The sequence below is a fragment of the Eleutherodactylus coqui genome, chromosome 5, assembly GCF_035609145.1.
Source record: "Eleutherodactylus coqui strain aEleCoq1 chromosome 5, aEleCoq1.hap1, whole genome shotgun sequence".
Classification (NCBI taxonomy): domain Eukaryota; kingdom Metazoa; phylum Chordata; class Amphibia; order Anura; family Eleutherodactylidae; genus Eleutherodactylus; species Eleutherodactylus coqui.
The window spans coordinates 124,140,913-124,717,628 of NC_089841.1; the positions used below are offsets into that span (position 1 = coordinate 124,140,913).

General features: G+C 44.2%; 3 protein-coding genes across 6 annotated transcripts; all 3 read left to right on the plus strand.

Annotated features, from left to right (window-relative positions):
- Positions 1-1,934: 1,934 nt before the first annotated feature.
- TNFAIP8 (TNF alpha induced protein 8) lies at positions 1,935-97,179 on the plus strand. 4 transcript variants are annotated; one of them, XM_066603104.1, is made up of 2 exons: positions 1,935-2,080; positions 96,369-97,179. In XM_066603104.1, coding segments are annotated over exons 1-2 (570 nt in total). In that variant the 5' UTR covers positions 1,935-2,079; the 3' UTR covers positions 96,938-97,179. The 4 variants fall into 4 exon arrangements, with proteins under 4 accessions (XP_066459201.1, XP_066459200.1, XP_066459199.1 ...); XM_066603103.1 differs by lacking the exon at positions 1,935-2,080 and adding an exon at positions 43,865-43,988; XM_066603102.1 differs by lacking the exon at positions 1,935-2,080 and adding an exon at positions 52,277-52,515.
- Positions 68,733-73,878, plus strand: LOC136627746 (uncharacterized). Its single transcript, XM_066603100.1, has 2 exons — positions 68,733-70,758; positions 72,096-73,878. Exons 1-2 carry the CDS (start codon positions 69,702-69,704, stop codon positions 73,682-73,684), a joined length of 2,646 nt encoding a protein of 881 aa, XP_066459197.1. The 5' UTR covers positions 68,733-69,701; the 3' UTR covers positions 73,685-73,878.
- A 45,448-nt stretch (positions 97,180-142,627) lies between the features above and the next one.
- Positions 142,628-412,533, plus strand: HSD17B4 (hydroxysteroid 17-beta dehydrogenase 4). The gene is made up of 24 exons (XM_066603105.1): positions 142,628-142,741; positions 149,954-150,007; positions 197,792-197,899; positions 202,478-202,537; positions 206,044-206,065; positions 222,820-222,866; positions 225,137-225,221; positions 235,300-235,487; positions 238,545-238,636; positions 239,570-239,594; positions 241,459-241,587; positions 261,746-261,852; positions 267,270-267,506; positions 270,305-270,356; positions 286,888-286,959; positions 293,847-293,950; positions 311,171-311,236; positions 354,998-355,067; positions 357,861-357,967; positions 361,750-361,836; positions 366,140-366,229; positions 370,564-370,702; positions 402,188-402,315; positions 410,619-412,533. Exons 1-24 carry the CDS (start codon positions 142,684-142,686, stop codon positions 410,706-410,708), a joined length of 2,217 nt encoding a protein of 738 aa, XP_066459202.1. The 5' UTR covers positions 142,628-142,683; the 3' UTR covers positions 410,709-412,533.
- Positions 412,534-576,716: the final 164,183 nt, after the last annotated feature.

Consider the following 576,716-nt stretch of genomic DNA (forward strand, 5'->3'; position numbering starts at 1 on the left):
AAATTGCATCATGTCCTATGTCGCTCTGTATTTATGGACCGAAATCATTGAAGTCTATGAATGTATAAAAAAAACCCGACCTGAATAGTGCTTTTATTTCTTGCACACCGTTTTCAGTGAGGTGTGACAAAACTTGCATTACTTGGGCCTTTTATTTTTCACGCATGAAAAATGCAGTGAACACGGACGTAAAACCCTCAAATACGCACCCAATATGTACATGCACCCGCATTAAAACCACCGCATTTTTCACAGACCAAAATTGCATACGCCTTTGTGAATGAGCCCTAACGCCACTCTCACACAGCAGCATTTGTGTATGCCAGAACCGGGGCGAAACCTACACAGAAAAAAATATATCATGGGGATATTTGTACTGTTTATATGCTTTTTGTGGTGGTCTCAGAATCCTGTGCGGGAAAGGAGAGCTCTGAGACCATGACTAGGGCTGTAGGGTAGGAGGGCTGTGAGGCCATGGCTAGGGCTGCGGGACCATGACTAGGGCTATGAAGCCATGGCTAGGGCTGTGGGGCCATGACTAAAACTGTGGGGCAGGAGGGCTGTGGGGACATGACTAGGGCTATGAAGCCATGACTAGGAGAATGAAGCCATGACTAGGAGAATGAAGCCATGACTAGGAGAATGAAGCCATGACTAGGGCAGGAGGGCTGTGGGGCCATGACTAGGGCAGGAGGGCTGTGGGGCCATGACTAGGGCAGGAGGGCTGTGGGGCCATGACTAGGGCAGGAGGGCTGTGGGGCCATGACTAGGGCAGGAGGGCTGTGGGGCCATGACTAGGGCAGGAGGGCTGTGGGGCCATGACTAGGGCAGGAGGGCTGTGGGGCCATGACTAGGGCAGGAGGGCTGTGGGGCCATGACTAGGGCAGGAGGGCTGTGGGGCCATGACTAGGGCTATAAAGCCATGACTAGGGCAGGAGAGCTGCGGGACCATGACTAGGGCTATGAAGCCATGACTAGGGCAGGAGGGCTGTGGGGCCATGACTAGGGCTGTGGGGCAGGAGGGCTGTGGGGCCATGACTAGGGCTATGAAGCCATGACTAGGGCAGGAGGGCTGTGGGGCCATGACTAGGGCTGTGGGGCAGGAGGGCTGTGGGGCCATGACTAGGGCTATGAAGCCATGACTAGGGGAATGAAGCCATGACTAGGGCAGGAGGGCTGTGGGGCCATGACTAGGGCTGTGGGGCCATGACTAGGGCTGTGGGGCCATGACTAGGGCTGTGGGGCCATGACTAGGGCTGTGGGGCCATGACTAGGGCTGTGGGGCCATGACTAGGGCTGTGGGGCCATGACTAGGGCTGTGGGGCCATGACTAGGGCAGGAGGGCTGTGGGGCCATGACTAGGGCTATGAAGCCATGACTAGGGCAGAAGGGCTGTGGGGCCATGACTAGGGCTGTGGGGCCATGACTAGGGCTATGAAGCCATGACTAGGGCAGGAGGGCTGTGGGGCCATGGCTAGGGCTGTGGGGGCCATGGCTAGGGCTGTGGGGGCCATGGCTAGGGCTGTGGGGGCCATGGCTAGGGCTGTGGGGGCCATGGCTAGGGCTGTGGGGGCCATGGCTAGGGCTGTGGGGGCCATGACTAGGGCTGTGGGGCCATGACTAGGGCAGGAGGGCTGTGGGGCCATGACTAGGGCTATGAAGCCATGACTAGGGCAGAAGGGCTGTGGGGCCATGACTAGGGCTGTGGGGCCATGACTAGGGCAGGAGGGCTGTGGGGGCCATGGCTAGGGCTGTGGGGGCCATGGCTAGGGCTGTGGGGCTAAACCTCCAGCAGTGCTGTGTAGAGAGCCGTGATCCCCTCTCAGCGCGCACACACGGCACTCTCCTCACAGACACGCCGCCACACGCCTCGCTATGTGTAGTCTGCCCGTCTCCCTCAGTGCCCGCCCCCATATCCTCGGCCCCGCCCCCCGCACCAAGTCCTCACACAGTCCCGCACTTCTCCGGAGCTCCGCGCGCTGCTACTTGTGCTCCCGGCGGCTGCTTGGCATTACCCTGCTGCGGTGGTTGTACCCTGGAAGTGCCAGCCGTCAGCCCTGCCGTGGTCTCCGCGCTCTCAGTAAGTAACGGGCGTGTTTCCCTGTCGCTGTGTACCGTGCTCCGTAGGTGCAGCGGAGGGGCTGTGTACCTGGCACCGGCACTGCTGCTATGTAGCCTGGGGACAACTCTTCTCCTGTGCTGCACATGGCAGCCTTCAGTGCACGCTGGTGCAGTTGTGTGGTCGGTGCCCGCAGTGCTGTTGGGGCGGCACTGCTAGTGATGCCATGTAGTCGCCGACTGTTGTGTGATGGCTCATAGCAGAGCATGCCTGCGGGCCATCAGATGGCTGCGGGGGGTCAGTAGATGTTGTGAGGACATCACTGTCATAGGTCGGTCCAGTTTTAGGCAGTTTCTGATATTTTAGGGCACAACCAATACTTGGTGGAATATTTAGCAAACTTTTAAATGATTTGGAATCTTTTTTGATGTAAAGTGTGAGAACCGTTGGAGGATCCGTCCACTATAGGTAGCTGTTTCCTTCCACTACATAACTAACACATGGGTGCCCGAATGATTGTGCCAGTGTAGGGTACGGGCGCATCACAGCGTCAATCCATGGGGATTGTATGCCGATTTCACTTGTTGCAGTGACTGACGTCCGATGTGACGTCCATTGCTTGGCATCGCCTACAGAGAATGCTGCGGATTTCAACATCTGCCCCATGATTTCCCCCTGGTTTCAGGGCTCCATCACACGGGTGTCCGTGTTCTTGCACACGCCTCAGTGTAACATGTTTGCCCTATGAGCGAGCCTTTTTTACGTGTATATTGGCGCGTTATACTGTTATACTGTATCGCAGAGGGCATGCTCGTTTGTGTGAAATAGACAATTAAGCTCTTATTTAAATGGCTAATTAGACTAAGGAGTTCCAGATGTGCTCTTTTTTTCACAGTATTGTGTTTGTGCTCCTCCCATAGACTTCTATGGGGACCTTAAGTGTGAAAATGTGCACAAAATAGAGCGGGGTTTTTGGTTTTTTTTTGTCTTCGAATGCGAAAAAATGGTAAATGCGTACGCGCCCATTGATGGACTTGATTCTCAGCGTATTGCGCTTGTAAATACACCCTAGTGAAGGAGCCCGAAGGCCTCCCTCGTGTAGGAGTTCGGCACCGCTGGGTTTAACATACCTCTTCATTGAGGTGCGCTGAACGCTGAAAGAACAGACACTGCCCGAAGACTGCGGCGCTGGGAAGCGATGTGATTAGGCAGCTGTCTGAGAGGCTCCATTAAAAACAATGGGAGCGTTATACCACGATTAGCGCGGCACGGAAAACGCCATGCTAATCGCAGAAAAACGCCTGTGTGAGGGAGGTGTAAACGGGTGAGGGTTTTTTACCCATTCACTTACGTTGTATTGTACATTACTGTGCATTTTCGCTGTGCATTCCGTAACATCTCCGCTGAGTGTGATCTCCCTCTATGGCTCCTTTACATGGGACAACCGTCAGACATCAGCGCCAGACAGCCATCCCACAGACTGCCACCCGACTGTCACTCCAGTGCTTACACAGTGGATCACGGCCGCGTAATGGGACAAAATGAAACCTTTGATCTCAATGATATCCTTTTCACTGGCTGGATCCTTGTGTGTTAACAATAGGGCAAGTCTTCACGCTTTTTTCGTTTTTCTTTTCAAACTTTGGTTTATAAACAGTGCGGAGTTTGGCCGGCTGCAGACGGCCGGGTCGGATCCTGCTGCAAGAATTCTCGCAGCGGGACCCAAAAGAGCCCCTGCAGGGACTAGCGTGGCACTCACCTGCTCCCGCAGCTCCGGCTCTGTGATGTGCGGAGCTAGCAGCCGGGAAGTGACATTTCTGTGCGGGGCCCTGCGATCCCTGCACAGAGAGCATGCCGCGATTTCTTTTCCATGCGAGATGTCACGCAGACAAATCGCGGTTGCCTGCATGGGATTGCATTTTCTAACCTAACGCAAGTCTATGGCAGCTTCCATGGGCGGAAATTCTGTGGGAAATCCCGCCGCGGAATTTCCGCCCGTGTGCAGGGGGCCTTTGAAAGGTGTTTAAAAAAAAAAAAAAAAAAAAGATTTTTACCTTGTCCATGTGCCACTCTCCTCCCTAGCAGTGAGCGCAGTTGCGCATATTCCAGTGTGAAGAAGCCCTCAGTCTGACAAGTGAGCGATTTCCCATTTGATGCCGTTGGCGGCTGCGTGTAAATGGTGCATTATTGCCTAAATTTGCTGTCTTCAGCGAGAGTTCAGGGGTAATCGTCCATGTAAAGTACCCTTAATTCTCAGACCTTAGTAAGTGGCCATCAGAGATGTATGGCGCCGCTTATCTTATTGGAAACAATAGGATTGGGGAGAGCAAACTTTAAATACCCTGATGGCAGACATTGGTGGGAAGTCTGTCACCACTGACATGACCAGCTCATCCATAGCGCTAGATCACCTCTCTGCTCTTAGGTCCTACAGACGCTCCTTATTGCCAGCTGTGTATTACAAACGTATTAGGCTACTTTCGCACGTGACATATTGGTTGTGGGATTTCCCCAGCGCAAAACCATTAGCAAATGGTGCAGATCTGGCCGCATTTTTAATTCTATATCTGCTGTGGGATTTAAAGGGGTTGTCCCGCGAAAGCAAGTGGGGTTAAGCACTTCTGTATGGCCATATTAATGCACTTTGTAATATACATCGTGCATTAAATATGAGCCATACAGAAGTTATATACTTACCCCCTCCGGTGCTGGCGTCCCCGTCTCTATGGCGCCGACCGAAGCCGCCTTCTGCCTGGATTAGACGCACTTACGCTGTCTGCCCTCTTCTGTCCCGCTCCGGCGTGCTCGTGCCGCAGAGGTCTTCTGCGCATGCACAGAAGACCTGTGCCGGAGCAGCCCCTTCAGCGGGACAGAAGAGGGCAGACAGCGTAAGCGCGTCTAATCCAGGCGGCTTTGGTCGGAGCCATGGACGGGGACGCCAACACCGGAGGGGGTAAGTATATAACTTCTGTATGGCCAATATTTAATGCACGATGTATATTACAAAGTGCATTTATATGGCCATACAGAAGTGCTTAAACCCACTTGCTGCCACGGGACAACCCCTTTAACCCTTTTCAAGGCTTGAATTCCGTAGCATAAATGGACATTTTCTAAATCCTGCCCACTTGGCTTGTACTAGAAAGGCTATGGAATTCCTGCAGCATTTTGGCCATTTGTGAAGCCTGCCTTAAAACTGCAATACCTAAACTTCAGTTATCAGGTGGAGAGTGTTTTCAGCCGTCTCCTCCCTTCCCAGTCTGAAGGCGCATGGCCGGGTCGGATTCCGCATGCGGGATCCTGTAATGCGTTCCAAATCGCTGAGACACACTAGAATAGAATACATATTTTTGCCTCCATTTGTTTAGCAAGAAAGTCAATAGGACTTTTTTAATGTCAAAGCATCGCACAAAAATCGCAAGTTCAAACTTTGTGATAGAAAGGAGGATCCGTAGGGAAACATAGGAGGTAAAAGAAAAGGCAGAAAGATAGGACCTGCCATGAGTGAAAACCTCGCAAATGTGAGGGAAACCATTGAAAATCCCTGCATCGTCCGATTCAATTTTAATATTTTTTCAATTGCCTGGGTGTGGTCCATGTGTAAGGGCTCCCAGACACTTGCGTTTTTTTTACGCGAATGTCAATGGGACTTTGCAGGGTTTTTTTTGTTGTTGTTGTTTTTTACATTAGAAAAAACACGTGTGTGGGAGCCCTAACATGTAGATTATGATGTGGAACCGCAACAGACTTCCAACTCTGGAAAACACAACATGGGGACGTAGCCTAAGGCCGAGTTCACACGGGGCGGAATTGCCCTGGAATTTCCGTGCAGAAAGTCTGCACAGCAATTCTACCAACTACTCCTAATCCTGGGACTAGCCAGCAAAGTGGACGAGATTTTGCAGAAATCTCGTCCACACGCTGCGGCCAAGCTGCACTAAAACTGCCTTGTGGCGGGGGATTCCATCCTATTCTGTAGCATGTCAATTCTTCTGTCTCCGCAGCGGCCTCTCTAAGGAGAGAAAGCCTCAGCGGAATGCCGACAGCAAAACCGCCCCAAAGGCCGCGGGTTTTGAAGCTGTGCTTTTCCGGCGGAAATCTTGCGGGTTTTTTTGGTGCGGCCATTCCGCAAGAGTTCTGCTGGAATTCCGTCCCGTGTGACCCCAGCCTAAGAGTTTACCTGGACTGTCATAGTCACTGCCTGCATATTCTGCTGTAAATCATTGACAGTGACTGCTGAATTGGTAGATATCTATTTACTGGTACATTTCCATTAATGTTGGTTTTTGTATGATCTGCAGAAAGTGGTTTTTTTTTTTTTTAACTGAATGCAAAAATGGCTAAATAACATTTAATATGCTCCTTTAGGCCTTATGCCCATGGCTGTGTCGGAGTCCACCAGCAGAATATCGCAGCGGAGTCCGACATGACGCCTCTCTGAATCCACCACGCGAGTTCCGTCCGGCGAGTTTGTGCAGCGCATGACGCGTAATCAAACAATACTTCCACTGTGCTCACAGCAGAAGTATCGCGTGACAAAAAAAGTACATTTTTGTGCTAATGCACATTCGATGTGCTAAATGTGCTTCAAACTGCTGTGGTGGCGGCTTAAGATCTAAAACTGATGACCGAATCGTGAAATGACCTTCCCAGTTTTGTGCTGTCATTGTTCCGTGCCTCCCTAAGATAATGCTACATGACAGCATGGCACCCAATTGTTGCCCACTGTGGTTAACCCTGCGCGGTCTCCCCTATACCGGCACCATACTTCAGTAGGCCGTGATGCTGGTCTCAGTGAGTGTCTGCCAGACCGTTATTAATGGTTTGGCAGAACCCATTATTACCCATTCTGCGTGTCATAGTCAGTCCGACTCCTACTGTTCTCTAATGGGGCAATACATGATCATCTCAAAGGTTTTGATTCTCTGTAGAGCATTCTAGAAGCTGCATTGCCTTCTTGACTTTCATATGACTTGCATGCAATTTGAAGTTCCCCGTAGGCCAAGTTTTAAACGTAGTTTTGGATTTAGAAACCCTTTTCTTTCTTGCACTCTGACATGCTAAACTAATAGTTACTCTACCGAGCCCCTTCCTGTTTATTAGCACTGAGGCCACATCAAACGCACCTTGTTTAAAGTGTTCCGTAAGTATACAGATGTAGCAAAGGTCAACTTGATGCTTAACACATTCTAACTAAAATGTATCAAACTGTGTTCTCCTGATGTGCCTGTCAGGCTAACCATCTCTACACCAGTATGGAACTAGCAGTGGCCACTTACACCCCCTGTCCACGGGCATTGTGGTATCCCGTGGCGGATCTCTGCTGCCCGGGAGCAGGAGCTGCCGCCTATTTTCCTCCAGTCAGCCCTATCTGATAGAAAGCTGACCGCGGAGAATCATGGCAATTCGAAGCATGCTGCAAATTGCCCGCCGCGAGTAGAGAATCGCAATGATTCTCCGCTCGTGGACAGTGTGCCGACTCTTTCCATATTCCATATTTGCTATGGAAAGCTTCAGAGGATGTAAACCGCCAGCGAAATCACTGCCGCGGACAGGCACCTGTCATGCAACTTGTATGCGACTTACTTTTCTGCAATTTAGCTTTTTTTTTTTTTTTTTAAACAATCACAGGAGAGCAACAGTTACAGATGACTTGCAGAAATTCTGCGTGAAATCCTGCTGCGGAATTTCCGTCCATGGGCATTGGGCCTAAGGGGTTAAATACACTTTTTATAGCATTCCTTTTGTTAAGACTTTTGGTCATATAAAGTGAACTATATGTAAACATTACACAGCAGATCATGGCATTCATAAAGCAGATGTCTGGCTGAGGGTGAATGCAGACGGCCGGGTCCGATTCTGACTGCAAGCATCCCGCTGCGGGATGTGACCCTTACCCCTGCATTGACCTCTTGCTTACCTGTCCAGCGTCTTCTATCTCTGCTTTGCGATGTGTCGGCTGGCGCAGAACCGGCATGTCAGCTATGACGTGGCACTGCGAGCCTCGGAGAGAGTCGCTCTGAAATAGGACATGCCGCGATTTTGTTATCGTGCGAGTTTTTACGCGGTCAAAATGCGGCTGTCTGTATAGGATTGCATAAACTAATGTAATCCTATGGTAGTGTGCAAATTCTGTGCGGAATCTCGGCGCGGAATTGCCGCCTGTGTGCCTTCAGCCTAACTTGCTTGCTGTTAAACGTTATCTTCCTGCATGCTGGTAGAAAGCGGTAAAATAAAAGTTTAAAGGGGTTGTCTCGCGGCAAACCTCAAAATTTTACCTTACCCCATTCCCCCTGTCACCCCCCCTGGCATAAAATAGCAAATTAAAGCGGTTTTTAAACAGCTTGCTACTCACCGATCCGATGAAATAAGGACTTTAAAAAATCTTCTCCCAAAGATGGCCGCCGGTCCTTTCCCAGGGATGCACTGCGGTTTTCTCCCATGGTGCACCATGGGCTCTGTGCGTTCCATTGCCGATCCCAGCCTCCTGATTGGCTGAAATCGGCACACGTGACGGGGCGGAGCTACGATGACGACGCGGTGACCAGCTCTCCGGCACGAGCGGCCCCATTCACCAGGCAGAAGACCGCACAGCGCAAGCGCGTCTAAAAAAGCAAGAAGACAGCAGAATTAGACGGATCCATGGCGACGGGGACGCTAGCAACGGAGCAGGTAAGTGAATAACTTCTGTATGGCTCATATTTAATGCACGATGTATATTACAAAGTGCATTAATATGGCCATACAGAAGTGCTGAACCCCACTTGCTGCCGTGGGACAACCCCTTTAATGCTGTCATGTTGGCCAGTAGGACACAATGTTTGACCTAATTCAAGTGGGAATTGGTCGAAAAAATAGTTGTTCTTAAGGTAGCCTTAATACACACAGGGGAGCGTGATATCGTCTGCTGTACCTTTAAAATAAATAAATAAATAAAAATCCAGTTGAATTTTAGGCAAAATCGCCTCACATGCTTTCTGTGAAATTGCAATCCTTTCACGCGCAGTAGTGTATCGGAAGGGTTTCCCATTGATTTCAATAGGAAACCTCGCATCGTACTCGCACGCACATCGCACTGTATGTGAGAGCCATGAGGTGTATTTAAGGTCCTGTTGAAATCCAATAAGTGATGCGTTCTGAGCAATGCGAAAAAATAAAACATGCCACAATTTTTTTTTTCCCCTCGCCGCATCGGGGTTAGGCCTCATGTCCATGGGGAAAATAAGAATTAAAATCCGCAGCATTTTCCCCGCACGCGGATCCGCGCCCCATAGGAATGCATTGACCACCCGCGGATAGATAAATACCCGCGGATGGTAATTAAAAAATTTCTGGAGCATGAAAAAAAATGGACATGCTCCATTTTAGTGCGGATCACGCATGCGGGAGCTCATAGAGCACATAGCTCAATTGATCTCCGCATGAAAAATAAAAGACAATTACAGTGCATCTGCAGCCCAAATCCGCGTTACAAATCCGCAGCGGATCTGATTTTCCCCGTGGACATGAGGCCTTAGGGAAGACCTTGCTTATGTATATGAATCCATTCAAAAGAATATACACGTGCGAGTCATGCAAAACTTGTGTGAGATTCTTCGCAGTGTGACGCTGGCCTTGGGGTGTGTGTGTGTGTATATATATATATATATATGCACGCTAGCAACTTTTTCTGTCTGGTTTTCGGACCCACAAAAAATCGGTCCGAAATTCGAACGAAAATGGCAACTATTCATTCCAGTTGGTGTATTTACAGACTTTCTCTGAGTAAAAAATTCTTAGCAGATCCTATTTTTGTCCGATTTTCGGAGGAGTAAAGCGCATGGCCATGTGCAGTGTTCAGCACACGCACGGGATGGTTGAGTCCTGTCCGATGCAAGTTGCACTTGAGACTCTTGGGCACAACTTTTTTAACGCACATGTTCATGTAACAAAGTAACACTTTTTTAGATATGCAATGGCTAACATGAAAAAAAAATCCTGGCAAGCTTTCCATACTACTGGGTCTCTTAATGAGAGCAATAACACTAGGTAGAAGGCAAACTACGTATCGGGCTGCATGCACACGGACTGGTCGGATTCTGCATACGGGAGCCTGCAGTGGAATCCGACCGTGGGCCCAGCTGGCTCCTGCGTGTACCTGAAGTATCTATCTGTACTGCAGGTGGTCTGCACATGTCACCGTCAGATATGCGCGGTACCGTTTTTTTTTTTTTTTTTTTTTAAACCCTGCTCTTTCTGCTCCGTCGCAAGGCGATTATGGGGAATCCGTGACCTTTCCGCAATGTCTTACTGTTACCATCGACTTTAATAGAACATGCTGCAATATATATACATTTTTTTTCCTCTGCGAGCGGAAAATCGTAATTGATTTCCGCTCGTGTGCAGAGAGAAACTATTTCCCATAGCATGTTACGAACGGTATTTGCTGTGGATCCGCGGTGCAGACGCTGACCGCGGATTCCACACTGCAAATCCGTTCGTGTGCAGCCAGCCTAAGAATGAAGAAAAAATAAAGAGAATGTGCCGTAGAAAGTGCCGACTGTCACTGACAAGAAGTTGAGCTGATTTTGTGCAGAAATGGCTTCTGACCTCTGCTACCGGCAGACGTTACTAGAAGACTGAAAAGCCTTGTTCTGACTTTTCCTTCTCGCTTGGATGGGAGCCAGATGTGTGGAGCGCCTAACCTAAAAACCTTGCTTTCTCTTCCCCCCCCCCCCCCCCCAAACTCCTCTGGATTCCTTAAAGTAAGGAAGTGTTTCTCGAGAGCGCCTGAATTCGTTCTGCTTCCTGGCGGCTGCGGGCTTGTTTACTACCATCTCTGTGATGTAGCGGTGGGGTATATCGGAGCGGCTCACACTGTGGGGGAATTGTTCTCACTTTTCAGAGTTTGTGCTGGGAAGAGGAAATGACCCAATACATTCAGTTAGTCCTGAACCCTTGTGTAAGACTGCAGCGCCTCTTAGTAAATGTTACTGGATGGTGCAGTTAGCCCAGAACCCTTGTGTAAGACTGCAGCGCCTCTTAGTAAATGTTACTGGATGGTGCAGTTAGCCCAGAACCCTTGTGTAAGGCTGCAGCGCCTCTTAGTAAATGTTACTGGATGGTGCAGTTAGCCCAGAACCCTTGTGTAAGGCTGCAGCGCCTCTTAGTAAATGTTACTGGATGGTGCAGTTAGCCCAGAACCCTTGTGTAAGACTGCAGCGCCTCTTAGTAAATGTTACTGGATGGTGCAGTTAGTCTTGAACCCTTGTGTAAGACTGCAGCGCCTCTTAGTAAATGTTACTGGATGGTGCAGTTAGCCCAGAACCCTTGTGTAAGGCTGCAGCGCCTCTTAGTAAATGTTACTGGATGGTGCAGTTAGCCCAGAACCCTTGTGTAAGACTGCAGCGCCTCTTAGTAAATGTTACTGGATGGTGCAGTTAGCCCAGAACCCTTGTGTAAGACTGCAGCGCCTCTTAGTAAATGTTACTGGATGGTGCAGTTAGCCCAGAACCCTTGTGTAAGACTGCAGCGCCTCTTAGTAAATGTTACTGGATGGTGCAGTGAATAAGGCACGCGCTCTCGCCCATGTATTTATAGGGTCATACAGCATAGCGTCCTTCTCTACAAGGCACGCTTTCTCAGATGTATAAAGGGCTGTTCCCATCAAAATGGCGCAGCATGCAGCACTATATCCTCCTGTAATGATGCTGGATGGCCCCAACCCCCATTGTGGTAAGTCTAGTCCTTCGTCATAAGGGAACCTTCACACGGATGGAATTATCCTGCAGGACGCACCGTAAACTGTTTAGTAAATTCTGCACAGAAATATGCAGGGCTACTGTGGAATTGAAAACTGCTTAAATCTGTCAGCAATTTCGCATCAAAATCCACAGATTTTAGTATAGCGTTCCGTTGCGGTGAATAGGCCACTTTTTTTGGTGCCTATTGTGGGCTAATTCTGTCCGTGTGAGAGTATCTATAAGGTGGATCTGTTTATCCGCTGGGGTCTGATCTCCTTCCCCATGATGGAGCAGGAAGATGGAAACCCTTAGCACAAATGGGAATGAGCCCTTAGATTGCAATTACATAAGCAAGTGTGATATCTGTCCGAGAAACCACGATTGATGTGCGTGGGATGCTTTTTGCAAGAATTCAATGCATAGAAATTGTGCAAGAAAGTCGTCCATTTAAAAACTTGGGTTAAAAATGTTACGTGAAGTTTTTTTGGGGGGGGGGGTGGTGTTCAACTCGCATTGCAGAGCATGTGAACCCTCTAACAGTGTGCTTATCAGTGGTGCCAGACACCGCACATTACATGTCAGAAGAGGAAATGCAGCTATTTTTCAGACTTGGGAGATGGGTCTGAGTGAAAAATCACTTTTCTGCATGACCCAACCCAAATGATCTGGTTCTTTTCTCGTGAGTTCCGACCATCTGGCAATCAAATGAAACTCCTGTGGGAATATTGCCATGAGAATACACCCTAAAAGGTCCAGTTTTTTGTTGGGCCAGTTTACCAAACAGGATGCTGTTGGGGTGGTCCAAAGCTTGCTGGGCTGCCCTGTTCACATAACCCCCACTGACATCTATGGAAGTTACGGAAACAACATAGCTCAGCAAAGCATGGCCACCTCGTAATCAACGACATTGTCTTCTTGGCCAAGGTTGACCAAGATGGGAACACCCCTTTTAAATAAGTTCCTTTTCTGGCCATAAACGTGCACATTTATTTATCTGACACGTATTTGTCTTAAATTTACTATAAACGTGAACGGTCAGGGGCTTAACCCATATGAAAACAGAGAATTGAGCATTGTCTGTCATCGGAAGATACCCCCATTGAAGTCTATGAGAAACACCTGTTATCCTTGTGTGAAAATCGCAATGCTGATTTTAATCAAACTCATTAGTGTGAGACGAGCACCGTGGCAAGTGCGATATCTGTCTGTTTCTCTGAGCGATATCGCGCTTCCCTGTGTGAACGTAGCGTTACGAGTACAAATGATATCATGAAGACTAACACAACTATGGTCCGTAGAGCTTTAGTTGACAAACCGATGCTTGTTTTACCTGTAGGTCTTACGGTTTTACCTTTTTTGAGTTTGCAACAGTTATGCAAAATAATGGAGGCTTTTTTGTGGGTGTATTGAAGAAAATTAAAGGAATTGGGTTATTAGATTTTCTCCTAGCATTTGCTATTTCATGTGTTGCCTTTTGAGGTCAGTTTCACTCCAGTCGTGTATGACTTGTATGAGAAAGCATTTTCTTCCTGGTAACGGGGCTTGAATACTCCGCCTCCAGCAAGAGATTGCCGTAATTGGTTCAGGAATGCCGCCGTGGCCAATCAGAGCCGACGCTTGATGACCCTATTGCAGCCATTCAGTGATGTCATTTAATCAATGGCTGTGATTGGTTCATCGAGCGCCAGCTCTGATTGGCTGAGCCAGGGCTCCCCAGAATGCTCTCTCAGTGCTGAGAACTACATGGATAACTGCTGGAGCAGTGCAACCCAGCAAGAGGGACCCGAAAGGTGCCTGCTAGGTAAGTATTGTGGTTATTTTTCTTTTCTTTGTAGTGTAGGCAGGGCTTATATTTCAAGACCCCTCTCAAAAATCAGTGTAGGGCTTATCGGGGTAGGGGAACACAATACTACTGTATACTACAAAGACTAGCTACTTTTACTCCCAGCCGCAATATTTCCTCCATGTCACAGTAAGGCTGCGGAGTATCTCACATTGTTTTCAATGGGAGACCTTGGACTGCGTGCACCTAGCGTGTGGTATGATGCTGCTGCCCGCCCCATTGAAATCAATGGGAGATGCGATTTGAGAGCACACACAGGACGTGCTGCGATTTGTTTCACGCATCTCCTTGCATATTTTGCGCACATTTGTGCGTTTTACCGCCGTCCGTGGCGAACTGGGTATCGCTCCGTATGGCAGCGACTATGCACTGCACATAACAGTGTATCTCGCACATCTTCTCAGGCGCACTGTGACTAGTTTTTCTATTCTCTCTAAATTCCCCGCTCTCTCATAGCATTGCATTTGGGCAACGCTGAATGCACAACCCATTGAGAACAATAGCTCTGTACGCACGTAATATGCAGTGAAATAGAACATGCTGTATTCTTTTTCACCCTCATATTACATGCAATGTAATAAGCTAATGTGAATGGATCAATGAAAATTAATGTACTTTCATTGATTCCATTCACCGTGTAATACGCAGTGAAATCCCGCTTGTGGGAAAGCGCCCCAAGAGTGTAATGTGCAGTAAGCCTGTCTGTTGGTGACAGTGTGTAAGTGTGTCCGACCACGTTACACCTGCTCCACATCTGTGCTCACACGTTATAAATCTGCCGGCACATGTTGGCGGACACCCCATAAACATACACGCCCCAGCAAGACGATGCCGTTAAACACCTCTGGCAGCTCCTAGGTACCTGAGGAACAAAGGGATTAGGAATGTAAGAGTTTCACATCCTTGTCCCTCTCCATGGCCAGCCGTCCTCGTGCACATGGCTACTTGTCACATCCACCAGCAGTCTGTGGCAAGCTGATTGCCTAGGGCACAATGCCGAGTTGTATGCTGCGGTACTACTTCTAGTAATCAGTGGTTTTCAGGCAACGGGATGTAATCTCAGCATTGAGCTGGCACCGGGTGAAGTATGAGAAGGGGTGAGGGGGGGACAAGCCAGAAGTAGCACTTCAATAGGGGTCACAGTTTAACAAAACACTGGTGTTTTTGAGAAAATCATGGCAAAGACCACATTACATGTTTAGTGTATTTGCACAGCTACTTTCCTCATCTGGATACATTTCTGCATTATAAATGAAATAATATATAGACCATCATGACAATCGTGTAAACGAGCTCTGACTGCTATTAACCCCTTCCTGCCTCAGCCGGTTCTGGCAGCAGTTTTGTTATTTTCATCCCTTCCATCCACGAGTCATAACTTTTTATTCCTTCATTGATATAGCCATAGGGCTTGTTTTCATGCAAAACAAGTTGTACTTTTAATGGCACCATCTAATATACTGTATGAGGTATTGAGGAACTCTTTTGGGTAATGGGGAAAAAAAAATCATTTGCATAGGCATTTTTTTTTTAGGGGGGGGGGGAGGGGTTAGTTTTTATGGTGATCACTTAGCGGTGAAAACGGCATCTTGCCTTTTTATTTTTCTTTACTCTAGGTTAGTACAATTAGCAAGTGTATATCCTTTTTTTTTTTTTTTTGCGCACATGCGCAATACATATTTCCCCAACACCATCGCTAGGTGATGACGCAGATCCTGTGGCCTTTCTGCAATGATGACTGCGGATCAGACGGCTTCCATTAGCTTTAATGGAAGCCGTCCACGTGGAAAACGCTGTGAAACAGAGCATGCTACCATCTTTCATCTGCAAGCAGAAACTGCAACTGCATTCCGCAGCAAGAATCTGCCTGTCTGCATGAGCCCTTACAGAGATGCTGCTGCAGCTAATGGTGTCAGGACTCATGTCCACAACCATGTCTTCACCGCGCATTACTTGTGCGCTGCACGGCCATATGATACACAGTGAATGAAGTCAATGGACTTACATTGATCCATGTACATGTGGGTGTAAATACTGCATATCACTACGCACGAGAAATAGACTGCAGCATGTTCTATTTCTTTGTGTACCGCGCAGTGCGAGCCCTATACATTTGTATAGGCTGCATATGAAATGATGTCCATACATCAATACATTGGTATGGGCAACATTTTGATATGCATCCCCTCTCTGAAATGGAGCGGCGGTGAGTTACAAAAAAAAAGTCTCGCTGGGCTTGTGATACACGGCAGTGCGTGGTCTCTGCCAGCAGAGTCGATTGTATCCAAATCGGTTAAACGCTGTGGGGAGTCCTGCAGCGTTTTATGCATATACCCGTGGACATGAGCGCTTACTGTCCCTACTGAAATGACATATACACTGCTCAGTACTGCTGTATACTGTTTCCCATGATGTTGTTCTCTGTGCCCCCCTACAGAAAGTTAGGGAGCAGAATCTGTTTTCTGTATGTGCATTGTATAGAAGACGACATAGCAACCCGTCTACACATAGCAGCTGAAGGAAAATATGCAACTTGCAAAAGGGGAAGCTGGTGATAAACGCAGGGTGCAAGTCATATAACGGCCAGAAATAGTGCAGCTTATTCCGAAAGTGCAAGTAGCTAATCGCGTTGAATCTCCTTTTCACTCACTAATTTGTTATCTGAATGGGGTGAATTACTAACAGACAAAACCACAATGTTCATAAAAGTATTGACCGCTACCAGCAGTGTACTTCACCGCTGTGTTCCTTCATCACAGCTTGTAGCACTTGTGTTTCTTTTAGTAGTCCGTGTTTAGCTTGGATTTTACTGGTATGATAAAGTGATTAGTGAGGCATTGCAGAATATGTTGGCGCTATATAAATACAGGTGATTATGTGCCCACGGAGGCCAGTGATTGCTGCGGCATGCCAATGCTGGCAGCTTGATGGAACATCTGCACCGGGTTAGTAAGAAAGAAGTTCATTGTGAAGACCTGCAGGCCAATCCATCTGTTTGGTCGCCTATTGAGCCCACTACTGACTTGAAATGTGGGGCGTCCTGTTGGAAGATGAAACCAAAGATTTCCTGTTCTAGTTGCGGCAGAAGCCATATCCGTATTCGCCAGGTACGAAATCCCTGAGATCGTTTCCTCATGGAAGGGGCCGTACACTTTCCTACAGGTTATAGCGCAAAATCCATTCCCCTTGGGGGAGTCGTACATACGCTCCACGTGGACATGTGGGACTTACCTCCCCCGCCCCCCCCCCCCCGCCAGATTCTGATATTATGTTTGTGAACTGTGCCCTAAAGGTGTAATGTGGCTTCATGACTGAACACTAAAGATTCCATGAAGCCATCAGGTTCCATTACAGTTTGCATCCTCGCACAGAAAGAACGTTGCCCACTTTGTCGTCCGGTTTCAGGGCCGGTAACAATTGCAATCTGTAGGGAGTACCTTGCAAACGTTGGAGTAGAATCTTCCATACAGCCGGCTGCGGGCCGTCCAGTTCTCTGTTTGCTCTAAAGGTGGATTTCTGAGGGCTTTGTGTGACGCTTGCACGGAACGCTTCGCTGTTTCCACATTTACTGGTGGACGGCCGGATGATTTCCTTAACATTGCAGTACCACTTATGAATTGTGCGCCTGCTGGGTGAATCTTCACCAAACTTGGACCACTCTCACATGTGCAACCAGAAAACGCCGCTTGGAATCGCTGCGTTTTTACAGCTTTTTTTGCGGCTTTCTTGAAGTGTGTCACGGCGTTTGACAGTGCTTGTTAATGCACTGCGTGGTGCGTTAATAGAACACACAGTACTCAGCGCGTGTCTGCAAGGCCCCATTAAAATCAATGGCGGTGTTGTATTGCGGTTAGCGTGCTACGTATGATGCCACACATTGCGGTAAAAAGCAGAATGGGCAAGAGTGGTCTTAGCTTGAAAATAACTACTAGTAGACATGACAGTCAAGGACACAGAAGCTCTCCTGTCTTTGGCAGCCACTTTGTCTCATATCCCCCAAGCAAAGTATATGGCGGAATAAAACTTTTTGGGCTTCATTTAGCAAAACTGTCCAACAGTAAGACTGTCCTGGTTGCCCATAGCAACCAATCGCAGCGCAATTTTTCATTTTACCTGCATCAGCTTGAGAAGTGAGAGCTGCACTGTGATTGGTTGCTATGGGCAACCAGGGCAGCCTTACTATCTTACTGAATTAATATTCTTGAGATATTTACATTTAGATCAATTTTCTGTAACGGAGCATCATTAACCGTGGGCTAGGAGTGCTTCAAATCAGTGTTCGTGTGCGTTCGTGTTCGCGTGCGTGTGTGTAATATATAGATCTATCTATATCATTCTTTTTTTTTTTTTTTTACTTCTGGTAATGAAATCCACATAGGCCTTTCTATGCCTGAGCAGGACGGAAATGATTAACAAGGATGTGAACAGAGCCTTATTGGGACTGCTCTAGTGGCCAGGATGGAAACTGCAATACTTATTTTTTATGTGGACTGCAAAAAAAACCAAAAACAAATATGGTTATAATACCAATCTGACAAATACTGTCCTTTTTTTGACTCAACCTTTCCAATAAGGTCGAAGTTTAAATAACCTGTGCAGATTACAGCCTTTATTCTGAGATTACATGTTTGTTTGGGACTAGAAAATGGCATAAAGAGCAGCGATTGTGTTTGACAATGGCATGAGCTGAGATCCTCGTATGTGAATGGGACTGCTGACCGCTGCTCTTCTGGCTGTGCTCTGCCAGTAAAGCTCCAGATATATGTAGATGCCAGTACTTGGGGGAATTATTTGTAGCAGTGTGACCACTGAACCTGCGCTCCATAACCATTCTTTTTGCTAATTCTATTTACATTTGTATGCCACAGGAGAGGGCTTCCTATAGGTTGTCCGGCTGGTCATGTGGGTAACATGCCTGCTAGGGTGTGTTCATACCTAGCGCAAATATTGTGGAAACTACACAATTTCCAAAACGTTTCCACATTTAAAAACCGTCAAAATTCCCATCCTCTGTGTGGACTCTGACAGGGATAGCACTCCCTTCACCTTGCATTACATTGCACCCCATCACACATCACCCGGCTGCCTCTAGTGAGCGTTGAGCCGCTGGTCGGGTGATTGGGAAGTGGTGTAACCTGACCAGCGGTTCGGCGCTCTCTAGATTTGCTGCAGATACTTTAAAGTCTGAATCTGGACCAATGGTACGGATTTTGACTCTGTTTTGTATGTAGAAATCCTGTAGAATTTGAAGCATAACTTTCTGCTTTGGACATTTCACCCTTGTGTGAATGTACCCTTTATATGAGCACTCGAAACTTATAAACAATATTGCTGGGTCCAGGTGCAGCCAGGATCTAGGCCTAAGTTGTAGGCGTTAGTATTGCTTGTCTCATTCACTTCAGTAGGCCTCGGCCTGCAGTGCCAACCAGGGCCAGTACACAATCTATGGCACTGTCTGCTTCCTGCAGTAAACCAGCTGGAAGTTGGGCAACCCCTTTAAAGTGAGCAAATTTAATCTACACAAATTCACCATTAACAACCAATGTTCTTGTAGCTGTCTAACACATAATTTCTATCTTGATGATATTGCTTATAGGAAGGTGGGTGGTATTGTACCTTGACGCCACCGGAACTGGTGGGTGTGCAGAAGGGGAAGGCTGTTTGACAGCCTGGTGACGGCCCCTGTTTGTAATTGGCTGCAGGCCATGCTCCCTCTGCTCCAACTCACAGGTCCTGGCAGTCAATCATCACTCCAGCCTCACTTTTCCCTACCGTACTGCACCTTTCTTGTCCAGCCATTGGGTCCTGGGGTCTCCGCTGACAAGCAGATGCCGTGCAGTGCGAGAGCAGCTCTGGGAGCTGGTAAGAGGGGATTCCACCGTCGGCTACACTCGGAGCGCAGCTGCCAGGGCGCCGGTAGATACAGTGACAGCGAGGGCAGGGGCGCCGCAGCACATGGTAGCTCCATTGGGGAGTATGCCTGCGGCGTTGGGGGGATCTGCACCACATGCAACCTGTAGTGGGGACAGTGGCAGCGGCGGCTACACAGAGCGAGGGCACAAGCAGGGCGCCACAGCACATGGACAATTGCTGCAGCGGCGGGGACGCTGCAGTATATTAAACCTCCAGCGGGGACAATGCCTGTGGAGGTCGGCACAGGTTAGACTGACAGTGGTGGGCTGCACAGCGGAACACTCCAATAAGGGGGCTGTGAGTGGTGGAAGTGCAGACTACCAGGACCTGTGAGCCCGAAAAAGTGGAGGCACGACTGCAGCCAATCACATACAGAGGGTGTCACCTGGCGGTCAAACGGTGTTCTCTTCTGGCACACCCACCAGTTCCAGTGGTGTCAAGGTACAATAATACCAGGAAGGGGGTGTTATAAGAAAATTAAAGGTGTTGTCCGGTTACCAGGCAACCCCTTTTCAATATCTCTGTCTACATTAAAATAACAAACCCCTCTAGGCTGCCAGAATCCAGCGCTGAAGTTCGCTGCGGTGCCAGTAGTTGTTGTTAAACAAAGTCAGAGAAAATCACGTGACCACTGCAGCATCACAGCGGGGATACAGCACTGGACCTCAGTGGCCACGGAAAGGTAAGTATGTTTCAGTTTATTTTAATGCTAGTAGTGCTATTGAAAAGGGGTGGACCACTTACTGGACACCCCCTTTTCAATAGTACTGCCAACATTAAAATATTAAACTGAAACCATCTTGCCTTTCCATGGCCACATAGTCATCAGGCAGACGGACATGGAATCCGAGTTTCACCCTTGACCCCTCAAAGCAGGATTTAGTCTTCGCTGCAGGGTCCCTCCCCACGCCGTTGCTCACAGTCTCAGTAGTGTGGCTGCTGACACTACACAGGACCGAGGCATGGTACCTAAAGGAGTGAACACAGACTGAAACCAGAAACAAGCAGAAGGCTGCCTGTCCAAGGGGCGTAGCGGTATCCTGCAGCCTATCTGACAGATTTGCTGCGATTCCCCACGGTCAGCCTATCGCAGCATGCTGCGATTTGCCGTCCACGAGCGGAAAATTGCAAGGATTCTCCGCTCGTGGACAGCGCGGCTGCGCTATGGAGAGCTTTCACTGCGTTCCCCACGGCCGGATTATCGCCACGGGGAACGCAATGCAAACTCGCCCATGGACAGGCAGGCGGCATAAACCACCGCACGGGTGTCAGGTGGTCCAGAGATGTAGTCGGGGTAAGGAATTCTGAAGTCAATCTTGAGCCTTCTTTACACGGGAGTAAGCGTATTTATGCGTGCATTTGTGCCGCTTATTTGCACCATGGGCATTGCTTTTTTGTGTGTATGTTTTAGTATGACTATTTTTTATTTGCACATGCTTTGTGCATTTGCGCATGCAAAAAAGAAAAAAAATAGGTAAACCTGCTTCCATTGATTTCAATGGGCAATTAATTAGTTTAAGGGTGGATTCAGACAACCGTATATCGGCTCGGTTTTCATGCCGATCCAATATACGGTGTCCTCCTCTGCAGGGGGAGGGGATGGAAGAGCCAGGAGCAGGAACTGAGCTCCCGCCCCCTCTCTGCCTCCTCTCCGCCCCTCTGCACTATTTGCAACGAAAGGAGGTGGGGCGGGGCTAAGTTCTATGAATTAGCCCTGCCCCATCCTGCCTCTCCCCATTGCAAATAGTGCAGAGGGGCGGAGAGGTGGTGGGAGCTCAGAGCACTGCTCCTGGCTCTTCCAGGCCCCCTCCCTTCTCCCTGCAGAGAGAGACGACGTATATCGGCTGGGCGTGAAAACCCAGCCGATATACGTTCGTCTGAATCCAGCCTAAGGGTGACTACCCACTAGCGTTTTTTTTCACTGCGAAATTCGCAGTGTTTTTTGGTTTTTTTTCTGCAGGAGTCTATAGGACTTGTAATGTTAAAATCGCGATTTTGGCTTTACATGTCCCATAGCCCAAAGACCCCTACAGAAAAAAAAAACCGCTGCAAATTTTGCGGTGAAAAAAACGCTAGTGGGCAGTCACCCTAATGCTGTGAAAAAAGCCCCAGTTAAGGTGCATTTACACACTGATCGCTCAAAATTCATCAGAAACTGACAGATGGAGCTATCATTTTGCATTGGCTACTAATGGACTAATCAGCCCATTAAAAGCGAACTAGCTTCATTTGCATGTATTTAGAGAACAGCAGGCTGTCTCTTCTCTAAATACATCACTATTCTCCAGCAGGACAGCTGCTGAAAGAATGTTATCAGCGCTGCCTGCAGAGAACTCGGCATGCGTTCCCTCTTATCGGTCCCGATGGATTTTAAGCTGAGCTGAACTCGGCAATGGACAAAAAATGCACGATGGGCACAAATTGTGTGTAAAAGGGTCTTTTAGTGTTCTGGATAACACCTCTGTTCCTGACTCGGGACTCCTGCACACTGGCGAGAGCGATATCTGGTTGTGATTCACGGCCTGATATCGCCCTTGCAATGCTTCTGAAAAACCCTGCATGCGAGGCAATTTCATGGGAGAACAGCCTTGCATCACAGCAGGGCTGAAGGAATCTCCTGACATAGCTGTCACAGCCGCAGCAGGAGATGGCGATCTTTCATTGATTTCAATAGGGCCTGCACTGCTGTTGCCCCATTAAAAACATGTGGAAATCCCTGGATGTGAGGTGTTTTCCCCTGCGGGGGTTCCCTTCATCTCTGCCACAGCAGCGCCAGGAGATCACTATGATGGGAGACGATCGCTGAAGGAATCCCATGCTGCAACCGTTAGAGCTGCAGCAGGAAATCGCAATGTTCTCCTATTGTGTTCAGTGGGGCCTGCCACATTAAAATCAATTGTCGATATTGCTGAAACATTGGACATGCATCACAATGCAGTGCTGCACAGGGAAACGTTGCAAGTAGGAGTGAACCCATTCAAAAAATGTGTTTCAAATTTGTGCGAGACTTGTGCATCTCACAACACACAAATCTCGCATGATAGTCTCACGCAGAATACACGGTGTATAAAACCCATTGCTTTTAATGGTTCTGTCACGTTAGTTTTTCTGCGTTCACATTTTGGTCATGCAAAAAAGAACAAAAAACTCACCCATCCTATTTTCGAGTGCCACGCGATGTTATCCCTTGAAATCAGTGTGAAACACTTGTGATCCCCAGGCACGTCAGAGGGTTGCAATTTCGCAGAGTTGATACAAGGCGTTTCTGAAGTAATGCACATTGGCGAGTGCAATATTCGGACTAATTTCGCGGCCTGATATCGTGCTTGCCCGTGTGTATGTAACCTTAAACTGACATCTTCAGCAACCGCTGTTGGCGGTGTTTGTCCATTTCATTCACTCAGTTGGAAGTATAAGGCTGTTTTCACACCGATGACAAAATTGTGCAATTTCCTTGCGATGTGACAGCGCTACAAATCACATGAGTTCCTTCACATTGGCAATGTTTTGTAGGCTGCTACATTGCGAGAAGAAAAAATTGTGGCATGCTGAATGTTGCATCGATTTGTGCTTTTGTAGCCCATGCCCTCCTATGTGTTTCATCACATGCGGTGCGATTCAACTTTTACAGTAGGAAATCCTACTGTGTCCCCTGAAATAAGCCCTAGCTACATAAATAAAAAAGTAACCACAATACATCACTAAATAGGCGCTGTCTGGTTCGCCGCACGTCTCCTCTGCAGCTTCGGCACACTTGTAGTTTTCACCCAGAGCTTCCTGGTCAGGGATTCAAAATCCGCACCTCTAGGAAGCGCTGGGTCTGATTGGCTGAGCCATGGTGCTCGAGAACCAATCATAGGCATTCAATGCGATAGCTCTGATTGGTTCATCAAGCACTCGAGACCCAATCAAAGCCAGTGCTCCCTGGAGGCGGGGATTTTGAACCCCTGATCAGGAAGCGCTGGGTGAAGACTACAAGCTGGAGCGAAGCCGGACAGCACCTGTTAGGTGATGTATTATTTTATGTTGCTGTAGCTAGGGCTTATTTTCAGGGTAGGCCTTATATCTCAAGCCAACCCCTAGAAAATCCTGGCAAAAGAGCTCTACAAAGTTGCAATATCGCTGTGATTTCTCTCGCGGCGATATCCCTGTCGCCAGTGTGAAAGAGGCTTAAGGGCAGTTGCACTTCCTGTCTCAGACTGAGCCATCAGTTATATACCAGTGTGACACTTTAATACTATTTCTATACTATAGTATTTGGCCACTGCAGATTATGACAAATCTTAGACTACGCTAATATAGTCACTACTTCGCTCACATTGCAGAACTTTAGGTAGCATCTGAAGCAATAGAGAATGGTGCTATTTTCTAGTGAATGTGCTCACATTTCTTCGCTTTTCTATTGTTCAATCATTTTTTATTGGCATTTAAACAGTAAGTTTGATTACAAATCATCAGTCAAACAATTATCACATGTATTGAGTTAACAATAAGTTGTTGATTTATAAAAGAGAATTGCTTAACAGCTACTTTTGCTTTACATTTACGATATATAAGGTAACTGAGGGAAGTTAAGGTGTCGGGGGTGGGGGGGGGGGGGGTGGGGAGATTATGGGCAGGGGGGAGGTAGGGGGTGGGGAGGGTAGGTTGGGGGTGGTAGAGAAGAGGGGGAGGGGATATTATAACAGTTCACTCGACTCTGTGAATGATTTTCTGACCTTTTTGTATTACCAAAAATAACAGGAAAGCATTTATTTCATTAGGAGTCTAATCTAGAGTTCATGTGGTACAGTTGGAAATAGGTGATCCAAGGTGTCCATTGATCAATGAAATAGTTTAATTTATCTTGTCTCAGGGCAAAGATTTTTTCCATAGACGTGATCATTTAGTAAATGGACTATTTCTGAACAGGCTGGGGGGTTTCGCGACCTGTTTCTTCGCTTTTCTAATACTTTTTGCAGTTTGTCCTGCAGTGGAATCTGGTTTCGGGAAGGTTCAGGATGAGGCTGAAACAGCACAATTTGACATTTGCCTCTAATAAATTATCTATTTGAGCAGCATTTTCCAAGAAAACCCACACTATGGCCTTTTATTGCACTTTGTACTTTTATTGCATAGTGTTGTCTTGCTTCTCCTCCTCACATGAAGGCCTGTATTATCTCATGGGCATAATAGTGATGCTGCTGTAATAATGTCAACCCCTAGAAGGCCTCCCTCAGACAGGCGTTTGCAGGAACAGTTTTTTAATGCTGCGTTTACTGCAGTTTCAGCAGCGTTGTCATGCATTTTTTTACAACGTTTTAGCAGCATTTTCAGCACCCTTTAAAACGCAGCCAAGGATACTGGGGTGGGGGGTGGGGAATCAATACTCTCTTAGCTGGCGCTGTCCCGGTCCCTGCCGCTCTTCTCCGGAGCTCCCGACACTTCTCATTGCCAACTGAGGATCTTTTGCTAGTGACGGGGTTTTAAGACCCCGCCTCCAGCAAATGATTGATCTGATTGGCTGAGACCCCTGAGTGTCATCAGGTTCAGCCAATCACAGCAAGCGCTGGATGCACCAATCACAGCCTTTCATTGAAGTGCGCTCCTGAACCAATTAGAGCAAACTCTCACTGGGAGGCGGGGATTTCAATTCCTGTCACGAGGCAATGGATACTTTTTCGGCTTTACAAGTGCCCGGCAGCCTGCCTGGAGCTCCAGAGAACAGTGGCAGGGACCCAGACGGTGCCAGCTAGGTGGGTATTCCTTTTTTTTTCTTTTAAGGTAGTGCAGCTAGCGCTGCCAAAAACATGGGACCAAGTTGCTCCACATTTTCAGCAGCGTTGAAATGGCTCCCCTTTTATTTCAGTGGGCAACGCCAGGCTGAAAACTGCCAAAGATAGAAGATGCATCGCTGTCAAAGTGCAGCGTTGAAGACGCTGAGTTTTAACACTTGTGTGAGCAGCCCCATTGAAATGAATGGGAGTGTTGTACAGCGTTTAGCGCAGTGCTGAAAAGGCAATGCTAAACGCTGTACAAAAATGTCGTGAAGGAGGCCTAAATTGTACCCACCTCACACAACTTTCAGCGTGGCACACCTGGGTGCTGCATTTTTTTCTCTTTTATTCTTTGTAATTTTTAGACCCTTTTAGGGCTGTCCATGAAGTGTTCCCAAGTGAGGAATGGAATGGTAGATTTGGAAGGGACCTCCAGGGTCATCTGGTCGGTATTATTGTATCTTGACGTCACCAGTAAGTACTGGTGGAGCCAAGATTGACGGGGTGATTCCCCCTGCACATGATTGGCTGAATGGCCCAGCTGCAAGGGACCCAGAAGCCGGCCCCGCGGGCATCCACCCATGTGTGTTTCACAGCGTGGCCACCAGCAGGAGGACACAGCGTGGGGGGGAACAGTCACTGACAGCTGGTGCCCACACACCAGCTGTCAGTGAGCAGAGGAGCAGAGCAGGGAGCCGACAGCGGTGCGCGGGACGCTTGGTGAGATGGGTTCCTGGCCACACAGCATGAGTACAGCACGTAGGCAAGAGCGGCCGGTGAGTGACAGTGCTAGGCAACGGCCACAGACAGCAGGATGAGGAGGACAGAGGCCACAGCGCCGAGTCCCCATCAGTGACATGCGGCCCCCGCAGATTGCAGAAGGACAGCAGGAACACCACAGCCGCCAGCCCGGGGGACAGTGATTCACAATCTGCCGCCCACTGTGGAATCTTGCACTTACGTCGGGGAGGACAGTCTGACACACAGGCAGGTAACAGCAAAGGAGCACAGCGGCGACTAGGGAGCTCGCCACCCTCATGTACCATGCTGCTTGAAGTACAAAAGCATTTTAGCTGATTCTAGGACCTTGAGCTATTGAGCCAATCCGGACTTAGGGGTGTGACAGGGGCTTTCGTCAATGCAAGCCCTGTCAAACCCCAAGGTTCCGGTGGCGTCAAGATACAATAATACCCATCTGGTCCAACCCGCTGCTCAGGACAATGACTACTTCTGTGCCGAGAATAGAACCCATTGACTTCAATGGGTTTGTTCTCATTTCTTTTTTTTGTGAGAACTAACATAGGACCTGCTCTATTTTTGTGCACATTTGCACACCAGGGATCCCCATGGAAGTCTATGGGAGGTGCGCAGCTGCGCAATTCTGTGGGGGGAAAAAAAACACATCTGGGACTCATTAGGCTAAATAGCCATTTAAGTTGGGGCATGTTTGTCTGCCGCGCGCAAATGAACATGCCCTGTGAGCGCAAAAGGCACAGTAAAATAAGCAGACAGAGCACAAAAAAGCCTCGTACATAGCACAAATGTGTTTCTCAAAGACAAATACGCCCGTGTGAAGGAGCTCTAAGGGTAAATTTGCATATGTTTGATTCGCAGCAGATATTACCTGTGTATTTTTGCAGGTAACATCCAGAGTATCACCGCACAGAGACGTCAGTGTCGCATCTCTCTGAATTCTTGCAGGCTGGAGGCAGATTTACAACCATGTCATATTCTTTTCATTGTTACCAGTAAACTTGAAGCTGAGCGTATAAGATGAGCGGTTCTCCCGGACCTAGAACACTACAGTCCATCCATTCTGGCATTGAAGGTACTGCGGCACGTGATGGACTGTCTCCCTCTCGGCCTGTCTGGTTTCTGCTGCTACTCTTATGTCTGACTGTAAAGCCCACTTCCCTTGTATGTTACTTCTTCCTTTGCTCACAGTGCCCCAATAAGAATGCTGGCACTCGTGTGAAACCCCATATATTCAGCATACAGAGGGAGGAAACGTTACCAATTGTTGCATAAGACAGCTGGTTTGTATTAAAGGGAGAAATATTCCCAGCAGCGACATTCCAAGGACAAGTATTAAAGGGGCTGCGTGAGATTTAAGAAAAGGGGGGAAAGGGTCTGTTTTCCCACTATGATCAGGATGGCTGTGTGCGTGTGCGGAAGAACCGCGCTGTTCTGCGCTTTACAATTGATACGGACAATTGCAGACTCCGCTCACACTTCATTCTGATTGCAGGCTCCCTGTTTGTGTTAAATTTGTCCACAGGCCTATGTGTCGCACGTAGGAAAAAACTGTTATATGCGGGAACAGAGATGTGATTTTGCAAGGTTTTTCTTGTGGCAAGATCGCGATCGCCCATGTGAAATTACCTTTAGTTAGTTGCCAGGTAAAAAAATGTGAGGACCTCTCCGTGCATTATAGTGAGGGGCTGCTACTTGTAAGGTGGGGAGAGAACTGGGCCAATGGTGTGCATGTAGAGGCGGAAATGCTGCAAGTTTTTACGTGCGAACGTACCATAAGGCCTCCTTCCCACGAACGGATTTACGCCGCGTAAATTCGCGGCAAAAATCCGCTGCGTTGTCCGCAGCTATTAGGTTCTATTGAACCTAATAGCACAATGCTCACGATGCGTAATTCCACCGCGGAATTTCGCACCGTGAACTCTCCCGTCCTCACCCGCAGCATGTTCTATTTGCCGCGGGTGTACGCGCTGACGGCTTCCATTGCAGTCAATGGAAGCCGTCCGTTCACGCTATCTCCCGCTGTAACAAAGCGGAAGATAGCGTGAAAAAACGCTTCCCCGCCTACCGCCGCGCGTCATATGACGCGGCCGGCGCGTCACGTGACACGGCCGGCCGCGTCATGTGACGCGGTGGGCGTGTCACATGACGTGACGGCGGTGGGCGGGGAAGCGTCTTCACGCTATCTTCCGCTGGTAAGTATGGGGTCTCTTGGGGGCGCCGTGACGGGCTTCACTGCGGAATATTCCGCATTGGAGCCCGTCACGCTCGTGTGAAGCCGGCCTAAGTCAGTTTTTCTTTAGTTCTCTGTACATTGCTGCATTGCTTTGCCTGGCAAAATAGTGGTTCTAAATGGCCCAAAAAAACCAAAACTTGTCAGGGCAATCCTGTCATGACCGCATTCTACGCTCCTTATGATGGACTAGAACGGGGACCAGTAAAGCAGTCCATATCTGTTAGTGAGGGGTGCTCAGGCTTTAATATAGTTTACCTCTATTTACACTATAGACCTTTATAAAAGGGGTTAAAACAAGTTCACTATTCATGCAAGGCTTTCAGTGTGTGACTAATGGGTTTACTCTGTTCAGGAAAGTCCTTTTAATGTAGGTTTATTAAAAGCAGGTAGTGTGCGGAGTGCGGCGGCCGCTCTGCTGCTGCTGCTGGAGGGCTCTCCTCTGAAGTTTAGTTACTGTTGAATTGCTCTAGTGTGTTGGACAGGCTACAGCTGTACTCCCAGACTGTACATGGAAAGGGCGGCCTATCATGAACTGGGGGGAGAAGTTTACTTTGAGCGCCGGCATCGTGGTTATCTAAGATTTTGGACAGAATTAGGTTTTCGTGGACATGCCGTAAATTGAAGGTTCAGTGCTACATTCAAAACTTGTTGGTTACATTAGAGTACCTGGATCTTTAAAACATGTATCAGTTTTTATTTATTTTTATGTACTTTTTTAAATGGTTTTTCAAAAATACATTTCAGAATGCGAGTCTATTGGTTCCTTCTCAGTCACACGTGCCACAAACCCTTCTCTCCCTGTATGACCGTCTCCTCAGAACAAAGTGTGTTGTCACACATGAACAATTGTTGCACTGTACTAGTGTCTCAATGTGAAGTGAGATAAAGTAGCCATCGCCTCCTACAGTTCCAAGAAAAGCTGTTAGTCTCGAAGCCCCAGTAATAGGTTGTTATGACTGCTGTTCCAAAGATCTTTTACGAAGGATATACTACAATATATTCAGTCAACTGCAGGGTTCCTAAAACTGGGATTTGGCCAAGCCCTCGAAGTAACAGTTTTTGGCTATGCTCACACTGAATCAGATGAACATGTTTGGCAAAAGCACTTGGAAAGCTCCCGGTTTATATGCTGTGAACTTGTCCGAAGGGCACTTATTTACCTAACACAGGTCAACAAAGGACTCCTATTTACCTGGGGAAGACCTCTTTTTTTTTCTTCCCACTTTAGAGAATAACTCGGCAGACTACCTTTTCCTACACAGGAGGTCATCGCAAGAAAAAAATAAAAATTGCAAGGTATAACTTGTTTTTTAATTGTCCAGTGGCTACAGGATACCACTATTTGGCTGTATGATGGCATGCGTTATGAAAATAGATGAGTAAAGCGTACTAAACGATTTCTGTGACTCCCTTAGGCCACTTTCACACGTGCATTTGGAAAACACTGCTTGTAATCGCTGCCTTTTTACCGCAATTATGAGCAGTGCTTTTGAATGCATGTCACCGCCTTTGACAGCGCATTTTAACACACCCCATCATTGTGATGGGTGATGAGGTGCGTTAAAAAGCTCTGAAACGCGTCTTTTTAGCAATGTCGTCTTACTCTTGTAGCATTACAGACAATATACATTTGACTGAGAAACCCACATTTAGTTTGTTTTACTGGATTTCAGTAGTACAGCGATTTGTGCAGCATTAAAAAATAAACTGCTTTGTTTGTTTTTAGAACTCTTGAAAGGAAGAAATGCGTCTTGGAGTGTTACCAATCATGTTTTATGGATTGTGAAAGGATGTTAAAAATCACCCCAAGGACTCCAGAAGCCAGTAGTCCATAAATAGTGTAACTTAATAGCCGAGATCCATATTCTGTTAGCACTTTCCTTCCTGTGACCTTGCTGGTGTCTTTAAAAGGGGTTATTCCATATAATAAGTTAGAAACAAGTGATATTACTTTCTAAGTTTATGGAACAATGAAATCTGCCCACAGAGAACAAGTTTAAGAACCTTAAGGCTTCATGTCCACGGGGAAATTATATTTAGCAAATAACGCAAATCTGCATCCCGTAGGAAAGCATTGACCATCCACAGGTAATTAAATAGCCGCAGATGGCCTCATGTCCACGGGCAAATTCGAATTTTCAATCCGCAGCGTTTTTCCCCCACGCGGAACGCGGTAGTTAAATACCTGCGGATGTCACTTTTTTCCCGCGTGCAGGAAAAAATCCGGACATGCTCCATTTAGGTGCGGGTCTCCCGCGGGGATGGCTCACGCAGGCTTCTCTGGAAGCCGTCCAGATCCGTAGGAGACCCGCGCCTGAATTGAACTCGCCTGCTCCGGGCGATGCAGGTCTTCCTTCCTTCGCGGCCGGAAACGTCTTTCTTCGGCCCGGCGGATGTGCCCGGCGCATGCGCGCGGCACGCAGCCGACGTGCCGAGCACATCCGCAGGGCCGAAGAAAGAAGATCCGGCCGCAACGGAAGGAAGACACGCACCGCCCGCTGCGGGTAAGTTTATTCTTATTTTTTAGCATCATGTCTGCGGGGCAGGAGGGACCCGCTACGGATTCTCCATGAGGAATCCGTAGCGGGCCTGATTTTCCCCCTGGACATGAGGCCTAAGTGATTTGCGGATTTCACGCACAGGGGAAAAAAGCGACATGCTCCATTTTAGTGCTGACCACGCATGCGGGCGCTCATAGAGCTCATATCTCAATTGATGTCCCGCATGAGAAAAAAAAAGACAAGTATAATGCATCCGCAGCAGAAATCTGTGTGGGCCTGATTTTCCCCGTTGACATGAGGCCAGGGGTTGTCCAAATGCTGGAGAACTTAAGTTTCACTGAAAATGTCTTAAAATGACAATTACGTGTATTTATATTTGGTTCTATATGACTGTTAGGGGGTTGCATGTGAAGTCTGTTCTTTTGCAGGGCTTGATTAGTGAGTTTAATAATGTCTTGATGGGTTGGTTTAACGACCTTGTAACCACAGTTTCCTTCCTCACACACAGTTTTCATCAGTGCGACACTCCTGTACTTCGCATCAAGTAAACATTCTGCTTATTTACTGAGAAATGCTCAACATCTTCTATAGTCCTGAAGCTTTGTAGATGTGAGCATAGGGTAATGGGGATTGTCTACTATAACACTTATGTCCTCAACCTGATCTAGGGAACAGACACCCAGATCTTCAGCCACTGTACTACTATGCAGACTTGTCAGTAACAATTGGCTGCACATCCATGGCCATTGGGTTAGAAGACTCCTTATTCATGCATTGTTCATTTGTGTATGCTTTATCTGCTGTAAATGTCAGATATCAGCCACTGTATTGAGGGGGACAGGCAGCCGAACTTGTATCCTGAATTATTCCAGATTTTTATTTCCTCTGCAGGTTGTATAACTGAATTGCAGTTCTCTGAGAACTGGTGGGATGAGCCAGGCTGCAATGCTGTGTTCTATGGACTCCACTACAAATTCTGTGCTCTGTAACAGGTCATGTTTTTAGGATTTCCTCAATATTGCACAGGTGATGTAATTGTCAGTGCCTCAGACATTCCTATAGGTGTTTTTACCATAGGATATCCTGAAAACATGACCTGTTGGTGGTCACTGAGGACTGGAGTTGGCGACCCCTGCTGTAACACACACGCGATCCTGTAGGACAGTGTACAGCAAGACTAAGCAGTGTAGATGTGAATAAATGGTAAATAACTCTGCATTCACTGCAGTAGCAGGTCTGTGCTGAACTGTTTTCTCCTCCTCCGCTTTCCTTTTTGCCGTAATGTCCTCTCCAGTCAGGCACTTGATAATAGGCAGTGGGCAGCAAGTAAGGAGGAAGGGAGGTTCTTAGTGTCCTGCATTTTAGAGTCTGTTTAGTTTTTTTTCCAGCACAGTAACCTTAAATAGCCAGTGTGATAATTAGCAAATCTGCTATCATATATAAGCCCAAGTTGTTTGAAAAATTAGTGACCATTCTCATTCCGGGATCGGTGGAAGAGCAGTGACAGGGTCTACACAATTTTTAGGCAGATCTGATAACTGTATTCTATAGCACCCTGGTTAGGCCTATAGCAATGTCCGTGCATAACATGATTACTGGTTTTCTAGCCTGAGGCTGCATGGGTGAGAGCGAGATCTGGACCAGAAACCAAATACTGCGCTTGTCAACGTTCTGCGAGGCATTTTCATGCAAAACCCGCCTTGCATCACTTCTCTGGGATTCTGACCCGCTGGCACCTGTCTCAAACGCGTTGGAGGATCGACCAGTGCTGCCCATTGATTTCATTGGGAAGCATCACATCGAGCTGCATGCGATATGTTTGACTGTCCCATTGAAAAGTGCATTCCAAGGGCCTCGAAAAAATACAACATGCTGCAAGGGAAAACGCCGCTCATGTGTATGTCTCTATCCAAAAGAATGGGGTTCACATTTGGGAGTTTTATGTGTCTCTCAACGAACAAAACTCATAGGAGGTTCACACTTATGTGAATGTAGCCTTAGAGATAGAAACAAGCAGATTTTCTGCAAGGACATCAGTGAAAGGCTTTTTATTAGAGATGAGCGAACGTGTTCTTAACGAACACTTACGCACCCGGACACCGGCTTTTCCGAGGACTTCCGTGTTCGCGCGTAAGTATTCGGGGGGCGCCGGGGGGCGGGGAGAGGCGCGGCGGCGCGGGCGGCAGCAGCGGGGAACAGGGGGGAGCCCTCTCTCTCTCCCTCTCCCCCCCACTCCCCGCCGCAACCCCCCGCGCTGCCACGGCGACCCCCGAACTTTTTTCGCCCGAACACGGAATTCCTCGCGAAGTTCGGTGTCCGGGCGAAAAGGGGCGGAGCCGAACACGTTCGCTCATCTCTACTTTTTATTAAAAGGAATCTGCCTCCAGATTTATGTTGCTATATGAGCCCCAGTATGGTCACTTGCTTTTTTTTCTTTCTTGCAGTAATTTTAATAAAGTTACTGTTTTTTTTTTTTTTTTTTTTTACTGCAGAACAAGCTAAGGCCTCCTTCCCACGGACGGATTTCCGCCGCGTAATTCGAGGCGGAAATCCGCTGCGTTGCCCGCAGCTATTAGGTTCTATTGAACCTAATAGCTCAGGGCTCACGGTGCGGAATTCCACCGCGGAATTCTGCACCGTGAAATCACCCATCCTTACCCGCGGCATGCTCTATTTGCCGCGGGTGTACACGCGGACGGCATCCATTGCAGTCAATGGAAGCTGTCCGTTCACGCTATCTTCCTCTGTAGCACAGCAGAAGATAGCGTGAAATCGCCTCTCCGCCTACCGCCGCGTGATATGACACGGCCGGCCGCAGTGGGCGTGTCACGTGACGTGGCCGGCGTGTCACATGACGCTGCGGCGCGTCACGCCGAAGCGTCATGCGGGAGCGAGGACGCCGGATCCGCAGGCAAGTTTGGGGGTCTCTGGGGGGCCCAAGTCTTGGAGTCCTTGCAATGATGTACTAGCTGAAGAGTCCCCGATATTTATGAGCTGCTGGCTCTTGCACCCACCAGTGGTTGATGGTTTTCTCCCTCTGGAGTGTCTGTAACGCCACTTTTTTTTCCCCCTTTTATTTGAAGTGAAGCCACAACCCGCCCTCTTATTGCAAAACTACTTGAGGTGTAATTTTAGAATGCGTGTTTTGTTAAGGATCAGTATCTTAACCACCTCAGGACCGCCCATAGACTATAAATGTTCACTCTGTCTCTGCAGGGATGTTTTAAAGCAACCTTGCAGCAAATCCCTCTAGAGCTCCTTGGCTGTGCAGGAGCTCTGTGATCTGAGAGGAATGACCGCACCGATCATAGAGCTTTACCTGGAGACTGATGAGCATGGTCTCCAGACATGATGGCCATGCCAGCCAGACAGCACTGCTTTGCACCTAATCACACTGATTTTGTGCATAAATACACATTAATACACAGGTTTCCAGCGTATTTCGTGCGGATTTATGCACGCCCATTGTTTTCAATGGGCTTAGGATTTCTCATTTATTTGTGTAGGAACCTATCGGGATTACTGTAAATAATACGCTTAATCACATTTCCTATGGATAATTCCTAGAGATGAGCGAGCATACTCACTAAGGGCAATTACTCGATCGAGTATTGCCCTTAGCGAGTACCTGCCTGCTCGGAAGAAAAGGTTCGGCTGCCGGCGGGGAGTGGCGGGGGAGAGCGTGAAGAAACGGAGAGGAGATCTCTTCCCCCCTCCCCCCCCCCCCCCCCCGCCCCCCCCCCCCCCCCCGCCCCCGCCGCAACTCACCAGTCACCCGCGCCGGCAGCCGAACCTTTTCTTCCTAGCGGGCAGGTACTCGCTAAGGACAATGCTCGATTGAGTAATTGTCCTTAACGAGTATGTTTGCTCATCTCTAGTAATTGCCTAATATACCCCAGAACAGAGATGGCAGAAGGAGGGAATTCATTCTTCCCACTGCTGCCTTCATGGGCCTGTAGACAGGATGTAGACACAATTCACAAGGGTGTCCAGAGTCTAATAAATAACGTTTATAGACCCTGCAATGTAAAAAAGAAGGCAATATGTTCCAGATGTGCGTGGGTCTCACTGCTGGGGAAGAACTAAACAAGCAGTGGTGCTGGGATGCCAAGTTGTCTCAGCAGTACCTAGTTGTGCCTTCCCATCGGTGGCTGGCAGGCCTTGTACACAGCGGAGGGGATCTAACCCCTAATGCACAGGCAGTGGCTGTAGATCGATGTTGATGTGGATTCTTTGCCATGTGTCAAATCCATGGCAAATTCTATGTAAACAGGGCCTCAAAGGGGTTGCACCAAAACAGACTTATCACCTATCACTGTTGAGACCCCAACTGATACCAAAAAGGGGTCCCTCTCCTCACTGTGAGCTTGCTGCACTCCTGATTGGCTGGAATCGGCACATGTGACGGGGGCGGAACTACGCGATGACGCGTACAGGGGGGCGGAGCCAAACCGCCGCTGTTGCCGAGCCGAAGGGAGAAGACCCATCTGCGCAAGCGCGTCTAAAAAAGCAAGAAGACACCGAAATTAGACGGAGCCATGGATACGGGGACGCCAGCAACGGAGCAGGTAGGTGAATAACTTCTGTATGGCTCATATTTTTTTTTTAAACTTGTTTTTATTGAATCAGGACAAACTTTGACATTTCAGTTGCATTTGCTGTTTTGACTTCACAAATAAAAATGTCTTCCTAATTCACTTTTTCATAACATTTTTATATAACTGGGAAAGTTGGGGAGGGGTATGAGGGGTCAGGGAGTTGAAACTGTATGGCTCATATTTAATGCACGATGTATATTACAAAGTGCATTAATATGGCCATACAGAAGTGTATAACCCCACTTGCTTTCGCGAGACAACCCCTTTAAGGTGAACTTAAAATCCATGGTTCAGGCGCAGAGAGATCAAGTATCTTTCAATAGACTGCATTGTGTTCTTCGCAAGAGTCGGGAGATTGCATTGTATTCTGCTGGAAGGCCCCCCCTACCCCGAGGAGGACAATGCAGCTGTTTGCACAGCAGGGCGTGTGATTGGTCACAGGCTGGGCTCTGTAAACAGCTCCTGTAGGCCTGTTTACATGCAAATGAAGATGCTTAAGTGTTAATGGACATTAGTATCCATTAACTCTTTATGAAAAAGATTGCTAAAACTTTCAATCTTTCAGTTGTTTAAAAGATTATCTTTGCGTGTTAATGGGCCTTTACAGTAGCTTCATGGGCCATTCACACAATGGACAGGAGGGGACCCATTGACTTCTATAGGACTGTTCTAAACATGATCGGTGACCTGTGCAGAGGTTATTGTGTAGCAAGGGGGCAGTAGATAGTCACAGCTGATACCTATTGTGAATGGTGGATCCAGTATCCTCTACATAGTTATTTACCTTCCAGTGTAATCCTGCCAGTGATGTAAAGTGAGATGAGTACTAGTACTAGCATTGGACTGTGTATTCATTGTGAGTAATGCAGTTTTTGAGGATTTAAAAAAAAAAAAAGTATATAGATTGTGAGAAACTCTTTAAAAAATCAAAAATTCTTAATGTGTTTAACACACAATTTTTGTAGCTCAATATATATGAGTTTTCCTGGTATACAAACTCATGATGGATGTCACTTTTTGACCAAGTGGTTCCCTCATCTTCAATGACAGTGCTGCTCTCAGAAATGTCATTCTGCCAACTATTCCCAAAACGGCTGCTGAATCATACTGCCCTCTTGAGGGTATTTTGCAAACTGCACAATTTCCTTTTTATTATTCTTGGCGATAGCAGCACATCTTCGAGAGCTCTTTACTGGTAAAACAAGGCAGTAGAACATACAATTATTATGTTAGGCAGATAAAGTAGATACATGGAAAGAGGGATTTGTTAGATTCAAAGCTGGAAATTGAGAAAGCAATGTTAGGCTTTACAAGAGGTAGTATGCGTAAGAATTGTAGAGTGGTGCGTGACGACGTTCTGGATACAAGAAGGTGCTTGGAGTGGCACACCAGCTGGCTGGCGGAGTAAAGCTTGAATGTAGGCTGGCCCCTAGAGACTATTGAATACCATTTTTGTACGTAGACTTGGTCTCCTGTCCGCTCCCTACCTAGTAATATGATTAGGTCCAATTCAAGCCCCTTCTGTAATAATCATATAGTATTATGGTAAAAAAAATCTGCTTGAACAAAAACGAAAACACTTACATAATGGTACATACGTCTCTACCATGCAGCATAGTTCAGAACACTACAATGTAAGGCTTGACCATCTGACTGATTGAATATTGACTGACACGGGGAGCCCAAATGTCCAATTGTTCTGTCAATTAATAGTAAATAAAGTCTGGGTGTATATATAGGCGAGACAGTCTTAGATCAGCAGGAGACGTCAGGGGATTAGCTCAACTTCTCTGTTTTACTGAAATCAGCATAAACGGATGCGTTTCGAGGCCATGGCACCCCTTCCTCAGTATTTGCTGGGGACACACATCCAGCAGTGTGGGTAGTGTTTGGACATGTGTCCTGTTAACAGAGAAGAGCATTGCGTTCAGTATGTCTTGCTGCAGCTGATATCCGGTCGGAGCACAGCAATTTTTAATCCATACCATGGCCACAGCCTTTTCATGACAAGCAAGCTCTGTAAGCATACCCCTCCTAGATTATTGGGTTTGTTCCTAAGCGAACATGATCTTTTTTTTTTTTTTTTTTTTTTTTTTCCACATCACATCTGCAGGTCAGATTCCTTTTACCTAAACGTAGAAACTTTTAAACTCTATGACCCAGGGTCGGCAGAGTACAACTGTGAGAGGTCTGGCTATTGCTGCTGTACGGTGGACTCTATGTTGTGGGGTCGTCTGAAAGTGGTTCCAGTGTAACAGTGATCTCTGGATAAACCCTGGTAGCCATCCTGTGCCCTATAGCCCATCCACATGGATGTATGTTTGGTCCATGTGCTGTCCGTGTTTTTTCACGAAAGCACAGAAAGAACAATGCGGCACACTCTATTTCCGCCTATATCACAGTTGAGCCTTGTACATGCAGTGTGCACCGCCTGCAGGGACGGGACAGACCTGCGTCCATGTGCAGTCCGATGAAAGAGTCTGAGAATCTCGGGCACAACTCCTATGGCCCTGTGAATCCTGCTTTAGGCCGCTCTCACACATGCATTCACAAGACTCCAGGTCCAAAACAGTGCCGCTTTACCGCGATTAGTGGGGCGTTTTTGAAGGCATGCTACAGCGTTTCACAGCGCTTTTTAACGCACCAAATCGTTGTGATGGGTAATGAGGTGCATTAAAAAGCGCTAAAGCGTGTGAAAATAGAACAGACAGCGCTCAAAAATCACGGCGTTAGAAGCACCACGTTCAAGCACTGGTCTGCGAAGCCCCATTGAAATCAGTGGCCGCGTTGTACCGTCGTTAGTACAGCGCTTGAAACTCCACGCTTAGGCTGGGTTCACACAGGGCGTATTTCCACCGGAAATCCCGCGGTTTGGCCGCAGCAAAAACCGTGAGATTTCCGCCAGGAGAACCGCCGCGGAAAAAGCCGCGGCGGCTTTGATGCGGCTCGGCCGCATGCTTTTCTGTTGCAGCCGGCGCTCCCATAGAGGAGAGCGCGGCCGCAGCGGAATGAAAAAAAGAATGGACATGCTGCATATTCTGAAACCGTGGCTGCTCGCTTTTCCGTTGCGGCCGGCGCTCCCATAGAGGAAAGCGGGCGCAACGAAAATAAACAAAAAAGTAAAGACATGCTGCATCTTTTGAAATCCGCAGCGGGCGGATTGGCCGTCCCGTGTGGACGAGATTTCTGAGAAATCTCGTCCACATGGCTGGCTAATCCCGAGATTAGCGGCCGCAGCGAAATTCCACGCGGCAAATCTGCCCTGTGTGAACCCAGGCTTATTGTGGTAAAAAGGCCACTCTCACACATGCGCTTTTTACTGCGATTACCATGGTGTTTTAAATACCGCGGTAATTGCGATGTAATGCTCCCATTGATTGACATGCGCTCGAATGCGGCATTTTCTAATGCTGCAATTTTTGAGCGCTGTTTGCTCTATTTTGCTGTGTTTCCAAGCGTTTAACGCACCTAATCACCCATTACAATGATAAGGGGGGGGGGGGGGGGGGTTACAAAGCGGTGATATGCTTTTAGAAATGCTGCAACAAATAGCGGTAAAAAAGACGCGATTTCAAGCGGTGTTTTCTGAACGTGTGTGTGTGAGGGGCCTGAGGGAGTTACGGAAATAGTTTAGCACACTTTGCTCATCTTGTTTCCATATGTTCCATAGAAATGAATAGTGAAAATCGCACACAGCCGCAGCTACTCCTCCAACCACAACGGTGGTGAAATCGCGACCAAACATCGCAATCAAAATCGCAGCGTCTTGCTGACTGTAAGAGCGGTACTAGGCTGGGTCTACACATTGCGGTGACTGAATCTGTTTGAACCCCCAACACCCACCCATGGCACTCAAAGGTCACATGATCTTGATAATGCTGGCAAAATTGGCATTTTATAAAAGAACCCATTACTAATCTACTTTAATGTGATTGTGGGAAAGGGAACCTGTCAGCTCCTGACAGCACCATAAACTGAGTTATATACCCTAAAGCCACCCGCCGAGCCTGGACAACAATGGTGGCTGCAGCTGCTCTGACTCCCTGATGCACACTGTGTATTAGGGCTCAGTCACACAGGCGTATAAAGCCTGTGGACTATGCAGATTTTTTTTTCCACACATAATGCGCCGTACACACGTTAAAAATGCATGTAACATGCATACTTTTACACCCCATCACCTATAATGGGCATATTACTCTCCAAAATAGAACCTATTGCGGTTTTTCACAGGTTTGTTCTGAACGGCCCAATCAGTGGGCTCTTAGGACTTCGTATTACATGTGTGAGTGAGCCCTCTGCATAGAACGCTACACTTGCGTCACCAATACATCCCATGTGAGCAGCAGCAGCGGCCAGTCAGATCAGTATGCAGCGTCCTAGACTACTGATGCATGGTAGGCACGATGAAGCCGCGCCGCCATCTTTGTTTGTCCGGGGCCGGAGGGTCACTTAAAAGAAAAAATCAAAAACCACAATCTACCTGTTAATTCGCCAGTAATCGGTCTGCTGTAGGATTAAATGACTGCTGTTTTGTGGAAATACAGGATTATTTTGCAAGTGAACTGAAAGTCAATACAAATGCTACAATAATACAAGGGAGGACAAGGTCAGAATGTTACAATGAGTGAAGCACCATGTCCGCGCTGTCGGAATGATATAATTAAACGACTGTTTGTTTACCAAACACGGAGCAATGGAGTTTATCGATAAACAGAGAAGAACTAAAAAAGGTCGTAGAAGTTTGGGGTGGCATCAGGCTCCTAAGTCCGTGTTGTTACACCCGCGCGGCACACAGGGCTTCTCTGTTGCTAGGCGTTTAAATTTGCATGAGGAATCTGATTACTAATAACAAGATTATCTGGATTATGGATTATTTGGTTATTTCCAATATTTTGAATTTGTTGCAGCTGAACCCCTAAGGCCTCATGTCTACGACCGTGTTTTCACCACGTATCACGCGTGCGATGAATGGAGTCAATGGCCTTTCATTGATCCATGCACACCAGTGTTTATCGATACGCATGAGAAATGGATCGCAGTATGGTCAATGCCTCTCTGTACCACTCAGCCTGAGCCCTATACATCGGTAGAGGCAGCATATGAAATGCTGTCTTTGCGCAAAACATTGGGCAGCGTCTTAATGGAAAAAAAGACACACTTTTTGCGTGTGATACGCGGGCATGCGCAGTGCACTCGCAGCATACGTGGTCTCTGCCGGCGGACGGGATTAACAATCAGTAAACCGCTGTGCAGAGGCCTGCAGTGTCTTACCGACACGTTCATGATGGACGGGCGCCCTGCAGGTCCGTTTAGACGAGCGGAATTCTCACTTGAACGAGCGAATGACGCCAGCGTTGGCCTGTTCGCATGTGCAGCCTTTTTATACAGACAGATACTTCGTTGGCTCGTTCCAATGAAAAGTCGTTCGTTCAGTTTTTCACATTCGCTGTGTAAGTGACTGAACGAGCGCTGTTTAAACTGAAGAAGTGAACGCACCAACGATTATTTTTAAGCCTGCATAAAATATGAACGTCTAACAAAAAGTGAGCGATTATTATTTGTCCCGTCGTTGGCTGCGTTCAGACTGAACGATTATCATTCACTTTTGTTTATTTGATTTTTTTTTTTTTTTTTTTTTTTTTTTTTTTAAATTGCTAAAAGGACCCTTGTTAACGGGACACCATTTTTGGGCCCAATGAATACAGGCAGATTTGATTTGTGGAAACAAGTGGGAGATCCGCAGATCAAGCCGCCCATAGGGATGCATTAGCATCCGCAAAACAATTTTAAAAATACGGATATTTCTCCTACCCCCCCCCCCCCCCCCCCCCCCCCAGATCGTACGCACGGGAGGAAATCACAGTATGCTCCATTTTTCTGCGGATCCTGCACGGATGTCTTGAATTGCTGCTGAGTTTGCATTGGAAATTCGTCATTATTGCCGCCTCATGTGACCATGGCCTTCTAGTACTTAATGCCAGCCATATTATTGTTCTCAGCTAGCATGAATGTATAAGGTATATGCACACGTGGCAATATCCAAACGAAGTGGTTACGGCAATGAGAGGATTTCTGTACACCTCGTTAGTGGTCTAGGACAATTGTAGGCATTTTGACAACAAATCTGTGCCGAAATCCACATCCCTTTAACATCACAGTGAGCTCAATGGAAATCCGGCCTGTAGTGGAATTTGTGGCAGGGTCTCAGGTAGTGTTCTTGAGCAAAAAGCAGAAGTGGATTGAAAAAGGAATGGGGAACATAAAGGAGGGTCGGGTACTTCTCCCTGCTGGATTCATTTCTGGTTTTGGCTCAAACTGCATCAAAAACTGCAGTGACTTTTCTTCTAAACTGCCCTAAGGTGCGCCTTTCACTCAAGCGTATTTGCGGGATGAACTATGCTTTTTTGCGTATGCATTGGCGTACTTTACTGTACTTCTTGCATTCCCAAGACATGTGCATTTGTATATGGCAAACAGATGCACCGTTGTAAATGGCTAATTAGTCTGTTCCAGATGTCTTCTTTTTCCTGTGCAGTTACACAATGTTTCACGCATGTTCTCGTGTATTGCATTTGCTCACCCAGCATTAACTTCTATGAAGACCTATGGTGCACAAATATGCAGACAAATAGAACACGCAGTATTTTTTATTTATTTATCTATTTTTATTTTTTTTTACACAACCAAAAATGCATTTAAAAAATATGGTAATGTGTTCTCTGTTCGCTTCTGTTTCGTGCGCAAATTTTGCTCACGCAAATACGTCCATGTGAAGGTGGTCTAAGCGTGTGTTAATTCTAACAAACTTGAGGGTATGTAACACACAGATTTTCTGCAGCAGGCAAATCTGCACCAAATAGTGTGCATGCTCTGCGGATTCTACCCCTTCAATTGAAACCAAATTCCCATCAGATTGAACCAATCATTTTGGTACTCTAGACATAGAGATGATAGATGCGCACAGATTTGTCATATACTGGTGGTGTTGTGACTGGGTACTTAGTACTGTTTCCTTACAGCATTGGGATCAAATCAGACCAAAGGCAACATCTGCGTGGAGTTTGTATGTTCTCCCTTAAAAGGAACCTGGCACCGGCTATGAGCATAATATAAGTTATGATGCTCATGGGGCAGGAGCCCAGGGAAGAATCTTGTATACTTGCCAACCTCCTGGTGCCCATGCTGTCAGCCCTGAAAGTCTGCGCACGGACCATGCAGCGGATTCAAAACTGCCAACTGCACGCACTCACACACTCCCATAAATCAATTGGAGTGCACACATGGCCTGGAGCCTTGAGTCCGATGGTAAAGTCAGCGTGCTGACTTTCAGAGCGACTGCGTGGGCACCAGGATGCAGGTAAGTGCATAAAAATAAATTCCCTTGGAATCTACCCTATGAGCACCATAACTAAGGGTCCATTTACACGGGACAAATGTTGGGCTACTGATGCCCGCCACTTGTCCCTGTGTGTCTTCGCTCCCATGCTCCTGCATAGGAGCTAGAAGCGCTGGCTCGCTCACAAAGCGGCCAGCAGGGGGAGGCTGCAGGAGATTCCTCTCTCCTGCCCCTCTCCATTGACTTAACATAGCGGCCGTTCAGTATTGAACAGCCACTGTTATGTGAATAGAGAGGGACGGGGGAGCGTGAGGACAGAAATCTCCTGCAGCCTCTCCACTGAGAGCTAACGATGCTAGCTCCTGTGCAGCAGCACGAGAGCAAGTGTGCGGGGATGAGTGTTGGGCATCGTTTGCCCACATTCGTCCCATCTAAAACATCCTTTAGTTTATGGTTCTCCTAGTCAGTGGCGGGTTCTCTTTAATTTCCTCTGGTTTCCTCCTGTACTACATAAACTACTAGTTTGTTCCTCTTCTTCGCACTGCTTACCCCACTGGCGGGGGACGGGGAATGATGGTGCGGGTTTTAACATGGATTTTTTTCACTGAAAATCTGCCTTAAATCTGCTATGTGGGAACGCACCCAACCTACACCCTTATATTTGTCACACAAGTAAAGTATCCTGTTACATGTAAAGCTGAGTATTTCAGTCTTTTAGCCTCAGGGCTTTTATGCTTTATTACAAAATCTCCTATTAGTGCCCCAGATTGCTTGTAATCACTGCATTGATCTGCGCCATTATAGTCTGACCCTTGCCACGGACAGTAAATTGGCTACACACAATTATAGATATGTAGAAGTTATACAGCCATCAAACAAGAAGCGCTTTAGAAGTTTTCCAATCCTTGTTTGGCTATATGTGATGTAGAGAAATGGTGTAAATCAGTCCATATAGTGGACGGTACGATTTGGTCTTTCGTCACGTCCACAAGGTTTTTTTGGCACGCTAAATGACACTCTTCCTACTTGCAATGAAATATAACACCTGTAATAACAAGCAGGGCCCCTGTGCTTTGTTTAGCAAACAGCGGTGTGTGCTTACCCTGGGTGGTGTGTGCTGGCTTCTTATAACTGCTGAGGAGCCTCCATTCTGTGTAGTGGAAACTAATGAGTAATTAGGACGGTAAAGATTACCAACCTTGGAGTGCTACCTACAGTTCTCTCCCCAGTAGACCCGCTCCCAAGTCACTGAGAGATGCTCAAGTCATGTAAGTACAATATATCATGTTTACTTCGCAGCCATCTGCTGGAATAACCTGTCACTAGCTGGAATACTTGGGGTATAATAAGTGGTACAGGAACTTCTCATGCGTTAGCCATATGCTTACTACATTGTTGAGGGATTAACCAGCTACATTCTAAAACGCATTCTCCTGTGACGATCCGCTATATTGTCCACTGACCATATAGTATATATTTGTAGCTCCTGTTTGCAAAGTGCATTTCCTCAAACATCATGAAAGTTAAAATGTAGCTACTTTGCTGGGAATGTGATGGAATTGCTTAAAATAGCAATTGACTAATGTATTGCAATTAACAATGTTGCTTTATTGAGCTGAGGCAGCTCCGGTATTCCAGATCCTCGTTACCGACTGTATTCTCTCACCTAGTGGTCTGCAACCTGTGGCTCTAAGCACTAACACGGAGCTTCGTTGGGTTTTGACTACCCCCTACAGTAGCTTTGCTGCACTCACTGCAAAGGAGAACAGTCCTGTTAAGGATGGCACATTAGTAAAGTAACATGTTTAGTAGAGGTTTTTAAGACGGTACTATATACTGTGCTGTAAACTGTATACCGAAGTTCTATCCCTGGTTAGCAGCAGATCACAGTAATGGCCAGGGGAAGCACAAGTGGAGCCAATATTGAGGGCTCAATGACTGCATTGTTTGCTACTCGTACTGGTAAATGGACATGGCTGTTTTTGATGTAATTTGCACAAACCAATCCTCAGTATCTCTTCTCGTTAGGTTTATATAGTTCCTTTGTTTACACATTTTCTCTACAGAATAACAAATATGTATCCATGTCAGACTGCAAGGAAAATGACTACAGGGTAAGGAAGTGGAGCCGTGTACACCGTGTAACCTTTTATGTGGATACCATCCCAGTACATTAACAGTGTACGGATCCAGCAGCTATTGATATAGAAGGAAGTTACAGGTGCCATAATGTTACTACTGAATAGATACTATTTTAGTGTGTGTTTTGGTTGGCTTGCTCACTCGTTAGAGTGCCATAAATGCGGTAAGCCACCCAAGGGTATGGTCACACATTGCTGATGTGGTGCAGCGGTTTTCACCCTTTTAATTGATTTCAGATCTGCAGCAAATTGGTTGTGTGTGAAGTACCCTTGTGCAGATCTGGTTGTACAATAATCTGGATGGATTTTACTGCCTTCTGGTTTGTCTCTAGTAGCTGATAGAGGAACAGTGGTAAAGACAGGAGTGCCTCAGTACTAGACCGTTGTGACCTCTCCACAGGATCTGCTGTTAACATCTGATAGGTCTGAGTCCCACTTCTTTCTTGAGTTTGTTGCAACCTTTTTTTCACAGTAACAAGAAGTGCAGCCTTATTGGTTGTAATCCTCGAAGTGTCACTTTATCAACTGCACAAGCTGACATAAAGATACATAGAAACATACATAGTATGTTAGGCTGAAAGAAGACAATGTCGATTACAGTTCAGCCTGTTTCAACCCCCCCCCCCCCCATTGTTGATCCAGAGGAAGGCAAAAAAACACCAATGAGACAGGTGCCACTTTAGCCCATTTGGGGGGAAATTCCTACCCGACTCATGATGGCAGTCAGAATAATCCCTGGATCAATGTTTTGAAAGTTCCTACCTGACTCTAAGACCCGGATCAACAACCCGGCTGATTATTTAATGTCTATATCCTGTAATATCATAGCGCTCTAGAAAGAAGTCTAGTCCCCTCTTAAACTCCTCTATCGATTTTTGCCATCACCACAATATAACATAAGTTACCAGATTTTGCCTGCTGCTCTCACTTCTGGTCACTAATGCTATATATGGCCATATTTACATTTTTAGTGGATAGCTGCTTTAAACCACCTGTCTGCATCGGTTGGTGTGAGAAATAATTTCCGTGAAGATAACACTATTAAAAGAAAAAAGAAATATATAGGGTGGGAAAATAAAGCAAAAACGCAGTCGCTGAAAGACCTGTCCTTTTTTTTTGTCCTTTTTATACAAGAGTATTTAACAACACTTAAGTAGTTGAGGTTCCTGTAACTTTGTCATCTGCATTTCTGTGCTTGGCAGCATCACCTAAATTGATATTGGCTTCCTCTTATGTTCCGGATGTTGGGTTACATGTTGCTGTCACATGACTCTTAAATTCAATCTTGCACAATCACATTTTTTTTTTCTCCTGTGGCTTCCTATTTATCTGTGTTTTGGGCTATATATAAATCGCTGTCCTAAACAGAGTTGGTGGCATCCTTTGTAAGACACATGGCATATTTAACCAGTTTCTAGCCTTGAGCATCACTTGGAATCAATAAAATAAAGAAGTTGAGCCAATACCCCGATGTCTCGTTCTTCTCTAAAAAGTTTGCGCCTATACCCCCTTTTTATTGCGTTTTGACCTAACTATACATGCGTCCTCCTTGCAGGCTGAGACGGTATTTGGGTTGGCTACACCCGGGAGAAATATTTGAACCCTACTGGGCAAACTGAACTTTTTCTCCCGAAAAAAATCTGCCCATTTCTCCTTGGCAGTGATGTTGTGACAAATCACGGCAGTGTCTATTGTTCCTGTTGGTTTGAGTTCAGACAGATTGCAAACCCTTTCCATTTACAAAACTGCATTTTTTTTTCAACCTAAGCATGCCATATTTGTTGTAACTTTAGCCCTTATGCAGTATATTTATCAGCACTTGCCCTATATTTGAGGATGGGCGCCAGGAGTATATGGCAAGGGTTCAGGAGCGGAGTCTGGATCCACATGCAGCGGGTGTTAGTTGCATGTTACAACTGACTCCCTGTGGCAAACATTGGGATCAAAGGTATCTATTGGCTGTGGCATCCAAGCAGTTAGACAGAACAAGGGGGCTACTTCTATCAACCCACCTAACACAAGTTCAAAAAGGTTAATTTTCCCCCTGAAATTTCAGGTCAAATGGTGTTATTAAAAATTATAATTGTTCTTGCTGATCAAGTCCTCGTAGTTATAGTAATAGAAAAATAAGCTCTCTTGTTTGAGGGTGGGGATGAAGGGGAAAAAAGGTTACTACTAAGACTGACTAGGGCACCAAGGGGCTAAATCTAACCTATTAACACCTACATCTCTACCTGATCTCATACCTGAAGTGGAGGAATGCCACTACACTGGGAGGTACAACTGCCCAGGTGAGCAGCATGCACAGGTTTCATTAACCGTATAGGACCCATTAACCATATTCACTGGGCATTGTATGGTTGCCTCCCTACTATATTGCCTAACATGCAGTTTCGTTTATCCACACCAGATGTTGCATCAGGTAGGAAAGTATCCCCGAGGGTACAATCTAAGAAACTGTTTTAGTAATTATTTTTATTTTATTTTATATTTTTGTAGTATTTCTACAGTAAAATGTGATTGCAGTGCCTCTTGTACATCTGTGGACTTTACAGGAGCATTTTAAGTGCTGCAGACTCCAGCTGGGAATGTCTGGCTGAAGAACAGAGAATAGGTAATCAATGCTAAGAGTCCTAGACAGCCCCTTTTAGTAAATGTGGCGACCATTCAGTGACTGCATTTAACGGTAGGCACAATGAGGCTGCTTTAAGGGTATGCACAGCAGCGGCCCTCCATTTATCCAGTCATCAGAGAAGGCTATCATTTCCCCAGGATTTTCACGGCTGTCATCCTCCCCACTTCTTTCATTAGTCAAAGTAGCCTTCACCCTCCCTCTTCAGTAATGATCACAGCAGGACTTCACCCCCTTTATGGCGCTGCTGCACTCCCTGCTACTGTACATACAGGCAGGTGCCTGCATGGGAAGGCTGCTGTATTGTGCTTGCGCTGCCATGCAGGAGCCGTGTACTTTCATTTCTCTGGGTTTTAATGATGCTGGATGCTAACTAAGGGTACTTTTACACGGATCGACTATCTGCCAAAAAAATCACTCAAACAAGCGATTTCCAGCAATGGTCCTCCTGTGTAAAAAGTGGGACCTGATGGGTTATAGAGCGAAAAATTGCTCCTTAGTCACTAGTTGCTTGGTTTCTCGCTCAGTATAGACGAGCACTTACCTTTTCACAGTGAATGGAGGTAGGCGACTAGGAGAGATCTCCGGCTCGCTCTGCCTGCATTCACTGAACTACTATCGCCCCTGTATAAAAGCACAGGAGCGATGGTCATCCCATGTAAAAGTACCCTTAGGCCGCCTTCACTCGGGCCATAAACACTGAGGAAATTGTGCAGCATTTACGGTACAGGCCATGTGGGGAGGATTTCAGAAAACTTAACGTGGTGCAGATAAATCCCCACGATGAATCTGCAGCGTTTTTCAAGACTGCTTTGTCTATTCACGGGGGGGGTTCTACTGTGGAATTCAACCCTTGAAATGCAAAAGGCAAACTTTGAAGCAGATCTGCTAAAAAAAATTAAACCTGGCCAACCCCGGTCTCTACGGTTTTACTGTGTATCTTTTGTGGGTTTTCTGCTGTGGAAAGCCCACAGCAGATACCACCCATGTGTGGGCGGCCTTAGGCCCAATGTTCACGGGTGGATTTTAATTATAAAATCCACATGTGCCCCCCGCCCGGGAGATCCACAGCTCTTGCTGCACATAAAGATGCATTAGCATCCGTAGGGCAACTTAATGAATGCGGGTGTGTGTTTTGTTGTTTTTTTTCCCAGCGTGCAGGTCCCACGCATGGGAAGAAATCGCAGCATGCTACATTTTCCTGCAGATCTCGCAGGGATGGATTCCATTGAAGTCAATGGAAGCCATCCCGGCTGCGGCGCACTGTAGAGGTGCTGCAGGAAAGCAGGGGATTCAAAAACAAATGAGCGCTGCGCATGCGCCGGGTGAGTTGGCCGCCACTCCTGGATGCATATGTTGTGCTGAAGAAAGAAGATCCGGACGGTTCAGAGGCGATTCGCACTGGACTCAGAGACGTAAGAAACAGTCTTTTCCTCTCCATGTCTGCAGGCATGCATTGATTCTGCTGCGAGATTCAGCAGTGGTAACAGTGCGTGAAAGTGGACATATGAGGCCTTGGAACAGGATTCAGCTGCATGCATTTGATAGCACATTCGGTGCTAGGATGGCTGGGGGGTGGGGGAAATGGAATCTCACCCTTCATGTGTATATGACTTTTAAGTTTAAACCCCCCCTCCCCCCCCCTTTTTTTTTTCTTTTTTTTTTTTCTAATCAAACTTGTGTGATCATCAGAATTGCCCCATAACATTTCTGATCTGTGTGTAATAAGAACTTCCTTTGCCTTGCTTATCAAACAAGCAATGAAAATAAAGGGTCAAGAAGAGTTTGGAAAAATGAGATTTCCGTTTTGGGCCGTATCACCCAGCTGTAATCAGCGGCATACAGCAATGCTTCATAGATGGTTGTCTGGTGCTCTAGCTGCGGGCTGCTGAAAGATGGCAGCACGTTTTTGAAATGACAGGCCATGAGTTGTTTGTTCGGTGGCAGGAATATCGAGTACCTCGCCCCTCTGCAACTTTTTTCTGGGTTTCATGTTCTTGTTTGTTCAAGTAGGATATGAAGCTTCAGATGGCAGAGGACCTTCATCAGTGACATCAGAAATGGTATTTGCATTACAAAATATTCTACTGCTCTTTGTTCCTGAGTGTCTTCTGTTTATACAGTTTTTAGGGCACATTTGCTAACGTTCGCACCAGTTTTATAGGGATTTACACACAAATTTGCAACTTTTTTGTCAATCTGAGCTGGCCCTACCTCTTTTGATAAATGGGTTGGGCCTATAAGAAAGAGGTGTGGCCACCCAGACTGACAGATTTATGCAGCCTGTAGCTGACATAAATCATGCTAGAAATGCACCCCTGGTTGGCATCTATTGGTACCTGGAGTCTATTTCTCAGAGGGCGCATGGAGGTGCAGGGGATGTACTGCATATATTTAGAGGCTCGCGTCTCCATGTATTCAGTGCACGCGTGTGTTGGGGAGATCATCATAAGCCTGCCGTCGGAGATGCTGGGATTAGTGAACTTTCCCTTAAAGCTTTATTCTGCAGTTAGTTGTGCTTGCATCACCCTGCTTGCATTATCCAGTCCTCTGGCTCACACAATAGGGCAAATTTATCAATGTTGGTTCAAATTTTGACAGCACAAAGTTAAGCTGCCCTTACATCTTTTAATAGCTGCTGGCCAAATGCTTGTTCTGCTGATGGCTATTTCTCCTGACTGAGCGGACATTTATTTTATATGGGGACAATGTTGCAGCTTGATAGCTCTGGTGGCGGCTCATCTCCAGTAGAAACAAAAGGATTGAGCATTGAAATTCAGTATGCCCAATCCTTCCTTTCTTTCCCTTAATACCTGTCTGGTGACAGTCAGGAGGCCCTCCAATATACATATGAGCATCTTGCAATTCCACTGGAATGGTGAGTTTGGTGTACTGCTATATAGCATCTATGGGGGCCTCAAGACTAGACCGTCTGAAAATGCACTAAATTTATCACAGTAGCTCATCCTGTATGATAAACTGGTATTTTTTTGATTCTTTTGTCTAAGTTTACATCACCTTTTTGTTTGCTTTTATAATGCTAACATTTAGCAACATGTCACATTTCAGCCATTCCCTTTTTCAATACACCACACCTGTTTGCCAAGTAAAGAGCGAAAAGGGTCTAAAAGGCACAAATGTGCACAATGGGCCTCATTTATCACAGCTGTCTAAAAGGCCCATTTAGACAACGATTTTCGCTCAAAGCCATCTTTCATTAAACCATCGCTGATCGCTCATCTTTCAGCATGCTGAGAGATCGGCGATCGGTCATGAGGAATTAACAGCGAGATACAGCTGATACTATTGTTTCAGCTGTATCCCGCTCCCTGATAACAGGCTGGGTATGAAGAACACAGCGGTCCAGCTCTGTTCTCCATAGCTGGCACAGAGCGCTCGGCTGTATAACAGCCGGGCGCTCTGTGCAGAAAACATCTGGATGCAGAAGACAAGCGGGGACACCTCGCTTGTCTTCTGCATCCTCCGCTTGGAGCTCTCTGCTGTGAAAACTGCTGATGTGAAATGAAACCTGTGATTTGATTGGTTGCTCCGGGTAACAGACAGCTTTACTTTTACACAGTTTTAATAGATGAAGCCCATGTGTTTTTGGCATAAATTTAAACAAATTTCTGGTTCCTTCAGCTTGCTTTATCTTCTGTAATGTACTTCTGCTCCACTTTATCATCCGAGTTCTTATTACATGACTCACCTCTTACAAATATGCATACTTGGGCAGGAAGAGTACAATGAGGCATTCTCCACTAGTTGGCATGGTGGTGTCGTCTCATTTGACCAGAAATGTATGAAATGATACTTTTCCTTCACATGTTTTCAGAGAATTCCGCTTGAAATCGCTGCATTTTACAGCAATTTTGAGCGGTGTTTTTGAACGCAGGCAGTAGCGTTTGACAGCACTTTTTAATGAACTCCATCATTATGATGGTTGATGAGGTTCGGTAAAAATTAGCTAAAATGCGTGAAAATAGAACAGACAGAGCTCGAAAGTCGTGCCGTTAGAAACGCCGCATTCGAGCGCAGGTCTGCAAAGCCCCATTGAAATCAACAGAGTTGTACCGCAGGTAGTGCAGCGCTTGGAACGCCACGCTAATCATGGTAAAAAGCGGTGAGTGTGAGAGCGGCCTTACAGTTTGTAGACTTTTGTGTGTAGTGTCTGTGGTCCAACCTCAATGGTAGAGAAGATGGCGGGCACAAGAAGTACCCCATCCGTTCCACACAGGAGATCTGCGTATTTGGTGATCTCACTGTATGTATTGTGAATATTCAGTAATTTGGGACGGAGGTGTCTATGATGGATGTACCTTTGTTTGTCCATGAGTGTCCTGTCCGGTCTGTTGCGGTGGATTGTTTTGTCAGTGATTACAGCTCTGTAGTACAATTAGTACATGTTGTTTTCTAGGACTGTCTGTGGTGGATTTGTAGTATGGAATATAGTTTGTGTATTATGTTTTTTGCTGAAGTGTCTACTTGCGGTTGTTTTTCACAATTCTGTCAAGTCTGCAGCTATCGCCTTGTCTGAGCCCATCCCTGCTAGTTTTATGGCACGCCTCTGATGTGACAATCTTTAGGGCTGAGTGCAAGTAACACCAATGTTGCAGCTGGAAGTATTCGCCTTAGAGAGCAAAGTTCTGACAATTTCAGTGAAGAGACACTGAACACTGCTCAGTAAAACTCCTTCCGAAGTCATGTTGGAACACGTAACACCCCACCCCGCAAAGGGGAAAGAAAAACCTAAAACTTCCAGGAAGACCGTGTGTGTAGTGCTGCACTTCTGAATACACACTTGTCTGAAGGTGCTGCTCCTCTCCAGACAGTGTCTGAGAGGGGGCCGGGCTTCTCTCTATACCGCCTTCTAGTGATTGGCCAAACTTGCAGAACTTTCCTCTTTTCATCCGGACTTTTTTTTTTCTATTGAGAAGTTGACTTGCTGCTTCTGCACGTCAGCTGTAATCTGGTCTCCAGTGACTTACACCATGAGCTCAGAATCAGATGAACCAAAAGAAGGTATGTTTTTAGCCTTTATTTCTGCTGCTTCTCCACTGGGCTGCTCTAAACTTTCCGCCTAATCCGATACTGGATGAAGAAATCCTGTACGTTTTTTGCTTGGCTTCTGCACAGATAGAGTTTCAGCCATTATGTGTGAAGATCTGGCAGATTCATTTGAAGCCTGCTCCTTAGATTTCCGGGATGGGGAGCTCCAGCGTTGGCTTGCATGTGTTTTTCGTTGATTTTAGGCCAGCAAAACTAAGATTGCATTGGAGAGTCTTGTACGACTTTAAGAGCTCAGTAGACAACTGCTAATTGTGGAGCTCAAGGGCTCCAGATTTCTGCAGCACACAGGGGAAGGCTTCAAAGTTTCAGCTGAGCAATGAAACTTGCTGCTAAACTAGATTTCCTCTTTCTTGGTGAAGTTCTTCTTTCACTAGAAGTATGAAGCAGTGAGATGTGAGCCTGCACACTGCACAACTGTGTGGAAAGCTGGACGGCGTCCAGTAAAAGCAATTTATTAGAATGCTTTCATTAATTTTTATGTAACTTCCAGTGTTTTGGGGAGTTTGCCTTCTAGTTGTAGAAGTTAGCAGCCCAATGTATGAAATACAGATTTAGAAGTAGAGGAAAACTAAGCTCCCTATACCATGAATGATACATCTGTCGTCTCTCTTCAAGCTGCTGGTTTAGTTTCGTCCAGTGACTATGCAGTGGCACCCAGTCCTTGGCCATATAGAATAGAAGTACTGGATGATATATACTGGGCCGTTGCTGTGTCAGTCCAAGGCTGAATGCGCTGACTAAGTGGTGGGATATTGGCCCGAGGCCTGAAATGGACTGAAGTTTTTTTCCTGTCTTGAGTGTTTTGATAAAGTGCATTCTTATGGGAAGTCTGACATTCCAGACCTAAAAGCAGGGAATCGGTGGGAGAGCCTGCAAACCTCAGCAAGCAGCAATATAAAGTGGAGGTAATGAGCCGCTGGCAGGAGTTTATTGTCTGCACCGTCCAGTTTAATTCCCTAATGTGTAATGTAACTAGGTGTAACATTTTTTTAAAAGGTGTCAATTCTAGCTCTCGCTCATAAATATATTTGGTATCCAGGCAATGGAGAATGGTAAAACTTAATACAAATGAGTTTTTAAGAACCAATTAATGCTGTTCGGGTACATTCATATTGCTGAATGTGTGGATTTACAGCCAAAGTAAACCTAACCATATCATGGTAATTCAAAAGGCGGAACAGTAGCCAACATTTGATTTATGCTGATATAGAATACTGATATTGTACTATCTTTACAATGTGGGCTAAACTGGTTACCCTACCAAAAATATTTATCACCCATACACAGTAGGGTGATTGAGTTTGATCACTGGGACCTCAGAGATCACAAGAAGGGGGCATCCCGAGTCCCATCTAGTGAGTGGAGGCACGAGCCACAAGCCTCCTTGGGCTGTATTCACACAGGCCAGTGCAGTTTTGGTCAGCGAAATATGAAATTTTTTTTTTTTTTCCGTGCAATATTTTAAAATGTGATTTATTTCTCCCCCACCCCCCTTGCACTTTTCACACAAGCTATATTCTCACGTGAGTTTATGCGATGCGCACAAAACTCGCATGAATAGGAAATTCATTCTTTTCAATGGATTCCTTCATATGAGCGATTTCCCAGCATGTTTTGTCTTTGGGCATTCCTTAGGAATGCCTCAACTATTGTTTTAAATGGGATGTACTTGCGATACAATGTTTCCTATCAAAGTCAATGGGAAACGATTGCGATCCTATCACGCACGTGAGGACTGGAGTTTCACAGAAGCAATGCGATGCTCTTACATCACCGTGAAAACTGCACGTTGGCAAGCGCAACATCAGGCAAGAGTTTCTCAGCTGTGTGAATACGCCCATAGTCCCATGAAAGTAAATTGAGTGTTCATCACGCATGTATGGCAACACCACATTCACTAGGGGGACTTGAGGTGTATCCTCATGATCCTTGAGGGTCCCACTTTCGGATCCATACTGATCGAATATTTCTTGCCAAATCTGTGGATGCTTTTGAAGTAACGTCTTAAACTGCTGGTAAAATGTACCTTGTTGATGTGGCAGTCCAGTTTTGAAGGCACCTATGACCTTCTTTACTGGGGTGCCGCAGAGGACCCTGTTGGACACTTTTTGCATTGTGTACTACCTGGAGGACTGCATGCAGTGCATCATGTATAAATTTTGCTACAGTGTGCCCTGAGGTGTGCCTTTACCCACATTGTAGTAAATTAGATTACAGAAAATAATCTAACATCTGGTTGTTGCTGGAAAAAAAAACAACACAGCAGTCAAGACCACTATGTGTGAAAATAGTATTATGCAGCTTCGACTCTGCACCCAAATCCAAGGAGAAATCCACACTGTCGGAGAATTCTGAGCACATGGTCACACTGGGCGGGTTTGCTGCGGAATTTCCATAGTGGACATTACACAGCAGAAAATTGGCATCAAAGACTGCACTATTTGGTGCAGAATTTGACATGGTTTTTGGCGTGGAACTCACCCGCTGATTAGAAGAGGTAGATTCTGCAGCGTATCTGATGCTGTAATGGACATGCTGTGGATTTAAATTCCGCACTACATGCCAATTTCTGCACCGTTTTGTGTGGATTTTTATTCCTCAGCGTGTGGATGAGACTTTGAAAATGTCATCCCCTTTGCTGCGCCTGTAAATGCCACTGATTCCGCACGGAATATCGACCCTGTGTGAGCATGCCCTAATGCCAATAAAGTAGAGGGAGACATGGTGTCCAGCAAATGACGTTCATTCCAACATCAGCAGCATTTCAGTTCCTGTGAACTTTTCTCAAGCCAGTCCATAGTGTAAATGAATCCATGCATGTACTGTGTATATAAAACAAGTGATCAATACTCATCAACCAATTAATGCAACATGTTATATGTATTATTAGATCTGTGGCATACTCACAACCACCATAAAATCGTAAAATTTGAGTGATTGTCGGGTCAAAGTTCTTATGTGAAGTCTAGCGGCGCTGTTGTGCTTCAGCCATCAGCACCACTGGGGAGAGTTGGGGCTCCTTCCCATTAGCGAGAGCAATATCTGGTCGGAAATCGCGGCCCGTTATCGCCCTGGCAATCCTTCGGGAAGCCCCTGGATGCGAGGTGTTTCGACATGGAAACAGCCTTGCATCCCTGCAGGGCTGAAGGAATACCCCGGCGCGGCTGTCATAGTTGCAGCAGGGGATTGCAATGTTCTCCCCTTTAAAACAGTGGGTGTTATTGCAAAAAAGAAAATCCAATGCTATGCAGGGGGGAAAAAAGCAGCAACGCGGTGCCATGCAGGGAAACATCACCAATGTGAATTCACCCTTTTTATGTTCATGTAGCGAACTTTGTTTCAACCCAGTCATATAAAAATTCATACGCAATGTCCAAAAAGTGACAAATATAAGAGGAGTATTAAAGTAAAATACATAATATCCTAAAGTGCCAGTATGTGCATCACCTGATATGGTTTCCTAATGATCGAAATGCTTTAAGTCAATGGAAACCGTTTCCTCACGTCACTGTCATTGTATCCCAATACACTGCACATGGCAAACTAATAGAATCAGGTGTTCCAGCAAGCTCACACTCCTGCACATTCACTGGTTTTTAAAGCACTTTTATCACTTGGAAACCTTTTAATGTAGGAAAAATTGTAGAGTATGTGGAGGAGAAGGCAGATCTGTTTTAAATAGTTTTTTTTTTTTCCTCCAGTAAATTCACAGAGAATACCAAAATATCAGATGAGATGCAGAGTGATTAAAGTAAATGCGGATAATTGTCACGAGTCTAATCCAGGAAGAAATACAGAGCCGCATTTAAAATATTAAGATAGACATATTGCCAGGTCCTGATGGCATACACCCCCGGGTTCTAGGGGAATTCAGTAATGTGATAGACAAATAATTTCTTTTAAGGACTCCATAGTTACAGGGTCTATTCCCCTGGATTGGCGCATCGCCAATGTGGTGCAAATATTTAAAACTGAATCGAAAAGTGAATCTGGAAACTACAGGCCAGTGAGTCTTACTTCTATTTTGGGTAAAATGTTTAAAGGGTTTCTACGTGATTCTATCCTGGAGGCACTCCAAGGAAAATGACTCTAACTTCATAACAGCATGGGTTTATGAGAGATCGCTCCTGTCCAACCAACCTGATCAGCTTCTATGAGGAGGTAAGTTCTAGACTGGACCGGGGAGACTCAGTGAATCTTGTGTATCTGGACTTTTCCAAAGTGTGTGAATTTTTTTATGAATTGATAAATGTTTTATATGAATTATCTTTGTCATTATTTATTGGTTGAGTGTAGATCACTTGGGATATATAATATTAATGTATGTATGTGTGTGTTTGTTCATTTGTGCTATGGGTTGGCTTGAGAAAAGTTCACAGGAACTGAAAAATTGCTAATGGTGAAAGGAAAGGTCTTCACTTGCTGGATATGCGGTCCCTACTTATTGGGTTTGGATTTCTTTGAGGCTTTGGATGAAGCCCCTTGTGAGACGTACAACCATAAGTTTCTCAACTTCAGTGCTGCTTTATATATTCTGTTTATAATTAGAGATGAGCGAGCGTACTCGGAAAAGCACTACTCGCTCGAGTAATTTGCTTTATCCGAGTATCGCTGTGCTCGTCCCTGAAGATTCGGGTGCCGCTGCGGAGCGGGGAGCTGCAGGGGAGAGCGGGGAGGAACGGAGGGGAGATCTTTCTCTTTCTCTCTCTCTCCCGCCCGCTCTCCCCTGCTCCCCGCTGCGACTCACCTGTCAGCCGCAGCGGCACCCGAATCTTCAGGGACGAGCACAGCGATACTCGGATAAAGCAAATTACTCGAGCGAGTAGTGCTTTTCCGAGTATGCTCGCTCATCTCTATTAATAATCATAATGAATGCTATGCAAATAGCTGCAAATTTTGCAGCACACAGACTTTAAAATCAATGTTTTGGGATAAAAAAAAAATTGATATGTCAATTTTTGGTACGGTTCCCACATAGAATTTGCATTGGGCGGCTGCACACAAATTTGCCATATTGAATGGGGCTAAAACCAGGTGTGGATCCCCATAAACTCCATGCCAGAACTCCAAGGCTCAGTCCCTGAGTTGTGCCGTGGATTGAGCTGTTGGGTCCACATTAGAAAAACCAGAGATGGAATCGGCGTACAATTGTCCATGTGAACAATGCCTAAAATTACTATGGATATGGCCGTTTCTTTATTGCTTATTATTTTTGGGCATCTCCTCTCTCCTATCACTCCTCAAATTGCCCTAGTTAAATAAGTGTTCCCTTTGAGGAACCAATGAAAATTCTGTTTTTTTGGTTTTTTTTTTCAGAACCTTTTTGGGTCTGATTTGACTTGTTGGTCAACAGTGACACACTACGTTGCAACAGAGTGGAGTTGACCAGCCTAAAGTACAGCTGCTGAACATGTTGTACCTGACAGTGTTTGTAGCAATAGCAGAATAGAAGAAAGAGGTAGTAAATTACTCACATGTGGTCTGACCTAAAGACATGCACCCATTTCCTGATGAACAGGAGTGCATATTAACCTAAAGCCCCCCCCCCCCCCCCCCCCAAAAAAAATACAGACAAGGAGGACCTTGCAATAACGCCGTCTCACACAGCGGTAACCACTGTGTGTCTCACACAGCATTTTATCACGTTCATGTGAGCCCCGGCAAAGCCCACTCCTTTCTGAATGTGTAGCCTTCAGCTTAGAGCATATCAGCACACAGACACCCTGTAGCCATTTAGGCTATACATACAGGTGTATTTTTCCATGGACCGAGGGTTCTTACCTTGCACTATTCTGGTTATATCATGTGTGTCCGTGTGCTGTCCAATGAAAGGTGCACCTGAGACTCTTTGATGCAACTCATACACACATACATACATACATACATACATACATACATACATACATACATACATACATACATCTCACACACACACACACACACACACTAACTGAATGGGACTGAGCTTGCAGAACCACTTCAGATCGCCACAAAGTGTACAGAACTGTGCCCGTTACTACAGGTGATTGGCAGGGGTGCGCCCGCTGATTTCATATTGAGGCGTTCTCCTGAGAAAGAAGACCTGAAAAAACACTTTTTTAGATTGGAAAAGACATTTTGTAAAAACTGTTACTTTAAATATTGCAATTTGTATTTCCAAAAGCCGTTCTCCAAGTATCTATTAACCGTTTGACTGAAGGATAATTATTGCTGCCAGCAATAACAAGTAGCAACTACTGAGTGATTTGTGTTTAGTTGTAGTCATTGTAGCTGGCCTACTTTGAAAAGGGTGATTTAGGAGCCCCACATTTTGGGCTAGGACTAGATGCTTACTCTAATCATGTGGCTCCATTATTTAGATTATGAAGCCCCTTACATGCGACCTTTTTCCTGTAGGGAACTATGTTCCATGTGCGTTCACATCATTGGCTGGAGCGACTCAAACTATTTGTTCTGCATCACAACCCTGATACTACTAGTTGTTAGTCCCCTGTCTGTCCTAAATGATGTAAAGGAACGGAAACTGTCAAAGATCAATGTGGTCTCCATTTGAGACATTAAAGCTCTAGTCAGAATTCTGACAAAGCCACAATGTAAACCAAAATGCTGCATGAATAGACCCTTCTGGCATTTTCTCATGTTAGAAATCTGTGTCGTAAAAAGCCAATGTATTTAAGCGCCAATTAGAGACAGATCTGCACGCGAATTGGCTTCATTCTGCTACAGCGTGGCTTTCCGTTCAGATGACTGGTACACTCCTTTGCTTTTTGATTGGATGTGGATGCTGTATAAAACGCATGGCAATATCCTGAGTGCAAACAGGGCCTATGGGCATGCTCACTTCACAGATTTTGGCGCAGATTCAATGCCAAAATCTGCTAAACTCATATTCCGTTGCTTTGAATTGCAATCCCCGTTATCTTCATGATCTGGAGTTTTCCACTTCTGGATTTGAAGTCTGCATTGTGGAAACAAAACAAAAAAAATTACATGGTCTAATGCAGATCCATGCTGGAAACTTGACAGATGGATTTTGCCCATTCGCAAAATCTGTGGCATAGGTACAGATTTCTGCTGTGGATTTAGGCTGCCTTCACACGGGCGAGAAAATTGTGTGTTGCAAGATGCACAAATATGAACCCTATTCTTTCACATGAGCGATGTTTTCCCGCCAGGCATTGCGATCTTTCAGCATCCTCTTGCTTCGCAGTGCCCATTGATTTCAATGGGGCCGGTGGCGGCATTGCACCATGAGCTAGGTGCACGTGATGCAAGGTCTCCCATTGTTTTCAATGGGAGAAACCCCATGATCCGTGGTGGCAGCGGAGGATCTCTACATCCCCCAAGTGATGCGAGGCAGTTTTGACATAAAAACACCTCTCCTCCGCAGGAAATTCTCATGGTGGGAAGTGCGATAGGTCGGCGGGATTTATGGCCCCATATTGCGCTCGCCCATGTGAAATTGGCCTTGGAGGTGGAATGCTCGTGGAAAAATCTGTGTTGGATTCCGCTGTCTGAACGTCCCCCAGAGTGGTTTGACACGGTGTAATTCTTCACAAACAGAAAAATCCGCTGTGAAATTAAAACTATGTAAATCTACGAGGATTAAAAGATCGGCAACTCATACATGGAAAGTGTCTCTGCTGTGGATTTACCCATTGCAGACCTTCTTTCCACATTTTTTTACATGTGTTGCAGATTTTGAAATCCAGAATTTCATGTTGGACGTCATTGTGAAATTTTGCATGGAAGTAAACAAATTCCACAGCAAATCTGTGGAACTGTTTGTGCAGATTTTTGCAGATTCACTGCGTGTCACATGGCCGTGCATCGCACACATAATGCGCGCCAAAATCACGGTCGTGTGAATTAGCCCTAAAGTAACACTTGCTTGTACTGTAGTCAATGTGGTTATGGCACTACTGATTTACTATGTCCTGTGCAAGATAATGCCTGGAGTAAATTCAAGCTGATGGCAATCGTGGCATTGTTATAGCTGTGAATAGAAGTGGAGCTTTCACTGTGCGAGCAGTAGACTGTCGTCAGAACGTGAACATAATGATTCCAGGCTGCACATGTCACGCCGACATAATGCTCCCTTTGTTAACTAGTTACCTGAACATAAAACTTGTGACCCTGGGGAAGCCTAGATTTATCATTGGTGCCTATTCAGTCCATGTATGATGTGGTGCAGCGCCTGGCTCAGCCTGAAGGTATTGCACTGTAAGGCTTTGTCACTCATGCCAAGATCTGTCGACGCAATCATTAAGGAAAATATTTAGATTACTAAATCCAGGGGCACTTTTAAGGTACCTCGCTCCATCCGATCACCACTTAATATCTGACCTGTGCCTGCCCTCTTTTCACACGGATATCGGGGACATCATACCTTGTTGCAGGTTGATTTGTGATTTGCTATGGTCGTTATTCTCGTTTTTACTAAGTAGATTTCTAGAGGGGTTGTCGCAGGGCTGTTCCAGAATCATCCGAGTAAACTAATACATCCATGTATTGTATGCCCGAAAAAAAACCCAAACACAAGTGTCATTGGCCCAATAGAAATGAATGGGCTTTTAGCACCATGCGTTATGTGCATGACATATGCCCATCTGAGTGAGCCCTAAGGCTCATTGTATAATATGGGATAGATCTCTTAATCCTGTTTAATAGTTAGTGTAGATTTACCGTGTACTTTTTGTCCATCGCTGACTTCAGGTCCACATGAAAGCCTCGTCCCTGTTAAGAGGGACTGCATGCAGCGTTCTCCGCGGGCAGCACTGATAACATTCTTTAACAGCTGCTGTCTAACTGGAGAACAATAGTGATGTATTTAGAGAACAGACCACCCACTATTCTCTAAATACATACAATGAAGTACTAAAGAGCCAAATAGCCCATTAGTACCTATGCAAAATGATCACTCACAACTGTCAGATTTTGGCGAATTTTGAGCAATCATCTGTGTGTGTAAATGCAGCAACTTTATTGCAGTGGCTAGCGCTGGATGATAACTTCAGTACAAACTCTTTTTGTCCTATTAGTTGACTTAACTTAAAGTTTTTTTTTTTTGTCAGGTGTCAAATGAGAATTATTTTCTACAGATACACTGAGTGGAAAGCTGTATAATTCATGTTTTTGTTTAGTTGTTTGTTCAATAGTCTTACGATTGGTAATTCTAAAGTCCCCCTGCGAGGGGTATTCTTCAGCTATTAGTATGTAAAGTTATTTACAAATTAAAAGCTTTTGAAACTTAAATTTCGTCAGGTGCTGCACTTCAGGCCCATTATCCACAGGCGGGTTTGATTTGCAGAATCTGCGAATTAGTCGTCCATGGGGGAAACATGGGCGCCCACAACTGAAATAAGACATGCAAATTGGATTTGTGGACCTTTTGGTCCGGAAAACGAATCGTAGCATGCTCTATTTCGGTGCGGATCCTGCACTGATGGCTTCCCTTGAAGACAATTGTGATGGGCCGTGGATTCCATGGGAAAGGAGTTTAAAAATAAACTACTGCGCATACACGCTGGCTGGCACTTCTGCACGCATCCGCAGACCAGGAAATAGAAGACCCGGACAGTACACAGAAGACTCGTACAGGTAACGCAGTGTCCTCGGCCATGGGCTGGGGCGGATTCCACAGTGGGCTCCCACATGCAGAATCTCATCCGCCCGTGAACATTAGGCTTGAAGGAGTTTTCCAAGAAAATACTATTGATGGACTATCTTCAGGATAGGTCATCATATAAATAAAGAGATCCTGCAGCACCGCTCTTAATACCCAAATATGGGGAAGAAGTCTCTGCACAGCCGATCAGTAAAGGTGTGATCTGGATTATGATTTCTCCAGCAGGCTTTGGGGTATTTTGTCGCTTTCCGAATTGAGTATCGTGTGCACACATCGACCAGAATCAGACACAAATGCTGGTCTAAAACCGGGAGAGTCTCTACACTGTGTAGAGGCTCAGGCTTTTTATTATAACACATGACAACCGCCCTTTAATGGGCGTGCAACAGATTACATCAGTAACATATAAGATTCTCATTTGTTGGATCATATAGAATCCCCCACCTCTCTGCCCACCCCCTTCCAAGTGTTGAGGCAGCATGGACTTCGTCCTCTAGCTGAAGTCATCTCCGTGTAGTGATGAATCATTGTTTACCTAGCTTCAGGATGAGAGTGGAAGGGGGCCTAGGTAAACACTCAGTATTAAACACAGGATATACACGACACTATGGCCTTTTAACTCTTAGAAACTGGTTGAGCAACTTCTATGTACTTAGAGCAAATACATCACCCATCCATTGGCTAGCAAATACCATGATTAGATTGTGTGTGTGTCCTTTAAACTCTTGAGCTAAAAGTCATTACAACAACAAAATACATTTGGGTTATATTAATCGATAGACATTTTATAATAGCAATCATCATGTCTATCACAATCCCCCCTTAAAATGTCTATCCTCTAATTCTCTATCTAATTTTCACAGTTTTCTGCGCATGAGCCTATAACTGGAGCGCGTTGAAGGTTCGTTTTAGGGTCTTCAAGGGGGTGTAGGACTTGTCCACTCCTTCTGGGGATGCATCCAGCAAACTCATGGTGGGAGCGGCTTTTCCAGCATCAGTTTCACAGGTCTCTCTGACACAGGGGATAACACAGCAGACTAGAACAGAAAAGGTAACCATCAGTTCACATACAACAGCGACGCCCGTCTGTGCCAGGATCCTTTACCACCCGCTCATCCATGGCGAGTGCTGGTCCCAAAAGTTAGCTCTTTTTAGTTAGTGCGGTCAGCTTCTTAATGACAACTGCGTCTTTACCCGCGGGTCACGTGTCGTCTAGGATGTAGGTATGACAAGTCTCCCCTATCATCTTTCAGACACTCCCCTTTTTAGCTAAAGTCGTCTCTAAGGCCATTCTATTTTTTAAAAAGTCATAGTCGAGGTAGGTCCTATTGGTCGACTAGTCCCTATAAGGCGTCTCTAGTATAATTTATAAACCACTGCTAATTATAATAATAATAATTAATCCAGTCAACATTTATTTACCCTAATGATCAGGAAAATGGACTCGAATCTAGTTTTAACTTGATCTCTAATTTTTAAAACTTGTCAGGTACTCCCCTTGGCTATCCTATGACGTCAATGTACACGTGTAGATCAAAACTACCACCAGGGGTCTCTCTTCTCGCTCTAGCATAATGTTACAATACTAGTAGCGTGAACAGGTACGCACGGCGTGGGACTCCCTAATCTTCACCCACACCAAAGTCCCTCCTGGAGATAGTCCTAATGGTGAACACGTCCAAGTCGCCTCACCCGTCAGGGTTTTCCCACTGCCCGTAAGTCCCTACTCCTAGGAGGGGGGGGGATCCCTACCTCACCTCAGAGGGAGGCCATGGATTCCCTGGGCTCATTTCCTGGCATCCATACCCTCTATCTGTACAAGTTAACACCCCACAGGGTGTGCCCTCGCCGGAACCTAAGGTCTTCTGCACTATCCCTAGGCAAATGGGAATTCCACTGACAATCCATCTTAGGAGATCGGGGCAGGCACAGTACTAGTACATTTCTCCTTTTCTTTGGTAGCGTATGTGTTTGGCATTATCGGAACTGGCTCTTCATCTTTTTTAAACAAGGGAAACGTTGGTGTCTGACAGGATGTGGAGGAGCATAAGGGCTTTACTAAGGCACACTCCCCTGTCCAATTACCCTCCAGGCGGGTCCTCTACCTCATGTCTCCACAAAGCCAGTAAACGTCTCCTAAGGACTGGACCTGATTCTGCATCTATTCCCCTCCTATCATACTGTAGGAGGAGCAATACCCGTTGGTGAGTTCCCCAAAAATCTCTCTCCACCCTGCCTATTTGCCTGGCAGGTGTAGTTTCCAGGGTAGTCAGTAATACTCTCTCCGGTGCAAAACACTTAGGTAGTTATAGAGTATTCCTTCTTCCACTTCTCACGGACAGTGTAATTAGCGGAAATGTTCGTGAAGAGACTAATAAACCACTCTTCAGCATCTACAGGGAGATTTAGGGGGACCATCCCCGAGTGTAGTCGGGCACTACCGCACACGCAACAGTTAGACTTGTTGCTCCTGTTAGCATTGTACCTCATCAACTCCAACCAGAGATTCTGGTCAGAGTAGCCAGTCGCTACTGTCAAGGTGTCCTCAAAGGTAGGGTCGGCTGTGATCATCATGTTCGTCAAGGTCTTTATCTTACGGCGGAGGGGGTTAATTATGGGCACGGGACTAAGTGAAGGCTTCCATTCGGCTGCATCTACCATATCCCTTATTTTAAACTTCCCTAAGGGATCTGTCCTCCCGTACCGGTATGTCCCCAGACTATAAGTCTCCCCGTCCCCTGGGCTTGGATCTCCCATGGTTAATGTAAAAACCGCATTAAAACCAAGCAACATACTAAGTTCAGCCTTCCAATACCTGCTGTCCTTATTATTCTCAAGGAGGGTTATACGACTAATTAGGGATTTCCCGCTCTTATCTTTCTTATTTAAGGCACTTCGCGGTTTATAGGACCAGTCTATTCCTGTGTTACATCCCACTAATCCCCAATAACGGCAGTCTTCTCCCCAGACGTTATCAGTGGCGCAAACATATTGTATTCCCCGGGTATATGGGTCATATAACCAGCTGGACTGAGCTAAATCTGGCCTGCGGTGGGATCTTGCGCCTAGACACGGGACCACAGTACAATAGTCGAAGGAATATGCGGCTACTTGAGCATTGGACGAGTTATACTAGAAGGTAACCATACCCTCATATTCTTCCGACTAAGGATTCCAGTTGCCACCCTCCTCTCTCACTAGCCCTAACCAGAGTAATGTCTTTGGCACAACTAAGACTGGTCTCCCGGATCTGAAGCTTTCTTACAGTATGAAGCATGGATCCATGTAAGTCTTTCGGCTAGTTTCACAGCTGTGGCAGTAGTCAGAAGCACCTGGTAGGGGCCATCAAATCGGGGCTCAAGAGGGTGCTTCCTGAGGAACTTCTTGACGCACACCGAATCCCCAGGCTGCAAGATATGTGTCCCAGTGTCTGCCTCTGAGTCTGGAAGAGAACACCTGTGCATAGGCTTTGGTTAGTTCTTTAACAACGGAAATCACATACTTAGTCAACACATCAGATTGTAATTGTAACCACTGAGGATAGTAACAACCTAGCCTTGGGGCTAGCCCAAACAATCTCGTAGGGAGATAATGTATAATCCCCCCTAGGTTCATATCTAACACTGTATAAGGCTATTGGATGACAGTCTTTCCAAAGTGGCGTCATTTTTAAGTATCTTACTTTTTAGCGTGCCACTACGTCTCTCCACCTTTCCACTACACTAAAGGTGGTAGAGTATGTAAAAGGCCTGGGATACACCCAGAGCAGACATGACATGTTACATTCACCTGTGAAGTTTATACCTCTGTCTGACTCTGAATCACTTCTGGTACCCCATATTCACAGTTTACCTCGTTCATGAGCTTCTTTGCGGTTACCTACTTGTTTGCCTTGGTAACAGGGTCGGCCTCCAACCTGCAAAGACATCAACAACAACAAGCACGTATTCATACTTCCCAACAAGTGGGAGCTGAACGTAGTCAATTTGCAATCCCTGAAATGGGTAGAGTGGTCCCGGCAAGTGTGATGTGGCAAATTTACTTCTGCCCTGACTCACCTATGGCATAGATCATGCTAAACCGGACAAATGATGCAGCAGCTACAGAGAACCTAGAAGTCGCCCAACCTCTTTCAAGCGTCGTCGTCAGTGCTGCTTTACTAGGTGGGTCTTTGCGTCCATCAGCTGGGCCATCATGGGATACAGGAACTGTGGTGGGCAAGTGCTGTTGACTATTCACCACACGCTGTCCTGTTTCTGCTGCTCCCATATTAGTCCATTTATTCTTTTCTTCCTTGCTGGCTTGTAACTGTAAAAGTCTTTTAGCATATCAAAGTCCAAATTTTTGTCAATGTCCAAAGTTTTTTACCACTGACTCATGCTTGTCAGTATCTTTCTTCTTTCTTCCACGGCTTGAGGGCCGCTGCCTTTGCTGCGCTGTCAGCGAGGGTGTCGTCTCTCGCCTCTCCAGTGTAGGAATCGGTGCGAACTCTCAACTTTGTCAGGTAGAAGTAGGGCCTCCATGCGACTCTGTACCGCTGCACCATTCTCAATTGGTTGTCCTGCTAAGGTAAAAAAACTGTCTGGCCTTCCATATTGGGCCGTAATCATGAGCTATGCCAAATGCATACCAGGAGTCAGTGTAAAGGGTTGCCGTCTTACCTCTCGCCACTCTACACGCCTCAGTGAGGGCCTTCAATTCCGCTTCTTGTACTGTGACATGCGGAGACAGAACTCCTGCTTCTAGGACATCTTGTTGTGTGACCACTGCATATCCGATGTGGAGTCATCAATCCTCACCCTGGTACCATCTGCAAAAAGCTCAACATATGCATTATCAACAGAGGTTCTGATAACTGTTTGCATACCTGCAGTTTCTTACTGTATTAGTACTAAATAATCGTGCTGATGTTTTATTTCACATGGCTCGGAATCTTGTTATCTTATTCCATTTATTTATTTTATTTTATTTTTTCAAACCCAATAGCTGATCTACAACACCTAGATCATCTATGACCCAGATCACCTATGCCTCCCCCCTTTTGAAGCGGAATACTCAATGGAAAAAGTCATTGCGTTCAAACTAGTAAACCAAGAGGCACAAAAACAAGCACTTTGTAGGTCAAGGTGACATTGTATACAGCGAAGTCTGAGCGAAAATCTCCTTACAAAAAAAATGTTGTGTTTTTTTTTTTTTTTTTTTTCAGGTCGCAGTTAGTATTTTTTAACACAAGGGGGCGCCACACAATTCAAATTTTACGTCACCCAGTGTAATAGTATTTCAGGGTATGGCCAGCGTTTAGCTTTTACTCTCCTGTCGGAATATAATTATAGCTTCAGTGTAGACTGAGACTAGAATATACAAAAGACTTAAAGAAAAACTAAAGAATACGGATGAATTAACATCCTACTCTGGGCAATTCAGTCCCTCTTTCTTCACATTAAAAGTAAAATTACTTCACCAAATTGCATGAAAAAGTTTGCTGGGTGACTATAGGGAAATTATTCCATCTGTAGGAGCCTTCCATAACATCATCTGTCTGAGTATCCATTGGAGAAGCGGGCAGTGGAAAACAGAGCCCCTGGGAACATGAGAGAGCGTCCCCTGTCATGTATTCCTGGTCTCTGCCCCCCATGCATCAACTCCAATCTTCCATGCACTATAAACCAGCTTAGTCATCTACTATGTCCCAAGCTGCATCTCCACAAAGGTTTGTTTCCCTGAACTTATCACACATCCAAAGTGGCCACATCTTGGAGCGTAACAAAGTCTGGTCAAACAAAACTTTACTTCAGACAATCATGATGTTAGCACTGGATACAGTGGCATTGGGAAATATATAGGCCTCCCAAGTGCAGCAAAATGGCCGCCAGAGGCAGAAAGGGGCGGGGCTACAAATCTCCCAGGTGAGGCAAAATGGCTGCCGGAGGACCGGGCGGGGCCAGGGGCAGCAGCACTTCCAGGTGAGGCAAGATGGCCGCTGGAGGAGGAAGGGGCGGGGCCAGGTCCTGTCCCGGATGGGGAGGGACCGGAAGTAACATCACACACCCTGAAAGTGAGCACATGGGGGGAAGTAACTTCAGGGTGGGGGCAGGCCTCACTACATTTACTGCAGAGTCACACTGTTGGATTGTAAACATTGCAAGCACGGCCGCCATTACAGGGAGGGGCTGTAGTCAACACAAAGACATTACATTGTTCATTAGCAATACACATACCCCCCTACATGCTTTCCCCTCTTCAATCTCTCAACTATGTTATACCTCCTCCTAGCAATCTAAAAACACCTTTCTTTCTGCTAGGCTTCCTGCTCATCTTCTGAAAACTTTCTACAACTTATCCTACCTGTCCATGACCTAACATTTCTTTCTGCAACTTTTCCTGGTCCTTTCCCATTGTTCAGTAACCAAATCACAAGCTCTATGACCTTTGTCCTTGCTCACTTTGCTCAACTCTATTCTATTCGAAGACACAGTAGTGTTTCTCTTGTGAAATCTGCTTTCTTAAAATTCTTCCCATATAACCTCTCTTTCCAGAGCGTCATCCCGACGGCCCCATTACATATGGAGGTTGCCCTCTGACCCAGGTAGGGACAGGAAGAGTTTAAAAGCACCTCCCTTTCCACCCATGCTTCAGTGTCTTCCTGTCCCTACGGTGGGACAGAGGAGCAGCTCCAGAGCTGCAGGAGATAGGAAGCTGCGGAGGCAAGAAGACTTACCGCAAAGAAATACTTACCGCACGCTGTGCGGCCCCCCTGGAGGGGTAGAGGTCGGGGCCGCACACTCAAGAGTCCCTGCATCCCCGACCTGCGCTGCCGACGGAGCCGTCAGTCGCCCAGTAGCGCTGGTCTCCCTCGCGCGGATCGCATGTTCGGGCCGCCGCTGCTGTGATGGGATAGTTCCTCCTGGCAGGGGAACGGCAGCGGCGGCCTCCCTGGACCTCGGGCGCATAGCGGTGACGTCATCCGGCGTGGTGACGTCACGCGCACAACGTAGGGGGCGTGGCTACCGGCGAAAACCCGGAAATGGCGCCAAATTTGAAAATCCTCCCCATAAAAGCAGGCTAAACTCCATGGAGGTTCCTGCTGACTGCCAGACAAGTGTATGTGAGTATGTCTACCCGCGACAGCTCAGCACGTGAGGGAGAGATTGACACCCTACCAACTGTAAGTAGGCTATACGCCAAAACATGCGCAAATGGTCACTTGTACAGCGGATGCATATATGTTCCCTTTCTTGTCTCCCCTCTCCCCCACTTTCATGGGTAGATGGATAAGGAGGGTCCAAAGAAAATGGACCCGAGGAAAAAATCGAAAAAATGCGTCCTCTGCAACAAAAGGCTCGAGGAGAGCTATAAAAAACCCCTATGCGAGGAGTGAGTGTATTACCGCAAGTAATGCTCCTGAATCCAACGCTTGCACTGCTATAACAGTGAATTGCTCTGCCTTCACAGATGCACGGGGAAAATTCTCGCAGAGGAGAAAGCAGCATTCAAATCCGATATCCGCTGCATGATAAGGGAAGAGCTGCAGGCTTCCATGGCGTCCCTTCCCCAGGCCCAGCCAGGTCCGTCACGGGTCCCTAAAAGACCTAGACAGACCGAGTCGGCGAGTTCGATCTCCGGTGAATCGCTGGAGCTCCTATCCGAAGGGGAATTAGAGGACCCACCGGTTCCCATAGAAGACGAGAAGAAATATTACTTCTCATCAAACGACATTGCGCACCTCATCAAGGCGGTGAGGGAAACAATGCAAATTGAGGAAGATAACCCGCCGAGAACAATCCAGGATGAGATGTTTGGCGGCCTCCGATCTAGAAGAAAGATCATGTTCCCAGTCAACCAGACGCTGCAGCAAGTGATCATAGATGAATGGCAGGAACCGGAAAAAAGGATCACTGTTCCAAAAGAGATCCGAAACCGGCTCGCATTCGCTACCGAGGACGTCCGCCTGTACAGGGAAACCCCCAAGGTGGACATCCAGATCGCAAAAGTGGCCAAGAAGACCCTCTTGCCCTTCGAGGACACCTCCCAGCTATCCGATCCGATGGATAAAAAAATCGACGGATTAATGAAGAAAGCCTGGGAGGCAACATCCCTCACCATCGAGGCTAACATAGCCTCAACCTCAGTGGCTAGATCCATGGCGCTCTGGCTAAACAGGCTAGAAGCCTCCATAAAGGATCGGGCCCCCAGAGAGGAGTTGGCCAGCTGTCTCCCCCTCTTAAAAATGGCTACCGCCTTCCTGGCTGACGCATCAGCGGAGACGGTAAGATACGGGGCAAAAACCGGAGTCCTCAGCAACTCAGCGAGAAGGGCACTATGGCTGAAGACTTGGGCCGCAGACATTACATCCAAAAATAAGCTCTGCGCCATCCCCTTCCAAGGGGAATATATGTTTGGGCCCGTCCTGGACAAAATCCTGGAAAAAGTCGGCGACAAGAGTAAAACCCTGCCTGACAGACAACCTTTCAGGAAACCATCCTTCCCGAAGAGGATGCGCCAGCCTCCTCCCGAAGTTAAAGGGAAAGGGAAGACTGGAAGATGGTCGTACCCCAAGGGAGGTCGGGGTAAGGAAGTCCAACCCTCCCCTGAACAAACAGGGGGTAGATTAGCGGGCTATCTAAGCCAGTGGCAAGGGGTAACGTCTAACCCCTGGGTACTCCGAATAATCGAAGCAGGGTACCAAATTGAATTCCACTCGCTACCCCCTAGGAGATTCCTTATAACCTCCCCGGGGTCCCTACAGGAACAAGGGAACCTCATAAAAGGCGTTCAGGAACTTAAGGACCTAGGGGTCATTACACAAGTCCGCGATTACGAAAGGGGTGAGGGATTCTATTCCCCCCTATTTCTAATAAAAAAACCGAATGGTTCCATTAGGACTATATTTAATCTTAAAGCCCTAAATCAATTTATCTCGTACAAAAAATTCAAGATGGAAACAGTAAGATCCATCGTCCCACTAATAGATCGAGATAGTGTAATGTGCACCATAGATCTTAAAGATGCATATTACCATGTCCCAATAACGGCAGCCCATCACAAGTACCTGAGGTTTGCTCTGCGGGAGGGAGACAAGATCCAACATTACCAATTCACGGCCCTTCCATTCGGAATCTCCACCGCCCCTCGGGTATTCACGAAAATCGTTATAGAGATGGTAGCCTACTTCAGGCGGAATCAGATCCGCATATTTCCGTATCTGGATGACTTTTTGTTGGTGTCAAGGACGGAGAAGACCATGCGTATAGACCTATCCATGGTCTTATCCACCCTAAACAGTTTAGGGTGGATAGTTAACAAGCAGAAGTCCGACCTGAACCCTGGTACACAAAAGGTGTACCTGGGAGTATTACTAGACTCCCACATCCAGGAATCCCGGCTTCCATCATCTAGGAAGGAAGACCTCACCCAAAGAGTAAAATCCTTCTGTCAGGCTACGGCGGTTTCCATTAGAGAAACAATGAAGGTGCTGGGCATCCTGACGGCTTGCATTCAGATAGTCCCATGGGCACAGGCCCATACCCGGCAATTACAAGGATTTATCCTTGCCAACTGGGACAAACGGCAGACATCCCTGGATAAGAAGGTGAGCCTGTCCGTCCGAGTCAAAGAGTCCCTACGCTGGTGGACCTCACAGAGGAACCTAAGCAAAGGTACCTCTTGGTCACAAGAATCTACCGTACCCATCACAACAGATGCCAGCAAAACGGGATGGGGAGCCCAAGTAGCCGACCAAAATCTACAGGGGATTTGGGACCCCCAAGTAGCTAAACGCTCATCCAATTTCAGAGAACTAAGGGCAATCTGGGAAGCCCTTCAGGCGGCAGAACCCCTTATAAAAGGAAGGCATGTCAAAATCCTAACCGATAATATGACAGCTCTGTCATTTGTTCGTCACCAGGGGGGAACGCGACACCCGCACCTGCAACGACTGGCAACAGAGATACTCCGCTGGGCGGAATCCAACGTGCTGTCCCTCTCAGCGATCCACTTAAAAGGGTCCACAAACGTCGCTGCCGACTTCCTGAGCAGACAGAGCATCCATCCAGGAGAATGGGGACTGAATCAGCGAGTCTTCGACCAACTAATCTGCCAGTGGGGAGAACCGCAGATAGACCTGTTCGCCACGAAGAGAAATTCAAAGTGCCAGGACTTTTACTCGCTGAACCCCAGAGACAATCCACGCGGGGTAGACGCCCTGTCCCAAAGCTGGGACATGGACCTAGCCTACGCCTTTCCTCCCTTCCCACTGATCCCCCGCACCCTCAGGAAAATCCAAACCAGCCGGGCGTCAGTCATACTAGTTGCCCCTATGTGGGACAAAAGGCCCTGGTATCCCCTGCTAAAAGCCTTGGCGATCCAGGGTCCATTCCTACTACCAGCCGTAGAAGATCTTCTCCTCCAGGGCCCACTAACATACCCAGGGGTCGAGAAATTGAAGCTAGCAGCATGGATGCTGAAAGCATGATACTGCGTGGGAAGGGACTCTCCCATAATGTAATTACTACCCTAACAAAAAGCCGTAAACCTATCACGATAGCCATCTACGATAGGATATGGAAAAAATTCACAGAGTTCTGTAAAATAGAGCCAGGGAAAATCCCAGGAATTGACATTCCCGTAATCCTGGAATTTTTGCAGGCAGGCCTAGAAAAAGGCCTTAGTCCTAGAACCCTTAAAGTCCATACAGCAGCACTAGGGTCCTATCTAGATTTTCCCTTGGCAGAACACCGCTGGGTGCGTAGGTTTCTCAAAGGGGCAGAACGGCTTCGACCCTTTGTTAGAGAAACCTTTCCTACCTGGGACCTAAATATAGTCTTAACTAGCTTTTGCCAATCCCCCTTCGAACCCCTCTCACAACTCTCCTTGAGGCTGCTCACACTAAAAGTTACCCTTTTAGTTGCCATAACATCGGCTCGGAGAATAGGGGAATTGCAAGCATTACAATGTATTGAACCATACATGGTAATACAAGACGACAGGATTACCTTCAAACTAGACCCAGCCTTCCTTCCGAAGGTAGTGTCAAAATTTCATAGGGAGCAGACGATCACTCTGCCCTCCTTCTGTCAAAATCCCCGTAACGAGAAAGAGAGAGAATTTCATAACCTAGACGTTAGGAGAGCTGTTCTAGCGTACCTAGAGGCCACCCGCTCTTTCCGTAAAAATAATAACCTCTTCATTCAATTTCAGGGGCCGGCAAAAGGAAAGACGGCAACTAAGAGCACCATCGCGAGGTGGATCAAGACCGCCATCCAAGAGGCATATAAAGCCAGGGGTCTCGACCCTCCGGGAAAAATTAGAGCTCACTCCACTCGCTCTCTTTCCTCCTCTTGGGCAGAAAAAGGCCAGGCGTCTGCCGAGCAGATCTGCAAGGCGGCGACCTGGTCGAGTATACATACATTTACCCGACATTACAGGGTTAACGTCCAGTCGGACAAAGACCTGAGTTACGGACGTAAAGTCCTTCAGGCAGTAGTCCCACCCTAGGGCCACGTATAATTTGGTATACTCCATATGTAATGGGGCCGTCGGGATGACGCTCTGGAAGGACACGGATTACTTACCGGTAGTCCCTTTTCCAGGAGTCATCACGACGGCCCATAGTTCCCTCCCCTTTAAGAATAATTTATGTTCTTCAAATGTAAATATGACCGAATAAAGGTAAAATTTGGTTTAGTAAACATTGTCCACCGTAATGATTTATAAGTCACTGAAGCATGGGTGGAAAGGGAGGTGCTTTTAAACTCTTCCTGTCCCTACCTGGGTCAGAGGGCAACCTCCATATGTAATGGGGCCGTCGTGATGACTCCTGGAAAAGGGACTACCGGTAAGTAATCCGTGTCCTTCCCACTCAGAAAAGACAAAGGAAACAGAAAGGGTTAATTGAAAAAGCTTTCAGTTCACTCTCTTACCAGCAGCCCTCCCCCCAACAATAAACACTGCACATTCTTTCTATAGTACCAGACAGACGGGATTACTGGAGAATACCCACAACGGCTCAAGGTATATATATATCTCATCTACCTTTAACAACCCACCGTCTAGTAATCCCCAAGAGCACTTCTTGTACACGATCTAGACAGGACATTTAGCTATACACAGAGACTGACGATTATTTTCAATGACCAAAACCTCAATAATATTCTGGAGAAATCAGCCGTCACAAAGCACGGCTATACCTTTCCACATATGAGAACATAACACGCTCAATCATAAAGGTAAGTATACGTATCATAAATCTTCCTAACCTCACACTAGTTTTACCTAGGAGCACGTGTCACTGGCGTGTTCCTTCAGACTTAAACAGCCGAGTCCGCCCTTCTGACACATTAACCCTATCACAGGTGGACCAACCTCTACATGTTGCAGACTTGTGATATAAGGAAGATCCGCAGCAGACAAGGAGATGATGTAAAAGTTGATCTTTTATTCCAATTCCTTAAAAATAGATGGTACAGGCAGCGACGTTTCGACCATTACTGGTCTTTATCAAGCATCTTTATCATGCTTGATAAAGACCAGTAATGGTCGAAACGTCGCTGCCTGTACCATCTATTTTTATGGAATTGGAATAAAAGATCAACTTTTACATCCTCTCCTTGTCTGCTGCGGATCTTCCTTATATCACAGGATAGGTCATCAGTGGTTGATCAAGTGGGGTCTGCTGCTGGAGACCCAGGCCAATCATCAGATCAGGTGCCCTCTGTCAGGGCTACAATGGGTACAGAGCAGACGTTGATCCCTTTTTGTAGTGGCCAGCACTGGCAATTGCAGGTGCAGCTCTCATTAAAATCTATGACTGCTATGAATGCAGTTACAACCACCCACCATTACAGGAGTCGGAGCAGCAGCTTTTGTTCCATATCTTCTGTATTCTGGTGCTGACAGCGAGTGCCCGATCAACTGATCGGCTGGGTTGCTGAGCGGTAGACCCTAGCCGATCACCCATCTTCAGGATAGGTCATTAATAGGTGATCAGTAGCATTTCCCTGGAAAACCCCTTAAAGCCTTGCCCCTTTCCACTTAGACCACTCTTTTTGCTGAGTCAAGCAAGGCACATATAGGAGTAAATTTACTAAGCTCGACATCTGGTGCCAGGCTTATATGATTTTTCCCCAGCGCATTTAATACCTGAAGAGGCGCGTGCCTCACCATGTATTGGCCGCATCCCCGGCTCCTCCATGAGCCTTCTCATAAATACACGCATAAAGCTGCTGCGCCTTCCTGAAAACTTCACCCACTTTTCCGAAAAGTGTCAAGCCCAATGCAAAGAGGGGAAAAGTTGTAATTTTTCCGCAAATGCCAGTTTGTGCATAAATTTGCAACTTTTCTTATACCACAGTGTGGCGTGACGCAAAGCATGTGTGTCAGTGTTATGAGCCAGAATACTGGCCTATTTACCTAGTAAATCTCATCCGTACGGTGTGTGTAATTGGCACGCAGAGCGCATTTTAGATCCACAGCATCTCATTGTGGATTTCACCCTTTGCAATGCATAGCCTCAAATTGGCAGCAAAATCCATGGATTTGTGGTAAAATCTGCAACAGAAAATCGGCCTCATGTGAGTGCAGTCTTTTCTGCATTGCGTGACTTCAGCTTATCTAGCATTGTGATATCCTGGTGTAAAGTGACAGATGCTTCACCCTGTTGCCTCATATCACCGCTATCGAGCTGCTTCCTTGGCCGTTTCCTCACCGCTCTGGAAGCTGCGTCTGATAGCGGCGACATACTTGCAGCAGCGGCCTGTAGTATCTGTTGCCTTGGACCTGGCAAACCTTGTTTCATTTTAATACTGAGTTCATGTTTTATGCTGACTGGGGTCTGACTGCTGTGACCCCCCCCAATGATCCTGAGTATGGGGGTTGTGTAGGTCACCCATGTGTTTTGCCGCTACATTCATTTCAATGGCAGCTTTTGAAATTGCTTAGTGCAAACGCTCTGCAGTGGGGTTCATCCAGCTGATATGGTAGCATTTTCTGAGACACAATGGTGCACTATTTCTTCTGGGAGTTTTTGCTAGATCTGCGTTACAGGCTCCAAACAGACTTTGGTGCAGATATAATCTATGCCCTTACATTAGTCCATTGGCTGCACTAATTAGGCACTAAAGGTAAAGAATCCTATGAGGCAAGGAACTAATGCAATGGGAATAATGGCTTGGAGCTACTGCCTGGGACATGCAAATTCCTGATAAGCCCCCCTCCCCCCTATGGTACAAGTCTGTTTAGTATATTGCGTTAAAGCCCATTTATATGTAACCATTATCGCTCAAAGTGTGTTCAAACCAACGAATTTGAGCGATAATTGTTGCGTGTGAGTGCAAAAAATAGCTCGCTTGTCATTCGTGGTTTGTTAAGATGACTTTAGTCAGCTTAAAATACATTGCTGGCTCGCTTGTTTCTCCTGTTTAAATGCTCAGCGCTTCCCTTAGGAGGGGAAACGCTGAGTAAGAAGCCCGCGAGCCAGCGGCAAGTCTCTCTGTGTAAACGCTCTGCACGAGCGCTGGCGACCTTAGTGGTGACATCAGCGCTCCTGCAGTTATTAAAGACGGTCGGCTGGTGGAAAAGGGCCGTTACTATACACTGCAGTGCGGCGCTGACACTGCAAATACGTAAAAATAAAAAGAGGATGTTCCCCTTTGCTGTAGCAGAACCTGGTGACTTCACTCTGTCAGAACTTTTCTTTTTTTTTTTTACTGAGTTGCGTTCTAGGAGATTACTGGATTTCCACATCTCACATCTAGCCTGTACATGTATTTTTAGCATTTTTTACAAAACTGTAGTGCCATACTCCATCATTAAATTATTATTTTAAAGGCAAAAAAGTCTGGTGAAACAGGTCCTTCCAGGCTTAATACCATCTGTGCATTACAAAATGCTGGTTGTCCTATGTTTTATGTATTGTAGTTCATGAGCCTCCATATTGTGCCACAGTTATTCGAAGGGGATTAGGTGGGGATACTGTCTAGCATAGGGCACGCATTCTCAGTCATAGTTTGTCTCCCTATCAGGAAAACGACCATCTCCCTTTACTTGCATGTAATCAGAGGCACATCTGTTCAGTGGGGGGTTTGTAGACAGACTGCGGTATTAGAATGGTAGAGTTGGAAGAGACCTCCAGGGTCATCGGGTCCAACCTCTGCTCAATGCGCTACACAGCTCTGCCACGTGCACGCCGCGCGCACACAGCTCTGCCACGTGCACGCCGCGCGCACACAGCTCTGCCACGTGCACTCTTCATACAACAGGCATGAAAAGCAGCACAGCAGAGTCCTGCACATACTGATCACCCCCTGGTCACGTGACCATGGACTCTCACACAGGTGACCAATCACATGACAGTAGTCCATAAAAGAAAGCAAGTGGTGCAAAAAAAATTCAGATGGCTTTATTCCTCCATTCCAAGAATAAAATGCTACGTTTCGACCTCGCAAGGGCTTTGACAATCTTAAGAAATACAACATAGTGTCAGATGTGCTCCATTCTTGTGCTTACACCAACATTCACTAGTTCCAGCGTCTATATGGATCTACTGCGCAAGTACCCGATCAATCATCACCATGCAATACTCATGCTGGTTTCCTACAGTAGAACCACGCATGCGTGAGAACTCAGAGTGCTGGGGATACAGGCAGCTCGCGCATGCGCCACATGAAATATTGCGGTGCTTTATAAGCCCATCTCAAGCATCAAAGCCACACATACGCGAGAACGAACAGCGTAGTTTGTCAGCTGCGCAGGCGTTGGAGTTACCCTGGAGATCATTATGCCGGCTGTCTACAACCCACAACGGCTCAACCTTTATATTATATTGCTGCAAACCTCCCAGGTATTGCCACACAGCTATTTATCAATTAGTTCACATGAGTTTTCCCATAACGACCTCTATGTCTAAAACGGGGGAGCTAACCTCCCACTATGCTTCAATACAAAATAGAGCAGAGTTATAAAGAAATGAAAACTATAAGAACCATCCATATAGAACTTTTACAGGTTGATAAAGAAAAGATCTTTATTGAAATGAACATTTTGAGCATTCCCTATGATACGAGAGACACTGAAATATTTCCATCAGTTATCTGTCATAAGCTTCCATTACTCTAATCACCTATTACAATGAGGGGCGTGAACTAGGTACCCATAATACTCATCAGAATATGAAGAAACCTGTAGTTATACTTCATAATCTATACAGCCAAATATCCCACGATTCAATCTTTTCTATATCTCACCAACGAGTAGGGAACCAGATCGGACCTCAACAAAATAAGTTATACAACACATCATAAGAGGGCTGCCATTAAAATATACAACTTGACCCAAATATACAAGCCCTCCTAGGCGATGTCAATAAGGTATGGCTCTTGCAATGCAACAAGGAAAATCGCTTGGTCCTCAAGGCACAAAATAGGCTGGTCACTATGGGGTTAGTGAGCAAGCTATCTTTTATGACTTTTCATAACCTTTTATTTTTTTCAGTCCACTTCAGGTAAGTGCCGGACAAGTTGTATTTTTAATGGTATCACTTATGGGGTACATAAACTTTTTTTTTTTCTTAACTAAACTTCATTGAACTTTAGCACTTTATTTAGTTCCGCAAGGGAACTTAAAGATACAATCGTTTGATTGCTAATATATGGATTTTAAACCGTCAAACAAAGGTGTCTCCGCTCCCAGCTGTTAGAGCAGGAGCCTCGCTGTTAACTAATGAGCTTCAGCTTTTACCAGCACATGACACCTGCACTGCTGTAAAAAGGCGAATGTGCCGATTTAAAGCTTTTTGGTGACTGCTGTAAAAAAAAAGACATATTGACTTTCACTAAGGAATTAAAGGAGGTTTCTGGCACTTAGTCTATCTTCAGGGCAGATAATCAGTATTGCATAGCTGAAGGTCTGCTGCTTAAGACCTGCGACAATCGGCTGATTAACGTGGCTGCAGCGCTTGCATGAGCACAGCTGTCACCACTGCATACGAGACACAGCGCCGTACATTTCATAGTGGTTGTGCCTAGTATAGCAGCTTGGTCCTGTTTTACTTGAATGCTGAACATGTCACAGGCCTGAGAAGAGACCGTGGTGCTCGCCTCTGTGCCGTGGCCTCTTCAGTCAGCTTATCAGCAGGGATCCTGAGTGGCGGCTATCCCGAGGATGATCTAGTCTTTATTTATCTAGAAACCTACAGAAACCTGAACACGGATCTAATTGTGTTTTAGGTATCACTTAGCTGACCATTTTGATTTACAAAATGTAGTGTTGAAATGCACAACCTCTTTCTCAAACATTACTTTCCCTACAGCCTAAAGTTTAGCCCATGAACTAATAGAATCGGTGTGCAGCAGCAAAGCCTGACTCCACCTAATAAACACTAGTAGTTACTGTGATGGCATGAAGCGCTCTATATTCTATGTAATGCTATCTTGTAGTGATACTTCCTGGTATTATACTTCATGTTGAGAGACAAGTATGCAGAATGTAACCCAACGTCACCTTCAGCTACAGAAAGAAATGCAGGTACAAGGGGCATACTGAGACGGCTTCCATAAAGTGGCTTTTAACAATCCTGGTGAAGAATGTCAGTGGTGAGCTTATTGCATGTGTGCTATGCAAAGAAACCTCAAGTAAAAGTGTTGCTTTATCAATATGCTTGTTGATGAGATAAAGTATATAACCATGAGCTTGGGAAATTCATCTGCCTGAAGGTTTAGTGGTAATAGAACAACCACTGTGGCTTAAAGGGGTTGTACCAGCATTGCTGAGACCCCCACTGATCCCCAGAACAGGGGTCCTGTTTCTGGTGGCTTGCTACACCTCCTGTAATAAGGCCTAATGGACACATTCGCATTGTGGCATCCAGAGTGGGCGTCCACAGCAAATACTGCCCATAGCCATGCTATGGAAAATCGCTTTTCCATGTCCACTAGTGGAAATTAATTGTTGTTTTTCCGCTCGCGGAAGGAAAATCGCGGCATGTCCTATTGCAGCGCGGATGGCTTCCATTGAAGTCAATGGAAGCTGTCCGATCTGCAGCTGGCACTGGCATGTATGCGCATAATTCGTGGAAAGATAGAACATTGTGATTCTTCTTGCGCGTTTAATACACGCAATTCATGTGCGTGGCAACATGGCTACCTATGTGATATTGGTACAGCATATTATGCTCACAAAACCCACCGGCGTAATATGCAATTACCATATGCTCGAGAATCCGAAATATACCCTGCAGAGGGGAAAGTTGGGAAAATACAGGATGCGAGTGATAATGGTCAGAAATAGTGCTATTCCTCATGTACACACCACAGCTTTTTCTGAAATGTCATCCGAAAAGTTAGGTACTCTTTTTAAAGATAGTGCTGCTGTCAGTATGTGGCATACTAATTCAGAACTTTTATTAAAAGCAGACTGAATGGGAACTCCAATAAGGGTGTATTCACTGCTTCTGGGACCATATAGTGCCATAAGGACGCACCGTACTGTGGCGCACTCTGATTGACGCTTTGTAATACAAAGCGCTAGACAAAATATGAAGGCACAGATGTGTATGAGGCCACTGTCACGTGCGTTCAGAATATGCTGCTCGAAATCGCAGCATTTTTACCACAGCGTTTGACAGCGCTTTTTTTTTAAAGTGCCCAATCATTATCTTTAAAACGCACAAAAATTGCAGTGCTAGAGACGCCGCGTTCGAGCGCAGGGATGTGAGGGCCCATTGAAATCAAAGGGAGTTTTGTACCGCAATTGCTGTAAAAAGCAGCTGGTGTGAGAGCGGCCCAAGGAGATTTTTGAGCGCTGTCTGCTCTATTTTGGTGCATTTTCACGCTTTTTAACCCCCCCCCCCCCTCTCCATCACAGTGATCGGTGCATTAGGCACTGTTGAATGCTGTATAGGGCATTTAAAAAGGCTGATACAAATCGCAGCGTTTTGCTGACGTTGTGGTGTGACTGGCCTAAGAGTGAAGTTAGATTGCGAATTCCTCTGGGACATAGCCTGATGCTGCTGTTGAAAAAGTACCTGTTCTCCTTTCCGAATTCTGTTTTTGTAAATAATTCTATTCCCCATGAAATGACAACACCGGAGCATCTGCTATCAGAACGCTACGTTGCGTCCTTCCTCCTTCTGAAATTTATGAATAGATAATTGGGTTGGGAGGGGGGGGGGTCTCCTTGCACTGTCTGGTACTCTTTGCAGGAAGTCTGAAATACACAGTGATGGGGCGCTTTTTGGTCCGTGAATATGCAGCAAATTAATGGAACGTAAAGTGCTTACGCCCATGTGAATGAGTCCAAAGTCAAATCTGCCCGTCCTGTGGATGACGTAGGTTGTGCACGCTACAAGCAGGAAAGATGCTCCAGGCCCGGAACTCTGCTGCATTTAAATGCTGCTGTCAGAATTGCCAGTATTTAAAGGGTTAACTGCTGCAATTGGCGTGAGCGCAGCTGTTGTGGGCAAGTGTCAGCTGTGAAAAAACAACTGGCACCCCCATTGTATGGCGCAAAATCTGCTCCCGATTTGCCTTACATAAAAACTCCAAACCTCTGACGTAACTGTACATCCTGGACAGTTTAGGGGTTAAAACTGAAGCAAAAACGCACACTGCTACACTTTTTGTTTGCAACTTTAAAAAAAACGAAGGCAAAACATAATTTCTGTGTTTTTTTGTTTTTGTTTTTTTTATGTGGCAGTCAATGGGATACGGAAGCACATGAAGAGCTGCCAATTTACTTTTCATTTCCGTTTTAGCCAATCACAGAGAATGGCCAGATCCTTATTGGTACATGAGGGCAGATGGCTGCATCCTCTCAGCATGCAGGCAGCTAAACTGCCAAATGAGGTGGCTAATTTCCGTTTCTAGGTGCTATAACAATTCTACAACTATACAGAGTTGCAATGTCAGTTGAGGCTGGATATGCTTTTATCAGTGTATTAATTTGCCTACTATCTTTCTATACACACTCAGTAGTTTATGGGATAAGTAGCCGTCACCACAAGCTCTCTATACAGCCTCTACCTTTCACTAGGCTCTCAACTGACTAAAGACCGAGAACGCTAGTGTGAACTGGCTTCATAGATTACTCACACCAACTGTATAAACAAATAAAACTAACCGACTAATAAGAATAACTCGCTCCTTTGAAGGGTCCCATGAGGGGAAGGCGGAGGCTGCTATTTGATACAACAACCTAGTGATTGAGTAGCATTCTGTTTACTTGGAGTTGAAATTAGAAGCAGCAGCCCTGTTCTGGAGCGTCTCCAGCCCCAACGGTCAGCGCATGGGGATTGTTCAGATTACAAAAAAGAACAAAGGTAAAAGACAAGTTTATAAAGGAGTGTGTGGTTAATAATATACATAGACTTGTACTTTGTGCCTGGTCGTAGGATATGATTCCCCAACCAGTCATTCAGGTAGCCTGTAGGATAGGTGTGCCCATTAGCCGTGTTCTCCATGTGATTTTACATCAGGGTTGTTTACTGCTACTTTTGTTTCAAATGAACCTTCAAAATATTTGTCTGCTTTTCCTACTTGATCTCGGGCAGTGATAGAGAGCCTGAATGCTGGGGATGTCCTGGCAGCAATGCCGTTCATTATCCTAAAAGTGTGCCATCATTTTTTAAGATTTGGACCTTTTTAAATTGAAGTTTGCCGTTGCTTCGGCAGTGTGACACACGCTGTATCATACATTCAGGAATGTATAGCACGTTTCTGATTTCCTTTTGCTCTTGCCTTGACTAGTGTTGGCATCCAAACAATGAACAGTTCATCCATCTCTGGTTACTCCAGCCAGCATGTATGAACATACATGTATTTATTTCTAGGCTTCTCAGTGAGAGCACAGAATGCTTTTGTTTCCTATTGAAATTCTGGTCAGGAGACCCGCTAGCGCAAGGGTTTTGTGATTTTGTATTTTGTGACAAATGGAAAGATGAAGCAGCCGGGGAACAGCTGCTGATGGCAAATGGCTACAAATGAGTTTACTTTTCACTTGCAATTGAATTCTTAGAATAGACTCCCACATCCTACTTGGATCTGCCATGGCAATACCTCAGTGGTAGCATGTTTCATCCTCCACTTGGCACAAGATTAAACGCAAGATAAAAGTTGTACTTCCTTTTATGCACATTTTAATTTTAGTTGTGCAAAGCAGTTTTTTTTTCAGGTCTTGGCAAGATGGTTGTGAATATAATTGTACTAAGAATCTTCCCAGAATCTCTTACTAAATATGTCCTTATCACTTTACGTATCAACGGATCTTCTTTAAAGGGGTTGTCCCGCGCCGAAACGGTTTTTTTTTTTTTTTTTTAACAACCCCCCCCCCCCCCCCCCCGTTCGGCGCGAGACAACCCCGATGCAGGGGTTAAAAAAACAAACCGCTCAGCGCTTACCTGAATCCCGGCGGTCCGGCGTCTTCATACTTACCTGCTGAAGATGGCCGCCGGGGTCTGCTCCCTCCGTGGACCGCAGCTCTTCTGTGCGGTCCATTGCCGATTCCAGCCTCCTGATTGGCTGGAATCGGCACGTGACGGGGCGGAGCTACACGGAGCCGGCATTCTGCACGAGCGGCTCCATTGAAGAGAGCAGAAGACCCGGACTGCGCAAGCGCGGCTAATTTGGCCATCGGAGGGCGAAAATTAGTCGGCTCCATGGGAACGAGGACGCTAGCAACGGAGCAGGTAAGTAAAAAACTTTTGATAACTTCTGTATGGCTCATAATTAATGCACAATGTACATTACAAAGTGCATTAATATGGCCATACAGAAGTGTATAGACCCACTTGCTGCCGCGGGACAACCCCTTTAAGGTTTGTTCTTACCCATATACACACCTGACATGAAGCCCCCTCCAGTTGTCACAGAATCTCTAACCTGAAGAGCTAAAGTGTTCTGCCCTGCAGTACTCGTAGGCCGGCTTCACACGGGCGAGAAAATCGCGCAAGATTTGTTCTGAATGGGGTCATACACATGAGCAAAGTTTTCCCGCATGGCACCACGATGCGATGCGAGAAACAAATCCCAGCATGTTCTATCTGCCTGCGTGACCTGGCATCACAGCCCCATTGCTTCCAATGGGCCCGGCAGTAGCACCAGCCACATTAAAAGCAATGGGAGAACTCTGCGGTCCTTTGCTGCGACTGTGACAGCTGCAGTGGGGATTCCCTTCATCCCTATAGTGATGTGAGGCTGTTCTCCCATGAAAACACCTCGCATCCCCGGGCTTTCACATGGCTGCCAAGGGCGATATCTGACTGATTCATGGCCCGTAGAGATGAGCGAGTATACTCACTAAGGCACATTACTCGAGTGAGTAGTGCCTTAGCAGAGTATCTCCCCGCTCGTCTCAAGATTCGGCTGCCGGCGTGGGTGACAGGTGCGTTGGGGGGGGGGGGGGGGGGAGAGGAGAGAGATCCCCTTCGTTCCTCCCCGCCGAATCTTTAGAGACGAGCAGGGAGATACTTGGCTAAGGCACTACTCGCTCGAGTAGTTAGCCTTAGCGAGTATACTCGCTCATCTCTAATGGCCCGATATCGCCTTTGCCTGTGTGAAGTTAGCTATACTCGCCTGCCGCATAGAGAAAAAAAAAACTCTTCAAGCGACCCTCAGGTCAGTTCAAAATTAATATGTAAAGGCCCTTTTAGACGAGCAGATTTATCGTTTGAGTCTATCAGTTTGCTTGTGCGACCTGTTTGAACAAGCCAACGATTTATCTGCCTATATAAACTTAAATTGTTCAGTCTTTCACATTTGCTTTATAAATGAATGAGTGTCTGAATGATAAGTGAACGAGCTAACCATTATTTTTATGCATGCATAAAATGGACTCGCGAAAAGCGGACGACTCATTTGTTTGGTTGTTGACTTGCGTTTAGACTATTATTGTTCACTTACCCTTGTTTGATTTTTTTTTTTTTTTTTTTTTTTTTTAAAGCGCCCTTAGGCTGACAGGGTGGGTATTTGAAACACAGCAATGATGGGGTGCGTTTAAAAACTGTCCAATATGTTTGAAAACACCACCCAAAATTGCAGTAAATGCCACTTTTTCGAACGCAGCATTTTGCTGACACCTGTGTGTGAGCGGCTGGGCGGCTCCAGTTTCTTCACCTTCCTCTAACAGAGGATGGTAGCAGAATGGCCGCTCCAGCGCGCTCCCGAGAAGATACAGCTCGTCTGCGCATGCGCAGAAGAGCTGTAGCGGCGAGCACACTGAAGCGGCTCGTGCTCAGAGCAGAAGACCGGACTGCGCAAGCGCGTCTAAAAAAGCAAGCCGCCAGCGAATTTAGACGGAACCATGGAGACGAGGACGCCAGCAACGGAGCAGGTAAGTGAATAACTTCTGTATGGCTCATATTTAATGCACGATGTATATTACAAAGTGCATTAATATGGCCATACAGAAGTGCTTAACCCCACTTGCTGCCGCGAGACAACCCCTTTAATTAGCACCTATGGATGATGATTACCTGCTATTTATTGTTCCTTGCTCCTTGGCTGCTTTGTTCTGTTCAGACACTGCCGCGGTCTGTGTTACTATAGTTTTGCTACAGTGTCTAATGTGAAGTAGTCTGGGACACGCCCCCTGTGTAATTATTGGTTCCTGCTGCAGAGGATACAGACTGGGTAGACTACTTCAGATTGGACGCAGTAGCCAATTGGTGGTCACAGATCATAGCTCTGTCCTAATGGAGCTGAGCTAAAAAAACAGCCGAGGAGCAAATCTGAGGAACTTGCATATCAGTTTTGATCTCTTTTCAGATAGTTTGCACACTAGCCACAGTCCCAGTGCGCTGACAGCTGAAGACTTCGGGGGTGAGCGCTGTATCTTCTGAAATCAGCTGTGGGTATGCAGCGAATTCTGACTGTTTTGGATGCAGAAATGCTCTGGCGTTTGCCGTGGAATTTTCTGCTGTGGACATTCCGCTGCTTTTCCGCCACATGTAAACCTACACTAAACTAATATTATATTAATATATATATATCCCAGTCATTCCATACGCTCCAGGCACGGGAATAGTAATGGGTATCTTCTCATGTGGAAGATGCATTCCTTGGATATCATGTTTACGCCATGTATATCCGGCACAGACAAGTATTGGGCACCTAGTTATGTGGAATATGTGCTCATTTCAATTTAAACTGTACAAGTATCCTAATCATTCCACGTATATGAGGCACAGGACATTTATCAGGCATCTACTTATGTGGAAGATCTGTTCATTTCACTCAACCTACACATATATTCTGTTGATTTGACATCCATCTTTCGCAAGAAAATTCTTTGGACTCCACTTAACAGTTTCCTGTTAAGCTCTCTTTTACAGAAGTGAAACTGTATTGTGCTTGTCACTGGAGTAGTCAGAGGATTGGGCAGCGTAGGGTGCTGGTAAAGAAACCTAATTAAAGCTCACGTTCTGGTGGTAATGACGCAGTATACCCCAGTCATTGGAATAGCCGTTGTATTGGTGATGTATCATTTCGAGTAGGTGGGAAAATTCCCTTTCTTATTAAGTATATTATGCAACTGTGCTAATTTCCATTCCGAATTATGTTGAAAGAGGATCTGCCATGAAGACCAGCCGCCTCATATTGGGGCTTTACACATGTTCTGTAAAGCTAGAGGAAACCATTGCACCCACTGACGCGCCCTCGTATATGCTGGCGTCTGATGGGTGCTGCTTCTCAGTTGATGAGGCTACGTTCCTACGTACAGGTACCAGCTTACGGCTGAGACTGCTCGTCCACGGGCATCGATGGAAGTGCAGCCTTGTGGCCATCGGCAGCTGGTACCCTACATGGGAACGCGGCCTATACAGCCTGCTCCGTGATGTTACTATTTCCATATTGGGGTCACCTAGACTCCTTCTGTGCCATAGTTTCGAATGAGTCCTATTTATGTTGATCAAGTACATTTGGACATGAAGGACCCACTCACAAGGACATATGCAATTTCTGTCCGTGATTAACATGTAACACGCACCGCTTTCACTGCATGTGTTTTTGATGCTTTGAGTGGTTTTTTACGTCCGTATTGTATCCGTATTTACTGCATTTTTCTTATGCGCAAAAAGGCCAAATTGATGTCACTATATTTCACGGTCTTCTGGCAGTGTGCATAAAAATCGCAGTGAATACGCATATGAATTTGCTGCCACCTTATACGATCCCATAGACCTTAACAGGCGATTTCTGTTCATAGATGCAGACAAAAGGAAATAAGGACATGCTGTGTTTTTGTACAAGTGCAATCCGTATGCGCAAAAGGGCTCATCGGTATATACCAATGCGAATCATAGTATGTTCATTTTTAGTGTTCGTAAAAAAAAAAGACTAATACAGACAAGAAATACGCCCCTGTGAATAGGCCTGAATGGATAGTTTTTTGTGGCTTCGGTGTCAAGTAGGGAAATATTGAGAGATAATGTAAAATAAGTTGTACATTTAAAAATTGCAAGAATTGAAGGCGCTTGCCAGCACTAGGATAGTTTATCAGCGGGGACTCTCACAGATCAGTTAAAGGGACTGCGGCGCTTGTCTAAACACCAGTCTCAATTTATTCCATACCAGGCACAGCACCGTACCTTATATAGTGGCTGTGCCTGGAATTGCAGCTCAGTCCCATTCACTTTATTGGTCACATGGTTCATTGACCGTGATGATACCGGCCTGAGAAGAAGCTAGGATTCTCTCTCGAGCACTATAGCCTTTTAAATCAGCTGATCAGCGGGGATTTTGAGCAATGAACCCCCCATGAATCAAGTATTGATGACTTATCCTGAGAGACCATCAATAACCTAGTAATGGAAAAGCCCTTCAATTAAATCCTGCAAGGTTTAGAGACCTCTCAGGGTGTCATTTTGATTTATTTTTTTTATTTTTTATTTTATTTGAGGCAAGCAGTGAGAACTTTTATAGAATCCATGCTGCAGAATCCACCTCAATCGTGTGTGGAACGGATCTCTGGAACATTTTCTGTATGAATATACTTAATGTGTTCCTCCTTCATGCACATTGTTGAACCCAATACTCCTATTTCTGCAGCCTTAGTTTTGTCCCCACAGCAGTCAGTCATAGGAGTTCTTATTGTAAGTGGGTTCACACCTGCGTTATGGCATTCAGTCAGAATTCATATTTGTTCTGGTTTTGGCGCTGAGAAACGGAATTAAAATAGAAGTAAAAATGTTTTGTGTTTTTTTTGTTTTTTTTTCCCGCATTGATTTTCAATGGGTTAAATAAAAGAAAAGCTTTGTTTCCCTTTTGTTGGGTTTTCTTGTTTTTAACTGAACAAATAGCGCTGTAGACTTATACTAAGAGAGAAATCGTCTGCTCATTCAGTCATTCACTGTAGAGATGAATGAGAGACTGATCAGTATTTAAGCCGATCAATTGGTGAGAGCCAACGATTATTTTCATGCCTGCATGAAATGAATGCTAAGTGAATTGTCGGATCGTTGACTGTGTTTACACTTAATGATTTTCGCTACTTTTAAAAAGCGATTTTTGAATGATAATTGTTTAGTGTAAAAGGGCCTTAAGACTGAACAAAGATGGCATTGTGATTGTAAGTCATACTGAAAATGAACTCTCCCTAAATAAGGCTGCTCTCACACTGCTGAGAAAATCGCGCACGATTATGAGACGCACATTTTGTACAAATATGACATCCATTCTTTTGATTGGAGTCATGTACATAAGCAGCATACTCTAGTTTTGTGCGTTCCTTGGAACACATTTCCCATTGTTTTCAATGGGACAGGACAACACATTGCACGGCGTGCGAGTGCAATGCGAAGCTTCTGATTGAAAACAAGGGAAAGCGCTTGCCGATCCTCTGCGGCTTGGAGCTGCCCCAGAGGATTGCAGCCTGATCCGCGGGTACATCGCACTTTCATGAGTGTGATATCAGACGGAGTTTTTCAGGCTACCTGCACACAGGTGCGCATGATATCAGGCTAACTGATCTAGTACACCATGTCTTGCAAAAATGTACTTTCCTATCTAAACAACCAATAAAATGTCATTAAGGCCTCATGTCCACGGGGAAAATCAGGCCCGCTACGGATTCTCCATGGAGAATCTGCAGCGGGTCCCTCCTGCCCCGCGGACATGAGCGCTGAAAATAAGAATAAATCAGAATTAACTCACCTCTCGCATGCTCCGGATCCTTCCTTCGCTGCCGTGTCATCTTCTCTGCGTCGCGGCCGGATCTTCTTTCTTCGGCCCGGCGGATGCGCAGGATGACGTCGGTGACGTGTCCCGCGCATGCGCCGGATCGAAGCAAAATGATCCGGCCGCGACTGAGAGAAGATGAAGCCGTGAAGAAGGGAAGATCCGGAGCAGGTGAGTAAAATCTGATTTTTGTCTCCCGCGGATCTGGACGGCTTCCATAGGCTTCAATAGGAGCCCGCGGGAGACCCGCATGAAAATGGAGCATGGTCCAGATTTTTTCATGCTCCATTTTTTTAAAAATCACTTTTATTGACCATCCGTGGGTATTTATCTACCCGCGGGTGGTCAATGCATTCCTATGGGGCGCGGATCCGCGGGCAGGAGAAGAGTTAAAATCTGCGGATTTTAATTCTTCTTTTGCCCGTGGACATGAGGCCTAAGAAGTGGCATAAGAAGATGATGCGTGCCACAAATGATTGACATGTTTATATCGTGTGGAGTTCCTTTTACGTAACATAGGCTGACAATCGGGCATGGGCATTTGTAATACCATTCGTTTGTCCGTTTGTTGACCCAGTGTGACGCTGTACATTACCACCCAACGAACAAGCAAACACTCGTTCCTCTGCGGATGGCATATGGTTGGCACCTCTCATAGCACAATTGGTTATTCGAGCACCCAACCTACCTTTCCAAGAAAAGAAAACAGTGTGCAGGAAATTAGGGACAATTCTTCGCCAAGATATTAGCATGTTCCAGTTATGTGCGTATTTACCCCTCTCTATAGAGATGCCAAACTGCTTCCCAGACTACACCTATAAGCCGTTAGGGTGTGAAATGCTGGGAGTCATTGCTAGTACAAAGCAAGAATAATATTTTCTGTAATCTTATCTGAACAGTTCCGCATCTGATCAATGAATTAATATTTATATAGATTTTGCAACAAATCTCACACCTCAGTGTTGTAGAACTGTCTGCTACAAATAGTCAGCAGGCAGATGACACGCTCTGCGGGGTGTGTATGGGTACTGCAGTGTGTACTGCATTGCATCATTTCTTGTTCTCATTTCCTTATATTATCTTTCCCCCTATGAGAGCTCCACTTTAGATGTATTAACCCTTTCCAATCCAATTTGGATCCTGGTTTCCCTAGGGGGCTTACTCTTTTTCTGCCATTATACAACGGCGCTATATGCTGGCTAAAGCCAGTACTACATAAGGTGACACGTTGGATAGGCTCCGACACCAGAGAGGCTGGCAATATACAGTAAGAGAACCCAGGCGGATGTCTTCCAACATCGGCGCTTTACAGCCTTAGGCTATCTGCTGACGGCCGGGTCGGATCCGGCAGTGAGAGTTCTCGCTGCGGGACCCAACCTGAGCGCCTGCAGAGAGCAGCACATACTCACCCGCGCCCAGCAGCTCCGGATCTTCCGGGCAGCCGGCCCATGCGCAGACCGGAGCCGGCGGCGGGTGAGTGACGTTTCGCGTGGCCAAACCGCAGCCGTCTGCATAGGATTGCGTTTGTTAATGCAATCCTATGCAGGCTTTCAACGGCGGAAATCCCGCCGAGGAATTTCCACCCGTCTGCAGGTGGCCTTAAATCATGATGTCTAAAGAGGGTAGACAGTGGATTGGAAAGGGTTAAATGTCAGTATTTGCATTGGAACCTCCAGCACTAAATCCTAGATGAAACGGAGTAGCATACTGCACTACTTCAGAGAAAATGCCAACTGCCGTAATGGACGCCCCACAAACACAATTAGTCGTTGGGCGCTATTTTTTTCCGTCGTAGGATGGATCCGTTTCCAGATGGCGTTTTAGTTTTTCTGTTCCCATAATGGATTTGCATGTGCAAAAAGTACAGTAAGCGCTGCGGAATAGGTTGGCGCCATACAACTAAAGATGATTATTATAGTGACTACAGAGGCAGTGCCTGATGTGCATTTACACACACGAATATGCATGCGTCCGTGTGACTCCGGCCATACAATGTAGGTCGGTGAAAATAAATCTGGCGGTTTTGACTGTTTTCCGTGTGATTGTCATACATGTGCCGGTGGTTTTGCGAGGGAAACTAGTTTTGCATCAGATTCACTTGTGATTTTCATTAACATAAATGTGGTTTGGCCGCCAACGCAGCAGTGTTTGTTTTTTTTTTTCTTCCATGTGTCGTACATCGAAAATAAGGACGACACATGGACTGCACGAAGACTCCTTATCCTATGGTTCAACAGAGACCGAGGAGAGGGGGGGAATCGGACGACGCAGGAATGAAACTGGGCTTACTTCAGGGGGTTTAGGTTTGTTTTTGTCGACAAGAAACGCATGGCATCCTGAGACAGAAAACCGCCACACAGCGCTGCATGTATATGTATTGTGGACTTCACTACGGTCCCCGTAGTAAACGGTTTTACACACACATTACACTAGTACTGCATGAGAGTCGTATGGCACGCGATTGTGCTGAACGCTTTCACAGAAAATAATTGGCGATTCTTGCCTGTGAAATCACCCTTGTAAATTGCCACAGTTGCACAAACAGCGAGTACGTGTTTTTATTGTAGCTTTCGCCCAGAAGTGAATCCGCGCAGCTATTCATGACCAGGTCAAGGCTGTGACCAACCCAGACTCTTCAGAAGGCGTAGGGATTGCGACATCACTTGTTGGTGACCGGGCTTCTAGGACGTTTGCCCGATAGTCACACGGGAATTGGTTGATTTTTGTAAATCAGTAACTGCATTGTACAGTATGGGTGCCGTTATTAAAGGGCACGTCTCCCTAGGATGAAAGCCTAGTGATAGCGGTGAAATAGAGCGTGCTGACATATTTTTCACGCGTCTATCTACATGCTAACGTGAATGGAACAATAAAGTCCATGCACATCCATTGACTCCATTCACCTCAGGTCACCGGCCATACATCACATGCGTAATACGTGCCGAAATCCCGGTCATGTGAGCACTGCGGTTGTGCTAAACCATGCTGGGCTACAGTTTTGTGTAATCGTGACTTTCTTGCCTATGGTGGCAAAAATGGCACATGTGAACTAGACACCGTTTTAATATCTTTTTAACAAGACTTCAGAGCATGTTGTGACAACCTCCACCATTGGCTGATTAAACTCTAATTGTATGGCCCTCAGCCTTCCACTCCATCCATAGGAATCGTATGTTTGTGTGCAAAAAAGTCTAGAAACCTATCATGTGCCTGTAGGCTAGAATGGGGCAAATGTCGTTTTTAAAAATGCATACTTTTGACATTTTCCTCCGATAGGTTTTTGAGTGGCATGGAAAAGCGTACCCTGCTAGGCTTCCTATACCACAAAATAAGTAGACTTTTTGGTTTTTGCTATCAAATGCCTTTTAAAGGGGAAGAAAGTGTTCAAGTACAAAAGTTTATTTAAAAAAAAAAAACTCCGTAAAAAAGTATACTTTTCAAATGTAAAAATGGACAGAAACCTATGGGTATCGTATGCGTTAAACGTACAGGAGCCCCTAATGCAGAATTGTGCAGCGTCACATCTGTTTGATTTTAGATTGTTTTTCACATGATAAATCAGACGGCAGTGAGTTGGACTTGTTACATCACACACACATCTCTAACTGTTACAGTAGAAGCGGATCGGCTTGTCTTTAGTGAACTGCTGGTGTGCACATAGTGTTAATGTCTGTGTTTTCAGCCATGTAACTTGACTACTGTATATACTTTGTGTACACAGGAAATACTCATTCACTGTATGTGGGACACGAGGCAAAATACCAGTTCCAAAAAATTGTTCTGCCACCTGCTGGTCAGCAACAGTATTCCAGTTTGAATATTGAAGAATTGATATCCTGTGTTCTTTGGCTGACTGGTGCTTCTGATAATGTGAGGGGTTTGGGGCGAGCCGACTATCATCGGGGTAAAAAAGGGTTGCATGAAGCTTGAGAGGTACCCGAGTGTCTTGTAGCCTTTTTATCTCCCTCTTGCTATAGAAACCTGCGTGACCAAACTGAACTTCCATCTCTATAGTGGAGCCTAGAAACATCGCTGCTGGATGATTTGCAGAACGCTTTTCTCTAGTCCTGTAATGTATGAAAAGCAACTCTGGTAGTCCGGCGCTAGAAAAGTATCTGGCACAAGGAAAAAAAAAAAAGCATATATACTTTTTGGTACAACCTCAGCAGATTAGACTTGGTATTACAGTACGTTAGGACGTGGGTAGTGTGCTTGGAGGCATCATATATACAAGCTTGGATTAAAGGGGTAATATCCATCTTTTTTTCTAATGACTAAAACAGTACCAAACTTTTTTCCTTTTTAGAGGCCACTGAATGACTCTGAGTTTTATGCATTTGTCCCATTCTCGTTAATATTTGCTCGGCCGTTCTTGGATGTTGCCTTAGATTATAGCGACGCTTTAACTTGTTTAAATACACAACTTGTTGCCGTTGAATCTTGTAATCTGACCTGTAACTAAAATGGTTATAAGAAACTGTAGGAAATGGTTCCTTAAAAAAAGATCAAATAGAAACAGGAACCTAGAAGGAGAAGTGCTGTGGAGTGCTGGGCTGGGGCTAAAGCAAAGGCGGCAAGTTGTGCAAGAGTGATCTGTGTGCTCGAGCCTCTCATTGACTTTCATGTTGGTTTCTGTACATTGCCTTACACCTGAGATGTTTCGGTCCACATATAATCCTTAAAGGGGTTGTCTCGCGAAATCAAGTGGGGTTATACACTTCCGTATGGCCATATTAATGCACTTTGTAATATACATCGTGCATTAAATATGAGCCATACAGAAGTTATTCCACTTACCTGCTCCGTTGCTAGCGTCCTCGTCTCTATGGTTCCGTCTAAATTCGCTGGCAGCTTGCTTTTTTAGATGCGCTTGCGCAGTCCGGTCCTCTCCTTTCAGCACGAGCCGCTTCAGTGTGCTCCCCGCTACAGCTCTTCTGCGCATGCGCAGACGAGCTGTCACTGCTCGGGAGCGCGCTGGAGCGGCCATTCTGTACCATCCTCTGTTAGAGGAAGGTGCAGAAACTGGAGCTGCCGTCCCGAGAAGCCGCCCAGGTGTCCAGCTGTCCCGAGAAGCCGCCTAGGTAAGTGATGGGTCGGGGGTGATGTTCACTGACAGGTGAAGGCCCCGGAGCCCAGCGCTGGGCCCCGGAGCCCAGCGCTGGGCCCCGGAACCTAGCGCTGGGCTCCGGGGCCTTCACCTGGGCTCCAGAACCTAGCGCTGGGCTCCGGGGCCTTCACCTGGGCTCCGGAACCTAGCGCTGGGCTCCGGGGCCTTCACCTGGGCTCCGGAACCTAGCGCTGGGCTCCGGGGCCTTCACCTGGGCTCCGGAACCTAGCGCTGGGCTCCGGGGCCTTCACCTGGGCTCCGGAACCTAGCGCTGGGCTCCGGGGCCTTCACCTGGGCTCCGGGGCCTTCACCTGGGCTGAGGGTCTAGCGCTGGGGAGCCGGGAGCGTAGCGCTGGGGAGCCGGGGGCTAGCGCCAGTTACCTGCTGCCTGGCGGTGGGTGACTGGTCGGCGGCTGCGGTGGGTCCGGTCGGCGGCTGCGGGGCGTCCGGTCGGCGGCTGCGGGGTGTCTGGTTGCCATGAAGACACAGCTGGTAGCGTCTCGGGAGCGCGCACGTCGGGCTGCAGCGAGCGACGGGAAAAGAGCCGGCGGCCATCTTGGGGAAACTTTTATAAGTTGCTGGAACGGTAAGTACAAAGCAGCTAGAAAAGTCATTTACAGGGGGGCTTAGTAATGTATGCTTAATTAGGGGGACTGGGCAAAAAAAAAATTCACTGCTTCCTCGAGACATCTCCTTTAAAGAGGTATACACTGTGAAATATAACTAGTGCTGGGTGGGGTGCAGATATACTATAGGGCTGCTGAAATCCCGTCCTGATGGCTTTTACTAATGCAAGGCATGTGGACTATTGTGTGTGTATATGCGTATGGATAACGAAGTTCCTTACATAGTGGTACTCCAGTATTTGCCCTCAGTTGTAGGTAAATTGAACTATGGCAGTTTAATGAAGTTGTGTATTAGAGGTTGCAGCTTATGTCTAATAAATGTTATCCGGAAATTACCCAGGTTTACAAGTTATCCTCTATAATTTGCTGATCAGTGAGGGTTTCACTGCTGGGACCCCCACCAATCCTGAGAATGGGGGTCCCTTGCCCCTTTCCTCACTACACCCCCCACAGTGAGGAGGAGACTGAACAGAGTTCTAGTTGCTGCTGCTCCATTCACTTTCAACAGGACTGTTGAGATACCTGAGCAGCAAAAACTTGTCAAGCCCCACTGAAATAAAAGGAGTGTAATCCATTCATTCCGACATCACTGTGGGTGGGTTAAGCAACCACAGAGTGACAGGCAGAGGCGGACATGGGACCCCCATTCAAAAGATTGGTGAGTGTCTCAGCTGCGAGACCCCCACCGAACAGCAAACTATTCTCTATCCTGTGGATAGGGAGTAAAATTTGATTTTGGTACAACCCCTTTAAAGGGTCACCCCAGCAAAAACACTCTCTTCCTTTCCTGCACCCCTCCCTCAGTACTTGATGGAATTTTGCCATCACTTGGGGAGCCGGTCATTGGGGCCCCAAGCTACTAGGCTAACGTGACTATTATTTGAAACAACGCAGCCTCTTTGAAGCCTTATCGGGCGCAGCGCCGTTCTTTCCTCTGCTATTGTGTCTGTTATTGCTTGTAGCACCACTTCATGATGAGCCCCATCATGGCTGCTACACGTAAAAAGAATAATCTTGTTTCTTATATTATTAAAAGTGTAGAAATGGCACTGATGTTCAAATTCTGCCTTTCACAAGTATTTGCCATCCAGTTGGGTTTGTCTTGGGCTTTCTGCATCTTATGGCTCTATATTTGGCTGCATTGGGTTACTGGCTTTGAGCACCGATTTGGCTATATTGTTTTTAGCCTAAAATACCAGATCTTGTTCTATTTTATTGAAAAATAAAATGCCTAAAACTGATATGGACAATGTGATAATACAACTTTTCTGCATTTCTTTCAGTGGCGACAGATATCTTCAGTTCTAAGTATCTGGCTGTCCAGGCCCAGAAGAAAATTCTTGGAAAGATGGCTTCATCTAAATACATTGCAACATCCTTAATTGATGACACCAGCGGAGAAGTGCTGGATGAGCTCTATCAAGCAACCAGGGAGTTCACCCAAAGCAAGAAAGAGTCCGAGAAAATTATAAAGAACCTTATCAAGACGGTAATAAAGCTGGCTGTCCTGTATAGAAATAATCAGTTCAACCAGGATGAGATCGCACTTATGGAAAAGTTCAAGAGGAAAGTCCACCAGTTGGCCATGACGGTGGTCAGCTTTCATCAAGTGGAATATACATTTGACCGCAACGTGCTCTCGAAATTGTTGAATGAATGTCGAGAGCTTCTTCATCAAGTCATTCAGCGTCATCTCACCTCAAAGTCTCATGGACGTATCAACAATGTGTTCGATCACTTCTCAAATTGTGAGTTCTTGGCGGCTCTATACAACCCATTTGGACCTTACAAACCCCATCTTCAGAGACTTTGTGAAGGTGTCAACAAAATGTTAGATGATGACAATATATAAGGGTGAAACATTGAAGTCTTTGAACAGGATTGCTGGAAAATTCAATTTTGGAACTGGTTGCTGCCAAGGAGAGAGACCATTCGTGAATGGCGTTTTATCTGCTGACTGGAACACTGGAACCAGCTTGTCATACATGATCGCTTACTGGTTCTTGCTGGAGAGTTGTTACTAAGCAGTGATTATATGCAGACAAGTTCCTTCCACACGGTGGATTACACAAGAATAGGGATCTTGGGGGTAAAGAAGGGGGGGGGGGGGGAATTCTGCAAATGAATTGGGAGGGGTGGGTGCGCTATTTATGACCTTGCCTTCAGTATAAATGACGTATGTGTTTTCCTGTAATGTATGATGATAATATATATATGCCCTGATTCCTTATACATTATTTTTTGATGATTGAATGACAAGGCAGCTTTTTGTTTTTGCTTTTGTTCTCAAAACTTTTGTTTGTAGGTACTATACTCATTCGGATCTGCTGTCCTGGAAGTGCACTGCATTTTATGGAGTATTATGGTTGATACAAGTATCCTCAATGCAAAAGGTTTTTAATTTGTGAGTGTAGACAGCAGAATTGCACTTTCTTAATGCTCTGATAAGGATCTTATCAAGAAAAAAAAATAAAACAAACTATCCATTCAGATTGAAGTTATTTTTTTAGAACACGCATTAGGCTTGTAATACGGCATAACAGATCATATAATTGTCAGTCCAACCATTTACCTCACTGAGAAGCGAAGAAAAATAAGCATGGCAAGCCAATTTGGCACTTGAACAAGCGAATGTTCATGGAATCGTAGACTGGTACAGTTGGAAGGGACCTCCAGGGTCATCGGGTCCAACCCCCTGCTCTGTGCAGGATCACTAAGACCTCATGTCCACGGGGAAAATCAGGCCTGCTACGGATTCTCCATGGAGAATCCACAGCAGGTCCCTCCTGCCCCGCGGACATGAGTGCTTAAAATAAGAATTAACTCACCTCTCGCACCCTACGGATCTTCCCTTCGTCGCGGCTTCATCTTCTCTCCGTCGCGGCCGGATCTTCTTTCTTCGGCACGTCAGTTGCGTGCCGCGCGCATGCGCCGGCAAGAGGGAAAAAGATCCGTCCGCGACGGAGAGAAGATGAAGCTGCGAAGAAGGGAAGATCCGGAGCAGGTGAGTATATTCCGATTTTGGTCTCCTGCGGATCCGGACGGCTTCCATAGGCTTCAATAGAAGCCCGCGGGAGCCGTCCCCGCAGGAAGCCCGCACAAAAGTGGAGCATGGTCCATTTTTTTTTATGCTCCATTTTTTTTAAAATCGCTTTTATTAACCATCCGCAGGTATTTACCCGCGGGTGGCCAATGCATCCCTATGGGATGCGGATCTGCATGCGGGTCATCCGCTGCAAATCCTAATTCATAATTGGCCCGTGGACATGAGGCCTTAATCATCCCAGACAGATATTATACAGGCAGATACATCGTTGGCTCGTTCAAATGAGCCATTGTTCACTTTGACTGTGTAAGTAAGAACGACTGAACGATAAGTGAACGAGACACCGATTTATTTTTATGCCTGCATAAAACGAGTGAAAAGCAAACTATCATTTGGTCGTTGGCTGCATTTACACTTAACGATTACACGGTATGATCATTCAAATGAGAGAAAGTGAATGATAAAGGGCCTTTAGAATGCAACATTTAAAAGGCCAGCTCACCCGTCACATGCACGGCTGTGTGTTGGGCGCCGTAGCAGCATGGACAGGCAAAGAGGTTATCCAGCACTCTGAAGGATTCCAGCATAAAGGCGTATGGTGTATTCGCACAGATTTTCCCATGTAAGTTCTGTCCGATTCCAAGATGGACAGAACTCGCATCGGAAAACAACCCATTCATTTGGATGTGTTTAATTCACACATGAGATTCTTCTCTTGGACTGATAAGTTTGAGTTTGAAAAATCACTGCATGCCCTATATTTGTGGGATTCTTGCTCAAGGAACATCCATTGTTTTTTTTTTAAATACATTCATAGAAAATAAACAAATCGCTTGCCAAGTAGGATTTATGTGATTCCAATCCATTAACGCATGCTACTATGGGGACCGCACGAAAAAAAGAGCCAGAAGTGCAGATTAGAGAAACACTTGTGAAAAAAAGCATGAAAATCACACGGAAAGGGGCTAGCTTTCCACTAATCAGAATTACACTCTCCTGTGTGAACACAACCTCATTGAGGCAAGAGTGAAAACATCTCATGGAAAATTGCTTGTGTGTTTTCAGCAGCGTTCTTAAGCCTAGCTTTGCCTGTCTATGATGAGGACTTGGCGTGTGATCACATGTATCTGATTTGCTGTGAATTTTGGTGCAGATCCGCAGCAAATTCACCCCTTCAATTTGAATTAAATTTAACAAGAGCTGCAATTCCCAGTGCCCGCCACTATACAGAGGTCAGAGCAAACTGCTTCCGCTCTAGACCCGTGTGTTGTGGCGCTGGCTCAGCTGGTGGGTCGGCGTCCCGAGCAGCGGATCCTAGCCAATCAACTATTGGTGACTTATCGGTCATCGGTATAGGTCATAATGGCTTTTGCCTGGAAAACCCTTTTAAGGCCCTATCTAACCTCTGAATTATAGATGTATAGTTACTGTGCTTCATTATCCCTCTAATTTAATACAGCAATATACAAATCCAACAGGAAAATCCTGGGATGTTCCAGAGGCAGCAATACATGAGGAGCTCCCTGATGTGCTACCTGCTCTTGATGCTGTGTGAACTCCATGCCTGCCACGTGTTTTCTATTGAAGTCTACATGAAGTCCAGAAGCAAAAAAAAAATGGAATTAAAGGGGTTGTGTGTGCATATAATTTATTTATTTATTATTTTTTTAAATATATAAAAACTAAGCAGCACTACTTACCTGTCCGCCACCGGGAGATCCAGCGCTGCAGCCCCCCACGCAGTCCTCCCAGCCTTTGCTTAGGAATGGCTACCACCTATCCGCTGCAGCGGTCACATGCTGTTGGCCTGGCATCACCACTGAGGTGATAAGAGCTATAATTCTAAAACTGCATGTGACCACTGTGGCCTTTGGCTGCAGCACTAAGGTGCTGGCCACTCCTTAAAAAGAGGGCCCAGGTTTGGGGTGTAGTGCTGGACGGCCAGGGGAGAGGTGAGCGTTCGCTGCTTTTATTTCAACAGATTTGTATCCATTTTCAAAACAAATCCTATCCCATCCTGACAAACCCTTTTTAAGGCTGCCTCAGCACGGTAACACAGCCCATCCTTGGAGTTCATCCTTTGTGGTTATGTATGTAAACCAAACCCATTCATACAGTTCATTCAAGGGGTTTTCCCATGATGTAAAAATGCTTCACAGCCACTCTGTCGTTCCTGTTTGCCGCGGACCAGGACATGTGACTTCTGCAGCCAATCACTGGTCACAGGAAGGACAAACTGGTTGGGAAGCATTTTTACATCATGGGAAAACCCATTTAAGAATCTTCTCTGTTCTGGAACTAATCTAGAATGGATGTTTCGCTATCATCACCATTGGATATTGAGTTGCTCTTCTTATTGAGTTACATGAAAAAGCCTAATGGTTTATTTTATGAGGACAAAATGAACACAAACACTAAAATCAGACACAATTTATGCAGTTCTACAGACTTTCCATGTTTGCATATCCATGCCATTCAACAACTGACACAACTGTCAGCTCTCAACTTCTGATCTTGGCAAAAGCAGCCAAAATCTTTGCCATTATTTATACTCCACTATGCATCAAACCTTGGGGTTACTACCTGAGGCTGGTACAGCACAGTATCGCCACCTAACGGGAGTTTCCGGTAAGTATTGGCCAACCTGTAGACTTTAAACCTCACCAGAGCCAGTCTCTGCCTGGGCTATCTATCAGAGTGGTAAAAAAAAAGTGCATGGTGAGATTTCAATGAAATCGGTGCAATTATGTAGGACTTTGGTTTTGGAACTGCTTGTTCTGGAAGTCCTGTGTCCATTTTTTGTGCCGGGCTCTATTCACACCTGTGTTTTTAGAACTTTTTGTCAAGCTTTTCGGACTTGCAGTGCTACTTTTGCCATAAAAATACGGAACATTACAGAAATTGCTTGTTGTATCTGCACATTTAAAGCACCTAAGAAAAAAATTACAACTAAAATGCTGACTTGTTGGACCCTTGTGTTGCATCGGTTTGTCATTAGCACATACATGGCTGGTATTACTGGTCTTTGGAGAACTGGTCAATTAAGCAGCATGGAAAATATCTGAGCTGTTGTAATTACATTAAAGTAACTATGGGAACAATCATGGGAAACTATATTTTATTACATTGCCTGCTGCTGCCGCCCGCAGAAGGCTTGTTCTGTCCCACGGTAAAACAATAATACGATATTGGTAGGCGAAACGTTAACTCCACTCAAAGTAATTGTACTTCGTCTTATCCTTCAAGTGTTTCTGAATTTCCCAATAATGAAAGAAGCCAATGGCCTCTCCTGCTTAAGTAACCATAAATGTGTTCTTCATCCAAAATGTTTACTCCGTTGACTTGTGTTCAAGTTTCCCTGGAAACAGTAGGAGCTGCAGAAGTACATGATATTGGACTGCGGGTTTCACTTTGTTCCTTATTACATGCTAGTTCATACATGATGTACCGTACATCTAAATAATATACCATCCTGCCGGACCGAGAACAAGGGACCAATGTTCAAGGGAAAAATAAATTGCTACGCCTCGGGATTATGTTTGTGTAACATATTATTACAGATGCTGCTGACTTCTTATCCACCTGTTACAGCCTTAGGGACGTACACTGCCATAGGATGACCCAATGACACTTGTAGGGGGGATAGTCCCATGTAAAATCATGTAAATCATCCTCTGTATGATTTTAAAAATTGTTTAAACACAAACTCCACCCAAAAACCTGTTAAAAATGTGTTCTCTAGAATCCTCAGAGAAGGCAATGGGGATTCTCTGCTGAGCACTTTTTATGTCTAGTTTTCCATTTTGCTTAAAATTGGGATTAGTGGGGCAGATTACAACTGCTGGGGTCTCGTGTGATCACTTTTAAAAATACATTAGAACCACTTTCAGGAGAAGTGGTGGTGCATTAAACATTTGGAAATGGACGTCTACATTACAAGATCTTACCAGCTGTGGCTAGACAAACTCTTCAGTGGTGCTTTGGTCTCTGTAGCAGGGGTGCACAATTTTATTTAATTTATTTTTTTTGTCTACAGGTTGAGCTACTTCAAGGGGCTATAATAAAATTGCCACATGATAGGTGATAAATGCATGATTGCTGGGAGTATGGCCATTTGGGATCATGAGAACGGTGCACCCACAATCCTCCATTTATTGTCTACTGTGATAGCTGAGTGGTTTGCTTGGCTATCTCCCTTGGTCCTATGCCAGTGAATGGAGTGGTGATCATGGACGCGTTCAGTTGTTTCATTCACTTTGGGGGCACTGAGTACACTGTTCTCATGATCCCAATCCCAGTAGTTGGGCCTCCAGCAGTCATACACTTATCACCTATCCTGTGGATCAGTGAAAAATGTATTTAATGGGAAATCCCTTTTAGGAGTAACATTGGCTATTAAATATCCAGGTTTCATAGAGAAACTTTGCAAGTAATCTGGGGCCAACATTGACTCCTACCATCATTATGTAATGAAAGGGAGACCTCTTGGCACCTTGGCCAACACTTGTGTCTTTATAGGCTGATTTCCCAATATTTCTTCAAGCTGCTTCTTTGTTTTTACCGGTGTAGAGCGTCTACTGCAGATGGGCATATGATTTACTTCCTGGATTAGGTCCTGTTCACATCATTTCTCCTTACATGCTTCCATCATGGTTTATGTCTAAAATCCTGAAAATCTGATCAGGAGGGTACCCCTGCCATTGTAGAAACTGAAGTGAAGACCAATAAAGTTTCAACAGATATCAATTTGTTTAATAGTGTGGTTCAGGACTAGGACAGCGCGTCTGTTTTACCAGAATCATAATAAAAATGGACAGCACAAAAAACCTTAGATTGATTTGTAACAAACCTCTCTGAACTCAACATAATTACTTGCCAGCCAGGGTCTCCATTCTTCTAGTCACGCCAAGAGCTTTTATTAGCCACTTTACAGCCAGAAAAGATGGCTTAGATGTGATTGCACCATCCTTACACGATGGCCGTAACAACCTCTCACCCATATTATACTAGTCTGGATTTATTATTCTTCTTTTCACTGTATCATGTTGCTTTTATTTATCAGGAGCTTCAGCAGCAGAAGAGCTCCAAATCCATCCGTCTGTTTTAATATTACCTTCATCCTCTTGAAAATGTCACTGGCTGCTCCGCATCCTGACCTGGATCTAAAGGATTACAGTGCCGTGGGAGGAAAAGCATCAAACAAAAAGGAAGTGAAATCTAAACTGTGAAGTGATGGGCAGTGTGACCTTGTTCAAGCATTCAGGTTTAATGCTGCAGCTCTTTAAAGCTTTGGTACAGTTATCGCAATGCTGACATTTTTGAAAATGAATTATGCATGCTCTGCACTATAGCTGGGACAGAGTGATCAGAGTTGTGTCCCGCCTGCCTGGCTGCCCTTTCACCAGTTTAATGGCGAGGGAAACTACAAAAAAAAGGAATGTTAGATATATGCTCAGAGCAGTTACTGTATGTGTGATACATTCCCTCTACCCATGTCACTTGGTGTAGATGCTCTGTAGGAGCACACAATCTAATCTAAACATCTCTGCTACATTAAGGGCTCATGTCCACGGGGAAAATAGGATTTAGGATCCGCAGCGGATTTCCTGCATGCGGATCCGCACCCCATAGGGATGCATTGAACACCAGCGGGTACATAAATACGCGCGGATCGTCAATAAAAGTGATTTTAAAAAAAATGGAGCATGAAAAAATCTGGACCATGCTCCATTTTCATGCGGGTCTCCCGCGGGGACGGCTCCCGCGGGCTTCTATTGAAGCCTATGGAAGCCGTCCGGATCCGCGGGAGACCTAAAATAGGAATTTAAAGCATTTACTCACCCGCAGCGGACCGCGAAGCTCTTCTCTTCCTCACGGCCGCATCTCCCTTGCTTCGGCTCGGCGGATGTGCCCGGCGCATGCGCGCGGCACGTCGACGACGTGCCGGCGATGTGCCGCCGGCGTCAGGAATTCATCCGCCGGCCGAAAATGAAGATCCAGCCGTGAGGAAGAGCAGAGCTTCGTCGCCCGCGCCGGATAGGTAAATTCTTTTAAATTGCTATTTTCGGCGCTCATGTCCGCGGGGCAGGAGGGACCCGCTGCAAATTCTCCATGGAGAATCTGCAGCGGATCTGATTTTCCCCGTGGACATGAGGCCTTAGTGAGGAACTTGTTTGGAAGAGCAAAATCCTTGAAACAAACTGACTTGCTTTTCTTGAGTGCCTGGTTTCTATTTCATACATGATCAGTGATTTCCCGTGGAATTTGCATTGCCCAACACTTACTTGGAGTATAGTTAACTAAACCTCAGTTGTAGCCCTTTCCATTAACTGCCAAGGGAAGCTAAAAAAACAAGTATTCCAACCAATGGAGCCGCTTACCATACCTGATAGATTATTTTTTTTAATCAGCTACCTAAAATCATGAAGATTGTTTTGAGGTAATTCTTACTTTTATGGTCAGAACACTTTTTTCAGTAACATTCACTGGATGCATATTCCTTATGAGTCCTATAGCAGGTAATGAGCAGCTTGAAGGGGTTGGCCCAAACTTATACCAGCCATCTCTAAATATACAATTAAGCATCTTACCAATGTACTTTTTCATTTTTGAGAAGAGATCAAATGTAATATTTTGATTTAAATGTCACTTAAATTTGTAAATGGACTATTTTTGGGAACTGACCACCCATTCTTATGGTTAATGTACACCGCTCTACTAGAACGGCACCTTACAGACTGTGGACAGAGATCTCATCTCCAAGAAGCAACACTTCTAAGAGAAAACCTACATATGTATTATGTTATGGTTTTAATTCAGTTCGACTCCATACAAATCTGACCAAACCCTGTATGGCTCAGACAAGGCATACAGGAATATACAGTAGAGGCCTCATGCACCTCTATATAATGCAGCCATAATCTAGGCACAAGCCCTGAGGTAAAGCATGGATATTTTTTTGCACTGGCGTACACTGTGTGCTTTTCAGTAGAAATGGACAAGATTGTTGTATATGTGCTGTATAATGCACACAAGGGAGGAAACCACATGGGTTAACGGGGTCTGACTTTTCTGTGTTCTTCTATGACCCATTTGCTAGTGAAAATGGGTCATTCATGTTGTATTTGATTGTGTGAATGCAGCATTAACCCTTTCTAATTCTCTGACTGATGTCAGAGGATGTCCAGCAGGGTATTCTTACTGTAGATTACTGGCTGCTCTGTTATTGGGGGCCTCTCTGGCATGTCACATACCACAGTACTGGCACGAGCCAGTATAGTGGGAGAAAGAGAAAGCCCCCTAGGAAACCCTGAATCCAAAATTGGATTGCAAAGGATTGACGTGTGAACGTCCCGGTTAATTCACAGCTTTTCCACGCAGAATCCAGCAGCAGAATGAACATGGCTCTTCTTTTAACGAATGATTTTCTCAGAGAGGTTTACAGAAATCTGTCCGTTTTTTCTGATGCCTACGAACCGTGTTACAGAAACTCATTCAGTGGCGTTTGACGTGAATTGTGTGCAGATTTAATAAGGATTTCCTTTACTCTTACTATGCTTCACAGTGCTAACTAAATAGCTTTCACTACTATAAAGTTAAACCAAGTAATCTTGTAGATATCATACCTATTTAATGGCTAAGAAAAAAAGAATGAGGTACAGCAAGTTTTCAAATCTATATAAATTCTTCATAAGACTTCCAATAAGATATAACCCCCACTTCTGCCCCCCAACAGGACATTTACTGCACTGGATCAGGTATACAAGATCGAGCGTGAGAAGTTCCTTTTTGCGTGTCAGAGGGCAATGCACTCCTGATTATAAAGATATTCAAATTTGGAGGTTGCCTGTAACACAGAAGCAGAGGGTCTGGGAATATGGTTTTCAGACAGTCATCCTTGTGTAGAGTATGATGGAATTTCTTTGCCGTTCTCCTTTGTACCACTAGCTGTGGATTGTAGGTCACTACTAGAGGTACATAATTTGTTTTTTTATTTTGTCTCCATTTTTACTCAGTTGCCTTCTGGGTATCCGGGTGCCTCTGGTGATTTGGTCATCAATTGAAGTTGTATGGCAGCCATTTGTAAATGTCCTTTTGAGAAGGTGTAACTGTTCATCTCTATCTCTTGGCCTGGAACAGATCTGGTTGTATCCAATGGCCTGGCTTTGGACGATGGATTTTCTAATGTGTTTGAGGTGGAAGCTGTCCCATCTGCGGTATATGAGCCGATCAATCAGTTTATGATACAGGGATGCTTGTATGGAGTTCAGAATTTTTAAGGTGGTGTCAAGAAAGTTGACTTCTATATCCAAGTAGCTCCATGTCAAGTTTATGGTGGGGTGTTTACACATTTTTCAAACCACATTGCTTTATGCTAATCCATACTACTGCTCTGACCTATGCCTCAATGACGATGATGCGTCTGATGCAGTAACACTTTACCCTACATTTTACGCATTAAGCTGTATCACAATGCAGTAATGCAATCACGTCGCAAGGCCTTGCATTACTAAACTATAGGGCCATGATTAGATCCCATGGTTTTATTCACCCTCACCCTGGTCAGGGAGTTTACCTCCCATAATAGCGAGGGTTGTAGTCTGCTCATGCTTGTATCATCCATCATTTGCAGCTCGCTCTCACTTCTGTTGCCAGCAGCATCCGTAGCAAATCTTCTGCAGCACTGCTGCGGTGTCCAGCCTCAGTGTGCCTTACTGCAGCGCTCTCCTCCTCCCTTGTCGTAGTGTTGGGGCGGCAGAGGGGGAGACTACTTCCCCTTGCAGGAGTCAATGCCCCCAGTGGCAGGGCTTAACATTGCACTTGCACAGCAGCAGTGCCACTACAATGTGTAAGGAGTAGCGTAGCAACACTACCCCCTTCCATTAGAATGAAGGTATGTTTTTGTGAAATAATCTGATAAAATGTTGGCTCATTGACGTGTACATCTGGTCGATCTAGAACAGATTTGTCAGTCCAGAGCTGGAACAGACTGGATAACCAGCAAAAAGACATCTGAATAAAGTGCATTAGCAATAGCAAAAATCTCCTTCTGATCTAGAAGGGGGTCTATCCTCATTGTTGGTACCATGTACTTACAGTAAAGCTACATTTCCAACATTCATATGGATGGAGCAGACGTTTGTGGTGTGACAAATACATATTGCAACGCGAAGCAAAGCTGTATTGGATAATAAACATGAGCATCCATCAGTCAAAGCTTCTTATTTGTAGCAGTTTGGGATGAGTGCCATGATGTGCATTTTTCTATCACTTTCCATTTCATCAGAAAGCATCAGACTAAAAGTACAAAATGTTCCACTTTTTACATTAAAGGTGTTTTTAGGTTTCCAGCCATTTTTTTCAGAAATGAACATAAAAGAAGAAAAAGAACTGGATTTTATCTCTTGGGAAAAAATGTCAGCTGTTCAAACTCCGCTAATGTATGTAATCAATGCAGTGCATAAAAAAGGAAGAGCAAGAAAAGTCTCAAAAGGTCCAAGGAAACTTTTCTAGGGTATGTTCCTGCATTCAAAACAGAGTCAAAATCCACAATATGGCTGAAGATTTTGACTTGAAATCAGCTGCATATCCGCAGCTGATTACAACTTCATGCGCACGAGCGCTTTTGAATGGAGTTACACACATGAGCACTGCTCTGAGGTTAAAATAAAAACACATGTCCTATTTTTTTTCATGTTTCTCGTAATGCATCGCCCATTCTTTTAATGGGCCCTTTAAAGACCTTTCACTTTTTATTTATAAAGAGGCCAACACCTTTACCTGTAGCATTACTATAGGTAGAAATGTAACATTACACAGGTCATACTGAAATCAATCCGCTGATGAATGTTTAGCTCATGGACATGATCCATCCTCCACTGGTTGCAGCTGATCTCTGCTTTTTCTGCCTTCACATAGTGGTTTTCGCTGTGCTGTGGGATTCCGTCTCAGGCTGCTGAAAATGGCATTCTAATGGAAACCCCAACCATTCGCTGTCATTAGTCAGACACCACTTTTGACAAGGGTTCTGTTTGTTTCTGCTTCACCTGAGGTATAGAATAGTGTAGCGGACTATGCTATTGTATCAAGATGTATAAGGAGGTCAAATGGGGTCTCATAGAAGACTAAAAGTGTCCTATCAAGGCTCTCTAAAACTTAGAGGTGGTAACCGGCTCGGACAAGCTCATAAGAGAACAGCTAAATCCCCCAATGAGCTCTGCAGGAGTGGGCACCCCACCCACATATGCAGTATACAGCATCTATACTTCCATATCAGAAACTGGCAGGTGGATTGATTTATTGTATATAGATGCATTGGCTGGTTGAGATGATATCTAGGTGTATTCATAGACCACTCAATGGCTTCCCTTGGCTGTGCTGCGGGGACCCCTCCATCACCAAATACCATGCAGCTTCCTGCTATTGCCTGCGGCCTGGCCGTATGTCTTAAAAGCTCAGGGGGCCTATAGTCCGAGACGGGAGCTGGGCAGCAGGCTATTGGGAGGAGCCCCAGGGTAGAAACCGTCTGAGGCGAGGGCCAGACAGCAGCTACTCCTGAAAAAAGGAAATTTCCCCCAAGAGCTAATTAAAATACATTCTTCTTCCCATTCCTCACATCCCTTCCCCTTTTATGGGGAGCCATAACTCCAGCATGCTCTGACAACTGCAGATGCTCTGGACACGTAAATCACTTTGACGTTCGGTTTTACTACAAATCGGCATGGTTTTCAAATAGATTGTTAATGGCCATATGGCTTTGTGAGTAAAACTGCTGTTCACCTGCAAAACTACACAGACATTAAAAGTTAGATTGAAAACTGCTGTTTTGTGATAAAACTGCATGTTGGTGCACTTTTAGGCCATTCTCACACATGAATGCTGTGATTTTATTTTCGCTTTCAGACGCAGCTCCCTGCGGTCGACAGCGTGTTTGAGCACACCCCATCATTGTGATGGGTGATGAGCGCTAAATGGCCAAATATAGAACACAATCCGCTCGAAAATTGCAGCGCTAGAAAGCACCGTCCAGCGTATGTCTGAGAGGCCCCATTGATTTTAATCGGAGCGCTATACCGTAATCAACGCAGCATTCGAAACGCCGCGTTCCATCTTTGTCCGGTGAGCAATGTCACCTTTTGAATGCACCTATTTCTCAGACAGAATTAAAAGAAGCCATTTCAAACTTAAAAAATAGCAAGGCCTGGGGCCGGATGGGTACACAGGAGAGTTCTTCAAAATTCTTAAGGATCAGGCGACCCCATTACTGGAAACCTTATTTAATGTGTACATGCAGAAAAACCCTATTCCACCCGAAATGAACACTGCCCACATCAAATTGCTCCCTAAGCCTGGTAAAGACCCTACTGATGCGATGGCCTATCTGTCAATCTACTTTATGAATACTATCCAAAGTAGTACTGCAGCAGCATACACGGGTGCCAAGTAGAAACCTTTATTCCTCCATAGATAAATACAGTGACATTTCGATCACACCATGTGATCTTTCTCAAGCCTTGGGGGCTCGGGCTTCCCACGCTGCGGCTCTGCATCTTTTTGGCTTCTTTGGTCCCGCCCAGATAAGGGCTTTATTGTGTGCTGTTAGTGACTGTATTTACGAATACTAATTTGAAATTGATGGTGTAAATTTTGGCGGACCGCCTGGCCAATATGTTACCACAGTTGATCTCTCCTTTGCAATCTGGTTTTGTGAAGGGCAGATTGGCTATAACAAACATTCGGAAAATTCTGACTATTCTTGACGATACTAAGATTAACCCGTCTGCTCACCCTTTTTGGCACTTTTGACAGTAGACACAGAAAAGGCATTTGATAACGTCCCATTGAACTGGTTGAGGGCGGTGATGGATAGGATGGGATTTAAGAGCCTTTTTTTTTTCATACCTATGGAACCTTTATGCCTCACCACAGGCACAAATGTACACTGCTGATTTTCTTTCCCCAAGGTTTCCACTACATAGGGGCACCAGGCAGGGATGCCCTCTTTCTCCACTTCTCTTTAATATTGCAATTGAACCATTGACACGTATGCCGGAGGGAAGTGAGGACATATAAGGGATCAAAATCCATAATATGACTGTAATTTTAACATGCATTGGAATATTGGTAATTGGCAGTAAAGATGACATATAAACAACCGTTTCTCCCTTGTGCAAGAATGTTAATCAATTATACTGTATGACACTGTGATATTTTATTTTTGTTTGTTTTATATTGATACAGAAAAAAGACAATTAAAAAAGTTAAAAAAAAAACAACAAAAAACGGAGCGTTAGGCTGCATTCAGACGACTGTATATCGGCTGGGTATTCACGCCCAGCCGATATATACGGCGTCTCTCTCTGCAGGGAGAGGAGGCTGGAAGAATCGGGAGCAGTGCTATGAGCTCCCGCCCGCTCTCTGCCTCCTCTCCACCCCCCTGTACTATTTTCAATGAGGAGAGGCGGTATGGGGGTGGAGCTAATTACCAGAACTTAGACCCGCCCCTGTTCCACCTCCTCTAATTGCAAATAGTGCAGAGGGGCGGAGAGGGGGCAGGAGCTCAGAGCACTGCTCCCAGCTCTTCCAGCCTCCTCCCCCTGCAGACAGAGATGCCGTATATCAGCCAGCGTGAATACCCGGCCGATATACAGTTGTCTGAAACAGCCCTTAATGGCGGTAAAAATGCCTGTGTGAGAGAGAGGCCTTAAGAATGCTATGGCTGGTATGTGTGATCTCACTTTTTACAGGACAAGCCATCTCTGGGTTCCTCACCTAGTGGGTGAATGGGGGTCCACCAATTCCCTCCCCGCCATGTTCTCCATATACTTCAGTGGAGACCAATCTACACACAAATGTAGCCACCTTTCCATTCATGTGTGTTGAGAATGCGGTGGCCAAGAATTTGTGAACAAGCATCAGGTAATGTTTGCATGTAGCTGCACAGTGGCCCCAAGAATGATTTTTACTGGTGGGCTTTAGGCACTCCATTCCATTACTGGGTTGTAAGGTGCTGCATATGGCTATGGCTTAAAACTGATCAGTTGTCTATTCAGATCACAAAGTGGAAAAATATCAATAAAATGAAAACCTGTTAAAAATATGATGCTTATGAACATAGGAAGAATTATCTAAAACACAAAATACAATGTAATTCTATCGCTAATCAGAATCCCAATTTTTCCAAGAATCTCCTTTAGGTTGTTACAGAGAATAAAGCTGCAGCAGAATGATCATTTATACAACGAAAACAATGAACACTCTGTTGATTCGGCCAGGAAATGAAGTAAAATTGGTCCAACTTTTGGACCCCCGGGCTGTCATCGGAGACGGTCATGAGCGTGCAGTCTCCTTTACTTGCTCTCTATTTGACTTTGTCACATTGTAGTTTGGCGCGGTTGTTGAAAGGATCATGTACATATTTCTATATTGTTATTATCTTATTGACTTCCTGTAGAACGTCTCCGGCTCCATGAATGTTAGTATCTATTATTAAAGTAAAAGTGCAGCCAAAATATCAACAGTGGAAAGTATTCCGGCACAAGAGACGTCGTGGAGGTGAAGCCAAATCCTGTGTTTTTACTGGCAGGGTTTATTTCTCTGATGATTAGGATGGGACTACAGCTGCAACGTATCTGGTCATGTAGCCCAACCTGTAGCTTGTAAAATATACCATATACAAAAAGACCATTTGTGGCACAAGTACAGCCGTAACATGATTGGACAGCGGTGGCCATATCATTGCAGCAGCATTGAACATGTTCCTTGCCATCACGGTATAGATTCATTTTCTTCTGCACACCCCGGGTCTGTATTAGGCCGGTTTCACAACCCCGAGAAAATCGCATGAGATTTGTGCGTTGTGAGATGCACAAATCTTGTGCGAATATGAGCCGCATTCTTTTGAATGGAGTCATACACATGAGCGGTTTTTTTCACCCTGTACTGTGATGTGAGAAAAAATTGTAGCATGTCTTATCTTTGGGTGTTCCCTTCGTAACCTCTTACGTTGCATTGCCCATTGTTTTCAATGTGTTTTAGATGTGCGAGTGCGATGCGAAGTTTACCCATTGAAAACCATGGTAAACATACCACTTTTAGCCGCAGTGGAGGATCGCCACTTCCCTGAAGTGATGCGAGACAGTTTTAACACAAAAACGCCTCGCATACACCAGGACATCGCATCTGGCAAGTGCGATATTGCACTTGTCCGTGTGAAATTAGCATTAGGATGGTATTTTCAGTCTGAAATATGTCCACATACACTCATTGTCAAAAAAAAAAATCAAAAAAAATCAAGCACCTACCGGTAGAAGCAGTTGTCAGAAGAGAAGGGAACTTTCTCTGTGTGATTGTAACGTTAATCTAAGTATAGGATTACAGTATCAGAGCAAAGGGATAATCTGTTGCAAAAAACTGACCCCTTGAAGGGAGGCTCTAGTACCCTGTTGTACCGCCTCTAGCTTGGATACAAGATGTGATACGGGGGGCATGAAGGCTTTAGCACCGTGTTGTACCGCCTATAGCTTGGATGCAAGATGTGATACGGGCGGGCATGGTGGCTCTAGTACCTCGTTGTACCTCCTCTAGCTTGGATACAAGATGTGATACGGGCGGGCATGGAGGCTCTAGTATCCTGTTGTACCGCCTCTAGCTTGGATACAATATGTGATATGGGTGGGCATGGAGGCTCTAGTACCCCGTTGTACCTCCTCTAGCTTGGATACAAGATGTGATATGGGCGGGCATGGAAGCTCTAGTACCCTGTTGGGCCGCCTCTAGCTTGGATACAAGATGTGATACGGATGGGCATGGAGGCTCTAGTACCCCGTTGTACCTCCTCTAGCTTGGATACAAGATGTGATATGGGCGGGCATGGAAGCTCTAGTACCCTGTTGTACCTCCTCTAGCTTGGATACAAGATGTGATACAGGTGGGCATGGAGACATACAGGTTCCGTATGGTATCCTGCAGCATACCGGTCCACATTTCCTTTAACTGAGCCTCAGTTAAAGGAATCAGTGATTCCCAAACTCCAGTCCTTATTGACCCCCACAGGTCATGTTTTCAGGATATCCTATAATAAGAACACCTGTGGTAATGTCTGAGGTACTGACAATAATTACATCACCTGTGCAACACTGAGGAAATCCTGAAAAAGGATGATTATACCTACCCGATAATTGGGTTTCCAGGAGTCTCCACGACAGCACCACCTGAGATCGCCTTCCTCCTGATAGGACAGGAACACACCGAGAGGTTAAAATCTCCCCCCCCCCCCGTCCCCCCTTTTCCTCAGTGTATTTTAACGAAACTGCCAGGGTAGGAGCTAACTTAAATTTCTTCACCTATCTGGTATATGTAAAATTTTATTTATTTTATTTTATTATTATTTTTTTGGGGGGGGGGGGGGGGGGCATGTACGGGTGCTGTCATGGAGACTCCTGGAAACCCAATTATCGGGTAGGTATAATCACCCTTCCCCCAGGTCGTCTCCACGACAGCACCACCTGAGACGTACCAACTAAAGCTATTTTTTAGGGTGGGATTGCCGCCGAGAGGACTTTACGCCCGAAGGTTATGTCCTCATCAAGTTGCACTTTTACCCTATAATGTCTGACAAAAGTGTGTGGCTTCTTCCACACTGCTGCCTTGCATATTTGTTCCACGGAAGCCGAGCTATGCTCGGCCCATGAAGTCGCTACTGCCCTCGTGGAGTGGGCTTTAAGAGTCGCGGGGGCCTCTTTCCCCAGGGTCCTATAGGAATCGCTAATGGCCAGGCGGATCCACCGGGCTATAGAGCTTTTAGCTGCTTTTTTCCCCCTGTTAGGGCCTGAGAATTGGACGAACAGGTTGTCGTCCTGCCTCCATGGACCTGTGGCCTCGATATACTTCAGGACCGCTCTCCTGATGTCTAAGCAATTTAGGGCTTTCTCCTTCTCGTTTTTTGGGTTATTAAAGAACGAGGGGATTACTATGTTCCGTGCCCTATGGAATGGAGACACTACTTTAGGCAAGAAGGTCGGGTCCGTTTTGAAGACTAATTTGGTGTCTGTTATTTTGAGGAGCGGGTGGCGGATGGATAGGGCTTGTAGCTCGCTAACCCGTCTAGCTGAGGAAATGGCCACTAGGAAAATTGTTTTAATTGTGAGCGTTCTTATTGAGAGCCCGTCAATTGGTTCGAAGGGTTCTGCCGACATGCCCCCAAGACCAAATTTAGGTTGCGACCTAGACCTACCAACATATGCCCAGAGTGGAACCTATCTGCCGCCGTTAGGAATCTACTGATCCAACTATCTCCCGCTAGCTTAGTATCGAAAAGGGCGCTAAGGGCTGCCGTCTGGACCCTTAGGTTGCTCTGGGAGAGGCCCATGTCCAGTCCCTCCTGCAGGAAGTCCAGGATTAATGGGATGTCAGCACCGCTGCTCGAGGAGTCCTTTCCCTGTCTCCAAGAGATAAACCTCTTCCAGATCTTTTGGTAGATGCGGTTTGTTGTCTCTTTCCTACTTGCCAATAGCATCCTGACTACCTTGTCTGAGAATCCTCTGCCTCTTAGTATGGATTCTTCAGTATCCAGGCTGTCAAGTGGAGTCTGCTTATATCGGGATGGTTCAGAGGCCCCTGTGTTAGAAGACTCGCGTGAGCAGGAAGGGTGACAGGCTCCTGGATGCTCAGGTTCTTTAGAAGGCTGAACCAGCTCCTCCTTGGCCAAAAGGGAGCCACTAGGATCAGGGTGCATGCCTGTGACCTGAAGTGCTGCAATACCCTTGGGATTAGTGGAATTGGGGGAAAAGCGTACACCAGTTCTCCTCCCCAGTCCTGGCTCAGGGCGTCCACTGCTGCTGGCCGGTCCTCCGGTCTGAGGGAGAAGAAGTTCTCTACTTTGGCGTTGTGTCTGGATGCGAACAGGTCCAGTTGTGGGAGACCCCACCTGTCCGTCATGATCCGGAATGCCTCCTGGGATAGAGACCATTCCCCTGGGTCTATACGCCTTTGGCTGAGAAAATCTGCCCTCTGATTCAGGGATCCCTTCAAGTGTACTGCCGATAATGAGAGGATGCGGCCTTCCGCCCAGCGAAAGATTCTTTGTGAGATGCTTTGTAGGGCTGGCGACCTCGTGCCCCCCTGATGCCGAATATGGGCGACTGCCGTGACATTGTCTGATAGCACTCTTATGTGCTGGTTTTTTACCTCGTCCCCCAGTTGCTGGAGGGCCTTCCAGATCGCCTGCAGCTCTCTGTAGTTCGAGGACTGGTGTTTCATCCCCTGCGGCCATGGACCCTAAAGGAGCTTGTCTCCGACGTGCGCCCCCCATCCCCAGGAGCTTGCGTCGGTCGTGACCTACGTGGCCGGATTCTGCATCCAGTGGACCCCCCTTCGCAGATTCCCTGGGGAAGTCCACCAGCGTAAGGATACCTTTACTGAGTTTCTTATCTGCATTCTTCTCTCTAGCGAGGATTGCTTGCCGTCCCATGCCGCGAGAACTGCTGCTTGCAGAGATCTGGTGTGCGCCTGAGCCCATGCCACCCCCGGGATGCATGATGTTAGGCTTCCCAGGAGAGACATAGCCTCCCGGATTGAGCATGACCGTCTTTGAAGGAAGGATTCTACTCTCTGTCAGATCTTGTGCGCTTTTGACCCGGGGAGAAAAGAGCATTGAGCTTCTGAATCTAGTGTTATGCCTAGAAACACCTTCTCCGTGCTGGGGTCTAGGCTGGACTTCTCCCAATTTATTAACCATCCTAGAAATTGTAGTAGGTTGAGCACTGTCGTCAGGTTTTCTGCTAGGAGTTCTCTGGACTTGGCTATAATTAAAATGTCGTCCAGGTAGGGGACTATGAGGATCGACCTCTGCCTTAGGTAGGCTGCGACCTCCGCCATGATTTTCGTGAAAATGCGGGGTGCCGAGGAGATTCCGAAGGGCAGGCATCTGAATTGGAGATGTCTTGTCCTCTTGCCCATCTCTAGCACGTATTTTTGTGAGTCCTTGTGGATTGGTACATGAAAATAGGCGTCCTTCAAGTCGATCGAAGCCATATAGGCTCCCTTGGGGATCAACCTCACTGCTGAAGTGATTGACTCCATCCTGAACTTTCGGTATTTGACAAAGATGTTCAGGGGTTTTAGATTTATTATCATGCGTGTGCCCCCGCCCTGGTTTTTCTATTAGGAAGAGTCTGGAGTAATGCCCCCAGGTCTCTTCTCTCTGTGGCACAAAGGACACTGCTTTTAGACGTTGTAGGTCCCGAACCGCCTGCTGGAGCGGATGCAGCTGTTGCGCTGGACCTCTGGTAGTGACCTATCTTCTCCTGGGGAGGGACACTAGTTCGATTCGGTATCCCTGCTGCAGGATCTCCGGGATCCATGGGCTCCTGCACACTGAAGCCCACCGATCCGTGAAGCTCTGCAGCCTCGCCCCCACTGGGATGGCGTCAGGGCTTCTGCTTGGCTGTATCCCCCTGGTGAGGGTTAAAGAGGAAATTCCTCCCTCTGCCGCCCTTGGGGTAACTCCAGCGGCCCGTCTTGCCCTTGCCTCTATATGGTTCCTGCTGCTGGGCTGGGGCCCGGAAGAAGGTCTTCCCTTTATATTGTTTCTCTTCTGGGAATCCTTTCCTTTTGTCTGATGCCTTTTCTAGGATCTTGTCCAGATCCGGACCGAAGAGGAACTGGCCGTGAAAAGGGAGCAAGCATAATTTTTTTTTTTGAATCCAGGTCGCCTGACCATGACTTCAGCCACAGAACTCTTCTGGCAGAGTTGGTTAGGGCCGTTGTTTTTGCCGAGAGTTTCACAGACTCCGCCGCTGCGTCTGCCAAAAAATTAGTGGCCATTTTCAGTATGGGGAGGGAATCTATAATTTGTTCCCTCTGTGTTTTATTTGAGATATGCAGCTCCAACTGCTCTAGCTATACCCCCAGGGTTCTAGCGACACACGTGGCTGCGACCCCTGGTCTGAGCGTACTGGCAGCTGCCTCCCAGGATCTTCTTAATAGGCCTTCTGCCTTCCGATCCATTGGGTCTTTCAGTTGTGTGGTGTCTTCAAAGGGCAAGGTTGCCCTTTTAGCCACCTTAGCCACTGGGATGTCCACCCTGGGTATTTCTTCCCAGCTCGAGCATACCCCCTCCTCAAACGGGTAGCGTCTCTTAACTCCCCTAGAGGAGAAGGATCCCGTGTCGGGTTTCTTCCACTCTTTGTGTATCAGTTTGGATATATTGTTGTGGACTGGGAAGGTATGTTTCCGCCTCTCCCCCAATCCCCCAAAGACCTCGTCTTGTATGGTGCGGGGTTCCTTGGGTTCTTCCATCTTTAACGTGGCTCTAACGGATTTAAAAAGCTCCATTAGGTCTTCTCTGTGGAAGAGGTATTTTTTATAGTCCTCTTCTTCTGAGGACTCCTCGAGCACCAGCTCTTCTGGTTCTGATTCTGAACTCTCTTCGGAGTCTGAGTGCTCCTCTGGGCTATACGCCTTCCTCCGGCGTTTCGCCCCTGATGCCCCCGTTGGTGGCGTTTTTGGAGTCGTCAGGGCTGACCGTACTTCCTCTCGGACAAGCTTCCTGACGTCCTCGAGGAATCCCCCCGATTCCTTCGTGACTAGTTTGGCTACGCATGTTTTGCATAAAGACCTCACATGCGAAGCCGGCAGTCTTGCGCCGCATTCTGCGCATTTTTTCGCCTTGGATCTGGGAGGGGCATCCTTTTTATCCCCCTGGCAGATAAACGAGAAATTTTTGCGTATAAGGATGCAACATTCACAAATAACATACACGAATATGCATGCCTTGTTTTGCCCCACTGGCTACTTACGGTTGCTGTGGCTGAACATTCCGCAACCTCTGGTGCTGGAGCACTCATGTCTTAATATTGGTGCTGCAGACACTATTGGGGCAATAAGCCATATACTCACAGAGTGGCTTTTAGTTGCTCGGCGCTCTCTTCTCTCAGGTTCCTTTTAATTTTTTTGAATTTGGCGCCTTTAATTTTAAGCCCCGCCTCCTCTGCGCGCCGGCCGAGCCTGCCGCGATGACGTCATCGCGCTCATCACGTGCCGCGGCGCCCCGCCCCGCCCCCCTCTGTGCTCGTTAAGGGGAAGCAGGAAGCGCCGCGCTCGGTCCTAAGCCGGCGTCCGAGGAGAGCTGGAGCCCCGCTTTGAACCCCCATGGGCCGCCGCGGGAGGAACCTGGCCCGGGGGAACCACCCCATGTGGCGTCCCGGGAGTCGGTCTGCAGGAAGGTAGGGCAGGCTGGACCACTGCCCTCCGATCCGCCGGTAAGAACTTTAGGCTGGCGTCTCCACCAGCCCCTCTCGGTGATCCTGCCTCCTGGCAGGACAGGAAAACACTGAGGAAAAGGGGGGATGGGGGGGTAGATTTTAACCTCGCGGTGTGTTCCTGTCCTATCAGGAGGAAGGCGATCTCAGGTGGTGCTGTCATGGAGACGACCTGGGAAACATAACATGTGGGTGCTCCATGAGGACTGGAGTTTGGGAAACACTGATCTAGATCACACAAATGTCAAGCACATGGCCTGCGGGCCCAATCTGTCCCGTCCCCTCATTTTCTATGGCCCACCTGCCATGCAACAACCTAACATGACTTTCACTCAACCAGCCTGCAGCTCCAGTCCAGCCATGGCAATGCAGTCAATGACAGCTGACCTCTCCCTCCAGTGTCTGTGGGCGCTGTCCTGTGTGCATCACAAGCATCAGGGGAAAGAAGACAGTGGTTACAAATTCTGCACTGTTGCAGGACCGCAGCAGTAAGCTAGATAAGTGGAATGCCTGTAAGGATGCTGCCTGGCCAGAGGTCAATAGGAGAGTTGTTTTTACCACTGGGACTACTATGAGAGTAACTTATTACTACTAGAGCCACTATGGGGGTCACTATCACTACTTTGGCCACAATGAGGGTCACTATACCTACTGGGGCCATTATGGGGATCGCTGTCACTACTTAGGACACTATGGGGGACCCTATTACTACTGGGGCCAGTATGGGGGCCACTATAGGGAGGCATTATTACTACTGTGGTTGCTATGGTGTTCACTATTCCTACTGGGGCAACTACAGGGGTTATTATTACTGGGGTCACTGTTACTACTGGGGCCATTATGGGAAGGCAGTGTTACTACTGTGGCCACTATGAGAATTATTATCACTACTGGGGCTACTATTCCTACTATGGCAGCTATGGGGCTCACTATTCCTACTGGGGGGAACTATAGGGGTTATTATTATTACTGGGGTCATTATGTGGGTCACTTTCTACTGGGACTACTATGTTTGGTCACTATCACTACTGAGGACACTATGGGGGACCCTATTACTACCAGGTCCACTATGGGGGTCATTATAAGGGGCACTATTACTTCCAGGACCACTATGGGGGTCATTATAAGGGGCACTATTACTAATGTAGCCACTATGGGGGACACTATTACTATACAGTCTTACAATTACAATCGGTTCCTTGAAGGCAACCATAAGCTCGAAATGGCCCTCTGTGAAAGAGAGTTTGACACCACTAAACGTGGATTAGTCATTGACGACAATATGGTTCAACTCCATGACAGTCCAGTTTCATATTTCACGACACCACTGCAAACGCAGGCGATAGTGGACGGGTGTCAAAGGCCGTACATGTAAATGGGCGCTGTAAGACCAAATGTCCTTCAGCCAAATACCTAGAAATGGTTCCAACAAACACAGGGACCTGTAACTGTGGTCTTTGAATGGTGAACAGTGAAACAATTGTTGCTGTTGGTGCAGGATCACATGATCCTCTCTACTGTTGCGTCCAACCGGACATGCAATATCCAAAACAAACGAAAAGGCACACCTGTGCAAAAGAAACATAAAACTACGGAAAAACCTCTCCCTATAAACCCCTTACCCAGGAGGGGGCCCTGCCTACTCGGCGGGCCGATCGCTCCTATAGGTGCGGACCCGCACTCGTTCCTGGGCCACTGACAAGTCCCTATCAGAGAGTCCTAGAACCAAAAGAAAGGGAAACAGAAAACCAAACAAAACAGATATAGGAACTTAGCTAGCACGGAGGAGCTTCAAGCAGGATGTGTTTCCTCAGCAGCTGTCCAGCGGCAACTGAAGCATTGACCAGCACAGGAGTCAATACTAGCACTGCTTAAATAGGAGCAGAGCTATTCAGCACCAGGTGAGGACTGACATCACTCTTGCAACCACCACACCCCTCAGCTCCAGGAGAGGTAGGAATACTGCTAAACCCTGGTCTGGCCTGAAAGCAAGGTGGGAACCTCCGAACGGCTGCAACATCTACTGGTGGTATGTCGAGGGCGTCCTGAGCCCGGTCATCTTGTGTGCTCTCATGCATCCACTGGTCCCAACACCTCCTAACAGTCTGGTCAGATCGGCCCAAGTGGAGGTTGGCAATTCATTGATACAACCATCCAGCCTCTCACATTCCAATAATGCACCCCATCTCAAACTGTTAACTGCATGAAATCACTTTGATTCCATTGTAGGGGCATCTAGTGGTCAACAAGCTCTACACAAGTGGAAAAAGTGATTCACTACACACAAGGAGCCTCTGAGAGCCTTTCTTTAGGCCAAGGGGGAACCACTTTTAGGGCCTCAGGTGGCAAGACTGTTCATCTAATCACGCCACAACTCTATAGACAAGTGTTTCCCAACCTTTTCAGCCTCAGCGGCACCCCTGGGAAAATATTTTTATGGTGCAGCACCCCTACCAAAAGGGGGTGTGGTTAGGGTGTGGCTATGGTGTGATCAAGGGTGTGGCTTATTACAACTTATGATTTTTACCTCCATTATAAAAAGGACAGGGCTGTTTAAAAAACACACAGGAAGGAACGCTGGAGCGTTATTGATACATTATAATTGAAATTAACATGTTGTGGAATTAAATCCCACACCACATATCAATATCCACATGGGTGGATAAGTAGAATTTATATAAAATTTTTGATGTATATGATAAAAAATATTTTATGTTTACAGGACAGTATTTGATAATAGGATTATTTATCCATTTGACCATTGGGGGAAAAAAAATCCCTTAAAGGTAAATTTATATGGATTAAAATTTATTAATTTCTATTATAAACCTCATTTAGGTGAAGCATAGTTTTGAAAGGAAATGTATGTATATATATATATTTTTTTATATTCTCATGTTTGCTTACGTTGAGAAAATCTCCATGGGAAGGGGGTGGTGTTATAAATATAAATCGACCACTTTATTTCAAAGAGAGCCTAATTATAATCGGCTCTGTGTGACGTGAGTGGAACGCATCATGCGTTCCACAGATTGAAGACTCCGGTCCTGTGACCTGAGTCACATGACTAGGTCATGTGACCGAATCTCCTCCTAGGGGGAAGGTGGACTTTCGAATGGCGTCCATGGCAAACACAACATGTGTAAGGTAAATCTTTGTATGTATATAAGATGGTTTTTATTTCAGTTTGTATGTGGATTTTTGCTTGAAGAAGGCGTATTGAGAATGCCGAAACGCGTAGCAATCAACAAGTTTTGTCTAATTACGGACCCATGGTCTGTATCTGCATTTAACCCTTGGAGCGGGGAAGAATTTTTCCTTATTTCTGTGATGACATATGGATATGAAAATGGCAGCGGTTTCATTGTTTGTGTTTCTGCATATTTAGTGTGGTTTTGTGGCATGTTGCATCCATATTCGCTGCTTTTTTTACGCAAACAGAAAAAAAACACGCAATAGGACCCAACTGATTTTTTTTACCCACTGTCTCCTGACAACATCTATAGAGATGCAGTGAATACACCTGTAACTGCGTATTGCTGCATTTTTATGCAATGCCATAGACTTTAATGGGTAATTTCCATTCGTGATATGGATCAAAGCAGGACATGCTGCGATTTTTTTTACGCACATAAAAAATGATCATCTGACTACTCCAATATATATCAAAAATATGAACCTAAGGGCTTGTTCACACGGGCATATGTATTTTTACGTTCGCCCATCAGCTACGTAAAAGCGCGCGAACGGGCACACAATAATAGTAACAACAGAATAGTAACACCCAGTTATCACTCTATTCATATATTCAAGGCAGAATAAAGAAGGAACAACACAACCCGGAATTCCAAGAACATATGCTGCCAAACTGTTATTTCATGAGGGATCCAAGTATTTACTAACAGGATAGCTGACCAGTCCTCTGTAGGTTGGAGAATACTCTCACCTCATCAATTCCCAGACTACATGGAACTGGATAGGATATTGCATTAATGTGTGATCTGGCGATATTCAAGTGAATGAGGCGGAGCTGCAAACCAGAACCCAAATGACCAAACATAAGCATCTGTAATGATCAAAGCCAGATGTAAATAGCCTTATAAAACAATCCTTGAGTTCTTAGCATGGACACTTCCGCAGTCATGCTCTATGTGCAGTCATTAAGCTTTGCAATTGCCAACTTCTCTGCTGTTGTTTTCCGCTATATTATCCCTCAGGAGCTCCGATAAATCACATGTTGGATAGGACTGCTTTTTTTGTCTAAAATGAAAAACATCCCTTTGGAGGAGTTTCCAAGTGTCCAACAGACTCTGTTGACATATCAGAAAGCAGTAGCTAAAGGACAAACCAGAAGGAGACCTGTTTAGTTGCAGAATACTCATAAAGCTTGACCTATAACCTGAACACACAGATCCAATGGAAGCATATAATAAAAAGTTTACTACACTACAACTTTTATTTCATGGGTTACCGGTTGTGTATGTTCAGGTGTCTCCACACACCACAGCACTTGTGGCAGATACAGCAGTGAAACCTCTTTGAGGCGACCACCCACAATTGTATAAGGAATGGCTATTCATGAGGGTGATCCTGTCCAATAACAAAAAATAAGTTTTTATTATTTTTAAGGGCTCCTTCACACTGGCGAGTGAGATATCGGGCTCCCTTCCATGTGAAAGCCCTGTGGATGAAGGGAATCCCCACCGCGGCTGTCATAGCCATGGCAGAGGCTCGCAAAGTTCCCTCATTGTTTTCAATGGGGCTGGCGCTGCTGCCGCCAGCCCTACTGAGAACAATGGGCGATCTCGCAGAAACATAGGACATGCTGCGATGTGTTTCCCTCATCGCATTGTGGTGCCATGCAAAAAAACATGGCTAATGTGTATGACCACATGCAAAAGAATGGGTTTCATATTTGTGCGAGATTCGTGTGTCTTACAACGCACAAACCTCATGTGATTTGCACACCAGTGTGAAGGCAGCCTTAGGCCTCTTTCACACGGCCGTAGGTGTTTTTACGTGAACATTGATTGGGGGAGTGAAATGCTGCTGTCAGAACTGACAGCGGCATCTAAAGGGTTAGCCCTAATCAGCTGTTGTTGGTGGGTGTCAGCTGTAAAAAAAAGCAAGCACCCATATTGTATGGAGCAGGATCAACTTCCAATTCCCCTCTATACAAATCAGGATTGCACAGGACATAACTGTATATCCCGTGTCATTAAGGGGTTATCCAGACAAGAAACAAGTATTGAAACCACCTCAGGATGGTGATAAAGCATTAAAAAGCCTAACGCACCTCACCCATTCCGCTGATATCTGGTTCTCCGCTGCATCCATTCCCTGCTGCAGCAATGATGATGTCCTGACACAGTGATGTGTGATTGCTTGCAGAGATGACACGGCCCTGATGTCGGTAACATCATCATTGCAGCCAGAACTGTTGTATGACCATCCATTAAAGGGGTATTCCCATCTCAGCTTTTCATAGCCGGGATGGGAAACCGCAGCTCTAGTTACTGGCTACCCGGCCGCAGCCTACGGGTGAAGAAGAGCACTTCAGCCTGGCGCTGTTTTCGTGGCTCTCATTGAAGTGAATAGGAGCTACGGAAGTAGCATAGCACTATGTAAACAGTGCTGCACTGAAGAGCTTGACAGCTTCTGACAGCTTTTCCCAGCTCAGCCATGAAAAACCGAGATGGGAATACCTCCTTAATTCCACAGAACAATTATTGCAAAAAAAAAAACGCTGGATCATTCAAATTTGAAAGATAATTGTTCAGTGTAAACATGGCCAACGATCGAACCATGAACAATAATTTGTTCGCTTTTCATTCATTTTATGCAAAAATGACAATCATTGTTGGCTCATTCGCTAATAGTTCAGTTTAAATACTGACCGTTCAGTCATTTTCATGCTATAGTGAATTAGAACGACTGAATGATTTAAGATAGTAAGTAGAGCACAAAGCACTGTACAGTCTCTGTCTGTAGACCTCTCCTCAGTCCCCAGCATGGTTTTCCCTCTCTTCATTCCCAAGAATACTCTCTGCTCTCGATCACATTAAAGTCAGCATGACTAAAGGCCCATTTACACGCAAATATGATCGCTCAAAATTCGGTCAAAAGATAGGGAGATTGACAGTTTTAGAGATTGTTTTGCATAAGCTGCTAATGGGCACTAATGCCCATTAATAGCTTATTAGCTTCATTTGTATGTAAATGAGCCACCATGAGCTGTATGCAGATAACAGCAGGTGGTCTGTTCTCTGCAGACAGCTCCTTTGTTTTGCTATGGGTTGCAAGCTGAATACAATGTAATAAGTGCTCCCATGCGGTCCCTGCTATCAGCTCTCTGCCTGAATAATGGATTTTATAAAAATCGTTCGACCAAAAAGTAAATGATGGTAGCATGTACACGCAATGATTATTATCGCTCAAAAGACATCATTTGAGCGAATTTTGAGCAATAATCGTTGTGTGTAAATGGGGCTTAACTGGTTTTGTGCTGTAGATGTTGGTTGGCGACTGTTCACCTGCAGTATATCTGCTGCTCATAGATCATCCCCTATGGCTGCCAGCAAGTGCTGGAGTGCTACCAAAGAAGGTGCTTACCGATCAGGATGAAAAGTGGTCCTTTTAAGGGCCACTCATCGTAGACTATTATGTAATAGAAAATCTGGTCTTTATTATGGGTGGTATTCTAAAAGCAGTGGTCTTCTGTGTAGATTTTACTGTAGTTATTAACAGGCCTCCAAGCTGGGAAAAAGATTCAGTTTGGTGCTCTAGTCTTGTATAGCTATACCGTTACCAAAGCCGAGTGGCTAGTTGGTGCCCCCTGGGACCCAGCATCTGAGGCAAATACCCTGCCCCTGAGCTGTGCCTTGGTTTATTATAACTGTAAGGCCTCATGTCCACAGGCGGACATGCCCGCAGCTGAGGACACTGCGTACCTGTCTGGGTCTTCTTCTGGCTTTTCTTCACTGCGGATGTGTGCGGAAGCGCTGGCCAACACACATGTACAGTAGAGTTAACTTTTTTAAACTCCTGCTTCCCGTTGAATCTGCGGCCCATCCGCAATTCAATTGCGGATGGGCCACAGATCAGACGGCTTCCATTGACTTCAAAAATGGACCAAAGGTCTACAAAACAAATCCGCATGCTTTAATTTATGTGCGGGCGCTCATGCTTCCCTATGGGTGGCTTGTTTTGTGGATCTTTCGTGCATGTGACTTACTCAGATTCTGCAAAGCAGATCCGCCCGTGGACATTGGGCCTGAGGCGCCTAGTCAATAACCTCCTAAAGTGCTGGGTTGGGAAATGCATCAGCTCATGGCTTATGTGTGCTATCTAGGGCATTCAGCTCAGTAGATTGTGTTTGTGGGGCTCACCTGCAGCGCTGACTTCCTAGGGGAATCTCCTTTATAAATGTCAGGGGTAGAGCTCACTGCCTCTAAATGCTCACTGCTATTTCAATACGATCACATTTTCCTCTACCATTTTAAAGTTCATTCTTATGAGCATATGAGATGGCTCATTCATTACTATGGTGTGAACTTCTCCCTGTGCCGTAGAGGGAGAGCACAGAGATGCCCTTTCTCATGTCTTTTTCTGTATAAAATGGTAAGCCGCTGTCATGATATTGCCCTCCATCTGCACTTACCTCAAGGACATAATCAGGATAAGGTCAGCTTCACACAGTTTGAGGCAACATATGCCCGAGCGCTAATCTTGAAGGAATTTTGTGCATTGGTAGACACACAAAGCTTGCACTAATTTGAGCTCCATTCTTTTGAATGAAGTAATACACATAAGTGATGTTTTCTCTCATAGCGATGCTGCAACGGAAAAAAAATCACTGCATGTCCTATTTTTTCACATTCCTCGGAATGCATCATCCATTGTTTTCAATGGGACTTTAAAAACATCACATGGACTTGCCCCATTTTTCTGCGTTTTACGCACTAAGCTGCCATAGAAATCTATGCCAGGTTAAAAAAATATATGCAGGGATAAAAAGATGTCTGGCCCTTATTAGGCATTAAATAGCCAATCAATTCCACGGAATATCATGCGCGTTTGTGAACTGGCATTGGAAGCTCAAAAATTACATTACTATGCACTGACATTCGTGTAACAGCCTGAATATTGCCATCTCCAAACATTGTTAATGCGCAAATACGCTCCGCTGCAGCGAGCGTATTTGCACATACGTTTGCCAGTTGAAACCCTTAGATAGCTTTACAACTTACCTTTTAGGATCCACTTTTGGTTTTGGCTAATGTGTGCATCACAATCTGCACTGTGTGAGCCAAATAGATGTATACTATAGAATAGAGTAAGTGCAATTACCAAGTATCTAAGAGCAGACTCACTGAATTTGAACGTTCTGTTTTTTCAGCACTGTCCTAGCTGCAGTACTGCCAATATTCCACAAGATGGCATGCATTATTGGGTTTTGTTTTTTTTTGCTTTCCTATGGAGGATAATAGGCTGCACTGGATGGACATACGTTTTTCAGCTTTATACACTACGTTACTATTTAATATGGTTATTGTTTCAAGTATGTGTCTAATTTATTTATTTCATTCTACTTCTATTTTGCCAACATATTCTGCAGTGCTGTACACCTTTTATATTATTTATCCCAGGCATGTGCTCGGTTTGTTTTTTAAATAAACAAGTCCATGTCCTAAGGAAAGCGGATCTTCTAATGGAGTTGTGTTGGTTTTTGTATTCTCCTTTACCACAAGATTCATCACTCATTACACCCTGACTCTGGCAACTCATCCTTCATGGATTTCATCCTCTTCTGTTTCCAGACAAGAGGAAGATTGCAGATCTGAGAGCCAAAAGGTAAAACAAACAAAAGGTTGTTCCTTTAATATCGGTAGCCTACATTTTCTTGAATTTTATTTGAAAAAGAATGAAGCTTATTAAAGGGGTTTTCTGTGGAAAATACTATTGATCGTATGGGGTCCGTCACTTGGGACCCCAACCGATGAACTGAGTGGGAACATGCCGTCAGCGCCACAAATACACGGTCTGCGCCAACCTCTGTTTAGTGGCTGGCGCTTGTAACTTTAGGCATGGCTCTCATTAAAATCAACGCAAGCTGTGCCTGCAGTTACAAGCGCCAGTCAATATGTGGGGAGGGGCTAATTCTCAGAACTTAGCCCCGCCCCCGGCCCGCCTCTCCCCATTAGAAAATAGTGCAGAGGGGCAGAGAGGAGGCAGAGAGGGGGCGGGAGCTCCATATTTCCATCAACCACCACTAGGGGTGACAGAGATGAACCATTTCCTGAATCAACAAACTTCTTTAAGAGTGATTTATGAAACACATTCGTTATTCTCATAGAACTAGGAATATCCAAACAAAATGATACAGGATTAATTTTTTCAAAGATTTTGAAAGGGACGATAAACCATGGACCGAACTTGAAGGACTGTTGTTTGAGTTTTATGTTCTTTGTTGACACCAGCTCCACAATCCAAAAAGACTGTGATCGGGCTACTATCGCCCCCAAGAGTATGTCAGTGGGAATAACCAGCCTGGAAAGCTCATTATGCCTTTCTCTAATCTGTCTCCCTACTCTGGTGGCTAAAAACACTGCATCACCAAGACTTTGGGGAACCGGATAAACCACCAATGAGTCCTTAATTTATCAGCTAGACCACAGTGAAACTAGGTTTGCAAAGCAGGGTCATTCCATTGAGTGTCTGTCACCCAACGGCGGAATTCGGTGCAGAAATCCTCAATAGAAGAGTCTCCCTGATGTAAACCTCTGAGCTTTTCCTCTGCCAGCGACACCCTATCAGAGTCGTCATAGATTAAACCTAGGGCGTTGAAGAAACTATCCACAGAGGACAAAACTTTAGAGGAGGGAGGCAAGGAAAAAGCCTAAGCCTGGGGAGCACCTTGCCACCTGGAAATGACAATGCCAACCCTCTGTAATTCGTCACCAGAAGACATAGGGTGTAACCCTGAAATACAACCTACAAGATTCTCTAATAGTGTGAACTAAGCTTAGTTATGCCCCAACCGGCTCCCTCCCATTGCAAATAGTGGTGAGGGGCGGAGAGGGGGCGGGAACTCACTGCACTGCTCCCGGCCGCCTCCTTCCCCTGCAGAAAGGGGCAACGTATATCGGCCAGGCGTGAAAACCTGGCCAATATACGGACATGTGAATAAGCCCTAAAGGAAACAAATTTCTGTCTGTCTCCAGAGAAACAGTTAGTTCAAGTTTAGGCTCCTAACCTGAAGCCCCCAGGGATGGTTTCTGCTATTTTACCTCAGCAACTTCTATTGCCAGCGCCCACAGCTCATTTGACAAAACCTCAATGGGATTCATACCAGATTAGCGAAGATATCCCACCGAGTAAGTATGGATGTTAAATATGTCAGAAACACAAAAAAACTGAACCCCCTGAGCACAGGTGTGAAAACAAGCTAACAATCATTTTTTCTTATCAGAAATAGTAGATTCGGAAGGGACCTCCAGGGTCATCTCGTCCAACCCCCTGCTCAGTGCTGGATTCAAACCAACATTTTTGTGCTAGCCGTGACACCCTGAGGGTCCCATTGAAAGCGATCTGATAGCATTGTGGTCCTCTCCCCTGTCACAGTGTTCAGTGATGATGGGACTACCCGTGGGGATGAAGGGATCCTCTGCCACCGCTGTGACAGCGGTGGCAGGGAATTCCTTCAGTGTGATGCAATGTGCAAATTGCAAAATTGTTACGTGTGCTGCTGGCATCTATAGTTCTAAGCTTCCTAGCAGCACAGCCCTCACAGGGTTAATTAATTGAGCTGGCGGGGTGTGGTACTTCCTGCCAGCCAATCTCCTGGATCTGTGCTCACATATAAACCCTGCTTTTTGCCTGTCTCTGGTTGGATCCAGAATTAGCAGTCATAAGTCCTTATCTGAAGCTGGGCTTGTACTGTTTGGGTGGATCTGCGTTGTTCCCACTCAGACCTGTGTTTACAAGTAGGTCTTTTGTGTCTCTGCTTCCCTATGTCAGCCTGTGTAGCTTACTGTCTGCTCTGTGTGTCAGTTGGTGGAACTTGACACGGTCCCCTATGTCAGCTTGTGTAGCTGACTGTCCATTCCCCCTGGTATGAGGACACATAGACTTGCTGTGAGTTTCATCTGTATGCATGTCAGCTCTGGGTGAAGTCTGTCTGGTTTTCACTATATGTTGTAGTCTGCTGTAAGCCTGTGTCTGTAGGCAGGTATCCTGCTGTCTGTCCTGTTCCCGTTGCAAGCTGGCTGTGTGCCCAGGGCTCTGTCCTGTTCCCGTTGCAAGCTGGCTGTGTGCCCAGGGCTCTGTCCTGTTCCTGTTGCAAGCTGGCTGTGTGCCCAGGGCTCTGTCCTGTTCCCGTTACAAGCTGGCGGTGTGCCCAGGGCTCTGTCCTGTTCCCGTTGCAAGCTGGCGGTGTGCCCAGGGCTCTGTCCTGTTCCCGTTGCAAGCTGGCGGTGTGCCCAGGGCTCTGTCCTGTTCCCGTTGCAAGCTGGCGGTGTGCCCAGGGCTCTGTCCTGTTCCCGTTGCAAGCTGGCGGTGTGCCCAGGGCTCTGTCCTGTTCCCGTTGCAAGCTGGCGGTGTGCCCAGGGCTCTGTCCTGTTCCCGTTGCAAGCTGCCTGTTTGCCCAGGGCTCTGTCCTGTTCCCGTTGCAAGCTGCCTGTTTGCCCAGGGCTCTGTCCTGTTCCCGTTGCAAGCTGCCTGTTTGCCCAGGGCTCTGTCCTGTTCCCGTTGCAAGCTGCCTGTTTGCCCAGGGCTCTGTCCTGTTCCCGTTGCAAGCTGCCTGTGTGTTCTGTGTCTTGTAGGTTTATGTCCGTTTGTACATTTATTTTCTGTCAGTTTTGTGTTAGCTTGCTGTTCTGTTGACTCCTGGTTAGTGTTGGGACTAGCGTTATAACCAGGAGCTGTGAAGTTGGCCCGCTAGTTTCCACGTTTTGTACAAAATGTCAACTAATGCCTAGTATTTACATTCAGCTTATCTGTTACTAGTGGTTGCATTTTGCCTCCTGTATGCTGTGTATTCTGGCTCTGTGTGTCCTATTCTGTCTGTTATGTGGCATGTGTATGCCTCCTGTTCTGTGGCGTGGCTCCTAGGATCAGCTAGGGCCCAGATCTGAAGATTGCTGGGCTGCCCTTTATTGGGGCGAATGCCATGCTATCCTCCCCTGTAGCACAGGGTCAGTTGCCTGGATTCCTTGTGAATCTCCTGTGTTCCCGTGTGCGTGCGTACTACTAACTCCAACCACTACTGCTATACTACCATTTGGGTACGATCATGTGGGCCCCCGTGCTCAGTTTTTCCATGCGATTGTAACACAAGCGCTGCCCTATTTCTTACAGGTGCAAATTTTATTTGCTTGTAAAAGACATGTGACCATTTTCATTGGAAAGCATTGGTTCTAATAGATGCGAATTGAAAATGCAACTATACATGCGTTTAAAATTCACTTGCCTAACTGAGCCTTTAAAGAGTTAATGAAAAGCGCCAGGCAAATGTATTAATCCTCTCTAATTGTGAAGTTAAAATTTGCTACAGGTTGTCTAAAAATGTGCCAAGTTTCTCCCAACAGCTTATGCCAGGTAACAGATTCGGTGTATCTTTACACACTTTTATTCAACTTTAAACTACCTATTAGTAACAAAATTTTGGCTAACATTGTAAAGTTTAAGCACTCCCTTTCCTATTAAACCATGCCCCTCTCAGGTAGCCTCACCCCCTGTCGAGTGAGATGCAGTAGATTGTTCTTTTGGGTGCATTTGCATTATAAATGGGTTTAACAGTGTTGGCGCTGTGGGACGGTGAGGGGGCACTATGTTACATGTGTGGTGGAGCTGTGACTGGGTAAAACCCTTCTGGGAAAAAGTGTTCGGGGTGTACAATACAATGTGTCGAAAGACAATTCAAAATACTCCACAAATAGCATTACTTTCTATCCTTCTGGGTTCGATGAGGTCACAGAAAAAGGGGTTGCTTAGATTCTGTCCTGAGGCATTGGCGCACAGCTCAGGTGCCGTCCATGAGGGAGTGGCAGCAGGAAATGGTGCAGCTGTGCCGCATGGAGGAACTCAACGGGGTATTGGATAAATTTATAACACTTTGGCAGCCATGGGTGGAGTTTGTCCTTTGCTGAGTTTGAGACCCAGTTTTCCTAATGTATGATTTCTTGGAAGGAAGGAGCCTGTGATGACATTAGGTCTGGATCAGGAACATCTGTCGGATCAGTTCTGGTGTAGTTCTACTCGTCGTCCCTCTCTCCTCCTGTGTCTTATCCTTCCCCACGGTCCCACGTAATACCCCTTCCTCTAATCCTTACATAAATCTCTATCCCTCCTTTCTTTACATTACTTATCTACTTACTATATTTGATTTATTTTTCCCCATATGTTCCCCCTTCGCCCTCTGGTTGCTCTCTCAGTAATAACTAGTATGTTTTGAGTACTTTTATCTTATATATTGAATTTTTCTTTTTTAGGAAAGAGAGAATAATGTATCTTTTGTGTAGAGACACCTGCAAGGACATAGCTTACTTTTGTTGGTTTACCTGAATGCAATAGTGATAAAACAGATGACTAGTTAAAGGGGTTGTCTCGCGGCAGCAAGTGGGGTTCAGCACTTCTGTATGGCCATATTAATGCACTTTGTAATATACATCGTGCATTAAATATGAGCCATACAGAAGTTATTCACTTACCTGCTCCGTTGCTGGCGTCCCCGTCTCCATGGCTCCGTCTAATTTCAGCGTCTAATCGCCCGATTAGACGCGCTTGCGCAGAAGGGTCTTCTCCCTTCTGGTCGGTCCGGGCACGAGCGGCGTTCTGGCTCCGCCCCATCACGTGTGCCGCTTCCAGCCAATCAGGAGGCTGAAATCAGCAATGGACCGCACAGAGCCCACGGTGCACCATGGGGGAAGACCCGCGGTGCATCGTGGGTGAAGATCCCGGCGGCCATCTTGGAGGAAAAGAAGGAAGAAGTTGCAGAGAGGGGATTTGGGTAAGTAAAATGTTTTTTTTTTATTTCAACACATCCCTTGGGTTTGTCCTGCGCTGAACGGGGGGCCTATGCAAAAAAAAAAAAAACGTTTCGGCGCGAGACAACCCCTTTAAGCTTAAATTTGCTTTGACGCTATGTGATACTCTGTCCTGCAGGACGTGGAAGTTCTAACGGTTTAGCCATGATATATGCTACTTATGTTTTTGAGGTTCTGCAAGACCTGATATGTTTTGTCTGTTTTGTGAAAATCCCTTAATAAAAAAGATTAATAAATAGGTCTAAATCTTGATGTGACTTTATGCACAAGGAATCTGCCAAATTTGGGCACATTTTACAACAGGAACTAGATGTGATCACATTAGTATATCTGCTCCACTCTTACTATGCCTAGTGCAAGTCCTGAAGGGGAGAGGCATGACTCATGGGTTCAAAGTCTAGAAAAAAAGACTTTCATCCCACCTTAGACTGCTTCTAGCTCCTGGTTCCATACAGCAGGTGTCTCCAAGTGCTCATACAGCCTTATGCTCACTCTGGCTTTCTTTTACAAGTAAATTCCATAGTCGGGGAAGCACTGGTGTGACAAACTTCCTGCTTTATTGTTTAAAATATGTACATATTCACAGATAAAGGATGAGTTTCAACTCTATCACAAGCCTTGTTCACCTCTGAACGAGTTGAAGCCCGTCCTTCTTTATCTGTGAATATGCACATATTTTAAACAATAAAGCAGGAAGTTTGTCACACCAGTGCTTCCTCGTCTATGGAATTTACTCATGGATTCAAAGAGCACCAGAAAGACAATCTTCCAATCCTTGTGTCCTTGCTGTGGCGCTTGGACCTGGGTTTTAAACCCGTATCATAGTAAAAATATGGTTTCTGATTAAGGTCGCCTACACACGGCAGAGCTTTCGTATGCAAAAGGGCTAAAGCTTGGGTCAATTTACTCTGCAGACTTTTTCTGTATCTACATAGTGAGCTTGGTTCTGATATCACATTTATGTAGTAAGCTTGGTTCTGATATCATATCAATGTAGTAAGCTTGGTTTTGTGTGTGTGTATATATGTATATATGTGTATGTATATATATATATGTGTGTGTAGGTTGGTTGGTATTAGTGCAATATGTCTCCACCAGAAGTATTGGTGGAGACATGGGTTGGTTGGCCTGATTTAGAGGGAATGCCCCTGTCACGCCCCTATTTTCAGATTGGATAAGTTGTGTCTGGCGGTAGTCAAGTGTGTGGCCGCAGCACAAGTTGTCAGCTTGAAGGAGGAGGGTCCTAAGCGCCGGTAAGAAAAGCGCAACCCCTGTGGGGGAAACTTACCGTAACTCCTTAACACCCCCCCAGCCAACGGCCGGCTCCTTTTGTTGGCATTGCGGGCGGCAGAACAGAGATCTGCGGCGGTGAAGTTTGGCTCCCGGTGGCAGCGTTGAGTGACAGGCTGTGGCCGGTAGAGCAAAGATATTTGTGCTTGTGAACTCTGCTGTGTGGCCGCAGTGCTGGTAAGAGCACAACCCCCAGCCAAGGGGAATATTACTCCGTAACCCTGGCCGTAAACAGACATAAGCGTTACTTATTGCCTGAAGGTGCATCCTCTCCTCTCTCTAGTCCAATCATCCATTATTCCTAGCGGCTTCTTGGTTCCGAAAATGCTGCCAGAGCTTGCAGGTGGGGGTTGCTGTGCGGAGAAGGTGTGTTACCGGCAGCCAATGGGAAGTTTTTGGGCGTGACCTCAGCATTACCTTTAGCTCAGGCAGCCCAAACCATAGTTCTGGTGTAGACATATTAATACTAATACCAGCTTGGTTTTGGTACCGTATCTACATAAGTTAGTTCTATTGGCATATTTATGTGGTATGCTTGGTTTTGGTACTGTACCTAAGTAATAAACTTGCTCCTGTTTTATATCTATGTAGGAAGCTTGGTTCTCATACCATATCTATATAGTATGCTAGGTTCTGATATCCTATCCACGTAGTAAGCTTGATTTTGGTATTGTATCTATTTGGTAAGCTTGATTCTGTTGCTGTGTCCTTCACCCCAATGGAAACCTATGCACACATTCTCCTAATGCTGCCCTGTGGAAGTGCACTCATTTAGCATCTACTTAGTACCCAACCTAATATTTTATCATGCCCTGAATGGGGCCACTTTTAGATTTTTTTCCAGGGCTACTTTAACTTCCAAATCTTCCCCTGGCTCAAGATACCATGTGAACCAGCCTGAGGGCACCATCATCAGCAGTGATTAAAGGGGTTGTCCCGCAAAAGCAAGTGCAGTTAAACACTTCTGTATGGCCATGTAAATGCACTTTGTAATATACATCGTGCATTAAATATTGGCCATACAGAAGTTATATACTTACCCCCCCCCCCTTCCCCTGGTGTTGGCGTCCCCGTCTCCATGGCGCCGACCGAAGCCTTCTTCTGCCTCGATTAGACGCGCTTGTGCAGTCTGCCTCTCTGTCCCGTTGAATGGGTGCTCGCGCCACACAGCTGGTCTGCGCACACGGCGCCTGCACACGGCGCGCACAGATTCCACATGGTGAATCTCACACGGAATCCGTCAGGGCCCGCTGGCGGCAACGCTGCTTACCTGTCATTTCTTTTTTTCTTTTGTACTGTGGATGTACTGCTGGCCTGCCCATGCTCAATACAGATTTCCCCGTGCCATTGCCTGGCTCATTGCAGAAGGGCTGTGGGACAGAATGCTTCCATTGACTTCAATTAAAGCCGTCTGTGCGTAGTCTGCTCTAAAATAGGATATGCTGCAATTTTATTTTCGGCACATTGTGTCCGCAAATAAAATCTGCATGTGTGCGTGGAGCAGAGGAATCTTCACACATACCTATGGGCAAATTGAGCAGCGGATCGCCCTCGCCAGTGACAAGCGTGGGATCTGCAATTCAATTAGCCCTGTGTGCATGTGGCCTAAAGTGTGGGACTTATACATAGTGATGAATGGAGACAAGCTTGCAGCTAGAGCTGCACATACAGGATACAGTAACAAAACTACTCAGTAGTCTAGTGGGATTATATAAATCCTCAGGATCACATGATCACCCAGAGCGCAGTTTAACTTTGTCCCATATCTTGCAGTGTAAAAAGAAAGGCAAAGGTTACTGGTATCGGCGCACTGTCCTCTATTCTGCAGTGCTTTGTTATCTGAAGCTTGTAAATAGTAATCATCACAGTTAGGAATTATGTGGTATTTTTATTCCAGTGAGTTTTAAAAGTATTTTTTTTAATGCACACACTTCTTAATGGCCACAAAACACGATCCTTTGATTCAAGAGGTTGCAGAAAGATTCTGCAGCCTCTATGATCAGATAAACAAAGTATCCCTAGAGCTGCAGCGAGCACTGCAGCCCCTTCACTGGTGATCCAGGCATACAGACCTGTGCAGGCAGGCTTCTGTACATTAAAAGAGCTGTTCTGCTGATTAGTGGGGGGGACCTTAAATTGATGGACTGGTATATTTGCACATCAATGGCCTATTTCCTAATACAAGCAGTAACAATTCTGAACTTATGTTTACTATTCGCTCCTGCCATATAGTGATATGGGCTATTTCCCTACATTTAGTTAAAGATGTAGTCTAAGGTGGTACTAGTGCATTATGTCTCCACCAGCAGAATGGGTGGAGACCTGGGTTGTGGGGTCTAGTTAAAGTGCATGTCCATAGCTTGGCGAGACATCCAGGACCAGGCGTATGGAAACAGCAGGCCGTTGCCTCCGGGCCGCTCACTGGCCGGCTACTGGTGCTTCACCGTGCTGACCCCGCCAGGACCGCTGGAACTGTACTGATGGAAGCTGCAGCTAGAAGTCCCGCGCAAGCTGCAAGTCCCGCTACAGATGCTGATGCAGCTGTATCTGCTAAGCGCCAAACTTGTGTCATCTGATCCGTGCTGCAGGTTAGCAGCGGCTGACTCCTGGAATCGGATCTCTCTGCCAGTGCTGGTGTTTGTAGACTGGAAGTGCCTCCGCCACTCGCCCTGCGCCCGCTCGTTACTGTTGGCCTAAGCATTGTTAGCCTGCTCTGGCCGATCAGCAGCTGTCAGTCCTCGCCAGAGCCAGACACCACAGCGCAGGAAGCGGTGCTCATCACATGTAAGGTGTTACATGGGTGTTCCCTGTCACTCTGGCCGCCCAACCCATGTCTCCACCCCTAGTTCCCGTGGAGACATAATGCATCAGTACCGTCTAAGGTAATTGTGCGGGCAGAGTAGTGGCTGACAGCTGCCCACCTGTGCTAACACAGGAATGGGAGACTTCTCTAGTCCTGAATGTATAAGACCACCACTCTTACAAATACGCTCGACAAAACGCCGCTATTTCGATGGCAGCGTTTTGCCACAATTTTACTTTCGTTTTCGGATGCAGGTGCCTGCATCTGACAGCAGGTTTTAGCGCATGATGAGGTGCGCTAAATGCGGCAAAATAGAGCAGGAAGCTCTAGAAATCGAGTGCATGTCTGCAAGGCCCCAGTGAAATCAAAGCATTATACCGCAGCGTTCAAAACGCTGCAGTAATTAGCGCATGCGTAAGAAAGCCCTAACTCTTACAATATAATGATTCTTCCTAGCTTTTTATTTTCCCCATTTCTGTCTTTTTCTCTCTGGGATTTATCAATATGTATATATAAGTAGACTGTCCCCATCTTTTTGCACTGCTTACTGAGAGCAGCATAAGGGCGGCTGCACACGAACAAGTCAGATTCTGCATGCGGGAGCCCGCAGTGGAATCCGGCCCTGACCGCGGCCGGTGACCCCACATACCTGTCTTTTATCATCTTTATCTGTGCTGCAGATGGCGGCTCGCCGCTTTTAGACATGCGCAGTACAGATTTTTTTTTTTAAATCAGCAACAATGTCAATTGCGGAAGGGCTGCGGGTCGGACGGCATCCATTGACTTCAATGGAAGCAGTCCGTGCAGAATCTGCACTAAAATAGAACATGTTGCAATTTTTCTTCCACTTGCGGAAATCGCAATTGGTTTCTGCGAGTATGCAGGAAAAATTGCTTTTACATAGCATGTTACGAACAGTATTTGCTGCGGATTCACAGTGCGGACACCGACTGTGGATTCTGCAGCAAATATCTGTTTGTGTGCAGCCGGCCTGAAGTAGTGCCAGTCACACTGATTATAGTGATATATCTGCTGTGTGGATATGTAAGATGGCGCCATTGTGCTGCCTTCCCACAATGCTCTGTGCTCTCCCCCTCTGTGTGTGTGCTCCGGATAACAGGAGAACAGAAAAAGCAATCTCTCCTGTCCCCACTCAGCTCCCACCCACCTCTACAGTGTCCTGACCACACCCACTTCCATTGCACTCCTCAGCTGTCTCTCCTGGCCTCGCCTATTGCAATGAATGGGCAGCAGTAAAAAAAAATAAAAAATAAAACCATCAATCCATCCTTGTACTCAAAACCAAACCGTGACAGCCCGACAGTGACTTCCCCCTCCATGCCCACCCCTGGCGCGACAAGCTACAGTGAGGGCACTTGTCAAGCTGGCAAAGCATCTTCTGCTAGTGATGGGAATAGAAATCACTGCCTTCCAGCGAGAGATTGCTCTGATTGGCTGAGCCGGCTGAGTGACAGCCGACCGGCCAATCATAGCCAGTGCTGGATGCACCAATCACAACCATTGAATGGATAGAGACTGGGTTTTCAAACCCCGTCACTAGCAAAAGATCCTCTGTTGGCTTGACAAGTGCCCGGCAGCCAGCCCGGAACTACGGAGAACCACGGCTGGGACCCTGACGGCACCAGCTAGGTATTTTATTTTTTTATTTAGCATTCTTGGCTGCGCTGAAAGTGCTGGCATAATGCATGCCTACGCTGTTAAAACCGGGCTGAAACGCAAAGTTGAAAAAGTGCTGCGGAATAAGTTGGAGCTATACAAATAAAGATTATTATTATTATTAATAAAATGCTGCATTTCTGCAAACGCCAATGTGTGGGAGGCCTTACTAAAGGAAACAGATCTGTCCAAAACACAGGTAGTTTTCACTTGCATCCTTCAGACATTAGTTCTGATCAGTTTTTATTAGATCCGTTTTAGGTTTCTTTGAAATGTATGTAGCTGTATTTTACTACTGCTCATGGCTACTTGTATTAAACAGAAGCATGAACAGATTCAAACTAGTTAGTTTCTGTTTGTCTCTAACCCCCATGGAGTACACTAAAAAAAAAAAAAGGTCCCTTCTATCCAGTCAGTTCTCTGGGGTAAAAAAAGGCCTGCAGATCAGTTGTTTTTCTGTCAAAAAATAGGAAACCAGATGAAACAAACAAAATAAATTCCACTAAAATGAATGGTGATTTTATTGGATCCATGTTTCCCCTTTCTCTGCTCTTAAGCAACCATCTGGTTTTGGGACGTATTTCTGTCCCAAGATCAGAAAGGTAGGGGGTATATTGCCTGCAGTTCTTCTCGGCTGTCCCTCTAATTCACTGATTTTGAGTCCCATTTTTGGCCTTCCAAGATGGTCAACACAATCTTCAGATCGAATTCCCATAGTGCATTGCTAATGTAAGCCTACCAATGCACTGTAGGTATATTCATCATTACACTCTTGGATTACTTGCAGAGTAATCAGTGACATCACAAAGTGAATCATGTGACCTGCTGGAGGTCAGCCCATAGAATATGCAATTCATATCTGCGAGTGTGAGTGGGAGAACGAAAGTACATGCTTCTCAGTGCCCACGTTTTGACGGAGATGCCGATCATGGATTCCGCAATTCGAATCCACTTGTGAGCCGGCCTTAGTCTAATAAAAACCTTACATTTATATAACACATTAAGGCTAGCTTCACACGGGTGAGAAAATCGCACAACATTTGTGCGTCGCGAATCACACAATTCTCGCATGAGTATGAACCCCATTTTTTTGAATGGGGTCATACACATGAGCAATATTTTCCTGCATGGCACCGCGAAGCAGGAGACAAATCGTGCCAGGATCTATCTTTTTGCGTGCTCTCGCATCGCAGCGCCTATTGTTTACAATGGGGCCAGCAGAAGCATTGCACAATGTGCTAGGTGCATGTGGTACGATGTCTCCCGTTGAAAACAATGGGAGACACGCTGCAATCCCCTGCTGCAGCTAGTGGCTGTGGAGGAGGGTGGCTTCTTCCCTGAAGTGATGTGAGACACTTTTAAACAAAAACACCTCGTATCCGAAAGGAAAGTGCATGTTGGCAAGTGCAAAATCGGGTTGTGATCCACAGCCCCAAATCGCGCTCGCCCGTTTCAAGTTAGCCTAAGGGTAGTCTTCATAGTATATTTCTTTAAAAATATTAAATAGGGCCTTCTGCTACAAAATGTGCAGCATGGGAGAACTATCTTGGAAAATAATGAAGAAGGCAAAAAGTAGGGAAAAAGAGTTGAAGGATTTGAGAGGGAGGGGACGTAAGAAGATGAGTCTGAGGTATGCGGCAGCCCAGTGATAATTTAAGTTATAATATAGGTAACGACAAGGTTGTATGAGGGTGCCTACCTACTAGCGATATTTTTTCTTGCGATGTGAGCGATTATGAAACCAATGATTTTCAACGACTTCATACTCATTTGCAATTTTCACTCTTAGGCCTCACAGCCAGAGAAAAATCTGAGATAACGCTCAGTGTTTTCAATAAGGGACAGGCCCATTGAAAACATAGAGAGCACATTGCGGACTTCTGCCACAGTTGTGACAGCTATGGCAGAGGATTCCTTCATAAGCCCTTCACTGAAAATCATGCCTAGCTGTAAAAAAAAAAAAAAAGTTAAAAATCACTAAGAAGAGCCTTACAGCTCTTCTCTCTGGCATGGCAATCTTCTGTGTTCTGGAGGCCGGGGATTAAAAAATCCCCTACCCCAGAAAGTGCTTCTCTCATTGGCCGAGCGCTCAGCCAATCACAGGCAGCGCTCAGCCATTGAATGACAGCTGAGCGTTGCCTGTGATTGGTCACAGCACTTAGCCCATCACAGACAGCGCTCAGCTATACATAAATTCCCTGGCCTCCAGAACACAGAAGACTGCCGTGCCGGAGAGAAGAGTTGGAAGGCTTTTCTAGGTGTGTGTGTGTTTATTTTACAACTAGGGATGATTTTCAGGGAAGGGGCTCTCGCAGCGCTAGAAAAAATATCGATAGTAGGTAGGCACCTTATTTCTGAGAGTACACCACCATTAGGGAGCCAAGTGTTCAAACTGGAGGAGCGAAATAGAATCCAAGAAGCCCAACCAAGTACAGTAGAAGCTGGAGAACTTGCTGCCATCACTTGCACTCAGTTCTTCCATGTACATTATATTGGGACAATGTCAGAAAAAGGATTTGCACTCGAGTAGTGAAAACCAGAATCCCAAATTGATGTATATGCCACACCAGGAAAGGATCAACTGGCACTTACTTGGGAAGGAGGGGGGTTTGATGTACAAGAGCCCCCTCCTCTGAGTGTCGTCCACATAAACCAAAGGATATTCACTCCAAAGTTACAATGTCAGAGCAGATACACCCTGCTGCAGCTTCACCAGTGCAGGAGGCAAGAAGTTTGATTGCTCCTGTGGTAAAATTAAAATCAGGGGACCAACTAATGTGCTGACCCAGAAGCCCGGGTTCCTACCTTTCCTGGGCACCGAAACGCGTCGCCGGATTAAAAGTTTTCTTCACACCATATACTTTGGAGTGAATATCCTTTGGTTTATGTGGAGGACACTCAGAGGAGGGGGCTCTTGTACATCATACCCCCCTCCTTCCCAAGTAAGTGCCAGTTGATCCTTTCCTGGAGTGGCATATACATCAATTTGTGATTCTGGTTTTCACTACTCGAGCGCAGATCCTTTTTCTGACATTGTCCCATTTTGTTTTATGGGGGAGAGCTGATTTTCAGCAACCCCCAGTGTTTTTCTGCAGCTCTCCCTTTTCCATCAAGAGGATTGCAGTGAAACCTGAAGAAGGAGTAGGGATATTTTTCTGTGTATCCCCATCAATCGATATCCTTTACTGACATTTGCCCCCTGAGGCGCTCTCATTACATTTTTTTTCTTTGTCTTTCATGTACATTATATTGTCTAAGGCCTGCAACCACATCAACCTCATAGGAGGCGATGAGGACTTCCATAATCTAGGGATACGGTAAAAATTAAAAAAATAAAATATCTTTTGAGGAAAAAATAAAAAATTATCTTCTGCCATCTTCTGACAGCCATAACTTGTTTAATTTCTTCGTTGACATAGTTGTGTGAGGGCTCATTTTTTGTGGGATGTCCTGTAGTTTTTTATTGGTACCATTTTCGAGAACACACACCTTTTTGATCGCTTTCTATTACATTTTTTCTTGGGGTGCAGTTTGCTATGCTGGATAAATAATGCATCACTTTGATAAACTGAACTTTTGCAGATGCAGCAAAACATATATATGTGTATATGAAAAAGGGTTTATTATAATTTTTTTTTTTAAAGAATTACCGTAATATCCTTTTTTGAAACTTATTTGTACATTATAAGAACTTGCGATGCTTTGATTGCTCCTGCAGTATGATGTAATGCCATCTGACACGCAGTCTATCAAGCCACACCATGGGCTCTGCAATGGCACCTTTAGGACCTTTCAGAAGGCCCCCAGCTCTTATGGCTACTGAACAGCAACCAGCGATCTCAGTGCAGGGGGCAGTGCAGGCTCCCAGAACATCGATTGGGGCATTTAAATGCACTCCATGCATGCTCAAAGTGTAATGATGAATATGTGGCTTGTGTGAGCAGCAATGGCCAATCAGGCAGTAGCACACAATGTGTAGTAGGCAGTTACAAAATGCCTACACTGGAGGGGCGGCAGAGAACAAGAATTATGTCTCAAAACATGCGGGTCACTTAAAGATGGAATAAAAAATTGGAGAATACAAATGCTAAGGTGAAGGCGGGGTTCGCATCAGCGCTTGGGGGTACAGGTTTCTGGGTCCATCACACACTGTATGCAGTGCCAGCCAATCCATCCTCTGATGGTGGTTTAGTAACCAATCAGAGCTCAGTTCTCAGATCCTAAACTACACTGTAATATGAAACACGGACTCCCATTGGTTGCTATGGAAACAACCCACTTCTCTACCGCCAGGCAAGGAAGGGTTACAGCCGCGCCTCCTGGTTCTATATAGACACGCCTACTCTACTAGCGAGGCCGCCCCCATGTGCTAGCCAACCAATCATAACAATTGCCCCGCCCACTCTGTCAAAGCGAGGCTTGGCACGCAGTGTCCCGGAGACCGGTTCTGTCACAGCTGAGGTTCCTGCAGGCGACATGGCTTCTCCTCTGCGCTTTGATAACCGGGTGGTGCTGGTGACCGGAGCGGGCGGAGGTGAGCGCTGCGGGCTCGGGGGAGGCACACACGGTTATGCGTTGTCAGGGTACCTGCTCTGCATGCAGCTGCGCTCCACGGTCCCCTGCAGCACATGCAACTTTTAGATAGTCCGCTTCTCTGACACTACAACTCCCAGCATGTCCAGACGGAGTGCATGCTGGGAGGTGTAGTCTATTTTCCAGTATTTAGAGCAACTTGCAGCTAGTTCTTGGTACTTTGGTCGCCTGGCACACTAGTGATGGGGTAGTGGGATCAAAGGGCACCATGGCGAGCGGTTATCAGCGCGGGCGATCGGACTGGGCCAGAGGCCAAACTAGAAGGGCAGGGGTGCAGCTGAAGGCTCACAGCTTCTCTGCAGAGAACTTGATGCTGCTCACCGGGGGTGTATAAGTGACCCAGTAATGCAGCAGTAGCAGCCAGGGGGGGGGATGCCAGCAGTAAGCCCTTAGGCCGGTCTAACACGAGCGGGTTTGAATTACATATGTCGCGATTGCTGCCTGTGTGTACGATACACAGTAATACGCGGACATTGAAATGCATCGACTTTAGCCAGTTCGCTCACACTTGCGGATTCCGCGATCCACGCCTGATCACAGCACCTCTGGGAGCATAGCGCTGATTGGCTCCTCCATCTTTCTGGAGCACATGCTCTCCTGCGCTCCGTATAATGTATGTGCTCTGGGTTTTGTGCGATGCAACACAAAGGAAGGCTCCATAGGGAAACGTGGGTTACAAAACACTGCGAATTGCAGCTGTATAGAGCATGACGCAATTCTTGAATCTGCGCACTGTAGCAGCCTACAATACATCGCTAATGTGAAGGAACCCATTGGAAAGCATGGGCTTCACATATGAGATTTGTAGTACTGTCTCAATGTGAGAAAATCGCCCAATTTTGTTGCCCGTGTTTAAAGCGGCATTAATCACACACCGTGGTCTTACTATGGCTCAGGATTAATGCCCAAGACCAAGCGCTGTATATTAACGACACTTCCGCTCCGGACCCTGCAGCAATAACCCTCCATAGCATGCTATAGAAAAATGATTTTTCGTGCCCACAAGCAGAAACCAATTGTGGTTTCCGTTCACCGATTAAAAATCGCAGCATGCTCCGTTTTACTGCGGTTCCCGCCGTCCGATCCGCAGGTGACACTGTGAACGGGCCGCGGATACTGCGGGAAGAGCATGAGATTTAAAAAAAACAATCTGTACTGCACATGTGTGCCGGCCAGCACTTCACACACATCTGCAGTACAGAAGAAAGAAGACAGAGGCAGGTACACAGGGTCACTGGAGCAGGTGGATTCCGTGCGGGATTTCCCATGCGGAATCTGTGCGTGCCCGTGGACATGAGGCCAAAGCACATGGATACTTGGCCTAATGGAAAGGCTATAACTGATTTTCTGTTTCCACATCCTAGTTATCATGTTTATGATAAATAGGGGCTTAGATGAATAGAACATATATTTATAGGACATTTCAAAACTTTCCTAAATTCGTGTGTGTGGATTTGATTTGTTTACCAAGGAGAAGACAATCAGATCTGGTGTAGAAGCACAGGGCCCTCGGGAGAAATACAAATCACACCAGCCTGTTGCGGTATCAAATGATTTCTAATATATAACAATGTGAAACTTTGAATACATCATAAATGACATCACAGATATATAGAAATGGTTTCATTTAACCCCTTCACTACTTGTAGTAGCAGCATGCTATATCTTCCTAGTCTACAATCTAATAGGAAAAATAATTAACTGATGTATTGATCTACAATTTTCTTAACATTGCGTGCACATACATACATACATACATACATACATACATTATTATATAAACCACTATTTTTCCACCACGTCCTCTCTGCCTGAGGATGTGGTGATGGGTGGGAACTTCCAAAACATTGATCCAGGGATTATTCTAACTGCCATTATGGAATCTTTTTAGGACCCCTCCTCCCCCATCCGATGGGCTAATTGGCTTCTACCTCATTGGGTTTCTTTTTGCCTTCCTCTGGATCAACAAGGGGGGGTCGATACAGGTTGAACTAGATGGACATTGTCTCCCTTCAGCCCAACATACTATGTTACCAAAATGGGTCTCTGACTCCATGACTTCAACTCCACAGCCCTGGTGCTAGACCTCCAGGAGTGCTGATAGAAGGTAAAGGGCATCTGTCAGCTACTTTGAGGCATGTAAGCGAAGTCTATGGGCTAAAAGTTGCTGGCCCGCTGAGTCTGGTGATGTAAGTCTTGCCATTACACAAGGATGGAAGCAGTAGTTTCTGCGCTGACCTCTGTGTATTTGCAGTGCTGTCAGCGGACGCTCGATCAGCTGGGGAGAGGTCGGTAATAGCATTTTCCCTGGAAACCCCCTTTAGCCCTTTACAATCCAATTTCCCTGCCTCCCGCACACTCCCCAGCTCTTATTTATTTTGGGTGGGATTAAATGCATAAAAATAAACTGTCATGATGATTTTGTTAGCAATTTTTTAAAATTAAACACGAGTTAATGTGTATTACGTAGGTATGTATATTACACTATGCAGGAGAGAGGTAAATTGGAAAGCGCTAATGTCACCTTCCTTGGCGGTCTAGAGGGATAAGAGGTTAATTTCAGCATCCTGGGTGGTTTAGTGTGGTGAAGGGGGTATAGAAACCTGGGATCTAGTTGCTTACTCCCCTTGGCTTCAGTGCCATCTCTGTTCCAAGAAGATGATGCTAGCGGCTAGGGCACTAATAATAATAATTAATAAACAACTTTATTTGTATAGCGCCAACATATTCCGCAGCGCTTACATAGACAGGGGGAATACAGAGAGACAAAAGTACAAACATTACAGAACCACGGTTACATATAGTAATCAGTTTATGGAAACAGTAGGGGTGAGGGTCCTGCTCCAACGAGCTTACATACTACAAGTAATGGGGTGATACAGAAGGTAAAGGGGCTGGAGATGTGCACGGTATGGCGAGGTGAGAGTGAGCGATGCTATACACATAGACAATGGTCAGACATTTGGCCGTGTGACAGCAGAATCGTTATGACTGCAGGAGCGGTTTATGATGGCTAGCAGTGATTGCAGTCAGTAGGTCAGGGAGCATGTTATCAGGCAGCGTACAGAGGGGTTTGCTTAGGGTATGCGGTATGCCTCCCTGAAGAGGTGCGTTTTTAGAGCACGCCTGAAGTTCTGCGGGTCCTGGATTGCTCGTGTAGCCTTTGGTAGTGCGTTCCAGAGGACCGGTGCTGCTCTGGAGAAGTCTTGGAGGCGGGAGTGAGAAGTTCGAATTAAAGAGGCGCTTAGTCTGGTTTCGTTAGCAGAGCGGAGAGCACGGGCTGGTTGATGGATTGAGATGAGGGAGGCAATATAGGGGGGTGCTGCGCTGTGGAGGGCTTTGTGGATGAAGGTAGCGAGTTTAAATTGAATTCTGTATTTAACAGGCAGCCAGTGCAGTGACCGGCACAGGGCAGAGGCGTCCGAGTAGCGGCTGGACAGGAAGATGAGCCTGGCTGCCGCATTCAGGATGGATTGGAGAGGGTAGAGTCTGGTGCAGGAGAGGCCGATCAGCAACGAGTTGCAATAATCGAGCCGTGAGTGGATGAGGGCGACAATAAGCGTTTTTAACGTGTCCACAGTGAGAAAAGAGCGGATTCTTGCAATGTTCTTGAGGTGCAGCTGACATGTTCGGGCCAGAGATTGGATGTAGGGGGTAAAGGAGAGATATGAGAATATGACCCCAAGGCAGCGGGCATGTTGTCTAGGAGTTATGGTGGCGCCACACACTGAGATGGAGATGTCAGGAGGAGGTCGGTTAGTGGAGGGTGGAAATACCAGTAAGTCAGTTTTAGAGAGGTTTAGTTTTAGGTAGAGAGAGGACATAGTGTTAGAGACAGCGGACAGACAGTCGGTGATGTTTTGGAGTAAAGGTGCAGAGATGTCACGGGAAGAGGTGTATAGCTGCGTGTCATCAGCATACAGGTGGTATTGAAGGCCAAATCTCCTGATGGTTTGTCCAATAGGGGCTGTGTAGATAGAAAAAAGAAAGGGGCCGAGGACCGAGCCCTGGGGGACCCCAACAGCAAGGGAAAGAGAAGGGGAGGTAGAGCCAGCAAAGGAGACGCTGAAAGAGCGGTCAGATGGGTAGGAGGAGAACCAGGAGAGGGCAGTGTCCATTAGGCCAATGGAGCGAAGCATACAGAGGAGGAGTTTGTGGCCAACAGTGTCAAATGCTGCGGAAAGGTCGAGGAGGATCAGTAGGGAGTAATCGCCCCTCGATTTGGCTGTTAGTAGGTCATTGGATACCCTTGTGAGGGCAGTTTCTGTCGAGTGTTGAGGTCGGAAGCCAGACTGTAGGGGGTCTTGGAGAGAGTTCTCTGATAGATAGCTTACAAGGCAGGAGTAAACCAGGCATTCTAGTAGTTTGGAGATGAAGGGGAGGTTTGAGATGGGTCGGTAGTTGGCAGCATCAGTCGCATGAGGGATCATATGATTTGTGCCCATAGAGGGAGGCTGCGGGTGTGTATCCCAGCTGTTGTCCCGCTCTAAGGGCAAAAATCTGAGAAACATTTGTTCTTTGGTTGAAGTTTTCAAAAGGGATAGTGAATGGGGGGAGAACCCTGTGATATGATCTGGCCTATACCTTCTGTGGGCAGATAGCATGGTGTCCATTGGTGGGCCCTTGGCCTGGCCCATACGAGAATATATTCACTGTGGATGGGAAATATGGCCACAACAAAGTTTCTTTGTTGTAGTCCTAAATTACCTTATAAGAATGTGGAGGAGAGAGCAGAAGGAAGCTAGATCGGGAGTCCAGGCTCACTAATGGAGCTCCTATTGAGACTTAGAATGAGATGTGTAGAAGCTGCAGAAGACAAACAATCCAATTTTTTTCTCACTTAGGCCTGCTGTACATGGGCAGATGTGCATTGCAGAATCCGCATCGGACGCCCGCCTCCGTTTTCCACAGCAAATACAGTCCATAGCATGCTATGGAAAAGTGATTCTTCCTGCACATGCTTGCAGAGAAAAAATAAAAGCATGCACCATTTTTGCGCAGATTCCGGGCAGATAGCTTTCATTGAAGTCAATAGAAGCTGTCCGATCTGCGGGCCTTTACATAATTGACATTGTGGAAAGGTTGCGGATTCTGCGTCAGTGCTAGGGGTTGTCATGGGAAAAGCGGGAGTTTAAAAAAAAATCTGCCCACCGCATGTCTGACGGCTCGCCCTGCGGACCATCCACAGTACAGATGAAGAGAAAAGAAAGCAGGTATGCGCCGGCGCCGCTTTCTGCATGTGGAATCCGACCTGCCTGTGTGCAGGCGGCCTTAACTGCATGTATTTTGGGCTGACAATCACTTTTGCAATAATGTCTAAAAACTTTGTACTTTTATCAGCTAATATATGACCGCAGTGAAGATAAACGTGTTCATACATTAGCTGATAAAAAGCGCAGGAGAGGAGAGATGAGGGCAGGCGCTCCTATTGAGACTTAGAATGCTGTTTCTTTATACAGGGACATGTAGAATCTGCAGAAGACTAAGGCTGGGGTCACACGGGTCAGAATCCTGCTGGAAATCTTGCTGTTTTACCGCAGTGAAAAACCGTGAGATTTTCGCCTGGAAAGAGCAGCTTCTAAACCCATGGCACTTAGCTGTGGGTTTTAGAGCGGCTTGGCTGCATGCTTTTCCATTGCGGCCTGCACTCCCATAGAGGAGAGCGCGGCCCCAACGGAAAAAAGAAATAGACATGCTGCGGCCGGGGAATCCACGATGCAGCGCCGGCTTTGCTGAGACGGATTGGCTGTCCCATGTGTACGAGATTTTTGACATCTCGTCCACATGACTGGCCAATCGTGGGATTAGCGGCCGCAGGTGGATTTTCCGCGGCAAATCCGCCCTGTGTGAACCTAGCCTAAGGGCTCCTTCGCACTGGCGATAACATTATCGCCCTCTGCCATCCATGTGAAACCCATGGATGTGACGCGTTTTTGTGTGGAAACAGCCTCACATCACTGCGGGAATGAACGAGTCTCCTGCCCTTGTTGTGACAGCTGCAGCAGAGGATCGCAGAGTTCTCCCATTGTTGTCAATGGGGCCGACACTGCTAGAGACAATGGGCGATATAGCAGAAAGTTAGGACATGCTGCAATTATTATTTTTTTTCCTTCATAGCATCGCAAATCTGAATGAACTCAATTAAAAAGAATGGATTTCATATCTGTATCAGATTTATGCATCGGGCAGCGTACAAATCTCACACTATTTGCATGCCTAAAAGGATTCAGTCCAACATGCGAGCATTTAAATAAAAAAAAAATATATATATATATATTTGCCCATCCCCTGCCAAAGGTGTCCAAAGCCTAGAACATCATCTTTATAAACTTGACAGTCTATGTACAGTTTTTAAGTTTGTATTCCTCTTTAAGCAGTAGAGTAATAGTTAATCCTATGTAACCAGAGCCCGTGTCCTGGGTTAGAGCAGCAGTGCAGAAAGAGCAAAGTTTTACTTTTGCGAATTTTTCTTCATTTGTTTGTGAAATTGATGGAAGACGATGCTGTTGCGGCTTGGAAGATTTCCGGCAGGTGTGTTCATTTATGCACAATGTTGTATCTTTAAATTAGATTTTTGGAAGCATTTGTCCCGCTTTGTCCATTACTAACTTTATCTATGGTGCTCAGTGGAACGGCCAAGTGTTACGGCCCATTTACACTTTGTCTCCACGCTCCTGGCTCCTACACGGGAGCTAGAACAGCTGACTCACACATGGAGCTGCCAGCAGGGGGCGGGGCAGTGCAGGAGATTTCTCTCCTCTTGCTCCCCTGCCCCCCTCCATTGAGATACACAGCGGCCGTTCGCTATGGAACGGTGGCTGTTTAAACTGCATAAAAGATGAGCGATGAAGCTCATTGCTCAACATTCAGCTTAAACAGCCGCTGTTCAATAACGAACGGCCACTGTGTATCTCAATGGAGGGGGGCAGGGGAGCAAGAGGAGAGAAATCTCCTGCACTGCCCCGCCCCCTGCTGGCCGCTCTGTGTGCAAGTAAGCTCTTCTTGCTCCCATGTAGGAGACGGGAGCGCGGAGACACAGGGACAAGTGAGCATCATTTGCCCAACACTCGTCCTGTGTAAATGGGCCTTTAGAAGGAGTTGAGGGTTATCTTCTTCGGGCACTGTATTAATCTATTCCGAATATCTGTTTCAGGCTTGGGGAGAGTGTACGCCCTGGCGTTTGCTGAGAGAGGAGCCTCTGTTGTAGGTAAGAATTATTTCGTTAAAGGTGTTTGCTTCATTTAATCTTCTGTGACCTTCAGTCTAGAGGGACAGGCCTATCTGCTCAGAGGCAAAGTCCAGCAGCTATCAGCCCTTCTAATCAGACTTCATATTGGGAATTGATTACTGGGACATAGTGCACCTCAGCTGATATGTGTGTTATCACTACACCCCAAGTGTCATAGATACAAATCCTTAGAACTCTTACACACATTATTAGTTGCCTTTATGCATCTGTGTTAAAGATGGTGAAAAAGGTAACTTAATATTTAACACATTATGATAACTTGGTTAACAGCATTGAACTACGTTGCAGTTCTCACTATGCCCTGTCATGTTAACAATTGCTATATCTGTATAGTTAACTAGCAGAATGATTTTTTTTTTCTTTTTAACCCCTCAACGCTGTATGACCTGAGTTTATGTCCTGGCTGTGGGGTACCTAAAGCAACAGGACCTAAACTTATGTTATGTGGCCTAACACCCGCATTTATCATTTTTTGGAGTTTTTATTTGCATGCAGAGTGCTATAGATGCCGGGCAGCCCATGATGTCATGATGGTGTGGCACACTGCGGTCATACAGGGGGATCTGCTGCTTTGCCAGTAGGGGTTGTAATCCTGTATGGTGTCACACTTGACTATGGCTGGCATCCTTGGTATCAGTTAAGACTGTTAGCAGCCATCCCTCCCCCCAATCTGGGCTGGATTGTATGCTGGTCTGCACTGAACAGTTAGCTCCCTCTTATTGCAATCTGACTCCCTGCATACTAGCAGGTTCTATCGGGATTGAGCCTGCCCTGGTGCATTTTTGGCTCACTTTCTGGTGATTTATGTCTCTGTACATTTTTTTTTCTTCTCATCTCTATGATTCTAATTTATGTTATGTGGACGGCGCAGGCTCAGCTTCTCATCCCGCAGCAGGAGCCGGCTGTGCCTTAGGATGCATTCAGACGACAGTATATCGGCTGGGTTTTCACGCCCGGCCGATATACGGCGTCTCTCTCTGCAGGGGGAGGAGGCTGGAAGAGCCGGGAGCAGTGCACTGAGCTCCCACCCCCTCTCTGCCTCCTCTCCACCCCCCCTGCACTATTTTCAATGAGGAGAGGCAGGACGGGGGCAGGGCTAAGTTCCAAGAATTAGCTCTGCCCTGTCCCACTTCTCCTCATTGAAAATAGTGCAGGGGGGCGCAGAGGGGGCGGGAGCTCAGAGCACTGCTCCCGGCTCTTCCAGCCTCCTGCCCCCGCAGAGAGAGACGCCGTATATCGGCCGGGCGTGAAAACCCAGCCGATATACGGTCGTTTGAATGCACCCTGATAGCCACCCTCCTGCTGCAACACCAGAGATCGAAGAGAACCTCAATCTCTGCTGTTAACCACTTACATGCTGCAGTCTGTGTAGATCGTGGAGGACCGATGGGTTGCCACAGCAACCGGATGCCAGATACTGGTGTCCCAGCTTGCCATTACCAATGGTCGCTATTGTAGTAGTACAGAAGCTACAACATATTTGGTATCCTTGTATATGTAACGACCTATACAATAAATTGAACACACTATTTATCCTGCACGTATATACCCTAAATGGTAGCAATAAAAACTACAGCTTGGCACACACAAAAAACAAGCCCTCACAGAGATCCATCCATGAAAAAATAAAAGTGTTATGGGACTTTGGATGCAACTATGCTCTCGAAAAAATGGACCCAAAAACGCTACCAAAAAAACCTACAGTTTGCCATTCAAAAAATAAGCCCTCATACGACCATGTCAACGGATAAATAAAGTTAACGGCTTGTGAAAAGTTAAGATGCCAGCTCCAAAAAAATCGGGTTGTCTTTTGGGCCAAAATGGGAGACCCGAAGCCATTGCCAGGCAACGAGCTGTGCATATGAGCTTATTACCTTTAGCATGTGGAGGACCCTTTTTTTTTTTTTTTAATATATATATAAAAAGCACCTGTATCTTGGACAACCCCTTAATACCACAGGATGTAAGTTTCCGTCCTGGTCGCTTGGTACTTGGCGCAACATGACTTAAAGTTACGTGCTCTGTTTAACCTCTTAATGACGCAGCCCCCTTTTTTTTTCGTTCCCCCCCCCACCTCCTTTAAAGAATCGTAACTCTATTTATCCATCGACGTAGCTGTATGAGGGCTTGTTTTTTTGCGGAACGAGTTGTATTTTTCAATGGTACTACTGAATGTACTGAAAAACTTTCAAAAAATTCTAAGTGGAGTAAAATGAAAAAACGACATTCCGTTAAGTGTGCCCCCCCCCCCCCCTTTTTTTTTTCCCTACGGTGCACAAACTGCAATAAAAATGACATGGTAACTTTATACCATGTGAGTACGATTACTACGATACCAAACTTGTATAGTTTGTTTTTTTTTTTTTACTTTTATCTTTTTAAAGACATTTAATTTAAAAAAAATTATATTCTGCTGTTATCTTCTGCGCGCAATAACATTTTTCTATTATTCCGTCAATGTCGTTGTGCGGGGACTCATTTTTTGTGAGACATCCTGTAGTTTATGTTGGTACCATTTTGCAATACATACGACTTTTTGATCACTTTTTATTGCATTTTTTCTGGGAGACAAGGTGACCAGAAAAGTACATTTCTGGCTTTTTTTTTGGACGACGTTCACTGTGTGGCATAATGCAGTAATTTGATAATTCGGACTTTTACCGACGTGGCAATACCAAATATGCATTTAGATATGGCATAAGGGGGGTAATTTAACTTTTATTACTTTTTTTATGTTTAATTAGTAAAACTTTATTGATCTTATATTTTTTTTATTGATCTTAGTTTTACTTGTCACTGTGACCAATTACAGTGGTCCTGCCCCCAGCAATTGCTGTGATTGGTCAGTATATGTTACCTGACCAAATCACGGCGCAGCAGCCCAAATTGAGGCGGTTTACAGTGCAAGCTCTCTCTCCAACCATGGCAATGTATGATCGGTGGTTGGAGAGAGAGATCCGAGGAGAGACTTGTGTACAAAAAGTTAGATCAGATTTACCTGTAATCCTTTTTCTGGGAAGCCTCCATGACAGCACCAACTGAGATTATCTTCCCCTGATAGGACAGGAAACACACAGATAAGTTTAAAGCTTCCCCACCTTCCTCTGCTTCCTCACCTTGCTCACCTGCCTCAGTATTTTCAATGAAGCTAGTAGGAGGCAGGGATCTAACTAAAAAAATAAGCTTTGCTTAATTTATGATGAAATCACAAAAACAAAAAGAAAGAAGAGGGAATATACGGGTGCTGTTGTGGAGACTTCCCGAAAAAAGGATTACCGGTAAGTCTTTCCCTACCGTCTCCACGATGGCACCAGCTGAGAAATACCAGCTGTGAAACAACATTTAGGGCAGGACCCCCCCAGACAAGACTGTGTCCAAAGGACAAGTCCTTATCTGCCCAAACATCCAACCTATAATGTTTGATAAAGGTATGTGGCCTTTCCCACACTGAAGCCCTGCATATTTGGTCTATGGATGCGGAAGATTGCTCTGCCCAAGAAACAAACATGGCCCTGGTGGAGTGGGCTCTGAGCCCCCTGGGGCTGGCTTGTTAAGCGCTTTGTAAGCTTCTGTGGTGACAGAACGGATCTATCTAGATGGGGAACTCATCTGCTTTTCTAGCCTTGTTCTTTCCTAGGAACTGCAGAAACAAATCCTTATCCTTCCTTCACTATTTTGTGGACTTGATATACTGCAGAACGGCTCTTCTGAGATACAGGAAATGGATCGTTCCTTACCATTCCAGAACGAAGGGACTATTACGTCCTGGGATCTGTGAAATTGAGATACCACCTTTGGTCGTGTTCGGACTGACAACGCCTGGAGCTCACGGACTCCATGCGCTGTGGTAATGGCTACCAAAGAAACTGTTTTAAAGATTAAACACCTAATCGATATAGACTCTATAGGTAAAACGGTCCTGACAGTGCCTAAAGAACCCTGTTCAAGTTCCGAGGAGGAACCAGATTAGTAACTCTAGGTTTTAGTCTATATGCCGTTTTAAAAACCTAGCGACCCACTCACCTCTGATAACTTTGTTTCGTAAAAAAAAAAACCCACTAAGTACTGCCACCTGTACCCTAAGGGCTCATGTCCACGGGGAAAAGAAGAATTAAAATCCGCAGCGGATTTTAACTCTTCTCCCGCACGCAGATCCGCACCCCATAGGGATGCATTGACCACCCGCGGGTAGATAAATACCCGCGGATAGTCAATAAAAGTGAATTAAAAAAAATATGGAGCATGAAAAAAAATGGACCATGCTCCATTTAGGTGCGGGTCTCCCTCGGGGACGGCTCCCGCAGGCTTCTATTGAAGCCTATGGAAGCCGTCCGGATCCGTGGGAGACCTAAAATAAGAGTAAAGTTACCCGCAGCGGACCGTGCAGATCTTCTCTTCTTCGCGGCCGAAGAAAGAAGATCCGGCCGTGAAGAGGAGAAGATCTGCACGGTCCGCCGCGGCTAAGTTTATTCTTCTTTTCAGCGCTCATGTCCGCGGGGCAGGAGGGACCCGCTACAGATTCTCCATGGAGAATGCGTAGCGGGCCGGATTTTCCCCGTGGACAAGAGGCCTAAGGCCTCCTGTCCACAGGCGACATTTCACTGTGTTACCCGTGGCGATAATCCGCACACGGGTAATGCAATGAACACTTTCCATAGGATACCTATGGAAAGTGCAGTCTGATGTACATGAGCGGAAAATGGTGGCTATTTTCTGCTCGCGTATAAAAATCGCGGCATGCGGTGACTTTCCACAATGAACCTAACATAATGATAGGTTCATCGTGGAAAATCGCAGTAACATTAGTGCTCCCCGCGGCAGAATATCGCAACGCCCATGGACAGCCGGCTTAAGAGTACTAGGCGAGAGCCCCAGATCCAATCCTTGTGAGAACTCCAAGACTATCACTGAATCTGGCAATGAAATAATTCAAATGCTTGTTCTCGCTCCAGGAAAAAAATTCTTCTTCCAGACAGAAATTTTATCCATTGTATCCTCCTACTAGCCAGCAACGTATCCGTACTTTACACGAAAAACCCCTTGCCTAATAGGGTGGATTTTTCTGCAGCACCGCTGAAAGATGCATTCCTGCCACACCTTGTTGCCTTAGGGGACCTTGCGCCAGATCTTTGTGGGGTGGAAGCAGTATGGGATCGCTGCTGTTTAGACACCTTAGTAGGGAGAACCTACTGAGCATCCTTGTGGGCAAAAAACCCGTACTACAAGAATGACAGAGCATTTTCCGTGTCTGAATTTTTGCAACACCCCGGGGATTAAGGGAACTAGAGGAAAGGCATAAACCAGTCCCTTTCCCCAATGTTGAACTAGTGCATCTATACCCCTTGGATGATCTCTGGGGTTGAGGGGAAAATGTGTTTTTTGCGTTTTTTTTTTGTGTGTGTTGCGAACAGATCTGTGGAAGCCCCCACTTGCGCACTTTATACTGAAAGGCCTCTTGTGAAAGTGACCGTTCTCCCGGACCCAAATGTTGGTGACTGTGGAAATCCAGCATCACATTTTGAACACCCCTCAAGTGGGTCGCCCAAATCAACTGCACATGATGTTCCGCACAGCAAAAGCTTCTCTGAACTAAGCTCTGCAGGGGTGCCTGTCTGTCTTGATGCCGAACATACGCCATGGCTGGGACATTGGTCAATAAAATCCCTAAATGTTTTCCTCTGATTAAACTCTGGGATTTTTGTAAAAAAAAAAACAACCCAAAAGCTCCTGCTATGGTCACCCACCCAATAATTTTTTTTGTGCTTTTTGGGTACATTTCAAATCTAAGCTTCTATTTTGCCAGTAGCTTCCCAGTTAGAGGGCACGGTATGGCATGAAAATGTACAGACTGTGCAAAAGTACAACAGGGTACCACCCATAAGTTCAGGATTTATGAGGGGAAGGGTACCTAAAATTCAGCCCCTAGAATGCCCTCCCTTCCTGGGAATTGCAGGGAAAATTGTGTGGAAATTGATGCCCCCACTATAGGACCTGGGTTACCACCTGTACCTGGATAATCTTTACACCAGTGTCCCCCCTATTCCAGTGCCTCGTTCCCAGTAGAAGTCTGGCATGTAGCACTTTTAGGGATGCTTTTCTGTATTTTCCAAAATTGTTGCTTGGTCAAATTCTCTGAAGGGGTGAGAGCGGGCACTATGCAGCAATAGAGTATTGTCACGTATAGAGGTAAGAGGGCTATCCTTATATTGAGCACCATACATGGCCATAGCAGTACCCCTGCCCAGCACGAGGTACCAGTACAGAGACCCCTTAGCCAGACATCATCTTTGACTACAGTAGGTACATAGGAGGGGTTGACCTGTCAGATCACGTACTCGGGCAGTATAATTACCAGGAGTTTGTACATATGTACTGTAAAGCCGCAACGGACACCTGAGGTCTACCCAGAAGTCACTGCCGATACTGGCAGCGGCTCTTGGCTGCGTCCTGGGCTCTGGGAGAAGAGGTGTGTGTGCTTTTCTTCGTTTTTAATTTTTTTTTATTTGAGGTTTGATCCAGTGGGCGGACAAGGTTTTTTTGTAAGGACCAAACCCTTTTAACGCCAAAATAGGCCATGTCCTCAAGGGGTTAAGGGGAGGGAGCTGACTAGCTGGGGGTCCCGCCAGCTCCCTGCTGTTCTGACTTGGCTCAGTATTTGATCATTTTGCAGTACGTGTAGATAGGACTACATTTTCTCAGTGGCCATTATAATTTTTGCAGTTGAGATTTCGTGATAGACATAAATGAGAGTGACTGTTTCATAGTAAAATGGATTTTAAGTAAATTGCCTCGCTGCTATTAGGCATGTACTCCGTAAAACCAATCTATGATGACTGACATGCACTGTATTTATTGTACAAGCGTCAATCATGCTGTTGGATTCAGTATAGCGTTTTGTGTTTGATTTAGGTCCTGTCAAGTAGTGATATGTAAAGCTTTTGTTAAAATATTCCTTATCGGAGACTGTCAGAAACCTTCTTCTGGAAAGGGAAAGATTCTAACTGTAGAGCGGGCCTGAAGAGATCCAGTTCCCTGTTGCCATCTGACTCTAGTAGCCGAATAACCGACTGAAGGAGACGTATCAGTACTGCTGTAACCTAGAACTATACATGTAGCATAATTTGGGTGGAAACTCTCTAGGCTTGTTGGACATGGTGCAGTCCAAATTACTCCATGCATGTTGCAAGTTAGGTTTATTTGCCAAATCTTACAAGCTTTTAACGGTTTTCAAAAAGAAAATAAACAAAAAAAAAAAAAGTCAAGCAAGAACAATTTAAATAGCTCAACCTCCAAGTGGCGGGTCCTAATCACTGTAGCTCCTCCCACATTTTTCAGACAGTAACACTGTGTAAAATAGGAGCCTAAGGGTGCCTGTCCACGGGCGTGATTTCGCCGGAGGTAAACTGCTGGCGAATCACGCCCTCTGAAGTTTTCCATAGCACGGCTATGGAAAGCGTCGGCACACTGTCCATGAGCAGAGAATTATTGCGATTCTCCGCTCGTGGCGGGCAATTCGCAGCATGCTGTGAATTGCCCTGATTCTCCGCAGTCAGCCTATCTATCAGATAGGGCTGACCAGCGGAGATTTGGCGGAAGCTCCTGCTCCCGGGCAGCATCTCCCTAACGCTCGTGGACAGGGGGCCTAAGGCTGGCTGCACACGAACAGATTTGCATTGCGGAATCTGCGGTTGGCGTCTGCACCGAGCATCCGCAGCAAATACCGTTCATAACATGCTATACAAAATTTCCTTAACCTACACTCTCACGGAATAGAACTGCGATTTCCATGAACAGAGGAAAAATCGCACTATGTTCTATTTTTGTGCAGAGCATTGAAGTCAATGGAAGCCGTCCGACCTGCGGCCCGTCTGCAATTGACATTGCGAATAGGTCGCAGGTACTTGAGTCATCACCTAGTGGCGGCGCAGGAAAAGCACAGATTTGAGAAAAAAAATCTGTACTGCACATGACCAACGGCGAGCCGCCACTGCCATCCGCAACACAGGAAAAAGCAAGGTGCACACGGTTGCTAGACAAGGACAGGTCCATATTCCGCTGTGGGATCCTGCATGCAGAATCCGACCTGTCCCTGTGCAGCCGGCCTAAGGCCACTCTTACGCAGATCCGACCTGTCCCTGTGCAGCCGGCCTAAGGCCACTCTTACGCAGATGTTTCTACTGCGTTTAACGCTGCATTTTCAATCACTGTTTTCCAATCTCTGTGAATCACTAAAACGCTGTATTTTTTCAAGCGTTGTCTGTTCTATTTTCGTGCGTTTCTGCGTTATAAAACGTCTTGCTTTGCCCATTGAAATGAATGGGGTGCGTCTTTAGCAGTGTTGAAAATACAGTAGTTTTTTTTTTGCGCACTAAAGGTCCCCATAGAAGTAAATGGAAAATGTGCAATACACTGCGCAATTCTGTAAAAAAAATCTGAACCTCATTAGGCCAAATTGCTTTTTAGCAATCTATTTGGGTAAAGCCTGAAAGTAGTCCTAGTAATGGCTTGTATGTGGAACCCTACAAGTGCGCATGTCCATGAGACAAGTAGGTAGGTGATGTGTTATTGGGGCTGCATAAAGGCTTATGCTGAAGACTGAATGGTTTTGTTTTTCTTTTTTCATATGACTTATGAACGATTTTGGATTATTATTATAAAGCTTGTCCCTTTTGTTATGTACTAATTTCAGCTCGTTGTTTTATCGGTGAGAATGATCTAATTGAGAAACTTAAAGGGGTATTCTGGTTGTGAAGTGAATGTCCAAAAATCCCAGATATGAACGATGTTTTGCACAGTGTTCATCCACAGCTGGTTATGGTTATACATCGATCGCCCATTACCACCTCATCCTGCTGTTCATTTCTGATGTTTACCACATCACTATTTTCCAAGATGGCCGCCACATCCTTGCTTATATGCAGTTTGAATTCCTCACCTAATGGCTGCGAGGCAATGCCGCGGATTTCCACTGCGTAATTTGTGGTGGAAATCCGCCCGTGGGAATTAGGCCTGATGGGCCAGGGGAAGGTGATGGATTTTAGAGCTACAGACACAAAATGCAAAGCAGAACCACATTGCAAACTTTAATAACATTTGATTAGCATTCACTTGACGGCCCTTTGTGTAAGCGGAGTGCTCCTTTAAGAAGCCCCGTTTCTGACTGAATTATGTATATGCCATTTAAGATGGGAACGGCACGCCAATTGTTGCGACTGATCTTTTGCACTTCTGCCAACAATGAAACAGATGACACTGAGAAAGACCGAGTTCCCAGAGGGGGAATGACGAGAATAAAAGGTAATCTTGAAGCTCATGGACAATCTGTAAATTAAGTTGGATCAAAAACAGCCCCGTGCGCAGTTCTGCAATGCTAGGAGATTTTTAGAGATTGGGAGGTGCATTGTATGGAGCAGCATAAGGCCCGGTTGGAAGAGGAGATGCTGTATTTTAAAGCAGGTGGATAACCTTCGATGGCTGCAGAGAAGTGATAAATCTAGACGGGAATATTAAGAAGCAGGCTTATTTAAAAATCCATTATGTGTGTACAGTACTCTGACACTTATCTAGTGAGCGGGGAATTTACTGCAGCAGCGAAGGTTGTAATAAACATGAATCTGCTCACAGGGTATGGAGTCCTGGAACTTTCTTTTATTCTACCAGCTTATTTATTTATTTCAATAGCAAATCAGCATTGTAAATGGTTAAATACCACATCGTTTTCTGCATACAGCTTTTATGCAGAGCTATGTGTCTTCATGGAAACAAACAACCTATGCTGTGTGCTAGCAAAAATAGGGATTTCTGCCTATAAAACTAAACCTTTTCCTAATAAAGTAGAAAAAAGGAAAACCTTAATCTTTTTTTTTGCTCAGAGTCCCTACATTGTGTTACTGATGTGCACTCTAGAGCGCTGTGTACCTGAGAAAGGGGAAGGCTGAAGCGTTAAACGCTGCTCCCTTCGCCTCCAGGTTCTCAGCTGTGACTTACAGCCGAGGACCCGACCCGCTCTTTCTTGACTGCAGGAGCTGAGTCTTCCATCCTGTGCTGTATTTCTACTATCGCCGGGTTTAAGGTCTCATGTCCTCGGGCACACACTGATTCCAAGTGTGGAATCCTGCAGCAGATTCCACCTGTGCCCGCAGCCGTGGACCTTTTATGGACATTTTCTTACCTATCCGGCTGCAGTGCGGGTCTTCTCCGTCCTGGCTGGATCTTCTTTCTTCTGCATGGCGGATGTGATCGGTGCACAGGCTGGCGTGCCGCGCACATTCACAGTGCATTTTTTCCCCCCTCCAAATCTCTCGCTTTTCCACGGATCCACGGCACATCCACAGTGTCAGCTGCTGGTGTGCCGCCGTCTGTTTGGGAATCTGCAGAAAATGAAGCATGCTGCGATTTTATTTTCTTTCTTTTTCATCCACATTCTTTTAATAATTGTTCTGCGGACACTAATGCATCACTATAGGCGGCTTGATTTGCGGATCTTCCACAAATCAAATTCTGCCATGGACATTGGGCCTAAAGTCCAGGACCAAGTGCTGTAAATTTACAGCGCTTGGTCCTTAAGGGGTTAAGTAACAAGTTGTGTGACCAAAGAGTGAAGTATGCGAGGTATCCAAAGTTCATGTACTTTACACCACCTGAAAAGCTCCAGCAAAGTGAGTTGGATGTTACTCAACTATTTTGGAATGCTCAAGGATATCTGAACAAGGTACATCGGCTACGATAGAAACCCAGACATTGGCGGAAGAAAAAGCACTCTGCTCATCTTACACATCTAGTCGGCTCTTGTTTTTCCTTTTTATGTCTCTTAGATATCCCAGGCACGCTTCCATTCATTTGCAGGATTTCTGATTTTTCTAAGCATCTACTGCTCTTCCCATAAAGTGTTTTCTAACACTGCTTCTGATTTTTCACCCAACTAATCTCCTTTATTAAAACCTCCTGCACCCTACCCCATAAGTGCCAGCCTGCTGGAATCAGGCTTTGCTGGTAGGCTTTTTTTATGATCGCGCTCATGTGTAACATCCGTCTGCGTTCTTTTGAGTGCCACGTGGCACAGACTCTCTGCTTGCACTCAGCCATACAATATTTCTCAAGAGCTTCTACATTTTATGAAAAGCCATGTTTTTAGATGATGGATAAAACGGCTCTTATTTTTCTGAAATTGTTGGCTTTCCATTAACTACGAGGAGACCTCACATAACTTGGTAGGTGACACTTTCCGCTTTTGTTGCACATTCTGGTATTTTATATGGACATGCTTCAATGCAATCTGCAAAAACTGTCCCATTACATCTTATGAATGTGCAGATTCGTCTGTGCGCTTCCAGTGTGACTCTTGGCTGCCATTTCATAATGATAATCGTCCGGCTCATTAAGTAATCACATCTCATCTATAGCCCACTCTTTTCCCTGCTTCAAAGTTTTAAGTTGGAGAGGTCACGATGATTAGTGTCGCCTAATGAAGAGAGATCTGATGCGTTTTATAATGCATGGCGCCATAAAAGTGGATTGCTGTTGGAAGAATATCGCTGCTTGTAGAACTTCAATTCCTTCATTATTACCGAATATTGAGAGTTCATATGTTAGAGGGTTATATATGAAGTCTGTCTGTATCTTCAGAATTAATGTATTCACTATCATTATGTAACTTTTGCACATTACCAAGATACACGCTCAGTTTCTTCCCATTTTTATAAATCTTGGTTTGCTGTCAATGGGTAAAAACCATCCCTTTTGTCCAAAGACTGAAAATATGTCCAAATCTAAGTTGGTCATGGGCATTAATAATTTGGCTTGCAGTATAAGGTGTACGGTGGTAGCCTGGTAGTTCTCATAGGAGATTAGTCGGTTTCAATGCACTAAACAGGCTTGTTTCCAGGCTGAGGCATTTTACCTTCACAGATACATTGTAAGGGCTCCTTTGCACGAGCGTGTTTACAAATATGCGCTAAACACAGAGAAGAACCCACTAATATCAGTGGGTTTGATCGCATAAGTGCACGCCAAAAAATAGAATATACTCTATTTTCCTGTGTTTTGCGTAGCAATAGTGCTGTAGAAGTCTATGGTCGCCTGCAGACTGCTGGGTCAGATCCCGCTGCGAGAATTCTCGCAGCTTGACCCAACCCGAGCCCCTGCAGGGACCAGTGCGGCGCTCGCCTCTCCCGCGGCTGCCGGCCAGCCGGCACATGGGCAGAGTGGAGCCGGCGGCCGGGAAGTGACCTTTTTGTGCGGGCCGCACAGAAATAAAGCATGTTGCGATTTTTCTGTGCGGGAGTTCGCGCAGACAAATCGCGGCCGCCTGCCTAGGATTGTGTTTTCTAACGCAATCCTCTGGCAGCTTCCATGGGCAGAAATTCTGCGGGAAATCCCGCCGTGTGCATGGGGCCTATGGCAGGTATGAAAATACGCAAGGGGAAGGGTTCGACACTGCAAAACTCTGGAAAAAGACAGCTGGCTTAAATTGGGCTTAAGGCCCCCTGTCCATGGCTGAGGCAGAATATGCTAGCAATATTCTTTTGTGGGGGATGAGGGGGAAAGCTGAGGTCTCCTCTGTAAGCCTATCTAACAGGCTCACTGCAGAGAATCGCAGCATGCTGCCATTTAAATCCCATGAGCAGAGAATTGCTATGATTCTCCGCTCATGGACGCCGACGCTGCGCTTTCCATAGCAACGATATAAATCGCTTGCGGATAATCGCCTGTGGGCAGGCAGCCTGAAGAGCCATTTAATTCCATGGAAAGGGTGCATCCCACGCTCATGTGAACTGGCCTTACAGTAATAAGCACAGACACGCGTGCAACAACCGGATTATGGCCCCCTTCAAACCTTGTTCATACGCTGTGTTGTGGCAAGCATATATGCGCATAAGCTCGTGTGAAGGAGCCCTAACATTTGACAATCCATGAATTATATAGTTTCTATTGCTTAAAGCGACATGTGCCGATTCAGTTTATTTTCAGTTTATTATCCTGAAATGTTAATCCAGAGAGAGGCAAAAACAATTTTATTGGATCGATATCTAGAGATGAGCGAGCATACTTTGTAAGGACAGATACTCGAGCGAGTATCGTTCTTACCGAGTACCTGCCTGCTCGCCCGCAAAGATTCGGGTGCCAGCGGGGAGCAGTGAGGGAGATCTCTCAATCTCTCCCCCCTGCTCACTCCCGCAACACAGCACTCACCCACGCCGGCACCCGAATCTTTGCGTGCGAGCAGGCAGGTACTGGAGCGAGTATTGTCCTTACCGAGTATCTGTCCTTTCCGAATATACTTGCTGATCTCTATCAATATCCCATCTCCGTAATCTAGTGACCATAATCTGTATTATTCTTACACCCAAGAATGGCGTCTAGACCCATTTTTAGTGACTCTTGCTATCATGTCCTCAAACAGAGACTTCTATAGCCTCACTGATCTTGCAGTAAAGAACTGAGCCCAGCAGAAATGCAGTCCTATGAAGGTTGCAAATTCAATCCCCGTCTGGTTCAGGTAGCTGGCTCAAGGTTGACTCGGCCTTCCATCCTTCCCAGGTCTGTAAAATGAGTACCCAGCTTGGTGGGAGAGATCTCTGTATTGACCCCTGATATTTTTATACATGGTTACTAGGTCAGTGTTCTTTTTTTTTTCCTTCTCTAAAGTAACCACTGTAATTTTGCCCATTTATAACCTTGGTTACCAACCCTGCTCAAGCTTTACTAATGTCTGTCTGGTGCCAAAAACTGTGCTATGTGTGGTATGACCAGTACGATAGGTCATACCTTCAATTCAGGCAGCCTGGACATGGAACCTCCAAATTGAAAATGACTAGAGATGAGCGAACGTATTCGGTAAGGCCGATTTCGCAATCGAGCACCGGGATTTTCGAGTACTTCACTACTCGGATGAAAAGATTTGGGGGGGGTGCCGTGGGTGAGCGGGGGGTTGCAGAGGGGAGTGGGGGGGGGGGAGAGGGAGAGAGAGCTCCCCCCCTGTTCCGCGCTGCTACCCCCCGCTTCGCCACGCCCCCCGGCGCCCCCGAGTCTTTTCACCTGAGTAGTGAAGTACTCGAAAATCGCGGTGCTCGATTGCGAAATCGGCCTTACCGAATACGTTCGCTCATCTCTAAAAATGACCTCTTATTTTTTAAGCCGAGGTGCAGTCATACACATCAGCCACTTCAGGGAATAATAGAAGATAAAAGTCTGCCTGTCTGCCAGCCCTCACTACCGACTGGTGGGATAACCCTCCCAGCCTAGCAAAACAAGACCGGATAGAAGCTGTGTACTCACAGGTTGTGACAGTGTAGCAATTCCCAGAGGCGAGTATAGCTTGGTGTGTTTTACAAGCAGTCGTCTATATTTGCGTGGTGTTTTTTTTTATGTACTCTATGCACCCCCCCCCCCCCCACCTTCCATCCCCATAAAAATAAAAAATAAATAAATTATAGATTCAATATATTCCTGAGCTCAGCATCGCTCCTATTTAAAGCGTCAAAAGCAGCCCAGGTCTTCTTTGGCCATTGCTTTGCTGCTGTTTATACTCCGTTTGAGCTCAATCAATTCAGTTCTCCGTATAAAATGTTTCTAATTTATTTTATTTATTTATTTTTTGCTGCTCTGCTGTTTGCAATCCACATACAGGTGAGGGATGTCCTAAGCAGCCATTCTGCTAGTACTGCATTGGCCAAGATTCCCACTCCCACGCTTACCATGCTGCCTTGTTTGGTCCCGCTAAAGGCCTAACTACAGGCAGTGGATTACAAAGCTGTTGGAAGGGAAACCCCCTAGAGACAGGCACTTCAAACTTGATGTTCCAGGGTAAACCAAAAATGTGCATGCAAGTAGATTACAAAATTGATGAGACACACAGGTTCTTAGATGAGCATAAGTTTTGCAAAAAGTTAGTGTCCATTCAAATTTTGCTTGGACTCTTCATGAGAATAGTTGAATTTAGATTGAGCCCCTATGGGGACAAGGACTGATGTAAGCGATCTCAATTGGTGTTCAGGTCTGTATGATATATATGCATATGCTCTATATTAACAGTAAAATGAATAATCTTCTAATTCAGTGAATGCTGATTGCATATTGAAGTTGGAGTATTATATCAGCAAACTGCCCAAAAAAATGCTGTTGGAAAAGGTGCATTAGTGCAGCTAAATGGCTGTTAAGGTAATTTACTGCAGGTTAAGGCGTATGTGTGTACACTATAACTGCTGTAATGGGATCCCTTCTGAGTAGGGCTCAGTCACATGCAGATGTCCACTGTAGATTGATGCACACATTGACAGCGCTACTTGCCGCAGGAAATTCTTCTAGGGAGAGTTCATTATCCTTGACTTGTAGAAAATACACCTTTGCTAAAACTGTCAGAGCGTTATAAATAATATTAATGCTGCACTATTCTCAGTCTGTAATAGCAGTCATAAAGTGTCTAGCAGACTTGCAAAACACCAGGACATAATTTCTGGATGAAATCCAAGTGCCGCCACAGAGCACAATATTCCAGGGTCCCACATTAAAATGCAGGTAGGTTATCAGCGAGTTGTCACCGTAGGGTGATTTTAAAAGCCTTTTGTTCACCTCTTAAATTACGTTCAAAGAAAGTTATCTTGTTCATTTATTGAAAGAACAGGAGGCTTTTTTCCAGGGCATTAGTACCTGGGTAAGCTTAATGTCCTTCATCAATCCATATGAATTGCTGAGCAGGTTATTATAATGGTGTAGTACCTCTTACAGCCACATGGAGGAGCTCTGGTGTCACTAAAGAACACTCAGACGTTTTTAAAGTTATTCTCGTAGTTTTACATTCTTTGTATTCTTCATCTTATCTGGAAACTGAATTCTTGGTTGCTAATATCTTGTGAATTGAATTTACAAATCCAGTGGTGGTGGTAATATTTTTGGTATATATGCGAACACTTGAACATTGCAGGTGTGTCCCCCTATACGTCTTCAAGTACATGGAGCTGTGCTGTAGTCTCTCCTCTTCAATTAGTCACCAGGAAAAAACTTGGAAGTGCGCATGGCGCCAGAACAGCTTCTTTGTTAGGATTTGTAGGTTTACCGGCCGTTAGGACCCCTACAATCAAAAACTGATGGCATTTCCTAGCACTAATTAATAACCCGTTCCAGGATGCTGGCCATTAGTATGCAGCTATCCCTTACAGTGCAGTTTTAACAGCTTTTAGGGAGACTTTTTATTAAAAACGGAACTTCATAATGAGGATTCACATTGCTTCCGCCTCAAGAACATCTAAGAACAGGCAATGATGTTTGGCCGGAAGGACTGATTATTAGTTAGTATCCAAAAATTTTGTTGGCTGGGTTGCAGCCAGGAATTTTGCTGATCATGTATAGACTTATTCCAAAAAATCTATTAGAAATATTAATTGTCCTCCCTGCTCCATTTTATAAATATTCTGTGGACAGGCAATCGTGACCTAGGTGCGCTTTGAATAGCGACAATTACAGAAAAGGCCCGGAATAGTTAAAGGAGTTGTACAGGGAGGCAGAATTCTTACCTGGACGTGTGGTGTTGGAACGGTGGAAGTTCCAACACTGCAGGTCTGGGTAAGGATTCTTCTCTGAACAACCCCTTTAAGGCATAACTAAACTTTCAGATAACTTCAGGATAAGTCATGTGCATGTATAGTATATGAAGTACAACTATTTCTGGCCCTTTTATGACTTATAGTGCATTTTTTTAGCCTTTTCCCCATTCTGTAGGTCTCAGTTTTCCTTGAGCTGGTGGGTGTAGACTAGCTGCTATGATGTCGCCATGCACTGCACATATTAGAGAGCAGGATAATGTCTTCTCTAGCTCTCTGTAGCACAGGATCATGGAGAGCGTTATATGGCAGTGTAGATGTGACTAGAGGACTAGGATGAAAACTTATTTACTGGATGCTTCAGCAGCCTCTGTGTTTCTGCTTCAGTCTCCCTCCAGCAGAAATCCCCCCCCACCACCCCACCTTTTCTGTCTCCATAGACTCCTATGGGTTGCAGCTGAAGGCTCATAGCTTTGTACAGATTTTTATTGCTAAGAGTGACCAGTCAAGGAGTCAGGAGATGGGAAGGAGAGCCTGATAAGTGGGCTGGGGGGTGGGAGGCATTTTTCTGTAATAAGATATATTGCGCGGTTTTTCTTATCTTTGCTTCTACTATTTTATTGAAAAAGAAAATTTGTGACCCTTTTAGAGCAGTGATTCCCAACTGGGGTGCGCGGCTCCTTGGTTTGCCCCGAGAACCTGCCAACGGTGCCATGGCTTGCAGACTGGGAAACGCTCAGCCAATATTAATGGATTTTCTAGGCAGCACCTATTGGGATACACTGCTCCGAACCCTATATAGTGGCTAGCACCCAACACCGGTGTATCCCGACGAGGGCTGTGTAGAAAACTCCTTTAAGGTTGGGTCCATACAGTGGATTTGCCTTGTAATCTCTGTGTGAACTCTCCACACAGAAATTCCTCTGCATTTACAATAGCAGCAAAGTGGATGAAACTTCAAAATTCTCGTACACAAGCTCCAGAAAAATCCGCACAAAACCCATGCAGAAATTGACGTGCGTTGTGGAACTTAATTCCACAATATGTTAATTTTATCGCGGTTTCCGCTGCTGAATCTATATTTTTTTCAATGAAGGGGTGAACTCTGCATAAAAATATACGATAAAACCAAATGATGAGGGTTTTAAGGTAGACCCTGCACTGCTAATCTGCGGCAGAATGTCTGCTGTGGAAATTCCGCAGCCCTGTGTGGAACCAGTCTTGGTGAAAATGCTGTGGATTTTCAGCAGCGGAAAATACAGCTGCAAAATCTGGAGCTTTTCTGCAAAAGATAGTCAAACTACACACAAACGACGTGGATTTTAACTTGACGTTGGCTGTGCTTCTGCTGCTGATTTCAGAAAATGCATTGCTCCTGCCCATCTCCGAAGTCTTCGCACTCTTAGCGCCTCCTTCAGCCATCACCTGGCAGCCTCTAGTAAGCGCAGCACTGCTGGTCAGGTGATGTGGAAGTCGCCAGTGGTGCGGCTCTCACTAGAGGCCGCTGGGTGCCTGGATTATCTGAAGCAAAATCGTGATAAGCCACGCCCTAGGTACACCACAGGCCACTCCCCATTTTTGGGCAGGGTTGCTCCAAGACTGAAAAAGGTTGGGAAACACTGCTTTAGAGTAATGGGTGCCCAGAGCGCCCACTTGTACTGCTAAGATATGGTTGGGTGGCATAGCATTAGAGTGCCCTCGCTGATGCAAATTGGAGGTGCTGTACCCACTAGATTTACCGTACTGAGGAAACAGAGTACATTGTCTTTGGGTAAATCCACACAGGATTGAAGACCTCTGTAGTGGATATTGCCATGAAATCCACATGTTGCACTGCAAAGGGTGAAATCCATGCTGAACATTTGCAGAAAAAAATTAACAAGCTGTGGATTCAAAATTCACTCCGCGTGTTACTTTTATACTTGCAGGCTTTTCTGCAGAGGGGGGATGAGATCTGTTAAAAACTCCTCCACTTTGCTGTCCTGTAGTACACTGATGTGTATTTTCTTAGTGCACCTCTCCACATTTTGCTACACTACTCCTTCCCTACTGATCCCCACTTCATGCCACATTGTGTCCGCTCAGGTGTAGAAGAACTGCTGCTTTAATTTTTGGCTCATGGTGACAAATGCCTTATGTGGCAGCTGCCTATTCTGACCCGATAATATCTAAAGAGTAACCTGCTTCTTTGCCTGTAGGCCCGCTCCTGTGACTATTCCAAATATGTGCTAGTTACCAAAGCGGTTACAACTGGAGGCTCTTTGTACTCGTGATCATATCGGGGAGTGACGGATGACATTAGTATGGATTACTGACAATTGTCTGAGAACCTAGTTGTCTAGAATCCTCGGGTGTACGACTCATTATACAAGCTATGAGGCATGAGCTGTTAATTTGTGCATTTAATTTGTTAGTGTCTATTGTTTTATGGGAATATTGTGTTTGCATGAAAGGCAGATTAAGAGGCTCTGAGGAGCTCTGTGCAAAATAGCTGGGTTGTCATATTTACTAAAGTAAGAATACTCATGTGTTTCCAGATGCCAGAATTTAAAAAAAAGGTAAAAAAATGTATTGAGCTGACATCCACTTTCAAAGTGAAAAATAACCTAAGATTCATGTGTATTCTGCATGGCCTGTCATGCATGTGTCGTATGTATCTGTATGGTCCATGCTGCATTTGTGGCCGCTTTGCTAGCTGTGTAAATGCATCAAAAGCTGCCACAAAAGCTGCACGTGCAGTTTTTAGAGCCAAAGTCAGGAGTGGATGCACAACAGACAAAACCTCAGTCTTTCTTACATACATTTTACTTTTTGGATCTTCTGGCTTTAGCTCATAAAACTCTGATTCCAGCCTTGGGGTATGTTCACACAAGTTGGAAATGCTGCAGGTTTCCTAGAGTGGAATTGCTGTGGGAAATCTGCATCATTAACGGTAAAGGCTTTGTGGATGGAATCTTAAGAAATCCTATCCAAACACTGCAGAGAAAATCCACAGTGTAAATTGAGCCGCGGGGCAGATTTTAACTCTGCAGAATATCTATTTATTGTGTGGATTATTCATTGCAGACTTTCTGCTGTAGATAATCCTCAAATTGTGAACATACCCTTATGAAGAGGTTTTCTTCTAGAAGTAAAACGAAAAGGTTCGGTACGGTGTTGGCCAGTAAAGCAAAGTGTGATTGTTTTCAGCAAAGGAAACCAAGTAATCTTGTAGATATGATAACTTTTAATGGCTAACAAAAATACATGATGTTATAGCGAGCTTTCCAACCTACTTGGAGTTCTTCCTCAGGCTTAAATGGAATAGATCAGAAGAGGCATCTACATATACACACACATGTATAAAAAGGCACTTAAAATTTGCATTTAAAACCATACCAGAACAGAATGAGAAGAGGAGTTAAAGGGGTGGTCTCGCGAAACAAAGTGGGGTTATACACTTCCGTATGGCCATATTAATGCACTTTGTAATATACATCGTGCATTAAATATGAGCCATACAGAAGTTATTCCACTTACCTGCTCCGTTGCTAGCGTCCTCGTCTCCATGGTTCCGTCTAAATTCGCCGGCAGCTTGCTTTTTTAGACGCGCTTGCGCACACGAGCTGTCACTGCTCGGGAGCGCGCTGGAGCGGCCATTCTGTACCTTCCTCTGTTAGAGGAAGGTGCAGAGCTGCCGAGCTGTCCGGAGAAGCCGCCCAGCTGTCCCGCTGTCCAGGTAAGTGATGGGCCGGGGGGGGGGGGGGCTGCCGCTGCGATGGGGGGGGGGGCTGTCGCTGCGCCGGGGGAACTAGCGCTGGGCCGGGGGGGGGGCTGTCGCTGCGCCGGGGGAACTAGCGCTGGGCCGGGGGGGGGCTGTCGCTGCGCCGGGGGAACTAGCGCTGGGCCGGGGGGAGGCTGTCGCTGCGCCGGGGGAACTAGCGCTGGGCCGGTGGGGGCTGCCGCTGCGATGGTGGGGGCTGTCGCTGCGCCGGGGGAACTAGCGCTGGGCCGGGGGGGGCTGTCGCTGCGCCGGGGGAACTAGCGCTGGGCCGGGGGGGGGGCTGTCGCTGGGCCGGGGGGGGGGGCTGTCGCTGGGCCGGGGGGGGGCTGTCGCTGGGCCGGGGGGGGGCTGTCGCTGGGCCGGGGGGGCTGCCGCTGTGATGGGGGAACTAGCGCTGGGCCGGGGGGGCTGCCGCTGTGATGGGGGGGGGGGGGCTGCGCCGGTTACCTTCTGCCTGGCGGTGGGTGACAGGTCGGCCGTGTTCACTCCAGGGGTCCGGTCGGCGGCTGCGGGGCGTCTGGTTGCCATGGAGACACAGCTGGTAGCGTCTCGGGAGCGCGCACGTCGGGCTACAGCAAGCGATGCGAAAAGAGCCGGCGGCCATCTTGGGGAAAAGTTTTATAAGTTGCTGAAACGCTGGAACGGTAAGTAGAAACCAGCTAGGAAAGTAATTTACAGGGGTAATTAGTAATGTATGTTTAATTAGGGGGACTGGGCAAAAAAAAATATTCACTGCTTCCTCGAGACATCTCCTTTAATCCTTAATTAGTCCACTGATAAGGGATGTGAAAGTATTTATGGTCTCTAACTTGGAGTTGGGGGTCACTTATGTAAGTGCAAATCAATCACACCTTTTTATATATGTATATGTTTATTTATAGATGCCTCTTCTGATCTATTCCAAAAGCTCGCATTAACATCATATATTTTTGTTGGGAATTAAAAAGGTATCATATCTACAAGATTACTTGGTTTCTCTTACTGAGAACAATCACTTTATTTCTTCTATAAGTAATACTTCTAGGAGAAAATACAGAGATTACATATCTATAGGGACTGTATGCCGCTTATGGGACTAATAATTGCTGCGGTGTCATGTATTTGGACCTTTAGTGTTAGTTTGTGAACTGTACCCAGAAATAGGAAAAAATGGCTGTGAAAGAGTTCTCCTAGTTTTAAAGGGTTATCCTACAAAATCACTTATCGCCTATTAATGGGGACCTTAACACAAGATAGGTGACCCAATATGATTGCTGGAACCCCTAAGAATTAGAAAAACGGTGAACTCACAGTATGCTCAATGGGTAAATGAAGTGGCTTGTAAGCATGTAGGGCTACTGCTTTATTCATTTCTATAGGGCTAATGGAAATGGCGCAGCCCGCTGGCTATCTTCATAAACCATAAATGGAGCGGTGGTCACAGACACTCTATTCACCAAGCGGACTCTGGGTATGCCAGTCTCCTGATTCTGATTCGCTGGACACTAATTCGATTGTGACTGGTATGGCGCATATAATGCAGGTGGTGAAAGGAGGCTGCATTATATACGCCATTCTTTTTGCATGCAGCACCAAATATTCCCCTGGTGACAACATTTGGTACTGTTATTTTTTTTCTTTTCCAAGAAATCTAAACCCCATCCCTCACTGAATATACACACCAACCTTTACTGGGTTCTGCACCTGTTTTCTTTTTGCTAGGGACCTCTGAACACCTCTAGTTTAATTATGATTCCACTGTAAATGTATGTAGGGTTATAGTATGTGAATTTTTCCTGGCAGTGAAAGTTATGTTTTGTCAAGTCCACTCTGGTGAACAACTGCGATGGCCATAATCTGTAATTAGGCAATTGAAAAATAGTTTTCTCCATGACACTACCTATTTAATGGCCATGTACCTTGTAAAAAGTTTAGTTAGCTTTTAACACATACTACTTACATGTCAGAAGTTTTGGTCAGTGGGGGTTCAGGTGCTGAGATCCCTACCAATCACTAAAAAGAATGGGCAGAAATGCTCCACTTGGCGCTGTGCACATTTGTCTGTCATTGCTAGTGATATATGGTCTCATTAGACTTTGTACGAAGCCCATACACTGGATGATTCCATCACTGCTTGGAGCAAATGGGCACAGCGCTCGTTGTGCTTATCTCCTTTTCTTTCAGAAATCGATGAGGTCTCAGCACCCGAACACCCTCTGATCTTCATGTTAGAAGTTTGTAAAAAGTTTAATTACCCTTTTATTTAAAGACATTGTTTCACTTTTAACCCTTTCCAATCCAATTTGTATCCTGCTTTTCCTAGGGGGCTTACTCTTTTTCTGCTGTTATACAACGGCTCCATCTGCTGGCTAAAGCCAGTACTGCATGAGGTGACACGTTGGATAGGCTCCGACAGTAGAGAGGCTGGCAATATACAGTAAGAGAACTCTGATTGATTTCTTCCAACATCAGAGCTGTACAGCCTTAAATCATAATGTCTTCAGAGGTCAGACAGTGGATTGGAAAGGAGTAAGGCCTCATGTCCACGGGGAAAATCGGGCCCGCTACGGATTCTACATGTAGAATCTGCAGCGGGTCCCTCCTGCCCCGCGGACATGAGAGCTGAAAATGCAAATAAATGAGAATAAACTTACCTCCGATCCGCTCCGTTTCTTCTCTTCGCGGCGGCGTCATCTTCTCTCGTCGCGGCCGGATCTTCATTCTTCGGCTCGGCGGATGTGCACGATGACGTCGGTGACGTGCCCCGCGCATGCGCCGGGCCGAAGCAAAATGATCCGGCCGCGGCTGAGAGAGGATGGCGCGGCGCCGAAGAGAAAAACCGGAGCGGGTAAGTAAAATGTGATTTTTGTGTCCCGCGGATCCGGACGGCTTCCATAGGCTTCAATAGAAGCCCGCGGGAGCCGTCCCCGCGGGAGACCCGCATGAAAATGGAGCATGGTCCGGATTTTTTCATGCTCCATTTTTTTTTAAATCACTTTTATTGACGATCCGCGGGTATTTATCTACCCGCGGGTGGTCAATGCATCCCTATGGGGTGCGGATCCGCGCGCGGGAGAAGAGTTAAAATCCGCTGCGGATTTTAATTCTTCTTTTCCCCGTGGACATGAGCCCTAAGGGCTTATTCAGACAGGTGTATGCAACTTGCGCCAGAGATCTTTTAGGCGCAACTCATATTGAACAGCCCACTGACTTGTGTACATTTACTGTCCGAGTTGCGGGTACAGTGGAAATGCATGTTGTATACTCTTCCGTGATATGGACCAGAAGAAGGTTAACTGCACACGGGAGAGTGTGATATGGGGCCCCCATTTCGCGCCCTCCATCCATGTGAAACACCCAAGGATACGAAGCATTTGCATGTGAAAATGGCCTCACATCACCTCAGGGATGCAGGGAAATGCAGGAGGCTCGCAGAGTTTCTTCCATTGTTTTCCATAGGAGATGTCTTATCACATTGTGTGCACTTTGCACACTGTGTAATGCTGCCACTGGCACCACTGAAAACAATGGGCACTGCGATGCGAGAGCACGCGGGAAGATGGAACATGCCGTGATTTGCTTCCCGCATAGCATCTCGGTGCCATGCAGGTAAACCTCGCTTATGTGTATGACCCCATTCAAAAGAATAGGGTTCATGTTTGTACAACTCATAACACACAAATCTTGCACCCGTGTGAAGCTGGTCTAAGATGTGCAGGGGATTTTTTCTTTTGTTTTTCCATACGGACCACAGGTTCCTGTGTAAAAACACCGCACTCCTATTAAAAAACCTAATTGTCTGTAATGGGTCCGTGTTGCTGTCTGAATGGGTCCGAAGAGAGCTTTTGGCATGCAGTCTTTTATACAAGAGTTTTCCTGCAGACCAAATTCTTGGTGGTCAGAAGGTTGTACACATTGGTTAACAGCTGCCACAGTGCGAAAAGTCAGTTGTAGGAGGCGGGTAGACTGGCAAAGGGAGGAGCGACAGATGGACGGAAGAGAATAGCAACTTACTAATTCATGAATCCATTCGTCTTGTATGACTTATTTATAAGCTGTCTGCGCGTTTCATGGCTCAGTTCAATAGGTCAGGGATGCAATAACCGTTAAGTTGAAACATTAGCGTACTTTACTACAGTATGTCTCTGCCTCTGCTCCATTGGGCACAAGCCTAAATAGCGAGTGCGTCCGGCAGGCTTACATGTTGTCAGCTGTGCCCTGGAATGCCATTTCTACACACGTATACAGGGATGTTGATTTTAATCATTGACACGTTGGGTTACTGTGACCACCTTCTTTTAGGATGTGGGATTGCTAGGCAGATTCTTGTTAGTGATCGCTGCATCAATTGTACATTGTTTTGTTTCGGCAGAATGAATTGAAGCTTGTCAATGCAGCATCATGAGCATTCAGAATGCTGTACGTTATGACTGTAAGGCTTCTGTCTGCTCCGATTACTTCCATCTTATTGTTCATAGACATAGCATTGGCGTAAGGCTAGCATATTGTTTCATGATTGTAGCGGTTTTGTCATCCTGGCACTGGAACATGATTTTGCAGGCATGATTTCCTTCCTTTCATTTTCACAGGCTCTTGCCCCCTTTCATTTCTTTAGCAGATCGCCATACTCATTAACCTCGTGATCCTTCTACACATCTGAATGCTTTTCCTATGGAGTTGTTGAATCACATATCACTCTTGTGCAAATTATATAATCTAATCTAAATGCTCATTTCCCTGAAATATACAGTTACAGGGTGTTAAAAGAAATGTGCTAAACAGAGGAGCAGGCTATACCGCTTGACAGCAATTCCCTCTCGCTGTAAGAGTGGGTTCACACAAGGATGTCAACTGCCGGCGAAGATGCACCAGTCTTCAAATAAAAACAACAAAAAATCCACCTTCTTACAGAAAGTAGCTGCTGTCGTGTTCGTTTTTTTTTTCTTTTTCTTTTTCCAATATCTCTAATACAATGTAATCAACTAAATGAAAAAATTCAAGTTTGCCCTGTGAAGTCAACAGTGAGAAAACACACCAGGAATTATAAAAAAAAAAAAAATTCACTATGGATTTTACCCTGGCCATTAAAAGGGGTAATCAATGATGAGAATCCACTGCATTAATTGATACGCTGTTGATTTGAATTTCACACTATAGATGTGTTAAAATGCTTTTCTGCACACGGTGCAGATTTGCTGTGGATGTCACCCGTTCAGTAGAACTTAAATTGAAGGGGTGTAACCTGCTGTGGGTCCACACCAAAATCTGTGCCAAATGGTATGGATTTACTTTAGATTTTTTTCTTCCAGCTGCATGAAATCCATGGCACATTGGCTAAATGCAAAGATGCCATTCAGGTCAGATCCTTTGCACATTTTATATATTTTTTAGCACAGCATTTGGATGAGATTTATTATCTCCTCTACTTTGGTATTGTATAGTCACCTTTTACACTGGGCAATTAATTGATGAGAACAGCTATTTTCGGTGACAGTCACCCCATGTACACACGGCCACCGAAAGGGTGCTGAGTGGGAATTTGCACACTCGTCGGAGTACCTTTTATTTCCAGAGCGTCATCCCGACGGCCCCATTACATATGGAGGTTGCCCTCTGACCCAGGTAGGGACAGGAAGAGTTTAAAAGCACCTCCCTTTCCACCCATGCTTCAGTGTCTTCCTGTCCCTACGGTGGGACAGAGGAGCAGCTCCAGAGCTGCAGGAGATAGGAAGCTGCGGAGGCAAGAAGACTTACCGCAAAGAAATACTTACCGCACGCTGTGCGGCCCCCCTGGAGGGGTAGAGGTCGGGGCCGCACACTCAAGAGTCCCTGCATCCCCGACCTGCGCTGCCGACGGAGCCGTCAGTCGCCCAGTAGCGCTGGTCTCCCTCGCGCGGATCGCATGTTCGGGCCGCCGCTGCTGTGATGGGATAGTTCCTCCTGGCAGGGGAACGGCAGCGGCGGCCTCCCTGGACCTCGGGCGCATAGCGGTGACGTCATCCGGCGTGGTGACGTCACGCGCACAACGTAGGGGGCGTGGCTACCGGCGAAAACCCGGAAATGGCGCAAAATTTGAAAATCCTCCCCATAAAAGCAGGCTAAACTCCATGGAGGTTCCTGCTGACTGCCAGACAAGTGTATGTGAGTATGTCTACCCGCGACAGCTCAGCACGTGAGGGAGAGATTGACACCCTACCAACTGTAAGTAGGCTATACGCCAAAACATGCGCAAATGGTCACTTGTACAGCGGATGCATATATGTTCCCTTTCTTGTCTCCCCTCTCCCCCACTTTCATGGGTAGATGGATAAGGAGGGTCCAAAGAAAATGGACCCGAGGAAAAAATCGAAAAAATGCGTCCTCTGCAACAAAAGGCTCGAGGAGAGCTATAAAAAACCCCTATGCGAGGAGTGAGTGTATTACCGCAAGTAATGCTCCTGAATCCAACGCTTGCACTGCTATAACAGTGAATTGCTCTGCCTTCACAGATGCACGGGGAAAATTCTCGCAGAGGAGAAAGCAGCATTCAAATCCGATATCCGCTGCATGATAAGGGAAGAGCTGCAGGCTTCCATGGCGTCCCTTCCCCAGGCCCAGCCAGGTCCGTCACGGGTCCCTAAAAGACCTAGACAGACCGAGTCGGCGAGTTCGATCTCCGGTGAATCGCTGGAGCTCCTATCCGAAGGGGAATTAGAGGACCCACCGGTTCCCATAGAAGACGAGAAGAAATATTACTTCTCATCAAACGACATTGCGCACCTCATCAAGGCGGTGAGGGAAACAATGCAAATTGAGGAAGATAACCCGCCGAGAACAATCCAGGATGAGATGTTTGGCGGCCTCCGATCTAGAAGAAAGATCATGTTCCCAGTCAACCAGACGCTGCAGCAAGTGATCATAGATGAATGGCAGGAACCGGAAAAAAGGATCACTGTTCCAAAAGAGATCCGAAACCGGCTCGCATTCGCTACCGAGGACGTCCGCCTGTACAGGGAAACCCCCAAGGTGGACATCCAGATCGCAAAAGTGGCCAAGAAGACCCTCTTGCCCTTCGAGGACACCTCCCAGCTATCCGATCCGATGGATAAAAAAATCGACGGATTAATGAAGAAAGCCTGGGAGGCAACATCCCTCACCATCGAGGCTAACATAGCCTCAACCTCAGTGGCTAGATCCATGGCGCTCTGGCTAAACAGGCTAGAAGCCTCCATAAAGGATCGGGCCCCCAGAGAGGAGTTGGCCAGCTGTCTCCCCCTCTTAAAAATGGCTACCGCCTTCCTGGCTGACGCATCAGCGGAAACGGTAAGATACGGGGCAAAAACCGGAGTCCTCAGCAACTCAGCGAGAAGGGCACTATGGCTGAAGACTTGGGCCGCAGACATTACATCCAAAAATAAGCTCTGCGCCATCCCCTTCCAAGGGGAATATATGTTTGGGCCCGTCCTGGACAAAATCCTGGAAAAAGTCGGCGACAAGAGTAAAACCCTGCCTGACAGACAACCTTTCAGGAAACCATCCTTCCCGAAGAGGATGCGCCAGCCTCCTCCCGAAGTTAAAGGGAAAGGGAAGACTGGAAGATGGTCGTACCCCAAGGGAGGTCGGGGTAAGGAAGTCCAACCCTCCCCTGAACAAACAGGGGGTAGATTAGCGGGCTATCTAAGCCAGTGGCAAGGGGTAACGTCTAACCCCTGGGTACTCCGAATAATCGAAGCAGGGTACCAAATTGAATTCCACTCGCTACCCCCTAGGAGATTCCTTATAACCTCCCCGGGGTCCCTACAGGAACAAGGGAACCTCATAAAAGGCGTTCAGGAACTTAAGGACCTAGGGGTCATTACACAAGTCCCCGATTACGAAAGGGGTGAGGGATTCTATTCCCCCCTATTTCTAATAAAAAAACCGAATGGTTCCATTAGGACTATATTTAATCTTAAAGCCCTAAATCAATTTATCTCGTACAAAAAATTCAAGATGGAAACAGTAAGATCCATCGTCCCACTAATAGATCGAGATAGTGTAATGTGCACCATAGATCTTAAAGATGCATATTACCATGTCCCAATAACGGCAGCCCATCACAAGTACCTGAGGTTTGCTCTGCGGGAGGGAGACAAGATCCAACATTACCAATTCACGGCCCTTCCATTCGGAATCTCCACCGCCCCTCGGGTATTCACGAAAATCGTTATAGAGATGGTAGCCTACTTCAGGCGGAATCAGATCCGCATATTTCCGTATCCGGATGACTTTTTGTTGGTGTCAAGGACGGAGAAGACCATGCGTATAGACCTATCCATGGTCTTATCCACCCTAAACAGTTTAGGGTGGATAGTTAACAAGCAGAAGTCCGACTTGAACCCTGGTACACAAAAGGTGTACCTGGGAGTATTACTAGACTCCCACATCCAGGAATCCCGGCTTCCATCATCTAGGAAGGAAGACCTCACCCAAAGAGTAAAATCCTTCTGTCAGGCTACGACGGTTTCCATTAGAGAAACAATGAAGGTGCTGGGCATCCTGACGGCTTGCATTCAGATAGTCCCATGGGCACAGGCCCATACCCGGCAATTACAAGGATTTATCCTTGCCAACTGGGACAAACGGCAGACATCCCTGGATAAGAAGGTGAGCCTGTCCGTCCGAGTCAAAGAGTCCCTACGCTGGTGGACCTCACAGAGGAACCTAAGCAAAGGTACCTCTTGGTCACAAGAATCTACCGTACCCATCACAACAGATGCCAGCAAAACGGGATGGGGAGCCCAAGTAGCCGACCAAAATCTACAGGGGATTTGGGACCCCCAAGTAGCTAAACGCTCATCCAATTTCAGAGAACTAAGGGCAATCTGGGAAGCCCTTCAGGCGGCAGAACCCCTTATAAAAGGAAGGCATGTCAAAATCCTAACCGATAATATGACAGCTCTGTCATTTGTTCGTCACCAGGGGGGAACGCGACACCCGCACCTGCAACGACTGGCAACAGAGATACTCCGCTGGGCGGAATCCAACGTGCTGTCCCTCTCAGCGATCCACTTAAAAGGGTCCACAAACGTCGCTGCCGACTTCCTGAGCAGACAGAGCATCCATCCAGGAGAATGGGGACTGAATCAGCGAGTCTTCGACCAACTAATCTGCCAGTGGGGAGAACCGCAGATAGACCTGTTCGCCACGAAGAGAAATTCAAAGTGCCAGGACTTTTACTCGCTGAACCCCAGAGACAATCCACGCGGGGTAGACGCCCTGTCCCAAAGCTGGGACATGGACCTAGCCTACGCCTTTCCTCCCTTCCCACTGATCCCCCGCACCCTCAGGAAAATCCAAACCAGCCGGGCGTCAGTCATACTAGTTGCCCCTATGTGGGACAAAAGGCCCTGGTATCCCCTGCTAAAAGCCTTGGCGATCCAGGGTCCATTCCTACTACCAGCCGTAGAAGATCTTCTCCTCCAGGGCCCACTAACATACCCAGGGGTCGAGAAATTGAAGCTAGCAGCATGGATGCTGAAAGCATGATACTGCGTGGGAAGGGACTCTCCCATAATGTAATTACTACCCTAACAAAAAGCCGTAAACCTATCACGATAGCCATCTACGATAGGATATGGAAAAAATTCACAGAGTTCTGTAAAATAGAGCCAGGGAAAATCCCAGGAATTGACATTCCCGTAATCCTGGAATTTTTGCAGGCAGGCCTAGAAAAAGGCCTTAGTCCTAGAACCCTTAAAGTCCATACAGCAGCACTAGGGTCCTATCTAGATTTTCCCTTGGCAGAACACCGCTGGGTGCGTAGGTTTCTCAAAGGGGCAGAACGGCTTCGACCCTTTGTTAGAGAAACCTTTCCTACCTGGGACCTAAATATAGTCTTAACTAGCTTTTGCCAATCCCCCTTCGAACCCCTCTCACAACTCTCCTTGAGGCTGCTCACACTAAAAGTTACCCTTTTAGTTGCCATAACATCGGCTCGGAGAATAGGGGAATTGCAAGCATTACAATGTATTGAACCATACATGGTAATACAAGACGACAGGATTACCTTCAAACTAGACCCAGCCTTCCTTCCGAAGGTAGTGTCAAAATTTCATAGGGAGCAGACGATCACTCTGCCCTCCTTCTGTCAAAATCCCCGTAACGAGAAAGAGAGAGAATTTCATAACCTAGACGTTAGGAGAGCTGTTCTAGCGTACCTAGAGGCCACCCGCTCTTTCCGTAAAAATAATAACCTCTTCATTCAATTTCAGGGGCCGGCAAAAGGAAAGACGGCAACTAAGAGCACCATCGCGAGGTGGATCAAGACCGCCATCCAAGAGGCATATAAAGCCAGGGGTCTCGACCCTCCGGGAAAAATTAGAGCTCACTCCACTCGCTCTCTTTCCTCCTCTTGGGCAGAAAAAGGCCAGGCGTCTGCCGAGCAGATCTGCAAGGCGGCGACCTGGTCGAGTATACATACATTTACCCGACATTACAGGGTTAACGTCCAGTCGGACAAAGACCTGAGTTACGGACGTAAAGTCCTTCAGGCAGTAGTCCCACCCTAGGGCCACGTATAATTTGGTATACTCCATATGTAATGGGGCCGTCGGGATGACGCTCTGGAAGGACACGGATTACTTACCGGTAGTCCCTTTTCCAGGAGTCATCACGACAGCCCATAGTTCCCTCCCCTTTAAGAATAATTTATGTTCTTCAAATGTAAATATGACCGAATAAAGGTAAAATTTGGTTTAGTAAACATTGTCCACCGTAATGATTTATAAGTCACTGAAGCATGGGTGGAAAGGGAGGTGCTTTTAAACTCTTCCTGTCCCTACCTGGGTCAGAGGGCAACCTCCATATGTAATGGGGCCGTCGTGATGACTCCTGGAAAAGGGACTACCGGTAAGTAATCCGTGTCCTTTTAGTGCACTTAAAAACCAAGCGATTATCGGCCCATGTAAACACTTGTTCATCTGTGAAACCGCTTGTTTCAGGACTCGCACCTGGGACCTCCTGTGCTCTGCACAGTTGCGTTGCCCACCTGAGCCATTCAGGCCTTTGGACAAATTCCCCTGCAAACCCTAGGCTTGTTTCTATGTTCTTGTTCACCTAGTTCCTACTTCCCAGTCCTGACCCCGCCTCTGTCTTGATTGGACTTTCTATAAGGCTGGATTCACACGAACGTATATCAGCTCGGTTTTCACGCCGAGCCGATATATGTCGTCTCTCTCTGCAGGGGGGCGGGGGGGGGGGGAGGCTGGAAGAGCCAGGAGCAGTGCTCTGAGCTCCCGCCCCCTCTCTGCCTCCTCGCCGCCCCTCTGCACTATTTACAATGGGGAGAGGCAGGACAGGGCTAATTCTCAGCACTTAGCCCCGCCCCTGTCCCGTATCCTTTCATGGCAATAGTGCAGAGGAGCGGAGAAGGGGTGGAGAGGAGACAGAGAGCTCAGTTCCTGCTCCTGGCTCTTCACACACCCCCCCGCTCTGCAGATGAGGACGAAGTATATCGGTTCGGCGTGAAAACCAAGCCGATATACATTCGTGTGAATCCAGCCTAAAAGCCGGGCTCTGACGCTCCCTGTGAGTGGGAGGTGATTTTTCTCCACAGCTTTTGATCCAGCTTCCGGTCAGCCTGCTATTGCTACCAGATTACCCGTTGCTGACTCTTGGCTTTTCCTCCTCACTATGTTACCATCATCATCCCTTGTACTGCATACTGTGATTACCTGTTACTGACTCCTGGCTTGCCATTGGACTACTCCAGATCTGTGGCTGTTAACACCTGAAGCTTTTCCCTATTGCCTGAACCACTACAGATGGTTTGCAGTGAATAGAGGCGGGTGGCTGAAAGATCTCTGGCCCCCATTCACTGAATGACTAAAGCACAAGATTGATAGTCGTCGCATGTAAAGGTACCTTAAGACACTGAGAACTTTCCGCCCCATGTGAAGGTGTTGGTGTTCTGATTTTAGAGGCTGCAGTTTGTCTGCTTTTGAATAAACCCTTTTAACGACACAACACATTCACTTCAGTGTCCTATAATTAGATAACCAACAATCAATGTTAATGGTCCCAATTTGAATTCTTTATTTTCCCTATGTGGACATCTGGACTCGGTAGAAATCACTTTTGTGCAGTATAAGGATTCTTTGTTTCTTGCTTGATTGCATAGACTTTGCCTTATTGCTTTGCCAGAGCTAAGCTGGAAAGCTACAACAGAGATCAATACCAACGCTACTATTTTTATATAGTCTTCCTCGTGAAGAAATGATATCCATTAAGAAAATGGGCGCATAAGAGCAGGTCTGTGAATCCTATCATATCCATTGATATTGAATGCAGAAGTAATAAACCATGTTATACTTACTGTTTGTATCGGCTTTTAACTTGCTAAGGATCTTCCAAACATAATGCAAATAAATAGAAACCAAGAGGCATTCATTGGATTGAAAACACATTGATGTTTGTATAATCCTTTTTATGTATGGAAACCAATGCTAAATCCCTGTAATGTCAGCGGTGGCACCAGCAGCCCTCTGCCGAGGAATGGTGGGCAACAACAAGTCTTTCCATACGGTTCGCACACACCACCAAACTGGTAGTTATATTGCAGCACATCCCCCTCTTCTTCCTCACTTTATAAGGCTAATTACAGTTTTTATTCCCGTTTTGCTGTTCCACTGTCTTCCAGCCCATAGAAATGTATTGAAATGGAAGGTTTTCCGTCTTCCTTCCGTTTTTTACACTCGAACAAAAGTGCTGACTCCTGCACTTTTGTTTCCAGCCTTGGAAACTGAATACAGATGGAAACCCTCTTATTGCATTATAGTCAATAAGAGAAGGATGAACTAGAAAGCTATTTCTGCTGTGCATTGATCTTGAATATATGAAAAATCCTCGAGTTCAATATCTCAGTGAAGCTGCTGTTGTCCCTTCCATAGGGGCACTTGTCCATGCCACAGCATTGGTATTCTGGGATGCTGGCATACAGGCTTTCCAGGAAGCTCGGGGACAAAGTGACATTGGGCAACTAAAAGGAGGCACCACCAGTTGTGTTTGGCGTCCTAGAAGTGTGGTACTGTATAGACAGAGTGCAGGAGGACGGCATTGGGGAAGCTGTATTGCCTGCCTAGCTGGCATCTGTACCTTGCTGCACATGCAGTGTCTGCTAGTTGCAGGTGGAAGTATTCCTTTTTTTAAAAAAAAAATTTTTAAGCATTTGGAGTGCTGGAATGTCGCAACACGCACCCCAGCTGGGAATCGCTTAGCCCTAGATGTCTGATTACCTGTTGCCATAATATACAAAGAGCCAGCAATTTATCTTGTATAAGGTTCTTTACAACAGTTCTTCTGTTTCTAGTGATGCTGTTGACCATGATGTAGTCTCCTTTTTGGAACAGATGGAGGAATCATGATGGACCCAGTTGACATAAAATTGATCTGTCAGATTCTATTCTGGTATCATTGACAGAATAGTGCTGCAGGTAGCAGTATCGTTTCAGGAAAAAAGAAAAAAAAATACTGGAGACCTTGACACTGTCAAAAACAGTGAGCAGAGCCTTGGTACAGAACATTAAGGGGGTTGTCCAGCAGATAGTTTATTTTTAGGGCTCTGCTGCTCATGAACCTGGCTGATCAGCTGTATACAGGGTAGCTGTCGCTCTGCATGGGGTTGAAAGGTGACATCTCTGTATACTTTTCAGCAGCCCAGGCTGGTATTGCGGCCACTGTTCCCATTGAGGATGGGACATCATTACTTTAATCCTTTCCAATCCACTGTGACGTCTTCCTACATTCTGATTGAAGCTTGAAGAGCTCCAATGTCAGAAGATGTCCGACAGGGTATTCTTACCATCTATTGCCAGCGACTTTACTGTCGGAGCCTCTCTGGCTCACACACACTGGCTTTAGCCAGCAGATGGCACTGTTGTATAACAGCAAAAAGAGAAAGCCTTTTAGGAAACCCTGAATCTGAAATTGGATTGAAAAAGGTTAAAGCTGGACAACCCAACTTAGGGCAAGGTAGATTGTCGGCATGAAATGCTCTCTTGAGCCATCTGAGTGTAAAAGTAATGTCGCTCACAAAGGGCATATTGCAGACAGAGAAACCTGGATTATTTGGGTTTATCCCAAAGCAAATGGGTGGCCATATTGCCTCTAACAACATTTTGGTTTCTGAACTTTGACTATTATGAGTACCAAGGTCTCTTTTTAGGCCCCCTGTCCACGACCGTGAATTCGCTGGCGGTAAATCGCCGGTGAATCACGCAGGCTGAAGCTTTCCATAGCGTTGCTATGGAAAGCGCCGGCCCCGTGTCCACAAGCGGAGAACCATTGCGAGTCTCCGCTCGCGGCAGGCAATTTGCAGCATGCTGCGAATTGCCCCGATTCTCCGCGGTCAGCCTATCTATTAGTTCAGGCTGACCGGCAGAGAAACATGTGCGGCTCCTGCTCCCGGACAGTGGCTCCCGCAGCGGCGATCTGCCAAGGACTTCACAACGCCCGTGGACAGCCGGCCTTAATCTTCAACCGTTTGGAAACTTGAGGCTTGGCAATGTTTTAAAGGTAAAAATAAACAAGTGACTTCAATTTTTGCCCAGGTCACGGGATACAATAAAGAGGGGTTTACACTAGATAGTGTTTGACTGTGGCATGTTGCTATACCTCAACTATAATCGAAGTAAGTAGTAACTATAGCTCCAGGGTATAATGGCTTCTCTACTTAGATCCTAGAGTAACACTAATAGTATAAAATAGATGACATATGTTTGTTTCAGCTCAGAGAATCTGGTAATTGCTGTATTTTCCATGGACTCTTGGAAATATTAATTCTGCTGCATTCAGCTGGGTCTTCACGCAGGGGGGCTGACTGAGCATCTCGTTCTAATAAGATCATCTTCCGCCTGCTTACAGTGGGGGGGCTGCTATACGTTCCCTGAAAATATGTGTATTACGTTATGATGTGCTTCAGGGGAAGACGACGACCCTTGGTGTATAGTATAACATAACGTGAATTGTACTGATGGTGAAGTGGTAGCAATCCCATTATGTAGCAATTCCCGAGAGTTCCTCTCAGCATGTAGTAATGTACAGTACTGAAGGGGATTATGACTATAGCTGGATATAGTTTTGTAATCCCTATACCTTTATGCCTTGCCTGCTTCACACACATTACCGTGTTAACCTCAAATGTACATTACAGTATAATCAAACTTTACCTGTAACGGGAAGTTTTCACTGAACTTTAAGGGAATCTCTCGCCATGTTTTGCAGCCGCACTGAGAGCACCGTAAGGTAATTGCAGGAATAAGTCTTGTGAGGATCTAATCCTGTGTAAGGCCCAATGTCCACCACCACCCGCGCAGGAGATCCGCAAAGCAAGCCGCCTGTAGAGAAGCATGGGTGTCTGCAAATGGATTAACATATGCATATTTGGTCTGGAAAACAAATCGCAGCATGCTCCATTTTTGTGCGGTTCCTGCATGGACAGCTTCCACTGAGGTCAATGGAAGCCGTTTGTTCCACGGCACACCCGAGCTGACACTGCGGACATGACACGGATCCGCAGAAAAACAGAAGATTAAAAAAGAAAAAATCAACAGCAAAATACTTCTGTGCATGTCCACGGCGAGCCGTGAGGGCCATGCGCAGTTCAGCAAACCTGGAAGTGGAGGGATCCGTTCGGATGCAGGTAAGCTCACTGGCCGTGGGCAGTGCTGAATTCCCTGCGCGGAATCCGCGTGTGCTGTGGACATGAGGCCTAGGACAGATGACAGCCTTCTGACGATTCTCCATCCCTTTGCACCCTTGGCAGATGCTGTGGTAGATAAGGATTAGGCAATGGAATTTTTTTTTATCCTTGGAAAGGAGCTGCAAGAGTGGAGTCGTGTGATTGAAGAGGGGTGGGCGAAGGGGAGTTCACGGTTGGTTGAAAGTTCATTTTTATGGGTAGATTAAGGCCGTATGTAAGAAACTTGTGAGTAAAGCAAATTGGGCAGCACTGTCCTATTTTCACGGGCCGCAAGCATGGCATGTGTTATTTTTGACTGAAAATTGCCGAGAACAGGTCATGCAATTATTTTATTTCTTACTTTTTCCTGCAGAGACACTGTGAAAAATCACCCATATGAATAACGTCAAAGCCTACTAACCTGGATAGCAGGCAACCCGAATATACAACCATCTGAATGGGCTCTAAGTGTACTTGTCCTCTTCTCACCACAAATGTGTTTTTGCTTTAAGAAAATCTACTGGTGGCATTCTTCCTTTAAAGGGCTTGTCCAGGTGCAATGCAGTCTTATAAAAATGTATCTACATATGTTAAAACAATTAAAACAGCGGTAATCGCTCATCTTCTTCCCCAGTCAACTAGCACTGCAGCCCCACAGTCTCCCTGGCCTTTGTTTGGGAACTGCTACCACCTGAACGCTGCAGCCAGTCTGATGCCACAGTGGCCAGATGCCTTTCTCCTGGTGTCATGGCTTCCAGCATCTAAGTGTTGATACCAGGAGGACAGCATGTGACCACTGCAGCCTCTGATTGGCTGCATCGGTCAGGTGGTAACTGTTCCTAAACAAGGACCAGAATCGCTGTTGGAGAGGACAGATAATTGCTGCTGCTTTTGCTATTTTCACAGATTTGGATCCATTTAAAAAAAAAATTGTTTGCACCTGGACAACCCCTTTAAGGAAGAATGCCACCAGTAGATGTTAAAGGGGTTTTCCAAGCATTCGTCTCTGTCAGTACTGGGTTACATTGTGGTCTGAGCGGACATTGCTGCTCTGACCCCTGTTAATGGCTGGAGTTTGTAATTGCAGATGCAGCTCCCATTGATTTTCTGAGAGACCATAGCCTGCAATTATGAGCACTGGCCATTGCACTGGGGTTGGGGAAGTGGCTTCTGCTCTGACCCCAGTATATCCCGACTCTGACAGTAGGTACTGCCTGGAAAACTCCTTTAACCGTAGGGTGGGGTTTGGGTGTACTCACTCACTCTTTTTGGTGTGTTTTTTTGAGTCCATCCTCTGGGTATGGGTGTAGTTTTTTCAATCTTATAGGAAAAAAAGCCACATGGCATGTGGGAAGGAAGCCTGGCAGTGTTTTATCGCTTATACTTTTGAATTGTTGAGTAATTATTGCAACTTTTTTTTCTGTCTTGCTTTTACTTGATTATTGAAAACTCAAATCGAGGTGTTTTTTTTAATTTTCTTTTTCCGGTGAGCCTATAGATCTTCCAGGTAGAGAACCGTACAATCTGATGTCAGAATGCAGCTTTGATGTATGAGGCGCTAACAGAGAACACTGCCAAAGTGACAACAAGTTTAAATTTCACTTGGCCATTATTTGTGAAGATTGTTGGGTGGAAAACGTACTGTAAGAAGTGCCTTCCAGTTATTGATTTTTGCCTCGTACTGTCAATCATTTAAATGAGCTTGGAGGTAAAAAGATCATTTCTGTTTTCGGTGATGCTATGAAAAAGGTATTTCACTTTCCAGGTTCAGTTGTATTACAGCATAGTCTGCAGCATATGTTTATGGCATCGCAGTGAAAATCATGTAAAATAGAGAATTGTTGTTGTTTTGCCCATGTAATCAAAATGTGTCTAAGACATTGCTTCCAAGGGTGAAAATTAGGTGTCAACAGCAGTGTTTATAGGCAAACTCCTCATATGCTGTGTGTGTTACACTCCGTAATTACAGGAGAGCACTCCAGTCCCTTTGTGACTCCCATGGAGGTAAGTGGGCTCACGTTACCTCTCCATTCCGAGGAAAGCAACCAACTGTGTTGGCAAACGGGTTATCGGACCCTCATAGATGGGAGTTCCATTGGTGGGACTGTTGCTTATCCGGCATTTACGACTTATGTTTATGCCATTAATGTTTTAAAGAGAACCAGCCACACTTATGGGCACCATAAACTGAGGGCATTTTCAGACGGAGGAAACGATGTCCGAGTTCTCTCGTGCAGCCTGTTTATACAGGCAGATAAATTGTGCGTTCGCTAAATCGTTCAGTGGTTCACATTAACTGTACTAGGGATGAGAACGACTGGTATTTTAACCAAACGATTAGTGAAAAAGCCAACGGTGGTTTTCATGTAACGAACTGCATTTGCCACGGATTTGCGGTGCGGATGCACATGGAAATCTGTAGAACTGGGAGCCGGGTGAGCATATGAACTACATCCCCACTCTCCTCTGAACCTGGCCTCAGAGCACCATGATCTAGTTTTTGGTGCTCATGGGTGGTGGCAGGTTCCCTTTAGGAATAGCATACCTTTCCCCCAGTCATCTCCACGACAGCACCAATTGAGATTGCCTCCTCCTGATAGGACAGGAACAGACTGAGAGGTTAAAAGCTCCCCCCCCCCCTTCCCCACTTTCCTCAGTGTCTTTCTGTCCTGCCAGGAGGCAGGATCTCTGAGAGGGGCTGGTGGAGAAGCCAGCCAGGATTACTTACAGGCGGATCGGAGGGCAGTGGGTCAGCCTGTCCTCCCTTCCCAGCCAGACGACTCCCGGGATGCCACATGGGGTGGTAACCCCCGGGCCAGGTTCCTCCCGCGGCGGCCCATGGGGGGTACAAAGCGGGAGCCTCAGTCCCCCTCCTCCTCCTTGTATAGTCACAGCGCGGCGCTCCAGGAAGCCCTTTGGGGGCGGGGTGACGTCCTCACGCTCACATCAGGAGCCGCACGGAGGGGGCGGGGCTTAGCGCAGGAGCGCGAAAATTCAAAATAAGGAACCTGAGAGAAGCCAGAAGGTGGAGCAGCACTACAGGTCGCAGGGTGTCTGCAGCACCGGTACAGTAATGAGTGCTCCAGCCCCAGAGATAGCTGAAACCTCAGCCTCAGCGGCCGTAAGTAGCCAGTGTGGCAAAAAATACAAAATGCAAAATCCAATGTATTGTATATGGAAAAATTGCATATTTACCCTCAAAAAATACTTTCCCCTTTTTTGTTTGTCAGGGGGATAAAAAAGACATCCCCCCCCCCCCCCCCCAGAACAAAGCCCAAAAAATGCGTGGAGTGCGGGACGAGACTGCCAGCTACGTACCAGAGGCCTCTATGCAAGGCATGCGTAGCTAGGCTAGTCAAAGAGGAATCGGGGGGATTCATGGAGGACGTTAGGAAGCTGGTAAAGGAGGAGGTTCGATCAGCCCTAACATCACAGCTGGCGCCGCCAGCGAAACGCCAGAAAAAGGCGTATGTTCCCGACGAGCCTTCCGACTCAGAGTTCTATCGGATCGGATCAGAGCAAGAGGAACAGGCGGCCAAGGAGTCCTCAGATGATGACTACAAAAGATACCTTTTCCATCAGGACGACTTAACAGAATTGATTAAGTCAGTCAGGGCTACATTTAAAAATGGAAGAGCCCAGAGGACCACGCACCCTGCAAGACGAGATATTCGGGGGACTAGGGGAGAGGCGCAAGCATACCTTCCCTGTCCACAAAAACATCATTAAAATTATCCAAAAGGAGTGGAAGAAACCAGACGCAGGTTCCTTCTCCGCTAGAGGGGTAAAAAGAAGGTACCCATTTGAGGAGGAAGTTTGCACAAGCTGGGAAGAGATACCCAAGGTAGACGTCCCAGTGGCCAAAGTAGCTAGGAAAACGACCCTGCCCTTTGAGGACGCCGCACAATTAAAAGATCCCATGGATCGCAAAGCCGAAGGCCTTCTAAAAAAATCATGGGAGGCAGCAGCAAGCATACTTAGGCCAGGGATCGCAGCCACCTGCGTGGCGTGCACTCTGGGGGTATGGCTCGAACAGCTGGAGCTACACTTAACCAATAAAACGCCAAGGGAACAGATCCTAAATTCCCTACCTATCCTGTGCATGGCAACAAATTTCCTAGCGGATGCCGCGGCCGAAACGGTTAAACTCTCGGCAAAAGCTACAGCCCGATCTAACTCAGCCAGAAGAGTACTATGGCTGAAATTATGGTCAGGCGACTTAGCCTCAAAAAATAAACTATGCGCCCTCCCGTTCTACGGTCAGTTCTTGTTTGGACCAGACCTAGACAAAATCCTGGAGAAGGTGGCCGACAAAAAGCAGGGATTCCCGGAAGAAAAGCCGCAGAGAGGGAAGACCTTCTTCCGAACCCCAGGGCAACAGCCCGAGGCCTACCGAGGCAAGGGCAAGACAGGCCGCTGGAGTTACCCCAAGGGGGGCAGAGGGAGAAATATCCTCTTTAATCCCCACCAGGGGGAGCCCAAGCAGAGACCCTGACGCCAGCTCCGTAGGGGCAAGGCTGGGGAACTTTGTGGACCAATGGGCCGCAATTTGCGAAGGCCCATGGATCCCAAAGATCCTACAGCAGGGATACCAGATAGAACTGGTGTCCCTTCCCAGAAGGAAATTCATTATCACAGGAGGCTCAGGGCAACAGTTACACTTACTAAGGCAGAGTGTTCGGGACCTGCAATATCCCCCTTACCGCAAAACGAGGAAACTCAGGGCCATTATTCCAGGCTGTTCCTAGTAAGAAAACCCTGCAGGAAACAGCGGATGATAGTGAATCTGAAGCCTTTGAACACCTGTGTCAAGTACAGAAAATTCAAAATGGAGTCCATCTCTTCAACGATAAAGTTGATTCCCAAAGGGGCCTACATGGCATCCATCGATCTGAAGGACGCTTATTTCCACGTACCGATCCACGAGGGGTCCCAAAGATACCTAAGGTTCGCAGTGGATATGGGCAAAGGAATAGAGCACCACCAATTCAGATGCCTGCCTTTCGGGATCTCCTCAGCACCCAGAATTTTTACCAAAATTATGGCAGAGGTAGCTGCCTACCTGAGGAAAAAGTCGATCCTAATAATACCCTACCTGGATGATATTTTAATAATAGCAGAGTCCAGGAAACTACTAACAAAGCACCTAGAGATAGTGCTAGAACTCCTCCAGTCTCTAGGATGGATCATAAACTGGGAAAAATCCAGCTTAGACCCTGACAGGAAGAAGACGTTTTTAGGCATAACGCTCAACTCAGAATTACAATGCTCCTGCCTGCCCGAGGAAAAAATCCAAAGGCTGGTCAGATCCTTCCTACAGAAACGATCATGCGCAATTCGGGAAGCCACGTCTCTCCTGGGAAACCTAACGTCATGCATTGCCGGAGTAGCATGGGCCCAGGCTCACACCAGAGCTCTACAGGCCTCCGTCCTATCCACATGGGACAAAAAGCAGTCCTCGCTAGGGGCAAAAATGTATATCCCAAACACAGTGAAAACATCCCTGCGTTGGTGGACATCCTTGGCGAACCTGCAGGAAGGGGTTCATTGGCTACAAAACCCAGCCACGCACATCACAACGGACGCAAGCGCCTGGGGATGGGGAGCGCATGTGGGGAACCAGTTCTTCCAGGGCCCGTGGTCCCAAAGGATAAAAGAACAATCCTCCAATTACAGAGAGCTACAGGCCGTATGGCGGGTCCTACAGCAGTTAGGAAACTCGCTACGGAACCAGCATATAAAGATACTGTCGGACAATACCACCACGGTCGCCCATATTCGGCACCAGGGGGGCACAAGGTCGCCTGCCCTGCAAAACATTTTGCAGAAAATCTTCCACTGGGCAGAGGGCCGGATCCTTTCGATCACGGCAACACACTTAAAAGGGAAACTAAACCAAAAAGCAGACTTCCTTAGCAGGAGGCAGATAGACCCAGGAGAATGGTCTCTCTCCCTGGAGGCTTTCAGAATCTTGACCAACCGGTGGGGGTCCCCACATTTGAACCTATTTGCAACCAGGGAGAACGCCAAAGTAGGCAATTTCTTCTCCCTCCGGCCAGGAGACCGTCCTACGGCAATAGACGCCCTCGGCCAGGACTGGGGAAAGGGGCTAGCGTACGCGTTTCCTCCGATACTGCTGATCCCCAGGGTCTTACAACATTTCAGAACCCAGGTATGCACGCTAATCCTGGTGACCCCCTTCTGGCCCAAGAGAAGTTGGTTCGGTCTTCTGACAACATTGAGCGCCCAGGACCCAGTCAACTTTCCGACCTGGACAGATCTGCTATCACAGGGGCCACTGAACCACCCGGGCTTAGACAGACTCCACTTAAGAGCATGGCTCTTGAGGAATCCTCACTAAGGGGGAAGGCATTCTCACAAAGAGTGGTAGAAACGTTAATGTCCAGCAGAAAAAAGACGACCCACCTTATCTACCAGAAGGTTTGGAGAAGGTTCTCCTCATGGAGACAGGGAAGGGATTCCGGGGATTCTATCCCGAGCATCCCTTTGATCTTAGAATTCTTGCAGGAGGGCCTAGAGATGGGCCTATCTCAAAGTACCCTGAAGATCCAGGTCGCAGCCCTTAGCGCCATATGCGACACAAAGTTCGCGGACAATAGATGGGTCAACAGGTTCCTGACAGCAGCAGCTAGATTACGACCTAGACCCATAAAACTTGTTCCAGACTGGAACCTTAATTGGGTTCTAAGGGCCATGTCAGCGGAACCATTCGAGCAGATCGAAGCACTACCGATAAAAATGCTTACGATCAAGACCGTTTTTCTAGTAGCCATCACGTCTGCAAGGAGGGTTAGCGAGCTTCAGGCTTTGTCCATTCGCCACCCATTTCTAAAAATCTCGGACTCCAAATTAGTATTTAAAACGGACCCTGCCTTCATGCCAAAGGTGGTATCACATTTTCATAGGTCCCAGGACGTAATAATTTCCTCATTTTTTATCAAACCTAAAAACGAGGAAGAAAAAATCCTAAGCTGCCTGGACGTTAGGAGAGCAGTCCTAGGCTACATAGATGCGACAAGCCACTGGAGACGGGACGACAACCTGTTCATCCAGTTCAGTGGCCCAAATAAAGGGAACAAAGCAGCAAAAAACTCCATAGCCAGGTGGATCCGCCTGGCCATCATAGAGTCCTATAAGGCCCTCGGGAAGGAAATCCCCTTAGCTCTTGAAGCCCATTCTACAAGGGCAGTAGCATCCTCATGGGCCGAACATAGCTCAGCTTCGGTCGAGCAGATATGTAAGGCCGCAGTCTGGAAAAAACCCCACACGTTCATTAAACATTATAGGGTAAAAGTGCAGCAGGACGAGGACATGGCCTTCGGCCGCAAAGTCCTCTCGGCAGCAATCCCACCCTAATAAACTTTAGTTGGTACATCTCAATTGGTGCTGTCGTGGAGACGACTGGGGAAAAAATGGATTATACTTACCTGATAATCAGGTTTCCAGGAGTCTCCACGACAGCACCCGTACCTTCCCCCCCTAAATGGAGAGAAAGAAACTATAGAATATAATATAAAAAATAAATAAATATATTATATAATTTTATAATCAACAAAAAACCCCGATTACGGGAAGAAATTTAAGTTGAGCTCCTACCCCGGCAATTCGTTAGAATCCACTGAGGAAAGTGGGGAAGGGGGGGGGAGCTTTTAACCTCTCAGTGTGTTCCTGTCCTATCAGGAGGAGGCAATCTCAATTGGTGCTGTCGTGGAGACTCCTGGAAACCTGATTATCAGGTAGGTATAATCCATTTTTTCTAAAGTATACATGTTTTAATTCCTACAAAAGTGGAACAAAACATGTAGTCAAAATATAGTTTGAGCAAAGGCTAAGGGCTCATGTCCACTAGAAAAATACAATGAACACAGAATCTGCTGCGGATTTCCGCAGCAGATTCCGCGCGAATTTGCTTTAAATGGTGGGTTTTTTTTTCCATGCGAATATCTGCACCTATTGCTAGCAATGTGGCCGATCTGCACGGAATCTGCGGTAAAATAAAGCATGCTGTGGTTTTCTCCCGCGCGTGAAAACGCAAATCTATTAAAATGCCATCCACGGGTGCAAAATTCAATTTAATTGACCGTGGATGGCCAATGATTCCCTATGGACAAAATTGAATGCGGATTCCGCAGCGGAAATCCGCAATTTAATTTTGCTAGTGGACATGAGGCCTTAGGGCTCTCACACACTTGTGTTTTTTTAACGTGAATGCCAATGGGACTTTCTAATATTAAAAACATATCGCACAAAAATCGCAAAGCACCAACTTGTAATGCGTCTTTAACATTAGAAAGACCCATTGACATTTGCATTATAAAAACACAGCGTTAACGTAGCATTAAAAAAAACCCGCAAGTGTGCGGTTTTTCTTGAGGCTTAATGCCCACGGACGGATTTCTGCCTTGTTTCCCTTGGCGGAAATCTGCAGTGTTATTCCGCAGCTACTGGGTTCTATTGAACCTAATTGCTTTCTGCCTTCCAATGCTCACTCTGTGGAATTCTACCATGGATTTCCGCAGCGTGAAAGAAATCGCGGCATGTTCTATCTTATGTGGAAATACGTGCGGCCGGCTTCTATTGTAGTCAATGGAAGCTGTCTGTTCTGTGATACTTCTGCTGTGAGCACAGCAGAATTATCACTGGAATACGTGTCACCGCCCACCGCACGCGTGCCGGCTCACCAGGCGGGACTCTAGCAGTGGATCTCGAGAGGGGAACGCCTTGTGTGTGTGTGTGCTTTTGTTCTGCGCAATGAACTTTAGTTTTTATTGGTACCATTTTGGGATACATCTTTTTTTGAGTCTTTTGTTTTTTTTTCTCCTCTAAGGCCAGGTACACATGACGATAAGCGTAAAATGTGGGTCACGCAGTGTTTTACCGCTGTGGAGCTGCCGGTGACTCGGCCTACTGCTACATACGGCAGCAAAATTGTACTGTGCATAACAGCGTATCTTTCGTACGCTGTCATGCGCAGTACACCTGTTTTTACTTTTTTGCTTATATTTCCCGCCTATACGCAATATGCTTATACACACCAGAATAGGAAATGCTGCACGTGTGAATACACCCTGACTTTAATGAGTCTGAGTTCTGTCCGTTTCAAGCTCGCACATTAAAATCGTTCGTCTAAATAAGCCATTAGGGATTGTATTCAAGCTTTCTGGGGAAACAACCAAGTGTCCCCCATTGTAACTTTCTGCGGGCTCGTCACCCATTTTTTCCCTGACTTCTAAGGGTTACATTCACCTAGTTGTGTTGTAAGCAGCACATTCCCTGCACCCGTACTACTGCATAACAAGGCCGTTCTACCATCCGGAATTCCTCAGACGTTTAATTGATGACTCTAATGGCTGCCATGTTGGATCCCTCCTCCCCTTGTTTACCCAGCAGTAATGAATCTCTTAGCATAATGCGCAAGGTAATTAGGTGATCTGATCTGTTCATTAAGATGTTCTGGAGAGAAAGACCGGCAATAAACGGTTTCTTCATCCTATGCATTGCCTGTTTGTATGAAGCGCTTATTTCCTAATATTGGGATGAATAGCATAAGATTTTGTTCCTGACTGATTCTAAATTCTATTAGATTTCGTATAATTGTCATAAATAGAGCAATAACTTAGTGTCTCTTCTGGCAGCAGATTGTGAAGCAGCCTGTGTTCTTGTATTGTGGGTAATGAAATTAGGAATATTTGCACACCATAAAACGAAGACCAGACCAATTTGCTCATCTCTCTAGAAAAATGTAATTTATTTTTAGTGCATTTTGTTTGCGGTTATGGAGGGTGGGGGCTAGAGCTGCTGACGACATGGTAGCAGGAAAATGTCACGTAGTATGCTAAAACTCATTCAGCCTGACACAAACTAAAAGGGGTTGTCTGAGATGTTTCATTGTTTTCCCCTCAAAACTTTGTTCCCCTGACATAACCATAACCGTCGTATACTCACCACGTCTGACTCCCTGAATCGAGTTTCCCTCACCACTGCTCAGTCCTCCATTCCCGTTGCTTACAGCTTAAGTCACCCTGTAAAAAGGGATATCACAGGCTGCCGCAACCAATGACTGAGCTCAGCGATCGAGCGCTGAGCTGTGACATCCCGTAAACAGGTTGTTGCAGTCAGTAAACATGATGTCACGGGGGAGACTTGGAGCAGCAGCGCAAGATGAAGTTGGGAGCTAGGAGAGGTGAGTATATGGCCATTTATGTTCTTGCAGCAGGAACATATGTCTCCCCCCCCCCCCCCCTTCAAAATATATCTGACAACCCCTTTAACATTAGCTATACCACTAAAGCAGTAAAAGTTAAAGGGGTATTTAGGTTTTAAACATTGAGACATTTATATTATATCAAAAGTGTGTATATATAAAAAATGTTTGGGAACCGATTCCAATTTTACGACTCCCACCTGTCAGGAGAACTGGGTTCTGTCCCAATCTGTACCCTAGAGAGCAGGAGACCTTCTATGTGCGTGGCTCTTTCCACTGTGGATAATGGGTGTTTTAGTAACAGTCTGGCATTTGACATCCCTTATAAACCGCAATGGAGAGAGCCACATGTGTAGACTGCAACCTTGTATTCCATTTTGGAGTGCCAAAGCTGGATCAAGGGACCCCATTATCTTAATACATGAAGAACCCAGAGATGGCTACACAAGGCACCATTAGTACTTGCCTGTCCCTTCTCCTAAACTTTTTGCCAATTCTCTGGGACACTAAAAAAAACTATGTGGGCGGCTACCCAGGCGAGTATTTCAGTGCCCAGATGGGCCGTGTATGGCCGCAGGTTGTGTACCCCTGCTCTACAGTATGTTAAGGCTTATGTTCATAGTATATCCCTGTGCACAGACATCTCCCCTAGTATAGAGCTGTCAGGCTCCATTGGCCACTGTGTGCATGGAGAATATCTCCATACATAAAAAGAAAATTGTCGCATATTCAATTAGACTTTCTCTCATAGCTTTTAAGAAACTCCCAAATTCCTCATATACATGAGCACTTATGTATGTTTTACTATCCTTTTATATGAGTATGACCTTAATCCGAAATCTCCTAATTGGACGTATCTGATTACAATTCTGTTTTGGTCATCAAACTACTAACGACCACTTGTCTTCTTAATGTATGTTTGTGAGTGCTTCTCATGCTCCGCCCTGCTCATGTCATTGCTCCGCCCCCTGGTGACTCCATCGAAGGTCCTACAGCATATATAAAACAGTCTGACCGACAGAAGAACAACACATTTAGGGCTCTTGGAGAGGGAGGACATGAATAACACACTGAGAATGCAACTAAGCCATTATCTCAGACACAATTCAGCAGTCCTGACAGAAGACAACAACCTACCACCACCACAGAGATCCAGTGGGCTAAAGGACCTGTGGTGATATCACTGTTGTGGGAAGAGCCAAGCTGTGTGTGTAATGTGTGGGGTGTAGTAGAGCTGTGTGTGTGCATGTACCATGTGGCAGAGCTGTGTGGCGCATTGCACCACCAGAAACACTGGTGCTATAGTGTCCTAATAATTACTAGTATTTGATTATAGATTATTTTACTGTTCCTTGCTTTTTTTCTTCAGTTTTGTCATTTATTTCAGATTACAACAGTAATTTGCTTGTAAATTTACAACCGCCCCATCTGTATCCATAGTTCCTGATAGCCGTCATCTGCTGTAATAAAGCGTATTTTATGTCTCTGCAATGCTTCTGTATATCTTAAAATAACACTAACTTTTGTAATGGTTTTTCAGTAAATGATCTAGGAGGCGACATCAAAGGTGAAGGAAAAAGTTCATCAGCTGCAGACCAGGTTGTAGAAGAAATCAGAGCGAAAGGCGGTAAAGCAGTGGCCAATTACGGTAAATAAGTTTATCTCTTCAGTTGTGTCTTGTGACATCTATGGATATAATAAATCACCGTAGCACTTAAAATGCTACATGTTCTCATTATAAAGCCTTACTGTTCTTGGTAAGTTGGTAATGAGTGCTTGATAAATCTCTAGTTCTTCTTCATAGTATGTAAAGGACTACTATACCATAAACACATGGGTTAAACGCCTTTTACCATACAAATTTGCAGTGATTATACTGTTCTTATACATATAAAATAAAACAAGTCTGCTTAATTTCAAGTTCTCATACAGACCTATCTATATGTCTCCAGCATTAGAGACTACAATATACCCTGTGTGGTCTTATCCTGCAGTCATCTGTTCCTCCATTTCACTGCCTCTTCTTCAGGCCAAGTTTAAAGTATTCCCTTGATGCATACTTCCAGCCAAAAGGAAAAAGTCACATTGCTTCAGAATCCACATGTGTAGGAAGTATTTAAAGTATTTTTCTCCAATTGTCAATGTCAATTATTCCAGGCGTGCCAATGTCTTATCCATAGACCAGATGTTTTAATGCGGTAACTAAGGAAAGTGCAAATCACTTTACCTAAAATGTACTTTTTGTTCTGAAATTTCCCTCTAAAATGCTGGCCACTAGGGGTCCCTCTTACCTCTACTTTGCTGTCCACTGCCTGTTGTCAAGTGAAGTTTGTATTTGATAGCAGAGATGACACAATGGATGTCAGGAAGTGGAGTGGGTGATGACTGCTGCTATCCATAGAAGTCTATAGAGAGAGGAGGAGGGAAAGATAATCTTAGACACGGCTGCTGCTACAGTAATAATGAATTACAGCTGCTGAAATCACATTCCAATACAGCTGTATAAGGGCTTGTTTTAAAATGGGGAAGTTTTATTTTATTTTTTTTAACTGGCAGCACTCTGGGGTACATATGATGCATTCTATTATTGATAAAAGGGGAGAGGAGCTGCATAAGGGCTTTTTTTCCCTTCAGGATATGCAGTATCTTTCATTTTTTACTATTTTTGAAACATTTCATATTTTATATTTTTTTATGTGAGATTGACAAACTGCAGTTTTAGTTTTTTTTTTTCCTTTTGGCTTTCACTGTGTGGGAGGAAGAACATGTTTGTCTAATTCTATGCACCAGCACGATTATGACAATACCAAGAGGAACGGAGATTGTGTGGTATTGAGGTACCTTGAAATGAAACGGCTCGGCAATGATGAACCATGCATGGACTGGTAGAGAGGAGGGGCAGCAGGGGTTGAAGGGGAATGCTGAGGGTAGAATTGTAATTGGGAAGCTCTTGCTGCTATCTGCTGATAACATTACATTAGGAGTTTACTGTTGGTTGTAAAATGGATTATAGGAATATTGATATCTTTTTGTTTTAGATTTCTAGCAGACATAGAATAGGGAAATTTAGTAGGTTCCATCCTTCCCTTTTGTTTGTCCTCTGCTATGTATTAACTTTGACCTCAGTATCATTAGTGACACTTTTACCACTTTTATAGTCAGCGATACTTTGCAATCTGCTGCCAAATAGTCCAATTCTGGTTGTCTGTTCGTTTTATGTACAAGCTGCAGACTTGGCTTTTTTTTTCCTTGTACTTTGCAAAGCTTGTCTACAACTTGTACTTGATGTTGGCTTTTATTCTGGATTAGTTAAAGCTTGTATTTCACACAAGTGGATTTATTTTCCATTAAAAAAGCACTACAGTAGAATGCCCTCACTCTCACGGGTCAGCTGCTTGAGATGTGTTGAATCGCTGCTGTCTGAATGCCATCCTCAAGTCTGAAATTGGCCACTAAGATTCCTGCTGCGCCGAAGTATCAGACCTTTATTTTGTTTGCAATTGACAACTGACAATGTGATGGTCTGTCTTCTCTTGCAGGAGCATTCTTATATGATCTGTGTTATACATGATATAGAGTGTCTCAAAAATGTGGAACCCGCCCATATAGAATGAAAACCATTTTTTAGACAGTGATTTTTAATCTTGCAGACAAGCTTCTTGGGAAGAGGGAAACGTGTTTTGTATATGTAATCAACATGAGGGCCATTTTGAATTCCACCGTCGCCACAGATTTCAATCAACACCACCCAAGCACACCTCCCATTACCCACAGAATAGTTGCCAAACTTTTTCTAAATTTCAAATCAGTTTGTCTCAAGAATGTAGGCGGTTAGCTGTGCATCCAGACAGAGAATTTTTTTTCTATGCATAAATGGTATCCTTACGAATTGCAGATGCTGCAACACCGGACGGAGGACAACCCAGGCTGTTGGATAGAATTTGCAGAATGGGTGATGCAGCAACTTCAGATATACCCTCATTTTCAGGTGCTGTTCAGTGATTACAGCACCTCTCTCATTCTTTGCGAATGGTGAGGTCAACAAACAGAACCGCCGATTAACCCCACATTCTTGAGACAAACGGATTTGGAAAGAATTTGGGCAATTGCACTGTTGGTAATAAAAGGTCTGGTTGGGTTGTGCTGATTTAAATCTGTGAGGACACTTGTGCTTCATTCACCTGACATCTCAACACCTTCTGCTTGACATAATGCCATCATTCACATTACATGTAATGATGAAAAATATCTCTATTAACATGAGAACAAATACAGTTACTTTAAAAGTAAGTGCACCATTGTTTTCTGCCAGTTTGATATATCAAACACCTGCCTTCCCCATTGGAAGAATTAGCTGAATCCAAGATGGCGGCATCTTCCCAAATGGCTTGTCTGCAAAATTGGTTCAGCATCTGCCAGAAAGTTGTCATTCTATATGGGTGTTTCCACACTCTTGAGACACTGTGTAGCATGTATAATAACACAGATCATATAAGAATGTTACTGTGAGAGAAGACAGATCATCATGTTGTCAATTGCAAACAATGGGAAGGTCTGATACTCGAGCTCAGCAGGAACCTTGGTGGCCAATTTCAGACTTTGAGCATGGCATCCTCAGGATAGGCTATCAATATCTGGTGGAGGTCTGTCACTCGGGATTCCTGCTGATAAACTGATTGATTGGGGCTGCGGTGCTTGTGAGACTGCTGCAGCTTTTTGAATGTTTGCATCTGAGGACGAACTTCTTACTCAGAATGCCGTATTTGTACCAGCTGTTCTGAGTACTACAAGCTGGTCGCATTGAAGTGAATGGGACAAGCATGTAGTACTTAGAACTGCCACTCTAATTAATATGGTTTTCTGAGTGCAAATATGTTTGTGATGAGATGTAAACCTTGAAGAGACTGCAGCACTAATAATAATCTTCATATAGCGCCAACATATTACGCAGCACTTAAAAAACAAGGGGAGAACAGATACAAAAAACAGATACAAAAGCCATGAAGTTACATGAAGTAATCAACTGATGTGAGCAGTAGGGCTGAGGGTCCTGCTCCAACAAGTTTACATACTACAGATAATGGGGTGATACAGAAGATAAAGGGACTGGAGATGTACACGGTATGGTGAGGTGGAGATGCTATACACACAGACAATGGTCACATTTAAGCCATATAGTAGCTAAATTGTTATGACTGCAGGGGGTGGTTGATTACAGCTAGCAGGGATTGAAGTCAGGAGGACGGGGAGCATGTTATCAGGGGGAGTACAGTGGGGTTTGGTTTAGGAGATACGGTATGCCTTCTTGAATTGTGCATTTTTAGAGCACACCTGAAGTTTTTGTCTCAGGGATTGCCTAGATAGTTTTGGGTAGCGCATTCCAGAGGACTAGTGCTACTTTGGAGAAGTCTTGGAGGCAGGAATGAGAGGGTCGAATTAAAGAGGCGCTTAATCTGATTTTGGCAGCAGCGCGGACTGGGTAGTGGATTGAGATGAGGGAGGCGATGTAGGGCGGCACAGAGCTATGAAGAGCTTTATAGATAAAGGGAGTGAGTTGGAATTGAATTCTATAATGGCGGGCAGCTAGTGCAGTGACTGGCACAGAGAAGAGGCATCAATGTAGCGGCTGGACAGGAAGATGAGCCTGACTGCTGCATTCAGGAAAGATTGGAGAGGAGAGAGTCTTGCGTGGGGGAGGTCGATCCGCAGGGAGTTGCAGTAATCCAGCCAACAGTGAACGAGGGCAACAGTGTTCTTTAGCGTGTCTATGGTGAGAAAGGGTGGATTCTTGCGGTGTTCTTGAGGTGTAGCTGACATGTTCGGGTGAGAGATTGGATGTAGGGGGTAAAGGAGAGATCAAAATCTAATAACCCCAAGAGAGCGGGGGTGCTGTCTGGGAATCATGGTGGTGCCACACACGGAGATGGAGATGTTAGGATAAGGTTTGAGGGATGAAGATTTTTTTTTTTGCAATAAGCACTAGATAACCATTGTTAAAACGCATCTGTCATTCCAAGGACACTTTCTTGCTGAGATCCTTAAAATCCTCATTATTATAAATTATGTAGCAATGCGGAGAGTCCTGAACCCATTGAGGGAAAATACGAGCATGTTGACATCTGTATTCTGGAAAACTAATGACATTTTTCTTAATGCTTGTAAAATAAACTGCTTGTAAAAAACCTGGCATTTTTTTCTAATGCTTTCTTTTTTTCCTTAATTGCAGATTCAGTTGAAGCAGGGGAGAAACTTATTCAATCAGCTTTGGATGCATTTGGGAGAATAGGTAACAAATGTTAATCCTATATTTTAGACTGGTTATAAAATACAATAATCCAGCCTTATGTGTCCATCAGAAGTGTAATGTGCCTACGTCATGGCTTCTCTAGTCTCTTGGGAATAAGCAGCAGCTAAAGGAGTCATGTGACATGTCGTTGTAATCCTTTTACTCTGATCCCACCAGGTGATTATTACTTAAATTGACACTAACTTTTCAAACAAGTTGTGCTTATATTATAGCCAACGTGTTAATTAGCAAAACTGTTATTCACTTTATCTAGAATAACAGTTTTTTGGTGCTAAAAATCTCTCTAAGGTGCTGCCTCTCTTCCCCTTTAGCTTGCTGTCCATTATTTACTCTCACATGATTGACAAGGGAAGTTAGGGCTTGGGGACGATTCATCCTGCTCATGGAACTGTATGCAGAGAGGAGGGGCAGGGAAAGACACTGACCAACAGATGTGAATGCTGGAAATAATGCTGAGATCTGCTGCTGTTTATATATGTAGACTACTAAATCTTGCTGTACACCTATATGATTAGGTTATTTCTGTGTGAAACACACTGGGACCAGAATGTCTGCAGTTCTGTGTATAGTCTATAGAACACACCACACATAGCAGCACAGCAGCCATGCTCCTCCTACCCAGTCCTGAGAGGATGGAGAATCTGATATAGAGCCTGCAGAGGGGAAACATGGAAAAATGCAGCATACAAGTTATATATTGGCCAGAAAGAGTGTTATTCCTTAAGTACACACACGGCATCTTATTCTGAAAAGTCAAATACGTTTTAAAGTGATTGTCAAAGATTAGGAAAAGTGGCTGTATTGGCATTGTAGTTCAGCCCCGTGACTTGAATGAGTGTTATGGCTTCAGTAATGAATGTTTCTTGTTTACAAGAGTGGTTTTCTAATCTTGGACAGTCTCTTTACCCCATCGTTGCCTCTTGACATCGCCAGAATTATAAAATACTACTCTGTTGTATTTTTTCTGAACACTTGGTATATTGTGAAAATGCCTTCCATTAGACCGCCTGCAGACAGCCGGGTCAGGTCCCGCTGCGAGAATGTGCGCAGCCGGTTGCAGACCCATGCCCCTGCAGAGGCCTGCGACTCACCCGCTCTCGGCGTCTCCCATCTCTGCTATGCGCCGGCTGCCAGCCAGCTGGCGTGTGCATAGAGCTGAACCGGCCCGACACTACTGACATTTTTGTGCGGGCCTCTGAGAGACCCGCACAGAAATAGAACATGCCGCGATTTGTTTTCCGTGTGTGTTTTCACGTGGACAAATCGTGGCTGTGTGCATAGGATTGTGTTTTGCAATGCAATCCTATGCAGGTGGGCACGGGCGGAAATTCTGCGGGAAATCCCGCTGCAGAATTTCCGCCCGTGTGCAGGGGGCTTTACTGTAGACTCATGTGCGCCTCATGCAACATTGTATCCAAACATATGATTTTGTAAAGCAATTGAATACAAATAACTCAAACACATAACACCTTCACAAAGATACAAGTTCTAGATGTGCAGAGTTCAAAATTGCCCTTTATATCTATATACACATATAACATATTCACCACAGCTGAATATACTAAACATTTCCATGATCCAGGTAGCAGTAAGCATCCAAGCCACAAAGTTGACAAATGTCTAAATTATGGAAAGAATGTGCAACTGCTCATCCTCTCATTCTTGAGTAGAAATTAAGTTTCCCTCCCTTACTAAGCGTAACAAATCAGAGAGCACATTGTATGCTGCACTACCTTTTCTTGATCTCCCCTGCAGCTCCCCCACTCCTTCTCCTCCCCACACACATACCTAGATTGTACAACTTTTTATACTGACTTAAAACAAGTGATAGGCCATGATTATTGCACCTAGAATGGTGATATCACCATTCTATCAGTGATTACCAGCATAATTACCTCCAGAGGAACCCCTGAGAAAGTTACCATTCCTAGGAAATTCCTAATGTCATTCCTGTCTAATAGGAGCTTGCTGTAGGGGCAGGTAATGCATTCTATATATTGTCCAGTGCCACAAGTTGACTTTGATATGTTTAATGCTTTACCAAATATATTTAAGCAGCTGTAATCACTTTGCCCTCCTTGTTGTAAAAGTGACAGGTCTTGCCAACTGAGTTCTGGGGAAGTAACTCAAGGAACCAAACAGTTCCTGGGAACCCTGGTTGGCAACACCATCTTATACTCTAGCCACAGTAAGCATTCAATGGCATGATGCATTTTATACATAGGTGGAGAAACTGTTAATAAAAAGCTATACTCTAACACAGGTGATTATTTCAGTATTATGGGCTCATATGCTTATCTTTCAGTATGGGCTCATATGCTTATCTTTCAGAGTTGAAAAGTTGCTACCTAGAAGTATGTGAGCACCATAGTAGTAATACATATAATTTTTCAATCTGATATAAAAGGCATTGGGTTGCCATAACCTATGACCTGACAAAGACCCTTCTCTAAGAGACCCTTTGTTCTAGTGTTTGATGGGAATCTTTGCACATTGAGAGGGCAAATTTATCAATGATGTATAGTCCTGCTTTGGTTTAATATTTTAAATGCCAAAAATATTGCCATCATGACCCCTTTCCCCAACTATTATGTGTGCAAAGTTCATGAGAATTACATTTCTGGAATTTGAGTATCTCCAAACTCTCTTTAATTCCTCGTCTGTACTCTGTACATGCTATGCGTTTTAATGCATTGTCTGGACTCCTAAAATTAGAGAAATACAGAGCACTCCTAGACTCTTTATTAGCATACAGAGTATGGGCTGTTTTCCAGCTTACTGCAGGAGAGTGAAATGGAGTTCAGAGATAATTACATCCTTGTAATCTGTATCTCTCTAACTATGGACGCAATAAGGTCCTTTTACATGCAACAATTATTGCTTAAACAACCGCATGACTGAACTGCAGACATTTTTTAATAGAATTACATATACAGATAATGGTTTGTAATCATCTGCATTTCCTCTACGAGTTTGCTCAGCTGGGCGTGTGTTTTTTTATCTGGTTGGCAGGATTCCATGGTCTCCTTCAGGCAGAGTACATAATGAATAAACAGTGTACTCATTATGTATGCGAGGCAAACAAGCCCCATCATGCAGCCTCTCAAAATTCCTTTCAAATGGAGTGAATTTTGAGCAATCAAACGATGGTTTTTATGCCAGCTAAAAACCAGCGCTAAATGACAATTGAACGAATAGTGCACGACTGCCTTCGTTAACATGTAACGATTATCACTCCCTTTTAGTAGTTTGATTGAATTTTGAGTAATAGGCATTGCATGTAAAAGGGCCTTTACAGTAGTACGAGGAGGGGTTTGTGGTGAAAAGTTTCTTTCCAAGTCTTATAACCAATTGAAGTTAATGTTATTGTGTATTTGGTATCGGAAGTGCCTTGATCTAAACCTCAGTGTACTAATTCCACTTTACTGTATCATTTATTACAATAAATTTCCCTTTTTGTAATAGATTGTCATTTCATTTTTCAGATATTGTAATAAACAATGCAGGGTAAGTAACCAGAGTACTGTTTTTGCTTCTGCTCCTTCACCACTCATATGGGACTCGGCATTATTCTCTATTAAATGGCTTTTGTTGTAACTAATTTGCACATGGCGTACTCGCAAGGTTAGCCTGAGAATAGAGTTTGTGCCTTATCTAGGTTACTGTACACTTTTCCCGTCTCCAGTGTGCTCAGATTAGCATCCTATGCTTTCGTTTTGCCTCTCATCATCTTGTTCTCTTGTCATCTTTGTAGTGGCGTAACAGCTAATGATATAGGACAACACCTGTGCAAAACTCTGCGCCAGCTTTCTCACAGAAGAGCAGTTCCTTGCAGGGCTCATTATTTTAATTTTAAGTCTGCCGCGTATTTGCTGTGTCTGGAAGAGATATGATATATGTTTTAATTTTGTTTCTGTCTTGTTCAATAAACAATGCATTTTTATGTCCCTCTAGAATGCAGCAAAAAGTTAGTCGAGCAAATTGCGTTCCCTAACTATCCGAGAAAGCTAATGAATTAGATTTTATTTCCATAAGCTTATATTGTTTACTAGTTTTTAAATCGGTTTTGTACATTTTGGATTTGGATACCTCTATTGTATTACTGAGCAAATCTTTAGTCTTTCCTATAAAACTCAGTAGGGAATATCTTCTTTTATTTTTTTATTACCTGTTTTACCAGAACTGTAGATCAGGTGCTCGCTTGAATTGCATGTAAAACTAGAGGAAGAAGAATGGGGAGAGAGCAGAGAGCATGCTTCATTCATTTCAATGGGAGATCGGGGACCTTTTCATAGGAATATAGTTCCATAGCTACTAGAAAAATGTCTGCTGTAATGAACTGGTTCCTTGACCCAACTACAAGGAGTAGAACAGGTCAGGAGCATAATTTGGCTGACATGGGAAGAAAAATACAGCATATAGCAATAGAGCATGATGAGCTTTAGGCTTCTGCTAACCCTTTCCTCTTCCAGCACTCCCTGGCAATCAATCGGTGTGAGTTAGCCTTCTGACTTCAGTTAATTCAAGAACTGCCCAGGGTTATACCAGGCTATTAAACTAATAGACAGAGTTGCCACCGGGCAACCAAAAGCCTGTTGGTTATGACCCCATACAAGTAAAACAATCTTAAGTATATAAATGAAATAAAACGTCTATGAAAATCTTAAAATTACATGACTCTTGCAGCTCCCATAGACTAAAGTATTCATAGATCATGTCATAATGGGATAGAAGTTGGGAGTCTCCAAGCTGACTCCTACTATGCTAGAATATGGAGGGATTGAACACCGGCCACAATCCTCCACATGTATATACAGAGCAGCAGTAAAGTCCTGGGCTAAAATGTAACCACTAGCGCCCCCCCGACATGTTTCACCTAACTAGGCGTCATCAGGGGAAATAATGGGGCTATAATGAAAACGGTGTTGCAACAACAGCCTTCAAAAGGCAAATAGCCGTGACAAATATTCCGACCTCCAACGAGATCGCATACATACTTTCATCCAATAAGGAGACCTTATCCGTGCTTGCCATTCATAATGGACATCAAAATCCACCAATTGTCATGCCCAATCTAGGAGCACCACCGGAGAATGATCAGTGAGCATTGGCTGTGTCAGGTACCAGTATAAAACTGTAGTCATGCTCAGTAGAGCAAAAGCAACACTTGGACATCATCCAGGTAACAGAGACTTCTCTATATGAAGAGATAAAGTCTCTACTAGGCAGTCGGATATACTATAATAGACACCAAGTAAGTATTAGCAAAGTTGTTAGTACAGCAACCAAACCCTGGGGAAAGTATATTACATATTCTCAGTTTATTACAGGCATAAAACCAGATACAACACCTAGTTATGAGGGGCATAAGACAGGGACGGGGCCTTGGGAGGTGAGAATAATAAAGTAATAATTGAGGGAGACTGTCCAATCCACTTGCGATCCACCCAGTAGAGAGCTGCAATAATTAACAAAAATACCCCCCCCCCCTCTTGGTCCAGGAAGGCCTTGTATAATAATGCTGTAGGTCCTGCGTCCTATGCCAGGTATAACCAGGTCCACAGCCAATCCGTGCGGTCAGAATGACTGTGTTTATTAAAGAGGTAACAGAAGGACTCTCCACCTGGAGTTTTATGTGCAGACAACGCGTTTCGGCAGAACAAGCCTTTTTCAAGTATGTGTGTGTGCTTTCCTATGGTCGACTTGAACAGCGGATCTCCCGTGCGGGTGCTGATCACTTATTCCGTAATTCAAATCCGCCCGTGTGCATGGGGCCTAAAGGCGGCATGACATGCTTAAAAAAGAATAAAGGTGCAAACAGACATCAATATAGTGGAATATAATGGAGTGTATGAAATAAGTAATTAGATAAGTAAACCCATCAATCGAAAGCAGATAAGGAAAATCCCTAATTCAGTCCAATAGTGCTTCTGCTATTTAGTCTGAATGTCCATTTAGCTTCTTCTCTCATAATTTTGGAATTGTAAGTTCCAACCTTGTGGCCCAATTTCGCTTTCATCAAGCAGTTCCTATAAAAGCTGGAGGTTCATATCCTCTTAAGATCCTAGTCACCCCTTTTTATGGTGTGACATTTATGAAGGGCTAGTTTCCTAGAGAGCAATATAATATCCTTAGCCCAGTTAATTTATGCATCCGACCTTGCAAAAGGTCATGTAATTCTAATTTTTAAAAAAATATTTTTTAATATGTTAGGACCTAAGCCAATAGTAAGAAACCAAGTTTGCAGCTTTTGAAAGACCTTTGCTAGCTAGGTAATACCAAAAAAGCAGCAAAATGTTCGTAATTTTTTTTACTTTTTGCTTCATATCTTCTAAAGCATGCCTCTGACAGAAAGTTATATACTCCTACTATAGGAGATGTTGAGGGAAAAGTGAAAAAACTGTGAAAATTTTGCTGTTTGGGTATTACGCAGCTCGCAAAGTTCCTTTAAAGCTGCAAACATGGTTTCTTAGTATTGGCTTAGGTCCTTAACAAAAAAAATAAAACTACATGACATTTTGCAAGGTTTTTTGTGTCTAATTTGACTGGACTACCTTCACCCATTCAAAATGTGAGAAAGCTGGTGTGTGGGTGAACGACAAGCCCCTTCCCAGAACTCTTATCACAAATTCACTCAGTCAGTCTTTCTTTCTCTTCTCTTATCTGTAAGTCATTGTGAACTTTAGAATTATCATTTATTTGTGTGGTTAGTTTTGTGTTCCCTCACTTGCATTGCAGCAGGGTCTATAAAATAGGGGCTATCAGGGGAAGAGATGGGTTTATCACTGTATGAGAGTCTAGTGCCTGTGAAGGGATAGGAACAGAATCACTATTTTTTTTGTGGTTGTGTGGCTATTGATGTCAGGATAATTTGTGCATATGATTGTGACAAAGTAACAGCATCTCCACAAATATTGCATATTCCTATATTTGGCTGGCCAATGCTAACCGATGGCACTGACTGACCAGATAGTAAAGGGGTGTGGGCAGATTGACTGACTGATTTAGAAATCCTGAACTTGATGGAAACAAGTTGTTCTGTTGTGACTTGTATGTATGAGTGTTAGATGAGATTGGTTATCTAATTGTACCGATGAAGAACCAGATCTATTAGTGTATGGTATTTTGATACGATGATATGGCTTATTCTTCTGACTTCGTCCCACTCACAGGGCCCACAAATTTCTCAATCCATCTGTGCCTATAGGTGTTCTCTTGCCAAAAATATTACAGCCCCTTCTAATCACTATATGGGCAGATCAATGTGAGTCGGTATAAAATACCATAAATGGGTATGCATATGACTTCATAGAATAATTGAGATATTCAGTCAGGATAGTGGAGGCAGAAGTTGCAGACAACAGATATGAATGTATAAGGCCTACCTATAAACATGTAAATATTTGTAAAACATGAAAGACTACTTTGATATCTATCTACTGAATGGCCACTTTTTACTAGATGCCCCTCTAGCAGTGTCTTGGACCTCCTTTGGCCTTCAGAACTGCAGCAATTCACAATTTCCTTCATTCACAAGTATCTAAAGACCCAGGGTGAGCCAAGGATATTTTCCCCATGTCCTTACTCCACCTGCCGTAACTATTGACACTTGACAGGAAGGGTTCATCTGTTCATGCTGCTTATTGTCAATGTATGCCCCTCCCATCATGCTGGTTCAACAGAAGTCTGGACTAGGCGAAGTTTTTTCCACTTCTCAGTGATCCAAGTCTTGCACTTCCTTGCCCATTGGAGGCTTGAGTTTTTGTTTCCCTTAGCAATGGCATCAAACTGTTAATTTGCTGTTATAGCTCATCTGTGTTAAGAAAGATGAGTTCTGCATTCAGACACATTAGTTGGAGCACCAACACCCCACAAGGTTGGTAGTGGTGTGCTAGTGTAGCACCAATGACCAGGTCTCGTTCAGAGTCAATTTAGATTGCTTGATTTTCCTTTTCCATTGTAAATTAACCCACAGAAAACTTGATTTTACGCTACACTTTGGGGTCTTGTATTTAATTTCTATAGAAGCAAGCTCTAAGGGCTCATGCCCACAACCGTGTTGTCATCTTGTGTCACTCGTGCATTGCACGGATGTGTGATATGCGGTGAATGGAGTCAGTAAAAGTCAGTGGACTTTCATTCATCCATGTACATTGGCGTATGGACACTGCGTATCCATACTGTAAGCGGTACTGATCTGATGACCTCGTTGCCAGGTGTCAAATTGGATAGATATGGAAGCCCGTAATGATAAGATTGCTAGTGGTATCTATTAATAAGGCGAAGAACTTTGTTATAGCAAGACTCTTCGCATGAGAACCCACAGAGCATTCTGTTTTTAATTGAAGATCTTGACAGTTTTTAAACAGAAAGTAAAAAGGGCATTATCCTACAAAGGTTACAAAAATTATTGATCATAAGGCTTATTGACATCTACAGTCTCAAAGCTCTTAAGGCTCGTCTAGACAAGGGAATGGCTACAACCAGGGTCTTGTTATCTCATTATACTCTATTTCTGTTGACTATGTCTTTATGTTAACATAATTTAGTATTGCTATTCTTCCTATTGACTCCTGTTATCCTTTAATCCTTGTTACCCGTACTACAAAGCATGGGTTTTAGTCTTCTATATAAGGGTCAATAGTTCAATCGGATAAGAAATAAATACACTTAAGGCCCATTTAGACACAACGATTATTGCTCAAAAGATGTCTTTTGAGCGATAATCGGTGTGCCTTTACAGCGCAAGGTGATCACTCAGACGTTGAGCGATCACCTTGCGCTCTGAGGGGAGTATGTAGAAGACAAGCGAGGCCACTTGTCTTCTGCATCTAGCTGTTCTCTGCTCGGAGCGCCCCGCTGTTATACAGCCGAGCTCACCGAGCAGGATATGCAGAACATAGCTGGACAGCTGTGTTCTTCATACCCCGCCTGTGTTCACAGAGCGGGATACCAGCTGAAACAATAGTATCAGCTGTATTCTGCTGTGAATTCATGATAAGGCCACCCGCACACTAGCGTTCTGGATTCCGCTAGCGGATTTTCACGCGCGTATGGTACCTAAATGTGCTTGCGGATAGGTGCGGATGCATGAAAAATCACGCGCGGATATACGCGGATGTGTTGCGGAAAAAAACGCGCAGAAAAACCAGCAGACACCCCTTATTGTAAACCCAACCCCTAGAGAACTGCCCATTCCTTGGAAAACAGCTTAAAAACCAACACCCAGACTCCGTTTTGTCCCTCTTGCTTGTGCGAGCACCGTTAAATTATTCTGGCAACATGCTTTCACCCGGTGAGCAGATGTCTTTGTGGGCATGGTTGATCCATGTAACTTTTTTTCGGGCGCTTCTCCAGCGTGACTTTATTTCAGTCACTGCAAAAAAATTCACAAGAGGAATTCATTACTACAGATTTTGCGTTCTTACATCCTGCATTGGCAAGAAATACTACCTATCTCCCTCTACAAATTTGCCTGTGAAGCTCTGCTGTGTGTTGGGACGCCTCCTACCATGCCTATTTCCTGTAGTCATAGCAACCAGTGACTCCATCCGCAGCTGCACTGCGGATGTACTGCGTGAAAAAACACACCCATTCACTTGTATTGGAGGCTTCACGCGCAGAATCCGACCCAAATTAGAACAGGTCGCAGATTTTTTCACGCGCGTGAAAAAACGCGATACAAATCCGTCCTGCGGATCCTCATAGGAGTATATTGGCTGCGGTCTGGGGCAGATAATGTGCCTAAAATAACGCGCTGGAAATTCTGTTCGTGTGCAGGCACCCTAAGGCCGGCTTCACACGAGCGTGACGGGTTCCACTGCGGAATATTCCGCAGTGAAGCCCGTCACGGCGCCCTCCAGAGATCCCATACTTACCAGTGGAAGATAGCGTGAAGACGCTTCCCCGCCCACCGCCGTCGCGTCATGTGACATGCCCACCGCGTCACGTGACGCGGCCGGCCGCGTCATATGACGCGGGGGTGGTAGGCGGGGAAGCGTTTTCACGCTATCTTCCGCTGTGTTACAGCGGGAGATAGCTTGAACGGACGGCTTCCATTGACTGCAATGGAAGCCGTCAGCGCGTACACCCGCGGCAAATAGAGCATGCTGCGGGTGAGGACGGGAGATTTCACGGAGCGAAATTCCGCAGTGGAATTCCGCATCGTGAGCATTGTGCTATTAGGTTCAATAGAACCTAATAGCTGCGGCCAACGCAGCAGATTTTTGCCGCGAATTTACGCGGCGTAAATCCGTTCGTGGGAAGGAGGCCTAAAGCTGATTGTTGTCTTTCAGCACGCTGAAAGACAAAGCTCATCGACGGCTTAACGAAAACTGTATATCAGTGCAGTTATACACAACAATTATCGCTCAAAAGACGGCTTTTGAGCGATAATCGTTGTGCCTAAATGGGCCTTTATTGCATTCTGAAACTTAACGATTTATGTGCTATGACAATACACACGAGAAATAAATCGCAGCATGCTCTATTTCTCTGCGTTTGTATGCGGCGTGAGCCCTATACACTTGTATGGGCAGCGTTTCCATACACATCCCACAGAGTGGGGAAATGAAAAAAGAAAAATCACACTGTGCATGTCCGTGTGCATGTGATATGCGGGCATGCACCACGCCGTACACAGTTTCTACCGGTTCTCTGCCAATAGAGTGTATAGCTCCTGAATTTGTAAAATGCTGTGGGAAGACCCGCAGCGGTTTACGCATACGGCTGTGGGCATGAGCCCTAATTGTCACTAGTAGGTGTCTGGGCATGAGCCCTAATTGTGAAGGGCAGGTGTCTCCTAATCGCCGACCCTATGGGCTCCACGGTGGTGATGGTGCTCCTGCCCCAGGAGCTGCATCTGTACTCCACCTCCCCAGCCAATCCACAAATGGGGCCACGAGCTGCCCGTTCCCTGTCACTGATTACGGCCTAGCCATGTCTCCACCCCTAGCATCAGTACCTCTCCTAATAAAGTGGTCATTCTGTGTGTGTGCTGTACAGGCAATGTATTTTATTTATGTACTGCAAGGCACGCAAAGCACTGAGCCACCATGTTGCCTGTAACCAATGGCTGCTTCATAGTAAACTACCCAGCAGAATATGTAAAGGCTGAAAAATGTGGAGAAAACCTTTAATACTTTAATTTACTGGATTATCAATATATAAAGGTTCAAGTCTGATGCTTGCCGCTTCCCTTTTCTGGTGTTGAAGTGACAATACACTTCAATCACTGAGCCCTGACAAGTCATTGCTAACATTGGAATTTTGTGTGGATCCAAACCACCATTTGCATTCATACCCAACATCTATACACTTAATTGCCACTCTTCAGTCCATCTAGCATGTGGTCAGTGATGTGGATGATAATTTGGATCAGTACATTGTCCCTAGGATTAGTGCCGGAACACTAACCGGAAATTGACATTGGAAGCTATCCAGAACAGAGGAGCTGCATCAGGCCTCACACTTGTACTTTGCTACTGGCAAATATACTGTAGGTTTCAATATAAAATTCATAAACACTTGAACTCTTGAAAAGATGATAATTTGATATTTTCTTAGCTTTTATCCTCTAGCTAATGTAGTTTAACTGGATGGCAAGCAGCAATACACAATATGAGAGAAGCTTGAGTAGGGTGAAACGTAGCTTCAATCTACTTTTGACCCCAACAACTTTAGGTACTCCTAATTCAAGTACTCAGTATTTTATATTAAGCTGATCATACACATAAGATTAGGAATGGCCAAAAGTCATACGACATTCAACATACCAGTCTAAAAGTAGCCATACATATTAGAAAACTTATTAAACTTATTAGTTTTGAGCGATTTATTGAAATAATCTGCTCAGGATTCACCAACCCATTTTTCAAAAATAATTGTGGCTCAGGACTCCCGATTCTAACTTCCAATAAATTAATAGGAGTAAAAATTGGGTTCTCTATTTTGGCCTCCATTAAGCAGCAATAGAGATGGGGATGGTGGCAGCCCAGGTTAGAATCTCCATGAAGGTTCGACTCAAACCTAGAACGCCAGCGCTGTGAGGCAGCAGTGCTAAGCTAACATACCCGATTCCTAACAGTGCGGTGGCAGACTCTCTTCTATATACACCTCCCTGCATTTTCGCAGCAGTTTCTGAAAAAGGCGACCATAATAACGATCTGCCAAATGCTTTTGACTGATTGCTATCTTGCCTAACACACCCCTACAAATTCATGTTCATTTTGGCCAAGCGTGCTTGTGTTTTTAGATGGATCGGGAGGGGTAGCTGTGCTGAAAACGCTGTAAAAAATGCATGACAATGCGGCTGAAAACCGCAGTAAATGCAGCTTTAAAAAAAAGAAGCCCGGCATGAAGCTGTCTGGCTCCGAACTTTTACCTGTTTTAAGAGACTTAAAGGGGTTGTCTCGCGAAATCAAGTGGGGGTATACACTTCTGTATGGCCATATTAATGCACTTTGTAATATACATCGTGCATTAAATATGAGCCATACAGAAGTTATTCCACTTACCTGCTCCGTTGCTAGCGTCCTCGTCTCCATGGTTCCGTCTAAATTCGCTGGCAGCTTGCTTTTTTAGACGCGCTTGCGCAGTCCGTTCTTCTCCTTTCAGCACGAGCCGCTTCAGTGTGCTCCCCGCTACAGCTCTTCTGCGCATGCGCAGACGAGCTGTCACTGCTCGGGAGCGCGCTGGAGCGGCCATTCTGTACCATCCTTTGTTAGAGGAAGGTGCAGAGCTGCCGAGCTGTCCCAAGAAGCCGCCCAGCTGTCCCGCTGTCCCGCCGTCCTGCCGCCCAGGTAAGTGATGGGCCGGGGGGGGGGGGCTGCCGCTGCGATGAGGGGGGGGGCTGCCGCTGCGATGAGGGGGGGGCTGCCGCTGCGATGGGAAGGGCTGTCGCTGTGCTGGGGGGGGGGGGGGGGAGGGGCTGCAGCAAGCGACGGGAAAAGAGCCGGCGGCCATCTTGGGAAAATGTTTATAAGTTGCTGAAACGCTGGAACGGTAAGTACAAACCAGCTAGAAAAGTCATTTACAGGGGGGCTTAGTAATGTATGCTTAATTAGGGGGACTGGGCAAAAAAAAAAATCCACTCCTGCCTCGAGACATCTCCTTTAATTACATCAGTTACTACTTCTAAAGAAAAATCCTCTTCCAGAAGGCACCCATCTGCAACTAAGATACTCTTAGGGGCATACCTAGACAAGTACTCATCCCTTTCACTATTCTCCTCCTTGCTTTTGCCTCCTCTGTCCTCTGTAAGGTTATATAATCTATGATAATGAGTGGAAGCAATCTACTATTTTAGCATTTGAGTGTACTAGGCCCTCCTTCCGAGATTGAATGGAGAAAACCTATAGGTTTGTTGAGAGCCCTGGCCAGCTCCCTACTACACTTATTCCCGTACTCCTAGAAACTCCCTAATGCTCTATCCCTCTGGCAAAGTGAAGCCTGGTCTAGCAGAAGATGAATCTTCTGGGCTGAGGGCACAGCCTTGTTTGACGTTTCCAGGAGACCCAATCGGTAGAGGAGCCCATCCAGGGCACTAGCCCTGTTTCCAATGGGGTGTGACTTAAAAAAAACAAAGATACCTCTCAATACACACTTGAGTGCCTCCCATTTAATGGGCATTGGAGTGTTATCATTCTAGTGACCCCCTGACCCGAGCATGGTTCGACCACAAAGAGCCGATGGAGCACCTTGGGTAACGATCAAGAAGTCTGTGTGATATGAACAGATGGTCTAAGCGGTGAGAACTATTGTGTGCTAATGAATGGAGACTATAGTCTCTCTTTCGGGTGTAGGATTCGCCACAAGTCCACCAAACGCAAATCGGCAATCTATCTGTGTAGCCTGCATGTAGCTGTAGGGGAAACCCCCGACTTGGGTCCAGTTTCATGCCCAAGTTAAAGTCCCTCCCAAGATTATGTTGGAGCCGTCCACGAAGGTTGCTAAGGCTCCCAGCATTCAGATCCTGAACTGGACCTGTGCCTGATTTGGAAAATGAAGCATTGGCAATGATGAGGACCTCTGTACCCTGCTGTATCTTTAAGAACAAATATCGCCCCTCCGGGTCTATTTCAGACGAGAGATATTTATGCAGAAGTTCTTTATGGATGGCAATTGATGTGCCCCCTGCTTTTTTCTGAGGGTACGGCCCATGATGCCAAGTAATATAGTTGCAATGCGTACAAATGTTTCCTGAAATAGTGCAATCATCACCTTTTAGGCCTCATGTCCACTAGGAAATTTGGGCCTGCGCAGATTCTCCATGCAGAATCCCGCAGCGGGTCCCTCCTTTCCCGCGGACATGAGGCCTGAAAAATGATTTAACTCACCTGTCCGGGCACTGCGGGTTCCCGTCCGTCATGGGTGGATCTTCTTTCCCTCTGCCCGGCGGATGTGCTTGGCATGCCGGCAGCGTGCCACATGCATTCGCTGTGCACTTTTTTTTTTTTTTTTTCAAACTCCTGCTCTCCCACGCTGGAGAGCAGAGATTCAGCTGCGGGTGTACCGCGGATCCGGACGGTTTCCATAGGCTTCTATGGAAGCCTGCAGGAGACCCTTAGTAAATGGAGCATGCTGTGGGTGATTTCCCGCACGTGCGATCCGTGCGGCAGAAAAAAAAGACATCCGCAGGTATTTACTTACCTGCGGGTGTCCTATGCATCCCTATGGGTGCGGGACACCCGCACGGATTTCCTAATTCTAATTGTCCAGTGGACATGAGGCCGTAGGCTTGTGCAGGTGATCCAAAATCTGCCCTCTTTTTGACAGTTTATTCAGGCCCCTTCCATTGAGCGTCCTGAAGGAAAGGCTAGACATCATGTGATTGCTTTGGAATACCCCCTAGCAACTGAACAGGTGGAGGACCAGAGATGGGAAGTAGGACAAGGAAAATAGAGAAAAAAAGAATACAGAGAAAAACATACGGCATAGAGCAGCCTTTATTGCTCTCGCTGTGAGCCTTAAACTCTAGCGACTTGCTAGAAGCTTCTCTGTGTGACAGATCGCCCAGTGGAGAGAGTGGGAGCACACTGCAGACCCAAACATGGCACCCGCTCACACCCACCCTAACACTTCTGCAAACTGTTATGACCTCCTAAGGGATCCCAAGTATGGAACTATTAAACTCCAGGCACTGACAGCCCGCGTAACATATGCAATAAGTGAATGACCCCAACCACCCTCCTCCCCCTCCCGCAGTCGTATGAACAGAAAACTCCACCACCCAGGCATAACAACATGTAAACAGTAAACCTGTGCACATCCCTGTGGATCTCTTCCTCCCATCAGAAGTGACCACTATTTGCTTTTTATTTTCAGCAGGGTGATGGTGTCATTTCCCATGTGGGACTACAGCTCCTCCCTGGGGTCTTAGGCTGCCTCTCATGTGCCTTTGGAATGGAATGTAATTAGGGTGCATGGGAGCTGTCCCAGATGAAGTGTCCCCAGGGCTGCTGGCTCCTAAACCTCTTTGTATATTACAGTCCTGGGTGGAGAAGCCCCGCACAGGAGAGCTCTCCTCTGCCTCCCCGCCAGCTGCTTCTGTCAGGAAACTGCCTGCCTCCTCCGCTGCACTCTCCACATGTGCTCCTAAATGGAGCAGGCACTATCTGGGATCCTCCAGCCGCGAGGAAACACTCCATAGCCCCACTGCCTCAGGTCTGCCCGTCCTCCGCTTCACCATCTCGCTTTCTGTATGTCCTCTCAGGATGATTTTGCTGGTGCCCTGTTCCTCTTGCTGGGGGAAGCTCACTAAAGCCGCGTCTCACTCTGCCATGTGCATGCCACGCGCCCTCCACCATTGCCCTTTAGGCGGTGTATGAATATATGACTTGTTCCACCATGCCCCCCAACATGGCATAGTATGTCTGCCTTCATTTCTGTGCTTGTGTCTGATGACTGGTGAAGTCATGGTAGTTTAACGTGCATAAACTATGTTAATTGTATTTGTACAGCAAACTTTATAGCATAGACAAATGACATTCTATTAATAATGTCAAGACATTAACTTTTGTTCCTAATTCTTGTCTGTAATCTGCATCGGCTGTGGTAGGTGCACCCTATGTGCAGACCCCTCTGACCACAAGAACGGCTGTAAAGGTCAGGCTTGTTACTGGACAATGTCTGGTTAATGACTGCCTATGTAGGCAACATTAAAATAAATCTATAGTGCAAAGAAACTCACCTGACATGTTATTCCACCACCTCACTGCGCTATTTTTTCCCTTATAACTGTAATTCTTTTTCGATTAACTCTCCTTTTGTTCTTTCTTAGATGCTTTTAATTGTTGCTATGGTAAAATTAAATTACGCTGAGGAGACATCCATTTTAATTTCTACTTCCCAGATTCTGCATAATTCAGCTGCTGTTAAGTGTTTAAGCCTTTAGCTTTCATTTTTCAAGACTTTACCAAATCACTTGGTGGTTAAATAGAGTTTTGTTGTTTTTTTTCTTTCTCCTTTTATACAAATTTTTCTGATCACTAGATTGACCCGATGTTCGCTACACAAACATAAAATGGTTGTAAATGTTTTAACCCTTTCCAATCCAATTTGTATCCTGGTTTCCTAGGGGGCTTACTCTTTTTCTGCCGTTATACAACGGCGCTATATGCTGGCTAAAGCCAGTACTGCATGAGGTGACACATTGGATAGGCTCCGACAGCAGAGAGGCTGGCAATATACAGTAAGAGAACCCCGACTGACGTCTTCCAACATCAAAGCTGTACAGCCTTAAATCATAATGTCTTTAGATGTCAGACAGTGGATTGGAGAGGGTTAAGAACTGTAGAGCCGAGGATTTGGCTTGAACCATTCGCCGTCCCCGACTCGCTCCTTCACGTTTTGGGGACATGGCAACAGTCAAACCCATAAGCACTTGATATGAACGTCACTCAGCAACGCTTGGCTCTCTCTGGCGGCGCTGTTGGCTGAAGCACAACCGCGCGGCTAGACTCAATATAGGAGCTTTGACTTGGCCTGACAAGTTACCCAATGTATCACTCTCAAATCTTATGATCTTACGGCGGTGGTGAGGATGTCACAAATCTAATGACACCAGACTCATCCACCAAAGGTCACGTGAAGTATAGCACCTGATATATTGCTGTCCTTGTCCTATGTGGTGGTGTCTAGTATTACGTCCATCTACACATGAATGGGTTGGATTCTGGATACAGAAGTGGAGGTGACCCTGTGCCCGGCTAGCATCCACGTGTACCTGTCATTTCTTCTGTACTGCGGATAGTCTGGCTGGTGGACATGGGCAGTACGGATTTTTATTTAATTTATTTATTTTTCAAATGTCTATCTTTCCCATGCCTTCGCTGAGCAACGATGTGGGTCCCGCGACCTTTTCACAATCTCAATTGCGGAAGGGCCGTGGATCGAACGAACCCGTGTGAAAATTGAGCATGCTGCATTTTTTTCCTCCGCAAGTGGAAAACGCAGTTGCTATCCGCTCGCGTGAGCGGACATACGGATGCTTCGTTGGTTTGAATTGGTGCAGAATGCCGCCGGATTGTCCACGCAGGAGACTATCATGGATTCCGCAATTTAAACACTGTCATGTGCAGGGGGCCTAAGGTAGATATAAAATGCTATCTTATCTCAGCTATGAATTAGTTTTGCTTTATACCAGCGTACTCCAATGGTATTAAAGCAACTTCACAGATTCGGAACAAAATTTTGTCCTGAGACTGAAGGGGGCAGCGGATATATTAAGTGCAGTTGTTCTCTGCTGTCCATATGATCCTCTAGTCCCAATTGTGAGTCTAAAGCACTATTTACATGGGACAGCTGTCGGGCAAACAATATCTGACACACAACCCTACATGTACTCGCTCCCGTGCTGCTGCACAGGAGTGAGTATCGTTGGCTTGCGGCAAGGCGGCTGGAGGAGATTTCACTTCTCGCTTTCCCCCACCCCTCTCCATTCACTTAACACAGCGGCTGTTCAGTACTGAACGGCTGCTGTTTATACTGAACAATCAGTGTTCCTTCAGGATTTTAGGCTGCATAAAATCCTGACCGATGATTGTTCAGTGTAAACAGCAGCCATTCAGTACTGAACGGCCGCTATGTTAAGTCAATGAAGAGGGGTGGGGGAGCGCAAGGAGTGAAATCTCCTGCAGCCTCCCCGTTGTGAACCAGCGATGCTCGCTCCCGTGCAGCAGCACAAGAGCGAGTATGTGCGGGGACAAGTGTGTGGTATCTTACCCGACAGTTGTTCCGTGTAAATGGGGCTTAAGAAGGCTGATTCAATCTTTGGACTACCTAATCCCCACAGTGAATGGATAGTGTTAGACTACTAATACAGTGGACCTGCTGGGATTGGCCAGCAGTACTTGCATGATCGGCACTGGCTAGTCAGGGGGCATTAGGTAGTTAGAAAATTTCTATGGTTATCTTGGCAAATGATAACCAGACTGGAAACCTATACGTATATACCCCTACCCCTCATCCCCCCTCTGGTCACAGGACAGAAATTTCTCCCAAAACCAGAGGGTCACTTTGATTGCTATAATCATTCATCATCCATAAATATATGTTCTGTGTGGTTTCCCAGATATATAGTTTCTCCTTTTTGTTGTTAATTGCTCTATCTTGTAGATAAAACCACTTGGCCTCTGTTCCTCTGTGATTTTTTTTTTAATACTAGTTGTTTTGAGAATTAAAGAACATATCTAATTATATTACTCAGTGACAAACCCGAGTATAACATGGTTCAAGTCTGCAAATCGGTTACAATTACTAAAACAATATACATTGTATAACCAAGAATATTTGTAAAGATAGTTTGCAGAGTTCAGGATATTATCATCATACCAGTGAAGGGCTATAAGATACCTGGATGGGTCAAAAACCTCATTTGGTCCACCAATTGCTGAAATGCATTTTGCATGTGGGTTGTGGTTTATGAGCCACACCAAATTCCCTGGATTTTGTAGAATTTACCTGGCCCCTTTCTATTTTTGTATACTATTTTTTTTCATATGGGAGAATAGAATTGACTAGATTACACCATTGGGGGAGCGTCAGGGGTCTCCTATCCAGCGCAATGCTACAGTCTTGCGGGCCAGACACGGCACCTCACCAAGAAAAATGCGGATGTGGAATTGCCACTATCCAGTATACCTAGCAGACATTCAGCTGGGTTTGGTGGAAGTGGTGCCCCCAATAGTTGTCCCAGGAAGTCTGTAACCTCCGCCCATGAGTTTACCATCGGGCAGCACCACATCAGATGGTTAAAGTTAGTGTTGGGTGTCTGACAGCGATGGCATTGTGTGTTAGGGGTTCTATTCATCTTAAAGAGTCTGCTTGGTGTCAAATAACATTCGCGTATGATGTGCAATTGGATCATCTTAGCTGCTGGCCAGACTGAAGTGTAGGAGCACATTGTGGTACTCCACGTCAGACAGCGAGGGGATCATTTCTCACCATTTGTCCAAGACACCCAGCTGAATGTGTGGAATTTTAGCTTGAGTGAGGTGCATATATATTTACAAGATTAACCCCTAGGTCCCTGAGTGCACAAAACTCCGGTCAGGGGATAGGTGGGAAGGAATTGATGTGGCTCTGAGAATTGGGTGTTGAGCGCATGTTCCGCTCTCAGATTTTTAATAAGGTGTGTGTCTGTATATATATGTATTATGTAATATTTACAAATACAAGAATTGCCATGAGTTAATTTGGCTTTAATTTTGGTCAAAGAGGCCTTAAAGGTGTTCTAAGGGTACCTTTTACACTGTAGGACACCGAAGCAATGGCCATTTAAATAAATGGAGTCTGAGTGGGCCAGGGATTGTTCCGGCCCACCTGCGTCCATTCATAGTAAACAGGAGTCAATCATAGATTGAGCAACTCCTGTTTACACTGAACGAGAAGCCACTCAGCAGTTTTTCCATTTCGATTAGGAACAACTAGTGAAATCTGAATGACTTCTCCCTGTGACAATTGAGGGGTTGTGTGTACACGAGCCAACAGTTGCCTGAAAGCACTTGTTGGAGAGATTACTCTGGCGACTATTGGTCCGTGTAAAGATGGCTTAAGATGTAGCCTACTGTCCATGCTTGCAGTCATGTAGGCGTATTCTCACTTTACAGTTTAGGAACATTATTAACAAGCTTATTCTGGCACTTATTGTTTAGAGATTGTGAGCAAAACTTCCTTCAAATGCAGATTTTTCTCACTAGACAGACATTTTTATCCTTCTATGATCAGCTTTTCACGTGATGTTACGTTTTTTAATTTTTCAGAATTTTGAGAGATCGCTCTTTTGCAAGAATAAGTGACGCAGACTGGGGTAAGTGGAGATTCTACATAGACGTTTACTGTTCCATGAAAACTGCAGTACTCATGGTAAAATACAAGAAAACAAGCACCTAGAAAGAGTTGCTGGAATTGCATGAAACCTTCTGCGTGTGATTGTAACATTAATATAAGTAAATGATTACAATGTCAGAGCAAAAGAAGGGAGGCTCCTAGTACCCTGTTGGACTGCCTATAGCTCGGAGACGAGATACGATACAGCTAAGCATGGAGGCTCTAGTACTCTGTTGTACCGCCTCTAGCTTGGATACAAAATGTGATACAGGTGGGCATGGAGTTTCTAGTACCCTGTTGGGCCACCTCTAGCTTGGATACAAGATGTGACATGGGTGGGCATGGAGGCTCTACTACCCTGTTGTACCTCTTCTAGCGTGGATACAAGATGTGCTATGGCAGGCATGGAGGCTCCAGTACCCTGTTGGGCCACCTCTAGCTTGAATGCAAGATGTGAAAGGGGCGGGCATGAAGGCTCTAGTACCCTGTTGGACCACCTCTAGCTTGCATGCATGATGTGATATGGGTGGGCATGGAGGTTCTAGTACCCTGTTGGGCCACCTCTAGCTTGCATGCATGATGTGATACAGGTGGGCATGGAGGCATACAGGTTCCTTATGGTATCCTAGAGGTCAACATGCTCGACACAAGTGGAAAAAGGCCACTACACGCAAGTAGCCTCTGAGAGCCTTTTTATAGGCCAAGGGTGGAACCACATTTAGGGTCTCGGGTGGCAAGACCATTCATCTAATCATGCCATAACTCTAATCATTTGCATGTCTGCCTTAGATGTAAGTGCATGCCGAGTTTTGCAGCAGAACAAGTCTTCTAAGTGCTTGATTTTTTTTTTTTGACAAGTGTTTTCCTGTAAAAAAACAAAAAACAAATTGCTTTTTTAAAAAAAAATTTTTTTCTTACTTTGCCATAAGATAATGAATTATCATAATGTGTAATTGTATATAGTCCAGCTATGACTACAACTGCAGACAATGAAACCTAAAACACCCTGATACAATCTTTATAGCACTGCTACATAATTGCATGTGTTTTGTGAAGTCTATCACTGATGAAATAACAGATTATATTGCGCCTTTTAGTTACTGCAACTTGGCATATTGTGGCATTCCACATGTCCTGTAGAATGACTGTGCAGTTATTTCTTGTTAGCAGTTCTCCAATGCAATGCGTTCTGTTGGCACCTACTATAAAGGTGAACCATGCAGCATTCAACATACTGCTTCTTTTTAATAGTTTCGCCTTCCCCATTTGATGTTGCAAAATCTGCATGGCAGGTTAATTGATACTGCAGACTTTTTTCCCTACAATCTCATCAACATTGCTTGTACTGTACATTAGAGTTCACAAGCAAAAGGGGAAAAGATCACATTAGACCTAGATATTCCGATGGCATCTGTAACGTGTATGTCCTGGCCTGACCGCGGGTCTCTTGTTCTGAACTCGAAGCATCATATGAATCTGTGATGTTCTGAGTTTGGGTCGGGGTACCTGCAGTCAGGTTGGGACACTCGTCCGTATTACAGACCAATAAATGCAGATCATTGTGTTGTACACCATGGCATTACACTGCTCAAATCTATGGCTAAGAGATAATGCAAATATCTAATTTGTGTATTTTATAACAAACTATGCTATGTATGTATTGCACATGTCTCTTCTCACCGAGCAGTGACTAGTGGCACACTATTAACACCCCCCTTTCCCTGTCCTAGCCTACAAGGGCTGCAGGTCAGGTTACTTGCTAATTGGCACATTTGCAGTGAGCGCAGCTCCTCTACCTTATCAATGATCAGTAGCTTCAGATTCCTTCTTGCACAGCGGCTCTTTGGGGCATGCTACATTGCAACCTCTTAGTGCTGGATGAGAGGCAGAAGTTCAGCCCACACACATTGTGGCATTGTGTAGTACATCCTCTTACACTCAGAATTTGGCTGTTAAGCGGTGAATGAAGTAGTGCGCACCTGTCCTATGCAGAAATCATGAAAAATACATTTTTCTAGCCAGTTTACAAGTTTTATACACCGATCAAATTGCTTTTTTTTTCTTTTTTTTCTTTCTCTCTTTTAACTCTGCCTTAGGATATTGTATGATTCCAAATAGAAGTCACTTGCAGTGAGTCTTTGGTTAGGACTATAAGCACATTCAGAATCAATAGAATCGGTTATGCATATTTAAGGATACTTGTAAATGTCTTCTGTCAATCCGCCTTGATGACTTCTTTTTTTTCTTTAGACATTATTCATAAGGTTCATCTGAGAGGATCATTTCTTGTAACTCGAGCAGCATGGAATCACATGAAAAATCAGAAGTTTGGACGGTATGAAACTGCTCTGTTCTTGTCTTCTGTGTCCTAAAGATAGTTATGCTTTCATTATTTGCATTGCTCTCTTTATTATCTTCCAGTTATATAGCTCTAAGGTATGCATTGAGGACAAAGAATTGACAAAACTTTCAAAGAGTTGTTGAATTTTGCGACAAATTTTGAAATAAGCTTCTATGTACGGTAGGAAGTACTGAAACGTCTGTAATTCACTTCTTCCTGCTGCAATACGATCGGAGTTGAAATCACCTGGATTCTGCTTTATGGTTGGGTCTCTGCCGGTTTACTGTCCCTACAGCACCGTCTATTTGGCGGGGGTGCACAGCCTGTGGCACACAATTCCCATTTTGTGTAGCCCCCAAACATCAGGTTGCCACACTGTGGCATTCTATTTTACGCAACCTAAAGGAGCAATACCAGCAAAACTGTTACTATACTATACCCAGTTTCCCGATGGGTATTGTACTTCTGGTACCCTACCAGTAAGAGGTTTATGGCATATACGGTTGATATGCTAGACATGGGAATGATTCTAAGTTTTATTGCATGGTAGCTTGGGCTGAGGGATGGAATTTTTCTGGAATATGTTTTTCTTTTCTTTGGGGGATATGTTAAGTTAAAGGTGTACCAAGATATAAAGTTATACCTTATATAAACGATGCCTGCCTCGTTTGGTGAGGCTCCACTGGCCTCCAAATCCAAGCTGCTCTTGAATACAGAGGTGGCTAGGATTATGGAAAATAACCAAGCTTGCTGTGCTCTATTTCCTTAACCCCTTAGTGACAGAGCTTTTTTTTTTCTCTCCCCCTTTTTAAAAAAAATCGTACCTCCTTTATTTATCCATCGACGTCGCTGTATGAGGGCTTGTTTTTTTGCGGGACGAGTTGTAGTTTTCAATGGTATATTTAATGTACCATATAATGTACTGAAAATCTTAAAAATTCTAAGTAGAGAGAAATGGAAAAAAAATGACCTTCTGCCATGTTTCAGTGTGTCCTGTTTCTACGTCGCGCGAATTGTAAAATAAATGACATAACTTTATTCTATGGGTAAGTACGATTACTATGATACCAAACTTATGTAGGTTTTAAATTTCTGTACTAGTTGTATTTTTTTTGTAAAGCGATTGAATTTTTTAAAATTATTTTCTGTCTCCATTTTCAGCGCACAATAACTTTTTTTATTTTTCCGTCGATGTAGTTATGTGAAGGCTCATTTTCTGCGTTACATCCTGTCATTTCCATTGGTACCATTTTGAAATACATACGACGTTTTGATCGCTTTTTATTACTTTTTTTTTCTTTGAGACAGGGAGACCAAAGAAACACATTTCTGTCTTTTTTTTTTTCCGGATGCTGTTCACCATGCGTGGTAAATGCACTACTTTGATAGACCGGACTTACACGGACGCAGCGATCCCAAATAAGTATTTTTGCTTTATTTAGATTCTTTTATTGTAAATATGGCGCAAGGTTTTGTTTTTTTTTCTTACTTTTATTACTTTTTGCGAAATTTAAAAAAAAAAACTTCATTGTTTTTATTGTTACATTTTCTTTTAGTCCCCAGGGGGAACCACAACTAGCGATGCTTTGATCGCTCCTGCAGTATGATGTAATGCTGTAGCATTACATCATACTGCTTTCTGACAGGCAGTCTATCAAGCCACCCTACGGGGATGGCTTGATGGGCATACTGCCAAGACAGCCCTGGGGCTTTTCAAAACGCCCCAGCTGCCATTACACCCGCACGGCTCCCCCGATCTCACTGATTACTATTTCCGTAATTTCAGCTAACTGCGTATTCAGTTGCATCCTGGATGCGGTGACCAGAGGCGCCTCACCAAGCCAGTTAGGGGAACTCTGTTCTTGATAGGTTAGACCTACATCTCACAGACTCTTATGGCATAGCCTGTAAATATGATACAAATGTTGTAGGTTGGAATACCCCTTTAATTATAGTACAACGGCAGTGTCTGATCTTTCCTGTGCTCTAGGACAATTAAAATGTCCTCATGTAAATGGTTAGGGTATCATTATTATGTAACATAGAAGAATCACCTGAAAGCGTGTTATCAGAAGAAGAAAACGGAAATGGTTCAGATTGGGCAAATTTATTGTGATTTTTGTCAAAACTAGTATGCAGGAGAAGCTGTTAAGGGAAATCTCTTTTTTTATATGCTGTACTAGGGCCTGTGAACATCATATTCAAGATTTCTCCTCTTGAACCCTACTTTAGTAGTCAAAGCTGGGAACAAGTGGAAAAAGCACCTCCTGCTGTGGCGGACTCGGCAGGTTCAGGTTTTATGTACTGTAATTGCCCTCGGGTAACCCCCAGCTGCAAGTGATACCGGGACTTTTTGATAATCTTTGTAGCTGCTGATAAAGTTTCTGTTACTGACAAGAAGTGTAAAGGAAGATAGTTTTACTCAAAAGGTAGTCAGATCAGGGCCTCAGACCTTAGAAGAGCATGGCGGACTGTTAATAGGCTTTATAGAAAAGCCTTTAACCAGGGAGAGGGTATAAGATTATGCTAGTTTTACAGGTTACAGATCCAGATCAATTCTTTTTTATTTCCAGTAAGAGAAAAAAAACCTTTCTGTATTTTAACATCTTAATTTCTACAATTCTTGTTAGTGACCTTGAGCTTTGTGGTTTCCTTCAGTAAAGGGAGCTGCATCTTCACTTGCAACCCTCTTATTTGAAGCCACTTTCAAAGAAATGGCTGGCTTTAATGTAATCCCTGAAACCATGGCTGCAGCCGATTGAGAATAAAAATTAACATGACCTTTTATTTCTGCTTGCATTACTATAGTCTTTTTCAGTAATATTTTCTTTCAACTTTAAACAATGTTCGTAGTCAAAGGCATAACAGCGTGTTTTGTGTTTACCAGCGTTACTTAAATTCTGGCAAATGGACACTTATTACTGCTGAGAATATGGAAAATGGCACAAACTGAACTTTACATATGTAACAGCATCAAGGTATTATATGCAGTCGTAACCCAGGAGTACAGTATGATATCCTCAGGATAGGTCATCAGTGTCAGATCGGTGGGGGATCGATGCCCAGCACCCCCTGCTAATTAGCTATGGGCATCATATATATATGACTCTATACACTCTGCAGCGGCCTGGGCGGGTGCTTCAGGCTCTGTCCCATTCGCCCGCCATCAGCGCTGTGTAAGTAAGTGCTGTGATTGGATTGAGCGCCAGCCAATCACAACCGGCGCTTGATAAACCAATCATAGCCATTCAGTGATGTCATTCACTGAATGGCTGTGAATGATCGAGCGCCGGCTATGATTGGCTGGTGCTCGATCCAATCACAGCTCTTACTTACACCCCGCTGACGGCAGGCAACTTCAAAGCCGAGCAGGGAGATGACGACGGGGAGAATTCTCAAGCAGCTTGCCGCACCGCCAGAAAGACCATCGTGCCGATGACACGGATTTTTTTTTTAACCTCACTCGCCTATGAGCCAAGGGGGGCTTTTTCAGCATGGGAAAATGTAATTTATCTATATTTTTATATGAAGCTGTTATGGGTTTCTATGTAGGACAGAGTATCCTGCTTTAAAAGCTAAGCAAGCAGATTGCTATTCTAAAGTGTGAATACTAGATGCGCTCAAAATCCCTTTAAGCCGCATGCAGTAAGATATTTAGGATTTCCTTAATGGTCCTATAACAGGAAGAGCCCAATATGTATTTTTATTTTTTTCTCACATTTGGCTTCCATTTTGGTGGTTTTTTGAATACCTGCATCACTGTAAAACCTAGACCAGCACAATTATCACAGAATCATAGTATAATCCAGCAACATAGTGTTACTGATCAGTTTATTATGACCTCTTATAAGAATTTAGCCTAGGAACGCAAAACGGTACCATGATGACATCATCTTATGTACTATGATGACCTAACAGTAGAACTCAGAATTGCATCACTGTGCTGACACCGTTGTAGATCACACGTTAACCCCATTGTGACCTCATCACAATAGAACCTAGTTTAGGAATATGGACCGGCACTGACTATGGAACAGACTATTATGACATTGTCATAGTATAACCCAGACCAGAACTGTTTGTGATATTCTCTTGGTGGAACTTGTCTAAGCACAATTGTGACAAAATTGCAGTATAATCCTGATCTCCTTTGTTACATCATTACAGTAGATCCCAGACCAGTGTCATTATGACATCACAAGAGAACCCAGATGAACTCCACTGTCACATTCATTAACACAGTAAAACTCAATGTGACCTCATTACTGTAGAACGCAGACCAGGAATATTGTGACCGCCTCACAGAAGAACCTAAACAATGGCCATTGAGACATCATCCTATATCTCTTGGATTAAAAACCTAGAAACAAAATTTTATTGGGTGTCAAATTAAAAATCAACATTACTTGTAAAATATAGAAAGCATTTACTCCAGTCTGTGTATTGAATTGTAACAGCTTTTAAGGAAACCAGTGTTCTTTACATTCTTATTACCTGCAGCTACCACTAGAGGGAGCATAGGAACTTACCGAATATAGTTACAGGGGTTGTCTGACTTATTCAGGCTTTAAAGGAACATGGTCCTTATGGGTAAACATAACCAGCTTATACTCTCCTTTCCTGGCTTCTAGCTGTGTCTAGTGCTATCGCTCTGGGTCTCTCCTCTGACGTAATCTTTGACAAACGCGCACCAAAGGGGGTGTCCATTTGACTAATGGTTCTGTTCTGGGGTACGATCCCAATACAGTTTTCGGCACTTGTGATGGAACCCCCAGATGGAATCCTATAGCGACCCTGCAGCCTGAAGCTCGAAGTTCATATTTCATTTTGATATACTGTTTACAGGCTGCAGCAGCTGGTTACTGGACATCCCAGTGCTCAATCGTTGAGCTCTGTAATTGGTTGCAGCAACCTATCATGTATGGTACTCAGCTGCTGTAGCCTGTAAGTGAAAAATCAAAACTTTAAGAAAAAAAATCAACATGCTAAAACAAAATCATTTAGGATCATTTGCTACCTAAGGGTCCTTCTTCCACGACAGTCGTCCAAGCAATAATTGCTCCTGTGCTTTCAAACATAAGTGTGGAATACTCAGTGAATGGCGGCGGAGCCGGACAGAGATTGCTCCGCTTGTCCGCCTCCATTCACAGTAAACAGGCAGTCGTTCATAGATGAGCGGCTGCCTGTTTATTCTTGCCAATCGTAGTTTGATTTTAATGTCTGTAGAAACTGAACGCATTACTGTTCCCCATTCAGTCACTGCTGGCATTTACAATGAACGATTATTCAGTTTCCCATGATCAAGAGGCAATCTGAACGATTACCTTCAGAGGAAGGCCCTTAAGGCCCTTTTCTATGCAATGGTTATCGCTAAAATGGGCGACCTAACAAACCTGCGACATTTTTGCATAAAATTACACGTACAGATAGTCTGTTTTAGAAGCCAAAGTATTTTTACGTAACACCATAACCTCCTCAGCGCCTATAGAGCACAACAGTATTGGCAGCTGGCACCGGGGAAGTATAGTGTATGATGGGGACTTCAGAGCTGCTGGTTTTGCACAATGAAATGAAGTTATTTCTAGACGTCTTATTCGAAATGCTTTGTGCTGTACATCCGCTTGTGTGTATGTGATTGCCTTTTGGTGATTGTCAGTACTGTAGACTTCTGCAGATATGCTTTTTGTTTGCTAATTGTGCATTGCCATTAAGATGAAGGACGTAGGAGAAAAAAACCCGCCTGGATCAATCTTCTAATTTGTCAGCAGAGATTGATTCTTCACATCTTGCGTTTTAATAGGCACAGAGTTTCCACTTAATCATTTCTCTGTGACTATTATGTTCTAAAATGAGCAGCATAAAGCCTTCTAAAGTGCGCTGTGTCGTGAGCCTGCTGAACATCGGCATGCCTGCGGAGGAAGAGCGCTGCTTCTTACGTAACTTGCTACTATTTAGAAATATCAATCACCATCGTTAAATGTGCGCGACACTTTTTTTTCCCCATTTAGCCTCTACCATGTCATAATAACCAATAATGAATCGGGCATGGCACACCAGCAGCTGTTTAGCCAACTGGGCTTGGATAGACGTGCATGCACATCTTCCAGCATCTGCTCCGAAAGGGATCTGGATAGATTCCAGCCAGCTTGAACCATTACTGACCTTCACTACTGTGTTCTCCCTTAAGCAGTGGATGGATTTCACATCCATTTCAGTATTATCTAAATATGTTGATTTTATTTGCTTTGTGGCACATTTTGTGATTAGTGCATTAATCTATTGCCTTTAATTCAGGATCGTTTTTTGCCTTTCAATGAACATTTTGCCTGAATCTGTTCTGTATCGGGCCAGCATTCTTGTTCTTTTCTACTTTTGTAGTGTTACTTTCAGATAACTGGTTAAACACTCTAGAATGTGTAATGCACATTATTTTAAAGTACAAGGCCAAGCTATGCTATTAAGAATCAGTGTCCATGTAAGCTCAGAAGTAGGATCTACTTTCATGCTATAGAGGACCCCTTTTAATATTTTTGTTAAGCCATCATAGAGGTGGGTGCCCCCGCTTCAATTTGCCATTCAGGTATTCTTTTGCGGCTGTTTACTCCTGGCCCAGCTCCCCACACCAAAACTATCGGCTGGTGAGCACGGCAGCCTTTTTCTAAATGGGGCGGTCCCTCATGGGGCAACCCCTTGAAAATGCGTAATACGTATAAGTAGATAGGGAATTTAAAAATCTTGATTAGCAAGTTTCATTTTTTTATTTTTGCAGAGATGCGGTGCATTTGATGAAAATTTCATTCTTTAAAGGTTTTTTCAACTATTGATGGCCTAGCCTTCAGGTGGCTGATGATTAGTGGGGTCCAGCGTACAACGGCTCCATACATTGGAACAGCACTTCTGTGTGAGACACCTTCAAATCTGATGTTAACAAACTTAACTCTTTAATGACCAGCCTCCCTTCCATTTTTTCATTGCCACATTTCAAAAGCTATATATTTTTCTTTATTTTTCTATCAACAGAGCCATGAGAGCTTGTTTTTTGCAGGCCGAGTTGTATTTTTTAAAAGTATAATTTACTGTGCCATATAATGTATTAAAAAAACTTTTGGAAATTTTTGTATGAGGGGAAATTGAAAAAAGATGCAATTGTGCGCTTTGTAGGGGAGGGCCTTTTATGGCATTTGCTATGTGCCAAAAATGGCATGTTTATGCTGTTTAGGTGAGCCAGTTACAATTTAAAATGTAAAAAGTTATGGCCACAATGTGGCAACAAAAAGCATTTTTTAAATTTTCATTAATAGGTCTGTGTCAGGGCTTATTCTTTGCAGACTGAGAAGCTGTAGTTTTTATTAGTACTGCTATGGGGTAGATGTGACCTTTTTTTATATATTTTTTTTATATTTTGTTTTTATTTTAGATATATAGGTTGACAAAAGCTGCAGTTTTGTTATTGTATTTTTTTTTCTCTCGCAATCTCAATGCATGATAGTGCGACATTTTGCAATTTTTTTTTTTGTTAACCTTTTTTTTATTCTTATATATATATTTTTTAACTTGAAAGCTTACATTATTACCCTATTTGTATGTTTTCATTTCCATTTATCCTGTTTAAAAAAAAAATTCAAAATAAATTAACCCCTTAATGACCAAATGACCAGTAATACGCCTTTTGACGGCTTCCCGGGCTAGGCTTCATTTGACATGGCTGTCAAAAGACAGCCTCACTGTCGAATAGAGCCACGAGCCCAGGGGGTGTCACAGCTCCAGGCTCTCGCCTACTGGAGGTAGGTAGAAGTCTGGAGTGAACACTGAGGGCTGCAGATTGCAGTCCCCAGTCATCTGATCACTGAAATCTAACAGATATCGGCGACTGAATGTAAGTAATGGGATGTGCACTAAGGGTGCCAGTTTCAGCTCCCTTTAGTGATCTGATCGCTTTAGGGGGCTGAAACGGCTTACATGGAGGCTGCTGCAGTCCCCTTTGCCACCTTCTGCCTTCCCCAAGAGCGGTCTTCCTGAGCTGCTCCTGTACCCGCCAGTCAAGATGGCAGGCGCAAGTGCGACATCAGGGAGAGACCCAGGAAATTTGAAATTTCTCTGCTCTCCACTACTAAAGGCAGCAGAGACAAGACCCCGGGGAAGCTGCGCTTTGCAGTCCCCAGGCATAAGATCACTATTCTCAGCGACAATGGCGACCTCTTGCAAAGTTAAAAAAAAAAAAAAAAAAAAAATTAAAAAGTTAGTTTCTGCTCCCCTATATGGATTGGATCCATGAGGGGAGCTGAAACTACTCGCCTCCATCCTCTGCGATGCCCCGTGGCGCTCTGGTGCTTCCAGGACTGCCTCAGGCTTCTGCTCATGTGTGCCAGATGGCAAACCGCATGTGCAGAAGTCCCTGTTCACGGCATCCACATTTGAATCCCGACCCGATTGTCCTCCACAGAACTTTCCCGGTTTCTGCACATGTGCTTGCTGGCAAAATGACACATGCGCAGCAGCCGGGGAGCACCTGGGTCATTTAAAATCTTGCTCCTGGCTACCAAATTGGATGGAAATAGCATCTATTCATTTGAATGTGTGTATGCAGACAGATTTTTTTATTACTCGAACTGATAGTCCCAAGTAAAAAAAAAAATGACAGCATGTCCTATTGTCCGATTTTCGAACGAGAATAGCACATGTCAATGTGCAGGTTAGGCATGTCGAACAGCACATGGATGGAATGTCATAGTGCTGCCCACTGCAAGTTGCACCCCAGAAAATTGGTCGCAACTCTTAAATCTTCAGTAGGCCGGTAGCATTAGAATGAAATTGTATGAGCTGGCTGAAATACTCTATACATCAAACGTTAAGGCCTTAGTCACACGGGCGTTTTTTCACGCGATTTGCGGATCGCATGACGGATGCGCATCCGCAAATCGCGTGACCGGTGCGCGCAAGTCGCCCACAAATCGCCCGAAAATCTTCATTAGAAACGGGCCGCAGCTGTCCAGCACATTGCATTCAATGGAGACGGCAATAGAGCCGGCTCCATTTAAAGCAATGCGCTGCAGGCGAGCCCGGGATGAATTGTCGGGAAGGGCTTAAATATATAAGCCCTTCCCTGCAATTCATCCTAAAATGTGTAAAAATAAAAAATATATATATACTCACCTTCTCCCGGCAGCCGGAGCTCCGCGCGGCCGTCCTGCAGTGGGTGTGAAGGGGATGTGAGTCAGACCTGCCCCCTGATTGGCTCAGCGCTGAGAGGCAGCAGTCACTCACCCATTCATGAATTCATGAATGGATGTGAGTCAGACCTGCCACTGATTGGCTCAGCGCTGAGAGGCAGCAGTCACTCACCCATTCATGAATTCATGAATGGGTGTGTGAGTGAAACCTGCCTCTGATTGGTCAGGGCTGTGACCAATCAGAGGCAGATCATTCAGCAGGCGGGAATTTTAAAGCCCCGCCGGCTGAATAGTGCCGAGAAGCAGTTTAGGAGAACTGACAGCGGCTGCGGCTGGACTCCGGCTGCAGCGGAAAGGTGAGTATACAATTTTTTTTTATTTTAACACATTTTAGGATGAATTGCAGGGAAGGGCTTATATATTTAAGCCCTTCCCGACAATTCACCCCGCGCACGCCGGCAGCCCATTGCTTTCAATGGAGCGGCTGTATTGCCGGCTCCATTGAATTCAATGGGCAAACATCGTTCTTCTCTGTCACAGCTGTTACAGCTGTGGCAGAGAAGAATGATTTGTCTTCTATATGTTCTCAATGGGGTCGGCGCTGCTGCCGCCGGCCCCATTGAGCGCATATAGAGAAGAGAACAGGAATCGCAGATCGCAGATAGGTGCGATCTGCGGTTTCTGTTCTATAATTTATCGGACGAGCGCATAAAAAGCGCTCATGTGTCCGATACCATTGCAAAGCAATGGTTTTATAAAATCGCTGGACGCATGCGCATGCGCAAATCGCGGCTAAAAACGCCCATCTGACTAAGGCCTTAAGAAGATTTCATTACTCTTAATGCTTAGTTTCAAATGATGTCTCTTCATTGGATTCCATAATTAATCCCCTTTATCTATAGGATAATAATGACCTCATCAGCTGCTGGAATATACGGGAACTTTGGTCAAGCAAACTACAGTGCGGCCAAACTTGGACTCGTGGGTCTGTCAAACACTCTTGCTCTAGAGGGCGTCAAGTACAATATCCACTGTAACTCAATCGCACCCACTGCGGGCTCCCGGCTCACGCAGACCGTCATGCCTCAAGGTACTATGTAAATGTGTCTACAGAGGGGTCTAAAGTTGCATCTCCTAAAATGAGTTTACCAAATATTTGAAAGCTGCTTTTCATGCAAAGTCATAACAGAACCATATGTAATATATGTCACATCAATACCTTGTGTAAATTTAGGAAAATTACGGGAGAGGAAATAACGGATGCTTCTGGTTTGCAAATCCAAATGAAGAAATTAATCTAGAGCCTCTAATTTGTCCAGCTGACAGAGCGGCTGGGAATAGTCGCAGAAGGTAGAATTTGTGACCTAGATAGAAGCAGCGGCAAGTGCCAGCTTGACTCTAAATATTTAAACAAACACCTCCACAGCGCACTGCCAGCAAAGGCAGGTTAAATCTTTAAGCAGGGCTGGATAAGAGAAAGTAGGTTTGGAGCTTGCATGGCTTATCTTGGCCTCTAGCTGACAAAAACCATTGGATAGGTCGCTGTTTCACTGAGATTTTTATTATGTGAGACAGAAACCCCGATCCAACTACGTGAAACTATTTCTGGATGAGAGTTCTATATTTTCATTCAGAAGCCCCGACCCTCCTGTTGTATTTGTAGGTTTTATTGTAGTTTCACATTTCGGGCCCCTTAAAAGAACCTGTTACATTAAACACGGTGTCTGAGTTGTAGGCAGTTTGTTATGCAGCAGATTGATGTATAGTTTTGTGGGAAACGATTCAGTATAACTTGTAACTTTTTTTCATTTCAATCCCTGTCCTTTACATACTTGGGTCCTATCCATCAGGGTCCTATCAGTGATGGATAGTCTTTCCTATATAACTGCATACAGAGGTAGCTGTCAGTCCCTGACTAAGTCTGTCCACTGGATTCCTAAGCATAGGAAGAGCAAGGATTTGAGTAGTTTGTAAGTTTTTGGTGAATTAATTTCAGTGGGAATCCACATTTAGAATAGGAAAATTGAGCAATCTGAGCGATTATGATCAAGGGATTGTAATCTGTGCTAGAGTAGCTAGGGCCAGTATTCCAAAAACTACCAACCATGTGGGGTTTTCTTGTACAGCGGTGGGGAAAGTATACCAGTAATGTTGTATCAAGAAAAATCATCAAGCAAATGGGTATCCTGTGGATGTAAACAACTCGATGATGAAAGGAGTCAGAGGAGGATGTCAAGAATTGTTCTGAAGAACAGGTGGTGTTGAGCAAATTGCAACTCGTTCTTCATTAGCATGGATGGACTGTAAGGTCTCCCTCACTCAGGCGTTTGCAGAAATGCAGCATTTTTCAATGCTGCGTTTACTGCGGTTTCAGCAGCGCTGCAATACATTTTGCCTGTACTTTGGCTGCTTTTTTAGCACAGCTGAAAACGCAGCCAAAGAGACTGGGGGAAAAAACCCAAACCAATACTCACCTAGCAGGCCCCATCCGGGTCCCTGCTACTGCTTTCCGGAGCTCCGGGCACTTGTCAGTGCCGACAGACCATCTCCTGCTGGTAACGAGGTTTTGAAGACCCCGCCTCCAGCAAGAGATTGCTCTGATTTGCTGAGTCACGATCTCTGCCAATCAGAGCCAGCGCTGGATGCACTAATCACAGCCATTCACAGCCAGAGCTCAGGGAACCAATCGGAGCAATCTCTTGCTAGAGGCAGAGTCTTCAAACCCCGTTACTAGCAAAAGATGCTCTGTCAGTGTTGACAAGTACAGGGAAGCCTGCCCTGAGCTCTGGAGAGCAGCGACAGGCACCCGGACAGCGCCTGCCAGATGAGTATTTTGTTTTTAGGTAATGTAGCTAGGGCCTCCGTTTAGCGCTGTCAAAAGCGCAGAACCAAGTTGTGCCATGTTTTCAACAGCACTAGGATACCAATTGTGAAAACAAAACCATTGAAATCAATGATTGTCACGGCCGCCTAACGGGACGAAATCACACCCATCTAATTAAGCCCTCAGTCAACATAAAAACCATTGCTGGATCACTGGCTTTTCGTACTGTACAAACTAGAATGTGAAGTGCTAAGGGAGAAGCTCCTGATCCAGCAGCGAAAGGGCTATTTACACGGGATGATTATCATGCAGAATTGTTCAAATTTCCACGCTCCTGTGTAAATGCATGCACTGACTGAATGAGAATTTTCAGTCATTCAGTTTCTGCATGCAGAAAACTGAACAATGCGCCATTCAGTGTAAACAGCAGTGGTTTACTTCTGAATGACTGTCTGCTTAGTGTGAATGGAGCAAGCGGGGGAAGAGCACCCCACGGCCGCCCTGCCTCCGTGTCAACAGCGATTTCAGCGAAGCCAACAATACTCGCTCCTGTGTAACAGTACAGGAGTGTACATCTCTGGGACGCGCTGACGGGGATCGTTTACCTGACAGCTGCTCTTGTCTAGATAGGACATTCTGCCTGTGTAAATGTTCTGCACGAGCACTAACGACTTTAGCGGTGACGTCAGCACTCGTACAGTCATTAATCCGAATGTCACCTGTGCTGGGGTGAAGGCGCAGGTGCCTACAGAAAGGGCTCTGAGTGACCCCTCTGGCATGCGTGCCATAGGTTCACCACTACTGATCTAGCAGGAGTTGCTGGATTCGAATGAAACTTTCTATGTGTTGTAATACTGATATAAGTAATTACAATATCGGAGCAAAAGCAGAAACTACACTGTCTACACTTTCTGGAACTGAGCCTCTAGATCGTGCAAACTCATAGGCTGTCCAAGTTGGTGTCCCAGATAATCCCATACATGTTTTGTTGCTGATAAATCTGGGACTGGGCAGCCACGGAAGTGTGACAATGTTGTGGAGGCATTCCTGTGACCCCTTGTGTGTACGGCCAAGCATTATCCTGCTGGGCAATGCCTCTTGGACCCCATGGCTGCAGCGCTGGATCACCGGGGCTGAGGGCGGTGAAAGTACCGCTGGATTTATTTAACACATGCGGCTGTCATTAAAATGTCATATAGTAACCGCACAATCTTTGTAAGCTGTGGGTTATGTAACCTTGTGACTGAATACTGCACTATTCTAAAACAGAACTGTTAATGTAGTTTTGCTTTTCTGTACTAAACCTGTATGTTTTAATTTTAGAACTTTTGGATGCTCTAAAGCCCGAGTACGTGGCTCCCCTTGTGCTTTGGCTATGTCATGAAAGCTGTCAAGAAAATGGCGGTTTGTTCGAGGTGAGATTTTCTTCCATTGTCAGGAGGCCAATATACATAATATGTATTACGTATGTATTTTTTTTTTGGAGGTGGGGAAATTCATATACATTTGTTTGGCACTTTTACAATGCAAAGCCTATGTTCACCTGGCTGGGCATAATGCATAGTACTGTATATTTGATGGACAGGGGAAAAAACTATAATAAAGGAAACCTGTCACACCCCCTCAGCACCATGAACTAAGTTTATGACCTATATTTTTATACTTGCCCGCTCCTGCGATCTGGCAGTGTCCCGCTCTGAAGTCCTAGTGGTGCATAAAAACCTAACCCTTTTCAGAGTCCCATCCGTTCTCTCCCATAGACTTGTATAGGAAAGTGCACACACAGGGCTCTGAAAAGAGTCTGATTTTTGGCCGGCACAATCTTCAAAGGTGGCACCACTGGATCCAGGGAGCGGATGGTATAAAAAAACACATCACCCGGCTCCATCGCGTCCGCTAACTGCACCGTAATTTAGTTTATGCTGCTGCATGGAGGTGACAGTTTCTCTTTAAGCATATAGGGAATATGTAGTACTGGAAGCGGGTAACTTGAGGGGCAGTATAAGGGGTATTCGTTATAGTCTAGAATGTCAAATGTGTATGAGTACCTTCTGAGCACTTCTTCTGAGTACTGATACATGCACCAAATTTTCATAACTGTTTGGCTCATATGATCGGTTTTGGTAATTCATTTTTATCGTTTCAAATACAAAAAATCACTATCTGATAAAAATCCATAAAAATAAAATGTTGCTATTATCTTGGGAAACGTTTGTAGGGGAGTTCTACATGCAAAACTAAAAAATAATTTCTATGATTTCGATCAAAAGTGAAAAAAAGCATTTTATAACAAAAGTTATTCCACAGATTTGACATTTTCATAGAAATAAATGTGTTCTGTTTTTCAGATTGGAGCTGGCTGGCTTGGAAAGTGTGAGTATTTTTTATAAGAGACTTAGAATATTATATATATAATATATATATATTTTTTTGCACTAGAGGTCCCCTCCTTTTGTATCCATGAATTGTAATGGATATTATGGTTTGCAGTCAGCAGAGGGCATGTGTTATTGAACTGTAACTTGTGCAGTATGTGTATTGTAAGTGGTAAATGATCAGGGAAATTAACATTTTTTTTGTGTAGATCAATACTCTTAGTTTTATCACTTTCTAATCCCGATACGGAGGCTGCATCACAGTATGCACTTTTCTGGTTTAGATTTGCAGAAAATTGTCTTGCTCATCCAAGTCAATGGAGATGCAAAAAAAGATAGGCACAGTTTATCTCCTGTCCTTATTTCATGGATACATTGCCAATTAATTTGGGCCCGTTTTTTGGTTGTCCACAAAAAAATAAATAAATTAAATAAAAAGAATGACATGCAGAAGTTAAAAAAAAAAAGAGACCTGGCCGGCATTCGAGTGGCACACAAAACAACACTCAGTTGGAAAAGGCGTCCATCACGAACATGACACCAAGGTTTTATACTCGTAGAGAAATTGACCTTGGGCTAGGGCTACATGGTGGCTTTGGCCACAACACGTCATGCGGTCTGTGATAGCAGTATATTGATTCTACATCACAAGTGAATGGTTGCGTTGCAAACCACAAGTTTCTGTAACCTGCTGGATGAGTTGCAACCTGCCATGGCAAATTGCGGGTTGCAACTCAACCGTATTAGCCTACAATGTAGCATCGAGATACTTTGGTCTTTAAAGAGAACCTGTGACATCCCCACCGCACCATACATGTCTATGGGAGAGCGCACGCATGGCACTGTGAAGAGTCATATTTTCAGTGCCATGTGCAATCTTCAGTGCTGGACACTGCAGGAACCAGGGAGCGGGTGAGTATGAAAAGTACCTCCCCTTCCTCCTGTCACCTCCTCTAATAACGCCATGACTTAGTTGATGGTGCTGTGGGAACATGACAGATTCTCTTTAACTGTGCAGCTTTTTGTCATGGCCTAATTTGTGGTGTAGCCATAGCCTCATTAGCAGGTCTGTGAATTTCGTCCGTTTGGGTGGAGACGGTAGAAATGTATTAAGCGCAGCTTACAAAAAATATTATTGTAAATATATGTTAATATAGATTAAGGTTGGTGTTTAACTATAGCAAACTTGTTAGTAATGATTTTACATGAGCCACTTATGGAGGAGTTGCATTGTGCAAAAATAGGAGTTGTAGATTGTTGTTTTGGGCTTTTTTGTACAAGAATAGTGATATTCAGCCTGCTTTATCCATATTTATTACATAGAGACGTGTCCTAGTTAGGCAGTTTGTATAGTTTTGTGTAGGTTCTGTACATTTTAAGTCTACTCAGCCATCTTGTAGTTTCTTGAAGACCTTTTTAAAATAACTTGTGATTGATCAACTCAGCTGAGGTTTACAAATTGCCTATAACACAGGCTGCTCCTTGGTATTGTTCTCACCCACACTGCTTTTCACTCCTTTTCTCCGATGTTTCAGGGGCCAGCATTTCAGCATGAAAACGTCATTTCACTTTTTGGAAGCAGTGTTTTGTGCTTGACAAAAGCAAACAAAACTCCTCAGTGACTTTATAGGCTTTCCTCTGAAAGGTCTCTTCCCTCCTGTGTCGGGCATCTTTGTGGTGCAGGAGAAATGGAGAGGTCCTATAGAAAGCTGCTTGCTAACAAAACGCAGTTGACTTGAGATGGTTTTGAGAATTCTTTAGAAAGTGGCTTTTAGAACTAAGTTTATTCTGTATTGCTTCATACTCTTTGCCGTCACCTTGAGGATTCTGATCAATATTTTCTATTCCCTTCTTGTAATTAGTGCGTTGGGAGAGAACTGTCGGTGCCATTATCAGGCAGCAGAATCGCCCAATGACACCAGAAGCTGTTCGTGATGAGTGGTCAAAGATTTGCGATTTTGATAATGCTACTAAGCCACAAACAATTCAAGGTAAGCATATTAATCAGGTTTCAGAATGTTCTTAAAACTAATACGTCTTTGTTTTTGTTTATGTCTCGGATTTCAGTATATTGATGTTGCCTCTGTAAGGTCTTGTGCATCATGTGCCATTACCACTTCCTGTTTTTTTTAATCCTTTTTATCTTTTGTGTGTTTGTAGCTTTTTTTATTGAAGTTATTGCAAAATTATTTAACAGAACCAAACTAAATAGGTAACATGTCAAGTCTGGAACACATATTCAGCAAGCAAGCCATAATATTCAATCCGATAAGCATTTTAAAAAGTGTTCATAAAAAAAGGGTATGCGTGTATGCAAGAAATAGGTAAGCATTGAAACTAAGGTGAAATAAAGTGTCCACCACTACTAAAAGAACAGCAAGTATAAGATGCAAGGGTTAAATGGGTAGAAATAATACATTGCCTACGGACCTGGCGCCAGCAACATATCCCTATAAATGGAGTACTCTAATCGGTTTGGGTGGTTTTGAAAGATTCTTGGCAAGGTATTCTGTCCAAGGTGCCCAGGAAGAAAGTGTGGAGGTTTTAGTAACATAGCTATAAGAGTAAAGCTCCTCCAAATGATATGCAAGATTAAAGGAATTGATAACTTCGCTTAGGGAAGGTGCATCCAAGGATTTCCATTTTTTAGCGATTGACAGAAAAATGTGGGAGATAATAACTGAATAGAAAGGAAGAAGCTTATTTGCATGCGTTTAACATGCGCAGAAGACCTGTGCGGCGCGAGCACGCCGGAGCGGCCCCATTCAACGGGACAGAGAGGCAGACTGCGCAAGCGCGTCTAATCCAGGCAGAAGAAGGCTTCGGTCAGCGCCATGGAGACGGGGACACCAACACTGGGGGGGTAAGTGTATAACTTCTGTATGGCTCATAATTAATGCACGATGTATATTATAAAGTGCATTTATATGGCCATACAGAAGTGCTTAACCCCACTTGCTTTCGTGGGACAACCCCTTTAATTCCTTCTCTATTTTTTTTTTAGCCCAGGGCAGTATTTTATAAGCAGGCCTCTTCTATAAGCTTTATGGGCATTCCAAACTGAAAAAGTTCTAGGGACTAATGTGGAATTAATATTGAAAAACCTTTCTAATTCTGTTTTCTATTTAGATTCTTATTCTGGATGTGCAAAGAATATATTCTTTAAGTCTCCATGGGGAGGGAGAGTGAAGAAATTTCTTGTGTAGCGATAATGATATTGTGATGTTGTCTTGAATGGACTGTTTAGACCCTCAACATTCAGGGAAGAAGTAGTGATAGGCATGGTTTATAAGTAAACAGAGGTACTGCTCTGTCTTCATGACTAACAGAGTGGTGGACGTACAGCATATAAAAAAAGACCTCCTTAATAAAACAAGAACGAAGCAATAAATTGGAGATCTGAAGTGCCGTAAAATAGTATTCACCAGTAGATAAATATAATAATTTGGAGGTATTAACATATTTCAATATCGTGAATAGCTCCATAATGCAAATAAGCTTGAGAAGAGGTAAAAAAAAAAACATTTGAAAAGTAAAAAAAAGAGGAGCAACATTGTTAAACTACTTATTTTAGGATTGACTGCCATTTTTTGTAACAGTGGACTATTCTTGTGTGATCTGAGATGAGGACTTGTTAAAGGATGTGTGGTTTGTTTAGCAGGAATGTGGATGTCCCATTTCTTCAAAAGTGGCAGACTATCTGTTAATGACATTACCAAATGAGCTACTCCATTTTTAAAATAATGAGCTGAATAGTGAAGCCCCATTTATATTTGATATTGGCACCATGGAGAGCAGAAGTAACTGGGGTGAATTGTCTGTAAAGTTGTAGAGTTGCTGGAGACAGATCATGAAATTTTAATACAGCTGTATATGGGGCTGGTAAAGATCCTTTGCCTCTGCTCATTTAGAAGCTTCTCCTAGTTTGATAAAAATGGATATGAGCCGGAACGTCGTGTGGTGCAGCTTCTGAGACCGAATGAGCTTTTTTTTTAGGCATCCTGTGGGGGTTGTTGATTGTGCATTCCAGTGGAGATAAAGATGGACGCAACATATGAAAAAGCTGGAGCAGATAATAAGAGAGGTCAGCAGAGGATATGGATTATGGAATTCCCCGGAATTTTGTGTTTCTTGACCTATCCTCAAGGTCCATCAGCTTTTCATGTAAACAGAAGAATTCTTTTGAGTATTATGTGCGTCTACAAGTTCATTGTGTGCAGTTGAGAATTCACCCATCTCTTGTTCAACATGGGCTATGTGTGTGGCAAGATGATAGATACTGGTCTGAAGTTGACTGGAGATCCTTTGCATATCCTGGGAGATATCTTTTTGGAGAGACAGGAGTAGCTGCTTCAGTGTGTTGGTAGCTATGAGGTTATCTGTACTTGGGTATGTTTGTACACTACAGGAGAAATTTTCCATATTTGGATCTTCAGCAGAAACAGTATAGGATCCTTATTTAGAGGAAGGTCCCTTGGAATTAAAGACCTGTAGAGTCAGGAATACTTGTTTTGATAACTTCTTTGGAAGTGAAAACACGTAGCACTATTCCCGTAGAGAAGGAACCAGTTGAAGATTGACGTGAATGGGAACAGCGTTCTTGAGGTATAGTTGTCACATGATCTGACTCCAGATTTTAATTGTTGGAATCTGTGTCTCAATTGGGGCTATGAAGACCAGAAGGGGAAAAATCTGAATTTTTTAGGGTCTCTGGAATTGGCACACTTATGGCCCATTGTTAGATAGGGAAGACCACCTTTAGATAGAGTATTAGTGTTTCTGATATTAAAGATACGAAAGTGATAACTCCAGAAACTTTTTTTTTCGTAGTCTGAACAAATGAGTCAAGAATGTCCAAGTATAAGGGCGCCCACCCACTGGCGATTTTTTTTTTTTTTCCCTGCGAAATTCGCAGCATTTTTTTCTCTGCAGGGGTCTATGGGACTTGTAATGTTAAAATCGCGATCGCGCAAAATTGCGATTTTGCGGTAAATTGCGATTTTGCGCGATCGCGATTTTAACATTACAAGTCCCATAGACCCCTGCAGAGAAAAAAATGCTGCGAATTTCGCAGGGAAAAAAATCGCCAGTGGGTGGGCGCCCTTATATGGAAAATGACAAAATCGGATTTGATTGGTCAGACTATGTGCTGCTTCGGAGCCATAAATGATCAAGAATACATATTTCAATCAACCATGACTTTATGCAAGCTCATAATATTAATATAGAAAACAGGCCATATGAGCATGCGTCCAATCTTGCGGCGCAACAATAGCCCATACAGATGGTAGCCGCCTAAAACTCTGCCCTACAGGGAACTGCAATGCTCTGCGTGGTCAAAATAGTTAGTCAATAAGTGAAGAGGATATAATGGTGTTATCACCTGAAAATACAATTTCAGGCTCTAGGGAGAGCATTCCTCTTGCTTTTACTCCTCCTCTATAACCTGTGAGGCCTAGAACTCAGGATGCTTGCGTATGTTTATGCCACTTAAAGTGTTGGTGTGCCCTCCTTTCTTGCTCTCATGCAGCATCGTCTCCCCTGCAGTCCGTCATTTACTCGGGAGAAGAAGCATCACACATAGGAAGGCTGCATATGTCTGCGCAGGACACACAGCTTGGGGTCTCGACACTTTTTGTGTGTTTTTGTTTACTTTTTGATTTTTATCATTTCTTATGCACTGGTTGTATTAAAAACTTGGAGAAACATTCATTACTTACCCCCTTCCACCCTTTTTTGTTTTATAATCTGTAGACCCGAAGTAACTTTCTCTATATGTATCCCAGATGTTTGTGTAGGGTCGTTTTGTAATTATGAAAGCATTCTTGATATTATCTCTGATGCTCCAGCATGGTTATGGTTAATACTTGATATACCTGGAGATCACGCTTGGTTCAGGGGTTAATACATAATACTCCGGTTTGATCTACGGCTGCTTTCAGATAGTTCACATGAAGTGCAGGAAGTCAAGATACTTCTTTTGTAAAAATGGGCATGTAAAAAAGTGCTAGTTTAACTTTTGCTTGATAGTGGCCTAAGGCTGTACCAATGTTTAATGGCCTTTTCTGAAAAAAAAAAATTCTAAACACAGCATCTTATGGAAAATTCTTGTATTTCCATACTTGCTATATAAATGTCAGCAGAGTGAATTTTATCTTTAATCTCCATGGCTATATGCAGCTGTTCACAACCTGCCTGACCATTTGGTCCAAAAAAAAGCAGAAACCTAAATGTGTTTGTTTTTTGGTTTTTTTTTTTACATTTAAATTGGAAAACCAAAAATGAATGTTAAAGATTAACCTTTTCCTAGCATTTCTATATATGTACAGCAGGGTTCGGAAAGGAATTTTTGGAACAGGCTCATTGAGCTTGGCCCATCCATACTCCGCATGTGCTGGCTTCAGTGATCGAGATTGAGCATTAGTACAATACTGTGACTGTCCTTTTTTTATCCTTTTTAGATGCCAGGGTTATTGACCCTGGCATCTTTGTGTTTAGATAAAGGGAGGGGCTTCCATTTGTCAACAATTGCCACCTCCCACACCCGATCCTAATGACCTTCAGGCCTGCCACATATAGAAACTTATTAGACCCTTATTGGATAACACCGACAGGTATTGTAATACAAGGCGATACTTCTGTATTGTAATGTATTTTTCAAGCAGTCATATGCTTAACCCTTTGCAATCCAATTTTAAAATCAGGGTTTTCTAGGGGGATTTCTCTTTCTGCCATTTTACAATGCCACCATCTGCTGGCTTGAGCCGGTACTGCAGTATATGACATGCCAGAGAAGCCGCCGACAACCGAGCAGCGAGTAATATACTGTAGGAATACCCTGCTAAACACCTTCCGATATTGGAGCTGTACAGGCTTCAATCAGAATGTTGGAAGACATCAGACAGTGGACTGGAAAGGGTTAAAGTATCCGTGTGGGGGGAAAAAAGTGAGAAACATTTTAAATAAAATGTAACCCTCATTTTGCCACTTTTTAAAGTGAAAAAAAAACAAAACTAATTGGCATCGCCTCGTCCATTAGTCCAAACAATGTTGATATCCTCTTTTTTTTTAATCTGTCACAGTGAACACTGTAAATAGGTAAACAAAATATGCAATGCCAAAAGTGGTCTTTTTAGCTGCCATGTCTCCCCAGAATATTGAAATAAAAGTTACCAGAAAGGCGTATGTGTAACATAATAGTATAATAAATACTACAACTTGCTGTGTAAAATAAAATAAATAAAATCTTACGGGTTTTCGAATAGGGTGGCACAACAAATTTATATTTATTTGTTTTGTTTAAGGTAGAAATAGTAAAACGAAGCAAAAACTATTTGGTATCCCTGAACTGAACCACAGAATAGTGTTAATGCATAATTTTTTGCCCACAGTGAACACTGTAGAATCGACACCCATGAAACAATGGGGGAATTGCATTTTTGTTTTTTCCTCCACTCCACAAACTTTTTTTTATACGTTTTTTTCTCAGCACAGCAGATCATACATTAAATGATGACATAACTCTCACAGCCTGTCCTTGTTAAAATCAAGCCCTGTTTGGCTATGTCAGCAGAAGCTAAAAAGAAAGTTATGGGTCTTCAGAGATGGTGATCAAAAATGACAATGAAAAAGGGCAAAAATCTGCTATTGCCTGCTCTCCGCTCTCTCTGTACCTCCAGTAGTTCTCCTGGTGTGGGCTTACATGTGGACAGCATGACGGCAGGAATATGTCAAGTGACCACTGCGCCAACTGACAGGCTAAACATCACGGCTGCCTGGTTGTAAATGGAGACCACCAGGGTACTGCTGGAGTTTCAATACTGGTTCACCAGGGCAGAGAAATGAGTAGGGTTTCTATGCTTTATCACATTTGCAGGTCTTTATTTTTTTTAAAGCTGGATAAGGGTGGTTTCACACCTGCACTCGGGGTTCCGCTTTCCTGCTCCGTTTGGGGAACAGTAAAGAGGGGAATCCCCGGGGCTGAACGACTGTCTGTGGTTGAAACCACAGTACATTAGCAAATCTGTTTTTCTTTATTCTTGCATGATCATAACAGTGACGTTTCGACCCAACATCTGTGTCTTTCTCAAGCTGGGTCGTTATGACCATGGAAGAATAAAGAAATACAGATTTGGTAATGTACTGTGTCTACTGAAAGCTTTATTACACCTCGGCTGCTGCTTCCTGGTCTGGATATACTGAAGTTTGTGGGGATTTGGGTTAGATCCCAGGTTTAGCGTGCATCGATTATCACTACATCCACGTGTGGAAGATTGCTGAGTGCAGCTTGACAACCTTTTGTCCTGATTTGATGTGGTTGAAACCAAACAGTACCAGACGGATCCCATTGACTATATTGGGGTTCGTCAGCTTTTCTGCCCAGCTTGAACGGCTTTTGGACGGAAGAAAAAGTGCTGCTTTCTTCTGGTATTTTGAGCTGGATCTGTGACGGAATTTCCACAGATGTGAAACCGGTCTAAACCTTTAACCCTGATGTAATTTCAGAGGGGAGGAACTATGGATGCACAGCCACCTCTCAAATAGAAACTCTTATCCGTCTGTGAGACTCTGTTATTTACAATATTCATTTACTTACATTTTTTTTGTGTGCTATCTTCAAGATACACTTTTCTATTTCTTAATGTACCTAGTCACTAATATGTGATTATGCTCTAAAAATACTACAATCTGTCACAAACTGTCTTAACGAATAAATGAATGAAAATCAAGGACACTAAAAATGAAAAACTAACATAAATAAGACACAGAAAGCAAGAACGGTTTACACTTTTCAGCTTTTCCTTAACTGGGCCCAAGGCCTTAGCATGTCCGCTGTGTCCTTGACACGTTACTGTGGAGCAGGCTGACAAGACTGTCATTAGCAAGGCTTATGTTGTAGAGGAAGAGTATATGCTGCAACATCTTGGCACTGCAAAATGCATGGAAATCCTCAAGACTATAAACAAGCTACAGTAATGCTCTGTAAGATCTTTTCTTATCCCAGTGGCACTGCTGAAAATGTATTATCTGCTTTCTCTTTGATGAAAATTCCTTGTTAAAAAAGATTGAAATCTCTTTCCATAGTTGCACATTTTTTTCCCAGGAGAGATTTTACATTCTGACATTTACGGCATAAACAGAGCAGCGGATGGAAGGAGTGCTCGGTCACTGTGCTCTTGAGTCAGTATCCTGCTGGAATTGCACGGACTCGACTTTTTTTTTCCCCGTCTCAATTGTATAAGTAAAGCTTTTATATTTAAATGCTGTTAAATGTAATTTCATAACCAGTGAACATGGAAAGGACCTTTTCTGTTACAATTGTATTCACTAATGAGTATTCTGACTAAATCTCAATTGATATGTAGACTTTCCTCATTTAACGGGTTTATAGCAATGTCAAATTCTAACTGCAACACAACCTTTCGTGGTTGCTATAAATATGAATAATGATTTTATATCCCTTAACTTTGTGGCGAGCTGGGGTCTACTTGCCTCCGGATCGCCAACTTCCAGACCGGAATGGGCACCAGCCGTGTAGAAAGACACTCTGGAGACCTGGATTTTCTTTAAACCTGCCTCCTGCCAGTCTTTATTCACAGCACAAACAACATAAACAGAGTCCATATAACGTACTTCAGTAAAACATAAAGTCCATATCCACACCCCACCTGGGTGTTGAGGTTAGGGTGGTCAACCCTGTCAACCTCCTGCCTTCCTGATCCGCACTAGACCCTGGGGCTAGCAGCCCTCCCAGCTCCACCGAGCTGTCTCTCTGGCTCTCTCAGCCAACATCTCCCTGGGTGTAGCAGGAATGTACTCTTATATCCAACTTTCTGACCACACCTATGGGCGTTTTCCCTTTTCTCAGGCACCAGAATGTCTCTGTTGCCCCCTACAGGCCGTTCTCTGTAGTGCAGCTCTACACCTTATATAACCTGTTGTATCATCTGTGACATGAATGTGTTAGTTCAAGTATTCGCTAGTTGGTATGTTTTCAGGTGGCCAGATTTAGAGTAAATGCTCAAGGAAGATTACAAATTACTCGCAGCACTGAATTGATAGAAAGTAGTCTCATTTATTAATCAGCAGAAGTACTTATAAAAACTCATTTGAAACGAGGCTAGAAGATACCTCACTTCTGAATATGCCTAAATTATTATCAATGGTTATTAAAAGCCCAACAAGTGCAGGGACGTCTCTTTAGAGGCAGGACTTCTCTCAGGCCGATTGAAGCTGTTTCTCATTACACCTCATGGTCTTGGAAAACGGCCTTGCTTTCATGTTATAAAAAACAATCATAATATCTAAATATGTATCAAGGAAAGACAGAGAAAGAGAAGAGCAGGTTGCAAGACAAGATGGAGGATAGAAAATAGTATAGCTTCTCTCATAAATGGTGCAGTAACAAGTTACATATTTCTTTTTTCTCCAGCATAAAAAGTCTATCTACAATGTATGTTGGTATGAAGAGTTTCTCCTCTTTTTCATGCTGTGTTTAACCACATTGAATCACAGTGGAGTTAAAGGGTTTTTCCAGGAGTTTTTTTTTTTTTTACCCATCCTTGGGATAGGTCATCCTAATCCGATCAGTGGCATCCATCACCCAGCAGCTACGCTTATCAGCTGTTTTTCTGAGCTACCTTGGTACTACAAGCTCACTCCCGTGTATGGTAGATAGGTCATCAATATCAGAACAGCAGTGATCTGACACACCTAATGACCCATGTTAAGAATATTAAAAAGAAGAAAAAATCCAGGAAAACCCCTTTTTAGAGGTGTTATCTAGCGCTTTAAAAAATAAAATGACGTATCTTTAGAAAATGCCACGAATAGCTCAATCCGTGGGACCTGCACTTTAGGACCTCCACACATTAGCTGTTCATTGGGCTGCTGTGCCATTGTACTTAGCAGGAATCTGTTTTTTGTGCAGGAATCCAGCATTGTGTTTCAGGCACAGCTCCACTTCACTTCAATCTCACTGATATTTTAAATGTGTACTGCACTTTCAACAAACTTTGCTTAGTGTAAATTAATGCTCCTCAACCAGTGGCTCTAGAGCCACATGTGGCTCAGAATTGGAATTCTGAGTTATTACCATAGGCAATGACTACAATAAAACTTCCACATTGGCAATATTGCAAACCTATTCTGACTTCTGCACAGTGCTTTTTTGGATAGTGGAATATAAATCACACAAGTAAATATTTGCAATTTATGGTTTATTTCTCCATATTTACTATCTTCTCAATCTGAGTCAACTGTGGCTTCCGACTGTAGCTCAAAATTGAATGCAGCTAATAAGGTACAAAAGGTTGGAGACCTTTGCTGTGAATCAGCAGTACTGGTGAATAAAATAAAAAGTTTTGCAATATATCTTTTCAAAACAAAATGCTTCTTTTTCACTTACCAGGGTCTTTCCCTCCTACTAAGGGCTCCTGTCCACGGGCAATAGTTCATTGCAATACCCACGGCGATAATCCGGCTACGGGTAACGCAGTGACCGCTTTCCATAGCATTGCTATGGAAAGCTCAGACCCGACGTCCATGAGTAGAGAATCATAGGTTCACCGTGGAGAATCGCTATCTATCAGACTCCGCGCGGAGGCCTGACAGCCCCCCACCCCCCGCCACTCGCTAGCGATATTCCGTCGCGCTGTGGACAGGGGGCCTAAGATGTTCATTCACTCTGAAAAACTGCTGAAATATAACAGTTCAGATTACATGCTGCCCATAGAAGTCTATCGAGGAGAGAAGGGGAAAGGAGCTGAAGCACACAGACATGCTGCAGCACCAAATATGTGTTTTACCGCCTTTCAGCCACTGGAGTCACATTTGTACTGTTATATAATGCCCTCCATTCTGCTACTGCTATTTTTCTATATAGGAAATGTAGGGGAGCAGAATCTTTTTCTTTGTGTGCACTCTATAGAAGCCACATAGCAGATAGTCTCCACACAGCAACACAGGGAAAACTGAGAATTAGAGGTGGAGCATGCAAAACTAGTGGAAGTAGGGCAATGGTTTGTTTGGGCAGGAGGCCAAAAAGTCACACTCCCGTTTTGCCATGAAAAGGTTGGCATATTGTGGTGCCATTTTACTGTCCATGGCGGTCCCAATAAGTTGCAGGAATATCTTTGTTAAAGGAGAAATTATTGTGTGTGAGTATGAATCTTGTGAGTTGTAACACTGACTCAGAGGTAACCCCATTGGCCTCAAGGTGCGCCTGGCAGGCGATCAGTCCATCTTTGTGTGGGATGTTGGAGTGTAAGGACACCACATTTATTGTGGCCAGGATTGCGCCATATGGGAAGGGGGACCTGGTTGACATTTCATTTAGTAGGTCTGTGGTGTCCTGCACGTAGCTAGTTGTATTCCTCACCAGTAGTTTGAGGACACCTTCCACCCACCCTGAGATTTTTTTCAGTGAGTGTACCCAGTCCCAGACCTGAGATAATTGGCCTCCTTTGGTTGCCAGCTTTGTGTAGTTTGGGAAGCGTATAGCATACTCCAACCCTGGGGTTCTCCAATATCCAGTCCAAAAGCGTTGTGGAGCCCACAGACAGGCTTCTGATGACCCTTCTCAATTCCCTCACATATTTCTGAGTCGGGTCTTGATCCAATTTGGTGTAGTATCTGGTGTCCGTCAGCTGTCTTTCTGCTTCTTTCGTGTAGTCTGATGTGTTCATGAGGACTATAGGGTCACCCTTATCTGCAGGCTTAATGGTGATCTCCTTGTTGCTCTTAAGTGCATAGATGGCCCTTCTTTCCTGCATATTGATATTAAATGCTTCCTTTTTTCCCCGTTCCTCCTGTACAAACACATGACAGCTTGTTCTGAAGTTACCTAAAAGTACAGGTACACTTTAATAAAATTTCTCCTTCGGCAAATGTGCTTTGAACACCTGGATTCTTCAAGATGCTTGCAAAAGGAGACTTGTGACTTTTCCTTATTGCAAATAAGCAGAATTGCATTGTGTTCACTATTTTAGTATCAAACAAACTTTATTGCAATATTGAGTTTGCAATAATAAGCTAAAGTACAGAATTCCATTATCAAGTTGGGGAAACCTACATTTAGTATCTGCAGGGCACGTGCAAGATGCACACCAACATTAGCCAAAGATTATTCATGTCAGATAATCATGTGATTGATTCAAGTCAGAGGTCTGAATAAACAACTCTACAATGACCTATCGGGAGAGTGGGAGGACACATCCAATACAACCATACTGGGCAACAGTATCCGTATGAATTGAATTCAGTGTTTTGTACAGCAATATATTATTAACCTTAGAAATGACAACTAAAAATTGAAGAGTGTTAGTCTTCCATTTGAATGCAATGTGAATTTGTATTGCCAGTAATACAAATTGACTAAACTTAAAATAAGTCATAGGGGGTCCCTAAATGTTTAGCCCTCAAAACACAGATGTGAGGTAATTTGGAACATGCATAACCTGTAACTTCCTCTATTAGTTGTATTTGAGATTTGGCTATGCCCCCCCCTTCAAATGATACATATCCGCTGCCAATTGACAGCCTTGGAAACCAAGTTGAGAGGTAAATAGCGTGAAGCTTAGATGCTATGCCCTATGCATGACTTTCTGGGACGTTTCCATGAGCATGTTTGCAATTTTAGAACCATTTTATGTGTGGCCCAGCTTAGAAGGTAGGTATAGTTTTCTGAAGGAGAGAACAATGCTGTGTAAGTAGAGCATCACCCAATGACACGTTTGGACAGAACCACTATGTGGGACAACAAAGTTCTTATTGTACATTAGATTGAATGTAGAGATGAGCAAGTATACTCGCTAAGGCTTATTACTTGATCGAGTAGTGCCTTAGCTGAGTATTTCCCCGCTCGTCTCTAAAGATTCGGGGGGCGGAGAGCGGCGAGGGAGAGCGGGGAGGAACGGAGGGGAGATCTCCCTCTCTCCCGCCCGCTCCCCGTTGCAACTCACCTGTCACCCGCGACGGCCCCCGAATCTTTAGGGACGAGCGGGGAGATACTCGGCTAAGGCACTACTCGATCGAGCAATGTGCCTTAGCGAGTATACTTGCTCATCTCTAGTTGAATGTCTTTTTTTTTTTTTTTTTTAGAACAAAAAGCTGACCATGGAAATCTTCTGGATTGCCAGGGTTGTCCTCGAAACATTCCTTTAATTTGGTTCTTCGCTTCTTTGGTTTATTGACCCATACAGCTGTTTACAGACATTAGCCTATTGTATTATATTATCTTACTGCAGTATCGCAGAACTGCAAGACAAATTTAGCTCTCCTTCATCTGTACTTGATGATTTCATGATGATAATGTAACAATGTATCCCTATATCCCATAAGGGTAATTTTAGTTTAATGGAAAAAACTGCTATTTTACACAAAATATGAATATGTAACAGTTTTTTAAGCAGAAATCATTTTTCAAATGCTTTGATGATAGATGAAGTATTATTAAATAAGTATTCCAATCTTGTATTTATTTCCTTCTGACTGCTCTACCATTGAGCAACATGATGCAGGGTTGCAGCCTCTCTTCATTTGATGTAGATGACTGTTCCCCGTGCTCCTGCCCTTGCCTTGCTACTTTGCAGCACAATGGAAGTGATTTCATTTCTCCTCATTGCATGCTTTCATTACCTCCTCTTGTCACAGTAGGGTGTGCTGCGCATTCAGTTTTTCTCTTGCTGATGATGGTCCTGAATTGCAATAATTTGCAAACACAAGTGATTTTTTTTTATGCTGTTATCTGTTAAGAAATAAGATTGTGGAGGAACGATTTAAAATGTGAAAAAAAAAAATAGTGTTGACTCAGTGTCGGCGCCTTGCGTATTTGCTATATTCAGTGCTGAGTGTACTGAGAGCTTTTTGAGAACACTGCAATACACTGTATACGTTCAATATCTCATCGGTTATGCAAGTCTTAGACTTGTCAGCTATAATATCACTGCTCCTTGAGCTCATAAATCATATGGCGCATATATACAATAGAACTATTTTATTTCTTCTACTGGATTACATTTGCACACACTGGCAGGAGGAGGTAATGAAATTGTTACATTGGCGTTAGTGCATAGATGGATGTGCATTTGAAAACTACTTTAAGTTTTAAATGAGAAATCGGATCTGACGGTGTATCTACAAGTGTGCCTATGCCTGTGAATATCTACGGTCCGCAGACAGAATGATTCTTTACTATGCTACCATTGAAAAAACATTAGCCGGCGTAACTTTGGACCAATTTGCCGTCTGATTTGTACTTTTCTAGAAGACTGATGTTTCGTCTGAAGTATAAAGATTACAGGAAATTGCTCAGTGTTTAATTGCTTTATTTCAGCCATTGATTGGCTCTGCGGGCCTGATGTGAATATAGTATTTCACTCTACAAATTGTTCATCTACGAAATACTGTCTTTAAAAGGTGCCCGTTTAAAGATTGTCGGTTTTCTTTTAGGTTAAAAAAAAATAGAGAGAAATCAAATCAAGGAAAACACATTTGCTATCTTGTAGCGCGTATAGCTGATTGGAACGAAGCAGTTGCTGCTCATTCTTCTGAGCAAATTTTGTTCTCCTTAGATTAAAAAAGTGGTTAAAGGAGATGTCCCGAGGCAGCAAGTGGGTCTATACACTTCTGTATGGCCATAATAATGCACTTTGTAATGTACATTGTGCATTAATTATGAGCCATACAGAAGTTATAAAAAGTTTTATACTTACCTGCTCCGTTGCTGGCGTCCTCGTCTCCATGGAGCCGACTAATTTTTGGCCTCCGATGGCCAAATTAGCCGCGCTTGCGCAGTCCGGGTCTTCAGCTTTCTTCTATGGAGCCGCTCGTGCCAGAGAGGGGCTCCGTGTAGCTCCGCCCCGTCACGTGCCGATTCCAGCCAATCAGGAGGCTGGAATCGGCAGTGGACCGCACAGAAGAGCTGCGGTCCACGAAGGTAGAAGATCCCGGCGGCCATCTTCAGCGGTAAGTATTGAAGTCACCGGACCGCCGGGATTCAGGTAAGCGCTGTGCGGGTGGTTTTTTTAACCCCTGCATCGGGGTTGTCTCGCGCCGAACGGGGGGGGGGGGTTAAAAAAAAAAAAACCCGTTTCGGCGCGGGACATCTCCTTTAATATATAAAACTGTGTTTTGTACAGTACTGGAAGTGGACAAAGATGATTAAACTTTCTATAGTAGTACTTCTTGAGGCTGGCTGCCACTGAGTTTTCATATCTTTCTTGGAATGATAAAGTTCAGTGTTGGTTGTAGGAGTTGGAGGGGAGGTGTAAGTGTCACATTGGTAGATCCATCTGTAGTACCAGGGGGGTATTCCAGAGACTGGACGAAGTTTTTTTCAACATTTCCCCAACATTCTACTTAATTGTTACTCTAAACGTCAATTTGAGTTCCAGTATTTAATTTTTTTGCTGAAGTGAACCACTGCAGCTTTCCAGCCAACTTCAGATTTCCACATTTGTCACGAACAGCCCGTAGATATTGTAGGAATACAGTATCAGAATGACCTGCAGAGGCTGCTCGACGGGAATCACGATACTTTGAAAATAAAAAGAAACCAAAGGGTTATCACACTGGGTGTGGCAGTAGGTGAGCTTAAAAAGACAGTTCTTGTCATACTCAGGGGCAAGTGACAGATCCATGAAGTTGGAAGGGCTGCTAGCCTGAGGTCCAGTTTGTACCAGTGAGGTCCGGTACGGACCTGTTTGGGCCTGTCACCCGTATGACGAAGGACCATACCCCCCAGATGCCTTGGGCGCGGGGTTGGTGACTGGGACCCTGTGGATTGTGAACACTAGGTTATGGAGTTTGTGCTACTGTATGCTGTACAAGTTTCCTGTGTTGCTGTAAATAAATGCTGGCAGGCGCCAGTTGAAGAGAAATCCAGTCTCCCGAGCCATTATCTACACGTTTTGTGCCCTTTTCCGGACCAAGAGGCGAGAAAACAAGCTTGCCATTTTATATATAGGATACTTGGTATGTCTTTGCAGGTGCCATCATATTTGGACATTACACCTACAATTAGGGCATACGGTGACTGTTTTGGCTCATCCAGTTGGTTGTCCATAAGAATTGGTTCTTTGAGATGGTCTTTTTATCTACCACTAGATATTTGCCTGACTAGTTGTCCAAAACAGTTAGTCTCTTATGTTAAATGGCGGACCTGTAACTTTAGTTTGTGAACATTGTAGTTACATTGTATCTGGGAACCATCACCACCTTTGTAATGCACAGAACTGTATTATTACCGCCAGAAATCAATGCTGCCTTGACAGCTGTAATGTGTGTACTACTTACTGACTGTAGTGTAAACCATCTACTTGCACTACCTACTATTGTCCTAAAAGGAGAAATCCAAAATTTTGAGTTTCCAGTTATAATTACTGTTTCAGACTTCCTAGTAAATCATTTTAGCTATCATTGTTCCTGCTGAGCAGCCTCCAAATGCGTTTTGAGTGGCTGTATTTCAGCAGGCACAGCTTACAGAAGGTGACATATCTGACCACTGTGCTCATGTGAAGATGTGTTTCTGTCATTCTTAAAGTAGAAGAGCTGGTGGTGCTCATTGCATTTGCCGTGTGGCATTTATAATTCTGTCAGATACTCTCTAGCAACAGACAACAAACTGGCACTTTGTCAGTAAGGAGCAGCTAAGGGAATTTTAAATGCCCGTGCAACAGATCTCTGTGAATTGAAGTTTTTCCTCCCAAAGTATTGTCATTTCTATGTCCCAGTGTGCTGGTGCAATATTAAACATGGAGTACTGTTTTACCACAACCAATAATTCTTATACTGTTCTTTCCACTATAATAACTTGTAAGCAGAAAAAGAGGGAGTGAAAAAGTTGCTTATTTGCCTTCCTTGTCATCCAGAAGGATAGGTTTGGCTATGTCCACATTCATGCCAGAGGCTCCGTTAAATGCCGCAGATGCAGAACAAAGTTTGGACAGCATGGCACAGCATGTTGTGCTATTTTCTGTGTTGGTATGCCGGAGGGCATTCCTGAAACTGACAGACCCCATTACAGTTGTTTGGGTCTGTCAGGTGCCATCCATGCCCATTAAGTACTGCATTTGGTACTTCAAGTTTTTTCTTTTTCTCTGTGTTTTGGCTCCCATGGTGGAGCTAAAAAATAAAAGGCCCTAGCACAAAAGTAACAGTGATGGTCAACCCTGATGTAAGTAGGCTCTTGGAAAGAAAATTGCATTATCTGTAAAAATTTGTGTACTTTCTGTTATACGGTTTAAAATTCGTACACACATTAATGTATAAAGGCTTGTTTATATTGGCATCGGATGTTGCATTCGGAGCCTTTGCTAATTTTCGTAAAAAAATGTGACGTGCAGTAGTGCGGCATGCAACGCTATTTTATTCTGTCAATTATAGCAAAATGCTAGCTGGCTATAAACCTAATGGTCCTATTATAGTCAATCAAGTCCATTCAGCGCTGTTCAATTCCATCATGTTTCTCTTTAGACAGGAGTTGCGGTTTTCCTCCTCCTAGAATGGAGGGCTGATGTCAACGAGCTCCAAGTTATATATAAGTGAATATGTTTCGGATATTGCTTTCTCTTGCTAGACATGTTGTATTAACTTTATTTGCACGCGGAAACACTTTTTTTTAGAGAATGCTACATGGATATATTTTAAAAGATCTTGGGGGAGAATAATGAAACCCGATGTGCCTAGATTTTAGTCTTTAATGCGACAACTTCAGTCTAAGTGACATGCCAGATTTATGAATTTTATTATTTACGGCTGGTCACGTCATTTTTAATTTTAGTCTAAATTTGTAGTCCTGAATTAGGTGGTGCAATGGTTTAAACCTGATTTATGACGTGCCACTTTCTTTAAAGTCACATAAAAAGTCACGCAGTACTTCAGTGCTAAGGAGGTGTATTACCAGCACCAACTTTCACACCGCAGAGAGAAGGTATTTGTGCCTAATTTTAACATATAGTGTGCGACTTTTTGATGACTTTGCCTCATAATAGATCAGTAATTAGACCAAAAGTCACACGTAAAGCCATATATAGTAAATCTCACCCCTTATATCCTTAATTATATTATTTGAGTTTTGTACGTGGGCTGATGATCGTTTACACTGACATTCCTGAGAATGTTTATTCCCAATTATTGCCTGGTATGAACATCTCAGCAGTTAGTTGACAAACAAGCAAACTCCTGTTTGCCAACTGTTTGCCAACTGTTTGCCTCTTTTATGTGAAGATTGAAGGACTATTTCATTTGAAAATGTTATGGGAAATCGACAGGTTTGCTGTAAAAGCCCAATAGGAGTGTGTTACACCTCTGGTACCTGTACCTATCTTAACTTTGGTGGCCAAGCGTGGTCAGGACAACAGAAATGGCCAAGCAGACTTCGCTACGCTATTTCCACAAGTCCCATAGAAGTCTAGGGGAGTTATGCAAATGCTATAGCAAAGCGAGTTAGTGTTTCTGGCCTTTTAACTGGCTAAAAGTTTAATTGCTCGCATCTTCAAGATATCTGTAGCTAAAGGGTAAATATAAGCTTAGCAGTACTGGCGAGGCATAGCTCATTAATGATACTAAATTAGAAAAAAACCCCGTGCTCCAGTGATCGGATAGACGAAATGAGAAGGCAGAAGGAACTTACTTAGCAGGGGTGTCAGTGCAAATGACACCCCTGAAGATCCAGGTCAGCTCGTAGAAATAAGGCTTGTCCAGGTTATGACGTTTATAAAGGTTCTTTATTCACAGGGTGCCCTGTGAATAAAGAACCTTTATAAACGTCATAACCTGGACAAGCCTTATTTCTACGAGCTGACCTGGATCTTCAGGGGTGTCATTTGCACTGACACCCCTGCTAAGTAAGTTCCTTCTGCCTTCTCATTTCGTCTATCCGATCACTGGAGCACGGGGTTTTTTTCTAATTTATTGTCTACTGCCTTTGCTGCCTCTGGTATACATTCTACCTAGATTCACCCTGCGATGCTCTCCCCCATTGGGATGTCATTTAGACCAGCGATCAGAACCCCTTGATGACATCATAGCTCTGACCGTGGATATTACTGCCTGCCAGGATCATTAGACGCACCGTGACCTTACACAGGGTCCGGTACGTCTGGGGTGAGTCCAATTGGATTTCCGTTTATTTTTCTTTACCCTGCCATTTTCTCCACCTCACATTGGAGCGCTAATCTCCTTCTTCTACTCATTAATGATACTATTATGATTATTGCTATATTATGTGCTCTTCCTGTCAAAATCCCTACTTGATCTGATGTGTGGCTCATTCCATTCTTGGATCCTGGACAATAAATTTAGAACTCTGCATGTTATTCAAGATGGGAGATGGGTATCTGAGTTAATTCTGTCACATATCTCTGGACCATATGTCCTCACAACTTAACAAATTATTATCCAAGTTGATCATTTTTTTTGTTTGTTGCCTCAAACTTAGAATTTTCAAATCTCATCAACGGCAGAATCAACTGTGAAAATCTCCAAACAGCCGTCACCCTTGATCAAATTTGAATCTACAACTCCAGCATCGCAAAGCAGTAGCGCTGAGTCATACACTTCTTTTTTCTTTCATTGCCAGAGTAATAGAAAAACAAGAAGAATAAACACAAAGAACATAAACCAATACAGCTATCACCCTTGGTCAGATTTGAACCTAGAACTCCAGCATCGCAAACCAATAGTGCTGAGTCATATACTTGTTCTTTCATTGCCAGAGTAATAGAGGAGCAAAAAGAATAAACACAAAGAGAACATAAACCAATACAGCCATTACCCTTGGTCAGATTTGGACCTACAATTCTAGCAAGGCAGCAATGCTAATGACTTGGCTACCATGCTTGAGAAGAATAAACCCAATGAGAATGTACAATCCATGCAGATGTTATCCATACTCAGACATGAACCTAGAACCCCAATGTTGCAAGGAAACAATGCTAGCCAATGAGCCATCAAGCATTTTACTGTTTCGTCCTCTTGCTTCTCCAGAGGAAAAGCAGTTGGAGAGGATCATCTTATTCTCTATCTTCTCCTCCTTCCCTTTCTTCTTCTCCTCTTGAGAAGGAGGAAGCATGTTGGCTTAGTCATTACCACTGTTGCCTTGCAGAGTGGGGGTCCTGATTTGACCAAAGACCTCTGCATGGACTTTGTATGTTCTCTGTTTTTTTTTCTCTTTCAGAGAAGGAAGAACAAGCATAGTGGCTCAGTCATTATCACTGTTGCCTTGTGGTGCTGAAGTTGTGGGTTCAAGTTGATGTGCTAACCACTGAGCTGCATTCACCTACAGCACACTGCTGAAAAAGTAAAAGCGATGCAAGTGGGAAAACTTAAATGCTTTCCATTCCACTTCTTTTTTTTTTTTTTCTCTGACTTCCTTTTTTAATAAAACTGGATCAGTCAAAAAAATGCGAGTGTGAACATTAGCCTTATATAATATCTTTGGTGATATACAGAATGGAATGTACTTTATATATAAAAGGTATACATGGTGTTTAACACCAGATTTGACTGTAAACTGTTTGTGATTGTACAATAATTTGATTTGTAAACGGATTGAATTTTTATAAACAAATATACAATAAACCATAGAATAAAAAAAGTCTTAAAACCAGACCTCAGGCTCATTAAAGTCCTCAGGATGTGCACTTTTAGTTTTGTCTTATTCCGTGGGTCATTGTATGTCATTATTGGTCACATACAGTATGTTATTTAGTAAATAGTCTTCATGCCAGTGCCTTTTTCATGATGTATTAACTAGAATTGAATTACCTGTAGGATAACACATGCATTGGTCGAGCATTAAAAGCCGGATGACTATTTAAAAATTAAGAATATAATATTTTAGTATTACCTGAAATTTAGGTGGTTGTTAGAGAATAGAAACTGCTTGATTCAAGATAGCTCTCTAAATCCTATTATAGTAGCTTCCCATGGTAACTGGATTAAATAATTTATTGCAGGAGGTTATCTCCACAGCAACCTGTTAAGAAGTGGTTGGCAGGGAGCTTACTAATGGTACTGTGATGTCACAAGTTTTGAAACAGAAACTTGCAATCTGTTCAAATACATGTTGGTGTATTCTGCATATAATGGTGCACAGATAAACTCTGAAAGATTTGTCATCGATTTGTTTTCTTACCTGTGTTTTAGAGTCCACGGGCACACTCTATGAAGTCCTGTCGTCCATAGATTCTGGTAAAGGCATTTCCATGAATTCGACAAGCCAGCAAACTACTTCTTCTACCACTATTGACCCAGTGAGTTTCTCGACCCTATGTTTTTATTACCTTTTTATACAGTCTTCATATATGTGCAGCTTGTTCTGCATGTATCAACATTGCATATTTTCCATCTTTTAAAAATTGCACTCTGCTTTTGTTTATTTTTATTAATTAGGGTTGAACAAGATTGCATATGAAAATGATTGTCTTTAAAGGTACCATGTGCTCTGGACAGCCCCTGTCCAATAAGGTTATTAACATCAGAAAGGTTATTTCCCCCTGGCTGCCACCCGTCTTTGTCGGCATTAGTTAGAATGGAGAGTTGCTGCAAGAAATACTTGGTGGAACAATGGAATTCATGATAACTAATTGCATTAAATGGGTGCTATGCTACAGTATTTCCTTCAGAAAACTCTTAAAGTACCTGTTGTTTCAGCAGCATGATCCTCTGACAATCTCCTTCTGCAATGCAACTCTTCAAAAAAACTCTTCAAAAAGTTGATCCAATGATCTTTTAAACAGATATGTCAAAACATCATAGAGGACACGTTTCCTTGCGCCCTTCTTTATGTGCATTATAAGCTTTTTCAGACACAAGCAGTTATGGGTTATTCAAGGCCACTACAACACACACAGCCAAGGAAGTCCCAGAAATTTGTTACTGCTATCCAACCTTTTTAGTTTCTTTCATTTATGTCTTTAAACCACAGCACAGAATAAATGTCTCCTGAAGTGGTCTAAGTGGCTCATAAAATGTCATGTCTTCTGTTCAGCCCTGTTATATAGCTTTGGTTTATTTTATACTAGTCTTTTACAGTCCCTTGCAGAAGTGATCACTCCTCTTGGTGTGGTTCCTGTTTTGCTGCATTAAAATCTGGAATTCAAAATGGACTTTAAACTTTGTAACGTACCTGGCAAAATAATCCAAATTATGACAGTGGAATAAAAAAAATAACTTGTTTTAAAAAGGAAACGAAAAAAGTTGTAAGGGCGAATGTGTTCAACCCCTTTGCTATGAAACCCCTAAATAACATCTGGTCCAACCAATTAACTTCTGAAGTCACATAATTGAGTACAGTTTCCTGAGTTCAGTCAGTGTCATGTGATCTGTCACATGTCAGTATAAATGTACCTGTTCTGAAAGGCCCCTGAGTAGCACCACTAAGCAAGCAACACGAAGACCAAACATCTCTGCAGACAGGTTGGAGACAAAGTTCTGGAGAAGTATACATAAGGGTTGCATTATATAAATCGTTATAAGAAAATGGAAAGAATATGGTACAACTACAAAGTTGACAGGAGAAGGCCACCCACAAAAACACATGGACCGTGCAAGTAGGGCAATAATCAGAGATTCAAAAAAGACCACAACAATAACTCAAAAGACGTTCCAAAGATCTACCGTGGAGACAGAAACCTCTTTCCATATGACCTACTATAAACTATACACCCCACAGAGTGGGACTTTATAGAAGAGCCTCAAGAAAAAAGCAATTGCTTAGAGAAAAACAGAAGAAAACCTATTTGGAGTTCTCCAAATCTCATGTTGAAGATTCCCCAAACATATGAAAAAAAGATATCCTGGTCAGATGAAACTATAATTGAACTTTTTTGGCTATCATAGGAAACCGTATGTGTGGTGAAAATAAATGGATGGCAGTAAATGTAAGGCGATTCTTGAGAAAACCCGTTTTCAATCTGCCAGACTGGGATAGAGGTTCACTTCCCAGTAGGCCAATAAACCCAAGCCTACTGCGAAAGGCACACTGGAGGGGAAACATGGAAGTTCCTTGGAATCACCTAATCAAAGACCAGACCAACACAACTCATCTTATTTGAAGGCGTTGGAGCAGTTTTGCTTGAAAGATTTGGCAAAAATCCCAGTGTGTAGATGTGCCAGGCTAATAGAAACATACTGCAAAATACATGCATCTGTAATTGAATCAAATGGTCACTCCACCAAGTATTGACTTTCAGGGGTGAATATCTTATACACATTAAAATTCAGTGTGTCACAGCAGAAAAAAAAAACCATTAACATTTTATTTTGCACCTTCAAAGTGGTCAGTATGTTGTGTAAATGAAATGGTACAAATCCCACAAAAATCCATTTTAATTCCAGTTTGTAATCCAGCAAAATCAGAAAAACACCAAGATGGAGCAGGGTGAATACTTTTGCAAGGCACTGTAAGTTAGGTCTTTAATACACCATCGTATTTGGGTCTGTGTGCTGCTCGTATTCGCACACAGCACACTGATCTGGTATAGCCTAGGGGGCTATACACACTGCAGTTATTTTCAAATACCTATTGCATAGCCATACTCGTCCGTATCATGGACAAGAATTAGGGCACTTAAATCCATGTCAATGTGCGAGCAGTTCGTATATCAGACCACAAAGAGATGTCTGTGTGGTGTCCAATGTGTCTTGTGCCTGAGCCCCTTCTTTGCAACTCTGATACGGCAAGTGTGTCTGAGGCCTTAGACTGGAATTGCAGCTATATTGAGGTATTAGGTCACAGGCCTGTATCATTTTTAAAGACTACAATGAAAAATATGTTTACTTGAAAAACACGGGATTTATAATGTTTATCCCATTATAGCATTTCTGGTGAGAAAAGTGCTTGTTGGGAAGGCGGCAGAGCAGGCAACACAGTTTCAGCATCAGAAAGAGACTGTTAATCATTTTTCCTGTTCACTAATAGAATGGCCTCTCAATAATGCTCCATTGTGCCCCATAAGGTTTCTTGAAGTCGAATATACAGGGAACTCATACAGACATCCTTTTGTCTAAATAAAGGTGACTCACAACCTCCAAGCAATTTCCTATCCCAGTATGCATATCCTGGAAGAATATTTGCTTAATTATTTTGCTCACTGTTCCCAGTATATACCGCTGTTCTCGCCTTCCCCTTAATGGGCTTTGTCAGACTAATACTGGAAATATACTGAACAAAATGTTGCATTGGTTTTTATTTTTTCCAATCTTTGCTGTCTGCGCAATTTACAAATATATTCTATCCGTTTGATTATTGATGGGAGGCCGCTTGTTCATTAATCAGTATTTTAAGAACAGTTGAAAGAAATTGTGAATTGTCTGTGATCTTTTTATCTTATGTGCCTATTGTATTGAATGAGGATTTACCTTCAGAAGGCATAACATTCTTCTGAGGTTATAAATAAAAGAATATTACAAAACCTCTGTCGTACCTGTCTATAAGAAAAAACATGGCTGTTTCTGACTCCTAAGTAATCACAGTGTAACAGATTCAGCGTTGAGAGTCTATATAAATGAAATGCCTTCTACTTAAGTTGTATTACTTCTCAAGAAAGAAGAAATGTTCTATCCTTTTAAAAATCTGTCACCGAGGACATCTATTTCTAGTTGCTTTCAGCCTGGTGATAAACTCCACATCATGCTGTCCTATTTCAACTTAATGTTTGCTGCTTTTCGTCTTTGTTACTCGGTACCCTCCACTAATCTATCCGTGCCCATCCACTGTGTTGCAGAGCGGCCTCATCACCTTTCATTATTCTGTCTTGGGCTTGTGCCCAAGTGCATGAATGGTGCGGGGAATAGCTGACAGGTCATTGAACAGTATCCTGTATATGAGGGCATTGGAGAGGAATAGTAATGGGGTTCTATAGACATTGATTTGTGACGTGTGGTATAAAGGTGTATAGTGTCACTCAAGAGGTAGTAAAGTTTAGAGGGTATTGTTGAGTTTTGATCAGAAATATTCAGTTTCGATATTGATATATCTACTACCATATTGGAGTCGAAAGATTTTCTTCCCCCTTAAATGGGGAAAATTGGCTGCTACCTCATTGTGTTTTTTTTTGTTTTTTTTTGCCTTCCTCGAGATTAACATTGGGGGGTGATGGACTGAATTGGATGAGCATATGTTTTTTTTCCGCCTTACATACTCTTACTGTACACTGCATACATTGTGTATAAAGTATTTAAAGTTCTTTTGTAACTTGTAGTCGAGAGTATACTGTATATAACAATAATGTAGAATTCATGAGGTTTTCTGAGCTTAAAAAAACCTCTGGGAAGCACCTATGTGTCTGACTGACTGTCCACCAAATGATGCCATCATAGGTCAGAAGTCGGTGTTTTTAATTTGAATTATCTTGCACAGTTGTGTGAATTCTGTCAAGGCTTGCTGTGAATGGGATTAGCCATGTATTGGACTACAGTTCCCATTCTTCCTCTCCCCTCTCTGACATTGCCCTATTTTACAACTGCCTACGTGTCTCTCTATTACGAAGTGTAAGGTAGTGCTGTAATTGCCTCCTACCTTCACAAGCGATACTGTTCTGCTACTAGGTAAGCCTGCACAATCTGCTGCCCAACTGGTGAAGCATACCCCCCTACAGAGGTGGGGAGAGGCACTCAGTAGTGGGCATAGCAGGCAGACAGGACAACGCAAGCAAGAGATTAAAGGAGCATGGTCATGTGAGACTGGTTTAAAGGGGCATCTCCGCTACAGGCAGTCCATTAGAGAGTAATTATTCTGCATTTAAATAATTTACACTAGTTTTATAAAATCTGAAAATCTCTTTAATTTTTCGGGTCTTTAACCCCTTAAGGACCAAGCGCTGCAAATATACAGCGCTTGGACCTGGGCTTTATCCCGGCTGATAGCAAAAATACGTCACAGGATTAAAGCCTCTGCTCTTCCAATCAAGCAGGAGAGAGTCTGGTCCTCAGCTGTTAGCCCCAGCTGAACGCTATGTACTAAGAAGTTAAAAGGGAAGTGTTTCTTTCACTACACAACCTGCTGGGTCCCCCTTGTTACAGCAGAGCTGCAGGGTCCTAGCAGACCCATATCAGATCTGTTAGTGACTATTGTCACTACAGGGGGATGTTTTCCCCTGTAACTGGGGCTCCTATGGATGCCCATGTGAATGACCCTGTCTTATGACGTCATGGGGGCCATAGATGGTGAAAAAAAGCGTTACAAGAATAAGTAAAAAAATTACATAAAATAATCTATATATAGAAAAGATAATGACCCAAAGCAGACACCAACCAAAACCGTTGTCGTATGCACCCTGTAATTCCAAACTATACATAGTTACGTATCAAAACGTCCGAAACGTATATTTTAGTATAGATATACTAATTTTAAAAAAAACAACCTATAAATGTTAAAATCTTTTTTTTTTTTTTTCAAAAGCTTTTTACCCCCAATAAAACTAAAAAACTAAGTCAGTGAAAAAGATATTTGAAAAAATAGCCCTGTATATCTTGCGGGAAAAAATGCAGTGAAAATAATTTTGGTAGCTAAAGGAGAAAAAAATAGGGCAGTAAAACTACCACATGGGTAAAATCCCTAAAAAGTGTCTGGTCCTTTTGGGTACAAAACATCCTGGTCCTTAAGGGGTTAATTTAGTTTGACTTGAAAAACTATTTGTATTAATTGTTTGTTTTTTGTTGCTTGTAGGCTCGCGCTATTGGGAAGAAGCTACCTCCATCCATGTACCAATACAGCCATATACAACCTATTCTATATGCTCTTGGCGTGGGCATGTCTACCAAAGAGCCAGATCACATGAAGTTCCTTTTTGAAGGGAGTCAAGACTTTTGCTGTTTGCCAACATTTGGAGTAATTCTTGCTCAGGCTTCCTTCATGAGTGGAGGACTTTCTACAGTTCCAGGCCTTAATATTGATTTTACACGAGTGAGTAATAGTCCTCATTTAAGGCTTGTGATACATTTGATGCCACATACATAGTGTTTCCCCGAAAGTAAGCCCTGCCCCTATTTTCAGTGGGGGAGCCTTGAAATATAACCCCTCCCCCCAAAATAAGCCCTAGCTAAACTATATGAAAGACAGCAATGCTCACCTGGCCTGTGGCGTCTGAGTCCCTCGTGCTGGTGACCAGCGCTGCGGCAGGCTGCTGTCTCCTCAGCATTGACATAGCACTCTTTCTGGTGATGGAGTCTTATACTTGCCTGGCCTGCAGCATCTGGGTCCCTCATTCTAGTCTCTGACGCTGCAGCAGGCTGCTGTGTCCTCACTGTTGACACAGCACTCTTTCTGGTGACAGGGATTTGAATATCCCGCCTCCAGCAAGCGAGTGCTGTGACTGGATCACGAATGCCACTGGCTCAGCCCATCAGCCGGTGCTCAATCATTCACAGCCATTCAGTGAATGGCATCACTGAATGGCTGTGATTTGTTTGAGTGCCTGCTTGAATTGGCTGAGCAACGGCGCTCGTGATCCAATCACAGCACTCTTTCTGGTAAGGGAGCTTTGAATACCCCGCATCCAGCAAGCGAGTGGTGTGCCAACACAGAGAACATGGCAGTCTGCCACGGCGCCGGAGACCAGCGCAAGGGACCCAGATGCCGCAGGTCAGTGAGTATAACTCCCCCCCCCCCCCCCTCCTAAAATAAGACACTGCCTCTTTGGGGCAAAAATGAATATACAACAGTGTCTTATTTTCAGGGAAACGCAGTACTAGTATATAAATCATTGGACTTTGATTTAATTTGTTAGAATTGGTACATTTTCCATATACCATTGGATGTTCTAAAAAAGTTCCCTTTTTTTTTTGGCACCTCTAATATTTTTTCTGACCATTGTTTCACATTTCTCTGCAGGCTCAAGTTAGGCGCTGTGGGGAGAGGCCTTGCTTTTAATTTTATTTCTCAAATGTACATTTGCAGCATAGGCGAATAACCCATTCAGTGGCTGATAGAAATGTAAAAATGGCTGCCATTCTGTATCCATTTTTAAAAAGTGGGTGTGAGTTTGTACTATAGTCTGCATGTATTACCATTTTAAGTGGGTCAGCGCTTTGGGAATGTCAGTGGCATGACTTTGCCCTTAACAGATGGTGTGATAAGTAAATGCAAGGACAAAAAGGAAGTAAAATTGGGACACTGACAATATTTAATTAATGGTCCTCTGGCTAGTATTCGAGTTCAGCAGACCTCTATCCATGAGACATGCAGGAGATGAAAGTGCTAATTTCACACCAGCAGTACCTGCCAACAGGGATTCTGCAGAGTAGTGTTTGACAACACTTTTTAGTTTATGTGCTTTACTTCTTTTTGCCTGTGCCTATGCAGTGGCCAAACCTTTAGTTCATTCTTGTGTTTTGGGCACATAGTAATATGAGCGTGTGAGGGTCTAGCCTGTATTTCAGGTCAGTTTTATCTGTAAATCTACTGGGCTTGCAAGCATTTTCAATACATCCAGCTCACACTAATGAATCAATATAATCTATAAATACTAAATTCTTCCCTTTTTAAATACAAGACGCTAGACCTCATCAAGCAAGACATTAACAGCGGTCTACTGTTCCAACTTACGTAGATAGAAAGGCACGATTTTGGAGCTCAGAAAAATTGCACGCCCTAGGCTTACAAGTTCCTTCTGACACATACATTTGTTCTGTAGGAGTGTGTTTGCCGGTAACAAACTCATTGCTGGTAAATGGCACATATTCTTTAATTAAAGCATAATTTCCCAGCTCTGATGTTGGATTTTATGCATTGGTTATTTTCAGGCAACTATTATATTTGTACTATAACTAGAGCTGAGCGAGTATACTCGCTAAAGGCAATTGCTCGAGCGAGCATTGCCTTTAGCGAGTACCTGCCCGCTCGAGACTGAAGGTTCAGGTGCTGGCGGCGGGCAGGGGGCTGCGGGGGAGAGCGGGGAGGAACGGAGGGGAGATCTCCCTCTCTCCCGCTCCCTCCTGCTGACTGCTGCTACTCACCGCTCCCCTGCGCCGGCAACCGAACCTTCAGTCTTGAGCGGGCAGGTACTCGCTAAAGGCAATGCTCGCTCGAGCAGTTGCCCTTAGCGAGTATACTCGCTCATCTCTAATAGAACACTATAACGGTTGCTTTTCAATAGATCCTTCGTGGCACAGAAGCCAGAATAACAAGGTGTTGGAAGCATAGTAGCCTCCAAAATAAGGGTAGATACTCAGTGAGAACAGCTTGGAGCTCTTTATTTCTGCTCTTTCGCTGTAGACCTAGACTTTGCTGTTAACTCTGCAGTGTCAGGTTTTGTACGCTACTTTTAATTTTCTGCACTGCAGCATTCAGTGGTGTAGGGAAGAAACATAGGGAAGGGCTGACAGCACCGTATAGACAAAAAAGGGAACTGAAGCTCTACCAAGGGACCAAAAAGCTCATTGTCTAAGTTCATGGCTGATGAGCAGTTTAGCTAGTTTTACCAAAAAAATATAAAGTGTCTCCTCCCAATGGGGTAGTAGTATAAAAGTTACAGGTATGAGTTTTTCAGGCCAAATTTAGCATGACCTTTTCTATAAGAAGGCAGAAGGCATTGAGAAGAGCATAATGCATATTCCATCATGGTTTACAGGGGCTCCAAGACATTTAAGGCTGTTTTATGCTCATTAAGTAACAGATGTAAACCCAAAACGATCATCTCTGTCTTAATAAAGTTGTACTAAACCTGTTCATTATGCAACTTCTGTATTCTGTTTTATACCTAGGTGCTTCACGGGGAGCAGTATCTTGAATTGTATAAGCCTCTTCCGACATCAGGTAAGACTGTAGCTCTGTAGTAAATACCCTATTTACTTATATTCAGCATTCTAACTAAAGGACTGAACATGGAGGGACAACTTAGGGATTTGACCATGTCTAATAGATAAATGTTCTGGTGGTGCAATGCATGCAGTTATGTAATTTGTGCACGGTCTGGCTAGTGCCACTGGATTAGCAGATCTTCCTGCTTCTTTCAGATGCAGTATGTTAATTCAGCTTCAGAGAACAGTTCTTGCTTTTTGTCCCCTTCTCTTTTTTTTTTTTTTGTGAGTCAACATTAACTTGAAAAATTCCACCTTAAAACTATAATCCGTAGAAATGATATGAGAATATTTTCTGAGTTATGTATGCAGAATCTGTGGAGGATTGTTTCTTGGTATTAAGGAAACTGATCAGACAGCCAGAGATCATGGTGCCTTCAGGACTCCAAAAAGGAAGCAGGATTTATAAAGCAAATCAAGTAGCGACCAAATAAACGTGTAACATAACACTCACTTTAAAGGGGTTGTCCCGCGCCGAAACGGGGTTTTTTTTTTCAATAGCCCCCCCGTTCGGCGCGAGACAAACCCGATGCAGGGGTTTAAAAAAAACAACGCATAGTACTTACCCGAATCCCCGCGCTCCGGTGACTTCTTACTTACCTTGCGAAGATGGCCGCCGGGATCTTCACCCACGGTGGACCGCAGGTCTTCTCCCATGGTGCACCGTGGGCTCTGTGCGTTCCATTGCCGATTCCAGCCTCCTGATTGGCTGGAATCGGCACACGTGACGGGGCGGAGCTACGAGGAGCAGCTCTCCAGCACGAGCGGCCCCATTCAGAAGGGAGAAGACCGGACTGCGCAAGCGCGTCTAATCGGGAGATTAGACGCTGAAATTAGACGGCACCATGGAGACGAGGACGCTAGCAACGGAACAGGTAAGTGAATAACTTCTGTATGGCTCATATTTAATGCACGATGTATATTACAAAGTGCATTAATATGGCCATACAGAAGTGTATACCCCCACTTGCTTTCGCGGGACAACCCCTTTAAGGCCTCATGTCCACGGGCATAATTCATTTAATAATTCCGCACGTGAAATCCACAGATCAATTTTCCCATAGGGAATGAATGACTATCTGCAGTTAATTTAACAGCTGCGGATGTGATTTGTTTCTATTTGCAGATTTCACATGTGGGGAAAATGAAGTATGCTCCATTTTAACGCGGATCATACGCGGATGAGCCCTATTGATCTCTACGGGTGCGGGAGATCTGCAGTACATCTGCAAATACATTTGTGGATACACTGCGGATTTGAAGATTAAATTCAATTAGGAAGGTGGGGCAAAGGTTGGGAGGTGGAATTGCTTTTTATTCACCCGCGGATGATCCGCAGTACATCTACGCATGAAAAATTATGCAATTCGCGATCTCCTGCGAGCCAAGAAAATGCAAATTAAACATCATCTACAGTGCATTCGCTGCAGAAATCCGCATCAAATATTCACGCAGGCCGTATTATGCCCGTAGACATGAGGCCTTAACCTTACGTTTTAAACAAACTACATAAACTAGAAAATGTTCTATTTAATATCAAAGTTGGAATGTAACATTTCAAAGGTGTCCCACGAAAAATCTTGTTTATAGTTAAATGCAGTCCAAAATTCTAAACTCTTTTTTTTATTAAAAAATGTTTCTGTCCTCAGATATTCCAGAACTATTGTATGAATAGCGCTTGAAGGTGTTCCAAGGTGGTCACACGTGCTCAGTCTTGCTTCTCTCTCTGCGCCACTGGGTATGCGGATGGATCTATGATGTGGTGAACAGCTGCTTCTGAAGTTGCTGCATCTACTCTGATATTAGAGATGATGCTCCGTAAGTGATAAGATAGTGAGATGGCATTACTGCAGAGAAGCAAGACTGAGTAAGTGTAACCACCTTGGAACACTTACTAAGATGGATCAGACATGGAGAGACTGTTCAGTAGAGCAGCAGATAGCGCTATTCTAACATTAATCCTGGAATATCTGCAGATAAAGTACCGTATATACTGGCGTATAAGACTACTTTTGAACCCCGAAAAATCTGCTCTGAAGTCGGGGGTCGTCTTACACGCCGGTAATACAAAAAAAAGAAAGTGTAAAAAAAAAATAAAAATCATTACTCACCTCCCCCGGCGTTCTGCGGCGCTGCTGCAGGCTGTCGCTCCCTCCTGGTCCACGGCAGAGCATTGCTTTCTGGACGCAGGGCTTGAAATCCCCGCCTCCAGAAAGCTAATACTGTGATTGGCTAACACGCTGTCAGCCAATCACAGCCATTCAATGACATCATTGAATGACTGTGATTGGCTGAAGGCACGTGTGTTTTAGCCAATCACAGCCATTCAATGTCATTGAATGGCTGTGATTGGCTGACGGCCCTGCGTCCAGAAAGCAATGCTCTGACGGGGACCAGGAGGGAGCGACAGCCTGCAGCAGCGCCGCAGAACGCCGGGGAAGGTGAGTAATGATTTTTTTTTTTTGCTCCACTGTATTCCCAGCGTATAAGGTGACAGTTGGGGGGTGGTCTTATAAGCCCCGTCGCCTTATACGCCGGAATATACGGTAAGTGTAAATACAATGTTTATGGGCTGGAATTGGCCATAAACAATATTTTTTTGTGGAACAAACCATTTAAGTCACAAACAGAACAATTATACATTTTAAATATACCCACATTCGTAGTTTTATATTCCTATCTCATAAGTTGATGGCAGGTAAGGATATGCCATCATTTTATGATTGGTGGAGTCTGACCTTGATGCTCCCTCCAATCTTGAGTCTCTTCAGTCTTTCCCTGCAAAGTGGCGCCTGGCCAGTCACTGTGCAGGGAAACTGCCGCACCGCTGTGTGGGGAAACCTGTTATGGGGCAGCAATACTGAATTAATGCTGCTGTCCCTTCTTTCTCGGGATCGATGGGGATCTTAAAAGATGAATCATCGATCATATAGTGATTGCATAACTCATGATATTCCATGATCTTATAAGATGGAAGCACACCGTTAATTAGATTTCCTAGTTCAGTTGCCCATTCCATGCTTTTTTGACAGTCCTCCAGGCACTGATGTTCTTTTGAGACGTCATGCTAGATGCACATAGCAGCTCTGTGATATGTGCAAGAGCCTAGGCTAGTGGGGGCGAACCTATGGCACGCGTGCCAGAGGCGGCATGCATAGCCCTCCCTACTGGCGCGCCCCGCCGTCGGCCGCTCACGACGGTATTCACTCAGCTGCACTGATCCCGGTGTACACTGTGACACTGTGTGCAGCTGGGATCCTCCTCCACCCTCCCCTATGTGGGTCTCGAGTGGGACACACACACACCCATTGTGGGATGTCACTATTACTACAGGGGGCCGTTGTGGGATGTCACCGTTACTGCAAGGGGCAGTTGTAGGATGTTACCGTTACTGCAAGGGGCCGCTGTGGAATGTCACGGTTACCGCTGGGGCCGCTGTGGGATGTCACTGTTACCGCTGGGGCCACTGTGGGAAGGAGGGGGGAGTGGGGTTAACTGTTACTGCTGGGGTATGTTTACACATAACGGAAATGCTGCAGAATGTCCTCAGCGGAAATTTCCGCAGCAAATTCTGCAGCATTTCCACATCCAAAAAGTGGTCAAAATCTGCACCCGGTCTATTTTGAAACAGCCCTGTCCTTTTTATAACGATGGAGGTAAAAATCATACGTTGTGATAAGCACCGCCCCCTGACAGGTTGGCACCTTGCGATAAATAAGTGGCGTTTGGGTTGCAGTTTGGGCACTCGACCTCTAAAAGACTCGCCCTCACTGGCCTAGGCTATAATTGGCTGTTGTGGCCACATGATGACGCTACCTGAAAGACCAAAGACAAGTAAGGAGCTGACCACATCACTGGAAATGGTCGTCTTCTTTTTTTATTTTAAAGACTGAGTATAGTTTTCAAATATCTCTCTCAACAGAGGGTTTTTCCAAAATCCACCAGATCTCGTATAAGCCTTTTTATAAATTTCACTTTTGTTTTTAACTTTTATTGGACTGTGAATACATTGTACAGTCTCTTATGTTTCTTCTCATTTACCTTTTGGGATAAACTGATCTTGTCCAGTCTATGAGCTGTTGATCATTTTTCACCATACATTATCAACAGGTCTTGAAAGCTGTTGACTTCAGCATGCTTTTGTTAATCCTTACTTCCTAATGTCTGGTGTTCCATCTTTAGTGATTTGGTGACCTCAACCGTTCTTCTTTTTATGATTGTAAATCTCATTGTCTGCGGCAGTGGTGCCAAAAACGATGAGTGTTACCTATTGATTTCCATGTATCCTAGCAGAACTACTCGAGTTTTTATTTTGAAATGAAAAGATGAATCTGTTGACCTCAGTTGTTATAGTTTTATTGTTCTATCAAATTGTATAACTTGTCTTTCCACTTATTTATTCAGTCTGTCTCAGATTGGACCGCTAAAGTGCTGTCATTTTATTTAAACACCTCTGAAATACCATTCTAAAGGTGTGATCACATGTATGTCAGTAGTAACAGGCCGGCTCCGCCCTGCACATGCGCCGGTGCATAGCAGGAGACAGAAGACGCCGGGAGTGGGTGAGCCGCAGACCTCTGCAGGGGCACAGGTCCGCATCCCGCTGCCAGAATTCTCGCAGTGGGATCCGACCCGGCTGTCTGCCGGCGGCCATAAAGTAGTATAATGCTGTGCCCTCTGCTGACATAAATGGAAACCTCAAGGGTATGTTCACATGTTGCAGAATCTTTGCAGCAGAAAATTTGCTACAGATTTTAGTGCAGTTGCACATCACTGTCTGCATGTGCTACATATGGCTTTTAAATCGGATTTCACCCCTTTGTTTAAAGAGTTGAAACTTGCCTTGAAAATCCACAGCATACATTGACCTACTTCATATTTAAAATCTGCAATGCAGGTCAATTTATGGTGTGTGGATGAGATTTCTTGAAATTCCATCCACAGTTCTTCTGTTTGTAGTATTTTCTTCAGCCAGTTCAGCTGCGGAAAATATGCAGCATTTTCTAAATGTGTGACCATACACTAAGAGGAAGCATCTTAATTTCATGAGGTTCTTCCTGCCTTGATGGACTAGTTTACAAGGAGAAATAACTCCAAGTAGGCATGAGTGGCACTGAGAGAGTCACAATATTGAAAGATGCAGAAAAAGTAGTAGATGAGGTAAGAGGAAACCTATTCCTGTGGGTGACTAGTACACTAGAAGTCCAGAATAGGACTTCGCATGTAAGAAAACTGTGGCAGAGATCTGGCCTTTGGTAGACTCTCTGGTCCCAGTAATGGCCTGGTTTCAGTCTGGTCCACTCGTGAACTGGTGGTTATGCATACATCGTTTCTACCAAAACAAAGTTGCAGATTTCTTGGTTGACCACAGAAAAGGTTTACATTATCTATAAAGTGTTGCGTCTATTAAGAGTTTTTGTTCTAGCATGATAATTGTATGAGCTTGACTCTTATAGGGGGAGGAGCAAGCATCTATTCTAAAACAATCACACAAATACTAGTGGTCAGACATCACATATATAGAGTTTCGTCAATGGTCTAGCACATATATAAGGAATGTGCTGGTATTTGATGTATAGCCTTACAGGTGCTTAATTTAATTCATATCTGATGAATTTTAATCGATACTTCGTTTATTATATACTGATTTAGGTCTATGGCTCAACGCATTTCCCTACTTGGTAGTTCATCAGGAAGCTTTTGACCTGCAGGCCCATTTACACTGGACGATTTTCGCTAAAAAATCGCAAATCGTTTTAGTGATAATCGGAGCGTGTACATGGGCGCGGGGCACCCGCTTTTTGGGCACTGTTAGCTGAACGTTAAAATCAAGCTAACCTAAAAATCGTCCCTCACTTTTATCAGTAGTTCTTCCCGTGGAGAACAAAGGATCTGAGAACAGATAATAACCCAGCTGTATTGATGTACTAGAATGATAATAGGAAGCCAGTTGGTATCAGAATGAAACAGGCAGAGGAATGTTGTGGGATTCTTATTGTTCTGTGTCTCAATAAACACAGCACACGTCACATAGCCAGTTCTTCATATCTATAGAGTAGAGACCAAGTGGTTGAACAGTGATGGTTCAAAATTCAACCAAATGTATCATTGCTTCAATGAAGAAAACTTATCGGATACCTAGGCGAAAATCCGAAATACAATAGTATCACTTAGTTAGAAGCTTAGTTAAAAAGGGTGTATGCTTGACCAAGGGTTCAATCCTCTATTCTCATGCACCTCTATTGTGGCCAAAGTAAGGCTGAATATCTCATTTCAACAGTTGACTTGCTTCTGCCTATAGTCTGAAGGGTTTAAAAATGCCTAAACCAGAACCTGCCTCAAAGTTCTCACACTAATGCTGATATTGCTCCCTCAGACTAATTGAAGGTCAGGTATCTAAACTAGACCTCTAGTCTAGTAGTTGTAGCTCAGACCTAATCACTAGTCTTTGCTCAGATAGTTTTTTCGGGCTAGTCTAGAATAGCAACCCTTGTCTACTGGGTACCTAATGAATAGACAAAATAATAAAGCCTGTGGCCCTGATTATACTGTGAAGGGCTTAGAATTTTGCATAGACTACGCTGCCTCAGTGAAATTTTAATATGTTTCCACATTGGAATTGATTCTGAGTCTATCTTCTTTAAGTCTTCTCTTATTCTTTATGGACTCAGCCTTCTTTGACCTGTAGGCAGAGAGTGCTATTGCTGTAGTCCTTCTTCTTAATCAGTGTAGCTGCCAAAGTACAAATCCATTCCTCCAGGTGTTCGTTAAGAAAACTAAGACATTGCTATCAAAGTTCTTCTAGACTTTTTCATGTTGTGAAAGTTAGGCAATTGTAGTGCGAAACTGAACTAATAGGCAGCGAGTCTAGTATTCGCTAACTTTGTTATGAGACCTTACCCTAAAGACTGTATGATAAAGTTCCATATAATAGAGTAGACGAGTGAAGATGGTTTATAGTTCCTTGAATTAGTCCATGTTATTTAATGGTGTCCTTATATCAACGGTCAAGGACTGTTTGAGATAACCTGCCACTAGAGTTGTAATTTTGTAAATGGTTGGAAACCACTTTGTTTAGATGAGGGGAACATAGAAAAAAAATTTTGATTATCTAAATTAGTATTTTTAATCCTATTATAGTTATTTTCATTCTGCAAAGTAAATATACAACATTCCTATAATATAAGTGATTTATCTAACTTTTAGCGGTTTTGTTGCAGGAACAGATGGCTCCATACATTGCGCAGTGGCCCAGGTTTGTACTATAAACTGAGTCCCATTCACTTCAAAAGGATTCAGCCTGCAGTACCAACCTGGGCCACTGCGCAATGGACGGCGCTGTCTGCTTCTTGCAACAAAACAGATTAGAAATGGGACAACCCCTTTAAGCCCACACTACATTTCTCTCAATTCACAAATGTATTGTTGACTTTCCTGTATATAAATATCTTATAACCTAATGTGTATGCCTCCTTTTTTCTGTACTTTAAACCGAGGAGTTGCTGTATTGTAGCCACTGAAAGAATAGAATGCAATACAGGTTTTATTCATATTTACTGTATGCCTTGTTATCAAATTTCTGGTTTTCCCCAAAGCCATATCTAATATATCCAATAATTTGCTGTATCTAGAATAAGCCATGATGAAGAGTGCAAAAGATAGTTGGTCCCAAGAACTAGGACTAAAGAATATGTAAACTAGGCAGAGACTTTGTGCCTTGCAACTAAAACTGACTTTTAGCAATGTCAAATCCTATCCTCTTAACACGTAGTTGATAATGTTACCTGGGGAAATATTTGGTTTGCAATGACAATGTATGCTGATAAACTCTGCACGTTTTTCTCTTGTCTGGAAAAACGGTCAAGCAATGAAATGCTTTCGTTCTATCAAGCTGCCTCTCTGTGGGCACTGTGGGGAGCTTACTGTGGGTAAATGGATTTTCTCCACAAGTGTCACGAGGACTTTATATGAGAGACAAACTGAATTCATCATTTTTTAAGAAGCCTTTAAAAATAAAAATGCATGTAAGTCTCCTGTGAAGAGCCCTACTTAGGAAGCTGTTGATATTTTATTGCAGGTCTGCAGCAGTTTTCATGTGCTTCCCTAGTGGTGTGTATGTGTTAAATATTCAACTTGAGAACACCTTGGAGACTCATTTATGTGATCAGCACAATTTCAAGGTTGCACTTTAAAATGTTCTATTTATGACCTTGAAATGGTGGAAAGAGTAACAGTCGTAATGCATCGCTCTGTATTTTACATACTTGAGACTCCATTCATCCAAATGTCATTTTGTCTCTACTTGATTTCACAGTTGCAAGTTTTACTAAAAATGGCAAAGCGATTTTAAAAGATTACCCAGTTGTGTGGCTTAAAGGGTTGTCCTCTGCTCCATTGCCTTTAATGAAACCACCGGAGATAGAGGTACGCATGGGAGGTCTCTGTTGCCCACATTTCAGTACATGCTGGGACCAAAATATTGGGATCCATTGAGGTGTCCCAGCTTTTGATACCACTGATCAGCAAGTTATCCACTATCCTGTGGGGTAGCTGCCCGGCTTTGGGGTGAAAGAAAAAGCGCTGCATGCTGCATCTTTTCTTCTGGTATTTGCAGTCGGATCTGCAATGAAACCTCCGGATGGAGGTTCAATGAAACCTCCGGATGGAGGTTCCAACGCAGTTGTGAGAGTGGCCTTACAAGCAGATTTTCATGTTTTAGAGAGAGAAACAAAGTTTCTTGTTTTCCACTTCAAACAAAGGCCGCCTGCAGACGAGCGGGTCGGATCCGGTGGCGAGAATTCTCGCCGCGGGAGCCGACCCGAGCGCCTGCAGAGATGAGCGCGTACTCACCCGCGCCCGGCAGCCCCGGCTCTTTCATGTGCCGGCTGCCGGGCAGCTGGCGCATGCGCAGACCGGAGCCGACGGCCGGGTGAGTGACGTTTCTGTGCGAGGCTCTGCGAGCCCCGCACAAAAATAGGTAATGCCGCGGTTTGTTTGCCGCGCGAGATTTCGCGCGGCCAAACTGCGGCCGTCTGCATAGGAGTGCGTATTGTATTGCACTCCTATGCAGGCTTTCAGTGGCGGAAATCCCGCCGCGGGATTTCCGCCCGTGTGCAGGCGGCCTAAAAAGTCTATGTCTGGACGTGTTTGTCAACACAGTTTGTGAAATATGCACACAGTCTTGATCAGCTGTGCTCTATCAAGATCTCAGGCCACTCTCACACAGCCTGCCTTTTACAGCATTTAGGCTGGGTTCACAGAGGGCAGATTTGTCGCGGAATTTCACTGCAGCAAATCCGCATGCGCCCGCTAATACCGGGATTAGCCAGCCATGTGGACAAGATTTGTCAAATATCTCATCCACACGGGATGCACAATCCGTTGCGGCAAAGCTGGCAGTATCGGCACTGCGGAGCGGATTCCAGGGACGTAGCATGTCCTTTCCTTTTTTTTCCCCCGTTGCGGCCTCACTCCTTGCCGGCCGCAACAGAAAAGCATTTAGCGAGGCCGCTCCAATACCCGTGGCTAAGTGCAAAAACGCAGATTTCCGCAGTGAAAGCGTCCCGTGGAAACCCAGCATTAGCGTAGCATTTCAAAAGCACTATAGTTGTGTGAATGAGCCAAAAATTACAAAAAAATCATCATTCTTAGGGGCAAGTATTCTAATGGGACCTACAATAGTAATGGCACATTGCGCAATGAATTTTGGATTGTAGTAGATCCTTTCTTTCATATACACAAAGTTCTACCTAGCTGGAGTATTTCAGGGATGTTCTGACCTGTTGAGCAATAAATATTTCTCTAGATATTCTTTTTTCCGGACATTCTTAGCATGTAGATCACAGCATGAACATAGATGAAAGGTTACTGCTATTATGTGCCAAGACTAAGAAATAGTGTAAAAGTACGTACAGTCCATAAGAGTAATCAGGTTAGATTACCGTCCTTTTGAGCAGCTTTACAATAAGTTTATTAACGCCTGTAATGATCTCAATGGCTACTTGCCAAGCCAAACTGGGCAACACAAAGAACAGTCAACACAACACTGATGGAAAAGGTGTAATGAAGATGTATCTGTAGCCTGCTCAGTGCTGCAGTAATAACACCCATGGCCCCCTCTGAGCAGTGGAAGAAAACTTTTGAAGATTGATCATCCCAGTCTGAGCTGTGTACTAATTTATTTTATAGCTGGTCAGTGTCCTTATCCATAATTCTGCATTGTTTTCTAGACTAATCAAGTAATTGAACGTAAGCTTTCTCAACTGAAAGGAAGCCAAGGTGTTTTGCTGTTCTGAAATCGTTATTAACCTTCTGCCACAATCTCATTAAATGTTCCCTGGAACCTGATTATAGGCAGAAGTGGATGTTATTATTTATTAAGTAATACAGTGGATTGTCCTTTTATGTGTCACTGTTATAAATGAGCAGAAGACATTGCGACCTCTACATTAGTTACTTGGGGCGTAAGAGCTGTGGATCCACATGAAGAATCCACAGTATTTACAGTAGCAGTGAAGTGGATGAGAACGTGCTCAGTCAGTGTTCCATTCATTTCAATGGGGCAATACCCAAGCAACCCCTCAGTGGTCCCATTGGCAGTGAATCGAGTGCTAGGGCGCTTGTGCCACCGATGCTCCATTGCCGCCTCCTCACTGCAGGGAGTGCAGTAAGCCTGCAAGGAGGAGGACTGACACAGGACACCTTTTCTCGAAATCAGTGGAGGTCTCAGCATTGAGACCTCTACTCATCGGCAAGTTCCCTTATCCTGTGGATAGGTGATAGCTTGCAATTTTCGTTCAACCCTTTTAAGATCACCATTTTACAGTTTGCATATAGTATTACTTTACATTTAAAAAAAAAATTAACTTTGTAAATGTGTTGCATTCCTAATCTTGCATTGATCCTAAATTGTAGCCTGTATTATAGTACAGGGCTGAATTCACAATTCTGCAGCCTTCAGAGCTGAAGTTTTCCCACTATCCCTTAACTGCTTCCTATCTGCAAAGAGTGTGCTCTATAGTTACAGCAGAGTTAAGGCCCATTTACACTGGACGAGTGTCGGGAAAACCATGCTGGTTCACGGAGCAGCCAGCAGGAGGGCGGGGCAGTGCAGGAGATTTCTCTCCTCTCGCTCCCCCACCCCTCTCCATTGAGATAACACAGCGGCTGTTCGCTACTGAACGGCGGCTGTTTAAACTGAACATCGCTCATCTTTTATGCTGCATGAAGATCGTGCAGTTTAAACAGTCGCTGCCCAATAGCGAACGGGCGCTGTGTATCTCATTGGAGAGGGCCGGGGGAGTGAGAGGAGAGAAATCTCTTGCACTGCCACGTCCCCCTGCTGGCCGCTCCGTGACTCAGCTAGCTGTACTAGCTCCCGTGCAGGAGCGCGGAGACACAGGGACGAGTGTTGGGCATCGGTTGGGCCTTAATCTAATTTAATGTAGCAAAACCTACCCCACTGCATTATCTTAGCTCAGCCAGGCTGTTTTCAATGATGATACATTACAGGTTGTAAATTAGAACCCATATAACAGCAGGTAAACAATGTATTTATAAAGTTAATGTCCTTTTACATAGCTTGATGCGAGTTGTGTAACGAGTGCCAATCCAATGGGATTGGTACTTTTTTTTTGTCTTGCTTTCATACAAGCCGACTCCGTATGTATGAGGGATGAACAATCCTTTCATACATTCGTTTGTCTTCATACTGTTTCATCACTGTTGACAGCACATGCCCAGTTTACACAGGGGGGCATGTGCTGCCAGCAATTCTGATTTTTGGTTACTCATCAAAGATGCAACTAAGGGGCGAATAAGCATTTGCTCGGTCTTTGGGTGATTAGCAACATCTTTACACAGTTTGATGACTAGGCAAACAAATGTTTCTATGAATGTTCTTGGCCAATCATCAGCCTATGTAAGAATCCTTATACTCACCGGTTTACATACATACATGGCTATATATAACTTGGAAAATGGTGACCTCTTTGGCAGAATGGCTAAGTTTGAGTTCACCTACATTATATAGTTAACATTGAAAAAACTACATAAGAAAGGATCGATACTGGTGTATCTTGTCTCCACCGGATCTAGGGGTGGAGACATGGGTTGGCCTGGCTCATTGACAGGTGACGCCCCACCAGTGGATTGGCTGATGGAGGGAAGGGCCAGGAGACGCCCACAGCAGTGGATTGACAGATGCAGGTGTGCTCTCCGGTGGCGTTACCCTCCTGCCTCGTGTAAGTGCCCAACTGACGGCACCTTTGACTTTTCCTGCCGTACTCCCAGCAGTTTCCCTCCCATCTTCTTGTGTCATTGTGGCTCCAGTGCTGTGAGTATGGCCGCCGTCTCCTGTGCGCTCTCCCTTGTGGCTCCAGCGCTGTGAGTATGGCTGCCATGTCCTGCGTGCTCTCCTTTGTGGCATTGTGACTCCAGCGCTGTGAGTATGGCTGCCATGTCCTGCGTGCTCTCCTTTGTGGCATTGTGGCTCCAGTGCTGAGAGTATGGCCGGCACTGTGCTGCGGTCCTCCTGCATCGCTATTGATGCTGAGTGCACATTCACAGCATTGGACAGCAGCAGAGGACACCCAGGAGACTACTGCCAGCCAATCCGTCCCTTGTCAGTGAGCCAGGCCAACCCATGTCTCCTTCACTAGTTCCGGTGGAGACAAGATACACCAATACCGAAAGGGGTACAAAAAGATCATATAATTTGGGTTAAATGTAGCACCCTTAGAAGTAGACTAGATGGGCCAAGTTTATCACCGTGGTGCATGCTATATAATTTGGCGTAAACTTGGCTACTTTTGTCCACCCCTTGGTTACCCTGCTCTGTCAATTGTTTGAGACAAAATTTAGTTCATGTTGGTGCATTTTAAGCCATGTACAATTCTCGTTAAGCTATGCGCCCTGCCTAATATGTCTGAAATGATAATAAAATTGGTACGTGGTATGTCACTTTTGATGCAAACTGGACCAGAATTTTTGTGCATTCAGCTTAGAAGCTGCAAAAGAAAAGCACTTTGGGAGAAATTTATTTTGTGTTTTTATTTATTGTGCATTTACAGTTTTACTTTTTTTTCTAAGTTCAGACTGGTTCATTTCATAGTCTGTTTTGCAAATGCTTTCCATTGTACTTCTTTTTTTTTTTTTTTTAGCCCCCTATTATTTTAATCACTGCTAATAACTAGCCTGTGTGACTACAGGCCGGTGACCGTCTGCAATCTATTTCTAAAATAATTTTCTGTCCTTATGTGCCATATTGAATTTCCTGCCAATAGAGTTGATGGTTCACCAATCTCTTGTGAATTTATTTTATGTTTGCTTAATTAGGTCAAGAATGAAAGTTGTTTTAATTACAGCTTGAAGAATAATTGCATTGATTGATTAACAGTTGCATTGAAATGTATGCAGCACCAGGCTGAGTGGCACCTGCAGTTAAGACGTTATGGACTCCTGTAATAACATTTCATATTTCTCCCATGCTCTGAAATTACTGAATAGATTGCTTGTAACTCTTTGCTGCTCAATGATTACAGTTCAGTTATTTTAATCTCCTTAACAGCCATCACAGAAAACAAGTATTAGTGTTTCCTTGAAAATAAGACCTATGCTGAAAATAAGCCATACCCTGATTTTTTTTTTGGAGGGATTTTTGGAGAGGCTTGACATATAAGCCATGTCCCGAAAATAAGCCCTAGCTGCATCACATAAAAAAAAGCAATACATTACCTAGCAGGCTTGGTCCAAGTCACTCCCGCTGCTGCTCTTCGGAACTTCGATGCACTTCTTGCAGTCCTCGGCCGCCCACAAAAGACCACTTCCTGGTTATGGGATTCATAAATCCCACCTCCAGGAAGCGATCGTTCTGATTGGCTGAGCAGCGCTTGAGAACCAATCACATCCATCACATTGGTTGTGGAGTGCTGCTCAGCTAATCAATGCAGCACTCGACGAACCAATTGTGATGACTGTAATTGGTTCATTAAGTGCTGCATTGATTGGCTGAGCAGCGGTCGAAGAACCAATCACAGCCATTGCATTGTGGAGGCGGGTTTTATAAATTGGCCAATCAATGCCACAGCTCAGACAGTTCATAAATCCCGCCTCCACAACGCGATGGCTGGGATTGGCTGAGCAGCGGTCAAAGAATCAATCAATACAGTGCTTGATGAACTAATCACAGCCATCGCATTGGTTCATCATGCACTGCATTGATTAGCTGAGCAGCGTTTGAGAACCAATCGGAGCCATCACTTCCTGGAGGCGTGATTTTATGCATTCCATAACCAGGAAGTGATCTTCTGTGGGCAGCTGAGAACTGTTAAAAGTGCCTCGAAGCTTGGGAGAGCAGCGGGAGGGACCTGGACCAAACCTGCTAGGTAAGTGTAATAAGACATTCCCCCAAGATAAGAACTAGCGCTTTTGGGGGGGCAACAATTATTTTCGGGGAAACACTATTTCAAAATGCAGATCTTGGTTTACCAGGGAGGTAAGCTCTGACATTGTTGTCTGCCAGCAGCTTATCCCTTATGGCAAACACAAATGTTCTTGTGACCTCTGCATGTATTCATGAGGAAGCAGGGTGAGATAGCACTTTGACAGACTGCTGTTTTAACAGTTGAAAAAAAATATATAAAATTTTGACATGTTAATGTTTGGTCACTTAAAAATGAAGGGGGCAGAAGAGAATCTTTTTCAGCTGCGATTGGCTTTACATGGCTCTCTTTGGAGACAGAAGCAGAATGATGTATGAACTATACTTTCCATGAGTCCATATACCGTTCTGCTTTTGCCTCTGAAGAGACTAGAACAAATGACAGGTGAAGGGGCGCAGGGCTCGGATGAGCGCTTCGCTCCCATCTTTTGAGTAGTCAGTGGGGCTCAAGTATGTGGATCCTCAGTAATCAAAACATCTGCCATGGCAGAATTATTTTCTTTTTTAATAGACGAATACCTTTTTACTTTTATGGGCAATTTAAAGTGGCTGTCCAGTACCTCAAGAATGCCATGAACGTTTACTGTAGAACGTTCAGTAGTTCAGGCCTTTTTCTTTCTGTCTTCCTTGCTTCCTTTTTTTGTAACAGAGATCACATTGCTCTCTCAAAATGGAAATCCTCTTTCCTTGTCAGCCTTACACTTGGGCTACACTATGACTTTATCTAACTGCTCAGTGATTTTAGCAATGGATTGACAGCTACAGTCCACCGCTCTGAGTAAGGACTGAAGCAGCAGAGTAGGCATAGCACTCAGTTGCTTGCTTCTGCTTATTCATTTTGGCAATTGGTTGAGATCTCTGCTATGGACTCCCCAACGATTCATCATAGTGACAAAAGCTTTTCTTTAAGTTTAGTTACGCAGTTGGTTAAAACTGTAAATGGACTTAATGTATCATTTGGAACCACCCTCCTCTGCAGCAGCACACAAAGGTGGTCATAAAATCATATCATTGAAATTCCCCTGTAAAGTTTACATTTTCGTCTGGGTTTAGAAACTCTTCGCAGGGTGGTCTGCATGGAGACGCCCAACAATGAGCTATAATCTGTGAGCAAACCTGTCAATGACTGTTCAGCATCCCAGCACCACCACCGCAGGGAAGATACGACCTTACACATTCATTGGGCTATCCATGTAATAATGCATATGCTGGTTCTTCAGAGCTAAAGACTCCTATCTGCTCTCCACTGTAGTTAATAAATGAAGGTCCTGAGATTTTTTTACCCCCTTAAGTATTTCTCTTTAATGTAACAAGCAAATTCCAACTAATACACCTTGATCAGTGTCTGCTGACCTGCGATAGAGAAGTACGGGTAGCACAGGTTGATTTCCCTGTTCCAGCCTTTGTTGAAAACTTTATTTTTGACAAGCGCTCAGTTTCAATGTTTAAATTAAATTAATTGCCTTTCAGTTTGGATGAACTGCCTTAAGCGAAACACGTACAATTCCAAGTTAATTTTGCTACAAAAACCCACTCATCTGTTTTATGTGTAGAATGACTAATGGTTAATGGACTTTCAGGTGAACTGAAATGTAGTGCAGTACTCTGTTAGATTTTTTTTTATTGTAACTTATCAATTTGAGTTTCCTTTCTTGGATTTCTACTTTGTGAGTCCTTGTAAATTTTTACTCTGAAGTTATCCTTCGTCAGTTCTCAGGCAGAAGTCTTAAATTTGTAATGTCCAACATCAGGCCCTGCTTGTAGAACAGAACAAGGTTTTTGATATGGGCTGGGAAACTTTTTTTTTTTCAGCAAACTTGCCAGTTGCATTAATTTTGTGAAGTTGTTTTTTTTTCCTGTACATTTTCAGCAAAAGCTTTTTATTCAAGGTTCATCATAGATTTGTTGGCTCAGCAAATCTGGAAAAAAATATGCCCAGTGCTATCTGGACTGCATAGCATTATTTCCTGTTGTTGCCAGCAGGTTCTTTTCCATATATATGTATGTATATATATAGAAGATTCATTTCGCATTATTTATGTTACAGGAGAGATGCGCTCAGAGGGCACAGTGGCAGACATACTGGACAAAGGCTCCGGCGCTGTCATTCTGCTTGACGGTAGGTAGAGCATCCTATAAAGGTACCCTTGAAATGGTTAATGGCTCCTTCTGCTTGGAAAGCAAGTAGTGCTTGTCACTTATTGGAAACTTGTTAGTTTTATTAGAGTACACATCTCCATACAGTTTGCTTTCACTTTGCCTCCTCAATACAGAACTCTGTCAAAAACATTTCACACCAAAGCAATTTGCAGTTAGAATTACTAGAGGAGTAGAAGGCATTCACATTTCTGATCGAAGTGAAGGTCGTTTCAGGCGGAAAAGAGAACAGTGGCTGAGAATTACTAATGAGGTGTAGAGCAGAGAAGAAGAGAGCAAAGGCTGCACCCAGATTATGGGGATGTAATCTATATATCAGACCTCTTCATATCCTCTGTTCTGATGCATTCCTAAATCTGACAACATATATCAGTACCCAAAGTCCTGCATTGATATTAAAATAATGCACTTAAGATTTAAAGGGCCAACTTGGAGACTTCATTATGTATTATGTGGCAAGCAGCCCAAAGGAAGTAATCTTTTGTATCTCTCTATCTACTGTATCTTACTCTGTCTGTCTCTGCGCGACTCTGTCTGTCTCTGCGCGACTCTGTCTGTCTCTGCGCGACTCTGTCTGTCTCTGCGCGACTCTGTCTGTCTCTGCGCGACTCTGTCTGTCTCTGCGCGACTCTGTCTGTCTCTGCGCGACTCTGTCTGTCTCTGCGCGACTCTGTCTGTCTCTGCGCGACTCTGTCTGTCTCTGCGCGACTCTGTCTGTCTCTGCGCGACTCTGTCTGTCTCTGCGCGACTCTGTCTGTCTCTGCGCGACTCTGTCTGTCTCTGCGCGACTCTGTCTGTCTCTGCGCGACTCTGTCTGTCTCTGCGCGACTCTGTCTGTCTCTGCGCGACTCTGTCTGTCTCTGCGCGACTCTGTCTGTCTCTGCGCGACTCTGTCTGTCTCTGCGCGACTCTGTCTGTCTCTGCGCGACTCTGTCTGTCTCTGCGCGACTCTGTCTGGCTCTGCGCGCCTCTGTCTGGCTCTGCGCGCCTCTGTCTGGCTCTGCGCGCCTCTGTCTGGCTCTGCGCGCCTCTGTCTGGCTCTGCGCGCCTCTGTCTGGCTCTGCGCGCCTCTGTAGAATAATTGGCTGCACTTCAAATTAGTGAAAATAGAAGCTTTCATTCACCCATAACGTATCTGCTTATCTTCCTAACCCACTTTCAAGAAAAGTGTATAGCCGTGTTCCTTTACTGCAGCCCTCATGTGCCCAAACAGGTCATGATTTGAAGATATCCTTTATAGAAAGAGTATCTACTACAGTTTCTTCGGCCCGGACTGTAATTACATCACCTGGGCAATTGTAAGGGAATCCTGAAAACATGACCTGTATATCTAATTGATATTCATATTAGAATAAGTAAACAAAACCTAATTTATGTCCTAACAAGCGGACTTTGATGTCCCTGGATTGAGAATTTCTTCTGCTCACCAATGTGATTAGAATAGTCAATTACAGCATTTGGTATTCCATGAATGAAGTTCATAAATCTCCATTACTAATTAGATGTCAGACCCTAGAATGGCAGCTCCCATGATGATTGGAATAATGGCTGCTTTATGTTAAATGTTTACTTGTGTTTAGTGTGCTATGAATAACTGTATTAGCATAAAGACACATTTATACATCTGTTCTTCCCTTCGTACTGTTCCTTACTGACGGATTCAGTAGTCTGAATACTTTTATTTAGTTCTCGTATAGTTTCTAGCTGGGTTTTTGAATCACCAATAAGGTTTTCGCAAATCGAGTGATAAAATATTTCTTCAAGTACATCCTTCCCTGAATGATTGTGGTGTTGGGCAACCATAAGAATGCAGAGACATGCCAAACATTGCATCTACAAAGTCACTAAAATTGTACATACATGCATAAGTTGGGAATATATATATAATTGCTACAGTATAGTATATACGCCCAAAGATAGAACATGCCACGATTTTTATTCTCGCAGCATCACTGTGAGGGAAAAAAATGCTTATGTGAATAAGTCCATTCAAAAGAATAGCCCTTCACAGATATAGATTAAAATTTAATGTCTTTTATTAATATATTTTAAAATTGTGGGTTCACATATAACACTTCTTAACAATACAAAAGGAAAAGGACAGGTGACATATACACAAAGAAAGAACTGGCCCTAGTGGAGTTGTGTAGGGTGACGTATCTCCCAGATAGATATTTGGAGATCGAACCCGCACAAGTATATGGAGAAGGATAAAGGTCCAGATGAAGAGGGAATATTATCCGAATCCACAGATTGCGCGTACCTAGATATAAACGCGGTACAAAGAATAATACCTCTTTTAGGGCACAGAGTTGTGATTCATGTTGCTAAAACAATTTTTAATCTCCCATTAATAGCACCGTTGCCACGTGTACGGGTGCTAATTATATGGGCTCATATCAGGTCAGCGATACTGACTAGCACGTAAAACGGCTCGCTCGACGCGTTTCCCTGCCCTTGTAGGGGGCAGTTCCTCAGGAGCACGGGTAATGGTTGCCCGTAAATACGTGTTTCTGAAGTTGTCTCATAGGAATCATAAAGCAACAAGATTGATGCGACAGGATATAGTCCTGCTAAAGTTTAGTCCTACTAAGATGATACCACCTACTCGGTGTCCCCCGTAGGGTAATGGTCACTGCTCCTTACTAGTCACTTCCGGCGCGGCACTTTGTATTAGTACCGCTGTCGGACTCACAGAATATTTTAGGAGAGGTAAAGGGCCTTTCACTAGGTCTGGCATACACTGAGATATATGTCAGTGCATGACTCTCTCAGACAGCGCCTCCAGATAGTAAATGGCTACCGCTGTTCAGACTTAGTCGTCAGCCACTAGGGCGATGCTCAAGTGTGCCCCTTTACGGATTCCTGCAGTATCTATTGGGGTGTTCGCATTGGTCAGCACCGATGCAAGTTGATGCGACACCCGAATAGAGATAGCTCTGTCACTCGATATTAACACAAACGAGTGTACTTCTATGGTCTCTAGCCGACCCTTTTTACACAGCTGGTAGGAATCCCAACTGTGTCACATCCAGGTCAAATGCCTTACACCAATGAAGCCTAGGTAGAGAGCCGTATGTGCCTCAAATAGATAAGCTTCAGAGAGAGAGGCAATATTTCGGCTGAGTTTGGGGGATGATACCCCATTCAAAGTTCTATCATGGAAACCTAAGAAAGACAGAGCCCCTCTGGGTATCAATCCAAGCTGGATTGAACAGGGGTAGGAAGCAGAGACAGAGTGGTAGAGGTAGCGCCTGCGGCTCTGATGGTGAGCGGCCGGCTACAGAGTGACAGAGCTATCTCTATTCGGGTGTCGCATCAACTTGCATCGGTGCTGACCAATGCGAACACCCCAATAGATACTGCAGGAATCCGTAAAGGGGCACACTTGAGCATCGCCCTAGTGGCTGACGACTAAGTCTGAACAGCGGTAGCCATTTACTATCTGGAGGCGCTGTCTGAGAGAGTCATGCACTGACATATATCTCAGTGTATGCCAGACCTAGTGAAAGGCCCTTTACCTCTCCTAAAATATTCTGTGAGTCCGACAGCGGTACTAATACAAAGTGCCGCGCCGGAAGTGACTAGTAAGGAGCAGTGACCATTACCCTACGGGGGACACCGAGTAGGTGGTATCATCTTAGTAGGACTAAACTTTAGCAGGACTATATCCTGTCGCATCAATCTTGTTGCTTTATGATTCCTATGAGACAACTTCAGAAACACGTATTTACGGGCAACCATTACCCGTGCTCCTGAGGAACTGCCCCCTACAAGGGCAGGGAAACGCGTCGAGCGAGCCGTTTTACGTGCTAGTCAGTATCGCTGACCTGATATGAGCCCATATAATTAGCACCCGTACACGTGGCAACGGTGCTATTAATGGGAGATTAAAAATTGTTTTAGCAACATGAATCACAACTCTGTGCCCTAAAAGAGGTATTATTCTTTGTACCGCGTTTATATCTAGGTACGCGCAATCTGTGGATTCGGATAATATTCCCTCTTCATCTGGACCTTTATCCTTCTCCATATACTTGTGCGGGTTCGATCTCCAAATATCTATCTGGGAGATACGTCACCCTACACAACTCCACTAGGGCCAGTTCTTTCTTTGTGTATATGTCACCTGTCCTTTTCCTTTTGTATTGTTAAGAAGTGTTATATGTGAACCCACAATTTTAAAATATATTAATAAAAGACATTAAATTTTAATCTATATCTGTGAAGGGTTTCTGCAAACAATATATAGATTTTCATACCACTGTGATTTCATTCAAAAGAATAGAGTTTATTTGTGCCAGTTTTGTGTGTCTTACCCGTTTAAATGTGGCCTGATGCAGAGACTTTGGGGCAATTCAGAGTCAGGGCCGTGCATTTATGTGCACGTTTATCACAACATACGTTTAATCAAAAGGGTTAAATCCAAAGTAAAAAAAAAGCCTGCGCTCATAGGAAGAGCATGTAGCAGAGAGCGTAACCAAAGTAGCACCAATGGTCAAGGAACAAAAAAACTTACTTGGAAGGAGGAGGGAAATAATAAGCTAAAAATGATTATCATGGCTGGAGTTCCCTGTGTCTCCATCTGACACCCAGATACAATAAGTTTCTTCACCACCACCAGAAGGGAGCTTCTGTTTTGATCATATCCTCCTCCTTCCTACACAAGTAAGTGTTGTTTTTTTTTTTTTTTTGTTCCTTGACCATTGGTGCTTAGTTTTAGTTACGCTCTTTGCTACATGCTCTTACTATGAGCGCAGAATTGTTTTTGACTTCGGATTTATCCTTTTTGTTTTCATGTTCTGGGGACCTTTTCTTTAAAAGATCTCTGAAATCCGTGCTGGCATAGGAAGAGTTTTTCCAAGAACTGTTGTTGGAACCGCAGGTGAGGCACCTGGGCACCCAGATTTTTGGGTACAGGTGTGCACACCAGGTGAGTCCTAAACTTTTCAAAGAAACTCCTAGGCGCTTTCCTCATCTTTCCAACATTCGTTTAATGTATTTAATTTCTACTTCAGAATTCTCCACATTCTGTCATCAGACTTTATAGTCCACGGTACTAGGATTTAGCACTTGGGTATATAGCCATTTACAATAAAATTTTTAATCTGGAGTAGGGTCTTTGATAGTATAGTCACCAGGGTTATAACGTTTTTACAACCTCATATTCCAATATCCTAATTTGATGCTCTTTTGCCTAAAAACAAAAAATTCAATTGTTTAATATTTTTTTTCAGGAAAGGTCACCCTGAAATCATATAATTGGATTTATGGATGTGTATAGATTCTATATACATCCATATGTCCAATGTATATAGAATCTATATACATATGTATAGCCAATGACATGATTTCGGTGTGACCTTTTCTGGAAAAATATTGAAATAATGATTAAATTCTTTGTTTTTAGGCAAAAATGCATCAAATTAGGATATTGGAATATGAGGTTGTAAAAAAAAGTTATAACCTTAAGGTCTCCCTCACACAGGCGTTTGCAGTAAACGTAGCATTTTTCAATGCTGCTTTTACTGTGATTTCAGCAGCGCTGGCATGCGTTATGCCAGTGTTTTGGATGCATTTTCAGTACCGCTGATACTGCAACCAAGGAAGCTGAAAACAAAAAAATCAAATACTCACCTAGTAGGCGCCGTCTGCCGTCCCTGCAGGCTTCCAGGCACTTGTCTATGCCTGCAGAGCATCTCTTGCTGGTAACCAGGCTTCAAGACCACGCCTCCAGCAAGAGATTGCTCTGATTGGCTGAACCGTGAGCCATTCATTCATTGAATGTCTGTGATTGATTCATCCAGCGCTGGCTGTGATTGGCTCTGGATTAGCAAATCAGAGCAATCTCTTGCTGCCGGCGTGCCGAGCACATCCACCGGGCCGAAAGAAGATCCAGCCGCGACGGAGGGAAGATCCGCAGCGTCCGGACAGGTAAGTACATCTTCTTTTTAGGCCTCATGTCCGCGGGAAAGGAGGGACCCGCTGTGGGATTCTGCATGAAGAATCCGCAGCTGGCCTGATTTTCCCCGTGGACATGAGGCCTTAGGAGTTTGATTGTCTTTGGACTGTTTACGTCTATGTCAAAAGCTGCATTTGGAGTCTCTCATAGATTTCGTCATTTTGCTAGAAGAAAAATTATCCCTGCACTAAGCACTAGTTTTTTCGCCAAAGTGCCAGATACCTCTGCAGAACCTAATGGACCTCGTTATAGGACAATGAGGTCCGTCATGTGATTGAAAAGACAACACAGATGTGAATAGAGCCTAAGGAATCTATAGATACAGTAACTGGATCTTTACATACTTCTTAATCTGCATCTTATGAGCAGGACTGCAAATGGGAAGATGGAACAATACCTCTGCAGCGCCACCTATTGGAAGGGCAGCATTTCTGCGAGTCAATGTCAGACGTTTAACAAGTCGTGTAACAATGACTGGGAATTGTAAGCCAAAGCCAGAATAACCATACACAGGCAGCTGTTTTGTGGTTTTTGCTCTTCATCAGTATGCTGTAGGATTCTGACTTGCTAGTGACAGCCTTATAGGGATGGGTCAGGAAGGGTAGGGTATTCTTTCTCCTTAAGGAGAGCACCTAGAAGTTGTGTGAGGAGACTTATAATGCTATCCATGCTTCTCTGGGAAATATGCAATGCAAAGATGGAACAATACCTCTGCAGCGCCACCTATTGGAAGGCAGCATTCCTGCAAGTCAATGTCAGACTTTTTTAAAGCAGCACTGTGGTTTTAGACTGCTATGTCTGAGAATTCCTTCATCCTCCTCATCTTTCTATTCGTCTACAGAAGATATAAACAGGAACGCACTTATTTCTTTCTCTATTTTCCCTAGTAAACACTTACTGTGGTAAAGAACTCATCTGCTACAACCAGTTTTCTGTGTTTGTGGTCGGTGCCGGTGGATTTGGTGGGAAAAGGTCATCCCCTAAGGGCAAGGTATGTATAATGCACAGTGCACTACTTTATGTGCTTGTACTAGCTCTAAATAATGAATGTGACTGTCCCCTTTCAGCACTTGTAGCAAACACATTATGAATTCATACCACTGATGCCTGAGAAATGTGGATGTGGGTTAATTAAAGCTTTTATTAAACACTACATAACCAGAAGTTTGAGCATTATTAGTACTATAATCTAGATTCACAGTTTGTTTTAATTTTAACCCAACTGTGTCCTCATGTAGACAAACTGTTAGAATACATCTAGGACTTTCAGAGAAGACTTGAGTCCTGCTTTCCCCACCTACACAGAGTGATGACAGAGCTCTGTACATAAATTCAATCGCTGGGTGGTGGAAGCAGGACTCGCAGCAGGATTCCTCTGGTCCTGATGGCATTCAAACAACTTTTACTTGAAACGATGGGATCAATTAGTAGTTCAATATGTCTGCAGCTTGACGTCTCTACTCAGATCTCCTATGCTCCCCGACCCTCCAGACAGCATAGAAGTAGAAAAATGTCATTTTTACTATTTTTTGAATACTTTTGAACTTTGAAAAGGCATCACTTTTCTATTGTTCTGATTTGATTTTGAGTTCTTTTATGCATATGCTTTTATACAGTAACATCTTTAGATGTGGAACAACCAAATCTTGTCCCATAGTAGATCAATGCTGTAAGCAATGCAGGACATGTTAGTAAAATATGAAGGCAGTGTGGATCTTTAATTGCAGTAGTTGACAATCTGATCCCCCCCTGATGAAGCTACCCATGGTATAGTGATATGCGTGAGTCACTCAGCATCATGCCCAGGATGGATAGATCATTTTTGATGATTGCATATTTTTTGTGCCATAGTGAGTATGTCACTTGTTTGCTGTTGGATATCTTTTTAATGACTGCTTTAGAAGGCTTGAACTAAAAGACCAGTGGATTATTTTCGTTTCCATTCTATATTGACAATATTTCGGTGGGTATTGTTGCTTACCAGGACGGTGTTATTGTTGGAGTTTAGAATGTTCTTTTGATACGTTTTAAATGTTTTTGTTTTTATTTACTTTCTTTTTCCTCAAAGGTTTTTGTGCGTTTTACAAATATGTGATAAAAACGTTTTCATCTTTTTGCTACTTTGGTATGTGCCGTGCTTCTGCGTCGGTCTGCTTTTCCTTTTGGATATCATCTGATCGCTTTTTTCATTATCTAAATCTGTATAAGAAAAAATCTTTATGGTTGTACTTCAAACAACCTCTTTATTTTCAGTGCTGAGCTCCTATATCTACCAGTAGGACCCAGGAAACTGCCCACAAAATAGCTGTATCATCAGCATACGTCTACTTATTGATTATTACTGTATTTCCAAACAGTGCAGCATCTCTTCGGCAAAATAATTTTTAATTATCCATATGGATGGAGTCCTTTTTTAATTCATGAAAATAATGCCTTTTGAATTGAGCTTCTCTCATACTTGGCAATGTACTCTTATGGCTGAGGGAAGCCGTGGCCTGTTATAGCTTTACATTGAGACAGACGATATTGCGAAAATGTAGCAAATGAATGTAATGTATGGACACAATGGGTCTTTCAAAATTGGAGCTGCTCCTACAGAGCAGAGCAACTCTGTGTTCTTCCACAAAGAAAGCAGGGATCCTCCCTCAAGGACATCCTAATGGGTCATATGTAGAGATGAGCGAGCATACTCGCTAAGGGCAATTATTCGATCGAGCATTGCCCTTAGCGAGTACGTGCCCGCTTGGAAGAAAAGGTTCGGCTGCCGGCGTGGGTGAGAGGTGAGTTGCGGCAGTAAGCAGGGGGGAGAGAGAGATCTCCACTCCATTCCTCCCCGCTCCTTGCCCGCCGCCGGCAGCCGAACCTTTTCTTCTGAGCGGGCAGGTACTTGTTAAGGGCAATGCTCTATCGAGTAATTGCCCTTAGCAAGTATGCTCGCTCATCTCTAGTCATATGGATGGAACAACCACTTTAAGCGCTTATTCACACAGGTGTATACTATTTTGGTCCGTGAAATGAGCAGCATTTTTATTGCAGTTATGTATACGTATTTGGCGTTTATCCAGTTTTTCCATGTGTATTCATTGTATTTTTTTTTTCAAGTGTGCAAAAATAACTGCAAGACAACCAAGCTTAGGTCACTTTTTTATTTTTTTTAACCACGGTCACCCACCAACATGTTCAAAAATTGCGGTGAATCTGCATGCAACTACATATTTTCTTTTTGGTTTTATGTGATGCCATTGACTTTGTTGGGCAATTTTGTTCTTTGATATGGACCAAAATAGGACCTGCTATTTTTTTTTTTTGGTGGTGGGGCTCTGAATAACCTAGTGCAATTCAATTGGGTTTATGCTGTATGTATTATGTGCATAAAGAATACGGGCATAATATGGACCATAGATATGCCCGTGTAAATGAGCCATAACACAAAGTGTTGGTCCCTAATACTTCACTGTTTATGCGCATACAGATCTTTTAATACAGCATTCTGCCAGTATTGGTAAAAGCTGCATAAAAGTAAGATAAAAGTTTGACTACATGACCAGAATCCCGTTAATGGATTTTTCTGTGAACTTTGTTTCCCTTTCTACTGCAAACCTTATTTATATCACTTGTACCACCGAGCCTTACAATAGAGGAACAGAATGCAGCAGACAAATATAAAATATTCAACTTTCCTGCAGTAACAAGTCTGTAAATAGAATCTGTAGTCTCTTGCGGACTGTTGCCTTGTGCTTATCCCTATTGTCATTGTATAGATTTTACTGCAATAAGAATACCATATTGGTTGTCCATTTCTTGCTTTACATATATATTGCTGAGAACATGTTGAATGAGCTGTAAATCTGATTCTCTTTTGAAGAATTTCGGGGATTCGAGAGTAGAGCCTCCCATCCTTCATTCTCTTTAGAAAGCACTGGAGTTGGTTAGACTGCGTTTACCTCCAATGGATTATAATGAAATATGAGCATATCTAAAGAGAATGTTGTAGTGGAAATGGATATGAACAATGACCGAGATCAATAAGTTTATGGAATCAATCTTGTTTTATTGTTTGGTTTTATCTGATTTGGTAATTTAACTATTAGGCCGCCTGCACGTGGCTGGATTTGCTGCAGAATCTGGAGTGGGTGTCCGCCTCCGGATTCTGCAGCAAATAGTGTCCATAGACATGCAATGTAAAAGCGGGTTTCCATGCCCAAGAGCGGAAATCAATAGCGATTTTCCGCTCATGGGGGAAAAATCGCAGCATGCTGTATTTTTGGCCAGATTCTGCGCGGGCAGATGAAGGCACTGCGAGCAGGTATGCAGGGGGTCCGAATGGGTCACCGGCCGGGCATTGGCTCGGATTCCGCTGCGGGATCCAGCATGCGGAATCCGACCCGGTGGTGTGCTTTCGACCTTGCTTAAAGGCTTTGCTCACCTTGAGGTGGGGTATCTTTTCCAAATAAATGCATGCATTTTGGTCTGAAAACGATTTTTTCAGTGAGGATTTAATTTACATTTTGTGCAGTTTCTCTTGCAGCTTCTACATATTACTGTATATAGACATTGCGGTCTTAATCTCATCAGGAGTTCTGGCAGTGAAGCTGGACTGCTCTTGGTTTTCCTCTGCTCTCTTCTCTCCTGAACGTATTAGTTTTTGACCACCGCAAAGTTTCTTTATTGTAGTTCTAAATTAGTTAAGTGCAGGAGAGGAGAGATGAGGGCTGAAAACTAAGCAGTCAGTCAGTTAGTGAGACTTGGGGTCCTTTTGAATGGGATAACAGTTGTCCAAGCAATTATTGCCCTGTGATAATTCAGGCATTCATAAACCATTCCCAGGCATTTCCAGATTCTCCTGACAGGCCAATCATCATTGAACTGAACAATCTGAGCAAAAAAATAAAAAATGTTTAACTTTGTTATGTGTGTGTAAATGGGCATCGTTTGAAAGCAAACAACTCTTTTGCTCGCTTCAATGATTAATTGCGGTTTGTAAAAAGACCTTTTAGACTGCAGTGTCTGCATACAGTGATAAGTAGAAGCTGCAGAAGACAAAAGTGCAAACCTTTTAATTAAGCCCTATTGCAAATATGATTGGTAGCTCAAAATGCATACGTTTTAAGTGAATAAATACCCGTACTGGTGTCCAAAGCCTTTAAGCTTCATTCAGATGTGTTTGGGCAGGATTCTAATGCTATTATGGTCAATACCATTTCATCCAGATCAAGTTTACATTCCCCATAGTAGCATTCTTTATAGTACCCCATAGAATTAAATGCACTTAGGCACAGTTTAATTAGTACATACTAAGTATGAGTTTGTATTGCTGACTGTATGATGGATTCTTACTGCATTTGGCAGATTTCCTAATGACCATATTTATTTGAATCCTTTGAAATGCTACCTTTTCCTACCCAAACATTTTCAGAAAAATAAAGCCAACAACAAAAATGGGCAATTATGCTGAGAAAACGTACATTCTTATGAGAAGGCATGGTAATGATATATAGGTCTTTCCTTAAAGTGTCACTATAACTTTGATGTCCTGCTTGATCAGACATTGGGCATGAAGAAGAGAGGCGAGGAGCACAGTGGGTGGTATAGTTTCTGAAGCAACTGTACGAGACCCAAAGAGTCTGAAATACTGATTTAATACCAATTAATAGAAGCTGGTCATGAGGCTCTTCACATGTCGTATGATTGCCTTGGCAACAACACTGCCCGCCAGGCTTCCTACATCTTTCCACGCCTGATATCTCATTGGGTAGGAGATTGGAATTATAGTTGACACTTGGAGATCTTTTTGGTCCTAATAGTAGGGAAGGGATGACAGCTCCTTTTTAATTGGTATGAGATAGCCATAGCTTCGTATAGAAGTTCTGAAGGCACAGTAGATCGCTTCTTTAGTTCATAAAGAACTTCTTTTAAATCGTGAGACCTTTTAGTGTTCTCTGAACATATAATGGTAGAGTCCCTGCCAAAGGGGAGTCATGCTGTCCACGTCAGGTGTGCTTTTTTAACAAGTTACTTGACAAATTAGCAACCCCAATTATCTAGACATTGGTTAAAAAAACTGAATATGACAACTCTTGTCTGCGGCTTTTCTGCTACGTCCTCCATGCTACACTTCAGAATCTGGCAGTGCGGCTGACCTGTGCATGCACCGATGAGTACACCGCAAGATTTTGTAAGCAAAGCATCAATAACATAGGGGTAAAGCTGCAGACAAGTGCCTGCCCCCTGTCCGGTCTGTGTGTCTTACATACGACGCTGGAGGTATTGAAACAGAGATTCCTTAGGTATGTCTAAATAAGGTACCATGGGAAAATTAGTTTTGAAAACAGGTGCAGGCAATGATTCTACCACTGGGCTTAGCTTACTATATTAAAAATTGATGACAGGTTCCCTTTAAAGGGAATTTAAGCAAACACTCTATTTTTGCCATGTACTGTGTACATAGACCAAAGACAGTGGTGTGCCACCAATGGAAGCAGACCATGAGACTGTGGTAGAGCATGTGGGGTAGAGGTGAGGGAGGACATATAGAGCGGTACCGCACTGTGGGGAGCTTTACAGATGAGTGAGGAGTTTAATTGTATTCTATAGTGGACCAGCACAGGGTAGATGCATGGGGGTAGTGGGTGCTGAGAGCTTGCAAAAAGTACAGTAAGAAAAAAAAAAAAGTTTCAAATATGCAACGCCCAATGTGCAAAAACACGGTACAAATGTGCATGCAAATGCGAATATGCTCGTGTGTATTTGACCCAAGAGTGGTTTATGTATATTATGAAAACCAAATTGTAAGCGGTTAAGTGTGAAGGGATCAATGAAATCTACGTACTTTCATTGCCTCCATTCACCACGTATTATGTGGGCATAATACGTTATTAAATTACGCTCGTGTGAACCTGTCCTCAGTCATTTTAGATCACTAGATAGTGAGGAGACTGGAGTGGTGAAATAGGCCTATTTGGCATAGGGAAGAGCAAAGTTGTAAGTTCTGACGTGTGTTCCCAACAGGCGTTCAGCTCACCTAGAACACGGCTGAAGGAAACATGTCTGAAGCATGTGCCAAGGTAGCTATGGTCTGTAATGGGAGGGACTGAGCGTGGGGAATGCTGCATTGTCCAGGGCAGTTTTGAGAGTTACAGTTTTTGGGAGCCAGATCGGGAGAAGAGAAGGAAGAGATTGGGGACAATGATGACTGTAACTACTCTATAAATTGCTGGGAGTTGATCGCCTGCAGATTTGTGTGTGTGATAGGTAGGAGACAGACAAGAATATTTGATAGTAAAGGAAGCTGCGGTCAGAGAGCAGGAGAGGGAAGTAATAATTCAGAAACAGAGAAAGTCAAGTGTATTGCCGTCTCGGTTGTTGGAGGAGCAGTAAGTTGTGAAAGGTCTAGGGAGAAGGTTAATGATAGAAATAAAGAGGCAGACGGGGAGATTGGATTGTCAACAGGGATGTTAGTCACCCAAAATGAGAGTTGGTATTTCACAGAAAAGAAAGCAGAGTTGTTCCCCATGCACTACCCTGTCCTCTCTGCTATGTGGCGTGGTCTTTCCATCAAACTATCTTTTGTAATAATATATAGAGAAACTCCAAGGCACCAGAGGTATCCAAAATAAAATGGTCTTTTATCCCATCCTTTAAAAATGCAAAGCAATGTACGTTTCAGTCAAGCAGGCATAAGGTAGATACAAGCATAGCCTTGGGATTTCACAGGATAAGAAATGGGGAAGTCAGGTGGCAAAGTGATCAAGAAACTGGCAGGGAGGGCATGGGGGGGCAATAGAGGACAACTCACAGGGAGTCAAAGGGTATGGACTTTAAGGCTGGGTTCACACGGGGCGGAATTGCTGCGGAATTTCCTGCAGTTTTAAGTTGTAGACTAAGCAGCGAAGTGGCCAAGCCACGCTGAAACTGACATGCTGTGCGAAATTCAAAGCCGCAGTACGTCAATTGTATTGCCGTTTGCGCTGAGGGCTCTCTTCTCTGTATGGGGAGAAGCCACTTTCAAAACCCGCGCCAAATGTCTCAGGACTTCAATTGCAGAAATCTCACAAAATTTCCATGCAGTCCCGCTACGGACATTCCGCAAGATTTCTGCCCCGTGTGAGCACAGCCTAAAAGAGGGGAATATGAGTGAGCATACTGGAAATGTATCCGGAAACTGTACTGTAGACTAGAACTGGAGATGGCTGAGGAGGTGGGACTCCATGAGCTCTATGTACACCCCAGACCAAAATGTGAATTAGCCTGTACAAAACTGAGACTCAGAATAGTCAGAGAAGCGGAACAGATTTATATGCTGAGAACTAAATTCTCTTCACATAAAATGCTGATATGAATTAATAGTAAAACATGGACTGACGTTATTGAGTGTGTGTTAAGGGGCATAGTAAATGTCCCTGGAACTGTGAAGATGTTATGAATGAAAGAGTAGAAGATGTGTGGAACAAACTTCCAGCAGATATGGTTGGAAAATTAACAATAATGAATCCAAGCATGCCTGGGATAAGCATAGATCTATCCTAAGAGAATACAAAGGAAGTAATATTACGGCAGACTAGATGGACCATGTGCTCTTTTTCTGCCGTCAGTATTTTGGGTTTCAGTGGGACTTTATTTTATTTTATTTATTCAGTAGTTTTTATTCATTTTGAAATTGAGGAGATGTCCTAACACTGACACTATAAGGCACATACTGCAGACTACTTTTCAGATTACTAACGGCCATTAAACGTATACATTTCATGCTGCGTGTCTTCACAATAAATCCATCCCCTTTTATTATGTCTGTTTGCATGGGATTACTGACCCCCATATAATAACTAAGCTTCTTTTCTAGGTGTATGTTCACATGTTGTGGAGATGCTACTGATTTTCCACCAGCAGTCTGTATAAGATTTCAAGAAGCTGACCTGCGATGATTAAAATTGCAAGTTATGCCCTATCCATAGGATTGGGGGGATAACTTGCTCAGTGGGGATCTCACTGCTGACTGAACAGGACTCCAGTGTCTTGCTCTGACAGTCAATGTGGAGATCGCTTCTCCTCCCGCATTGAGATCACTGGAGTACTGGCTGAGCATGTGCCGTCAGCGTTTATAAATTTCAAAGGGACTGACATAAGTACCCAAGTTTGTGCCACTCGGTAATCTCTGTAGTCCCATTGACAGTGAATGGAGTGCTTAAAGGAGATGTCCCGCGCCGAAACGGGTTTTTTTTTTTTTAAACCCCCCCCCCCCCCCCGTTCGGCGCGAGACAACCCCGATGCAGGGGTTAAAAAAACCACCCGCACAGCGCTTACCTGAATCCCGGCGGTCCGGCGTCTTCATACTCACCTGCTGAAGATGGCCGCCGGGATCCTCTGTCTTCATGGACCGCAGGGCTTCTGTGCGGTCCATTGCCGATTCCAGCCTCCTGATTGGCTGGAATCGGCACGTGACGGGGCGGAGCTACACGGAGCTACACGGAGCCCCATAGAGAAGAGGAGAAGACCCGGACTGCGCAAGCGCGGCTAATTTGGCCATCGGAGGGCGAAAATTAGTCGGCACCATGGAGACGAGGACGCTAGCAACGGAGCAGGTAAGTATAAAACTTTTTATAACTTCTGTATGGCTCATAATTAATGCACAATGTATATTACAAAGTGCATTATTATGGCCATACAGAAGTGTATAGACCCACTTGCTGCCGCGGGACAACCCCTTTAATTCAGTCTCCTGCTAACTGCGTGGGGTGCACTAATCCTGCAATGAGGAGGATGGAGGGACACTGGACCCTCATTCTCGAGATCGGCATTTTCTCAGCAGTGAGACCACCAATATTAAGCAAGTTATCCCCTATCCTGTGGATAGGGGATAACTTGCATTTTTGGTACAACCTCTTTAAACCTGCAGTATTTCAATTTACCCTGTGACTTCTCACCATGCATTTCACCTATTCAAATGAGCAGGTGAAATCCAAGGCAAAATTTGTGTGGTACATAGAAATATTGACAAGGAACGTGTTAAGGCAGCAGAAATGCATTCCTAAGCACTTGCTCACGACCTAAATGTTGCAGGTTCAGGTAGCCGGGTCAAGATTTACTCAGCCTTCCATCCTTCCAGGGTTGGTAAAATGAGTAAAAAGAGTTCCCAGATGACTGCAGAAGGCAAAAACAGTCTTCCGAAAAAACATCACATTGTGACGCCACCCAAGGAGTTAGTCATGACTCTGTGCTTACACCAGGGGAGTTGACCTCTACCTACATGGAGATATTGACAAGGATCTGCACCAAAACCCGCAATGTGTGAACTAAACCTAGACTTCATAATTTTTAGTGTTTTTCATCAGGTGTGCCACAGCAATAGCTGCCACATGCATATCATTACAATAATGTCTTAAAATCATGTAATATACAGTGTATGAGGTGAGCAAGTGGCGGGACTGTTAACCTTCCTTTCCTCCACCCCCAGATAATATGACTAATATAGAACTAATATATTATAGGTGATGGGTATAGTGCAGGCAGTAATATGAATACATCAGCATTTACTGTGACTTGATAAATCATTATAATCACCGACGGCATAAGGTTCTCCATTTTCGAAATACTCATGGACATGTACTGTCTTTTTTTTTAGTCTAGTCACTAGCAGTCCCCCATTTTTACCTGACTGCCCATAAATTTACGGACCGTTGTGCACCTGGCAAGCAAGGCCAACGGCTATGATGTGAATGGATCCTAGTGACACAGATGCAATTCCGCTATTGAACTTCAATCTAATTCTATAGAAGTGTAATTATTTCTTGTAAATGGAATAATTAGCCTGATGTGTGTAAACAGAGAGTAGTTCTGCAGGTAGCGTTATACTGGAAAGTCTGCTAGCACGCTTTCCATTTGAAATTATGTATTCCCTCTGGGTATATGCAGAACTTAATTTAGCAGTTCACGGCCCAAAATTGACCCATTTACAAGAAATACGCTCCAGCAGGTTTTATTTTCTTGACAAAGAGAATAGCAAAATTCATTTTACCAACACATCATGATTTTATGGGCAAATGAACAAAGCTTCCCTAATTAAACTTCAATATGTAGTCTTTATTTAAATAGTTTATCTACTCAAGAATGCTATTTTTGCATCGTAAAACTGCGTGCCAAAGTTATTCCAGATAATTGTCTTTCCATCTGCTATTAATACCCCAGCAAAAGCCTCTGCTTCCAGGTCATATAAACATAAAGCATTCTTACAGATCCATATCTGTTGCACGTGCTTAGAATTGTAGCTACTTTACCTCTTGGCTGGATTTTCTGGTTACTGATTCGTTTATCTCGGTTAATTAGGTAATAAAAATGTGTTGTTTGCAGTGTCGCATTCTTACAACAAGGGTTGATGTTTGAAGCAGTGCCATAACCCATTACCCTTATGCCAGTGGAAGTATGTTGGGTGGATGGTATGTAGGGGCTGCCTGTTTAATTAAAATGCAGGAGAAAAAAACATTTTATTCTTTGATCTCCAAAGACCTAATACATATCTAAATTTTTTTTTTTTTTTACATCTACCACCATGAATTCTTTCCCACTATTGTAAAATAACTGTTAGGTAGCGCCTTGAGTTTTTTGAGTTAGCCATGACTGTAACACCTGTTTGACCATATTTTTAGCCGTGTCTTGTAAAATTACTGCACCTTCAACAAAATTCTACCTTTTACCCTTTTTGAAGTACAATCTTTCTATATCAACTCGTCTTCTGATCTCCAAGTGGCCATTCTACACTGACCACCAGGTTCTGTCCTGGGATCCCTACACTTTATCTTTACCTTTTGGCCTAGGGCAGATTATGGAATACTCTGGCTTTCAGTACCTCATTTACACTGGCGATGCTTGGATCTACCTTGTTGGCCCAGATGTAACCTATCCACAGTGTTTACAAGCTATATCCTACTTGGCTAACTTTTCATTCTTCCCTGTCTTTCAAACTACACATTCAAGACCTCCAACCACTTCCAACTTTAAGACGTCTCTGAAATCATCTCTTTCCTCAAGTTTGATTCAAGAAAAGTCCTAATACGTGCCCTCATCATCTCCCGCCTAGAATACTCAAACATACTTTCTGTGGTTTCTCCTCAAACACTCTTTCGCTCTTCCAATCCCATCTCAACTGTGGTGGCCAACTAATTCACCTCTCCTTTTATTATTACTATTCCTCTCCCCTCTGCCATTTTTTTTACTGGCTACTTCTATTCCAGCAAATTCTGTTCAAAATATTCTCAGTCTGACAGCTGTAGACATTCTTATTGAAGTCTGTACAGCTCCGATGTTGGAAGATGTCCAGCAAGGTATTCTTACTGTATATAACTGGCCGCTCAGTTGTCGGGGGCCTCTCCAGCATGTCCCATACTGCAGTACTGGATCTATCCAGCAGACAGCGCCTTTGCATAATGGCAGAAAGAGAAAGCCCCTTAGGAAACCCTGAATCCAAAATTGGATTGCAAAAGGTTAAAATAGCCTGCAGCCTATAGCAACCCTTCTGCCATGAGACCATGTTTACCCTCCCCTATTATCCCCTTCCCTTGTAGGCTGTAAGCCCTCATGGACATTGTCCTCTCTCTCTGTACCAGTCTGTCACTCACTTAGTCATGTTTGTTTTTGCTTATGTACTGAAGCTCTTTTTTATATGTACAGTGCTCTAGAGTTAATGGTGATATAAAATGAATAATGTGATTTCCCATGCTTTTGTAAATGTAAAGTACTTCCAGCATTTATCCTGCTTATGAATACCATCTACCTTCACCTGATAATCATGTCAGTGCTCCTACTTGCACGTCTAGCAGATCTCATTAGTTTGCTGAATGAAAAACCTTATTCTTGAGAAATGTGCTAATTGCTTTATTAGCGAGCTTTATTGGTACTTACACAAAATTGGAAAAACATCTACCGCATACACTCTTTAAATATCATCATTAATGTTGCAGCTCTTGCCAATATAAAAAAGTGGGAAAAAAACTTTATTGATGCTTAATTGGCCATTGCCATAAACCGTATAAAGAATTTTCCTGGATTCCAGTCAATTGGAAAGTGGTGTACTTTAAGAGCCAAGATGAGTTAGATGTGGCAAATTTGTTGTGGATTTGTGGAAGTCTGCTACAAAGTACAGCGCAATACACGTGAATGGTGTTTTCATCTGCAGATTCAAGGGCATGCTGCAAAAATAACGCAAAGGGAGAAATCTACAAGATATGTAACTTATGATGATTTTGCAGTGGATAGAGATTTTATTTTTTCCCCACGATGTCTGAATTCTTCCTGGGTTGGACTTGCATACCGCATTCAGGCCACGTCTTAGTGGTGGTTTTTTTTTGTCTTCTGACTTAAGCCCTGCCATCTTTTTCAGTGTTCAAATTTGTTGGCTATAGTAGCACAGGGTCTTCATAAATCTAATAAACTGGTGTGTTTTGTAGTGTTTCTTGTTTTGTTTTTTTAGACCCATGGTATTTTCTCCAAAGCACAACATGCTTTAAATGTGGGTTTTCAGGGTCTTTTCCAACAAGAGATAATTTTTGGTGAATTTTATAAATCCACAAAACTCTGTGAGAAGGTGGCCCTGCACACTAAGAAATGTGTTGTTAGATCACATGTCATAGTAGAATTGCTGTCTGGTCTAAAACCTAAACCTCTGAGGTTTGTATTGAAAGCAGAGTATTGGAAGTACATGGCATAATTTTAAATTGGTACAAAAACAAGCCAGCAAATTGATTTACATTTTTATTTAAACTGAAACTTAGTAAATTAATGGAATTTCGCTTCAAATTCACACTGGCTTCCATGCGAATACTCCCCGGGTGTTATCGGCCACCTCAACAATATTCAACCTGTCTTTCTTCTAGCATCTTTCCTTGCTCCTTTTAAGCATGCTGTCGTATTCCCATTACTAAAGAAACTATCTCTTTACTCGTCTTGTGCTGCCAACTACTGACCCGTCTGTAATGGACCCTTCATCTCCAAACTTGTGCAGTGTTTGATCTACTCTTGCCTAATAAGATATCTCTGATAACTCTATTCATGATCCCTTCCATTCTTGTTTTCGCTCTCTACATTCTGCAGAAATCACTTTCTGAAGAGTCAATCTTCTGCTGGCTAAATTAAATGGTGACCACTCTCTACTGATTTCTTCTGGATTTCCATGTGGCTTTCAACGCTGTAGATGACCTAATTTTCCTCAATATGCTCTACTCGATTGGCGTTAATGATACCACACTTTCTTTGCTTTCAATGTATCATTGACCAGCTCTACTTCTTTACCTCTTCCCCTTACAGTTGGGGTTCCTAATCGTTTGGTCCTTTACACTCTGTTTTCTATCTACATACAAGCTCCAGTTGCACAAGCTATTAGTAGATTTGGGTGTCAATACCATCACTACGCTGATGACACCCAATTATATACTTCTTGTGACATCCCACCTTTGCTATTACAAAACTCCAGTGGTTGTCTGCTGTCTTACTCTCTTCTCCCTATCTAAAACTGAATCTCTCAAAAACCAAACGTCGTGTTCCTGCCATCCACTAACTGACCTAAAACTGATATCTCCATCTCAGCCTATGGTACCACCATAATTAAGCACGTGCGCTGTCTTGGGGTCATTTTTGATTTCGACCTTTCATTCAGTCCCCATATTCAGTCACTCGCTCTTTCATGTCCCCTGCACTTCAAAAACATTTTGCGAATCTGCTCTTTTCTCACAAAGACGACATCAAAAACTCTTACAATTGTCATTGCCCACTCTTGAACTTATTGCAACTCGTTACTAACCGGTCATCCGCTTGTTAAACTTTCCCCTCTCAAATCCATCCTGACTGCAACAGCCAGGCTTACCGTTTTGTTCAACCTATACATTAATGTATTGGCTGCTCGTCAAATATAAAATTCATTTTAAACTAATCACTCTCCTCCGTCAGGCCTTAAAGATGCCCTGAAACACACATCTTTTTAGGGAGGCCTACCATATTCCCTAATCTAAACTTTTATATCTGCCCTTCCTCTACACTACCGCTTGGAAAGCTGACCCCCTACTTCCTACTGCACCCCCCACACACCCCATTGCACCTCTTATCTATTTATACACAAACATAGACTTATGCATGTATAGTATGCTGTGTATGCTTCCTTGTAGTCTGTAAGCTCCTGTGAGTTGGGCCCTCACCACTATTCTAGCTTTATATTGGTTTAATACAGTATGTTATGACTTATTTTGTGTCTGTTTCCCTGATTTCTAAAGCGCTGCGCTATATAAAGATTAGGGTTCCTTCCCACGGACGGATTTCCGCTGCGTTGCCCGCAGCTGTTAGGTTCTATTGAACCTAATAGCTCAATGCTCACGGTGCGGAATTCCGCACCGTGAAATCACCCGACCTCACCCGCGGCATGCTCTATTTGCTGTGGGTGTACACGCAGACGGCTTCCATTGCAGTCAATGGAAGCCGTCCGTCATGCTATCTTCCGCTGTAGCACAGCAAAAGATAGCGTGAAACCGCTTCCCTGCCTACCGCCGCCGCGTCATATGACACGGCCGGCCGCGTCATGTGACGCTGTGGGCGTGTCATGTGACTTGGCCGGCGTGTATTTGGGGTCTCTGGGGGGCGCCGTGATGGGCTGTTGGTGATGTGGGTTCACTTTAAAATCCTAAAACACTTTGAGAACACAACCAGTTCGCAGTAGATTGGGCACTAGATAGAAATCACACACACATAGTTTTTGATGCTTTTTTTTTTTTTTAAAGCCAGGAGTGGATTCTAAACAAAATGGAATTCTAAAGGAGGCATTTGAGATCTAGTCGGAAAGGTATAGTTTTCTTGTGAAGAGCACCTAGTAGGTGTGAGGAGACTTATTTGGCCATGCAACTCCTGGGAAACTTGGTATGCGAATGTGGGATGGTACAATGCCTCTAGAAGGTAGCATTCTTGCATATCCATGTCTGACTTAACAGGTTTTGTAGCATGACTGTGATAATAAACCAAAGCTAGAGTCATCTTCAGAAAAGATAACCATGTACAGAATGCTGCTTTGGGACTTTTGCCCCTCATCAGTGTATAGTACATTCCTAGCTGAGAGGCCTATGGTGTGGGTCAGGAGGGGTATTGTTTCTCCCTGTGGAGAGGACCCAGTAGGTGCGAGGAGACTCCATAAGGGCAACTGATTGCATGTATTATATTCTCAATCATGTTACAAGGCCTGTTAAAAGGTCAGTCACTGACTTTCAGGAATTTACTTTCTATTGGTCGTGCTCTTAAGGCATTTTAGCATCTCCGTTTGCATACTAAATTTCCCAGAGGAGCATGCATGGCCTTTTAAGTCTCCTCACACCTACTAGGTGCTCTTAGCAAGGCAATACTATACTATAGGTCAGATAAATGGAACAGTCACAGAAGTTTTTGAAAAATAAAGATATGCTGTGTGTGAATTCACTCATATACCTCTCGCTCCTGCTGGGTTCACTTGTGCCTTTGACTCAAGAACTGCACCTCAACCTGCATCAAAAACTTAATGGGTGATGCCAATCCTAAAGGAGATGTTCCTGGGCATTTCCTTGTAGAACTGAGAACTTGACTGTGATCAGTTGATTTTTAGAGGTGCGACATTTGGAATTCCAGGAGATTAATGTTGTATCTGCAGGCAGCCACATACTGCTGCTGTTGCTTGCTGTAGTGTGTAGCTTTCTCCATTAGGGTCCTTTGTACACAAGCCAATTATCGGGTCCAAATATTCCTAAAAACACTCATTCACTTGACCGAGATGGCCCATGTTAGAGGAGGACAGTCAGCTGATGAAAGAGCAAATGTTTGTTCCTCAGTTAATCGGGTTGTTTAAGTGAGCACAAAAATGCTCATTGGTCAGCTGCATGTCTTCCAGTACAACCGGCTACCAATCAGTTACGGATGTATGGGGACAAAAGTCCTGTTAACATTTAGTCCCCTCCCTAGAGCTGATAATGTGCCCTTGTACAAAACCGTAAAGAGCGCTGACCGAGCTGCTCATTGTAGACCATTGGTCATTAGCAGACACAGGACCCATAGTCTTTCAATCCTTGTAGGAGGAGCACATCATCATTATTATAGGACAACTGTTGTGCACTTTCCAAAATCCCATGCATCCATAAAAACACAGCGGTAGGTGTGAACCAGATCTAAAAGCCCCATAACTGAGTGCAGATTGTGTTGTGTCAAAGTGATCCACACTGCAACAGTAGCAGGATTCTTCCTCAAGTAATGACTACAGGTGCTAAATACTGGAAACTACTCATGTTATATCTTTCCCAAGATTACCTAGTGAGGACTTCTGGGTAGAGCAGAACTCTAGAGAACACATTTTCCTGCATTGTGACTGCACAATAAAATTGCACAATGGCTTGGAAAATCTCTTGGTATCACAGCAAATACCAGCAATTCTGGATTATTGTTATTTTATTGCAACAGACAAGAAGCTGACAGATAGTTCCTTTTCTTATTTCTTCGCAGAGCTGTTTACGGTACATAGCTGTTTTTATAACAGATGAGGAGTCAGCATGACTTCTCATATTGAGTATATCAAAAGCTGAAAAATAAGTAAATATTCAAATTTTGCAGTCTTTTGGGTAAACCTTTTTTACACTCATTAGTGCATCATTATGATGTTTATGTGTATCCATTATACTGCTATTTTAGTATATGTGTAATACAAATCCTGCAAGAATATTTTTAAACCATCCTGGCATACATAAGTCATTTTCTTCACACAATTTAGGGCACATCTATTTTCTGGCTAAGTATCAGGGTCATAATCATTTATTTCTCGCTGTAAAACTCACTATAGTATATCATATTTTTGCTGCTGCTCTTTGAGTTTCTTGAAAAATCCATTTATTTGTTTTTCTATTTTTCATGTAATGTGTATTGCAATCTCTTGTCTGACCATTAAAAGAAGAAAAATCTCTCTGGGATGCTGACATGACAAGGAAGGCTCTTGCAGTAATTCTAAGAATGCTGCAAAATTAAAGGAAAGTATAGCAGATGTGCTACTCGCCTTAGATAAGGCTTAATATATTACTTTAGGGAATTGGTCCAAAATGAAACAATTCTGCACAGAACTGGAAAGACTCCTGCTTGCAAATGAAAGGTTTAACAGCATTCTTCTGTTTTTATGTAGGTTTCCTGCTTTCATAAAAATGTCCTGAACCATAATTTCTATGCTTTTTGTTTTTAGGCAACTGCAAACCCACCTAATCGCCCCCCAGATGTGGTTGCAAGAGATGTCACCTCAGTAGATCAGGTAAATACTGCGCATTGTGCATCTTGTAATACATTTTAATCATAATGGTTTAATGTGTTTTTTATTGTTTTATTACTATGTGTTGTGTTTTATTAATTGGCCTTTTACACAGTGGAGAATTTCAGGTTGGAATGAGTATGACCATACTCCTTGGGGATACATATGAAAGCAAACCATCCTTCCTATACTCCATCAGTTGATGACTCTTATATTCCATTCAATGGTTCCACAACGATAGCCCTTCAATATGATCACTTTTTATTTTCAGTGATGTTAGTATGATCTTCTCACACTCGTATCAACCTTAAAATACTATTTCATAATGGTTGAGCTAGTTAGTATGATGCTACTTTTAGGCTGGGTTCACACGGGGCGTATTCCCGTCGGAAATCTCGCAGTTTGGCCGCTCGCTTTTCCGTTGCGGCCGGCGCTCCCATAGAGGAGAGCGCAGCCGCGACGTAAATAAACAAAAAAAAGAAAGTAAACAGACATGCTGCTTCTTTTGACACTGCGACTGCGGCGGCCGCAGCCGCAGTTTCAACCGGATTTATCGCAGCAGATTAGCCTTCCCGTGTGGACGAGATTTCTGAGAAATCTCATCCACATGGCTGGCTAATCCCGAGATTAGCGGCCGCGGGCGGTTTTGCCATGGGTGGATCTGCTGCGGCAAAACTGCGGCAAATCCGCCCTGTGTTAATCCAGCCTTAAAGGGGTTGTCCCGTGCCGAAACGGGGGTTTTTTTTTTTTTTTCAATAGCCCCCCCGGTCGGCGCGAGACAAACCCGATGCAGGGGTTTAAAAAAAAAAAACGGATAGTACTTACCCGAATCCCCGCGCTCCGGTGACTTCTTACTTACCTTGTGAAGATGGCCGCCGGGATCTTCACCCTCGGTGGACCGCAGGTCTTCTGTGCGGTCCATTGCCGATTCCAGCCTCCTGATTGGCTGGAATCGGCACACGTGACGGGGCGGAGCTACGAGGAGCCGCTGTCTGGCACGAGCGGCCCCATTCAGAAGGGAGAAGACCGGACTGCGCAAGCGCGTCTAATCGGGCGATTAGACACTGAAGATTAGACGGCACCATGGAGACGGGGACGCTAGCAACGGAACAGGTAAGTGAATAACTTCTGTATGGCTCATAATTAATGCACAATGTACATTACAAAGTGCATTAATATGGCCATACAGAAGTGTATAACCCCACTTTGTTTCGCGGGACAACCCCTTTAAAGAGCATTGCAGGCATAATTGTGTCAGTAAATGCTGTATTCCTAATGACGTAACAATACCGGGACACCTACTTTACTTACTGTAAGGACCCTTTTATACAAATCCTAGAATGGTAGAGTTGGAAGGGACCTCCCAGGGTCATCGGGTCCAACCCCCTGCTCAGTGCAGGATTCACTAAATCATCCCAGACAGATATCTGTCCAGCTTTTGTTTACTTCCACTGAAGGAGAACTCGCCACCTCCCGTGGTAACCTGTTCCACTCATTGATCACCCTCACTGTCAGAAGGTTTTTTGTAATATCTAATCTGTGTCTCCTACCTTTCAGTTTCACCCCATTGCTTCTAGTCTTTCCTTGTACGAATGAGAATAGGGCTGATCCCTCTGCCCTGTGACAGCCCTTCAGATATTTGTAGACGGCAATTAAGTCTCCTCTTAGCCTTCTTTTTTGCAAGCTAAACATAACCGTTCCTCATAGGACATGATTTGCAGACCGCTTACCATCTTGGTAACTCTTCTCTGAACTTGCTCCAGTTTGTCAATCTCTTTTTTTAAAAGTGGTTTAATATGAGTCAGATGACAAGGGCCAATCGATGAGATCAATACTCATTTCAATGGCTTTTACACTGGCAGATTCTGATGGTGTATGGTGGGACAAACAATTGTTTATACAATCATTCATTTCTCTTACACTTTCAGCATTGTCGGCAGCAATGCTGACAGAGGTGATAATTCCAGTAAGAGAATTCTTTATTAAAAGGGTTTTCCTATGACTTAAAATTGCTTCTTAAATACGCTGTACTTCCTGGTTGCTGCTGACCAGGACATGTGACTGCTGCAACCAATCACTAGCCACAGATGTGACTGTCTCTAGGCAGTGATTGGCTGCAGCAGTCACTTGTCCTGGTCAGCAGCAACCAGAAGTATAGCGTGGCTGCAAAGCACTTTTAAGTAGTAGGAAAACCCCTTTAAGTTTGGCAGCGCGCTTCAGTGTTGTCTTAACACCTTCATCGTACTGTTAACCAAATATGAAGCCCTAGTATTTTCCTGCAGCCACCACTAGGGGGAACTTGATACTGATTTTTACAGCTTCCATTGAGCTCCTCCTGGTGGTGGCTGCAGGCAGTCGGTTTTGTGAAAGAAAGTAGGGGATTTTGATCACTAGAAGCCCCTACAGTAATAGCTGAAAATGCATGTTATTCCATTGTATTCTATGTATATCATGTGGTCCTCAAGGTCCTTACGATGGATGCATAATTCAGCCTTATCATTTTAGGCAACCTTTTAATACAGCATTCAGTAATAGAGATACTTTTAAAGGAAGTCTATAAGCTTGATCATGTTATTCAAACTGCAGGCATCATGTTACAGAGCAGGAGGAGCCGAGCAGATTGATCGTTAGGAGGAAAAATCAGCATAACTTATTTAAACCTCTGCACATTCTGAGCTAAACAGTCCAGTGGGCGGTCCTATCAGTGACTGACAGCTATCTGTGTATAACTGTACATACAGGGGCAGCTGTCAATCACTGATAGCTCCGCCCACTGGACTGTTTAGCTCAGAATGAGCAGAGATGTAAATGAATAAAATAGAAGTTACACTGAAGCTTTCCCCATAAAACTATATATCAATCTGCTCCACTCCTCCTGCTCTATAACAGGATGCCTGCAGTTTGGAGAACATGTTTTAGCTGACAGACTTCCTTTAAGGAAATCTATTTTAATGATTAAAATCACTATTTTATCCCAGGCAGTAGGGCATACATTTAAACGCTAGTTCAGTTCTTACAGATCTTTAAAAATGTCCTAAATTCTTACAAAGTACACTGCAAGATTTTGTTTTCCCCCGATTGAACATGTGACAATCACATTTGTACTTTATTGATCATAATTTTTGTGAGTCTTATTGTAACTCTACAGTATAGATTACAACTTTGCATTTTGGAAAACGCGTAAGTGGAGAATAACCTATTTCTTGGACTATAAGACACACCCCAGGTTTAGGCAGCAGAAAACAGGAAAAAATGTCATACTAATTTAAACGTCTTAGGGGGTTTTAATAAAGTGAGTACCATCATTAACTCTGTGTTCTACTATAGAAAAGGGGGTTAACAGTGAACAGTCCGCTCTAGAGATGAGCAAACATACTCGTTTAGGGCGATTTCGCAATGGAGCAGAGCTTTTTTCGAGTAACTGACTACTCGAGTGAAAAGATTAGGCGCTCTCTCCCCCCCCCCCCCCACTCCCCTCTGCAACCCCCCGCTCACCCCCGGCGCCCCCCCGAATCTTTTCGCTCATCAGTTACTCGAAAAAAGCAATGCTCGATTGCGAAATCGCCCTAAACGAGTACGTTCGCTCATCTCTAGTCAGCTCCTTTTAAGTCTAGTGTGTCCATTCAAACAATGGAACAAGCACATGAATTCACATTATACACACAATACTACTGCAAACACATTCTACATGCGTACAATAGCCACAGCTCTGTAACATACACACATCTCTGTTGCATGCATGCACACACATACATCTGCAGCAGTCATGCTATAGGAACATGCAATGTTAGAAATACATGACCTGCTCAAGGTGCTTCATGGTCACATGCTTACGACTACTTCTACAGTCCTGCTGCTACTGCAAGACCGTTAATCTTTGCTGCTGTCTGGCCGTGTGTGTACAGAAGAAAACCTGCACCCCGGGGAAGATTTGTGAGTGCTCACCAGCGCTATCTGCTGAAGGGGACTGATCGAGCAGGGAGAGAGAGAACTACACAGCCGTGGTATGTACAGCTGCAGAGTTCTCCTGATGATCGGGCAACGTGCTGTAACGGCACACTGCTGGATCATTAAGGCTGTGGTCAGGGGTCTCTGGAGCTATCAGACCCCCCTCTTCTGCCCACCCCCATGCCTCTGGATGCAGAGGTGTAACTTAAAGCTCCTGGGCCCCAATGCAAAACCTGTAACAGGGCCCAACTATAATGCTTTATTCATAGTACTAGACTCCCTATATGGAGAAGAGAGGCCTTATGGGCCCCCTAAGGCTCCTGGGCCCGAGTACAACCGCATCCCCTGCATCCTCTATAGTTACGCCATGTCTGGATGGTAAGGCGCAGGCGCTTTTCAACAATATGTATCTTAGTCAGAAAAAATACGGTAATTAGAGCAAGATTCTGCACTAGTTCTTGCTTAGTCTAACTTAGAAGCCGATGATTGAAACCTTTTAATGTGTTACTAGAGGACACTGGACTTGAGAGGTTATGCATGGGGCGCTCTTGTAAAATATCTCACTCCTCATGAAGGGAAGTGACAAATTCAATTTCAATCGTTAAATACTTTAACATCTATACAGATGGCTTCCGTATGACAGCTCAGAGGTGTTGTGATATGTGACAGAATTAAAATCTAAAAGGAATAGTCTTTTTATACAATACACAAGTAAACCTTGCACCTAGAGTATAAAACTCATAGGAAATTAAAGGGGTCCTGTCATTGGGCCCTCTTCTACATTATTTGCTTTACATACAAGACATTGCAATGTGCTTTATCTGGAGAGCTCCCACCATGATTGTCTCATGAATCCCAGACAGATCTTCCTGGTTTCTTGTAAGGTACATAGTTGTCCTGCTCACAAGTGTTCTAGGTACTTCCCTTGTACCTTACAACATGGGCAAGAAGTTTGTCTAGGATTAGCAGGACATTATTGGAATCCCATCAACATTTTGTAGATCCCCATTAAAATAAATAAGAAATTAAATCTATCACATAGTGTTTGAATTATACAGGGTGATTCGCTCGCAAACTTGAACATTCCTCAGTAACTCTATAATTCTTGTACGGTTTCCTTTGAAAATGGATGTTTTCACCTTGCATATTGCCAAAAAAAAGGTCTTCCTAGAGTATATGTTGAAAATGGCCCCTTGAGTATCTAAACATTTTTGTATGTGGGTCTGAATATTGGGGAAGACATCTGCTAATGTGACATCGGTAATAGCACCAACCTCCCTCCGTATCCCATCTTTGAAGGGGTCAGTTGTTCATGGCTTACTGCTATATACACAGCCCTTCATTAAACCCCACAGGAAGAAATCAGGCGGTGTCAGGTTGGGTGGTCTTAGCAGTCACAGATTTTTCCAAATTAATCGGTCACAGAAATCACTTTGTTTCCCTCATGCTTCCATTAGATGTGGCATGTTATGTAATCTTGCTGAAAGTATTGTGAAACAGTTGTCTCAAATTTTTTCATCAATTTGTAACTACAGGATTTTGTCGGCACACTAATTTCACCGTACTCATTCCAAAATGCTCTTTGACATGGCTCAATTTAACCCGTTCACCAGTATTCATGTGCTATAAACACGAGCTGTTCAGCGGAGTACATGTTTGTGGCACACTGAGTCAAACGCTTGTTTGGATGTCACGTCCCAATATCATTGCGTACAGTCCTCTTCGTTCCGAGGTGTGATGGTTCTATAAACCTTTGTCCATGTCGGTCTTCATAGTGAACCATCCAAAAATTAAAAACTTGTTGAGGAATGTTTGGTGTCCTAGTGAAAGGATCCCGGTCTAAAAGCTTTGTGCTCCCTTCATTGTTAGTCCCAGTATGGTTTCTATATCCTAGGGATTTCTTGCCTGTTACCTCCATGAAATATTTTTGAAATGAAGCACAGCTATATCGGACACCATGCTGTAGCTGAGGAGTTAATTTTAGTGTTGGACGAGTAGATAAAAACTTGATTTGTCACATTTGGCTTTCCTTTGTACGCTCACTGTAGTCCTATTACTTTTTTCTTACAACTATTTGGAAAGCCTTATTACCACGTTTAACACAGCTTGAAGGATAAAGTTTTCCATTTGACACTTTTTCGTTTCTTGCATTCTTTCATTTTTATTTATTTTTTTACCTCCGGTAAAATTCAAGATCTGTTTAAAGTTTGCAAAGTATGCCATCAAAATGACTGGTTCTTACCGTTCCCATTCACCATGTGAAATCCTGTAGCAGCATCTTTCAGGATTAAGCTGGTAAAAGCAAAAAAAAAAGTCCTATTTGAAATATGAAAAGTGCATTCACAGTGCCAATCCTTGTATCCACTCAGTCACTAATTGGGATCGCTGATTCAGTGTTGAATGATCTATCAGTTTCAGATGGAAGTGTTGTTAATTGGCAGCTGCTCTGTGCCACTTAAGCTGGTACTAAGGAGACATAAGCATTAAATATAAAAACCCGTGCTGCACGTAAGTTTGCAAGTTCAGCGAATCAACACCAGGCATCTATGAAATATACTCGTCAGACTGCAATTAGTAGAGATGTATTTGCCTACACATGAAAAATTGAAGGTTTGCAGACTGTGACTAAAATAACCTGGTGTGTGTATTATTTGGAGTCATCCAATAGCTCCAATTTCAGCTGAAGCGCGTTGGGTTTGTAACTGCTTTGTTTGTCGCGTCAGTCACTTAAAATTTGCATCTACATGCAACTCAATGTATACCTGTGTGATAAAACTGTTGCAGAATTTCTAATTGATAATGACCTACTTAACTGAGGGTAGTCAGTAGTTTAGATGGCTTTGTACAGTGTAAATGGAATTCTTCAGGTTATTTATTTCCGAAGCTTTAAGCTGTTGATGGCCTATATGCCATTAATCGTAAATCTGCAAGGGTCCACTGCCTGGGACCCTCAAAGATTAGCTGTTCTCTAGGCCAGTGAGCTACTGACTGCAGTTGTTATCTATAGACGGCTCCGATCCCAATGTGGTGTTCTAAGTTGGTATTGCATGCAGAGTTTCCATAGAAGTGTAAAGAGACAAGACTAGAATTCTCAGAACAGCTGACATGAAAAGTATGACGTTATCAGTATGAAAGCTGATGGAATTATTGAAGAGACCGTAGCATGCAAGGTCCCTTCAAACAATTGATCACAAGTGTGCCAATAGTTGGACACCCATCAGTGAGATATTGGTGTCTTATCCTTAGGATAGGCAATCCATTTTTAAAGTCCAAATAGCCAATTTTAAGTATATGACATTACTTGCCACAACTATTCTTACATTTTCATAGTAAATGTGTCCATGAAATTGAAAACATGGTATTCAAGTTGCAATAGATATAGATGTAGATTCAAAATAAAAAATAGAAAAAAAAATCTATATTCTAATATTTTTCAAACGTTCATGCAAGATATGTGATTCCTGATAGAACAGAAGGTGCGCTAATCGTCACACAATATATTATACAATTAACATTGGCAATTGATCCTGGGCATTCCAAATTTGTTTACTTGTCGCTCCATTCGAGCACTGTAATTAAACAAAACACCAATTTGCTTCAAACAGGTTTGTTTTTTATATGTACAGACTAATCGGCTCTAAATATGCTACCCATGGCTTAATGGCAAGTGGGAAGCCAGTTAAAAAATGTCAATTCTCAGCAAGAGAAACCTCTTCCCACTGTCAGCTATATGATACTGTGCATATGTCCAAAAGGAGTCAGGTAACTCCAGAGGCTTAAAGGAATAAAAACCTGCTGTTGTACTTGTGCTTTTCTAATTGCTTGCTCTGAAGATGTTATTGTGAATGAATTGAGCGAAAAAGAGTTGGTGGCACAACCTGAAAAAAATTTGCTCTCACATATCATGATAGAAGAAAATATGAAAGGGAAGAGTAGCAGCTTACGTAAAATTCCTCTTTTCTATTCAAGGAAGAAAGTATGAGAGTGAATCATCAGTCTTGTTAAGTCTGTAATTTTCAGTTGCTCTTTACCAATATTTAGTATACTGCTAAGGAACAAGGGAGGAACAAATGTAAAGAATTTCAAGTGTATAGTGCATAACTTTATAAACAGTAGAGATTTTCGATACCTCAAATACATGGGAGAGAAACAAATATTGTTTAGGACCCCCCTTGCTCTGTGAAGTCTAGCAACTTGGTGTAGCATCGTTTGCACACGGGAACAGAAGACAGCTGGAGGGATATTGAACCATGCCATGCCATCTGGATAGCCACTCACAGCATCATGCTATCTTTGGGTACATGATCTTGGGTGTGAATGGACCTCTCAACCACATCCCATAAATGCTTGATTGGGTAGGCCACACCATTCATAGGAACTCTCCAGAATGCTCCTGGAATTAGTTCTAGACAACATGGGCCTGCTGAAATAGTCAATTATTGTAGGGGTATAGGAAGTCCATGAAAGTCTGTGAATGGTCACTAAGCAGTGAAAAATAGCTGTCACAGGTCAATGATGTCTTTAGGTGGACAAGTGGACCCAACCCATACCATGAGAAAACATCACACAAGTAAAGAGACACCACCAGCCAGTGCCTTGTTGACAACTGGGATCCATTCATGGGGTCTGCATCACACATGAACCCTACCATCAGCCTGAAACAATTAGTACTGAGACGCTTATCGAACTATACTGCATGTTGCCAGTTCTGTAGGGTCTAATTAGCAACCTCATGAGCCCAGGTGAGATGGTGGGGTGTTAACGCTGGCGATCTGGTGGATCTTTTGCTCCCATATCCCATGGAATTTAAAGAATGCTGCATTGACCTGTGGGATATATGTTTGGGGCCTCCTGCATTCATAGAATCATAGAATGGTAGAGTTGGAAGGGACCTCCAGGGTTATCTGGTTCAACCCCCTGCTCAATGCAGGATTCTCTAAATCATCCCAGACAGATATTTGTCCAGCCTTTGTTTAAACACATCCATTGAAGGAGAATTCACCCCCTCCTGTGGTAACTTGTTCCACTCATTGATCACCCTCACTGTCAGGAAGTTTTTATTCTAATATCTAATTTGTGTCTCCTCCTTTTTAGTTTTATCCCATTGCTTCTAGTCTTTCCCTGTGCAAATGCGAATAGGGCTGTTCATTGAATGTAGATAATTGGAGTCGCTTGTCTAGCCAGACAATTCTAGCCAGACACCTCCCGGTTGCGATCATTAAGCACCCATAGGCGGCCACTGCTTGTCCACTGTAGGCATAATGCCTTCTATGACATACCTCTGGTACATATGACATGATCAAGGACTATTAAATGCTTTCACAAAGTTGAAAATGGAATGTCCCATCTGCCTGGCCCCCAGTATTATCCCTGATATTAACCTCGAGTATCATGTCACCTTGTCATGAACATGCTGGCCAGTGGTCAGCCTCAGTCACAATATAACATTTCACAACTTAGATAGGTGAGGGCGTTCCCAAGTGGTCACCTGAGATAGAGCCACTTCATAATCCGTTTGCAAACTGCTATCCTATGACTTTTGGCATGTCAGGGTATATGCACTGTTCCATTTTTCAATATGGAAGATGACCTCTTAAGTTGACTGAAACATGTAATATAAGTTTCAAAAACTCATTGCATTTTTGTCTTTTTGTTTTACAATCTCATTGCATGGAGTTTACGGTTTATAAAATGTATATATTTTCTTCCTCCTTTTCAGTAGCAACTGTTGAGTTTGATCCTCTAGGTGTAAATCTGCTGCTTGCATCTGCTTTCATAACCGAGAGGGTATTCTAATGCCCTGAAAGCCACACGGAGTGTAATCTGTTTTTCCTAATAAGGCTTTTGGATTTAGTTTGCTAAAACTAAAGTCCTGTGTTTTGTTTTTTTTTGGTTTTTTTTAATAACCTTAACAATGGAACTTATTAAAACCAAGAAGACTTTGTTTAGAAAATCTTATTCTTTCTTGTTTTCTTGCTTTTGCATCCATAAGTATGTTAGATTCTATAGACTGATTTTGGAATGCTTGGAGAAAACAAAAACTTATCATCTGCTATTAACCCTTTGCAATCCAATTTTGGATTCAGGGTTTCCTAAGGGGCATTCTCTTTCTGCCATTATACAATGGCACCATCCCTGGCTACAGCCAGTACTGTGGTATGGGGCATGCTGAAGAGGCCCCCGACAACAGAGCGGCCAGTAATTTACAGTAAGAATACCCTGACGGACGTCTTCCGACATCGGAGCTGTACAGGCTTCAATCAGAATGTCTTTAGACGTCAGACTGTGGATTGGAAAGGGTTAAACGTAGAATGCCCAAGAAAATCTCTGTTGCTGAGTAAATCTGCTGGTCTATACAATAAATTTGTAAAAGATATTTCTTCCTTGTGTTTAAAAAAAAAAACTAAACAAAAGAATTGTGTGTATAGAATCCCTTGAGGTACTCGTCTCATTATAAAAAGCTTTTGGATCCCCTTTGTGCGCAGTGTGGAGTTAAGTAAAGAGTAACTGTGTTTTTGTTTTTGCCCAGTAAATGTCACAATCTTCAGATGAGATATGGCTTTGTCACTTGGGGACATCAGCTGTGGGTAGCCAGCTTGTGCTTCTCTGCTAGTACTGCAAGTGGCCTTTTCTTAGGTCTGCAGGCAAAACTGAAAAAAATTGGCTCTGCTAAGAAGTCTTTCACTCTCCTTTCCTATCTGGCTGAATTCCTAAATTGTTAAGAAATATGACTTGACAGTTTGCATTATTAATTGGATAACAATCAAACCACATTAGAATTGACTTCAGTCATGTCCATAATCAATGGACTATTCTTTGGATGTCTTTGTGTCTACAGGAAGGTAATTTGCTCTTGTTTCAACTTCCACCCTCTGTCAGTTCACTTTTATTATCCTGTATGTCAGAGCAGTAATTTAGGCCTGAATAATTCAGTGAATGTCATTGTTGACTCTTTCGGGCCTACATCCAATATATTATATGTACATGGAGGACCTCGACGAGCATTAGGTAATTTTACTTAAAAGTGAGATTTGGATCCAAGCCAGTTCTCCGGGAAACTGAGTTGGAAATGAGATGATTACCTTGTTACGTGTTCATATAGTGTCAGCCGGGTGATTCTTCATTCTCAGTGATTAGTAACCTGAATATTTTCTATGTTCGGCTTGATTTAAGTTGCCCATACGCTTTCAGGAGCTGTTGAGAAATACTCATTCCGCTGACAACTATTTGTCCACACAGCACTCTGTCTAGGTGAGTGCTCGTGTTTTCTATGGGGGCAGTGGAGAAGGCCACAGCCCGACACCTCTTTCAACAGTTTATCTCTTGGAAGAGCAAAAGGATTGCCCAATCCTTCTTTTCTCTGTAATCAACTTTCAGGCAGAAGTTGGTAGGCCCCCATACACCACTACAATTGGGTCCAACTGAAATCGGTGGGTTTGGACAACTTGTTTTCATTATGGTATATGAGGGCATTCAGTGAAGCATTAGTATTAATCAAATTTCCATGTAGTATCCTCCAGTAATTATTGGTGTAACCCGCATCCAATTGCTTATCTTTTTGATACTGAATTGTGATAGATCTTATTTGCACAGACGGAGCATTTTCTGTGAGCATAATATCTTCCAAATATTACAACACTACTTGTTGAATATGGATGTATTTGTGAATTTTGACTCAATCGGGTAGTCCAATGTAAGTATTCTAAACCCTACTGATGCATATATTCCTGGTTTAACCCATGTCACATTAACATGAGAAATATGTTCAAGTGTTGTCACCTGGAAATTTTTGTAAATCTATTGATTGTACGATGACGCAATTGTGTTCATCTCTCTAATAACATCAGTGACTAAGCAGTTGGCTCTGGTCTACTTCGTTTTTTGCAATACTCCTTTAATGATTAGTTTTATAGATAAGAATTGTTGTCCTCTTATTAAAAATCCTCTGATTTAGCAAATTGGGTAAGCATATAACTTATGAAGCATCTTGCGAACTTCAAATTCAGGGGGGGGGGGGGGGGAAGAAGAATTGTACAGATAAGATGGAAACGTTCTAAAGTAGAATTCCACTTTACATCTTTGGATGTTAACAAGATTTCAGATTGCAAGGCAACTTCGCAGAACAATATAGTTATATAGTAAATCTGGAAAATAACTGTTTTTCAGCACAACGGTTACAGAAGATTTATCACCAGGGTATCTCCTAGTTGATGGTAAGGAAGTAGGTCGGGATCACTTTAGGTTTTTCTAAGATTAAAAAAAAAAAAAAAAATTGGTCTGACAGGAAAGTTAGGGGAAAAAAAACACCCCAGAACACCTGTTTAATCTGGCACTAATATGCTGGTCCCCTGGGTTTATTTAGAACTCTGTACATACACATGACTGCTGGAGCCAATCTCTAGCCTCAGTGGTAGCCTCCTGCCATACCTGCTAGCGTCACTGCTGAGGCCAGTGATGGGGTGCAGCTTTCACATGCATTTAACATGTCATCTCTGCAGGGAAGTAATGAAAACCAGTGGGGACTACTGGAGTAGCGGGAAATTGAACAGGTAATTTTTTTCTTACTACTTTAGCAACTTTCCTGTTAGCACAATTTATTGTAAGTCCTGGAAGCCCCTCTAATGGTTATCGAGCTCCCGATGGGGAAGAAGCACCATGACAAGATAATCTATTTAAAACACTGTTTCCATTATGGAGAAAAAAGCCCCCGGCACTCTTACAGACTTAGACTGCTTTACAAAAAGATGTCAGTTTTAGGAACCTTATTTGTGCCCTAATGCCCTCTCTGCCCTATGATCAAGGGGTCTGTTGAGTATAAGATTTCCTGTAAGATTAACGCTGCCCAAGTAGCGGTTTTAAGAATGTGATAAAGCTATGCTGGAGTGCGCTACCTCTAGCCAGAATTGCAATACTATATATAATGATTTTAGAATCTGCATTCATTCTGCACTTTTACAAGTAGAGTAATGGATGAAGCGAACATGAATACAAATGTTTCAAACATTATGCAGTAGAACAGAGTAGATTTACTAATGTTCATTTTTAAGCTGCTAGAAAGTATCATAATAAAATCTTACACTTTTCACTTTGCTTGAAAATGGCAAAATAAAGTGGATATTGCCTTTAAAATACTGGCCATATTTTTGAACTGTATTATTCACATTGCTTTAAATGTCTTATTTTAGAGCTGACATCCAGTGTTTGTGCCATTACATCAAGATAGTAAGGGTATTACAATACAGTATAGGAAAATAAAAAAAATCGCATTTGAACGGATTTTTCCCATTTTCTTGGACTTGTCATTAGCAGACCTGGCATTTTTATTTACTGGTGAACACATATGTAAATTAATACAGCTAGATATTTTTGTTAATTAAGTTTGTGTGATATATCGGTGGGGGTGCTGATGTCTGTAAGGCTGGGTTCACACACCGGTTCTGTGTACACTGTGGCTTTCCATATCTGGGTTTCATCTGATTTGCTGAAGACTGATTTCAGACAGTATCCATAATAGAACCATTAACACCCCTGCGCCAGACAGACGTCCTGTGTAAAAGGGCCTCAACTTATGCATGCAGTCCAATGGAAGAGATAAGACAGCTCCTGCTGGAGCTGCTTCAAGATTACCCAGAGGGTTGGAAACATCATGTGTTGAGATGGAACCCACATTTTATTCTAAAAACCCCTGGGAAGAACAAAAATCTGATTATTGGGTTAGCCCCAAACTAAAGGGGTTGTCTCTAACTAAGGTTGAATAACTAAGTAAAAATGTCTTGAGGAAAACTATGGGATAGTGCAGATCACAGAGACCTGGGTGGACGAAAGCTGTAACCGCAGTGAATTTACAGGGTTATAGTCTGTTCAGAGATAATTGTAAAAACTGAAAGGGGAAGGGATTTGTCTTAATGTAAAATCCTGTTTAAAGGCCACACTATGGGAAGATATATGTGAGGGGAGTCTGAGTGGAAATACATGGAAGGAAAAGCAACAATAAAATTCTCCATAGGGGTTTTCTATAGACCACCAAATATTAAAATGGGGGACTTCAGCTTTCCAGTTTATATCTGGATAGTTAAACTAAAAGAGCTGAAGATAACTAAAGATAATTACCAAACCCAACTTGTACAGGAACCAACTAGAGGGATGGCCATTTTGGGTTTAATATTAACCAGGAGTCTAAGCAGAATAACATGGGTGCAAGTTGAGGGGTACCATAATATAATACTGTATATACTCGAGTATAAGCCGAGTTTTTCACCACATTTTTTTGTGCTGAAAAAGCCCCCCTCGGCTTATACTCGAGTGAGGTAAAAAAAAAACCCTGTAATACTCACCTCCCATCCGGCGTCTGTGTCCCGGCACGATGGTCTCCCCAGCGATGCGGCAAGCTGCTTCTGAATTCTTCCTGCTGTCATCTTCCTGCTTGGCTTTGAATTCCCCTGCTGTCAGAGCGGTGTAAGTGAGCGCTGCGATTGGATCGAGTGCTAGCCAATCACAGCTGGCGCTCGCTCATTCATAGCCATTCAGTGAATGGCATCACTGAATGGCTGTGATTGGTTTATTGAGAGCCGACTGTGATTGGCTGGCGCTCGATCCAATCACAGCGCTTCCTCACACAGCGCTGATGGCGAGGAGTTCAAAACCGAGCCAGGAAGATGACAGCAGGGAGAAGTCTGAAGCAGCTTGCCGCACCGCTGGGGAGACCAATCGCGCCAGGAACACAGACGCCGCTGCGAGGTGAGTATTGCATTTTTTGTTTTTTTTTTACCCAGTATATACTCGAGTATAGCTAGGCTTATACTCGAGTCAATAAGTTTTACCAGTTTTTTTGTGGTAAAACTTATTGATTTGGCTTATACTCGGGTCGGCTAATAGTTGAGTATATACGGTAATATGTCCACAAAAATAAGAGTACAGTCAATAAATGGGAAATGTTTAAAAACCTCTTAAATACTGTGAGCTGTTTATACTTGACAGGAATAAAAAGGTCAGGAATAGGAGAATAGTGTGGCTCAATAAAGATGTAAAGGGGGTAATAAATAACAAAAAAGAGTTTAAACTACTAAAACAAAAAGGAAGCAAAGAAGTACTTAAAATCTATAAGGGGAAAAAAAAATAGGTAAAAAGCTGATAAAAGCAGCAAAGGTGGACACCGACGCATTGCCAAAGAAACTAACTTTAAACAGTCCTTTAACTATGTAAACGGTAAAAAGATTAATATGGAAAGTGTTAGTCCTTTAACCCCTTAGTGACGGCGCTATCGTAAAACTACGTCCTGCTGTTGCAGGACGTGTATGGAGGGAGGTAGCGGCGCTATCTCCCTCCATACAGCGCGGGCGTCAGCTGTTTATTACAGCTGACACCCGCGGGCAATAGCCGCGTTCGGCCGATCACGGCTATTAACCCTTTAAATGCCGCTGTCAATTCTGACAGCGGCATTTAAATCCCCCGAACGCTGTTCGGGGGTCCTGCATGGCCCCCCAGCGCATATTTCTGTTTTCAGCCGCACTTAAAGGGGTTGTCCCGCGGCAGCAAGTGGGTCTATACACTTCTGTATGGCCATATTAATGCACTTTGTAATGTACATTGTGCATTAATTATGAGCCATACAGAAGTTATCAAAAGTTATTCACTTACCTGTTCCGTTGCTGGCGTCCTCGTCTCCATGGTTGCCGTCTAATTTTCGCCGTCTAATGGCCAAATTAGACGCGCTTGCGCAGTCCGGGTCTTCTGCTTTTCTCAATGGGGCTCCGTGTAGCTCCGTGTAGCTCCGCCCCGTCACGTGCCGATTCCAGCCAATCAGGAGGCTGGAATCGGCAATGGACCGCACAGAAGCCCTGCGGTCCACCGAGGGAGAAGATGCCGGCGGCCATCTTCACCGGGTAAGTAAGAAGTCACCGGAGCGTGGGGATTCAGGTAAGCGCTGTCCGGTGTTCTTTTTTAACCCCTGCATCGGGGTTGTCTCGCGCCGAACGGGGGGGGGGGGGTTGAGAAAAAAAACCAAAACGTTTCGGCGCGGGACAACCCCTTTAAGCAGCGCTAAGTGTAGTGTGTAGTGCACACGGCTGCTGAAGGCAATCCGCGTGCACGCGGTGTAGTCACGTGGTGCCGAAGAGCCAATCAGGTGGCTCTAATCAGCAGCGCTGCTTAAGTGTGGCTGAAAACAGAAATATGCCCCCCCAGCAGTGAGATCGGGGGAGCCGTGCAGGTGTCATGGCAGCCAGGGGCCTAATGAATGGCCCCAGGGCTGCCTTAACAGACTGCCTATCAAGCCATCCACACAGGGTGGCTTGATAGACTGCCTGTCAAAAAGCAGTATGACGTAATGCTATAGCATTACGTCATACTGCAGGAGCGATCAAAGCATCGCATGTGAAAGTCCCCCAGGGACCATTTTTAATTGTTAAAAAAAAAAAAAAAGAAGTTCTAAAAGTTTAAATCACCCCCCTTTTGCCATATCCATTATTAAAAAATCTAAATCCTAAAATAAAAATATGTATTTGATATCGCCGCGTCCGTAAAAGTCCGAACTATCAAAGTAGTGCATTACTTTTCCTGCACGGTGAACGTCGTCCGAAAAAAAATAAATAAAGAACGCCAGAAATACACTTTTTTAGTTACCCTGTCTCACAGAAAAAACGCAATAAAAAGCGATCAAAAAGTTGTATGTATTCCAAATTGATACTATCGGAAACTACAGGACATCCCGCAAAAAATGAGCCCTTGCTCAACTACGTCGACGGAAAAGTAAAAAAGTTATCGCGCGCACAAAATGACCGCAGAAAATAATTGAAAAAAATTAAATATCTTAGAAAAAAAAATACAAGTACTACAGCAAAAACAATACTATATAAGTTTGGTATCGTAGTAATCGTACTGACCCATAGAATAAAAATATCAGGTCGTTTTTGTTGCAGTTTGTGCGCCGTAGAAACAGGACGCACCGAAAGATGGTGGAATGTCGTTTTTTTTTTCCATTTCTCTCCGCTTAGAATTTTTAAAAAGTTTTTCAGTAAATTATATGGTACAATAAATAGTGCCATTGAAAAATACAACTCATCCCGCAAAAAACAAGACCTCATACAGCAACTTCGATGGATAAATAAAGGAGCTACGATTTTTAAAAAGGGAGTAGGAAAAAACAAAAATGGAAAAAAGCTCCATCACTAAGGGGTTAATAAATAATGTAGAGGGTGATGAGAAAGCAAGTCTCTTAGGTTTTTTACTCTACAGTGTATTCACAGAGAAAAATTAAATGTCTGATGGGGTGCAGAGTGATAAAGTAAACTCTCTACTAAATGTCACCAGTTTAACCTAGGAAGAAGTGCAGAGCCACCTTGAAGTTTACGATACACAAATCGATGGGTCCTGAAGCCCTTTTACACACTGATTATCGCTCAAAAGCCATCTTTTGAGCAATAATAGTTGCTCGTTAATGTGTGCCCATCGTGCACTTTTCTTTCATCACTGATTTTATCTCAGCTTAAAACCAGTCTTCCCTGATAAAGGGGACCGCACAGTAAATTCTCCGCAGGCAGAGTTGATAACCTTCTTTCAGCTGCTGTCCTGCTAAGGAATAAAACCCCATTTACATGCTGTCACTACCTCATAGGATTTAGGGAGGCAGCCAACACATCAGTCTTGCGTGTTTCACTCGAGGCGAGTTCCTCAGGGGCTAGCATAACCTCAGATATTTTTATGCAAAAAGTTTTTGACACCCAATCTTGTCAAGTACAGTGTTAACCTCTAATGAGGGCAGGGAAAGGAGCAGACCCCCGGAGGAGAGAGATATAGTCACCTATAATTTGCACAGGCACATGGTTGGTTAGTTACGAAGTATAGTCTCCACTCAGTAGGGTCTCCTACATCTCCCATCTGAAGAGGTCAATCCTCTATTACCAGCCATAGGCTCAATCGGTATTCGTGTACCTTGATGCCAGCAGGAAGCTAGGGGTTTAACGGGAAATGCCCCTGCCACACCCCCAGCTCCCGATTGGGTTAAAGGTTTAAGGTCCTAGCAGCGTGCAGATTGATGTTAGGTGTCCCTACAGGCTTAGAATGAAGCTTACTTTTTCACTTAGGCTTACATTATGAGCTGTAAATGCTGGCATGTTACAGCTGTAACATGGCAGCATTTTCTGCTAATATAAGCCTAAGACGACAAATAACCCTCACTCTAAACCAGCATGGTCTCTTAAAAGCAATGCACATGCTGCAGCCTTCCCCACAGCCTCCCCCTCACTGTCACCCACCGCTCCTATAGTTTTTCCGTCCCATTCCTCCTTTGTAAGCCACTATGGCCCTGGCTCCCTCACTGTACTCTGACGTGCTGGCAGTGCAGAGACAACATACGGCAGCTGTCCATGCATGTTGTCGCCGCTGTCCTCTCCCGCTGCCGTCCGCCGAGGTTACAGTGAGAAGGGGTGCCGCGGCCGCCAGCTCAAAAGTCCAAACACAGGTGAAAGTGACATGGGGGTGGTGCGGACCGCCGCTGCTAAGTCTGTCGATAGATAAAGGTGACTGGTTGGGGGATCATTCACTGGGAAGGCCGCTGTGCAATCCCTGCTGCAGAGCCCGCTCTCTCCATCCCTTGCACATGGGGCTGGGCGCATGCAGCAGGGTCCGATGTCTGCATTGTAACATTTCACTTCAGGGGGCTGCTGTCTGCATTGCAAAGAGAAACATTAGTGGACTGCCAGGACCTGGAGGTGAACAATCTGTTAAGCCAATCATGTACAGGGGGCGTCACCCCCCCCCCCCCCCCCCCTCAATCTTGTCTCAACCAGGAATTCCTGGTGTCATCAAGATACACTAATACCGTCTCAGTCTCTCTATCGGCCTTGTAGGTGCTTCACTCAAATAGTTTTAGCTCTCTATCTCCCTTTCCGTAGGTTAGGTTCTGAGCTCACTAGCACTAGGTATAGTTAACTTTTCCCTCTTTGCCCTTACTAATTACTCTTCCCTGTCTATCTCTCTCTAGATCAGGAATGATTGCTAGTCTGATTCTATAGGTGTAGCGAGAGTAAGGTCACAGAAAACATCAAATCAAAGAAATAAAATGCTTATTAGATAAAACAGACAGCCCAGATGGTAGGCTACCAGTGTGCTTATCTCATCTGCCTCAGTGAAGTAGTTATAGTTAACTAATAATGGACTGATTAACCAATTAGTAGCTAATGCAAAATGATAGCTCAAAACTGTCATTTCTGATGAATTTTGAGTGATCATCTGTGTGTGTAAATGGGACTTTACACCCCCGGGTTCTAAGGAAATTAAAGGGGTTGTCCCGCGCCGAAACGGGTTTTTTTTTTTTTCAACCCCCCCCCCCCCCCCCCCGTTCGGCGCGAGACAACCCCGATGCAGGGACCTAAAGAAAGCTTACCGGAGCGCTTACCTGAATCCCCGCGCTCCGGTGACTTCTATACTTACCGGTGAAGATGGCCGCCGGGATCCTCTTCCTCCGTGGACCGCAGCTCTTCTGTGCGGTCCATTGCCGATTCCAGCCTCCTGATTGGCTGGAATCGGCACGTGACGGGGCGGAGCTACACGGAGCCGGCATTCTGCACGAGCGGCTCCATTGAATACAGCAGAAGACCCGGACTGCGCAAGCGCGGCTAATTTGGCCATCGGAGGGCGAAAATTAGTCGGCTCCATGGGAACGAGGACGCTAGCAACGGAGCAGGTAAGTAAAAAACTTTTGATAACTTCTGTATGGCTCATAATTAATGCACAATGTACATTACAAAGTGCATTAATATGGCCATACAGAAGTGTATAGACCCACTTGCTGCCGCGGGACAACCCCTTTAAGTAATGTAATAGGCAGACCATTGTTTCTTATATTTAAGGACTCTATAGTGACTGGGTTTGTTTCAATTGGTGTATAGCCAATTTGGTGCCAATATTCTCCATATATCTACATATTAGCATTGTTTTTTTTATGAGGAGGTAAGTTCTAGACTGGACCTGGAAGAGTCATTGAATCTTGTGTATCTGGACTTTTACAAAGCGTTTGATACTATGCTGCATAAAAGGCTGGCATATAAAATTAGAATGCTTTGTCTCAGCATAAAGGTGTGTAAAAGTGTAAGTAACTGGCTCACTTATAGAAAGCAGAGGGTAGTTATTAATGGCACATACTCTGATAGGGTTACTAGTGGGGCACCATAAGGGTCAGCATTGGGCTGTATTCTTTTTAATATATTAATAATGACCTGGTAGAAGGATTGTGCAGTAAAATATCAATATTTGCAGATGACACAAGAGGACAGAATGTAGTTGCAAATAGATCTGGATAATTTGGGGGCTTGGGCAAAATAGTGGCAAATAAGGTTTAACACTGATAATTGTAAGGTTATGCACAGTACTGAACAGCCACTGTGTTAAGTGAATGGAGAGGGGCGGGGGAGAGCAAAGGGTGAAATCTCCTCCAGCAGCCGCAGCCCCCTGCTGGCATTGTTTGCCCGACATTCGTCCCGTGTAAATGAGGCTACATACATTTTTCTTTTTTATAATTTTGAGTACTTGCAAAACTTTGAATATTGTAGGGATATCCACACACTTCCATTTTAGCTATAAAATAGTTAGCTGCAGTCAAAAGATGGGATATGATGGTAATGTCTTCAGATATATATCTTTTAAACCAGTATTTCCCAACTTTTTCAGCCTTAGGGCACTCCTGGAAAATAATTTTACTATGGCACACCCCTATCAAAAGGGGTTGTGGCTTATCACAACATATGATTTTTACCTCCAATATCCCGACACCCAGTGGCCTCTAGTGAGCGCAGTGCTGCTGGCTGACTTTGCATAACTTGATGCTGCGCTTACCAGGTGCCCAGTGAAGAAGTGTAGCGTGCTATCTTCTGAAATCAGCTGCAAAAGTGCAGCTGATTTCAAGTCAGAATCCACACCATTACTGCATATTTTGACTGTCTGGGGAAATGCTGCGGAAAATCCACAGCATTTCCGCTATGTGTAAGCATGCCTTAAGGCCTCCTTCCCACGAGCGTGACGGGCTCCGCAGCGTAATATTCCGCTGTGAAGCCCGTCACGGCGCCCCCCAGAGCCCCTATACTTACCTGCGGGAGATAGCGTGAAATCGCTTCCCCGCCCACCACCGCCGCGTCACCGCTCGTCACCGCTCGTCACCGCCCACCGCTCTCGCGTCACCAGCCGTGTCACGTGACGCGGCCGGACCGCGTCATTTGGCGTCATATGACGCTCGGCGGTGGGCGGGAAAGCGTTTTTTCACGCTATCTCCCGCTGGTTACAGCGGGAGATAGCGTGAATGGACGGCTTCCATTGACTGCAATGGAAGCCGTCAGTGCGTACAGCCCGTCCTCACCCGCAGAAAATAGAGCATGCTGCGGGTGAGGACGGGAGAAATCGCGGTGCGTAATTCCGCGGTGGAATTACGCATCGTGAGCATGGAGCTATTAGGTTCAATAGAACCTAATAGCTGCGTGCAACGCAGCGGATTTTCGCCGCGAATTACGCGGCGGAAATCCGTTCGTGGGAAGGAGGCCTAAGACTGGGTCCACGCGGGAATGATTTACTGCGGAATGTCCACAATGGACATTCTGCAGCTTATCAGCAGTGGAAAATCTGCCTCAAAATCCACACCATTGGGTGCTGGTTTTGTCACGTATTTTTGTGTGGAATTCACCCCCTTATTGAGAAGAGGCGAATTCCGCAGCAGAAACTGCAGTAAATTCAATTCTGCACAACATGTCAATTTCCATATGCATTTTGCACAGATTTTTTCTGCCGCGACGCCCTCGTTGGAAATTACTTTTCTAAATCTAAAAACAATGATGCAACATTGGGACCCCGTGATAAATTGTAACTCAAATTTAAACTAAATGGTACATCAGCAGCTAAAAAGGCTGGATTATGTGTTTTGTTAGTGGGGGGGGGGGGGGGGGGGGGCTGGTTCTGCATTACTAAGACAATAAAGGCAAAATGATTGTATTTCTGTAGCACTCACACACACAAATGAGAAGCCTCATGAATGGAGGGGTAATCATGTGTCACTTTATTGCAGCTGTAAAAATGGTTATCTGTAGCATAATCTTGCTAAAATAGTAGGTGGAAGATTTGAATGACAGAATGATAGCTTTATTGTTCTCTTGAGAGGCCTAGATAAAGATAGGCTAGACTGAGAGGGTCTGAAGACTGAAATAACTATTGTGTAACTTCATTTGTAGAGTATTGGCATTAGGATTTATGGCTTTTTCCAGTGTTAGTACTTGCCTACCTATACAATACTTAACACAGCATCATTGTCATGTAATGTAAAAGGACTGTGGCACTCTTTACATATGAAATAGTTTCTCTTTGTCTCTTTATAAGGCCGCCTGCACGCAAACTGCTCAGATTCTGCATGCAGGAGGCCGCAAGGAATCTGACCCCGTGCCCGGGTAGCATCCGCACGTACTTGTCTTTTTCTCTTTATCTCTACTGCGAATGCTCATGGCGAATCGCCACCAGAAATGCGCAGTACAGATTATGTCTTAAATGTATATTTTTCCCGCGACGTCGCTAGGCGATGACGCGGAATCCGCAACCTGTCTGATATTTCAATTGCAGATGGGCTACGGGTCAGACAGGTTCCATTGAATTAAATGGAAGCAATCTGTGTGAACAGCGCACAAAAATGGAGCATGCTGCGATTTTTTAAATTTTTTTATTTTTGTCTACTCTGTGCTAGAAGTATTGATTTCCCATAGCATGTTATGGATAGTATTTGCTGCATATCAGCGATGTGGATGCCGACCACGGATTACGAAATGCCAAACTGTGTGCAGGCAGCCTAACACAGTCTTTATTTAACCTTTTAATTAGTGTTGAAACATTTAATACATGTATGCACCCACCTTTGTGTTTAGACAAGCAGACAGTAAAGCAACAAATGTCACTTGACATACAGGGGGTGGACAAAAATATGGTAACCCCATATGAAATGCATGGGATTTTAATCATTAGCACTGAGCTGCCCTTTTGACCCCTTCTTGGCTGAGAGCTTTCCTGATAAATTTTTGTTTACTTCACCTCTTGCCCTGCTCTGGGTGGTTTTGGGAGCCAGCTGGTAACAGCAGCTGAGTGGCTAAAACCCCTGACCAATGGAACTTTGTTGCTCAGGCAGGTATCATATTACCTTCACTTAAAATCGGTATCTACATTTCTTTTTGAAATATTTATAATCCCATGTAAGTTAAGGCATACATCTCGCATGGTGTCTCTATATTTTTGTCCCTGTACTTTATTCACATTGAAAATATGATGTAATATCAGTCCTCCTAAGGGTGGTTTTATATCAGAACTTGGGGGTTCCAGTTTCCTGCTCCATACGTGGAGCAGGAAAGGGGAATCCTATGACTGAACAGCTCCATCCTTTGATGGAACCGAACAGACCCCATTCCAGCACTTTTTCTTCCATTATTTTGAGCCAGATCTAAGACGAAACCTGAGACTGGAGGTTCCAACACAGATGTGAAGGGAGCCTAAACTACTCAAGTGCAGCAGACTTTGAAGAATGTCTGCTAAAGAGAGCTGAAAGGGAGAAAGAAAAATTGAATAGGCTACGCCACGGAAAAGTACTCCAGTACTGTAACAGGAAGAATGAGCAAGTGGATTGTTTTTTCCAAAGCCTTATTGATTTACCCACATATTACAACAGAGGCTGGAAGTGGTCACTCCAAGGAGTGTAGTGCTAGGATCTGAGACGGGTTACTTTTCTGTATTATTAGAACACTGACCTGTGATTTTATGAATCTTTGCATTTCGTATTCGCCATATTCTCCAGAAACCACCATAATGCTCTTGCAGCATTGTATACTTAGTATAAACAAAAAAGGGTGTATTCTAATTGTTTCACCACCCTCTTCCTCTTGGCCAACCAGAGAGTGGTCACCAAGACCAGAGAGAAGTCAGACTGTTGTGCAGAATGTTTGCACATGAAGACAAATAAGGAACAGGGCTGGAAGCAGCTCTTATGTTCCAATAGAAGTAAACGTGGCATCAAAACGAAGAACCCATTAAAAAAAAAAAGTAATTACATATTGCACAGTCCAAGGGTGGGTCCACTCCTACGTTGTGACTTTTATCTCTCTTCCATTTTTGGAGCACAGAAATGGAATTAAAACTGAAATGATTTTCTTTTTGTTCTGTTGATTTCAATGGATGTTCAGAAAAATTAAAAGCTAACAGAAGGCTTTGTTTGCTCACATTGCTTATTAAAGTCTGTCTTTTCTTTTCAACGGCACAAATAGCAATGCAGACTACGCTATTCCATTAAAAAAATGAAAGCTTTCCGTTTTTTTCTTTTTTTTTTTTTATCCATTGAAATCAATGGAGGGAAAAACCACTTTTCAGTTTTAATTCAGTTTCTCTGCTCCAAAAACAGACCAGAGAGATGGAACTATGACAAGTCATAATGCAAGTGTGACTGTTCTCTAACTTAGTCCTCTTCAGTTTTTGCTGCAGGGTAGATTTTATCTACGTTTCTGTTAATGTTGTGTGGAGTTTTTATGTAACCCTCCATTGCTGTTCTTAGGGCTGACTTGGTGTTTTACGGTCCGACAACAATATGTTTTCATGGTAATTAGACCCAGGGCAGCTCTGGCAATGCATTATTATATCAACAACTTGTGCTTTAATACAATACCCTTAAAGCAATACTTTGTGAAAAAAATAACTTTAATATCCCTTATTTTTAGAGAGATATTACCAAACTATAAATTTCTCTTTCTTTAAGAATTATAGCCTGTATAGACTACGGCTATTATTTTAGCTTTACTTGATGATCTCCTCTAACACATCAGCTGAGACTTCTTAAGAGTCCCATAGTTGCAATCAAGCGTTTTTCTTGTCCCCAAACAATGATTACCTTGCTAACTGAGCAAACAGTGGATGCTATGAATTACTTGCCGTCTGGAGCCCAGGTAAATAGCTCGTGCAACTATGCTGAAGTCTTTATATTTCCTGAACGTTCACCAAACGACTCTTCAGTGGATGTGTTGCTAAACAAATCTCAATATCTTGCTGTTCCTTGGAAGCTAGTATGGATTACATCTGCAGATTTCAAGGGCTGCTTGCTGAATAAGAAAGCTCTCAAAGATGAATTTCATAACGGGCTTTTGGCCTACTTTATACTCCGAGTCTTTAGCATACTGTAAATATGTATACTTGTGTGTTTGTGCTGTTAAGTAGTTCACATCTGTGTTTCCGTTCAGTCTATGCAGGCATGCGTTCATGGTATCCATTTTCTAGTAATGAAGTGCCTATGCATGCTGGCTTTTGAGAAAGGAGAATGCGTACAGTGCTATTGTTAATTTCTTCTTCTCTGCTTGCATTGATATTCAAAAGGGAATAATTAAACTAGGCTTAACCAAAAAGTTCCATTTTAATCTTTTTCCTTCATTCATTGGCCTCTTAAAGAGATCCAAAATCTAAAAGGTTTTATATTTCCCTTTTTTATTTTATATAATCTGTTGTCTATAAGTTACGATTTTGGGCTATGAAGATAAGTGCTTATAATCTTATAAATTTACTACTGTGCTTGTTATGCTTTTAAAGTGTTTGTAACTTTCAATGAAATTTTGTGAACTTCATATTAAAAATTTTGTTCTGGGTCAGGGCAATCTGCTTCTGCTCTGTACACTGTGTTGTGGCATTCACAGCATGCACTCAGTTGATCGGCTGGGGTCCTGACTGGCGGACCCTAGCCAATCAACTATTGCTGACCTATTCTGAAGATAGGTTATCCATAGAAATTTCTTGGAACACCCCTTTATGTATACTACATCTTTTTCTAGTATTGAGCCCTACAGCTTGGTGTTAGGCGTGATGAGAACAGACTTTATGCCACTGAATATAAACAAGAATGCATCCACTGATGTGAAATGCATTTGAAATAGTGAGGAATTAAAGCATCCTTCCAGTGTTGGGCGGTAGGGGTATGTTAGCTGCATTTGTTTTTTTCTGCTGCCCGTCCAATACACCGGTTCCAGTTCACATTTTCAGCTATTAAAGATGGCCAATGCAATTTTCAGATTACCTAATCTCCCATAGTGCATTGGTAATAATAAATCTTTATTTGGTTAGCACTTTCAAAGCACAGGGGAGCACGAATAACACGGACAGTTACATATGGTATACACTTGATTGGGAACAGACGTGGTGGGGGTAATGCGGGAGGTGCAGGGGAGCACAGACAGTATGAGATAAGGGGGTGATAAGGATGTATGGGGCAGGGGATGTATACAATAGGAGGGGAAGGTGTGGGAGGTCATAGGGGCATATTATGGAGGTGGGGGATTGGGTCAGCAGAGTTGGTAGGCCGCCCTGAAGAGGTGCATTTTTAAGGCGCATCCGAAGCTCAATTCGTCAGGGATTGTCCAGTTGTTTTGAGGTAGTGCGTTCCAGAGGACTGGTGCTTCTCTAGAGAGGCATGGAGGCAAGCATGTGAGGTTTGTATAAGAGGGGCATTTAGTCTCAGTGTGTTAGCGGAACGGAGTACGTGGGCTGGGTGATGTATAGACAGGAGGGAGGCGATGTACAGTGGCGCTGCGCCATGGAGAGCTTTGTTAGTGAGGGTGATGAGTTTCAATTTGGTTCTTTAGTGCAATGTTCTCCAACTCCAGTCCTCAAGGACCGCCAACAGGTTATCCTTTTAGGATTTCCTTAGTATTGCACAGGTGATGTAATTATTGTTGGTGCCTCAGACATTGCCACAGGTGTTCTTACCATAGGATATCCTGAAAACATGACCTGTTAGTGGTCCCTTAGGACTGGAGTTGGGGACCCCTGCTTTAGTGGATGGGAAGCCAGTGCAGTGACTGGCACAATGCAGAAGCGGCTGGACAGGAAAATAATTCGAAACTCCAATTTGATGTGGCAGACTTGGTGAATTGCTCATGCAAACCAATGGCTTAAATACAAATAGAAAGGACCAGTAAGATGGTTATTGATGGAAATAGCAGGAAGTAGAGAATCATAGTGACATAAAGTAGTAGAGCTGGTTAATTTTTCTGATTCTTTTCCGTTTCCAACTATGTGTTTAGTAGACTTGAATTTCATCCTTGAAGAGGCTGAACTCCATTCTCATCTATACTAACAAAATAAGTCTTAAATTGACCTTCGTCTACTGGAAAAACCAAGACAGCTGCACTAAATTCTATCTGTGTTTCGCAAACTGCAGTCCTCATGACCCCGCAACAGTTCAGATTTTTAGGATTTCCTTAGTATTGCATAGTTAGTGTAATTATTGTCAGTACTTCAGACATCGTCTTAGGTGTTCTGCCTATATAGGATATCCTCAAATCATGCCCTGTTGGTGGGTCGTGAGGACTGGAGTTTGGGAAACACTGATCTACCTGATGCACACTATACATTGGTATTTCATTAGTAGTCAAAGACACAATACATTGCTCTGATTGGCCAGCGCTGCTCATATGTGTAGCGCTGGCCAATCAAGCAGCGTGTAGTGTCTTAAATAGAGATGAGCGAGCATACTCTATAAGGCAAACTACTCGAGCGAGTAGTGCCTTATTCGAGTACCTGCCCACTCGTCTCTAAAGATTCGGGTGCCGGCAGGGGGTGGGGAGAGCGGGGAGGAACGGAGGAGAGATCTCTCTCTCCCTCTCTCCCCCCGCTCCCCCCTGCTCACCGCCGCAACTCGCCTCTCACCCACGCCGGCAGCCGAATCTTTAGAGACGAGCGGGCAAGTACTCGAATAAGTCACTACTCGCTCGAGTAGTTTGCCTTATCGAGTATGCTCTCTCATCTCTAGTCTTAAACTATTGTTGTGTGCATAGGATGGATGGGGAATCGGTACAGCCATCTTCGTATTCCAGGACTGGAACGTGACTTCATAGTCACTCTCAAGCATGGCTTATAAAGGAAACCGGATCTCAGGCCAGTTTCCAACATTCCTTATTTCATAAACCGTGCTATGCGTGCAGAGGGATCTACTGTACCTGCCCTGTAGCGTTGGGAGGAGGTAATGGGCCTACCAGTGCTTTCAGGCCCAACTGTTTTTGTTCTGTATGTGCTAAATGGACTGCCTCGATGATGCAACTATTTATTTTGGAGATGCTTGATAAACCTGCATCATAGTTGCATATATGTTGTTTCAGTAGTTGAGCTTTTGCATGCTATCATTGTTTATAATCTCCAAATGGTTCACAAATGCTTTGATGTTTTTTAGTTATGAATAGAACTGTATTTTCCAGACTTTTGAACATTTTTTAAATCAAAAATATATCTTTTGTATACAAAACAAGTAGCTTGATACATATAAAACATTTATGTATTCAGTGCTACCATCCTACAGTCACTTTGCTAAGTAAAATATTCATAAACCCTGGGCTCATGTGACAAAGATGATTCTTTCTCTCCGTTATATAGAATGTTAATTTGTGTACATTTTTTTCTGTCAGCACCTTCATGTTGAAGAGGTTTCTTGAGGTTTGTAAAGCTCTGGGGCCAGTAAATCATGTCACATTTTATATACTTCTTACCAGTTGCCACAAGCTTTATTTGTTTCTTTCAAGTAAATAAGGGAAAGTGCATATACAAAACAGTCCTTGGATATATTGTAAGCATTGGAACACAGATGGGTATATAATACATGTTATATATGCCTTTAAAGTTATGATATATAGGAAAATGCATGAATTAAAGGGGTTGTCCACTACCTACTGTTTTTAATAGCTTTTTATTTTTTATAGGTTAGAAAATCATGCCATTTACGAATATACATTTTTTTCTAATTCTGTTTACTTATGTATTTTATAGCAGTGCAGTTGTCCCTCTCTATTTGCACAGTAGAATGGTATAGTCCACGGACTGCTCTGTACATACTAATGGACATTAGTCATATGACCCCTGGTATTCATCTGATGCTGATCAGGCGTCTAATAGGTGAATACTAATTTATGGAGGAGCAAAACTCTCAATATTACTGCCTGCAGCAGCTCGTATATTCTCCTCACTGGCTCTTGTGTGGGGTGTTTTTCAGTTAACTTTATTAAAAACCCAGTCAACTTAAAGTTCTGTGTGTGCTTTTTAACAGTTAACTTTATTAACAACATGACAATATCACCTGGAGAAAGTTGTGTGTTTTTAAACTTACTGTTAATAAAGTTAGCTGGAAAAACAGAGGAGACAGGGAGAAGAATATCAGTGCTGCTTCTCCACGGACACTGCAAGTAGGGATATTGTGTCTGTTCTTCAGTAAATTATTATTCACCTATTCGATGCCTGATCAGGGTCAGTTGAATATCACATGGGGTCACCATGACATGTTTGATGAATTATGCAAGTGGGAAGATGGAACAATGCCTCTACCGCATCACCTCTTAAGCCACTTTTACACATAACGGTTATTGTTCAAAAAACTTATTCAAATGAGCGAAAATTAACGATAATCATTAAGTTTAAATGCAGCCAACAATTGAACGACGACTGATAAATCGTTCACTTTTTTTGTTTATTGCTTATTTTATGCAGGCATATTTGGTGTAAATGGACCCTTTGACTTGCAAGAATGCTGCCTTCTATGTCAGACCTTTTAACGAACTTTATAACAATGACTGGGGACATAAGCCAGAATCTACCCCAGAAGGGGGAAAAACACGTGCAGACAGACTTTCAAGGTTTTTGCCCTTCATCAGTGTTGGGTTACTGGCTTGGCTGGCTGAGAAGCCTATGATGGGTCAGGAAAGGGATAGTCTTTCCTTCAAAATTGTCTCCTCACACCTTGTAGGTGCTCTCCCTGTCCCACGTTATAAGCTTCTCACCTAGCCAAGCCAGTAACCTACTGCACACTGATGAAGGGCAAAAAGCCTGAAACATTCTGTCTGTGCATGGTTATCGGTTTTTCCTTCTGCTGAAGACTCTGGTGTTGGCTTATATTCCAAGTCATTATTACAAGGCTTGTCAAAAGGTCAAAATCAAAAATGCTCTTGCCATAAGGCTGGGTTCCCACACGGCGTATTCCCGGTGGAAATCTCGTGGCTTGGCCGCAGCCAGCTTTTATTGGCTGATGCGGCGCTGAGTTCTACTAATCAGAGCATTAGCTTGCTGGAGGCAGGGCATTCAAGCCCCGCATCCAGAAAGCAATGCCCTGTGTCGGCATGGAGGAGGGAGTGACAGCCTGCAACAGCGCCGCAGACCATCGCGAGAGCGAAACACCGGCGACAGGGGAGTATTGATTCCCCCCTGATCTGCAGCTTGCAAGTTTTTTGACTTGCAGGCAGGCTTGTACCCGGAATTTTTGCTGGTAAATAAGAGCAAATATTCGGGAGAGAGCCTGCTTGCAAGTCGCAAGTCAGAAAACCCGCAAGCTGAGACACTCATAAGCTAAAGTACCACTGTACTATATGATACTTCTCTGCCCCAACATTAGCACTTTGGTGGGTTGTGTTCAGTTAAAGTATATTGTATGACCTACTGAGTGATTCTCTTGTATTGCCAAGAATATTGGAGGGTGATGAAAGCAGTCCAAGTGCCAAAGTTCTGGGTCTCATGTATTCACATCCTGTTCTAATATTATTGTAGGCAACATTTATTATGTGATCTGCATTCTATTCATCTAATATGTTCCTCATTTTACCACGAAAATATAAAACCAAGCAAATGCTAATATTTACGGTACTTTATATACCCTTCCAGACCTATACTACCCTACTCACTATGTAACCTCTTCAGAGAATGTGCTTTTACGCTTCTAGGGATGTGTTCTATATGTGGATCCTAGTGGTTTTGCACTTATTACACTGAATCGTTGATCTGTTGAATATTCTGGAAACTGTTTTGAAAAGGGATTCCTAGGAGGGTGAGAATGCCCTTTGAATAATTTGCTAAGCGAGGAGGACCGGAATCACCCAGTATATAGAGAGGGAGATAATCAACCACATGGCAGCTTGCTATATATAGCAAACATTAACTTGTCTTTTAACCTGTTGTGATAGCTTGGTTTATGCATTGTAGAACATCGTAGTTACGATACGCTAGTCATGTTACTGATTGCTATATCTGTTACATTGCTATAGTCCAATGCATTTGTTGGTATATGCACTATTTGTAAAAAAAAAACAAAACAAACAAGTATCTAGAAGTTGATTTGCTGCAGAATCCGTCATGCAGTTACATCTCAGGCAGATATGCAAATGGTTAGTTGTAATGGCATGACTAAATGAATGTTCTTGCCATCTGAGGCCCTTAACGTCGCTGGGTATTTTTCTCCTAATTATAATTGCAGTTTAAGGCAGAATATAATCCCAGGAAAATAGGATATTGAGAGAAATCGCAGACTTTTTAAAAGTGTTTATTTAAAATAATTGTCCTAAAAGAACAACCTACCTCTGTCTATATTCTGTATTGGAGAACGTGTTAGAGGGCTCCCTCCCTCCAGAAACTCCCTTTATTGTCCCAGCGGAGAACTGATAGATCGCACTTTGCTAAAAGGATGAACCTGGTGGCTTTGTGTCCTTCACTTTACTTGTCCTTATACACACCATAAACAAAATAAAAAGCCGGATGTACTGAAATAAGTGTATAATACCAGTTTGAGCTGTTTTTCCCGTACTACACTGCTTATAAATAATAAAGGCAGTGATGAAACAAAGAAATGCATCACTTTTCTATATAGTCACCATAGTTTATACAGAATAAATGTGATCACTTGAATGGCTCATGCCCACAAGCAACGGGGAATACACCCGCGGACCTGCGCTGCGGGAGTACCACGATCAAAAACAAAGTGCATGCGAGTGATCGAGGATTTATGCGGTCTCCATTAATGCTGTGTTAATGGAGACCTCCCGCAGCAGAAAATAAAACGTGACGTGATTTTTTTTACCCACTCCGATGTGAGCATTGGCAGACAGAAAGCTACTAGGTTTAATAGAACCTAATAGCGGCGGACTTCACACACGATTTTCCGCAGCGAGAAACGCGTAGCGATTCCATCCATGGGCATTGACCCTAAGGATGTGCTTCTCACAGTAACTCATTTACTATGTCTAGATAACAGGTTCTAGTCGAAAAGATGTTTACTTGTGACTTTTCTGTTTTAGTCAGTGCATACTGTACATGGAGACTATTAAAAGGCAGTTCTGCCCAATGAAACCAATTTTGAAATTTTATAGCGTGCTCCTCTTTCGCCTACTAGTGACTATGAAATGATGATAAAATTCCCTTAGGCACATATTAATTGTTCCATAGCAATAACTTGCAAGGTTTCCATTCTAAAAGTCTAGAGAGAACAACAGTATGACTGCAGACTCATAAGTACTTTGGCTGTTATAATGTGTTGGCAGTAGCAAAAGACACCTGAAGAAAATAATTAGGTTGGATTTGGAAAAGTTTGTTTTATATGCATTTGTGCCTGTTTTTATATTCCGTTTTACCAGGTAGTAAAATATCTTTTTCCTATTTAAAGTACTGCTGAATAGCAAAACAGTAGCACCTCACCTTGTCTGGGTTGGAAAGCAACGGTCACCGGCTCTGACCTTTTTTGTATCTGTGAATACTATAAAGTGTCAAATGGTAGGATGGCTGTAACCTCTATGGAAGGCAGATAGAAAAACTGAAATCTGCAGTTATGTATAATAAATATTTAAAGGACTAGTACACATTCTATACTTTCCATGTATGACTTTTTGCCGTAAATCTATTTGCCCTTTCTTTCGTCTATTGAATACGAGAAAGGTCTTTCCCATGGACGAGTTCTTGCAGGCTGCTGAGAATTTCACTACTTACAACCTGTAGCCTGCAGATGCTAGTCATCATATTGCAGCATACAGACTTTACCACAAGCTGCACCTGCAGTTCCAATGCATAGTATCAGAGGCTTTTGAGACGAGGCAAAATGCCCACTGAGCTCTGAACTTGCAGTGACGCCAGCATGAATGCCAGAAAAAACAAGTCTTAATGTTTTGAAAGTTACTACATGCTGACTTGACTGTCCAAAGCTACTCACTTGGTCAATGAAAGCAGGTGTATAGTGGCTTAGACCAGTGTTTCTCAACTCCAGTCCTCAAAACCTCCAACAGGTCATGTTTTCAGGATGTCCTCCGTATTGCACAGATGTCATTATTGTCAGTGCCTCAGACATTACCACAGGTGTTCTTACTACAGGATATCCTGAAGACATGACCCGTTGGTGGTCCCTGAGGACTGGAGTTGAGAAAAACACTGTCTTAGACCAATGATGTCTACTGATACAGTGTATGGCAGTCAGAGAAGTTGGTGTTGCCATCTTTGTTTCTGGACTGGAGAATCACATTCAGTTTCTCAGTTTTTTTCTTTACTGCCATGTGTAGCATAATGTTTGAAAAAAATGCAGTATAGCATAAAACCAGCTTAAAACCGCACATAGATAATGCAACGTGGGAATTGATCATCCTGTTTTGGACAAGTGAGTACTGTGTTATGCCACAAAAATTGAATAACGCCTTGAATTGGTACCACATATGCCAGTTCCTGTGCTTCTGCATTGCGTGATGTTTTGCGGATGCAGAAAAAGGAATCAAATCTAGCAGATTGAGGCGGTATGAAGGGAATATCAAGACGCCTCTTCCTGATGGATCCATTTTTGGCTTTGGGGGGAACAATGAGAATGAATAAAAAGCTTTACCTATTCTTCATGTCATTTGAACACCTGCTTAAAAGTAATATTTACACTTTAATGTGCAGTAAGTGCCGGACTTCTGCATTTGTTGTGCAAATATGAACATTCTCCATCTATGATTTTTGGTATTGGTAAGTCCCGATACAAATAATTAAGCAGTATGTGCCACCCAGCACAAGCGACAAGGTTGTCTTGCTAATTCTAGCCATAGAGAACAGCAATGTGATATTTTCATACACATGAAGAAGGAAAATGCTCACAGGGTGATACAATATTAACAACTGTGCTAAACTCTCAAATGCTTTTAAGGCAATAGTTGCTGTAAGACGGCTTTACGTTTACTTATGGACATGAAGTTAATCTTCCAGAGTAATGATTGCGGACTATAATGAAGTGATTGCATTGGCTTTTGTGCAATAAAGTCAGAAACATGGAATTGTTACTGAGCGATCAATAATGTTGTACATGACACTTCTGTCGCTGCACCTGGAATGAAAGCCGTTTACTGCGCTCTTCGCTGTGTATTACCACTTCTATTATGCTGCATAATAGAATAAAAGCCGAGATGCCGTTAAGCAGAATCTAAATATAATTATATCCTCTATATGTTGGCTGCTTTCATTTTCATTTTCTAAGCAGCAAACATCCTTAATTCTGTTCCACATAAGGGAATAATGTGTTAACGCATTAGTGAAAGCGAGTTCTAGTTAAACTATTTATGGGTATTTTACTTTTTTTGTGGTCGGCTTATTTTATCTATTTTGACATAGAATTATGCTAAACTGTAATATGTCCCTCGACTTTTTGCAAGCCGTTACTGGACTCTGACACCATGGTTGAAATATTATATGATGTTTTACTCCTATGCATATGAATTAATTGCAATAAAGAAAGTGCATGTCTTGTAATGTGTTTCTATCACTACCTACTATTACCTGCCTTTATAGAGCCCCTGTCTGTCCCTTTTGTCACACTTAACAGCACACTCAGACCCTACCTTTTTTTCTCCAGCTAGGGCTGGCTGCCACAGTCTATCCTGCCCCTCCATTTACCTTAACACATGTAGGAGGAGTTACACAAAGGTGGCCCGGGTGACACTAGTGTGCTGCCTGATCCCTGCTGTACAGCCTGGTCTCTTGGGGCTGTGCTTACTTGTAAGTAGTCTACTAGTCTCCTTTCCCCGCTTGCTGGTGCCAAATGGGAAGTAGTAGTGCTGGCTATTTGGAGTGGGTGGAAGAGGGGAGGGCGGCAGCAAAGCCATGTACAAAGAGAACTCTCCAAAAATGTAATCAGGTCGGTGACTAGCGACACACCCAATTGCACCTCCTGTTTTGAGATGTGCTGATCTTGAGCTTTGTGTATGCCAGGCTTATAAGGACACATCCACTAGCACTGGAGTACTGCTCAGTTATGCTAGTGTGTAATTCTGTGGATTTACATGCATGTACAGTATTACCCAACATTTCACCCTATTTGTGCCACCAAAACAATATGTATCACCGTTAATATGTGCATACTGTGCACTTATGGCATAATCAAACTACTGAGCAATAAAACTTCAAGAATTCAGATTCGTTCAAGGTAACTTGAAATCCGTGTCCACATTTCCAGATATTAGCTACAATATCACTTTGTGCCAAATGTCTTTTTTTCAGTGAGTTGTGTGTGTGGCATAAAACTATGATTCCATTGAAAACTCATCCCAAAAGTGAGATTCCTCTTGGTTTAGGATGGTAAAAACATTATAGGGGTATTCCCAGATTTAAAATTCATCACCTAGCCACAGGACCTTTAAGGCTGCGCTCCGTTCAAACACGATGGAACTGCTAGACGTAGATGAGCAATGTATTTGGTGGTTCAGTAGTGTTTTATTTGGGCATCAGTACATTTGCCTTAACACCATTCCATTCAAATGGGAGGCATGGGACCCCTGTTCTCATGATTGGTGGGGGGACTCTGTGGTTAGATTCTACAGATCAAACGCTTATCCCTTATCCTGTGGTGAGGTGATTAAGTTGGCATTCTGGGAATACACTTTTACTAACGGCCCTTTTAGACGTACCCATATTTTTTCTTGAACTAATTACATCATCGTTAGCTCGTTTGCTTGGGCACTCTGTTTATACAAGGAGATACATTGTTGGCTCGTTCAAACAAGAAATCGCTCAAAATGGTTTCGTTTTTCACATTCTCTGTATAAGTGAATGAGAGCGACTGAACAATCGCTGTTTAAACCAAACGATAAGTGAATAATTATTTTTATGCCGGCATAAAATGAACAGCGAGCGAAAAGCAATCATTTGAACTTTTTTTTTTTGAACGCTAATTGTTTAGTCTAAAACCACCCTATGCAGTAAAGGGCATAGTACTCCTTATTTATCTGAGCCCTTAATGGTCATTACCACCATCTCTATGGTGTCTAGTTGGATCCTACTTTGAGGACCAAAGTATATTACTATACTGTAGTTGGCATACTTATGTGTATTCTTCTATACATATATTCCTGGACGTAACTATGGCAAACAGAATGAAGATATGTTGTTTACTTTGGTATCTGTATTCAGAGAAATGGAAAAATTGAGCACAATAGAAATAAATGTTCCATTGCAAAGTTACTTTTTTTTAGCACCAAACTTAGTGGGAAAAAAAATAGAACCTTAAAGGGGTTGTCCCGCGAAAGCAAGTGGGGTTATACACTTCTGTATGGCCATATTAATGCACTTTGTAATATACATTGTGCATTAATTATGAGCCATACAGAAGTTATTCACTTACCTGCTCTGTTGCTAGCGTCCCCGTCTCCATGGTGCCATCTAATTTCAGCGTCTAATCTCCCGATTAGACGCGCTTGCGCAGTCCGGTCTTCTCCCTTCTGAATGGGGCCGCTCGTGCTGGAGAGCTGCTCCTCGTAGCTCCGCCCCGTCACGTGTGCCGATTCCAGCCAATCAGGAGGCTGGAATCGGCAATGGAACGCACAGAGCCCACGGTGCACCATGGGAAAAGACCTGCGGTCCACCGTGGGTGAAGATCCCGGCGGCCATCTTCGCAAGGTAAGTAAGAAGTCACCGGAGCGCGGGAATTCGGGTAAGTACTATCCGTGTTTTTTTTTTAAACCCCTGCATCGGGTTTGTCTCGCGCCGAACGGGGGGGGGGGCTATTGAAAAAAAAAAAACCCGTTTCGGCGCGGGACAACCCCTTTAAATGTCCCTCACCATACACATGCCAAGTTTGCATAATACCTGTATTTGGATAGAATGTTTTCTTATGACACTTTGAGGACTGTTTTATCATTTGCTAAGATGAGAGATGAAAGTAAAAAGTTTTATATAAAGTTGTAAGCAATCACTGAGGCTGCAGTATATTAAAATCACAACACGAACACTACCGGTAGGTCGCGCTGTGAGCAAATTTAAAAGCCAGCTGTCCCTTAGCTTTTATATGAAAAATACTAGTTTAATCTTTTGCTATTTTTAGTTTTTTTGTTTTACTTTTTCTAGTAAAAGGACTACAAAACCTGCAATTAAATTTCAGCTGTAAGACTTTAGATTAGATGATTAAAATTAACAATATTTGCTATTTACATGCATCTTTACTTAGAGGGCTTTCCGGTACTAAACTATTGATAATGTATCTTCAGGATAGGTCATCAGTAGTTGATTAGTGGGGGTCCACCACTTGGGATCTGTGCCAATCAGCTGACTAAAATGACAGCAGCATTCAATCCATAATACACACGCTGTGCATTGTATAGGGCTCGTGCCTAGTATAGCAGCTCAGTCTCATTCACCTAAATGTGACTGAGCTATCCTGTGGCCATTGTGGCGAATGAACTTAACGTCACATGTCTGAGAAGAGACGGCAGTGCTCACTTGAGCGCTGCAGCCTCTTAAATCAGCTGATTGGCAGGGCTCCACTGCTCGAGATCCCCACCAATCAACTACTGATGACCTATCCTGAGGCAATGTCATCAATAATTTCAGTGGTGGGAAACCCCTTTGATATGGAGCCACCTGTTGCTCTAAAGTTATATCATTGTGGGCATCCACCTACTGAGCTGATTTGTTGGTGGGCACTCGTGCTCAGTCACTCTCCTTACTGCCAGATCCTCATTCCTTTACAGATAAACAGAGGTTCACTACACCAAACATCCTATACAAGTTGCCTGAACCCCACTTGTCAGGGAAGGACCAGAGCTTCCTGAGCAGTAGCACAGTAAAGAGAAGATTGGTTGTGTGAAAATGGACACTATCTTTTTTTCAGTGCTCCTTACTCTAGGTATAACCAGTACCTAAACTTCTGGAGATTAACTTACTGAGGAGAGTGGAACTATGTTTATGGTTGCCAAAGGGAGGAGGAGACTGACTGATAGTGATGTGCTGCAGGGAAAGTGAAAGACCTATAGAGTGCATGCAAGTGGTTTAGTAAGTTGTAGGCAGTTATAGGTCAGGAAAGGTATAATTTCTCCTTAAGGAGAACACCTAGAAAGTGTGTGAGGAGACTTATGAGGCCATCTAAGCTCCCCTGGAAAATATGCAAACTGAGAGATGGAACAATACCTCTGAGGCACCATCTATTGGAAAGCAGCATTCCTGCAAGTCAATGTCCGACTCTTTAAAACCAGCCTTATAACAATCAGGAGGGGCAATCGCCCTGAAACAGTTGTCTGGGAATTGTGAGCAAAAGCTGGAATAACCATACACAGTCATTATTATAAGTAGCTTTGTTTATTATGGCATTGAAGTGATTGAAGTGAGTATTTAAGGAAACAGCAAGTAGATCAAACAAGAATATTAGAGAGAAGTGTTTTGGATACTAACCCTGGGAACTAGATTTCCCATGGGAATGAACATAAAACAGACCTTCTGTATATCTACTAAGTTAATGGGGAATTTTTCTGAAAAATGTATATACAAAGTTTTTTTGTTTTTTTTTCTTTTTTCTTTCTTTTCTATGCTAGAATAATTAGCATTTACCATGAGCATTAGTAAATCAAGTAACAAGCTAAAACCAATTTGACACATGGGAAATACAAATGTATTGCAATGCTGTGACAGTGCATAAAAATAGTGATAACTTTCAAGACAAGATGTAGTGGGTTGTTTTTGAGGAACTCCTACGTAATGCCTATAAATGAATACAGTTATAAGAAGGAGAAAGATATTAAAGGAAGAACGGACTATTGAAATAAGGGTTAAATGGTGGTTTCACGGTCTCTATGGGAGCAGGGATGTGATAGCCACACATTAACCTTGGAAAACATAAGGGGGTTAAAAATCAGGTGGTTTTAATGAAGTTTGTTTTTAAGGAGACTGGCTGTAATGTTGAACTGAGGTGAACAAGATTTTGAGCAAATCGAAACGCGTTCTCCATGAAGATTTTAAAGCACTGATAGATCAATAAAGCAGGAAAACCTTTTTCACAAAGCCCAAGATCCTGAATATTTTGTTTGCACATTATCATAAAGCTTGCTTTAAAAAGTCTGGCATTGACTTGCAGGAATGCTGCCTTCCAGTAGGTGGTGATGCAGACGTAATGTTCCATCTTTCCATTTGCATAAAGGAAAAAATGAAAAGGGTATAAAATTGAATGGAAACCATGCAGAGTAGTTTATAGTAGCGGTTACTGGCATTTTAGAATTTTGGAATTTTTTTTGATGTCTGGGGCTTCATGGTATAACCCTTTTAAATTCATCTTCAGTTCAGACCAGTAAATTCTGCTAAATGACAACATTACTATCTGTATGTTTTGTTTTGTTTTTTTCTTCAACAAATGCAACATTTAATTATTAGATGACATTAAATAGCATGTTCTAACGTGCGCTCGATAGATAGGTAAACAAGGAGATACTGCTGTTTAGAATTTCTTTAAAAAGGCTGTGTTTGACTATAAAAATAATCTTTGGAACCATTTAATTATAACTGAGATACATTGTGTTTTTGTTTTTCCTGTATTTGACACAGACCGTACTTTTGTTTGTACCTTTATCCTGTAATTACAGGGATAGCAGCCGATTGAGGCACTGTGGAGGTGCTTGCCTTCCAGGCTATAAAAGCCTAGATTTAGGCTGGGTTCACATGGGGCGTATTCCCGTCGGAAATCGCACGGTTTGGCCGCAGCAAAAACCGCAAGATTTCCGCCGGGAGAACCACCGCGGCGGCTTTGAAGCGGCCTGGCCGCTCGCTTTTCCGTTGCGGCCGGCGCTCCATAGAGGAGAGCGCGGCCACGACGAAAATAAGCAAAAAAGAAAAGTAAATAGACATGCGGTTTCAGCCGGACTTACCGCAGCGGATTGGCCGTCCCGTGTGGACGAGATTTCTGAGAAATCTCGTCCACATGGCTGGCTAATCCCGAGATTAGCGGCCGTCGGCGGATTTGCCGCTACAACGTTCCTTTGTAGAAAACATTAAGTATGCAGATGGGGTTAAACACAGAGCAGAAGGATGTTGGAGCATTAGCTGAAGAACTACCGAAATTCAGTTGTAATGAAAATGAAAGTCTTTTGCACAATATGCTGGGCTGTGTCCTCCGGGGAAATATCTGAAATTGGGCAAAACATGTTTAATTTACTTTGCAGATTAATTTCTATGTGATAGTTTACAACAACGGTTTGCCTTAAATCTGTAAGAATTTTTGCAGTTCAACATAGGCATAAACCTACAAAAATATCGATACAAAAGTTGCTTCATACCTATTGTTCCTATCACTGCCATCTGCTTCTACATTTTTCTTACATTTGGCTCTTGGCCTTTTTACCTTTTGCCTTACTTTACCTCCTATATAAGCAAATTCTAAGGATAATGCCATTTAAAACTACATAACACAACATTATCTTCATCTAGTTGAGGTAGTAGTATTTACCCCAGTTTAGCTTGATTTCAGATGCTTAGGCTGACCGCGAGTCAAACGGCTTAAATAGCAACAGCAAAGGAGAAAAGCCGCCTCCTTAACACTTTTTTTTTTCAAAAAAATCCCTAAAATTACAAATGGCAGGTACCGTGTGACACTATGGCTACACTCACGTGTTTTAAAAGACACTTCTTTTTTTGATCACAGCCTGCTTGTTCACGTTCTGTTTTCACCTTCTCTCTATTCCCCTCTCAACTATTAGTACACTGTGCTTCAATCTGTGACAAGACTAATGGACTTCATTAGCTAGCATTTTCTATCCATAGATGCATGGACAATATGTCATTTTCTGTTTGTGGTACAAGGCTTGCCAAGGTGGACCTTCTGGGTTGCTATTGGACTTGGCTAAGGGTTAAACCAGAGAGCAAAGAGATTGTGTGCATTCTTCACCGTTAACCTCCGCAGAGAGTTGTGGACTTTTCCACAGTGAATCCCTAGAACGCTAACCTTAGAGTATTCCCCCTTAGCAGCAGATAACATGCTGAAGGACGAACACCAATGAGTGCTACTAAAGCAATAGATGGAAATCCTAAGCAAAGTTTAGGCCAAGTAGAGTTCTTGTATAACTGTATATGGGCAGAAGACCAGGGCTGGCGGCAGATGAAAGTTGCAGTCAGAAAGCGAGCACTGTGATTTCTTGCAATGAGCTATTCCTGGACATGTTTCACCAGTAGTCTGCCATCATATGTATATCCCATTGTCCGCAGTCCTGTTCTTCCACGGTCCTTATTTCCTGGTGAAATCGTTCACCCTGTTCATCACTTACGTCACCGAGACAATCTGGAAATCCATCTAAAATGACTGCAGGTCCTGCAATCTGATGATCATGTTACACCCAAGTGTTCAGGAACAGAAGTAAGCGTATGCTCTACAAGTTCACCGTAGTTTATGGCCTTATAGTTCCCAATGAAATACTTTACAACCATACAAAACAACGACCGTGCATGCACCTCAAAGTTAGCCACTGAATCTTGGAAACGTTGTTTTTTTTATGAATTCCCGTATTTTTTGGTCCATCAAATTTACCTGCTTTTAGCCTCTCCATGCTCACCGCTGGAAAATTTCTACAATTGTAGCTGATACACGTTCCATTTCTCTGCAATGTCTTTACACATTGTTTCATCAAACCAAGTTTGATGTGTAGTGCGATATGTACCATATGTACTAATAGTAGGCAAATGCTGGGAAATGAAGAGAATGTAACAAAAATAGATAATAAAGTCAGAAAATATCTCAAAAAGTAGAACAAAATGGATGGTATTTTTGGAATCAACAGCACAAAAATACTCAAAATAAGGTCTAAAATTCCAGGCACCATGAAATTTTTTTTTTGTTCCCTAGCGTTATCATTTACGTTCTCGCTGGATCGCAGGAATCTGAACGATAATGTTTTAGGGTAAATTCTGTCAGCAACTGAGCAACTATTGATAATTCTTTCGCTCCGTTTTTGCAGGCTTAAAAGTCAAATGACAGTTGGCCAGCATAAACAGGCCAACATTCATTTATGAATGACGACCTGTTTACTGTGAATGGAGGAGGCCGGCTGGAACGATCTCCAGTGTGCTCTGCCTTCATTCACTGAGCAATCTTCCCTCCCGTATCAAAGCCCAGTTGTGATTATCGCTGGTATAACTGTCAGACACTGAAGAGCCTGACCGTCATCCTGTGTAACAGGACCCTTAAGAATCTGATACAGGAAAGACATCCGTGGAGGACAGCGACCGCTTGATAGAGAATGATGTGCACGAAGGGAAGCACGGCAGTAAAGTCAGAAAAAGATACAGCTTTCAAAACTTGGAAATCTTTTTCAATCTATTCCTGCAACTAACAGCAGTGAGGAAATAAATGGCATCAACTCTTCCTACTATCCCCATCTTGAAATGAATGAAGTGAGTAGCCTGCAAACGAATGAAATGAGCTAACATCAATCATAAAATACTAATTTTTTAGTGCTACATTAGAAATGTGAATTTACACATTGAGCTGCATATTCTAGGCAGTTTTTATTGGATCACTGGAGGACTAGATCATGATTTAAGTGTAAGTATACTAAAGGAAGGCTTTCCTAAATTAACTTGAATATATATGTAAATTGAAACTGAAATGTAGCAAAAACACATGGGTATTTCCTTTTAACATTCGTTTGTTTTTTTAAACTGCTCTGGACTATTACAATATTTTGATGGATTTTGGATGTCAAAGGAGCAATGTCCTTTGACTGCCTTTGATGTGATATTTTCTTATAAAATGAATCTGGTATGAAAAAACCACTATCTCACTAATATATATATATATATATATATATATATATATATATATATATATATATATATATATATATATATATATATATATATATATATATATATATATATATATATATATAATAGTACATATAATGGAAAAGCCATTAATCCATTCCGGATTGTGACGCTCTTCCACTGATTTCAATGGGCATGGTGTTGCCCCATTGAAAGCAATAGAACGCCGGCATCCCTGCAGTGATTTTCGGGGAAGAGCTTTAAATATAAGCCCTTCCGTGAAAGCATCCCTTGCTGCAGTAAATAAATAAATAAAATATATACTCACCTGTCTGCTCTTAAGTCAAAGCAAAAATTCGGGAGAGAGCCTGCTCTCGTCAAAAAGCTTGCAAGTTGAGGCACTCTTAACCCATGGTATCACTGTGTGTGTGTATATTAGAAATAAAATCGTGACTTTGGTCCTGTAGGTTACTGTGACCGTACAGTTGTAAGAAGTCCAAATCTACTGTTACTCTACTGTTCTTGCATGTGTAGCGATGGAGTGAAGTTCATGAGCGGGGAGAATAGTCACGGGATGGAGCCATGACTGCTCGTCTCCAGATGGACTAGGTTGACAAATCTTTTGCTATTTGCAAACCGTGAGAGACCTGCCAATCTAAGAGATTTGGAAGGGTAGAAGCAGGCAGACAGGCCCCACCTCTGTGACTATTTTTCCCACTCTTCTTGTTCATTCTTTTTTTCTGAAGTGTTTCAGAATAAATCCTAGAGTACATCTCTGTAATATGACTTCATGCTGTCTCTGGTTTGGGCAGCAGGAACCTACTGACTGGTTCCCTTTACAATTAACAGGCTACTGCAAATTAGGTTCTGATGAGTGCTGAATATTAAACTTAAGTGTATTTAATTAAAGAAGAAATGTGTTTCAGAGATGCTAGGTAGAAGCTGAGACGCAATTTTGATTGAATTGGATCTAGCAGTGATTGATGCTTTTGCTCCCTCCTCCCTTAGGCCGCTCTGTACCGCCTCAGTGGTGATTGGAATCCTCTGCACATTGACCCCAGCTTTGCTGCAATGGGAGGTAAGTGAATAAGATACTGTAATTTTAAAGCGCCCATTGCATTTTCTCTTGTTTCATTACATTATTGTATTGCATCCATGGCATTGTAGGTTAAAACCACAAGAAAACAACATGCCATCTCTGTAACCTGTGTGCACAGCAGGTACTGGGGGCTGTTGTCACATTAGAAGCAGCTAGTAGTTTCCAACTGTCTATAACATTGCATATATATATCTCATAATAACTGGTTGGTGATTTGTTAGAGACACATAAGAGGTACTCCATAATTAACTTTTAGAGCGCAGAGGATCATAATTTTCTTCTCTGATTACAGTGTAGTGTGTGCGCTTACTCGATCTTGGTAAATCCTACCTATTAAAGCACAATTACGCCTAAAGTGTCAAAGTGAAGCTGCTAAAAAGAGCTGCTAATGAAACTTTGACAAACATGCATTACATTTTTCTGCTCTCCCTGTCAGTCACTTCATGGGAGAGCACTGTATACTACCTAGCCTAAAAAATAAAGGGGTTGGCTGGTCAACCGAAAAAAATGAAATAAATTAATTGCATAATGCCAGAAAATCAACAGTGACGCTTTAATGTTGACCTGTACCTCTGACATCCGTGTCCCCAAAGGTGACCCAAGGGGACCCAAGAGTGCGGCATTTATCATTGGGACAAGACGTCCGATCTACTAATTATGACTTCCCCCTCCAGTTCACCCCGTCCCATAGACAGAATGTCACATCGTCCATTGTAGACGCTGCCTGTGCCTGTCTGAATGTATCATTTATGCAGACAATGCTCAACTGGCGGCAAGACATCTCTCCATGTGAACAAGGGAATGTGCTGTTGACGAATGCGAACTGGAGGCATACTAGCATCCATCTGCATGTAATCCGCAGTAATGTACACCAATCGAAATGCTGTATTGTCAATTGGCGTTTATTTATGGGTGTAAGATTACTATTCGTTCTTGCCTAGGTGCTCAAATACTAGAGCCTGCCACAATGCCCATATAGTAAAATAATTACCTGTTCTCTACCTTTTCTGTCCTGATGATGTCTTAGGCCATCATGGCAGCAGACATCTGCTCAACAGGGCACCTTGCATTCAGGTCCCGTGTAAACCGAAGTTGTCAAAAACTGCCCCTGCAGTGCTGCTGTCTGCAGCTAGCCATTGCTATGTGCTCACTTTGCTGTCTATACTAGCCTCAGTCATAGAAGGTGGAAAAAGGCAATAGGCAGTCCTTCTAGACTCAAAGGCTGGTGGCACCCTCCTTCACTGGAGGAGAGTAATGTGCCTTGAAAAGACATTATAGCTTTCTGAACCTAAAGGCCATCCTTGACCTGCTAGTCTTAGCTAAGTTCATGAGCTATTCACTGGGCATTTTCATGCATTTATATGAGAAACCTGCCATACTATCCATTAGCTACTTGTAATACAGAAAAGTACTTCAGCACCATTTAAATGGAGGCTGTCATCAGAAAATGACCTATTACATAAATAACTTTTGTGTTAAACATATTTAAGAATTTTTGATTATTTTTTAATTTCTTTTGCAATTTAAAAATATTTTTTTACAAATCATCAAATCCTGCATTATTAACACTGACAACCAAGTTTAAGGCCTCATGTCCACGGGCAAAATATGATTTAAAATCTGCAGCGGATCACCCACATGTGGATCCGCATCCCATAGGGATGCATTGACCACCCGCGGGTAGATAAATACCCGCGGATGGTCAATAAAAGTGAATTAAAAAAAAAAAATGGAGCATGAAAAAAAAAAGTGACATGCTCCATTTTCGTGCGGGTTTCCCGCGGGGACGGCTCCCGCAGGCTTCTATTGAAGCCTATGGAAGCCGTCCGGATCCGCGGGAGACCTAAAATAAGAATAACTTACCCGCAGCAGACCAGGCAGGTCTTCTCTTCTTCACGGACGGATCTTCTTTCTTCCGCCCGGCGGATGTGCCCGGCGCATGCGCGCGGCACGCTGCCGGCGTGCCGAGTACATCTGCCGGCCGGAGAAAGAAGATCCGGCCGTGAAGAAGAGAAGACCTGCCCGGTCCGCTGCGGGTAAGTTTATTCTTATTTTCAGCGCTCATGTCCGCGGGGCAGGAGGGACCCGCTACGGATTCTCCATGGAGAATCTGTAGCTGGCCTGATTTTCCCTGTGGACATGAGGCCTAATACTAGTCTGCCACTTCCTGTTCTGTAGAGAAAGCTTTGCAGCAGTCCTCTCACTAACATCACAGACAGAATTACACTGACAGGTAACACCTGTATGTAGAGAACACAGGATCCACTATTCAAAATAGGTGATCAGCTGTGACTATCTATTCATCCGCCCTGCAATTGTCAATTCTATGAATGGCCCATGAAGCTGCTGTAAAGCATATCTCTAAATATAGCTCAGGCAATATGACAGCCTTCATAGTCATATATAGACAACAGTATAAATAAATTCTACAATTAGAAAATGAAAACTGATTAGAAAAATGTTATTGGTTTCTCTATTTGGTTTTAATTAAATTAAATAAATATTGTGATATTGTCCCTTTAAGATCCATTTTATGCACATGGAGTTCTGGTTTTCAGATTAGACTGACCGCATTCCATTTCAGTGCAAGTTTCCGTAGCATTTTTCCTTGAATAACTGTAAATATTTAACGTATAGTCAATGAACGAGGTTAAGAATCTTGAAGAGGATAAATCAACGGTTATGGCTCCTCCATTACTTTGTATGTTGATGTAAATGTAATACAGAATACTTGAGATTAAAGTTTTACTCTGCAGTGGTTCCTCTCCACAGGATTTGAAAGACCAATATTGCATGGTCTGTGCTCTTTTGGATTTTCTGCCCGGCATGTTTTGAAGCACTTTGCAAATAATGATGTAACCAACTTTAAAGCAATAAAGGTACAATATAGCACTTGACATTTTGTTTCTGAATTGTAAGATTGTTCAATATGAAATCACTTAGATAATGTGCCGCAAGAAAAATATCACTGTCTGGGTAATTTAATACATTCATTGTGTACTTTGTAGTTAGCTGGATTGTAGTTTTTTGAAGTAGAGAAAATATGATGTAACATCAGTTGAGTGGTGTGAAAGCCAAGGTTGATGGTTGAACAGCTGTTAAAGGTATAATTGTCTGAACGATCGTTATGCCTATGCAGCCATACCCATTTTACTCCACGTTGCCCGTTAGTCTTTCAGACTACCCATATATGTTCATGAACTACTGATTTCTTTCCAAATGATGACAGTCTGGCCTTGGACAACTTATATGATTATCTGTTGCTAAGTTTTACTTGATGAGATCAGTTCGCTTGAACTCATCAGTTTTGATCAACTCTAAACAGTTTATGGACACCTTTATTATGTAACAATGTAACAACATCAACTGTATATTAAATGGGGAATGTTGACTCTTTTTTGCAGGACTGCAAAATAGCATGCAGCCAGGTATCAAAAGAAAATATCTTTTGTACGTTAGCTATTGATATGGGCTTTAAAATATATTTGGTCTCTCCACTAGACGACAGGGGGAAGAAGAGAGAATAGTGATGATAACGCTGGCAAAATGGCATTAAAATAACCAAAAACACTGTCCCCATACTACATACACCTAATTAAGGTTGGGACATGGACACAAAAATATCGATAGTATCGATTATCGCTGAACAAACTATCGATTTGTTGTAAAAGATCGGTGGAAAACTATCGATATTTTGATATATCGACTTTTTAAAATGCTGTATAAAAATAAAACAGGTCTGGGGTTAATAAAGCAACAATCAACAAAAAAAATTAGTTTTCATTTAAAACTTTAAACTGTTGAATTTATTATTAACTTCGAACTATTAATAACATGGAAATATATTAAAGTTACAAATGACAATAAAAAATTACAGATGACCCATATAATTAAAATAAGGTATATGAAAAGTTTTTTATCATTGGCCCCAATAATAAGCCAAGAAATATTCATTTGCTGGCATGCTCTCCCTTCACAATGCTCCTTCGAGCAGACCTCATTTCACCAGCATGACCAGGAGTGCAGAAAGATGATTGGAGGTGTAAACACTGAAGCAAGGTTCTGCCAGCTACAAGGAAGCCAGGAGATGGACGCTGGACCTGACGGGATGTGAGCATGATCTCTCTGTGTGTTTGTGGGGCTGCGTTCCCCTTCATTTTTTCAAGTTGCCGCTGAGGGACCAACGGTCTCCATGGCAACTTGTGAACAATGCAGGGCCTGGTAATGCGAACGTAGTGCCCCGAACGCAATTGTAATTGTGTTAGATGGGTCTCCTATCTTTCCTATGGGCACCGCGTTCGTGTTAGACGCTGAACGCATGACATGTCACGTCTCCTTTTGTGGATGCGACTTTCGTGCATTTCAGCGCAGCCCTCCATCTGCATGTGGAAATGCTTTCAGACATGGCGTTGGACGCAATCGCTCAGAGCCCGCGTCTAACCCGATGAACAAACGCATGTGGAAAAGGGGCCGAAGACCCCACTTCTTCGGAGAGTCGTTTTACCTGGAGCAAACCTTATTGGTGACAAAGAGTCACCTCACACTTTCCAGAAGTTTCTAGAACTTGTTTATAAGTTCATTCTTGCCTCGAGCAAAACTACATCCTGTACCAACACAAAGGAAAGGGCAGAATGTAAAGAAAGGAAAATATGGTCACCTGACCACAAGACGCGTTTCTTCTTCACAAAAATCGATATTTCACCTTAAACTATCAATATTACCGATATATTGGACATAACAATATCAATGAAAAGCATCGCCAAAGCATTAGTGATCTATCGATCTTTCGATATATTGGTTTTCGATGTCCCAACCTTACACCTAAATCTGATTTCGCCCTGATGTATCCCTCACACAGTCACCACTATCCATTTGTAGTCCTCCACTGTCTTTCCAGACCTTGCCCTGACACTTGCTCTGTCTCTAAAGTGATCCTGTAGTCAGGAGTGGCATGGATGGGAGAGTGGAGAGATGGGGAGACCCCAATCGATCCCGCCTCCATCCCAGATATGTCACGGATCGACTAATCTGAGTGCTTTCACCACTGTGAACACTTGTCACGGCAGAGCCTCAATCGATCACTCTAGCAGGATTGCAAGCGTGGAGTCCTTCGAATACAGGCGGATTTGTACCATTCCTTCCCAGGCTTTTGCATGCATGCAGAAGGAAAGCTCAAATCACCTCCTGATCCAGGCTAATGACTCCTGCTCTCTACAATACCCACACACACACTGCCACCACCAGCTTTTGTCCACCTCCCGTCCCCTCCCACACACACAGTTTCTCCAGAACACACCTGAGGGGTGGGACAAATGCGTATGTACTTATGAAAAACCATCATTCCCGTTTCGGCCATATCTCCGCAGGACATCCTCCAATCTGGAATATATGCCTGTCATTTATCCAGGCAAGGTTTTATCTACGGATACACCATTAGTGGCTGTTCTGGGGCCTATCACGCTGATTTTCTTAGCAGGCAGCGCTGATAGCATTCTTTCAGCTAGTATTCTGCTGGGACTTCCCAGCGGGATACCAGCTGAAGGCTCTGAGAACAAAGCAGCTATCAGCGCTCCTGCTGTTTCTCAGAGCCATCAGCTCAGCGGGACACCGCTGATAACTGCGAGAACAAAGCAGCTGTTTGCATATACAAAACAGGAGCTTTCTTCTGAGTTATCAGTGGAGTCCTGCTCCGCCTGCATTTAACTCTTTAAGTAGCTAACTAGCTACTTCACAGTTATGCGAAGATGCTCGCTCAAAACTGTGACTCAAACTGTCATTTGTGCGATATTTTTTTTTTGGAGCGATCATCTTTCAGTGTAAATGCACTCTTAGACTCTGTCTCTGATAGAGTCTAATAGAATTACAAAGATGACAGAACTAGGGGCCTCCCCTCCATTAGGTATGACAACCCATTAACACCCCATGTAATTAGAATGACTGGCAGCAATCCAAGGTATGGAAAAATACTGTATTTTTCCATACCTTGGATTGCTGCCAGTCATTCTAATTACATGGACTGCATTTTTTGAGCTTATCTGGTTTGGGCTCTGATACTGGCGTTTGCACTTTTTACTTGCCTGGCTTTACTTGAAGGATTGCTGCAGTGCTGCTGGGAACTTCATTGTTTTTCCTGAACCCATTAACACCCCATGATCGTCTTGCAGGGGCGCCAATAGAGTAACCGATGGAGCCAAGTCCTTCTGTTTTAATACATCATTCGCTATTGACTGTAGCATCTGAGAAGTGGAATGGCAGCGATTGGCGTTATCTAATCAGTTCCATTGTAGGCAAGCATCAGCTGTTGGTTACAACTAACACCCGTTGCTTATGGCAATGGTTCAGCTCCTGAACTTGTTACTGCCCCAGCAATGTAGGAATATGGCCGTTTGCAAGAATAACTAGATGGCAGAACCCTACATGTACAGTGCAGAGCAATAAGTGGTTAATGTAGCACTCTTAATGTAGGCTTGTTCTACAACTATGGCACTTCATCCTACCAGTTGGACTACACTGCCAGCTCTTTAGCATGGTGTGCACCCATGGCCTGTATGGCCTAGGTTCAGAACAGTGGCATCTGATAAGACTTCTATTTATATGTTCCTTTTGTCCATTAATAGAAATTTAAAGTCAAGTCGCCTTTTAACTGATTTTGTCTTTCAAGGTGCGCTTTGCAAAGCCAGTCTTGCCTGGGCAAACGGTACAAACTGAAATGTGGAAAGAGGGCAACAGAATTCACTTCCAGGCTAAGGTCAGTGGAGAACTTGATATTTCTTGATGTTTTTCTCCTAGCAAATCATCTGTCTGTGAATGCATGATATATTTTAGCTTTGTATAGTTTAACCTTTATGCTCTTAGCTGGCGTATTGCAATTTAGCTGAATATTGTAGATTTTTCATAACCTTTTGTTTTGTGCGATTGCTTTGCAGCGCCAACAAAAGAAACTCCTTGATTCAAGCAAAGGCATAAACGATTTCATGTAAAACTTTAGCTTCTAATGTGATCCTGCAAGCCACAGTCACATAAATATCCATCTTTATTGTGTTGTGGAGCTATTGCATTGTTCCAGAATAAAGCAACTATTTGCTTTGTATAATGTGAGTGATGAACATGGCTTGAGGACTAACCACTTTATATAATGGATATATATCCTTTCCTTTAGAGTATTAGACGTTGCAAGTAATAAGGCAAGGAAAGAACTGTGTCCTGCTTTTTGACGTGCCATAAAGCTTCCTGAGGCATTCAGACAGGGCTTATGGGGGACTGTGCTTTATGATTTTAATTCCTTATCGTGTGTTATTCAAATGCACAAATATCAGACAAAGCTCTATTTCTGAACTATTAAAAGGGATGGCTGTCAAGATACCGCTCTCACCTCTACACACTGTGTGGGATATATATATGTAATCCTAAAGCAATGTGTGTGTATATACTGTACTTTCTATAGAGTGGCCTTTGAGGTTTGATGCGGGGTACAATTGAAGGGGACACATTGGTTTGGGATCGGCATAGGCGTCCGACAGGGCTGCATCCTCTCACCCTTTTTGTTTAACCTATATGCGGAGGTGATCATGCGTAAAATGGACCTAGACTAATTGGAAATCGGGGTGAAAATAGGTGGAAGAAACATCAGCAATCTCCATTATGTGGATGACACAACTCAGCTACTTCAGACCTGCTTCTGTTTCTTCCAGCAGATATGTAAGTTTAAAACTGAAAGTGGAAAAATAGGCCTCTACCTGAGTTTAAAGAAGACTAAAATTTTGACAACTGCAAAAAATGGCCGAATTCAAATCAAAATCGACAATGAGGTCATAGAATGCGTGCGAGACTTCATCTTCCTTGGCTCAAAAATTGACCAGGCTGGAGAATATATGCCAGAGATAAAACATAGGATAGCATTAGGATGAAGCACGATGCTAAACATGGACAAAATCTGGAAAAGTAGGGATATCGGTATAGCAACTAATTGCAGGAGAGTGCAAACCACCGTTTTCCCCGTAGCCACGTATGGATGTAAAAGCTGGACTGCGAAAGAAGCTGATAGGAGGATTGATGCGTTTGAGCTGTGGTGCTGGCGAAAGCTGCTGCGTATGCCCTGGATGGCGAGAGTAACAGACGTCCTGAATTGTATAAGACCTGATATATCACTGGAGGGCAAGATGATGGGATTCAGACTTACTTATTTTGGCCATGTAATAGGAACAGTCGCTAGAAAAATCTATAATGCTTGGACAGATCAGCGGTAAAAGAAGACCCGGCTGCCAAAGAACACGATGGCTGATACTGTCAAAGCTGATACTGGTATGGATATCACACAACTGAAAGAAGCAGTGCAAATCCGAAAATTATGGAGGGAGGTCACCTTTAGGGTCGCCGAGGGTCGTAAATGCCTAACAACAACAATTGAAGGCCGGAAAAGATAATAGGCCAATCTGTATATGTTTTCATAAGGAATGGCAATTGGGTAGACCATGTTTTAGTTACTAATAAAGCATAATTAGGCCGGTTTCATACGGTTGAGAATCTCATGCAAGTTTTCTGCGTTGAGAGACTTGTGGAAATCACAAATATGAACCCATTTCTTTTAAATGCAGTCATATATAAAAGCGATGTCATGGCATGTCCCATCTTTTCGCGTTCCTCGGAACGCATTGCCTATTTTCAATGGGACACAATAGCACACATTGCACGCCGTGCAATATGCATGCGAGTGCAATACAAGGTTTCCCATTGAAAACAATACGAAACACTTGCCGATCCTCTAACCTGCCTGACAGCCATGCCGGAGGATCGCTACTTCACAGAAGTAATGGGAGGCATTTTTGCCGAAAAAACTATTCGAATCAGTGTGAAAACGCATGTTGACGAGTGGGATATCATCCTAAAATATCACGCTTACTTGTATCTACGTAGCCTTAGGCTCCTTTTCTGAATTTTTTTTTTCCGATTTCCGTTTTGTCAAGTAATGATTTTGTGTCTGCAGAACATTTGATCCTATTGTATGCAACTAAAATAATCTATGAGAATGGCCATACATACTGATACATAGGCAGGTACAAACCCTAATTCCCAGCAGCTTGCAGAAAGGCAAAATGTTATATGGGAGAGGTAGCACAGTTACAAAATACCAACAGCAACTTACACCCACCATACACTGCGGAAGTTACCGCATACTTGCACACAAATGAGGCTTGTATAGGGTGCACTGCTACAGACACATGTAGTGCCCCATGCAGGCTTACAGCTTATTAGTTACACCCATACTATCAGATCAGGTGAGCTGCCCCACACCTTGAATATACCATTTAAAGCACTGACTTCCTAGGCTCCACCAGCATCTTTGGGCCAAACTGCTCCTACAATAAAATCTGAGGTATTAGTTGATCTTTTGGCCCAAATATGCAGGCTCACAACCCACATCAACTGTGTGCAGTTTAATGTCTTAAAGTACTTTATATTGCCTTTTGCCTTTTCTTGCTGAAAAAAAGTTACTGTTTTACTTTTTTGTGACCTCTCCATTTGGAGACCACAGTATGGTTTTCAGTACAGTGTAGGAGAAAATGGATATGCTTTCACATACTGGCAAATGTATACATACGTCAGGCCTATTATACCCTATGGACACATTCAGCATTTATATCGGGAGCATTCAAACATAAATACTGAAGGTTTGGGAAAATTGGATCAGAACATTGAAAATTTTGGAAAGTGAAAAATATTGTTAAATGATGGGAACAAATAAGCACATTATCCTATCCTCAAGGCAAGGACAACAAGCGTCCACCGCAGAATTCCCAAAGATGTAACCTATTGTACTGTATTAGGCCAAACTGTTGGTTAGGCCTGCTCACACGAGCATATGGTAAAACGCTGCATGTATAAGGCAGGGTTTAAAGCGCGGTATGAGCTGGCGCTATCATGCGGAGTCTTCCTGGTTCCATTTACTTTAAATTTCCTGCTTTGTCACTTAGCGATGTTGTGCATAAGCGCCACATATGTACAGTGTTTAGTGCGACAGTAACGAGAGGGCATCCGCTACATCTAGAGGAAAGCAGGTTTCATCATCAACACAGAAAGGGGTTCTTTACTGTAAGAGCAGTTAGACTGTGGAACTCTCTGCCTGAGGATGTGGTGATGGCAAAATCCATAGAGGAGTTTAAAAGGGGACTTGATGTCTTTCTGCAGCAGAAGGATATTACAGGATATAAATCTTAGGTTAATTGTTAATCCTGGTATACAGGCAGGTAGGAACTATTAGGGGTTGATCCAGGGAACAGTCTGATTGCCATTAGGGAGTCGGGAAGGAATTTTCCCCCCCAAAAGAGCTAATTGGCTTCTGCTGTTGGTTTTTTTTTTGCCTTCCTCTGGATCAACAACACAGGAGGATAAACGGGCTGGACTAGATGGATATTGTCTTCATTCGGCCATACAAACTATGTTACTATGCACCCATAGAGAAAAATGAAGCCCTATTGCGCGTAATACATGGTAAAATAGAACATGCTACGTTCTTCTTTACTCACATATTATACGCAATGAAAAAATGCTGGTGTGAGTGTAACAGCGAAAATCTATGTATTTGAACTCCCACAATGTACCGCGTATTATACGTGCAATACAAATATGCTCCTATGAGCCTGGCCTTAAGGAGAATCCTATGTAATATGAGCAATTGAATTATGATTGCATACATACAGCATAGTTGTAGTTTACCAGATTGATGTCAGAGAACATGTTTTTTGTCAACCTGTACGGTACAGAACATAATTTTGCACTAATTTGTTCAATGTGTACAGGCGCATATTGAGAGAGCAAATCATTAAAAATGTCTAAAAGACATTTGACCTTTTATCCCTCTGAATAATGTCAATGTTCTCTTGCTAAGGATAAGACATATTGATCTCTGGGTGAATTGGAAGAGACATGTCATGAAATGTCAGAGGGGATGGCTTCAACTAAGATAAAGGGACTCCAAATGTTCTTTTTTCTTACTTGAGACTTCTGGAGAAATGCTATAGCTTAAAAAGTAACATTGTTTACTTCTCTTTCAGGTCATAGAGACTGGAGAAATTGCCATTGCCGGTGCTTACGTTGACCTTGCATCATCTGTTAATAGTCTGGAGTCCAAAGCTGCAGTCCAGGTAGGGAAACGCATTAACAGTCATAACTTGTGAGCCAGAAATCCATGCCTGTAACAAATGCATGTGGATGAAATGCACACGATGCAGCGAAGATACATATTAGGATGTTTGCTTTGGAGATCCAATTAATAAGGAGATTCTGGCATTTTTCCCCCCTGTAGTTCTTGATCTCCAGTAGATTGCATTGTCCTTTCTATTCCGTTAATACTCACAGTAGACGTAGATGCAGGTGGAAAAAAGTGCAATTTACTTCTACCTTGCCATATTGATTTTTTATTATGTTTACAGGGAAAACAGCACATCAATACAGTTGTCAGTGGTGTTGCTTTACTCTCCGTAACACAATTCATTTAAAAAGAAAAATAGACATGTCCGTTAGAAGTCCCCATTGATTCTTTTTATGTTCCATTTTCCCTGCTTTTAAGTTGCCTTTTCAAAGTAATGTTGCGAGATATATGGCTAAAATTGTAATAAATCCATTGGAACTTTGTGATGATTAACACACGGGAACATGAATGCTAACTTGGTCACTCCAGGAATAAAATAATGCTGATGTCTCTCTCATGCTCAGGAAACACTTTCTTTCCTACTATGCAGCATTTAGTTGAAGAGCATTGATGTATGTCTTTCTTCTACTTTATAAATATTGTGTTTCCCCGAAAAGAAGACCCTGTCTTATAATAATTTTTGCCCAAAAAGAGGCGCTTGGTCTTATTTTGGGGGGAATGTTTTATTATTCTTACCTAGCAAGCTCGGCCTATGTTTCTCCCGCTGCTCCCCGGAGTCCGACATGCCGAGCTACTGCATTGATTGGCTAATTCACAAATCCCGCCTCCACAACAAGATGGCTGTGATTGTATTTTTCAACTGCTGCTCAGCCAATCAATGCAGCGCTCGATAAACCAATCACAGCCATTGCATTGGTTCATCGAGGACTGCATTGATTGGTTCACGAGCGCTGCTCAGACAATCATATGAATCTCCTAACCAGGAAGGGATCTGTGGGCGAATGAGGAATGCATGACGCACGGCAGAGCTCCGGACAGCAGCAGGAGGGACTTGGACCAAGCCTGCTAGGTAAGCATTCCTTTTTTTTAAATGTAATGCAGCTAGGGATTATTTTTGGGGTAGGGCTTATTTTTGGGGAAACGGGGTAGTTCCTAATAAAGCAAGATATTAAGAGAGGATTATTAATGAATATAAATAGCACGGCATACAATCCTGTTTATAAACTAAGCATACTTTTCAGTATAGCTGTTTACAGTCAGCGAGATGGAATACACTACCGTTTTAAGCTTTTGAAAGTGGCAAAATCAACTATCGAATTAACTTGATAAATAGCATTTAGAGTCATAATACTAATGTGGAGCTTAAAGGGGTTTTTCCGGGATTTATTTTTCATTGATGATTTATCCTTATGATCAATGGCAAAAAATTATTAGGGTTCATCACCCGGCGTACTTGCCAATCAGCTCTTCACCGGGGCCACTGCACACCAAAACTAGAACATCTCCACAAAGTAGGCACTGGCCAAGAATATGTGGCAAGAAACAAAGCAGACTACGTGCATTGGTCAGATTTGTCTCTTAATTCTGTCAATACTTTTAATGTGGGACTGTGTTTCAGTCTATATGATCAATAATGTAAACTACTAGATTATGAAATAATGGTGTGAGAGTGAAAAATGGATCTTGGAAGTTTCTCGCTCCTGGCAAGAATTCCTAGAAGTTGATGATGAGCACCTGTCTGGATGTTTTACTATATGCTGGACTCACGGGATCTATCTTTAGTTATAAAATGTACAATTGGCAGAAACTCTCAGGCGTAGATAAACACACCCGGCCTTGTCTCTTATGGTCCCCTGAATACATAGTTATTTCTTGATAAGTAAGTACTCCAAGGACATGGCGTAAAGCCCAGAGAAACAGATGTACTTATCTAATATTTTGACAGATTTATGTGGATAATGTGGGTCCACCATGATTGTATTGGGAACCATAGGTGATGTTGTTTGTGTCATCTCTGATTAATTCTGATATGGTACTCCTGATCTTTTCAAATGCTAATTAGAACCCACAGATGTGAATTACATAGTATGTAACTAATTAAGAAAATTCCTGTGTTCTGTAAACCTCACATTCTGTGTGCAAGCGCAGTACGGTGAAGCTGAGAACGATGGCTATAAGTATGATGCTTTTATCGTAATAAAGCCGAGTGCTGTGGGCCTGACCAAGTCTGTTATGTGTGAGATTATTAGCATCTTTCCATACAACTCTTCACTGTATGTAAGATGATTCCAGAAGAATGACCAAGTCTTAGTTGGTAAAAATGCATCTACTTTGACCATGTGTAGCTATGCAAACCTGGATTTTTAGTGGGTTTTGCTTGGTCTTAAATCCCCTCCTCTGAAGTAAGTTCACAGTTTTGCTTCCTAGATTAATCTTCGTCTTGAGTTTCACATGCACCTAGATTGCTGGGTCAGATTTTTTGGGGTTTCCTTGCCACATGTTCATATAACCAAGGCATTCCACATTCTCAAATAATCCCTTTGATGCTCTCCTTTTGGATGTCCTGTGGGACAGGCGCTTGTTGGCTATTACGCTGGTCACTTTTCAAGGCTAACTGCGACTGGAGATGTGACATTTTGTCCTTTTGGACAAGCTGATCACACCAGACGAGTCCATTATTTTACTTTACCAATCCAGTGTTTACCGTTGTTCTCCCATTCCAGAGCACGGTCCTTTATGTAACAGCATCCTGTAATGGTACTTAAGACTAATGCTGGGTTAAGGCCCATTTAGACACAAGGATTAACGCTCAAAAGATGTCTTTTGAGTGAAAATCGTTGTGTCATTTACATCGCAAGATAATCGCTCAAACGTTGAGCGATCACCTTGCGCTCCGGAGGATGCAGAGAGCAAGCAGGGAGCTGCTTGTTCTCTGCATCCAGCTGTTCCCCGCTGGGAGGGCCTGGCTGTCAAACGGCTAAGCGCTTGGAGCGGAGGATGCAGAAGACAAGCGGGGTGTCCCCGCTTGTCTTCTGCATCCAGCTGTTTCCTGCTTGGAGCGCCCGGCTGTTAGACAGCCAAACGCTCGGCTGTATAAGCCAAGCGCTCGGCTGTTTAAGACAAGCAGGGTGGCCCCACTTGTCTTCTGCATCCAGCTGTTTTCTGCACAGAGCGCCTGGCTGTTATACAGCCGACCGCTCCGTGCAGGGTATAGAGAACGCAGCTGGAGAGCTGCATTCTTCATACCCTGCCTGTCATCAGGGAGCAGGATACAGCTGAAACAATAGCATCAGCTGTATCTTGCTGGGAATCCCCAATAAGACTTATCGTTGTCTTTCAGCATGCTGAAAGACCAGGATGAGCGACGGCTTAACGAAAACTGCACGTTGTTAGCTCTAATGCAGAGCATTTAGACAGGCAGATCACTGCTGACCATCGCTGGCTTCTCACTCAGCGCTTCACATTCTATGTGGAGAGGCAAACCGGGAAGCATTTACTCGCAGAAAGAAGTCAGCAGCCCAGCGATGGTTTTTATGCTGGTTGAAAGTGAGCGATAACGAAAAGTTAAGAAACATTAAACTATGTTTTTGCATTCAGACTTAACAATTATCGCACATTTTCATTCGTTTGATCAAGTTCTGCACGATGATTGTCCCGTGTAAATGGCCTTTTAGTCCCATTCACTTCAGTGGGACTTAGCCAGCAATACCATTCTGGGTTGCTGCACAACATGTGGGGCTGATTATATGTTTCCTGCTTGCAGTGGCTCCAGCAAATAGCTGATCAGTGGGAGTGCTAGGTATTGGACCCCTGCTGATCTTTTAACGATGTCCTAGCTTATCTAGTCCAATAAGGTGTGTTTATTGGACAGCGATTCCTTTTAGCTTAGTCAGTTCCTTAGTATTTCATCAGCTTTATAGCTAATCTCTGTTTAGAATGCTCCTGTCTCATCCTTTTCTGTCGTAAGCTCTTAAACGTGTTACATGTATTTTTTATATTGGACAGAGATACTTACAATTCCTGTGTAATCCATCCCCATTATGTCATTTAATCTTGTTTGCCTTAAGCAATAAATCCATTGCTCCAATAGCATCTGCAGCCAGACCGTATGCTACAACATGGAATGAATTCTAGAATTCTGGACTGTGATATACCAAGTAATAGAATTACTAGGCATGACAGTCCTTTTCATGGTATATGTCAGTGATTTAAGAACCGTGGAATTCTAAGGAGAAAATCATTATGCCTTGCCATTTGCAGCGCCCCAAAAATAGCGCTAAGAACAATTAACATCTACTAATCTATTTTTATACATGTGCTGTTTAGGATGTAGAACTACAGAGTAACTTGGTCTTCGAAGAAATCAGCCGTCGTATCAAGGATGTTGGAGGTGAACTGGTTAAAAAAGTAAACGCGGTCTTTCAGTGGGACATCACCAAGAATGGAAAAACTGCTGCACAATGGAGTGAGTTACATTTCGGTTCAGTAGAATCCATTTATTACATAAAAAACCTGCCGTTTATTTGAATTTATATGGTTTATTTTGTGTCCAATATTCTTTTGATATCTTTTTGAAGATTATAGAGACCTGGGATTGATTTGGTTGCTCTCTGTCCCAGTAACAAGATTGTTCTTTGACTCTACCAGATTTTTCATAGAACTGTCAAAAGTAAAAGCAACACAGGATAATTGTCTTATTTTTCTTCTTAGAAGGATACAGTTTAATTTTTACTGCATGAAAGTTGCACTTTAACCGCTAGATTGTAAGGGAGCCGCTCATCTCGGCGAAACTTTCCAGATATAAAAAGTAGAGCCGTTAGTTGAAATAAAATGGAATCTCTGCATCAATTCAACAGTTGTTACTAGGAGAAAATAGTTAGAAGCGGAAAGAATATGTACACTTTTGAACATCTTCTTTTGAGACCCTAAGACCTCATGTCCACGGTAAAACGAAGATTTAAAATCCACAGCGTTTTTCCCGCACGCGGATCCGCGCCCCATAGGGATGCATTGGACACCCGCAGGTAGTTCAATACCTGCGGATGTCATTTTCCCCTTGAGGCGCGGATTGCGTGTGCGGGGGAAAAAAAAACACGGCATGCTCCATTTTAGTGCGGGTCTCCCGCGGGGACGGCTCCCGCAGGCTTCTATTGAAGCCTATGGAAGCCGTCCGGATCCACGGTACACCCGTGCCTGAATTACTGCTCTCCGCGCGTGGGAGGGCAGGAGTTTTTTTTAAAAACTGGAGTGCCCGGCGCATGCGCACGGCACGCTGCCGGCGTGCCGAGCACATCCGCCAGGTCGAAGAAAGAAGATCAGGCCGCGACGGAGGGCGTGCTGCCGGTGTGCCGAGCACATCTGCCGGGCTGAAGAAAGAAGATCCGGCCGCGACGGAGGGCAGTTCCGCAGCGTCTGGACAGGTGAGTAAATTCTTTTTAGCTTCATGTCCCCAGGAAAGGAGAGACCCGCTGCAGGATTCTCCATGAAGAATCCGCGGCAGGCCTGATTTTCCCCGTGGACATGAGACCTAAGGGTAACTTTACACAGCATGACTGTGAGGCGCATAAGCGCCCGACGGCCATTCCATGGGCTGCAGCCTGACCTTCACTCCTGTGCTTTAGCCATAGTCATTCAAGTGAATGGAGATGGAGCGGCCAGGGATAGTTCCTACCACCTACATCCATTTGCAGTAAACAGAAGTCGCTTAAAGGGGTTGTCTCGCGGCAGCAAGTGGGGTTATACACTTCTGTATGGCCATATTAATGCACTTTGTAATATACATCGTGCATTAAATATGAGCCATACAGAAGTTATTCACTTACCTGCTCCGTTGCTAGCGTCCCCGTTGCCATGGTTCCGTCTAACTTCGGTGTCTTCTTGCTTTTTTAGACGCGCTTGCGCAGATGCATCTTCTCCCTTCGGCTGGTCTTGGAAGCATCGGCGTTTTGGCTCCGCCCCCTTTTCGCGTCATCGCGTAGCTCCGCCCCCGTCATGTGCCGATTCCAGCCAATCAGGAGGCTGGAACCGGCACACGTCATGGGGCGGAGCTACGCGATTACGCGTACAAGGGGGCGGAGCCAAAACGCCGATGCTTCCAAGACCAGCCGAAGGGAGAAGATGCATCTGCGCAAGCGCGTCTAAAAAAGCAAGAAGACACCGAAGTTAGACGGAACCATGGCAACGGGGACGCTAGCAACGGAGCAGGTAAGTGAATAACTTCTGTATGGCTCATATTTAATGCACGATGTATATTACAAAGTGCATTAATATGGCCATACAGAAGTGTATAACCCCACTTGGTTTCGCGAGACAACCCCTTTAAACATTGAGTGTACACAGACCCATATTAGTTTCGTTTTTAGTTCTGCTAAAAAACCAAGTGACTCTGACAGGTGAACGATCTCTCACAAGAAGTGCCCTGTTGGCGGCCGCTTATACACGCGATGATTATCGCCCAGGTTTGCTGTTTCCAGCGAAGATTCTGGCAATAATCGCCCCGTGTTAAGGTACTGTAAGTAGGTTGAAAGTACAATGCTTGTTAATTTCATAATATAACTTTAGAGAGATCTGAGCTCTGTTTTTCTGATGTAATGCTTCTGATACAGATTAAGGCCTTAGTCAGACGGGCGTAAATACGCGCGTAAAAAAAAAACGCGTGACCATGTCCATTGCCACCAATATGTTCTATCTTTTGTAGGTGCGTTTTTACGCGCGTAAATATGCCCGTGGGTTTTTATGCGCGTATATATGCGCGTATTTACGCCCGTGTGACTAAGGCCTTAAAAGGGTTTTCCAGGAAAATACTATTAAAATATTCTCATGATAGGTCATCAGAAGTTGATTGGCTGGGGTCTGCCGCTCAGGACCCCAACTTGTTTAAGCGCCCACTGTCAATGCCGCAATACACGGGTACAGAGCAAAAGCTGCTGTTCAACCCCTACGGAGTGGCTGGTGCTTGGAACCGCAGGCACAGCTTCCATTGATTTTAATGAGATCTGTGTCATCCACTACACAGGGGTCAGATCAGCAGGTTACATACTGTACTTCCACAAATGGCGACGCTGACAGCTGAGTGACAGACCACAGCTAATCAGCTATTGATTACTTATTGTGAGGATTGATCATCAATAGTATTTCCTTGTAAAGCCCCTACCTTATCAACAGGATAGAGGATAAGGATCTGATGGGACCTTTTGTGTTCAGAAGAACTGGGCTCCCAAAGGACTTTGAATGAATGATAGACCAGTGGCCACACCGATACACCACCACTCCATTCATGCCAGTGGTACTGCCAGAAATAGCCAAGCGCAAATGATAAAATTCTGTCTGCCTGTAGTATCCACTAGGAGGAGCTTTAGAGGCTATTGCATACTGTTTTATACACTAAACTGAATACTAAAACCATATGAAGTAAGTTCCTACACTCCCCCTAGTGGTGGCTGCAGGCAAACAAAATTGTGCTTTTTAACTCTATATAGATTATTTTATTAAATTTAACCAACTTTGAATTTTAGGTTTGAAAGCACATAATGACATGATTATGCAACCGTTAGTCTGCAATGATTAGTCACGGGGAAAAAGTAGCCAAAGTGGAAGCATGAGCATGAATCAACCATAGAGTTGATAAACTACTGATAGGCAGTTTTAGTAGTCTTATGTTACTTGAAATCACCCACGGTAACTTGGGCCATAGGCGCTTTCATATAAGTGCAGCTCAGCCCTGTGAAACCCCTGTGCGTACTTTTTAGTGATACTTCATTGATCAGACTGTGCTTGCTGTTAGCCTTGCATAATAATATCAGCCTTCCTATTCGCAGTGTGCAGATTATGCTTTGCATACTTCAATTGGCACGTCAGTACATCAAGTTCAAATATTTAGATCTGACTGCTTCATTGAGTATTTATCGTCCGCCATAACAATAAAGGCGAATGAAGAACATTTGGTACCTTTCATATATGTTCTCAATTATACTCTCCCTTTGTCGATCTCACTTTTCAACAACTTGATATTTTTTCTTTGTGACAACAGAAATATTGTTGTTTTTAATCTGCTAATGTTGATAGGTTTAGGCTGCTGTTCTGCAGCTTTTCTCCAGGCTTACTTTTTGGATTAAAATCCAAGTAAAATTCTAAGCCTCTGAGGCTTTCTCTGTAAGTGTTTATCGTCATCCTTTGGGTCTAGCTGCTGGGCTTGTTCCATTATTAAATTTGTTACTCAGCTGTGTTTCCTTGTCTTTTAATCTATGACTTGTCATCTTGCCCCTTGCTCTGTGTGGATGTTCGAGACACAGCTACTGACAGCTCTAGAAACTGTACAGACCCTTCAGCTCTTTGCTGTCATGGCTGATGAGTCCTGCTTTGGCACACTCGGTGAATGTCCTTGAGCTTGGTGTTGGAGAAGAATGCAAGGAAAAGGAAGGAAGTGTTGTCGAGAGATGGTGCACGGTCATTAATTTATTATTTTTGTTTGTCTTTTTTATTTCAACATATTGCGCTAAGAAATCGCCCATGCTTCCTTTGAAATTGCAGTATCCGTAAATATTACTCAAAAGTCATACAAAAATAGTAGCAACTGTAAATTTGAAACCACATTGCATTTCTTAGCTTGTACTGATTCTATGTTACAACGTGTATTATTGCCGAGAACATTCTCAGTTTGGCTGGTTTTCATTGGAAACCATCAATAAGTTTGGTTGCTCCTCATAAGGCACTGTAACTACTAGTTTCTCTTATATTGGATGTCTCTGCAGTGCCAACAGTAAAGTTATAGTAATAATATTTATATAGTGCCAACATATTCTGCACCACTGTACACATCAGAGGGTACATAAACAGACAAAGTAACACATTATATCTAATATAAAAAGTCTACAGGCTTTTACTTGCATCACACTTTGACCCCTTCATTGACCTTTGGTGGATGATTTTGGGGTCATTAGATCTGTTACATCCTCGCCACCGCCATAAAATCATAAAATTTGAATTAGATACATGGAGTGACCTATAAGGCCAGGTCAAAGTTCCTATGTTAAGTGTAGCAGCGGAGAGAAAGAGAGAGAGAGATGTCTGCTATATGCAGCTATAGACACTCTGCTCTGCTACATGCAGGTAAATACACTCTGCTCTGCTACATGCAGGTAAATACACTCTGCTCTGCTACATGCAGGTAAATACACGCGGCTCTGCTACACGCAGGTATATAGTGGTCCACAGCTAATTGTATTCTTTCTGTGTAGCAGAAACATTCAATCTGTAGAGTATACTAGAGATCTAAAATATTACTGTAGGATACACCGAACATACTGGGGGCTCCACAGTAACATATATAGTAAGTGGTATAATATACACTAATTGACTGTTGCCATGTCCCCAAAATGTGGAAGACCAACAGTTTAAGCCGAATCTTCGACTCTACAGTGCTTAAAACATTTTCACCCATTTTTCCAAACATGTTATCTTCGCATAGCGAACATCGCATCAATAGTAATATTAAACAGTTTGAAAATCAGAAGTGAGGACCCGGCTTACAAGCGTTTACAATCTGTGAGATAATAGGGCTGACACAGGAGGTAAAACTGCTTGCTCTGTACAATTGTTCCAGCCATCTTTATATGGGATAAGCTACATGAACCAGGTACCACCCAGTATTTGTGGATTCATGTCATGAAGTGTGGCGTATACAGTGAGATGAAGGAAATGGGTTCTGAGGGACAATATGGAAGGGGGTAAATGGAGTTTAGTTAGATTATGGGATGTGATAGATCTCCTTTAAAGAGATGTATTTTTAAAGCACGCTTAAAACTGTGGTGGTTAGTGATTAACTTGGTTGTATGGAGTAGCGCATCCAGAGAACTGCAGCTCAGGAAAAATCTTCAAGATCGGAGATACTTTGATTATGGATCGACTTAGTCTCAGATCAGTAGCAGAAAGGAGAGTACTATAGGGTGGTAGACGGGTGAGGGAAGAAATATATGATGGCGCTACTGTGGAGAGCTTTATGGATGAGTAGGATGCATTGATCAAAGGCAACAAGAAGAGTGCCTACTGTTTCCACACTAGGAAATAGGAGAATTTTGTAGGTGCTTTTGATGCGCAGATGACATAGATATGTAAGACATTGAGTGTAGGGAGTAAAGCAATGTTCGGAGGCAAATTTACAAGATTGTGAATGTTCTGCCAAGATCTAAATATCAGGTTTTGGTAGGTTTATAGATAGCGGAAACTCAAGTAGTTCTGTTTTTGAATGATTCGATTTCAGATGGAGGACATAGGGTTGGAGACAGCAGACAGACAGCACTGATGTTTTGCAATACTGATGGAGTGATGTCTCTAGAAGAGTTGTACTAATATAATTGAGCATCATCAGTATAGAGTTAGTACTGAAAGCTAAGTCTGCTGGTAGTTTGTCTAGTAGGAGCAGCCACCAGAAAAAGCTTTGTGCAAACATTGATGCAGCAAAGGATATTTGCGCTATAAAGCCCTTAGTACATATCCGGTGCCATGCACAGTTGAGCCTCCCGGCCTCCTTTAATATGAAGAGTGGGGAATGTGTTGCCTTTGATCTATTTAATAGAGTTCCGTGTTGTAGTTTCTCAGTGCTAAGCAGCAAACTGATCTTGATTTGATTTTATAAAAGCTTTGTTCATGTAACCTTGAGAAGAGTCACATGTATGCATGACCTTGTCTGAAGACAGTCTTTCATTCTTACCAGTGTATGTTAAGGACAATATACATTACTTCCCTGCAGATAAAACGGCATGTCTATTTTGTAGCTGGGCTGGGATGTGGATTTGGGTATCCATTTTCAATACTACATTGCACAGATAAGCCCTCTCTATACTTCACTTGTGGTGAGAAAACTCTAATAATGATCCTTGCATTCTCTAAATGTGAGCTTACCATCAAACTTTACTTGTATTAGCTGTGCATGGTGCGTTTAGTGTGGGAGATGAAGGACTAGCACTTACAATATTCTTGTGTTGCCAAGCAACATGACGTAGATAACCCTTGCTAGAAGAGTCGAGGTAAAATAACTAGTATCAAGTTATGATTCAGAGGTGATGTTTTGCTGCTATGAGTAATACTGAAGTGGTCAGAACACATAAGTCCTTTTGTTTGCTCTCCGAGGTTCTCATATGAGATGCAGGAGTAGGACATGTACATTTTAAGTATAAAAATCTTTGTTTTTAAACCATATTCTATGAAGGTTGTTTAATAAGGGGCCAAACAGTAGCACAAAAACTAAGTGATCCCTTTAGAATTAAATTAATTCTTCCATTGATTAGAATTAAAATGTGTTCTGGTCTATATCGACGGGCCTTTTTACATGGGATGATAAGCGTCCAGAATCTCGCTGAATCATGGGACTTTGATGATCGTTTGGTGTAAATACTTGCAGCGACTGAATGAAGAACGATAATTTGTTTGCTTATCATTCATTGTTCAGTTTATGCTGGCTTAAGAACCGAATGGTGATCAGCCTGTAGAAACGGGCAGTTCTTCAAACTACTAATGACCAATTGTCTGTGTGTGTGTGTGTGTGTGTGTGTGTGTGCTTCTCATGCTCCGCCCCTGGTAATGTCATCACTCCGCCCCCTGGTGACGCCATCAAAGGTCCTACAACATATATAAAACACGGAGTCTGACCGACAGAAGAACACCACAGTTAGGGCTTTTGGAAAGGGAGGGCAAAAATAAGACACTGAGAATACAACTAATCTATTATTATCTCAGAAGACACAATTCAGCAGTCCTGACAGAAGACAACAACTTACCTCCGCCACAGAGATCCAGTGGGCTAAGGGACCTGTGGTGATGTCACTGCTGTGGGAGGATCCAAGTTGTGTGTGTGGAGAGTAGTAGAGCTGTGTGTGTGCATGTACTATGTAGCAGAGCTGTGTGGCACATGGCGCCAACAGAAACACTGCTACTATAATTTCCTACACAACTCAGCAGTCCTGACAGAACACATTGACCTAGCTCCACCACCACAGAGATCCAGTGGGCTGAAGGACCTGTGGTGATGTCACTGCTGTGGGAGGATCCAGGCTGTGTGTGTGGAGTGTAGTAGAGCTGTGTGTGTGCATGTACTATGTAGCAGAGCTGTGTGGTGCACTGCGCCACCAGAAACACTGGTACTATAATTTCCTACAAAACTCAGCAGTCCTGACAGAACACATTGACTTACCACCACCACAGAGATCCAGTGGGCTGAAGGACCTGTGGTGATGTCACTGCTGTGGGAGGAGCCAAGCTGTGTTTGTCTTTTGTGGTAATCAAGCTGCTGTGTGTGTGATGTGCCACCAGAAACACTGGGACTATAATGTCCTAATAATTACTAGTAATCTACAAACGACTGCCTGTTTTGAGGTGAAAGCCTCTGGTCACCCGTCTCCATTCTCCGGCCCTCTCCACCTTCATTCATTGAGCGATGATGAGGAAAGCACAGCAGCCATCCCATGTAAAGTGGCCCTCAGTCACAATTATACATAAACACCATTTTAAACAAATACCACACATGTAGTTGTATCATTCATGTCGTGTTTTTTATTTTTTTATTTTTATATAGAGCACCTTGAGTAAACATCCATAGTGCAGGGAGAGAAGGTGAACCCTTGAAGTCTATAACCTCGTAATCCCCCTTAGCAGCAATCGCCTCTACCAAACATTTCCAGTAGCTACAAATAAGATTTGCAGTGCTCAGTAGGAGTCTTGGACTATTCCTCCATGCAGATACAGTAGGTTTGTTGGCATGAGTCATTGTGCAATGACATTATGTACACAGCCCTCTTGAGGGCATGTCACGGCATCTCCATAGGGTTGCGATCAGAAGTCTGACTTGACCGTTCCGAAACACAAATCTTTTTCATTAGTTGACTTATCACTTCTTGACACTGAAACTTGTGGAAACGTGATTTTCCACATGAGAATTCCATAGACTAATCTTCCCATTGATGGGGCAAACTTGTGTCCCGATCCGCGACAAACACTGCAGAAGAAAGCTGTGGATTTTGATGCATTTTTTTTTTTTAAGAATTCCACATTGAGTTCCGCTACCTCTCACTCTCTCGAACTAGAGAGCTCTCACTATCTGTTCTTGGAGTCCTGTCAGGATTTACTCCTTGTTTCCTCCTTCTATTCCAGATCATATAATCCTATAATACAGAGCTCGGCTTCTCTTCCTTATTCTTGGATAGGACAGTGTAAATCGCCTAACAGGTTTCGTTTGAAGAGTTAATGCAATTAATAGATTCAGTTTCCAATTGTGATCATTTTTTAAAGATATCACCACTGTGCTGATCAATTAGTGCTGTAGTTCTAGCTCTCACTATAAGAGCCTTCAGGGTTTTCTATAGTACAGAGTAGGAGTGGCCAGTGCATTGTGAGTATTTCTGTTGGTCTGTTCTAGTTTTGTCTCCATGTCAGCTCCTATTTACCCTCCACGCATGCTGCATCCACAGATTGCTGATTTTATAAAGCATATTGAATGTTTTTAACTTATTTTCATTTTGTGAAAGCTAAAATGCTGTACCATCTGGTTTTCTTACATATTTTGTCTGTTCTTGACGTTAAGCAATTTGCTAAATCACGGCTTTCTTGGTTAATTTTAGTTCTTACTATAAATGGAACACCTGCACCTTCAAATAATTGTCTAGATTCAAGGAAAGCAATCTGCAGCATGTCTGTCTTTAAATATATTGCATAAAATACTTTAAAGGAGATGTCCCGAGGCAGCAAGTGGGTCTATACACTTCTGTATGGCCATAATAATGCACTTTGTAATGTACATTGTGCATTAATTATGAGCCATACAGAAGTTATAAAAAGTTTTATACTTACCTGCTCCGTTGCTGGCGTCCTCGTCTCCATGGTGCCGACTAATTTTCGCCCTCCGATGGCCAAATTAGCCGCGCTTGCGCAGTCCGGGTCTTCAGCAGTCTTCTATGGAGCCGCTCGTGCCAGAGAGCGGCTCCGTGTAGCTCCGCCCCGTCACGTGCCGATTCCAGCCAATCAGGAGGCTGGAATCGGCAGTGGACCGCACAGAAGAGCTGCGGTCCACGAAGGCAGAGGATCCCGGCGGCCATCTTCAGCAGGTGAGTATGAAGACGCCGGACCGCCGGGATTCAGGTAAGCGCTGTGCTGTTTGTTTTTTTAACCCCTGCATCGGGGTTGTCTCGCGCCGAACGGGGGAGGGGGTTTAAAAAAAAAAAAACCCGTTTCGGCGCGGGACATCTCCTTTAAGTATAATGAGTACAACTGAACATCTGAAGACATGTCCTGGTAGCATTTATTTTAGAGCCACTTCTTCCTCTAGATTTCCAGTGGAAGAAAAAAAAAATCTCCCCTTTTTGCTCTCACTTGACAGTAAGGAACCCATGTACATGAAAATAAATGTCTCGTTATGAGTCACCGGGAACGCTATTGAACCAAATCCTACCCTGCGGTTGCAGTTGACCCACTTTAGACTTATCGTTGCTAGCTGCAGACCCCTTGATTACCTGCATGAAGTTGGGCAAGGACAGTAACTGTGCACATGATGATGGGGGTGGATTTAGGTCCACAGAAATGCTTCATTCGGCCTAAAAGATATCTTTCGGACGAGAATATCAGATGTTGGCCATATCCAATGGTCCCATGATAAGCTTGAAAGCAAGACTTCTATATACTTTTTTCATATAACTAAAGTTAAAAAAAATGCTAATAGCACTTCCCCTAGCTTCTGCAGAAGGCATCCTAGGTGTGAGTCTCTTTTTATTCTACAAACATGGTACATAAAACTCCCATATAAACCGCACTTGTACATAATTTTCAGCTAAACAAGAATTAAGACTATGTTCACATTAGCGTTGTGGACACTTTTTCCTGCTCCCTTAGCAGAAAAAATGTTACCGTCATAAGCTGGATGCATTTAGCCTGGGGATACTAACCGTACTAAATGGACACCACTGACTATAATGGGGTCTGTGATGGTTCAGCCATGCTGTCTGGCATGTTCGGCAATAAAATAGCACAGCATGCTACAAACTTTTATACAGGAATTTGGCAAGGAAATGGAGCCTCCAAGACTGATGTGAATAGAGTCCATTTGCTGTGTCGGTAATGGAGACTAAGAAAGCTACGCTCTGCCCTTATCTCCACATCACCTTCTCAGAGTACTTGGGAGGACACACTCTGGTAGGCTGCTTGACAGTTGCAGACATTTTTTGCAAGCTGATGAATAGGAATCTTCCTGCTGTTTTTTTCTGTTATTTCTAGTGTCCCTTTTAAACTGTTCTTTAGCAGCAATTGCCGTCCCTGTATTTTAACGACAAGCAAGAATATTAAAATGTATGTCTTGTCACTCGAGTAAAGCGAGGAAACACTGTTTGATATCGTATTTATTTCTCAATAAAGAATGACTCCATTGTGCAGAATTAAACAGTGCAACAATGGAAAGAAGGTATCATTTGGTTTCTTTTATTTTATTGTATGGCTTTTTTTCCCTCCGTTATCATTCACAAGAAAGGAAGGCATCCCTTGCTGTTCTAGCTCAATACTTGCCAATACCAAATTAATCCTGCAAAGAAATGTTATATACAGTACTCTCTAGACTCTGTGTTCACGCTTTCATACGTTTTCTCTCATTCTTTTATGAGACCACCTTTATGTATGTTATACATAGATCTCCAACTGGATGCACTCAATGTTTTTTCACCAGTGTCTAATCTTTTTTTAATGATTCTAAAGGGTAGGAGCCCTCTAGACAAATTGTCCCTTTGCTTGACTGACCACCCTCGCCTCAGTGAAAAAGGAATACGTAACAGCATTTTAGAACAAAAAGTTGAGGGAAATGCCACACTTTATTTACATGCAAATACATTGGAGAGCCCGATGACAATCGTGGCACTTGATACCTACGGACTGACTGGGCCTCTGCCTAATGCCTAGCTCAGAGACCAGTTAAACCTTGTCTGCCACCCGACACTTGTATGTATTGTCATACGCATAGCTGCAACACCAGGCTTGATACCCAGCTTAACGTTGGCCCCCTGCTGAAACCTGCCACCATTCCTAAATGGTCTCCTACAGACAGTAACTGTATGCTGCATCACCAGCTTAACATCGGCCCATACATGCTGCATCACCAGTGCATCCACTTGGCTAGATATCGGCCGAATACTGCATCTCCAGCTTGCCTGCTGACTTACCATTAGCCCCTGCTGGGAGACTTGCCTATAAAATTGCATGGCCACACCACCCCAGGTCAAAGCAGGGCTGCCCACCTAGAGATCTTCTTAAAAAGCCTAGTCCTGGAATAAGTGCATTGATTCTGCCTCACATTGAACCTTGCCAGTACCATGGAGAAATAGTTGGTCAAAAATATACACATGATAAAAGGCAAGGTTATATCTGGAAAAATGCAGGATTTCATTGGGTTGGGTGGATAAGGCTGACTGTCCACGGGCGAGTCATTGCGAGATCCGCGGCAATAAATCGCACGTGGTGCGTGCATGACGCGCTTTCCACAGGAGAACTATGGAAAGCGCAGCCTACTGCTCACGAGCGGAGAATCATAGCGATTTTCCCGGCGTCATCCTGACGGCAGACATGGAGGTTGCACCTTGACCTCGTAGGGACAGGAAGCAAGAGACTTTAAAAGGCTCCTCCCGTCTCCCATTCACCAGTGCTTCCTGTCCCTACAGGGACATGCAAGAGGAGCTCCCTCCAGGGAGCTGCAGGATGACAGCTGGGGGAACGGTCCACAGGGCTGTTTTCCCCCCTCACCCTTTTCCAAGCAGGCTGACTGTAGGGATTGACGGTCCACAGGGCTGCTTCCCTTCTCATCTCCCTTCGGGGTGTCAGCGCGGTCCGGGAGCACGGCGGGCCACAGGTCTGACCGCCCGGGGTTCACCACCGCAACGGTCGGAGCGGCGGACCAGAGGTCCTTGAGTCCCCTCCTTCCTCTTCCAGCTCGGAGCTGTTTTTCAGCCGGAGAGAGCGGCAGGCCACAGGCTCAGATGCCTCTCTCCTCCAGGCATGCCGGCGCGGCCGTGCGCGGCATCGGGGGCGGAGCCAGTGACGCGGTGACGTCAGACGCCGTCAGCTGACCCGGAACAGCGGGAGTTTTGAAAATGGAGACCCCCCGACAAGCTTCCACTGACAGCACACCTTCAGAGAAGGATTTATCTGTCTAATCTGGTTCTGTCTGCGTTCTGCATCATGACTACAAAGGAACCAGAGATGGAAGCCCTGCAAACTAAGTGTTACTTGTTGCAGGGATGTTATGCTCAGGGATTTAGCATTGTGTGGGGGGGGGGGTTTCCCTTATGTGCATGCATGTATATTCTGCAGGACAGGGAATCCACCCGGTCTAAACAGGACCTAAAGGAAAAACACAGGAAAGGCGCTCTGTGTCTTTGAAAAAAAAAACTGGACGGGGCGTATAAAAAAAGCCGCTATGCCCCGATTGTACCTCCAAGATCCTTACGGATGAACAGGCGCATTCAGGGAAGATATTAGATCTCTGGTTAGAGAGGAGGTCCGGGCATCGATTTCCAGTCTCCCCCCAGCTCAGCGGAAGGAAGGGCCGCTAAAAGGGCGAGCCACATACCACTAACGAGCTCAGAGTCTGAGCAATCCCTGGGCGACTTGTCAGATGGCGAACTCTTTGACCGTCCCCCTGACGCCAGGGATGAGAATAAAAAGTACTATTTCTCATCTGGGGACCTGGTTGACCTGATCACAGCAGTCGGGGATACAAGGAAGGTCGAGGATGTGGTCGAGCCAAGGTCTGTACAGGATGTCGTGTCCGGCGGGCTCAGACCAAGGAACCGCACAGTGTTCCGGTTAATGATACCCTGAAGAAAGTAATCACGTATGAGTGGGCTGCGCGGACAAACACCTCTATTTGTCCCGCGAATATAAAGAAAGACTCCGCTTTGCGGAGAAAGACGTGAGCATCTACGCGCGGTCCAGGAGCACGGCGGGCCACAGGTCTGACCGCCCGGGGTTCACCACTGCAGCGGTCGGAGCGGCGGACCAGAGGTCCTTGGGTCCCCTCCTTCCCCTGCCACAGCTCGGCGCAGTGGTTTCAGCTGGGGAGAGCGGCGGGCCATAGGCTCAGATGCCTCTCTCCTCCAAGCATGCCGGTGCGGCCTCGCGCGGCGTCGGGCACAGGTGGCCATAATGGCCAAAAAGACAGCCCTGCCATTCAAGGAGCCTGGCAAACAACGGCCTATACGCTGAAGTCCAATATCGCAGCGACTTCTGTGGCGAGGTCGATGTTCCTCTGATTGGGGGAACTCTACGACCAGAGTAAACAGAAGGCCCCTAGAATGCGTTACTGGAATGAATGCCTCTACTTAGATCAGCAACAGGCGGTCTGGCTGAAAACATGGAAAGCAGATATGGCTTCCAAAGGAAGGCCGTGTAACATCTCGGTTTCATGGCCAGCACATCTTTGGCGCGGACTTGGAGGAGATCCTAAAAAGAGCTACCGACAGGACCCACAGTTTCCCGGACCAAGCAAGAACGGGATTTCCCCACAAACCTCAGCCATCCTTCAAGCCATACCGAGGCAAAGGAAAGACGGGGTGCTGGTCTTACCCCAAAGGAGGCAGGAGTAAGACAAAAACAACCCCTTCCCCTGTAGGCAAGTACCAGGTGGGGGGCAGACTATTGAGCTTTCCCGGCCCCCACGCAATCTCCCACCTTGCAGGGTAGCTTTAGAAATGAAATTTCTAAGGTGCTACAGATGGGGGCGGTAGTCCAGGTCCCCGCAGTAGAACAGGGCTTGGGGTTCTACCCACCCCTATTTCTGATCAAAAAAACCGAACAGTTTCGTATGATCCTTAATCTGAAGGGCCTGAACAGGTTGATTACCTACAAAAGGTTTAAGATGGAAACCATCAGGTCTGCAGTAACTCTGATCAAAGAGGGGACTTTATGAGTACCATCGATCTAAAGGACGCGTACTACCACGTCCCAGTCCTGTCGGAACATCACAAGTACCTGCGGTTTGCCATCAGGATGGGCAGCCGTGTACACCATTTTCAATTCCAGTGCCTACCCCTCGGAATTTCAACGGCACCCAGGATATTCTCTAAAATAGTGGCAGAGATGGTGGCGCATCTCCAGGTGGCAGGCATAAACATTGTCCCATACCTGGACGATTTCCTGGTAATGGCATCCGCGCCGAAGATCCTCAAAGAGGATACCAGCCGAATCATCTCCCTATGTCAGAGACTGGGGTGGATAGTTAACTTCCCTAAATCTAGTCTTCTCCCCGAGACGCGAAAGACCTCCTGGGGGTACAGATAGACTCAGCGTCTCAGATCTTGTCTTTGCCTCCACCCAGGCAGGAAAACCTCAGGCTGGCAGCACAGCAATGCGGCCAGAAGAAACAAATAACGATTAGGGACGCAACGAGGCTCCTGGGCCTCATGACCTCCTGTGTCGGCATTATTCCTTGGGCCCAGGCTCACCCAAGGACGCTACAGAGAGCCACCCTGGGCAACTGGGACGGGGCAACAACCTCTCTGGACCGCAGAATGCCCGTGTCATCAGCGGTCACAAGGTCCCTCCGCTGGTGGTGGTCAACTGGCAACCTAGAGGCGGAGTCCCCATGGGTGACAGAGCCCTTCATCTCCGTAGTCACCAACGCAAGCCAGCCTGGCTGGGGAGCGCAAGTGGGACAGCGTTTGCTCCAGGGCAAATGGGGTCCGACATTGCGTGCCTAGACCTCACATTTCAGAGAGCTTAGGGCCATCTGGGAGCATGTTAAGATCTTCTCGGATAACGGGACCGCCGTTTCACTTATTCACCACCAGGGAGGCACCAGAAACTTTCACCTGCTGAAATTAACAGCCCGGATTTTCCGATGGGCCGAGTCTACGGTACAGTCCCTGACAGCGGTCCATCTCAAAGGATCCCAGATCCTGACAGCCGACTTTCTAAGTCAGAGGCCTAGACCCCGGGGAATGGTCTCTGAATCAAGAGGAATTTCGTCTCATTACAGAAACCTGGGGCTGTCCACAGGTGGACCTGTTTGCGAGCAGCAAAAATTCAGAATGTCCCGCCTATTCTTCCCTACATCCGAGGGACAAGTCCGAGGGGTTAGACGCCTTTTCCCATAGTTGGGATTTCAGTCTGGCGTACGCCTTCCCCATACCCCTGATCCCGAGAGTTCTTCAGAAGGTCCAGCAGAGCAACATCACGCTGATCCTGATCACCCAACACGGGGAAAAAAGGGCATGGTTTCCGGTGCTCCTAAAGCTCGCCATCTCGGAGCCAATCCGCCTTCCATCCAGGAAGGACCTTCTAGCGCAGGGCCCAGTTCTGCGCCCCAACCTAGAGAGACTGAACCTCGCAGTGTGGATATTGAGGAACAGACGCTAAGGCAAGGTCTGTCCTCCAGAGTTATCGCGACTCTACGCCAGTCCCGAAAACCTGTAACCTCAGCTACTTATAATAGGATCGGGGAAAAAATTATCCTCCTGGAGGGGGCTTCAGGTCTCCAATCCTGACACTTTGGTGGCGGAGATTTTGGACTTCCTCCAGATAAGAACCTGAGACCAGGAACCCTGGAAGTACAGGTAGCAGCGCTCACAGCCATTCTAGACCAACCTTGGGCAGATCATAGACTGATCCGCAGGTTCATGAAAGCAGCAGAAAGAATGTGGTCAGTTAGCCGTAGTACAGTCCCCCCCCCATGGGACCCGAACCCAGTTCTCCAAAGCCTCTGCACAGACCCCCTCAACCTATCGATCAGATTCCAATTAGGTTCCTCACGTTTAAAACTGTGTTCCTGGTAGCTATCACAGCAGCAAGGCACGGAAGCGAGCTCTAGGCCCTATCTTGTAAGATGTCTTACCTACTAAGTCAGGACGATAGGGTCATACAAAAAACAGACCCCCGGTTTTCTTCCAAAGGTAGCCTCAAAATTCCACAGACAGCAAGAAATTATTCTCCCATCCTTCTGTCAAAATCCCCAAAACGATAGGGAAAGAGACTACCATAGCCTGGATGCAAGGAAGGCCATTCTATGCTACCCAGAGCAGACATTATCCTTTTAGGAAGGCTGACTGTCTTTTGTTCAATTTCAGGGGCCAGGCAGAGGAAGAGCGGCTTCTAGGAGACCCATTAGCCACCGGATAAAATCCACCATCCAGCAGGCCTACTCGTCCTGCAACAGCGCTATCCCGGAAGGACTCAAGGCCCATTCTACCAGGGCAGTATCCTGCTCCTGGGCAGAGAGGGCTATGGCGACGCCGGACCAAATCTGTAAGGCAGCCGCATGGTCCAACCTGCACACATTCGCAAAACATTACAGGCCGATTGCGGACCTCTCCTCCGATCTCTCTCTTTCGGGAGAGAGGTCCTGCAGGCAGTGGTCCCTCCCTAAAGAGTTAATCTGGTATACTCCATGTCTGCCGTCAGGATGACGCCGGGAAAAGGGAGTGAATTTCTTACCGAAAATTCCTTTTTCCCGAGTCATCCTGACGGCACGTATTTCCCTCCCAAAAATTCACACGTTTATATAAACGTTTATGCGGGCACGAATCTGTAGCCCAGAGGCTCCTATGGTGGACATTTCCTTTTATGCGGAAAATTTGTGCATATTATCTTGTGTTATGTCCGGGTAAGTTACCCTCTTCTTGTTTATGTTCAAATGAAACTAACCATGTTATTTTTTTCGGAGCAAATAAATATCTTCCTTGGTTAACCACGACATGTCCATGTAAGTAATTTAGAAGACACTGGTGAATGGGAGACGGGAGGAGCCTTTTAAAGTCTCTTGCTTCCTGTCCCTACGAGGTCAAGGTGCAACCTCCATGTCTGCCGTCAGGATGACTCGGGAAAAAGGAATTTTCGGTAAGAAATTCACTCCCTTTTCTGCTCGTGTGGTTAAAATTGTGGCATGCCACGATTTGCCATGATTCTCCGCGGTGAGCCTATCAATATAGGCTCATCACAGAGACCTTCTAGTGCTCCTTCCCCGTGGCGGAATATCACAAGCGATATTCCGTCCTGGCCGTGGACAGGCGGCCTAAGGGAGCAGAGTCTAATTACTATTTTCCCTCCCCAAGTAGCCCCTTTTACCTACCACCTTTAGCCTCCCCCCTTTGCCTGTTGCCCCCCTTTTCCCCCATAGTCCTGAACAAAGAGCCATATAACTGATCACCTCAATAGCCAGTGTTTTGAGCGATCTTAGCTACAAAGTCCCTGAATGCTGCCACTAATAATATGGATACCCAGGGCCCAACCTAGCTCCTCACTTCTACGTCTCACTTCCATTCCAATGAGCCTCCAGGACACCTAACACTTCCCCCACCCCGATTATGGCTCTTCATTCCTAACCTACATACTTTGTCCCTTGTCTCTCTTTATATAGTCTGACGTATGTATTTTTCCATTTGCCTTGCAACCTATTTTTTTTTCCCCAATCCACATTTTCTCATTTGTCCTTTTCTCAGGTGCTGTCCAGTTGCATTGGTGGCTACTCTGGCTATAAATGTAATACTAAACAGTTATGTTTATCTGTCCATGGTACAAATCGGAAATAACAAGTTTACGATTAGTCATTGCATATCATGGGAGGGTAGGCACCAAAAATGACAGAATAAATTATACAATATGTGTCATAGGACTACTAAAAAAAATCATAGTTGTCGTGCAGTTACAGAGGTTTTTCCAGGCAGCACCCACCAGGATACACCAGGGTCGAAACAGAAGCACTGCTCCGCCGCCTGTGTAGTGGCCGGCGCTTGTAATTACAGGTATAGCTCTCATTGAAATTAGTGGGACCCAAGCCTGCAATTAAAAGCGCAGCTCCTATGTATTTCAATGAGTGCTGCGTTTGCAATTACGAGCCCTGCCCACTCCACAGGGATTGGAGCTTGGCCTCTACTCCGACCCTGGATAACCACATAGTGATGACCTTACACAATTATATAATTAACAGGTTTTGTTTACCATGCATACATTCTTAAAGTGTTCTAATCTGTTGTATTAGTAAAAAGAAAGACTTCTGGGTGATTTTGAATTACTTAGAATCTCATGTAAATGAGAATCTTGCAATAATAGTCCAAATAGATTAATTACACGGCTGTTATTTATAGCAAATCAGTGGATGGTAAAAATTGCTCAGAAACGGTACAAGCAAAATGTTCATTTGTGGTTTAAATGGTTAACAAAGTGAAGGAAAAGAAATTCTGTAGTTAAAAATGTACGAAGATTTATTTGTACTTTTTTATATCCAGTTTGTCATTGCAGATGCCTAAATAGTATGTAAAGTGACCCTCCGGTCCTGGGCAAACAAAGATGGCCGCACTGCTTTTTTTTGACTACCTGATACACACTGCATTTGCTGATTTGACTAGCCGGTACTACTTACATGGGCGGCACTGGTCAATCAAAGTAGGTGTAGTTTCTTAAGGCCCATTTACACGTAACGATTGTCGCTCAAAATTCTTTCAAACAACTGAAAATGAGCAATAATCATTACATGTAAACACTGCCATTGTGACCTTTTCATCTGAACAATGATTTTATGCTGAAATTAAAACCCATCCTTGAGCCCTAGTGTCTCTTAACAGACCGCATTCTGTGTTCTTTTTTTTTTTTTTTTTGCACTTTTATTCAGTTCCAACAGGGGACTTGAACTAGGGATCATTTGATCGCTTGCACTTTATTATGCAATAATTCAATACTGCAGTTTATAGCAATTTTTGAGTCCTCTCTGCTGGCCACCCCCTGATTGTTCTGTGGGTGATGCAGGAAGGGATTCACCACTAACCAACCCCCTCTGCTGACTTTTTAGACATGTGGTCAGCTTTGACCACCGGATCTAAACAGTTAACTGCCATGATCCAAATTAGCTCTGATCGTGGCAGTCAGTTGTCCGAAACAGATGATAGTCGCTGAGTATGGAGTGGACTCTGCTTCCGAGCCCACTCCACACAAACTCCATGCTGAGGGTGACTAGTGAAATTCGCAATTGGACCCTCTCAACCTTGCGTTTCAAGCTACTCAGCCTCTGGCAAATGAGATGGAGTGGTGCAATTGAAACATACTTCTGTATTGCTTTGTCACGGAGAGGACTAATGGGTGATGTGCTAGTTATCTGAAGAGTGCAGTAGTCAGGGCTGTCCTTTTAGAAAACACATTTTAGGATGAGATAAAGGCATGCAGAATGTCTGCTTTTCTTGTAATCATTGAAGATGTTCTTGGGATAAAAAGATATCCGATATTTACAGATCATAACCCTTTTACTGAAATATCGTTAGTTTTGTTGTGGTCTGAATGAAAACCATTTATTGTTACAATTGTAGAATACATTTCATACTCCGGCCGTGTAGGACAGTTTAAAAATATTAGATTTGAACTCTGGCAGTCCTCCTGTTCCTCTTTTCACGCAAAGGAGCAGATACCGGTACTGATGTTAGGTTGATGCCCTTCTAAGCCTTATCCAGCTCTTGTGTAACGGCCTGTGTCTTTGTAACTGCTTAATGCTTTTGAGACTTTTGGAGACCCCACAAACTATCTTATTCTGGCACGTATGGTTGTGCCACCTTGGAGGAGCATGACTACCTGTGCAACCTGATTGGGCTGTAGGTACCGCCTCATGCTACCAGCAGTGACAAGGACACTAAAAAAGTGTTAAACAGGATAAAGAGAGAGTAATTGGCCTGTACCTGCAAAACCATTCCCTTGTGAGGGTTGTCTTACTGTTGTCTCTCCAGTACATCTGTTGCACATTTCATCTGCACCAAAGCAGGTGATATTGATTCACCACTGCTTGTTTCCTAGCCCGACAGGCTGCTATCCCTGAAGTTTAAGTAACTTGGGGTTATACTGAGCTGCTTAAAGGGGTTGTCTCGTGGCAGCAAGTGGGTCTATACACTTCTGTATGGCCATATTAATGCACTTTGTAATATACATCGTGCATTAAATATGAGCCATACAGAAGTTATTCACTTACCTGCTCCGTTGCTAGCGTCCCCGTTGCCATGGTTCCGTCTAACTTTGGTGTCTTCTTGCTTTTTTAGACGCGCTTGCGCAGATGCATCTTCTCCCTTCGGCTGGTCTTGGAAGCATTGGCGTTTTGGCTCCGCCCCCTTGTACGCATCATCGCGTAGCTCCGCCCCCATCACGTGCCCATTCCAGCCAATAAAGCCAATTGCTTTAATTTCTTTCTGCAGTGTATATATCAATGTAATTTTTTGTCATCCATGTGTATTGCTAGATTTTGTTCTCATCTGTCTCCATTCAAAAACATATTGGGGAAGAGGGGCGTCATGGAGCTAATTTTTCACAGTCACAATGATGGTCTTTCATCTTTTTTTTTTCTCTAAAAATAAGTGATAAATAATCCTCCTTGTAACCTGTTAATGAAAACTACCCTGTGAGTCAATATTCAATTTTTTAACAGGCCTTGAAAGGTTGATATTCATTCACAGGGTAGCTATCTTCCAATAGGTAGCACTGTGGGAAATTATTCCATCGCTCATTTGCACAACTTTTTCCCATGGAGCATTGCATGGCTTGTGAGACTCCCTACACCAGGGGTGTCAGGCATTTTCACAGAGGGCCACATCAGCCTTATGGTTGCCTTCAAAGAGCTAATTGTATAGTAAGGGCTTGTTCACATGGGCATATTTGTGAAGCGTATGATGCATGCAATTCTGCGCACTTAATAGGCAGTGAATGAAGTCCATTGTTTTTAATGGGTGTGTTCAAATGATGTGCAAATGCATGAAATGTAATGCAGCATAACCTATTTTTTTTTCTGCATATTACGCATCACAATAGGCCATCTAAGAGCATGGGTGGGTGCAAATATCCAGTGAATACGCACAAAACCTGCATATTCACTGCATATTTGCACTCCATTTCAATGAGCCGGTCTGCTTTCTTCTTTTTTGCATGTGTGAATACGCAGGTTATTTGCACCCCTAAAAACATGCTGGAGCGCCCAAAAACCGTGGGTGTTTTTTAATGACCAAAATGCGCTTGCACTTTTGTGAACAAGCCCTAATTGTGACCCCGAAGTGTCCCCAGTAATAACTGTGACCCCCATACTGGCTGAAGTGGTAACAGCGACTCCTCCATAGTAGTCCCAGGAATACTGCCCAGCCAAAGGCCAGTAGCAACCCCCTTCATTGGCCTTTGGCCAGACAGCATCCCTACAAGTTCTACACTCTCCCCTCCAGTCTTTGGCAACTCCTGCTGAGTCTGAGACCGCCAACCTCTCACCTTGACGCAGACATCAGTGGCCACATGTTCTGTACTGTGCCACAGGACCGGAACTGCAGATGGGGTGAGTAGGGGTAGCGCCCACCGGAATAAACCGGGTCGGAGTGGAAGCTGCTACTCCAACCCGTGTACAATGGCCAGTGCTTATAATACAAGCACCGACCACTACACAGGGGTCGGAGCAGCGGCTTCTATTCGAACCCCAGTGTATCCCGGTAGTGCTGCCTGGATAACCCCTTTATTAAGTGAGCCAGACTCAACCCGTGGGCCTTGGCATCAGTGTCCTACACCCTTGTAGTGCTTTCTACAATGAGAAACGTTATCCCACCCCCTCCCCCTTTTTCTGTCCAAAGCATTCCTTCCTATTTTGCGTCTTGGTAATCCATGTATTGATAATGCATTGAAACCCTTATAAGAGGTTATAGTGAAGCAATGCCGTTCTTTCTGTAATTTTCCATACAAGTCAGTATTGTTTTCTGTCCTGTAGTGTCTGGTTCTAGCTAGTAAAATGCTTGGCTCTTCCATCATTCCATTCCCAGGGATTTGCAGTGACATTTTTTTCTTTTCAACATACCATGCGGGTTTCTCTTAAGAATCCTCTTATCACGCTTCACTTTCATAGAGGGGACAACGCCACTCTTGACAGGTTTGGAAATGACTAGAAGACTTTTATATATAGTACACACATAATGTCTGTTATTATTCCGTGGCTATAAATCTCAGACGGAGCTGCATTTGCTTGCCATAAACTGCTTGGCATAACACATTTCCTGTGCCCTCTCAAATCACTGCTTTCTCGTTCAGACACTTGATTGCTATGAAGGTTTACATTTGAGCAGTTTGTTTGTCTATATTATAGTCCTGCATGTAAATTAAATAATAATGCAGAGGAACTGAAAGGTGCGAGAAAAATGTCTTGGTACCTAAGAGGTTTAGAGGAGGAAATGTTTTTAACATTCGGCCAATTTCTGAAGTTAAAAGCATTCTAAATCAAACTGCCATAGTATTGGATATGATAATTCGATAGTTGGCCGTGCTGACCTAGGGGAACTGGGAAAAACAAAACTGAAAGGTACAAAACTTGAGTGAATTCTGCATTGAGCAGGGGGTTGGACCCGATGACCCTGGAGGTCCCTTCCAGCTTTACCAGTCTATGATCCTATACAAAGTGGTGATCTTTTAACATTTTTCCTTTTATTTTCTTTTGTGTGTATTAAATGCTTATTTACTTTCAATCGCTCATATTCTCCCGATATCCGTTATTGTCCTCCATGGAAAAAACAGCAATGATATAATTAGTATTTTAGCATTGATATTTCAGTAGGGACAACATTTTACTGCTGAGTTCTTCTATTGATGTACTATAGAGTCTAGGTATCCACGCTGTGATTTTATGGTTTTTTTGTATGAACCTTTGTCATGTACTTGTAAGTTGAAGCCCCTGAGCCCTATTGCAAAGTCTGCAGACAGGGCCCTCATTTGTCATGTGCATTTTATGATACCGGTGGCGGAGGGGTCTTGGGGCTCTTTTGGCCACCAGGGTCCAAGTGCAAGGGATACCTCTTGAACTCCCTACAGCCATGGCCATATTTATAGCACATGCCTCTTTAGGTACTAAGGCGAAATACACTGTTAAGTTGCTTGACACTTTTTTTTTCACAACACAAACTGTTTCTCCTCTGTCTTGAGAGAGACCGCATCAACTGACATTACTATTTATCTATACATTCTTTGTCAAAAGAAAATCAAGCAGCACCTAGGAGTTGTCGTTTTGCTGCAAAACCTGGCATGCGGTTACACCTGGCAAGCACGATATGGGGCCGTGAATCCCATCCCCATATCGCGCTCCCCAAAATAGGAATTCCTCGAGAATGCGAGGCATTTTCATGTCAAAAGAGCCTCGCATCACTTCGGGGAAGAAGCAAATCTCTGCCGCAGCGGAGGTTCGCGGAGTTTCTCCAATGGTTTTCAATGCAAGACCTCACATCGCATGCACTTTGCACATGGTGAGAAGCTGCTGCCGGCTCCACTGTAAGCAATGTGCAATGTAAGAGTATGTAGAAGGCTAGAACCTGCCGCGATGCTATGTTGGAACACTTCGCTCATGTGTATGACCACATTCTTGTCCGTGTCAAGCCAGCCTTAGGCAGATATGCAGGTGATTAGAGTTGTAACGTTATTAGATGAACTGACTTCCCACCTGAAGCCCTTAAGGTGATTCCACCCTCATAGCTGTCAGAAGCTACTTGTGTGTAATGCTGCAAAGAAAAAACTACAAACACTTTTTCTTTAATGCTTTTTTAGTCAGTTAACAAAATACAAGGTAAGAGAAATCTAAATCAAATCAATATTTGGTATAACCACTCTTTTTGCCTTTAAAACAGCTTCAATTCTTCTGGGTACAGGCTCTTTTGAAGAAGCACTAAGAAATTTGCAATGTTGAGGACCGTAGACACAGTAGTAGGCCAAGGAGACTTGGCACAGCAGATAAAAAGACCCATCATGCTTATTTACCTTCGAAATATGAAGATGTCCATCAGTGCCATCAGCTCAGAACTGGCAGAAACCAGTGGGACCTGAGTACACCCATCTACTGTTTGAAGAAGTCTGGCCAAAAGTGGTCTTCATGGAAGAATTTTGGCCAAAAAGACATACTTTCAACATAGAAGCAAAGCCAAGTGACTCAACTATGCACAAGAACATAGGAACTGGTGTGCAGAAAAATGGCAGCAGCAGCTCTGGACTGAGGAGTCAAAATGTAAAATATGTGGCTGTAACGGAAGACTGTTTGTTCTCCGAGAGCCTGGAGAGCGATACAATAACGGGTGTCTGTAGGCAACAGGGAATTATATTGCAGGTTGCTTACAACTTTGTGGTTGCATTTCAGCAAATGTAGTTGGGGATTTAGTCAGGATTAATGGTGTCCTCAATGCTGAGAAATACAGGCAGGTACTTATCCATCATGCAATACCATCTGATTGGCTGCACATTTATTCTGTAGCATGTCAACATGCAAATGTCATGAAGAACTATCTTCAGCATAAAGAACAAGGAGTCCTGGAAGTGATGGTACGGCCCTGATCTCAACATCATCCAGTCTGTCTGGGATTGCATGAAAAACAGAAGGATTTGAGCAAGCCTACATTTACACAAGATCTGTGGTTAGGTCTCCAAGATATTTGAAACAACCTCCCTGCCAAGGTTTCTTCAAAAACTGTGTGCAAGTGTACCAAGAAGAATTGATGCTGTTTTGAAGTCAAAGGGTGGTCACACCAAATATTGCTTTTGATTTTAGATTCCTCTTTTGTTCGGTCACTTAAAAGTTTATTATTGTCAATTAACAAAATGTAAACCCCTCTATTCTTGAAAACATTCTTACTTTGCAGCATTTTCTCCACATATGCCTGTATGCACATAGACTCACCACCCAAATGCTCGCTATATATAAGCACAGATATATGTGCAATCTATATGTTATATACTGCTAAATGCAAACACTACAAGTCTAGCCATAGTGACCAAAATAAGTATACACAGTTACAGTAGCCACACATAACTGAGGGAGATAAGCCACTCATCATGGTGTACAACAAATACACATAACGTTGTTGGCTCCACCGCAATATAATATCAATGACCTCTGTCAGGTAAGGGGCCTCTACTACAAAGCAAAGCACTATGATCTCCGTCCCAAGATATTGTCATGGCATTCAGTCATTCCCAGCATGCAGATGACACTAGTTCTCCCAATCACAGTCAGGCCAAAGAGCACCATCCATCCGAACTGGTTTCTGCTCTTACCATAATAACTTGCGTCAAGATCCTTCCAAGAGCCCGTGAACGCAAATGCAGTCTGACAAGTAACCAGTGGAATCTTTGCCTTTTTCATACTGTTTTGCAGTGTCCATTGGAGGTTTCTGTTCTTAGGATAGAAACATTCAATGTATTTCAATCATGACTGCTATTGCATACAGTGTCTTCCCTCATACCTGGGCTTATATGATAAAATATATACCGCATGATATACTTTCTGTACTGGATGTTTTTATATAGAATAACAGTCTGCTGTGCTATTCCATGCATCAAAAAAGGGTATCCCTGCCGTATATCAGCCCAACGGAGGCTAGTTAGTTGAATGGATGCCTCTGGGCACATTTGATGTGTGAAGAGTTTTCCTGGAGCCCACGGCAAGTGCACACTGCTAAATACAGTGCGAAAAAGGCTCAAAGCAAATGCCTGCAGGTAATGACTGATGACTGTTAGAATTGCAGCCACAGTTGCAAAGTTTTACAGCTTGTGAAGAATAGATTGTACTATGTGCAGGCAGTGCATAAACGTTCCCCTGTGTTATGTACCCTACACCCATCATTCTCATCTGCCCATTCCTGGAAGGTGGCTGCTACATCCTTGTCATTTTCTTCATTGCCCACCTTTTATTTCCAGTATGAGCACAAATATGAGAGATTGATTGTGACCACACCTGTATTTACCTGGCAAAGTCCACTTAGGAAAGGTATGGCAATAGTATGGTATATCTAAAAGACGACATAAACATGGTGTAAATTACAGATTACAAATTATGACGGGCATGATCTGGCCGACCTACATGTGAATATAAGGTGGCCTATCTTTGGACTGCAGCTACATATGGATTGTCATACCTGCATGTATATCAGTAGTGTATCAACACAACTCCCAACTATTCCCCTTGCACACAAATTGTTCTGTACAGCTTGCGATCATAAATTACAAGATTCTGCTTGCCTGTGAATAGTACCATGTAACGTGATAGCTTACCCCTGCCCACCCACCATAAGGAATGCCCACAGGCACACCAGTCTATGTACTTACACTTCTGACTGTAAATTTGTCAAGGACTGTCAGGAACTGGTACCGTAGCTACAGTCTGGGTGGGCGAATCAGCAGTGGCACTTCTTCCTTGGCGCTGTGTGCAGCCTGTACAAGATGTGCTGATTAGTGAAGCCGCAGAAGAGCTGAGGGGCCATTGCTGGTCACCTTCCCTTTTGCTCCACCTGCCAACCTCACAAATTCTGGTAGGAGCAGTGGGATTGTATAAAAAATAATTGCAATCACCTCCTGCCGCCCCCTGAAAAGTACCTCCCTAGGCACTGGACTTCCATTGTCTTGTGGTAAATAGGGCCCTGGTGATGGCCTAATGCTAGTATATGTCATCACTTTATGATCAGTGAGGGTCCAGCCTCTAGAATCTGACCAATGGCTCAAGTTTTATGGGCTGCTAGAGCACAATGTGTTAATGTTAGTCCTGTATTTTGACCAACATTCTTGATGTATATAGTCTGATGAACACTCCCGCTTTCTTTATTGCTACTTTTAACTTTCTTTTTACTTTAGCATTTTTAATGCAATAGTTTAATTGAACAGTTTAAGGAAATAATTATTTAGCATCTTTTTTTTTGTCTGTTTATTTTCAACAATTAATCCTGTATTAGAAGACTACAGAAGAGCGAAGGAAATGCTTCTGTACTGTTGTCCAAGTTTCCCATTAGGTAGAAGCAATATGTTCTAAATGGAAAAATACTCGGACAAGCCAGAGCTTTCTTTTATGTGAGACACACCGGTTGTGTGGCCCCTTGTTAAATCTTTCTGGCAGGACATATGGCATTGGAGATATGGCATGAGAGAGAATGGCTGAGTATATGGCAGCATAGAATGAAGTGGCAGACACTTTTTTCCCCTTTAAGGAGATTCCCTCCTGCAGGCTCTTAGAGTCAAACGGATAGCAAAGACCTGGTGCTGTTTTTTGTATTTTTTTGCCAATATTTTTTATGCACTTATGAAAAGAAACTACATGCTGCAAGTTCGTACAGCACATTTACACTCTTCATCCATTACCCATTCATTGACCTTACAGTTTTGTAAAAACTTGTGAGATCAAAACCTTTTCAGGAAACCTTTGTTTGTCTCTCTACGTAAATGTTGAATTCCTCAGCCAGCGTTTCTTACTGAGTTCAGTCTACCTACCTGGGTGCAATATATCCACAAAGGAATAGTGTGGAAATTGAATCATGCGTATACCATAGAACACGGGGTCATTTCCCTTAAAAAATGAGCTAAATCACAAGAGATAATGTCCGTATTGGGTACAGTATTTTATTGCTCTCTACGCGGCTGGTAAATGTTGCATGACCAGTACATTTTTTGCTTCACTGGTTCAATTCTCTCTTGTTACATCACATCTGAAATGCAGTTTGACAAGACTGAAAGAGACAGGAGTGTTTTTAATTTTGAGCTGAAGCCAAATCCTTAAAGGGGTTATCTACTTTTGGTCACTTTCAGGAGTACATATAATGGAGTTATACACACTGGCCTTCCTCTAGCATTGTTCCAAAAATGTATCACCACAGTATGCATTCTGCTAATAATGATACAGATAAATCCCCCAAGAAGCAAATATCATGTAAAAAAGTCACAGTAGGCGGCCATATTTGGTATAATGATGCAACATACAAGGGCAGGTTTAAACACCACAGCATGCAGACAGCCAAATTACTTAATCGAAGAGCGTGCATAAATGCAATATATTGATGAACAACCACTCGCACCACATATTGGGGACTGCTTAGTTTATTTGCACACAGATACGTCATAGAAATGGTGCCAGTCCAACTGATGCATGTAGTGCACCATGCAGACCTATAGCCTATTAATGACATCTCATTTGAAATATCACCTTAAAAGTGAAGCACATTCATTCTGACACTGGTCTCTTTTCCTGTAAAATTAACATAGGGACTCGCAAGATAATGAGGCCCCTTGACATGGGTTGCGAGCTTGTATATTTTGGTTCAAATATACCAATGGCTCATATTGTTATATATAGTTATTTTTACAGTAAATGGTCTAGTTTTAAATGCTGGGGGAGCCCAGGGTGTCAGCAAGTGTGGTTCACTTTTAAGATGCAGGGCAGCCTGTCATGATTTATTGTATGATGCATCATTAATAGGCTGTAAGCCTGCATGGGGCACAACAAATGGGACTGACACCCTTTTGTATGTCTTATCTCTGTGCAAGTATAATACTAAGCAGCCCCCCAATATGTGGTAGGCAAGAATGGTTCTTTAGTATATTGTAGCTATGCAATGCTCCTTTATATAGAATTTTGACTGACTGCATGCATGTGGAATGTTATGGTGTCTATACATGCCCTTGTATTTTGTATCCGTATACCAGTAAGTACGGACTTCTGGGATTTTTAACAGTAATCCAAACCTGATTGTAAGTGTTTTTGCTTCATATTGCTTCTGTATAGTGATCCTTCCACATGCAGCAACAGGTATCCTCACTAAATACATTGGATAAGTAATCTACTTTTGTTGAAAAGTATTTCCCCTTACATACAGCAGTTGATATGTTCATCGTGCAGCCTGTGCAAGTCCCCAGGCAGCATGGCAATCATATTTGCAGAATTGTCCCTTAATTCTAAGCATATTGAATCAATATAGAGCAAACATATTGGGGCTCTTGAACTAACTAGTAGATAGTGACTGTGTGATAGCAAACGCATCCACTTAAGGGCAGAGTTCTCGTCCCGAGACAAAAGAGCCATGTTCCAACACACTGTTGAGTGCTGGGCACAGTGCCGTAAGCTTGAATGAGGAGTCTTCCCCTTGCTTGGTACTGCCCATATCACGCTATACATTCCTGCACAGCGCTTCCATGTGGGTGCTGACTGAGTGTGTAGCAGGAGTCGCTCTTTGCTACACTCTTTGTATATCTTGTACTGGACACTGAGACTAGCTTTAACTTTGTAGTGTTCTTTATGTCAGTTTTAGAATTCTTATTTGGTGCTTTAAATAGTGCAGTGCGGTGCTTAAGTTTAAAAACTTTTCGTCGTTTTTTTTTTTTCTTTCAAATCCTATTTGAGTCTTTCCTGCACAACATGTTGATGCATTTTTTACCATTATTATACTAAAGTATATTTGTGAGTACATACATTGTGTTAGAGCTCATCTCTTGTTATCTTGGACCAAATCCTTCAGTTTTCAGTCTGTTTATACATGTGCAGCATAAGGCCGGCTGCATACCGGAGAGCTTGATTCCGCATGTGGGTTCTCGCAGCAGAATCTGGCTGTGACTCCGGCCTGTGACCCTGCGTTCCTGCATTTTCTGTATTCCGGATGACTGTGGACGCTCGCAGTACAGATTTTTTTTTTCAAATATTTGTTTTTCCAGCGCTGTCATTAGGCAATCACGCAGGTACCCGCAGCCTATCCATAATATCAATTGCGGATGGGCTGCAGGTTAGACGGCTCCCATAGACTTAAGTGGAGGCTGTCCGCGCGGAGTCCACAGTAAAATAGAGCATGCTGTGATTTTTGTTTCCCCTCTGCTCGCAGAATACGCAATTAGTTTCTTCAAGTGTGAACGAATAAGCGATTTTACATACCTTTCGAAGCATGCTATTTGCTACGGATTCTCCATGCAAACGCCGACGTAAAAATTCCGACGTAAAAATCTGGTCGTGTGAAGCCGACCTAAGGTGTCCAATCAGGGAAACAAAACCTTGGATGTGCCTCTGAATGTCTACATAGATGCATCAAAGATAGTTCATGATTAGAGATGAGCGAGTATACTCGCTAAAGGCAATTGCTCAAGCGAGCATTGCCTTTAGCGAGTACCTGCCCGCTCGAGACGGAAGATTCGGGTGCCGGCACGGTGGAGCGGTGACTAGCGGCTGTCAGCAGGAGGGGGCGGGGGGCAGAGAGGGAGAGAGAGATCTCCCCTCCGTTCCGCCCCGCTCTCCCCCGCAGCTCCCTGCCCGCTGCCGGCACCCGAACCTTCCGTCTTGAGGGGGCAGGTACTCGCTAAAGGCAATGCTTGCTCGAGCAATTGCCATTAGCGGGTATACTCGCTCATCTCTATTCATGATCATTTGAGCTTTTTGTTTGCAACTTAATTATATGAGCAGAACATATGACTGTGGTTCCATCCAGTGTGGTCACATGATACAGATATAGTTTAACTTGCCTGTTATAGCTTTCATGGACAGGTCATCTTAAGCCATGAAAAAACAATTGTTCTTTTATCTTAACATGAAATAAAGCCTTTGTAAAGTAATTAAAAGGGTAAACAAACTGGTGCAGAAAGTTATCCTAAAGGCCCATCTAGACATCGATCATCACTCACAATTCGCTCAAAAGCAGTCTTTTGAGCGATAATCGTTGTCTAACTGCACACACATTGTGCAGTTTTCATTAAGCCTTCGCTGATTGTCAGCTTTCAACGTGCTGAAAGTGAACAATGAGCCTTATCCAGGAGTTCACAGCGGGATGCAGCTGATACTATTGTTTCAGCTCTATCCCGCTCCCTGAAGACAGGCTGGGTATGAAGAACAGAGCGGTCCAGCTGTGTTCTTCATACCCCCCTCAGCTGTATAACAGCCGGGCGCTCTGAGCGGGGAACAGCTGGATGCAGAAGACAAGCAGCCCCGCTTGTCTTCTGCTCCCCTGTTCGTAGTGCAAGGTGATCTCTCAACATTTGAGTGATCACCTTGCGTTGTAAATGGACACAGCTATTATCGTTTAAAAGACATCTTTTGAGCAATAATCGTTGTCTAAATGGGCCTTGACTTGTTAAGTCATGTTAAACTTTGCTTCATTTGTATTCTTATAAAGAAATAATGTTGTATAGTAGCTGTTAAATGCTAATTTCTATTTTTTCACTTGTTTTAAAGCCATTGACTTAAAGAATGGATCTGGAAAGGTTTACCCTGGAAAAGCTAGTGGACGTGTGGACACCTCATTTACTCTATCTGACCAAGACTTTATAGCTCTTGTTATGGGGAAGCTAAATCCACAAAAGGTAATACTTCCTTCACAATATTCTGTTTTCCAGCCTCCGTGCAATTTGTAAAAACCGTTTTAATGCATATGGACTATTGCGCTGTAGTGGCAGATGATGAGGATCATAGCTTTTTAGTGCCAGCATATTCCACACCTTTTTACAATGCAGAGGTTGAATGTACAAACAAAATCATATGAGGAGGGCCCTACTCATCTTAGGCTTCCCTCACACAGGAGTTTTTTTTACCGCAATTAGCTCGGCGTTTCGAACACCACGGTAATCGCAGTATAACGCTCCCAATGGGGCCTCACAGACATGCATTCGATCGCAATATTCGCGGACTATCTTTTGTCCCTTTAGCTCACCTCATCACAATGATTGGGTGCGCTAAAACACGCTGTCAGCCACAGGGAGCTGCAGCCGAAAACTGAAGTGATTTCATGTGTGAGGGAGGCCTTAGTGGAAATGGAGATGACCTAAAAAGATAAGTGTTTTGATTTGTAGTATAGTCCACTGAAAGTTGAGGAAGACACTAAAAACTGCATGATCCATAGTCCAAACAGTTTAACAAATACCCAAATGAAACCAAATTGGCGCTGAAGATCCCAAAATCATTTTTTAAAGGATACCGGGCTGATAACTCATTTTGAGATGCATATTCACCTTGTGATTGTTTTTCCATTCTTATAAATGAGGCAGTGGCAAACCTGCTTTACATTTGCACCAAAATCCACATGATTTGGTGTGGGTTTGTCCTAAGGATTTTCCTGCAGTTTATTTTTGGATTTGCTGTGGAAGTGTTTTAATAGACAGCCATTAAGTCTTGTCTCAGTCTTCTTTTTTGAAATGCTTAACTTGCACAAAAAAAAGGGCCGAGAGAAGGCTTAATAGCGGTCTACAAATATCTGAAGGGCTGTCACAGTGCAGAGGGATCAGCCGTATTTTCATTTGCACAAGGAAAAAACTAGAAGCAATGGGATGAAACTGAAAGGGAGGAGACACAGATTAGATATTAGAAAAAACTTTCTGACCGTGAGGATGATCAATGAGTGCAACAGATTACCATGGGAGATGGTGAGTTCTCCTTCAATGGAAGTGTTCAAACAAAGGCTGGACAAATATCTGTCTGGGATTATTTAGTAATCCTGCACTGAGCAGGGGGTTGGACCAAATGACCCTGGAGGTCCCTTCCAACTCTACCATTCTATGACTCTGCTTGGTGATCACATGTACTGTGCTTAAGTTTATCTGTACACCTGATACATGGTATTATTGTATTTTGACACCACTGGAAGCTAGGGGTTTGAGAGGGCTTGGATGGAAGAATGCCCCTGTCACACCCCTAGCTCCCAATAGGCTGATTTATGTAAGGTCCTAGCAACAGTGTGTCTAGAGATTTTTGGCTGCCCTGGAGTTAGGGATTGTTTTAATAATAATAATAAACTTCATTTGTATAGCGCCAACATATTCCGCAGCGCTTAGATAGACAGGGGATACAGAAAGACAAAAGTACAAATATTAAAGAACCACGGTTACATAGTAATCAATTGATGGAAACAATAGGAGTGCGGGTCCTGCTCCAACAAGCTTACATACTACAAGTAATGGGGTGATACAGAAGGTAAAGGGGCTGGAGATGTGCACTGTATGGCGAGGTGGAGAGTGAGGGGTGATATACACATAGACAATGGTCCGACATTTAGCCGTGTGACGGCAGAAACAGTATGACTGCAGGAGCGGTTTATGATGGCTAGCAGGGATTGCAGACAGTAGGTCAGGGAGCATGTTATCAGGCGGAGTACAAAGGGGTTTGTTTAGGGAATTCGGTATGCCTCCCTGAAGAGGTGCGTTTTTAGAGCACGCCTGAAGTTCTGCGAGTCCTGGATTGCTCGGGTAGCCTTTGGTAGTGCGTTCCAGAGGACCGGTGCTGCTCTGGAGAAGTCTTGGAGGCGGGAATGAGAAGTTCGAATTAAAGGGGCGCTTAGTCTGGTTTCGTTAGCAGAGCGGAGAGCCCGGGCTGGTTGATGGATTGAGATGAGGGAGGCGATGTAGGGGGGCGCTGCACTGTGGAGGGCTTTGTGGATGAAGGTGGCGAGTTTAAATTGAATTCTGTATTTAACTGGCAGCCAGTGCAGTGACCGGCACAGGGCAGAGGCGTCCGAGTAGCGGCTGGACAGGAAGATGAGCCTGGCTGCCGCATTCAGGATGGATTGGAGAGGGTAGAGTCTGGTGCAGGGGAGGCCGATCAGCAACGAGTTGCAATAATCGAGCCGGGAGTGGATGAGGGCAACAGTAAGCGTTTTTAGCGTGTCCACAGTGAGAAAAGAGCGGATTCTTGCGATGTTCTTGAGGTGCAGCTGACAAGTTCGGGCCAGAGATTGGATGTAGGGGGTAAAAGAGAGATCAGAATCAAATATGACTCCAAGGCAGCGGGCATGTTGTCTAGGAGTTATGGTGGCGCCACACACTGAGATGGAGATGTCAGGAGGAGGTCGGTTAGTGGAGGGTGGAAATACCAGCAGGTCAGTTTTAGAGAGGTTTAGTTTTAGGTAGAGAGAGGTCATGGTGTTAGAGACAGCAGACAGACAGTTAGTGATGTTTTGGAGTAAAGGTGCAGAGATGTCATGGGAAGAGGTGTATAGCTGGGTGTCATCAGCATACAGGTGGTATTGGAGGCCAAATCTCCTGATGGTTTGTCCAATAGGGGCTGTGTAGATAGAGAAAAGAAGGGGGCCGAGGACCGAGCCCTGGGGGACCCCAACAGCAAGGGGAAGAGGAGGGGAGGTAGAGCCAGCAAAGGAGACACTAAAAGAGCCGTCAGATAGGTAGGAAGAGAACCAGGAGAGGGCAGTGTCCTTTAGGCCAATGGAGCGTAGCATACTGAGGAGGAGTTTGTGGTCAACAGTGTCAAATGCTGCGGAGAGGTCGAGGAGGATCAGTAGGGAGTAATCGCCCCTCGATTTGGCTGTCAGTAGGTCATTGGATACCCTTGTAAGGGCAGTTTCTGTCGAGTGTTGAGGTCAAAAGCCAGACTGTAGGGGGTCTAGGAGAGAGTGCTCTGATAGGTAGCTTACAAGGCGGGAGTAAACCAGCCGTTCTAGTAGTTTGGAGATGAAGGGGAGGTTTGAGATGGGTCGGTAGTTGGCAGCATCAGTCGCGTCCAGAGTCGGCTTCTTTAGCAGTGGGGATATGATGGCGTGTTTGAAAGAAGAGGGAAAGATGCCAGAGGTCAGAGAGAGGTTGAATATAGTGGTGAGATGGGAGATGACCACTGGGGAGAGGGAACGGAGGAGGTGTGAGGGGAGGGGGTCGCTAGCGCAGGTGGTGGGGTGAGCAGAGAAGAGCAATTTGGAGACTTCTTTCTCTGTCGCTGGTCTGAGTACAGACAGTGAGCAGGAGCTAGATGCAGTGCTGACAAGACTAGGGTCAGGGCTAGTCTGGGATTGGGAAGTAATTTCCTGACGGATGTCATCAATTTTCTTTTTGAAGTAAGCAGCCAGCTCTTCGGCAGTGAGATCCGTCATCGGGGGCTGTGGTTTAGGGCTGAGAAGGGAGTGAAAAGTATCAAAGAGCCGTTTAGGGTTGTGGGATAGTGAGGAGACAAGAGAGGTGAAATAGACTTGTTTGGCATGGTGGAGGGCAAGGTTGTAGGTTCTAAGCATGAATTTGTAGTGGAGGAAGTCTGCGGACGTTTGCGATTTCCTCCACAGCCGTTCAGCACTTCTAGAGCACCGCCGGATGAAGCGCGTTTGAGGCGTGAGCCAGGGTTGCCATGGTCTACATCGGATGGCTCGGGTCCTGGGGGCGCCGCTTCATCCAGGGCATGTTTGAGAGCGGTGTTGTAGTGAGCGGCAGCCAGGTTGGGGCAGGTGAGGAGAGAGATGGGGGACAGAGAGGACTGTAGGGATTCAGCAAAGTTCTGGGTGTGAATGGCCTTAAGGTTCCTGTAGGTACTGTAGGTAGGTGGGTCTGGAGAGATGTTAGGGAGCGTGACAGAGAAAGAGAGGAGGTTATGATCCGAGAGCGGGAGAGGGGAGTTAGTGAAGTTGGCAGCAGAGCAGAGACGGAGGAAGACCAGATCCAGGGTGTTTCCATCCCTGTGAGTGGGAGAGGCTGTGAGTTGAGAGAGACCAAGGGAGGAGGTGAGCGAAAGAAGCTTAGAGGCAGATGGGGAGATAGGGGCATTAGTGGGGATGTTAAAATCACGTAAGATGAGGGTTGGAATTTCACAGGATAGGAAGTGGGGGAGCCAGGCGGCAAAGTGGTCCAAAAACAGGCGAGCAGCACCTGGGGGGGTGATAGATAACTGCTACTCGCATGGACAGCGGGCGGAAAAGCCGTAGCGTATGTACCTCAAATGATGGAAAAGTGAGTGAGGGTACAGGGGGGATGACCTGGTAGGTGCATTTCGGGGAGAGAAGAGCACCTACTCCTCCGCCACGCCTGTCATCTGGTCTCGGGGTATGGGAGAACTGCAGGCCATTGTAGGACAGTGCAGCAGGGGAGGCCGTGTCAGACTGCTGTATCCACGTTTCTGTGAGAGCTAGCAGGTTTAGAGATTTAGCAGTAAAAAAGTCGTGGATAGTGGGGAGTTTATTACATGCTGACTGGCAGTTCCAGAGTGCACATTTAAAGGAGTCAGGGGAGGGTATGCATGGGCTAGCAGTTGGGCTTGGGGATTTTATTAGTGAGCCCGGTAGGGGGTAATAGCTAGGAGCAGTGGAGGGCGGGCCAGGATTGGGAGAGATATCCCCAGCAGCTAGTAACAGCAGAATAGTTAGGGTTAGTAGATGATTAGGAGATTTATGAGGAAGACTGTTATTTTTGTTAGTGGCACTGGGGGGTTTGAGGCTAAGCAAGAAGGTAAAGAGTGCATGCGAGCTGTGCATAGGTGAGGACAGGAGAGAGGGGCTAATGTGAATAGAGTGCCCCAGAGGTTGGCACTTGAAAGAAGTTCTGAAACTGAGAGCAAGAATGAGAACAGAAGTGACAACATTAGCGATAGCTTTTAAGTGTAAAGCATTAAGGCAGAGTTTGTGGCCTACCTGTCGCCTACCCTGTCAAACTGCCATGATGGAACTGTATCATACTTTCTCAGCTCATACTTTAATACAGCTCATTCGCGTGGCAGCCACCCGCGTGGCATGCAAGCTTACACTGATATTATAGTGAAAGTTTAAGGTACGACTAGGAAACAGCTGGGAGTGGCTAATCAGGTTCCAATTGACTAGCCAGCTGACTTTAGCTTTGCAAACCTTTGTTTTGCTGTTAGCCTTACATTATTAGTTGTAAACACTTCCATGTTACACCTGTGACATGGAAGCATTTACAGTTAATAAAGTAAGGTAACAGCAAAGCAATCCCTAACCCTCCAGGACAGCCAAAAATCTCTAGACACGATGCAGAAATCTGTTTCCCAGTAGCAGCCATCCCCCTTCCATCTCCCCTGGGCAACCTCGCGCTCCGGACAGAAGGGAGACGGGACAGCGGGGTGGAGCAGCAGCAGCGGGGGAAGGGCCGGACTGCGCTCTCTTGCCGCTGCTGCCTTACCATACAGTGCATGTCCTGCCGCCGCTGCTCGAAAAAGAGAAACGGGAGACAGACAGTGGGGAGCAGCAGCAGCGGGGAAGGGCCGGGAGAACAGACACCAGCAGTGATTTAACCAGCAGCAGTGAGGACAAATCTGGGCCGGGAGCTGAGATGGGAGAATAATACTGGCCTTCCAGGACCTGCAGGGCATCCATCTCTGCAGCCAGTGAGGTACAGGGGGCGTCACCAGGCTGTTACTGTTGTCTCCACAACTACTTCATGGTGGCGTAAAGATACAATAATACCCTGATATACTAGGCCCATCATTGTGGCACAGTTGTTTAAAGAGTAGATTTATTTAGATATATTTTTTTTTGTACAGAATAAGTGTTTATGTATTTTTATAATAGGTTTTATTAGCACGTTGTGTTCCTTCTCTTTGTACATACCCCTTCTTCAGCATTGCAACTAGATAAAGATGGTGCTGAGTAATCCAACTTCAGCTATCTACTGTAACTGCATAGTTGAAGAGGGATCTTCAGCTGTGCCTGCACTGTTCTCTCCAGTGCAGGCACAGCTGTTTCCATATAATAGTTTATTCATAAAGCCAGTTTTATACAATATTTTTGATTTTTAAACATGTTTTTGTGCCCTTGTGATCTCTCTCCCAGCACTGTTTATTCCTCTTCTGCATCTGCTGTTCTGTCCCCCCATGTTGTATAAGTAGAAGCTGTTCTGTGCTGAAGGCAGTTTTTTCTCTGCACAGCATGCCCTTTCCCTGCTGGACCCAATGCACTGTCAGTGTCTCAGTGCATAGGGTGTACAGTACTGTATTTCACAACAGTGTGTTGAGTCCAGTGGGGAACAGGCACATATCAAGGGGAGAAGCTGTCTGCAGCGCAGAATTGCTTTGTTTACACAGCATGGGGGAACAGAGCAGCTGATGCAGGAAAGGAATAAGCAGCCCTAGGAGAGAGAGCAGAGGCACAAAAATGTTTGGAAATTAATAAAATACTGTATAAAACGGTTATAGGGAAACAGATGTGCCTGCATTATGGAGAGCAGTGCAGGCATAGCTGGAGCTCCCTCTTCAGCTAGGCAGTTTACAGGTACTGGTGCATCTGGTCTCCAGCGGAAGCTAGGGGTTGACTGGCCTTAGCTGGAGTTTATTCCCTGATCACGCCCCTAGCTGCCAATTGGCTGGTGGTTTGTGGTGTTCCATCCCCATCTAAAAGACAACGGCGGAGGATGAGAACCCGTACATAGCGCAGAACACAGCGGCAGAGACCCGGCAGGGGACAGAGGTGTGAGTCACCACCCCGCCTTGCGCTGTGGTGGCCGGCTGTGCCAAGGACTGCCAGGTGCTGGGCGGCCAGCAGCTGTAGCAGCCACTGCCTCAGTGCCAGCGCCAGTTCCAGCTGCATTTGTTGGTCGGGGGATGCCGGACAACAGCAGCAGCAGTAGGGGGTGATGCAGCAGTGCTGACGCCGCTTTGAGCGGCATGTGTTTCTCGGGATTGGGAGGATGAAGCAGGAGGCCGACCTAAGGAGGGCATGTCTGCAGCAGCCAATCAGCCGCTGGGGGCGTTTCCTCATACTTAAGACTGCCAAACCATGTTTCATCATACTCAAGACTGCCAAACTATGTCTCTACCCATTATTCTGGTGGAGACATAATGCACCAGTACCACAGTTACAATAGATAGCTGAAGACTGACTTCTCAGTTCTGTCTTCACAGGTTTTATTAGTCTATTCTGTATATTTTTTTGGTATAGAACCCCTGTTCTGCTATGCAGTTATTGCAAAATATTTTTTGATATATAGAATTGGTGATTATAAGCAAAGTGCAGGTACTCTGTCATTTTTTTTCATTTTTCGTATCCAACCCCTTTAAGCCCTATGTCACAAGAACAAATCTTCCATATTATGCCTTTTATTTCCATTTTATTGGGCTATATTTTTGAGATATTTCCTTCACTATCATCTGTCATAAAAATGGATTACCTCTTATAAGAGATCCTTTGTTCCTGGTTACATTTTATACTGCTAGAATAACTAACTTTTTCTTGGGTCATATTTTGGGCCTGTCATCTTTTTCTCTTGTTGCTTGCTTTTCCTCTCCAGTCACAATTCATTTGTAAACTTGTGTATAATTCTAGAAAATACTCAGCCAAGTAGAGTATTCACGGCTGCATGACTTTGCAATCTGTTCACAGATCCATACCAATTAAATGTACAAGACATAAAAGAAAAGTACAAGAGAGCCAGGGCATAAAGATATAAAATGCAATGGCATTATCTTCATACCACTGACTCAGCAATGAAAGTTAACTTTGCCTTTAAGGCATACGTATCGTAAAAGATTCAAATACTCAGCGTTCTTATAAGCATCAAGAAAAAAAAATCTGAAGCTGTATATTTACCACAGTGAAGACCGATCTCCTGGTTGGGAAAGCGCAGTTGCAACACTTGCAATATGTGCTGTCAACTGTAGCACTACTTAGGGTTTTTTTTGCAAGGCATTTAATTTAGCGCTTTCTTTCTTTGCTTTTGCCATAATATGACTGCAAAATGAAGTGTGCATTTATGTCTTCTGGGAAGAAAAGATGGAGATTTCAATGTGTTGCTGATTATATTACATCTAAGGTTGTTCATATTTGATGCTTTATGGGTTTTTTTAGAATGTCATCTTCACTCTTTTGGGAAAAGCTGTGCTTTCCAGGGTGGAGTTTTTGCAGAAAGAGAACAAAACAAGATGAGTGTCTGAGGTTTCTTCTTTGTTTTATATTTAGGCGTTCTTCACTGGCAAGCTGAAAGTGAAAGGTAATATCATGCTGAGCCAGAAACTGGAAGTCATACTGAAAGACTACGCTAAGCTGTGAGCGCGCTCCCACAGATCAAGACGATGCCGTCCTCGGCTCGGCACTGCGTGTGCTGTAATCAGGGGCTAGCAGTAATACCGTAATGACGAATGTAACAAATCTAACTACTGTTATAATTCTTAACTAATCGGCTATAGGAAAACTGGACCCTACCGCTTATCATTCAGCATCCCAAATTCAGACTCGGTTATTTCTCCTATATAGGGCATAAATAGGCAAATGTAATAATGGTAAGGAAAATATTGTGGAAGGAAGAAATTATATGTAACGCCAAGTCTGCCATGGTGTAGTACATTCCCTACGAACATAAAAAGCAATCACTAGTGCATATAGACTCATGAGAAGTTGAAAATAACTGGTGGATTCTTATTTTGATCGGTTTTGGGAAAGCTGGGTGACCTCAAAGAAGACGTAGCAGTAGTGCTGGGCGATTTGGCAGAGTACTAAAATCTTGTTGTTTTTTTTTCTCTTTTTTTTTTTTTTTCCCCCCAATCTTTTTGATTTTTTTTTTATTGCTAAGCAAGTTAATTATACCAAGGCACCTGCTTTTTTTACATAGGGGAAATCGCAAACCCAGCATTTTTTTAATACCTACTGATTATACTCATTCAGTGGGACAATCCTGCTAATCAGTACTTATCAGGGAATTGCTGTTTATGCGTTTCCCTTATGTAAAAGAATGGGATATGAACTTTATACACTCCACAGTCATCCCAGTCCTCTATATACTATGCACACATTTAGTCATCGTAGCCCCCCCATGTACTATGCATACCCTAAGTGTATGCCCCAATATACTGTCCCCTCCCACACACCATCACAGCCTCGATTTATTACTGTCTTTTCTACCCCTCCTCAAAGCCCCATTGCTCCATGTCCTGCACACTTCAGTCATCCCAGTCCTCTATATACTATGCACACACATTTAGTCATCGTAGCCCCCCCATCTACTATGCATACCCTAAGTGTATGCCTCAATATACTGTCCCTTCCCACACACCATCACAGCCTCGATTTATTACTGTCTTTTCTACCCCTCCTCAAATCCCCATTGCTCCATGTCCTGCACACCCCACAGTCGTCCCAGTTCTCTATGTACAATGCACAATCCCATCATGCCTTAATATACTGCTCTCTCAACCACTACAGCTCCCATATATTACTGTCCACCCCCTCCCCATAAAAGCCCCATTTCTCTGCGTCCTACATACTCCACTCCCCCCCTGATATCAGCTCCACCTACTCTTGATTTCACAATTCAGACAAAAATCAGAATGCGATTAATTGCCCAGCCCTATGTAACAGTGCTACATTTTGCTAATGAAATACAGTATCCTCTTACTCAGTAAGTATGCCTGCAGTCTTTTGGAAAACCAGAGCTAAAATATCACAATGAGTTGTGTTTTTTGATCAGCGCCACTCTTCTGCATTAACAAAATCCTAGAATATCTGTGCATCCATTACCACTTTATAGCACAGGCGTCCTGTTTGATAGGTTAGGAAAGCTGCGTTGTAGCTCTTGCTGAGTGCAAGCTGTCACCCTGCTTCCCCACAAAGACATATTCCTATTGCTATATAACTTGTCCTTGCAGTAACCGTATCTGGAGAATCCCCTATATTGATTTCTGAAACTGTCATTCTGAGTGTTGGATATTCTTTTCTTCCAAATGCAAGAACAAAACCTTTTAACTTTTCCTTCTCATGCCATGGCTCATTAACTTAATGACATCTCAGTGGTCCTCTGTCACAATTCACTGAGCTATACAGTTCCTAATGTGTATGTAAATACTGTATCTGTTTAATAAAAAAGCAATGATTGATTTAAGACAGTGCTTGGAGTGTGTATTTAATGGTCACGTTGTTTGAACTGGGAGAAATAAGTCTATTTTCATGCTCCAGTGAATCGCTTTATTAGATAATGTCATTGTTTTGTTTTTTATTCTCCTTTTGCCATGCAAACCTCATCACAAATATGTTCCTCTGCGCCGTGCAAGCTGTTCACTCAAAGGATTGTTGTAATGTTTCATTTATTACTTTGCTCTGTGTCTTACATAAAGCCAAAACAGATATTTAATTGTCCTTAAATCATTTGCTTGCCGTATTTAATACGGATTTGGGATAATGTACTGGGATTTCACATGTCATCCAAGGTTACAGAAATGCATTAAATCCTTCCCAGTACATAGGGCTTGGAAAATGAGGATGAAATCACAGGTGCAGATGTTAAAATAGAGTCCACATGGGTTATTAGAATTCTAACCTTCTCTCATAAGCTCTGGGCATCGGAAAAAATACACTTTAACTCAAAACAGGATTTAGATATTGTGGCTGTTTATGCAAAGACAAAATAGTTGCTTTAGAACAATAGAATACTTTAGAAATGGAATGTATACATATTTATCTCTCCACGCTGCGCATATTCGCTGCCGGCATTCCAGGGCGGAAAACCCGCAACAAATGTCACAAAGCCGCAATGGTAAAATGCACACATACATGGTGCGGATTTCGCTGCAGCTTTGTAGCGGTTCTACCATATATTTTAACTCTTGTATTTTCAAGGATTGAAATGTGCAGCAGGAATATGGCTTCCACTGTAAATGTGGCAGAAATTTCACAGCATTTATGCAATGTGTAAAGGCTGCCTTATACTGATTCAAGTGCCACATTGTTGGATTGAACCAATCCCAATAGCCGTCTTAAAACGTAAAGGGTATTACTTTCTGGGATGCTTATTGCATATTTAAAGTACATGCCATAAATGCCTTATAGGTGCTAGTTCCAATTTTAGGCCTTATCTGGGGGTCCAAAGCTGTAAGAATTTGTCTCCCTTATCCTGAGCAGTCATCTCTGCAATCGATAACTCTCGAAGAATGTGTCAAACCACTCCTGTAAGCTACGATGATGAAATCCATTGGAAATCCTCACAATCTGGCTGCCTGGAAGAAAAAGTATAACAAACCATTTTTCAGGGAGGAAAGAGACCTGCGTATGACAGAAAGTAAGGTCATCTCTGGGGACCACTGAAGGGCAGTGCAACAAACGTAGAGAAAATTAACTGCTAACCATAAGGGGAGCAATTTTTCCTGTGCATCACTTCTTTAGATAGATGCATGCATACAGATTTAGCAAGTGCCAACCTCACAAACAGCACGCTACTCTGAGTATTGCACCACAGCGTGCTGCACTTATGCCATTCTAATGGTGTATTAAACTGATGCCCTATACCAGTGGAGGCAAACACATAGCATGCATGCCAGAGGCAGCACAGGGCTCTCCCTGCTGGCATGCGCACCCGGGGCTGCTCACCATGGTAGTGAATACTGGCTGAGGTGCCGCGGCTTCCCTGTCTGTATGCACTCAGTGGTGCAGCTAGCATCGCTGATCCCAGGTGCACACTGCGACATCAGTGTGCACCTGCATTCCTCCCCCCCCCCCCCCTTCGGCTCCACTATAACCACTGGGGCTGCTGTGGGGTGTCACTATTACTACTGGGGCCACTGCAGGGTGACACTACTGGGGTCACTGTTGGCTGTCAATATTACTACTGGGGCCACTGTGGGCTGTCACTATTATTACTGGGACCACTGTGGGCTGCGACTAAGGGCTCATGTCCACGGGCAAAATATGATTTAAGATCCGCAGCGGATCTCCCGCATGCGGATCCGCACCCCATAGGGATGCATTGACCACCCGCGGGTAGATAAATACCCGCGGATCGTCAATAAAAAAGATTTTAAAAAAAATGGAGCATGGAAAAATCTGGACCATGCTCCATTTTCGTGCGGGTCTCCCGCGGGGACGGCTCCCGCGGGCTTCTATTGAAGCCTATGGAAGCCGTCCGGATCCGCGGGAGACCTAAAATAGGAATTTAAAGTATTTACCATCTGTAGCGGACCGGGAAGGTCTCCTCTTCCTCACGGCCGCATCTTCCTTGCTTCGGCTCGGCGGATGTGCCCGGCGCATGCGCGCGGCACGTCGACGACGTGCCGGCGACGTGCCGCCGGCGTGAGGAATTCATCCGCCGGCCGAAAATGAAGATCCGGCCGTGAGGAACAGCTGACCTTCCCCGCCCGCGCCGGATAGGTAAATGCTTTTAAATTCTTATTTTCGGCGCTCATGTCCGCGGGGCAGGAGGGACCCGCTGCAGATTCTACATGGAGAATCTGCAGCAGATCTTATTTTCCCCGTGGACATGAGGCCTAATACTACTGGGATATGTTTACATGTGGCAGAAATGCTGCAGGATGTCTTCAGCAGAAATTTCTGTGGCAAATTCTGCAGCATTTCAGCATCCAAAAAGCAGTCACAATCTGTACCTTGTCTATCTTGAAATGGCCCTTTCCTTTTTAGAACAACAGAGGTTAAATCATTCGTCATAAGCCCCACCCCCTGACGTGTTGGCACTTTGCAATAAATAAGTGGGTTTTAGGTTGCAGTTTGGGCAGTCGGTCTCTAAAAGGTTAGCTATCACTGCACCATACAGATAGCAAAAGGTGCCACCGCATGATATTTAAAGGGTTTCTGTCATCAGGCTCATACTGCCTGACCCACAAACATCTTGGACCCTGGAGAGGGAAGACTGTTACCACCGTAACTGTTTTTATTCTGGAACACTGACAGCTCTCCGCCTGCTTGTGTATACGGAGAGCTGTGTGGGTGGGGAGAGGTCAGTGCTGCCTGCCTCCGTGACTCGAAGCTCAGCTCCAAGTCCAACTTTAAAATGTGTTTAATCTAAAGCGCCACAATGTTTCAGAATAAAACACTGACAGTCAATAGTAATCCCTATCCCAAGCTCATGCTACCCGTGGTTGAGGCAGCATGAAGGTGATGACAGAATACCTTTAAATAGAGTAGTGCTCCATTTGTAAGATTGGTGCTTGCTACATCTGTCCATAGCTGTGTACATTGCATTGACAAACAAACCAATTATATTCACTAGAATTTGTGGAGAGTTCTACAATTTTTATATAGACATGCGTAGATTCACTGAATCGTGGGGGGCAATCTGACATTTCTTGGAGCCTGAAACACACACAGTAGTATTCACCAGTTGCCTTCTCACACATGATATTTACTGATGAGTTGGTAATGTTTTCACCTCATTCGTATCATATTTGGGCACTGAATAAGACCTCACTGATTGGAGTGTGTAGATCCACTCCACTGACAAGGACAATGGTAGCCGTATACAAGCACAGTGGTCCTTCAACATCCAGTATTGGTTTCAAGACAACCATCATACATTTAAAACAGTGTACGTTGAAACCATAACTATGGAAAACTGGTAATTGGTGCCGAAGCCTCTGAAATGTCAACCAAAAGTAATACAGAATGACAAGTAAAGAAAATTAAGCAGATAACTATACAGCTAAAGAAAATCCTAACATTTGTCAGAAAAAGCTGTTGGAAGTTGTAATTTACTTCGGTATTTTAAGACCAGATCTACTTTAGGATCCTTTCCCGTGCACCAGAAAATAAAATGGATCCGCCGTCAACTGGTACCAAAGGAACTAAGGACATGTAGCATGGCACGGTAGAGAGGAGCTACTACACTGCCAGTCAGTGCATGCACTTCAGTAATTCAGGCATTTTACCAGTGAAATGCCCATGCTGATTGGCTAGTTTTCCTGCAAAGCACATGTTCTTCAAATCCGGGCTCTGTGTGGCATCGTAAGTTGCATCTAACTTCAAGTTACAATGGCTGACGAAAGACTATTATATGTTGAAAATATTACGTCATAAGGCCATTGTAAGTCTGTTCACTAAAACAGACTTCAGGAGGACTGATGGGCCCTCCACTAAGGGGATTTCCAGAGGAAAAAAATTATATTGAAATCTTATCAGCATGATATAAACAGTCATATCTCACAGATTGCCCATAGCTCCCATTTCAACAGAATTTGGTCTCCTCTCCTAATTCGTGCTGCAGTTATGCCTTCTTGGCACCGGACATGTGACTGCTTGAGTCAATTGCCAGTTGATCTTGCGTTACATCCAGCAGGTAATTGGTGTCAGCGGTTACATGTACTTGGTTCAAGACGTAGCTGCAGCAGTAAGTAGAGAGTGGTGAGGGAGCAGTAACTGGGGGATCAGGTGGGGTAAGTTTGCTCCATTTTAGTGCGGGTCTCCCGCGGGAATGGCTCCCGCGGGCTTCTATTGAAGCCTATGGAAGTCGTCCGGATCCACGGTACACACTCGCCTGAATTTCTGCTCTCCACGCCGCACAGCAGGAGTTAAGAAAAAAAAATGGAGTGCCCGGCACGCTGCCGGCGTGCTGAGCACATCCGCCGGGCCGAAGAAAGAAGATCCGACCGCGATGGAGGGCAGGTCCGCAGCGTCCGGACAGGTGAGTAAATTCTTCTTTTTAGCCTCATGTCCCTGGGAAAGGAGGGACCCGTTGCGGGATTCTCCATGAAGAATCCACGGCGGGCCTGATTTTCCCCATGGACATGAGGCCTTAGGGCTCATGTCCACGGGGAAAATCAGATCCGCTGCAGATTCTACATGTAGAATCTGCAGCGGGTCCCTCCTGCCCCGCGGACATGAGCGCTGAAAATAGCAATTTAAAAGCATTTACCTATCCGTAGCGGGCGGCGAAGCTCTGCTCTTCCTCACGGCCGGATCTTCATTTTCGGCCGGCGGATGAATTCCTGACGCCGGCGGCACGTCGTCGACGTGCCGCGCGCATGCGCCGGGCACATCCGCCGAGCCGAAGCAAGGGAGATGCGGCCGTGAGGAAGAGCAGAGCTTCGCGGCCCGCTGCGGGTGAGTAAATGCTTTAAATTCCTATTTTAGGTCTCCTGCGGATCCGGACGGCTTCCATAGGCTTCAATAGAAGCCCGCGGGAGCCGACCCCGCGGGAGACCCGCATGAAAATGGAGCATGGTCCAGATTTTTTCATGCTCCATTTTTTTTTAAATCACTTTTATTGACGATCCGCGGGTATTTATCTACCCGCGGGTGGTCAATGCATCCCTATGGGGTGCGGATCCGCGCGTGGGAGATCCGCTGCGGATTTTAAATCTCATTTTGCCCGTGGACATGAGCCCTTAGTGTTTTATATTGTTGTAAAGAGCCCCAAATACTATGAAAAAATAGAAACCTGTGAAGCGGTGTTATCCTTCTGAATTGAATGTTTTCCTAAATGATCATGATTGCTCCTTGTTTCATATTATAACAGGTTCTGAACTTATTATATCCATGTTTGTAAATAATTTAATTAGATTTGTAACCTAAATAAATTTTTGTCAAAAGCTTCTCTAGAGGAGAACAAGCAGCTCCAGTGCCTATTTCTGTATGTTAATTAAAACCAGGTTTCACTTCAGTAAGAAAGTATTGCATTGGAGGTTAAATGGTATTCATGGAATGATGGAATTAATCATTGTAGCATTTAAAGAGGAGCTGTGCGCTCTCCGGATGTGTCAGCTTTAGTAAATACCTCTGTTCTACATGAGATAACCGTTCTGAAACATCTTTTCTAAGGACTCTGTACTGTTCCTCAGTTATTCCTCCTAGAAATATCAGAAAAAATGTACACAGTAAAAGAGCGGCTTCACACAGGCAAATACAAACGTATTTGTGCTATGAATGAGGCTTTTTTGTATCGATGTGTTTTACCACACTTTTTGCACTCGCAGGGCATGTTATTTTCTGGACGGGACACGACCACACCCCAATTTAAATGGCTATTTAGCCTGAGTTCCGGGTGTGTTCTTTTTCCTGCAGCATTCCCCCCCCCCCCCCCCCCTCACCTCTATAGACCTCTGGGGAGCTTTGGTGCACAGATGCGCACAAAAGTAGAGCATGCGTTTATTTTTTTGTCACGCACACAATAAAAGGAAATGTGAACAAACCCGTTGAAATCAATGGTGTCTATTCTTTGCAAATTGTGTGCACAAATACACCCGTGTAAGTCTATCCTAAAATCATCTGCACTGATTGGACAGTATACACTATGCAGTCACCCTCCCCATGCTTTGGCAAGGGAATGTTAACACCCAGTTGTCAATCTCTTCATACATTTCTAGGAGAAAAGATAGAGACACAGTACAAGACAGAGTTCTAAGAAACGATGCTCCAGTGTTTTTATGGGGCATGCAAGTATTTACTAAAACATACAAGTTAGAAAAGCTGATAGGTTCACTTTAGTCACTTCTTAGTGAAGTACATGAAAGGAAATAATTCACTGGAACAGAAGGAACTTGAAGTACTAGAAAGCTCGTTTACAGAAAAAATGCACTAAAAAAATGAAATCTTTATTGTTATAACTCTAAAATCTCTGGGCTATGGACTAACAAACTCCAAATGGCAGAGGACATCCATAGTTTCTGTAACATAAGGCTGTCACGAAGGGACGCAAAACCTATCGAAGTAGACACTGGCGATCAGTGTCATGCTGTCTATGCCGGATACAATGAGGCGACCCCTTAAAAGGTTTGTGCTCTTACGGATTTTAGGAAGAACCTAAAGTACAAATCTGGGGGTGTTGAGGTAACATGAAGGGAAACTCATTCTGATTTATAACCCCCAATTCCAAGGCTTTATCCAAAATCACTTTCAAAGATGTCTGATGATGTGTTAAGGTGTGATCAAACCCCAATATAGTATAGCTGGTCTTATCATCCAGCAGATCTTAACAGAGTTTTACATAATCCAAGATCACAATATTGCCCCCTTTGTCAGAGGGCTTTATGACCATCTCTGAATCCATTTCAAGGGAACGCAAACCCTTCAACACCTGGAGAGATATATCAGACTGTTTACGTGAAGCAGGAGGTTTGCTTTCCAACTTGGTGAGAACCAACTTTTCAAAGACATCAATCAGTGGTGATTGTATAGGAGGGGATTACTGTTATTTCTAGGATTGAGGTTAGTATAAGGTCCCCTGTCTAGAGGTCTGTGTCCCTCAGCTTCAAGATCATCTAAGTTTTTAAGACCAGGGAGATCACTGACCTCCAATCCTAATTCTGCTGCCTTCTTCCTATCTTGGATGGCACAGAATTTCTTCCTGCGCAATTTGTGCAAAAAGAGGGTGATGTCCTTCGTCCAGGCGAACCCTTTGTAGCGGGTTGTGGGGACGAAGGACAGCTCCCTCTCCAAAATGCTCACCTCCTCCCCAGAAAGAGTCCGATACGACAGATTGACAATCTGCATTTTGTCATTCCCTACTGATGGCCCAACAAGATGAGGAGTCATTAATGCAGAAGCTGTGGTGCCAATGTTTAGAGTAGGTAAAGGATCTGAAACTCCAACAGAAGATAGTGCTACTGGATCAATATTACACTCAGTACCAGGGTTTATTCTTTTCGATCCCTTAAGAAATACTGGCCGATGGGATGGCCCAGGAAACTTCTATCGGGGCATCTCCTAGTTCTACCCCTATGGCGCTGTCTGCCCTGTCCTCTTCTCAAGTTGGGAGCTGATCTATCACTCCTAATGTTTTCTGTTTCAGCTTGTTCGCAATTGGATGAACTAATTTCTGTGTCAGATCTATACTTTTCCTTATATGCCTTAACCGCCTTGAAATCAAGGAGGTCTCTGGCGAATTAAAAGTGTTTTATATAGGTCGTGTAGCTCTCAATATTCTGTTAGAGGGACTTCTCTCTCTGTTGATATTCAGGATCAGAGGAGAAGGTCTTGGTCTTCTCAATAGCCTCAGTTAAGAGGCAGGTTTTCCCTGTACCTCGTTATTTGGTCTACATAACTGGATCCCTTTATTTTTGGAAATCTGTTAACCGGGCTTTGAATTCTGACATTTTTTTCAGAGTTCCTAAAAATCAGTTATCTCCTGCGCTGACTGAAGAATTATGCGATTCAGCCATCTCGGCAGGGTTAATCCCTTAACCAGTCAAAATTAATATTCGTCGTTGCCCCAGGTTTGTTCTGGGCTCTGACAATATAATTTAATATAGCTCTGCTCCATATCTGATGTTTAATTTAGGTGCGGGAATGTAAAATTGGGCAACCAGGATCGCATCTTGGGGATCTCAGGGTGCTCAGGCTGTTATTACCCATATATATATTAAGAGGTATATGACTAACCCTTCCATCTCTCTGGATTTTTTTCATCCAATTCTCAAAACACTAAATTGTAGCTTACCTTGATACACTTTTTTGGTATCCTGCTTGTTTGTTTGTTTGTCTTGTTAGTCCATAGCCCAGAGATTTTAGTTATAACAATAAAGATTTTGTTTTTTAGGGCACTTTTTCTGTGAACGGGCTTTCAAGTACATGAAAGGGGCTGGATATGTCTTCTCCTGCATTTATATTCTTTGTATCTGCTCACATTAAATTCAGCATGAAAGTGGAACTGGGGAGTTTTCTCGGCAATCTGCTTACAGTATCTGCTGCTTTTGTAGGAGGTTGTTACGTGTACACTTAAGGAACTGATTTCTGTCAACCTCTAAATAGTATGTGGATTAGTGTTAGGTCATCAAGGCCCACTGGCCAGCGCTCATCCGTCAGGCACTTGTAGATGTTTGTGTGTAAATCCAGCCTGTGCAAACTGCCCTTGATTCTTTCCAAAATACATGCCTTGCATCTGTTTTACATTGCCAACTTCAAAGCAATATCTTAGTAAGCAGAGCCATACCCGTCATTGTGCCAAGTGTCTGAAGAAATACAAGGACACAGCTGGAGAAACAAGAAGAAACATGACTGCAAAAGTCAAAATAGTGAAAGAGAAATACAAGTTTCAATCTTCTGTTTGGATAAAATGTTAACTTTACATTTTGTCTAATGCAAGGCTACAGCAGAAATATAACAATCCAGTTGTTGCATTTGAAATGTGACTAGACATCCTTACCCATAGATGTGTGCTGTATTATACAACACTGTGCACTATATTTTACTATACATTTCACTTAAAATATTAAAAATTTTGCACTGCAGATTTTACCAAGAATTTACTGCAAAATCCGCATGTTACATATGCAGCAGATTTCGTTCTATGCATTGCAAGCGCAAAATCCGCTGTGAAATTTTACAACATAAATTGACAAGCTGGGGATTTAAAAATCCACATTTCACATCTAATTTTACATGGTTTTCTTTCATTAAAAACTTATCTGCTCAGCTGCTGCTGTAATATGCTGTGAATTATCTGTATGGAAGATCTACAGCATATCCTGTATGTGTGAACAAAACCCTAGCAGGCTGGAATTTGAGTAAAACTTGAAAACACAGGGAGCCATCTGACACATCTCCCTTATCCGTGAACCATAGACGGTACTTGCGGATAGACAAACACTGAATGACAAACACCCAAAAGGCTCACCTTGCATACCTGCACACATAAACAGATGGTATAGATACGGTATTATTTCATATTTTGGCCAAGATACTTAAGCCCACGAGTCTGCGACAAGGGTCCTTGCTGTCTCGTGGGCCCCTACTCTCACAAGACAACTTCCACATGAAACCTGCCTGCCTGCAAAGCAATCGTCCCAATATAGAAAGCCTCACACTGGAACCTACGGACTTAACTTGTCCAGGATGGGAAAACTGTTAGGAGGAGACTTGCGGTTGCTGGAGGGGGCGTGCATGGTGGCATGCCCGGGACCATCGAGGTTCACAGTGGTGTCTCCTGGGGGTTGCCCGGTCGGGTTGGCGTCCTGTCTGGGGTCAGGCATGAGGTCCGCGTTGCTGCTGGGCTGGGCCTCTCCCGCCGGTCTCACAGTTCCCCTCTTAGGTGGTGCGGCCAGAGGAGGGCCGGTCTATATGCATTACCAGCCAGCATGTCACCAAGTCCCGCCCCTAGGTGGGGCTCTTGGTATTTAGCTCCACAGACACTGTCAGTCCCTGTCAGTGTTTGCTTGTTCTCCAGCTAACACCTGCTCAGGTTTCTCTCCCAGTCTGCTGACCCGATTTTGCTCTGACTTGGATTTAGTCTTTTTCCTTGTTTTGTGCTTTGTTGGTTACTAGGTGTTTTAGTCCACTGTTATTAGTACATTTGTCTCTCTGGTTAGTTGGTCTCTTCTGTCCGTGTCCTGGGGTCCCCATCAGTGCAGAATAGGGACCGCCGCCCAGTTGTCACCCTGGGGTTTAGCCCAGGAGGGCAAGTAGGTAGGAACAGGGGAGAGGGTTGGTTGTTAGGGACTTCCAGTCTTCCGTTCCTAACCGACCCTGACAGAAAACTATTCAAAGCAACACTGGACGCAGTTTACACCAACACACTAGGGATTGTATGCAACACAGAACAGGACTGTTCATACACCTTGTCTGGCCACCAGCGTGGACTCACAGAGCATATCACAGTTCACAAAAATGTCCGGCCACCTGCACAGACACACACAATACATCATGCATGAAAACAAAACCCCAGGGTGTAGGAAAACCAGCATCCTCTAGCCAGAGGGGCTGGTATATATGTGCAGCAGACTGCTAGAGATTGGATGGCTGGAGAACATCACACCCAGCCAGCCCAATTATCCCACACCTGTGACGGTGTGCTTCTAGAAACCCGCAGAACAAGTCCCAGCCGCACAACCTAACACTATCTTTATTAACAGGCAGAATAACGCCTCCCAATTTGATAGTGATAAGGGTTTTACATAATATGAGTGCATAGTAGACCTCCCAACTTGCACCACTGTCCCCCCCCCCCCCCCCGCTGTGGCTGAGGAGTCAAATGTGACCATTGCATGTGGCTCCACAGCTGTTGACAGATACTATTATACAGTAAACTAATTGCAGCAGGGATTTATAATATAACTAGCTTACCCATCGCGCGTTGCTGCGAAGACAGACAGACATACATACATTCGTTTTTATATATCTAGATAACAACCAATCACAGCGCAGCTTTCAAGTTACCTCAGCGGTATAATATATAACAACCAATCGCAGCGCAGCTTTCATGTAACCTGAGTAGTATAAGTAGCAACCAATCACAGCACAGCTTTCATGTAACCTGAGTAGTATAAGTAGCAACCAATCACAGCACAGCTTTCATGTTGCCTCAGCAGTATAATATATAGCAACCAATCACAGCACAGCTTTCATGTAACCTGAGTAGTATAAGTAGCAACCAATCACAGCACAGCTTTCATGTTGCCTCAGCAGTATAATATATAGCAACCAATCACAGCACAGCTTTCATGTTACCTCAGCAGTATAAGAAATAGCAACCAATCACAGCACAGCTTTCATGTTACCTCAGCAGTATAAGAAATAGCAACCAATCACAGCACAGCTTTCATTTTACCTCAGCATTATCAATATCCAGCAATTGTCAAGCGAAACATTTGGCGGATGCATCATTTTGTAGTTGAACACGCTTGCTCATAATGCCTTTTGCTTTCGTGCTTGAGATGGAAATCAAACGATCTTTGTCTGGGGGGCATAACTGTCGACGATGCTCACACACGCGCCACCTATCATAGGATAGATGTACCATGCCAGTAATCTTCCCAGGAGTGTACTCAGCAACTTCCCAAAGTCTCATGGCGATTAGATGAATGGTGTAGTAATGCATAAAGAACAGACAGAAAGACAGTCATTCATTTATATATATATATATATATATATATATATATATATATATATATATATATATAGATAGATGACATCAGGGAGTGAGAGAATTAGATTCCATATGTAAAATTTGGACGCTAATTCTTTTGCGCTTAGAATTGAATAATCGAGTTGGGACCCGCTAACTTTTCTTATTTATGACATAATCAATGCTCATGCCAAATTTCATGTTTCTATGACATCGCGAAGTGAGAAAATTAGATTCCGTGCGTAAAATTTGGACGCTAATTCTTTGGCCCTTAGAATTGAATAATCGAGTTGGGACCTATTAGCTTTTCCTATTTATGACATAATCAATGCTCGTGCCAAATTTCAAGTTTCTATGACATTGGGAAGTGATGGAATTAGATTCCGTACGTAAAATTTGGACTCTAATTCTTTTGCGCTTAGAATTGAATAATCGAGTTGGGACCCATTAAATTTTCCTATTTATGACATAATCAATGCTCATGCCAAATTTCATGTTTCTACGACATTGGAAAGTGAGAGAATTAGTGGCAATGATGGAAATCAAACGATCTACGTGGGGGGGGGGGCGTAACTGTCGACGCTGGCACACGCGCCATTTATCATACGATAGTTGTACTATGCCTATAATCTTCCCAGGAGTGTACTCAACAACTTCCCAAAGTTTCATGGCGATCGGATGAATGGTGTAGTAGCGCATAAAGGACAAACAGACAGACACGCAGACACAGACACACATACATTCAATTTTATATATATAGATACTAGCTTACCCGTCGCGCATTGCTGCGAAGACAGACAGACATACAGTTAGGGCCAGAAATATTTGGACAGTGACACAAGTTTTGTTATTTTAGCTGTTTACAAAAACATGTTCAAAAATACAATTATATATATAATATGGGCTGAAAGTGCACACTCCCAGCTGCAATATGAGAGTTTCCACATCCAAATCGGAGAAAGGGTTTAGGAATCATAGCTCTGTAATGCATAGCCTCCTCTTTTTCAAGGGACCAAAAGTAATTGGACAATGGACTCTAAGGGCTGCTATCAACTCAGAAGGCGTCTCCCTCGTTAACCTGTAATCAATTAAGTAGTTAAAAGGTCTGGGGTTGATTCCAGGTGTGTGGTTTTGGATTTGGAAGCTGTTGCTGTGACCAGACAACATGCGGTCAAAGGAACTCTCAATTGAGGTGAAGCAGAACATCCTGAGGCTGAAAAAAAAGAAAAAATCCATCAGAGAGATAGCAGACATGCTTGGAGTAGCAAAATCAACAGTCGGGTACATTCTGAGAAAAAAGGAATTCACTGGTGAGCTTGGGAACTCAAAAAGGCCTGGGCGTCCACGGAAGACAACGGTGGTGGATGATCGCCGCATACTTTCTTTGGTGAAGAAGAACCCGTTCACAACATCAACTGAAGTCCAGAACACTCTCAGGGAAGTAGGTGTATCTGTCTCTTAGTCAACAGTAAAGAGAAGACTCCATGAAAGTAAATACAAAGGGTTCACATCTAGATACAAACCATTCATCAATTCCAAAAATAGACAGGCCAAAGTTAAATTTGCCGAAAAACACCTCAAGAAGCCAGCCCAGTTCTGGAAAAGTATTCTATGGACAGATGAGACAAAGATCAACCTGTACCAGAATGATGGGAAGAAAAAAGTTTGGAGAAGAAAGGGAACGGCACATGATCCAAGGCACACCACATCCTCTGTAAAACATGGTGGAGGCAACGTGATGGCATGGGCATGCATGGCTTTCAATGGCACTGGGTCACTTGTGTTTATTGATGACATAACAGCAGACAAGAGTAGCCGGATGAATTCTGAAGTGTACCGGGATATACTTCCAGCCCAGATTCAGCCAAATGCTGCAAAGTTGATCGGACGGCGCTTCACAGTACAGATGGACAATGACCCCAAGCATACAGCCAAAGCTACCCAGGAGTTCATGAGTGCAAAAAAGTGGAACTTTCTGCAATGGCCAAGTCAATCACCAGATCTTAACCCAATTGAGCATGCATTTCACTTGCTCAAATCCAGACTTCAGACGGAAAGACCCACAAACAAGCAAGACCTGAAGGCTGCAGCTGTAAAGGCCTGGCAAAGCATTAAGAAGGAGGAAACCCAGCGTTTGGTGATGTCCATGCGTTCCAGACTTAAGGCAGTGATTGCCTCCAAAGGATTCGCAACAAAATATTGAAAAAAAAAAATTTTGTTTGGGTTATGTTTATTTGTCCAATTACTTTTGAGCTCCTAAAATGTGGAGTGTTTGTAAAGAAATGTGTACAATTCCTACATTTTCTATCAGATATTTTTGTTCAACCCTTTAAATTAAACGTTACAATCTGCACTTGAATTCTGTTGTAGAGGCTTCATTTCAAATCCAATGCGGTGGCATGCAGAGCCCAACTCGCGATGATTGTGTTACTGTCCAAATATTTCTGGCCCTAACTGTACATTCATTCGTTTTTATATATCTAGATAACAACCAATCACAGCGCAGCTTTCATGTTACCTCAGTGGTATAATATATAACAACCAATCACAGCGCAGCTTTTATGTTACCTTAGCAGTATAAAATATAACAACCAATCACAGCGCAGCTTTCATGTTACCTGAGCAGTAAGAGAAATAGCAACCAATCACAGCGCAACTTTTATTCTGCCTCAGCAATATAAAAAATAGCAACCAATCACAGCGCAGCTTTCATGTTACCTCTGCGGTATTATATATAGCAACCAATCACAGCGCAGCTTTCATGTTACCTTAGTGGTATAATATATAACAACGAATCGCAGCACAGCTTTCATGCAACCTCAGTAGTATAAGAAGTAGCCACCAATCACAGCACAGCTTTCATGTTACCTCAGCAGTATAAGAAATAGCAACCGATCACAGCACAGCTTTCATCTTACCTCAGCAGTATAAGAAATAGCAACCAATCACAGCACAGCTTTCATTTTACCTCAGCATTCTCAATATCCAGCAATTGTCTTGCGAAACGTTCGGCGGTGCATCATTTTCTGGTTGAACACTCATCCCGTTGCTCGTAATGCCTTTTGCTTTCGTGCTTGAGATGGAAATCAAACGATCTTTGTCTGGGGGGCATAACTGTCGACGATGCTCGCACGCGCGCCACCTATCGTAGGATAGATGTACTATGCCAGTAATCTTACCAGGAGTGTACTCAACAACTTCCCAAAGTCTAATGGCAATTGGATGAATGGTGTAGTAATGCATAAAGAACAGGCAGACAGTCATTCATCTATATATATCAGGAAGTGAGAGAATTAGATTCCGTACGTAGAATTTGGACGCTAATTGTTTTGCGCTTAGAATTGAATAATCGACTTGGGACCCACTAGCGTTTTCTATTTATGACATAATCAATGCCCGTGCAAATTTCAAGTTTCTATGTGAGAAAATTACATTCCGTACGTAAAATTTGGACGCTAATTCTTTTGCGCATAGAATTGAATAATGGAGTTGGGACCCATTAGCTTTTCCTATTTATGACATAATCAATGCCCGTGCAAATTTCAAGTTTCTATGTGAGAAAATTACATTCCGTACGTAAAATTTGGACACTAATTCTTTGGCGCATAGAATTGAATAATCGAGTTGGGACCCATTAGCGTTTCCTATTTGTGACATATTCAATGCCCGTGCCAAATTTCAAGTTTGTATGTGAGAAAATTACATTCCGTACGTAAAATTTGGACGCTAATTCTTTGGCGCATAGAATTGAATAATCGAGTTGGGACCCATTAGCTTTTCCTATTTATGACATAATGAATGCTCGTGCCAAATTCCAAGTTTCTATGAGATTGGGAAGCGAGAAAATTAGATTCTGTACGTAAAATTTGGACGCTAATTCTTTGGCGCTTAGAATTGAATAATCGAATTGGGACCCATTACCTTTTCCTATTTATGACATAATCAATGCTCGTGCCAAATTTCATGTTTCTACAACATCGGGAAGTGAGAGAATTAGTGGCAATGATGGAAATCGAACGATCTACGTGGGGGGGCGCAACTGTCGACAACGCTCGCGCACGCGCCATTTATCATAGAATATTTGTACTATGCCTATAATCTTCCCAGGAGTGTACTCAACAACTTCCCAAAGTTTCATGGCGATCGGATGAATGGTGTAGTAGCGCATAAAGGACAAACAGACAGACACGCAGACAGACATACATTCAATTTTATATATATAGACTAGCTTACCCGTCACGCGTTGCTGCGAAGACAGACAGACATGCATTCATTTGTTTTTATATATCTAGATAACAACCAATCACAGCGCAGCTTTCATGTTACCTCAGTGGTATAATATATAACAACCAATCACAGCGCAGCTTTCATGTTACCTTAGCAGTATAAAATATAACAACCAATCACAGCGCAGCTTTCATGTTACCTCAGCAGTAAGAGAAATAACAACCAATCACAGCGCAACTTTTATTCTGCCTCAGCAATATAAAAAATAGCAACCAATCACAGCGCAGCTTTCATGTTACCTCTGCGGTATTATATATATAGCAACCAATCACAGCGCAGCTTTCATGTTACCTCAGTGGTATAATATATAACAACGAATCGCAGCACAGCTTTCATGCAACCTCAGTAGTATAAGAAATAGCAACCAATCACAGCACAGCTTTCATTTTACCTCAGCAGTATAAGAAATAGCAACCAATCACAGCACAGCTTTCATTTTACCTCAGCATTCCCAATATCCAGCAAATGTCTTGCGAAACGTTCGGCGGATGCATCATTTTCTGGTTGAACACTCATCCCGTTGGTCGTAATGCCTTTTGCTTTTGTGCTTGAGATGGAAATCAAACGATCTACGTCTGGGGGGCATAACTGTCGACGACGCTCGCACGCGCGCCACCTATCGTAGGATAGTTGTACTATGCCTATAATCTTCCCAGGAGTGTACTCAGCAACTTCCCAAAGTTTCATGGCAATTGGATGAATGGTGTAGTAATGCATAAAGGACAGACAGACAGACATACATTCATTTATATATATCAGGAAGTGAGAGAATTAGATTCCGTACGTAAAATTTGGATGCTAATTCTTTTGCGCATAGAATTGAATAATGGAGTTGGGACCCATTAACTTTTCCTATTTATGACATAATCAATGCCCGTGCCAAATTTCAAGTTTGTATGTGAGAAAATTACATTCCGTACGTAAAATTTGGACGCTAATTCTTTGGCGCATAGAATTGAATAATCGAGTTGGGACCCATTAGCGTTTCCTATTTATGACATATTCAATGCCCGTGCTAAATTTCAAGTTTCTATGTGAGAAAATTACATTCCGTACGTAAAATTTTGACGCTAATTCTTTGGTGCATAGAATTGAATAATCGAGTCGGGACCCATTAATTTTTCCTATTTATGACATAGTCAATGCTCGTGCCAAATTTCATGTTTTGTACAACATCGGGAAGTGAGAGAATTAGTGGCAATGATGGAAATCGAACGATCTACGTGGGGGGGGCGTAACTGTCGACAACGCTCGCGCACGCGCCATTTATCATAGAATATTTGTACTATGCCTATAATCTTCCCAGGAGTGTACTCAACAACTTCCCAAAGTTTCATGGCGATCGGATGAATGGTGTAGTAGCGCATAAAGGACAAACAGACACGCAGACATTCAATTTTATATATATAGATTATAAATAGAACTTTGGTCTAAATCATATAATTGGCAGATAATGCAAGCTTATGGAATATAGCAGTTTGTCATCTCTTTTAATAAACATTTTTCTTTTGCTTCAATACACAATAAGGCCAAAGACCTACAGAAGAATTGGGGAGGTCTCTTCAATGCCAATCCCAAACTGTTATGGCTACATTGCAGTAATAGTGAATGTAGTATTCTATATCTATAAGGTCAGTTTCATGCTGACACAACTTCTGGAACACCCATTGTTCTTCTGGACCAAACTTACAGTAGATCTGCATTGGGCTTTACTGACAATTTAGTGAACCTCTTCTGTCATGTTCCTGAAGACTGGTCAGCTTAGTATCCCAGTTTGGAATGTATCTGATGTTTCTTATTGGACACCGCTATCTTTGTTGCGGCTATAGTATTTTGTGTGTGCAGTAGCACAACTGCTTGCACATGGAGGGCATGTTCTAATAATGTATATACTCTTAAATGTCATCTGTTTATACTATATTTTATGAGCCATATTTATTGAATGAATCACAGATGACTGATTGTGTAAGGAACAACTGCAGAGAAATTTAATAGACAGTGCAAAATATTATTGACATCCACCCTCATTCATTATTGCTTTGGCCTTTAGTTAAAGAAGGAACATATACTTTTCTATATGTAATGGGTTTGCAATCCTATTTTGATGCATTTGTGGATCGTGACCATTCTTGATGAATGCAACTAGACATGCAAGAATTTCATTCCACAGGGTGATGATCAATTAAACAGAACCTGTCACGGGGACAATTAGAATATACTTTATTGTTAGAATCAATAGTCCTAAAATATTGAAGAATTCAAAGGGTTCTCCCAATTCTAGCAGATTTGCAGCTGTAAACAGACAGCTCTGTACATTATGCAGTGGTCCGGGTCGGTACTACAGGCTGAGTTATACTAAAGTGAATGGTACTTAGCCTGCAGAACCAACCCGGGCCACTGTGCAATGTACAGAGCTGTCTGTTTCCTGCAGTAAAATAATTAGAAGTGGAAGAATCCCTTTAAGGCTAGGGTCACACAGGGCGGATTTGTTGCGGTTTTTCCGTTGCAGTTTTGACGCAGAAGAACTGCTTCTGCGGCAAAACCGCTTCAAAGGTTAATTTGGGCTTGCGGATTTTGCTGCGGATTTTCGTGCGGAAAAATCCGCAAGCGTTTTTTTCCGCAGCGTTTTTTCCTTTTGTCGCGTATTTGTCGCGTATTTGGTGCGGTTTTGGCTGTGTCCATAGAGGTCAGTCCGCGGCAAAACCGTGGCAAATCCACCCTGTGTGACCCCAGCCTAAGGAATAGAAGGGGATCTAAATCATATTAAGTGTTTATTCAAGATGTAATTGCTCTAAACAGGTAAATTAGGAGACTACTGTGGTACATTAATAGAAGGCAAGCAAAATTGAAAAGAGCGGCATGATACATAAGCCTGTACTGTTATCATGAAATGTTGCAGTGTCAACAAGTAAAACTTTTTTATTCTATAATCATATTATCTAATTTTCCAATGTACTGCCAGTTCTTCATGGTTTTCAAGATTTCTCCTTGTAGTTATATAATGGAACCCCTTTTTTTCCTACCATGCAGGAAATTAATGTGTTCTAGTCATGTGATGTATGAACAGATACTTTGTTGCAAGTAATACGCAGTTATCCAAGCAGAGGTGAGCACTCGTGTGCTCATTACATGACCAGGACAGATCTTTACACCCCGGAATAATGAAGGTTCCCATTCGGTGACTACCAGTAGAGATCTTGAAAACCCAGAGGAATCGATACTGTTACCATGCAGGGCGGCGCAGAGTCCCGCTCCGGCGTCCTGGAGCTCCGGGGCCGGGGCTCTCCCGGCGACGTGGGGCAGCCAGTGTGCGGCGGCGTGGGCGTGCCCTCACTCCTCCACCTTTCTTATGCAGCAGTGGGGGAGTTGGCTCCTCCCACTCTCTGCCCCCAGGCGGAGTCTTGTAGTTATAAGGCTGGCAGTGACCTGAGCTCACTGCCAGTTATTGGTTCTGTCAGCCGCTAGTCAGTTCTGTCTGCAGCCTGTCTCAGTCAGTCCTAGTTGCTAGTCAGCATCCTTTCCAATTTGCCTGTAGCTCAGTCTTTTCCTGTTTGGTCATTCCATCTGCCTTCTCTGTCGGCACTCTGTCCCCCGTCAGTTAGTTTCATCTTTGCAGTCGCCAGGTCCCTAGGCAGGATAGGGACCGCCGTCCAGTTGTCCGCTTGGGGTTAGCCAGGGTCGAGGCAAGTAGGCAGGGACAGTGGGGTGCGGGAAGTTCAGGGCACCCCACCAGGCGCTCGGGGGTCAGAGTGCCGTAACATAATAACTGGCCCTTAAAACTGTTTTCCATGGAGGCGATAAGCTCCCTCGCGAACCAGCTGCAAGCCCTGGTGCTGGTGATCCAGGATTTATCCACTCGCATGGCAGCCCCGAAGCAGCGGGGGTTGTCGCAGGGGCCGGACGCCTCAACTAGTCCAGAACCCAAGTGCCCTCTTCCCAAGGTGTTTGATGGGGAGAGGAACAAATTTTTTGTTTTCCAACAAGCTTGTTGCTTGTTTTTTCGGATGCGCCCCCGTTCTTCCGGGTCGGAGGCCCAGAGGGTCGGGCTTATAATGTCCCTGCTGCGGGGCTTTTTCCATTCCCGAGGGTTCCCCCTGCCTGTAGTCGGTGGACTCCTTTTTTCAGGAACTCAGGGGTATCTTCGATGAACCGGACCGTGTAGGGTTGGCGGTTTCTCGGTTGTTGGCGTTGCACCAGGGGTTGCTTTGTGTGGAGGATTACTGCTCCAACTTCAGACGCTATGCGGGTGATACGGCATGGAACGATAGCGCTCTGATAGATGTTTTTCTGCAGGGCCTCTCGGACACTGTTAAAGACCTGTTGATTTCCCATCCCGTTCCCGAGTCCTTAAAGGAGGCTATGGAGCTAGCGGTGGAGGCAGATAGGAGGCTCAGGTCTAGGAAGCAAGATAGACAGGCCCGTAGAGTCAGGGAGGTCGTTTGTCCTGTTCCCTCTTCTTCCTTACCAGTCTCTGTTCCCGAGCCTATGGAGGTGGACCCGCTGGATCCCAAGGAGCGACGCCGGATTCGTTTGTTGCATCATCTCTGCCTCTACTGCGGGAAAGCTGGACATCGGGTGATAACCTGTCCTCTGAGGCTTCAGCGCTCGCAGTCGGAACCGGCGGAAAACTCTGAGTCCTAGGCGATTATAGGGAGGATCGCCTAGGACTTCAGGTACTTCCTAAACTTCTGGTACCTTGTCAGGTTAGATTCCGGATTTTTTCTTGCTCTGGGCAGGCGTTTATTGATTCCGGAGCAGCCGCTAACCTGATAAGCATGTGTTTCGTTAGACCCCTGTTGGCTGAATTGGTGGCACTGAAGACGCCGATTCATTTTACTAGTATTGATGCTACCCCTCTCTCTACAGGCCTGGTGCGGTGGAGGACCCCAGTGTTACAGTTCACGGTGGGGATTCTCCACTCGGAAGATCAATTATTCCTTTTGATGGAGAAAATGTCGGTAGACATGGTGCTAGGGATGCCGTGGTTGGCGTTGCACAACCCCCAATTCAATTGGACCACCTGGGAGCTGACTCATTGGGGACCATCCTGCCATAGCCACCTTGCTCCCCTTCCTCTCTGTTCAGTAGATACCGCACTCATTCCGGAATACCTGTCTGACTTCCAGGATGTGTTTTCTAAAAGACTGTCAGAGACCCTGCCTCCCAACAGAGAGTGGGATTGTGGGATAGACCTTATTCCAAATAAGCCCATTCCTAAGGGAGCCATTTTTAACTTATCAGGGCGGGAGCACGAAGCTCTCAAGGTCTATATTACGGAGTCCCTGGCCAAACATCATATTAGGCCATCCCGTTCCCCTGCTGGGGCGGGTCTCTTCTTTGTTGAGAAGAAGGATGGGACATTGAGGCTGTGTGTAGATTATCGGGCCTTGAATCAGATCACAGTTAAGAACCAGTGCTCTGTGCCCCTGATTCCTGACCTCCTAAATCAGGTGGTGGGAGCCCACTGGTTTTCGAAACTAGATTTAAGAGGGGCTTATAATTTGATCCGTATCCGTGAGGGAGATGAGTGGAAGACAGCTTTCAATACCCCCTTGGGACAATTTGAATGTCTGGTGATGCCTTTTGGCCTGTGTAATGCCCCTGCGGTCTTTCAGGGGTTTATGAATGCAGTCTTTCACGACGTCTTGGGGGTGTTTTTAGTCATCTACCTCGACGACATCCTGGTATATTCTCCTGACTGGGACTCTCATGTGCAGCACCTTAGGTTGGTACTAACCCGGTTACGTGAGTACCAGTTGTTTGTCAAATTGGAGAAATGTCTGTTTGGCACTCAACAAGTGTCCTTTCTGGGGTACGTAATTTCTCCGACTTCCGTGCAAATGGAGTCGGATAAAGTGGCAGCTATCTCCCAGTGGGTCCGACCAGGGAATCTGAAAGCACTCCAACGGTTCTTAGGTTTTGCGAATTTCTATCGCAAGTTCATCAGAAACTATTCAGTCATCGCTCAACCATTGACCGATCTTACCAGGAAGGGGGCTGACTTTGTAAGATGGTCACTTGAGGCCCTGGAGGCGTTCAATAGTCTCAAAAGGGCGTTCTCGGCCGCCCCGGTGCTCGTCCAGCCTGACTCACAACGCCCCTTTTTCGTGGAGGTTGATGCATCTGAGGTGGGGGCTGGCTCTGTGTTGTCTCAGGTGGTTAGCGGGAGGGCAGGCTACAGTCCATGTGCATTCTTCTCACGAAAGTTCAGTTCGGCAGAGCGTAATTACGATGTAGGTAATCGAGAGCTGTTGGCAATCAAGTGGTCCTTAGAAGAGTGGCATCACCATCTTGAGGACGCTCGACATCCTGTCACGGTGTACACTGATCATAAGAACTTGGTAAAACTCGCCAACGCTCAACGACTCACGGCACGTCAGGCCAGGTGGGCTTTGTTCTTTTCTAGATTTAACCTCGTAGTGACGTATCTCCCGGGGGCTAAGAATGTCAAGGCTGATGCACTCTCGCAGAGTTTTGGGGTGCCAGAATGTGAGTCGCTGCCTCCCGAAAATATCCTGGAACCTGGGGTTGGGGTTACGGCTGTGAACTCTGGTCTCATTCCCCGCCTTCAGAGTGCTCAGCAGGACGCCGCACCGGGGGTGCCAGAGGGCAGATGGTTTGTGCCAGAATCTTTACCCCTCACGGTTATTGAAGGAGTCCCACTCGTCAGTTTTCGCGGGCCATCCGGGAGTTCAAGGGACTCTGGATCTTTGCTCCAGGCTCTACTGGTGGCCTGGTATGGCTCGTCAGATACGTGACTTTGTAAGGGGGTGCTCTATTTGCGCTCGCGGCAAGAATCGCCGGTGGCGTCTGGAGGGCCCTCTGAGACCATTGCCTGTGCCATTGCGTCCCTGGTCGCACCTTTCGGTAGATTTTGTTACTGACTTTCCAGACTCACAAGGGTTCACCACCGTTCTGGTGGTGGTGGACCGTTTCTCTAAGATGGCCCATTTTGTGGCGTTAGAGAAACTCCCTTCGGCGATTGAGTTTGCCCAGGTCTTCGTTAAAGAAATTGTTCGCCTCCATAGAGTTCCGGAGAACATTGTGTTCGATCGCGGGGTTCAGTTCGTGGCGCAGTTTTGGCGGGCCTTCTGCAGAAATCTTGGGACTTCGCTTTCATTCTCTTCAGCATTCCACCCGCAGACTAATGGTCAAACTAGAACCAGGATTTGGTGCAATACTTAAGGCTGTTTGCAAGCGAGAAGGCTCATCGGTGGGTTGAATTTCTGCCGTTGGCTGAGTTTGTGCTGAACAACTGTACCAGTTCTTCCACTGCGGTTTCTCCGTTTTGGTGCGTTTATGGCCAGCATCCCCGTTTCCTGACTTCTCTTCCTACCCCGTCTGCCTGTCCTGCAGCTGATGTCGCCACTGATATGCTGCAAGGGGGTATGGAAGGAAATGCAAAGGAATCTAGAGGTAGTGGGGTCGCGCATGCAGCTGCGCAGTGGGAGAAGCCTCTCAGTTTCTGAACCTTACAGGGTGGGTCAGAAGGTATATCTGTCCTCCAGGAACCTCAGATTGAAGGTCCCGTCCCTAAAGCTCACGCCGCATTTTGTAGGGCCTTTTACCTTTATGCGTGTAATTAACCCGCTCGCTTACGAACTTGAGTTGCCAGCCACGTGGAAAGTGCATAGGGTTTTCCACAAGTCCTTGTTGAAACCCTTTGTCCCTTCGGTGACCTGAGCTCACTGCCAGTTATTGGTTCTGTCAGCCGCTAGTCAGTTCTGTCTGCAGCCTGTCTCAGTCAGTCCTAGTTGCTAGTCAGCATTAGAGATGAGCGAACACCAAAATGTTCGGGTGTTCGTTATTCGTAACGAACTTCCCGTGATGCTCGAGGGTTCGTTTCGAACAACGAACCCCATTGAAGTCAATGGGCGACCAGAACATTTTTGTATTTCGCCGATGCTCGCTAAGGTTTTCATGTGTGAAAATCTGGGCAATTCAGGAAAGTGATGGGAATGACACAGTGACGGATAGGGCAGGCGAGGGGCTACATGTTGGGCTGCATCTCAAGTTCCCAGGTCCCACTATTAAGCCACAATACCGGCAAGAGTGGGCCCCCCCCCCTCCCAACAACTTTTACTTCTGAAAAGCCCTCATTAGCATGGCATACCTTTGCTAAGCACCACACTACCTCCAACAAAGCACAATCACTGCCTGCATGACACTCCACTGACACTTCTCCTGGGTTACATGCTGCCCAAACGGCCCCCCTCCCCCCCACAGCGCACACCAAAGTGTCCCTGCGCAGCCTTCAGCTGCCCTCATGCCACACCACGCTCATGTCTATTTAGAATTGCGTCTGCCATGACGAGGGACCGCAGGCACACACTGCAGAGGTTGGCACGGCTAGGCAGCGACCCTCTTTAAAAGTGGCGGAGCGATAGCCCACAATGCTGTACAGAAGCAATGATAAATAGAATCCTGTGCCACCGCCATCAGGAGCTGCACACGTGGGCATAGCAATGGGGAACCTATGTGCCACACACTATTCATTCTGTCAAGGTGTCTGCATGCCCCAGTCAGACCGGGCTTTTTAATTCATAGACACAGGCAGGTACAACTCCCTATTGTGAAGTCCCTGTCGACCCACAGCATGGGTGGCTCCCTGGAACCCACCGGCGGTACACAGAAATATCCCATTGCATTGCCCAATACAGCTGAGGTAGTAATGTCGTGCTTAATGCAGGTGGGCTTCGGCCCACACTGCATGCCCCAGTCTGACTGGGGTTCTTTATAAGTGTACAGATGTAGTAAAAACTCCGTGTGCACCTACAGCATGGGTGGGTGCCAGGAAGCCACCGGCGGTACATAGAAATATCCCATTGCATTGCCCAACACAGCTGAGGTAGTAATGTTGTGCTTAACCCTTTCCAATCCAATTTGTATATGGTTTTCCTAGGGGGCTTACTCTTTTTCTGCTGTTATACAACGGCGCTATATGCTGGCTAAAGCCAGTACTGCATGAGCTGACACGTAGGATAGGCTCCGACAGCAGAGAGGCTGGCAATATACAGTAAGAGAACCCCGACGGACGTCTACCAACAACGGAGCTGTACAGCCTTAAACCCTAATGTCTTCACAGGTCACACAGTGGACTGGAAAGGGTTAATGCAGGTGGGTTTCGGCCCACACTGCATGCCCCAGTCAGACTGGGGTTCTTTACAAGTGGACACATGTAGGTTTAACTCCCTGTGGACCCACTGCCTGGGTGGGTGCCAGGAAGCCACCGGCGGTACATAGAAATATCCCATTGCATTGCCCAACACAGCTGAGGTAGTAATGTCGTGCGTAATACAGGTGGGCTTCGGCCCACACTGCATGCCCCAGTCAGACGGGTTTTTTAGAAGTGTACAGAAGTATTAAAAACTCAGTGTGCACCTACAGCATGGGTGGCTCCCTGGAACCCACCGGCGGTACACAAAAATATCCCATTGCATTGCCCAACACAGCTGAGGTAACGTCAGCTGTAATGCAGGTGGGCTAAAAATTAATTTGATTACACTGTAGGCGAGGGCCCACAAAAATTGCTGTATCAACAGTACTAATGTACATCCCAAAAATTGGCCATGGCCAGCCAAGAGGGCAGGTGAAACCCATTAATCGCTTTGGTTAATGTGGCTTAAGTGGTAACTAGGCCTGGAGGCAGCCCAGTGTAACGAAAAATTGGTTCAAGTTAAAGTTCCAATGCTTTTAAGCGCATTGAAACTTATAAAAATTGTTCAGAAAAATTATTTGAGTGAGCCTTGTGGCCCTAAGAAAAATTGCCCGTTCAGCGTGATTACGTGAGGTTTCACGAGGAGGAACAGGAGGAGGAGGAGGAGGAATATTAGACACAGATTGATGAAGCACAAATGTCCCCGTTTTGGATGGTGAGAGAGAACGTAGCTTCCATCCGCGGGTGCAGCCTACGTATTGCTTACGTATCGCTGCTGTCCGCTGGTGGAGAACAGAAGTCTGGCGAAATCCAGCCTTTGTTCATCTTGATGAGTGTTAGCCTGTCGGCACTGTCGGTTGACAAGCGGCTACGCTTATCGGTGAGGATTCCCCCAGCCGCACTAAACACCCTCTCCGACAACACGCTAGCCGCAGGACAAGCAAGCACCTCAAGGGCATACAGGGCTAGTTCAGGCCACGTGTCCAGCTTCGACACCCAGTAGTTGTAGGGGGCAGAGGCGTCACCAAGGATGGTCGTGCGATCCGCTACGTACTCCCTCACCATCCTTTTGCAGTGCTCCCGCCGACTCAGCCGTGACTGGGGAGCGGTGACACAGTCTTGGTGGGGAGCCATAAAGCTGGCCAGGCCCTTAAAGACTGTTGCACTGCCTGGGATGTACATGCTGCTCGATCTACGCACATCCCCTGCAACATGGCCCTCGGAACTGCGCCTTCTGCCACTAGCGCTGTCGGCTGGGAATTTTACCATCAGCTTGTCCGCAAGGGTCCTGTGGTATAGCAACACTCTCGAACCCCTTTCCTCTTCGGGAATCAGAGTGGGCAGGTTCTCCTTATACCGTGGATCGAGCAGTGTGTACACCCAGTAATCCGTAGTGGCCAGAATGCGTGCAACGCGAGGGTCACGAGAAAGGCATCCTAACATGAAGTCAGCCATGTGTGCCAGGGTACCTGTACGCAACACATGGCTGTCTTCACTAGGAAGATCACTTTCAGGATCCTCCTCCTCCTCCTCCTCCTCAGGCCATACACGCTGAAAGGATGACAGGCAATCAGCCGGTGTACCGTCAGCAGCGGGCCAAGCTGTCTCTTCCCCCTCCTCCTCATCCTCCTCATGCTCCTCCTCCTCCTCCTGTACGCGCTGAGAAATAGACAGGAGGGTGCCCTGACTATCCAGCGGCATACTGTCTTCCCCCGCCCCCGTTTCCGAGCGCAAAGCAGCTGCCTTTATGGTTTGCAGGGAATTTCTCAAGATGCATAGCAGAGGAATGGTGACGCTAATGATTGTAGCATCGCCGCTCACCACCTGGGTAGACTCCTCAAAATTACCAAGGACATGGCAGATGTCTGCCAACCAGGCCCACTCTTCTGAAAGGAATTGAGGAGGCTGACTCCCACTGCGCCGCCCATGTTGGAGTTGGTATTCGACTATAGCTCTACGCTGTTCATAGAGCCTGGCCAACATGTGGAGCGTAGAGTTCCACCGTGTGGGCACGTCGCACAGCAGTCGGTGCACTGGCAGCTTAAAGTGATGTTGCAGGGTGCGCAGGGTGGCAGCGTCCGTGTGGGACTTGCGGAAATGTGCGCAGAGCCGGCGCGCCTTTACGAGCAGGTCTGACAAGCGTGGGTAGCTTTTCAGAAACCGCTGAACCACCAAATTAAAGACGTGGGCCAGGCATGGCACGTGCGTGAGGCTGCCGAGCTGCAGAGCCGCCACCAGGTTACGGCCGTTGTCACACACGACCATGCCCGGTTGGAGGCTCAGCGGCGCAAGCCAGCGGTCGGTCTGCTGTGTCAGACCCTGCAGCAGTTCGTGGGCCGTGTGCCTCTTATCGCCTAAGCTGAGTAGTTTCAGCATGGCCTGCTGACGCTTGCCCACCGCTGTGCTGCCACACCGCGCGACACCGACTGCTGGCGACATGCTGCTGCTAACACATCTTGATTGTGAGACAGAGGAGGAGGAGGAGGAGGAGGGTGCTTTAGTGGAGGAAGCATACACCTCCGCAGATACCACCACCGAGCTGGGGCCCGCAATTCTGGGGGTGGGTAGGACGTGAGCGGTCCCAGGCTCTGACTCTGTCCCAGCCTCCACTAAATTCACCCAATGTGCCGTCAGGGAGATGTAGTGGCCCTGCCCGCCTGTGCTTGTCCACGTGTCCGTAGTTAAGTGGACCGTGGCAGTAACCGCGTTGGTGAGGGCGCGCACAATGTTGCGGGAGACGTGGTCGTGCAGGGCTGGGACGGCACATCGGGAAAAGTAGTGGCGACTGGGAACTGAGTAGCGCGGGGCCGCCGCCTCCATGATACTTTTGAAGGACTCCGTTTCCACAACCCTATACGGCAGCATCTCAAGGCTGATGAATTTTGCGATGCGGACGGTTAACGTTTGAGCGTGCGGGTGCGTGGCGGCGTACTTGCGCTTGCGCTCGAACACTTGCGCAAGCGACGGCTGAACGGTGCGCTGAACTACACTGCTGGATGGGGCCGAGGACAGCGGAGATGAGGGTGTGGGTGCAGGCCATGAGGCGGTAGTGCCTGTGTCCTGAGAGGGGGGTTGCATCTCAGTGGCAGGTTGGGGCACAGGGGGAGAGGCAGGGGTGCAAACCGGAGGCGGTGAACGGCCTTTGTCCCACCTTGCGGGGTGCTTGGCCATCATATGTCTGCGCATGGTGGTGGTGGTGAGGCTGTTGGTGTTGGCTCCCCGGCTGAGCTTTGCGCGACAAAGGTTGCACACCACTGTTCGTCGGTCGTCAGGCGTCTCTGTGAAAAACTGCCAGACCTTAGAGCACCTCGGCCTCCGCAGGGTGGCATGGCGCGAGGGGGCGCTTTGGGAAACACTTGGTGGATTATTCGGTCTGGCCCTGCCTCTACCCCTGGCCACTGCACTGCCTCTTGCAACCTGCCCTGCTGATGCCCTTGACTCCCCCTCTGAAGACCTGTCCTCCTGAGTAAGCGTTGCACACCAGGTGGGGTCAGTCACCTCATCGTCCTGCTGCTCTTCCTCCGAATCCTCTGTGCGCTGCTCCCTGGGACTTACTGCCCTTACTACTACCTCACTGCAAGACAACTGTGTCTGATCGTCATCGTCCTCCTCACCCACAGAAAGTTGTTGAGACAGTTGGCGGAAGTCCCCAGCCTCTTCCCCCGGACCCCGGGAACTTTCGAATGGTTGGGCATCAGTGACGATAAACTCCTCTGGTGGGAGAGGAACCGCTGCTGCCCAATCTAAGCAGGGGCCCGAGAACAGTTCCTGGGAGTGTTCCCGCTCCTGAGCAGGTGTCATTGTAGTGGAGTGAGGAGGCTGGGAGGAAGGAGGAGCAGCAGACAGAGGATTCGGATTGGCAGCAGTGGACGGCGCAGAACTGCGGGTAGACGATAGGTTGCTCGAAGCACTTTCTGCCATCCAGGACAGGACCTGCTCACACTGCTCATTTTCTAATAACCGTCTCCCGCGTGGACCCATTAATTGGGCGATGAATGTGGGGACGCCAGAAACGTGCCTCTCTCCTAATCGCGCAGCAGACAGCTGCGACACACCTGGATCAGGAGCTTGGCCTGTGCCCACACCCTCACTTGGCCCTCCGCGTCCTCGGCCACGTCCACGTCCACGTCCTCTAGGCTTACCCCTACCCCTCAGCATGCTGTATTACCAGTGATTAGATTTCCCAGGCAGGAAATAAATTGGCGCAAGACTGCAGGCCAAATATAATTTTTGCCCTTTTTGGAAAACGAAAGGCCCCACTGCCTCTAGTGAATGAATTATCTAAGTTTAATAACTGTGCTGTGTCCCTGCTTATGTGTCACAGAACGTGAGGGTAGCAGAGTTATTATAACTCTTGGAGAGCAGGTATTTTTTTTCCCAATTAAGGAAAGCAAATGGCGAAGCCAGCAGTAAAGCGTAGCTGGCTGCGTATGATTTAGCAATGTTTTTCACACAGCTCACACGTGTCCACCGCCCGTAAGGACGGACAGAGGCTGGACAAATAGATTTGTTTTCAGTTTTTTCCCACCAACAGGCAGCACTGCGTATATTCTATGAACCTGAGAAGTTTAATAACTGTGCTGTGTCCCTGCTTATGTGTCACAGAACGTGAGGGTAGCAGAGTTATTATAACTCTTGGAGAGCAGGTATTTTTTTTCCCAATTAAGGAAAGCAAATGGCGAAGCCAGCAGTAAAGCGTAGCTGGCTGCGTATGATTTAGCAATGTTTTTCACACAGCTCACACGTGTCCACCGCCCGTAAGGACGGACAGAGGCTGGACAAATAGATTTGTTTTCAGTTTTTTCCCACCAACAGGCAGCACTGCGTATATTCTATGAACCTGAGAAGTTTAATAACTGTGCTGTGTCCCTGCTTATGTGTCACAGAACGTGAGGGTAGCAGAGTTATTATAACTCTTGGAGAGCAGGTATTTTTTTTCCCAATTAAGGAAAGCAAATGGCGAAGCCAGCAGTAAAGCGTAGCTGGCTGCGTATGATTTAGCAATGTTTTTCACACAGCTCACACGTGTCCACCGCCCGTAAGGACGGACAGAGGCTGGACAAATAGATTTGTTTTCAGTTTTTTCCCACCAACAGGCAGCACTGCGTATATTCTATGAACCTGAGAAGTTTAATAACTGTGCTGTGTCCCTGCTTATGTGTCACAGAACGTGAGGGTAGCAGAGTTATTATAACTCTTGGAGAGCAGGTATTTTTTTTCCCAATTAAGGAAAGCAAATGGCGAACCCAGCAGTAAAGCGTAGCTGGCTGCGTATGATTTAGCAATGTTTTTCACGCAGCTCACACGTCTCCACAGGCGTAAGGACGGATACAGGCTGGACAAATAGATTTCTTTTCAGTTTTTTCCCACCAACAGGCAGCACTGCGTATATTCAATGAACCTGAGAAGTTTAATAACTGTGCTGTGTCCCTGCTTATGTGTCACAGAACGTGAGGGTAGCAGAGTTATTATAACTCTTGGAGAGCAGGTATTTTTTTTCCCAATTAAGGAAAGCAAATGGCGAACCCAGCAGTAAAGCGTAGCTGGCTGCGTATGATTTAGCAATGTTTTTCACGCAGCTCACACGTGTCCACCGCCCGTAAGGACGGACAGAGGCTGGACAAATAGATTTGTTTTCAGTTTTTTCCCACCAACAGGCAGCACTGCGTATATTCTATGAACCTGAGAAGTTTAATAACTGTGCTGTGTCCCTGCTTATGTGTCACAGAACGTGAGGGTAGCAGAGTTATTATAACTCTTGGAGAGCAGGTATTTTTTTCCCCAATTAAGGAAAGCAAATGGCGAACCTAGCAGTAAAGCGTAGCTGGCTGCGTATGATTTAGCAATGTTTTTCACGCAGCTCACACGTCTCCACAGGCGTAAGGACGGACACAGGCTGGACAAATAGATTTGTTTTCAGTTTTTTCCCACCAACAGGCAGCACTGCGTATATTCAATGAACCTGCGAAGTTTAATAACTGCGCTGTGTCCCTGCTTATGTGTCACAGAACGTGAGGGTAGCAGAGTTATTATAACTCTTGGAGAGCAGGTATTTTTTTCCCCAATTAAGGAAAGCAAATGGCGAACCTAGCAGTAAAGCGTAGCTGGCTGCGTATGATTTAGCAATGTTTTTCACGCAGCTCACACGTCTCCACAGGCGTAAGGACGGACACAGGCTGGACAAATAGATTTCTTTTCAGTTTTTTCCCACCAACAGGCAGCACTGCGTATATTCTATGAATAATAACGGTGTTGTGGCCCTGCCTATACAATTCTTTCCCTGCAGTATCAATGGAGGGTGCAATGCTCTGCAGAGGCGATTTTGAGAAGCCCAAAAAAAATGCAGCACAGCCAACAGCAGCCTGGACAGTACTGCACACGGATAAATATGGCCCTAGAAAGGACCGTTGAGGTTCTTGAAGGCTACACTCACTCCTAACACTCTCCCTGCCTATGCAGCACTTCTGTCCCTAATGCCAGGTGCAACGGTCTGCAGAGGCGATTTTGAGAAAAAAAAAATCCCACTGCTAACAGCAGCCAACACACAGCTATCAGTGGCCCTAATAAGGACCTTTGGGGGGTCTTGAAGCCTACACTAACTACCAATTCTTTCCCTACAGCAGCTCCGGTACAAACAGCACTGTCCCTCATCTAACTCACACCGCATCTGAGGCGAGCCGCGGGAGGGGCCGACTTTTATATTAGGCGAACACCTGATCTCGCCAGCCACTCACAGCAGGGGGGTGGTATAGGGCTTAAACGTTGCAGGGGGAAGTTGTAATGCCTTCCCTGTCTTTCAATTGGCCAGAAAAGCGCGCTAACGTCTCAGGGAAGGAAGTGAAAGTAACCAGAACACCGCATGGTGTTCGTCACGAATAACGAACATCCCGAACACCCTAATATTCGCACGAATATCAAGCTCGGACGAACGCGTTCGCTCATCTCTAGTCAGCATCCTTTCCAGTTTGCCTGTAGCTCAGTCTTTTCCTGTTTGGTCATTCCATCTGCCTTCTCTGTCGGCACTCTGTCCCCCGTCAGTTAGTTTCATCTTTGCAGTCGCCAGGTCCCTAGGCAGGATAGGGACCGCCGTCCAGTTGTCCGCCTGGGGTTAGCCAGGGTCGAGGCAAGTAGGCAGGGACAGTGGGGTGCGGGAAGTTCAGGGCACCCCACCTGGCGCTCGGGGGGTCAGAGTGCCGTAACAGATACATTAATATATTAGAAAATTGTATAACTTTTAGCTACAGAAAGAATAGCGTTTATTTTCTGGAACTGGAATTATCGTTTTAATTCAATGATCTTCTCATCTTCCCATTTTCAGATGTTCAGATGACCCTTTTTTGCCCTTACAGAGGTATTTTTCTAGCCGAAGAGACCAATCAATAAAACCATGAAAACCTCAACTTCAATTTACCTGTGAAACCGTTTTCGAAGGAAATACAGGATGTGATGAGTAGACACTGGATGAAGTCTGATAATCCCTTGTCACTAGATTAGTTTATATGTCCTCAAGGTGCTGAATTGATTACAAGTTTTCTCTGATTTTAAACAAGAGACCAAGTGTTTTTCTCTTTTTTTGCTCTAGTGTTGCCTTTGCTACCTGATGACATGTGCCTCTGCAGTGCTGGTTCTCATTCATGCATGCCTTATGTACCAAAAGTACAGACTCCGTTCACAACATATAAAACACTGTCAATGTACTAAAAGCTTTTCACCCCCATAACTAAGGTGGCCTTGATTTTTTTTTAGGATTATTATAATAGCAAGTCCTCAGAGCTGTAATATATTGGAAGAAGGATGGCCGATGCTGTCATGCTGTGGCTCTTGACCTTTGTCCTAATGTTTTTCTCATTGAATGCTATGGCTTTCATTCACTTTTTAATATAGCCCATCATAAAATTTCTATCATGTAACCTTTCTCTCCCAAGCACTTCTCATTTAATATCAATATCCAAATATCTTCCATGCTATAAATTATGAATTGTCCTGCTTCTTCATTGTTCTTCCTCCTTATAGTGTATATAAAGTTCTGCTGACTTCAACAAAAATCACTTAATCAAAAGTTTTTTTTATGAAAGATGAGAAAAACTTCATCATTCACTTTAACAAAACTGTGTCCGTCGTGTGTGTTCGCTAGCAGAGACATGCAAATGACTTTAGTTCTATTCACATTAGTGTCATGGCTTCGATTTATTTTCCAGACCAATTTTGCTGCAGATCACACTATTCTGTCTTTAAATTAATTTTATTGAACAGAGAAGAAAAATTACATTCTGTCTGGAAGAACAAATAGTTAAAAGATGGACAGCGCCTCTGGAATGGAAGTCAGTAGAGTGTAACAAAATAAACCAGAAGGGACTCACCTGGTGTGGGCGACCTAACCTGAAAGGCAGGCCGTCACACCTATGGTCCCGTAGGCAAAGTAGATGTGACACTCCGTCAAAGAGACATCCACAGGGGGAGAGCGCAACAAGAACAAGCCCAAGAGACTCTCAGAGGTCTCGGTACAGCAAATACAGAAATGGCAAAAGCATAACAAAATCAATTTCTGAGCTCAAACAATTGTGCTTGATAAAGTCGTTGTGGATAACGATGAAACGCGTTGCACAGAGGATTTGTTAGAATAAAACTTTGAAATTAGCGGTGTCCACAGCCTGACTCTGGTGTTCAGGTCCCAAAGAGCGCGGGCGTTTTTTCCATATACGGAGTCCCTATACGAAGTTTAGTCATTCATGACCCTCGGTGACCCTAAAGGTGAGCTCTCTCCAAGTTTTTCGGTTTTGTACTGCTTCTTTCAGTTGTTGATATCCATGCCAGTATCAGCTTTAACAGTATCAGCCATCGTGGTCTTTGGTGGACGGGTCTCCCTTTGCCACTGGTCTGTCCAAGCATGATAGATTTTTCTATTGACTCTGTTCACATTACATGGCTAGAATACGCCATAGAGTCTGAGTCTGGTCATCTTGTCCTCCAGTGATATATCGGGTCTTATACGATCCTGGACTTCTCTGTTTGTTACTCTTACTGACCAGGTTATATGCAGCAGTTTTTGCCAGTTTTCGGCTATGGGGAAAATGGTGGTTTGCACTCTCCTGCGTTTAGTTGCTATTTTGTCCATGTTTAGCATTGCGCTACACCCCAATGCTATTCTACGTTTTATCTCTGGCGTAGATTCTCCAGCCTGGTCAATGTTTGAGCCAAGGAAGATGAAGTCTCGCATGCATTCTATGATCTCATTGTTAATATTGATTTGAATTTGGCCATTTTTTGCAGTTGTCATAATTTAAGTCTTCTTTTAATTCAGGTAGAGGCCTATTTTTTTACTTACAATTTTAATCTTCCACTTTAGCTGCTTCTGCAAGCAGAGTTGAGTATCCACATAACAGAGATTGTTGATGTTTCTTCCACCTATTTTCACCCCGATTTCCAATCCATTTAGTTCCATTTTAAGCATGATCACTTCAACATATAGGTGAGGCAAGAAGGGTGAGAAGATGCAGCCCTGTCGGACACCTTTGGCAATACCAAACCAATCTGTGTCCCCACAGTAGCTTCTTGATTGGTATAAAGTGATTTTATTAGCTTGACTAGATGTACCAATACCCCCAGCTCTTGTAGGGCATGCCATAGCTTCTCATGGTCGACGCAGTCAAAGGCCTTGATGTAGTTGATGAAGCGAATGTAGATATACTTTTGGTATTCACAAGATTTTTCCATGGTTCATTGCAGGTTTGTAATATGGTCACGGGTGCCGCGTCCTCGCTGGAATCCTTCCTGCGCATTAGGGAGTGCCTCTTCGATTACTGATCTCAGTCTTTCCTGTATAATTTTGAGAAGGCTCTTGCTGGCATGCGGAATGTGGGCTATCGTTCGGTAGTTGGGGCAATTCTGGGAGTCGCATTTCTTTGGTAGAGGGATAAGACAGATCTTTTCCAGTCCTGTGGCCATTGTGTGGATGCCGATACTGTCTGGCACAGCGTTGTGATGGTTTTCACTGGTACTGGCAGCAATAGCTCTGGTCTGGTGCTTTATTTTTGGCTAGTTGTTTCATTGCCATAACCACTTCTGACTTCATAATGGAGGGCTCCAAGTCCATAGGCTTCACCTCATGCAGTGGTCTAGGTATGTGGTTGCAGACATATAGTCCCTCAGAGTATTCCCTCCACCTATCCTCGATACTCTGTTGGTCATTCAGTTCCTTCCCATTATTGTCTTTGATTGGGCTGTTGCGTGCCAAGGAAGGTTTTGGGGCCATCTTGACCTGTGAGAATAGGCCTTGGAACTCATTATAACTTCCTTTATCTGGGGGTCAGCACGTCATAAGCTGAAGCTGTCTACCCTACAGCACTCAACCTTTGGGAGGATTAGCGTTTCCAGATTTGTTTCTGTATTATCTGGATAGCATCTTCTCTCCTCTCTGGGCTGGCAGACATTATGGCCTACATTAGAGTATCCTGCCATTTAATTCCTGTATTCCATTTACCCACAGTCTGGACACATGTCAAAAAGATATCTTTTTCTAACATTGTAGCAGATATGTCTCTATGGCATAATCCATGTCTTTTCCACTTGGCCTCCTTTAAGGAAGCACCCTTTTGGGAGTTATATGGGGTTATTTCTCTAGCAGATCTATATCAAGATCATGCTATTCTTCAGTTGAGAAGCAGTGGAAATCCAATAGAACAGAGAACAATGCTAATATAACCAGAGCCCATCTGTAAAATAAAATAAAATCTTTAAAAACAGCTACATACTGCCCTGCATCTTCTATGACTTTTCTGAGAAACGCGGCCAGGTCCTTTCCGGTTTTCAGCTCCTGGCATAGTCTGTATTTGTACCAGCATGTCCAGCGGGTCAAGACAGTCTTGGAATGTGAGATCCTGGTAGCTATCATGACATCTCGCTTTCTGCAAATACACTGTTGACTGCAGTAGTTTTAGAAAATGAGATGTTGTGAGATCTTACAGTCCAAGACTGTGTTTAGAGCTATGGGGCTGAAAGCTGGCAGTGCTTGGCCAACTATCTAGGAAAGGTCAACAAAGATACAAGGTAATAAGTATCCTTTTAAAAATATTTTTAAATGGGTCTCAAATAAAATTTCATTTGGAGGGAGGGGGAGGCACCCAGGTTTTATGATAAAAATGACAGGTAGCTTGAGGTGATAGGGTCTTAAAGCTTGGTCTATACTATGTTTTCAGTCAACTGTTGCTTTTCGCATGGCATGACAGCTGTCCCAAGAGGAGAAAAACAATGCAGAATACAACTCACAGTGCTGAATAATACTACGTTTTTCAGTGTCTGGTTTTCTGCTTGATTTTTGGACGTCATCCCATTGTCTTCTGTACTACTAAGGAGCGTTGCTGCATTTTTCATTATCACTCATCTGCTCAAACACACAGTTATATTGAAATACATGTATTACAGATTAGTTCATTTTGCTGCAATAGACAAAGCAATGTGGAGTTGTCTATGAATATTAATAAATGTAATCAAGGAAATAAAATGGCCTGATTACAGTAACACATGCCTGCATCGCACTAAACAGGCACATGAAACATTCTCTTTCAAGTTGTGGAAATATCATGACTGCATAAGAGTTATTTATCGGACCGTGTGGCACAGGGGTTACCTATTTTCTCATAGATTGTAAGCTCTTGCGAACAGGCCCATTGTTTAGGTAGCTTTTTGGTCTAATACTGTATGTAATATCTTATTTTATCTCAGGGGTGTCAAACTCATTTTCGCTAAGGGCCACATCAGCCTTAGGGCTTATTTACACAAGCGTATATCGGACGGCGTTTTCATGGCCGGCTGATATACACTTTCATCTGAGCAGTCCGCTCCTTCCCTCCCACTCACCGGTTCTCTGCCTCTCTCCTCCCCTCCAAGCGATTTGCAATTGGAGTGGGCAGCACGGGGGCACAGCTAAGCTCCCACCCCTTGTCCGTAGCCAGCAATGGGAGTGGGCGGGATAGAGTGGAGCTTAGCTCCGCCCCCACTACTCCTTCTCCCATTGCAAACGCCGGAGTGGAGGAGAGAGACAGAGAGCCGATGAGGGGGAGGGAAGGGGGGAGAACTGCTCAGATGGAAGCGTATATCGGACGGCCATGAATACTCTATCTGATATACGCTCATGTAAATAAGCCTTTATGGTTGCCTTCTACGGGACTATTGTAATTGTATAGTAAGGTCTGGTTCACATGGGCGTATTTGTCTGCGTATTACGTGCCAAAGTTTTACTGTCGTAATATCCATTGATTTCAGTAAGTTTGTTTACATGAGCGTCTTTTTTCAGGTGATGTGCAAAGGTGTGAAAAAATACATGGATTTGACCTATTTTGGTGCATATTACACATTACAATAGGTCATGAGTGGGTGCAAATACGTAGGGAATCTGCATATTCACTGCATATTTCTGAACCATTTCAATGAGCCTTTCTACGTTCTTTTTTTGCATTCGCAAATAAGCAGTATATTTGCACACATAAAAACATGTCAGAGCAGCTAAAAATGCGGGCGTAAGGAATTTTTGGTCATGCAATATATTTTTACGACCGAAACGCACTTATGCCTGTGTGACTATGCCCTAATGTTGACTCCCATAGTGGCCCCAGTAGTAATAGTGACCACCCATAGTGGTCCCAGTAGTAACAGTACACCAATAGTGGTAATAGGGACCTCTATGGTGGCCCTGGTAGTAAGTGACCCTTCCCCATAGTGGTTTCAATAGTAAGTGACACCCCCATAGTGGCCCAAGTAGTAACAGTGTTCCCTATATTGGCCCCAGTGGTAATAGTGTAGTGTCCCCTATAGTAGTCACAAGAATACTGCCCAGCCAGAGTCAAATAACAGCCCCCCTATTGGCTTCTGGCCAGGCAGCATCTCTACAGGCTTTATTCTACCCTCGCCTGCATCTCCAGTCTGTCGACAGCCGCTGCTGAGTCTGTGTCCGCTGAGCTCTCACCTTGATACAGACGTCAGTGGTCACAGACTCTGCACTGTTCCACTGGACTGCAACTGCAGACGGGATGAGTAGAGGTAGCGCCTGCCGGGATACACTGGGGTCAGAGTGATATCAATGAGCTGCACTTGTAATACCAGGTGCAGCTCCCATTGATATTACTGAGAACTGCGCCTGCAATTGCAAGTGCCGACCACTACAGAGAAGTCAGAGCAGCGGCTTCAACCCAGTGTATTCCTGTGGGCTATGCCTGGTTAACCGCTTTATTAAGCACAGCCGATGTGCAACTTGAAATGGCGGGACGGATTTGACCCACAGGCCTTGTGTTTGGCATATGTGTTCTATCTGTTTAAGTACCTTCTGATTTGCAAAGTATCTTTTGGATTCTTCCATGTAGTCTTCCTATATAGCTCTATTCTGTAAAAAGTGAGAGCAATATCTAGGGATGAATTGTTCCTCCACATTGCAGACAGAGGTACCAGAGACCCTGATCATAAAGTGATTAATTACTAAATGCAACACTTCCTTTCACAGCTTTAGGGTCATTGACATATTATATTAATGCATAGCAGTGTACATTGCAGCCATTGATAGAGGTGGTTAATACTCTATCAGAAAAGTCAATACCTTGCTAAGTAAATTATATAAATGCTTATTCAATGGTAATTAGCGGTCATACAGTTATTCAGCTCATTACTCCCCCTCACCTAGTGAATTACATCTTAAAATTACTCTCACGCCTAGAAATGCAATTCTGTGTTGTTCATGTAAATCTCCTCATCACAACCAAGCCTGTGTGAACCACAAAACCAATCATTCTTACATGTACAGAGTACAGACCTTTAATGAGTGCATTACCCTGCAGGTGGAAAATTGAATATGCAGAATACAACCTAAGGGTTCTTTCACACTGGCCCTGCGATTTTCGGCTGCGAGTCGTAGCTACATCTCCTGTTTTCTCACCTATTCAGGAAGCCGGGTGCTGCGTGTATACTCCACAGCCCACAATGCCGTCAGCCGCGAAAGAGAGTTCAGCTCTGCTAAACTCCCTCCCCCTTCCCTCCACCTCTGTGCTCCTTGCCGGCTGTCTGGAAAGGGAAGGAGTGGGAGCTTAGCAGAGCTAGTGTGCTAAACTCTCTCCCCCTCTCGGCCCCTTGCCGGCAAGAGAAAGGGGTGGGACTGGGCGGGAGCTTAGCAGAACTAGTCATGCAAAACTCCCTTCCCAGCCTATGGGAGCTGCCGGCAAGGGGAGGGGGAGTGACTTTAGCAACGAGACCCACTGCTCAACTATTTCCTGCGGCGCGGAAATGCCTCGGTCAGCAGAAATCCTTGGATAATGCCTTTATAGAGCCAGCTGTTTTCCTTTCACAGTGTTAGCTGCAGCTAAACTCCCTCCCCTTCCCTTTTATTTTGGCTCCCATAGAAGTCTATGGGAGCTTCCAGTTTATTTCAGCAAAAGATAGGGCAAGACCTAGCTTTTGAAACTGCGTATACGATCGGTTGCCGTTTTTGGTCACCGATGTGCAGTGCATTCATCTGAATACATACATTGGAATCCAACATTTCAGATGGTTGTGACTTTTGGACGCAGCTACAATAGCTGCATATATACGGTCATGTGAATAAGGCCTAAGTCACATAATCGTCCACTCTGTGATGTAATGCTCCATCCAGTTACATTATATTTAAACAAAAGTTTTAAGGTGTTTTTGCAGCACAACAACCCGAGTCCACATGCCCTAATAGGACAAATGGATATTAGAGGGGGTTGGTCCCTGCTTGGAACTCCTATAAGCCACAACAGAGAGCAACTTTGTAAGAGCAGTGGACACAGCATGTTCATTCATAGACAACTGTTCATTTGACTGACTACTATGTAATGCTACATTTATACTACCGGCCAAATATAGGCTTGGATGCTGCTTCCCATAGGGCCCATTCACACAGCAGTATGTGTAAAATGCTGTGTGTATTACGCATCGTTTTACCGCTGTGTGAGCCAGTGGTGAGCCGGCTATCGCTGAGTATGGCAGAGTATCTCACGCATTCGGTCATGCACAGTGTGAGTTTTTTTTTTTTTTTATTCCCCACTGTGTATTGAGTATGTACAGCATTTAATATGCAACCCATAGAGAACAACAGAGCTGTACACGCATAATATGCAGTGAAAGAACAAGCTGTATTCTTTTTTTATGCACCTATTATACACAATAAAAAAATGTTGATGAGAGTGGGTCAATGAAAATCAATGTACTTTCATTGACTCCATTCACCATGTAATACACGGTGAAATTGCATTCATGTGAATGCGCCCTTAGTTGATAATGACTATGTAGAGGGAAAAATAGTGTTGTACCATGTTAGATTTTTCTGGCTATGTGATGTTAAATACTGTTGTGTAAAAAAAAACAAAAAAATAAAAAAACTAAAGTATTATAGAGGTGATGCCTTTATAAGCTTAATAGAAAAATTACTTTCAAGGCTCCTTAGGCCTCTTCATCAGGTTATGGTAACAAATTATACATGTTACCCAAGCCTGATGAAGAGGCCTAAGGAGCCTTGAAAGCTCACACAAAAATGTTGATTTTCCATAAAAAATGTGTTTATTGTGCAAAGTACTAAAATCTAAAAAAACAAAAAACTTATTTGCCAGTTCTATATTCTCATAGAATTAAACAAAACTGCCACCTTGAAAATGTAGTGCAATCACTAGCAGATTAATATATACTTTTATGTCAACTCTTAATTTTATTTGTTAATTTCTGCTCATTCTTTGGCTCTAGTGGACGGCGCCACTCAATGATTGACTGTTTCCTTCTATCAGTGTGCGTACAGAGATAGCTGTCAATCACTGATAGAACCGTCTACAAGAATGTGCAGGGACGTAAATGAATAAAATACGAGTTACATGGGAGTTTTTCCCATACAACCATATATCATTCTGCTCAGCTCATCCTGCTCTACAACATCATGCTGGCAGACTAGTCTGCTTCTTCAATGTTTCCTTTACATTACCTTGTTATTTTCAATGTACGGTAAACAGCAGGAAATAAGGTGCAGAGAAAACAATGACAGAATTGCTGTTTAGTTGTTAGACTTTTTGGGGGGTTAACAACTAATCAATACATTTTATGTTCTCGGAATGGTGACATTGCAAAAAAAAAAAACGTATTCCACAAGCCCCCTTACAGTTACACGGACAAAAAAGTTATGGTTTTTGAAATGTGACGTTGGAAAAAACTACATCAAGAAGGCTGGATCTTACCGAGTTAAATTAAGTCTTTTTGTTTTGGTTGTGCTTGTTTGAAATAAAAATCTTGAAAGAACACTTCATGGCAAATCTATTACACTGCGTTAGGACGCCTGCACACGGGCGGATTTGAGTTGTGGAATCTGCAATCGGCACCCGTGCAGACGATCCACCGTTAAAGTCGCCCATAGGAAAGCATGAGCTTCCACAGCTCCGTGTACAGATGCAGAGTTGAATTGCGGATTCCGCAGGCAGAAAATAAATCGTATAACACTCAATTTTAGGGGAGATTCTGCGCAGACGGACTCCATGGATCTCAATGGAAGCATTCGATTCGCAATGCATCCGTAATTAACTTGCCCTTAAATTGACCTTAATGAAAGCTGTCTGAGCGGAATCCGTGGAAAAATGGAGTATGTTGCAATGTGGGCAGTGTGCAGGAAGAATCGATTTCCCATAGCATGCTATGGGCGCTATTTGCTGCAGATCCGCAGTGCGGATGCCAGCTGCAGATTCCGCAGCAAATATCAGTCTGTGGGTAGGAGCCCTTAGGGGAGAGCTCAGGCAGTCTGCATGACAGCAGATTTCTAAGCAGGGAGAGTTTGTAAACTTTGCAGCTGTGCTCTCATATATAAAGGGAACTATGATAAACCATTGTAATCTTCCACCTATAAATACTGTACTTGTGCTCACTCTCACATTGATACTGCTTTCAGGGTGAACTCTTTATTTTTAGGCTGCCTGCACACGGCAGCATGCTATGGGTGCTGACGCCCACCGCAGCAAATAACCGTCCGTGGGCAGGAGCCCTTATTTGTTGTAGAAATTACAAACCTCAAATCATGAAGTCAGTTGGATATATAAGAAAAGGAGAAGCACTTATGAAGATGCAATGTGATTTCCCACATAGTTTCTGCCACATGCCAATTTCTTACATTCTGGAATAACTGTTGCTCTTATGATTAGTTTGAAAGAATAAATCTGAAACGTTGCAGGCAGTTTAACTTGTAGTGAAAATGTTTTACAATGTTTGTTTCATTTGTAAATATGTTGCTTTTGCAGCTTGTTCCCACTGCAGGAAAATAAATATAGCAAGAAATAAATAGTTTTCTTTTTCTGGTATTTTAGCCAGAAGCACATGGATTCATACTGTGATGTATGGAATCGCTTCACACTCCCTTTAGACTTGCAGTAAAATTGTATTAATCAGTTACTAGTGAGCATTTAAACCCTAAGGGCTCCCACCCACTGGCGTTTTTTTCTCCACTGCGCTGCGAAAGTAAGTGAAAACTCTCGCAGAGCAGTGCGAGAAAATCGCTGCGATAGTCTTTTCAATGGAGCCAGCGGCAGCAGCGCTAGCCCCATTGAAAAGATATGGAGAATGCCGCGGACTTCTGCCACAGTTGTGACAGGAGTTTCCTTCATCCTCGCTATTCATGAATAGCTATATCTTAGCTATTCATTCATGAATAGCTAAGAGCTATCTGTCATTCGCTGAGCGCTCAGCCAATCTGCACTGCCCTTTCAGTAGGCGGGGATTTTTAAATCCCCGTCTGCTGAAAGAGCTCAGTAGCAGTGCCGGGAAGCCAGCCGGAGGACGCGGCTGACAGCAGGAGAGGTGAGTAACTTGTTTATTATTTTATTTACCACTTTTTTATGATTATCGGGGAAGGGCTTATATTTCAAGCCCTTCTCCGATAATCATTCTGCAGGGCTTGTCAGAAACCACTGCTTTCAATGGGATCGGCAGCAGTGCCGATCCCATTGAAAGCAATGGGATAGCATGCCGCGGACTTCTGCCACAGCTGGGACAGAGGATTCCTTCATCCCCGCGGTCCCCGCGGGGATGAAGGAAACTCCTGCCACAGCTGTGTCAGCTGTCACAGCTCTGGCAGAAGTCCGCGGCATTCTCCATATCTTTTCAATGGGGCTACCGCTGCTGCCGCTGGCCCCATTGGAAAGACTGGCGATGTCGCAGCGATATCCCAGCGATTTTGGGATATCAGCCTGCGTTTTTCTCGCACTGCGATGCGAGACTTTAACTTTAGAATCGCATCGCAGTGGAGAAAAAACGCCAGTGGGTGGGAGCCCTTAGGGTGCTATTACATGAGTGCTAGCAGCTGGGCTAGTGCTTGCCACTTCCTGACAATTGCTGGGCTAACCTGGCAATTAGCACTATTACACGAGTGTTAATAGCGGCCATGTAATAACATCGATACACCTACAGGTCATTTCAAACTTGGTGATACAAATTGTGTGTTTATAAACACCAGCCACTTATGGTCTTATGGCCTAGCGCCTATCACTCCAAGCTAACAGAGTGGGTGGATTGGCGAGTCCAAAGGGACAATCACAAGACTGCTCTTCCTTCTGTCTGCATATTAGGGTGCATTCAAACATCACTGATTTGCTGCAGATTTTGGTGCAAATTTAACCCCTTCAATTTGAATTCAATTGAAAGGCTGAAATATGCTGCAGATCTTAACCAAACTCTTCAGCAAATCAGCGACGTGTTAACATATGCTTAGGATGTAACGTCTAAGATCTAACACTGCATTCTACACCCTGTATTAAAGTGTTGTGCTATTGCCAATTACAAGGAGTGGTCCTTTAAAAATTTGACTCCTCTTTTCAAAAGATCTTGAACTAGGTTTGCCACTTTGTGACTTCAATGTTGTTGGATGTGCATGTTGAACAATTGCAGCTGAGGGTAGTCGAGTTTCTATGAAAGGTAGTTGCATATCGGCCCACAAGGCAATTTCCATACAAAGTGACTGCTGTAACTGTGAGATGAAACAAGTTGAGGCAGAGAGGAGCCTCTCAGAGACCCATAGTAGGACAGTTGAGGTTGAGGTTCCCGGTCTCTAAGAGCTGATGCTCTATTGTTAAATAAAGCTATTTGTGAAACTAAAATGTCTATCATTCTGGAAAGCCCTTTTTTTAGTAAAGTAGTTGTATGAGATTAGAAAAAAATTCCACAATAGCTTAGCAGAAACTACCACTATGAGTCCCTTTACAGGTTCTCCTGGCTGAGAGTGATGCAAGAAACCATTCCAATATTTGAGCAGGTTAAGGTCAGAGCAGGTTTTCAGCCTTAGTATATAAACAAGGAATCTATAAAAGGAATTGAAAGAAAAATGCATTAGTTGAAAAGCTTTACAGCATGTCAGAAAACAGGCGGATAAGGAAATGTTTGCCCTGTACTTTTGTAGATTAGTATCTTTGTTACTAATACCAATAGTATAATATGCTAAGAGTTTGATCAGTGTATAGCAGTATAGAATAATCTGATGTTATTGCCTTTCTATTTCTATAAATATATATTCATGTAACCAAATGACAGGAATTTTATATATTAGATAACAGTCATCGATTTGTCTTCTTGGTGACCAAAATTGGGAATGACTCAATAAAAAGATTAGCTTGGACTGAGAGAAAAATGTCTGATTCTTAGTAGTCACTTGTATTATCTCTCTCATTGCCATAAGGTTATTTTTGTATAATTGCAACATAATTTCATGCTACATGTCAGTAACAGGCCCGGATATGACTCTTCTGCATCTGAAGTGCCACCTAAGTTAATGATGCTGCACTCAGGAACTATTATCAGTAAATAGCTGCCCTGTAAATAGGTTGGCTTTAAAAATATCTCATTCAGGCATAGTGCTTGAGGCTGCATTACATTTGGAAAAAATGTATCTGTCACTTCGAAGGTACCTCTTGGCAGTATGTGTGGTTAAAAGTCAGATTTTAGTGGTAGCGGGTAGAGCAAAAAAACTAAATACATTTATTTCAGTGCAATATTTCTACAGATGTAAAAGGCAGTTTTGGACATTGTTGGCTACCCAAAGATTTGATCTTGGGATTGAAAAAAAGAACTTTTAGACAAAAGTCGGAGGAACACTGAAGGAGCAAAGCCAAACAGGGCACAGAATCAGAAAAAAATGCAAGTTGCAGACAAACTACAGTAAAAGGTGATTTGCATAAAGGGGTTTTCCAGCTGAGTAACTCTTTTCGAAATGCCTTATTCGGACAACTGGATGTCACATAGGGGTCATCTTAAAGCATCAGATTATTAAATACTGACATATAAGAAGATTCATATCTTATGCATTCTTTAGTTTCACTCAATGCCGAATGTGGTATTGACTGTGTAGTGTATCTGGACTGCTGAGCATGCACTTAGTGCAGATTACCAAAGCAGAATAGAATAGCCTGCATATTGACAGTTCCCAGGTAGCAACAGTAGATGAAAAGTACTAAAAAGAGCTAAAAAATAATTTAAAAAAAAGTTTAAATGTTATCAGGTTCAAGGAAGTCGCCCAAACACCTTTTGAACTCATTCAACCATCACTACGTCCTGAGGTGGAGAGCTCCATAGTCTCACTGCTCTTATTGTAAAGAATATCCTTTTACATTTCTGTAGAAACCTTCTTTCCTCTAGACATTGAGGATACCATCTTGTTACAGCCCTGGGTATGAGTCCAACAATCTCTGTACTAACTTTTGATATTTTTATGCATAGCTATTAAGTCACTGCTCAGCCAGCTTTAAAAAAAAACAAAAAAAAAAACCCCAAATATACGCAAACTTAGGTAATCCACATGAGTACAGCATTCACCCATTCTATTTCTTACTCTGGTTGCTCACCCCTGAACCAACTTCATTGCTTGTATGTCTTTATTACATGGTATTGTACACTGGGTGTACACAAAACTCTTGGGGCCCTATTGCAAAACTTGGAATTGGGCCACTCGACTGTCCAAGAGAGAAAAAAATCATATGTTCTTTTAGATAACACTTATAGTGTGGTGGGCTTAGACACAGTGTCTCAGCTCTAGTATACCTCTAAATATTGCAGTCACCATATATTAATCACATACTAACTCTACACAATGACCATGATTACAATGCAGTTCCCTGCAGTGATCACATGTGAAGTCTCCTCTGTCTCTGGTGAGGCCTGCTTTCCTGTTTCTTCTGTATCTGGTTAAGGCCATCATGAAGACTATTTCAGCTATGAATGGTCTTTGCACACGTTTCCCATTCTACTGATACCCCCAGTGCCCCTCTCAACCACTTAGTAATAGTGCACCTTACGTGGCCACCGCTCAGTAATAGTGTCTCTCTCAATGCCCTCCATAGTAATTGTGCCACCTCTGTGGCCTCCACTTAATAATAGTGCCTCTCTGTGACCTCCACTTAGCAATAGTGCCTCTCTGTGGCCCTAACTTAGTAACAGTGTACCCTTTTGTGGCTCCTACTTACAATAGTGTCCACCTGCCTCACTTGCTGAGCCTTTATTTCCCCAACCACTGTTCAATAGTAAAAATCTTCTTACATACTCACACAGTCACACTGACACTGCTGGAGCGCTCGGTGTACCACGCGACACATCCATGATCTGCACACTGATAGAACTACGTTCTTATGTACATTTATATCCTGTTTAATATACTACATGATCTTATTTGCCTTGGCAACAGCTACCTGGCACTGATCACTGCAATTCAGATTACTGTTGACTAATATCCCTAAATCCTTTTCCATGCCAGTTTTACCAAGGGTTCTCTTACTAGCTATACAAGGGTCATGTGTTTTCCCAATGTAGTGCATAACCTTACATTTGTCAGTGTTAATTTTAATCCTTATTTGCCAATTCTCTGCTCAGGTCTCCAACTTATTGGAAACTATTTATAACATAATACTGTCCGCTTCTGCATAAATTACTTTACATACTGCAGTTCAATATAATCCTCAGAATATTATATTTTACTCCTCAGCCCCTCTACAAGGTCATTCATAAATATATTAAAAATAACAAGGTTGAATAGTAGTTAAATATACTTAAGAATCCTTAAAAATCTGCTGAATTTTACATTTGCTTTCTAAAAAGCCAAAGTTAAACTTTATGTTAAAAGGTTTTTTTTATTGCGTAATCATTACATTGCAAGTTCATTGTAGATAACAAGATGTGCTTAAGTGGTTAAAAATCATGTGAAATTCGCAGAATTTTGTAGCATGCCAACCTTTTCCCACTCATGCCATTATGTGACAGGCAAAACATTAGTGTCAAAGTTGATAGTATTATTACACATTAGTTGAAGATACACCCACAAGCCGATGAATGATGGTATTGTGCATCGGATCACAAACAAGAGAATCTCACAAATTGACTACCTTGAACCTATATACATAGTACAAGCTTTCAAAGCCCATTGTTTGGTTCTCCTGCCTCTGCTTCAAATATTACAAATGAAGAGGTCCTGCAGCACCACTTTCAGTACCCAGTCATGGGGAAGAACTTCTGCATAGCCGATCAGTAAGGGTGAACCAACCTTTATATATTGCAGTCCAAATGGATAAAGGAGATCCGCAGCAGACCAGAGGATGATGTAAAACAAAGCTCTTTTATTCCAAATCCATAAAAGCAAGCGGTACAGGCAGCGACGTTTCGACCGTCTCTGGTCTTTATCAAGCATGCATGTTACCTCTATCCCACCACCTTATATACTAAAAGTCTAAACATGTCAGCCAATACAAACAATTCCCAAAAGACACTCCCATTAAACAATCAAAAACATTTCAATCAGCTGCTGGTGCCGGTCACCTTACCGCAGAGTCTCCCACGTGATGCACTTTAGTCCCATCAAGCCGGAAATGTAGAATTAGTGATGAGGGCAGGTGATCGGAATAAGTACCCCAACGGCATCATAACACGTCATGTTGATTGTTGAGCCGGAGCCTCCATGGTAACAACACATCCACAGTCGCAATGTTAACCTTCGGTGTGGCAACACGTCATCAGAGCGCACCCTGCTGTATCATGAGCAAGCGCCTCCATAGTAACTGCAGTTACTAGGGACGCAATGCCGTCTCTCCGTGCGGCGCCACGTCATCAAGGAGCGTCCAACCTATTTCTCATAGCGATATGGCATAATGGAAGCCCCAGCTCAAACCTGACGTGCTGCATCACGTGATATGAATGTGCCCCGCCTATCTATAGCGTAATCATACCCGTTCTCAGCCTGTAATGTGTCCCAAGGTCTCATAACTACAGATGCATATATTAATAACCATAACGAGAACCGGCACCACCATAAAAGTGTGCCGTATTGTAGTATATCTTGTTCAAACACCCTAATGACATGCTACTAAGTGTCAATTCTCAGTATTCCAGCATATGTAAGATGCTGGCATAGCTCTATCTGTATTTCATGAAGAAATAAACCACCCTGGCCACATATATGTCTCAAAAGAATTCTTCATATATATAAATAAGCGTTGTGAGTGTTTTTCTTGACAAAAAGCACTAATTTTATGTCAACACTAAAGAGTCCTAACAGTTGATCTCTCATAGACCCTGTGGAGTATACTCCAAATTACCCATAAACCTAGCTCTTTAATCACTGCTTTACTCACTGTTTTTTGTGAGACACCCACAGCACATGTATGACCAGGACAAATCAATGTTACAAAACTTTATTGTATCAATAGATATATCAAAATATGTACCACAATCACTGTTTTTAAAAAAAACACTAGATAAAGAGCACGGGGTGACATGTGGATCAATTTAATAGTGCATCCGTGAAGATAACTCTGCGTTTGGGGACCAGACATCCAGCAAGCTGAATAGAAGACAAAAAGAAAAACAGGAATAAATACTGACAAAATTACAAAAACGTGTTAAAATAATAATGGTTCAAATATGCGGTAAGTAACAGTATTCTAAATTTAACCCTTTTGGGTGCATAGTGTCTAATGTGTGGATCCACATCAATTCCTTGCGTTTTAACAACAAGGATCTATCACCTCCTCTACTTAGTTCAGGGACACTATCAATCACCCTAAAACGAAGCTGGTTAACAGCGTGTCGACATTCTATGAAGTGTCTAGAGACCGGTAAGTCTCTTTGTTTCGTACGTACAGTTAGGGCCAGAAATATTTGGACAGTGACACAAGTTTTGTTATTTTAGCTGTTGACAAAAACATGTTCAGAAATACAATTATATATATAATATGGGCTGAAAGTGCACACTCCCAGCTGCAATATGAGAGTTTCCACATCCAAATCGGAGAAAGGGTTTAGGAATCATAGCTCTGTAATGCATAGCCTCCTCTTTTTCAAGGGACCAAAAGTAATTGGACAATGGACTCTAAGGGCTGCAATTAACTCAGAAGGCGTCTCCCTCGTTAACCTGTAATCAATTAAGTAGTTAAAAGGTCTGGGGTTGATTCCAGGTGTGTGGTTTTGGATTTGGAAGCTGTTGCTGTGACCAGACAACATGCGGTCAAAGGAACTCTCAATTGAGGTGAAGCAGAACATCCTGAGGCTGAAAAAAAGAAAAAATCCATCAGAGAGATAGCAGACATGCTTGGAGTAGCAAAATCAACAGTCGGGTACATTCTGAGAAAAAAGGAATTCACTGGTGAGCTTGGGAACTCAAAAAGGCCTGGGCGTCCATGGAAGACAACGGTGGTGGATGATCGCCGCATACTTTCTTTGGTGAAGAAGAACCCGTTCACAACATCAACTGAAGTCCAGAAAACACTCAGGGAAGTAGGTGTATCTGTCTCTAAGTCAACAGTAAAGAGAAGACTCCATACAAAGGGTTCACATCTAGATGCAAACCATTCATCAATTCCAAAAATAGACAGGCCAGAGTTAAATTTGCCGAAAAACACCTCAAGAAGCCAGCCCAGTTCTGGAAAAGTATTCTATGGACAGATGAGACAAAGATCAACCTGTACCAGAATGATGGGAAGAAAAAAGTTTGGAGAAGAAAGGGAACGGCACATGATCCAAGGCACACCACATCCTCTGTAAAACATGGTGGAGACAACGTGATGGCATGGGCATGCATGGTTTTCAATGGCACTGGGTCACTTGTGTTTATTGATGACATAACAGCAGACAAGAGTAGCCGGATGAATTCTGAAGTGTACCGGGATATACTTTCAGCCCAGATTCAGCCAAATGCTGCAAAGTTGATCGGACGGCGCTTCACAGTACAGATGGACAATGACCCCAAGCATACAGCCAAAGCTACCCAGGAGTTCATGAGTGCAAAAAAGTGGAACATTCTGCAATGGCCAAGTCAATCACCAGATCTTAACCCAATTTAGCATGCATTTCACTTGCTCAAATCCAGACGGAAAGACCCACAAACAAGCAAGACCTGAAGGCTGCGGCTGTAAAGGCCTGGCAAAGCATTAAGAAGGAGGAAACCCAGCGTTTGGTGATGTCCATGGGTTCCAGACTTAAAGGGGTTGTCCCGCGCCGAAACGGGTTTTTTTTTTTTTCAACCCCCCCCCCGTTCGGCGCGAGACAACCCCGATGCAGGGAGGTAAAGAAAGCTCACCGGAGCGCTTACCTTAATCCCCGCGCTCCGGTGACTTCTCTACTCACCGCTGAAGATGGCCTCTTCCTCCGTGGACCGCAGCTCTTCTGTGCGGTCCACTGCCGATTCCAGCCTCCTGATTGGCTGGAATCGGCACGTGACGGGGCGGAGCTACACGGAGCTACACGGAGCCCCATAGAAGACTGCAGAAGACCCGGACTGCGCAAGCGCGGCTAATTTGGCCATCGGAGGCCAAAAATTAGTCGGCTCCATGGAGACGAGGACGCCAGCAACGGAGCAGGTAAGTATAAAACTTTTTATAACTTCTGTATGGCTCATAATTAATGCACAATGTACATTACAAAGTGCATTATTATGGCCATACAGAAGTGTATAGACCCACTTGCTGCCTCGGGACATCTCCTTTAAGGCAGTGATTGCCTCCAAAGGATTCGCAACAAAATATTGAAAAAAAAATATTTTGTTTGGGTTATGTTTATTTGTCCAATTACTTTTGAGCTCCTAAAATGTGGAGTGTTTGTAAAGAAATGTGTACAATTCCTACATTTTCTATCAGATATTTTTGTTCAACCCTTTAAATTAAACGTTACAATCTGCACTTGAATTCTGCTGTAGAGGCTTCATTTCAAATCCAATGCGGTGGCATGCAGAGCCCAACTCGCGAAAATTGTGTTACTGTCCAAATATTTCTGGCCCTAACTGTATATTACTCTTGTGCTGTATAATTCGTTTTTTAACCTCCTGTATAGCTTCCCCTACGTAAGCGATACCGCAGGGACAAGTCAACAAATAAATAACATAACTGCTGTTACATGTGTATTTTCCCTTAATTGAGAACGCATGACCCGTCAAAGGGTGTCTAAAGGTATCCCCTTTAATCATGTTGTTGCAACACACACATGATAGACACGGGAAGTTGCCCAAACGTGCTGGTGTCAACACCCCCTGTCTATCCACTTTACCCACATCAATCACAGTACTGACCAGACTATCCTTCAAATTCTTTCCCCGCCTGTACGCTAACATAGGTTTTGTATCGAACTCCCGTATGTCTCTACAGCCTCTCTGTACTATCGGCCAATATTTCTTTACAACCGCTGCAATTTTGTGACTCATGTCACTATATGTCATCACTAAGGGAATTCTCTTATTCTCCACTTTTACCTTGGGCACAAGAAGTTGTTCTCTATCCACATTTCTAATTCTTCTTTTGACATTATCCAGTATAGGCGTCGGGTAGCTCCTAGATCTAAACTTGGAGCACATTCGTTCTAATTGATTCTCAAAGGCTGCATCATTCGTTATACGTTTTACTCTTAAGACCTGACTCCAAGGGAGAGATGTTAACATGGGTCTCGGGTGAAAACTGTCATAGCGGAGAATATTATTCCGATCAGTGGGCTTGGTATACAAATCAGTGATCAAGGCATCCTGAATCTTCAATACACGAACGTCCAAAAATTGGATGTCAGTTAACGAGTGTGTTAAAGTGAATTTTAATTCAGTATATACCGCATTTATAGAACTTTGTAATCTGGGAGGGCTCCGTGGATGACTTGTTGCAGTTTCAAACACATCATCTATAAAGCGCCACCACGCTTTAATAGATGTCCAAAATGTTGAGGTTGTATAAAGTCCTCTTCAAAGGCTCGCATATATATGTTAGCGTAACTGGGGGCTGCGTGTGACCCCATAGCAGTACCCTGCCGCTGCCGGTACCAGCAGCTGATTGAAATGTTTTTGATTGTTTAATGGGAGTGTCTTTTGGGAATTGTTTGTATAGGCTGACATGTTTAGACTTTTAGTATATAAGGTGGTGGGATAGAGGTAACATGCATGCTTGATAAAGACCAGAGACGGTCGAAACGTCGCTGCCTGTACCGCTTGCTTTTATGGATTTGGAATAAAAGAGCTTTGTTTTACATCATCCTCTGGTCTGCTGCGGATCTCCTTTATCCATTTGGACTGCTTCAAATATTACGTGATGTCTTTAAAGTACTTTACCGGCAATGGTATTTGTAAGAAACGTCTTGACTAAAGATGAGCGAGCACGCTCGGATAAGGCAGTTCCTTGAGCGAGCATCGCTCTTGTAGATTAACTGCATTCTCATCCGTGCAAGCTCGAGGGGGCGGCGGGGAGAGTGCGAGAGATCTCTTTCTCAACCCCCCCTCCCCCGCTACATCCCACCGCCCCCCCACTCACCCCCTCCGCCCCCCTGATTCAGCTCGGATGAGAATGCAGTTACTCAAGAAGAGCGATGCTCACTCGAGTAACTACCTTATCCGAGCGTGCTCGCTCATCTCTAGTCGACATAAAAGCTCTTGTTTTTTAATACATGCTGATAAACCTGTTAGTCACCCAGTTGAAGCATCTCTTGCATTGCATCATTGACATTATAAATCCATTAAATTAATTTGTGAAAAGATTTGCAAGAACAAAGCCAGAGTACTCCGCTTCATCATCAAGTGGACACTCAAAATTTAAAGAGGTTTTCCAGTTAAATACTATTGATGACCTATCACCAAGATAGGTCATAAATAGTTGATCGGCTGCGGCTGACCCCGACCAATCAGCTGTGCGGGTGCATGCAGTCAGCGCTGCAATAACACAGAGGTTGGAGTGGAAGCCTCCGGAACCAACCTGTGTAGTGGCCAGCGCTTGTAACTGCAGGCAAGACTCTCATTGAAATCAATGGGGGCCACGCCTGCAGTTAGAAGTGCCGCCCACTACATAGGAATTCGCTCAGAGAATCTATAGTATCTCCTCTCTTCAACTCAATAATATGTAGTCCTATTTTGAAAAAAGAGCAGAAGAAAATTGGAGCATGGCTAAAAAAAATACTGGCTCCAGAAGACTAAGGGAGTGTTCCCACAGCTTTTTCCACTATTCCATCAGATTACAACTGGAATACATTACAGGTATCGAAAACAACATTGTGGCGATACTCGTGATTAGAAACAAATGGAACCATTCACTGTCATTAGTAAATGCAAATCACTTCATAGTCAACTACGTTATTCTGTACTTCAAATGTAACAGAAATGAACAAAATCTTATCAAATGGACACCAACGTGGTGCCCATTTCACTAATGACAATGAATGGTGCCGTTCAGCGCTGTTTTTAGCACCTGTGACGCAACCCCCAGTTGGAATCCCGCAGCGTAAGAAAAACACTGTGGGGATCTATTTAGGAAATGGACTCTGAGTTTTCAAGTTGTCACAAGTGATTTCAAAAATGTACTCTCTAACAGTAATATAGTGTGTAAGGCTGAGAAAAGACATATGTCCATCTAGTTCAGCATACTATTCTACAATTTTAGTCAACTAGAAGGCAAAAAGAACATGTTGTAGAAGCCAATTTACATCCCAACTCCAAATCTGACAATTAGAATAATCCCTGGATCAACAACCCTTCTGAAGTAATCAGTGACTAGAACATGTAATATTGTTACACTCAAGAAAGGCATGCAGGCCCCTTTTGAACCGTTAGTGAATTCGCCATCACCACGTCCTCAGGCAGAGAGTTCCATAGTCTCACTGCTCTTACAGTAAAGTACCGCTTTCTATGTCGGTGTAGAAACCTTCTTTCCTCTAGATGTAGAGGACACCCCCTTGTTGCAGTCCCAGTCCTGGGTATAAATAGATCATGGGGGAGATCCTTGTATTGTCCCCTGTTATATTTATACATAGTTATTAGGTCGCCCCTCAGCCATCTTTTCTCTAAACTAAATAACCTCAAATTTGATAACCTCTCCAGGTATTGCAATCTGCCTATTTCATTTAAACCAGGATTTCTCAACCTTTTGTTACTAAGGCTTCATTATCAAGAACACGGTGATGCCTGGACCTCATCATTCAGCATCAAATTAAGTAGACTAGAAGCTCTGGACTGTTCCCCATTTCTTCACCACTGCCCTCCCATGCCATTTCTTTAACTTGTTAAACAGTATGGCCACTCTCACACATGTGCTTTGTACCGCGATTACCGTGGCATTGTGAACACTGTGGTAATTGTGATATAACGCTCCTGTTGATTTCAATGTGGCCTCGCAGACATGTGCTGTCTGCTCTATTTCACTGCGTTTAGCGCATCTCATCACCCATCACGATGTTGGGGTGCGCTAAATCCTGCTTTCAGAGGCAGGAATCTGCGTCCAAAATAAAAAGTAAAATTGCAGCAAAAAGCCACTATCGAAATTGTGGTGTTTTACCAGTCGCTTGTGTGAAAGTAGCCTAGACCTTGTTCAGCTAGTATGTGCTTGGGTGTTACCATTCCTCTTGACAAAGGGAGGTGTCCCTACACAATCTAACAGCGCCCAATTGTTGCTAAGAGTATCACACATGTAGGGACACATTCTCTTGACAAGGGAAAGGGTTAACACTCAGTTGTCAATTAAACAAGTTGTCAACCTTTTAAAGGTTTTATTTAATTCTCAGAACAGGTCATCAATAGTTGATTAATGGTGGTGCACTGCTCAGGTCTCTGCCCATCAGCTGTTTGCTCGGCTGCTATCATGTGTGCAAAGCAAGAACCAGACAGCTCTGTACATACTGAAATGGCCCAGATTAGTAATGCAGGCACTGTTGCATTTGTCCCAAATACTAGTGTTGTGACAGGGTGCATGAGTGCCACATGCTGATAGTTTCACCAGCATCTGACTATGAAGTTCCTAAGGGAAGGCATTACAGCACCATAAAGTACAACGATTAATTATTTCAATACCCACCCAATTCACAAGGTGCCTAAATGGTGTAGGGCAAGGCAAAATCTTAAAGAAACACTAAATATACACTACGCATGCAGTGTCTAATTCACAAATGAGACAATGACAAACACAGCAAAACACATTCTATCCTGCCATTAATGCATCAGCCCTCTGATGTGTGATGTGTGGTCTTGTTATGCCATCACTTTTGCTTTCCTCCATTGTGTCTCAGAGACCTAGTGCAAATGCATCACCACTCTCAAGTCCCTCAACATATACAGCATTCTTGGCAGGCAGACCCTTCTAAGATTTCCCCTTATCAGACCCTTTTCTTAGAAACTTTTCCATGCCTCTGGCCTAGTTCTTGCCTTCACTCAGTACAGGGAGCTTTTGCCCACTATGTGGCTTTAGTCACAGTCTAACTAACCTATTTCCTAGACAACACCTCTATACACTGTATCTCTTCTCTTCTAAGAGAGAGATCCTTGAATCCCGTAATGTATTTATACATAGTTATTTGGTTGTCCCTTAACAGTCTTTTTTCCAGGGTGAATTATCCTAATTTTGTTAGCTTCTCTGGATATCCCAGTCCTCTCACTCAGGTTAATAATTTTGTTAATAATTTTGTTAGTTTTTGAACCCCCTCAAGTACTGCAACATGTTTCCTGAGCAGCGGTGTCCAGAACTGTACACAGTATCCCATGTAAGGCCTGACAAGTGCCTTATATAGTGGAAGAATAATGTTCTCGTCCCTTGTCACTACACCTCTTTTAATGCACCCCAGGACTTTATTCGACTGTAGATTTAACTGGAGCAATCAATTCCAGTCAGCTGCTGCAAAGGTAACTAGTACCCCCAGGACTTTTTCCATATCATTTTTCCCTACTAGTACCCCATTTAGTGTGTATTGGTGACATCCGTTTCTTCTGCCCATGTGCACAATCCTACACTTATCAATGTTGAACTTCATTTGCCATTTTTCTACTCAAGCTCCCAGTTTATCTAGGTCCATTTTCAGCTGTTTATTGGCCTCTGTTGTATTAATTATCTTGTATAATTTCATATGATCTGCAAATATCAATATTTTACTGTGCCATCCTTCTACCACATCATTGATAAATATATTGAACAGAATGGGGCCCAATACTGAACCCTGTGGCACCCCACTAGCAACAGTGGCCCAATCAGAGTACGAACCATTTATTACCAACCTCTGCTTTCTATCTCCAAGCCAGTTCTTTACCTAGCTACACACGTTTTTGCCCAGACCAAGCTGTCTCATTTTATATATTAACCTATTGTGTGGCACAGTGTCAAATGCTTTAGAAAATTCCAAATATACGAAATCAATAGACTCTTCCAGGTCCAGCCTAGAACTTACTTCATTGTAGAAGCTGATCAAGTTGGATTAACATGATTGACCCCCCCATGAACCCGTGCTGATAAGGAGTTATACCATTATTTTTCTTGATGTATTCTAGCATGGTGTCTCTCAGAAACCCCTTGAATATTTTTCCAATTGTTGAAGTGAGACTTACCGGCCTGTAGTTTCCAGGCTCTCTTCTTGACCCCTTTTGTATATTGGAAACACATTGGCAATACGCCAATCCAGTGGTACAACCTCGGTCTCAATAATGTCCCTAAATATAATAAATAGCGGTATGTCTATCATGTCACTTTGTTCCCTTAGAAAACTTGGGTGCATGCCATCTGGGCCCAGTGATTTGTCAATTTTAATCTTTTTTAACTGGCTCTGCATTTCATCTTGCGTTAGGCAGGTGATATTTAGTGGGGGGATCATTTTATCCCGTTGCATCTGGTGTAACATTTCTTTTTCTCTCATGAATATACTTGAGAAAAAAAACTATTTAATAAATTCACCTTCCCCCATCATCCTCTAGGATTTCTCCTGAATTGTTTGTTAAAGGCCCAGTGCTTTCAGTGCAAATCTTTTTACAATTTATATAATTGAAAAATAGTTTTGGTTTATTTTTGCCCTCTTAGGCAATCAGTCTTTCTGCCTCCTCCTTTGCAGTTTTTATCTTTCCCTTACATATTTAGTTTTTTTCCCCTGTATGTTTTTAGCGCTTCTTCACTACCTTTCTGTTTTAGTAATTTAAATGCTTTTTTTTCACTTATTACCCCCCTACAGTCTTGTTGAGCCACATTGGTTTTCTTCTATTCACAGTTCTTTTATTTTTGAAGGGTATGAACTGCTCACATGAGGCATTTAGAATATTTTTAAACTTCTCCCATTTGTCACCTGTACTGTTATTTTTGAGGAAATTGTCCCATTTAATGTTGCCAAGAGTAATTCTGAGCTGATCAAATTTTGCTTTACCACAGTTCAGTTTTTTTGTTGCTCCCTGTTAAGGCTTCCTATTTAATGACAACTGGAAATTAATTATATTGTGGGCACTATTTTCCAAGTGTCCCTCAACCTGTACCCCCGTGATTCTGTCCGGCCTGTTGGTTAATAAGTCCAGAATGGTTCTCCCTCTAGTTGGCTATTATACAAGTTGGATAAGGTAGTTATTAGAGATGAGCGAGCACCCAAATGCTCGGGCCTGCGTTATTCGAGTCCAGCTTTTTGTAAAATTCGAGAGCTCTACTTGAGTAATGAACCCCATTGACTACAATGGGAGACTCAAGCAATTTTGTATGTGGAATGCAGGGTCCTGAGCTTTTTTTTTTTTTTTTTCCTTGGTTCGTCTCCGTCTCTCTCCCTCTCCGTCTCCCTTCCAGACCAAAAATGTTCAAATGACGCACGCTGCGTCGCGGCAGGGAGGGGCCAAAACAGGCAGGTCACAGCGGGAGGAGCCAAAAGCTGGTGCGGGGTCGAACGCGATTTGATGCTCGTTTCAGTAACGAGCACCATCGAATACGCTAATATTCAAACGAGCATCAAGCTAGCCAGAGTATGTTCGCTCAACTCTAGTAGTTATCTTTAATTGTTCCCAAGAATTTACCACCCTTGTGAGATTTGCAGGTTTTGTCTTTCCATGTTATATCCGGATAATTCAAGTCTCCCATAATAATGACTTCATTGCGGTTTGACACCTCTTCTTTTTGTCTTATTAATAAGTTTTCAGTTTCTTTTGTTATTTTTGGTGGCCTATAGAAAACTCCTATCAGAATTGTATTAGTCTTTCCTCCCATAGAGATTCCACATGTTAATCTCCTACATTTATGTCTTCTTGTAGTCTCTGCATTAAGTGTGATTTAACATACAGACATACTCTTCCCTCTTTGTGGTTTCCATGGTCTCTTCTGAAGCAATTGTAACCCTGTAAATTCACTGCACATTCGCATTTATCATCAAGCCATGTTTCCGTTATTCCTACTATATCGTAGCTTTCTTCTGCTTCAAGCTCGCCCACTTTACTGATTAGACTTCTTGCATTCATTGCCATACAGTTTATATGGTTGTGGTGATTATTTGTATTCATCATGCAACTTATGGTCCTAATAGCTCCTCTGTCAGTTCCAACTGTACTAACCCCCCCTCCCCGCTCTACCCCCATTTCCATTCCCTAATCCCAGAACTCTATCTACACTGTCTTTCCCATTATTTCTCTTGTTGCACTCTCCTCTAGTTTAAACAATCCTCCAACCTTCTAGCGATCTTCACCCTTCCCATTGAGATGCAGCCCGTCCTTACGGTAGAGACTGTAGCCAACAGCAAAGTCAGCCCAGTTCTCCAGGATCACAAATACCTCCTTCCTACAACAACTTTGGAGCCACTTGTTTGCCTCCCTAATTTCCCGCTGCCTTTCTGATGTGGCACATGGTACAGGTAGTATTTCCAAGAAAACTACCTTGGAGGACCTTGCCATGAGCAAACATCCTAGATCCCTGAAATCATTTTTAAGGGTCCTCCATTGACCTCCGACTTTGTCATTGGTGCCAATGTGTATCATGACCGCAGGATCTTCACCACCCCACCTCCCAGTAATATGTGAACCTGATCCGCGATGTGTAAAACTCGAGCACCAGGAAGGCAACACGCTGTTCAGAAATCCCAGTCTTTGTGGCAGATTGCCTTTTCTGTCCCCCTGAAAATTGAGTCCCCCACTACCAGGACCTGTCTAGCCTTCCTTGTGCCCCCCTTCCTCTTCTTACTGCACCAGCCATCTCCCTGGCGGTCAGAGGGCATGTTGTGCTGCAGCAGTGCTAAACCTGTAATGGCATACCCCTTATCTTCTAACTTTGCAGACTTGTTGGGGTGTGCCAGTTCAGGACCAGCCCCCCTGGTTCTCTTCCCTCTACCCCTCCTTTTAACTTTCACCCAGCTAACTACCTGCTCATTTTGCACTAACTACCATCCATCCCCACATCTAACCCAGGGAGTGTCTGCTCAGTGACCAACAAACTCCTTTCCATGTTGTCAATGGATCTCAATGTTGCCAGCCACTCATTTAGATCCAGGATCTGGGCTTCCAAATGCGCAACACTCTCACATCTCGTACATCAATATGCACTCTCAACCATCTGGTCCAGGACTGTATACATGGCACAAGATGTACATTGGACAGCATTGCCTCCGCCCATTTGTGCACACTCGCACATGATAGATCAGCGTTTCCAAGATTCAGTGGACAACTTTGAGGCATGTGTGGCCATTGTTTTGTATGGTTGAACCTGTGGAGAGTACATATTCACTTGCGTTTCTGAACACTTGGTTATAACATGAGCATCAAATTACAGGACCTGTAGTCATTTCGGATGGTTTTTCAGATTGTCTTGGTGATGTAAGTGATGAAAAGGTTTATAATGAAATAGATGACAGTTTGGCCTCCTGACTGTATACTTACAGGTCTGTAGCTTATTCAGGTGAATATGCAGAATAATGATTATAATCAGAAATAGTACTAGCTCTAGCTGGTCATGCGAGTCTGTGCTGATGCATTATGAGAAAGCTAGCAAGGAAGAGATAAAGCAGGGAGAAATCGCAACATGAAGATGGTGCCTGATAAGCAACAGACAGGAGACTGCACTGCATGGAAAAGACTGCAATATACAGAGGAGACAGAGAGGGCAACACACAATCGGATGAGAGGTGCAGTGATGAAAAAATTTGTTTTTTCCGGAGTGGCCCTATAAAGAAACAGACAACCAATAAAAGTATACAACTGCACTCCTTGTGCAGCAAAAGTGGAGAGTACTGACGGCAAAAACACATGGTTGTATGCGCAACTACACTCGCCGCTACGGAGCGTAGTTGCGGATGAGCAGGTTTTTTTTCCTTCTTGGAAGAAGACAGATCCTGCCTTATTTTTCTCACAATGGGCAAGAATACCGTTAGTAAAAACGAAACCATTGAAATCAAATTGTGTAGCTGTGATTATCAAGGCCGCATAACGGGACTAAAACACGCCCTGTAAAGAAGCCCTTATAGTATATCACCCTCTTTACAGACCACAACCATATAGAAGCCATTGATATTTCTTTCACAGCATATAGTTTTATAGCAGCATTTAAAGGCTGCCTTTTGCAGTACATACATTTATTTGATCTATTTTACATATATGTTTATTACTCTTGAAAACCTATTTTCATCATTCTCTAAATCATCCATCCTGCAAGATTATCTATTCTATAATTTAGCATCCAGCACAGCACATGATACAGCAATATTTGGATGATAAAGTACTTTATTTATTCTATGCAGCAAATAAAGATATTTCTACTTTCCAAATACTAAGGTTTTTCCCTGGAGGATTCTTGAGAAATACTGTTTACATTACCGTAGCATTTTCTAAAAGAAACTCTTTTCAGAAGCCACGCTAGGGAAGGCATTTTGTAAGTCGCCGTGCTGCGTTGTTGTTATGATTTATTTAGTGAAGACCCTTGGCGTCACTATATACTAAGATGTTAGTATTCGGAAAGGATAACATAATAAAAATAAACAACTGCATTTTCTCTCTATGTAGCATCATTCCTAATAGGGGTTTCTCAAAGGTAACACTTTTCACTCCTTAGAACTTTGAGCTGTGGAACTCATGAAAAGGTCTGGCCTCAAGCATGGTTGTGAAGGTCTGGCTGTCAAGGTCCCATTCATGTTTCTTCACATTCACATTGAATAAAAGACATAGGAGAGGGCACCTTTCAAAATCCATACAAACCAAACGAGATGTGTTGCCCATAGTAACTGATATATTTTTTTTTTAAGTGCTACTCATGAAGAAATATGAAAGAGAAAAACAGCAACAAATCCTTCCTCCCTTTCTTCAAAATAACAGGAAATCTATTATTTTTAAGTTATCAAAACATGGATGACAACTGATATCATTATATATTATCTAACAAAGGGGTTCTATAAAAAAGTGTAAAAATGCTGCAGTTCTCGGCTTGTCTTTTGTAAGCAAAAAGCTGAGCGAGGTAAATCTCTTGTGTGAACAAAGTGTTATTCAGCATCCAGTTGGTGCTGTATAGTTAAAATCTGAACTTGCTGAGGTTCTTCCAGTTTTGCTTTTGACAGGATCACTATAACTGAGAGGCTCAGAACTTTTCGCTTTGTTTTAAAGGGAACTTGTCATCAGTACAGAGTCTATAAAACCGCCTACACTAATAAAATAATGAAAAAGTTATTTATTTTCAAACTTATTTTGTTAACCCTTTTCAATCCACTGTCTGACGTCTGAAGACATTCTGATTGAAGGATGTACAGCTCAGATGTCGGAAGACATCCGGCAGGGTATTCTTACTGTATATTAATGGATGCTCTGTTGTCGGGGGCCTCTCCAGCATGTCCCATACCGCAGTACTGGCTCTAGCCAGCAGATGGCACCATTGCATAATGGCAGAAAGAGAAAGCCACCTAGGAAACCCTGAATCCAAAATTAGATTGCAAAGGGTTAAAAGTCCGGATTAAATCATATCTTTAAAAAGAAGGTTTAAACATTTCTGTGCCACATGCCAATTCCCGGTGAACAGTCCGGTGGATAGGCTAGATTGTTTCTGCAGTGTATGACATAGGAAATCTTGCACAAGTGCTGGGAATTCCAGGACTGGTACATGTGTAATTTAGTGTGGTGAATCTGCCCAAAAAGGGCTAGATGAACTGGGCATGTGTCAGTTCAGAATGTCCAAGTGGATCTTCATGTAAATGAGGTCTCTTACGTTATTTACAACACACTGGCAGAGAGGATCGGCATTAGGGGATATACTTCAGCTTGCATGTAGTACAGCCTTCTATTTACTTAGATTACTTTAATCCCTGTTAGGTGGGGTTAACACAAGATCAAACTGGCCCAACAACTTACCATAAAATGTGATTCCGGTCTCTAACAATAATGAGCTCCAATTGTCCATCAGAATAGAAGTTAGAGTGGACTTTAAAAACAATTACTTGCCACTAGAGACTATTTCTTATGAATTGATTTCCAAATAACCTATTAGACATTATTGACAATGTTCTGTGTGTACTAATAATAATTATTTTAAGATGGAATTAAAAATGGACATGTGCATGTTATATATAGATAGAAAGTGGACCTACTTAGGCCACCTGCAGACGAGCGGGTCGGATCCGGCGGCGAGAATTCTCGCCGCGGGACCCGACCTGAGCGCCTGCAGGGACGAGCGCGTACTCACCCGCGCCCGGCGGCCCTGGCTCTTTCATGTGCCGGCTGCCGGGCAGCCGGCGCATGCGCAGACCAGAGTCGGTGGCTGGGTGAGAGACGTATCTGTGCGAGGCTCTGCGAGCCCCGCACAAAAATAGGACATGCCGCGGTTTGTTTGCCGCGTGACATTTCGCGCGGCCAAACCGCGGCCATCTGCATAGGAGTGCGTATTGTAATGCACTCCTATGCAGGCTTTCAGTGGCGGAAATCCAGCGGGAAATCCCGCCGCGGGATTTCCGCCCGTGTGCAGGCGGCCTTAATCTTTTTATCTGCAGGGGACAAGAAACCCCAGCCCGACAAGGTTTGCACAATAGGGCTCATCATGATTCTACTTTTGTTATTCTGTTATTGGCTGCAGCACCTATGATTACCCGTAAACCGGCTGGAGAAGCTTGTAACAATGATGTCAGAGGGAAACTGGGAGCAGCACTGCAGTGCACAGCAGGAGTGGGGAGAAGTGAGTATAAGCCTATTTGTGATTTTTAAGGGGTTTGCCATTAGACTATAACTCAGACGACCCCTTTAAGTTTTCACAGCGGATTTTGCCACTGTAGCAGGAGTGAATTCTGCTGTGAATATACAGCAAAGTCCACAACAAAATTTGCATGCAGGCTTGCAACCTATTAACGATGCCCTATTTCAATCCAGCTGTCACGTCCAACCTGGACACACTGGATCTGTCACTCACAGATCGACCAAAAATGCAAATAAATAGAGACAAAACAAGAATGGAACCAAAATATGGGAAACACAGTCCCTACACAACCAAACACTGGGAAGGTCCCTGCCTTAAAGCAGGGTGATCACCCCAATAAGGATGGCCCCTACAGCATGCCTCGGCCCCTAGTTGACCCTAAGTGGGGAAAGGAAACAACCAGAAACCCAAAATCACTTGGCAAGCAAATGCAGCACTTAGCTTGAGATACAGCTGGTAACTGAATGATCCAGTAGATAGCTTCTGACTGCTATCCCAGTCAGGGAGAGACTGAAAAATCAACCGCAGTTCAGCTCAGTCTCAAGCCAGGCTAAATAGCCTTAGTAATTATCCATAGGTGCATCACATCAAATACCACACCCACTGAGCTAAAAGATGTAAAAACATCTGCAAAACAAGCACCAGACTATCAGCAAGGTGGCAATCCCAGAACCACCACAACAGTACCTCCCCTTTCAGAAGGCGCTCCAGGACCCTTAGGACCAGGTCGATTCGGATCTAGTCTGTGAAAATTTTTCACAAGCCGATCCGCATGGACATCTGCCACCGGTACCCAGGTCCTCTCCTCAGGATCATAGCCATGCCAATGCACTAAATATTGTAGTGCTCTCCTAACCAGATGAGAGTCCACTATGCGGCTTATCTCAAAATTAATATCCCCATCAACCACAACCAGGGCTGGCGGAGATGAACCATTTCCTGAGTCAACAAATTTCTTTAACACAGATTATTAAATACATTAGTTATTCTCATTGAACTAGCAATCTGCAAACAAAAAGACACAGGGTTAATTTTTTCAATGATTTTGAAAGGACTGATAAAACGTGGACCTAATTTAGATTAAAAAGATTGTTGTTTTATTTTTATGTTCTTAGTTGACAACCAGTCTTCTCCCACCAAGAAATTACTCCCCTCAGAACATCTACAGGGTGGAGCGCGGTAATTTGCTAATTTGGGAGTGAAATAAAAAAATAATGAACTTGTAAAAACTTTATTTTATATTTTATGTACATTGAACAGTAGTGGAATTTACAAATTATTTGGTTTTAAAAATTGTATCTGGCAAATGTTGACCTTCGCTACGAACATCGAACGAGTTAGAGCAGCAGTATTGCAATCTCCGGAACGCTCTGCTCGGAAGCAAGCACTTGCTCTTGGCATTTCAAGACGTTCTCTCCACCGGATTCTTCATAGTGAACTGAATTTTCACCCGTATAAAATGTGCGTGGTCCAACAATTGTCAGCACGGGATTATGTTACACGACGAACATCTGTATTGCAACCGTCCCAACACCCTGGAAGACCTAAGGAACAATATTGACGCTGAGATTGCCAGAATACCAGTCGACATGCTTGAAAGAGTGCATGAGAACTTCAGAAAACGTATGCAGCAGTGTGTGGATAGCGAAGGTCAACATTTGCCAGATACAATATTTAAAACCAAATAATTTGTAAATTCCATGTATTGGCAAAGGCATCAATCTCTCAGCAGGGAAATTATGAGGTGATTTAGTCCTGGCAGAAACCTCACAGGATGAGACAAAGCTGAAAACATCTCACCATAAAGATGGCCACCAAAAATTCTTGTAATTTACGGGTATTATTAATCCTCAGATGACCAGCCAACACGGAACTATGTACTTCAGACAGCACTTGCAGCCTCAAATAAACCGGAACAAACAGCTTTCCCACAGGAAGACTTGCTGGAGCTAAATCCTGTGCTTTACGAACCTGCTCCTCCAAATCTAGTGAAACCGCAGACACCACAATGGGCGTGGGAGGTTCATCTGAAATCAATAAATCAAAACTCCCAGAAAGAGCATCGGCCCTAAGATTTCTACTGCCAGGATGATATGTAACCAAAACGTCAAAACACGAAAAAAATAGTGACCACTGCACCTGTCTTGGGTTAAGTCTCTTGGCTGACTCTAGGTAAATCAGGTTTTTGTGATCCGTAAAAAACGTCAGCTTATGCTGTGCCCCTTCTAAGAGGTACCGCCACTCCTCAAATGCCCACCTAATCACTAACAGGGCTCTGTCATAAATGTCATAATTTTGCTCAGCAATAGAAAATTTACGTGAAAAAAAAAGCACAAGGATGAAGCTCTTGCAATGTGCTTGTTCCCTGGGATAGCACCGCTCCAACCCAACTGTGGCACCAACCTCCAAATCAAAGGGTCTGGATGAGTCTGGTTGCCCTAGAAACGGAGCCATCGCAAAACATCTCTTCAAGGCATGAAAATATTGTAATGCCCTTGGTGATAAGAGGAAAAACCCCTTCCTTGTCATATCCGTCAATGGTTTGACCACCACCAAAAATTCTTTGATAAATTTCCGATAATAATTTGCGAACCCTAGAAGTGCCTTCACATTTTCTGGCATCACCCAGTCCCGAACCACCCGGACCTTATTTGGATCCATCTTGAAAGCTCTCAGGGTAATAATGTACCCCAGAAATGTGATCTGTACAGAAAAAACATATTTTTCCTTTTTCACAAGCAAATTATCATCATGCAAAGCTTGGAGGACCTGACTGACATGAGAAATGTGTGAATCAAAATCTGATGAAAAGATAAGAATATCATTGAGATCTACCAGAACAAAGCAGCCAATGAATTCCTAGAGGACCTCAGTAATCAAGGACTGGAAAACTGCAGGAGCATTTATTAAACCAAATGGCATCACCAAGTTCTCAAAATGCCCTTCAGGGCTGTTAAATGTGGTTTTCCATTCGTCCCCCTTCTTAATCTGAATTAATTTATATGCCCCTCGTAGATCTAATTTCGAAAAACAGTTGACACCATTCAACTGTGCAAACAGATCTGGAATGAGAGGAAATGGGTATGGATTACGCTTAGTGATCTTGTTTAGCTCCCTGAAATCAAGACAGGGCTGCAACCCCCCCCCCATCCTTTTTCTTAACAAAAAAAACCCCAAAAAAACGCGGCCAGAGAAGAATTTGAAGGGCGTATGTGTTTTCTTCTTAAGCTGTCCCAGATATAAACCTTTAGAGCCAGTCTCTCAGGAGCAGTTAGGTTGTACATGCAGTTTTTAGGCAGTTTACAGTCTGGGATGATTTCAATAGAGCAATCCCCTTACCTGTGAGGCGGTAACCATCCATTTGGACGGAAGACATCTTTACAGAAATACAACAATTTTTACAGAACGGGCTCCATTCAGAAAAGTCTCCCCTCTCCCAATCCACCATGGGATTATGCAACCGCAACCAAGGCACACTTAAGACTATTTGCGTTGGAAGGGATTCCATTATATAAATGGTGATATTCTTCATATGAAATAATCCTATTTTTTTTTTTTTTAAATCATTTTTTATTCACATTTTCAATAAACATCATGTCATCTTTTACAACTGTTAATTTGTCGTCTATTTATTAACTAACTTAAACTAACGTTTCTCGCAGAGGTGTCATGTTAATCCATTAGCATTAATAGAGCCTGGACTGACCATCTGAGTGTATAACACATATAATCAGGTGGGGGGGGGGGGGGGGGGAAAGGGGGGGGGAAGGGAGTGGGGGGGGAGGGAGGGGGTCGAGTCGGTGTGTGACACGTCTGTGTGTTAGGCCCAATCGGTTCTCCGCCCAGCAGCTCCCGCCCGTCGCTGAAGGAACTCCGACATCCAGCAGCCGGGGTCCCCTACTCTTGTTTGCCTCTAAGGTGAAGTGTTTTTTGTGTTTTTAGGTCGCCTTTTCCCCTCCACGGACCCCCAGCCCATACGGTAAAGCCGGGGGGGGGGAGGGTCGAGGCCGGGACCCCACAGCTCTCTTTGTCTATCCTTCATTATTCTGAGTCTCTAAGCCCGGGTTATTTGCGGTGCGTAGCCTAGGTCGGGCTTCTATTGCATGCGCTTCCACAGCTCCCATTTTTTCAGGAACTTGTCGCGTGTTCCCATTTTCCAGCTGGTTAACTCTTCCAGATTGTATAAGAGGTCTACTTTCTCCCTCCATTGCTCAATTGTAGGTGGGGTCTTTTGCAGCCATCGGATCGGGATGAGTGTTTTAGCCACTTCAATGAGTAGGGCTATCATGCTGTCTCTATGTGGTTGGAAGTTGGGTGATGGTCTACTGAGGAAAATTATATCAGGCGTTAGCTCAAAGTCTGGTCTTACGCTCTTGATTGCATTCTCCACACCCCTCCAAAAATTGGTTAGGGTGGCACAATCCCACCATATGTGGCGGTACGACCCCGTCGCTGAGTCGCACCTCCAGCACTTTTCATGCGGGGCCAGCTTGTGAGCAAAGAGCCATTGCGGGGTCCTGTACCACCAAATAGTAGTTTGTAATGGCTTTCTTGGAGGAGTACGCAGGGTGAGAAGCCAAACGCCCTACGCAGGATTGTTTTCGTGTCTGAGTGTGAAAGTGAGATGTCTAGTTCTATCTCCCATGAGGTCAGGTAAGCCGGTTTGGACACCTTCGTTGGGGCTACGTAATGTGTCAGCGCTTGTTTTATGCCTATGTGTTTTAAAGGGTTCTCTCGAGCAAATTTCTCAAATGGAGTGGCTGGTCTAGTAGATCTATATTTTTTCCTAAATTCCTCCGTTATTTGAGAAATATGTGCCTTTTGTAGGAACGATAGGTGCGTATCCGGGAAGAGGGCCTGAATCACCTCTGTCGACTCCTTGCTGGCTAATTGTTGGATATCCTCTATTTTCTTGTCAGTGCATTTGGCCCATATGCTTCTAGTCGCCGGATCCGTCAGGGTTCCCACTAGTTTGCAGATTGTGCCTATTGGAGCTATAGGGGAGGGATCCGGTGCCAACGAGTCGCTCAGTTTTGCCCAGGTCTCGAGGGGACCCCTCAACAGAGGGCCACACCTGTCAAGTCTGTGTGCGCTTTTTGGAGGGTGCCAGAGATCATCCAACCATGCGCCACCATGTGTTGCTCTGGCCATCTGCTGTAATAGGGGGTCCCTCTTTGGATTCGCCAATTCCCACCAGTATCCTAGTTGTATGGCCTTGTAGATGTCCTGGGGACACGGCATATCTATCCCTCCCTCCCATCTCCTCTTAGTTAGAAGAGAATGGGCCATTCTTGGCCTTTTCTGTTTCCATATGTATCCTATGAAACCCGCTTTGAGCGACTGAAAGAATGTGTTTGGGATGTGAATGGGCAACATGCGGAGTTTGTAGGTGATTATGGGCATAACATACGATTTGAGGATGTTTTTTCGCCCAAACCAAGATATGTAGGGGATATCGTATGAGCGTAGGAGGTTTTTGACTTGAGTTAGGAGTGGTAGGAAGTTGGCGCTATATAGTTTCTCAGCATCTTTGGTGATTTTAATCCCCAGGTAGTCGATAGTATTTTCTAGCCAAGTAAAGGGGGATAGTGTCTTGAGTGTTTTGCTGCTCTCTCGTGGGACTGAGACATTTAATATGTTAGATTTCCCGAAGTTTATTTTGAAATCGGATATTTGGCCGAAATTTTCCAGTAAAGTCACTAGTTTGGGGACACCTTTATGGGGATTTGATATGATGAACATAATGTCGTCGGCAAATGCTGCCAACGACAAGTTTTCCTGACCTACCGTGATCCCCTCTATCTCCGGGTGTTGTCTCACCTCCTGCAGGAGGGGTTCTATAGCTAGAACGAAGAGGGATGGTGAAAGGGGGCAGCCCTGACGTGTTCCGTTGTGAATGTTGAACGGTTGGGAGAGAGTGTTGTTAACTCTCAGTCTTGCGTAGGGATTCTTATATAGTGAGAAGATTGCTGTTATCAATTGGTTGGGAAGATTATAATGGTTCAAAACTTTTTCTAAGTATATCCAATTGACGCGATCGAATGCTTTTTCAGCATCTGTTCCTATCAGGACCAAGGGGATTTTATGTTTTTGTGCATATCTCATTGCGTGGATAATTCTATAGCTGTTGTCCTTTCCTTCTCTACCTTTTATAAATCCGGCTTGTTCTTTATTTACTAATTTGGGGAGTAAGTCTTCTATTCTTTTGGCTAGCAATTTCGCCCATAGTTTCACATCTAAATTAATTAGTGATATTGGTCTATAATTGTTACACACTTCTGGATCTTTATTGTCTTTTTGTATGAGGGTCACGTGGGCTTCTAGGGCTTGTTTGGGGAGTTCATTGCCCTGCAATAGGGAGTTGAATACGCTCGTTAAGTTTGGGATTAGTATTTTCTTAAACGTTTTGTAATAGTTTGCCGAGAAACCATCAGGGCCCGGACTTTTACCCAACGGGCAGGATGTGATCAGTTCTTCAACCTCCTTTTCTGTTACTTGGGAGGTTAATGACTGGGCGTCTGTTTCCTCTATTTTTGGGAGTTTTAGTTTGCTCAAAAATAAGTCTGTTTTAGTTCTCAGCTGTTCTAGGTCATCTGGTGTGCTGTTCCCTCTTATATTGTATAGTTTCTCATAGAACGAGTGGAAGACTTTTGCTATGTCCTGGGTGGTTGTAACTATTTTCCCTGTGTTGTCCCTAATTGAATTAATCTGGTTTCTGGTGCGGGCTTTTTTGAGTTGTGCGGTCACGAATTTGCTTCCTTTATTCCCTTGTATGAAGAGTGTTTGCTTTAAGAATAGATGTTTTTTGTTGAATCGGGACCGTAGAAGTTTTCCCAATTCCCGCCGCTTGTCTATAAGCTCTTCCCGCCTGTCTTTAGCTTGTGATTGTTTTGCTATTCTCTCTAGCTTCGCAATCTGGGATAGTAAAGTGTCTATCTCCATTTGTTGGGCTTTTTTTGTTCTAGATCCCAGGGCAATCAGTAATCCCCTCATGTAGGCCTTGTGTGCTTCCCAAATCACCGGGGGCTCTAGTTCGTCTTTGTTATTTAGTTGGAAATATTCTTCCAGTAGGTCTGTCAGTTTGGTTTTTTCTTCTATGTTGTCTAGAAGGGCGTCATTTAGTCTCCATGTCCATTCTTTTGGGGCTTCCAACCCTATCTTTATATCTATGTGGATCGGGGCATGATCTGAGAGTGTAATTGTCTCTATTATCGCTTTTTCTACTTGGGGCAATAGGTTATTGGAAACAAATATATAGTCCAGCCTTTGGTATGTGTCGTGGACCTGGGAGTAGTAAGAGTAATCTTTAGTTGCGGGGTTTAGGGTCCGCCATACATCTACCAAATTTAAACTCCCCAGTGCCTTAATAGCCCTGCTAAGCTGTCCCCTCGAGACCTGCGACTTGCCCCTAGACGAGTCCAGTAGTGGGTCTAGTGTTACATTCCAATCCCCCCCCAGGATAACGGGTCCTATAGCAAATTCTTTGAGAATGTCTAGTTGTTTAATGAGCCAGTCTATCTGATTTGTATTTGGCACATACAGGTTAGCTATTGTTAGGTTAACATTATTTAACTTCCCTCTCAGAAAAAGGACTCTGCCCTCTTCGTCTGAGTATTTTGACGATAAGACAAAGTTGGTTGTTTTGTGAAACAATGTAGAAACCCCTTTCGAGGCTGAGTGTGGGTGGGAGCTGTGGAAGGCCTGCGCGAACGCCCTACCAGGGAGAGAAAAGCATTTGTCTCCCCTGTAGTGCGTCTCTTGCATGAGAAGTATTTTTGTTTTGTATTTTTTGAGTAGCTGTGAGATCCCGTACCTCTTCCTCGGCGTGTTGAGGCCTCTCACGTTGAACGAGGTGCATCTTAACATTTCCTCAGTCATCATATCTCAGACGGGCGAGAGCTGCTAGGCAGGTGGGCGTCGGTATCTCTGAGTTGTCGAGGGGGGCCTGTGAAAAAAGAGACAAGAAAATTGAAGCAGAGGTCAAGTATCTATCTGTATACTGTTCGAGTTTAGAGCTGTCTTCTCGGCAATCTCTCACGGTTCTTCTGTGGCTTCTGGCGATTACCGGAATCTGCTGCGTCGGGCTTTTGGGTCGTGTGCGGTAGTTGGTTTTCTGCGTTCTGTGGAGAATAAAGCGGGCTAGGGTCCGTCCGGGCCCTGACTGTCAACACACAGTTCTGGGGTTCGGGGGGGGGGGGAGGGGGGGGGGGAGGGGGGAGGAGTTGTAGCAATAGGGTCACAAACAGGGTAAGTAACAAATATCTAGAAATTTCACACTATCTGTGTGAGGAGATACAAACGATTTCTATGTCTGTATCTTTGAGACGTTGAAAGATTAAACTGTTAATTAGTGATAACTTCGTGGACTGTTCTTTCAAGCCTGATCTGGGTGAGACGATCAAGCACACCTGTTTTCAGGTGAATCCTGGGAAGTTGTTTTCTGTGGTAAAGTCCGAAAGATAAATGAAAAAGAACAAGTGGGAGGGGGGGACCTTTCGGCGAATCGTCCCCTGTTAGTATGGGTGGGTATAAACAAATGAACTAGCAGTCTTTGAGGACAAGCGGAGAGTTCAAGAGTCTTTTTCCACCCCCCTCATGTCTCTTCCACTTTTAACCGCGGGCGTTCACTCATGCGCCCCTGTAAATTTCAGGTCTCTTCCCCCATGCTTTCCTCTCTGAGGCCCTTTCTTTGTTTGTTTCTGGGCGGTTTTGCGTGGTGCGCCACTCTCCATTCTTCTGGAACTGGGAGGCTAGGCAGCGCCGGGAGCTCGGGTAAAGGAAGCCAATTCGGGATCTCCATGGGTTCTATTTCTAGAGCCTGCCATGAGTTGCGAAGATCTTCGGGCGAGCGAATATTCAACCTCTTACCCTTGTATGTCACCCCCAGGCCAAAGGGGAAGAGCCATGCATATCGGATATTTCTCGACTTCAGTACCTCTAGCAGCGGTTTCAGTATCCTGCGCTTTGCTAGTGTGGAGGGGGCTAAGTCTTGGAATATTTGTATCGCTACGCCTCCATATTGCAAATTTCTCTGGCCTCTGGCGGCATCCAAGATGGCCACCGCGTCAGGAAAGGCTAGTAGTTTGCATATAATGTCCCTTGGCGGTTCTTCATTTGTGGGCTGTGGGCGCAGGGCTCTGTGGGCTCTTTCTATGGACATTGTCGATGCTCTCTCTTGTCCCACTAGTGTGATAAAAATTTCCTTCACTACTTTGAGGAGTACTTCGCTTGCCCATGACTCGGGGACCCCTTTAATCCGGACATTGCTGCGCCTACTTCTATTTTCCAAATCCTCTTGCTGCAGCATTGTTCTATTTAGGTAGTTATGCTGGGCTTTCAGGGTCTGCGCTATCTCTGTGGAGTGTATTGTGATAGCAGAGGTTGTGTTTTCTAGGTCCTCCACCCTCCTCCCTGTGTGCCTCACCTCCTCCTTTATGGCAGTCAGCTCTGCTAGCACCGGGCTCATCGCTTTGTTCAGGAGGCTCCTCATAAACCCTCTTGAAACGCCTTCCTCTTCATCTCCCTCCGACGAGGATTCACCCTCCCGCTCTCTCTGAGGTGCTGCTGCGGCCGCCGGCGCCATCTTGCCTGGAGCACGAGGTGAGCGTGGGGTCCGTTCTCTGATGAACCTCTGCAGATCCGTTTGCCCTTTAGCCGGGCGCGGGGTCCCCATCTGTTCTCCCGTTCTTTCTCTGCTCGTTTTCACCATTTTGCTGTATATTTGCCGCTGTGGTGTGCTTGCTGGGCCGTCTCAGTGATGGAGCTGTCTCACTAAGCCACCATCACTCTCCGCGGTCAGGCCACGCCCCAAATAATCCTATTTTGAGACAAAGATCCGGAACACAGAATTTCAAATACTTCTGTGATAGTGGAGAGGCATTGATGGCAGAGACAGGAATGAGTGAATCCAGTGGTTTTACCTCTAACCCCAAACGTTTTACTGTCTCCTGATGAATTAGATTGATACCAGCTCCACAGTCCAAACAGACTGTGATCGGACCTCTATCACCCCCAAAAAGAATCTCAGGGGGAAGAACCAGCCTGGAGAACTACATCCAGGCAATCTGTGGGCCTAGAGGACCCTCCCCTCTAACCTCCAGGCCACCTAGCTTTCCAGCTGAGACCTACGGCAAGGACAATTCTGCAGAAAATGTCCCCTCCAATTGCAGAAAAAAGCACTTTCCTCTGACCTGACCCCCTCTTCTCTTTACTGGCCTTTCCAGTCAATGAACCCAGTTGCATGGGTTCCCTCCGCTCAGAAGGCAAAAGTAGAGGAAAGCTCATTATGCCTTTTTCTAATCTGTCTAATTCGATCCAGTAGAAAGCATCTGACTGCTAGCCCAGTCAGAGAGAGACTGAAAAATCAACCGCAGTTCAGCTCAGTCTCAAGCCAGGCTAAATAGCCCTAGTAATAATCCACAGGTGCAACTAAGCATGTCACACCACATACCACATCCACTGAGCCAGAAGATGTAGAAACATCTTCAAAACCAGCACCGGACTACCAGGAAGGTGGCAATTCCAGAACAGCCACAACACCAGTCAGCTGCACCTGGATTGAGATATGGGAAAAAAAAAATCACAGAGGTGAGAGAAATTTTTTTTTTACTAGGACATAACTCACAGTAAAAGAAGCCAAATATGCATCCCCTGATACGTTGCAGGACAGGCTCAATCACCACGTTCCCTGATGATGGCATTTAGAGAGCCAGGCTGGGATATGAAGTAGCAAATTGTTCAGTGCAGACTGAAATGCAGCCACACACCTCAAACCAAACTGGGAGATGGGTGACTGCAGACAAAATAATCTGCACATGTGAACTGATACCAAAGATGTTAGCCATAGATAATGCACCACACTATACATGATTTCATCCCATACTGGCTAAAGCAGTTGACAGTGCAACCGCAGCAACTCACAGCACACTTCAGGATTTTAAAATTAAACTCAAAAGTCCATAATATGCGCGCCAAGGTATGGGGGTCAGAGCCTCAAGCTTGATGCTTGACAAAGACCCCAAGAGGGTCGAAACGCTGAAGTCTTGATGAAGGAATAAAAAGTATAAGAAAATTACTACGCCTTTTATGCTGCCATCGTTCTTCTACGTATATTAAAGCAGTGGATTGCCCTGTATCACCATAGTGCGCCACACTGGCATGACACCCTGGGCTCCCTCCGCATCTATAAAAGACTGCGCACAAAAAAATACTGATAAATGCGGATTGAAATATGGCAGCCACACCCTCAATATAAGGAAGGTGTGTGAGTGGTTGTTCATCGGTACCTTGCCCTGTGCAGTGGCTATCCATTTAGGAGTTTGGCTGTCCTCATGTTGAGGGATGTGTTTTTTTTTACCTGCCCTCTTCTATCAGTATATCAGTAAATATATGGCTGCTTTCTGTGATTTTTTTTTTTTGAACCTTACGACCAATGTTCATTTACAATTATTCACCCATATAAAAGGGCGTTTACCATTGCAGTAAGCATGAAATAGTTTTAGCGGTTTCACCGAAGGAGAATACATTTTTTCGGGAGTCCCTTCTCCCCTAGAAAATAGGTTAAAATGATTGATTTAAACAATTAAAAGTATTATTAAAACAATGTAGTGTTATAGTGTTACATTTACAACAAAACAGTTCTGTTCATTATTGTCAGTAAATCTGAACATTTTTATAATATAATTTAGTTGATAATAATAATAATAATAATAACCAGAAAATTAACTACTCTTCCAGTATGTTTTACATTACACAAGATAGAATACTTATTTCTAAATAAGTCTTATTCACTTGCATGTTATTAATCAAGATGAATAGTTTCCTGCATCCCTAAACTTGTTTTTGCTAATAAGATTGTGCCTTTTTTACGGGAAGTGTCACAGTTGAGTGACTATGAGATCTTATGATAATGTAGGTCACCCTAGATGATTAACATGAATAATGACTGGCTCTGCTATCGTATTTTCCGAAAACTGGAGTAAGGGTAATTTTGTGCCTTGACTGCCCTTCTGGTAATGCCACTTAAAAAGCTGATTGCATACACAGGAAGGTGAAGTAATCTATATGTTGACATCATGTATTGCAAATCTGCCTTGTTTAGGAGCGACTTTGTTGGAATATGTGAGTAGAACATGTAATTTTGGATTACAATATAAAAGTTTAAGGGTTCAGTTATAGTTTGAGGCAAGTCAAGTTACTGTTGGTGGCAACAGCTCGAGGGGGGCTTACTCTCACCACAGTCAGGTCATAGACCCTGAACACAGAGTTAGACAGATTCCAGACATCCATTAAATGCCAAATTACTCATCCACTTATTGTCTAGTTGTATAGACTTTCCAGGACTATGCACAGCACTGTTACATCACTAGTTATGCAGTGAAGGCGTATAGAGCATTGCTCACACCACTTATGAGACCATTTGGCCACCAGGGATCATTCTTCGACTGGGATCAAGTGCCTTGAGTCACTGTAGGATAACTGCAATATAATATCCATAAAAGAACCTTCAACAGTAGTTGTAACAGGAGATAACACAGACTAAACTGCCAGGTCAGGTCTACAGCCATATGTAAATTAAATTACTTGAATATGTGTATGATCAGGAAATCATCAAGTTTAACTCATCACTCCATGAGCAACCAAATAAACCTAATACAGATGTATAGGTGAGCTAAGGTTAACAGATAATTCCACTACAAAATATTTTACTATACAAAATTTCATTACAATGTACAAGAGGTTAATCCCTTACTGACCCAGCCTGTTTACGCATTAATGACCAGGCCAAATTGTGGAAATCTGACATCTCTCACTTTAATATAGAATAACTCTCTAAAGCTTTTGCATAACCAAGTAATTCTACAGTATGTAAAATATGAGCAAACATAGTAATATCCACATTTACACCTGGAGTCACTCCAAACTGGGATATTTGGTGGGAAAATGAATCTGCACAATCCCACATTTTGGAAGACATTGCACTACTCAGCCCCGAGTCCCGCTTTATTTTTCAAACTTTTTCAATCTCGGAGTTTGAATGGTCCAGATAACAAAATTAATCTGGTTCAGCGCAATTAAACTGTGTAGCGGTGGGCATAGTTGTGTTTAGGCCCACCTGTTTAAGCCCTAATACTATAACTGACGTAACACAGAAACGGTGGCTGAAGTAAAATTTCCAGAAACTAAAGTGATCCTGCAGCGAAACAATATGTTGTTGTTATCAATGGCCTTTATACTAATGGTTTGTAGAACCATTACTTTGATGCCATTGGAGGGACAATGTGGGGTAGAATATTGCAAGGAAAGGTTGTAATAAATAGTGCTAAGGAGTTCTTTGATTCTGCTGTGCAGACATGTGCCAACATAATCATCTTGTACTTGCTATCATCACACATTTCGACTGACCGCCAGTCTTTGGAAAAAAGATAAAGAGAAAATTTGCCATTTGCAATTCCAAAACAGACACAAGCTTCACTTGTGGTAAAACAGAATTGAAGACGAGTGCCTTCAGTCCATTTACGAATGACATACCTGTAGAATTCTGCAATGATGCTGATCTAGATTCAGATGACAATGATGCTGATCTGGATTCAGCAGTTACCAGCAGAACAAGGTAGTACTAGAGATGAGCGAGCACGCTCGGTAAGGTCAGTTACTTGAGCGAGCCTCGCTCATCTCGAGTAACTGCCTTCTCCTCCAAGCGTACTTGAGTGGGGAGCGCTAAACGCTGTACAAAAATGTGGTTTGGTGTGTTTTTTTGGAATGTCCAGAATGAATTAATTGGATTTACATCGATTCCTATGGAAATAATTGCCTCGCGTTTCATTGGTTTCAAGTTTAGCCGATTGTTTTCGGACAGATTACCAATGAAACTAGAAGTTTGACTGTACATGGAAACATTATATCCAGGAATTGTTGCTCAAATAAATGATGGTGAAGAATATTCGGTCAGTGTTTTGCATAAATGTAGAGGTGGGGATATACAAAGGACGGGATGTGGTATAAATAGAAGGACATTGTGACATATTTTCAGCTACCTCTATGTTTTAACAGTAAAGAAATTTTCTGTGCTGCAATAAGTAACACTGGGACATAGAACTGATTTTCAATCCATTTCAAGCAGTGGCTTAGTTTTATTGTACAACTACGCTTATATTTCTTGACTGGTTGAAAAGGGTACCTCATTTACCATTTCTTGTTACATCAGTTACTATAATTTACTGTGATTTTAGTGTGTGTGTGTGTATATATATATATATATATATATATATATATATATATATATATATGATTTCAAAGATAAAGTTACAAGGCAGACATGTTTGTGTACTTTGTGGCATAATCTAATATCAAGTGTGACTCTTCACAGGAAATGAAGTTTAGTTATAATATACCAAAATCATTGTCCTTTTTCCAGTTATGTCAGTTATAAAAAAATTTTTTTGTCCAATGCATAAAAGCAGGCAGGTGGAAGTATATATTTGAAATAATGTTTATTTAGCGTTAGAACTATATAAAAGCATAATCTTTATTTTAACCCTTTTCAATCCAATTTGTATTCTGGTTTTCCTAGGGGGCTTACTCTTTTTCTGCTGTTATACAACAGCACTATATGCTGGCTAAAGCCAGTACTGCAGGAGGTGACACGATGGATAGGCTCCGACAACAGAGAGACTGGCAATATACAGTAAGAGAACCCCGACGGACGTCGTCCAACATTGGAGCTGTACAGCCTTAAATCATAATCTCTTCAGAGGTCAGACAGTGGATTGGAAAGGGTTAATCAACACCTTTTGAGCAAGGTGAGGAGCAAAATATACCTTGAAAAGTGACTGAAAAGGTTATGTGAGTTACCATGGACTTGTTGAATGCCTATACGGGTTGACATCAATGTTTGTAGCAGAAAAACGCATGTAAATGATTATTTACAGATTTACATGTAGAAATAAGTATTCTGTAGGTTGTCTTTAAATACACTTTGCAGTTCTTACCGCTTGTCTTTACTCATATTTTCAATCATTTATCAACTTACACTTTTCTTCTGAAATTTTTTTTTACCGATGTGTGTGGATTGCAATGGAAATTAGTAAATTCAAGTCTTCATATTGTTATTAGGTGTTAAGTATCTTTCATTTAGCAGCATAGATCATATGATTGGGTTTCTATAGGGAGCCATTGAAAACAAACAGAACAACTGTCTCCTTACTAGTTCTTGCACACAAGTGAGACGTTAACAGCATTTTTGGCAGATAGATTGGCTATGTAATTTTACAGATCTGCTTGGGGATGTCGATTTTTTTCCACTATATAATGGAATCAAGCTGTCCCTATATGATCTCATTTCTACTTTGTTAAATCCTAAATTTGACTTCCATAATACAGTATATATCACAGATTCAAGACAGAACAGCTTTTGGCTTCAAAACCTGAACTTGGAATGTTTGTTTGCCTGGAAATCTGCGGCCAGCATGATAGAAAGAATTACAAGGAATATTCTTACACTATAATATGAAGCCAGTACATGCGAACTTTTTATGGGCTCAGCAAACTCCCATTCGGGATAATGTCTTTGCTTTCAATTGGGAAAACATATGTTGTCAGTACTTGATGTTTTGGCAAATTGAATCTCTGTATCTGTATGTCCCTAGAATTTTGTTATTCATCAGATCAGATTTTAAAACTATACCATATATCTGAGTTTCCAGCAGGGCATCTAGACTTTTTTCTTTCTGGGCCCCTACTAGTGAGAACAAGGAAAACCCAGTTTAACATTAAATGGGCTATAACCTCAAAACATTTCTGACCCTTCACAGGTAAGGTGATACATTTATGATCACCATTGTATGATCACCTCTGGGATCATGGGATCACAGGGATCATGAGAACAGTGCATTCCAAGTTGTCCTAGTGAATGTAACAGTGTTACGCAAGAGTGACCACTGCTCTGTTCCCTTCTATGAGAATGAAGAAGCTAGCTTAGCCATTCGCTCAATTATTTCCATGGATAGGGAACTGAGCGGTTGTCACAGATGGAGCACCACTGCGGTCACCACCGTTTTGGTGATCCGTGGGGGTCCTGGTGGTCAACCCCTCAGCAATCATACACTTATCTATTCTGTGGATAAGTGACTAATGTTTTTAGTGTGATAATCCCTTTAGAATAAGCACAAAATTAATTGCTAAACAGAGATTACTGCAGCCCAAGAAAGGTCAACAATTAAAGGGCAACTCACACTTTTAGAAGCACTGCAATCATGTGTTTATCAGTAGAAATTTTTAAAGAAAAGATTCATATTAATTAGTTATGTCAAAAGGATCAAAACCTCATCCTCTGATCAGTCTTTTTAGTGGAAAGGTAGCAACACTGAATAGGGTCTATAAACTTTTTGATTGTGTCTATTGAAATAAATGCTCTAACTTCTTAGGCTTGCATAACTCCCATTTATAGAAATGGAGAGGAATTACTGTTCATCAGTTGATTCTCAAGACTGATGAGGCTCTCAGCTCTATTCCCCCCATCTCACTTTTATGACCTTTCAAAATAAAATGTAATTGAAATATTTTTTTTGGAAACCCCTATAATTAATTGGTATGACAGGATTAGGACTGTTTTCCATTTAGATGGTGGCTGCGGCAATAAATACGCAACACTGCAGTGCTTGAGGGAGTTCAAAGAAGGGCAACTAAATTAATAAATGGAAAGAGAGGAGTGGAATACCCAGAGAAACTATCAAAATTAGGACTTTTCACCCTGGAAAAAAAACACTTAAGGGACGATCAAATAGCTATACATAAATACATTAGGGAACAATACAAGGATTTCTCCCATGATCTGTTTATACCGGGACTGTGACGGTAACAAGAGGGCATCCGCTATGTCTAGAAGGAAGCAGGTTTCCTCACCAACACAGAAGGGGTTCTTAACTATAAGAGCAGTGAGACTGTTGAACCCTCTGCCTGAGGACGTGGTGATGGCAAAATCCATTGACTAGTTTAAGAAGGGACTAGACATCTTTCTTGGGTGGAAGGATATTACAGGATATAGACATTAGGTGACCAGTGGGTTTCTAGTTCCAGGTCTTATATTTAGGTAGAAACTATCAAAAGTTGATCCAGGGATTATTCAGTTTGCCATTTTGGAGTCAGGAAGGAATTTTTCCCCAACTAGGCTAATTGGCTTCTGCCTCTTGGGGTTTTTGCCTTCCTCTGGATCAACTAGGGGTTGATACAGGCTGAACTAGATAAGCATTGTCTTTATTCAGCCTAACATACTATGTTTCTAAAGGATCATATATACAGCAGAGCCCTGTGAACAGAGCCTTTCAATAGGTGGCACTGTGGAGATATAATATCATCTCACGTATTTGCATATTACAGACTCCTTCTGTACACTGATGAAGGGCAAATACCCTTAAACAGCTGTCTGTACATGGAATCTGGCTTTGCTTTTAATTCCCAGTGATTGTTACAAGGCTTGTATAAAAAAATCTAACTTTGGCTTAAAGGAATGCTGCCTTCCAATAGGTGGCACTGTGGAGGTGGTATTCCATCTCCTTTGTTGCGGTGTGGTAATGCTCATCATAGAAATATTCTGTAATGCAAAATATTTATTGTTATTTATAAACAAATAATTAATAAACTATTGAAATACCAATCTTTTCAGAAAATATTGACTCCATACATTGCTGTCCCAGTACATAAAGCCTAAGGTTTATATTGAAAATGACTCATTAATCTTAGATATTTTGTGGCTATCTTGACTTCCTTCTAGAGCACATTGATTTTTGTCCAAATGTAATCATTTGTAAATAGCTGGCCGTATCTTCTGCTTCCCTCACTCTTATCTTATATCACTTAATACTGCCTAGTCAATCATATATTCATTGGTTTAAAACCTATTGTAAATTTCTTATTTTATCATTAGTCTTGACCCCAAAATATGATGGAGAGAATAAAATGGAATGCTTAATTATATCGGAGACGGTAAAGTCTGCAATAAAATTCATGCCTCGCTCTTATTCTTCTTTCATATTTTTCTCATTTCTTGAAATGCTGAATCTGGATATTTTTCTTCTATCTCTCAAGCAAACATTAGAGAGTTTTGCAGGATAGTACATGTGCAATCCATCTCAAAGATTGCTTTTTAGATTATTTACTAAGGCTGTCAAGATTTTTCACTGTGTAAGAGCATTCTACATAATTGATTTGGTTAGCGGTTGTTTTCTATGGCCAGCGACATTGATGGAGAATTAGATTCTTCGTTTATGCTCAATGCCAAAGGGATTTGGAGTAGTGTGTGTGTGATTGTGAGTTTTAATCACCACTTGGCTAGCATTGTTGTTAGCATTCTAAGAGGTAAATTGCATTGCAGGAAATACGATAAAAAACATCATTTATAGACAAAAAGCACAAGGGTTAAAGCGTGTTCCTGCTTTTTAACAGAATTGAACGGTTTAAATCTACAGATAGGTTGAGTAGCTTTCAGAATGCTTTACATGCTGTTTTGGTACTGATGTTATTTAGCGTTGGTTATTCTGTTCATAAAGGTAGCTGCTTTCAAAATTTCGCTATTTGGCCTTGGAAGCAGATATTGGTGCCAGAAGTGACCCAATGCCTTAACTCTAACAGCGTAAAGGTGTTCTCCAGGAAATGGCTGTTCTCCATGCAGTCTGTGTGAGATCGGTCCAAACTATAACTGGTTAAATTCTGTTACTAGACATTTTGGATGCATTTCTTTGATACTCTGGCTGGAATTACACATGCAGTTTTCGTGGTAGTTTTTAATTGAGTTTTTGAGCCAAACATAGACGTGAGTACAAAAGCGAAGAAAAATATCTGGCTTTCCTTTATAGTTTATACGTTTCCTCTGGATCGACTACTGATTTTGACACAAAACACTGCATCAAAAACTGGCATATCATTTCATTCCAGCATAGGCTGGATGCACCATGTTGCAGCATTTTTATCTGCAGTTTTTTGTAGTTCTTTCTGGCTAATTGTTACAGATGCAACAATCTTTAACTGTGCTATTAACATAGTACACTATTCTGATATCTTTACTATTAGAGTGGTGCACTATACTAATAGCATAGTGCTGTCTGTGCAGTTGACGATTGCTAATTCTGTACCTTGTGATATGCTGTATCTTACAGGCAATCAAATACATTGGCTTACACTGTTTCGCTCCCATGTGCGTGTAAGCATTGTGTAATATGCAAGTGCAAAAAAAGGACACAGCATGTTCTATTTTGCTGCGTATTATATTGCGCATGGGTGGTGTATATGCTCCGTTGTGAAACGGGAACATGGGAAATTTAGGCAAAAAAAAATGGGGAGGGCTGTTACGGACATCGTGTGTGAGATATGCTGTCATGCACAGTACTATATTGCTGCAATACACAGTGATGGCTCACCGCCGGCTCCACAGCGCTTAAACTCTGTGCGGCTCGCGCTAGGTTTAACGTATATGGCCGTGTGAGCCCGGCCTTACAGTGTATAGTAAAATCTAAAACATTACATACAAAACATTTTCATTTTCTCTAGGCATACCATTTTTTTCGGCATTTTCTCCATAGGAATTGAAAGCGCCAGAAAAACGCATTTTCTTAAATGCCCTAAAATAAAATTGCTTGAAATACATGGCATTTTTTTTTTTTTACAAGTGTTTAAAAATGCTGAAAGAATATTGTGCATGAAGGAGTCCTAATGCTTATACATTTATGTTTATGTGCTTCAGCTTGCACACAGAAAGCTCCCACAAATAGCTATTATAAGGCTGTCTTTACACGGACTATGCCCACGTGAGTTTCGTCCAATTGCAATCTGGACAGAACTCACATGAGAAAAAGAACCCTGTTACGGTGTGCCATCTGTAACAGATAGTGAGACTAGGGTGGTGTTATGTTAGCCTGGTCCATGTGGTTATGCCTTCAACTCTGCTGTTTGCCTGCTACCTGTTGCTAAAAAAGGTCCCTTTAAGATTGTATGTTGAAAATACCTCACTGGGGCCGTCCTATCCTCTCTTCTAAAACATTTCCTATGGTGTGTGGACTGATTGGTTGACAGGGAGGTGTGTCTCCTGGTTGACCAGTCAGCCATGATAGGAGTATATTTAACCCAGTCACATCCATTCCTAGGTGTGGTTCATTCTGTAGTCTAGCTGTTGGAGTTTGGATGTGTGCTGTTCAGCTCTCTGTCTGGATCTAGTTTGGTGGGCCAGTCTAGCTCTTGTTGTGTCAGATGGGTGTAGTCTGTTGGTATTGTGGCTAGACTCTATGTTCTGTTAGTGTTTGCCTGGATCCAGATTGGAATTCATGTTTTGTTTGGTGTTTGATGTTATTTATCTCCTTCCATCTGCAGGCTTTCTGAACATATCCCTTCTACCTGTAAGCATGCAGACGTCTGGTTTGAACGTACCCCTTCTGCCTGTAGGCGTGCTGATATCTGGTCTTAATTTATCCCTTCTTCCTGTTGGCATGCCTGAATCCATATTTTTGTTTCAATCATTTTTTATTGAACTTTTTCGATAAACATTAAACAGAGATACATTATACTGTTCTGCAGTTACCGTTTTATCTAAGCATAGCCACGCTGATTCTCTTATGTCATAGATCGTGTTTTTTCCCTGCAGAATACATTTATTTTGTAGAACAAAAAACTAAGAAATAATAAATTGAGAAAGAAAACAACAAAACCAAAACAAAAACAAACAAAAAGAAAAAAAAAAGTACAACTTTATGATGCGTTAATAATACATGGCACATGTCTGACTAGGGGGGGTGACAGGTGGGGGGGGGGGGATGTTGGGGTAAGGGGACAGGGGGAGGGTGTAGGTCTTGCTTGTAGGCTTTTTAGGCTCTCAGTGGTCCCTAAAGGTCTATAGTACCTGTCTGAATCCATATTTTGTTACATTGTGGCCTTATGTGCATATGAAAAAAAGTTTTCCCCCTTCATTCTCACTCAATACCTCATAATCACAAAGGAAAAACAGAATGTTAAAAATCTTTGCAACTTTTTAAAAATGAAAAACTAACATTTTTCATTGACATTAGTATTCAGACCCTGTACTAAGTACTTAGTCGAAGCATCTTTGGCGTGGATTACAACCTTTTTGGTATGATGCCACAAGGTTTGCACACCTGGATTTGGGTATTTTCTGCCCTCCTTCTCCACAGAATCTCTCTAGTTCTGTCAGGTTGGATGGGAACTATCTGTGAACAGACATTTTCAGAGATGTTTGATTGGGTTCAAGTCAGAGCTTTGGCTTGGCCACTCAAGGACATTCACCTAGTTCTCTCTAATTCACTCCTTTGTTGTCTTTGCTGTGTGCTTGTTGGAAGGTAAACCTTACCTTTAGTTTGAGATTCCTTTTATTCTGGATCAGTTTTGCATTAAGAATATCTCCGTACTCTGCTTCATTCAGCTTTCCATCAACACTGACTAGACTCCCTGTTCCAGGCACTAAGAAACACCCTCAACAGCATAATGCTGCCACCACCATTCTTCACTGCAGGGATGGTATTGGGCAGATTATGAACAGTGCATGGTTTTCTCCAGACATAACAATTAGACGTGAGGTCAAAAAGTTCAATCTTTGTTTCATCCCTCCAGAGAATCGTGTTTATCACAGTTTTAGAGTTCTTAAGGTGCTTTTTGGCAAACTTCAGGTGGGTTTTCATGTGCCATTTACTGAGGAAAGGTTTATTTTTGGCCACTCTGCCATAAAGCCCAGATTGATGGAGTGCTGTAGTGATGGTTGGCCTTCTGGAAGTTTTTCTGCACACAGGATTTTTGGAGATTGGCCGGAGTGACCATTAGGTTATTGGTCACCTCTCTTATCAAGGCCCTTCTTCCCCGATTACTTAGTTTGGTGGATTGGCTAGCTCTATGAAGAGTCCTGTTTGTTCCAGACTTCTTCTATTTAAGAATTATGGAGGTCACTGTACTCTTGGGAACTTTCAGTGCAGTGAAAAGATTTTGTAGCCATCTCCAGATTTGTGCCTCCACACAATCCTGTTTCTGATCTCTACAGGCAGTTCTTTCCTTCTCATGGCTTAGTTTTGGCTCTGATATGCATTGTGAGCGTGAGATCTTATATAGACAGGGGTGTGTCTTTTAACATGATGTTCAATCAACCGATTTTACCACAGGTGGATTCCAATCAAGATGTAGAAACATCTCAAAGATGATCAAAAGAAACTGGAGGCCATTAGAACTAAATTTCAAATGTCATATCAAAGGGTTTAAAAACGTATGTCAATATAAAATGTTAGTTTTTAAAATTTGGAAACCGGTTACACAAAATTTTTCTAACATTGTGTTTTCACTTTATAATTATGGGGTATTAAGTGCAGAATGATGGGGAGAAACTTGAATCTCTCTTTATCTGCCAAAGGCCAGAACAAGACAAAAATCTAAAAAACGACAGACTCTGAAGACTTTCTAAATGCAGTATAAACACACACATTATATATATATATATATATATATATATATATATATATATATGAATTTGCAGAATTTACACTGTAAGCATGCTGCCATAGATTATGGTTTATTTAGTTGGCGGTGGTGTTTTGTGCCAATATAAAGCAAAAAGAGCTCCTTGTTGTCCCTTGCAGTAGGCCTATGCTTGCATGTTATGTTCAAATTGCAGAATTTGTCCTTGTAAAATTTTGTGACACTGCTTTTAAGACAAGCAGCAAACCTACTGTATTTCATGCAATTTTTGATCTAGGAGACCCAATGTGTGTCGTCTTTTGTTTTCAGTGACACCCCTGTGCTACGATTCACCCCTACACCACTGTACACTATTTTGACCAATTTTGGGGAGGAGCACAGTGTTCCCCAAAATTGTGTCTGTATTCCCATGCAATTTGAGGAGCTTTGGCTGCATTAGGGATCTTTTGGTTGAAGAACCAGATTTTTACTCCCAATAACTTTAAAGGGGAACGTCAGAATTGGGTGTCCCGATTCCTGATGATTTTCATGAGATTTGTCTGATGCTGACATAAACTTACTAAGATAATCGCTCATCACTACTAATAATCATCTCCATTACAATTATTGCATGTTTTGGAAAGAGCTTCACAGCTAACAGTTCTGCGTATGGAGTCATCTACAAATGGTAATGACAGGTGAGGTAGCGCAGCAGGGATCTAATCATTTCCCTTTCAAGATAAAAAGAAAGGATGTGCTGATCCCTTTGATTTCTGGTTTGATCAATGCAATGCACTAAAATATTGCTGTGTGAATTTCTTACAGAACACAACAAAGCTCTTTGTTCACAGCATAGATCAAAAGTCTAAAACAGCGATTCTGGCTCAATTCTGTTCATTATACTGTATATTATGATTCAGCATTTGTCATTTAAAGGAATATTATGGTGTCCGCAAATAAAGCTTAATCTTTGTATAATTATGATATTGAATTTTCGAATATACTTTCTTTACCCATTCCACACTAGTTTCAAGGTCTTCTATAAAAAGAACTTTCACTTATTACTTTCAGATTATACAAATCTGTCAATGACCTGTGATAGTACATTTATATAACTTCAGTAAATACGGAAGCTAAAGAATATTACATTAATATCTTTCAAAGAAGCCAGGTTACCATATGCTATTCTTAGGTTTTCCCACTTTGTCAAAGATTACATTGTAATCACAGTACAGAAACCTGTCTCATACAAGACTGACTAGTAATTATTAGGAAACTATAGTACCATTGTTTCTGGTGGCGCAACGCACCACACAGCTCTGCTACAAGGTACATCCATTATGATCCCCACACATCACACACACAGCTCTACTACATTCATCTTGATTCTCACACAAGACAAACACAGCTTGGCTCCTCCCACAGCAGTGACGTCACCACAGGTCCTTTAGCTCAATGGATCTCTGTGGTGTTGGTAGGTCGCCGTCTTCTGTCAGGACCACTGAGTTGTGTCTGAGATAATAATGACTTAGTTGTATTCTCATTTTGTTATTTTTGTCCTCCCCTTCCATACCTAACTGTTGTTCTTCTGTTGGTCAGGCTCTGTGTTTTATATATCCTATAGAACCTGCAATGATGTCACCAGGGGGCGGAGCATGAGAAGAACCCACATACAATACTTTCTACAAAACTGCAGAATGGCTCCTCCCACAGCAGTGATGTCACCACAAGTCCTTTAGCTCACTGGATCTCTGTGGTGGAGGTAGGTCTGTGTATTCTGTCAGGACTGCTGAGTTGTGTCTGAGATAATAATGGCTTAGTTGTATTCTCATTGTGTTATTTTTGTCCTCCCCTTTTCAAGCGTCCTAACTTTGTTGTTTTTCTGTCGGTCACGCTCTGTGTTTTATATATGTTGTAAGACCTTTGATGACTTCACCAGGGGGGGTGGAGTGATGATGTCACCAGGAATGTGGCATGAGAAGTGCACACATGCTCACTGACCAATGGTCATTAGTAGCTTGATTTATCTAGTACTGTTTGGACTATTGAGAAAAAATATTAAAAGGGCTGTCCAGGGTTAGAAAAAAAACAACTTTTTCCTCCTGAAACCGTGCTATTTTTGTCCATTTAAAGAGGTTTTCTAGATCTTTTTTTTTTTTTTAATCGATGACCGGCAGGGACGCACCACTCAGATCCTCACCTATATGTTAATTCTTGGGCTGTTGTCACTGCAGCAGCCCAGGAATCATCTTATTGACCAACTTAATACCAGCCCGAGCCATAGTGCAATGGCCCGAGTTGGTATTACAGGCACAGCTCCCATTGAATTCAACAACCTGGGTTGCTGTGCTGTGGTCATACGTTTCTGCTTACTGCACGGACCACAGTGACAGTTGACCTGAGAATAAATGGAGCAGCAGGGATTCAAGAGGTAGGTCCCTGCTAATAATTTATTGATGATCTGTTGATCATAAATAGAAAGAATAAAAAAAGTCCTGGAATACCCTTTGAAGTCATGAGCTGCAATACCAGACACAGCCCTTGACACTACAATATTATAGTATAGTATGTCCTACATTATAGTTATGAAACAATTGTGTGCTCTACTTAATATAATAGCCTTGAAGGTTGAGATACACTAATAGATTGATTGATTGATTGATTGAGGAAGAACACATTATGAAACACTGCATACTGTGTTTCCCCCAAAATAAGACCTGCCCTGATAAGCACTACCCTGATTTTCAGGGAGGGTCTTGAAAAATAAGCCCTAGCTACACTAGGTAAAAAACGAAAAACTCAATACTCACCTCGCAGCTGACGTCTGTGTTCCCAGCGCTAGTCTCCCTGGCGGTGCGGCAGGCTGCTCTGTAATCCTCTCCGCTGTCATCTCTCCGGTAAACAGGGCTTTGAAATCCCCGGCCTCTAGCAAGTAAGCGCTGTGATTGGATCGAGCAGCCGGTGTCTGTGTCCCCCGCTATGGTCTTCCCGGCGGGGCGGCAGGCTGCTCTGTAATCCTCCCCGCTGTCGTCTCTCTCTGGTAAATGGGTCTTTAAATTCCCCTGACTCCAGCAAGTAAGCGCTGTGATTGGATCGAGCGCGAGCCAATCACAGCTGGTGTACGATCATTCATAGCCATTAAGTGAATGGCTGTGATTGGTTCATCGAGCGCTGGCTGTGATGATACAAGGTGAGTATACACCCTGCCCCCCATCCCCTCTAAAAATAAGACACTGTGCCTCTTTTGGGCAACATTTAATAAAAGACAGTGCGGTTTACATAAGTGGGTCATTTTTTTGATGAGTGAGGTAGGAACTGAAAAGGAAAAGTGCCAAGAGGACAAATGCTACCGTTTAGTTGTATCTATTTTTGTAAGGTAAAACTAAAAGCTTTGTTGACCAGAACTATGTAGGATTATATAATTGTGTTTACAAACAATGCTGATTTATCTACTGAGCTATCCATCTACCCTGCCCTGAAAATCTATAATGCAATGCAATTTTGCAGTTATTTTGGTTGACCAAATGAAGTACAATTAGACTGGAGATGTTAACTGTCAAACTACAGTACTTTTACAAGAGGGTTTGGAAGTAATAACCGACAGCTGTTGTATACTCTCTCCAATGATGCAAGTGTTTCTGTAAACTGGCATCCTGTTCTAATGGCTTAAACTTCCAGATTCTCTCTAATAAAAATTTCTTCAAAGTATACAGCTGCCAAACTACAGCTGGTCTAATTGGCCAGATGCAAGTAAACATGTTGGAACGTTAGTTTCTGCATCTTTATAACCCACTTATTATATGTTGACCAGCTGGTTAATTACTATGGGTTGACGTCTATGTTTAATTAAAGATAAGTCATTCTTTTAATTAGTGTTTATGTCAAGATTTTGTTCTTTTAGCAAAGATTCATTGATTGGATACTGATGTAGTCATGGGTGACACTGGTGTTTACTAGAGGCTGGTCCTAGATGTAGCTTTTCTGTCTCACCTCCAGGCCATTTTCTTCTTTGCAAACTCAACATTCTCTTCATCCAGTTCTTTCTTTGCCCTACTCACAACAACATTTTAAATAAATGCATTTCAGGACAGTTTATTTTTTAAATGGCGTATAACCCCTTAATAGGGATGGTCATTAAAAATTGTGGTTTGACTGACACAGAGGCTGGGGTAATTTCATCCATTTTCTATTGAAGTACAATTTTAACTAAACATTTTTTGAAACACCTAGTTGTGTGTGTTTGGGGAGATTATTAAAGGGGATGTTTGGAAGTTTTACTATTGATGAGCCACCCTCAGGACAAGTTAGGAATAGTTGATTGTCGGGGGTCTGTCACTTAGAACCCCTCCTGATCGCTGGGCGGTTGTCAGCTATATACTGGAAGTTTATAGCGCAGTCAACATTGCAGCAACATGGTTTCTTACTACAGACATAGCTCCCAATTAACTCAATAGAAGGTGTACCTACAGTACCCAACTAGTCCGTTCCAATACGGACAGCTTTATCTGCTTCCAGCATTGTCTGCACTAAAAGCGGGCAGCTAATTGGTATCGATCCGAAGTGGCATACCCCTGCTTAATCAACTGTTGAGTAAAGGTTCCAGACAATCTCTCTAAGGCTGGGTTCACACACACGTAGTTTGGCTGCAGCGAAAAAACACGAGATTTCCGCCGGGAGAAGCGCTGCTTCAAAACTCGTGGCACTTAGCCACAGGTTTTGAAGCGGCCTGGCCGCTCGCTCTTCCGCTGCGGCTGATGCTCCCATAGAAGAGAGCGTGGCAGCAGTGGAAGAAGAAAAAAAAATGAACATGCTGCGGCCGGGGAATCTGCGCCGCAGCGCCGGCTTCTGCCAGCTTTGCCGCGGCGGATTCGCCGTCCCGTGTGGACGAGATTTCTGAGAAATCTCGTCCTGAGAAATCTCGTCCACATGGCTGGCTAATACCGGGATTAGTGGCCGCAGGCGAATTTGCAATGGCGAAATTCCGGACGGAATTTTCGCAGCAAATCCGCCCCGTGTGAACCCAGCCTAAGGCCTCAGTCAGACAGCGTTTTTATGTGCGTATGTTATCTGCGTTTGTGATCCACATCTATATAGAATCAATGCTTTTTAATGGCAGTGGTCATATGCCCAATATTTACCTGTGCACAAAAATGTGCAGTGGTAAATATAGGGCAGCGGATTTTAAAATGCAGGTAACTACGGCATTCGTCTTTATTGGATGTGAAACCCCTCTGTGACAGCTGTGGCAGAAGGATTTCTTCATCTTTGTGGGGAGTAGCATTGTCACTGGACACTGTGACAATGCTGTCACAGTGTTCAGGGACAAGGGGACTCCCCGCGGAGATGAAGAAATCCTCAGCCACAGCTGTAGCAGAGGATTGTGATGTTCTTTGTATGTCAATGGGGCCGCTGTTGCCACTGGCCCCATTGACCAAAGGTGAAACCCCTGGATGTGACAGCATGCAGGGGTTTCACATCCAAGGAATGCCGCAGCAGGGGATAGTGGGCAGCGCACTTTATGTGCAGAAAAACGTGCGTTTTTTCTGCATGACGCCCATTTTGGTCACACAATTGTTTTGTGCATTAGCGTTCCGCGCACAAAAATTCGCACGTTAAAACGCCCGTCTGACTGAGCCCAAAGACTGGTGTTTCAGACACCAGTCAATCTCAAAATCTACAACTGTATTAAGAGATGCAAGTCTCTTAGTAAAGTTGGCGCATATTTGGTTTTCCATGTGCCAGAAGATGCAATTTACACCACCTATGAGTGGTTGAAGATTTGTGCTATAATTTACATAACAATTTTTGATGTCCCTTTGGCCAGGATATATCATCATAAGCCAGTTCTGGCCATATCCAGCACATGTGCACTGTGAGGAGGTGTACTGGCCTTTGCTTCATCTATGCACATGTGCCAGAGCTGGCTTATGATGACGTATCCTAGCCAGATGGATGTCAATCAAGCCAAAAAAAAAAGGAAGCTAGCGTGACTATTTGGGAGAAGTATACTCAGGATTTTCTCAAGGGGAGGTTTGCATAAAGTTCATACCACACAGCTCAGAGGGTACAGTACAGGCTGATTGAAAATTGCATAAAACTTCTGCAGAAGGAAGTCTTAACCATGAAACTGCACAGTCACTTAAAGGGGTTGTCCTGTGAAAGCAAGTGGGGTTATACACTTCTGTATGGCCATATTAATGCACTTTGTAATATACATCGTGCATTAAATATTGGCCATACAGAAGTTATATACTTACCCCCTCCGGCGCTGGCGTCCCCGTCTCCATGGCGACGACTGAAGCCTTCTTTTCTGGTCGCTGCAACAGTCGGCGCTTGCTCAGATAAGAATCCTCTGCTGGCTGTGTCCGGGCTCACGAGCGGCGTCCTGGCTCCTCACTCTTCTCCGCGTCATCGTAACTTCGCCTCCGTCACGTGGTGCCGATCAGCCAATGAGGTGGCTGTAATCGGCAGTGGAATGCAAGACTGGAGAAGAACATCCAGGTGCACCATGGGAGAAGACCCGCGGTGCACCATGGGGGAAAACCGCAGTGCACCTTGGGAACGGACCGGCGGCCATCTTGAATGAAGAATTTTTATAAGTTCACAAAACGAGCTAATGGTGAGTAGAAACGCTCTTTAAAAACGCTTTCCACGGGTAGTGTAGTATGTTTGCTTTAGAAGGGGGACTGGGAAGAGAAAAAAAATTTACATTTCTGCTGCGGGACAACCCCTTTAATGTTTTAGACCTCCAGGTCTAATCGGGGAAAATTCTCATGTGACACGCTCTATGCCTTCTTCTGGATCAACAAGGGCGGGTAAGTGGAAACAGGCTGAACTGGATGGACATTTGTCTTTTTTCAGGCTAGCATGCTATGTTACGGTGTTTAAAGAGGACCTATTTCCATGAAGGACCTATCTTTTTTATTAGTGGTTACCCAAAAGAAAAACAAATCATTTTCTAAATATAACATACATGTGGCAAGGACATTATAGAAGTGCCGGATTTCGATCTGACCTCAAGGGCAAGGGTTTCCTAGCATGCCCAGTAGTACTCCTATAACTACTCCTTCAGCATACAATGTCAAAGCTATGACATCTTACTTGTTATCATAAAGGCTAAGCTCCTCGCAGATCTCACTAAAAGAGCACTGTCTAGAGTGTGTATATAGCAGTTATTGGTCTATACCTATATATACACACCATTATCTATAAAACAAATGTTCTAGACAGAGTTCTATTGGACAGAGGCATGAGATCTTGTGAAAACTAGCAACTCCAAGTATGTCACTGGGGAGAGGGGGTTATGGGAGCACTATAGGGCATGGTAGGAGCCCCTTTCTCAGATGTCTGACCCTGACTCCTTCACCAGTTACCTAATAAAGCATTTTCTTTATAGATCCTCTTTAGGCTAGTTTCAGACTAGACTAGTGTATAGAAAACACGTCCATAAAACATATCTGTATGTCATCATTTATAATTCGTATTTTCCTCTGCATTTTTTCGCATTTTCTATTGGGCAAATACTGATCTGTATTTTCCCAAAAGACAACACAAATGCAGAGGCAAAAATGCAAAAAACAGAGTGTGCTGCATTTTTGAAAAGTAGTGTCAAAATGTGGCCCTGTGATTAACCTTATAGATTTTTATTAACGTGGTATTATGGTCCCCTCAACACAGACCAAATACAGTGCAAAACCATGCTCTTCTGAATGCAGCCTTAAACTTACTTTCTCAGATAACAGAAGCAAAAAATTGGGGTAGTAACAAGTCTAGAAACATGAACCCTTATGCAATAAAGGCAGAAGAGGGGATTTAGGGGTGTAAAAATCTCATGACAAATGTCCTTTGATTACACCAGACAACCTTTTTTCAGTCCTAATTTGCTCACTTTGATGCTTAAATACTTGGCAATAAAACACAACCTCAAGGCTTGCTCAAATTTCCATAGTAACGTAGACTCCTGTTCCAGCTTTATTTCCCATTTTTATAAAGCTGTGATCAGATCGGTAGCAGTGATAACAATGACATTTTATTAGAGTAATATTAATGTATAAAGCTCAATATTGGTACAATGTACAAAGCCTGTTATAGCTCTTCCAAGGAGAGCAATACTTGACCTGTCTTATTAACAAAATATATGTTTGTCTTTACTAATGACATTATTTCTTCTTGCAAAATAAAGATAGCCTCACTTTATAACTGTTTAAGAAATGGTGCCTTCACATTCACCTGGACCAGGCTTGTTTCATGTTCTGACAGGAAGCCTGTGACAATACCACCAAGGCTCTCAATTTATCGCATACAACCAAAATTGAGGGTTCTCCACTCATGCTTGTATCCACAGAAAAGTCAATTGGGTCTTCTTGGAGGAGACTCTGTGGAGTATAGGCCTGAAGTATAATATGCTTAGCTAGATTTCCTCTTTGAATAGTTGTCATTAGCCTTGGTCCAGATGAATGATTTGCTCTCGAAGTTAAAAATCTACAATGGCACACGTCAGGTTTGCCCCCTTTCACACCGTATTTTCCTTCTTGCTTTGTAACATTTTCTTTGTCATGTTAGGGCACGAACAGATGTCAATTGGTGTTCCGGTCTCTGGCTGATGACCTGCTGTTTTTAATTTCTAACCCATTAGTCTTTCTCCCTAACTTTCAAATTAATTTCTATAAATTGCAGGTTCTCAATGTTTCTTTTTAAGCAGGCTTCTATTTTCCCTACAAATGTTATTTAGATTCAGATGGGCCAACTAGTTAATCAAATAGCTAGTCCTCAACCTCCCTAAAGATCCTAGCCTTGTCTTCCAGTTAAACTTCCTTCCCATCCTGAAGGCTATTCAAGATAACTGCTCTCATTGGACAAAGGATACATTTACATGGTGGGAGATATTCAAAATGAACGTTCTGCCCAGAGTGCACTATTTGTTTCTATCAAGGTCCCTTCTATGTTTTTTAAATTGTTCATCCCTATTCAAAACAAGTTTTTGTGGGCTAATAAAACTCCAAGAATCACACACTCCATTCTCTGCAGATCAAAGGAAAATGGTGGGATGTGTTTGCCAGATCTGTAACTCTACTTCCTGGCTGCCCATCTGTCTAGAGTGCTGAAGAAATAAGATGGCAGCATCAGATGGTGCATAGAAAATCAAGAATATTTATTTTCCCATAGCAAAAAAATATTGCAGCGAAGTTTTGACCAGCGATCTGGTCTTTATCAAGCTTGATAAAGACCAGATCGCTAGTCGAAACGTCGTTGCAATATTTTTTTGCTATAGGAAAATAAATACTCTTGATTTTCTATGCACCATCTGATGCTGCCATCTTATTTCTACTGCTGAAGTTTTGGGAATGGTTCCACGTCCTGGCAGCTGTTGCATCATAGGTTTGTCCCACCCTTACTGGGCTATAAGTGCTGCTGGTGTGATATACGCTTCTCTGTCTAGAGTGCTGAAGTGGTCTCATCATAGTGCTACAAAGTCCTAGGTGGCGTTAAAGTAAAGTTTTTCAATGGTTCCCCTGGCTGCCATGCCCTTAATGAACCTAACTCAGCTTATTACTGTGAATAAACATCCCACTATTGGCAACTGCCTTTTGCTGTAAAAATTCACTTATTCACCCATACATTCTTCATCTTCCATCCCCCTATGCATAGCTTTCGGAAACCTGGATTTTCCGCCATGGATGGAAAACCGGGATTCCGAGCGTGGGTTCTGGCTAACCAATTCAGGGTTCTACATCTGGGAGATGGTGCTGATCAGCATTGCCATGTTTGTATCCAAGCACATAAAACGTCCATCAGCTCTCACTTTCAAGAATCTCAAGAGGCTATATATAAGATCTTATCTTGTTGGTATAGAGTTTCAACTTGCCTTCATGGGTTAATGCCTGTGGTTAGCCCCCCCTTGTTTGAGGTATGGTGCTGAGGAGGGCTCCTTCCTTCACATTTTTGGGTGGTGCAGGGTCCTTTTACTCTTCTGGGACAATGTCCAAAAATTCATACATTTGGTTGTGGTCAACCTGTTTGGCTGGGTCCTGCTTCTCCATTACTGCAAGACTCCCATCATAAGACCCACCATAACACCCAAATTACTGACCATTTATTGGTGACCGCCAGAACCTGCATCCCTTTATGCTAGAAGAAGGAATCCACCACCTCTATGGCTCTTTGGTTCTCCAAAATGAATGAGGTTAAGAACCTGGAGGACCGTACCTCTACTTTGCATGACCTCTCAGTATTCTTTATAAAACCTTGTTTTACTGGATGGGATTTCATCTTACAGCGGGCTATGCTGACCTCTTTTGGGACTGGGTGAGTTGAACTAGCCTCCACCCCCCCATCCTATTCACCTTCTCTTGCTGCATTCTTTACTCTTCCATCTTGGTTTCTTCTGATACTATAGTTGTGATTATATTTTATTGAAAACCAGAGGTGGATCTTGGGGCTGGATGGGTCCTCCCTACTGAGTATCCAACTTCTGGACTACTGCCCTTTTTGTGTTTGGCTCGTTATTCATTGATGAAATGTATTCTTTGCAGTTTGGTCAATGCCATTTTATGCTTAGTGGGGAATTGGGAAGTGACCCCCATCTCCCTTGTTAGGGATGATTAAATGATTGTCTAGTCAACGACAGCTACAATGATGAACATCATAAAACGGGTGAGAAGTGCATTCTGAAATCTCCCTACTGGGCATGTGGTGTTCTGTTAAAGGCTGCTCTAATTACATTTTAGCCTTCAAGAATAATTTTGGGAAAAAATAGATGCAGTCACATAATTTTGGTGTGATCTATTTTACAGCAGTGGTAATTGGTTTTACAGTGTTAAATGGAAAGTGCAGATCTATAAAAATAAGAAATAACCACACAAAATTGTTCATCTTTTGCTTTACCATCCTTATTTCTATAAATTCAGGTTTCTAGATGACTCAGTTTGCAGTGATCTTTATCTGAGACACACTAGTCATTGTTATTCTTCTATCATTTCTGTGACATTATTTTCCTGTAGCTGTAGATGACGCCAGGTCATCCACAGCAAACAAGCTATAATTCTTTTGTGACCGCAGAATTTTCAGTTTTTTTCAAATCAACTTACTTATATTAGGTGTTACAGTTTCACCTTTTCTTGTAAAATAAAAAAAAGTTTTTATCTGTATTTTCAATTCCACTTGCTGTATATAGAGTATTCAGTTATTTTTGCACCGTACAGTCCTATATAAATATTGTAACATAGAATCAGACTGGTAGAGTTGGAAGGGACCTCCAGGGTCATCTGGACAACTCCCTGCTCAATGCAGGATCACTAAATCATACCAGACAAATATTTGTCCAGCCTTTGTTTGAACTCGCCACCTCCCGTGGTAACCTGTCCCACTCATTGATCACATAGTTATTACTCTGGGGCCCAATTGAGTACATTTGCAATGATCTTTCTCTAAAACCCCTTACTTTAGACTTGAATATATCACCTCTGAACTACATTAACCAGAATGCTTAATGACAAGTTAGGTCATTCAATACTTATCTATACATATTATCTATAGGTTTTAACTCATATGCATTTTTATGTGCATCTTATACAGGTCATTGTTTATAAGCTGGCTTTATACTTTGAGGGTACCTTCACATAGGATGATAGTTGGGTGCATATCACTCCAGTACTTTCACACAGGAGCAAGAGTGGAGGTGGAGTGCGCCAGAGATCTCTTCTAGCCACCCGCCTCCATTTACAGCAAACAGACAGTCATTCATAGATGAACGACTGTCCGTTTACACGGGCCGATAGTTGCTTGTTTATTAGGCAAGTTAAAAACCAAGCGACTCCGACAAGTGAGCAATTTCATACTCATTGCCCTGTCGATGCCCGTGTATACATGGGATGATTATTACCTTAACTAGCTGTTTCCTGCAAACATAAAAACCCACCACTTCAGACAAGCCTACAACCTACAGTAACCCTGCTGCCACTACACTATCAGTAGCCTCTACACTCACCTATTGGCTTCTTTCATCTTCCCTTACAGATTGTAAGCCCTCTTGGCAGGGTTCTCTTTCCCTCTGTGCCAGTCTGTCACTCATTTAGTTCACGTTTACTGTAATGATTGTTTGTCTTATGTAGTCAAACCCCTTTCATATGTACAGAGCCCTGGAATTAACTGGGTGCTTTGAAATAAATAATAAATTAATAATTAAAGAATCCATTAATTGAGGCAAAACAACATTATAATAAAATCTTATCCTGAAAAGACTTTTCACTTATGTACAAATGTACTCTTTTATATAAAAGAGAACACGCAATTTATTTTAATACACCTACAGTAAAACCCAGGGATGGACTGGAGTGCTCAGGGCTCACTGTACAGGTAAGGAAGGTAGGGCTCAAGAAGGGAGGATAGTGTCCGGCATCTTAATGCATGTAGACTTTTTTTTAACCCTTCTATATAAATAGATAAACTAACCACTTTATTATATGGCCATATATGCTGGCTGAGAGGGAGAGGGAGAGAGTCATTTTCAAGGTCAGGAAGTATTTTCGCTCAGAACTGAAGAAGATGAAAACAGCAGAAGATGTTAACAATCCAGTAAAAAACTGAAATCATCCTGATGGCTCGGACAACCAGTTGTTTTATGTGGACTCATCATGAAAACAGATAGCACAACTGTCAATACCTGAGGATCACACTGGTTGACGGACAGTTCTTGGTTTGCCCTAGACACTACCAGTTTCCCTGAACTTCTCAATCAATTTAGTGACAGTTTGTGCACTTATTGGCTGATCTCCGCCCCTGATCACATGACGGTGACTTCAGGTCCTTCAACATTTTCACCAACTCCAACCATCATCACTGGTCCTTCAGTGAGTTACATGTGAAGTCATTCACTATATTATATTATAAGTGGTGCATTGCATCACCAGAAACACTGGCACTATAAATACTAATAAGTAGTAACTTTATTCATACTCAACATAACATTATCCATAACTTGAAAATGGTTGCACATATGTAAGAAAAAAAAATCTTATGAACGTCTAGCTTTAAGTCATGTATACCATGACCCCCTGTCCATTGCCGTTTCTTGGGCTGAATTCAACATGACTGCCAACAAGATCGCCAACAGGCACCACCATAGTGCCAAAAAATATTCCCCACTCAGCTAAGTGTTCTACGACATTTGCTACTTTGTATCACTTTATTCAAAATATATTACAGGTGGCCCTGACTTTGGAATCATCCTGTATATCAGTGTCTTTGAGGTCATTGTCTTGATTGAAATATTAGACATATTAGTCTCTTATGGGTACCATATCTAATTGTTGCTAACCAATCCTATATTCAACCTTGCCCTCCCCCTCAATAGGGTGTAATAGGGAAAGTTAGGATTAGATTTCAGACAGGATTGCCCATTTCAGGGCAGGTGCTCTGTAAGCTATCTGAGGTTGATGTATAGGGTCTATTAGGTTTTAATAGTGTTCCTAGTTTTAATACTTTAAATAAAGGTTATGTTTTAATGGCCTAATTGACAGTGATTTTTCTGTGAGATCTTGCCAGTGATTATAATGGGCAGTAAAGCCCTCAAAATTATCTTGTGGTGATAACCCTTATTCCTGAATCTGGTAATGAGATCATAGGCCTGTATATGGAAATATGTCTCAGTGGTGCAATTGCATTAAAGTCGATGAAACTGACCAGTAGGAATACCATTTCAAAGATACAATGGGTAGAAGTTTTTGTAATAAAGCAAGTTATTTGTCATTGTCTTTCTATGTAGGTTTGTGGAAATCCACCCATCCTTTACTGAAACTTCAAATCCAAAAATTCAACTATAGTAATAGAAGAATTGGAAATATGATGAATTATGGATTGGAGTTCAAGTTGGTAACAAATTCCTTGCCATATTCCTAAGAACCTGACCAAAAATGATTATGTCATCAATAAAGTGGAAGCCTCCTAATCACATAAGAAAATTAATTGAATCAGCATAAAAAAAGGTACTCGAGTCACGAAAAACTTAACTCCTTTTTTAATGAAAAAACAGAAAATGATGCGTTCTGAGTAGGGATGAGCGAGTATACTCGCTATGGGCAATTGCTCGAGGGAGCTGCGGGGGAGAGCGGGGAGGAACGGAGGGGAGATCTCTCTCTCCCCCTCTCCCCCTCTCCCCCCTGCTGACTGCCGCTACTCACCGCTCCCCCGCGCTGGCACCCGAACGTTTTGTCTCGTGCGGGCAGGTACTCGCTAAGGGCAATGCTTGCTCGAGTAATTGCCCTTAGCGAGTATGCTCGCTCATCTCTAGTTCTGAGGCATAAGTCTCTTCCTAAGGAATGCTGGGTGGTGCATGCTGGGTGGTGCACAACTCTGGAGCTTAGTTGTGTCCACATAAAAAGAAGGGTAGCAGTAACGGAATGAAGATAGCGGTTTATAAAACTGCTGTGGTGAGAATCCATGCATGCATGGAAAGGTGCAGCAGATGCCAGAATCAGTTGAACAGAGATATTAGTAGATCTGCTTAGGCCTCAATGCTTTACATTTTCTGGTTTTTCAATAAAGGAGACGTCAAGCTTATAGTTGACTCAAGAACCTTTTCTTATACCAGGGTAGTTGCACCACACTCCAGTGCCTTCTCTCTCATTTGGGCATAAAACAACTAATGTGAGATATATAAACATATTAATATTAATTTTATTAGATTTTATTATATTTATAGGAGTTCTAGAAAGTTATTTATTATTTTTAATAGTGTTATAACTGTCATTGCGTCCATAGTTCATAAAATTTATTAAGTATGATGAGTAGCTTGAGATGTAGTACTTTAAATTAAGTGTTATATAGACATAGTTTATATATTTTATCATTGGACTGAAGGTTTTTAGGCATTTATGTATATCATGAATTGACTACAGTATGCTTAGAGTATATATCATAATTTATAGATAGAAGAGTTATATAGTTATCACAGTAATATATATCTAGTTTATAGTTCAGTGGATAGAAGATATATAGGGTTATAAAAGAATGTCTGAGAGAAGACATTCTATATATGTCCCTTAGAATTCACTGTATACATATAGCGAAAAATGAAGTAAATTTCTGAATGAATTGAAGCATGATAGTAGTGATCATGCGATTGTGTTCTGGTGATGATGTAATACTGGGCAATGGAACGCACGCTGACTGTACGTGTGCTCCATACTAATGCTAAGGGCAGCCCCCTCTTCCCTCTGTCTCTGCCCACCTCCAGACGGCTCTCTGAACCCGGAAGTGAAGTCGGCCGGCCAGGGTGAACGCTGTGGAGTGGAAACATGTGACTTCACACAGTAGTATAAAAGTTGGGAATGTTCCTGTGATTGTATTTTGCTTGAAAACGTTGAGGCGTGTGACGAAACGCGTTGCAAATAATAAAAAAGTTTATTATTGTACTGCTGAAGGATTGGAATACCTTTTTGTTTTTGAGCGCTGAATTTATTTTTTATTTTTTCCATTGCATTCGACTTCTTTCTCATTTGCGCCTCCATTTTGACAATAAGATGAACACAAAGTCTCCCCCTGTTAGGATCTCCAACAATCAGTTGTAATCTTTGGCAAACCTGGCAGTAAGTGTTTAATTTTCCTGCAATTTTGACAGAGAAAAATTAAGCATTATACAGTACCTGTTCAAATCAATGGGACATAGACAGGACCTCCAGAGAGTCGTCCTTTTTTTTTTTTTTTTACTAATCTCCAATCTGTTAAATAGATTAGCATCGTAAGCAGAGCACCTCCTCTGTTAACTAGGAATTCCCCAATAGGCTACATGAAATTGGGTTTTCTAAACCACACAACACCCCTAACAATACTCTTAACCACTCCGAAAGGATAAGAAACATTTATCAGCAGAGGAATATATTGCTGCAGGCTGTGCCTGAGAATCTCTTTAGTTATAGGTTTGGTGTACCTAATAAACTGAGATATTTGTACATTTATACAAAAATTAGAGTTTAAGGCACAAAGTTGGTCAACTGCACATATTCTGTATAAAGCTACACTAAAGATAGATTTTATGGTAATTTTGATGTGCAGCACAGAGCTCGGCTAATGTATGTACTTTGTCAGTTGTGGATTGGTCACAGGTTTCTCTCTGCCCGTTTTCACCTCGTCTGGAGTATTTTGTGCTGAAAGTCTTAAATTATGCACATATACTCCAAATGTAACTAATTGTCAGTCATTGATATGAGTGTACATTATATTAGAGACCAGTGCTATCAATGTGTTCCTTAAAGAGTAACTGCACTTTTTATAAACTTTTCACATGTCAGAGCAGCTTATCAAAAGTTTTGATCAATGAGGGTCCTGCTACTGACAGCCCTATTGCTTGCTGAAATAAGGGGGCTGCAGTGCTCACAAAAGTGCTGTGCCCCTTTGATTGTCTTTGTTGCTTGCCTGCTCCTCTGAACAGCTGAAGATGGACACTTAGAGGTCTATAAACTTCTTCTATACACCCATATATGTTGGTCTTTCGAAGACGGATGAAGTGGCACACCACTTGGGAGAGCACTGCAGCCCACTTTTTTTCAGCAATCAATGAGGATTTCAGCAGCAGGACCCCCACTGATCAAAACTTTTGACAAGTAGCTCTCACATATCAAAAGTTTGTAAAAGGGGCAGTTACTCTTTTAAACACTTACAAATGCATCACAACTACATTAAATTGGTAACAATATTGGTGACCATATTAAAACCCTTCCAAACTACATCCTGCCTGATCCATGTGTCCTTACCCTGAATAGAAAAGAAGGATATTACATAAAATATGTTATCCCAAACCATGTAGATAAGTATAATTCTAAAGGTTCTTTTACTTTGTAAATTATGGGCAGAAAACTGGGAGCATGTGTGATGGAATTACTTTATATCTTCTTCTAGATGATGTTAATAGAGCTGCTTCTGTTTCTTTCGTTTTGTGTGTTGCATTTTTATCAACAAGCTCACATATTACTCTGATCCAAAAGCTGCTGCAGCTGGAAAGTTAATTAGCTATTTCGAGACTCAAGTCTTGGCACAAATACAGTACCTGCCAGCAGTCTGAATATGGATGTGCAAACTAATTTGGATCCTGTTTGTTATTGCTTCAAAATGCAGACTTTTTATTTTGAATTTGACATGGGAAAGTAATAACCTGTGTGCATTATGGATTTACATATATTAGAAGAGCTTACTAAAATACATAAACTATACCAGTGAAGTAGTGTAGCTAAGCTGACTGTCGTTCAGGAAAGATATATAATTCATAGATCAAATAGAGTTTCTCAATGATGAACAATCATATGCACTTATGTTGTGTAGAATTTGTTTAAGAAAGTGAGTGCTGTAATTTCCCTACCAGAGTTCATTTATTACAAATTAATTAACAGTGAAGATAGAAAATATGCGCCTTGCAATTCCACATGAGCATAAAATTCCTTTTCGATTCTACTTTATATCTCTACACAGCGAGTTTTAATAGTGAGTATATTGCAAAGTGTTGTCTATTATGCTAGGGCTATTTAGTAAAAAGTAGAGAATCCCTTTAAATTACTCTACTGTATATTTATCTGCATCATAATAGTAGTACTAATCTTTATTTATATAGCGCCAACATATTCCGCATCCATTTGGAGTTAGGGTTACTATAAAAGCCACTGGAGTTTGTGTTTTATTTGACTTGGGATTTTTTAAAATTCTTTTTTATCCCTTGGGGTACTGTGTCTCCAGTTTGATCATACTTTCCCTGATCCCTTCATTTTATCTTGCACCACGTCCACGGTTTTCCTTTTTAAACAGAACCTGCCATTCTGTTGATTAACACTTTGCAATCCAATGTTGGATCAGGGATTCCTAGGGGGCTTTCTCTTTCTGCCATTATACAATGGCGCCATCTACTGTGGTATCGGACACACTGGAGAGGCCCCTGACAAGAGAGCGGCCAGTAATATACAGTAAGAATACCCTGCCGGACGTCTTCCGACATCGGAGCTGTACAGCCTTCAATCAAAATATCTTTAGGCGTCAGACAGTGGATTGGACACGGCCAAACTGATGTCATTATAGGTACTGGAGATCCTATATACAGATGTGTACTGCTATTGTCCAGTTCAATGGGAGCTATATAATTCCATAGCGTTGTAAACTCCTACTAGTGGTGGGTGTAAGCAGACACAATGTTATTGTCTATTTCTATGGCTATTTGAAGAAAAACAGAGTTCTGTGAGAAAAAATACCTAGCGCCACCTTCTATAAAGATATATGGTGCAAGTTCTAGATCAAAACATTTCTTAATGCGCCTGACTTTAAATTTCCATTCATACGATTTAAAGGGGTATTCCTATATCAGTCAATCATGGCCATGATGGGTATAGTATGTTGTAAGAGGTAGTCAGAAAATACAGAAACAGTTGAGTGGGCTGTCTTACTTTGGTTTCATAACTCCCATTCACTTCTATAGCAGTTATGGAACTAGCACTAGGCAAATACTTGAAATAAGAATCATGATAAATTGTGAAAGACAAAGGAAAAGTAGCAAATCTACCGTATTTTTCTGTGTATAAGACGTGGTTTTTTGACAAATATTTTGCTAAAAAAAAAAAAAGCGCACCGCGTCTTATACACGGGAATAAGTTTTCTTTGGAAACGATCCAACAAAAACTTACATGAATGTCGGCTGCAAGGCACCTCTCATGGGTGTGCGGGAGCCCTTAGGGCTCTGTCACACTACCAAAGTAGGGAGGCAGAGCATTAGCACGGAGAAGCAGGATAGCGCTGCGGCTAGGTGAGTATGCCTGCACCCTCACACATACACACTACACACACAGCACATATACAGTACATACAACACAGTCTACTTACCAGCTGTCTCCTCTCAGTGTTGCCCGGCCGGTCTTCTGTCTCCTGCACTTGGTCCCCAAAGCAACCTGTAAACAGCAACCTCTCGTAAGATAGCAAGGGTGCTGTGAAGAGCTACCTGTTGGGCAGCACGGAGAGGACGGTCCAGTGAGTATAACAGGGACCTACAGTGGGATTTACACATAGAATTTTTTTTCCCTAATTTTGGGTGGGAAAGCTGGGGGGGTGTCTTATACACGGAAAAATACGGTAGATAGAAATGCCCATTAATGATATCAGTTTCCAGGGATGGATTTGCACAACAGGACATTCCAAGACATAGAATATGTATTATATATGTATGGTTATTGAAGAGAATTGTAATGTTAAGCATCAAGCTGGGAACAATGCAGGCTACAGTATGTGCAATATAAAGACGACAAAGACTTGGTTACCTAGCAGACATTTCTATTATACTTTTAAACTGTTCAATGTTTCACAGACAAAATGGTTTTTTGACGTCATATTCAAAACCTGTAATTTATACAATATTGTATTCAACTATGAGAAATCCAATCTAACGTACACAATCATGTCCTTTAGTAACCTGCCATTCAACCATTCTATCAAGCACAAAACTATGGTCAAATAGTTGTCTGTCACTGCAGACGAACTGATTTGTTTTCTGGATAATGGACAGGGGGAAATACATGATATGCCAATGTAACCTAGCAACAGGAAATCTAGGTTTGACTATATAATACATACATAACCAAAGATGAAAAGAAGAATTAAATGCTGACAGTACAAGAACGAGAAGAATGAAAAGAAGAAAATTGATTAATGTTCAGATTTTTCCAGCTATTGAAGGATGATATTGTTAGATCAATAGAGTTCTGTTCAGTACTTGTTTTATATGTCACTTATTGTCTTATATTGTTGCAAAATACAATGGAGGGGGGGATGAAAGAAAAGGAATGCTGACTATACCACTCCAATTCATATTCATCTAGCATTATCATAATGCTTGGAAAGGGCACTGACTTTTAAATAAGTCAAAGAACATCAGAAGTTCTAACTTCTGTCATCTTTAATTTGCAGTCCTATCGGTGGGCATCATGTTATAAAGCAGGAGGAGCTGAGCAGATTGATATATAGTGGGGATATATGGGGGAAAAAATTCAGTATATTTGTATTTCATTCACTTAAATCTCTGCTCGTTCTGAGCTTAGAGGTCCAGTGGGCGGTCCTATCATTATTAGCTATCTGAATATGACTGTGTATACAGAAATAGCTGCCAATCACTGATGGAACCGCCCACTGGACCTCTTAGCGTGGGATGAGTAGACAGTTAAAAGAATACAATGTACACTGAATGCTTTTCCACAGAACTATATATCAATTTACTCCGCGCCTCCTCCTCTATAACATAATACCTGCAGAATGGACTGCATTTTCATTGTGACAGGTTCCCTTTAAATCACCAGCAACAATTAACTTTCATTTATGAAAGTCCAATCCTGTTGTAAAATCTATGCAGCGCATTATGAAGAGCTGAGCCTAAACAGGGATTAGCAATTCTCCCTTGATTCAGCTCTTTGGCAGATTTATGATATTTCTCTAAAAGTTTTATTTCCAGCTAATCAAGCCATGAAGCTTGTGTTTCTGTAATAAAAAAATATCTGTCTTTTTCTAAGGAAATTAATTTAATATATCATATGATTGATATTCTTCTGTCACACAGAATAGCATATTTACACGCAGACACAATGGGGAAATACTGGTGGAAATAAAAAGTTACACATTTTGGTGTATGTCATCTGTGCTCAAATATTTGTGACTTTTTTCATTTTTATATTGTACTTTCCACTTATGCTAACAGTGGGTGTGGCTTGCCTTGAGAGAGCTTGCCCTTTGGTGGCCTGATATATATACAATAATTTATGTCAGAAGTTGGCAGAAATTCTAGTGCAAGTTATGGCAATTCTGTTGTGGAATTACTTCTGTAGCAGATGGACAGGCCAAAGACGCGCCAAATTTATAAAGAAACATGCGCCTCCTAATAAATTTAGTACCATTTAGCAGCCATAACACAGCTGAGGGGCGACCTAATAACTATGTACAAATATATCAGAGGACAATACAGAAATGTTCTGTTTATACCCAGGACTGTGACTGTAACAAAAAGGCATCCTCTACGTCTAGAGGAAAGATGGTTTCTACACCAACATAGAAGGGGGTTCTTTACTGTAAGAGCAGTGAGACTATAGAACTCTCTGTCTGAGGATGTGGCAATAGCAAATTTAATAAATGTACTTAAATTCAAGTAAAATATAAGTTGTTATGTTTAAAGCAACCCTCCTGATTGAGTGTGCACTACTTCCCAATTATAAAGCTGGTATAGTGTATTGGCAGTGAAACACTACCACAATGCACTCTTGGATAGCTGAAAACGGGATGCAAAACTGGTGGATCCAACCGCAGAACAATATTTTACCCCAAAATTGGACGGTCATTTTATGATCTGTGTTTAGGTTTTTCCTAAGGAAATAATCCAATAATAGGTATATGGTAAATTTGGAAATTGGCATTCATATATAAGAGCTAGTGCACATCATAGATTGGTGGGGTTTGATTTTCCTGCTTAATTTGGGAAGCAGCTTATATACTTTTATTCAGCTGTCCCAAGAGATCATAGAGTTGGAAGGGACCTCCAGGGTCATCAGGTCAAACCCTCTGCTCAATGCAGGATTCACTAAATCATCCCAGACAGATGTCTTTCCATCCTCTGTTTGTAGACTTCCAATAAAGGAGAACTCACCACCTCCTGTAGTAATCTGTTCCACTCATTGATCACCCTCACTGTCAGAAAGTTTTTCTAATATCTAATCTGTGTCTCCTTTCTTTCAGTTTCATCACATAGCTTCTAATCTTTCCTTGTATAAATGAGAATAGGGCTGATCCCTCTGCACTGTGACAGCCCTTCAGATACCGTGTTTCCCTGATAATAAGAACTACCCTGATAAGCCCTACTCTGATTTTCAGGGGGCAGTCTTCAGTGTCGCCCTCAGCACTGAAAGAGCATTCTTTTCCTAACAACGTGGGTTGAAAACCCCACTTCCAGAAAGAGAATGCCGTGATTGGCTCAGGACCATAGCCTCAGCCAATCACAACCATTCATGCTTGATGACCCAATCACAACCATTCAATGAATGACATCAAAAATTAATATAAGACAGTGTCCTATCTGAGGGGAAACATGTTATATGTAGACAGTTATTAAGTCTCCGCTCATTCTTCTTTTTTTTTGCAAGCTAAAAACTGACATAGAAGGGGGTTCTTTACTGTAAGAGCAGTGAGGCTATGGAACTCTCTGCCTGAAGACGTTGTGATGGCAAATTTGATAAAAGAGTACAAGAGAGGCCTGGACGTCTTTCTTAAGCAATACAATAGTATAGGTTATAATCATTAATAACTTCAAAAGGGTTGTTGATCCAGGGATTATTCTGATTGCCAGACTAGAGTTAGGAAGGAATTGGCTTCTACCTCATTTTTTCCCCTTCCTCTGGATCAACATTGGGGGTTTATAGGCTGAACTGGATGGACATATGTCTTTTTACGGTCTTACATACTATGTTACTATGCTATCTCTTACACTTATTCACTGCTACAAAACACTGGTGTTTAGTATCACCAGGCTTGAGTAAATTTCCTCCAAAGAGGCGCAGATATCAACTGTTGTAGGTAATTCTGGGAGAACATACGAAGCTGAGAATGGTTTATGTGCAGGTAGCATATTTATTAACTATCTGGGCACCATTTTTGGCATACTTTTCACATGACTGACAGTTTTTAGGTTGTGGCTGTGGTCTCTTTGTATTAAAATACAGCAATTTCTAATAGTGCATGTAATCATTTATTTGCTAAAAATTGTTGATCAGGCTACAGTAGTCATGCCTATGTCATATGTGCGTATTTGTGCAAGCAAACCTTGCACATGCAATACGCAGACAATAGAAACCATTGCTTACAATAGGTTTGTTCACATGCGCGTATTTTTCCTGGACATTTCCGTTGTGCAAATAAAAAAAAAAATCTGTATACTCTATTTTCCTGCCCATTTGTGCACCAAAAAGCCCCAATGGAAGTCAATGTGGATGCGCAAAATACGCTAGGAGATGCATGAAACGCTACGTAACTGCACAAGGAAAAGAATACATCTGAAACTCAAACTAATCAAACATCTCAAATGGTGCATATTTTTTTGCCGCGTGCTAATGCATATGCCTTGTGCATACAGTAAAATACGTTGATGTGCACGCAAAAAAACATTGTTCATTCCACAACAACATCAAGCGATCATGTGTGACACCAGCCTTAATATCAGTCATGTACTATAGGAACATGAACAGTGCTTGCCCAAATTTACATTTGTCTGAGCTGCATTTTTGGGAATCTAGCATATCATGTACTGATTGGGTCATTTTGTCAGAGGCTCATGGATTGGACACATAGGCATACCATGGGGGGGGTCGCCATTGCAACCCGGCCCCTGCTCTGCAGGGGCCCAGAACCCCACTATATGCAAAAAGGGAACTCTTGTGCACTTTGTAAAAGGCAGAGCAGTGCGACCGATGTTACACTGCCAGCCGAGTGATTAGTGCAGCTGGGGTGTGTGGCTGGTGGAGGGGAGGAGAGGCTGACATACCAACGCAGAGAACATTGCAGCTGTGGCTCTTCTCGGGTTACTTCTCTTCCAATAGCAGCGTGTCTGCAGCCGCCAGTTAGACGTCCCAGTAACCAACAAGCTTCTATCTAGGTCCATAAACATTCTTTTCTGCAGCAAACTCCGGAATGGCTCCTCCCACACAAGAGGCTGGTCACATGGCCGATCACATGAGTGTGACATCATCAGAGGTCCACCCAGCTCAGGTAGTTTACCATGTGCTGCCGACTCCCAGGAGAAAGATGCCTCCGTCTGCTGGGAGTCACACACAAACTAATGGAGTTCATCAAATAACCCTCCATCTATAACCTTACTGACAAGCGGTGATTGCCTTTAGTTAACTGCTTCATGACTGGCGTGTTTTAGGCACGAATGACCACCCAATTTATCAGTCTTTTTATTTTTGTTGCATTCCTAGGGTCATAACTTTTTTTCTCATTGACAAGTTTGTTTTGAGGACTTGTTTTTGCGTGACAAGTTGTCTTTTTAATAGCATTATTTTTGGGTACATATAACGCATTCTAGAAGTCCTGCAGTGCCTTATCATAGCGATCATAGATGCTTTTTTGTCCAAATCTCCTACAGGGACATAGAAAGTGTAAACATTATTTATTAAAAATGAAAAAAAAAGTTAAAATACAACCCTTTTTTGTGCTTTTTCCCATATTAGCATAATTGTTATTTTTAAAAAAATTAAAATCCCACATATTTGCTATCGCCGTATCCGTAACCACGCGTACAATAAATTGAACATGTTTTTATCCTGCATGGCAAAAAGCGTTAAAAAACCCCCCTAAAAACAAATGCAAAATGCTTATTTTTTTCATTTTGCCTCACAAAAAAAACGCAATAAAAGTGATCAAAAAAGCCGTATGTACCTGAGGGCTTATTTAGACGACCGTATATCAGCCGGGTATTCATGCCGGCCGATATATGGCATCTCTCTCTGCAGGGGGAGGAGGCTGGAAGACCCGGGAGCAGTGCTCTGAACTCCTGCCCCCTCTCTGCCTCCTCTCCACCCCTCTGCACTATTTGCGATGAGAGGAGGGAGGACAGGGGTGGAGCTAAGTGCCGGGAATTAGCTCCACCCCCGTCCCACCTCCTCTCATCGCAAATAGTGTAGAGGGGCGGAGAGGGGGTGGAGTTGTACCGCCTCTAGCTTGGATACAAGATGTGATACGGGCAGGTATGGAGGCTCTAGTACCCTGTTGTACCGCCTCTAGCTTGGATGCAAGAGGTGATACGGGCAGGCATGGAGGCTCTAGTACCCTGTTATACTGCCTCTAACTTGTATACAAGATATGTATACGGGTGGGCATGGTGGCTCTAGTTCCCTGTTTTACCACCTCTAGCTTGGATACAAGATGTGATACGGGTGGGCATGGAGGCTCTAGTACCCTGTTGTACTGCCTTTAGCTTGTATACAAGATGTGATATGGATGGCATGGAGGCTCTAGTACCGTGTTATACTGCCTCTAGCTTGGATACAAGATGCGATATGGATGGGCAGGGAGGCTTTAGCACCCTGTTATACAGCTTCTAGCTTGGATACAAGATGTGATTTGGGCAGGCATGGAGGTTCCAGTACCCTGTTTTACTACCTTTAGCTTGGATACAAGATGTGATCAGGATGGCATAGAGGCTTTAGTACCCTGATGTACCTTCTCTAGCTTGGAAACAAGATGTGATACGGATGGAAAGGAAGGCTCTAGCACCCAGTGGTACCGCCTCTAGCTTGGATACAAGATGTGATATGGGTGGGCTGTTTTTAGCTTAGATACAAAATGTGATACGGATGGCATGTAGGCTTTACTTCCCTGCTGTACCTCCACTAGCTTGGATACAAGATGTGATACGGATGAGCAGGGAAGCTCTTGCACCCTGTTGCACCACCTCTAGCTTGGATGCAAGATGTGATCCGGGTGGGTATAGAGGCTCTAGTATCCTGTTGTACCCCCTTTTAGCTTGGATACAAGATGTGATACAGGGGGCATGGAGGCTCTAGCACCTTGTACCGCCTCTAGCTTGGATACAAGATGTGATACGGATGGGCAGGGAGGCTCTAGCACCCTGTTGTACCGCCTCTAGCTTGGATACAAGATGTGATACGGGTGAGCATGGAGGCTCTAGTACCGTGTTATACTGCCTCTAGCTTAGATACAAGATGTGATATGGGCATGCATTGAGGCTCTAGTACTCTGTTGTACCGCCTCTAGCTTGGATACAAGATGTGATACGGACAGGCATGGAGGCTCTAGTACCCTGTTGTACTGCCTCTAACTTGTATACAAGATATGATACAGGTGGGCATGGTGGCTCTAGTACCTCTTTTACCACCTCTAGCTTGGATACAAGATGTGATATGGGCAGGCATTGAGGCTCTAGTACTCTGTTGTACCGCCTCTAGCTTGGATACAAGATGTGATATGGATGGGCATGGAGGTTCTGGCATGCTGTTTTACTGCCTCTAGCTTCGATACAAGATGCGATATGGGTGGGCACAGAGGCTCTAGCACCCTGTTGTACCACCTCTAGCTTGTATACAAGATGTGATATGGGTGGGCATGGAGGCTCTAGTACCCTGTTGTACCACCTTTAGCTTGGATACAAGATCTGATACATGCGGGCATGGAGGCTTTAGTGCTGTGCTGTGCCACCTCTCGCTTGGATACTAGATGTGATACAGGGGGCAATAGAGGCATACAGGTTCCGTATGGTATTATTTGTCCACATTTGCTGTAACTGAGCCTCTAGATCGTGCAAACTCATAGGCTTGTGGGAGTTGGCATCCCAAATGGCCATATATATGTTCTATTTGTGATTAATCTGGCGACCGGCCAGCCACAGAAGTGTGGCAATGTTGTGGAGTCATTCTTGTGACCCCCTTGTGTGTTCGGCCAACACTTTGTGTACCATGAGAGGTTGTAATGGCGACGGGCCCCTCAGCAAATGTGGGCCCATGGGCCCCTGCCAGGTGCCGATTAACCGCTGCGGCCTGCAGGCGTCCTATCAGCCAAAGTCTGACTGTCATGGCCCGCGGGCCTACACTCAAGACGGAGAGAGCCTAACCAGGGGAGCAGGCTGCTGACTCCCTGGGCGTGCATTCCTCCCACTGAGAGACGTCTGGGCAATCGCATTCAAATCAAGGGGAGCAGTGTACCGTGCTAATAGCGGTAAAAAGTGGTGTGTGTGAGAGTAGTCTAAGGGGCTACAAACAAATTTTCCTGTAGTTCAGAAAATGCGTTTATGAGGATAATTAATGTATGGAAATTCGTTTTGCAGCTGTATGTAGCACAATTTAGGTATGGGTACGCGATGGGAAAGGAAAGGGGGGGGGGAGGAGCTGAACTTTTGCACCTGGGCCCCTGAGTCTTTAGGTATGCTCCTGATTGGACATATTTAAATTAGGTCAATTAAGCATTGCATCTTTATTTATATAAGTAGAGTAGTGAAAATGAATGTGTGTGCCCAATAACTAATAGAACTAAAAAGTATTTCCCACCGGCTTGATACGCATTATTTATGAATGATGGATGCTAATTGTACACAAATGTTGCAAGGAATTTGTGAATTTGTCCACTTCTACAGTGCATAACTGGTCTGATATGGTCTAAGCAACATAGACAAATGTTTTTGGCATACTGTAGAGAATCTGCCCCGTAATGCAGTGCCATATTTTAGCACACCAACAAGATGAAAGCTGTCAGACATTAGAAAACATGCAAATATATCACAATGCTACATACAGTAGATATAGCAGTTACGTTGCTCCATTTTCAACAAGAGTTTTCCTAAGGGCAAAAAACACACAGGCACATGTGCTAACATGCTTGCTGCTACAGAGCATATTAGTGCATTAAGCTGAATTTTTTTGCGGGTTTTTGGACTATTCAAACTCTGTGCTAGTGTACACGAGTTTGAAAAAAAAAAAGCAGGAAGATAGCACTTGCCCTATTTTTCTGGCACGAAGTATTAACTACGTGTGAGAAAGATAGGGTACACCCTATCTTTTCTTGTATGTACTATAAGGGCACCTACCCACTGGCGTTTGCGATTTTCGTGCGTGAAAAACGCAGCGTTTTCCGCGCGTTTTTGGCGCGTTTTCCACGGCTTTTTCGCGGCTTTTTCGCGCCTTTTCCGTTAATTTCCATTGACATTCATGGGTGCATTAAGAGAAAAATAAGGACACATATGCAACTGACAGTTCCTATGTTAAAAATTGCAACGGACCGAAAAAAAAACACAAGTGGACAGGAACACATTCTATCCTAATTGCTCTTCAGAAAAAACACAAAACGCAAAGGGAAAAAAATCGCAAGTGGGTAGGCACCCTTAATGTGAAAGAATCCCACTAGTGGAAACAGAACCATTGAAATCAATGGTTTTGTTTCATCCGCACAGCGGGACTAAAACACACCTATCAGTTTAAGCTGTTAGTGTGCTAGCATTATTTAGGACTGCAGGTACATTTTCATAGATATCATAAGTGAGAGAATTATTGTATAAGGAAAAAAAAAAGGAAAAGAGTTCCATGACAAATTTAGCTGGCCACATCTATAGGTTTTTGAGTTTTTATGTGAAAAATCTGCTTTTAAGTTTAAGTCCTTGTCTACTTCAGGAGGCTGAGGCTGTTTTACAAACCAGTCCTCCTACTTTTATTCTTTACGGCACCTTTTGCACTGCTTCCCTCATTCTCCATAGTTACAGTTATAGTGGGTAAAGCAGTTATAGTGCCAGAAACCTTCTAGTATAGTCAAACAATGAAACCATACAAAGCTCATGTAAAGAAGAGACTTCTCATTCCAACTGATCTAAGCACTATTTCCTGTACGTGAGGTGAACACATTAGTTCTAATAGCATAATTCCCCTTTTATCTTTAATGAATCATATTTGTGAGTACAGAAATAGTATTAATAAAGTCATGGTATGTACAGGAGGCACAAATTCATGTGGAAGTAATCCTTGACAGTTAGTTTATTGTATAATTGCAATACTATTACCTTCAGAAACATTCAAGTAAAATGGAAGTTGCTATGTTTAAAGCAACCCTCCTAATCAAGTTGGCAAACACTGCTTATCAGAAAGCACTATTGGGAATTAGATAGTCTGAAGATTGTACAGCAGAAAACGGGATGTGACACTGGTGGATCAGAAAGGAATCAGCACAGGAGACCAATAGCAGGTAATATATCTGCCTTCTCCACCACAGGACATTTTACCGCAAAACTGGAGGGTCACTTTAAGTTCTTTTTTTGGGATTCTCCTGCTTGAACAAAGGAAATAATCTAATAATAAGTATATGGTAAATTAGGAAATTGGCATTCATATATAAGGGCTTGTGCACATCATTGATCGGGGGTTTCATTTTCCTGCTCCATTTGGGAAACAGCATATATAAAAAATTTTCAGCTGTCCGAAGAGATCAGAGTCATGGAATCGTAGAGTTAGAAGGGACCTCCATTATCACCTGGTCCAACCCCCTGCTCAATGCAGGATTCACTAAATTATCCAAGACAGATGTCTGTCCAGCCTCTGTTTTAAGACTTCCATTGAAGGAGAACTCACCAGTTCCCGTGGCAACCTGTTCCATTCATTGATCACCCTCAGGCCTTAGTCACACGGGTGTTTTTTGCCGCGATTTGCGGATCGCATGACGGATGCGCATCCGCAAATCGCGTGACTGTGGCTGAAAAATCGTCCGAAAAAACTGCTCCTAGCCGCGTTTCAATAGAAACGGGCCGGAGCTGTCCAGCGCATTGAATTCAATGGAGCCGGCAATACAGCTGGCTCCATTGAAAGCAATGCGCTGCGGGCGATCGCGGGATGAATTGTCGGGAAGGGCTTAAATATATAAGCCCTTCCCTGCAATTCATCCAGAAATGTGTAAAAATAAAAAAAATATATATACTCACCTTGTCCCGGCAGACGGAGTTCAGCGCGGCCGCCCTGCAGTGGGTGTGAGTGAGAGCTGCCCCTGATTGGCTCAGCGCTGAGCCAATCAGAGGCAGCTCTCACTCACAACCATTCATGAATTCATATTTAAGCCCTTCCCGACAATTCATCCCGCGATCGCCGGCAGCCCATTGCTTTCAATGGAGCCGGCTGTATTGCCGGCTCCATTGAATTCAATGGGCAAACATCGTTCTTCTCTGCCACAGCTGTTACAGCTGTGGCAGAGAAGAATGATTTGTCTTCTATATATTCTCAATGGCCCCATTGAGCGCGTATAGAGAAGAAAACAGGAATCGCAGATAGGTGCGATCTGCGATTTCTGTTCTATAATTTATCGGACGAGCGCATAAAAAGCGCTCATGTGTCCGATACCATTGCAAAGCAATGGTTTTTAAAAATCGCCGGACGCATGCGCATGCGCAAATCGAGAAAAAAACCCGCCCGTCTGACTAAGGCCTCACTGTTTTTTCTAATATCTAATCTGTGTCTCCTCCCTTTGTTTTATCCCATTGCGTCTAGTCTTTTTTTAATTGGGCGCCCAGAGCTGGACACCGTATTCCAGATGAGGTCTGAACAAGGAAGAGTAGAAGGGGATAATTACCTCACAAGATCTAGACTCTATGCTTCTCTTAATACATCACAGAATTGTGTTTGCTTTTTTTCGGCTACTGAATCACACTGTTGACTCATGTTCAAGTCTTTTTCACATGTACTGCTGCTTAGCTCAATTAATCACATTCTGTATGTGCTTTTTAAATTTTTCTTGCCCAGATGTAAGACTGCATTTCTCCTTGTTAAATACCATTTTGTCTGTCGCTGCTCACTGTTTATGTTTGTCCAGAACTTTTTGAATCCTCTCTCTCTTCCCTAGTGTTAGCCATTCCTCCTAGCTTTGTGTTATGTGCAAATTTGATCAGTGTCACCTCAATTCCCTTCTCTAGATCATTTATAAAAATGTTATACAGCACTGGGCCCAGGACAGAGCCCTGTGGTACCCCACTTGATACATTCTGCCAGTTGGATGTGCAGCTATTTATGACTACTTATTGAGTACAATCACTAAGCCAGTTCTTAATCCACCTAACAGTTGCCTTGTCAATTCCATATTTGGTTTTTTTTTTCAATAAGGATGGTATGAGATGCTTGTCAAATACTTTACTAAAGTCAACATATACTACATCTACTACATTTCCCTGATCAACCCAGTCTGTGATTCTTTCATAGAAGGAAATTAGGTTTGTCTGGCATGACTTGTTTGTTACAAACCCATGCTGGCTCTAGTTAATTACTCCATTCTCATCCAAGTATTTGCATACATGCTGTTTAGTAATTTGTTCAAAGATCTTTCCTGATAAAGAAGTCAGGCTCACAGATCTGTAGTTTCCTGGGTCCACCATCTTCCCTTTTCTGAAGATAGGAATAACATTTGCAATTTTTGAACCTTCTAGGACTTTTCGTGTTCTCCAGGAATTTTCAAAGATTATCTCTAGAGATGAGCGAGCACCAAAATGCTCGAGTGCTCGTTACTCGAGTCGAACTTTTAGCGATGCTCGAGGGTTCGTTTCGAGTAACGAACCCCACTGAAGTCAATGGGCGACCCGAGCATTTTTGTATATTGCCGATGCGCACTAAGGTTTTCATTTGTGAAAATCTGCAAAACCCAAGAAAGTGCTGGAGACGACACAGAAACGGATAGGGCAGGCGAGGGGCAACATGCTGGGCTGCATTTCAGGTTCCCAGGTCCCACTATTCAGCCACAATAGCGGCAAGAGTGGGCCCCCCCCTACCAATTTTTACTTCGGACAAACCCTCATTAGCAAGGAACACCTTAGCTAAGCATGACACTACCTTCCAGCAAAGCACAAGCACTGCCTGCAGGACACACCCCTGCCTCTTCTCTTGGGTTACATGCTGCCCAACCCGCCCGCACGACAAAGTGTCCACGGCACACACCAAAGTGTCCCTGCGCAGCCTTCAGCTGCCCTCATGCCACACGCTGGCCTCACAGCCACACCACCCTCATGTCTATTTATAAGTGCGTCTGCCATGAGGAGGAACCGCAGGCACATACTGCAGAGGGTTGGCAGGGCCAGGCAGCGACCCTCTTTAAAAGGGGCAGGGCGATAGCCCACAATGCTGTACAGAAGCAATGAGAACTCCAATCCTGTGCCACCTCCATCAGGAGCTGCAAACGTGGGCATAGTAATGGGGAATCCATGTGCCACACAGTATTCATTCTGTCAAGGTGTCGCATAGCTCAATCCACATAGCAAGGGGAAAGCTGTCAGCGCTCTGCCCCCTACCCAAGTCAGTCAGTGCCTTTGTGCCAGACAGGTCAAACACCGCAATGGGGACTAAGTTTGCACCAACAGCATAGGGGGGTCCTAGGAAGCCCAAGACATGAACCAAAAATTGATCTGAGCGGCCAAACATGGCAGACTTGCACCGCGCCCACGACATAGGCCTCGGCCCACAGCTTCAGCAATCCTAGGCAGGAAGCAGACTTTCACTGCACCAAGGACATAGGCCTCTGCACAAACCCTCAGCAATCGCGTGCCTACAGCGGACTCCTATGCTAGCGTAGCTATGCACGTCTAATTAGCGCTGTATTGCTCCTGTAGTTTGTCCCAATGCAGTGCCCCGGATAGTAGAGCTAACGTCAGATTAAATACAGGTGGGCTTCAGCCCACACTGCATGCCCCAGTGACACTGGGGTTCTTTATAAGTAGACACAGGCAGGTACAACTCCGTGTGGACCGACAGCATGGGTGGGTCCCAGGAAGCCACCGGCAGTACATAAATAAATCCCATTGCAGTGCCCAGCATAACTGAGGTAACGTGAGGTTTAATGCAGGTGGGCTTCGGCCCACACTGCATGCCCCAGTCAGACTGGGGTTCTTTATAAGTAGACACATGCAGTTACAACTCCGTGTGGACCAACAGCATAGGTGGGTCCCAGGAAGCCATCGGCAGTACATAAATATATCCCATTGCATTGCCCAGCACAGCTGAGGTTACGTTCGATGAAATGCAGGTGGGCTTCGGCCCACACTGCATGCCCCAGTCTGACCGGGGTTTTTAATACATAGACACTGGCAGGTACAAATCCCTAATGTGAAGTCCCTGTGGACCCACAGCATGGGTGGCTCCCTGGAACCCACCGGCGGTACATAAATAAATCCCATTGCAGTGTCCTGCTCAGCAGAGCTAACGTCACATACAATACAGGTGTGCTTTGGCCCACAGTGCATGCCCCAGTCAGACTGGTAATATGTACCTTAACAGTAACCGCGTTGGTGGGAATGTGGTGGCGACTGCGGACCTAGTAGCGCGGTTTTATTTAGTTGGTTTTCGGAATGTGGCCAGGATTAAAGGGGTTGTCTCGCGAAAGCAAGTGGGGTTAAGCACTTCTGTATGGCCATATTAATGCACTTTGTAATATACATCGTGCATTAAATATGAGCCATACAGAAGTTATTCACTTACCTTCCCTGCGCTGGCGTCCCCGTCTCCATGGCTCCGTCTAACTTCAGCGTCTAATCGCCCGATTAGACGCGCTTGCGTAGCTCCCCCCTGTCACGTGTGCCGATTCCAGCCAATCAGGAGGCTGGAATCGGCACATCTGATGGGGCGGAGCTACGTGATGATGCGTAGAAGGGGCAGGGCCAGAACTTCGCTGCTGCCGGACAGACCCGAAGGCAGAAGACCCTTCTGCGCAAGCGCGTCTAAACGGGCGATTAGACGCTGAAGTTAGACGGAGCCATGGAGACGGGGATGCCAGCGCAGGGAAGGTAAGTGAATAACTTCTGTATGGCTCATATTTAATGCACGATGTATATTACAAAGTGCATTAATATGGCCATACAGAAGTGCTTAACCCCACTTGCTTTCGCGAGACAACCCCTTTAAGTGGGCCGTGGCGGGGGGATGGTGGGGGGGCTCTCTTGTTGTGTCTGTAAAGGTGAAATTCTTGGACTGCCACCAGACGGACCAATGCAAAGGTATTTGCCAAGAATGTTTTCATTGTTGGAGGAGGAGTGGGATGTTTTTGAGGCACTATGTGTCCTCTCCACGTGTCCGTGGTTATATGCACCTTAACAGTAACCGCGTTGGTGGGAAATGGCCTCGCCATCATCATGTCTTTGGTAAGCCTCCTTTTCCACACCCCAGTGACATAGCATTAGCAGCAGTATAGGCAGAGCCCAGAATTAGTAACATTTCAGCGGTAGCATTAGGGACAGGCCCCAGTAACATATCACTAGCAGCATTATAGGGGGAGCACAGTATTAGTTCCATTTCACTAGTAGTAGCAGTCAAGACAGGCCCCAGTAACAATTCCGAAGCAGCAGTATAGTGGGGGCACAGTCTTAGTTCCATTTCAGTAATAGTAGCAGTCAAGACAGGCCCCAGTAACAATTCCGAAGCAGCAGTATAGGGGGAGCACAGTATTAGTTCCATTTCAGTAGTAGTAGCAGTCAAGACAGGCCACAGTAACAATTCCGAAGCAGCAGTATAGGGGGAGCACAGTATTAGTTCCATTTCAGTAGTAGTAGCAGTCAAGACAGGCCACAGTAACAATTCCGAAGCAGCATTATAGGGGGAGCACAGTCTTAGTTCCATTTCAGTAATAGGAGCAGTCCAGACAGGCCCCAGTAACAATTCCGAAGCAGCAGTATACTGGGGGCACAGTCTTAGTTCCATTTCAGTAATAGTAGCAGTCAAGACAGGCCCCAGTAACAATTCCGAAGCAGCAGTATAGGGGGAGCACAGTATTAGTTCCATTTCAGTAGTAGTAGCAGTCAAGACAGGCCCCAGTAACAATTCCGAAGCAGCATTATAGGGGGAGCACAGTCTTAGTTCCATTTCAGTAATAGTAGCAGTCCAGACAGGCCCCAGTAACAATTCCGAAGCAGCAGTATACTGGGGGCACAGTCTTAGTTCCATTTCAGTAATAGTAGCAGTCCAGACAGGCCCCAGTAACAATTCCGAAGCAGCAGTATAGGGGGAGCACAGTCTTAGTTCCATTTCAGTAGTAGTAGCAGTCAAGACAGGCCACAGTAACATATCACTAGCAGCAGTATAGGGGGAGCACAGTATTAGTTCCATTTCATTAGTAGTAGCAGTCAAGACAGGCCCCAGTAACAATTCCGAAGCAGCATTATAGGGGGAGCACAGTCTTAGTTCCATTTCAGTAATAGTAGCAGTCCAAACAGGCCCCAGTAACAATTCCGAAGCAGCAGTATAGGGGGAGCACAGTATTAGTTCCATTTCAGTAGTAGTAGCAGTCAAGACAGGCCACAGTAACAATTCCGAAGCAGCAGTATAGGGGGAGCACAGTCTTAGTTCCATTTCAGTAATAGTAGCAGTCAAGACAGGCCCCAGTAACAATTCCGAAGCAGCAGTATAGGGGGAGCACAGTATTAGTTCCATTTCAGTAGTAGTAGCAGTCAAGACAGGCCCTAGTAACAATTCCGAAGCAGCAGTATAGGGGGAGCACAGTATTAGTTCCATTTCAGTTGTAGTAGCAGTCAAGACAGGCCCCAGTAACAATTCCGAAGCAGCAGTATAGGGGGAGCACAGTATTAGTTCCATTTCATTAGTAGTAGCAGTCAAGACAGGCCACAGTAACATTCCCGTTGCAGCAGTTTAGGGAGATAACAGTCTCTTTCACATTTCAGTAGTTGCAGTATAGACAAGGCCCCAGTTACATTTATGTAGCAAAAGTGTAGGCCAACCCCACAAACCTTGCTGTAGCATGAGTGCAGGCGAAGCCCATAAAAATTACTAGGATTACACTGTAGGCGATGGCCCAAAAAATTGGTGTACCAACAGTACTAATGTACCTCAGATAAATTGCCCATGCCCAACCAAGAGGGCAGGTGAAACCCATTAATCGCTTTGGTTAATGTGGCTTAATTTGTAACTAGGCCTGGAGGCAGCCCAGTTAAAATAAAAATTGGTTCAGGTGCAAGTTTCAACGCTTTAATGAGAATTGAAACGTATAAACATTGTTTACAAAAGTCATATGACTGAGCCTTGTGGGCCTAAGAAAAATTGTCCGTTCGGCGTGATTACGTGAGCCAGCAGGAGGAGGAGCAGGAGGAGGAGGATGAATATAATACACAGATTGATGAAGCTAAAAGGTCCCCGTTTTTTATGGTGATAGAGAACGATGCTTCCATCCGCGGGTGCAGCCTACGTATTGTTTAGGTACCGCTGCTGTCCGCTGGGGGAGAAGAGAAGTCTGGGGAAATCCAGGCTTTCTTCATCTTTATGAGTGTAAGCCTGTCGGCACTGTCAGTTGACAGGTGGGTACGCTTATCCGTGATGATTCCCCCAGCCGCACTAAACACCCTCTCTGACAAGACGCTAGCCGTAGGACAAGCAAGCACCTCCAGGGCATACAGCGCGAGTTCAGGCCACGTGTCCAGCTTCGACACCCAGTAGTTGTAGAGAGCAGAGGCGTCACGGAGGACGGTCGTGCGATCGGCTACGTACTCCCTCACCATCCTTTTACAGTGCTCCCGCCGACTCAGCCTTGACTGGGGAGCGGTGACACAGTCTTGCTGGGGAGCCATAAAGCTGGCAAAGGCCTTGGAGAGTGTTCCCCTGCCTGTGCTGTACATGCTGCCTGATCTCTGCGCCTCCCCTGCTACCTGGCCCTCGGAACTGCGCCTTCTGCCACTAGCGCTGTCGGATGGGAATTTTACCATCAGTTTGTCCGCCAGGGTCCTGTGCTATAGCATCACTCTCGAACCCCTTTCCTCTTCGGGTATGAGAGTGGCAAGGTTCTCCTTATACCGTGGGTCGAGCAGTGTGTACAACCAGTAATCCGTAGTGGCCAGAATGCGTGTAACGCGAGGGTCACGAGAAAGGCATCCTAACACGAAGTCAGCCATGTGTGCCAGGGTACCTGTACGCAACACATGGCTGTCCTCACTAGGAAGATCACTTTCAGGATCCTCCTCCTCCTCAGGCCATACACGCTGAAAGGATGACAGGCAAGCAGCATGGGTACCCTCAGCAGTGGGCCAAGCTGTCTCTTCCCCCTCCTCCTCATGCTCCTCCCCCTCCTCCTCAACGCGCTGAGATATAGACATGAGGGTGCTCTGACTATCCAGCGACTTACTGTCTTCCCCCGCCTCTGTTTCCGAGCGCAAAGCGTCTGCCTTTATGCTATGCAGGGAACTTCTCAAGAGGCATAGCAGAGGAATGGTGACACTAATGATTGCAGCATCGCCGCTCTCCATCTGGGTAGACTCCTCAAAGTTTCCAAGGACCTGGTAGATGTCTGCCAACCAGGCCCACTCTTCTGTAAAGAATTGAGGAGCTGACTCCCACTACACCGCCCATGTTGGAGTTGGTATTCCACTATAGCTCTACGCTGCTCATAGAGCCTGGCCAACATGTGGAGCATAGAGTTCCACCGTGTGGGCACGTCGCACAGCAGTCGGTCCACTGGCAGATTAAACCGATGTTGCAGGGTCCGCAGGGTGGCAGCGTCTGTGTTGGACTTGCGGAAATGTGCGCTGAGCCAGCGCACCTTTCGAGCAGGTATGACAAGCGTGGGTAGCTTTTCAGAAACTGCTGAACCACCAAATTAAAGACGTAGGCCAGGCATGGCACGTGCGTGAGGCTACCTAGCTGCAGAGCCGCCACCAGGTTACGGCCGTTGTCACACACGATCATGCCCGGTTGGAAGCTCAGCGGCGAAAGCCAGCGGTCGGTCTGCTCTGTCAGACCCTGCAGCAGTTCGTGGGCCGTGTGCCTCTTATCTCCTAAGCTGAGTAGTTTCAGCACGGCCTGCTGGTGCTTGCCCACCACTGTGCTGCCTCCCCGCGCGACACCGACTGGTGGCGACGTGCTGCTGCTGACACATCTTGATTGCAAGACAGAGGTTGCGTAGGAGGAGGAGGGTGGTTTAGTGGAGGAAGCATACACCGCCGCAGATACCACCACCGAGCTGGGGCCCGCAATTCTGGGGGTGGGTAGGACATGGGCGGTCCCAGGCTCTGACTTGGTCCCAGCCTCCACTAAATTCACCCAATGTGCCGTCTGGGAGATATAGTGGCCCTGCCTGCCTGTGCTTGTCTACGTGTCCGTTGTTAAGTGGACCTTGGCAGTAACCGCGTTGGTGAGGGCGCGTACAATGTTGCGGGAGACGTGGTCGTGCAGGGCTGGGACGGCACATCGGGAAAAGTAGTGGCGACTGGGAACCGAGTAGCGTGGGGCCGCGGCCGCCATCATGTTTTTGAAAGCCTCCGTTTCCACAAGCCTATACGGCAGCATCTCCAGGCTGATCAATTTGGCTATGTGCATGTTTAACGCTTGAGCATGCGGGTGCGTGGCGGCATACTTGCGCTTGCGCTCAAACAGTTGCGCTAGCGACGGCTGGACGCTGCGCTGAGAGACATTGCTGGATGGGGCCGAGACAGCGGAGGTGAGCGTGTGGGTGCAGGCCAGGAGACGGTCGTGCCTGTGTCCTGAGAGGGGGGTTGGATCTCAGTGGCAGGTTGCGGCACAGGGGGAGAGGCAGTGGTGCAAACCGGAGGCGGTGAACGGCCTTCGTCCCACCTTGTGTGGTGCTTGGCCATCATATGCCTGCGCATGCTGGTGGTGGTGGCTCCCCGGCTGATCTTGGAGCGACAAACCTTGCGCACCACAGTTCGTCGGTCGTCTGCACTCTCAGTGAAAAACTGCCACACCTTTGAGCACCTCGGCCTCTGCAGGGTGGCATGGCGTGAGGGGGCGCTTTGGGAAACAGTTGGTGGATTATGTGGTCTGGCCCTGCCTCTACCCCTGGCCACCCCACTGCCTCTTCCAACCTGTGCTGCGGCTACAATTGCCTCCCCCTCTGAAGACCGGTCCTCAGTTGGCTTATCGCACCAGGTGGGGTCAGTCACCTCATCGTCCAGCAGCTCTTCCTCCAAATCCTATGTGCGCTCCTCCCTGGGACTTACTGCCCTTACTACTACCTCACTGACAGACAACTGTGTCTCATCGTCATCGTCCTCCTCACCCACTGAAAGCTTTTGAGACAGTTGCCGAAAGTCCCCAGCCTCATCCCCCGGACCCCGGGAACTTTCCAAAGGTTGGGCATCGGTCACGATAAACTCCTCTGGTGGGAGAGGAACGATTGCTGCCCAATCTGGGCAGGGGCCCGAGAACAGTTCCTGGGAGTCTGCCTGCTCCTCAGAATGTGTCATTTTCATGGAGTTAGGAGGCTGGGAGGAAGGAGGAGCAGCAGCCAGAGGATTTAGAGTTGCAGCTGTGGACGGCCTAGAAGACTGTGTGGTCGATAGATTGCTGGATGCACTTTCTGCCATCCACGACAGGACCTGCTCACACTGCTCATTTTCTAATAAAGGTCTACCGCGTGGACCCATTAATTGTGAGATGAATGTAGGGACCCCAGAAACTTGCCTCTCTCCTAATCCCGCAGCAGTCGGCTGCGATACACCTGGACCAGGAGCTCGGCCTGTGCCCACACCCTGACTTGGGCCTCCGCGTCCTCACCCCCGTCCACGTCCTCTAGGCCTACCCCTACCCCTCAGCATGGTGTATTACGAGTAGAGCAGAAACAGAACGCTGTAATTAAATGTGCCGCTTATTGGCCTGTGGTTGGAGGCTGACTTCGCATACGTAACGCACTGTAGAGGCAGGCAACAATTATGCGCAAGGCTGGATATTAATTCAACAACTACTACCCCCAGCAGAGACGCAGTAAACTGAAGGCAGTGACAGGCAGGCCTAATATTGTATTTTTTGGAAGTTTTTGTGATAAACCACACTGCCTGTGATATAGTCTGTATTTCGATTTCCCTGTTGGAGGCTGACTTCGCGTACGTAACGCACTGCAGAGGCCGGCAACAATTATGCGCAAGGCTGGGTATTAATTCAACAACTACTACCCCCAGCAGAGACGCAGTAAACTGAAGGCAGTGACAGGCAGGCGAAATACAGTATTTTTTGGAAGTTTTGCGGAAAAAGCCCACTGCCTATATAGCCAGTATACCTCTTTCCCTGCCTCACCAGTACTGCCCCTATACTCTGTAAAATGACTGCAGACTGAGGACGCTATGGTCTGCACGCCCGATATACAAAAAAAAAATAATTGTGCAACACTGCTAAAAGCAGCCTCAACAGTACTGCACACGGTCAGATGTAGCCCTAAGAAGGACCGTTGGGGTTCTTGAAGACTAAAATAACGCTTAACACTCTCCTTATAGCAGCAGCAGCATCACCAGCACTTTCCCTGATCTCTGTCAGCATGCATCTGTGGTGAGCCGCGGGCGGGGCAGATTTAAATACTCTGGTGTCATCTGATCTCCCCAGCCACTCACTGCAGGGGGGTGGTATAGGGCTGGAACGTCACAGGAGGAAGGTGTAATGCCTTCCCTGTCTTTCTATTGGCCAGAAAAGCACGCAAATTTCTCAGAGATGAAAGTGAAAGTAACTCGAACATCACGTGGTGCTCGCCTCTAGTAACGAGCATCTCAAACACCCTAATACTCGAACGAGTATCAAGCTCGGCTGAGTACGTTCGCTCATCTCTAATTATCTCTGCTGCTTCCTTCAATACCCTAGGAAGTAATTCATCTAGACCTGGAGACTAGAAATTCAATTAAGTTAACTTAGTGTTCCCTCACCATCTCTCTGCTTATAGATAGCCTGCATTCTTTTATTCTTTCAGTTGCACTGGGAAGATCAGTTGATGTTACATTTACTTTCTCAGTTATAACAGAGACAAAATAGGAATTTCAAAGTTCGGCCTTCTCAACATCATTTTTGATTAATTTGTCATTTTCATGTTGGTGAGAATTAGGTCCAACACCACAGATCCCCTTGTTTTCTTTTCTGCCTTTTGGAAGATAAAGTTGTCAGCAAGAGCAACTAAGAATTTGTTGGACCCATTACTTATGGGTCTGAGAGAGAGATTCCCAAGAAATGTCTAGATAGCTAAAATCTCAATGATCACAATGTTGTACTTTGAGAACTTGGCCATGTAGAAAGAGTTCATCCGTATCTTCTGCCTGTCCAGTCGGCCTATAGTAAATGCCTATAATCGTGTCCTTTCTGTTGTTCTCTCCTTGCATTCTTATCCAAAGAGTTTCTGCAGAACTACCATTCTCTGAAGCTTGAATCTCTTATAAATAATTTGTATCCTTCAAGCCTTGTATTCCAATCATGTGCATCATCCCACCGAGTTTCTATGATGCCTATGATATCATTTTTCTCTTCCTGTGTTAAGAGCTTCAGTTCTCCAGTTATTATTAATGCCCCCTAAAACCTCCCTCACACAACATTTTTACCATGATTAGCGCGGCGCTTTCAGCACCGCGCTAATCATGGTATAACATTCCCATTGTTTTCAACGTGACTGCTCAGACAGCTGCTCAATCGCAGTGCTTTTCAGCACCGCAATTTCTGAGCGATGCCTGTTCTATTTTTGAACTTTCATCCTCCTCATCAGTGATGAGGAATGTTAAAAGCCGTCATCGGGCGCAGCATCGCTGCGGCCAATAACAAAAGTAAAATGTGGCAAAGCTCCGCAATAAAAATTGTGGTGCATACTGTAACACTTGTGTGAGGGAGGCCTCAGGCTGCCTTCACTCATGTTGGAAATGCTGCAGAATTTCAGAAATTTCCTTCACATGGTGCAGAAATTTTCTATAAGAAATCTGCAGCATGTCTAGTTATGCTGTAAAATTTAACCCCGGAAATAGAAAAGTTAAAATTGGCAGCATTTCTGCAAGTAAATCTACAGCAAAATCTGCATAATCTAGGTGCAGATTTGGCCATTACATATTTCTTGTATTTGCTGTAGGTTTTCCATTGATGGCTGTTGTGAAGGCGGCCTTATTCTTACAAACTTTGGTGATTTTTTAAAGACATTTCTGCATTTTAAAATCCTAATATTCTGAAGTTCTTACACTCATCACTAAAAGTACTTCTACATGGGACGACTGTCTGGTGCTTAAGCACCAGGTAGTCTTTCCAGCAATTATCGCTACTGTGTTTTCACACAGGAGCGATAATCTCTGATTGAATAGAGACTGAGTGTGATGGTAACAGGACAAGGTAGAGTGGTGGAGGGGTGAGTAGCACAAGGTGGGAGGGGAGATAATGGCCACCCATTGCTCCAGACCAACTAATCAAGTTGTGGGCGTGCATCCTGTCTCCACCCATTCTTCTGGTGGAAACAAGATACAACAGTATCCAGCTCCTGTCCATTGTGTGAATGGTTCATGATTTCTGCTATAAAGCATATCTCTACAAGGATCTATAAAGCATATCACTGCAGCAAAGGAGAGATATCAGCTCCCATAGTCATGTACAGACAGTAGTATAAGAAAATCTGAAATCAGAAAATAAAAATAGATTAGAGAAATGGAAAATATTTTACTATCTGATTTTAATTAGTAAAAAAAAATAGGCAAAACATTTACTATTAATACTGTATGCAAATTTTCAGTAACATAAATAAAAGGATACTAATAGAGATGAGCGAGCACCAAAATGCTCGGGTGCTCGTTACTCGGGACGAAATTTTCGTGATGCTCGAGGGTTCGTTTCGAATAACGAACCCCATTGAAGTCAATGGGCGACTCGAGCATTTTTGTATATCGCCGATGCTCGCCAAGGTTTTCATTTGTGAAAATCTGGGCAATTCAAGAAAGTGATGGGAACGACACAGCAACGGATAGGGCAGGCAAGGGGCAACATGTTGGGCTGCATCTCAAGTTCACAGGTCCCACTATTAAGCCACAATAGCGGCAAGAGTGGCCCCCCAACAACTTTTACTTCTGAAAAGCCCTCATTAGCAATGGACACCTTAGCTAAGCACCACACTACCTCCAACAAAGCACAATCACTGCCTGCATGACACTCCGCTCCCACTTCTCCTGGGTTACATGCTGACCAACCCCCCCCCCCGCACGACCCAGTGTCCACAGCGCACACCAAACTGTCCCTGCCCAGCCTTCAGCTGCCCTCATGCCACGCCACCCTCATGTCTATTTATAAGTGCGTCTGCCATGAGGAGGAACCGCAGGCACACACTGCAGAGGGTTGGCACGGCTAGGCAGCGACCGTCTTTAAAAGGGGCGGGGCGATAGCCCACAATGCTGTACAGAAGCAATGAGAAATATAATCCTGTGCCACCGCCATCAGGAGCTGCACACGTGGGCATAGCAATGGGGAACCTATGTGCCACACACTATTCATTCTGTCAAGGTGTCTGCATGCCCCAGTCAGACCGTGTTTTTTTATAAATAGTCACAGGCAGGTACAACTCCGCAATGGGAATTCCGTGTGCACCCACAGCATGGGTGGCTCCCTGGAACCCACCAGCTGTACATTAATGTATCCCATTGCAGTGCCCTGGACAGCAGAGCTAACGTCAGATGAAATGCAGGTGGGCTTCGGCCCACACTGCATGCCCCAGTCAGACTGGGGTTCTTTAGAAGTGGACACAGATGCATTTACAACTCCCTGTGGACCCACAGCATGGGTGGCTCCCTGGAACCCACCGGCGGTACACAAAAATATCCCATTGCATTGCCCATCACAGCTGAGGTAATAATGTCATGTTTAATGCAGGTGGGCTTCGGCCCACACTGCATGCCCCAGTCAGACTGGGGTCTTTAGAAGTGGACACAGATGCATTTAGAACTCCCTGTGGACCGACAGCATGGGTGGGTGCCAGGAAGCCACCGGCGGTACATAAATATATCCCATTGCATTGCCCATCACAGCTGATGTTACGTCAGCTGTAATGCAGGTGGGCAAAAAATTAATTGGATTACACTGTAGGCGAGGGCCCACAAAAATTGGTGTACCAACAGTACTAATGTACCTGAGAAAAATTGCCCATGCCCAACCAAGAGGGCAGGTGAAACCCATTAATCGCTTTGGTTAATGTGGCTTAATTGGTAAATAGGCCTGGAGGCAGCCCACTTAAAATAAAAATTGGTTGAGGTGAAAGTTTCAACGCTTTAATGAGCATTGAAACGTCTAAAAATTTTTTAGAAAAATTATATGACTGAGCCTTGTGGGCCTAAGAAAAATTGCACGTTCGGCGTGATTACGTCAGGTTTCAGGAGGAGGAGCAGGAGGAGGAGGATGAATATTATACACAGATTGATGAAGCAAAAAGGTCCCCGTTTTGGATGGTGATAGAGAACGATGCTTCCATCCGCGGGTGCAGCCTACGTATTGTTTATGTATCGCTGCTGTCCGCTGGTGGAGAAGAGAAGTCTGGGGAAATCCAGGCTTTGTTCATCTTGATGAGTGTAAGCCTGTTGGCACTGTCGGTTGACAGGTGGGTACGCTTATCCGTGATGATTCCCCCAGCCACACTAAACACACTCTCTGACAAGACGCTAGCCGCAGGACAAGCAAGCACCTCCAGGGCATACAGCACGAGTTGAGGCCACGTGTCCAGCTTCAACACCCAGTAGTTGTAGGGGGCAGAGGCGTCACCGAGGACGGTCGTGCGATCGGCTACGTACTCCCTCACCATCCTTTTACAGTGCTCCCGCCAACTCAGCCTTGACTGGGGACCGGTGACACAGTCTTGCTGGGGAGCCATAAAGCTGTCAAAGGCCTTAGAGAGTGTTCTCCTGCCTGCGCTGTACATGCTGCCTGATCTCTGCGCCTCCCCTGCTACCTGGGCCGCGGAAATGCGCCTTCGGCCACTAGCGCTGTCGGATGGGAAGTTTACCATCAGTTTGTCCACCAGCGCCCTGTGGTATAGCATCATTCTCGAACCCCTTTCCTCTTCGGGAATGAGAGTGGAAAGGCTCTCCTTATACCGTGGGTCGAGTAGTGTGTACACCCAGTAATCCGTAGTGGCCAGAATGCGTGTAACGCGAGGGTCACGAGCAAGGCATCCTAACATGAAGTCAGCCATGTGTGCCGGGGTACCTGTACGCAACACATGGCTGTCCTCACTAGGAAGATCACTTTCAGGATCCTCCTCCTCCTCCTCCTCTGGCCATACACGCTGAAAGGATGACAGGCAAGCTGCATCTGTACCCTCAGCAGTGGGCCAAGCTGTCTCTTCCCCTTCCTCCTCATGCTCCTCCCCCTCTTCCTCCTCCTCCTCTGGCCATACATGCTGAAAGGATGACAGGCAAGCAGCATCTGTCCCCTCAGCAGTGGGCCAAGCTGTCTCTTCCCCCTCCTCCTCATGCTCCTCCCCCTCCTCCTCAACGCGCTGAGATATAGACATGAGGTTGCTCTGACTATCCAGCGACATACTGTCTTCCCCCGCATCCGTTTCTGATTCCAAAGCATCTGCCTTTATGCTTTGCAGGGAACTTCTCAAGAGGCATAGCAGAGGAATGGTGACGCTAATGATTGCAGCATCCCCGCTCACCATCTGGGTAGACTCCTCAAAGTTTCCAAGGACCTGGCAGATGGCTGCCAACCAGGCCCACTCTTCTGTAAATAATTGAGGAGGCTGACTCCCACTGCGCTGCCCATGTTGGAGTTGGTATTCCACTATAGCTCTATGCTGCTCATAGAGTCTGGCCAACATGTAGAGCGTAGAGTTCCCCTGTGTGGGCACGTCGCACAGCAGTCGGTGCACTGGCAGATTAAACCGATGTTGCAGTGTCCGCAGGGTGGCAGCGTGCGTGTGGGACTTGCGGAAATGTGCGCAGAGCTGGCGCACCTTTCCGAGCAGGTATGACAAGTGTGGGTAGCTTTTCAGAAAGCGCCGAACCACCAAATTAAAGACATAGGCCAGGCATTGCACGTGCGTGAGGCTGCCGAGCTGCAGAGCCGCCACCAGGTTACGGCCGTTGTCACACACGACCATGCCCGGTTGGAGGCTCAGCGGCGCAAGCCAACGGTCGGTCTGCTCTGTCAGACCCTGCAGCAGTTCGTGGGCCGTGTGCCTCTTCTCTCCTAAGCTGAGTAGTTTCAGCACGGCCTGCTGACGCTTGCCCACCGCTGTGCTGCCGCGCCGCGTGACACCGACTGCTGGCAACGTGCTGCTGCTGCTGACACATCTTGATTGCGAGACAGAGGTTGCGTAGGAGGAGGAGGAGGGTGGTTTAGTGGAGGAAGCATACACCCCCGCAGATACCACCACTGAGCTGGGGCACGCAATTCGGGGGGTGGGTAGGACGTGAGCGGTCCCAGGCTCTGACTCTGTCCCAGCCTCCACTAAATTCACCCAATGTGCCGTCAGGGAGATATAGTGGCCCTGCCCGCCTGTGCTTGTCCACGTGTCTGTAGTTAAGTGGACCTTGGCAGTAACCGCGTTGGTGAGGGCGCGTACAATGTTGCGGGAGACGTGGTCGTGCAGGGCTGGGACGGCACATCGGGAAAAGTAGTGGCGACTGGGAACCGAGTAGCGCGGGGCCGCCGCCGCCATCATGCTTTTGAAAGCCTCCGTTTCCACAAGCCTATACGGCAGCATCTCTAGGCTGATCAATTTGGCAATGTGCACGTTTAACGCTTGAGCATGCGGGTGCGTGGTGTCGTACTTGCGCTTGCGCTCAAACAGTGGCGCTAGCGATGTCTGGACGCTACGCTGAGAGACATTGCTGGATGGGGCTGAGGACAGCGGAGGTGAGGGTGTGGGTGCAGGCCAGGAGACGGTACTGCCTGTGTCCTCAGAGGGGGGTTGGATCTCAGTGGCAGGTTGGGGCACAGGGGGAGAGGCAGTGGTGCAAACCGGAGGCGGTGAACAGGCATCGTCCCACCTTGTGGGGTGCTTGGCCATCATATGCCTGCGCATGCTGGTGGTGGTGCCTCCCCAGCTGATCTTGGCGCGACAAAGGTTGCACACCACTGTTCGTCGGTCGTCAGGCGTCTCTGTGAAAAACTGCCACACCGTAGAGCACCTTGACCTCTGCAGGGTGGCATGGCACGAGGGGGCGCTTTGGGAACCAGTTGGTGGATTATTCGGTCTGGCCCTGCCTCTACCCCTGGCCACCGCACTGGCTCGGCCTGTGCCCACACCCTGACTTGGGCCTCCGCGTCCTCGCCCGCGTCCACGTCCTATAGGCCTACCCCTACCCCTCAGCATGGTGTATTACCAGTAGTGCAGAAACAGAACGCTGTAATTAAATGTGCCGCTTATTGGCCTGTGGTTGGAGGCTGACTTTGTTTACGGAACGCCAGGAAATAATTTGGCGCAAGCCTGCTGTAACACTTAGCTGGCTGCGTATGATTTTGTTGTAGAACTACTACACCCAGCAGAGACCCAGAACACTGAGCACAGTGACAGGCAGGCCAAATAGATTTTTTGCCCAATATTTTTTACTAAAGGCCCACTGCGTATATTCAATCAATAATATATGTCTTCTGTCCCTGCCTCCACAATTCTGTCCCTGGAGTGTGTCACAGAACTGCAGAGTGTTGCACTGTTATTAACTGCAACAGAGCGGTGATTTCAGAGCCAGGAAATAATTTGGCGCAAGCCTGCTGTAACACTTAGCTGGCTGCGTATGATTTTGTTGTAGAACTACTACACCCAGCAGAGACCCAGAACACTGAGCACAGTGACAGGCAGGCCAAATAGATTTTTTGCCCAATATTTTTTACAAAAGGCCCACTGCGTATATTCAATCAATAATATATGTCTTTTGTCCCTGCCTCCACAATTCTGTCCCTGGAGTGTGTCACAGAACTGCAGAGTGTTGCACTGTTATTAACTGCAACAGAGCGGTGATTTCAGAGCCAGGAAATAATTTGGCGCAAGCCTGCTGTAACACTTAGCTAGATGCGTATGATTTTGTTGTAGAACTACTACACCCAGCAGAGACCCAGAACACTGAGCACAGTGACAGGCAGGCCAAATAGATTTTTTGCCCAATATTTTTTACTAAAGGCCCACTGCGTATATTCAATCAATAATATATGTCTTCTGTCCCTGCCTCCACAATTCTGTCCCTGGAGTGTGTCACAGAACTGCAGAGTGTTGCACTGTTATTAACTGCAACAGAGCGGTGATTTCAGAGCCAGGAAATAATTTGGCGCAAGCCTGCTGTAACACTTAGCTGGCTGCGTATGATTTTGTTGTAGAACTACTACACCCAGCAGAGACCCAGAACACTGAGCACAGTGACAGGCAGGCCAAATAGATTTTTTGCCCAATATTTTTTACAAAAGGCCCACTGCGTATATTCAATCAATAATATATGTCTTTTGTCCCTGCCTCCACAATTCTGTCCCTGGAGTGTGTCACAGAACTGCAGAGTGTTGCACTGTTATTAACTGCAACAGAGCGGTGATTTCAGAGCCAGGAAATAATTTGGCGCAAGCCTGCTGTAACACTTAGCTGGCTGCGTATGATTTTGTTGTAGAACTACTACACCCAGCAGAGAACCAGAACACTGAGCACAGTGACAGGCAGGCCAAATAGATTTTTTGCCCAATATTTTTTACAAAAGGCCCACTGCGTATATTCAATCAATAATATATGTCTTCTGTCCCTGCCTCCACAATTCTGTCCCTGGAGTATTACTGCAGGGCGCAATGCTCTGCACGGCCGATATACCAAAAAAAAAAGGGCAACACTGCAAAAAGCAGCCTCCACACTACTGCACACGGTTAGATGTGGCCCTAAGAAGGACCGTTGGGGTTCTTGAAGCCTACAATAACTCCTAACGCTCTCCCTGCCTAAGCACTTCTGTCCCTGGAGTATTACTGCAGGGCGCAATGCTCTGCACGGCCGATATAGCAAAAAAAAAAAAAAAAAGTGCAACACTGCAAAAAGCAGCCTCCACAGTACTGCACACGGTTAGATGTGGCCCTAAGAAGGACCGTTGGGTTTCTTGAAGCCTACAATAACTCCTAACACTCTCCCTACAGCAGCTCCAACACGATACCACTTTCCCTCAGCTATGTCACAACGCATCTGTGGCGAGCCGCGGGAGGGGCCGATTTTTATACTCGGGTGACACCTGATCTCGCCAGCCACTCACTGCAGGGGGGTGGTATAGGGCTTGAACGTCGCAGGGGGAAGTTGTAATGCCTTCCCTGTCTTTCAATTGGCCAGAAAAGCGCGCTAACGTCTCAGAGATGAAAGTGAAAGTAATCCGAACATCGCGTGGTGCTCGTTACGAGTAACGAGCATCTCGAACACGCTAATACTCGAACGAGTATCAAGCTCGGACGAGTACGTTCGCTCATCTCTAGATACTAATATAACCTTTCATCTACAAAGCACCTAAATATTCTTCAGTTCTTCACATTACATGATAAAGATGTGCAAATACAGACAAGTACGATACATGCAGAGATGGCCTTGCTTCTATGAAATATGCACTCACTATGTTAGTAGATTGCTCTCCATTCCCAAGATACAGTACTTGCGTCAAAAAAGAAACTTTGCAGAGAAACTGTTTCTCTTTGCTGTAAGTCACATTAAAGTTCCAGTGAAAAATATGACAGAATTGATAAAAGTTGACATTTTTAATTTAATGGAAAAAGTAATAACAAACCTCAGAGACTGTAATCCAGCATACCTATAGATAATGAATGATCGGTAGTGTCAGCAATTCATTTTCCCAGACACATTGCTCTGTGGGTTTCAGGATCTCTATGGGTTTTTGATACAAGAAAGAATAAATGTGAAGTATGTCATTGTTTAAATAGTTAAGTCAATTTTATACACAGCGCAGAGCTCTGTAATATTTTTTCTGTGCACCAAACCTTTCACCTATTGCAAAAATTCTGTCTACTAGTGAACTTGCATTATTTAAACAAATTAAAATGTAGAGGGAAGACTCACATCTGAACTCTTTATTTAAATGTCCAAATATGATTTATTTACTATATTTTTTAAATAGAAAATCCAGGTAATCCTTAGTGCAATGTGAGCATTTTGTTAAAGAGAAAATGTACAAAGGAAGTCTTCAAGCTGTATGGTATATACTATTGGCATGGGATGCTCACCCTTAAAATGACTAATAGCGTTGCATGTCGTGATCAGTTGAGCAGTAAAATCATCCACATTTTGCCAAATCAGATCACATGAGTTTAATTCAAATTTTTTCTGAAATTACAGGAAAATCAAATTTCCCATAAAGCCCACAGAGTTGCGTCAGTGTGCAGCAAATCAGCAGCCTGGGGGCCTTAAGATGTCATGCAGTTTTTTTGAATGGCACAGGTCCTTTCCTGTTGTTCACACAGAAAATTTCATGAGGTTGCGGTTACTTCAGAGGAACCGAGGAATAAAATGTGTACACATAGAGGAGCATTAGATTCTCCTCAGGCTGCATGTACTGATGTCCGTCTGCAGAATGTGCCCTCCTCCCATTCGCCTCACCTTTTCCCCATTAAAGGTAACACACACATTTTTATTCAAATTTATTCCCTTATTGGAGGTTGCAGTTGATTCTTAGCCTTAAAGACGTACTCCATCCCTGCAGTCCAAAGCCGCTTCCTTATGTACTTTACAGCCTTTCAGTATATGCACACAGAGATCAATTAGATTCTCAGTATATAAACACAAAGGTCAGTTATATTCTCCTCAGTATATACACAGAGAGGTGAGGTAGATTTTGCCTCAGTATATATACACAGAGGTCAGTTAGATTCTCCTGAGTATATTTACATAGAGGTGAGGGAAATTCTCCTCAGTATATACACATAGAGGTCAGTTAGATTGTCCTCAGTATATACACATAGAGGTGAGGTATATTCTCCTCAGTATATACACACAGAGGTCAGTTAGCTTCTCCTGAGTATATACACAGAGGTGAGGTAGATTCTCCTCAGTATATGCACATAGAGGTGAGGTAGATTCTCCTCAGTATTTGCACATAGAGGTGACGTAGATTCTCCTCAGTATTTGCACATAGAGGTGAGGTAGATTCTCCTCAGTATTTGCACATACAGGTGAGGTAGATTCTCCTCAGTGTATGCACATAGAGGTGAGATAAATTGTCCTCAGTATACAAATCATTTCCATAGGCTTTATGGTTTCTGAGAAAAGAACTCTCTCATGTATCATAGATTTTCGCATATTTTTCATGCGTAGCATTGAATATTGAAGCTGCAACCCCTTTACTTTTCTTATTTAGGACGTAAAGAATGGTCGAGGGAAATTTCGTATTTGTGTGGTACAGATGTGTGTTATTAGTTACATTACATAGGGGGTCACTTACTTTCATGCTTAGAATTGAGTAATCAAGTTGCGACCCTTTAATTTTCCTATTTACGACCTAAACAATGGTTGTGCCAAATTTCAAGTTTGTGTGGTATACATGTGTCTTGTAGGGCTTCTCACAGATATTTTTTCCCCGTGAAGTTTCCATAAACTCCTGCTCCCATAGGAGTCAATGGAAACTCCTGCGCAGCTCGCACCAAAGAGAGGACAGGTCCTATGTCTTGTGTGCACCACAGAGTCATGATGTTTTCTCCTCAAACTTTTCACAAGGAGTACACTCTGGCCTCAAGGTCATGTTGTTTCTGCTGTCCTTTTCCTGCTTTCGCCATGTTTCCGTCTCCTATTCCCACCCCTTCTCCATGAAAAATATGTCAATATGGAAATGCAGAGCTACAGTTCTCATGTTTCCACGAGGAGTGCACTGTGCTCTCAAGGGACTGTTGCTGGCGGTAGCGGTGCTGACGCTCCTCTTTTCCTGTTTCTGCCATGTTTTCTCCTTCTCATTCCCCTCAAATGAGAATTTTCTAAAGCACAAGAAGCAGTGGTAGCTTTACAGCTTTCCCTTGGAGAAGGCTAGTGCTTGCCATTTCTGTTCACCTGCTAGAATTTGTCCTTTGCAAAATTTATGACATTGCTTTTAACCCCTTAATGACATGGCCTATTTTGAGCTTAAAGGGGTTGTCCCGCGGCAGCAAGTGGGTCTATACACTTCTGTATGGCCATAATAATGCACTTTGTAATGTACATTGTGCATTAATTATGAGCCATACAGAAGTTATAAAAAGTTTTTTACTTACCTGCTCCGTTGCTAGCGTCCTCGTTCCCATGGTGCCGACTAATTTTCGCCCTCCGATGGCCAAATTAGCCGCGCTTGCGCAGTCCGGGTCTTCTCCTGTCTTCAATGGAGCCGCTCGTGCAGAATGCCGGCTCCGTGTAGCTCCGCCCCGTCACGTGCCGATTCCAGCCAATCAGGAGGCTGGAATCGGCAATGGACCGCACAGAAGAGCTGCGGTCCACGGAGGGAGCGGACCCCGGCGGCCATCTTCAGCAGGTAAGTATGAAGACGCAGGACCGCCGGGATTCAGGTAAGCGCTGAGCGGTTTGTTTTTTTAACCCCTGCATCGGGGTTGTCTCGCGCCGAACGGGGGGGGGATTAAAAAAAAACAAAAAAAAAAACGTTTCGGCGCGGGACAACCCCTTTAAGGACCAAGCCTTATTTTTCAAATCTGAGATCTGTCACTTTCTGTGCTAATAACTTTTGAATGCTTTTACTTATCAAGGTGATTCTGAGATTGTTTTTTCGTGACATATTGTACTTTATGTTAGTGTAAAAATTTCATCAATAAATTTTGTCCTTATTAGGAAAAAAAATCCAAATTTACTGAAAATTTGGAAAAATTCACAATTTTCAAACTTTGAATTGTTTTCTTTGTAAGATAGAAAGTCAAACACCACAACATAGTTATTAATTAACATTTCCCATAGGCCTACTTTACACAGAAATCATTTTTTAAGTGTTATTTTACTTTTTGCAGACTCCACAAAGTATATAAATTTAGCAGTAATTTTTCACATTTACTAGCAAATTTCAAAATCTAAATTTTTTAAGGACCAATGCAGTTCAGACATAGTTTTGCCGAGCCTGTATATCAGAATCCCCCATGAATTGCCCCATTTTAAAATCAGCACCCTTCAAAGTATTCAAAATGGCATTTAGAAAGTTTATTAACCCTTTAGATGTTTTACAGGAATTAAAGGAAAGTGCATCAAAAATTAGAACAGTTCCTTTTTTCTACTGATTTTCAATATAAAACCTTTTTTTTTATATAAAACAGTAGGAGTTAGCAAAGAAACAAAACTTGGAATGTATTACCCAGATTCCGCAGTTTTTGGAAATGCCCCATATGTGGACGTAGCCTGTTGTATGGGCACATGGTAGGTCTCAGAAGGAAAGGAGCGCTTCTTGTCTTTTTGAATGCAGATTTGGCAGGAATAATTTTCAGACCCCATGTAGTGTTTGCAGTGCCCCTGAGGTAGCAGTACATTTGAAACCCCCAATAACTGACCCCATTTTGGAAACTACACCCCTCAGGGAATTTATTAAGGGGTGTAGTGAGCGGTTTGAACCCACAGATGTTTGAGGAATTTTTTTTAACAGTTTGAGTTCAATACGAAAAAATCCAATTTTTCACATAATGTTTAGCTTTAGGCCCAGATTTTCATTTTTCACCAGTGGCAGAAGGAAAAACGTACCCCATGATGCGTTACCCAGTTGCTCTCGAACACGGAAATGCCCCATATGTGGACGTAGCCTGTTGTATGGGCACATGGCAGGACTCAGAAGGATAGGAGCGCTTCTTGGCTTTTTGAATGCAGGTTTTGCTAGAATAATTTTCAGACCCCATGTAGTGTTTACAGTGCCCCTGAGGTACCAGTGCATTTAAAACCCCCAACAACTGACCCCATTTTGGAAACTACACCCCTCAGGGAATTTTTTAAGGGGTGTAGTGAGCGGTTTGAACCCACAGGTATTTGAGGAATTTTTTTAACAGTTTGAGTTCAATACAAAAAAAATCACATTTTTCACATAATGTTCAGCTTTAGGCCCAGATTTATATTTTTTACCAGTGGCAGAAGGAAAAAACGTACCCCATGATGCGTTACCCAGTTGCTCTCGAACACGGAAATGCCCCATATGTGGACGTAGCCTGTTGTATGGGCACATGGCAGGACTCAGAAGGATAGGAGCGCTTCTTGGCTTTTTGAATGCAGATTTTGCTGGAATAATTTTCAGACCCCATGTAGTGTTTGCAGTGCCCCTGAGGTACCAGTGCATTTGAAACCCCCAACAACTGACCCCATTTTGGAAACTACACCCCTCAGGGAATTTTTTAAGGGGTGTAGTGAGTGGTTTGAACCCACAGGTATTTGAGGAATTTTTTTTAACAATTTGAGTTGAGAACGAAAAAGTCACATTTTTCCAATAATGTTCAGCTTTAGGCCCAGATTTTCATTTTTCACCAGGGGCAGAAGGAGAAAACATAGTCCATAATGCATTACCCAATTACTCTCGAGCACGGAAATGCACCATATGTGGATGTAAACTGTTGTTTGGGCACATGGCAGGGCTCAGAAAGAGACGAGCGCTTTTTTTGAATGCAGATTTTGCTGGAATAATTTTCAGACACCGTGTAGTGTTTGCAGTGCCCCTGAGGTACCAGTGCATTTGAGACCCCCAACAACTGACCCCATTTTGGAAACTACACCCCTCAGGGAATTTTTTAAGGGGTGTAGTGAGCGGTTTGAACCCACAGGTATTTGAGGAATTTTTTTTAACAATTTGAGTTGAGAACGAAAAATTCACATTTTTCCAATAATGTTCAGCTTTAGGCCCAGATTTTCATTTTTCACCAGGGGCAGAAGGAGAAAACATAGTCCGTAATGCACTACCCAATTACTCTCGAGCACGGAAATGCCCCATATGTGGATGTAAACTGTTGTTTGGGCACATGGCAGGGCTCAGAAAGAAAGGAGCGCTTATTTTGAATGCAGATTTTGCTGGAATAATTTTCAGACACCGTGTAGTGTTTGCAGTGCCCCTGAGGTACCAGTGCATTTGAGACCCCCAACAACTGACCCCATTTTGGAAACTACACCCCTCAGGGAATTTTTTAAGGGGTGTAGTGAGCGGTTTGAACCCACAGGTATTTGAGGAATTTTTTTTAACAATTTCAGTTGAGAACGAAAAATTCACATTTTTCCAATAATGCTCAGTTTAGGCCCAGATTTTTATTTTTTACCAGGGGCAGAAGGAGAAAAGTAACCCATGATGTTACCCAACAGGGAAATGCCCCATATGTGAATCTAAACTGTTTTTAGGGCGCAGGGCTCAGAAGGGAAGGACTTAGCATGTGGCTTTATGTACAAGCTGTGCGAAGTACATCAGGGTAAAACGTCAGGGCAATAAAAAAATTAAAATTTCAGGGACGTGTGGTAGATCTTAAAACACTCATTTATACAGAGGCCGGGTTGTGTGGGGCACGTTTCACACTGGTATATGGTGTCTTTTCTTATCCCCTGTTTGTAGCACACTCTGCACCTCTTTTGGGTCCTTCCCTTCGTCGCATTGGAGGGAATTTCACTGAGAAAATGCTGCCCTGGTACAATTCTTGTGGCCTCGCTTCCAGAAGTACTGGGCCTCTCCCCCACCTCCTGGTCCCCAAATATTAGGTCCTTGATAACTTCCTCTTGAAATTCAAGGAATGTCCCCCTGTGGCCTGCACCTCGGAACAGCACGTAGGCATTATACAGTGCCATCTGTACGAGGTGCACGGCCAGTTTTTTGTACCACACCCGTGTTTTCCGCATGGCTCTATAGGGCTCCAGTACCTGGTCTGATAGATCGACCCCTCCCATGTACTTATTATAGTCGAGGACGCAGTCTGGTTTGAGGGTCTCTGCACTGGTACCTCGTACTGGGCAGGGGGTACTGCTGTGGCCGTGTATTGTCGTCAACATAAGGACATCCGTCTTGTCCTTATATTTAACGCACAATACATTGTCGCTGCATTGGGCCCGGCTCTCACCCCTTCTGAGCAGTTGCCCAAGCAGCGTCTTAGGGAGGCTTTTTTGATTTTTCCGAACAGTGCCACATGCCACTGTTCCTCTGGAAGCGAGGCACTGAAACAGGGGGACACTGGTATAAAAGTTATCCAGGTACAGATGGTAACCCTGGTCTAATAGTGGGTGCACCAGTTCCCACACTATTTTCCCTGTTACTCCCAGCACGGGGGGGCATTCTGGGGGCTCAATTTTAGTGTCCTTCCCCTCGTAAATACGGAACTTGTGGGTGTACCCTGATGTACTTTCGCACAGCTTGTACAACTTCACACCATACGCTTACTGGGCAGGTACTGGCGGAATTTTAGCCTCCCCTTGAAGTGTACCAGGGACTCGTCTACTGCAATGTTAATCTGTGGGGCATACGCCTGGGCAAACTTGGCGTTAAAATGGTCTATTACGGGCCTGATCTTATACAACCGATCGTAATTGGGGTGATCGCTGGGGGGGCACAGCTGGTTGTCATTGTAGTGCAGAAATTTTAAAATACACTCAAAGCGCGTCCTCGACATCGCCATGCGGAACATTGGGGTGTGGTACAAAATATCGGTAGACCAGTACGCCCTGATTGTTGGCTTCTTTATTAGCCCCATGGTTAGTATAAGCCCCCCAAATTTTTTTATCTCTGGTGCATCCACAGGGGTCCACTTATCGGGTCTGGCGTAGCTGGAGGTGGGATTTTCTTCTATAAAATTCTGGGCGTACAAATTCGTCTGGGTAACAATATGGGCAATGAACTCTTCAGAAAAAAAAAACTTGAAGAAGTCCTTCCCTCTGAGCCCTTCCGTGTCAAATTGAATCCCTGGGTTCCCAATAAAATCAGGGATCTGGGGTCTGTAATCTTCCGGGGTACTCCAGTGAGCATCTGATGCATTGGGGTCAGTGGCGGTCCTTGGACGCCTTCTCGGGGGTGCAGGGAGCTCAGACTTGCTGGATGAGGATGAGGATGAGGAGTCGGAGAATGCCAAAAAAGTGGGGTCGTCATCACCACTACCTGAGTCCGAGTCTGATGCAATGATTGCATACAGTTCCTCTGAAGTGTACCTCCTGCGGGCCATATTTATATAAAATGGGGCACACGGGGAAAAAGTTTTATTAGATGGGACACTGCGGGATGGGGTGACCACGGGACGGGGGTCGGAAAGAACGCGGAAACTTATGTGGTGTATTCACGTGTTTTTTTCTTTTTTTTTTTTTTTTACACAGACGAATACACTGACACAACACGGACTAACGACACACTACACACTAGACAGACTAACGACACGCTACACTAACTAATGACGGGTGACGGGACAGGTAACGAAATGGGAACAACAGGAACTTTTTTTGTTTTTTTGTTTTTTTTTTTACACAGACGAATACACTGACAGTACACGGACTAACGACACGCTACACACTAGACGGACTAACTAAACGCTACACTAACTAATAACGGGTGACGGGACAGGTAACGAAATGGGAACAGCAGGAACTTTTTTTTTTTTTTTTTTTTTACACCAAGGGATACACTGACTACACGCTGCGCTACACTACACTGCTGATCGCACGCTACAGCTCATTCACTACACTTCTGATCACACACTACAGATCCCTCACTCACTACACTACACTGCACTTCTGATCACTCACTCCACTCTGCTACACTACACTGCCTGATCAATCACTCACTACACTCACTACACTACACTGCCTGATCAATCACTCACTACACTCACTACACTACACCACACTGATCACTAACACTCACTCCACTACACCACACTGATGACTAACTCCTCTCCACTACACTGATCACTAACTCCACTTCACTACACTGATCACTAACTCCACTCCACTACACTACACTACACTCCACTCCACTACACTACACTACACTACACTGATCACGCACTCCCTGCCTAATCTACACACTAATCGCTCGTTTTTTCACACAGATGTAACAGTAGGTGCTCTGTCTACAAGCACCGGAAACACACTGCGGTGCTTGCACATGGAGCCCCTACTGTAAACAGCGCGAAGTCCGCTGCTGCGCTGTGATTGGTCAGGGAGTTTTTCCCTGACCAATCACAGCGATCGTGGGGGAGGGACCGCTCTGATTGGTCCCCAGCCCGGACGCAGCACTTGTCTGCTGACTATGTCAGCAGACATCACTGCTGTGTCGCCGCGATTGTCACCGCGGCGACACTTTAATGACATGACGTACCAGGTACGTCCAGGAGCGGGAAGGGGTTAAAATACAAGCAGCACACCTGCTGCCTCCCTTGGTGTAATTTTTGATCTAGAAGACCCTACTTGAGCCTTCTTTTGTTTTCAGTGACACCCCTGTGCTACAAGTGACCCCCACACCACCGTAGACTATTTTTAACAATTTTTGGGAGGACTATAATGTTCCCCAGATGCCTGTATCCCATGCAATTTGGGGGGATTTGGCTGCATTAGAGACCTTTTGGAAGGCAAATTAGTGAACCTGAATTTTACTCCCTTAGACTTTAATGGGAGTCAGCATTTTCCGTCCAGAATCACGATAATCCTTATGCTGACTGGAACCGAATATTTCACTAATTGCTCATCACTATTTATTAAACACAAGGAGTCAAGCCTAAAGGTACTGTTCGAAAGGACCCCAAAAATAAGCCTGATCACTGTGCTGATGATGAAACTCCAGCAATTAGCTGTAATCTGCAGAAAACCTGGTAATGAGTGCTCATCACTCCTAGAGTACAACCACATTAAAAAAAATGAATCATTGCATGTCCTCCAAAGAGTAACTCTTTTTCAACATGGTAATTGATGTACTCAGTAAGTAACAGCCATTTTTCTGTGACACATGTGTTATTTGCTCCTCCATTTGGTAGTCAGCTACCAAATGCACTCCTTACTCAGTAAGTAACGGCCATTTTTCTGTGATTGTTTTTAATTTTTAATTTCCCCTTCTGTAATTCATTTATATTAGTGTTGGGACCCACTACAACGCAAGGAACCGTGAAGTGGTTAGTGGGCTCATGTATCTTTGCCAACATCCAACCAATGCCTTGCATTTATTAGCTATCATTCACATGCAGCATGGCTTTAAGACTCCAGGGGGAGCCCAAGGTGGCAGTACCAATGTGGTTCACTGATGGAAATGCAGGGCAACCTGTCGAATTATCATGGCGTCATTAATAGGTTGCTGGTCTTTATGGTGAACTACATATATCAGAATGGTCTGGCACCCTGTATCCACTATGTGTGGGAGTGTACACCAAGCATCCACCCCCCTCATTATCAGGAGGCAGTGTGAGTGGCTGTTATTATCGGTGTCCCGCACAGGTGTTATTGGCTCCTCCATTTGGTAGTCAGCTACCTGCATGGTGAGAGGAGGATGCATCTATATGCACTCCTCACTCAGTAAGTAACGGCCATTTTTCTGTGATTGTTTTTAATTTTTAATTTCCATCTTCTGTGATGTATGGTAATTGATGAAGATCTAGAATGAGATAGCACTCTTTGTGAAAAAGCTTTCCAGTAATAGACTATTGATGTCCTATCCTCAGGATAGGTAAAAAGTAGTTAATTGGTGGGGTCCGCCACTTGTGATCCCCGCCAATCAGCTGATTGAAGAGGCTGTGACATCATGTTAATTTGTCAAATAGCCTGAGAGCAGCTCAGTACCATTGAAGTGAATGGGATTGAGCTGCTATACTAGGCACAGCTGCTATACAATGTATGATGCTGTGCCTGGTATGGACTAAAGCAGTAGCAGTACTCTCCCAAGCGACACAGTCACTTTGATCAGCTGATCAGCGAAAATCCCTCCCTCTCATCGGCTGAAATCCACTCTCCTCCCCTCTGACTGTTTGCAATAGAAGGGGGCGGAACGGGGCAGAGCTAAGCTCCCACCCCCTCCCCGTTCCTTGTCCGCAGCCAGCAATGGGATGGGGCGGAGCTAAGCTCCACCACCTCCCCTTACCCTCCCATTGCAAACAGCCAGTGGAGGAGAGAAGGGGGAGGGAGTTTAGCAGTCACGCTGCTAAACTCCCACCTCCCTTCTCTGGCTCCCATAGGAGCCCATGCAGCGTCCGACATATTCCGGCTGGAAAGAAAGTTCCAGGACTATCTTTCCGGCCCGGCGTAAAAGCGCCTGGTGCTATATTGGCCTGGCCGCGCGCTTTTACGATGCGGGAATACGGCCATGTGATCTGATGCATTGGAATCCAATGCATCAGATCATAGCGTGTATCGGCCGGCCGTGAATGGCCGATATACGCTCGTGTAAATAAGCCCTTAAGCAGTAGCCTGTCCCAGTGAACGTAGCTTTGTGAATAAAGTCATGTAACTGAAAAATATATGACACTGAAAAAACACATTCAGTTGTAACGATTTGATCTTTTGTAGCTATATGTGTTCCAGGCATACTGCCAGCAAAATATTACAGCACGTCAAATTTGTGAACTTCGTACTAGAATAACACCCCAGAAGCTGCGGGTCTGTCATATGTCTGTTATATGGATTTCAATATCTGTTTTTGAAAATTACAACAGGAGAATATATGGAAATGAATGGTTCGTCCTGAGCCCTATCTATCTGAATACCTAATTAAGGGTACTATTTAGGTGGTATAATTTACACGTCAAATGTCAGAGTGGCTATAAATAGAATTTTATGTCAATTCAATGAAGAAACCTATGTAAAGTACGATCTGAAATTGGAAAATGAGCATAGATAATGGTGTATCCTGTTCAGATTTGCACAGCCACATACAGTGGCCATAAAGCTATCATAGAGAATCATAAAATGTTATGTTTTTTCACCCAACTATTTGGTTTAACAATAACAGACTTGGGTCAACCTCCTAGGGCCCATGTCTAACAAACCTCTCCTAATTGACAGCCAAGACAAATCAAATCTGCAGTAATTTCATAATTATGAAAGAACCTCATTATACACATGAGGGCTCTTTACATGGCCGTATGCGTTTTTACATTTTCTTGTCCACGCCGTATATTGGCATGAATGGACGTTCTTCCGCAATTATGGCCAACAATTTCTTGCTCATTTACGCGACCGTGAGCGTCGTTTTCAGCTAAAAAGTACATTGCACCCCGGAAAACTCTCGCTTTGCAAAAGTCCTTTGGATGCCTTCTAGAGATGAGCGAACGTACTCGTCCGAGCTTGATACTCGTTCGAGTATTAGCGTGTTCGAGATGCTCGTTACTCGTGACGAGTACCACGCGATGTTCGAGTTACTTTCACTTTCATCTCTGAGACGTTTGCGCGCTTTTCTGGCCAATACAAAGACAGGGAAGGTATTACAACTTCCCCCTGCGACGTTCAAGCCCTATACCACCCCCCTGCAGTGAGTGGCTGGCGAGATCAGGTGTCACCCGAGTATATAAATCGGCCCCTCCCGCGGCTCGCCACAGATGCATTCTGACATAGAGGAGGGAAAGTGCTGTTGGTGCCGGAGCTGCTATAGGGAGAGTGTTAGGAGTATTTTAGGCTTCAAGAACCCCAACGGTCCTTCTTAGGGCCACATCTAACCGTGTGCAGTACTGTGGAGGCTGCTTTTTGCAGTGTTGCACATTTTTTTTTTTTTGGATATCGGCCGTGCAGAGCATTGCGCCCTGCGGTAATTATACATAGTCCAGGGCCAGTAGTGGTGGTGAGGCAGGGACAGAAGACATATATTGTGAGGCGGGGACAGAAGACATATATTGTGAGGCAGGGACAGAAGACATATATTGTCAGGCAGGGACAGAAGACATATATTGTGAGGCAGGGACAGAAGACATATATTGTCAGGCAGGGACAGAAGACATATATTGTGAGGCAGGGACAGAAGACATATATTGTCAGGCAGGGACAGAAGACATATATTGTGAGGCAGGGAGAGAAGACATATATTTATTGAATATAGGCAGTGGGCCTTTCCAAAAACATTTGGGGAAAAAAATTTATTTGGGCTGCCTGTGACTGTCCTCAGTGTACTGGGTCTGTGCTGGGTGTAGTTGTCCTAATTCATACGCAGCCAGCTAAGTGTTACAGCAGGCTTGCGCAAAATTATTTCCTAGCTCTGTGTTGGCTGTTACATCACCGTTGTATTCCAGTCCACAGTGCAACAGTCTGCAGTTATTTTACATACTCCAGGGCCAGTACTGGTGACGCAGGGACAGAAGACATATACACTGTATATAGGCAGTGGGCCTTTCCAAAAACATTTGGGGAAAAAAATCTATTTGAGCTGCCTGTGACTGTCCTCAGTGTACTGGGTCTCTGCTGGGTGTAGTTGTCCTCCTAATTCATATGCAGCCAGCTAAGTGTTACAGCAGGCTTGCGCAAACTTATTTCCTGGCTCTGTGTTGGCTGTTAAATCACTGCTGTATTCCAGTCTACAGTGCAACAGTGTGCAGTTATTTTACATACTCCAGGGCCAGTACTGGTGACGCAGGGACAGAAGACATATACACTGTATATAGGCAGTGGGCCTTTCCAAAAACATTTGGGGAAAAAAATCTATTTGGGCTTCCTGTGACTGTCCTCAGTGTACTGGGTCTCTGCTGGGTGTAGTTGTCCTCCTAATTCATACGCAGCCAGCTAAGTGTTACAGCAGGCTTGCGCAAAATTATTTCCTGGCTCTGTGTTGGCTGTTAAATCACCGCTGTATTCCAGTCCACACTGCAACAGTGTGCAGTTATTTTACATACTCCAGGGCCAGTACTGGTGACGCAGGGACAGAAGACATATACACTGTGTATAGGCAGTGGGCCTTTCCAAAAACATTTGGGGAAAAAAATCTATTTGGGCTGCCTGTGACTGTCCTCAGTGTACTGGGTCTCTGCTGGGTGTAGTTGTCCTCCTAATTCATATGCAGCCAGCTAAGTGTTACAGCAGGCTTGCGCAAACTTATTTCCTGGCTCTGTGTTGGCTGTTAAATCACTGCTGTATTCCAGTCCACAGTGCAACAGTGTGCAGTTATTTTACATACTCCAGGGCCAGTACTGGTGACGCAGGGACAGAAGACATATACACTGTATATAGGCGGTAGGCCTTTCCAAAAACATTTGGGGAAAAAAATCTATTTGGGCTGCCTGTGACTGTCCTCAGTGTACTGGGTCTCTGCTGGGTGTAGTTGTCCTCCTAATTCATACGCAGCCAGCTAAGTGTTACAGCAGGCTTGTGCAAAATTATTTCCTGGCTCTGTGTTGGCTGTTAAATCACCACTGTATTCCAGTCTACAGTGCAACAGTGTGCAGTTATTTTACATACTCCAGGGCCAGTACTGGTGACGCAGGGACAGAAGACATATACACTGTATATAGGCAGTGGGCCTTTCCAAAAACATTTGGGGAAAAAAATCTATTTGGGCTGCCTGTGACTGTCCTCAGTGTACTGGGTCTCTGCTGGGTGTAGTTGTCCTCCTATTTCATACGCAGCCAGCTAAGTGTTACAGCAGGCTTGTGCAAAATTATTTCCTGGCTCTGTGTTGGCTGTTAAATCACCGCTGTATTCCATTCCACAGTGCAACAGTGTGCAGTTATTTTACATACTCCAGGGCCAGTACTGGTGACGCAGGGACAGAAGACATATACACTGTATATAGGCAGTGGGCCTTTCCAAAAACATTTGGGGAAAAAAATCTATTTGGGCTGCCTGTGACTGTCCTCAGTGTACTGGGTCTCTGCTGGGTGTAGTTGTCCTCCTAATTCATACGCAGCCAGCTAAGTGTTACAGCAGGCTTGCGCAAAATTATTTCCTGGCGTTCCGTAAGCGAAGTCAGCCTCCAACCACAGGCCAATAAGCGGCACATTTAATTACAGTGTTCTGTTTCTGCACTACTGGTAATACACCATGCTGAGGGGTAGGGGTAGGCCTAGAGGACATGGACGCGGGCGAGGACGCGGAGGCCCAAGTCAGGGTGTGGGCACAGGCCGAGCTCCTGATCCAGGTGTATCGCAGCCGACTGCTGCGGGATTAGGAGAGAGGCACATTTCTGGCATCCCCACATTCATCGCACAATTAATGGGTCCACGCGGTAGACCTTTATTAGAAAATGAGCAGTGTGAGCAGGTCCTGTCGTGGATGGCAGAAAGTGCATCCAGCAATCTATCGTCCACCCAGAGTTCTGCGCCATCCACTGCTGCAACTCTGAATCCTCTGGCTGCTGTTCCTCCTTCCTCCCAGCCTCCTCACTCCATTACAATGACACATTCTGAGGAGCAGGCAGACTCCCAGGAACTGTTCTCGGGCCCCTGATCAGATTGGGCAGCAATGGTTCCTCTCCCACCAGAGGAGTTTATTGTGAGTGATGCCCAACTTTTGGAAAGTTCCCGGGGTCTGGGGAATGAGGCTGGGGACTTCCGGCAACTGTCTCAAGACCTTTCAGTGGGTGAGGAGGACGATGAAGATGATACACAGTTGTCTATCAGTGAGGTAGTAGTAAGGGCAGTAAGTCCGAGGGAGGAGCGCACAGAGGATTCGGAGGAAGAGCAGCAGGACTATGAGGTGACTGACCCCACTTGGTTTGCTACACCTACTGAGGACAGGTCTTAAGAGGGGGAGGCAAGGGCAGCAGCAGGGCAGGTTGAAAGAGGCAGTGCGGTGGCCAGGGGTAGAGGCAGGGCCAGACCGAATAATCCACCAACTGTTTCCCAAAGCGCCCCCTCGCGCCATGCCACCCTGCAGAGGCCGAGGTGCTCAAAGGTCTGGCAGTTTTTCACTGAGAGTACAGACGACCGATGAACAATGGTGTGCAACCTTTGTCGCACCAAGATCAGCCGGGGAGCCACCAACACCAGCCTCACCACCACCAGCATGCGCAGACATATGATGGCCAAGCACCCCACAAGGTGGGACGAAGGCCGTTCACCGTCTCCGGTTTGCACCGCTGCCTCTCCCCCTGTGCCCCAACCTGCCACTGAGATCCAACCCCCCTCTCAGGGCACAGGCACTACCGTCTCCTGGTCTGCACCCACACCCTCACCTCCGCTGTCCTCGGCCCCATCCACCAATGTCTCTCAGCGCACCGTCCAGCCGTCGCTAGCGCAAGTGTTGGAGCGCAAGCGCAAGTACGCCGCCACGCACCCGCACGCTCAAGCGTTAAACGTGCACATAGCCAAATTTATCAGCCTGGAGATGCTGCCGTATAGGGTTGTGGAAACGGAGTCTTTCAAAAGTATGATGGCGGCGGCGGCCCCGTGCTACTCAGTTCCCAGTTGCCACTACTTTTCCCGATGTGCTGTCCCAGCCCTGCACGACCACGTCTCCCGCAACATTGTACACGCCCTCACCAACGCGGTTACTGGCAAGGTCCACTTAACAACGGACACGTGGACAAGCACAGGCGGGCAGGGCCACCATATCTCCCTGATGGCACATTGGGTGAATTTAGTGGAGGCTGGGACAGAGTCAGAGCCTGGGACCGCTCACGTCCTACCCACCCCCAGAATTGCGGGCCCCAGCTCGGTGGTGGTATCTGCGGCGGTGTATGCTTCCTCCACTAAACCACCCCCCTCCTCTTCGTCCTCCTCCTACGCAACCTCTGTCTCACAATCAAGATGTGTCAGCAGCAGCACGTCGCCAGCAGTCGGTGTCGCGCGGCATGGCAGCACAGCGGTGGGCAAGCGTCAGCAGGCCGTGCTGAAACTACTCAGCTTAGGAGATAAGAGGCACACGGCCCACGAACTGCTGCAGGGTCTGACAGAGCAGACCGACCGCTGGCTTGCGCCGCTGAGCCTCCAACCGGGCATGGTCGTGTGTGACAACGGCCGTAACCTGGTGGCGGCTCTGCAGCTCGGCAGCCCCACGCATGTGCCATGCCTGGCCCACGTCTTTAATTTGGTGGTTCAGCGCTTTTTGAAAAGCTACCCACGATTGTCAGACCTGCTCGGAAAGGCTCTGCGCATATTTCCGCAAGTCCCACACGGACGCTGCCACTCTGCGCACCCTGCAACATCGGTTTCATCTGCCAGTGCACCGACTGCTGTGCGACGTGCCCACACGGTGGAACTCTACACTCCACATGTTGGCCAGGCTCTATGAGCAGCGTAGAGCTATAGTGGAATACCAACTCCAACATGGGCGGCGCAGTGGGAGTCAGCCTCCTCAATTCTTTATAGAAGAGTGGGCCTGGTTGGCAGACATCTGCCAGGTCCTTGGAAACTTTGAGGAGTCTACCCAGATGGTGAGCGGCGATGCTGCAATCATTAGCATCACCATTCCTCTGCTATGCCTCTTGAGACGTTCCCTGCAAAGCATAAAGGCAGACGCTTTGCGCTTGGAAACAGAGGCGGGGGAAAACAGTATGTCACTGGATAGTCAGAGCACCCTCATGTCTATATCTCAGCGCGTTGAGGAGGAGGAGGAGGAGCATGAGGAGGATGAGGAGGAGGGGGAAGAGACAGCTTGGCCCACTGCTGAGGGTACCCATGCTGCTTGCCTGTCATCCTTTCAGCATGTATGGCCTGAGGAGGAGGATGAGGAGGAGGAGGATCCTGAAAGTGATCTTCCTAGTGAGGACAGCCATGTGTTGCGTACAGGTACCCTGGCACACATGGCTGACTTCATGTTAGGATGCCTTTCTCGGGACCCTCGTGTTACAAGCATTCTGGCCACTACGGATTACTGGGTGTACACACTGCTCGACCCACGGTATAAGGAGAACCTTTCCTCTCTCATACCCGAAGAGGAAAGGGGTTCAAGAGTGATGCTATACCACAGGACCCTGGCAGACAAACTGATGGTAAAATTCCCATCCGACAGCGCTAGTGGCCGAAGGCGCAGTTCCGAGGGCCAGGTAGCAGGGGAGGCGCAGAGATCAGGCAGCATGTACAGCACAGGCAGGGGAACACTCTCTAAGGCCTTTGCCAGCTTTATGGCTCCCCAGCAAGACTGTGTCACCGCTCCCCAGTCAAGGCTGAGTTGGCGGGAGCACTGTAAAAGGATGGTGAGGGAGTACGTAGCCGATCGCACGACCGTCCTCCGTGACGCCTCTGCCCCCTACAACTACTGGGTGTCGAAGCTGGACATGTGGCCTGAACTCGCGCTGTATGCCCTGGAGGTGCTTGCTTGTCCTGCGGCTAGCGTCTTGTCAGAGAGGGTGTTTAGTGCGGCTGGGGGAATCATCACAGATAAGCGTACCCGCCTGTCAACCGACAGTGCCGACAGGCTTACACTCATCAAGATGAACAAAGCCTGGATTTCCCCAGACTTCTCTTCTCCACCAGCGGACAGCAGCGATACCTAAACAATATGTAGGCTGCACCCGCGGATGGAAGCATTGTTCTCTATCACCATCAAAAATGTGGACCTTTTAGCTTCATCAATCTGTGTATAATATTCATCCTCCTCCTGCTCCTCCTCCTGAAACCTGACGTAATCACGGCGAACGGGCAATTTTTCTTAGGCCCACAAGGCTCAGTCATATAATTTTTGTAAACAATTTTTATACGTTTCAATGCTCATTAAAGCGTTGAAACTTTCACCTGAACCAATTTTTATTTTAACTGGGCCGCCTACAGGCTTAGTTACAAATTGAGCCACATTAACCAAAGCGATTAATGGGTTTCACCTGCCCTGTTGGTTGGGCATGGGCAATTTTTCTGAGGTACATTAGTACTGTTGGTACACAATTTTTTGGGGCCCTCGCCTATAGTGTAATCCAATTAATTTTTTGCCCACCTGCATTACAGCTGACGTAACATCAGCTGTGCTGGGCACTGCAATGGGATATATTTATGTACTGCCGGTGGGTTCCAGGGAGCCACCCATGCTGTGGGTGCACACGGAATTCCCATTGCGGAGTTGGGGATTCCCAGTTGTACCTGCCTGTGACTATTTATAAAAAACCGCGGTCTGACTGGGGCATGCAGACACCTTGACAGAATGAATAGTGTGTGGCACATAGGTTCCCCATTGCTATGCCCACGTGTGCAGCTCTGGATGGCGGTGGCACAGGATTATATTTCTCATTGCTTCTGTACAGCATTGTGGGCTATCGCCCCGCCCCTTTTAAAAAGGGTCGCTGCCTAGCCGTGCCAACCCTCTGCAGTGTGTGCCTGCGGTTCCTCCTCATGGCAGACGCACTTATAAATAGACATGAGTGTGGCGTGGCATGAGGGCAGCTGAAGGCTGCGCAAGGATAATTTGGTGTGCGCTGTGGACACTGGGTCGTGCGGGGGGGTTGGGCAGCATGTAACCCAGGAGAAGTGGCAGCGGAGTGTCATGCAGGCAGTGATTGTGCTTTGTTGGAGGTAGTGTGGTGCTTAGCTATGGTATGCATTGCTAATGAGGGCTTTTCAGAAGTAAAAGTTGTTGGGAGGGGGGATGCCCACTCTTGCCGGTATTGTGGCTTAATAGTGGGACCTGGGAACTTGAGATGCAGCCCAACATGTAGCCCCTCGCCTGCCCTATCCGTTGCTGTGTCGTTCCCATTACTTTCTTGAATTGCCCCGATTTTCACAAATGGAAACCTTAGCGAGCATCGGCGATATACAAAAATGCTCGGGTCGCCCATTGACTTCAATGGGGTTCGTTACTCAAAACGAACCCTCGAGCATCACCATAATTTCGTCCCGAGTAACGAGCACCCGAACATTTTGGTGCTCGCTCATCTCTAATGCCTTCCAATGCCTATATAGAGGCACATGTAAGGTTTTCGCAGCATAGGATGCTGCTAAAATGCCTCCCCTTCCCTCTCTTTGTTCAGCTCCCATAAGAGTCTATGGGAGCCGCCGCCGTGTATCGGGCAAAAGATAAGTCCAGAACTATCTTTTTGGCCACATATATGTGTTGATGCATATTTCGGTCACGTATGTTCCATTTTTCACGGTTCAATGTTTTTATTGCCCGTATATTCGCTCATGTGAATGGATGCATTGGAAACCAATGCCTCAGATGGACGTCTATATCAGTCGAGCATAAAAACCTCGTCATTTATGCACTTGTGTGAATGAACCCTGATAATGTATTTCTGTAGAGAAGAATGAATATTAAAAATATTTTTACAGATACCATTGACATTTATTAAAATTCAGAAGAGGGATAGATGCTTATAGTAACATAGTATGTAAGCCTGAAAAAAGACATGTCTATCCAGCTCAGCCTATTAACCCCCATTTAAGGGAAAATGTTTTTTTTCCCGGCTCCAAGTCTGGCAATCAAAATAATGGCTGGATCAACAACCCTTCTGAAATTATTATTAGTCATAATATTATAACATAACATTGTATCGCTCAAGAAAGGCATCCAGGCCCCGATTGAACTCTTTTATTGAGTTCACCATCACCATTTCCTCAGGCAGAGAGTTCCATAGTCTTACTGTTCTTACAGTAAAGAACCCTCTTCTATATCAGTGTAGAAACGTTATATTCTCTAGACAAAGAAGATGCCCCTAACAAGTAACACTTGTTATGATTAATCAGAAGAAGTGGTGCGTGGTTATGTGCAGCTAATTGTGCACATGACTGCCCATCACTTCTTATGGGTTCCATGCGGCAGGCATTGGGACTGCAGCGCTGGATAGGTAGCAGCTGGAATAAGTGAGTATTCCATTTTAGTTAATTTTAAGCCCTTTTAACTACTCTTATTTCCCGGAAAACTCCTTTAAACATAGATCACCTTAGAACTTAAACTACCTAGAATTAATAGATCCAAGTGTTGTAGTGCAATATGGACAGTACAAAACTTCTGTATTATGCTTGTATGAAATAAAGCTTTACATGCATTTCTCTTACTTAGACTGCATTCATATGGTTATACAATCATTAACTGTGAGTCCCTTATGTGTTACAAGTTGTACATTATATTGTTAATTATATAGCTGAGGGTGCATTCACACGAGCATGTGCGTGTGCACACATAGGTGCGCACAAAATCATGCATCTATTAGAACCATTGGCTCCCTATGGTGTGTTCACATGTCCGTGTTTTACAGGCGTGCAAACGCACGTAACTGCAAAGCATAAGACATGCGTGCACCATAGGTCCGTGGTGCGTGTCAATATTCCCCGCTGGGAGTCTCCTCATCACTGAACACTGTGACAGCACTGTAACAGTGTTCAGTGATGAGGGGACTCCCCGCGAGGAATAAAGAATCCCCTGCCAAAGCTGTCATAGCTGTGACAGCTGTGGCAGAGGATTGCGATGTTCTCCCATTGCACTCCCATTGAAAGCAATGAGCTGCCGGCAACCCCTGCAGTGATTTTCGGGGAAGGGCTGTTTAAATAGAAACCCTTCCCTAAAAATCATCCCTGGTTTGTGTAAAAAATAAAAAAAACATATGCTAACCTGTCCGCCGCTGCCGGGGCTCAGGCGCCGACTTCTCTGCTTGGTCCCCGGCAGTGTAGTGTAGTTCTTTGCAGGGGATTCCTTGGATGTGAAACCCCTGGATGCTGTCACATCCAGGGGTTTCACCCTGTGGTCAATGGGTCCAGCGGCAGCATCGGTGGCCCCATTGACAACATACAGAAAAGATCGCAATCCTCTGCTACAGCTGTGACAGCTGTGGCTGAGGATTTCTTTATCTCTGACGGGAGTCCCATCATCACTGAACACTGGGACCGTACTGTCACAGTGTTCAGTGACAAGGGGACTCCCCGCAGGGCTGAAGAATTCTCCTGCCACAGCTGTCACAGCTGTGGCACAGGAGCTCGATGTTCTCCTATTGCTTTCAATTAGACCGGCGCTTCTGCAGCCCCATTGAAAGCAATGGGCTTCCGTAAAGCCTTGCAGGGATTTTCAGGGAAGGGTTTTAAATATAAGCCCTTCCCTGAAAAATCAACTCTAAAATGAGTTAAAATAAAAAAATATATATATACTCCCCTCTCCGCGTCCAGCCGTGTCTTCTCCCTGCACTGCTCTGAATCTCTTTCAGCAGGCAGGGATTTAAAATCTCCGCCTGCTGAAAGAGCTGTATCTGATTGGCTGAGCGCTCAGTCAGTCACAGGCCATTCATTGAATGACAGCTGAGTGCTGCCTGTGATTGGTCACAGCGCTCAGCCAATCACAGGCAGTGCTCAGCCATTCATTGAATTCATTATTGAATTCAAGGATTAGGTGGTGGGAGCAGCAAAAATTAATTTTCAGAAAATTATCTATAGCTAAGGGCCACCCTACTGTATACCCTTAATTTTTTCAATCTATGTAACTATGCAATTATGACCACTATACATATTGCAATAAATATATCTTTATTAGTAACATCCAATACCCACATTGCTAATCTCTTACATACCATAAACTAGCCAGTCTATTTTGAGATAAAAAGGAATAGAGTCTTTTTTTTAATGATTGTAACAATCAAATACAGGGGCTATCTAAACTAAAAAAATAATGCAAGGCTGCTGCACTTTACGATTATGTCCACTCTTGAGTTTAGATATCTCCTTTTTAACTGATGGATGGTGACAGAGATGAAAACTGATTTCCGTTCTATACAGTTTCCATTCCAGCGTCGTCTTAGTTTTCTTAACTGTCACATTATTCAGTGAAATTTAGGTTGAACAATTACATTTGCTCTTTGGTAAGTTTTGGATCTTTCACCTTTACACTTTCAATGGATAGATAAGGGCTCGTTAACATCTGTGTTAGAAGTCTTGTTTGCAGCTTTGGTTACAGATTTCCAGTAAAACCTGAGATGGAATAGTGCAGCATGCACTGCACTATCTTGTCTGGGAAGATGTCAGAGGGTATATCGGAAGCCAAATGAACTTAATTAAAGTCAATGGGGTCCATTTGGCGCCTTTCGATTCCATGTAAGGAAAACTCCCAGTATTAGAAAACTGAAACCTTAATGGCACTATGAATGAGCCCTAAGAGTTAAATTTAAAAAATGACTGAAAAAACTGCTGTATGTTCTGATGATTCTTGAAACCTTCCACCCAATTATAGCCATAAGAGAATAATAAAGTTCTAGTTGCAATAATCATTTTGTTCCTTTTCAGCCAAGTCATGGGACATCCATGATCATTCCATGATTGGCTGCTGTCATTAGAAAGGTACACACATCATAAACCTAAATCTATTTGATTCAGTACATCATCTATTTTACTAAGCATTGATAAAGATAACTTTGATACTTTACAACAAAACAATCTTTCCTCAGCACCCTTCCCATTTGAAGTAAAGGCACTAGTTTTATAAACTAGCGTGACAAACAGGAAAATCAGGTAATTGCTATCGGTGTGAGTAGAGATATGAACTGAATAATTATTGAACTTTAATGCCTCAGATGTTTTTCCTCCACTGCCTATATTTGTCTCTGTATGCTGTTATCTAAGAGTCATGCTTATTGTCAGATTGGAGAACAGTTGGTAAGGACCCAGGAGAATATGTGAGAAGATGATCATTAGAAAAACATTTTGGAATAAATTTGCAAGAAGTTGCTATGAGAGTAGATGCGTTTGTTTCTTCGATTACAGACAGATGCTTTTTATTATGCAATTAAAGGTATCTTTCTTTTTTGATATTTAATTGAAGCAGCACAGTAGGAAACACAGAATGTAACTAAGACAGTCCCTGATAAAAAGCATGACCAAATACAATAATTGCAAATGTTATACAGTGCCTAGGAGACGTATTCCCCCCTCCTCCTTGGACTTGTATTGCATAACATCATGGAATCAAGGCAGTTTTATTTGCTTTTTTCATACTGATCAGCAGAAAAATACTTTAATGTGATATTGAAAATAATTATGAAATTATATACTTCCTTAAAACTTTAAACACAAAATAATGGTATTCACATGGAATTCAGTATTAAGTTGAATCAAGTCAATCAGCTTTGCAAAGGGGAAACCTACAATTTTACCCATTTTCCCCGAATTCTGTCAAGATACCCAAGAACCAACTACTATATTTTTAGGCCAGCCAAACATTTATCTTTTTCAATGTGACCTCATCAGGCCATATAAGCTTCATCCCATTTGCTTAAGTCTATTTGATGCCTTTTAATTAGCAAACAGTGGTGTTATCATATATGTTCTAAACATACTGTATCTGCACATGAGAAGGGGAAATACATACCAAGATTATTTACTGGAAACACTTGGTAAAACTGACATGGGAATTTTAGTTGATAGTAAAAAGAAGAATCGGATGGAGTATTAGAAGCAGCATTCTTTCTAATAGTGCCGCCCATTCAGTGCTTGTCCAGATGCATTGGTTTGTCCCCTTTTTTAAATTCAGTTGTATTGAAAAGCACATTTTACTTAGCTACAGTTTGGGTTGTGAGATGGCAACACATACTGGCCAATCATGTCAAAATTACAACCTTTTGACATAGTTTGGACAATTAAAATCTATGAGCATGTCAATGCACACATTGGGACATTCTCCCAGTGTATATGCCAACAATCGATCAAAGACATGCGAGAAGAATTATGAAATTGTCTAAAAGAAAAACAGTTTTTATTTCCCATAGTAACCAATCACAGTGCAGCTTCCCCTTTATATTCTGCCTTTGAAAATGAAAGCTGTGCTGTGACTGATTGCTATGGACAAGTAAGACAACTTCTATTTTAGACAGTTTTAGAAATATCCCCATGGGGTACACTGAGCTGTAAAAGTCAAACATAAAAATACATATAACAACAATTTTTTTCTGCAAACAAATAATACATATAAAAAAGTGTTCAGTCTATCAAATAACTTTAGTCAAATGGAGTAAGGCTGGCCTCAGACGGGCGTTTTTTCGCACGATTTGCGCATCGCATGCGCATGCGCAAATCGCATGACCGGCGGCGAAAAATCGCCGGAAAAATCTGCACCTAGCCGCGTTTATCGTCGCTGCAAAACGCCCGTCTGACCGGAGAAAAATCGCCGTGCGCATCAAAATGCGCATGAAACTTCGTCTGACCGGCGGAAAAAATGATTTTGGTGCGCACATAAAACGCAGAACGCAGATAGGCGCGATCTGCGAATCGTCGTGTCCCATAATTTTTCGCATATGCGCATAAAAAGCGGACATGTGACCGATACCATAGTGAACCATTGGTTCTATATATGCGCAAATCGCATGCGCATGCGCAAATCGCGCGAAAAAACGCCCGTCTGACTAAGCCCTAATAGTGTAATGTGATGTAAAATGTGGCATTTGTGAATATGAGAGGATGGTTTATCCAAAGGTACATCCAGACCTGTGAAAAACACTGAGATCTAATTTTAAGATTCTTGTTATGGTGGTGGAACCAGGGTGGAGTTTTTACATTAGCCTGGTCCACTTAGCTATGCTTTGAGTATTGTTGTTTGTCTCTTACCTGTCGCTGCAAAGGGACCCTGTGACATTCTCTCCCTAGGGGCTTCCTCTTCACTTGGCTGTAAGATCTATTGTGTATGGACTGATTGGTTGACAGGGAGGAGTGTCTTTTGGATGTCCAATCAGCCATGATGTCAGTATATCTAAATCAGTCACACCCATTCCTGGATGTGGTTCATTCTGTAGTCTAGCTGTTTGTATGAGGATGTGTGTTGTGCAGCTCTCTGTCTGGATCCAGTTTGGTGTGTGATTCTAGCTCTATGTTATGTCAGATGGGTGTAGTCTGTTTGTTGGTATTTTAGTCTAGACTCTATGTTCTATTGATGTTGTTTGTGCCCCTCCATCCACAGGTGTGGACGCCTGAATCCTTCTCTGTCCACAGGTGTATAGATGCCTGAATTTCCCTTGGTCCACAGGTGTGTGGATGCCTGAATCCCCATCGGTCCACAGGTGTGTTGACGCCTGAATCCCCCTCCGTCCACAGGTGTGTGAACTCCTAAATGCCTCTCCATGCACAGGTGTGGGGATGCCTGAATCCCCATCTGTCCACGGGTGTGTGAATGCCTGAATCCCCCTCTGTCCACAGGTGTGTGGATGCCTAAATTTCCCTCCATTCACAGGTGTGTGGACGCCCGAATCCCCCTCTGTCCAAAGGTGTGTGGACGCCTCAACCCCCCTCTGTCCACAGGTGTGCGGAAGACCGGACTCGTCTGAATGTATCCCTTCTATCTGCTAGTATGTGGACACCTGAATCCATGTCTTGTATGGCGTGAGAGGTGTGTATGCGACATCTGTGTGTTGAGTATCTATGTGGCTTATTTTATATCTGTCTAATTGTGTATTTTTTATACTACTTTCCATCTAGGAATAGACTAGACCCTTATGTACGAGATACAGTGCTATTCTTGTCAGGATGATTGCGCTGCTTGTAGGCATGGACCATTTCCCACAAAAGTTGCAAGTGATAACTTTCCCTTGTTTGTTGGTGTGGTCCTTCTTTGACTGTTGTGTCTTGGTGTGAATCCCTTTCTTAGTTCATTTGTGCAGGCCAGGTGGATAAGCTCTGCACAAATGTAACAATTCTCCTTTCTGACATTAACAGAAAAATGGCAAGACTCTGTGATATAAATGCTAATTAGACATGGCTGTGTGCTTGCTTAAATAATTCATAGTATCAATTAAGCTTTAATTATTTTGTTCATATTATTAGTTTGGTCTGAGTAGTTTTAATGTACAATTTCAGTAAAAGCCGTGCATAAAATTGTAGGAGAAATATTTACTTTTGTAATCAGGGTTTACGGTTATATGTACATTAGGGGTCTTTCCCACAAGCGTATATCTGCCGGCCGTTTTCACGGTGATATACGCTGATATATGCTGTGATGTGATGCATTAGAATGCAAAACATCAGATCACATGCCCGTATTCCTGAGACGTAAAAGTGCCTGGACAGCCAATATAGCGCCGGGCTTTTTTACGTCGGGCCCAGAGGATAGTCCTGGAACTATCTTTTGGGCCAGAATACGTTGGCCACTTCATGTAGAAGGCTGCTAAACTCCCTCCCTCTGCTTTCCTCCTCACTGTGCAGGCTCACCTCTGTCCTCCTCCCTGCTGGCTCTTTGCAATGGGCAGGAGTGGGGGCGTAGCTAACCGCCATCCCGTCCCACCTCCTCCCATTGCTGTCTGTGGACAAGGGGCGGGACATGGGCGTTGCTACATTCCCTCCCTCTCCCTGCCCCTTGTCCATAACCATCAATGGGAGGAGGCAGGATGGGCCGGTGCTTCGCTCCCCCCCCATTGCAAAGAATGAGCGGGGAGGAGAACAGAGGTGAGCCTGTGATGGGGATGAGAGGGGTAAGGGGCGACGCCATGGTAGTCTCGGCGTATATGCGCTGGGACCCATGCCGTCTGAATGGGCACACAAACGTTTGATTTGTGCGCCCGTTCACCATATTTTTATCTCTCCCAACATAGCATATTTTGGCCGGCCATGAAAACGGCGGACGATATACGATCGTGGGAAAGAAGCCCCAAAGTGAATTATAAGTTTTATTTCAACATGAACCTCCAGGTTTATAAATTTTTTGGAAATAACCAGGAGGTATGATTGTTAGGCCTTAGTCACACGGGCGTTTTTTGCCGCGATTTGCGGATAGCATGACGGATGCGCATCCGCAAATCGCGTGCCCGAAAAAACTGCTCCTAGCCGCGTTTCAATAGAAACGGGCCGGAGCTGTCCAGCGCATTGAATTCAATGGAGCCGGCAATACAGCCGGCTCCATTGAAAGTAATGTGCTGCGGGCGATCTCACGATGAATTGTCGGTAAGGGCTTAAATATATAAGCCCTTCCCTGCAATTCATCCAGAAATGTGTAAAAATAAAAAAAATATATATACTCACCTTGTCCCGGCAGACGGAGTTCAGCGCGGCCGGCCGGCCGGCAGTTTTCCTGAACTGCTCTCTGTAGTATTCAGCAGCCGGGGATTTAAAATCCCCGCCTGCTGAATGAACTGCCTCTGATTGGTCACAGCCTGACCAATCAGAGGCAGCTCTCACTCACACCCATTCATGAATTCATGAATGGGTGTGAGTGAGAGCTGCCCCTGATTGGTCCCTGCGCTGAGCCAATCAGAGGCAGCACTCACTCACCCATTCATAAATTCATGAATGGGTGTGAGTGAGAGCTGCCTCTGATTGGTCAGGCTGTGACCAATCAGAGTCAGTTCATTCAGCAGGCGGAGATTTTAAATCCCCGGCTGCTGTATACTACAGAGAGCAGTTCAGGAGAACTGCCGTCCGCCTGCGCTGAACTCCGTCTGCCGGGACAAGGTGAGTATATATTTTATTTTTACACATTTCTGGATGAATTGCAGGGAAGGGCTTATATATTTAAGCCCTTCCCGACAATTTATCCCGCGCTCGCCGGCAGCCCATTGCTTTCAATGGAGCTGGCAGTATTGCTGGCTCTATTGAATTCAATGGGCAAACATCATTCTTCTCTGCCACAGCTGTTACAGCTGTGGCAGAGGAGAATGATTTGTCTACTATATGTTCTCAATGGGGTCGGCGCTGCTGCCGCCGGCCCCATTGAGCGCATATAGAGAAGAGAACAGGAATCGCAGATCGCAGATAGGTGCGATCTGCGATTTCTGTTCTATAATTTATCGGACGAGCACATAAAAAGCGCTCATATGTCCGATACCATTGCAAAGCAATGATTTTATAAAATCGCCGGACGCATGAACATGCGCAAATCGCGCGAAAAAACGCCCGTCTGACTAAGCCCTTACCCTGATTTCCAATGTTGACCTGAATAGTTATGTATAATGCTCTACAGATTCGACCACTAGTCGAGGAATTGGGCACTGAGAATCCATTACCAATTCACCATATAAAAGATGTCCACAGAAATTAATATACAGCAGTACTGCTCACCAAACTGGATCTTACTCCAATCAATCAAATCTCTGAAGGTCTCAGAAAAACTGGTAGTGCTAGATGATCCTGTGTCAGGAGCAGCTAGTAGCACTAAATTCCAAGTAGAAAGTCCAGTACTCTGTCCAGTGAAAAATATAAAATAAAAGCTTTATTGTATTATATGAGTAAAAAAATGGCAAAATCAGGATATCTTCATTAGTCTACTATTCAAACCAGACAGGGTTCTTACTCATGGCATGACACATAAGCTTCTGGGCTGCCACAAATAGAGAAAGAAGCCCCCACAATCTTCTGATACCTATTTAATAGGATCAATCCCTTCCCATGTCCATATACTTTAACACCTTAATGACAAACCCTGTTTGTTCCTAATGACCAACTAATCATTCAGTTTTTTTCATCGTTGCATTCCTAGAGCTATAACTTTTTAATGTTTCTGTCAACACAGCTATATAAGGGCTTGTTTTTGTGGGACAAATTGTATTTTTAATGGCATCATTTTTGGGTAAAAGAAATTCTGCCATTTGATTTTTGGATTGGATTGTACAAAATAAATAATGTGATAATGTGATTCTCTGGGTCAGCACAATTCCGATGATACCAAGTTTATACAGTTTTTTAATGTTATGCTATTTTTGTACCCAAAACTTTTATTTTTTTAATGATTTGCCGTAGCATTTTAATTTTTTTTATCGATGGAGCTTGTTTTTTGTGGGATGAACTCCTAATCTTCATGTATCCATATAACATTTTGATTGCTTTTTATTCTATTTTTCTCTAGAGGCAAGATTAACAGAATCTGAAATTCTGTCATGTTTTTTTTAATTTTTAATGATGTTCATTCACTATGCAGTATAAAATAATATGCCAATACGATTGTCAACTTCTTCACACATTTTTTAAAATCTACTTTTTGTTTATCACTGCATTCAAAGACTCCTAACATTTTTATTTTTTTGTCTACAGTGCTGTATAACAGTTTGTTTTTTTGTGGGATTAATAGTACATTTTAATGGTGCAATTTTTTTTTGTAAGGTGAGATAGGCAAAATTAGCTATTTTAGGGCCTATTCACACAAGTGTATATCGGCCGCGCTTTCATGCCAAGCTTTTACGCCAGCCAGGAAAGATAGTTCAGGAATTCTCTTTCTGGCCGGAATATGTCGACCGCTGCCATAGATTCCTATGGGAGCCAATGGTAGCTGCCGAAGAAGGGAGGTGGGAGGTAATTTAGCAGCGTGTCTGCTAAACCCCCACCCCCTTTTTTTCTCCTCTCCACCACTTGCTGGCTGTTTTCAATGGGAGGGGGCAGGAT

Bases quoted from the DNA above. Each gene is read 5' to 3' on its own strand.
- LOC136627746 (XM_066603100.1), top strand. From the start codon at position 69,702: ATGATAAGGGAAGAGCTGCAGGCTTCCATGGCGTCCCTTCCCCAGGCC. The intron at 70,759-72,095 runs GTAAGGAAGTCC...GTTCGTCACCAG, and splicing joins GTACCCCAAGGGAGGTCGGG to GGGGGAACGCGACACCCGCA.
- TNFAIP8 (XM_066603101.1), top strand. From the start codon at position 82,466: ATGGGGATTGTTCAGATTACAAAAAAGAACAAAG. The intron at 82,500-96,368 runs GTAAAAGACAAG...CATTTCTTTCAG, and splicing joins GATTACAAAAAAGAACAAAG to TGGCGACAGATATCTTCAGT.
- HSD17B4 (XM_066603105.1), top strand. From the start codon at position 142,684: ATGGCTTCTCCTCTGCGCTTTGATAACCGGGTGGTGCTGGTGACCGGA. The intron at 202,538-206,043 runs GTAACAAATGTT...TTCATTTTTCAG, and splicing joins GGATGCATTTGGGAGAATAG to ATATTGTAATAAACAATGCA. The intron at 261,853-267,269 runs GTGAGTTTCTCG...TGTTGCTTGTAG, and splicing joins CTTCTACCACTATTGACCCA to GCTCGCGCTATTGGGAAGAA.